At 39.9% G+C, this 576,716-nt stretch overlaps 26 protein-coding genes across 50 annotated transcripts; 11 read left to right on the top strand and 15 right to left on the bottom strand.

Annotated features, from left to right (window-relative positions):
- Positions 1-21,644: 21,644 nt before the first annotated feature.
- efna5b (ephrin-A5b) lies at positions 21,645-110,528 on the bottom strand. 2 transcript variants are annotated; one of them, XM_063898202.1, is made up of 5 exons: positions 109,380-110,528; positions 40,830-41,122; positions 28,059-28,124; positions 27,624-27,704; positions 21,645-26,134 (listed from the first exon to the last, which is right to left on the bottom strand). In XM_063898202.1, the coding sequence occupies exons 1-5, from the start codon at positions 109,502-109,504 to the stop codon at positions 26,007-26,009; spliced, it is 693 nt and encodes a 230-aa protein (XP_063754272.1). In that variant the 5' UTR covers positions 109,505-110,528; the 3' UTR covers positions 21,645-26,006. The 2 variants fall into 2 exon arrangements, with proteins under 2 accessions (XP_063754272.1, XP_063754273.1); XM_063898203.1 differs by lacking the exon at positions 27,624-27,704.
- A 51,789-nt stretch (positions 110,529-162,317) lies between these two features.
- On the bottom strand, positions 162,318-351,609 carry fbxl17 (F-box and leucine-rich repeat protein 17). 5 transcript variants are annotated; one of them, XR_010167013.1, is made up of 12 exons: positions 350,714-350,897; positions 349,116-349,624; positions 348,092-348,472; positions 347,767-347,889; positions 347,278-347,535; positions 346,955-347,086; positions 291,323-291,430; positions 281,448-281,578; positions 217,537-217,613; positions 179,824-179,966; positions 163,898-164,495; positions 162,318-163,849 (listed from the first exon to the last, which is right to left on the bottom strand). XR_010167013.1 is itself a non-coding variant. In XM_063897996.1 (11 exons), the coding sequence occupies exons 2-11, from the start codon at positions 349,602-349,604 to the stop codon at positions 164,358-164,360; spliced, it is 1,980 nt and encodes a 659-aa protein (XP_063754066.1). In that variant the 5' UTR covers positions 349,605-349,624; positions 351,539-351,609; the 3' UTR covers positions 162,318-164,357. The 5 variants fall into 5 exon arrangements, 4 of the variants coding, with proteins under 4 accessions (XP_063754066.1, XP_063754064.1, XP_063754065.1 ...); XM_063897996.1 differs by lacking the exon at positions 350,714-350,897 and adding an exon at positions 351,539-351,609 and having other exon boundaries at positions 162,318-164,495; XM_063897994.1 differs by having other exon boundaries at positions 162,318-164,495.
- Positions 351,610-351,687: 78 nt separating this feature from the next.
- On the top strand, positions 351,688-353,840 carry prxl2c (peroxiredoxin like 2C). The gene is made up of 6 exons (XM_063897998.1): positions 351,688-351,957; positions 352,264-352,332; positions 352,442-352,495; positions 352,584-352,689; positions 352,790-352,924; positions 353,032-353,840. Exons 1-6 carry the CDS (start codon positions 351,775-351,777, stop codon positions 353,160-353,162), a joined length of 678 nt encoding a protein of 225 aa, XP_063754068.1. The 5' UTR covers positions 351,688-351,774; the 3' UTR covers positions 353,163-353,840.
- Positions 353,841-354,210: 370 nt separating this feature from the next.
- cdc14b (cell division cycle 14B) lies at positions 354,211-365,611 on the top strand. 10 transcript variants are annotated; one of them, XR_010166965.1, is made up of 15 exons: positions 354,211-354,525; positions 355,661-355,751; positions 356,255-356,330; positions 356,710-356,802; positions 356,882-356,958; positions 357,411-357,477; positions 357,560-357,710; positions 357,797-358,027; positions 358,168-358,306; positions 358,495-358,660; positions 358,803-358,900; positions 361,816-361,998; positions 362,567-362,614; positions 362,704-362,811; positions 364,612-364,630. XR_010166965.1 is itself a non-coding variant. In XM_063897195.1 (15 exons), exons 1-15 carry the CDS (start codon positions 354,417-354,419, stop codon positions 364,880-364,882), a joined length of 1,557 nt encoding a protein of 518 aa, XP_063753265.1. In that variant the 5' UTR covers positions 354,211-354,416; the 3' UTR covers positions 364,883-365,611. The 10 variants fall into 10 exon arrangements, 8 of the variants coding, with proteins under 8 accessions (XP_063753265.1, XP_063753261.1, XP_063753268.1 ...); XM_063897195.1 differs by lacking the exon at positions 361,816-361,998 and adding an exon at positions 364,843-365,611 and having other exon boundaries at positions 362,707-362,811; positions 364,612-364,677; XM_063897191.1 differs by lacking the exons at positions 361,816-361,998; positions 364,612-364,630 and adding exons at positions 363,413-363,617; positions 364,843-365,611 and having other exon boundaries at positions 362,707-362,811.
- Positions 365,612-365,799: 188 nt separating this feature from the next.
- LOC134873526 (intracellular hyaluronan-binding protein 4-like) lies at positions 365,800-369,487 on the bottom strand. The gene is made up of 8 exons (XM_063897199.1): positions 369,094-369,487; positions 368,379-368,523; positions 367,919-368,062; positions 367,754-367,825; positions 367,586-367,669; positions 366,801-366,972; positions 366,387-366,579; positions 365,800-366,017 (listed from the first exon to the last, which is right to left on the bottom strand). Coding segments are annotated over exons 1-8 (1,176 nt in total). The 5' UTR covers positions 369,458-369,487; the 3' UTR covers positions 365,800-366,015.
- Positions 369,488-371,129: 1,642 nt separating this feature from the next.
- Positions 371,130-376,308, top strand: znf367 (zinc finger protein 367). Its single transcript, XM_063898307.1, has 5 exons — positions 371,130-371,681; positions 372,562-372,712; positions 372,992-373,111; positions 373,472-373,610; positions 373,750-376,308. Exons 1-5 carry the CDS (start codon positions 371,403-371,405, stop codon positions 374,006-374,008), a joined length of 948 nt encoding a protein of 315 aa, XP_063754377.1. The 5' UTR covers positions 371,130-371,402; the 3' UTR covers positions 374,009-376,308.
- Positions 376,309-376,390: 82 nt separating this feature from the next.
- On the bottom strand, positions 376,391-380,702 carry slc35d2 (solute carrier family 35 member D2). 2 transcript variants are annotated; one of them, XM_063898376.1, is made up of 12 exons: positions 380,455-380,702; positions 379,918-379,951; positions 379,655-379,741; positions 379,517-379,584; positions 379,350-379,421; positions 379,145-379,213; positions 378,943-379,045; positions 378,014-378,106; positions 377,837-377,904; positions 377,605-377,683; positions 377,066-377,148; positions 376,391-376,621 (listed from the first exon to the last, which is right to left on the bottom strand). In XM_063898376.1, the coding sequence occupies exons 1-12, from the start codon at positions 380,580-380,582 to the stop codon at positions 376,489-376,491; spliced, it is 1,017 nt and encodes a 338-aa protein (XP_063754446.1). In that variant the 5' UTR covers positions 380,583-380,702; the 3' UTR covers positions 376,391-376,488. The 2 variants fall into 2 exon arrangements, with proteins under 2 accessions (XP_063754446.1, XP_063754447.1); XM_063898377.1 differs by having other exon boundaries at positions 377,066-377,114.
- A 4,767-nt stretch (positions 380,703-385,469) lies between these two features.
- Positions 385,470-386,892, bottom strand: ccl27a (chemokine (C-C motif) ligand 27a). Its single transcript, XM_063897713.1, has 3 exons — positions 386,814-386,892; positions 386,098-386,215; positions 385,470-385,994 (listed from the first exon to the last, which is right to left on the bottom strand). Exons 1-3 carry the CDS (start codon positions 386,875-386,877, stop codon positions 385,889-385,891), a joined length of 288 nt encoding a protein of 95 aa, XP_063753783.1. The 5' UTR covers positions 386,878-386,892; the 3' UTR covers positions 385,470-385,888.
- A 2,050-nt stretch (positions 386,893-388,942) lies between these two features.
- On the bottom strand, positions 388,943-390,767 carry avp (arginine vasopressin). The gene is made up of 3 exons (XM_063897634.1): positions 390,570-390,767; positions 389,654-389,858; positions 388,943-389,550 (listed from the first exon to the last, which is right to left on the bottom strand). Exons 1-3 carry the CDS (start codon positions 390,687-390,689, stop codon positions 389,414-389,416), a joined length of 462 nt encoding a protein of 153 aa, XP_063753704.1. The 5' UTR covers positions 390,690-390,767; the 3' UTR covers positions 388,943-389,413.
- A 1,209-nt stretch (positions 390,768-391,976) lies between these two features.
- On the bottom strand, positions 391,977-398,323 carry ubox5 (U-box domain containing 5). Its single transcript, XM_063898227.1, has 8 exons — positions 398,070-398,323; positions 396,997-397,060; positions 395,613-395,714; positions 394,536-395,278; positions 393,813-394,429; positions 393,540-393,719; positions 392,559-392,828; positions 391,977-392,284 (listed from the first exon to the last, which is right to left on the bottom strand). The coding sequence occupies exons 2-7, from the start codon at positions 397,048-397,050 to the stop codon at positions 392,608-392,610; spliced, it is 1,917 nt and encodes a 638-aa protein (XP_063754297.1). The 5' UTR covers positions 397,051-397,060; positions 398,070-398,323; the 3' UTR covers positions 391,977-392,284; positions 392,559-392,607.
- Positions 398,324-399,162: 839 nt separating this feature from the next.
- On the bottom strand, positions 399,163-409,970 carry lzts3b (leucine zipper, putative tumor suppressor family member 3b). Of its 3 annotated transcripts, none has more exons than XM_063896617.1 (8): positions 409,751-409,970; positions 407,184-408,169; positions 406,277-406,747; positions 405,676-405,843; positions 405,301-405,429; positions 404,540-404,731; positions 403,694-403,924; positions 399,163-402,297 (listed from the first exon to the last, which is right to left on the bottom strand). In XM_063896617.1, exons 2-8 carry the CDS (start codon positions 408,051-408,053, stop codon positions 401,266-401,268), a joined length of 3,093 nt encoding a protein of 1,030 aa, XP_063752687.1. In that variant the 5' UTR covers positions 408,054-408,169; positions 409,751-409,970; the 3' UTR covers positions 399,163-401,265. The 3 variants fall into 3 exon arrangements, with proteins under 3 accessions (XP_063752687.1, XP_063752689.1, XP_063752688.1); XM_063896619.1 differs by having other exon boundaries at positions 407,184-408,045; positions 409,751-409,949; XM_063896618.1 differs by having other exon boundaries at positions 409,793-409,906.
- A 2,477-nt stretch (positions 409,971-412,447) lies between these two features.
- sprb (sepiapterin reductase b) lies at positions 412,448-414,218 on the top strand. The gene is made up of 4 exons (XM_063898149.1): positions 412,448-412,631; positions 412,704-412,932; positions 413,018-413,305; positions 414,052-414,218. The coding sequence occupies exons 1-4, from the start codon at positions 412,533-412,535 to the stop codon at positions 414,204-414,206; spliced, it is 771 nt and encodes a 256-aa protein (XP_063754219.1). The 5' UTR covers positions 412,448-412,532; the 3' UTR covers positions 414,207-414,218.
- A 1,538-nt stretch (positions 414,219-415,756) lies between these two features.
- smyd1b (SET and MYND domain containing 1b) lies at positions 415,757-422,023 on the top strand. 2 transcript variants are annotated; one of them, XM_063896424.1, is made up of 10 exons: positions 415,757-416,038; positions 416,918-417,094; positions 417,663-417,876; positions 418,538-418,668; positions 418,807-418,845; positions 419,593-419,788; positions 420,868-420,960; positions 421,059-421,222; positions 421,356-421,524; positions 421,720-422,023. In XM_063896424.1, exons 1-10 carry the CDS (start codon positions 415,917-415,919, stop codon positions 421,882-421,884), a joined length of 1,470 nt encoding a protein of 489 aa, XP_063752494.1. In that variant the 5' UTR covers positions 415,757-415,916; the 3' UTR covers positions 421,885-422,023. The 2 variants fall into 2 exon arrangements, with proteins under 2 accessions (XP_063752494.1, XP_063752495.1); XM_063896425.1 differs by lacking the exon at positions 418,807-418,845.
- Positions 422,024-423,138: 1,115 nt separating this feature from the next.
- LOC134873896 (fatty acid-binding protein, liver-type-like) lies at positions 423,139-424,428 on the bottom strand. The gene is made up of 4 exons (XM_063897798.1): positions 424,176-424,428; positions 423,845-424,017; positions 423,633-423,725; positions 423,139-423,540 (listed from the first exon to the last, which is right to left on the bottom strand). Exons 1-4 carry the CDS (start codon positions 424,240-424,242, stop codon positions 423,490-423,492), a joined length of 384 nt encoding a protein of 127 aa, XP_063753868.1. The 5' UTR covers positions 424,243-424,428; the 3' UTR covers positions 423,139-423,489.
- A 1,618-nt stretch (positions 424,429-426,046) lies between these two features.
- Positions 426,047-427,922, bottom strand: LOC134873804 (isotocin-neurophysin IT 1-like). Of its 2 annotated transcripts, none has more exons than XM_063897668.1 (4): positions 427,816-427,922; positions 427,599-427,720; positions 426,921-427,125; positions 426,047-426,377 (listed from the first exon to the last, which is right to left on the bottom strand). In XM_063897668.1, exons 1-4 carry the CDS (start codon positions 427,904-427,906, stop codon positions 426,235-426,237), a joined length of 561 nt encoding a protein of 186 aa, XP_063753738.1. In that variant the 5' UTR covers positions 427,907-427,922; the 3' UTR covers positions 426,047-426,234. The 2 variants fall into 2 exon arrangements, with proteins under 2 accessions (XP_063753738.1, XP_063753739.1); XM_063897669.1 differs by having other exon boundaries at positions 426,054-426,377; positions 427,599-427,723; positions 427,816-427,876.
- Positions 427,923-429,446: 1,524 nt separating this feature from the next.
- znf366 (zinc finger protein 366) lies at positions 429,447-437,178 on the top strand. 2 transcript variants are annotated; one of them, XM_063896455.1, is made up of 7 exons: positions 429,447-429,653; positions 431,592-432,620; positions 432,706-432,873; positions 433,609-433,759; positions 433,899-434,090; positions 435,826-436,000; positions 436,086-437,178. In XM_063896455.1, exons 2-7 carry the CDS (start codon positions 431,599-431,601, stop codon positions 436,682-436,684), a joined length of 2,307 nt encoding a protein of 768 aa, XP_063752525.1. In that variant the 5' UTR covers positions 429,447-429,653; positions 431,592-431,598; the 3' UTR covers positions 436,685-437,178. The 2 variants fall into 2 exon arrangements, with proteins under 2 accessions (XP_063752525.1, XP_063752524.1); XM_063896454.1 differs by lacking the exon at positions 429,447-429,653 and adding an exon at positions 429,739-429,966.
- A 3,632-nt stretch (positions 437,179-440,810) lies between these two features.
- Positions 440,811-448,318, top strand: mrps27 (mitochondrial ribosomal protein S27). Its single transcript, XM_063896351.1, has 11 exons — positions 440,811-440,901; positions 441,172-441,249; positions 442,245-442,315; positions 442,398-442,456; positions 442,956-443,070; positions 443,575-443,653; positions 444,661-444,776; positions 445,016-445,118; positions 445,229-445,371; positions 446,296-446,457; positions 447,755-448,318. The coding sequence occupies exons 1-11, from the start codon at positions 440,829-440,831 to the stop codon at positions 448,019-448,021; spliced, it is 1,266 nt and encodes a 421-aa protein (XP_063752421.1). The 5' UTR covers positions 440,811-440,828; the 3' UTR covers positions 448,022-448,318.
- A 9,675-nt stretch (positions 448,319-457,993) lies between these two features.
- ptger4a (prostaglandin E receptor 4 (subtype EP4) a) lies at positions 457,994-461,894 on the top strand. The gene is made up of 2 exons (XM_063898320.1): positions 457,994-459,038; positions 459,368-461,894. Exons 1-2 carry the CDS (start codon positions 458,256-458,258, stop codon positions 459,935-459,937), a joined length of 1,353 nt encoding a protein of 450 aa, XP_063754390.1. The 5' UTR covers positions 457,994-458,255; the 3' UTR covers positions 459,938-461,894.
- Positions 461,895-473,626: 11,732 nt separating this feature from the next.
- On the top strand, positions 473,627-492,520 carry loxhd1b (lipoxygenase homology PLAT domains 1b). The gene is made up of 42 exons (XM_063896827.1): positions 473,627-474,302; positions 474,882-474,996; positions 475,376-475,456; positions 475,667-475,851; positions 476,049-476,147; positions 476,261-476,409; positions 477,436-477,559; positions 477,926-478,035; positions 478,692-478,832; positions 479,082-479,217; positions 479,635-479,795; positions 479,885-479,971; positions 480,207-480,342; positions 480,451-480,605; positions 481,101-481,261; positions 481,353-481,429; positions 481,505-481,701; positions 482,109-482,301; positions 482,483-482,643; positions 482,759-483,080; positions 483,410-483,561; positions 484,394-484,527; positions 484,645-484,787; positions 484,961-485,065; positions 485,249-485,377; positions 485,457-485,621; positions 486,146-486,327; positions 486,412-486,528; positions 486,699-486,861; positions 487,155-487,309; positions 487,818-488,027; positions 488,136-488,262; positions 488,506-488,714; positions 488,938-489,123; positions 489,222-489,349; positions 489,463-489,580; positions 489,773-489,950; positions 490,104-490,289; positions 490,713-490,883; positions 491,024-491,156; positions 491,411-491,566; positions 491,638-492,520. Exons 1-42 carry the CDS (start codon positions 473,627-473,629, stop codon positions 492,116-492,118), a joined length of 7,194 nt encoding a protein of 2,397 aa, XP_063752897.1. The 3' UTR covers positions 492,119-492,520.
- Positions 492,521-492,831: 311 nt separating this feature from the next.
- ark2cb (arkadia (RNF111) C-terminal like ring finger ubiquitin ligase 2Cb) lies at positions 492,832-504,845 on the bottom strand. Of its 3 annotated transcripts, none has more exons than XM_063897412.1 (8): positions 504,534-504,845; positions 500,569-500,890; positions 500,086-500,214; positions 498,864-498,993; positions 498,579-498,683; positions 498,122-498,214; positions 497,442-497,545; positions 492,832-496,531 (listed from the first exon to the last, which is right to left on the bottom strand). In XM_063897412.1, exons 1-8 carry the CDS (start codon positions 504,592-504,594, stop codon positions 496,414-496,416), a joined length of 1,062 nt encoding a protein of 353 aa, XP_063753482.1. In that variant the 5' UTR covers positions 504,595-504,845; the 3' UTR covers positions 492,832-496,413. The 3 variants fall into 3 exon arrangements, with proteins under 3 accessions (XP_063753482.1, XP_063753483.1, XP_063753481.1); XM_063897413.1 differs by having other exon boundaries at positions 498,122-498,205; XM_063897411.1 differs by having other exon boundaries at positions 498,122-498,217; positions 504,534-504,844.
- Positions 504,846-506,075: 1,230 nt separating this feature from the next.
- LOC134873085 (ATP synthase subunit alpha, mitochondrial-like) lies at positions 506,076-510,803 on the top strand. Its single transcript, XM_063896487.1, has 11 exons — positions 506,076-506,268; positions 506,740-506,815; positions 507,503-507,672; positions 507,952-508,125; positions 508,346-508,512; positions 508,648-508,948; positions 509,144-509,368; positions 509,467-509,574; positions 509,722-509,866; positions 509,980-510,130; positions 510,217-510,803. Exons 1-11 carry the CDS (start codon positions 506,209-506,211, stop codon positions 510,293-510,295), a joined length of 1,656 nt encoding a protein of 551 aa, XP_063752557.1. The 5' UTR covers positions 506,076-506,208; the 3' UTR covers positions 510,296-510,803.
- Positions 510,804-513,058: 2,255 nt separating this feature from the next.
- Positions 513,059-525,833, bottom strand: LOC134873084 (chondroitin sulfate N-acetylgalactosaminyltransferase 1-like). The gene is made up of 10 exons (XM_063896486.1): positions 525,471-525,833; positions 525,284-525,384; positions 524,987-525,165; positions 524,148-524,364; positions 523,856-523,957; positions 523,058-523,239; positions 522,020-522,114; positions 521,851-521,932; positions 519,488-519,738; positions 513,059-513,884 (listed from the first exon to the last, which is right to left on the bottom strand). Exons 1-10 carry the CDS (start codon positions 525,831-525,833, stop codon positions 513,759-513,761), a joined length of 1,698 nt encoding a protein of 565 aa, XP_063752556.1. The 3' UTR covers positions 513,059-513,758.
- Positions 525,834-528,715: 2,882 nt separating this feature from the next.
- Positions 528,716-541,854, bottom strand: rnf122 (ring finger protein 122). Of its 2 annotated transcripts, none has more exons than XM_063896300.1 (6): positions 541,488-541,854; positions 536,271-536,427; positions 531,909-531,954; positions 531,788-531,829; positions 531,552-531,634; positions 528,716-530,523 (listed from the first exon to the last, which is right to left on the bottom strand). In XM_063896300.1, the coding sequence occupies exons 1-6, from the start codon at positions 541,510-541,512 to the stop codon at positions 530,409-530,411; spliced, it is 468 nt and encodes a 155-aa protein (XP_063752370.1). In that variant the 5' UTR covers positions 541,513-541,854; the 3' UTR covers positions 528,716-530,408. The 2 variants fall into 2 exon arrangements, with proteins under 2 accessions (XP_063752370.1, XP_063752371.1); XM_063896301.1 differs by having other exon boundaries at positions 531,552-531,631.
- A 1,172-nt stretch (positions 541,855-543,026) lies between these two features.
- On the bottom strand, positions 543,027-547,152 carry LOC134873948 (gamma-glutamyl hydrolase). Of its 2 annotated transcripts, XM_063897869.1 has the most exons (10): positions 546,716-547,152; positions 546,443-546,567; positions 546,200-546,314; positions 545,725-545,775; positions 545,524-545,608; positions 545,193-545,331; positions 544,913-545,019; positions 544,129-544,222; positions 543,902-544,039; positions 543,027-543,271 (listed from the first exon to the last, which is right to left on the bottom strand). In XM_063897869.1, coding segments are annotated over exons 1-10 (975 nt in total). In that variant the 5' UTR covers positions 546,718-547,152; the 3' UTR covers positions 543,027-543,152. The 2 variants fall into 2 exon arrangements, with proteins under 2 accessions (XP_063753939.1, XP_063753940.1); XM_063897870.1 differs by lacking the exon at positions 546,716-547,152 and having other exon boundaries at positions 546,443-546,696.
- Positions 547,153-552,163: 5,011 nt separating this feature from the next.
- Positions 552,164-561,525, top strand: ostf1 (osteoclast stimulating factor 1). The gene is made up of 10 exons (XM_063897642.1): positions 552,164-552,319; positions 557,601-557,647; positions 558,118-558,168; positions 558,444-558,507; positions 558,594-558,647; positions 558,886-558,993; positions 559,276-559,325; positions 559,436-559,514; positions 559,776-559,874; positions 560,371-561,525. Exons 1-10 carry the CDS (start codon positions 552,286-552,288, stop codon positions 560,427-560,429), a joined length of 645 nt encoding a protein of 214 aa, XP_063753712.1. The 5' UTR covers positions 552,164-552,285; the 3' UTR covers positions 560,430-561,525.
- A 259-nt stretch (positions 561,526-561,784) lies between these two features.
- mapkapk5 (MAPK activated protein kinase 5) lies at positions 561,785-576,258 on the bottom strand. Its single transcript, XM_063897367.1, is given in 15 exon segments — positions 561,785-565,436; positions 565,938-566,042; positions 566,391-566,506; positions 566,708-566,838; positions 566,986-567,106; positions 567,239-567,291; positions 567,293-567,427; positions 567,545-567,625; positions 567,755-567,850; positions 568,150-568,239; positions 568,520-568,628; positions 568,767-568,864; positions 570,077-570,152; positions 573,680-573,753; positions 575,362-576,258. Coding segments are annotated over 15 exon segments (1,416 nt in total). The 5' UTR covers positions 575,398-576,258; the 3' UTR covers positions 561,785-565,341.
- Positions 576,259-576,716: the final 458 nt, after the last annotated feature.

Genomic DNA, 576,716 nt, shown 5'->3' with positions numbered 1-576,716 from the left:
GAAGTCCGCCCATCAACATATTACAGGATTTCCCATGAAGACCCTTTTGGGTTTTTAGCAACAGCACAGCAGACAGAGATATATGAGGGGGAACTTCTACGATAGCTGTGTCAGTATTTACCACACTAATGCTAAAGGAAGGTGTCTGAGCAGCTGTGCAATACTGCAAGCCTGCAGTTTTCATGATATATCAACTGCCTGTTTCACAATCAGCAGTCGAAGCTGGTATAGCAAATCACTCAGTTAGGCTCATCAGAAAATCTTATCATCTCATTTGTTGTGGTTTTAAGCCAAAATTAGTCAAGGGATTTAGGGATTAGATAAGAATGTGGATTATACCAACTACAACATAGGGTTGCAGGTGTGTGTGTGTGAGAGTGCCATGAAGCTTTTGTGTGATACAGGGAAAGCGAGAACATTGTGTATATGTTAGCATTTGTGTGTTTGCATGTATGCATGTGGATGTCTTGGAGTGTGTGTGAATGATCTATAACCACACAGCTCTCTTCATCACAGATGGTGCAAATATGGATGCCAGCGTGATGATTCTTCCAAACCCTGTGGGGGCCAGAATGATTGTCTGAGATTTTGGATGAGCTGGAAGACAGAATGAGGCACAAATTAGACTTGTTAACGAAGGACAATGAGTGTGACATGCAGCTGTCTAATCTCATATCTTTGAAGCACGCAGAGAACATTCAGAGGAGAGCTGCCTCTGACGTGGAGGCCAACATGTTCAGTCTGCAGCAAAAGCCACTTGCAGAACCATATTGGGTCTGAGGATCTGGCGTGACATGTTGGATACTACACAATGGGGAAAAGCACTTTATTCTTTCACTTATTTTTCTGTGTTCAGACCATAAATCAGCCACTGTGTTACTGCGTCAGCTTTCTAAGGGTTCACTTATATGTCTGTGGTTGGAAACACATTTAGATCCCCATAAGAAATCAGCGCAGATCCCTTGGAAATGTCATTGGATTAAGAGATACCATATTTATTGCTGTTATTAAGCAAGAACAACATGTGCGGTTGAAGTGCTAAATCAGAATATCTGTGCTGGTAAAGAGCATCCAACAACAGTTTGTGTGTGTGTTTTTGTGCTCCCTTGACACATTCACATGTTTTTTTTACTGCTGGATGACTTGGCCAATCTCTAATAGCTGCCAGCCAAGAATTGGCCAGTATCACTTAGCATTTTTTGTTAGGATATAAACAGTATCTTATAGCAAGCCAAAAATTAAGGAGAACAACAGGCAGTCATTTTCCATATGTCTCTCTTTGACTGTGTTTCCATTCCTCTTGCATTCTCACACTTTCTATCACCTTCAAAATGGTTTCAGTCATATGAAGTCATAAGAAGGATCAGTCAGTAACTTATGGTTTTCCCCATGGTGTATTCATGTAGAATATCATATATTGTATTAAGCGAGAAACAAAAATGATCACTGTTGATGTTACTCGATATAACAGGATTTATCATATACAGTACATCATATTAAAGCCATATCGTAAAGTCAGTGAATCCAGATTTGGGGTGTGGGATTTGGATTTCACCACACACTTCTTGGCCTCATGTTTACTTTCTTTGGCATGCGTCGAAGCTGACCTTTGCACCTACCATAGTCTCTAGAGTTTTCAAGTGTTCACAGACCAATCACAAGAGGCACGGATGTTAGATGTTAGAATTTCAGCACAGTTCTCGTAGCCAAAAGCACTTAATGTTATTTCTCCCCCTCTGTCAGGGATTACAAGGAGACAAGTTTAAGAGTTATAATGAACTTTTACATGACCTTACAAGACCAAGCTGTATGATTTTATTGTGGCTGCTCACATGAGTTATATTATTATTCTCCTTCCTCACAGGGAGATTCATCCCCTCTTCCATGATATAGATGTTTTGGTTGAGGCAAGTGGTTAGAAAGGCCTTGTGAACAACTACAGGACAATGACTTTAAGATGTTGTTAACAGAGCGAAAATCTCCACAAAGCATGAATTATCTGAACTATAATAATAAATGAGGGGCATCCTGAGATGCTTCAAATTGCCTTTCATTTTGTTCTCCCTTTTGGATCATTAGCTGCCGTCCCACATGACCCTGCAGACCAGGAAACTTAGTGTAACTGTTAGAATACCATTTCAAGCACATTTTAGGGCTAATTTGCGCAGCATGTGAGGAATGTGCAGCTAAGAGGTTGCAAGTCTGGTGATTAACGCACAGCTCCATTTTCTTCTTCATGAAAATGGATTACTTCAAAATAATCCCATTTATGGGATCATAAATATCTGTACTCTGAATTCATGATCCTTGGAGACTTTGCGTGTTTGTGGCAGGCTAATGTTGTTATTTCACATCTGGAATTACTTATTTTTTTCCAAAAGAGGTGCTCCTGTAAGCATGGGTGCACACACGGTTTGAGCCTGGTCCTACAGTCTTCCTTTTGACTGGCTGGGTGTCAAAGTTGACCCTCGAGTCTCCGGTCACATTTAACCAGTATGACTCAGCAACCTGGAAAGCCCGCCAGTCAGCTTGCATGCAATGCCCGGTCCAACCCCCGAGCCACACCAGAACAGAGCAGACTTAGAGACCAAAGCTTTGACGTGTTGAGAGATAGCAGCCGCACAGCAGTCTGGGGTTTGCACCAACTGTCTTTCTTGGCCCTGGGTAGAGGAGCCCATAATATTCAGCACATTTCCTACATGGCTAATACGTTCTGGACATTGTCTGAGCCAGTAAAAATACACTCATTTCCAGACCTTGAAGCTGGTTTGCATCCAGGTCTCTTTGACAATTTATGGAATAATATGAGTGCAGGAAGAAGGTGAAAAGGGAATATTCATTTCTTGCATAGTGTGATGTTATTTGACAGCCACAAAGAAAAACATGAAGCATTTGGTATGATAAATCATAGATTTAAAAAATGTTGCTTTTAATGTTTTTCTTCAATCAAGAAAAATACATTTTAAAATAAAAAAAATCATCATTATACAGAGTGACATCATAACTTTATCTGAAAGATACATACAGATCACATATAGTGTTCATACTGTACAGCCTTATCACTACAGGAGACTGTAGATCACACACACTTGGAACAAATGTAATCATACATATAAAAGAACATGTCGGTAATACAGTTTCAATGGTTCTCATTGGAGGATGTTTGCTATTACTAATCTAGTAGATTGAACCAATGTAAACTCTCAGCCTGTTTCCAAGCTTACAGCCCAACCTGGCTCATGTTCAAACTGCTGTGGTTTTTCTCTTGTGGGACATTTTGGACATTCTGGTGGACAGTTTGAGTTGCACCAACATTCTTTGTATATTTTTCCAAAACTATTGTTCATCAGAAAACACTTAAGCAGAATCTGTTCAGTTGTTTTTGGACACACTTGGTCAACCCACATGAAGCGGTAAAGGTTTCAATGATCAGTATCTCCACGTCTGCCTGTCAGCACACAATAATCTATTTTGTCTGCTGAAATATTAGTTTATGGATCTTAAGGCTTTCATTGGTAGTGTTCCTGTTCTGCGCATTATGATGTTTTGACATTGGAGCACTGTTTAAGAACACCAATGTATTGCATGCCTCAGGTCAAGATGGATGTGTTGAGAGCCACAACCCAGACCAGATTCCCCATGGTGGTTGAGCAACTGGCCCATTTCTGGAATCCCCTCTTCCTGCCTTTTCCTTCCCCTCATCCATCCCCTCCATTTCCCTCCCAGGGACTATTCCACCTCGAGCCACTGGAAATCCCCTGTTTGTTGAAAGGCATCCTTCACTGGCACTCAGCAGCCATTTCAGACCTGTGATTTGGGTGCAGTATGAATATAACAAGCATCTCAATCTTTCAGTCGCTGCAAAATTGACTGGTACAGAGGAAGGAAATACTTTGACAGGAAAAAAATGTATGCGCTGACCACTCAAGTGTAAACGTGGATTAAGGACATTGTTTCAGAGGTGGAGAAGTCAAACTGAACAGGATCATGTTTGCCTATCCTGAAAAACTGGACAAGGGTTAAATGACATGTTTCCTATCCAAATAACCATCATGTTTAGCCTCTGAACAACTATATTATTATAGCAACAATGAACAATGTACTGTTATCCTGCTGTTAAGCAAATGGTGCAACAGTCAAGGACCATTTGCAGTCTGTGAACTTTGCTGAAAAAAGGGTGACAATGAGTTTTGCACTTTCTTATTATAAAAACAGGACATTTGGTGCGGGGTACATTTCAAATAATATAAACAGCTTTTAAGTTTTGTTTTGTATTTATTTTGAAAGTGTGACTGGTTTAATGTCTAAGATCTATATTATCCAGCTTCTCTTTTTTTACTGGTCTCAGTTTTGCATGGCTCTAGATGCCTGTCTGCAGACTCAGGTTTATGATTCTTGCTGTTGTACCACAGAGGTAAGTTTTGTCTCAGCCTCTATCCCCATTTCGCTTTTTAACACTCCTTGTCAGAAAGGGGATATGTCATTTCCCTCCGTAAATCTGACTGGAACGTCGGCTTACCCTGGAAACACATCTTTTACCTTTACAGACCTGATGAAGGTTATAGCCTCTAAGTCATCCTAATATCATACTCTGACATTCAAGCACACAAGAATGCAATTCCACATGCACTAACTCTCACACAGAGCTGCACACTTACATGGTTATTCCACACACGCTCACAAGCCGCAAAACAGCCTTCTGCTCAGCAAGAGTGATATCATGTGACGTGCTACATGGCTTTAGATGGCGTCCCATAGTGAAACTGTGAAATGTTATTATTTAGCTCCTTGCCAGTGGTCTGTGAAGCTATGAAGGACAGAAGGGCATACAGAGGAGGGGCCTAGGGTTAAACACATGGTGATAAACACTAAAAAGATCCAGCTACACAAACAGAGTTTAACTTATTTTAATTGGTGCACTGTATTTCAACTATTTACCAGATTTTTTTTATTCCTCTGCCTAGAACTGCATTAAGATGGCATTACACACTCAGTCAGGTCTAATGTACATTCGATGAGTTTCTTTATAAGCTCCAATATAATTAAATTATCAAGTTTTGTTTTTTTTCTTCTCACTTTACCATTATCATTTTCCCAGCGACCTCTATGGTAATTGCCCTAATAATTTCCCATTAGCCACAAGTGTTTGCTTGAGTTCAATGGCCTTGACTAACTGTGTCTCAAGGTGGAATTTCAGTTTGAGGACAGACTTTGGATGGATAACGTCTGTGGGAGAGCACACTGACACAATTACTTTAACCATTAAGGTCGGTATAGGCTTACACTAGACCAGTGATTAAATTAATGCTTAGAAGAGGAGGGGCGGATGGCCTAACAGCCAATTACACCAATACTGAACCGCTGGACCGCATTGTCTAATGAGCACTTACTCACACAACAAAGGAGGAGGTGAGAGGAAGGCGCGTACTTTAAGGCAACTGCAACCCCCCGCTGTTACAATTTGTGTGAAAAAAGGAGATTTTCTGCAACTTTTCAGTGGATTTCACATCCTGCCTATCACTCACAAGCATGATTGCTTCCTGTGGTGTATGGAGCAACTTCCACTACCTTTTCACACACACACACACACACACACACACACACACACACACACACACACACACACACACACACACACACACACACACACACACACACACACACACACACACACCCACTTAGGAATATATATGTAACATAGGGTCTAATTGATAAAATATGCTATCCATTAAAGCTAATGGGCCCTCTTTTTAACTCCACACATGATATGGAGAGGCAATGGCTTCACCTGTGCCCTTCTCCACACAAGCATACAGCTCAGGGTTCACCATAATGGAAGCAGGGCGCTAGTTACAGGAGACATTTTAAGTGCACAATTTCAAGGTCTGTAACCAGATACAGTACGAGGAAACACTCAATGCTCCTCCAAAAGCAGAGGCAGCAGCAGTTTACTTTTTTTTTTCTCATAAGCAAGTCAACAAAACCCCAAATAACTTTTTCATTTTATTATGATTATATATTTTGGGGTTTTATACTGGTATGTGTCTGTTTATATCAATTCAGTTTCAAAGTTGATCTTAGTACATATAGTATATACATTTAAATGTGTGAATGCATTGATATAAATAAATTATATCTTTATGATTGAATATATATACATCCTCAGTTTGACTTTTCCTCTTCTGGGGTGAGGCAGCCCAGAGTTAACAGATCACCGCGCCTCTTGTTATAGTTGGCAGTACAGACAATAAGAGATCATTGAGCTAATGATGTGCAAACCAGCTCCTCTCCCTGTTAGTCTGTTACCCTGACCTGGCTCCGGGCACTGCAGCTGTGGACAGAAACCATGCCAAAACACCAGGGTTAAGGTTGTTGTATAAAACATAGGGTAGTCGAAGCATAAAATAGTATCAAATTAATGCATCATTCCTACATGTATATGTGACAGTAAAGCCCTTTTTAAAATAATAATTATGTTACATTAAGACCACCTTTTGAATGTGCCAGTTTTCAAGGCTTTTTCCTAAAGAATGTAATACAATTAAAATCAGAAATATACTGCCTCATATTTGATATAAATCATATTTAACCTTACAAGCAGAAGTAATGCATGTTTTCTGTATAGGCCTATCTTATGTGTTAGTCTTATTAATATTTATGCAAACCAAGGGAGGAAAATACATTTCTCCGACACCAATGCTAATCCACCACTTAAATACCGATTTATTTCGCACAGCACCTTGTAGTTGTGTGATGAATGGAGTTAATTTATTTCGTATCTGTTACAGATCTAGCATGGGAAGAATAATGAAAAGTGATAATGCAAACTAGTCCAGCCAATCACATCAGTTAACACTGAGGTCGGCGCTCTTTGTACCACTGATAAATGTATAATACCTCGTTGGTTATATGTTGCACAATGACATGACTTGAGCCAATGGAAGAATATGTCTGTGCATGATCAATTTTAAGATTTGGTGAAGTTCTTTAAACAAAGACAGATAAGGAAGGGGAAAAAAAAAACGTGTGATCAATCATGTGCAACAGCAGTGATAACTTCTGTCATTTGATTCATTTCCATCACTAGAAATCAGGATGTGAAATCAAATTTGCTATGATTTGTCGAGTGCATACGTTCGTGTGTTAGTGCCCAGAGTAATGTGTGTTATCTATTACCCTACAGCACAATTAATGATTTTCCAACCCCAAGACAGGGATTATACATCTGAACAGAAAAATCAAAATAAGCACCTTATCTCACACAGACCATACAGTAAATATATTGTCAATAATTTATATTGGCACATTTTCATGATGAGCTGAAGACCCACTATCCCAGTAACAAAACAGAAAAAAAATGTCTGTGTGTGAAACATTCATACCTGGTACTATACTTAAACTACAGATTCACGACGAGGAAGAAAAAGAAGTTACAATTCATAAATTAGGACATTTACTGTTAGGAAAAAAGAAAGCAACTAGAAACTCTATTCCCCGACCTGGTCTCATTTTGTGGTGATATATTCAGCACAGTGTTGTAATTGCAAAATCCCATCTTGTTCTTCCAGAACTTATAAAAAGCAAGTATTACTGCAGCAATACTAATGTGTGTGACTCGATGGCCCTGCGCACACCACAAGGTGAATGTCCCAGGAAATTAAGAAAACACAATTTTCTCCTGAACTGGGATTATGTGAGAAAGGAAGAGAAAACCTACAATTTCATTCAAGAATGTGGAATTCCACACATATTTCCTTTTGGTACTAGGTCATGGACATAAAGCGTAATTAATTATGTTGACTTGTCTAGGTATTTTTGGAGGAATGAAAAAATACCTATTCAGTACCAGTTTTTACACTCAGTATAGTATTTGTTGGATTTGTTTTTGAAGGAGACACTGGCTGAAAGGAAAGAGACAGCATCATACACTGGGAGTGAATCCACAACAAAGGCTTTGCTCTGCAACCTTGAGATGAGCTTCTGGCTCTGTGCATAGCAGGGCCACAAGAGAGTGAGGGAAAAATCACAACAATTAAAGAAAATAAAGCCATGAAATGCCCAGAAGTGAGCGAGTGCGGGTTCAAATGTGGATGCATATGTGCATGCGTGTGTGCCTGTTTGGAGAGGGGGCTGGAAGAAAGATGAGGGGCTTGAGTGGTACCCCTCATGTCAAAAAAACTCTACACACCTCAATTAGTGGTACTTAACAGGGGCTCTAAGAGAACTAGCCTGAAAGCAGTTGAAGTGGTTCAGGCGAGGAGGAAAATCAAAGACATTTTGAAGCAGAAGGAGGCCGTATATGCTTTTATAGCCTGGCCTAGGTTTTAAGTTGGCGGGAGGAGCGTGCGGTGCTTGGAGTAAAGCTTGATATAGGCTCTGAAAGGTTTTTACGATTATACGGAAAGTAGATTCAAGCATACGAGTGTGTTCTAATAGGACCCACATTACTGCCATGGCAACAGAGACACCAAGTATAAGTCACAAAACAATACAAGAGGAATGTAAATGAGATCAGGAGAAGGAAAAAAGCAAGTTCCCTGGATGAAGTGTATCATCTGAAGTAAAAGACTGGTTTGTGGTCTACAGTGGGAGAGAATTATACCCCAAAGGAGCTTATTATCCACATATAGACACATCACTTTCCCTCTGAATGACATAGAAGATTGGGCCTAGCTAGTACATCTCACACACATGCACACACAGACTCACACACTAAGACTGTTTTTAAAGCAAGCACACTACAGAGAGAGTTTCCATCGTGTTTGACCACCCTGCTAATCTAAGATGATGAAGTGTCGGTTGCTCTCTGCTGTGGGAAACACATGTGCACATTTTATATTTCTGGATGTGTTTATACGGCTACATGTGTGTGTGTATGAGTTTCTTAAAGTCTTTGAATCTTTCTTGTCTGCTCACTGTAAATACTTGATTGCCAAGAGATTTGTTCTTCTTTTCTTTCTTTTGTAGATTTAGAGACAGGTTTTAAACGGACCTTCTGTTGGAGTGTTGGACCTAGAGCTTTACTGCATCTACCGGAATGGTTGTCTTAACCTAGAAACAACCTCTGGTGCTAGATCAACAGGTACTTTCCCATTGTTTCACTAACCAAAGGAACTTTTATGTCGGGAAAGATCTGGTCCAGTCTCAACAATTCATGTAGGGGGGATTTAACTTGTTGCGGCTTGTACAACTCAGGTCAGTTATATGTTGTGGCTTGGTCAAAGACTGGGTTAAACATCCCAGTCATTTTAATTTTGGTTTTCAATATAGTACAAACCATACCCATACAGGACAGCCGAAACTGCATATCTTCCGTCGCGAACTGAAAACGCATCCTTTGCGATTGCATCATGGCAATAAAAAAAAGAAGCACTTCATAGAGTTAGCTTAGGCCTTGTAACAAATCCACAAGCACTTACAATGGTATGACTTGCTTGAAGTGAATATATCTGTACTTTCCTTGTTGTTCGGAGTTTGATTCTCTATGTTTATTGCTTTTATTGTGAGTCGCTTTGGATAAAAGTTTCAGCTAAATGAAATGTAATATGAAGGGTTTTGGGGGCATTTTGATCTCAACAAAGAAATGAAAACTGTATATGAAGCTAAACTCAGACAAAACCATAACCAGATAATGACCAATGCCTGATTTACTCATGTTATATGTAAACATATCATGCATTCACACAACTCCTGAACTGAAACATTTTTTAATGAGGGGATGAATATCATAATTTTCATTCAATCAAATGGCTATTCAAGGCAACATGCTGTATACCTAATTTCCCCATTGCCATGTAATCATGTAAAGCGAAGAAAATCTGATTTGTGTTTTGAATCTGATATTTTATGCTTATTTTCCACACTGTTATGTTCAAGTGAGCAATAGTGGTGCAATTCTCTCTGGCTGTATCTACATTGGTTATTATAGGCATTACAGCGATAGCATCCTTCTAAAGAACAGATTATAATCTCACTCATGCATCCAAACCAAGCAGCTTCCTGGTTTTGCTTTTATTGATTTCTTATAATTTGTGTAAAAGGTTTTGGGCAGGAAGAGGTTGATGCTAACGTGCATTGTTTGGTGCTAGATTTGTAAGCTGTATTTATCTTGTTTACACTCAAATCACAGCTCATGGCAATGCATTACAAAAACTTGCACAAATATACAAGTATTATTACGTCTGAAACCACAGACTCAAGTGACTGATTGACAGTTTGAATTGACTGGATTTATGTAATTCCTCTCCAAAAACATTTGAATGTGAATACCATGTTACTTTTGTGCAGCAAAGTGGCTAAATGGTTAGCACAAGTGCAAGAATCTCCTGTCCTCATCTCAGGAACAAATTCACAAAGTGTGTAACACACCACTTACTGGGCTGCATGGAAAATGGCTTCTTGGTTCTCCTGTGGTATTTGCCCACATCTAAATTAGGTAAAATGCATATATTAACATTACATAAAATTGGCCTCTTTTATACAAATGAACCTTACTGAAACAACAGTCCAATTCACAAAGGTTACAGCCACACATGTACTTACAGTGCCATTCTTAGCGTCTTAAGAGAGTTGATGGTTACTGAAGCACAAGATGCAAAACTTTATGGGCAGATTTGTGAATCAACCTTGAGATGGGGTGGATAGCGGTGGCCAATATTGTGCAATTCATGGTGCTATCAGTAGCAGCAATCTATCCTTTCTGAATATCTTTAGTGCCTGACTAACAGTGTGTTTTTCATCTTTATCCAATGTAATACTGGTGGGCTCCATGAAACCTGTAAACTTAAATTAGTGATTGTAGTGAATGGATTAATGAATAATTAATTGCTCTACTCACCACACAATAAATAAGCTCCCTATGAAAGATTGTATAAACATAAAGGATTTGCTTTTTCACTATCCTTAAAAGACCTTCACATGCATCCCTATTTCTCTTTGGATGTCTCTGGTCTGTTAGTTTAGTTTGGCCATCAATCTCTATCCAGAGACTCTCTCCACTTGTTTCACTGGAAATGCTGCATACTTAATGAGCATTATTTTAAGACTGCAGGGTTGTATGGTTCTAAGTGGCCAAGATAGAAATAAATGAACTGAAAACACCATTATCTGGAGGAAGAGATTAAAATGCTTATTGGCTGTTAGGCCCAAAATAAAACACTTTATGTGAATGTATTTCTTTACGTATGCATTTAGTAATGGTGCACATAAAATGATTATTTCTATAATCCTTTCCGGATAAGGTCTCTTTTAAGACTTGACTGTTTGTGATTATACCCCACGCAGTCAGCTCTCCCGGGTTCAGCCCAGAACATGTGTTTAAACACTTCATTGAGAGTTTCCATGGTCGCTCTGGTTCCAAGATGAACTGTGATTCAGGCTTTTTAATGTACCCCAATAAAAAATCACAGTAGTCCATTTATCTCAAAGGCTGGTGTGTGTGTGATATGTGCCACAGTGCTGCACTGACATCCAGGGAGGTTTTATTTTTGTGTTTTTGTCAGGCTTTGACACAATACTTTCGATCCTTCCCAGGTGACCTAGAACATAGTCACGCTGTCTGCTCATTCACACTATGGTAAAGACATCCTCATGTTGGAGGCCGTGTATACACATACAACATTTCTCTCCTGTTTTACCGTCTTCTGTCCACGTTCCCTTCATCACCATATTCATGTTTATAGATTTGGCAATATTAACATGATGTCTGTAATAAAGAAAATGTAAGCTAATAAATGCAATCCACTTTTGTTAGTCTGATCAATACTGTCCAGACGGTAGGTTCACAGACAGCTCTTAAACTAAACAGCTTTAATGGTGTTTAGGGAGAAATAAAATAAAAGGGCACTTTGCCTTCGACATATGGGTATTATTCATGGTTATTACACTGTGTCATCACAAATGTTTTTTTATCCACTGAATAAACTTTTAGATACAAAACAAATTAGAAATCAGAGCATTGAGCCTTTTCTGTTTTGCATCAGTACTTTACAAAGGTTGCAATAGGTCTTATGGATTTTCACTTTTACAGTCAAAGGTAGCAAGACGTTAGCAATTTGTTATGCAATTAAATTGACATCAAATGTATATATATATTATTATATCACATCCGAGATATATGATAAAGTTAATGAGCATTGCTGTGTGGAGGTTGAAATAGGGGAAAATCAATAATTCTATTATAATTGAGAGAATGAGCATTATTTAGAGGAAGAAGTAAATATAAGTCATCCACCCTCAGGGACCAAAGCCGGATGATATCATTCAGAGCCTGTTGACGTCATTCCTTAGCTTTAGCGTTATACAGCGGCGCAAGTAGCATGAACTGCCACAGTTAATTGTATAGTGTATGTGTACCTAATGCAAATCAGTAAGAGAATCATTGCTTTGTTATAGATTTTTCTTGATTGTTATTATCATGACACTTTGCTGCTGATTACATTTAATCAGTGACATGTTGCCTGTAATAGCAGTTTGATAACCTCAGCACAGAGCTGGTCAAGTTGACCAAAGCCAGGCCATAATGTTTACCCCCCATATAATGCACATTACACTGCTCTCTGCAGAGCACACAGATCGTACAATGAAACTAAGCTTGTTCAATTTCGCTGAACACGGAGGGTCACAACAACTCAATTTAACTACAGTACTAGGCGCTGCACATCTGAGAAGTATGGTAATTGGATTGTTTTGTGTCTAGTGTTGGCGACATTGGTGTCCTGATTTTGATTAACAGCTTTTTCACATACTACTATTATGTGATATTGTCCAGAAAGTGTTAAAAAAAAAAAAATCTGTTACTGTGTTATTCCCGAATAAAAAAAAACAGTAGCCCTGCACAACTATTGTCCAATGATAGGAATCTTGTAATAAATACCGTAGGGAATAATGGATAGTGGGGACAATGTGTTGAGTCTGTTGCATTGTCTCTATTTGTAATTGTAGGTAATTTATTTCATGTTTACTACAATGTTATGGAAATAACTGCCTGAATTTCACCTCATCTTACTGCTTTGTACTTTGTATTTTACAGGTCCGTAATTTCCTGAAAATGTCCTACAAAGCACTCTGTAATTTGGAAATAAAAGTGTGTAAAAATGGAGACTGCATCTAACTGGTACACTCCCATCTCATTAAGTCTAGTTAATTGCTAGTGTAAGATAGAGAGTGCTTAGCAGGTCATTAGAATATATAAAACAGTAAAGATAATTTACAGGCAAGCATACCATCAACAAAAGTGTTGGCTAAAGGAAAGCTCTGTTGGATCACAGGATAATACAAGTATGCATACATTTGTGCTGCTACCCATGAGTCCAATGGGTTTTATTTTTATTTTAGTTTTTAATTAAACATTTTTTTTTTTACTTTATCACAATTATTATATATATATGAATAAAATACAAGTCAAATATTATTTTTTGTCAAATTGCAAGTTTCTGAGCAGAGTCGTTGGGGATAGAAATATTATGTCTCTGATCTTTGCATACTGTACAACAGCGTCAGATACTGGCATGGGTTTTGCCCACCTGCCTGCTTAAAGCATATCACACTGCAAACCTTTGCTCTGTCATCATCCACCTACCCACCAAACCCACAACCGTCCTAAACATTCTCCACCACTCACTCTTAAGCTTAAACTCACACAGGTTTGAAGTGCACCAAATGTAATACCAACAAAAGTGTACACACACACACACACACACACACACACACACACACACACACACACACACACACACACACACACACACACACACACACACACACACACACACACACACACACACACTTCACTCAACAGCTACATTCCAGGTGGGTTACCTAATTTAATTTTCAGCATTTAGTGGGCCTCCTTTGTCCTTGACCCTGATGCTTTTGGTCACCACCCCCCAAGGGGTCTGCCTGCCTGGCATATTTATAACCAGATAGTAGAGGGACAACACCCACACCAATAGCTAAATAAAACACAGACTGTAAATCTGGGCATTTGCTGGCCATTGTTCTATTTTTAATAATTAGCCACAATCCACACATGCTAGTAAAAGGTAGCCACTCTATTGAAAGGCTAATGGAGGAGAAGTGCTGTAGATTAAACAAAATAAAATGCAGCTCCAGCTGAAAGAGATTTTTGTGATGTTGCCAAATCCAAAACATCGTAAATCTGCGTGATTAAAGTCACATGGGTCATGTACCTACGGCAAAAGATGAAAAGTGCCATTACAGAGCACCCTCAAAAATAGCAACTGCATCTCTTCATGGAGAATATGAAAAATCCAACACATCCTGTCAATGAGTTTGTATTGTTTTGACACTGCAAACAGTCTCGGGCCAAGTTGCTCAGGTTTTTGGCGATGCGATCACATTACATCAACAATGTGAAACATGGACATGACTAATCCGCCTACACCCGTCCCAAACTTTTGTATTTGACCATAAGGTTAGAGTCATGACAGGTACTGAAGTGCACAGCATTAGCTCTCATAGTGTATGCAAAATCCCTGTCATATCTGCTGCCCACACACCAAGAGGGGCCTACCGCACCTGTCAGATAACATCTGTTCATCTGTCCTCTGTCTTTCTGTGCTCTATCTCTCCTTCTCTCTTTTTTCTTTCTCTCCAAGTTTCTCTCATGAATATTTCTAGATTTAATCGTTATATACAAAAAAATGAATACAGAAATGCAATACAGGCATTTGATAATAAAGCCCTGTTTACTTTTGCATTTACACACTACTTGACATGAGTATGGCTTTTGGTTAACTAAATAATGTATTGTGATGTGATATGATAATTGCTCCGTTTCAACAACCTGCGTGGAGACTTGCAATAACGTCCAGATGTAAAATGCTGATAATTAAATCTCACAACAGCAGGACAGAAACAGTCGCTTTAGAGCTCGCTGAAATGTCTACCTTTGTTATTTCATGCAGTGTGCATGAATGCATTATTTTTCATCCTTAGTTACATGGTTATTATGTTAGTTTTGAAGCATCTTTTTAGAAACACTTAGTGACTTCTAACTTTGTAAAATGTGTTGTAGAACCAGGAAGCCCTTGCCATTAGTTTCATCAGCCTTACCTTCTCAGTTAAGAAAGAGCTTTTCAGCACTTTATGAGAAATGGGCAGCAATACATTTAAATGGCTTAAAATATTGCACTAGTCCATGCACCCTTGATCTATCTTGCACAACACTCTGGGTGATATAACACGGCCAGCTTTCGGTGATAAAATATGAATTTATGTATTTGTATTCATGTATTTGTATTCAGTTTTTATACTACCAGTACCTACTGCATTGAAAGTGGAATACATACAAATATCATAGTTTTTCATCATTATTTCAAGGGTAGAGTGTGCTTTTATTTGCATACCAAATATCCCTCTGCTGCTGAAGGACTTTACTATTCTAACATACTTTCTTAAAGTGTTAATGTCACAACTAAATACAACATATGTATATGTATGTATGCTGTTTGCCTTCACCCAAAGCATGGGAAATGGTGAGTGTGACAGCACATCACCTGGGACAACTCATGTACTTCAGAAAGGCTTTAAAGCCGGCCGTATTTGAATGTTGACCTTCTGACTTGTGACATTTAGGATCGATCCTCAGCCACCACACGAAAAGTCAGGGGTCAGCAAAGCTGCCAGTCATGTAAGGATAAAATTGCAATGAAGACTTGCAGTTGTTAGAGCCTACAAAGCCAAGGAAGGCAGTTTAATGGATGTATTGTCTTCATGACGACTCAAAACATCATAACGGAGGTGTGTGTGTGTGTGTGTGTGTGTGTGTGTGTGTGTGTGTGTGTGTGTGTGTGTGTGTGTGTGTGTGTGTGTGTGTGTGTGTGTGTGTGTGTGTGTATGTGTGTATGTGTGTATGTGTGCATGCGTGCATGCGTGCATGCGTGCGCGCGTAGGTGAAAAAGTAATAGAGGACATCAGGGTGGAATGAAAGTTAGAAAAGTCATGATCTTTGGAATTATTGCCATAGCCTCAGGCTTTTACTGAGCTTAGAGAAAACTGAATTATTTCCAATACTGTGTTTACTCTGCCAGTTTGAGATTAATGAATGCATTTCCATGGTGCATTAAAACAACCGTATTGTAGAACTCTCACAATTAGCTCTGCATTTCCCCTTAATTAATGTTATTCAGTCATACTTCAGCATAATGGCATTTAATAAGATCCACTAAGAATATGATTCCATCTGCATAATTTGGACAGTATTACCAGATTCAATTTATTTGTTGTTACTGGTCCACATTACTATCTAATTCTAAGTATAACAAGTGATGTTGGAGGTATGCGATCATTATATAAAAAGTAACATTTGAAAATGAATTATTCATGTTGAGTTACTGTAGATTTTAACGTTTCACACGTCATTTGTTAGTTAATGTGTTAAACATACTGTCCTCATATGCAATACTTATTCTGTCCGTAGCTCTTTAGTTTTAATGAATTATCTGATCACTTATTTTGATGCGTTGTTTACATTTTCTTCAATTCGATTCAGATTGTTTTTCCAATGGCTGCTTTGCAGTGAATTCATTTTATGAGCTATGCATTTATTTCACAGTAAAGCTCTTGCTTGTCTCTGAAATAAAATGTTTACTAGTGAGGTCATTACGATGAATGTGCTCTTTGACATGAATATAACAGCACTGCCATTTTTACTTCATGGCCATATGCATAAATGTTATGCAACGGATGTTTGCTGCATTTAGCCTAAAAGTGCAACTGACAACACTACTAATAAACATTAACGGTAGTCATTTATCTTCTGGATGGAAAAGCAGTGATAGAGTTTGAATTACCTCAAGTTTTCTTTAACCAAAAATATTTGTATTTTTTCCATCGATATCACGGTTGATGCAAATAAAACAATACACCATCCATCCATCTTCTCCCACTTATCCGTCAGGGTCGCGGAGATAACAGCTCCAGCAGAGAGACCCAAACTTTCCTTTCCCTTGCCACATCAACCAGCTCTGACTGGGGGATTCCAAGACGCTCCCAGGCCAGCGAAGAGATATAATCCCTCCACCTGGTCCTAGGTCTACCCCTCGGTCTCTTCCCAGTTGGACGTGCCTGGAACACCTCCCTAGGGAGGCGCCCAGGTGGCATCCTCACTAGGTGCCCAAACCACCTCAACTGGCTCCTTTCAACGCGAAGGAGCAGCGGTTCTACTGCGAGTCCCTCCCGGATGACTGAACTTCTCACCTTATCCCTAAGGGAGATGCCAGCCATCCTGCAGAGAAATCCCATTTCGGCCCCTTGTATCCGCGATCTCGTTCTTTTGGTCATGACCCATCCTTCATGACCATAGGTGAGGGTAGGAACGAAGATGGCCCGCTAGACAGAGAGCTTTGCCTTCTGGCTCAGCTCTCTTTTCATCACAACGGTGCGGTAAAGCGACTGCAGTACCGCTCCCGCTGCTCTGATTCTCCGGTCCATCTCACGCTCCATTGTTCCCTCACTCGAGAACAAGACCCCGAGATACTTGAACTCCTTCACTTGGGGTAAGGCTTCAATCCCTACCTGGAGTGGACAGTCCATCGGTTTCCTGCTGAGAACCATGGCCTCAGATTTGGAGGTGCTGATCCTCATCCCAGCCGCTTCACACTCGGTCGTGAACCGATACACATTAAACAGGAATGCTGTAATGCTGGTGATGTCAAAATCTTCTAGTCCAATTTATTGTTTGTATGGGTCATTATACTGTATAAATACATCACATGAAAGTATATGATTCGTGTCCTACTTAACAAGTCATTTTTTCTCAATGTTCTATTGTGCAAAATAAGACTTAGAATTACTAGAACAATAAAAAAGAAGCACAGACTTCTATATTGTGTATTGTTTGATAATGTTTCTCATCATGTGTTCCAGTCCTATGCAGGACTTCTTACTTACAATATTAAACTGTAAGTAAGAAGGGAGGATTTGTGAGGACTGTTCGTACCGTCAAAATGTTTAGCATGATTAATGAGATATTGGAACGCTAACTGGAGCTGATTGCTGATCTGCATCCTCATTCGAAATACAATATGATGCTATCAAGAGCAGGAGCGATAATCCACCCAAAGACACATTTGCAGAAATGACAGCTTCCAAGAAATTGAGAAAGAGTGACTTGAAATATTGTCCGAGGATGAAAGTCTTGAATTAAGAATCAGATTAAAGTTATGGCGAGCTTCATGAATAATGCAGCCAGAGTTTATTTCCCAGGAAATCAGCTGTAAGACATCGTCTCATGGCCAAGGCTCCCTGCTCTCAGTGCCTTCCCCATTTCATCCACACTAGTAATGATGGATGGCATTTTAAAGTAAACTAATTAAACCAGAAAAAGAAAATGAATTGTGACGATATTTCATCGCATCAACATTATAATGGCACAAGTGTCAGACTATTTCTTGCCATCAAAAAATTAAAAAGCATAAATCAAAGGTTATGGAGGCAAGAAAAGGAGACTGGGTTAGAAAGTTATTGTTTTAACAGCATGACAAAATCATTAGAATCTAATTTATGACCCCAGGCAAAGACTTTCTATGATCTAGTGTTGGCATGTCTGTGTAATATCCCTGTCATCGCTTTTGCCTCATTCATTCAATGGGCACTGGCAGGAAATACTCTATTTCAATGGCACACTCACTCTGAGTGGATCGGGCTGCTCAGCTCAGGAGAAGCAAGGCCCGCTCCCCCCTGGCAAAGCTGGCAGACTGTCGTGCTCAAATCACACTGCAGCACGCAACAAATGTAACTCATCTATTCTGTGACTGTGAAGGAGGAAGCAGATATATGTGCATAATATAATTCTGACTCTGATTTGCAGAAAAATCGGACGAGTTCATTTAATTCCAGTTCTGTAAAATAACTTAATGCAGCTCAGTGCACTTCTGCAGTTCCATTGAAGCTTCACAAGTGTAGAAAAAGGCAATTTTTCAACATTTTATACAGATGTTATTTAAACATCTACACTTAGTGACAGTGGGAAATGTGCTATGTAAATGTATTGGCAACCATTTGACAGTTGACATTTAGTTTATTTATTTTATGTGTTAGTTTGTTTCAAAGCAAATCAGCCACTTTCTATTACTTCTCTCCTTGTGAAATTAGTTGACACTTCAAATGAGGAAATCTTCATTTTTATGCAAGTGTAAATACTTACTGTAACACATCAGGCAGGGTGTGAAACACTGTGTGAAACCTGCTGTTTTCAGAGCGCTTCATAGCATCTGACCGCCTACATGCAACACTGTTCACAATCTGTCCTGTAGTTCACTTCTCACTGGGAACCTTTTTCCCATTTTTTCAAGATCAAAAAAGCTGTTTACAATATGAGCCATAAACTCGATCCATACAACATTACAGACACAAACACCTCTTTCAATCTTGGTCTCATTTCCCTTGAAGTTTATATTTTGTAGTGGTGTCACATCTTCCCGTAATCCTCCTCTGTAGTGGCTGCAGACCCTCATTTCTCAGCCCTGAAGGTCAACATGTGAAAGGCATCAGTAAAAGAAAATGACCTGCGTCAAACACGTTGCAGTAACTTCCACATGAGCTGAGGGTAACCTACTTTGTAACATTAAAAGACATGCGGAGAGTAGCCTTGAGCATCGCAGTCTGATAATTGATTTAGGAAAATAAATAAAACTTACTGCAGATCCTTTCCCTTAACATCTTTGTAACAAAATCATTTCACTTTAGTTTGTGCAGGATGTTGCTTTGTAGTATCAAGACCCTCAGACATTGTTTGATACATTTTATGATTGGAAATTCTGCAAATCACCCATGCAAGATAAAGATCTGTGACTCTGTTTTCTCTCTGGTACTGACTGAGCAAGTAGAATAGAAATGACTAAGACCCTTTTTTATTTTGATGGGTATTGATTTACCATAGCTGAGTGGAAAGATACATTGAGACTGTTTTAAGATAGACAAGGTGTTTTAAATCAATATGTTTTGTGCAGATAACTCTGCTGTAAAATACTGCGTGATGGCTGTGTTTACATTTTGAATTTTCCCTTAATTTTGATTCTACAATTATTTATATATTTATATTCTTGTTCAGGAAACATGGCAAAGCTGTCATAAACCATAAATCCTGACCTTGAATTCACTACCAACTTTCTAACACTGTGACATTCCTCAGTGTGACAGACTCTGGAAATGTATTCAGCTTATCAGTTATTTCTGGCACAAGCAGCCTCCCCCTAACTCCCTCTCAATAAATACTGGGTTGACTAAGTTGATATGCCTCGGAGGCATTTTAAATATTCCCCCAAAAATATCTATTCATAAAGCGGGGAAACATAATTGGGTGATTTATGACCTTTTCACACCACTGGAGCGATTAACTTAAGACATCATTCGGAGCTGTCAATCAAACTGATTGTTCACATGGAAACGAAACACCATCTAAGCAATAAGCAGCTGACTTTGAGAATGGTGCCTTCAGAAGCCTTTTACTAAAGTGGCCTCTTCAAGACAGTCAGTGGCGTTGTTATGGGTTAAAATAACACGTATCTGAAAGCTGCACTGGCAGAAAGAGGAACAGAATCGCAGTTACAGGTTAATGTGTGCACATCCATGTTGCCATCTCATGGGGGACATGGTGTCAGTCTCATCCCAGTGCCCTCCTCTCACTAAATAGTGGTCACAGACCTTGATTATGTTCATAGCTTGATAGTACATCTGGGACGTATCTTCACATGAAGCTATCATTACCTTCAATTTAATGATCAGGCGCAGTGATTTGTCTTTATTGGTCTTCATAGACACACACACCTGCATCTGCAGAGCATTCCTTTGGTAATAACAGCAGGCAGAACGACTTGACACTAATTGGCTCATCATGTCAACTGTGTTCATGCATAAAGCATTTCTTTGGGTGAGGAGGATGAAATTGTAAAGGATGTCATACTGATGATAATGTATGACTTTTGCTAAACACGCTGTCCTCTTTACCTTTCAAACCATAGCTATACTTCAGGAATCCAAGCGTTATTGAAAGTATTTATCAAATTCATCTTCTATATGTACCTCCCATATGACGGACAGTGTTTGCATAATGTTAAGTCAAATCTTAACCCCCCCCCCCCTTTGGTCCTCGGGGCTTGCTGGCTCTCAGTCTAATTACCAGAGATAATGGAGGGTGAAGCTAAATGGCGCTGATGGGGTCCAGCAGAAGGTTATTAGGTGTCCTCATTAGTGCCACAGTGAAGGGAAAGGAGGTTTAAGGTCTTATTCTGATCCTGATGGATGGTGTTCCTCTCAGACTGTCTTTAGAGGGTGTGATTCCCCAGCATGGTCGAACAGGCAGGGGCATTGAGGGTGAGATGCGTTTAAATGGAAGTGTGTGTATATTTGTGGGAGTGTGTATGCATAGTGAATTTGGCACATGATTAGACATGATTATACCTGTGTCAGAGGTGTATGTTTATTTGTGTTAGCTACAGAAAGAACCTTTATTGCAGTAAACATGTGCCATATGCATTTGCACCAATGCATATGATCACCATGTGCCAAATGCAGATTTAACAGCACTTCTGAGGGCTAGGACAACGTTCAAAGTAAATCAAATCGGTTGTACTTTCATTCCTCTGTTAAAGGTTAAAAAACACAAATAGAGTGACACAAGGTTCAAAGCAATGTATTTCTGTTTATTGTATTACTCATAGTTGCTCAGACACGTGTATATACAAATACAGATCAATTTTTGTCAAATTTTTTGTTGTGGTCTATATACTGAAAAAGAGCAGGTTCGAAATATTCCCCACTGATGGCAAAGTGGAAGCGAGGTTTAAAGGTGAGGGAGTAGGAGCAGGTGGTGTGGTGGGGGTTATACAAGCACAAGAATGGGACAGGACAGGCACACAAAATGAACAAGTGGCTCATCGGCAAATAGGGGGCTGATGGCAAGAGAGGCTTTGCCCTGCAGGCATAGAACCTGGATCGATGATAGGCATTACCCCTCTAACAATCCAGTTAAGGATTTGGTGCAGGGGGTGAACTAATCCTTGAACTGTGCCCAGGACTAACGTGTACAGTAGGGAGGAGTGATTCAGGGTTGTTAGAAAGGGAGAGAAAGTGAAGGGCCCTGTTGTAGTCTCTTGGACGCCAGCAGCCGTCCTGTGTAAAAGCACAATGGCAGAAAACGTCTGTAACCAGACAAGACTGCCAGGACAGAGGCTGGAGGGCTAAGGCATGGGAAACACTCTTCGTTGCCAAAGAGGGTTGCCGCTTCCCATTCACTGCGGCAACAGCAAATGAGACACGCACACACACAAACTCAAATGTTCACACATTTTTTTCACACTGAAAAACGTCCACACATTGATGTATACACTCTCAGAACGCCTCCTCTTGGGAGAGCAGAAAGAAGATGAATAGTCAGGAGAGACAGACTGCAACTACATGGGATGAATTCAATGGATGGGTACGGAAAGAGTCAGTGTTAGGATAAATGAAAAAGTTGCTTTTGAACTACAAAATGTCCCCCACTATAACTTCACAACAATGGTTTGTGTTATGTACATTTGTCATTTGTCACTACACAGTTTAAATGAAATCACTCAAATGGGGATGCAAAAACACACAACATGAAAGTGATCCAAAAATCTAACACGTCTTAAAGAAAAAGGAAAATAAGAGCAAAAGAATACTTTCTTTTAAAAACTTTTTTGATTTTTTTGATTTTTTTTATGTCATCAAGTTCATGCGCATGCCACATAATGAAACTGGCGAGATCCTTCCATTAAAAAGCAAACAGTCCACTCCGGGCAGATCTTTAAGCTGACTAACATGCTTTCAAACACTGAAGGCAAAAAGTACAAATAAGCCATCCGTTAAGTCCAAAGTGTGTCTTTCCAAGGCAGGATCCTTATGAAGAGATGCGAAGGTTGGTGACGTGTTTGAAACATGTAACAGGTGAGCCAGCCTTCTGTACATGGTGTACAGCTCCCACAGGTTTCCCCTTCATATTAGCTCAAAGTTTCATTAGGCATTGAGGGTCAAAGGACACAATGCATTGTTTGAGGACAGTACACACCCCGCAAAACCCAGAGATAATACCGTATTCATTTTTTAGAAAAGACATAAGAACCAAATTAATACTTTAATATCAAACACTATTTACATCAAGTTTTCCTAATAATATTCATAATCATCATCATCATGACAATAATAATAATTATACAGTTTTAACAATGATCTCATTTTTTTTGTCCTCCAGAAAGGTACAAAACAGATACTAACCTACCACTACTTGTTTTATGGTTGACTACCTCAGGATACACAGTATCCAGTTTATACGTTGATCCTCATTTCCCAGGTTAAGGTGTGTACAGAATAAACCATTGTAATAATAGTAATAATGACAAATAGTAGTATCGGTAACTATAAGAGAGTACAATTGAAGCTGGTTTCTGATAAGAGTCTAGTGTTAATCTGCTGACAAGCATCCATTTTGTATCTTATGCGGGGCTCCTTCCCTGTGGTGTTCTCCTGAAAATTAGTACCTCATTAAATGGCCTCGTCTCCTATTACCCCCCATAGCTGAGCTGCTATTTTGCTATAATAGCATTGTTACCATAGCATAAAAACAAATGGTAAAAGGCAAAAGCAGTCTTCTGGGGAAAAACTAAATGAAAAAAGGCAGCTACAAAAATGGAAATAAAACATAACAGTGCATGCCTTCTGAGACAGCGTGATACTAAACAATAAGTTTGTCATTGAGTCAGGTGTTTTTTCAGTAGTGTTGCATGAAATTTTAGTTGTTTTGTCTTGTCATGTTTTTTAGGCACTGTAGTAAACCGCATTCGGCTCTATCACATGTCTTTCTGTCTCCCTGTGTGTTTGTCTCTCTGTTTCCTTAACTAACCAATTCTCTCAACTGCAAGGTCATTGGTGCTTTCAAACCCCCCCATGGTGGAAATCTACACCTCCCTCCCGAGACCCCCCAAGCCTTCCACCATCTATTTTTAATACCAGGAATAACTCCCCTTGCCACAACATGGGGTCCACATGCCTGTCATTTTGAACCTCATTAAAGAGTCACTTAAACCTGTAACATTAGGAGCTGAAGGTGGACATGCAATTGCTCCTTTTCTTGCTCTATTTCTCCCTATCTATCTTTCTTCACCAATTGGGGCCCTATTCTCAAGTAAAAGCGTGTCCCTAAAAGGAAGCAATTCATTTCTCTATCCTTCCACATTTCTTTGAAAACAAAGAAACACAGTCCATCTCTTTTAAAAGAAAAGATGATAGCTTTTATTATGCTTGCATACCGTGTGCATCTGTGGGAGCTGGAGAATGCTTAGTGTCATTACTACACAGAAAACATTTTCTATGTAAGTGCTAATATAAACGTTGCCAGTCTAAAAAAAACCTGGCATTGCTTTGAATTAAATGGATTTTTTTCTATTAACGCTATGTGTTTTCAACTATTGAGCTATGCAATCCTGTAAAAGCTCTTCTAAAAACTGCAATAAACTAAATGTGAACTACGGTAACTAATATTGAATAAGCGAGTCAAAGCTGTGGTTTAAGTGACATTGAAGTGAAAAAGCTATGGTTCTGAATTTAAATGTCTTTTTAAAATGTTTCCCATCTGTTTTTTTAATTGAAGGGGCTGTCAGACAGTACAAAAATACATTAAAAAGTTTACAGTGTCTCCACTGAATATAATGTTGAAGACACCATCGGCAAAAATAATTTAATAGTTGAAGAAAATTCAGAAAGTCTCCAATTTAGCTGTGAATCATCATTTTTAAAACAATCACTTTAACTATCAATACCAGAGCAAAAAAGGTGTAAATACAAATGTTTATGGGAGTGTTAATATTGATTAATACTCCAATGGAACGGAGAGAACAATTGCAGCCCTGCTCAGTAAACATTGCATACAATGACTGTGACTGTGGCCGTGAAATTGTGTGATCACTTATCAAAAGATATCGATCCTCGAGCTTAATAGCAGTCTACAAAGTGTCTGGTAAGAAAGTTTCAATTTAGATGTTTTGTGAGTTGTGGTGAACCAAATGTGTTTGAGAGGTGTTTTATTGAGTTGTCTGCCATACTCTACACAAAGAGGGATAAGGAAAGGTTTTACACTCACTTGCTCTAAGCAGCTTATCCACCTTTACACACACACTTTGTATTCCTAAGAAAATTGGGCTCAACTTCAATCCGGGACTATTTGAAGATTGGCGGGCTAAGGTGCATGCCATGTATGTTTCACTCAGTGCTGTGGTTTCCAATCTGACCTTGGCTAAAAGTCATTACTCCTCTTTTTTTCATCTTTAAGCTTTGTACTTTACTTCATTGTAAAATGGAGGAGCCAAAATCGGCTTCGAATGAACCCAAAGAACTTACTTCAAATATTTTCTGAAAGGCTTTTCAGAGGTCTCGGGACATTTATTTTCTGTATGTACAGTTCTTTCTAAAACCTAAACATTTTACATTCCTACTGTGTACTGCTGCTACTGTTTACAAGTGTAAAAAAACCTACTTCTATTGATTGTTAGTGTAGTGTAGTAATTTGTATTTGACTCTCGAAACTTGTGTGTGTGTGTGTGTGTGTGTGTGTGTGTGTGTGTGTGTGTGTGTGTGTGTGTGTGTGTGTGTGTGTGTGTGTGTGTGTGTGTGTGTGTGTGTGTGTGTGTGAACATCAGTGCTGCAATGAAATAAACATGATGTAAAGGGATGTCAAAAGTCACTGGAAAATAAGAATCACTAAGTGTCAAAAAAGGGATTTGGCATCTCAGTTGAAGATTTGAGAGGGGGAACTGTCTCTCCCACTTCCAAAATCAACTTTTGTTCACTCACAGACGGAGAAAGACCACTTAAATATATTTCTGAAAAAAATAGAGGGTTCTTTGAGAAGCCTGCTCTGATGCCCAATCAAGCAAACACACTCCAACCAAATCCCTCCCCTTCCCTGCAGCCTTGGGCAGATTCAGGCCACGCTAGGTGTAAATGCCCTCCGGGCACAGAGGGGAGCGCTATAAAGTGAAGAGTGCTGATAGGCAGACCAGCAACAAGGCCAGGACTGGACTTGTTTTCTGCAGGTGTGGTGCAGCATTCGTTTCGTCACTTCGGGAAGGCTCAGCAGGTTCATGGCTGGTATCATCTAAAGAACAGGAAAAAGAACCAAGGCAGTTGTTATTTGTTGGACTTTATTTCATTGCATCACAGACAAAAGAAAACAATATACAATTAATGAACTTCCATATGATTTTAGTGTGCCATACAAAGCTGCAAGCTATTTTTGAAAATGAATACCAATTGTGGAGACACCGTGTATTATGTGGGAGATGTTTGGGCTCATGTTTAGTAAACTTTATAAAGTTGTTGCAATGAAGTCTGAGTTGCCATATGAACTTGGGTTGCTATTTCATGCTTCAAATAATTTTGAATTCAATTCCCAGGTGAGGGGCCTCTTGTGTCTGCTTGGCAGTGGCATCAGTATGTGAGCAGCAATGTGCCCTCCGCACCATGGGAGTGGCTGAACCATGCACAGCAAAGGATAGATAGACAGGAGAGAGGACCTGGGCAGTTACATCATTACACAAGTGTGTGTGTGTTTGCTGTTTCTACAATTTGGAGGGACATGGCAACAGTATATGATGGTTGAGTGCTTTCATTTCCCTTCTTTAGAGAGCGTTTTAGAGGAATGAGCCAAAAGCAGCATGCAAGATGAGAGGCAGCCCTCAAAAAAGCAGGCAGATAGAACATCAGGCAGGACGAGAGGCAGATGGGCGTCATACATGTCCTACGATCTGGCCTAGGTGTGTCCCATTTAGATGGCACTTGAACTTCATAATAAACCTTCAACTTCAGATTGGAATACATATAAATAATGATTTAATATTCATAAACAGTATTTTTTAAATGTCATATGTTGGACAGGCTGTTATATATTCCCAGAGGGGCTTTTTCTGATCTTTGGGTGAGCTCCTGCTGGGAATGAGATGTCAGCATGTGGGTGATGTTTTTCAGTTCAGTGACTGGGCTAGACTCATGTATGAAGAAGACATAAAACTCCTCCGCCTTCTGAGCACAGAAAATAATCAATGCTGTGCTACAGAGCAAACAGCAACTCACTGCGGAGCGAAACAGTACATAATGCTTTGGATGATTCAGAAATGAATGTGTGAACATATCATTTAATTATTATTTGTTTACACGGGTTCAGATTGTTTAAAGCACCTAAATTACTGATGTATTGGGGCAGAAGGAAACACGTGTTATTTTATGGACTACAACATGCAGTTGTAAATTACATTTAGGGTAAGTGAAAAGGTTTGAAAACCGAGTAAAATGTGAGACATGCACTCACATTTATTGTGACAGATTCATGAAAGCAATATGTATGAAAATAATTATATACACAAGTCAGTGTATTTAAAAATATATCACCATGCAACATAGTCCATCTATACAATATACAAGCAATTGTAACATGGCACAACATCTGGAGAAGGATCAGTTGGAAAGAAGCATCAGGCAGGAGGTGGAAGGACACATCAGCTTCCAGAAAACGGCAGAACAGGAGACACAAGTACAGATGTATGGAGGTCATACTGAAGAAAATCAAAAAAGCAGGAAGCCATACTAACCTTGTGGTTCTAATGTATTGTCTACTTTGTCGTTTACGTCAAAAACACGGTCATGTACGCCTATAGTTTTCACACAGCTGTCTATAACAGAAAATAGGGAGAATGAGAGATCATTAGAGGTTTATGCCAAATAGGTTAGTGACATTTGAAGCCCCCCCACTCAGCGCTGAAATTAAACATCCCAAGCAACACAGCTCATGGCAACATTCAGATGAGGTATGAAATGACCTGGATTTCATTTAATGTGCAAAACTTTTTTCGTGGTGGAGCAGTTTTTGTGATAAATGAAAGGGATATGTTGGACAGTGAGCACAAGGTGATTGAGGAGGAAGTGAGGTAACCAGAGAAGTAGACATAAACTGTTTTGATTTTCAATCCAAATGTGTACTTCAACAAGCTCTATTACAAAGCCTTGTGTTGGATGCAAAAACTTACTTGATGGTCTGACGAAAACTTTGAGCTTCAGGCATGTTTTCCTCCCATTCTCGGCAATTGTGGAGGCTGAAAAACCAAAAAAAGACAAATATAAAGAGGATGTTAATAAAATACTAAATATGGCATCACATGTGTACTTAACATATTTCTGACTGTGTTTTCCCTTTAGAAGAAAACTCTGCATGAATAGATATTTTTTGTATTGTATAACGTACAGTTATGTATAACACTAAAAACAGACATCTCTCACGACACGCTACTAGACAGACATAAGGGAAACACTGATACAACAATAAAAACACAAGACAAAACCAAACAAAACAAAAAATAAAAGGGCATCTCATATTCCAACATGAATAGGACAGATCAACAGCACATGGACAATGACAGCATATAACTACAGTTCCAGGCCAGGCAACATACTCACATATTGAGTAAATTGATCCCATGTTTTATGAAATGTATTGATAGAGCCATTCAGGGTACATCTAATCTTCTCCAGTTTTATATTTTGCATCAAATCTCTGATCCATATCTCTGAGGCTTTGAATCCTTCCATTTAAAAAGAATGGCACGCCTAGCCAACAAAGAGGAGAAAGTAATGACCCGTTGCAGGTATGCTGGTGGATCTTAGTCATCTAGGCAAGGTGCAATACCAAAGATGGCCGTTAAAGGGGAAGGCTGGATATTGTAATTATACGTCTGGGAAATTGTATCAAAATAAGAGTTCCAGAACTCAGTAAGCTTTGAACAAGACCACAACATATGACCGATGGTCGCAGGGGCCTGGGTCACATATAGGATCAATACCTGGGAATATCCTTGCAAGTCTAACTTTTGAATAGTGTAGGCGATGTATGACTTTGAATTGTATTAGTGCATGTCTCGAGCAAATAGAGGACATATGCACCCTATAAAGGGCCATCTCCCATTCTTCATCAGAGAGTGGAATCCCAATGAATAGATATTTTATAAGGAGTATTTACTCCCTGTACACTGAGGTAATCTATTCAGGAAAACAAAAATTGATGGTTAATGTTGACTCTTAATAGGATTTTGTAGGGTTAGTCGTGTTTCTCGTACAATTATAGAAAAGTATTTACAGATGTGTTAGGGAAATGTCTCTGGGGAAACCTGAGTGCTGCGCCCACAGTTTAATAGTAGTGTTTTATATTTAACAACTGGCGGCATCTTAAAAGGGATCAAGACATTTGCATCTTTCAAACAACGTTCAAAACTGAAAGATATCTCAGCTCATATGTTGCATGTTTACTTTATTTATTTTTCCGTAAAACTACCTCAAAGCTCTTTCAGCGACACAAAATTCACACGCCCAGGATATATGTCCTGCATGCGCGGATGGTTTGTGGTTGCTGTCAGGAAATGGATCCCTTCCTGTCAAGCCCATGGGGTGTGAATCTCTGAGTGTTAGCTACCATAGTGGTTGTATCACATCTTCTAAAAATATCTCATGCGTAGAGCGTGTGCGAGAGAGTTGTGTTCATGTGTGTATGTTTATATGTGTATTTGAACACTAATGGTGTTGTGTTGAGGCACCAGGTGCTGTCTCCTGTAGACATAATAGGGGTCAAACACATGTCAGTCAGAGCATGGGGGCTGCAATGTGTGCATCCGTCATAACAGCAGAAAGTACAGTAGTTAAACAATGTTGCTGTTGTCTCATGTCAGGACTTAATGCACCATATGTCCCATTATTGGGATATATTAACGCTATTTACTGTTAACTAGTTTTCATTTCCATTATCCCCTCATCTCCAGAGAAATGGTAGAGTGTCCGCTTATATGTCTTTCGGGCATCATTTTATGTCTTCTGTGGATCATTCCACAGCTGATGCCATGAAGCCAAGCATTTCCAAAGGCTATCATTTGGGATCTGTCAACTCCTCTCTAGTGAACCTTTACCTTACCCCTCCTCTCCCTCCCCTCTTTCCCAGCTGTGTCACCCTCTCTTCTCGTCTGTCAGCGTGGCCATATCCATTCATCAAAGCTCAACTGACTCGCCTTCATCATATTTTACAGCACACACAACTACCGATGCGTGCACATACATATGCACATGCATACAAGATGCAGATTTTAATATCTGCCTGTGTGTTGTTCAACGCCCTCTTAAATAACAGTGTTTATGTACAATACTCTGATCTCCCTCTCTCTGTCTGCTGTATGTTTTACATTCAAACACGGTTTTAGACATTACTGCAATCAATGTCCAAGCATATATTTTATGTTAAGGCAATCTATGAACCAGGGGATATGATCATTATGATAATTATTGACTAATAACTTTGGAAAATGGTAAAAAATATGGAAATCGAATCTTTTCTTGCATGCTCTGTACACCCGATTTAGCCTGAGATCAAGATGCCAGTTTTTCATTAAATGCATTCTGCATACTCTTTCAATCACTTCCTCTTTGCGGAACCTTCTTTACAGCTCATCGAGCTCTCTCTCTATCCCTCTCAACCTCGCAGTTACCATTTTAATGTTGTCGCTTCATCAGCTGTTTCTTAGTTATGTGTCAGTGTGCAAGCTAGGTGACTTGAGATCAGACACCCTTTTTCACAGCTCAGTTCATATTCAGCAGATGCAGAGAGGGAAGAAAGTGAAGGCAATAGAGAGAGGGGACCCTATTATTTCGGTGTGGAGGCAGTCGATGACACACTAATGAACCTTGACCACAGCCGCTCACCCACTCAGTCATGTATACACACCAGCACCCACACAATTTATGTCACTCTTCTTATTGCTACACTTCTCTTTTCCACCACAACTTAATTCACCCATATTTAATGTGTGCACACAATGGACAAGCACACACATACACACACATCTCCAGATGTCTTATCTTCATCATTGTGGTGGGTAGAGCTGAGTCGCAGCCATCGACACCAGCCACTTAGCAAAGGCAGCTGATCATTACAGAACTATGGCCCCGATGAAAATGGCAAGAAGCATATGGGAGTCTCTGTCATGATGACAGTGGGTGAAGCTGTTGTGATGTTTAAAGATGTAGCTATATCACGCTATCCACCTCCTACACCCAGAGAACAATGGACAAAATGTGTGTGAACAAATATCAAGATGTGTGATAAAACTAGCTTTCACCAACTGTATGTCCATATTTGCTCCTTGGTGAAAAATCTACTAAATCAATTCAACTGTGCTTGGATGTTGCCAATGTGTTTGTATGCTGCAGATAACTGATGTGCATTGCTGTACATTTTAGACTACAAAGGAAAGATTAAGGTTTGGCTTTACATTCCTTTCTTGGTTCTTCTTACTGGTGTGTTTGATGAGGATCCCTGCACCCGGGACCAAACTGTCTGCGACAGCGCCTGTTTATTTTGGATTAACATGCTGCTGAGGGCCAGCTTATTGTTCTTGCAGGCTCTAACATCAACACCTGCTATTCTGGTTCCCACCAGGCAAGCAGCCTTAACCATCAATCCATCCAGCCTGAGCAAGTGGCTGCTTTGAAGGACAGAGGCCCTGAAAAGATGTCCCAGAGACAGGAGGGGGAGGAAGGCGGGGGGCGAGGTCGGGTTACTCCTCCAAGCCATGTCCCCTGGCTAGTAATGGCTGGTCCCCTCAGTACACTGCATTATGCATCAGCATTAAGGCAAATGGAATGAAGCAGAATCCAATTACGGCAGAACAAACAGGTGGGCTCAGTGCGGCTTAGGCACAGTATTGTTTCAATCACAGCCCAAGCCAAGCTTTATTGCAACTGTAATGTTATCTGGAAAACACATTTCCGTTGCCTTTCAATGAAAGATTCAACAGCACATTCCAGACATGAAGACATAAAACATGTGTCTGTAGGGATGGGAAGCTAAAAGCAAAGTTTACGCTGGCTAAATGCAGTAGATGATATCATGGCAGGATATTGAATTCTGAACCATCATTTAGGAGGTACAATGGCTCAGCTGTAAAAGCATACTGCAAGAAAGCTTTTCTTGCTGGATTTTTACATTTAATCAGTTAACCAAGATTCCAAGATGTGGTCATTTGGTAGAATCACCACAACAAGAAGGCTCAATGCAATGTGGCAAACTACTAAGCATTGTGGCCTGAGTGGTTTACAAGCATTTGTAGAGTAATAGTTTCAAGTTCCTTCTTATAACAACTATGTTAAAGAACCAATCCTTTGAGACGACTGATGCCTAATGTCCACATAGCTGATAACATACTGTGACAACCAACTGTCTACTTTAAATATAAAACAGTATTTTTCAGCGAAGAAGCCCAGCCATCTAGAGTCATGTATACCATGATGTGAATAGGGAAATTATTAGCATCATGTTAGCATGCTTCTACTCGGCATCAGGCCTCCAGCTGGTTTTAATAATGGTGCTCTAATCCTTTGATCCCTGCTTATTTGTTAGGATGGAGCGGGTTAAACAGAATGCCCTGCAAAGTTGTGTCCAGTGCTGAGCATTCCTAGCGAGCTAATTCTGCCAGCTCTCTGAAAAAAAAGCAGCTGGCCTTGTCTTTGATTCACTGAGATTACTCACATGGATTTAAGGTCCAGGAGTCTGAGTTTACTTAAACCGGTGTCCAAGAGAGCAGACACACATTGACAAAACACAAAAACAAATGCAAAGCTCCTCTTCAGAACATTTGTGCCATCTTCTACCCACGTCTCCAACCAGTTAATTAAACAGTTTGCAGCCAGAACACATTTCTTCCACTCTGTGTACAGAGATCGCTGCTGGCATTCATTAAAGTGTCCTTCGGTTTCAGGGTGTGGAATCAATCAACGAGGACAATGTTCAATAAATAACAACCAGAAGAAACATTGAATATAAGAAAAGAGAGGGAGTTTTAGACAGAGAGATAGAGAGAAAATATTTATATGAACCCTCCAATAGGTGATATTAACTGCTACACTGTCCAAAGTAATCTCTTTAATGCCAACAATCGCACACACATACAGTGCAGTTCAAACTCATGTGAAATTAAATGCTTTTCAGACGTACTCAAAATTACTGAATGTCCTTCACAAAAACTCCTTCCCACATTCAACCAGTTAAAACATAGCACATATTCCTACCGAGACATTGTGGAAAGATGGAAAGAATACAAACTATATATGTGGTTGTGCGCCCACACAAAATGTGCGCGTGTAAGAAGATGGAAGAGACTATTCACTGAAGAGGCCCATTAACCAGATGCTGCCACAGCGAACACACAATAGGAGGGAAGGAGGAAGCTGGGAGGAGCAGTGCAAGAGGAGGACTTAGATTCATGCAGCCAAGGGAACATAAACTGTCCCCCCCGGTGATAGCTGCCCTTTTGCTCTTTCCTTGCATCTTTCAACCTCCGCCAAAAAGGAACCAAAGTCATTTCTCAAACCGCTTGCTCCGAGGTGACAAGGTCACAAGCAATGAGGAAAAGAGTGAGAGAAACATTGGGAAAGAGCAGTGACTCGAGATGGAAACGTGAGTTGAAATCGATAATGCCTAATTAAACAATGCACTAATTTCCTCGCAGAGTGTGGGGACACAAGAATTTGCCCCTGCTATTATGTCAATCTACATCGAGTGCAATAATTACATCAGAGATCAAATAATTATAGAAAGCTAACAAATCACTCAAACTGCTTGTAAATGAAAAGCAACTACAGTCGGAGAACCCTTGAATTACATCAGTTCACTGATGTCTTCACACTCAACTTACCGTACAATAATGTGTTTTTATTTATTTAACAGGGGTTTGGATTTTTAAAACAGCCAAACAATAATAAGTGCCTGTATATAATACTGTTTCATTACTCCACTTAGTGTGTCCCATAGAATCATATAATTATTATAAGGGCAGAGTATATACTGATTAAAGGATTTCAAGGTTTCAAATATGGTGTGTGTGTGTGTGTGTGTGTGTGTGTGTGTGTGTGTGTGTGTGTGTGTGTGTGTGTGTGTGTGTGTGTGTGTGTGTGTGTGTGTGTGTGTGTGTGTGTGTGTGTGTGTGTGTGTGTGTGTGTGTATCTGCAATCATGTGTGGTAGAATTCAAGGCAGAATGAATAAATGAGGAATAACCAATTAAACATGATGACCAATGGACTGAGTTAATATTTCACTGTGCGTGTTAATAGTTTAATGGCCAAGGATAAACTTTCCTTGGCTTTGTTTAAGGGAAACATAATGAGTTCCTGAAGACGGCTGTTAGAAGCATGAACAACATTAGGCTGAGAGGAACCATGTGCCCTTGCCTGCCCTTCTTTTCATCTGATGTCTTGGCTTTCTAACAGCCTTTCCATTTCTATTTCTCAGCAGACAAAGTGATGACTACTTTATTGGCATTCAAACCCAAAGTAACTTGATTAGAGACTTTTGTTTCCCGCCTTGCTTTCAGTGAGCTGTCAACAAGTGCTATATGACTTAGCTCGTAGACTATTATTAGCCAACTCTGGCAAATGAGCTATCTGGCTGGTTGACTGTTTTCACTTTATTTTAAAAAGGAAATCTTGAAACTCCAATGAGCTTGTTATAACCAGACCTTAAACTATGTATTTGTACGTTATTGGAGCCAGTAGACCCAGCTGTCTTAAAATGTTTTAATGTGTGTTGAATGTGCATATTCAGATGGGTGACAAATTTAAGACTTGTCAAAATAAAGTCATGGTAAGGCCACTACAAGTTGCCAGAAATGGGGCGAAGCCTGCGAGCTAGTTCAGGCAGTCAACTCGAGCACCAATGATAGATTCACATAGAACACCCCTCGCCACTCTTGCAACCAACCAAACATAGTCCCCCGAATTTGGCGCTCTATTTAAGCAGTCAGATCTACCTGCCTCTGCCTCACCAATGCTGTTGCTGCTACTGCTGCTTCCACGCTGCTGCTGCTGCTGCTGCTGCTGCTGCTGCTTCCCCCAGCTTCCATCTGTAGGCTCGGGGGGTAGTTATCTAATCATCACTCAATGTTCCATGTAAATATGTGGAGTGATGAGACCCGAGCCTACACGCCAAACTCAAACTATATACTGCTTCTAATAAAGATATTAATGAAACGCGTGAGTTGTCTGACTGAAAAGCTATCACAGTTTAACTTGGTTTCACAAGTTTATTGATTGAGGGTTGAAAAAGCCAGCATTCTTCCAAATATTATTTCATACTTATTTTGTTTTAATGATGGTTTCGAACAGCAGTGTTGCTGACATTTACTTGGGTTAAAATCTTTTCACATAATCACATAATTCACATAATTTTCATAATATAACACATCATGCATTGACCCCATTGTGCCATGCATGGAAGCACTTGCATGACAGGGATATGCAGGGTACTGTCTTTTGTCCCCAGCCTCTACATGTCTAGCATGCATGTGTCCTTGACAGGAAGTGCAAAAGACACACAGAATGAAATAGTTTGGTTGTACCATCGTAGAATTCAAGGAGAGAGATGGGATGAAAGGGGAGACAAGAAATGATGTTGTAACCAGGGGAGGCTGAGGTGCTGGAATGTCTATCCATCTATCAGGATTATAATAATGCATTCCAGACAGGGTGCATTTGCGTGGCTTTTTGTATGTCTGTTCATGCTTGTGTATGCATATTGTCCATCCGTGCTTGTGTATCCATGCAAGTGTGTGTGTGTGTGTAGCCTTTTGTCACATTACTCCGTTTTGTCAGATCATTTCTGAATCCTGATGACAGGGTTGATTTTTCATGTGAATGTATGAAAGGGCTGAGTTATGATGGTGTCCATATGCATGCTCCCTCCCTGTACCACAAAATGGAACAGCACCGGCTCTTTGTCATTAATAGCAGACCTCCCATAGCTCTATAACAAAACACAGAGTGAATACACCGTCCCCTGCCTTTATTTCACTTATCCATTAAAGGATTTCTCCTGCTGCTGTTACCGCCTGTTCTGATCTGTACTCCTTTCTACTTTTGAACGAGTATGGCGCATCACAGGATTTACGAACATCAGATGACAGCTACGTATGTCACAGAGAAGCTGTTTGAGCTCTCTGTGTGCAAGTAGCAGTCCAGTAAAGTTGAAAAAGGATGTTATGAGGTTTTGTGAAAAAGCCTTTTGGATAAAAGAAGGTTTTCTTGCCTTGTATTTATGATCAACTCTAGTCTTGTGTTGTATTTTGCCTATTGGCCTATGGGCATCTACACAGTGATTGAAGCTTCACCGAATATTTTTCACTTTGCAATTTAACACGGGTAGAATTATCGCCCACCTCTGGATTTTGTGTTTTACCATTAAACAAATGTTCATTTGATATCAGCCACAGGCTCCCCTAAGCTCTTTAAAGGTTTCTAAAATATCCTTATTTTACATAAAAATAAATATTTCTTTATAAATAAATAGATCCACATTTACGACGCAAGCATTTTGTTATGGTGTTTTCGATGAGAAGCAGCACCAGTCCATGAAAGCGAATAAGTCAAACCACAAGAAAACGACATCTGTTCTGCATACAATCTGCCACTGCATGATCGCGTCAAATGCTTTCCTATCTGCCACCAATCTTACATGCCTAAAACACCATAACTTGGCTCACTCATCCCTTGCAGTGTGATGCAACAGATATTGTATTGCTGCCCTTTTCAGATTAAAATCACTCAAATAGGAGATTGTGGATTGTGTCCATATTAGACAAACGTGGGTGCATCAGCATTCTGCAAGATGGATTTCACTTAAACCATGAATGCACTGTGATTTCTGACCCAAGAAGTGCTATAACTGTCTGCTTATCCCTTATGTAAGTCACAGAGGCTGTAATTCACTTATCTCTACTATAATACTGTATTTTTCTAAATTGTTGCTTAGTGGCCATCATATCACATATCGCCATAATATAATTCTATGATAATTACTTTGCTTTTGTCATGTGTTGCTTTGTACAGCAGAAAAGAAAACCCAGCTAAGTGTTGTCTCAACAAAGATCAGACTCCTGACTGACTCCAGCTTGTCTTCAATTACCTGCCAGAGAGAAAAGGCTGACACTAACAGAAATGAAGAATTATGACCTCCATTTGAGTAAATTCCCTCCGTCCTGCTACCGTTGATTAAGCTGTTTCTGTTGTTGAAGCAGATGACAGCAGAACCCTGTCTCCTCTCTATAATTTTATCAGAGATACAACAAATCAACCCTCGACCCGCATCGAACTCATAGGGCGAAAACACCATTAACGGGAATTTTCACAGCAGGAATATGATTTGACAGCTTAATTTTCATCTACAAACAAGAACGCTAATCAATCACTTCCCCGAGGGCGGATTTTTCATCCCCCATTCCCTCAGGTCATTTGGCTACAGAAAGTTATTCCTCGAAATGAGGAAAAGATTAATATTCTGACACTGTGTATATCAGCCCTGTTCATTTATATGTATATTTATATATTTGAGTAAAATATATATAAATATATATATACTGTATATGCGGTGTGTTGTTAAACATGCTTAATCTGAATGAATACTTGAGTGAAATCAGTGAAATATTGATTATGAATAACTATTCTTTCTTCATTAGGACTATCCTTCCAATGCAGTGCTATGAAACCAAAGAAAAAAGACCATTTAATATATTTCCCTAGATGATATACTGTTATGTAGCAAGTGGATGGGGCCGTTGGAAGTTAACTATTGCTAACCTCTGCCTCATGTGCTCATGGATAGTGGCCTCTGCCTCGGGACACATTGACATTTCTGTTTAGTGCAGGTGTAAAGTATAGCCAGTTTCAGCGTGTAATGGTGCATAACATTTTCCCCTGTTAGCTACGCAACACTTTGCTTTCACACAATGTAGGCCAACGGGCTTCAAGGGCAAATTCTGACCACTGTGTGTTGCACTTATCATCATACGTTTTAAAGAGAAAAGGGATTTGCTTTGTTGAAGCTAGTCATAGGCTCTGTTTGTGGTGTGATGCCCATACTAATGTATTCTTAAATGTAACTTATTAAAGACCTTGTGTCAATCGAAAGTAATATGTTTTATAAAAATTCAATAATGAAAGTTATCAACCACTAATTACTGTTGGAGATTCATTATGTAGACATTTAGTCTTGGGTACTTTAACACTTCTATGCACAGTGGAAGCTGATAAGGTGAATATTTAAGGATACATGAGTAGAAAACATGGGTAAATTCAGGTTGTGCAAAAAAGCAAGCAAGCCATAAAACACATGCAATTCCACTACGTTGTAGGTCCTGAACAGTATTAAACTTAAAATATTTTCATTTAAAAAGTGGTATCTGCAAGCAATGTTGTGAAACTTATTTTCTAAGTAAAAAGGAATTTAATAAGATTGAGTTATTCTGAGAGTGGATGAACCAATGCCACTATAGGTCCACTGTGCATGTAAACATACATTACTAAGGGAAATATAAAAATATGGCTGAAAATGTCAAATGTCCAATAACAATATGATGCAAACAGACCTGCTTCTAATGAACTCTGGCTTTCATTGAAATAAATACAAAAAATTATCACTCTTCCATATTAATAGTACCAGTATATTAAGTCAAGATGTAGTCCCTGAGAAAATCACAGTAATAAACTAATTCCGTGTTTTGATAGGACTTTGCAACATGTTTACTCAACGCTCAGAAAGTTGCATTTATTACCACATTTGTAAGATTAAAAGAGAATTAAAATGATGCAACCCAATGCAAGCTGGAAGGTTTTTTTATGCTTCTGCTTCTGGGGCATGAGGAAGACTTCCCGTTGATGATGATGATGATGATTATGATGGTGGTGATAGAAATAGATGTTGCAGATAAATTGGCAGATGTATTCATGCAACTACCTCCTTCTCAATCATCCTCCTTCACCTCCACACACTGTCCACTAAAGAGACTGTCCAATCCATCAGCAGCTATCTCCCAAGCTTCTTATGGACATTCAGGCCGGACACATTGGCAGTGGGAAATCACATGTCAGACCACTTCATGGTAGATTACTTTAATATCCGTAACAGTAGCCAGAGAGGCTATACGCTAGAATCATTCAATAGCCAATGAAGCCGCGGGCCTCTAAACCAATATGGCGTGCACCAGCAGAATGGATGTGTTCCATGGAAGCCCTGTCGGTCGCAGTGTAATTTAATCTAGCCCTTAGGACAAGCATCTCTCAACAGAAATGGAAAAAATATATGTTGGAAATTCAGACTTGACGGAGTGGATGAATTGTATAACCCTTCGCTAACCCCAATCTACGCTCACATCTTCCAGGACTTCTATTTTTCCTTCATCTCATTTTGTATGTAAATGCAAATCGACTTGAAAAGTGAGGGAAAATCTGGTATACTTTTTAACAGACAAATGGCCAAACACCTAGTAGTTGAAAGGCCTCTAAAATAAGATATCAGGCTATTTGTTTTGTAGACAAGCTTAAAGAAGAAAACACCTTTCACCAATGAAAAAACGTCAAAAACTTTAGGGAGGAGTGCTTTTTGTTTTGTTACTTCAGTCTCCAACTCTGAAATGTAAAGGAGCAAGTAGAGGGAGAGGAAAAAAGGCAGGGAAATGCATGAAATGAGAAAAGGACAGAAGTGTTGGCTGGCTGTCAGGTTAACTGCTTCATAAAAAGGTGCCAATTTAAAAAACAGACATCAGTGTGTGGAGCTCGACTCAGCAACGCTCTTGACTCTTTCGACGCTGTCTCAGAGAGAAGGAGAAAACACAAAGACTTTGAAAGCCACCTAGAGCTGCATTAACACCTCAGGCATAACTTTAAAGATAAACACATACAAGTAGCATAACCAGCAACATGTAGCAGGAGGACGTTAACTGTCAAAAGTGACATCCCCATGCTGAGAAATAATGTATTGTTTTTTCTCATACATTGGCCCACAACGTTCTTCAACAGATGAAGCTATAATGTATTACACTGCATGATGTTGCACTTATGCCACCAGTTGGAGAACATAACCATACTTCCTCTTTGTAATATCAGTGTGTCCCTGCGACAATTGTGTTTTAAGCTAGTGGTGGAAACTGCACCTACTGACAGTAACTCCTCCGTATAGCCTGTGAGGGGAGAACAACTCAACTCCATTCCACTCTATCACTTTGCTTTGATAAAACCTAATTTCCCAGGGGCTTCAACTTCAGATGAACTCTGTTAGGCTCAGTTTCTATGCCAAGAAGCAGACAACTTAACATCTAGCGCAAGCTGAATAAGAGCATAACATAATGCAGAGAGGATGGCAGTCATTTTTGTGGGATACAGTATTGTGTAGCAGGGGAAGTGAGGTATAACTTTCAAACTGTCTCAATTTAACTCCCCTCGAATTCCATTGCCATTTTAGGGAAGAGTTGTCAATGAGCAATGAGAGCAGCGTAAAAAGCTTGGATAAAAGCACAGCATGAAAGCACCTACTCGGATCACTGTAATGCCACTCTCAAAGCTCTGTGGTGAAGTTGTGAAAACATGGGTTAGGGAAAGCGTGTAACTATATCTCTCAGGCTTTGTTGTATTAAAGGAAAAACACAAGGTCAGAAATGGGCCATCTGAGTTTGTAATGCATGACAATTTAGGTTAGTTAGATTCATAATTTTCTCCGAATGCATGTGAGGTTTTGTGTAGCTTTCGGAAACATGCAAAGAAAAATGTAATATCCAATATGAAAATAATCTTGAGATGATACATGTGTTACTGCACTCAGATTTATCTATAGAAGGGTGATGAATAAAAGGAAAAGCCCAAATACACATTTCGTTTTTTACGCTTTGTCACCCCTCTGTGTATACAGTATGCTATGCAAAAAGCCATCAAGACAGAGACTCACATATGTAGTAGTATTCTCTGCCCGGTCTGAACTCAAAGCCCAAGGAGAACGGAGTGAAGAGCTGGAACTTCTCTGAGAACTTGAGTGGCCCGTTGGGGGAGTGCGGCCTGTTGCACTCCCAGCGTTTGAAGCCCTTGGCGGTGTGGTCGCATGTGCTGTAGCCATCGTAGTTAACCATGTAGAGGACGTAGCGCTCTGTCCGCTCCTCAGGCACTGTGTCTTCATAGTGAGGGCAGTACACGTCCAGGTAGTCATTTATGCACACATCGATGTGGTAGTCTCCACGATGGAACCTGGTGGATAAACAGGAGAGGAAAAGGTTAACTTTTTGATTTGTATATCTATTGTTATTAAGACAAATCTTATAATCCTAATACATCTGTGTATTGATGCATCAACATTGCTTCAATAATCACAGATAAAAGGCTTTTTCAATTCAGAACATATGCAGAGAATGCAGGTTTGATCTCTCAGCACTCTTTCAATGCTGTGTGGAAATTTGCAAGCCCCAGCGCTCTCATCTTCTGGCTTCAATACGTTTGTGTGGGTTGGTTTTTCTATAAATCAGTCATTGCAACATATATTTACTCACACATACACACATCTGTGTTCCCAACGCATCCAAGTCGGAGAAGACATGCTTTCAAGAAAATTGTTTTATGTCTCTTGAAAAAAAAGACACTTTTTTTTTTTCCTTTAGTACTTTTTCCACAAAATCTAAACACGTACAGAAAACCAGAATGATCACGGGGATACATGATGGTCCAGACAGTAAATGTCAGGAGAGGTAAAATACAGAGCCTGGCTGTCCCTGAGGGCTGTGCGGTGAGGCATCTTTACAACTGCAATGATCTAGAACGGGGCCGCACAGGGTCAGAGGGCTTCAATACGTACAGGCAGATTCATCAGAAGGCCAGACACTGTCAGAAGTTGCATCTACCCACACACAATTGCCTCTGTTAAACAAAAATGTTTCTCACCTGTGGGATTTTTAGCTACAGTTTCTGGTACGGTTTGGGAAGGTATGACCCTAACCATGGGGTCATAGGTGGCCTCACAGAAACACCTGTAAGCTTGCTAGAGATGTCCTTTGTTTAGCACACACACTTGAAATGATTCACCTAGAGGCCAGGCGGTGTGAGTTCATAATTGAGACTCAGTCTTAAGTGCTGTAAGAGCACAACCTGACAAGAGTTTTGACAAAACTTTTAATTGATAAGTGCCACTGCTGTCTATAAGAAGGGCTGTTAAAGCTCCACACAAGGGGCAGAGCGTATGACAGGCTAAAATATTTTTATCCTGAGGACTCTGGGGCTTCAGGATTAACTAAAGCAGTACACATGCAGCTGTGTGACCTCTTTCTCTTGCCATGCATACTTTGTGTGGTTGTGTTTTTTCACATCTCTATGGTGGGGAGCAGGTTGTAAGTCTCAGGTCAAATCTGTTTGGCGGCACCAGGAAGATATTTGACAGTTTATTTTGTCATCCTAATTCACCATACTGTATTTTTCTATGTTGGTCTATTTGTTACACACAACATGTGCTGCATGTCTGTACCTTCTGGAAGAAGAATCCCTGAAACTATGCTGTATGCTGTAAAAATGATATAGCCCTGTCAGGCAAATGTCAGGTTTATATGGTGCTTTATACTGTACATGAAATTGCCTTTTTTTCAGTTGCTGTTTCTGTTATACAAATGTATGTACTTGCTTTATTCTTCTTATACTTATCTTTGTGCCGGTTTATATTTACTTTCGCTATTTAAAACTAGAGTGACTGCTCGTTAGCTCAATGTCATGTTTGACTTCTGGTTCTAAAGAATTAATTTTCTATCTATTTATTTAAAGTGAACTAAAAACACTGCCTTTATTTGCATCTGCAGTACATCTATACCAGACTTACGAAGCCTTACGATCACAATGCAAAACCAGACCACTTCTTTCGCAGATCAAATAGCAATTTGTGCAGAATCTGCTTCTGTGCCTACATTTGTCACTTATTTTTTTCTGTTATTTGGGATGATTAATGTCACAATCATGCAAGAAATGGAACTACATCCATTTCTCATTTATGTCATCATGTGTGTCTGCCCGTTCTGCTCTTCTGTATTTATTTACGTGCATGTGTGTGTGTGTATGTGAGCATGAGCTAGCATGAAATTTAGCCTTTCTGTGTTTACCCGTGTAGGGTAAATACCAATGTGAGAGTGTTTACAAGCAAGGCATGGGGCAGCTCATCTGTAACATCTCATTTAAAACATGTCGGTGGAGGTCCAGGAAGAGCCATGCATCTCCCTCACTGCTTTAAAATGTCACTGACTTAATGGTCACATCCTCCCATCCGCTCACGCAGTGTGTGTGTGTGTGTGTGTGTGTGTGTGTGTGTGTGTGTGTGTGTGTGTGTGTGTGTGTGTGTGTGTGTGTGTGTGTGTGTGTGTGTGTGTGTGTGTGTGTGTGTGTGTGTGTGTGTGTGTGTGTGATGTTTCAGCTGCCCTTCTCTCCCTGCCTCAGCAGTCAGAATAGTCGCTCATGGCCCTGACTGCAAATGAAGCAGAGGATGTTTGGGTGAGTGAGCACATAAAAGGGACAGGACAGGCATTTGTAACATGTGACACACTCACTGTCTCACACACACGCATATGCAACAAACACACATCTAGCACACACCTCCACATGCACAGACACACACACCCACGTACATACATTAGGTCTGTGTTATCAGCTCAGTGAGCTCCCTGGCACATTGGCACACTAACAGCAGTGAGACAGCCAGAAGCTGCTAATGGCACCGAGTGAGAAAGAGCACGAGGGTGAGAAACAGACAGGGAGAGAGAGAGAAAGGGACCTGGTTCCAAAAGAAGGGAGGGAATACAAAAAAGAGGCAACAAGACTGAATAATGCAGATAGTATTGCCAGGTTCCCAGTGAATCCAAGTATTTGCAGGAGTTATTCAAAGAGGCATTTATCATTAAAAAAAGATTCACTTTAACTGTTTGTGTATGACATGAATGTGTTTGCCGCTAAAGCGTTATGTGTTTCTCCAAATCCTTTCAGTGAGGGATTATCACCAAGAAGTCCTCCTGAAAACTTCCTGTATTTGGTAAAAGCTGTGTTTGTTCTCCTTATAAAACCAGGTTATCGAGGGACTAATGTGGGAGTTTAAGATGCGGCTGGTGTCTTGTTTATACAAATGGCAGCTTTAATCGGCTGCTGCTGTTCTATAAACAGTCCCCGCTTTTTGGGAGAAAGAGGAAGCCTTTCCTCACTGAGAATGGACATGTGTTGTTCAAACATACATCAGCCTCTGTAAAGGACACAGGAGTACCAAGAGGTTTCTCCTATGGAATGCTAATCAATGCTGTGCTCTGTGAGAATCTTAAAGAGTGACATATTAGCAGAAGAGACAGTTCAGTAACACTGCAGACAATAGGAGAGAGTAATTGCAAAGAAACTGCCGGATCAACTAATCCAGTGGGCACAAACGAAAGTGTGCTGCATCAAAATTGTTGCGTTTGTGTCAGCGATATATCGTGTCTATCGTGTTTGCTTAAAAAATTATAAATGCAGTAAAAAATGTGAATAAAAATATAATTTATAATTTAAATTGGGCAATCAAAAATATATTTTTTATTATTGTAGCTTTAAATGTTAAATAAATATAAAACTTTAGTTTTCTGCTTCATCAATCAATCAATATTTTTATATACCCCTTTTTTAGGTGTTTTAATTATTATATGTCAAAGAAAACAAAACAAATATATTTTTGGTGGCCATACAAAAATGGCTTACATGTTTGTTTCTATGAATGTTCCTTAGACGAAAGCTAAAAGCTGATACAGATCACATGCTTTCGTTCCTCTTCTAAATGCCACACACATGCACGCACTCCACCCAACCACCACAAACACTCCCTCTTTTACGACATACTAATAGCAACATCATGAGAGCAACACTCTTTTACATTCTTGTGAGTAAAGAGTTGCAGCTGAGAGTGGCAGTGGAGGCCTGCTTCCAGCAGTGAAATAGGTAATTAAGGAGCAAAGTTGGATGGTAGGCTAATTGTCAAATGGAGATAATTGCATGCCTTTGTTTTGCCACAGCTGTCCCAGCGAGCTGTGGTCACAACACAAAGCCAGAGAAATCAGCTGGACACAGAGGGTAGGTGCATATGTTTGTGTGAGTGAGAGAGTGGCACGCAATCTTTATTACCAACTGATTACATTTTCACACCACCTCCTCAGGCCCTCTGGGCTGAAACTGAAGGTCCAAGTATTGTCAGCACGCACGCACGCACGCACGCACGCACGCACGCACGCACGCACGCACGCACGCACACACACACACGCGCACACACACACTTTTACACAGATACATAGAGACCAAGCAAACACAGAGTCACAAACAGTGAGTTTGGGAGAGCTGCAATGATGTTGGGTAAGGTGGCACACCACTGCGGTCGCTGATTGGCTCATTTCCATTTCAATTACACAGCCCAGTGACATCGCTGTGTTGCCACACACACACTCATGGAGAGACAAACACACATGCACAACTACACTTTCACGCACAGGCTCTGCGTACACACACACTGTGCCCAATGAACTCCCATCAGCCACCTCTTGAGCTGTGCACCGGTGACTGCAGATAGAAAACAAGAAGGACAGGGAGAGATAGCTAACCTGAGTGAAAGAGAAAGACAGAGAAAAAGGAGGTGAGCAAGAGCTCAGTGGAAGGCTGAGGCAGAGAGCAATCAGAGTCATCTAGCCAGTTGAATAAGCGAGATTCAATAGAAAGAGCTTTGCAGTGTGCTGCCATAGTATTGCACACCTCTGAAGTGAGCAGAGCAGTATTATAGTTCAATAGTGTCACCCGAGAGAATCAGAGGGGGATCACACACACATTAGGTTTATAAAAATGATGTATGAAATTGTTGTTCTTGTTTATGGTTGCTCTCCTATTTTTTAGAAATAAAGTGTGACAGTATAAATGAATAGCAGCACCATGCAAAGAAAATGTGCACTTCTCAAGGCTAACCCTCAGGGCACATTGTCAGGTGTTGACATTGTTGTAACAAATAAACTCTAATGACCACATTTTGATGATAAGGAAGGAGAATTGATGAATACACAGTGACAAAATTCCATAAAGATCGTGAGTTATAATGCAAAAAGCTAAGCCTTAAAAAATGACTTTGACAGGAACTGTCAACCATAGCACTCCCACACTGCTGACAGCTGCATGCATTACAAAACCAAAGCCTCCTCTTCCTGAGTATAAAAGATCAACTGTGTTTGTCTGTACCTCATTTTCCCTTTGTTTTCTCTGTAATTTCTAACTCACTCCACTTCTCTTTCCTTTTTTTGTTTGTTTTCGCTTGCCTGTTGGCCCAATCCCGCTCTTGACCCCAAATCAGATCTATTTACATTATTTCACCCTCCCCTTTTGAAATTCATACATCAGATATATTTTCAATTCAATATCCTCCGGCAATGTTCCATCGCCTGATAAATAAAATCACCGTCACCTACAAACTAGAAATGCACTGGGACCATAAAAGGCAAAATAGTGATATCCTGTTGAGTGTGAATGTTTAAGTGTGTGTGCATGTTCCTCAAGTGAAAGATAATTTGTTGATTTTGGTCCGGAGGGTATATATGTTTAGCCCAGAGAAAATGAACTCTGGCTGAACCTCAACTCGCATGTAAAGGCCTTTTCAGGACCTTTCAACACTTATGACACAAACGCACATCGCAAACACTCCTCGATTTAGTTTGTGCAGTTGTCTAATTACAGATGATTGGTTGAGTGTCAGTGGATGAAAGAGAATGGCGAGCAGAAAGAAAAGAATTGAAAGGCAGAGGGAAAGGAGACACTTTTGCAATTGATTGTTAACAGCAGCCAGAAATGGACTTGGCCTTCTGTCCAGAGAGGTATTCACCTTGTTATTACTGATGGCAACGAAGTGTAATGAAAGAGCCAATAGAGGGGTGAGCAACAGATAACTGCATCCAATAGTTCCACTCCGAATCATCTTGACTGTAAAATTTAATTTCTCAGCAGACCACCATCTCAGCAGCAATTCTATTTTCTTTGGGATCTGAAGATGGAAAGCGTTTTTGTTTTTTTTTACTTTTGAGAGAAAAGTAAGAAAATGACAATACCACCCCTGGGACACTCCTATTCCAGCTCATAATACACAACACACCATTTGTCTAACAATCACACAACCAGGTGGCATCCACTTTGCCTGAAACTAGGATCCAAAACTTTTCAAACAGATTCAATGTCTCAAAGGGGGAGAAGTGGATTTTAAGGATACAATTTTGGTCTTAAAACCAAGTATGGGGACCTGTATTGTTTGAATGTTTGATTGAAATGTGAAGAAATTAGGGCTGTCAGTCAATTAAAATATTTAATCGCATGATTGCCATAATTAATCGCAAATTAATTGCGATTACTCGCAAATTAATCGCACATTATTTATCTTTTCTAAATGTACCTTAAAAAGGATATTTTCTAGTTTTTGTCGGTGGATAAATATGATTGCTTTATAATTAATCGTAAATTATGTTTATAATAAAGAAACAATGTTTCTTATAATAAACTTATAATAAAGAAACAATGTTTCTTTATTATAAGTTATAATTATTATTAATTATTAATAATGTAATGATATTTATTCAAGACAGTAAACATCATTGTTATTGCAACAATATGCGACGAAGTTATGAATCTTTTTTACAGTGGTGGCTCTCCAAGGCTCCTAAGAATGTCGTTTTGAGTCTAGCAGAGCCTCATCCTCCACAGTTTTACTGACCTACAGTCTGTAGCCACCATTTAGCTATTATGTTGTCCTCTGTGGGGTCTCTGAATCAGCGCTATGCTTGGTCAGCGAGTGATATTTTAAACTCGGCGTACTCCGGAGGAAACTTAATTCACTTTGCAGCACGTACATATTACCTCGGCCTTTTCGAGAAAACCACCTGGCAGCGCTTTATAGCTCAACTTTCCATTCAAAAGTGACTTTTCTTTCTCCATTTGTAGTGTGTTTCTGCTGTGATCCACAACGTTACCATGGTTTCCTAATATTTTCTTAAACTACGGAGCGGGCCGAGGGTCACAGAAAGCACACGCGTTAACGCGCGTTAAAAAAAATAGTTCCGTTAAAAGGAAGGTGCGTTAACGCCGTTAATAACGCGTTTAACTGACAGCCCTAGAAGAAATTGAAAAATAAATCATAATAATAATAAAGTAATTCCATATAAACATTTGAACAAATCTTCAGAGATGGTTCTTGTTTTTGTCCTAAAAACTTGGAAGGGGTTTTAAAACCTCAATATTTAACTGCATTTTCTGAAATGCACAATAGTAGTAGTACCAATACGAATGATTAAACTGGAATAATCCACTAAAATGTAAAACATTTTTTGGAGTTCTTGCTCTTCTTTGATATGGTTGAAGAACATGATACTGTGACGAGAAGCAATGGAACCCCCAAAATATTAGTATTGAGGTAGAGTCACGGCTAACCAGAGAGCAGTGAAGTCAGGGGAAGAACATGTGAGTGCGTTGCTTGTTATACGAGTTGACAGCAGCATTCCTGTCTGGCTAACTGGCTGATAGGCTTACAGCACAGGGAGGGGATGTAGAGAAGACATGCAGACATCAGACCTATAGAGTATCACATATTGCTGGCATTTTTTCCTGGACATGTTGGGGGGCTGAGATTTATATATATGGCATATTTTAATATATAGTTTACGGGATATCTGCTGGACGAACACATATACACATTAACACTCGTATGAATGCTTAGCTGCTGGTCATGGTGCATTTTACTGTGTCCATCTGCTGTAGCTTTATAGAGGGTGCAGTGCAGGCTCGGAGCAGGTGGTCAGCCCAGTATAATATACTGACTGTCAGCAGTGAGGAACACAGGGACGTACCCATGCATTCCTTCATCTCTCTTTCTCACATGCATTCATTCGACCTCCCATCTAGACCATTTCTCCTACACTTCTCTCTGTTTCTGTCCATCTTCTACACCTCTCCATCCCTCGCCCCCCTCTGCTCCCTCACTTTTCTCACCCCACTTTCTCCACTGCCACCCTTGACTGTGATCTTACGATATTCATTTCTGCCATTTATGTCTGTCAGCGCTCATTTTGCCCCAGGGAGACAATGAATTAAGAGCAGTGACAGACAAGTTCTTGTTCTGCTCTTGGTGCTGAGTGATACAGCGATATGCGGGCTCCAGTGAGTGTTTGATGTAGACTGCATTAGCATGCTGTAGCTCAAGTCCAAAACAGAGAAAAGGAAAAAAAAAAAGGACAGATACTTCCTCTGAGCTCATCTACTCACTGTTCTGCCAAACAACCATTTTTATGGGTGTAAAACACTGATGTGTGTAGGCTATATATGTGAGTGAATGGCTGGGTGTGTATGTGGGTCTCTGTATATCTCCCTGTGTGTAAAAGGATTTCTTTATGTCTCTGTTCGTCACCAAGGGAGTGAGGGAAAAATGACACAACCCACAAACATCCTGTCAGACCCTGGGGCCATTCTCCTGAATCATTGCTGCCCCAAACCCACTTCAATCCCTTAGTAAATACTGTATGCTCTGACATGTTTAACAGGACCACAGTGGGTGTGTGCATGCCTGTAAACGCATGTGAGTTTATGCACGGTCACACATTGGCAGTTAGTGTCAATTAATAGCTATACATCATTGAATGGGAGACGTGTTTGCCATTAATCATAAGTCTTTGTTTTATAGTGACAAGGCATTTGGCAGCTGAGACAAAACAGCAGCAGTGAAACATTGTGAGTCGTGTAACATGTCTTCCCAATGGGAGAGAGAGAAAAAAGGACCTTGTTGTTTTCTATCCTCTTGTAAGTTGCACTCAGCTCTTCAGGCAGGTAGTGGTGAATATGTTCTAGGAAGTCAGATATTCACAAACACCTCACATGGACTCAAAAGGTTGCCACGAGTCCGCAGCAATTATTGCTTAGATAAGTATAAGTGACACATCTAACTCATTTTGATAAGTGAGATAATATGCATGTGTTACCACAGAATAAAGCAATTGTTGCATAATGATGTGATCATGAACAGAGTTTAAAAAATGTTTAGCAGCTGAAGCAGTCACTGGATTGAGAAAAAATGTAATGGAGGAAAAATATGCAGCTTTTTCAATTTGTTTCTTACAATTTAGAAGTTCATTGTACTTGCAATAGAAAGCGTAGGTGCAGTATAAATATAAGGCTTAGACCTTAAATAGAACGTTATGTGGCTGGATTAAAAGATTACTTTTATAAATTAAAATGTGCACTTTCTCTCACACACCAGGAAGAGCACTGTACTCAGCAAACAATGCAAGGCCAGAAACTCCAACTCTCCACACATAAATCCAATTCTGGAATGTAATTAAAACCTTTAAATGGACAACGATCATCGATAAATAGGTTTGAAAAATGAAAAATGAAAATTTTCTTTTATTGATATTCAGTAACCCACTTCCCATTAGGCTAAAAAAAGACAGCATGTTCAGGACTTGAATCATATCTCTTGTATAAAAGACTATTACGTATATGCCTCTCTCCCCTACCTTCTTTTCACTTTATCCAGCTCCTGTGGACCACTTGTCAGTCCACTTTTCCTGTGTTGTTGCTATATGTAACGACCCACCCCCCCAACACACACACAACACACACACACACACACACACACACACACACACACACACACACACACACACACACACACACACACACACACACACACACACACACACACACACACTCTGTCTCTAAAAACAAAAGATCAAATGATGGATGGAGGAGTAAAATGACTAAGAAAACTGGCGAAAAGGGCAAAAACCATGTGGGAGAATCAAGAGAGATACAATGTAGGAGGAGGGTAAAGAAGAAAGGCAAGTATGAAGGTTTGAAAGCTGCAAAAGATGGTGGGGACATTAAAGGGTGAATATGTGGGTAGAAAACGGAAGACCAAGGATTAAAAGAGGACAAACAAATGTGTATGTGTCCTGTTTGTTTCATCTCAGTAAGCCTGCACCGTTGCACTGATCATTAAGTCCGGCATCACAGTCAGTAACACACACAAACTGACTCACGCTGACACCCCCGTATATATATCCATACACTAAATGCACACGGGAAAATACACACTGACCTTCAAGGTAGGTTGCTATGGAGCTGTGTCAGGATGTTATAATGTCACCACTTTCATAAAACCCTTGCCCCTTTCACAGTTCACAAACCACTGAATGTATACTGCTGTACTGAATGTGTTACCGTGTGTTTGGTTGCGTGTGTCCGGCTCTCTGTGATTGCAGCAGATTGAAGCTGAGTAAGATATGTAGCATTTAAAGAGGGAGGCATGAGAAGCCAAATGGTAAGTGTCATGTGTTTATCCGTGGAACATAATTGCTTTACTGACAGATTGTAGCTATAATTGTGCCTCTCAATACATCACTGTTGTCATGTGAAAATCACATAAGTCTCCTCCTTCTTTGGCCAATTGCACTTTTAAAGTAAGTCAACTCGAACAACTTACAAACCCTACAAATCTCTTAGAAAAAATTTCAAATATAGTGTCATCAAGCTACTAAAAGAGGCTGATTTACTTATTATTTGCTCATAAATGTAGAATCCAATCCAGACTGAAGCTGAAACTAAATATGTGTTGCCTTTTGAGACGGATTCAAGAGATTAATTTACAGAAATGTTTAAATTTGTGTCAAAATGTTCTATTACAGTAAAAATGTAATTTAGTTTGGTTTGACATCATTGAAGGTTATTTATTTTTGTCAAAATCACTCAATTTGGTAATTGTATATGTACATTGACTCAATCTGGCTGGCTGCCTTAAAATGTAGTGATTGTACTGTACATTAAACTCTATGGCTGCCTATAAGGAGGTCAGCAAGGGCAGCTGGGAGTCTTCCTGATGTAAACAGTCTTAACAAGGGGTCTCTATTGTTTAATACTGTCTTCCTCCCTCCTTTGCTTGACTCTCATGTTTGCAGGATCTTTCCTAGATTTCAGTCTTGATTGCTCCTCGATAGTTTCATATAACACGAGTCTGATTTAATAAAAAACGGACTTTTTAGTCTTTTATTCCGATTTAAGTTAAAACTATATGGCAATGCTTGATGGGATTGCTATCGCACATTTGCTCTTATTTTCTATTTATTTTTACAACTTCCACTATGAGTTTTTATCTTTGCTCCTCCGGTTTTCCCATGCTTGTATATCCCTTGTAAAAATTACCAAGTATTACACTTAATGGATTAAGCTTGTTCGCATAACGAGATGATACATCAACCATTCATTTTTACGCTAATTACTGTCCTAGGGCAATACAAGTGGGCTGTGAAGTGAAATTCAGCTCCTCATTGGCATCTCACATTAGAGGAAAACAGCCCATGATTTAAACTCTACCCAGCTTGATTCAGAAAAGTTGGATTTGGTCGCCCTGTTGCAAAATAGAGAGAACTCTGCCAGCATTTTATTTTTATTCCCAGGGAAAGTCGTATTAAAAGTGTATTATTACAGTGTAATGAAAATACACTGTAATAGCTCATGTAATGTTACAGCATGTTCTACCAACATGTCATGTTTTGCCTCCTATCTGAATTAGTCTAGACAGTGTACAAATGTCTTAGTCACAGCACAATACTGCCTTAAGAGACAGTGTTGACACATTCATAAGATAACAGAAAGACAGCGATATTCCCTGATAACTATCACCCTGGAAGTGTATCAAGTTTTAAACTAGGATATTACAAAGAGCCTTTACATACTTTTATCTTAACTGGGAAATCTATGACAGTGAATCACATTGCATGGCCCTGTCTACTTTCCAGTAAGATAACATTTCCAAGTTCCATCATAACTTTTAAGAACAATTGATAATTCCCAACATCCTCAGTGTTATGACTCTGTTATTGAACCGCAAATCTGGCAGACAAGATATGCGGTTGATGTGGCAGTGGAGGGAAAGAGGAGGTAATTTCCAGAGCATCTGCTGATTGTAAAAGGCAGAGTGTTTTAAAAGCAGATGGTAATGGAGAGATGATGGAATCCCTTCATAACCAGTCTCGGCACAAGGCGACAACAGCAATGTTTTCCATCAAGGGAATGCTGTTTCTAGACACGGGAAAGATTTGTTTTAAGCATTTGCTGAGCTCTGAAACAAGAATCTATGAATACATGAAACACAACCCCTACATAATCTGTGTTTGTTGTTGAATGGTTTCAACTATGTATAGTTAACCTATCTTCCTTTGAACCATTCTCAAACCCAAGGTGAAGTGTTCCCAGGTCATCTTGTGTTTAAAATTAATAGTAAAAAACTTTAAAATATGTATCATGCAATTGCAAAAAAATTGAAGCAGAGGAATGCAGCACATCTTTATATTTTAGACACTGATCAGTGAGATTATTAAATCATTGGAGATAAAAGAATAACCTTTTTTTTAATGCCTGTTATTGCTCGTGCGTGTGTTTCAGAAAGGCATACCTAGAGCTGGTCAGGAGGGTGAAGCAATCGCTGTAACTTCAACAGTGTATTTGTCAGTGGGGGGCTGACACATGGGCCTCTCAAGCCTGTTAAAAAGCTATATGATCCTTTAAATTCTACATTGTATTTGCACGTGTGGGCAGATTTTAAGTCTCTATTAATGCACCCATGTTTGTGTGTGAGCATGTGTGTGTTTGGTATTAACAAAGCATTTTCCAGGACCTTCAGGGTCAGCCTCCTGTGGAGAAGCTGTCAAGGTCCCAGGCAGGGGGTTAAGCAGTGTGCCGGGGTACTTGCGCTGTGTGTCTTATGTAGGCAATGTCGGTGTTATATAGGGCAGCATAGGTCAGTATATAATAAAGACACAAGCACACACCCATACATATATGACTTCATACATAGACATGACATACTTCTCCACACATAAATCCCTAGAAGTTCAACTGTGCAGTTCAGGGCCAGTTTGCAGTTATCCTTCTATTTTAAATGGCTTACATTACCGAAGCCTTGTATTTATTGCAGAGAGACCTTGTTCAGTTATACAGACATCCAGAACATGTTGTGTAAATGGCAAAAACCAGGAAAGCAGCAAATGATTAAAGTGGGTTGCAGTCTGACTATATATTTACATTTCTATTAAATGTATGTTCTGCAGATTATGTTCTTTAAAGCTGCATTACAGTGATCTTAAACCTCACCAGCGTGAATGACCCCCCTCTCTTTCATTTGTTGCTTATGAATACTTTGCAAAATGCTGAAATGTCCTTTTTCTGTTTCCCTCTGAAGAGAGTAAGTGTGTTTCTCTTTGAAAAGAGCGGAAAACAGGATCAAACTGTGCAAAGTGAAGGCAGTCAGTTCTGTCCTTGTCTTTGATCCAAACTCAGCCCTGTTTAAAAGGCCCAGTTTGACAGAGCAGGAACTCTGTCAGTTTAACTAAGCTTTGTGTCACGTCAAACTGGCTAAAAGACGGTCAGCAGGCCTTTGTTCTGCTGTCCTGGAGAGCGAGCCTCAAGGCATTCATGTATAAAACACGTCTCGTGTGTAATGTAACCTCACTGCGCAAATGTGTGTGTGAGAGTGCATTTGTGTTAATAACTTTGGGGGTCTATATAATAATACTTGTTTCAAAACATAAAGTGTAAAGAGTAAATATTCCTCATCCAAACCATTCCATTGGTAGACAAAGATATACGTAAAGCATGGCTTAACATGTATTACCTTCGTGCGCACACAATTTAAAACCTCATCTTTCCACTTTCCAGAATCAGAGATTCTGATTGAGTCTTGCTGAAGCAAAACTAGTTGTGCATTCTAGCTAATTGGCCTAGTTAAGTTTCCCGTGTGTATAGACACAGAAGCTTTTGGCACTGAAACAAGGTCTGTAGGTCAGGTCTTGGTGGGCACAAGCTATACTCTGTTCACACTTCCAACTGTGAGATCATGAACTCTTGAACTTGCGTCGCAGAGCAGGAAAGTGAAAGAATAAGCATCTGGAAAGAAAATGACATTTTGTTACACTAGCAAATAATTTGGCCTCTCTGTCTGTTTATTTATGCACTCTAGTTAGTCCAGGCAAACAGAGAATGGCTCCCCAATATACGCTTCCAGAAACCAACACACACTCACAAAGGGGGTTTTATGGGAGCAAGTGGTGACACGCTGTGGACAGGTTTTGGGAGGTTTACCGACATGTGTGGTCTAAAGTTAGAGCAGTTGGAGAATGCCTTCCATCCTTGTGTCCATCCATCCCTGAACATACACTCCTCACAGCTGTCTCCTTCATCTCATCCTCTGACCTGAGCTGGCTGTCAGGGCCTCCGGCCTCAACACAGCATACTGCACGTTCACCACATACCACTGCTGGGTACTGTAAGACTTCATATCATTAAATGACTATTTCTCAATATTATCCTAATTAGTCCTAATTACTTAACGACCAAAACTAGGACAATATGTTACACTGCATGTGGTGTTTTATTACAAAAATCTTTATTAGTGTAAAGCTGCAATGATTTCATATCATTTAAAATGTATTTTTCAACCTCTGTACAAGTTTATTGCAGCAATATTTGCATTAACACAAAATAGCCCAATGTTATCCCTTCTGCCTTTCCTCCATTTTGTGACTGTCTCACTCCACCTGCTGCTCGCTCTCCCCACACTCTGATGCCTGTGTGTCGAAAGCGTAAAACGCCTGATATTGATGTCCCTATCAGGGCACAGCAGGGGCCCCTTCATCACGGACACACACATACAGTCACACAGATGCCTGGGTGAGACGTCCCAGTTGAAGCATTAGTCAACTGTGTGTGTGTGTGTGTGTGTGTGTGTGTGTGTGTGTGTGTGTGTGTGTGTGTGTGTGTGTGTGTGTGTGTGTGTGTGTGTGTGTGGGGTGGGGAGAGATTGTCCATATCATGTTAGCTGTGTGGGCTTAGTAGGGTTGGTTGTAACCTCCCACAGGTGTTAGGGATCAATTTAAACACAAATCATTTCATACACTAATCCCTACGAACATGTTTTACACTTTCTGACATTACACAGCTGTCCAGATGTATCTCATCCTCGTCTTTTCTGAAAAATGACAGACTTTTTCAAGCAATGAGATTAAAAAAAACAGAATTCCCATAAATACTTCTAACCTTTTGTTTCTGTTAAAGGAAAATGAATCATCAGGCAGATATTTGGGCGGTGAGTGAAAGACAGATCAAGATAAGCAAAAGAAAAATGACAAGATCTAAGACTTTAAGACTCTTTCTGTCATGAAAAAAGTAATATTTCAAAGAACATCATGGGTGTGAGCAGAAGAAATATTATTATGAAAGAATGTCAAAAGGCAACAGAGGAAAGAAGTAACGGGAAGGATATGATCAAAGAAGTAGAATAGAAATCATATTTTGCTATCTTCTTCACTGTCTCAGAACAGTCTGAGGCATACGTGGGAGTTGGTTTAATATCAGACTTTGTAATATGCTCATGTGAAACATTAACATATGAGAAAGAGAGGGAGAGAGAGGCCGAGAGAAAAGGCATCTGTTACACTACAGACAGCTCTTGCACATCTCATTCAACCAAATTTGACAGATGACAATAGATCAAAGCAATAGCAGAAACAATCAGTGTTTCACAAAATGCTACAAAAGTTTAAATTTGCTGTAAAACTTGAACAATGATGGTACAGATCATCTCTTACACACAAACATGCACGAACACACACATGCAACATTATACACACTAACAGGCAACGTCAAAAACACTTTCATTATTCATCAGCACAGACTCAATATATTTCCTGATGAAAGGTGAAATATTTGAAGTGGATGCATCATGAATGAACAGCAAAGGAAATGATTGGCTGGAAAAGCTTGTTTATTGGGAGAATGCCACAGCGGTGGGTAGGTGATGAAGGTAGTATAGGAAGGGTAACCTGGGATATAGGGAAAGGGATTGTGGGTAATATTTCCACAGTCACAGTTGGTTGGCCCTAAATTAAACTGGCACACTGGAGGGCAAGCAACACATTTATGCATGCACACATGTACAGAAATGCACATGAGAAGCAAAATATCATGCATAAACTGTACAAACAATTATTTCAAATGTACAGAGTCAATAGACCGAGTGATTCAACAAAAATTGTGTTTATATACCAACATCCAATTGAGCCGCTCAGATTTTCATCAACAGCGTCTACACTCAACAAATACTCTCTCATGTTGAAAACAAACTGTTGGCCAACCACCAATGAGCATCGTTCAAAAGAGCATGCAGAAATGCATACACTTAGGGAATGCTGTAATATGGCAGACATACGTGTCTGAAGCAAAGCGTGCTCTTGCATAAAACATCAGGTGTTGAGCATTTTAAGTGCTTCTATTGTAATCAGACCGAAGCCATAACCGCTCCCTTAAAGGCCTGGTGAGAGTGGCTGAAGGTCCATTTAGGCATCCAGAACAAAGAGCATCACTTGATCAATAGACAACCTCGTTAGGGCAATATGCTGCGGCGGGCACATTCTGAGACACAGGGGATGATGGGAGGTGGGTGTGACGGGAGGGGGTGGATGGACGACGGTCTCTGTGGTGTTCTTTAATGCACATTTAAAAGCGGAAAAGGGCCAGAGTGCAGACAAAAAATATACAGACATGAACCAACATGCTTGAAGGACATTCCCACAATCACTAACAAAGTGCATTGTGCTTGTGAAAAACTCTAATAAGGTCTGTGTGTGTGTGTGTGTGTGTGTGTGTGTGTGTGTGTGTGTGTGTGTGTGTGTGTGTGTGTGTGTGTGTGTGTGTGTGTGTGTGTGTGTGTGTGTGTGTGTGTGTGTGTGTGAGAGAGAGAGAGAGATGGAAAGCCACTAAAAGCTATTTAGGGGCACCTTAGGGAGCTATCCTTCATGACTTATCAGCTAGGTAGACAGGCAAAAGTGTGCATACACACACACACACAAACACACACACACACACACACACACACACACACACACACACACACACACACACACACACACACACACACTCACACACACACACACACACACATACATGCACTTATACACACAAAGTGGATCCTTAATAAACCCTTGTCAGTTTGAAGGGAACAAAGGTTGGAGACAAAGAAGAGAGGGAAGAGGACTGGAGAGTGTAAAGAGAAGAATAGAGTGTAGGTAAGGGGGGGCATGGGGGGGTTCCTCCCTGAGATCGATTGCTTATCACTGTCACCTAATCTGACCATCTTCCACCCCTCTTCTTTCTCTTTCTTTCTCCCTCCCTCCCTTCCTCCATCTTGCTGTGGTGCAGAAAGGTGTAGAGAAAATGAAGGGCAGACAGAGATATAGGAAGACAGAATGATGGAGTGTGTGCCTCTCATGAATAGAATTAGAGAGGAAAAAGAGGGAGAGGAACTCAGTGCTGAGATGGAGTAGAAAACAAAGGCAAATAAAGACCAACAGAAAGGGAAGTAGAATGACAGGAAGCACATACTGACAGAGAGAAAGAGAGAGAGAAAGTATGCAGTGCAGCCTGCCCATAAATCTACAGTTAATCTTTTCAGAAGCCCACTTCAGACATATGAACAACACACTAAACAATAAGCATTGAAGACAGAGCCAGATATTAAGTTGGATCTATTGCAAATCACAGAAGGGGAGAAATTATTAAAGTCAAAATAATAAACAGATTTTTATACTGTATTAAAACATGAATGCCCAGGAAATCTAAATTAGAAACAAACATGAAAATAAAACGGGTCACACAAGCACCTTCTCACAGTACTTGTTGCTGTTGGTTCAGCATGACCAAGAGATGACTGCCTTTATACAGTCAGTTAAACACACAAACACAATGCCAACTGGCAGCCAAATAAAACCAAAGGTCTTACTAATATACAAAGAGATAACTTATGGTCTTTATAGTAATAAAACTCCTCCTTCCTGAATGAAAATTCTACAATTTTCCAGATTTCTTAATCTGCAATCCTGACAACATATACAGTATGTGACTGCTTTTAAAAGATTATGTACATTCACCTGCACAGGGTTACCAAAGGAGTTGCACCATAAGAATGGATCAGAACAAAACTGCATCAATATCATACAAACCATTGATATGAATTATATATGATTTTCTTTTTACACCAAAATTAAATATTTAAAAGATGATAAACTACCGCTGAGCTCTGTGAATGTCCACAATGTCCACAGCGTGGCAGGTGAAGAAAAACATTGCTCAGTACTTTCACAGCTCCCCTCTATCGCGCCATTACTACACACTGCTTACCCTTTCCTCTCTCAGTCTCCCTTTCCATCCTTCCGTCCTTTCTTCCCTCGCTGTTATTACCACCATACTATTCCCTGCCTCCTGGCTGTCTTTTGGCAGCACGGGAGGGAAGACAGATGAGAGGGAAGAAACAAGAGACGGAGACATCAAGGGGAGAGAGAATGGGCTGTTGTTTGGTGTTGCACCTCCATCCTCTTACAGTAGCAATGAACATTTTAGTCCCATGCTCACTTTCTAGGTCTTTGGAACTACAGTGATAGACTTTGAAAAATATATATTAAGCAGATTAAGAAGACTGATGTACATCACAGCAGAGTGTAAATAACCTGTTGCGAGAGAGAGAGAGACAGGCCCCTGCAGAGATGCGATGTGGCCCACTGTATTTCCCAAAGGTTTGCTTAGAAACAATAGATGACAGGTGATGGTGTAAGACAAAGAATGAAGGGCATTGAGGATGGTGTAAAATGGTCCTCTTTAGCTGCAGCAGGGGCTCCACTAAGGGTTGCAATTAACCTGAACACTTAACCCCCATCATGGAGAGACAGAGAGAGAGACAAGAAAATCGGACAAAAACTGAAGAAAAGCTAAATGTTCCGAATTTTCAGAAAAGCTCAGAATAAATGGAAACTTTGTACATACTTTCCACATGAGACCCATAAAGACAGAGCTGAACATCAAATGAAAAGTAGTTATTTCTTGAGTTGAATTGAAATTGCACAAACTACATCCACAGCAACCAAGCACGTTTGTCTCTTCTCTTGAGTGTTTCTCAAAACGATATATTAAAATTGACAAACCCACAGCACGTCTCCACTTCAAACATAACTGACTTCTAATCTGTGGTATTATTATGACTCTGGCATGGTTTGTTAGATGTGAATTTTCCTCACTCAGAGAGAGGATTTGCTATATTTTTTTATGATATATCTTTTTAAATCCTTGCATTGATCCAAGCCAAGTATCTTAGAATAAATGCCTCAGGCAGAGTGATAACTATTGCCATGACAGGAAGAAAGGAAGCAGAGTTTGAGTCTCTTCTTTTATCTTCTTACTTTCAGTTCTGTACCATCAAAAAAAGGCTTTCCTGGCAAAACCATGTATTAAAAGTATTGCCAGCACAGGGAAGCACAGACAGAACACAGATGTACGAAAGAAAAAGAGAGAAAAGGCAAACTGTGGGTGTTGTTTGTTTTCATAAAAAAAAAAAAAAAGTGTAGGTAGATTTTGTTTGTACATACTAGTCTATTCTCCTGACTTACGGTGTTTCTACCTCGCCTGGAAACAACTTTTCTACCTCGGGGAAAAGTAGGCAATGTTTAACTTTAAGTATTATGTCTCCTAATTGTTTGAATGCACTAAAGCATGCTAAGAGTTTATCTTAGTTTCAGTGTCCACTAAATGTCTGTCCTCTTGTGTAAGTGGCAGCTAGACACTGCTAAAGGACAGATGAGCCTGGTGTAATTGCCTTCTAATGCTCCTGACCCCGTCTGGGACATCCCTATCATTAACAAACATGTCTGACATTTTCCTCGGCACTCCTGTATTGCCAGCAGTAGAATGAGCTGCATTATCACAGCCAATATCAAGACAAAAATGACTCCTGTTAAGCTGATCAAAGTTGTCCTTAGAAACAACTTAGTGAATGCAGGATGAAGACAATTACACACCCTGTATCACCTTGTTAAGCCAGGAACAAATTGTACAAATACATATAATACATTTAAGTGACATTGAAGAAAACAACTGATTAGTGCCTTACTTAAAGTGTTGTTTAAAATGTTCAATTGCTTGATCTACAAATGATTAAGAAACCGTATGATCACAGATTGAAAGGTCATGTTAAACCAAGAGAAGATAAATCTGAAGAGGATTTAAAGGTAATCCAACTGTAAGCAAACTGAACCATTCTCTAATCTGAGATGGATTCATCATGTAATGAGTAATCTGAGAAGGCTCATCACCGTGATATATTACCAAAAGCCATCTGGCAGGGAGGACCACAGTTAAATGTTGACAGTAATGACAATTTAGTTCACCGGCCTTATTAAATAAAGAGCTCATTTGTGCATGCAGACATATGGCCAATCAACTCGTTGCCTAGCACTTCATCATGCACACACACACACACACACACACACACACACACACACACACACACACACACACACACACACACACACACACACACACACACACACACACACACACACACACACACACACACACACACACACGTTCATGTGCATGCACAAACACAAATAAAAGTCACTAAATGCATGCACACACATACACATGCAAATGACAAGTTATCAAGATATGCCTTTGGCCAAACACCGAGTGTGAAATGATTCATCTGAAGCCAAGACCTGTTTGCTTACACTTTGACACCAGAGCAGTAGGCGCACTAGAAGATTAGTCAGAGACACATGCTGGCATATAAAAACATGCGGTCTGTGGGTTCACATGCTTGTTAAAAAAGCATATATTTTCTTGGTTGAGGCGTGATTATTCTCCATTTCCTCCCTCACCAAACACATAAATCAAGCATTTGCCCATTTGCTAGCAAGTTGAAGCTAGGGATTGGAATATTGTTTTAAAAACAAAACCAAATCCAGGAGGAATATTGTCACATAGGTCTAAAGGCCCAAGAGAGACACATAAATCTCGGGTGCCTTTACCAGAAATGTTCAGACTCTGGAGGAATAAAGAATATGTGTGTGAATATTGGTGTGGGGACTTGGAGAGGGGACAGACAATGTCTGTCTGCCTGCCTGCCTGCCTGCCTGCCTGTCTGTCTGTCTGTCTGTCTGTCTGTCTGTCTGTCTGTCTGTCTGTCTGTCTGTCTGTCTGTCTGTCTGTCTGTCTGTCTGTCTTCCACATGCATCGTTTGTGTGATGTGTGCAGGTGTTGATCTATGTAAAATGCCCATGACGCAGCTCCTATTTTCCTCACTTGGACTTGGCATTTAGCTCTAAATGAGTGAACACTCACACACCGACACACACACACAGGGATGAGTGCAAGAACGCCACAGCGACAGACGGAAGGTAGACAAATATCCTTTGTGGTCTACCAACACAACCAACTGCGTCATCAATCTTACAGTATGTTATGCCTTTCCTGCCATTCTATTCATCCTCTGCTCCTCTTTAGCCTTCAGCAGCCTACAGGAATACAGTGTGATAATCTATTAGCTTGTTGTGTTTGTGACAGGATGGAGCAGGATAGCACGTTGAAAGGGAAAACTCCAGTAAAGCCCAACATACTCATTTAGATCTGGCTTGAAACATCAATAATGTTGTCACAGATTTCCACACTGTACCCTCTGTTTAAGCAAGCATGGCTGCTTTTATCAGACCAGCTGAGAAAACCCCACATCATATCATCTCTGAAACAAAAGGAAATGTTGCACTTAACTGGTTCAAGAAATTTTACTTTCTGCATTACTCTTCTCGTTCTCTTTCTGTTCACACCTCTTGTACGCACCCTTTCTCCTCCCTTTTCCTTTGCTCTCAGGTGTTGTTTAGATAAGGCTATAAGAGGGGATTAGTGAGAGCTCTCTGCCATGTTTGCCTTTGGCACAGAGGACAAAGGGACTGGGACGTTTTCACTGCTCCGCCATTTCCATTCACCTGCCTGCTTGTGTGAAACAAACTGCCATGCAAGGACACACACACTCACACTCACCTGTGTAATGACTATGTCACTGTGCCCCAGTTATGAACTGAATCAGCATAATCCCTTCACACTCCATTAATCAAGAAAAAGGCAGGGTGCAGTCTCACAAAAAACTCACAAACACACACAGAGAATTACAATGATGACACATATCCCACACTGTGTGGTCTTCCAAATTTAGCTGGTCCCATGGGCTGCTGTTAGTGGTCTACTGAGCCAAGTCAGACACAATAGCATGCAAAGTCTACAGGTGTGTGTGTGTGTGTGTGTGTGTGTGTGTGTGTGTGTGTGTGTGTGTGTGTGTGTGTGTGTGTGTGTGTGTGTGTGTGTGTGTGTGTGTGTGTGTGTGTGTGTGTGTGTGTGTGTGTGTGTGTGTGTGTGTGTGTGTAAGCCCATATATATTTTTAAAGAACATGATTCAAGCTACTGTAGACAACATGCCGTGCAAGGATATTACGATATGATTGCCCTTGTTTTCACCACAGGGCCTGGCAGAGCTAAGCAGGTGGTTCAAATGATTGTAGTATTTGATATCTCTCAGCATTCCTGTAATTTGTTTTCATCTTTTTCCTGCTAAGATGATAAGTCAGCTCACACTTCAGCCTTTGATAAAGAAATCATATGGTGATCATATGCTATTAACATCCGATTAACATAATTCAGACTGTTGCGGGGATGACCAATCATGTTCATGGTGCTGGTTTCCTTACAGTCATTGTCGTTACTCCTCTTTTTGCCTATTACCACTTAAATGCTGCATTTGCTCAAGCATATGCATGTACCAGCTGCTATCTGGAGGAAACCATGATAATTCCAACTAGGACTTATCAGCAACAAAGAAATAGCAGTCATGGTTCTAATTTGTTGATAATACAAAGCCCATTTGGGAAGGATCCATACATTCATCTATGTATGAGGGCACAAATAGACATAAAACTCCCCTCTAGGTGTTATAAGTGAAGTAAGGAGGCCTAGGGTGCATGTACCAAGGCTTTATGACAACATTTCATGAACATATAGAGGGGAAAGAGAATAATCTGAAGGAAAACAAAGGAAAGGCCTGGAGTTGAATCTCCTAAAGTAACAACACTGTGGTATAACTGCAAAGAGAAGAGCTGCTATATAATGTGTTATGATCACATATTCTCTCTTCATTATTTCCAGAATGTTGAGTTTACATTCCTCTTCCAGCCCTCCTACATGTTTATTAAAAAGAAAAAAGGAATCTCTTGTGCAGGCCAATGTTGACTAATCCTTTAGCAATCCATACTGGGACAACATCTCAGTATGAAGGTCAAGTGACCTTAGGTAAACACCTATATCACGGTGCACATTTATAGTGTTTTTCAATCCACATTCTTAACTATTCACTGCATGTCCATCTATCCATCAGTGTGTCAGTCCCAGCTGGGCAGAGCCTCAGGGCTGTGGTGGTCGGTGGTCCAGAGCAGACTGTAATCTGGAGCTCCTATCATCGAGGATCCGCTGTCTGCCTGTGTGATCAGGCAGACAGGACGCTGAGCATTTGATCAGCTTGATAGTGAGCCTAGTGGGTATGAGCCACTGCGGAGAGACACGACAATCACTGAAATATATACACAACCAGACCAGAGCACATAAATACAGATTTACACACATAAACAAACACAAGCTACGAGAAATGGTAAGTATGAAAATAGACGGATTCAATGAGTGGGCAGAAACATTATTGCATTAGTGAGAGAAAAACAAAGAAAAAGAAAATAAGCCAAGAAGGATGAAAATGTGTGTTTGGGTGTTTTTCTGTGTGAAAGAGAGAACTCTTGTATTTCTGTTTGCTAAAGGCAAGAGTGTGTGTTGTTTTTCTAGCACCCGCTTATCAGTCAGAGACCGCAGGCAGGGAGCAGAGCAGTGTGGGTAGGAAAGGCGTCAGGCAATCCTCTATGATTGATGTGCGAGTCCTAAACTGACACAACTTTACTGTATCCTGCAAAGGTCTGAGTAACGTCCCAAAAAGACACGCTTGTCTGCACACATACACAACTTGCAAAAATAACTGTTCCTGAGGGATGCACAAAATCATGCATACATAATAATTGTGCGTGCACCCTGATCTACTACACTCACAGCTCATCTCTAAGCCTCTGTGTGCATCCTCTAAAGCCAGAGATTTCCTACCATAGCTGAGGTTTCAGTGAGAAATGCTCTACATTTCACCTAATTGGCCATGAAAAATGGATGACAAACATAAACAGCCACTGTCATTATGTGTGCGTGTGTGTGTGACCTGCATAACGAGCGTTTGCGCGTGTGCCTGGGTATTTGTATATGGAAACTGGAAAGCGTAAACTGTATGTATTGTATTTATTTTTAAGCCTAATTGCTGAAATAACAGTGTACTTTCAAACATCGCCCAGATGTGGTGAGAACACCCACACAGAACAGAGATAAAAAGGAGGGAGAGACAGAGGAATAAACAGGAGGGGGTGGGGGGGTTAACTTTCTTCTTTTTTGTCAGAAGATATTTTTCAGAAAGTGATCACGGATAATGAATTTTATACACAGAAGGATACAGCTACCTCACCCTTGTTATATTCTCCATATCGTATTTGCCATTTAATGAACATGGGCTACAACTTCACAAATAATGTGCACACACACACACACACACACACACACACACACACACACACGCACACAAACACACACACTATATGCATAAAATATGACCTTCTGAGTGGTGATGTCATCAGTGTGAAAAGGGAGCAACAGGGACCGGGGACAGATTTTATTTTGATTTGTTGACAATGATTCATCTTGATCAGTTCTCTTAATTAGTGTTTGATTGGAAAAAATAGAATGAATACAGGATGGGTTCTGTTTTTAGTTGCTTTTAACAAGTGAACAAATATCTTATAAAATAAACCTCAATGATTCAATACTCTTTCCCAAAGTGCATTTGCAATCACCATTGCGCTCTTCATCAAATACAGTATTTTGTTTTAATTCATCTCTTCCCTAGAAGCTTTGAATAAAAGCCAGACTTTTTTTTGTTTGTATTCCTCTGCTATATTGTCCTGCATTCAAACGGACACAACAGCAGTATTTACATTGGTGTTTAAGGTGAATGTGTTGCTATCTCAACACAATCTGTGTAGGTCAATGAATGATTCAGTTCTGTACGCTATAAATGCACTCACACTGACAGTAGCTGCAGGTGTGTGAGAGGGGAGTAAAGTGCAAGGGGTCATTTTTGAAGGTGTGAGAGAAAACCCAATGCCAGTACTTGAACCTTATTGTGAAATGTATTACCATACCTTTATACAGGTGGAAATTTGATTTGCATTTTGATAGTGCCACCATTACAAATTATATCCATAAGACTGTCTTCTGATCTGCCACCTTTTATGATAAAAGTGTTTGTCAGGAAAACAAGAACATTACATAACACCTTACAAGTTTTTTAAGCTAAGGACAAGTCACATTATATCTATGTATCTGAAATGGCTGAACTTTGTAAGGCCCTTAAAACACGCACACTTCCTGCCACCTACATCCCCATTTGACATCTAAAGTGTGTATGGGTGTGTTTGTGAGAGAGAGCGTTGAGTGGTAATTCTAAGAACTAAACATTATGCAGGAATGTTTTTGTTCCCATTTTTAACCAAATTCAAATGCCCACTAGTACTTTCAAATACGGTCACATACACGTTTGAACACATGGGACACACGCATACACACATTGAAACAGCAAAGGACCTCTCGCTTTTTCTTCCCATTGCAATTAAAACTTAGAAAACCAGACAGGCAAAAAACAAGCAGCCAAATGCAAAGGTCCTGCAAATTTCAAAGCCTCCCAAACAAACCTTTAGTGGTTCCCCAGAGAGAGGGGGGCCTGGGTTAGGGTTAGAATCAGAAGCAGTAGTGAGGGACATTGACATGCTACACGTTGTTTGGTGATGGGAAACTTTGGCAGCCTTGTTTGGTCGTGCCAAACTGGAATTGTTGATGAGTTAATGTTTCTCTTATCTGGGGGAGATAGTCATTTCTGAAGTGATTTACATCAATTCAATTAATTTGAAAGGAATTTAGACTAACAGCAGTGTTGCATCCAATCAGACAGGGACCAATGGCACACATGAAAATGCTAAGCAGCATGACAATCACACTCATATTCGTGCAAACACATGCCTGTAATGGCCAAAGCCAAGTAAATGTTGTTCCCACTGAGTGGGATGCAGAGTGAGAGAAGTTACAGCGGTCCTGCTTCTGGACAGGGATGGGAGGACAGTGTCCTCCTACAGCAGTCAGTCGCCTGAGGGCCAATTAGTCAAAGGAGCCATGGTAAAAATGTTACACGTCCCTTTCCTATGCTTTATTTCTCTGGATGGCTCCTTCCCCCATTATTAAAACAATTCATACAAAGCAGAGCAAATTGGGGTAGACAACCATTTAGAAAGTGCTTAATTTCATACACGGTTAAAACTGGATTTAGATTGTTGTTGTTTTTTTAACATGGATTGTTTTTCCTGAATAGAGATTTTACTTAAATTGTATAACAAGTACTGTTAGAATGGCTGTGTGTACTTGCCCATCTGTACATATGGATAAGTCTGACAAAGCTTTAATGAGAGGTCTAACACCTGATTGGTTCTTGCTGGCTTCCTTCCTGCTCTCTACCGGTATTCTTTCCTGGTGCAACAAAAGTAATTACCTGGACCTCTAGTTGCCCTAGGGACAGAGAAGAGAGCATATGCTATCAGACACACACAGACACACACATCCGCACAAATAGACAGACACACACACGCACACACACAAAGTAATACTGTCCGATACGTGTTCACCATCTTTAGCTCCCCGGCCACTGAATGACAGCTTAGCTAATTAGAATCTGATTTACCCATTTAATGAAAAAAGGAATAATTAGATAGCTAGATAACAGCCAGGAGACATTTATTCTGTATGCGTTTGGAGTCACAGAACCTGTGTGTGTGTGTGTGTGTGTGTGTGTGTGTGTGTGTGTGTGTGTGTGTGTGTGTGTGTGTGTGTGTGTGTGTGTGTGTGTGTGTGTGTGTGTGTGTGTGTGTGTTTGTGACCTAAGGGGGATAGAGTTTTGAAATGGGACGCCTGATTGCACCGCCCATCTAACTGCTTGCTAAATGAAGTTACTCTTAATTAGATACACATATGTAAACGCTCAGGCTCATAAGCACTCTCTACCTCTCAGATACGCACACACACACACACACACACACACACACACACACACACACACACACACACACACACACACACACACACACACACACACACACACACACACACACACACACACACACTTTACTTGCAGATGAAATACCGGAGTGCTATGCAAACATGTAACAAAGCTCTATACTCTCGTTCCTCGGCTGTGTAAGCCACAAGATGACTCATCCTTCATTGTCCATTTCTCAGTTCTATATGGCTTTATCTTCAAATTGCTGTTTATTTCCGTATCAGATTGTGATTGTACACACAGTAATTTTATTTAAGCATTGGGAATTCATTTTGTCTTGCCACAACTCATGTTAGAAGTGTTTCTAAAGAGGCTATTTGCCGCTTCACGAACTCAAGAGTTCTGTTGCCTCCATGATACATACTGTATGTTTGTTTTATGTCTTTACAAGCATTGATTGCTTTATTTCATGGCTAGAATTTATTATATCTCTAAATCAAATTACAGATTTTTGAGGGCAAGAAAATTAGCATTATTGTCCTAAATTCAGTACATAATGATGGATGGTATAAAGGTGGTGTAAATAATAAAGTGCAGCAGGCCACATGTGAAAAATAACTGTCCCAGTTGATTTAAAAGATTTTAAAGATACTGTATGTGTAGTGGCAAGGATGGTCAACGAAGGGAGTATGACATTTAAAAATCCTCAGAAAAGCCAACACTTTGTGTTGAAACATCCATGTTTTTTACATTATAAAATGGAAACTCATTAGATAAGCACAAAATATTGCTTATTGGATTAATTTTGTGTGTTGCTTTTGCTTGAAGCAGGGTTCAACATCCAAGATTTCAGCTATCAAAAAGCATTACGTTCATGAGCTACACTGTGTCAGAAAATTATGAATTAAATATACATAATAATGAGAATGTGGTGGTTTTGTGAATAGGAAAGAGTGCTGTTAAGCAATAGAATCATAATGTTCAGTTTATAAGATAGAACGATTTTAAATGGCCCTTGCCTACTACCCATATTATATAAACCATAGGTAAAAAGATTAAAGTGTGTTATATGCTTACATTTTTTACTTCAGGCATTGACATGATTTGTATAGTTGTCTCAAACATGCAACATAACCAGTACAACCCTTTAAAGTGATAAAAGCTATAGACAATTTATCACATTTGAGTAAATAAACCAATGACTTCAAAATATTAAACTACCAAATTCTGCACACAGATGTACTGAAAGCTGCCTGTCCTTTGTCCTTGAGCATTATGCTTAGATAAATACCCATAATGGGCAGCCTGCAGGTGTGACGGTATGTATGTGTCTGATCCTTATCCCTTTGCAACCTTTCCCCTGGCCTTTTCTTGTGTACTAATGTGAACCAGTGAACCTAGCAGCACTAATAAGAGCTAAGTTTTGAAATTAAATTTCAATGAGAAGGTCAAAAGTGTTTGGGATGTAAAATGAATCAACTCCTTCTTTTACCCTTCTGGCTCCAAACTCTCCATATGGTGTAAACAAACACAAACAAGGGCATTTGTTAATGAGATGGCATTGCTACAGCTTCTCAAGTTGTGGGCATTAGAGGACTCTCTCTCTTTCAGGGCCACACGCAGCCTGACAGAAAAGATTATAACAAATGTGTGAACGTGTTAGGGAGAGAAACAAATAGTCACACAGCCAACTTCTAAGAAAATGCTCTTGTACATAGGAGTTAGCTGTTCTGCATCCCACAATGTAGCTCTGGTTCATGTGTACTGCCAGATTAATTTCCTGTTAGGCTGGACTTCTGTGAAAAACAATCAATAAGGCACACACTATTGCTTCTGCTTTTTTTTTTTTTGTTCTATTCATTCTCAGCTCTGCATTGTAGAGAGAGCACAACACTGGACAGTGGGTTAAAAAAAGAAAACACAAGCCCACTGGCCTAATGTAAAATGCCAAAATAGCTTTGTTCCCATCCAAAACCCTCCACCGGTCCTCTTCCTATGCTGGAAGTTTGAGTAAGCTGCTCTTGAGGCAGAAATGCCCGCCCTTCCTCAGAGAGTTGATGGAGCATTCACCTTCTGCCTCATTGAGCTGACTCACTGTAGCATTGCAGAGGATACAGCATATGGGAGGAAATAAATAAACAAATGCCCAAATTGTCCTCTCTCCATCTTGGCTGTGTCGACTTGTAGCCGGCGGCTGTTTCCCCTGCCTTCACTCACCGTTGGCGAGAGGCGCCCCAAGCGACCAACGGGCCCGGTGTTGATCCATCATGGTTTTTTATCATGTAGGACCAACCAACCCTGGTGTCTAAAGAGCTACGTGCCTCACCAACAAATATGTCACACTCATCTTTAATTGTCTTGGTTCCTGTGTCACTCCTTTTTCCCTTTCACAATCACACACCTCTATACACGCCTTTTCAAACAATGCATCCTCTCCTTGCCATGCCCTCCAGCTTGCTTGGTTTGCCTGTCACAGAACTGTCTCACAGTTCCAGGACAAGCACACTAACACCTTGAACATATCCAAATACACACAATAGAAGTGGAAGACAGGTAACAACGTTGGTACAAGACAAAACAGGTAGATAGACGGTTATGTCCTCAGGGCCTCTGATTAGGTGACTTACTGCTGGCAAGGATTGCGGCATGTATGCATCAGTCTCATGTATCTTCCAAACACAAGTACTTCCTTGTTCCTGCTCAGACTTCATAAGCCTCACACCACAATGGGAGTACAAGAAATGGAAGTAATCTACATTGTTATGCGTTTGGGTATACACGTTGTGTTGTCTGTAAAAATGAAACTTAGAAGTGCCTGCATGCTTTGAAAAAAGATCCATGCATGTAAGTGCAAGCTTCAACGCAAACTCTGAAACTTGCCCAGGGCAACATGCTGGAGTCACAGTCCCGAGAGGGAAAGAGAGATAGCATGATTGGCATGAGGGTGTTTACTGTAAACAAGAACAAGGACTGGCAGTCTGGCTGGATATTGCACAGGAATGCACCCTGCTCTCATCTTTCGTTTGTTTCTGTCTCTGGCTGGCTCCATCTACCCCTGAGACACTAACACTGCAGCACATTATCACTGTAACTTGTGTGAATCATGTACCTGGTGCCATGAAAAGACACAACAGTATGTGTGTGGCAGCATTTTGAATATACTGTGTTAATTAGGTGAGGAGAGATAGCAAAGTTAGGTTATACTATCTCTTTGTCTACTTACAGTTGCCAAGAACTTGAGACACAACTGGGAATGTCTGTGCATGTTTTGTTATATATATTTTCTTGAACTTATTAATATGGCTATTATTAATAATTATCTATAGTATACTGATTTATGTTGTCCACTGTCATTTGTATTTATTTCCTCCTCTTCTTTGACAAGTGGCTTTCAATCAAACATTTATATATAGGTAAGCGTACACACAAACACGCACACCAGTGACTTTTATTAATTTGGATTCCTCACATCCATCTGCCAAGTGTGCTTCTATCTGTCTGTAGGTAGGGATGTTAATTAAATCAAGGGTGGCACCACCAACTCAATTTTGAGGTATGATCTAATCTCTCCTTCTTTGATCCCCTTCCTTCTCTTCCTGTATACTTCTTTTCCAGGCCAAATGTGTTCACCATTTTTATCAACACATGACATACTGTTGTGTAGCAATGACTGGGGATGTCATTGATATAAAGTGGTATTTATAGTGAGCAGTATTTGCCTTGTAATTTTTGACTCACTCCAAGTTTAATAACTGTTGTTTACTGTATATATCTGATCCCATTATCCATTGTTCCTCCTGGAAACGGTCCTTCACTTGTCTACACTATTCCTTCATGCTGAATGAGATGAATACTTAAACACACTATGCGATTACGCATAAGCTTACTCATATATACAGATGGTTTTCCTCTGATCTCTGGGCTTGTGGTGTCCCAGATGACTTCCGCTCACAAACAGTTTGTATTACAAGAACTGCTTTTGTAACAAAAGACAAAATGTGACACGTCTGCATGTTCACATGCCTTTAAATGCAAATGCTAGAGGGATGAAACTAAAACAAAACTGTGGACAAATGCACATGAACGCACAGCCTTTGATCCCTATTTTCCTTGCTGGACACATTGGTTTTGTCAACATTGCAAATCAATCGGAAGACAAACACAAATTTGTTTTGGCTGTGAACAGATTTATCATTGGTTGTTTTGGAGCAGTGGTGTGGTAGATAGGGGAAAAGGCACAGAAAGGGGTAACTGATGCAAGTTCTGGAAATATTCCCATTTGTCTTTTTCCTGCCTGCCTTCCTCTCACCCCTCACCCTTTACATTCACATCCACCTTTTCCCACTCTAACTCTTTGCAACCTTATTCCAGTCTGGCCCCTCCACCTCTTTGCTCCTGGTCATTGTGATCTGCTACCAGTGGCCTGACAGCGTCTGAAGTTTTAATCTCAATTGGATCGCACAAAGATCATCAGCTGACATTTCTCGCTCTCATTCTACCTCCTTCCTTTTCTCATTGCCCCTTCCTTTAAGATGTCTGTTCTGGTTTATAGTCTGGCCTACATTCCTTTGCTCTGCCTCAGCTCTCACATCATCCCAAGACAGGTCCAACTCCTCTCTCATAACCGGGTGTGTCCTGGTTTCGGGCCAACCCTTTTCATCACTTCTCCTTTTTCTCCTGTTTTTCTTTTTTCTGTGTGCTATGCACTTCTAATCCTCTGTATCTCTGCACATCATCTTATTCCCCCTATAGCCCAGCCTTCTAAGAACAGGACTAAATCCCTGTTGTTGTCCCTTTGCTGGTACATAGAGAACAAAACCACAGTACCCTTTTCCTAATCAAAGTATATTTCCCCTTTCAGCCTTTAAAAGGAAATCAAACAAAGTGAGAAGAAATGCATAAATGGTCCCAGGTTGCTAGGAAACCCTGTGTCCATGCTTCAAGCAGCTATTCACAGGATTGTATTTACCCTGACTGTCTCTTTCTCTCCCCTCTCTTTCTCATGCACTCTCTCTTGTATTCTTTCATTTTCTTTCGCTCTTACTTAAGTTCTGTCTCTTTTCATCTCGGTTACTCTGATTTACTCTATTTATTGTCCTTTCATTTTTTTTTTACTATCTGGCATTTAAAAAAAGAGATAGGATAGAGAGACGGATCAAGTCAGATAGAACAAGAGTCAGTTAGAGGGAGGGACAGCTCTAAGAACATTTAAGAGAAACATGAAGATGGGGTAAAGCACTTTTAATTCTTTACTATTCTTCTCCAAAGTCCCATATTCTCTTTCTTTTACCTGATGATTCCTTTCTCCCCACTTTCTAATATCAGTATCCATTTGCACCTCCAGATTTCGATACTCCTCTGTCTCCACACCCCTCCCGTCATCAAAGGCCCTCCTCCTTGTATGTTTTTCTGTCTGACAGCAGCGTCAGGGGGGCCGGGGGCAGTTGAATGGAGTTGTGGTACCCATTAGCCAAGCACCTCTAGTCTGCTACAGGGTGGGAGGATGAAGGAGGAAAGAGGAAGATACAGTTTTGCTAAACCAAGATTAACTCAGTTGCATGTTTCCTCCGCTGTTCTTTTCTGTTCCGTTTTGTTTTGTCCGTCCCCTGCATGCTCCTAATGGCTTCTTAATGACAGCTTGCAGGCACCACACACCCTGCCATTTATAACCATCTAGACAGAGAGATTGTGTGTGTGTGTGTGTGTGTGTGTGTGTGTGTGTGTGTGTGTGTGTGTGTGTGTGTGTGTGTGTGTGTGTGTGTGTGTGTGTGTGTGTGTGTGTGTGTGTGTGTGTGTGTGTGTGTGTGTGTTTAGTAGACAGGGGGGGACGTTAAAAAGCAGATGCACCTCATCCAAAACCCATACATGCTGTTAGCCATTAGCCTACGCTGTCCCTGTTTAAACAACAGTTGCCCGGGGCAACTCTACATGAACCTGGAGGTGACACAAAGAGTTTTAGCATCTTACCAGGACTAACCATCATTAGTGAAGGCTAGTTTGTTTGAATACCTTCAGGCTATTTTAACATGCAATTCACAACCAGGCTTCATCACTTGTTCTCTCTCCACATTACATCTCACACAGAGGTACAAACAAAGCAACAACTTGGCACCATACTGTCAGATTTTTAGCTACTGGTTGTGAAAGTAAATGTTGACCTGTGACTTAAAAAAGTGAGAGGTGTGAAACTGCTCCTACGTATGTTCTCTCTGTGCCAGTTTCTATTTAAATCCCTATATAGTCAAAAAGACTGTTACATGGTTATACTAAAAGATACAGACTCAGTTGTCTAGAATGCTGGATGCATTAATCCAGCAACACGCTAACGATTTAACTCACTGCCTGGGGGTAATAGAAGACAACGCAGCAAACACTTATTATTGACTTATGGATTACATAACTTCCAGAGACAAGGCTTGCCACGGCAAGTATAGTATTTCATTAGGAAATGGACTAGAGGAAGCTCGGGTGGCTGAGGCAGTGCTCGGCATATCAGCAACAACTGCGCTGTTTGTCAAGTTAGAAACAAAGGGACAGATGTAGAGCTGAGAGATTCAGCACAGTGCCTGCTTTAAACTGCAGAGTTCAATTGTCCTGCTGATATGTGTGCATGACTTGATAATTTTTTTCTAAACACAAAGTTTAAAAGACAAGCTAGAGGAAAAGATGTTTGAGGAACACATAAAACCCCAGTAGGGTATTGGACCCTGGCCAATATCCATTGACCTGGCAGAATAAGTCTGGCCTCAGGTTTGTAAATGTCTCTGAGTTGTTTAGAGAATTTTTACAGCACTAGATGTGTGCTACAATTAATTATTTTTGAACTAAAAAGTGTATTTTATGAAAAAGTGAATAAATGCAAGCAAGACACTGGTATGCATACAAATACAAACACAAACAGGGAGGTCTAATAACATCTTACCTACATGGTGTACATGAGACAAGTTAGATCCTATCTGTGTCTGAAAATCATTAACTACATTCCTCCTGGGTTGAAAGGGAAATCCCTCAGCAGATAAAGAATGTGTGTGTGTGTGTGTGTGTGTGTGTGTGTGTGTGTGTGTGTGTGTGTGTGTGTGTGTGTGTGTGTGTGTGTGTGTGTGTGTGTGTGTGTGTGTGTGTGTGTGTGTGTGTGTGTGTGTGTGTGTTGGGGGGTGTGGATGTGGGATCAAATCAACACCTTCTCGCAGGCTCTCTTCCTCTGATGTCTCAGCATGTGTTGAAAAGGTACACCACACCAGTCAGACAAAATATGACCACACACATAACCAAACACACCAGTTATCTGAGAGTGGGGCAAAACATGGTTTCCTAGGATCAGTCCTGGGTTTCTTTGTGTAAGACCTCACTTTTTTGTATCAGCTTTATTTCCAGCAAATACATCTCCCAATGTTCTCCTGAGCCTGTGATTCTCCTGAGATTATTAAACACAGAGGTGCCATTGAAAGGGCATCCTTAGCTGTGAGCAGAGTCGGTAGGAGCCATATGATCACAGTGTTGACAGCCCTCTATGACCTCATCCAACCATTTTCGGAAAGAAAGGAGGGAGGTAATAGAATAATTGAAAAAAGGAAGACAAAAGGCTAGGAAGACAAGTAGGAAGACTGACAAAAGGTAGGGATAGTCAGATATACAAGGAGTACGTTTGTGGAAAATTGCATACAGGAAAAAAGGAGAGAGTGAATATAGTACAGAGTGAAGGAAAAAAGAGCACCTGGCAGCCATTCACAATGCAAATACACTTCAAAGCATTGCTGCAAAAGGTGGGATCAGATAGTGAATGCTGCAGAGAGATGGGGTTCTAGGAGGTGACTAGAACTTAACCTGCATCAAAACACACGCAAATGCTCTTGTGCACCTGAAAAAACCACCAGCACACAGAAAAGAAAGGAAGTTCAGAATTCTAAGTGGAGAGTATGATGAAAATGTGAAAGTTCAAGTGAGGTAATGGAATCTGACGGGTGGATAAAGAGTGTTGTGGTTATTATTGTGTGGACGTCTAATAAACACCCCCTTAATATTCTCTTTAAAGTTGTGTCAGCTTCTCACACTGGCTGTCTAATCAGCCTCTTCTCTTTCAGTTCTAATTCACTCAACACGGCCGAGATGAGAAAAAACTGCTGATGGGTGAGATAATGGAGCTGATTCGCAACCTGTCCGTACAGCTGTGTGTTCCCGAGACCCTCGCACAAACACTTACAGCATGCACACTTGTTCGAAGATGCATGCTCATGCATATACCTGCGAGGGCACGGACAGATGTACACGGCCACAAGACGGCGATCAGGATAGAGTGGATAATGAAACTGCTTCTGACCCTGTCCACTTATGATCCTCTGTCCATTACCCAAATGGACACCACTCTCTCTTATTGATCACGGCCCCTTCTCTTTCACTTCTTCATTGCTCTTGTCGTTTTTCATCTCGTTACCTCTCCGCTCATCTGCATCGCTCCACTGATGGTTTCCGTGGCCGTTGATGGGACAATAAATCAGAGGCCGCGCCTTGCGATTATCACCACAGAGACCAACTGAGCACACACTCCTCGACCCTGAAAACCCCAAATGTCCTCATTGGGAATGATACACACTCCCTCAGACATGCACAATAGGTGTCCTCTAGCTCAAGTCTACCTTTTGGGAATAAGTGGTAGACAATGTGTGTGTGTGTGTGTGTGTGTGTGTGTGTGTGTGTGTGTGTGTGTGTGTGTGTGTGTGTGTGTGTGTGTGTGTGTGTGTGTGTGTGTGTGTGTGTGTGTGTGTGTGTGTGTGTGTGTGCGTGCGTGCGTGCGTGCGCGCGCGCGTGCGCGTGAGAGATATGAGTTACGAGAGCAGTAATGGAATCCCTTCCTTGATGTGAGGTGATCGGCCCATTCCAACTCCCGTCAACCGTGTAAATGTCAGCAATGATGTAGAGTGGCTGGAGTAGGTTTATGACATCATCAGTGTGCTGCCATAGTAGAGATATGGCACAGAGAGCCCCGACAGTCTGGTAGATCCACAAGGTCTCAAGTCAAGCAAACAGTCACAAAATGTTGGAACGCGACTTGTTCATAAGTGCTTTATACTTTCCCAAACACAATGAGCCACTTCAGCAAGGCGGCATGGAAAGAGCTCTGGTCTCAATCACAAAGGTACACACTGAAAACCAAACAGGAAACCTCTGAGTGTGTTGTGGAAGACAGTAGGGAGACACTGGATACAGGCATTTTAACCCCGGTATTTAGTCTGTGGCAGGGGCTTTGCTACATGTCTGGTGTTGGCCTGTGCCACTTTCAGTGCCAATCCAAGCAAACTAGCAAGGCTTTAATCAGAATAGGACACTCAATGGGGATTAAAACTAGCATACACCCATCACCACATATGCACATTAAGACACTTAAAAATATGTCAAGTATATAAAAAAGCATGTAAATACACACAATTGGGTGTACACAAAGGAGCCCACAGATGTACACAGTGGACACTCTAACCCTGAGTCTTGCTCCTGGTTTCTAAACATATGGTCGACTTCATTTTGCCTGTGGTAATGCGGGAGGCTGAGCTTATGGAAATGATGTTTCACTTACTGTCAGGAGGCTAATGCAAATAAATGTTCTCACAACAAAGCTTCTCCCCCGCAGTGAGTTTGAATTTAAGTTGTGGAGAATGCATCACCTCTTAGTGTATCTTGGACAGACAAATGATGTTTGTTGCTATGTAAGGCCTCTGCTTGTACCGATTTTGTTTCCTATATTCTTTAGTAACAGAGAGTCCAAGGTTCTGGCAATGCCAAATATCATGGTCATACATCCTTTCAACATGGAAAAATTGCAACAACATGTGTCTTAACGTGTGTATCTCCCTCTCCCCCAAAACAACATTGTAACGTTCTTGGAAATGACATTTATACAACACCCGAAACCCTTAAAGGGATGCAATATTACACTTAGGACTTCAGCAGAACCACAGGTAGAGGAATGGAAAGACATAATGGAGAAAAAATGAGAGAGAAAGCAGAGGAGGAAGAAAAAAAAGAGAAAGCATGAATGAGCGGGATAGTGAGTAGGAGTAAAAAGAGCGCTATGTGGATAGTGGTAAATGATAGGGTACAACTAAATGAGGGTATGTAATTTGGGGTGTTTAGTAATTACACTGGTTTGACAGAGCCATGTCAAACCATCCCTTTGTTGATCTCCCAATGCTCCACTGCATGCTTTTCTGCCAGCATCCATGTTTTCCACATTTAGCTCTTCTCACTCATTCGTTACCGCTCTCCCTCCCACTAGCTATAGCTTTAAATGCTCCATTCCATTCAGCAAGCATCAGTCAAAAAGTTTTACCAGCTGTATGTCCCTTATGCCCCCCTTCATTTGACAAGCTTGAAATATAGAGGAAAATCTTAATATATGTATTAAAGTCACTGGGCAGGTCTATGAAATTCAGTTATATTGGTGGAGGCTTTGCCAAAAAGTCAGGTGTGTGTGATCTTGTGGTGATTTATTTTATCCGAAAAACCAATTATTTGAAGTGTGAATGTGGTTGGTGTGTGTGTGTGTGTGTGTGTGTGTGTGTGTGTGTGTGTGTGTGTGTGTGTGTGTGTGTGTGTGTGTGTGTGTGTGTGTGTGTGTGTGTGTGTGTGTGTGTGTGTGAGTGTGTGTGAGAGCATGTGAAAGAGCAAGAGAGAGAGAAGTAGTGTTTATGATTTTATATTATACTGGACTTAAGTGTGTCCAAGAACATATTCCTAAATCTCGAGCACCAACTGTGTCATGGAGGGCTTGGTTGGAAATTCAAAAAGGGAAAACGTTACTTTTCGCTCAAACATCAATATCCACATGCTGAGTTGATAAAATACACATTACTGAGGCAGGAAACCGGCACTAAAACCCGACACATGGAAACAGTCAAGCTCCTGTGATTTCACAGTAGTATATCGGCTCTCCAATAAATAAAAAGTATGACATACCAATGATGAAAGACTAAACAGAGACTAAAGTGGGGTATAAAGAAATAAATAAGGAAACATTGTGTAACAGTGTGTGTCTGATTATCTTGGATACAGCAACAGCTGATGTCACTAAAAGCATTGGGGTCATTAAAGTACAATACTTCAGTCATTTGTCTTAATTCAAGATGCATATGAGCCTCATAAGTTCTTCTACCTCATTAATGGTAAACACATTTCAATTGGTTTGGCAGACACCATACAGTGATACCCAAGGACAAATGATAATGCGTCCCTAAATCTGGAACCGAAGTAACTACACACACACACACACACACACACACACACACGCACACACACACACAGGTAGAAAAGGAATGAATGGGTGTTGAAATGAACATAAAGCTGGCATTACTTTAACCACCCTAAAATCCTGGGAGAGCCATTCTTTTAAGCCCACCCCCTTATTACATTACATGACCACAGATTTTTAACAACTGCAGGCATATGCATATAAACACATATCCACACACACACACACACACACACACACACACACACACACACACACACACACACACACACACACACACACACACACACACACACACACACACACACACACTATTCTGCTTCCCAGTTCTATTTGACTGCCCCGGGCCCCTCACAGTGATTGAACCCTGACCTTGTCACAATCGACTGGGTCCAAGGGGGAAGGGTGGATTGTAAGGGTTCGATTTTACATGGAGGAGGTCGCAGAAAGCCCAATCCTCAGACAAAAGCCCTGGTTGTGGCGGGTGTCTGCGGGTCAAGGTGGGTCATGGGTCAGCCCCAAACCTTAACCCTCTTTCTGTCTCCTGCCTTCTTCTCTTCCTCTCTTCCATCCATCTCCTTCCTTGCAATGCATAAGAAGATCCGAGAGGAACAATGGCCTTCTTCTGCCCCCACTATCATCCCAACAGTGGAGATGCATACTGAACAGGGGCCATGGCGAGGAAGGGGTTCCTCTTGCTGCTTAGCCTATTTTCTTCTCTTCTCCATGCTTTCACCTCGCTTCCCCATTAAACTATTTGCGATTCATCTCCCCAGCCCACCCTCCTTCCCACGACACCCTCATCCTGCCTCTGTTACCATCTGAAACAAACTATCCAATGTTATTTTTCTTATCTGAAAGCTGCTTTTTATGTGTTACGTGATGAAATAAACATTACACAATCAGATACTAAATCTATGTTGCCCTTTGCATCATTTCCTGAAACCCACTCCAACCTGCTGCGGCCGCCGCCCCCAGCTTTAATTCATTCTGTCGCCCTCTTTCACCCCCCCCCCCCTTCCTGAAGTCTGCCTATCTAGTGGGCCTCACATGCCTCTCTCCAGCTGGCACTACAAGCTGACCTTTGCCACAACGAAATAGCTAGAACGATCTCTGTCTCTGCCTACACGCACGCAAATACACACTCACACAAACGCACAAAGACCCGTGGACCTACTTCTACAAATGCAGCAGAAGTGCCAGCAGGAGCACGAAAGAGGCCATGCTAGAATACAAAATGACAGCCTTGTTCGTCTTTCAGCTGAGGGTTAAACTAAAGAGTTCCCCCTGTTCTTCTCTCAGCCCCCTGTTTTGTGCTTGTCTGACCCCTCGACTCCTTCTAGTTGCACCTTAGCAAGGGGGCTCCCTCTGAAAAGTGGCAGCCAATCTGGGTCCAAATGTGATTAATTTGCTGCATTCACCAGAGTTGTTCTCCACACACAATAGAAATGGACTGTCTAGGAGTCCATTAAAAAGCCTCACAAGCCAGAGGGCCCCCATCCCAGGCACTTAGCAACGACCAGGAGGTCGCATACTACAGTCAAGAAGTTTTAAAGTTGTGTGTGTATGTGTTTGAGTAAGTACAAGGCAAGGGGCTGCATGTGTGTATAATTTAAAGTTTCTTTAAAAAGATAATATTTGCATAGCTTGGCACGTCAAAATATCTGACAATAATTCAGCGTAACAATTGCGCTTCTACTCTGTGATGGGAGCCCATTAAAATAAATTCTTAAGGTAATCTATCATTAAAGGAGGGATAACAGGAAGGATAATCATAGAAATCTCTTGTTGAGCTATAAACCTTTCAATATTTGTGGTGCGCATTTGTTTTCCTGCATTTAATGAGCTCCTAGTCCATTAAGTAGCAGTGCATTTAAGGTTAAAAACATACAAACGGGTATAATCACATTAAAATAGAAAGTACGGTTGAAGGATCATAATGTAGGAATTCCCCTAAAACTTGAACTGCACAGAGAGGGGATATACACTGCATTTGTATACACTGCACATTTGCACGCATCTTTGCTCTACTTCACTTATCAAGTGTCTCTCTCTGTTTGTATCCCTCTCTCTCCCACCCAGTCTCATTTGCTGCAACAAGGCTTGGTGCTGGAACAATGTAATTAGTCCTGATTGATGTAGCATATTAAGCAGCAAACAATTAGCATACAGTATATTGCTACTATGGCCATCTGAGAATGACTGATGTGACTGACCCACACGAAGCACAAGCTCAATGTGAGCAGAGAGAGAGACACACACACACACACACACACACACACACACATATACAGGTTTTTATGTACTACAGGGACACACACACACACACACACACACACACACACACACACACACACACACACACACACATACACACACAAACACAAAGGGAAAGAGCTTTATAAGAATGGCCACAGATTCAAGCCCAGTATGTTGGATATTTTTTTCTGTTATTTTTCTCACAAACAAATCAATTCAATTTGTGATTCATAAGGTTGAAAGCCCTAATGAGTATTTTTTCCACTGTGTTAAATATAAACTAGATGTGTTGTTTGATATTTTTTTCCCCTTAAAATCTGGATTGTTCTTGTAAAAGGGGTTGAAATGGTCACTTGAGTAGAATATCCTAACAATCGAGAAGGATCTTTCATACATAATTCATTATGTTCTTACTGTATGTTGTACATACAAAGAGAGAATGAGAAAACATCTGGATTCAAAAGAAAGAAAATGGGAGCTACGAGGTATATTTCAACTTTAATGTTTAATATTTCCTATTGTTCTCTTACAGTTAGATGCAGTCTATCATTAAGCACCAAGAATGCCCCATTCATGCTGAGAAAAGAGAAAAGCCTCCCTATTGTAAAGTTGTCCATCAAAGCTGAAAGTTTACTACAAGGCTGTTTAACAATGCAGAAAAGATTACAGGGTATAAATGTGCAGCTATTGAAAGGCACTTGACAGATCAGTGAAAATGCAACATGAAGGCAGAGTGAGAAATGACACATAGCTTACATTGACTCTTTTAGTGCAATCAAAGTGAAACCAGCGCGGAACAGTGCAAGACATTTTGTCTGCACCTCTGCTTGTTTGAATGCTTGTGTGTGTGTGATTATGCATGTCAGTGCATTCATGTGGACATATTTGTGCACAGGACGCAGCCTGTGTCCAACAGGACACATGAGCCGAGCTAGCGAAACTGAAGGGGGTCAATTATCCAGCTTTGTTCTTTGCATGGGACATCATCTTATCCCTGTACAACGCAGAGGCCTCTGAAACCACTGTAACCAATTGTTCTCTCTCATTTATAGAAATGGCAGGCAAACGTGTATGTGCAGGAGAAGTGTCTAGTAGCAAATACCACAAAATACAAATATATATGGTCATAAATGTGCAAAAAAGCACTTATTCTGATTTTCTGAACATCTTTTCCTCTGTCTACCTTACCTTTTTTTGCCCCTGTCCTTATAAATCTCTCTGTGGTGCCATGCCAGACCTTTTGCAGAGAGTACAGGGTCTCTAGAGCCTGCAAATCCCTGTGAGGGCTCCCACAGCAGCTACAAGCCCAGCCTTGGGCTCCCTACCTGGGGCTCTGTGCTTTGGATGTTTCCTTAGGGAACTGGAGACATGGGGGAGGCAGGCTGGAGGGATAAACACACATTTAATACTACTGGGAGGATTTAAGAGGTGAGAGTAAGGAAGAGCTCATGGGAGGTTATGAAGTCAGAGAATAACTGAGTTAGAAATAAAAGGAAAGAGGCAAGGTGGTGAAAAGGATAAGTGAAGCAGTTGCTAGAAAACCAGTTGTCTCTGTGATCAAAACATATTGCTATTTCCACTGGGCATTGGGAAGGTATGACTGAGCAGATTTCCCAAATGCAAATCAAACAACAGGTGAGGGAGAGTGAATAAAGTGTCTTTCTTTTAAGAACATTTGCTTGCTTAGAGCACCTGGCCAATTTTTTTCCCCCTCATTCTAAAGAGCCATCCAGTCCGTTTCTAGTTTTGGTTACAGCAGAGGATGTTTTAGTATTGGATATTTTGAATAAACAACTACACTTCTTTTTATGTTTTTCTAGCATTAATGGGTTCAAACCCCGGTGTAGGAATGATGTCTCGGAGTGTTTTCATTTAGCTGTTCATGGTGTTGAAAGAAATCTAGCATAAACCAACAGGCCAAGGGATGGAGGGCACTCCTCATCTCCCACCAACAGTTAAGGTCAAGCTCCGCGATGTTAACTCCAGCTAAGGTCACCACACTGATTAGTCTACAATAACCATTTTACACAGTGCATCTATGGACCCTTTGCACTCCCCATACAAACACTTTTTACTCTGCCCGTCTTCACACGTCCATTTGGATTTAAAACCCTGTTGGCGCCCTATGCAGACATACATAAACACATTCTCACACTATCGTCAGCCATCACGATCCTTTATAATGATCTAAGCATAAACCCAGAGCCCTCAGGGACCACTGCTCCCCATGCTACGCCACACATTGGAAATCTAAGTTGATATGGGAGAAGTGTGAAAATGCACACGGATACACATACATGCAAACACACACTCAGACTGCAGGAAGAAAAAATGCAATACACTCTTAGTGCTTGAAGAATGTTGTAGGTTTACACGGGGGACTTGACTTAACCTCCAGTTATGGCCTGATCTCAGCATTTGTTCACACGATGCTAGATTTGAGGTAGATTAAGCTAAAACATGAACCCCTTCACCCCTGTCAGGCCTCACATCCCTTCATTCCCACAATTCACTGACAACCAATATTACTTTTGAAGCGTTGAGTGAGGGAAATTGACATCATGAATTATTGAATGTTTCAACACTTTGGGATAGATAATGAGAATTTGTTGTTTTATAATTCTGACCGGTTGTGAAATGTGGTCCCAGTTTCACTCAATGCACATGCAAACTATTTGACATGAAGTAAACTGTCTAGATAATAAATCATGTCATGGTATCTTGGCAAACCTGTTGACAGAGCAAGCTTCAGCAGGCTTCAAAGAAACCAATTGGCATGTGTGAGTGTTTCTAACACACCCCCATCCTCCCATAATGTCAATAATTACACAGATGAAATGGACTAATTTTCCTGCAAATTGGTGGTATTCTGATTGCTGCCACATTGGAAAGAGGCTGGAATTTGTTTTTTAAACCCATTAAAAGTGAGAGGAATACAGAAATGATACAGGGGAACAAATGCAATGAGAATAAATATATAAATAAAGAGAATGAAAGGAGCCAAAGTCATCATGAGATAATTAATTTTGGCTCAGCCGTGGAGCTGTATTAAATGACACCTAGTGAAACGTGTGGCTAAAGCTGTCTTCTTCGGGGCCTCCTTTCTACACTGAATCATCCTAATCCGGTCTAATACTGTACTGCTAAATGTCTGTCGTTGCTGACTTCAATGTCTTATATTAAACTAGTGTTGTGTTAAATTATGTGACTGAGCCTTTCCTCTTATTATGGTGCAAAGAAAAGGAGTGCAGTGGTGCAGATACAAATAGAACATGATTATATTTAATGCTCTTATACGATCATTGCCATAAGGTGCTGGTAAGAAACAGGGGCAAGTTGGCGTTAAAATTTTCATCCCTCTATCTCAAATGAGGTTTTCAATATTATTTAACGTAACCCTTTTTCAAACTACATACTCTAGACATAATCAAAAGAATAGCAACTTTATATCTCACACACACAAATAAGCACAATTGATTTTAAAACTAAAAAATATTCGACCACAAGTGTTTTCATTATTGTCACAGCTGATTCAGAGTGAGCTAGCAGATACATTGGGGAAAATTGTGAGTCTGGTTGCTTCTATTGCCACAGTGGCCACCACCAACAGCTTAGTGGATGAATCACATTTACCACTAAGAGATGCCCCACACTCGACTATACAGGGGCTGAAAAATGACTTCCAGGTAGAAAGTAGAGTCGTGACTGATCTCCCCCCTGGCCTCATATCTGCTCCTCCTGTGATCGGGGCCAACCGTGGGTGAGGGATGAGACTCTTGGAGCACGGGAGAAACACTTAGTCATATCTGACGATGAGAAGGAGAACCTGTCAGGTATAATCAGCAGGGTGACAGGGGTGGAAGCAAAGAGGGGCAGACATGGAGGATGGATAAAAGGATGCTGGCATCCCTCTTGTTAACACAATTTATTAATCCTGCTCTATTGGCTGCAGAGTTTAGAGTAAAACAAGAGGAAACAATCACAATCCCTTTTGGGAATTTTTTAACTGGAAACAAATGACCCACTGGATGCAATCACACTGACTGTTATAACACAGTTTCTCTATATTAAAGAATTGACTTTTTTGTATCACAATCAGTTGCATGAAAAAGACATTATACAAAATAGTGGACGAAACTTTGCATATGAAGAAGTGTCCTTTGTGTATTTGAATAACCATTTTTTGTTTCCCTTAAAATGACCTGCAGGCCATCATTAAGGTCAATGGGATGGAAGTTATACATCACAGGATGCACTTGTTTGTTTAAGGAAACAATAAAGAAAATTCCAAGTGAACTTCTATACACTCATCTATTCCCTTCATGGTTTATCAAAACTACAGAATGGCATGTAAAATAGTAGCCATCTTTACCTATTTTAAATCATTACCCTATGATATTTAATAAAATGAAATATCTATTCCCTTGGGGAACATGGGTAAATTATCTCTGCTGATAAACAAGCTTCAGATACAGTGCACAGACAGTGTAAGCAGCGAACAAAAGGGGAAAATGATCATTTTAAGCAATCAATTACCTCATTTGATTCCCCAGCTGTAACAAAGACAGTGTGAGCCAGGAAGCCCCAGGGCAGAGAATAATATGATTCATAACGGTTCAGCAAATAAAAACAACACAACAGCACAACGACTGAGCAGCTGAAGAACTGGTTGAATGAAAAAGAAAACAATGAAAAAGGCGTTAAAGTGCTTCCTATATCTTGGATTCATAACAGCTATGCGCTGCTGTATATACAAAAAACATATAAAAGATTTAACTGAAAAAGTTTTCAACATAATGAATCTTCACATTCAAATTACTTGGTGCTTCACAGTCCTCCATTTCAGTGTATATGCATCATTTTCAAATACATTCTAATCTTACTGCTTTCTCTCTTTAATCCCTTAAAGTCTCACTCTCAATTGTGTAACCACACACACACACACACACACACACACACACACACACACACACACACACACACACACACACACACACACACACACACACACACACACACACACACACACACACACACACACACACACACACACACACACACACACACACAAATAAAAAACCTGATGGTCTGACCACAAGGATTAAAATGTTATATCCCATTAGATAATGAGTGCCTAAAATAACTTCTTCAACAGACCATAGTACTGAACCTACCTCACCTCATCAAAAAAGACAAGTAAGACAAATATAAATGTATAAATAGATGTGCACACACGTCATGCTCCTGTTTCCAGCCTGCCTCATTTTGTTTCAGAATGTGTGTGCATTTGCAGAACAGGATCTGTTGACCCTTTCATTAAAAGAAGAGCTCACTATCCAACTAACTGAATTTGCAAAGCAATTCCAGGCTGGATCTTATTTTGCTGCTGCAAAGCACATTTCTTAATTTCTATTGATTGAGGGAGATTGATGAGAAGAGCAGAACTGCAGAATAAAGTTTTTACCTTTCTGTCAGACTCAAGACCTTAAAGAGAGTGCAACGTATAATTATGTGAAAGGAGAGATCTCTTTTTATCTCTTTTCCACGGGCTGACCTCCAGATGGAATCAGGGAGCTGTCCTGAAACACAGTGCCCAAAGAGGGCAGAGGTTCCTGGGCTACCTTTTCACCGCATGGACCCTACGACCACAGTCCCCTTGCAGGAATGAAAGAGGAAAGACAGATGAAAGCAGCAAAGAGGGGAATGACTCCCCTGATCCCCTCCTGTCTTCTCCATCACCCACCCGGAGGAAAATTTAATAAAGTCCACATACCATGAGCCACACAAGAGAGAGATGAGAATACATGAAAGGAAAGATGGAGAGATGGAGAGAGAAAGAGATGGAGGGATGGCAGTGATGACTGACCCCTCTCCCACGGTGTCATCTCTGACCTTCAGAATAGCCAGAGAGCATTGAACCCCAGGAGGCAGGATGAAACACGGAGATGCCATACACATTCCTACAAACACATACACAGGCAAACACCACCAATACTGAGACAAAAATCGAGCCTGTGCATTTACACGCACTGCTAAGATAAGCATACTTTCCCAAGTTAGCACACATTTATTTAAGATCAGCATCAATTCCTGTGAAATTGGTCCGCGGATTATATGCCAATTTCAAAAATAGGATTTGAAAAATATGCCTGTGATTCAGCAGAGTGTGAGCCCTACTCATAAAGGTACAAAAAAACAAGAGTCATGGGATCAACAACTGAGATCCACACACACACACACACACACACACACACACACACACACACACACACACACACACACACACACACACACACACACACACACACACACACACACACAAAGACACAGCGTATGGTACGAGTGACTGTGACCTTGAGGAAGAATTTGGTGAGTGTGTGAGGAGGGGTGCTGGGGGAAACAAAGTGGGCCATGTTGGCATCATGGGCCACTCAGACGGCGACACACACACACGAACAGAGCACACAGTGTTAGCTTTGGCAACATTAATGTGTCCTCTTTCATAGATGATTACTCCCAGCAGGAGCGGGGGCATCTCATTAATGAAAGTCTTTCACACCCAAAAAACCCCAGCAGACAGGAGGGGGCACGGGGGGGGGGGGGGGTTTAAAGAGCAAGAAAAGTAAGAGTGAGGATTTTAAAAAAGGATAGCAATTGAAAGTACAGTAAAGTTACATGGAAAGGAAAAGTTAAGATGGAAGACTAAACTACTAAACAGAGTCAAGAAAGATCATACCCAAAAAGTGAGAGGAAGAAAGTGACATTAGGGAAAGAAAGAAAATGTAGAAAATAGTGAACACGGCAACAGATGTGTGTAGAGTTGTCTATGTGTTTGTGTGTGCAGAAGATGTGAGGGCTATGTATTTGTCAAGTGCCAGCTAACAGATGGTGTCTAATCTATGGAGTGCACCCCCCTCAGGGCACAGCGGGAGCTAAGGACCCTAAGTGGTGCTCAAACAGTCATCAACCACCAGTGAGTGGACTTGCAAACAACATGCACAATCATACATGACTTGTGGTTTAAACATTTGAAAACAAAAGTATATACACTCTGTAGATCACTCACTCATCAATGCACAGTATGAAATTAATTTGTCTCATGTGCTTCTAAGGTACGTAGCTATGCATTTAGTGTTGGTGTAATCTGTTTTTAGATTTTCGTCTCTCTCCTTCTTTTAATGACTCAGTCTGAAAGGATATCTAAATTTAAGTCAGTAAGTAAAATTGTATTTATAAAGCACCCTTCTCAACACAAATGTACAAAGTGCTTTACAAATTACTACAAATGAAAACATACGCATGACTTGTTACAACTTAAGGTATATTAGAACATTTGGGTTGGATTGGCGTAGTTTGGGGTTATTTTTAGTCAATCCCTAAAGTGGAATTTCTTCAGAATAAAAAACACAGTCATATTGACTCTGTCACAAAAGTAGGACTTTTAGATTACATTTTATCCTGTCCAAGTTAAATTGAAAGAATAACGCGAGCGCACAACATCAAGAGCATTCAAAGCTAAACACTGGATGTAAAATCAACTATCTGTCTTGTGACTAAATAGAAAATGCAAGTTACATTATATATTTTAACTTAAACCTCTAATGCATTCTCACACACATACACACACAGATTCTCTCACACACACACACACACACACACACACACACACACACACACACACACACACACACACACACACACACACACACACACACACACACACACACACACACACACACACACACACACACACACACACACGCAACATAGTGTCTACGTGGCTTTGCATGGTGTCTGTCTGGCGTAGCCTGCAGTGCTGATGCTGCTGTGACAGCTGTCTGAATCAGCAAGATCCAACATTCACTGACTGGCTAGGAAAGATACAGCCAAGCAAGAGTCGAGGGTAAAGGTGTGTGCTTGTGTATGCATGTAATTGTGTGTCTTTGTCCGTGTTTGTACATCTACACAACTGCTGAGGCTGTGGGTGTGTGCAGGTGTATTTTATAATGTGTGCGCATGAATGTGAAAATAAATGAAAAGTGGGAAGAAAGTGAGAGAAGGAACCATGTGGGATGAATTAGGCATTCTTGTTTAAAAAATGGAGGTCTTGAAGGCCTGATGAAAACCTTGGTGTGAACAAAGAGGAACTGTTAGTCACACCGGCCCCCCTTGGGCTGCCCTGTCCTGTGACAAGCAGTGAATCAGAGGCCATTTACTCAGTAATACACAGAAATGATAGCAGCTTCAATCGGCTGCTATTCTAATGGGACTAAATTACTCTGCAAAACCACCATGACAATTTTGAAGTTATTTTTCTTGAGCCAAATGTCTAACGGGTATTTTTTGTTCAGCCAAAGGACTCTGTAGAAATTGCAACAGTGGATTAAATCTTCAGGGAATGTTCTCTAAGCACTGTGCTGCGATGAGCTTCATTGTGTCTAATAGGTGTGTCTATTTAATTGTGTGTACGGTACACTAAATGCTGGAACTAAATGACTGTTCACCTGACATAACAGCTCATGCTTTAACTACATGATTCATGGGGCAAATAGACACATGGCATTTTGTCATACAAATTAAAAGGTGACTGAATGAACAGAAAGGTGAATCAGGTTCTCATCGCTTTAAAGTGTCCATTTTTCACAGATACGGGTCATTCTATCCCTCTGTCTTTTTTTTTTTTTTAACCGCCTTCCACTAGTACGTATTTTAAATTCAGTCCATATAACCGGGCGCTTTACACTATTAAACCCTCCCTCACCCCACCTCCACAGCAGCTCCCAGTGTCTGATCTAGAGACACAGGTCATTTGTCATCAGAGAGGGGAACTGGAGAAAACAGCAAGCCCAGCATGGGAGCTCCACCCTAGGCCTGACAGCTCTCAACGCTGCTCCACAGAATCGCTGAATACAGTCAAGTAGTCAAGTCAGAAAGGAAGAGAGACAGGGATGGAGAAAAGGTGTCAGTGTGTTTCCGACTGTGTGTCAGTCCTTCTCCCTGAATGCTTTACTGTAAAGACTCTGTGTGTGTTTGGGCTTACATGAGCTCGCCTGGTACTGTTCCCTCTCAGGATGTAGCTTGACTGGGGACAAAGAGAAGGTTAAAGCTGGAGGACTGCAGTCAGCTCTGCATATATAGTGTAACACACACACACACACACACACACACACACACACACACACACACACACACACACACACACACACACACACACACACACACACACACACACACACACACACACACACACACACACACACACACACACACACACACACACACACGGGTAAGGGGTTATAAAAGTGAGTGTCCTGCTCTGCTGTGCATGTTCCCTCACACTGACCCCATAAGAAGCGATATCACTCTCATTACTTACACACACAACACACCCACATACAGGCATTCAGACTGTCATTACAAGCAATTCTGAGGAGGAGGAGGAGGAGGAGGAGGAGGAGGAGGAGGAGGAGGAGGAGGAGGGAAAGAGGGTAACTGTAAAACTGCATTTTCACTCCCTTCCTTTTCCAAATGTCTTGCATTACATCTTAGCACCAATGAAAGGGAGGTAGTGAGGAAGGAGAGAAGGCACGTAAACACGAGAAAATAATCAAGGTGGGTGTCGAGAGCAAATAGATGAGAGGAGAAGGTGGTGGAAAGACACAGCAACAGAGTGCACAATAGGGGGAGAAAATAGGTAAAGAGGGTGAAGAAAACAAGAAGAGGCTTGCTTAAGAATAGCCGCCCCCCGCTTTGACACAGTTATAGTGTGCGCTTGTATTTTATCCCATTGTACATGCAGATACGTTATTGATTTGGACTGTGAGGGGTAGGCAATGGCAGAGGGGTATTAAATAAAAGAAAGGGGGGTGGGGTGAGAAAATCAATTCTCCCCTGCTTTAATGGCAGACTGAATAAGAGGAGAGGAAAAAGAATATAGAGGAATAAAGGGAGAAAAAGGTAAAAAACAGATTAGGAGTGTTGGTCAGCAAACCAAAGCCAGTTCATTTTAGCCGGGCTGTTGATGGTGTGTCTACTTTCTCTGCATCCTCGCTTCAGCCCACACGCCTGGCTCCTTTTGTCGCTGGATGCTTTGGTCAGCACATTCTGCCTCTTTGTCTGCAGAACCTTCACCTTTCCTTCTGTTGTCAATAACATAATTGCTAAGGGTGGGTGGAAAGGTACTGAGCATTGGAAGCAAAGGTGTACATACACTTTGGAAATCCCACAGCAAAATAAAGCAATACAGACTAATAGACATGGGTACAGACAGGTGCACAAGATGCACCGCACAGCTACCGTATATTATCGTATTATATTTACTGTGTGAATGTACTGTATTAGCCTGTCTACAAGCTGCGTGTGGAGTTCAAAGCATTGCGTGCCAAGAATCACCAAGGGAGATCTTTTGCGGGCCCATCACGTGACCCAGCCTATCCCAGCCTACATCGAAAGCATAAACCAGACATCGACCACTTATCTACCAGCCGCCACCCTCCTCCTCCTCCTCCACACGGCCTCCTCACTCCACCCTCCACCCAAACCCCATCAACGACAGAGGACCAGGCAAGCGTGAGAGAAGGGCTGGCGATAGACACGAAATGTGGCACGAAATGCAGAAATGGAGCCCCTCAGACACACAGAGAGTCAAGCACACAGACGTCTCAGCCTTGCAGCCAAGCCTACAGTGTGGTTAACTTCTGGCATGCCATGCAGGACCAGAGGCAGCTGTTCCTAAGAGAGACGCCATGGCTGGATGGAAAAAATCTTCCTGGTGTCAAAGCGACCAAGACGACTATTCCACTTGCGTCTGAAAATTTCAAAATAGCACAGTATGTACCTATCAAATATAAATGCCCTTTGAGCATGAGATATAAGTTTGATCTATTTAATACAAATCATGTAATCAATTAAGCTTATTTTGATATTACTTTTTTTCTTAAAGGGCAAATACGGTGTCATATAAACGACACTTTAAACCACATAAGGCCCGTTTTTTTTTATTCCATTTTTAAATCAGTTCGTCATGCATTCTCTATCCAGATGGTTAATATAATAACAGGAAAATCACATCTTTATGTCTGCGGGTGGGTTTGGATAACCTTTAAATCTGCAGTATGCGGGTGATCTCCTGCTACTCTGAAACACGTCCCCCTGACCTTCCAATTAGAGCTCACTACCCAACAGCGGCAACACACTAAATCTCCCCCAGGCTGCAGGTTTGGACACCGGTATAAAACAGCCTGCTATAAAATCATTACTAGGCTGTAAAACACTGGAAAAATTCACAATTAAAAGACCAATAGAGACACAGAAAAAACAAAGCCAGAAGGAGAGGAATTATTCTGTGTCCAGATATGTGAAAGTTAAACATTTGCACAACAGACACAATAAAGTACAATTCCACTGAGAGATTAGTACAGACAAACCTAATGTTTTCTCTGTGGCTTTCAAGGACACAAATACACAAAATAAAATTACCACCGAGAAATAAATAACTCATATTCTAATAATGGAAGTGTTTATACATAAATCCATATGATAAGCCATGACAAGCAAATAATAACACATCAATCAGAAATCAATTGCATTTTCTCAAATTATCATACATCATGCTCCAAGAGCAAATAAACATATGGCTAATCTGAGCTTCACTCTGACGTTTAATTAACTAGCTCGCTTTATAAAAAACAACACTTAAGAAACGCACGTTCAGACAAATGCATCAAAAGGAAAGTAGCTCATCCACCAATCAGCCATGTGGGTATTTAAACTAAATCCCATCCATGGGCAGTAGCATTGGCATATCCTGATTAGCCTTTTTTTGACAATACAATAATTAGGCAACATCACAATATAGCAATGGGAGAAATTGATTTTGATTCTATTTATACTCTAAGTAAATACATAAAGCCATGTCGAGTAATTGCACAGTTACACGTAAATATGCGAAAAGCAACCATTAGTGAAGCAATTAATGGTAGAATAGGATAATGACACATCTAACTGCTGTACAATCTAATTACTGACACCGTAATTAGCCATTATATCATATTGATGACACTACATTAATGGTGATAGGGGGCTGGGTGTGTGATGAGGAGGGCTTGTTTCAAACAGAGCGTGTAAAAGGTCACAGAGGAATGATTTATTGGACGCAGTCTCATCAGTTTTATGTCAGAAATTGTCAAGTAAAATTATAAGTGAAACTGTAGTTCTTTGTAAACTGAGTCTGCATGCAGACCAGAGAGAGTCCCAGTCCACTGTGGTGGGAAGATTCCCTCAATTAACTTCACAGTGAGACACAAAGGGGTGTAAGCCATACCTGCAAGTGCAGATAGCATTGCAGCACTGGCACGGAGCCAAGCTGTAAATAAATAAGAATATCAGCTCAAGGCCTGTTCATATGTCTTACTGCTGGATGACCAAGAAAGTATTTCTCCCAGTGCCCACGACATATTTTTTAAGCACCAGAGCTGCAACGTTGTTTACTTAATATTGTGTTATTTTTTATGTTTCCTGTAATTAAAATTCTTTCTCATTTGGGAAATCTAAAACAGAATTAGTCTCAAAAAAGAATATATTTTTTTAATAAAACACAATTTCTTTTAATAAGACAAAGGCACATCTCTAAAGAATTTAAAAAATACAAAAGATAAAAACGTTCATTTCAGAGGACTACTGCAAAAACAGCTCAATGCAGCATTTAGCCTGTAGGAAGAAAACAATAAAACAAATCAATGGTAAGCTTGTAAATGCTGCAATTTTAGTTTGAAAAGGAGAGTTTCAATTGGAAATAACTGGGTACGTCCACAATTAACGGACCCTCTATCACTTATCGATCCACATTTATTACTTTTAAATGTGGGTAATTGGCGAGAGTTTGGTGCAATCTCTGTCTGCATCTTTATAGAATGGCTCCACTAGGTGTATGGGCCTTAAGTGCACTCGTAAATTGCTTTTATGAGTTTCTGAGACATATCGCTGCTAATGTTTCCACTCGACGGTTTTATGGCCACATTGTAGAGACTCTTGTGAAAGATACTTTCTAATATATTGCAAAAGTGATGTTGAACGAAAAAAATATAGCTTAGATGAAGAGCCTTCATTTAAACTATAACGGTGTGTTCGGCTGTGCTACGGGCAAGTGTGTCCGAAAAAAAAAAAAAATAAATAAAGAGCTTCATAGAGAACAGAAATATGCCATTCAATGTCAGTGAAATAGAAAAAGGCCACTGATTATTTATCTGTGTATATATTTATTACTGGCTGCAGTCAAAAAACGTGATTACCTGTAAAAACTGAAGAAATCAAGGAAATAAATTACTTTTGTTGTGATTGGAGGAGAACTTGCAGAATGAATCAATAAGCAGAATCAAGAATTTATATTAACAGCGTGTGTGTGTGTACGTGTTTGTGTGAGTTAGAATTAGTGCACACTGTGTAGTGTACAACTCCCTGTATCATTCTCCAGATGTTCTCCCCTCGCAGCTCCGTAAAAAGACTAGCGCCTTTCTATTTTCCGTCATCCCCATTCCTCCTACTCACACCATCCGATCCCTCCATCAAAGCAGGCCACTTTGCCAAACATGATCCCTGCCTGTTGTGTGTTGGTTTGGTTTCGAGAAGCGGATTAAACAGTTCCCACCAAGTCTCTGATGTGGACCTTATCTCAGGTTTCTCTTGACACTGGCGGTGCTGTGGTGTTATTAGAAGCTAAAGGGCTTTGTTATGGAACACAAAAGGCAGAGCTAGGCAGCAGTTAGTAAGGCTTTGTAAAGGGTCAGAGAGGTGTTAAATAGACTACACCTGGGGCCATGTTAACACCTTTACCTGAGACATTCAAACTTCCTTGGAAGGGTGTTTCTTTCAATTGAGGGAGCTCGCAGAATTGGCAGGAAGATTAAGGAGGAAAAATATGAATCGTTTCTGACAAATAAAAAAAACACATATATATATATATATAAATTATACTAACTCTATAATATAATGTGGAAATAAATTGTTTAAAGAATTAGGAATAGATGAAGGTATGCAATGGCAGGCTACTTTAAAATAAAGTATGGAATAGACAGACTGTGTGGAGTATTGTCTTGACATATATTGGAACCGTTGTCTCACTCAATTTCCCAATAGATGGCCTCTCTTTACTATTGGAGCAGAGCCAATCACTACTTTCCTCTGGAGGTTGCTTCTTATTGATCAGTGTATCATATGGTTGTAATGTGATGTCTATGCCTCTCTTACCTGCCTGAGCAAGCAGCTAATGAAAAATCTTGCTGGATTAGATCCAAAGGAAAACCAAACCTGTATGTATTGACTGTGCAGATAACAGCAGTTGTGATGACTCCTCCCCAATAATATAAAAGACAAAAAAAAAGAAAATCTGTAATCAAATTCAATTCCATTTCAAAATACATATTTGCCCACAGTGGAGCCTGGGAGTAACTTGGGGGAGAAACAGACCACATTCTGGGCCAGCTCAGCGTCAGGCCTTGTTACTCTGGATCCCCATCTCCTCTCCCTCCCACCTCTTTTTATCCCCCTCTTATCCCACTCTTATCCCCCCCCCCCCCCCCAGACTAGTCTGGCTGGCCTACACACGCGATCCTCACGCTAGCTGGACCAGAGCCCCGTAAAGGCTAACACAAGCTTGGTGTTAAAACTCCTATAGGGGCCCACCTCCATCCCTCTAACCCCCTCACTACACAACCAATCCCCCTCTTCCCTTCTTGTGCTGCCTGACTACACTTTCGCTTTGCATTACTTCTGCTATTCTAACTTTTCCACTTCTGAGCACTATCAATTATGCACTAGAATAACAGTGGGGCCAGGCTTGGCAGCAGGACATAAAGGCCGATTATGAGTGTGAATAATTCAGCCATCTTCGTGCCATGTTCCTCTTAGCAGTGATACGGCAGGAAGGCTGTGCTGCTAATGTACAACGGCAGACACAATCTGACCTGGTCTTAATGTAAGGACAGCTCTCTACATCCCAGAGAGAAGAAAAGCTGGAAAGCCGGAGAGGACATTAAAATGTGCATGTACTGCATTATTAAAGCAGACGTGGACCTGATGCCACTCAGATTGACAAGTATGACACGAATCTGGAGACTGACACCTGTCAATCTGTTAACAAGAAAACTGGGAATCCAGGGAGCCTGTTTGAATAAATCAATTGCAAAACTAGTGTTATGGTATGTTAACATTTTAAACAGTACAGATTTTGTTCTTTTGTATTACATTCAATTTGCCTGTAAAATCAGCCGAAGTAATCTGTTTTGTAAAAATAAAAATATGCCAACACAATTTTTAAGAACTTCTCCAAACAAATATATTTAGTTTAGTATTTAGTGACTGCTATTTCTATAATCATTTGTAAGTGTTATATGTTATATACTTTTTTTTTTAGCAATGTACTTTGATTAGAAAATTATGTTTTAAAACTTGTAATTAATCCTACATGTGTTTGCGATTTCATTTTTTTTCCAACTGTGCTTCAATGGCAAAAAATACTTTTAGGAACTACAACATGAAAAGGAATTGTTCACACAATGTTGTACAAATGTCAAAAAGCTTATAAACTTTAAAATAGCCAGACATAATGCACTGTCATTTCTGAGAAAAAGCCCCTTCACTCCGTCTTATTTGTGCTTCCGTTTGCAATGCACGCTCTAATCCTGGCTGGAATGTCTCCGGTCGTGGAGTCTCGCGGCCCTGAGCAACAGAACAGCAGGTGAGACTGAACTCTCTGAGGACGGGTCCCGCCTCACAGCTACTCCAGTAGTTCAACTGATATAGTTAAAATGGACTTTATATCACACAACAGCCCAAACATGCTGGGAACTTCTTTTTTTTTTCCTTTTCTTTCTAGTAAAAGCTTTTTTCAATCTAATCAACTATGTCAAACTAGTCATTTTAAATGTCATACATTTGTATGTTCTTTTCAAAACTGACCACTGTAATTTTTACCTTTTCATTATGGGCAGATTATTACAGATTATGAATTTTTTTATGACGCATTTGAAGGTTATGCTTGCTTTATTAATGTTTTCAAATGAATCCAAATGATAACAGCCTCAAAGTTATGAATATTAAAAATCTTAAATTGTATAAACCTTTGCTTCTTTATTAACTCCTTTGTGACTGGCCCATGCCACCTTTTTATTTGTCTTGGTTTGGCCGCCATGTTTCATCAGACACTGCAGCTCTTGTTTTTCTAGCTTGGGGGTGAGATCTTAAGTAGCATAGGGGAGGGGTTAGGCTAGTGCGTGTTTTAAAAAAAGATTAAAAGAAAAACAGAAACAAGGAATGAGAAAGAGAGTGTCAGTGACTGTCAGTCAGTGCTGCAGCCACAACACTGAACCAAATGCTGACAGTGGGCATGCTGGGTCACCTCAGCAGGACCCCAGGGCCAAGGATATAGACAGTACAGTTAAAGATCTGTAATCCCAGAGACAGGCGAGAGGAAGGGAGGATGGGAAAAAGAAATGGGGCAATATGGCAAGAAGAGCAAAAGAACGGGAAGGACCCAACTGGCCTATATTCCAGGGATACTTGGCGGGTGAGGAACAGAGGGCATGAGCGGGTGGGAGGGGGGGGAATTAGAACAAAGAGGGGAGTTATTGAGGGAAAGACCTGATGTTGGTCAAATTGACAGATGCACTACTGCTCAACATGTAAATAGCCCAGATTCAGACCAAAATCATGGAAGCATTTCATCATCAAATCACGGTGATTACTTTCTCTTCAATAAATCTGCTTGAGTTAAGTTTCAGTTTTCAAAGCTCAACAGTAAGATTAAGGACATTAAAAACGTGTGTATGCATGTATGACTATGCTAGTGAAAAAAAAAACTACTGAGGATGTAGCCATAGGCAGTGCTCATCACCTCTGTTTATCCGGAGGGCTTAGGCCACTTTGGGGACTCCCCTTAAGTCTCACTTATCTCATTAGACCCTTAAAACTGATTAATATGAATGCCAGCAGAGGCCAGCTCAAAGCATTCTAAAGAAAGGATGGAAGGAGGGAAAAAGAAGAGAAGTATGGGGGGGTTGATTTTAGAGGAAGGGGGTTTTTGTGTCTCCGGACAATGAGCTGATGGCTTTTTAAGCCTCTCAGTGGCTCTGGGTTAATACCCAGGGCTGCAGTCATGGGATAGGACGCGGTTCAAAGGCTGCTGCACTCCGTGGCTCGCTACTCGCTGATTTAGAGGATGAAAATAAACAAGCAGAATAAATACCACATCTCCTGCAACTTCAACCCCACTAAAGATATGAAGAACTGTCCTTTTAAACCGTGTATGTATCTACCGTGTGTGTGTTTGAGTGTGTGTTTGGCTATGTTCTTTAGGGTGTCATATTTGGTTTTGTGGGATAATGTTTGGATGAAGCCAGACCAGTGAAAGCTAGGCTCAGATGAGAGGAGAGGGTAAAGATGGGATTAATCACACATTCCGGGGATCAATGGTTTTCCCTTCAGGGGAAAAAATACACACACGGTACAGTTTGACACAGGAATACCAACCACCACACATAAACAAAGACCGAAAGGCACACTATCAAGCAGCTTTCAGAGGAACCGGCTCAGAGAACTGGGTCAAGAATAGTGCTTTGCTCTGCTATAGTAACGGTGTGCGTTTCTGCTGCTTCATTAAAGCGGGCATCGATGCAGAGGTCGGTTTAGGACACACACTGTTTCGCATGAATAACTACGTACGTGCACAAGTTGCCAGGAAATACAGGGAAATGTAGGCACATGATTACCAACAATCACTAAGCCCTCGTTTGTCTTAGCATCAAACCCTGATTCATCTGTAGATGTCACATTCAGCTCTGTGTTATCCATTTTTAAACATGATTCATTATCTGCTTGATTTCAGAATTTTCTTAGAGGTCAGATCATACAAGCATCTGTTAGATCCAGGACAAAAATATCTGAAAACTCGTGGCAAACTAAGTCCTGAAGTTCAATTTAGCTGACTTTACATTTTTACATGAGACTTTATTAATATAAAGTATGATAGATCTGATATTTTGGTATTTTAGCGTTTTAATTTTGGTCAAAATGCCACTTATTCTTGTTAGACCCTGAGCCTTTAAACCAATGTGGCTATAAAGACGAGCTTACTTCAAGTAAAATAAGAATAGATTCAAAACAAATTGTGATATTCACCATTTGCATTTGAATCATGCATATTTATACTCATTATTCATCACAATGAAAGGGATCAATCATTGTATGACCTTCGCTTGCAAAGTAAATCTACTGCTGAGGACAAAAACAGCTCATTCTTATTACACCAATTGTCTGCACAACAGATATACAGCATTTTCGGAATGAAACCCTCCATTAAGCCACTACATTACACACACCCTGGCATTACGACGGAGATACATGCATTTCAGTCGTAAATGCACTTTCAAGGGCAGTGTGCCATGTGTCACAGTAGTTAAGACCAAGATGCAACTTAGTGCCACAGCACCAACCCCCAAGTAAACACAGCCCTGTGTGTGGGACTCTTCAGTGTCAGAGGAAACAAAGTAGGGGTCTAAACCTGAGCAGGCTTAATCCTGTGTCTGTAGAAAATAGCCTCGGTGTCACTAAACCCGGACCGCAAAGACGACACCTCCTCAGGGTAAAGACCCAGAGTCTGTCCCCTAGAGAACTAGCAGCAACCAACCCACCACGGTCACCACCAGGGAGACATAAAGACAGACAGAGAGTCAGCAAGCCACATGCATCTTTAAACCTTGGCAAGGACAGACAAGGAGGGGGGGCCTGATGAGCTGGATGGTGTGGAGCTGGCAGATGAGAGAGGATGGATAAGGCTAGTAGGAAATGAAGGAAACTGCCACCTCTTCTTTTCCACACAATGTGTCACTCCTGGCGACTACAGTACATACCTCTCCCCTCGTGTCTGGCGCTCACATTATACTCCTCCTCTCCTCCCTTTTTCTGTCCGAGAGCATAGTACAACTTCAGTTGTGCGCTCTCCCTTTCCCCCGAGCCATTCACATCATTCTCCCTCACTCCTCTCCTTTGCCCTCCCTTTTTTTTCTTCCTCCGTTTAAAGCGCATGCATGTCTCTCAGCCGAGGCTATGTGGAGTGGACAGAGAGAGCAGAACAATGGCTGCCTTTCAGTCTCACGGCCCAGCATTGGGGGGGGCATTGGCTGCTAGTATTTTCTTCTACTGTCAATTCAAACAGGCTAAAGCAGCTAGCTTATTATTGGCACGTCTCGTCTCAACGGTAGACTGAACAAAGTGAAAGCAACATTGTTTGTTTATTTATATGTATGTCAGTGGAAAATTGTCGCCACAGTGGGAACTTTACAAAGAGGCGTTCATATTAAAAACAAGGCCAGGAAATTAATTGCTCCTTTCACCTTTTAATGACTTTGCCAACGCAAACAAAGAAACACCGAACAAAAACACAAGAAACTGTCTAAGCATTCTAAGACTACTCACCACACAGTGACGAGGTGTTAACTTCATCTGTGGCTCAAAGAAGCACTTCTAAAATTATATTTGGGGATATAAAATTTGGGAAATAATCCAAGTATTGTCTCAATTCTAAAGGGGGAGCCAATTATACGATTGAACAGTCCCTCAGTGAGTTTCTCAGTCTGTCTGTAAAGACAAATTACCTCATGAGTCATTTACAACTGGCTACAACCCGTCAATTAGGTCTTTATTCACAAGCTGGAGATGTGTTCTCTTCTGGGATCTATTCTTCACACTGCTGCCCAGCTAGAAAAACATCCAGTCACTCCCCCGAAGCCCCCCAAGTTAAATAAGGAAAACGGCAGTGTAAGGTCCGAAGCCAGCCTACCATGAAAGGAATTATCTGTGGAAAATGTGTCTGGCAAAAAAACGAACAGTCTCAATCGTTCCCGTCACATTTTCCAGTTGAAAAGTGAATGGTGACAGTTTGTGAAAAACATTGAAACCCATCGTTTTGGCCTTTACATGCTGGTGTATTCCTGTGAATATAATGTGACTTTGACATTAAATTAGTTGAACGAAGTCAAATCAACCAAGGCAGAAAGAGCTGGTTTAAATCAAGCATATGTATGTAGCTTTCAATCCCAAATGTGCAGTTAAAATACTTAAGGCTGAGAGCAGAGGGCACAAAGGGGTATCAGACCTCTCTCAGTAGCGCCCCTTTCTGGTCAGGGGTGATGGATCAACCAAGCGTAACTACAGTAACAGCTGCTTACAAGCCTCCATCTTACAGAGGAGAGAAGAGGGACTGAAGAAGGATGTGCTAGCGCCATTTTCAGCCAAGAACTTACAAGGACTTACAATCAGAGTTGGGTGTAACGCGTTACAAAAGTAACGGAGTTACAGTAATGTATTACTTTTTGCTGTAACGCAGTAATATAACGCATTACTTCTGAATTTTGGGTAATATAATACACGTTACAATTCTCAGTAACGCAGTTACAATTCTCAGTAACGCAGTTACAACACATTTTAACCCGAAATGATGTGGTGTTTTGTTTTTAAGAAATCACAAGCATCGCGAGACATTCCGACACCAGAGAAATAATTGTGCAGGTAGAATAGTAACTCAGTGAGCCTGTTTACTATTGGTTAAGACGGCTGCAGAAACAGATTTGCAATGCAGAGCTGCTTGCTCACAATGCAGAACTGCAGGCTCCCAATGCAGAGCTGCAGGCTCAGAGAAAAGAAAAGAAAAGAAAAAGACAAAGCAACAGAAGGGTCACTTTTTCTGGGTCTGCTGCTTGAACCCCGAGAAGTTCAGAGACTCGTAGCGGAGTGTTGAAGATCTGCAGCCTCCGTCCTCTGTGGAATCGTCGGCTTTTAGAAAGCTTGTCAGCCAAATCCCCGTTAACACACCAATGACAAGGTGAGCTAACATTGCTATAGAGACTCGATCATATACAGCAGGTTACAGGGCCGTGCAGAGGCTCCACTAACATGTTATTAATAACACACAGCGACGTAATGTTACCGGTATCACATATTATTCAGCCCACTTAAACGGTGCATATGTTTGATTTCAGCATACTGCCATCGATAGCGTTAATTAATGAGCTGCAATAATCTACATTTTAGCATTTAAAGCCCTACCTTTTGCTGTTATTTTTGGTGAAAGTAACTCGAAGTAACACAAAAGTAGTGTAACGCATTACATTTCAGAGACAGTTATAATGTAATGTACCTTATTACTTTAAAAAGACAGTAATAAGTAATGTGTACTGTATTACATTTTGGAATTAACTTGCCCATCACATGATAGCGGTGTTGTGACATCTAATGGACCTGAAGATATCCTGTATTCATGCAAATTATTCCTTCATTTGACTTGAAATTAAACTTGAGCTTTGCTGATATTGAAGCCTATGAACTGGACAGTAATATTTTTTTTGTTTCTCTGTCTACTCTGTTCATATCAACTACAAATATACTCTGTGTGTCTGTGGTAAACATACAACTTTGGACTGCCAGATCTCTTTCCCACAGCTGCACAAAGAAATACAAGCAAATACAGAACAAAAGAACGTTCCATAGCTTAAGAATTGTGACTGAAACTGAGACAGTGAGAGCAAGGTCAGAAGAAAAAAGAGTAAGCAAACACATGCATCGAGAAGCAACCAACGAGCAAAAATTAAAAAACATTATTTTTACAACTCTCATGGCAGGATATAAGACTCATATGGAGCTTTTCACATGTGGGTGTTGCATAAACTGGTTAATACTTTATTGTTTCCAAGTAGAGTATACAGAGCGTTCCCCTGAAAGCTACGGGTTGAATGAGGGCTAAAAGACAGATCTCTCAGCTGATAGCCGTGTTTCAGCACTCAATCTGACCTTGGAGTGATTACTCTGAAAACAAAAACCTGGGCATTCAAATCTGGCTCTCCAGGCAAGGAAGGGAAACATGTGCTACAGAAGTTAAGATGCCATTCAATATTGTTAATTTTTGTCAGTATAAGAGATCCTGTCCGCTCTTTGGTGGATAACTCAACGTTCTGTCTTGACGGTTGTATTTTTATGGCTTTCAACACCATTAACCTTGGTCAGGCTATGAGTAATATTTATCTCAAAGTGAACAAACAGGTTTTTTGAGGATGTGTTAAGCCAAATAAATCCCCAAGACGGTCAAAGAAGAATATCAATTGTTTTAAAGTAAGCAAAAGGCATATTTAAGAAACATGCAATTTTAAAAACAACATTCTTTTACATGTATAATCATAGTAAGTACAAATAAATATATATAATATAAATATATATATATATATAAATTAACAACATTTGAAATCTATATATAAATAATATATTAAGAAAAAAAGAAAAATAGAAACTATTGGTGAACTAATTTTCAAACTAGCTGTTGTCTGCCTTTACTTTAATAGTATTAACAAATCCACAACTACAGCCTGACCACCAGGCACCCCCAGCGACAGGGCTGCTTCTGTCCGCCGCAGAGCACCTCCACAAGGGTCATTACCAAGAGTCCTCCCCCTCTTCCACTGTGCTAAAGAACAGCTGCTCTGCCAAGCACATTTACTAAGCATTGATTACTGCCTGCTGGTCTCATTTTCTAGTAAGTAGAATAAGTCTAATTTAAATGGAAAGTGCATTTACAGGTCTGGTGAGAAAACACAGAGTGCCATTTAAACCTAATAGAAGTATTACATCGCACAACACTATTATTACAGTTTGCTGATTTTCCCTAAGGACCTATGTTCAATTTCTGCATCCTCTGCCTTGCTCTCTTTGTGTCCCCTACACCCACTGTCCCCGCAGCTCTGTTGGTACCGGTGCTTGCCAATGCCACGGGCATGAAAGAATGACAGCGCAAGGGGTCATTAACAAGAACTAATCAGCCCTCAGACAGAGATACGAAGAGAGAGAAGGAGAGTTAGAGCAGAAGAGAGGAAAGAGTAAGACACAGCTCCGAGCGAGGCAAAGGGGGACAGGAAAACCTAGCATGCGGTCCAAAACAACCCACTCAATTAAAGGAAACTTAAACTTGATTTAAAAAATCCTAAGTGTCAGAAATGTAATATCAAAAAGAGTGATTTTAATATATAATTTTCATCTCTGTTGGAGACGGATGGGTATATTGACTACCTTTCCACCGCCACGCATACAAGCCTTTGTTAGAGTCAGCATTCGGTCCCGCATACACACACAGGCAAGCACAGATTGACGCTATTCATGTCCCAATGGTGTGTGACAGGTAATGAGAAGACCAAGGGAGAAAGATGTAATTATTCTGGTATCTGAAGTCTGAAGGAGAGGAAACAAGCCCTATATGACCTCATGGCTCATTTGGTGCGTTACATGCGTGCGCACACACACACACACACACCCACACACACACCCACACACACACACACACACACACACACACACACACACACACACACACACACACACACACACACACACACACACACACACACACACACACACACACACACACACACACACACACACACACACACACACAAGCTAGATCAAAAAAGTATTCACATGCACAGACAAAGCTGAGCCAGACATAAAGTTCTGCAACAAAGGAAAGTCATTGATACCAGCGACACAAATATAGTACATAGGCCTCCAGCTGCTGTACATTGTAAAAATAAAAATGTAGAAAATACAACAAAAGGTAGCACATTAGAAAAATCCTTTCAGGGCTGTTTGTTCAGCTACAAATTATGCACTAAAATACAAATTACATTGAGCTATTTGCATGGCCACAACCGCATTGGACTGTTAATGTTAATAACATTTTCCACTTCAAGGAGAGTTTTAGTGACTAGTTTGTCATTCAAAGACCAACTTTCCGCTTCGTTATTCCTCGCCATATGTGTGTGACCCCTCCCTGAGCTCCTCTCGGAGTCTGCCTGACCTCTGCGCGTCTTTCTCGACCATCAACCGTGGAGGGACTCCCGAAATATCTAATTGTATTCTTTCATTTTCTTTGCCCGGCAAAGGGAGACAGACAGAGAGCAAGAGGGAGGGAGGGAGAAAGAGACAGGGAGAGGCTGAGCGCTGAGAGGCAACATGGAAGAGGCAACGGAGAATAAGGGAAGAAGTATCGGCAGAAGAGGAGAAGCGAAGGACCATCTCAGCATTTGAGACATCATTAGAGAAACTAGCTGTCCCCGCATTACAATAAATACTCATAAGCAAAGAGTCCTTGAGGTATAAAAGGGCAGGATCCACAGAGAAATGTCCCTGCACTTTAAATAGTTTCAAGCAAGTAAGGACAGATAAAAACTTCTAGATGTGTCCCTCAAATAACTTTTTCGATGGGCAAAACCTACAATGAATTTAGGTTCTGGTCTCGTGCTAAAGTTGTGTAAAAACAGTGGACTGAAGCCCATAGGACAGAATGGAAATCCCCTCAGCCCCGGAACCAAATCCCCAACAACACAAACACCCAGCAAAAAAGAAGTTGCACCGCTAACGCAAATTACGATACACTGAGCCAACAAAAAATTCCACACTAATCTACCAGTTTGCCTGTAATTCTGACTACTGGAAAAACAAATAAAAGAAGGTCTTACCTGCAAATTTTCGCAAAAGGTTTAAGTGCAGCCTTCCCCATGCAATACTACTGATGATCTAAGCTGTGTAATTGTCTTCACCAGTATGTTCTCTCCACCATTGACTCAATCAACTACTTTTGTCAGGTTAAGCTTACTTTCTCCAATCATTTTGCAATTTAAATTAAAAAAATAAATATAGGAAATATTGTCACAAAGTTTGTGAGTAAAGTTGTATTGGTTACTATTTTTATAATTAGGTTTTCAGTTCTCTCTCTGAATTTAAGGTGATTAAGTTAGTAAACACAGCATAACGTATTGCAAGCACTGATGTAAAATATCCGACTTGAGCATAATGGTTTCAAAGAAAAACTGATTGTTGTGACAAAACCAAACTGAAACTACAGCTTTAACGTGATGGATATTCTAGCTAGAGCAATTTTACAGCCTGCGGAAGATGCAGTTATGGAAGGTGCAGAAATGAATGGCAACAAATGGCTTTTTCTGGCAGTAGTAAAATGATCTCTGAACAACTGTGTTCAAATACCAACCAGAAAGACTACAAAGAGCCAGTCAAACTAGCAATAAAACACTATGCCATTAGTATTTATAAATAATGAATGACAAACTATGACGATATGCCTGTTTGCGTGCATGGGGCATTCATACAGTAAATACTTAGAACAGCCCAACTTTCGGTGTGACTGTGAAGCTTAAGAACAAAAGGAATATGTGGGCAAGTTATGTTGAAGTGCCACGCCAGCTTTCTACAGTAATGCATGAGGAAAGGGACTCAATATTTATTAACTGAGTCATCAATAAGACAAGTTTGCTATCTCTCCCTCTCTGCGTCTCCTCCCTGCTGTTGTGTTACTTTCCTGGCTTCCTGCCTCAGGACTGCAGGGGTGAGAGTCAAACAAAGTCTATTTAGAGTAAGTAGAACGGAGTGACTGGTGTTAGCAGCACTACAGCCTCTGTGAAAACCTGTTTCCTTTCCTCGGGCAGTCAGGGCTTCAGAAATGGATGAAGCTCAGGAAACGATCTGTTTCTCAGATTTGACTTGGGACGCAAAGAGAGTAAGACACAACGTGCATGCAGCGAAGTGAATCACAAAGTAGTTGTTTGCTTTACTCTCTCTAGTGTTAGTTTGTCAGATCTGAGTTGAACAGATTTACTCAAATTTCCCTTTTTTTTCTTACAACACTTTTTTCCTTGATTTAAGCTGAGAAAACTTGTCAGCACATCTGGAAGATATCAAGTAAACTGAGCAGTCAGTCAAGTCAAAACTTTTTTGTTTAAAGAAAAATGTAGTGTCTAATGAAAGTGTGTCTATCAACAGCTGGAATCTAAATGAAACGCAAAATTGTGTTTGCCTCTATTGAAGAAAGTGGTCTATAAATAAACAGTCGGGGTAAGTCAGAATAAAGACCTGAACCACAGCAGTCATGGTGTACGGTATATCAGGCCCAGAATCTACGCACCCCGCTACACTGGCCCCAACTTCAGGAGAGGGCTCACAGTCAGCCCTCCGTTTGTACCTCTGACCACTAATTGCTTCAAGCAATAAATCAAGTTTTCCGAAACTTCAAACTGAATATAAATAGTTGTGCAACAAATTCAGCATGTGCTATTAATGGCTTTGTGCACACTTGGAGGCTAAGCTGAGGATTTTATTCAACAAATACTAAGTGCTGTTGGCAGTTGAGTGAAAGATCTTTGTAAACTCCAGCAGCAGTGTTTAGACTTAATAAGCCCGGGACAAGGCTGAACAGTCCGACATTTTCAGGGACTTTTAGAAGGTAATGCCGCTGTGACAAACATGTACACTAAATACTGATGCTGACTCCAGCCTGTCCTAGCAGAGAGGGCACAAGTGAGGAACTTTTATCTAAACTTTTAGCGTTCTCTTGAGTGGCCCATCTGAGTCCACAGCACGTAAAATCCCCACTTAACTACACAACTGTGCTTAGAGTGTACTAAAAAAGTTAAGCACACACTTTGTATTTATACAAATAAAAAGTTAAAGGAATACACTTTAGTATTAGTAACAAATATGTTTGTATTTGTTAAGACAATATGTAAGGATATGAGTTATGCATCTGGAAATTAATTAGCAATCATCCATGTTCACAACATTGCTAAATGAAATATGAATGTGTGAAGCTTCATTTAGTAAACTTAAATTTTAGTTTCTTGAAGCTTCCCACTTCCACACAGTGAAAGCTTAAAATTGTAAAGTCTATATGGCTTCCAGACAACCCTTAGTGGAATAAAACCCTCTCACAGTTTAACTTAAGTTACCGTTTTTACAGGGTTTTATGATACAGAATTGTATTACATCTTTATTTTTTGCTTTATAATAGTGGGTTCAAAATGTCCTTGATCAACCATAAAAATGCAGCACAGAAAAAAAACTATTTACATATTTGATAGTTAGTAAAAAAAAAAAAGATCCTCATAATATTCCACTGTGCCTTCAGCCTAGTTTGTCAGAGTTTGTCATTTCGTGTAATTTGTCGGCCATGTGCTTTTATAATATTCATGAAGCACTCCTTTATGAACCATTAGTTGTGCTTGGAGTGCTTTATGCGAACAATTTTATTATTGCAACTTTATACATTTCGTGAAGGGGCTTTTCAATATATTTTTCAATGACATTATAGTGTGCCTACATTTACTATCACTAGTTTTTGGTGAAGCCAAGTATTAAAAATAATCTAAAAACACAGAATTTCAGAAGCTGTCCTCTACACGGATCTGATAGCCTACGTTTGGCCTCCAGTTTTTAAGTTTTGTAAATCAAGCAGTAGGCCTATGCCTAAATAGTCTGAAGTCAGTTAATGAATGGACACATTTAATTAACTTAGTGCTTTCAAAAACGAGTTAAATGCTGCTAGTAAGGACTCCGGTGTGTAAAAAAAGTGCCCGGCTTGGGTCCGCGGGACAGAGAACCAACACAAGATAAAGCTCCAGGGTTAAAATAATTGTACAGCTAGAGCAACCCAACAATTATTCGGTGAATATAATTTAGTAAATATTGACAGCAGGGGCAAGAGCAGTCAATGAATTATTTCCAGGCCTTACACGAACGAGTTTTATATTACACTGAGGGACGCGCTGATAACCAGCGTAACGTACAAGTATACTTTTATACTCTTTTTCCTATCTTTAGCATGTACCTATACAGCTACTGGCAGTATGCCCCCACTGCGGATAATAAACACCGATGAAGTCGAGCAAACGTGAGAACCCCGTGGTGCATGCAGATGCGAGCAGACGGAACATCGCCGAATCTCCGAGGAAAACCTGCTTTGGTGTGAGGCCACTTACTTGGCGTTAGTCCGGTTCCAGAAGACGGCGTAGCGGTCTGCCACCACTTTGGAACTGGGCTCCTGGCTAAATACACACATCAACAGCACCAGGCAGAAGAAGATGACCATTTCCATTTGCAGCATCACTACAGCGAAACTTCGGCACGTATTCCTCTTCAGTGTCGGTCGGTCAGTCAGTCGAGTTGTACGGGCGCTTCAACCGGGACAGGTGATGAGTCTCATTCACATGTGGCCGTGTGTTTCTGGCGCTGTTTGTGAACAAAGTACAAATGCGCACGACGTAGAAAAGGCAAAGGAAATAACGAGAATGTGATCATTCAAGGGGGCACTTGAGATGACACTTGTTCAGGCTTTTCGAAATGTGAAGTTACACAGCCGACGTGTCACTGTGCCGTCTCTCTGATGCAGGTCGATGGTCCGGGTGAATGACAGTCTTTATATCAAACAGGATGTCAGCTCTGACAAGTCCGGGGTTGGCTATCAACATATATCTCCCACTAATGCACAAACAGTGAGATCAGCACACACAAATGCGCAGCACAACAGGCAGTGTCTTCAGTGGTGTGGTGACGTTCCCTTATGCAGGGAGCTACTGGATGTAGCCTGTGTCAGGGCAAATGACAACTGCTGCACACTTCTTCTTACTCCGAACCCAAAGCGCAGGGGATTAGTCACTCAAAGATGTGATGAAGAAAAGAGAGAGAGAGGCTCCTATCTGTGTCCAGTGACGCCGTGTGGCGCACGTCAGATGTCCATGTTCTCCATGCAACTTTTTAAAGCCATACAGTCATTCACTGGCAGATGAATGGTAATGTTATACTCGGTCTTTCGTCTCCAGCGTAAAAAAAAGTCACTTATCCTTTCTCGGCGATTTAGCGGAGGTGTCACTGCCGAGGTGGGGTGGAGTCCTTCTCGGCGTCGGAGAGAGGAAGGACAGCGTTGTGTTTTCTCATGCGCTTCTCTTGGTGGAGACGCGTGTTTATGTCCGCATCCCAAAGTGTCCTTTTCATATATAAGCCATCGTGCGACGTGCAGGTGTAAAACAAATATAGCTTTTTCCCATATGCGTACTGTGTAGTCTTCCTCTTTTTGCGTTTGGGTTTAAGAAGCCGGGACAAGCAGGAAGGTGAGGGCAAAGGCAGGCAGCTCCAGACGCCGACTGAGAGAGTGGGTTTGGTTACGGCGGAGCGGGGGATAGTCCCATTGGTTTGAAATTATTTGAATGGGCGTAACTTGAACAAAGCCCAGCCCCTCCCCCCCTAAAACCGAGCTAATTCAATTACCGAGAGGTAGAGCTGGGAGGGGACCGGGGAAGAGGTGCACTGGACAGGGACAGCTTTTAGGAACTCCTCTGTCAGATGCGACCGATAAGTGCGCAGGGCGCTATTTGATTACATGCAGCGGAGCAGAGAAGACCCTGGACTCCAGTTACGCCCTCTGTTCAATTGAACTCAGTTCAAATGTGCTTTTTTAATTAATAGAAAGAGGCATTAGAGATTATTACAAACTGGAGGTTAACAATATAATACCGTATACAAATATTGAAAATGCCTCTTTCATCGATTCAACAATATTGATTGACACTACCTCAACGACATTGCCTCCCACACACAATATTTCTTATTCAAAAGGATTTTTTCCCAATATTTTTAATGCTATTTTTTATATCTATAATAAATTGTGAGGAATTAAATTCCCAAAAGGTCACATTTTATATCCCACATGTTTATAGTTTATACAGGAGACATAGAGGCGGAGGGTGCTGGTGACAGAGCAGCCTGTTGCGGGGGGCTGAAAGGGTTCAAGGCGCCACCCCAGAGCCCCGACGCCCCGCAGTGGCGAGCAGGCGGGATAGCTGACTCCAGCCGGGGACAAATCCAAGTTCGGTTGCACCAGGGGAGCCGTGTCTGTCGTCGCCTAAAATCGGACAAGTGCTTACAAGCAGGATTTAAGAAGGTTGAGAAAATTAGCAGTAGGCCTGAATTCAAGTGGGAAATCCCTTGAGGTAATAACTGTGACATGAATTAATATGATACAGTGTGCAGGACGTTTGGCCTAATGGTAAGTTTAAACAGATCTGTATCTTTCCAGGTATATATTGTGTGTGTGTGTGTGTGTGTGTGTGTGTGTGTGTGTGTGTGTGTGTGTGTGTGTGTGTGTGTGTGTGTGTGTGTGTGTGTGTGTGTTTGGCAACAGGTGCTGTTTACCATTAAGGATACAGGACGAGAGAAAAAGCAGAGGTTACATAGAAGGAGGGAGGAAGGGGTGAGAGGGCAGTTAATATTTTAAGATAATCCTCTTGACCTCCTCCCTTTGACTATAGTAAACTCAGGGCCATTCACTTAAAGCTATCACAACACGTACTCACACTATAACCACACACACACGAACAACATGACCACCACATAAACTCCGGCAGGTATTATCACGTACGCACACATTTTCTTGAACATTTTATGCGATGCGCACACATACACACCCACACACACACACACACACACACACACACACACACACACACACACACACACACACACACACACACACACACACACACACACACACACACACACACACAGGACACTATCAACTGCCAGAGGGGTGGGTCAGTCAGTTTGGAGGTCAGTGAACATGGCTGTTTTCACACCCACTTTACAGCCATGACCGCATTCCTCTCCTGCTGTGTCCCATCTCTTACTCTTTCATACACACCCTCACATACAAACTCACTTGATAACAAGCATATATGACTGGTTAGAGCGCACAGTACATACCCCCAGCTGCTTTCATTTTCTCTGGCATAGAAACAGAGCTTTCTTTCCCATTCCCTTCTCTTAACCCGCTGTCACTATCATAGTGGGCTTTTTTGATTACTTCTCATGCAGGCCTATTTTCTCACTCTCCCCCTTCCACATGTGCCAGAAGAGCAGTGAAAAGAAGGCTTGACACTCTATTTCCAAAAAGCTGTTATTTTACAGTGATCAGGTGACACACGCTTATTTCTCCTTTGTTTTTGTCCGTCTCTTACAGTATATCTCCTCAGCTCTCTTTGTTATTCTCTCTCATAAACTGTGTACATTCACATTTAATGCACACATAGTACTTTTGAATTGTACAACAGAACGTCATCTTTCATCTAAATATCCTCTTAACCTTTTTATTGTCCAATTGAAGTTTGGTCGCCATTCTGTTAATGACTTTTTGATACAAGATAACTAGTTTCATCAAGAGCTTCCCGAGATTTTACTAATCTGTGCGCTCACAAAGCCAGGGTCACAGCAGGGTGAGATGGGAAAGCTGGTTTTTGACAGACCTCCTGGGTGGTTCACGCTTTTTTTAATGTTAAGGTTATTTTGCCAACAGTACAATTAGAGTCCACATAATTACATTCTCATTAAAAAAGATGTGAAAATGCAGCTAGGTATGACTGGTGTTAACACGGCAGGGCAGGCATGCCAACAGGCAATTACGGATATGAAAAGCAAAAAAGATCCTTTCAATAATTTCTCTTGAAAATGTTAGCGGCAAAAACATGTCACTGTTGGGAAAAGCATTCATTGAAACAAATCTTATCAATTGTTTCAAAATTGAGATCTATTGTATCCATTAGTTGCAATTGTCAATCATTTGTTGATGAGATGTCCTTACATCAAAAGACATGCAAACTATAATCACTGAGAGGATATAGATAAAGTGTCACCACACAGGTATAATGGCTTGCTTTAATACCATAAAAGGAAACATTAAGTCAGCTCTCAAGACCCCTTTAAAATCAACCTCCTGATTTTACAGTACTTTACCACTGTATGCACTGCGTAGTATAGCATTTCCCCAATGGTATGTGTATTTACTGAGACTCAGAGCAGCATTGGGATACAGCAGATTGAACAGTGTACTAGAGATCCATGTAATGATCTATTCATACAGTGTAGCACCAAATCTCATTGATATACAGCTCACATATCTATAAATATGATTCTCTGTCACAAGCTCAGGCAATGGGATAGTTGTCAGTTAGAATTACTGAGAGCACTGTCTATGCATTGTGCCCCGTAACCTAATTTACAGTATCGTATGCTTCAGACTTTGAGCGCAGATTAGGCTGGGTTACATATAAAGAGAAAATAGGATTGTACCTCCTCAGAGCAAAAATTTGAAAGTTCCATGTCATTTGAGAGGATAAAAATCATAATTATCCTTTAGATAGGTTCCAAAACCAGTTCAAAATAGCTCTAGTATCTGTTTGTATTCATAATTTGAAGAAGACAAGTTTGGCAAACCATTAAATGGCACATCTTATACCTGAAATCACACATTCATTAGTCAGGATCAAAAAGCAAGTGTAGCATTCCACACTTCATGCATCCTGTGTACTCATAAACTTGACACAAAGCTTACTCATTACATCTGAGCTCATCGAAAACATTCCCTTGCTTTTCTGTCTCGCTCCTTCACTCGCTCTTAATTCTCCACGCCTCCCTCTTTAGGATGCATATTAGATTAAAGATTTTATTGTCACACTCAATGCACTTAGAGCGTTGGCAAACTAAATCACAGGGAGACAGCATGTCATAGAAGAGACACCTTGGGTTGACTAAGTCATGACGAGCCAGCACAAATCGATGAGAGGGACTAATCGGACGTATCTGCTGGGACGGGCCCTGCCCTGAATCCAAATGATGGACACCAGATGGGGACTGATGTTGCCATTAGTACACTATCAGTGCCGTAGACAGAGCGATGTAAGGACAAGGGCTTCCTATTCAATGAAGAATCAGGTTTTCAATAGGGACAGCCACGGTCCTTGTAGCACTTTTTCCAATCCCTACTCTTCCTTCTCTGATTTATACGAGTGTTTCTCTTCTATAAACAAAACATGCTCCAGTAATGACGACAGAAAAACAACAATTAAACAAAAATATAGTGAAATTCATGGTAGTTACCGATTGCTGCATCTACATTTTCCCCCATCGCTGTAACAAATATTTACTAGTAACAGCAATACATTTTAACATAGCATAGATTTCTCATCACATTCTCTGCAAAAGTTTGACAGGATATTTCGTAAAATGTCTATTCCTGTAAATAATTTCCCTAAATTATCCAGAATTTCTCCGCTCTCACTATGGGAATTAAGGCTATAAATCCTCACAAGTATAGAGAGCCAGAGCACATGTGTGTAGTTTATGAGCCTCTTTGGACATACATACCACATACTTGTGTATTTAAGATCAATCATAGATGTCTCAGAGAGTTTTGCTTTTAAAATCTTCAGTCTTATCTTGCATCACAAAGTAAATATTCCAAAAATCTGTTTTACTTCCCTGGATGAATGAGAATGTCTAAACAGGCTTGTTTCTCCAGGGGTTAGGGATATACAGTGGTATGCAAAAGTTTGGGCACCCCTCTGAGATTTCATGACAATTTGCTTTTCCTTTATAATAGAAGATCACAGCAACAACATTTGTTTTCCTACAAAGATGTAGACGTTTTAGTGTTTTCCAGACCAAAATTCTTAGGGTAGCATTACATAGTTTTATTATAATAAAATAAATGCAAAAAATGGGATGTGCAAAAGTTTGGGCACCCTTATAAATAGCATTCATTTCAACACCTGTACGGATTTATAGCTGACAGGTTGCTGCACAAAATTGCTTTGATTAGCTCATTAGACCTTCAATTACAAAGACAGGTGGAACCAATCATGAAAAAGGCTATTTAACATAGGTAATAGCTGGCTGTGCCTGGCCTAGGTTCTTTCTTAGGGAGATGGCAAGATGGGACCTCAAAACAACTCTCTCACTGACCAGAACTAAGATAAACTCACATTTATATAATTCTTCACAGTAGCAATGTAGTTGTCATTAGAATTATCTGAGGCACGTTATGCATTGTCGCCTACCTAATTACAGTATCGTAGTTAGTTGAGCGAGAAGGCCGGGTTCTATAAAGGAAAATAGGATTGTACTCCTCAGAGCAAAAATTTGAAAGTTCATGTTCATTGAGGAGGATGTAAAATCATAATTTCCTTTAGATAGGTTCCAAAACCGTTCAAAATAAAGCTTGCTGTATTGTTGTGTATTATAATTGAAGAGCCAAGTTGGCAACTAATGGCCATCTTTACCTGAACACATCATTAGAGGTCAAAGCAAAAGCATTCCCTTCAGATCTGTTATCAAACTTGACACAAAGCTTACTCTCATCGAGGTCATCGAAAACATTCCTGCTTGTCTGTCTCGACATTTATGACTTAATTCTCAGCTGCCTCTTTAGATGCAATAGATTAGATTTATTGGTCAACTCAATGCACTTAGTAGCGTGGAAACTAAATACAGGAGACGCATTCATGAAGAGAACCTTGTGATATCATGAGAGCCGCACTAAATTGTGAGAGGGACTATCGGAGTTATGGCTGGTGCTGGGCCTGGACTGAATCCAAATGTGGACACAGTATGGGGACTGAATGAATTGCCATTAACATACAGTGCGTAGCTGACGATGTAGGACAATGGTTCTATTCAATGAAGAATCAGGTTTTCATAGGGACAGCCGGGTCTTGTAGACTTTTTCCAATCCCTACTCTCCGTCTCTATTATACGAGTGTTCTCTCTAAACAAAACATGCTCGTAATGGACAGAAAACACAGTTACAAAATTGTATTCATGGTATACGATTGCGCATCTCATTTCCCATGCTGTAACCTAAATTACTGAACAGCAATACATTTTACATAGCATAGATTTCTCATCACATTGAGGCTCAGCAAACGATCTGAACAGAGATTATTTCGTAAAATGTCTATTCTGAAATAATCTTCCTAAGCTTATCAGGATTTCTCGCTCTCACTAGGGGAATTAAGGCTTAATTGCAGCAAGATAGGAGGCAAAGCTACATGTATCAGCTGATAAAGAATTAATAAGAACTTTCTTCATTCTTCAGCTGGATGTTATCAGCGAAGCTGGTGTGAAAACAGTTGTTTTATGTTCTGACCTACACCCAGTTTTTCAACAGCCTTACTCTAAAGCTGTTTTTTTTCACCCTTTCTATCCAAAGTTAAATGAACGAAGGCTTGTTCACACTCACACTGACAAAAACCACAAACAGCCCCTGCCCAGTTAAAATGTTTATTTGGCCTGCAACAAAACAGTTTGTTTCTTAATATCTATGCTTGATATATTATGTTGTTTGATATTTTATCACAACGGCATCAGCTCCAGCTGTGGGCTGTGTGTGTTCCCAACTTCACTTTACCGTGCCTGTGCACATGCATACAACATACACACTATGTATTTCTGGTTGTGTACACTCCTCTTTGTGTTTGTGTGTCAGTGTGTGTGTGTGTGTGTGTGTGTGTGTGTGTGTGTGTGTGTGTGTGTGTGTGTGTGTGTGTGTGTGTGTGTGTGTGTGTGTGTGTGTGTGTGTGTGTGTGTGTGTGTGTGTGTGTGTGTGTGTGTGTGTGTGTGCTCACAGTGTCATTGTTATATTACATACAACTGCATTGGGTTACTTTTTCTTGTTGTTGTTTGAAACCAAAAACCGCCTCCTTCCATTTATTACCTTTAAGTGCATTACTTCCACTGGGCAAAAGCTGGGTTAATGGTAAAGAGTAGATTGCATGGTGGTATTTTATCCTTAGATCTAATTCAGAGAAGTCTAACTTATCCTCATTACAGGGACCTGTAGAGGAGCAAATGACAAATCACAGTATGCGATAATAAAGGTGACACTGTGCAAATCTCTTGGCCGGGATCCATCTCATCATTATGAGAGCATTATGAATGGATGTGATAAAAGTGAATTAAGACAGGACACCGCTGATATAGATATTAGGAGCACATTGTCCCTTTTCTAATGTGAATGGTGCTTCAGCAGGCTTCTGCAATAAGAGCCTCAATTTGGAGAGGCTATGCTCAACTCAGAGTAATACTTACATACAATCATGACCTAAAAGCTGGGAGGAGAGAGGGTGGGCAACTATCGAGTCCTCTTTTGTGCTCTCACTGCTCGTTCATTATAGCAATGAATGTAAGAAAAAGCCTTTGATATCCCTGGCTACGGTGTGCAGTGCAGCAGTCATTCGGTTCTACAGGGCCTCACGTCTCTCTTTGAAGTCTCAGGAAGAAATTGATGTTCCACTGTCCCTTTATGACTCTTCTGTCGAAAGGAAATATAGATTCATAGGCCCCGGACAAAGCTAATAGCCAGACTTGTTCAAAGCAAAGGAGCAGAATAATAGTGCTGTGTGTCACTTCAAGCCAAAGAACATTAATCTCTTATTAATACCAGTTGATTTTCTTTTCAAACTGTACATGCTTGGCTTCTGTCTTCCTTTCTCTCTCATCCTCTGGCGGCTGTTGCTCTGTGGAAAGGCCACCGTTGAAGAGCTCAGCTATACATCATTGATGAGGGTACAATAGCATTAGTGTATGCTTAGCCTGCTAATTCTCATCGCCATTATGGAAAGTTTTTAATCGGGCCTTTTGTAATTCCGCACAAAACAGGATAAGCTAAGATATGAGCTTGCAATAGCGCTTATGACGCTGATCAGATTAAGATAATTTTCTCCCAACAAGAATACCTGATAATGAGAAAATAAAATTGCCACAGAGAGTACCACTGACATGCCAAAGAGATTTACCCTGCGGTATTTATGAGTATGTATTTGTTATGCACATAACGTGCATTTGCAGGAGTGTTTCTAGCCATCCATATTTATATACAGCCGCAGAAAAAATTAAGAGACCACTTCAGCATTATTATTTTCTCTTGTTTTTTTATTTATAGGTATTTCTTTGACATTGGAACATTGGAATGGCTGCCATACATTTTGAGAGAAAAATTCGGAGAGGTCTTTTAATTATTTCCAGAGCTGTATATGCTGATGTTTGTAATAATACCTCTTTCCAGAGGTATTATTACAAACATCAGCATATACAGCAAAATTATTTACTTTAATTTCTATTTCTTAGTGAATCTTGGCACCATTGTGTAAGTAATACATTTTGTATGAATGTAAGAATCATGCCACAGTAATCCTGCCTCTCCAGATATCACTCATTCACTGAGATAGACCATTTCTCCTTCATGTTTTTAATTTGTCTTTTCTTTAATGGAAGTATGGAAGGACACATAAGAGCTGAGGAATCACTGGAATCTGATTTCCACACTTTCTCATGCAAAGTCATTATGAGGATGCTCAGCACAGATTTATGTTTGAATGATTGTGCACACTTAAAGAGATGCAGAAGAAGAAGGGCTCACATTCTCACACGTATAATGATAGACACAGAGACATGAAAATACAGCCTCTGGAAATTATGGGGTGGAAACGTTCAGTATGTGTTTTTCCCTCAGGCAAATGTTTGGCGCAATCACATCTGATAAGAAAGTGAGAAACCACCTTATTTAGAATAATGAAGATACAGCATTATGAGCAAATATGACAGTTGCGCTCACATATTTTAACACAGTGTTTTGATGCCCATCACACCTGTGTTGTGATGTCATAAATTTTCTCCTCAGTTCTTAATTAAATATGAGGTCATCATTCAGCGCCCTGTCCGATTAAAGGATCCAGGGAAATGTGAGGTCACTACAGTTTCACAACAATTACTTCCAGAAATCTGAGTGCAAAACAATTCAGTTTGGATCCGCACCTCCCAAATACATAGATCAGGGAAATGATGTCGATTCTGTTTTGATGTAATAATAGCTTTGGCCTCATATTACCTCTCATTCTACAAGTTCCAGTGGAACATCATATTGTTTTAAACTCAAGCAGAGCATCTTACTCAGTTTCAGTTTACCAAAAAAAAAAAGCATTATCTCACTGTTGTTTTGGGGTGCCCGCAGGGTTTTGAGTAAAGACAGCAAAAACATATTATTGATATTTTTTGTAAATCATTGATGCAATATTCACCCTAACACATCTGTATTAATGTCCACTGCATTCGCAGAAATCTCAGTGGGATCAAAAAATCTAAAGTATTTGCATGCTAAGGCAAAACATATGGAAAGTGCGATACTAGGATTCTTTGCTTGGTGCCCACAGACTTTAAGGAGTATTTTTGATTTGGGATTGCTGACAGTTTTAGAACTTTGCGCAAGATACACTCCCAGAGGGGAGTAAGGCACATAAAACATAATTCCCATTACAACACCCAACCATCCCTGTGTGATAAGTATCAGTATTACAAGCCGACTCTCACACCTGCTGGCCAGCGGGCCACTGGAACACAGAGCCGCCCTCTGAACCGACATGTTTGACTAATACCAACTTGTCAGCACTATGTTTCCCTGCAGCTCAGGATATTGGAGCAATTACCTTTGCACAGCACCCCCTTAGAGCACAGGGGTCGTTGGAGCCCAATTCATCTGCAGGACCCAGTCAAACAGACCTAACAGCGGCAACACTGACTTGTTAGGGAACAAGGAGACTGTCATAATTAGCAGTGACATTTGTTGACAGAGAGGCCAAGCGGGCCGGGTCTCCACTGAGATGTTTTAGCATAGAGAGGGGGAGAGAGATCTATCAGATAGAGAAGGGTCTATCACCCGCCTCTCCGATGGATGCTCTTGCCTAAGGGGCCATTGTGCCAATCAGCAACTTTCTCACCAAATCATTTGCATCATAAACAGTTGCTCATGGTGTGCTGTGAATTAATTTGTTGTTCAGTTAATCCCTGGAATGAGAAAAAGTGTAAAGAGATTGTAACAACAAATAATAAAAAAAATAGACATTCAAGTTATGATTAAAGAGTTTTAAAAGTGAAAATCCAAGTTGATTCTTTATTTAAATCCTATACCACCAATAACCAAAAAAGTATCTTTCCTTTTTTTGCCCTAATGACTCCTTTCACAGATCAAGGCAATGATAAGTGTTACTACAGCAACAGTTATCAACAGTTTCTGATAAGTGTTAACTTCCAAGGGATTCCCTCTCTGATTGTAAACAATATACCATCTACATGGGTGGACCAGTGTGAGAGCACTGTGTAAGAGAAACTCAGTGGTGTCTGACTCATAATGCACAGATCAGCATCTTTGTGTTCTTAAACTTGTTTTTCTTTGCATGGGACCTAATCATACCCCCTAAAACAATGAATTGAGGGCAAAGAATTATGAAACAAAATTGAAGAAAATAGAAAATTACACTATAACAGTTTGCACATCCAAATTCTGGGGATAGGATAACATGCATCCATAAACTCATCCTGAAACACATCTGGTGTCCATCAGAAACTGTTTCGTAGGTCAATTGGACACGGGATATTTAAAATCTCCATCAAAGAATCCAGATGACAAGGTTATGTCTTGGACAGGGACAAATTAAATGACTTGGTTTACGCTTGTCTCTTGTGATCAACAAGAACAATTCTAATAATAATTATTAGGTCCATGAAACATTACATTGTCACAGTTCAGAGGAAACATTTCCTAACACACATTTTTCATGTAGTTTACAAGTTCATGCAGGACCGAATAGTTCACATGTTTGTATCACTCCGTTTGCCTCAAGGTACATATGTAACGTGCAATACACTAACTATATGTTAAGTAAAAATGTCCCACATCACACGTTCCTCTGGCATGTGTCAGCCTCAATGAAACAAAACAGATCGCCCCTCATGTCAATCACTGTCACATCTTCAGGAAATGCGGAGATGAAAGGAGAGGGATGAAGCATTTTCAGAGATAAATGAGAACAGTCCTGTCTTGATTTGCTCACTGTCTGCCACCCATGAAGTATGTTCACTTTCTCACCTGTGGCAATGTCTCACTGGCCTCTCTCTCTCTCTTTCTCTCTCTCTCTCTCTCTCTCTCTCTCTCTCTTTCTTTCTCTCTTTCTCTCTCTCTCTGTCTCTCTCTCTCTCTTTCTGCCTCTCTCTTTCACTTCCTTGCCCCAGGCAGGACAAGGGACCACCTGCCACTGGTAAGGCAGGAACATGGGCAGCAATGACAGCTCTCCTTTAGATTTGTACACTGTTGCAGGCCTTGAGGCCCTGTGGTGAAGGGGAGAGGAGGGAAAGAGCGAGGGAATGAAAGAGAGAGTGGGAGAGCAAGTTAGAGAGACAGAAAGAGAGAGACAGTTAACTGCCTTACCAAGGGAACAAGCCAAATAATTATGCAACACACATAGATCACACAATGACTTTTAAACCTTTGTGGCAGAGGTACATGCTGCAGAGTAATTGGTTATTTACAGCAACATATATGATCCAGTAATGGGGTCACTATTGACTTTAGTTATGTCACTTTGCCATGTACATGGATTGGTTCTATTGCCAGAAACCATAGAGAATGTTTAAAACACTTTTTTTCATTTACAAAATTGAACGTTTGGCCATGACTACACTACTGTGTGTGTGTGTGTGTGTGTGTGTGTGTGTGTGTGTGTGTGTGTGTGTGTGTGTGTGTGTGTGTGTGTGTGTGTGTGTGTGTGTGTGTGTGTGTGTGTGTGTGTGTGTGTGTGCGCGCGCGTGTGCATGTGTGTGCGCGTGTGCACATGCACATGGGTATATTCTCTTTGAAGGTCTATCATGTAGGCATGACAGCCCTAGCTAGATAAAGGGGATAAGAAAATGGAGAGAGACAGAGAATGAGGCAATATATATGGAAGATATGGACAAAGGTTGATTCTGAGACAAGAGATCCCCTTTGAAAGTCTCTGATCATAAATTAAACATATGCATCTTAATAACACTGCACGGGAAAAAGAACAAGACTCTGAATGGGATCTCCTGTGCTTTCTGCAGTCATGGGGTATCAGATACCTACAAGGGCAGAATACACCACACCAACAAGGGCTGCATCCGCATCTCAGGGCTATGGATGAATAGGAGAGGACAGATTGAGGAGAGTTTGACGGCAGTAGGGCAGTGGAGGGGGTAACCATTGTCACGTCATTGCTCAGGTGGGAAAACATATAATGGCAAAAACTTAAACAATGAAGGAAGGTCATTAAAAGGAAAAACATAGTCTTAAGGAAGGATGTGATCTAAGTCCTTGAAAATGCCAATCAATGGCAAACCTATTTTGCAATGCCCCCTTCTTTTTGCTTGAGTGACTAAGGTCTATGCAACCACAGGAAATGGACAAACAAGAAACACTTTCCGTAAAATACATGCCAAAAATGCAAGGGTTTAGGTAACAGTCAAGTGTCTTATTTTTATTGGGTTTTTTTTGCATGCAATCCTATAGAGATGCATTGCTATTGCTGTTCTCTTTTTATCTTCCTTGTTTCTGTGAACCTGTTGGGGTATGCACGTCAGAGAAACATATTGTTTTAGTGTGCGCTGTGCAGCTAGTGTAGAAGCTGCAGGAGCAGACAGATCGGAGCTCTCTGCACAGTGGAGCCAGAGGCAAACCATTCATTAAGCAAAGAGATAGAAATTGACCCAGCTGGTGGTACAACCTATACACATGAAATACTCAGAGCGCAAACCCACTCACAATCTGCACATACAGACAACTAGCGTATTTACATACACTCAGCCCACCCCCCCTAAAAAAGCACAAACATGAACATGAGCAAATGCCAAATGCATGCACACACACACATCTGCATGTACAAAGACAAACTCTACACTGATGAGAGTCTGTCTGTAGGCTAGACAATTAGTTACTGAGCAAGAAAACACTTTGACCTAACGATTTCCAGTCATCCTCCATCCATCCTGTGGATGTTTTGCTGCATGTAGCCAATATTATAACAGCTCCTCCCAACTCTGTTGCACAATTAAACCTGCTGTAAAAATATATGTGCGTGGTTGTATAGACAGGCCTGCATATGGTGCTAACGATTGCTTGTGAAAAGAGAGAAGACTTTTATTGCTTGGCTGTGGGGCTCCCAGGGAGCCACTGGGGCTTCACTTTATCTCTGACTTTACATCTTTGTCTCATTCATCATGTCAGAGACTGATAGTAAAAGCTTTACTCACATACACATAGGCTGCTCGGCCATATTTTCTACATCTACCTACCTACATCTACCTCTGTCTCTCACTTGCACGCACGCACATACACATTCATACTGAGGGAAAGAAGTTAAATCTGGTTGTTTAGATTGCCTGTCTCAGAGTAAATCCTCAGTCCTGGACCTTATGGAGTGAGGTCATGGAAGAGCAGTCAATATGGATTAAGGCAAATTGCCTGGCGGTCCATGGGAGGAGAGAGGTGGAGAGGATAGAAGAGGAGAGGAGAGGAGAGGAGAGGGAAAAGGACGTAGTTTGAGAGTTCTTCAGAGCAGGACATTAGGACAGTATTTAGTGCTTTGATTTGGTGATGTGATACCTTATAGTGGACTTGTTGCAAACAAACAACTAATAATACGGTAAATTACAAAGCAGAGGGGCAAAAACACACATCTGCTTAGTTAATACACACACACACACACACACACACACACACACACACACACACACACACACACACACACACACACACACACACACACACACACACACACACACACACACAGATTTAGCCGGCTTAGAAGAAGAACAAGCCACTTTATTAATCCCCAAGGGGAAATTCAGTTTTTCACTGTTAGTACAGTATATACACATTACAAAAACACACATGCACTTTTTTATGGAAAGGTGTTTGACTTTCCAGCGTCAGGGGGTTCCCCCGTCTTGCTCAAGGATACCTTGTTAGTAACCAGGAGATGAAATGGCTCCTCTCCAGCTACAAGTACACAGAGACTGAGCTCCTGCCGCCCCTTAACCCTTCACCCTAACACCTGCACATCGTAATGTACAGCGCATACACCTGCACCCACACAGACTCCACAAATAAGCCTACACACACATGAATAATACAACAAATTGGATATTCTAAACAATCCCCATGCAGACACAAGTGATGTCTCTAACAGAAAAACTCAAAAACAGAAACTCACTCACATTCCTTCTGTTTCTTATTATCTAGGCATCCTGAGACATTTTGTGGGTGACATTTCCAAATATCTGTCACTCTTAAGTCTTTCAACTGCCCCTCTGGAATGTGAAGCATTATTTTTTAAAAATGGTACCCCTGCTGTCTTTGCTTCACACATTCACAAAGCTCCATAATGGTAATTACTCTTCACATCATGATTAGAACATATGCAGCCAGTGAATGGCCAACAGATGTGGCCTGGTAATCTTGTGATTTTGGGATGAAGATAATTCCAACCTTGCCTTGAATACACAATCACATCCTTTTGAGGGTTTCTGCGGGTCAATTTCCTCACACCTACATCATTGCAGTTTCAAGAGGCAGTGAAAATGTAATCTGCCTGACCTTATCTTGTCCACATCTGTCTGCACATTTTGCCCATTTATCCAAGTATTGTGGTGTGCTGATCTAGCTTGTTTTTCTTGGCCAGTGCTACCATGTGCAGTTATTTCCTTATGTTTCCTGTTATTGCTTAAGTTTTCCCATCTCTTTTACCCAGATTTAACTCGCAGAACTTTCTGATAGCATTTATACAGGGCTGGAAAACAAGACGTTTACCCAGTGTGACCCATATGCTTTCCACATTCTGTCAATGGCTAGAAATAAGCCTATATAACAAATTAAGATATAAAGATAGTTAGTTATATACCCAGTCCCATGAATGAAAATATCAACAATTGAGTATAGTTAAACACAAGACAATATAAAATAGATGTTTTGTACACATTATACAACCAGTCCTAAGTTGTCCAGGGCAGGTTAGCAGTCCCCCCACCCCCCCCTTCTTCAGTCACAGAAGAAGGATCAAATTACTCTAAGTGAATCCTAACCTGGACAATTAAAGGATCACATGCTAAACTGGTCCTCTATCAGCAGGTAACTGACATCATGCCACAATCCTCCGGAAGGGCCTTGGGCTCCATGGAGTAATATCCATTACCCATCAAGCACCATGGTACCCTGGGCTGCCCATCACAAATGAAACCATCTGCCTTCTCCATCTGCGCTCATTTTGTTCATTATTCTTGGTCCAAAACAATCCTTCCCTTCATCTTATTTGCTCATGCTCCACAATATCTGACACACCACCTTTCGAAATTCACTCAGTTGTATTTAAAGGTATGTGTCAGAATATTTATTCATAATCCTTTTGTCCTTCTGTCTCATGTTGTCACAGCTCCTAAATCGTACCACCTCATTCTACTATTAGTGTGTGGTCATTCATAAAGCAAATTCCCTGTGTCAGGCTTTGTGTGTGTGTGTGTGTGTGTGTGTGTGTGTGTGTGTGTGTGTGTGTGTGTGTGTGTGTGTGTGTGTGTGTGTGTGTGTGTGTGTGTGTGTGTTTGCGTGTGTGTGTGGCTTAACGTCTTGTGTCTTTCAACATCTTAATAAAGATGGAGATTGCATCGCATCCCAACTTATTAATCAGCCGTCCCCGCTGCATCACTCAGCACGTCTGCATGTGAACTTGTGAGTCTCCATATATCAGACTTCATAAAGCTCGTATTCTTATCTGATTAAGCGATTAACATCTGTTTAAGCATTAAGTAGCCTTAGGTGGTTGACATTCATTAGTATGGGCATGCTATGAATACACTGTTTTTCCTTGCTCCTAATCTTCCCCCTCATTTTTTTTCTTCTAATTATTTATTAGCAAAACAATTGCATTTAGCAATATTCTATTTTTAATTAAACTAATCATGTTTCAGCCACACATCAGTTAGACCCTATATCAACATTGACAACTCAAAAGTGTTTTGGTTGCATATCTCTTTAAATCAGTAGTAAAGATGTGATGAGTGCAATCTTCAGTAACCACCAGAATCCTCATCCATGATTAGCTAGATGTTGCATATGTCCTCACCAGTTGTGTTTGTGTTGGCAGCATGATTAAGCTTTACAAGCACAGCATCCTCCTGACTTACAAGATTATTCTCTTAACTCTCATTGGTTTATCTTGGAGGAAAATATATGTATTCAGTTTCAATTAAGCGGAGGAGGAGGAGGAGGAGGAGGAGGAGGTGGAGGAGGAGGAGGAGGAGGCGCTTGAAGATGTTGATGATATACTTTAACATCTGGGAGAGGGTGGAGCTGTCATATATTCTAATGAATCAACTGGACTGTAACATGATAGAGGATATTGGCACATAGGACTTTAATGGGAGGCTTTGAGGAATGTCAGGCTTACGATTGTCAGGATATTAAATGAATCATTTAGGGAAACCTGGTTGAGTACTGACCTTTCTTTAGTTTTATAAAGGGATAGTACTATGTGAAACAAACCAGGTCTCCTCCATTCCTTCTCTCATTCCTCATAACCTTCTTTAGTTCCTCTGATCTTTTTCCACACCCTTATTTATTTACATACGTATTTAACTACTTTACCTCCTCCTTTCCCACCATTCTTTCTCTTGTCCTTCTTTTCCTCCTAATCCACCTTCTCCCATTGTTTCCTTTCCTTCCCTCCTCATGGCAAAAGACTGATCTGGCTTGATGATATCACAGGGCTTGTTTATATTCTCACATATTCGTACACATACATCATTCCCAAATACAACTGCTTTCATGATTCAACATGGTACAATAAAACACTATTTCAAATGGGCTTAACTTGCAAAAGGGTTATGCTTGGACCACACTTTGGAAATAACTGCAGTATGAGAATAAATAATCAGGGTGTGAGTGTTTTAGAGACAAAGTTTGGACGTATACAGCTGGAGTGGAGCTGGAGAGCGTTAGATGCAGTTTTACAGCTTCAGGCATTCACTGGGGGAGTGTTTTATTAAAGTTAACGAGAGAAAGTTGCGCCCCTTACAATGCCTATACCCAAGCTTAAGTGCCTGTTACCCCGTTACTCTGCAAAAGTCTAAACCTCCCTCCCTCCCTCCTCTCCCTTGGACACACTAAGATGTGAGAAAATGGACTGTCCTATAAAATCTCTGACTGTCTTTAGAGGGTTGTTCTGGGATTCACAGGGCATTCGTTTCTTGATATATTTATGACAGCAGCATGTCTAGCTTTAAATACCTCAGACTTCACATTCTCACACACACACACACACACACACACACACACGCACACACGCACACACACACACACACACACACACACACACACACACACACACACACACACACACACACACACACACACACACACACATGCCAAATTGCTATGATTGACCCCTGTGACCTCTTGATGTCAAGCTCGACATGTAAAAGTTACCGTCCAATTTGCGAGCGTGTGAGGAGACAAAAGAAAGAAAAAAAGTAAAAGGGCAAAGATTGTATAAACTGGTTGTAAAAATGACCCTATATATGTCAAAGTGAGATGTTCCTCTCAACCTCCTTATCTGGTTTTACTAGTTGTCTAAGTTGTCTGTGCCTCTGTGTGGAATAAGAGAGGGAGCTAGACAATGTGAGAGACTGTAAGAGAGGGAGCAGGATGAGAAATCAATAAGGCAGAAAATGAGATCATAAAAAATGATAAAGGACAAAGAGTAATGTGTCTCTTCCAGTGGTGCATATTGCTCTTTCACACCAATACCAGCATATCAACTTGCTTAGGAATTATGACACCAGCCGTGGGACTCGAGGAGAATTTTGATGTAAGACAATTAATGCTATTGTCAAGTGCGAGCCTATCCAAATTTTAAATTAAAGAAACGTTGCCAGTGGACCACAGCATGGTTTTATGTTTACTACTAATGTGCACTTGTACCTGAAGTACCATAGCTGTAACCAAAAAGGCTGTGATGTTCTGTGGTAATATCCTCAGATTTTCAGATTGTAACAAAAGCCCTGCTCCTACAGCGCTTTGTTGTTTACCAACTTTTAAAGCTTATAATTAAGCACTAACAAAAGGAATTAGTTAAATTAGTTAAACAGGCTTTTTTAAATTAACAGAGTACATTGGTGGTAGCTATAAAAACAGATTGTGTTACAATCATTACAATCGTAAAATCACTGTAGGCCATCTTGAAGTCCAGTCAACCTTTCGAGGTTAAGACTTGTGCCCAGACTCTAAACTAAAACACTGTGTGTGTGTGTGTGTGTGTGTATATATATATATATATATATATATATATATAGTCAACTGTGGTTTATCACAAGTACTGATATATAAAGCTAAAAGAACTAACCAATGTCTCTTTGAAAGAGGGGGAAAGACCAGACAGACAATCCTGACATATTGCTGTTGAATCTGATAAAAAGTTTGTCTTGAATGTCAATCTGTTGGTGTTTAGAACGTCTTTAACTGTTTTAATAGTTTTTCAAGTGTTTGTGCATTAATATTTGCAGTATGTAACTCAGTTCAAAAGGGACTGATGCAAAAAATACATATTTATAAAGAGCAATATTTACAGACAGTGTATTAATGTACTATTGGCCTCAGAAAAGGTTTAAATGTATCGTCCAACACTTTTTTTAGCCATTGATTTTTAGGGTACACCTTATCTTAGCCTGGGGAAACTGCTGTGCCTCAGTACGTCAGTTCAAAAGCATTGATTTATACTCTTGTCTTCTGGGATTGGTCCAGAGTGGAGCAACACTAAGCATGGTGTAAAAAACACTAAAGAGGCAGTGACATGGGAGATGGTGATGCCTGCATACCTGTTAAAGAAAAGAAATGTGTTTTAAAGGAGACACACAAAATGTATATGCAGAAATATTTCCTTTAATGATGTCCTTTACATTGCTATTTGGTGTCCCTACCGGCCCTCGGTTTCTTCTTCCTTATCCCTAAAAGTTTGGGAGACTGCAGTCGAGAAATGGCACAGAACAGTCTAAGAAAAGACCTCTCTTCACCTTCGCAGACGCTCCTGCTGAGACTGCACGCTCTATAGGTCTTCTCTTTGACACTCTGTGTGTGTGTGTTTATGTTTTTTGAAAATCACAGCTTACACATAAACATACTCTTATGTAGCTGTATGGATGTCTTAAGTGTAATAAGCCACAAATGAGAAGTGTAAAAAACACTGAAAACATATATTTAAAAAAAACCCAGTAGAAGGTGTTGGATGAAGGATGGAAAATAAGCATTTTGTTTATTAAGAAACCTACCAGACAAAGGATAGGGAAGAGGTCAAGCATATTATCTCCCTGCTCTTCGCTTCCCCTGTAACCTTTAAGAGATGAAGAATAAAGACGAGATGGAATGAAAAACAAGAACGAGAGCCCCTGTGAAAACTCAATGAAAATAAGAGGAGATGGGGAAAGTTGTAAGAACCCTGATTGAATAATTCCAAATAAAAACCGATTGTGAAATACAATATTAGGAAGAGGGTTGAATATTTAAAGCCAAGATCAGGTATGTGGACATAGGAGATGGGTGAAGAGAAATGATGAAGGAATGGAAAGGGAAAATCAGAAGCAAAGATGAATGGGAAGTGCAGAAGTCAGCAGGGAGGAGTATAAATACAGCAGGGATTATAAAGTCACCCTGTTCTGCTTTCTGCTCACCATCTCTTGTGACAGAACACAGAACGAGGCTTACTACTGAGTTATGCATTGCAAACAGGGTGTGTGTGTGTGTGTGTGTGTGTGTGTGTGTGTGTGTGTGTGTGTGTGTGTGTGTGTGTGTGTGTGTGTGTGTGTGTGTGTGTGTGTGTGTGTGTGTGTGTGTGTGTGTGTGAGTGTGAGTGTGAGTGTGAGTGCGCCCATTAATAACATCTTTAAGGGATCCAGGCTGGCCCTCCTTGATCTCTCTGCCTTGTCCCAGGCCACAGGCTCCCAGTATTTATCCACCCAAGCAGAGAAGAAACAAATGGACAGTTTTTTTTCAGTTTCACATTCATAAACACAGAGTAACCTACGCAATCCTACATAAATACATTCCCATTGGCCCACTTCACTATAGCTCGGTGGGTAATGGCAGCCTGGCCAGCATCCAAAATTTGATTTCTCTTTCAAAATAAATGATAAAACACCATAACAGTCGATAACAAGCTATTCAGACACTATTTAATATCAGCAAGTTGGTGGCTGTCTAAAATGTCTGGATGAATAACTATCCATCAGACCTTTTAAACACTCACAGGCCCGACTGAACGACGTCGTAACAAATAGTCGCATGGGCTGAGACGCCACTCAGGTTTATTTAGAATATATTGATTTCACGCCACGGCAGAAGAAATATCACAGCCTAACAGTAAATATCATAAGCATGTATTCAGATGTAAACTAAACAACAATAAATATTTTTTAAATTAAACTAAGCTGATGTAGCAATTTAGCTGTTAAGTGCTATGAGCTGAGCCAAACTGTATCCAGATATTCTATTGGATTAAAAGCATGTTTTTATATGCCAGTGAAAAATACCGAACAGCAAAAAGTCAGTCACAAGGAAGGTGGTTTATCTCTGAAGTGAACAAAGAAGAACGAAGGTGAGAGTTTATGCATCAAGCTTTTCAAACTCGGAAAGTCGGCAGTTACATTAGTAACGTGTGGTAACTTATTATTCAGCCAAGCTTGATTGAAGTCTTAGCTGACTTCATTTCCTAATTTCTTTCAGCATTAAAGTATCCATTTAAGCAAATACAGTGCAACTTGTAGGCCTAACTAACAGCCGGAAGTGGTTATACAAGGACTGCCAGGCCAAATTCCTGGCTTTGAAGATACACATTCTTGTATTCTTTGGTCATTAAATGCTTACTATCCATATAAAATGGCATTATCAGCACTTGTTCTTTGCGTGTATTTTCTGCCTTTGACAATTTTCAGTTGTGCATTCCTGCATTTATCATCTGGCAGCACAGATCTAAGAAGTGACAAGTTATTTTAGTGAAACTAATCTTATCCGAATATAAAGTCATACTTAATGAAGCAAGACGTTAATTGATAGGTCTCAGACTTTCTAATCCTCTGTCTTGAAAAGGTTTTTAGTAATTCCAGAAAAGAATGTGGAGCTTGTTGTGCAGAAGTAGTGTGGTTAAATGTGTGTTTTTATTTTTAAATAATTGTTCTTATTCTGATGTCAAACACATACAAACTTTGTCAAACTGTTTGACAAAATAGACTTGGGTGAAAAAGTTATATATTGTTGTTTTTTATTTTAAAAAAGTTAAAGGATAAATACATGATTGAGTAGGTTCTTCTGTCTTAAGAAAAACAACAAGTCTGTGCTCTCTGCCTTAAGTCTGACCACAAGGTAAAACTGTTGGATACCATTGTTCATTTCATTTAAAACAGATTTAAATGGGTGAAATAGCTGGGATTCAGACAGATCCTTTGACTGCACAAAACCTTCTTGTCAAAAAGCAACTGGTACTAAAAAGTTAGAAAAATCTGAGAGGATGATCAGCTGTAGAGTGTGATACAAAGAGTTCAAAGCTGGCTATCCCTGCCTTGTGTTCAGTAGTATTCACAAAGGATTTTATTATTGTATTGTTAACTGCACACAAGTGTCCAAGAGACAAGGATCAATGTTCTACACTCACCTCTCCCCATTTATGGCCCTTATGACGAGCACTCTGATGCTCTTAGTCAATAGCCCATACTATTAATGATGAGGTTAGTTAATCAGAGCGAGTGCATTGACAAGCCTATTTTCCCTGGTCAATAAAAATATCATTGATTGGCATGAGTACCATTGCATCCTGTACTGTCTTGTTAGTTGTGGACACAAGCTGTGTTAAAGAGAGATGGATCCATTCTGCAGTTTTCTTTAGACCTTTAAGGCAGCCTGGACTCTCTTGTCTGGTTGTGCTGTTTTATCACCAGAGCTGCTTTCTTCGCCATGTTGGTTTGTATAATAACATGCATGACCTGCCCCCCTTGTGAGTACAATCCAATGAATGGATGAATGTCTGTGAGCTGAAGCAAAAAAATAACGATTGTAACCTACTGACCCCTTAAACTTAACCTCAGCTGAAACCTCTGACCCCAATTTGAGATCAAACAGATTGGGTATGTGCTTATTAGCATGATGACAATGACATACCCTATCTGCCAGAACCTTTTACTTACTGACCTCCAGAGGCCTCAGAAGTACTTACAGTATATGTTGCTATAGGACCAGAAGACGCTGAGAGGAGGAGTTCACGGCACGCTATGGTAGTAGATGCCATTTAATGAGGGTGTCCAGGGATGGATTACAACCTTTATTGTATGTCATACCTCTCTCTATCTCCCTAATTTCTACATTTTGCACTTTGTCCAAGCAAGGCCAGAAGTTTAAACGAAAAATCCCAAAATACGAGTAGTAAACACACAGCTCTGTAAAAGAAGAGTGATTTGTAGCCTCCATGTTAGCTTGGTGTAATGTTCTCTAATATAAACCTAGCATCCAGTCTGTATCGTCAATATTTTATATACAGCCCATATAGTTTATGCAACCCTTAAGTGTACCTAGTCATTAAATGTATATTATTTGTATTATGTGACCCTAACAACTATGGAATATAAGATTATAGGTTTTAAATATAATAAATAATTCCAAAAGCTCATGCAGCGCATTTAAATTGCTCAGCTGTTTTACATCACAGCCACCCTGCAGGTAACCTCCTGACAGTGTTCAGTAAATACGTGTTTGGGGTATACAGTGTTTTATCTCAACATTGTGGGAAGCAGCTTTAAGAACAATGCAATTAGACTTCACTACAGGGGCTATTTGCTCTGTGTCTGGTTATGTGTGACCTTATAGGGAATTTAGACTGACATTGGGAGTGAATAATCAACAATTGAGTTTTCATTTAAGGGGTGAAACGTTTGATTAAAGAAGTAAGAGACTGAAATCAATGTGATGTGTTTGTAGAGGCCCTATAAAAAGCTAGCCAACCATATGGGACCAAAATTCATCTCTGTCACTGCCATCCTCTCATAGACTCAGACAGGTTCAAAAAAATATGACACGTTAGTTATAGAGCTGTTTCAAAATCAACTGTATGAAACCCACTTAGGTATCTTGACAGTTGTAACACCCTCACGATTCCAAACTTTGCCTGAGGGATAACACTTGCCAATCAGAGACATGAGAATGGTCACAAAAATGTTTCTTTACCTCTTTCCCTCCTCTTCCTCTCCTCCCTGTGGGTGGGTGACAATACATTATAAGTGTAAGATTTTATTTTACACAGGTCCTTTAAAGTGATAGCTGTTAGCTCTGTTCTTCAATGATGATCTCCTTTGGAAGAGTGTTACATTGAAATATTGTCATTTTGACGCCCAAGAATGAGCCGTTTCATCTTCTTGTCAATCACATGTGTTATGTATTCCCAGTTCAGTAGTTATTTAGTATAACGCATATCCTAGCATTCTTTCTTTCAAAGGAAACATGTTTAAATAGATTCTCCTTCATTCTCTTGGTAATCATCATGTACAACCTTTCATTTATCACTTTAACTATAGCTTTCTTCTGTTTGCAAGCTGTGATGTTAGCTCATCTGTCTGTCTTTCCATCATGTGCTGGGAATCATCACAGGACATGTATTAAATATGTCAATCAGATCGTGACTCAGACAGTAAGAAAAACAAATGTGTGCAAACACAGACCACACCACATCACACCTTCTCCTCACATTTCACATCCTAGGGGATTGCAGTAAGCACCAGGCATCATGTCCATATCCAATATTCCTGCCTCAACTCTCATGTTTGTTCCTGTTCTTTTTTTCTTTCTCATGTTACCTCAGTCAAGAAAGAAAATGTGCGTGACGTGAATTTGACAATGATAATATCGAAGTGGGGGCAAGACAACTCTCATCTCCAGTCGCCTCATATGCACTGTGTATTCTGTTCAGGACCCAATGCTGATGGGAAGTGGAAGTCAACTTTACATTTCAAGGAATACGGAAAAAATTCAGCCTACTGAGATGCAAAAATTCAGTCATCCCTTCTGATACTCTACCTCTGACTGTCTGTGTTTGTCCCAAGTGTGCTCATTTATTTTGTGCAAAATATATGCATGCATGTGCTTATTTGATCATTTGTGTTTTTAGTGTGGTTGCTTGCAGGATTGTAAGTGCATGCTCACTGTTGTGTGTGTATGCATGTGTCTTCAGAGGTCTAATATCCCTGGCCTACCTCCACAGGGAAATATCCTCAACCCTCACTGTCTGCCTGGACACGGTGTAACTGTGTTCGGACTCTCGCTGCAGGTCGGGGCTCTGTGCCCCGATGTACTCGTCATGCAGCTTTAGTTTACCTCTCCTCCCCTACTGCTCTCTCTTTTTCTCCCTCTCACTTTCTTTTCTCACTGTCTGTTCCTCTCTGAGTCCCACAGCAGCCAGACACACAAACACTCACAACACACTGAGGTATACAAGCACCAGAGCATTCATGCGCACATACACATTCAAGTACACACACATGCATTACTTATTCAGTTGCACTCAGGGATATATGACTGATATATTTCTGACAACTAGTACCTGCCAGAGGTTGGGCAAATGCATGAATCAGTCTCAAATGAATTCCCAAGTCAAGCTCATAATAGTAATGTTATGTTTTGAGTACTTGCGAAATCTTTATGCATTCTTTACTATCCTTATAGAAAATTGCCTATGGTAAATGGCACCTGTGTCACATAACAACTGAGAAATACACTCAGAAATCAGTAGCTTGTTCTTGCAAATGTCAATATCTGGTTTCATAAATACAACAGCGGTCAAACAAAACAAAAGTTAAAACATAAATATAAATGAACACGCCAGCCTGCTAATGTTTCGAGAAACTGCATGTACTGAAGTTTTCAGACTTTTGTAAGGTAATATTGTGAAATTAAGACATCCAGTTCTTCCCTTTGGATGTTGGCAAGCTTTTCAAACTATGCTCAGGTGTATTGGACAATTTAGTTTTTTAGCCTGGGACTGGGTTGCTTTTCAGGCAGATGTTTCTAGGAGATACCTATCAACACAGTTATATCCTCCGAGGCATAAATGCATGAACATATGTGGAGTATAGTGTATCAAGCAGGCATATTGTTCTCTGACAAAATGCCGGAAATTCTAAGTCACACACATCTTGTCATGTATATAAGACTCCCTTCTTTGCTTTCTCTACTTGATTTGAGGCCCTAAAGAACATATATAATGTATATTGGGTGCCAGCAGAGGTCAAGTTACTGTTCTTATGTAGCCTGCTCTTTCTAGCACTCTTATAAGAGTCATTTTTTTTAACATATCCTAGTATTTTATTTACAACATCAAATTTTCCCCCTCTTTCACCACATGATGTCTGAAAATGTGAACACATCCTTAATCATTTCAGCTATAAGTGCTGCAAATGGAAAATGGAGGAAATGCTTCAAAAACAGCAGGATATAGAGAGGTCCAGCTTATGAAAACGATGATGGTGTAAAACTAAAAGGCCAGTTTTTTTAAATCACATTTTATCATTTTTGAGCTTCATGGGGGGAAAGGCTATTTCTGCGGCGCTATGATGTGAACAGAAAAGGCTGGTATAACTTATATTACAAAAGTACTTCTGCTTTGTTACATATTCTCATCCATATACTCACCATTGGGTATCATTTTGACATAAAGTTGAATTTCAAATGCTTTGAAAGTTCTCATCTGGAAATGCCATTTGGAACCGATCTCTTCCATATCAGTATCAGCATTTATAAGCAACACAGCTGATTTGGATTTAAACCTAAAGGCAAACCTTAGTTTATCATGAGATTTGTCTAGACATTAGACACCGAGTGCGGCCTCAATTTCCATTTCCTAAATCCATCCTGCGACCCTTGTTCCACAACAAAGTGAGAAATATGAGCAGGACAGATTGAGAAGTAACATTTCAGCTTTCGTTCTCTTTCTTCATTTGCAGCCTTGAAAAACAGCGGTTAACACGGAAATGGAACCAAACCAGCGTTTCATTCCGCCCGTTCCTATCCTTTAGGCAGTGATTGAATTTTCCTGTTGCCTGCACAAAGCCAGTCCCCACAGGAGCATTGGCATAAATGCTGTTGGAAGCCTGCCTGTTAATCCGCTAAGGAGAAGCATGTGATGAGATGTATCATGTTCGTCATGCCCGTCGCATCAGACACACACAGACACTCACACGTCTGTCCATTTGGTGGTGGAGCGCTGGGTATGGATAATGCCGATGATAGTGGTGAGAACACATCACCTGACCTGTGGGAAATAAAGAGCGATATCTGGTTAGGCAGACCTGCATCTAACACCAATCACTCTCTGTTAGGGGGAAAAGCTTAAATGGCTTTTTTCTCAGTATGTATTCTATACTTCTGTTGGAGGGGAAGGCATGAGAGATGGAGGCTGCCAAGATAAAGAAAAGGCAAGGAGGGTGTGTGGTGTAGCAGGGAGAAAGACAGCATGACTTTGACCCCAGATAGAGACAGACGGGGGAAGTTAAACACTATAAAGGCATACAGTGCTGCCTACTTTCTTGGTGAAAACACTCTTCAGTGTAGTCGTAAAGAACGCTTGAGCCAAGAAATACTGCTTACAAGGGCACCACCTTCGTTATATATTTTACATTCCTCTGAAAAGAAGTAGATAAGTTTCTTTCAAGCTCAGGATGCTGATCAAACTATAAAGCTTTACTAGACTGTGCGCCAGTGCACCGATGTGTGTGTGTATGTATGTGTGCATCATGTGCGCCATTCCTCACGTAACACAGCAGGTCTTTGATGTGATTGATGCGATTGGACTTGATCCACTCTTTCATCAACATCAAATAAATAGGCAAAGAATAAATTCAGCCCTCTCAGAGCAATGGCACAAAGGGACTTAGATAAGTGATGTTTACTGAGTGTGTTTCTGTGGGCAAGTGTGCTCACCATTGGTATTTATAACAATACTTTGTAAGCACACAGGCCAGTGTTATGCTACGCTAATGGTGCCTAAGATATAAGATGCTATAATAACACTGCATTGTGAAACCTTGTTCCATAAAAGAAAAGTTATTATACATTTACATAACAGTTTTTGTTAGAAATGAAAAGCTACCAGCATATATTTGTTTAGGCAACTCAAATAATTTGGTTGAAGGTACAATGAGAAGGATTTCCCTAAAACAAACAGATTTATACAAAAAAGATTTTTTCTCAATCATCACTTATGTCTGTTTGTAAAGACTCTGCCCTCAGTCTGGATGTTCTCTTTTCTTTTCATATTGCAATGTCAAACTCAAATATGTTGAGGAGACCCTACAAGCAGCATTGTACCCAGAGTTAGTCTGGGGTTGTTATAACCCATTGGCAAGCACCCTAATGCTTGTTGAGCCAGGGAGAGGTCAACTTTCAGTAATGTATTTACAAACCCCAACCAACAAATCGTGCTCATTGTGCCTTTGATGTTATGGAAATAGTTAGTTTTGGTTAGACACTGAAAAAATTATCAAGGCTCCCTGCCCGCAAGCACAAATAGGGGTGCATTGGCAACACAAAGTCAACGCATAGGCTTTCACAAATGTCCGTAATTTATAATGTTTTGTTCACATTTGCACTTATCCCAGGATTATCAAGTATGTCTCAGCTCGTGGCAATCCTGATGAAGTGACTGTCTCATTGTTCTGAACAAATAAGTATTTTAAAAATGCTGACCACTGACCCCTGAGAGGATTAACATTGCTAAATATTATGACACAGTCACACACCACTGTTTACTAAGTGTCTTTAGTCTGACATAGTCTCTCATTCCAGCCATTCAACACTAACACTGACATCTGAATGGAGAAAAATGTGCATGTGAAGTGTGTTCCTGACATTTGAATCATTATTTCCATACAAGGTCTTACATCTCGGCAATTCAAGATGCACTCACTTCTGTGTGAACATACGCCTATCTCACTGAAGGCCATACAGTACCTTTCAGGTGTTCTTGTATATGTTGTGGAAGAAATATCCTCTGTTATTAGGCTGCCTGTTTGTTTGCTCCTAGTCGGATAAACACTATGGTTGCTCTGATAAACCATGAAGCCTTCATTTCACTTTGTATATCTGGGCTCTAGCCGAAATTCATCCGCAAGAAGTTTACTGTGCCGTTTCAGGGAGATTGGTTTGGCTGTGTTGCTTTTTGAATGGACTGGGGCTAAACATTGGGCCTGCATGTTAAATGGCAGCGCTCTTTCCTCCAGGGAGGTCTCTTAGCTCTTAATCGGCATTTTTTTCCGAATTTCAATTTACTGGAAAAAAGCTTTTTGTTTTGAATAATATGGACAGAGCCAGAGTGAGGTCCCTCCTGGCCCCCAGCCACTCTTGCAGTGCACCTCAGGCCCCGGGGGTCAAAACACGGGCCTTGTTCGTGATACATGCGCTGTACTGTAATTCTGTGCGTGAATATTTGTCTGTGGGCTCTCCAAGGATTTGAGTGTTTATTCCCAGCATTAAAACGAACGGCTCAGACATATCCTCCATGGCTTAATGACTCACAATATGTGCTGCGCTTCAAACTATTAAATTCTTCTATTAATTAGTTTGAAAGAAACATTAAAGTAAAAATAATGAAGGCACTGAATGCATATTTCTGGTCTCTGGTGAGTGTTTTAAAATATTTTGTGAATATAAGAACGCGTGTGAGTGCGTTTGTGTGTTTATTAACCTTTTGCCCCTGTCTCTGCCTTATGTCTCTCACATCCCAGGAGCCTGACACTGGGTCACTTTACACATGCATTGTGAGTGCACTGACATCATAGGACATAATGTCCAATACACTCACACACAAGATTAAGCATTAGCATAGCAAAAGTGAACGCTCAGATGAAAGAAAGTTACTAAAGAAGAAATTTAAAAATTACTACTTTAATGTTGTTTAAGTTTTGATTAAAACAAAAAAATGAAGTTACATTGTTAGACATTTGGCCTCTGGGCATCATGTATAATTGTGGAGTTGAAAACATTTTCCATAATTTCAAAAATATTCTGTGATTTGGAGAAGGGACACAGATTCCTTTGAACAAACACAGTCCTTAGCTTTTCATACGTTTTCTATTTGTGCACTATTTCCCACATCTGTGCATGTACTGTACGCACTAGGATATGTCACTCAGTTCTCATTGTGTTTTTGCGTGTGTGAGTGTACGCACACGCTTCCTCACAGGTATGCATGTGTGGGTGAATAATCATAATAACAGTCCCAGAATACAAGTTTGCTGGGAGCAAGCAATCAAGGAGAGAAACAATGCAAACAGATGGAGCCATATCTCCTAACAACCCACAAACACACAACACAAACACAACACCACACACAGATGTCCGCAGTTTCAAAGGTTGCTATCAAAGCATCTACTGGCACCACGCTACTCCATTAACAAGGCAGATGGTCTTAAACGGTTTTGTTTGTTAGACTGACAAACACCCACAGACAAACTGTAACACAACTGATCACCCACACACATTTGCACCAGGTATTGAGGCTTAGTATCCATATGTCGTACTTCCTCTCCTGTGAAACAGAGAGAAAGCAGTGTCACCTCTCTGGAAGACTCTGTTTTTCTAATTAAAGAAAGAAGCCTGTTTCCATCCAATTGAAACAGAAAACCTGATGAAAACTATCTGCTCCACCAAGCCAACTTCTAGGAGCAACTAAAGACCTAGTTGGGGATTTACGCCTGCAACATTTATCTTTTGTGTAACTAAAAGTGGTGCACAAAAATACCTCTTTTCCTGCTGATGTCAGTAAGGAAAGTGTAAAGGTCAGTATGTTTGTGTGTGTGAGTGTGTGTGTGTGTGTGTGTGTGTGTGTGTGTGTGTGTGTGTGTGTGTGTGTGTGTGTGTGTGTGTGTGTGTGTGTGTGTGTGTGTGTGTGTGTGTGTGTGTGTGTGTGTGTGTGTGTGTGTGTGTGTGAACAGTCTTCAAATCTAATTTTCTCTGATGTTGTCATACACAACAACCAGCTTAAGCAGTTTATACCGAGTTTTTTGTGCAGACTGATTGTGGCTTTTACAATGTATTTTGAACACAATTGTGCAGGGATGCTAGTTGTGACCTACAGTATCCAGGGCTCTCATTTCAGTCTATTCATGCCTGATGAGTCCAAACAATCATATTTCAGGTCTGGTTCTGGATTCTGATCCATGTTATTAAAATCCTTTTTCAGGGTTGTATAATGGTCTCTATGTCTCTATGACTGTGCATTGTCAAGTGCTGTGAGTAAAACCGAGCCAAAATTATCAATTTACCTTTGAAAAAAGTGTCTTCTTGTATGTGTCGACATGCTCGCTATATGAGAAGGAGAGAGTAAGCCAGAAAGATGGGGAAGTCTGGTACTAACGAAAGCCAGCGTGTATTTTTTTTTCTAACTGTGTAATACAATGCCCGCTGGAGTTTGTTTCTGTTGTGCTCTTTATCTAGAATAGATAGATATATAGATAGATAGATAGATAGATAGATAGATAGATAGATAGATAGATAGATAGATAGATAGATAGATAGATAGATAGATAGATAGATAGATAGATAGATAGATAGATAGATAGATAGATAGATAGATAGATAGATAGATAGATAGATAGATAGATAGATAGATAGATAGATAGATAAAAACAAGGCAATGTAATTACAATTAAAAAAAACAGCATTTAAAAAGAAAGAAAAAAACATTTGGACACATTTTTTTACAGAAAATATAAACAAAAACAAAATATGAAGCATAATATAATATGTACAATCAGTGTGAAGGTGTGGAATATTAAATAGAACAAATATAGAATGTACAGTATGGTTTAAGTCCAGTGATCAGAGACTGGCTAACGAGCAGAGAGTTATCTGCCAGCCAGAGGTGATGTGTTATATAGAGTCATGGCAGTAGGCAGGAATGTTCTCCTGTACCTGTCCTTGTGACAGTGGAGCTGGAGCAGTCTGTTGGAGAAGGAGCTCCTCTGTCTGTCCAGCTGCAGGTGGAGTGGGTGGGTGGGGCTATCAATGATGGATAACAGTCTGTTGAGTGTCCTCCTCTCCACCACAGCCTCAAAATAGAGATTTTAATTTCAAGAAATCCTATCCTGAATAGCCTAAGTATTTGGCAAAACAAAAATTATGTATTTGGCAGTTCTAGTTGTGCTTATTCTGGCAGGTTCAGAGAAGTACAGTTGCAGGTTTCACCTTGATGCCATATCCATTTGAAAAATCAATTTGAGTCTAATGCCAATATTCAGTGCCAAAGGAGTGTGCCCTTTTTCTTTAGCAAGGCCAAAGGGCATGAATATAGGTGGTGGCTATCAAAGCTTGTGTTTCAACATGTCCCCCTTTTTTTAGGGGGAGTTATTTCTGGTGACAGGCTTGGGGTTGTTGTATGTTCTAAATCAATTGTTTACCACTACAAACAAATTGACATGATTTTGGATCATAGATAATGTGATGTAAAATGTTAGAATATATTTGAGTACTCCCAAAACCAGCATTCAGAAAAAGAAAAAAAGAGTGAAACTATCTGTAAGACCTGTCACAAAGCTGGACCAAGGTCCTCCTCCTCTTGTGAATATGCTGCACAGATACTTTCCAGATATAAAGGGAGCAAGTCTAGTGTGTTATAAAATGGCCTTCAAGTGGATTTCAATAACAATATCATTATTATTACAGAGGTGACAAAGCACAGTAACATTATGAAGAGCATGAATAATTTTCTCTTTTATGACCCTTCTGTTGTCATAGGTATTAATAGAAAAACTCTCAGCAGGAGTCTAATGGCACGCTGCTACTGATTCGTATTGATATTCTGTACCATGCACTTAAGAGGTGAAGGAAAACTTTGGAGCTGCAGTTTGTCGAAGAGCACATAACCCTTGGACCATAAGGTCAGGTCAATGTGTGGCAAACTCTCCAGCAGACAGGTTTGTTTATGTGCTTGGAAGAGTCAAGCACCGTTCGCATTCTGATCGAGAGCTCGCCTACTCTATTTCTCTCTCACGCTCAATGACTCTCCATACCTCTCTATGTGTCCCTTTAGCAGTCAGGTGGAGTGGAGTAAAGGGAAGCAGAGTGGGAGGGCTAAGAGAGTGGTGTAGGGGGAAAACCGATGGAGGGAGGGAGGAGCTTCAATCTGTGAGCTTGGCAATGGCTCCTCAGCGAAGGAATACCAGGTCACTGTTTTACTCTATGTTTGGGAAGTTTCTCTTTTAGCTGCAGCTCTGCTGAACTCACTGGACTACTGTCAGATGGCAGAGTCCACCCTGGTGGTATGGTATAGGAGCATGAAGGGAGAGAGACTGAGAGGCAGGGAAACAGGCGACTATTCAACTGAAGGGCCAAGCAGGTCTGTCCAGGCCCAGGGCTCAGTTGAGACATTGATAACAAGTAAGTAAGAAACACCACAGATTTCCGGCTATCCCCTGCCCAGTCAGAGAAGTAAATTATGATGTAACAGAGTGTGAACAAAAAGCAAACATAAAATGTTCATGCTGAAAGTATCTGTGAAATGTTCACTGTATTTCATTTGTTTTCTCTTCAAAGTCTCTCCCACTTCATTCTTATGAGTGATATAATTATGCTTAATGGCTTAAAAGGATCATATTAAATTGTGTTTTTAAATACGGATTGAATTGAAGCATGAAATGGGTGGAACTGGATATACAAAAATAAAAAATGAACCACAATTACAAAAAACACTAAAAGTATACAAAGTGTGATGCAGGAAACAAACCCAATCATTCACCCTGGGCTTCTCCCTGTGACCTTTGGGTTGAGTCATACTTCCTTGACCCAGAACCAAAAGCTGTCAGTGAAAGTGATGCAGGCATCAAGTGCATTTCCTTGTTCCTAAAAATGCCTCAAATCAGCAGCATATAAATCTGTTGTTTGAGATCAGAACTCCTGAAATATGATCATTGTCCTATGCAGCTTCGTCTTTGCCCAAAAATAACTTAAACGATGGGTTGAGTTGCGGCTCATCAAATCTTACATGTAGGAATTTGAGATAACATTTACGATACGAACCCTCTAAGGTGATACAATGAAAAAAAAGGAAAAGCAGGAATTTGCAATGGAGCTCAACTTCCACACCATTATTAAAGGGGCCTATTACACTTCTTTGTGCTTTTCCCCTTCCTGTAGTGTTATATAGGTTTGTGTGCAGGTCTGCAAAGGCTTAAATCTCGATGGTCACACCAGAGGGAGTTTCTCTCCCACACTATCCCCCATTGCATGAAACGCCTCCGTTGGACTCCTTTGTTTACTTCCGTTACATACTGGCATCACTATGTAACCCTCACGCTTCTTTTGGCTAGAATTCCAACAGATTGTAAGTGATAGGCTAAGAGGTCATGCATTTCCGACCCATCTTGAAGCGGTTGACCAATCAAACAGAGACGGCCAGCTTACCAATCAGAGCCGACTGCGCTGTTGTTTCAGACACGGGGTGAAAAGAGGACATTAAAGCATCTAAACATTTCACAGTTGGGGAACAAAATACAAAAATGAACCTAGAAATCTGCCTGATACTGTATGTCTTCTTTATAAAGTGGAAGCCTTCAGATGTATTCTTTCAATAACAAGAGAGAGTCAGTAAATACTGAACACCAACTATTATTTAACTTTTTCAATCTTGCTAAAAACACGTTAAAAAAAGACATGGCTTCCTGCTGAATATGCTATTGTATTTATTATCCCACCTGTGGCTGACCTGTGATGGATTCACAGTCTGAGTTTTCAGATTTTAATGAGTCGGTCAGGTCATTGTAAAGCTAAATAACTTAATCTTGTGTGTGTGTGTGTGTGTGTGTGTGTGTGTGTGTGTGTGTGTGTGTGTGTGTGTGTGTGTGTGTGTGTGTGTGTGTGTGTGTGTGTGTGTGTGTGTGTGTGTCTGTCTGTGTGTCTGTGTGTCTGTGTGTCTGTGTGTCTGTAAGTGTGAGAAGGCCACCACTGGCTGTGTGGCAAATAATGAGCACGTCCTGAGCTAGTCGTTCTCAGTCTGGTGTGTGGAAACCAGATGAGACAGGCTCTACAGCGAGAAACTGGCTCTGTTAAATCCCAGTGAACTCCACAACCCCTCAGCCTCGACAGGCTAACGGCCGGCTGAGATTGTCAAGTAAAAGTAGGAGTCAAGAGACAGAAGGTGGAGATGACAAAGGAACAGGGACAAAGGAAGGCATGGAGAGTGGTGGAGGTTGAGAGTTTTTAAAAGACAAAGGAAAAAGAGATGAGTGAAACCGCAGATGGAAGAGAAACAGAAAATAGATGGCAGAAGACAGACAAATGGCAGAGGAAATGCAGATGAAATAGGGAGAGAAACTCAGGAAAGGAGTGAATAAGAGAGCAATAAGGGAGACAGGAGGGACTAGATATACAGCACGCATGCAAACATATACACATGCGGACATGCGCGCACACACACACACACACACACACACACACACACACACACACACATACACACATACACACACAACAGTCTGGGCACCAAACCATCTAAATTGAGTGCAAATAAAGAACTGCAGCCGTGTTTGGCAACCTTCCAATTGCCATGCAGGAAGTGCAAAGACGGGATGATTGAGTAGTTTTTGGACTAACAACATTCTGCCTGCAGATGAGACCAACCCTCATCCTTCATCCCCCCAAGACAGTCAGTTATTGGAGCTGTTATGAGCGATGATGTTAATTATGTATCTGACTATTTTTACACCAAGAAACAAGGGCCGATCGGATCATTACTGGGCTCTGGTTGCGGACAGGATGGCAGGTAGATGGTGTGATTTGAAAGTAGAGCAGACAGATGGGCGAGTGAGGCTGTGATTACCACAGGATGAGAGATGATTGCAGCACAGATAGCCACTGTCATTAATCAAACAATGGTCGATATGTTGCATCGTGGCAGTGGCCTTGATGCATAGGCAATCTTTTTAAACTAAAAACTGCAGATACAAGAGTAAGTAACATCACCAACATTTTTCATGTACGGATAGATTGAAAACAACTGAATCCAGGAACTGAAGATAAGATATTTCTTATGGTCAGCTTTAAGTGTTAGTGTTAAATATTTACAAGACAATTTCAACTGAAGAAAGAGATAAATCGATCCCCATCTTTTATTTTAGCGGAGGAAAAAATAAATGGGGATACCAATGTATCTCTAAGTCTGCTCAAATATAAGGCAGCATACAAACAGCAAGTACCCTGGTTGGTGGTTTTTCTGTTCTGTAACATGAGGTAGATCAGTAGATTGGGTGCTTGATTTCAGATAAACAGAAATCATTACCAATTTCTAATAATGCCTACTTTATAAAAAGGTGTGGTATACTATTTTCCTTATAACAAAAAGAAAAGCAAAAACTTTACTAAAAGGAAACAGGTAACAATGCACTATTAAGCTTGAGCATCTCTTATGCTTGAAGTTGGAAATGACTTAATACGGCTTACTTTGTCCTTGTCCCGGTGATTGGCCCATCTGAAAGAAATGATGTGAGAATTCATTGATTTTACAGTATTTTACTGACTTAACTCTTCAAGCTTCGCAACTCATCTTTGCTGATCCTGTGTTCATATGACAAGGGCTACGACGTGTAATCAAACATTTATACTTAGTGGTTGGAATTCTGGCTTGTATTGAATGCTCATCTTTGACGGATGACTACTGGTTAAAACACCATGAATAATGAACTACACAGAGAAGAGAGATTCTACCTGAAACCTGAGCGTTGAGAGGCCAACAAATACATCGAAGACCACATAGCTGCAAACAAAATACACCAAAAAGTAAACTCCCACCAACTATAGACAGTCGTGCTTTTTAAAAAGTGTTTTAGACCTCTTCCCAGTATTTAATTTTCAAATCTTTAAAAGTTGAATTTAAAGAAAGCATCTATAATGCAGGTTCTGTATGCACACACATGCTTAGCACTATGGGAAGTCAGAACAGAGAACTTGCTTGTTTCTTTCTTCTACAGCCAAATCAAATAAATTGGTACATTTAAAGTAAGAACATAGTCGACTTCTCTCGCAGAGACTTTGACCAATCACCCAAGCTTGTTTTCGTCATTGATTTGTTGAATGTAGTTGAGTTTAGAGGGATGAGAGATTTCTATGTGGTGTAATGGATAGACTTGTATGTGTCTGCTTGTACTGCCCTGACCCTGCCTGGCAAAACGAAAGCAGGGCTTGCTCATGCTGGAAATCAAAACATTCAATCAGACTCAGACTCAGTCTCTCTCTCTCTCTCTCTGTCTCTCTCTCTCGCTCTCTCTCGTTCTCTCTCGCTCTCTCTGTCATGCACACACACACAAACACACAACAATACCCACAATCATACATGTGCAGGCTCACATCCACATGAGCTGAGACCGCAGACTGTCTGCAAGGTCAAACTGGTGGATCAGCAGCATCCCCTTCTCCCTTCATCCTTTTCTCCATATTTCCCCCATCCGTCTCTCTCTCCTTCTGTCTGAGCATGTCACCTTTCTGCCCTCATCGTCTCCTCCTTCCCTTCACTTTTTCGCCTCCATCTTCATGTGTCAGTGCTCTGAGTCCCTTCCTCCCATATCACTTTTCTCTTCCCCTCCCTCCCTATGCCTCTCTTAGTGGGACAACTCCTGACCTCTTGACCCTTTGCTCCTACTTTCCTGCTCTTCCCAGTAAGACCAGCTGCCTATCTAGTTTATCCAGCAGTACTGCTGGAAAGCCTAGCATTGGGTCACTTTCAAGTTTTCTTTGTTTCAGTTTAACTATTTAAAAATTAATGTTGTAAATTTAAGGATAACATCAGTGGTGATTTTTTCTTCAGCAAACAAAGAACCTTGCAGTCAAATTTAGGTTTTGAAAATAAAGATCTGAAACTTGATTTGCCGGGACACTTGACACTTGAGGCATGACCGCCTTCAGACTTGACTTCACATGAAAACAAGGTGCAAGTCACACGATTCCAGCTGGTGGTTGATGCACAAAAATACGTGATTAATAAAAAGCAGACCATCTGAGAGGCAGTTGGTTTCACTCACTTAGTTCTAACTCTTTCCTTCCCTGAGAAATTCTTCTTCCTAAACTCTATCTCTGTAGCCAGTTGTCTGCAGAGGCAGCCGACTCTGCTTTTGCATCAGATTGGCAATGCATTAAACCATTATTAATATACAGTACATCTTTGTGTATGGTGGAATAGCCCCCATGGCAGCTGCTATGTTTTTTGGGCTGTTTCTGGACCTGTACCTTGTGGGTCATTCAATTGAGATGGTGAGACTTGAGATTGACTTGAACTTTCCCCAAAGACTGAATAACGACTCTGTAAATAAGCCGCTGCTTATTTGTTCCTGTTAACTTCACCTTTCTTTCCCAACTGCACCCCATATTTCTCTATCTGAATGTTTTCCACACAAACCTCAGAACCCCTCTTATCCTACCAGTCCAGGCTGGCCCAGGCCTGGCCAACTTATCACCTAGGCCAACCCATCTTCTCTCCATTACACCACAAACAAATTGGTCTGTTACACCTCTGTCTGGGCCCAGATTGCATTTCTCTTCTCATCCCTCACTGCCTAAACAGTCTTTCTTCTTCACTGTGACATTTTCAGCTCACTTCATCCACACTTTCACATTGCCCTCCCCGGTCAGACAACTTCTCTCTCTTTATGTGTGCCCTTGCTGCTTTACTGCCTTTACTTGTCAAGAATGAATCACATCTCTCTTTAGTTCTCTTAGTATCCCACAAAAAAACACACATGACATCCCTAGAGTGGGTTTAAAATGTATACCCAAACAAAACTAAGACTTTTATTAAAGGGGCAGCCAGATACCCACCAAACCAAATGAGAAAACTACTAACTATTTTGCATGCACGTTAGATTTTGTATCTAACGTGCATGCAAAATTTGAACCTATTTAAATCTAAATTGTCCTAAAAGATACAATTTAGCTATGGACAGTCTTTGTACTAGGCTAAGCCAACCAGCTGCCCTTAAGAGCTTAGATCTAATAGTGTACACAAGTTGTAACCGCCCTGAGCCTTGTGAGTTCAATCAACAACCAGTACATCCAACTACAGAGGACAGTATTAGACCTAGAACACAGATCTTATGTGGCCTGAACTCAAATTGAGACCCCAATTTCTTTAAATGGAAAGAAAGTGAACTTACTGAATCCCTCCAATGTTCCTAGTTTTCTAAAAAGGTTCCTTCAGTGGTATAGGGCTTTTAAAAAGCTACCCTTGTAATATAAAGTACACTGTATGCATGCACTGCATACAGCTGATCTCTACTGAAATCATTTCCCTCTTGTATTCCCTCCGGTCACAGGTCAGAAGTGAGTTCTTGTTAGTGAGATAAAATCTTAACTGTAGCTCTGGTCTTTCTTTCAATACTCTCCACTGAGTAAAATGATTTCACCACAGGACACTGTTGGCATTCACTGAAGGCACAGACACAGTTTTAAAGAAACACACCATCTTTTACTTACCAGCATATATCATAGGACATGACCACAAAAGTTCCCATGATGTAACTGTACTCGCATCTCAGAGGAGAGACCGTGAGGCCTCTGCAAGCACACATGACAATCTTGTAACAAGAGCAGACCCAAAGAAGGTTACAAGGGTTAATGCGATATGGGAAAGAGTAGTACGTTGGTATAGAAGGAATGCAGATGTTTTTTTCTGAAAAGGTCCTTGAGGTATATGTCTGAAAAAAACAGCAAGCTGATAAACACAAGTTCTGCTCTACTTACCTCTTTGAATGAACAATATAAAACTGTAAAAAAAAAAATAATACCTGGAATGAACAGGTTGCTTTGTATCATGAAAGAATAATTTGTCCATATTAGCATAGAAGTTGGCACAGACATCAAGTCACAAGACATAAAAATACTTTTTAAATAAATGTGGTTCCCAAGAGCAAAATCTGACAAGAACAGTAGGGCCTGAAGTGATCTCCATTTTTCATCAGTGCACCATTCAGGCTGACCATAAAAAGCTCACAGTGGAAAGCTACAGGCCTTGCCAGGAACCTGCCTGCCTCACAACACCACACAAAGAAGAGACACAGTGATGTTTCCGTATGGAGCGTGGCCATGGAGCTGCGAGATAATCAACCCCATGGCTGCCTCTGCAAGCTTGTAACTCCTTTCCACAGCCGAAAAACACAGGAAGTAACCACTTATCTGTGAATGCAATCGTCATGAGATACTTGTCAAGTCAAGTTTTGTGAAATAGTTCAAAAGCACAAGTTTGTCCCAGAGGGTCTGCAAATGTGATCAGTATCTTCTATCTTTATTCCCTTAATTAAAAATAATTCCATAAAAATAAACATTCTCACAGACAGGACAAACATTCAAAAAATGCCTGACTAATATACATACATCTAGAGTACATGACTAATATATCTTTATTAGAGTGAAATCTGAAATTATTTACCAAGCACACTCCACATACAAAGAACTTCACTTGGTATTTATAAAGATAATCTAGTGGGAAGCAGAGGTCAAGAAAAGGTAAGCCTACGCTCCTATACATGAGCCAGCATACATCTGCACTGTATTGCAGTGAAGCCACAAACTTCACTGATAAAGTTCATGAGAAAGGCAACCCACACTGGAATTCCAAAATAAATGTGACCCTCCATGTGATACTCAGTTGACAAACAGTTGATGTAACAGCTGGGTGTCAACAACTATGCAAAACTGAAATGGTACACTGTTAAAGATAATTATACCTGTATTCAGAATGAAGAGCATTCTCATTTAGGGAAGTTCTCTTATTTCCTTGTAAAAGTTAGAGTAAAAGTTAGATGAAAAGATGGAAAGCACTATAGTGTCTGTATGGCAAATATGAGACAAATAAGAGACTGGTGTTAATCTCATTAAATTCAACAGCTACATATAGTCACCTCGTTTCTACAGGTAAGGTTATTTTGAACTAATTTGTATTATGTGATACAGTAAAAGTAATACATGTTTTATCTCTGTGTGAGCTCAGAGCTACATAACGAGCCCCTATTAACCAACATACCCTCAGCACGCAACCACATTCTTTCACTATGACAAAAAAACTGCCTCTTTGCATGTACAGCAAAAACCCTTTAGAGGAACAGAGAAAAGAAATGCGAGGGCATCTTTTTAGAGTTGTTACATTGTGACTTTATTGTCCACTTGTGGAGTCATTAAATTCGTTTAAAAAATGTGTGAACTTTTGTTATTTTATTTGTTACTAAATTTGCTTATATTTTCAAATGAACTGGACAGGTTACCTATGATGACTGTGTTGTTGGTACACTGGGAACTATTTGTTTCCCTTTGTAACACTATAACCCTTTTTGACTACCACAAACCACAAGCTTTTAGGGAGTAAAGGTTGCAGCCGTTGGCACCAGCTGATAATTGGAGTCCAGTGTTGAGAGTGTTTGTACTCCATCTACAGTGATTCATTGAGGGGGGAAAAGAATAAACACGGCGGGAGGTATTTACTGTATGTTGTTGCTGGATTAGTAAGTGCAGCACAATATGAATATAAATCTATAATCCTACCTCCCATCAATGCAAAACAATGTAGGCATAACAGACTGGAAGTCTCACGGGATGCTCCACTGCAAAGAAAACTTTTAATAATTAGATGAGTATGTACCCAGCACAGTTAATTGCCTCATCATGTTGTCCAAGCAGATTTAAGCAGTATCATGTCATCTTAGAAAACAGCCATGAATTATCTTCCTTAAATATCACTTTACATACAGTATGCCTGGGCCTTTTGAGAATATACTTTTCCTATACTGGTGTAACGTCTGCTGCTATATCTTTAATCTAGGATTTGACTGCTGATTAGAGCCTTTAAGTATGTGTTTTTCCAAGTATGGATATTTGATTACTGCATATGCAATACAAGCTATTACAGTATAGCGTTTGTGTGTTTACTTAACGATAATAATAAATAATGTTGGATGTTGTTGGATTGGAAACAGAGGGAGAAAACAGAGCATTTGTTTGTTTGAGAGAGAGGAGACTGTTAAAACACAGGAACTGCACCATTTAGCTTACTGTAAACATTACATAGTTTTGCTCAACAGGATGTCCATGACTTCTCATGTATTTAAAAACAACAACAAGGCGAATGAAAAACAACTGTTAAGAAATTAAGATCATGACAAAAACTTAAGATACTTTTGCAATAATTTTGCTTTTAGTTGTTTCTTTAAGAGAGATCCAATTACATTTTTTAAACGTACTGTAGCTCTTGTTCCTATGAAATGAAACTCACTTTAAAACCTTTCGATACAAGTTCTGCCAAATGAATGTAATGGACAACTTTATTGTTAAATTGAAACTAACTTTTGAAAATGAATAGTCTTGAGTAGTTCAGAAACCTAACAAAAATGTAGAATATCCAAATCTTTATGTCCTGATATCTGGGGACAAATGTATTTAATTAGGTCTCATTTTCCACAACAATGTCCAACATTGTCCATGCTTGCTTCCCTACACCAGAATAGTCTGCCTATTTCCCTGTGGGGTCAGAAACCAAACCTTGAAGGTCTTGGCCACCTGCAGAGAGAAACCTCCACTTTCACATTTCCACCACTCTAACAGCAATACCTACTGTTTGCTTTATAAGATGGTGATAGTCGAGCTGAACATGATGAAAGCGAGAATGATGGTGGCGCTGGCGATAGTGATGAGCATGATGATGATCATGATCTGCTATTTCTTGTAATGAAAGCGTTGAGTCCTTCACAGGTAAAGAGAGGCGCAGCAGATACGCTGCCTATATCAGGTTGACAGTAGGGGTCCAGGCCAGCAGCAGCAGGAAAGATGAAATCACATTAGGTGGAATGAATGTGATTGGGCTCCAGGCTCGTCATCATCACACAGCCCTCCGACTGTTTCAGGATAACATCGTGAAGGGCAGTTGGATTCAAAGAGTTCAAGCAATTTACTGGAGGGTGTAGAGGTAAGTGTGTATACAGACCTGTGTAGAGAGAGTTTTTTTCTAGTGTGAAGCTTGAACAATGAAATAGACATATGTCAGGCCTCTTAAAGAAGAAGCAGGACAGAAAAGCATCACTTTTAAACAGTAGGAACACTTGTTTTTTTGGCCTGCAGCAAAGAACACTTTGAGCCCCGGATTACACTGTCAAACAGCCACTTCAGTGTCACCCTGTCTTGTAATGGGACACACTCTCTGGTGGATGTCTTTATCTCTCTGTGTCACTTTTGTTCTGACAGCTTCTCTTTAGACTCTCATTCTGTGGATGGAACCACTTTTCTGATCCATCAATCCTTGAGAAGATGCGAGGATAGGACAGGAGAGGAAGATTGTAGTGGATGGAAATGAGAGCAGACATAAAGAGTGTCTCTCGCTGATTAAAATAGCACCTTTTGGAGCGACACGCCATGCTGGTTGAGAAGTAGCGTGGGTATGTGAAGGCCCCCTGGTCGATAGCACTCCACTGCAGCGGAATATGAAAAGTATTGATCTGCTTTTTACCTCGGACAGCTTTGAGCACAACGCCTGTGATGTTTCTGTAGCCAACCTTCAAAGTCAATACACTTTTCTCTACATCACTCTGACTTGTAAAGGGAAAGAAAGGCTAGAAAAAGAGATTCCTGTCATATCAGACAGAGGGTTACGTTTTCCTCTGAACTTTTTGCTGGAGAGGTCAGATTGGTTGTTGTGTTTATTACCTCATGGATCTCATGCAGTGAAAAGGGAGGGATAAGGGTGATAAGGCTTTGGGTCAGATGGAGAAAGGTTAGAGCCAGAGAGACGCAGTTTGTGGCAGGGAAGGACAAAGGCTGGTGATAGAAAGATGAGGGCTTGCCAAGGCCATGACCCCATGTCTTTCACACATGTAGACTTGAGGGTCACTTTCCATGTTTGTGATTAAGTCAGATAAAAAACAAACAAAATGTTGTTTTTATTCTCTCTCTTTCAAAGTCATACAGAGAAAAAAAAGAGTTTCAAATAAGCAGCTGCAAGCCTTCAGACTGTGGAAAATCAATGGAATCAAGAGGAACCGACATACGCGTTTAAGGGGCACAGATCTCATGTAAGAGAATCCTCCTCCACAGAAAATACCTACTGAGAGAAACACACTAAGGACAATCCTCACTGTTAAAGCTTGCTGATCCCTGATCAGAGTAGGGGGAGGTCTTGAGGGAGTAATACATAAGACCAGAAAGCCTCAGAATAACAGATCTTAGAGCAGCCTCGGAGATCACAAAGAACTGCTCCACTCAGGAAAAAACAGAGACAGACAGAAAGAAAGTCAAAGCCAAGAAGTTTTTCCTTCTTGAGCCTCTCTCTTTGGAAATTTGCATTGTTCTCATGCACTGTTATATTGCTCTTAAAGACACCAAGGGCTATATGAGGGTATTTCTATGACGCTGCAATCACTACATCTAATACAAAGTCTCTCTGATTATGACTCCTGGTCAGCACCATCCGGTCTATTGAAGACTCTGGGTGAGGAGGTTGGAGACAGAAAGAGCCCATGATTAGAATCGAGTGAGTAAACCAGGTCGGCTGAGAATTGGACACATCTGCTGTGATCAGAGGAGAGGTGTGGCTCTGCAGACCTCTAAGTAGCTGGATTAACCACTGGCCATGGGGCTATTGATGTTATTGAGCTGACAGTCTGATGAATGGAGTCCTTCCGCAAGGTGTTTGAGTCTGCTGCTGTAGCTGGTTAGCGTGTTCACAGGCGAGGCAGTGTGAGAGAGTATAGAACTGCCAGCAATTAATTTTGAAAGCCAAAGATTTTGTTAGCCAGCGTTTGATTATTTGTAGGAGAGTCTACATTTGCATGATTAACAGGAAATGTGCCCTGAGGCCACATACTTCAACTACCCTTGGTTAACAGTTATTTGTCTATGTGACAAAGGTTAACCTGCTATCTGCGGCCCGATGTATTTGTGTCTATGTAGGCTTTTTTCCATCAATTTGGAGTAAATGATAGCATGCCACAGTATAAACTAAAGGGACTATACAGTTGTAATTTCCTCATGCTCAGCATCTGTTTTGCTTTGTGCATCAACAATAATCTGAGAAAGGAAAGGCTTAGCAAAGTAAGAGAAAATACTGTAAGTGCTGTCTTTATTTAAATATCCCATACTGCAGAACTGACTCTGTTTTGACTGAGAGTCATTTAGACAGTCAAAGATTCACTCCAATTACGTCTCTAATGTGCCAGCTTAATTTTCTTTTCTTAGCAAAGTATGAAGTCATTTGGGGAAGCTTATAGTTAATTAAGAACCTAGCAGGCGTCTGTGTCTTTATCATTGGTCTTTATACAGTAGCTAAATGGTTCTAGCCTAGTAAGCCATTCAGTATAATAACAGTGTATATACATCATTCATCAGTGTTTTGCTGGAATAAATATAAATTGGAATAGTGTGAGCGGCTCTGTTTAAGTAACTTCCTTTCCATTTCTGATTAAAGGAGATAAACACTTGCAGCTATGCACCTCTAGAAGTGAACAAAGAGGTGGCTTTTTCCCCTTTGGTTGTCTTTTACTCAATTGTGCACAAGATCTTGTCTGCTGTAAAGTATGTCAAATTACACTTGCATTTAAAATCCATTCCCATGCACACACACGCATGTACAGAACCATACTCTCTCTTGCTGTCTCAACACACAATCAAACACGCAACAGGTGTCTAGTTTTTTACTGCATGGCAGCAGAGGTTCCTGAGGGTGTTGTTTTACTAATCCAATGATAAGGTCAAGAGGATTATTCATATTTGTCTCCACATTCCTCTGGTCTGTCTCACAAGAGAGATTAGATTCAGTCAGCTAAGCTCCTCCAGTGAACTGCAAATCACTTCCCATTCAGACAAGCAGTCTTCCTGACCACAGTCGACCTGGATCCACCCGTTCACAAGCAGATCTTGATCATCTGCATGACGCAGACTTAACAGATCACACCTGCATCCTCTTTGATATACAGGCTAGAAAAGATAGAGAGGTGATTCCCGAGCTGGGAAAGAACGACCTGTTAAACAACATCAGGGTGAGTTCATTGTCTTTTATGGAAATAATCTGTTATTGCACAGTAAGAGAGCACCGAACAAACATTCCAGGGAAACATTAACTTGGCTCCCAGCAAAGCCATCAGGACAATCAGATAGAGGTGATATTTCAATAACTGTTGCCTCAGCTCTTATTTCTTCTTTACCTTGTCTTGACCCAATATGGCGTTGCTTATCTTTGTTGGCAGACACATTTGGAGGAGGCTGCATTTTGCTGATTTATGCCTTTATTTCTTTTATTACACATACTGTTTGTAGTTCAGAGGGGAAATACAAGCTTTTTCCACTAAGGATATCTGTCTATATAAAAGCAAACATTTGGAGGTTATTAAAGTGCCAGATATAGTTGAGAAAGTTGTGTTATGCAAAAAGTTTTAAATTAAACTGTTTATTTAAAAGTAATGTAATGACTATAGTTTGTAATTTTACACTCCAAAAAATATGAGGGATCTATTAACTGAATCTTTAGTATTCGAGACAGCTTTTAAGGTCCACATTTCCAAAACATAATTAACATTTTTTTGTGTATTTTTAGCTACAGTATATTTTGTCAATCAACTACAATGTCAATTTTTTAAATTTAAATAAAACTATTTGTAGGTTGTGAGTGTTTGTACATTTAGGCAGCAGCACTGATTTGACGTGATGCTGACCTCTCGTCTAAAGATTGCTACCTTAAAACTTTGTAAAAAAAAAATTGAGAAAAACAAAGAAGGGCAGAAACACCATTTAAAGTAAACAGGAAAACAGATCCCCAAGTCTGTCCATTTGCTACAAACAGCACACCTCATCTTATACAAAAAACTCTGAAAAAGCTATGAGGAGAAGGGTTTTCAGTGTCAAAATCAATTACCTCAATTGTATCTTCACATGTTGTTTGGAGAGTTACAATCGCGACAGGCAGAGTTTGCAAGGCAGTCAAGACTCCTGGAAGCTGGTCACGTACGCAAGGCACAGACACTGGCACGCACACACATTTACACTTGCAGTTTAGCATTGGAGCATTTGCCAGTTTATTGTTCAACATGTTTAGTTTTGAGATACAATTCCTGCCCCCTTTTGATGAAGTCATGTCTGGCTATAAATGCAATGCATCACACAAGAGCAACAAAAGAAAGTTGGAGAGGCATGCTTGGTTGTCACGTAGCCGAATGCAGCCAACGTGTTGACACGTAGGCATTTAGTAAATTACATTGAGGACAAGGAGCCAAATACAATGAGCTACAAGTCTGCAGTCACCATTATGAGAATCATAGTGAGCATGGTGAGCAGCTTACTCAAGCTTACTCCAAACAAGCTTTATACTGTCTAGCTATTTCTGCTCAAACCGACTGGAAGGCTGTTTCCTCAAATCCCTGGGTACAAGAGTATGGCAGAAGGAAAAGCCAGCACATTCCCAAATAACTTTTGTGGAAGTGACCCTGAGCAAAGCAATTAACACCCGGCTGGTCAAGTAGAAATGCTTGGTGTACAACAGTGGGGAAATCTTGGCTCCCAGAGGTGCGAATGTGTGCAATGGAATATGTGTGAAGCAGGGCATTTCTTTAAAGCAGCCTAGCACGCTCGGTCAACCTATCCTGAGTAAATAGAGGTAAATAAATAAATAAAGCCTGTTTTTCAAAACTAAACCACAGCAGAAGAAGCACTGTCATGCTGGTTTGAAAAAGATCCCCGTACACTTTCTAAAGAGCACAGCGGGGAACGATGCATTGGCCTACATCCTGTGCAAATTCACCACATATAGGTCTGTTCAAAAGACAATATTCTCGTTACGCTCAGTTGGCTCAATGCAATGTCATTTCATCTGGCTTTCCGCACACCAGCACATTAGCCCCTTTGGTCTGGTAATGTTCAGAACATAACACATAAAGAACCATTGTAATGTGTCTCTGCATCATTATTGCCAGGTCAGTGTATGGAGCAACACAGGAGAAAAGGCTGCCTCGTATGGCTTGTTAATTCAACACCTCTCTCATTCAGAGCAGCATTTGTACAGCTGGCCTTTTGAAGGGAGTTCAAACTATATACTCCTGCACATGCAGACACATAGATATGCAGTGACACGGCGCACACACACAGACACACAGAAACTTGGTCCCCACTCTGACATCACTCCACACCACTGGTTCCTGCCCAACCTTCGGCCCCCACCTTGGGAAATCACCCAGAGCCTGTCCAGCCAACAGGGTGTGAAATACACACCCCTGGAAAGCAACTGAGGTGGGTGGAGGGACTGGGAGGTCGGGGTGCTGAGGGGCCAAGATGTGGCGAGTAGCAAGTGTGAGATTTGGAGATGGAAAATGAGGGGAGAAGAGAAGAGAGAGAGAGAGAGAGAGAGAGAGAGAGAGAGAGAGAGAGAGAGAGAGAGAGAGAGAGAGAGAGAGAGAGAGAGAGAGAGAGAGAGAGAGAGAGACTGTTCTGGAGGGAGGTGTTGATTGGAAGGTTTGGGCGGCAAGTGATGGAATTGAAGAAGGATTAAATGGACACTAGGTTTCAGAAGGATGAGGGGAGAAAGGGGGGCTGCTTTGAAAGGAGGTCTGAGGGTGCACTCTTGGCCTTGAGACTGGGGCTCCGTCACGCCTCTGGTCTCTGCGAGCCACTAGGGCCCGGAGCTCCAGAGGGGAGTAGGCCCAACCTTTGTTACAGTGGAGGAGTGGGGAGTGACAAGGCATACCGGCATGTCTGACATGTCAAAGCAGTTGGCTGGGAGACCCTGAATCTGCTCGGGTCTGATGCTGGCCATCTGTAGCTTCAGAACAGGGCTGGACTGTTTTAATTGATGAAAAGCGCCCCAGGGAGGATGTGAGATCGTGCTTGAAGGAAAAAACAAAGAGTGGTCGGTGAATAAGGCGTTGATTAAATGTGCTCCGAGTTATTTCAGTGAGCAAACAAGACTAGCGTATCCTTGGAGGAACCCTAATGGTAGCTAAATAAAATGTTTTTTTTTCAGCTGAAAGACAAATAGAAATATGCACGATCAAATTTGAGCATTGCTCGAGTCCCCGGTAGATGTATTCATCCTTATTCCGTTCTCACAAAGAGCTCCCTTTAATGTCACCCAGCAAAGCAAAGTGATGAAATGGAGCAATTATGTATCCATTTGTGCTATTCAGGTGAAACCAGGTGTAAAATGTTCAGTCTGTGCACCTGCTGTATCTTTAATTCATTGTGCTTTCTCACCGGTGTTGCCTGTAAGAAGGTAATATCCAGAATATGGACAAAATATTCAGTCAATAAATCTACTTCAATATGGAGCATTATCATATTGCTTCCAGAGGGAAGGATTGTTTTTCCCTTGTAAATGTAACACCACAATTGCAATAGAGAAGGTATGATAGCTAAACAATAACACATATTTTGGAGGGAAACATTAAATCCTTTTCGAGTAGTGCTGTAATAAGAGGAAGAAAGCATGGCAATAAAACAACATTTGCCTTCATCAAGAAGCAGCATGCCTAATTTGATATCCAGACATTTAGGAATATGAGAATATTGCCGCCATGAAAAGATAGAATTATGTTCTTTGGTGGAAACAGATAGCCAAGTCATCTCCTGTCGGGCTGCAGATTAATTTTCATTTTCCAAACAGTTTGTGCATATAAATATTCATGGACCACCTTGAAAAGCGATGGGCGACTTTATAAGGCGGTCAGCAAAGACACCAACAACCCCCCCTCCCTTCCTGCAGCTGTGCAGATGAGGGGGGGAGAGGGTTAGCTCATGATGAAAGACTCTCACTATCCACGACCTTTCCAGTCTAAAACAAAGATTTGCACAATTAACTACTTTTAAATGTCACCCAACTGCCAAATCTGCATATCAACGCCAAGCCTTGCATAGAAATTAGGATGTTTGTAGAGGAATCATTTTTCTCCCTTTTACTATCCCAATGCCACCAAATGGGGTTATTTCTCATTTTAGCTAGGCAGGAATGTAAATGTCAACATATCTTGTGCGGAGATCCTTCTGTTGCTAATTAACCTTTGCCGTGTAGAAGCTAAACTGAGCTCTGCCTAAACACCGCAATTAACTCCAGCTTGAAAGACAGAGCGACAACATCTATGAAGCCAATGGAAAGAGGGAAATCACAGTGACTTCATTATCCTTCCCAACACATACTTTGCACACCTCATTTTTTGAGGTTACTCATTGTTGGATATTTTCCCCAGGCAGCAGCAATGGGCCTTTTGGGAGGATGTCAAAATTTGGTGGATTAACAAATCTCATTTCTTTTATCTTTATGAGTTTGGACAGGAAAGTTGGTTTAGTTGTAGCCCCTGGTGAGAGGCAAATCATTATAGAGGAATTCATAAATCTTCATAAATCAAGCTGAGGACTGCCCGAGTCCATCATCTTCAAGTTCAATTTCTAGATGCAGTGACTGGAAGAAAATACGTCCTCCTCTAACCGACTTCCGCAATCCAAAACAAGTAAAGGAGCCAGTGTAATTTAAATCCTCTCTTCTGCAGGTCTCTGTGGGTCTCGTCGGGGCATACACTGCAAAGGCTGCTCTGGAGTCATGAATAGCAACACTGATCTTGCTCCTGCTGCTCAAAGGCAGTGTCAGTTACAAAGTCAACCCATTAACATCTTCACTATTCAACGCTACACTCATTCCCAGATGCAGAATCAACACCAGTCAATAGGCAGGGAGAATACCACAGGTAGCTAGGCAAAATACCTCCTTGCTCCCCTGGGAGTTTGGTGAGAACAGTATATGATGATGGACAGGAAATATTTTTCTTTTATATGTTGATAAATATTAGAGTTCTTGGAGCAGATGCAGACCAATGAGTGACATAGACAGGAAGAGTCTGGGTTTTGAGAGGGCAGGGGTGAAGCAGAGGGAATGCTACGATGTACAAGAGTAAAGTTGACTCAGTGTAGGAGGAATAGGATAAAGGAAAGTCTTAACAGAGTAGACCCTCCACTGTCAGACAGTGGGAGCAATTTGAGAAAGAAAAACCTAAAAGAAGGTACCTACAGGACAAGATCGCCAACCAAGGTTACACAACTTGGAGACAAGACGTGACTTGTCAAAGGGTAAGGGTTGATTTATGAAAAGGAGAGATGTTCCTCAACTATGGCGATGGGGGCTGCACTGAATCAGACGACTGCTATAGATGATACCATCAACCTTATCATGTGCAGTACAGTTGGCTGGATCAACAAGTCACTGCATGCTGTGTTTTCTAGCATCTATGTCTCATTCTGATATATTAATGACAAACAGGGTCTAACATCCATAGTTCTTGACAGCACACAAACGCATAAGGAGGGTGGACTGCCATGTCTCTTAAACACAGCCTTCATCGTGACTAGATGCTCTGTATCAATTCTTTTGAGGAAGTTCAAAGGGGCCCCTACCTTTCAGTGGAGGACATCCGTCAATGTCAGCTATGATTAGGTCTTGGAAAATACTAATTTCTTAGGAAGACTGGACTAACGTCCTTGCAGGTCCAACATGACAAATGTCCTGGATGGTCAGCGTCAATTCTTATCAGCACCTCATTAAAAATGTAATGACCACATGAATATTTACCAAGTTTAATTACTGCTCTCTATTGCTATTCTGCCGCAGCCCGCACACGCTTTCTGTCCTGGAGGGCAGTCTCTCTTCTAAGTGCCTGGACTAACATCTCCTTCCACCTTGATGAATATTGCAGGAGTGAGAGGAGTGCAAGCCATTGATGGAATCCACCTCAATAAGCAGGAGAATCTAAGGCATACACTCACATTTGCAAAGGCACTAATTGGCAGCAGTAAAATTCAGCAACCTGTATAATTTACCCGAGAAAAAAGGTAGTGGAGTGCAGGGGGATCAGCTCATTTGTACTAGAGATATAAAAAAAAAAAACCTGTCATTCTGAAATCAGAAGGCCTTCATTAGATTCAGGGGAGACAAGCCAAAGGCCAAATTATTAATGTATCTGCTTGTCAGGGCCAATGGAGACCATGTTATTGAAGTAGGTTTCCTTGCTAGAGAAGTAACAAGGGGGACATTTGTTGCAAGTCATATCCCCTTTTTTCTGTTTCCTTTGTTGCCCTTATCTGCAGCTACACCATCCCCAAGGTAAAATGCCGGTAAAATAATATTATAGTGGATTGGTCACACAAACCACAGCTTTTATAAAAAATAATCTAAAGTGATACACAACTTAACAAGTGTTGTTTTATGTTTACGAACGGCTGAGTTTCAAGCAGCTGTAATTTTTTTTCATCCATCGGTTGTGAGCGAGTGTTACACAGGGTTGACACAACATAATGAACAATGAACTACTTGAAAACCAACACAATAGCACAGAACTGCAACAAATATTTCTTTGTGAAAATTATAATACACAAGTGTTAGGAAGATGTATTCAAAAAACCATATTGGAAACAAAACCACAAATTGCAGCCTTTAAACAAACATAGACAGAAAACGTTAAAATAAGAATCTCAGAAAGGCAGTTATAAGTTGACTATCTGGCTATAAGCCAGACCAAAACTGTGTAGGAAACACAAATCATTTATCGAGGCAGAACGAACCTTGTCATCCTGTTTGGTGTTTTCTCCCGTGTTTGATCACGAGACATGAAAAAAGGCACTTAAAGGGACAATGTCATAGACTGGGGACTAGTTGAGTGACAGCTTTTTAGTTCTTTGAGGCCTTTGCTGTCTTCCTGAGCAGAAAGTTTCCTCACTTTGTTTCAGATGTGAAACTGCTGTGATGGTGACAATATTTTTGACCTTGACAACAAAAGTTTACGTTCATGGAAATGCAGATTGATTGTTGTTTCATGGTGCTCAATAGAAAAATACATTATCAATGCATGAGTATCAGTGGAAAATATCTTTATTAATACTAAAACAGAGCCTTTTTGGTATGTCATACTTGCATATTCCAAGGCGCCTGTTGAGATTGTAAACCATTTGCATTGTACCTGAGCATACAGATTAAATCTCTGTTAAATTATAATTCCACTGCATTTACAGTTATAGTCATTGAAGTTGAGATGCAATTGTAATGAGAACTCGAAAAAAAGTAAAAAAATAACATCCGATAAAATGTTTAAGCTGTCCACCGATGATGTGAAATGTGTGGATAAGTACTACGCTGTGATTCTGAACATTCTTCTCCGGCTTCAATTGCATACATACAAAAGTAAAAGAGAGAAAAAAGCTTGAAGTAGTGTTTTATTCATCTTTATGTAAATCCATTCATTTACGGTTGCCTCAACAAATCAGGAATCAAGTGTGTCAACATCTAGCAGAGAAGAAAGTGCATATAGGGATTACAAAAGAACAGAAACTGAACAAAAACAGTCCCGAGGGAGAAACTCTCCATCGGTTAAAGTCTACAACTTCTGACAAGGGTAAAATGAAGGTGTTTTTAATTGTCTGAATCTCTATATGCTGTAGAAAGTTTACAGTTCGACCCACACCCCTCAGCTCAGTACGCTATTGTTCATGTCTGAGACAGTGTGTGGAGGCTGAGCCCAGAGCAGGTTCACACCATAGAAAAATACCCTGGTTATTAGCATTTTTAACTGTACACTGCTGAGGTTCTATAGAAACAACAAACTTTCTCATATAATCTTTCAATGACCCTGGTTATTGGCCCAAGCCATTTTTTTTGTTTATTTTCTTTTTTTAAATCCTACACAACTAAGAAAGATAAATCCCTCCTTGCATTGCTACATAGCTAATGTTACAAGTATATGCTCAAAACCAATATCAAGCTAAGTAAATCCCACAAAGTATTATACGAATGCATCAGATCAAACAAAGGGCATATGGGATCCGATTAAACTCAAACATTTCTTCAGTAAATGATGGTTGCTAAATAGATGGTAATACCCTACTAACCACTTAAGGCAACGTTTCCTCTAACCTATCATCACGGTGGTTGTGGTTAATATTCTGATAACATGACCCAGGTTTTTTATGTAAAGGCAACTTCTATTTCAAGCATTATTTTATTCTGTACTGACTCAAGTTGATGCTCACTCAACCCTAAATGTATGCATGGCATTAACAAACAGCATTGTTCCCAAGTCCTACAGATCATCTGCAGCTAGTATATCTGTAGCCAAAAAAAAAACAAGATGAGGATCTTAATGTAAACATGCATTTTTCTGGGACATAACCAATGCTGTTTTCCTGCCATGAATTTACCAGGTGTTGAACTTTATTTTATACCGTGACAATGTGCATATTAAGTCACGGCAAAGAGCTCAGTCCTTCAAATGGAGCCTCGTCAAACATCTCAACATGTATAACTCCACAAATGCCTTTAACACTGTAATGAACATCCAAACAAGGAAAAAAAATCTACTGTAATTGGACAAAATAAACATCACAGATTTCTCAAATATTCCTCAAGTGAGGTCTGAAGCACTGGCAGTTCAGTTGCCTTCGGGTCTGAAGTTGTGGGATGTCGTCTCTGATCGGTCTTGCGCGATCTCAATGCAGCAGTCAAGTTCAGTTTGAAGGAAGTAAACACTGCAGGGGGCCAACATCGACACTGCGCTCAGGAACAACTTTTTTTTTCTATGCTCATTCAAAATATCCTGTCCAATTATACCTTAATGTCTTTGGACAAATCATGCGTTAGTTTTGGACCAGACCACCACTTATACGTCTTGACCTTTTCTGATACGGACAACTTAAAATGTACGAGTAATGATTACTCTTATCAACTGAGTAACTCTCACCTAAATAGATATCAAAAACACGAGTTGGTGCATTGCTTTGCACCAAAACAAACTAGTCACTCAAGACTCTGGTCAAAGAAAGCACACTATATTTTTGGATGTAATCTGACTTATTGAAAATGACAATGAGCACGATTCAGTAATGTTGTTGTTTATAAACTAAGATTGATAGACATCTCACTTAACTATAAAATACCCATATTTTTCTTAAATGATTAAAATTGAATATTTGCTTTGGATTAAACAAATGATGAACTGAACCTTTGTCTGTGAGTGTGAAGCTACATATTCACATGCATGTTAGAACAGTGGCTGAGATGCAAACATGACTGAGCTGCAAATATTGTGTGATTGTGTCTGTACACAAAAAGGGCCTCTGTGTGGCTGTGTGTGTGTGTGTGTGTGTGTGTGTGTGTGTGTGTGTGTGTGTGTGTGTGTGTGTGTGTGTGTGTGTGTGTGTGTGTGTGTGTGTGTGTGTGTGTGTGAGAGGGATCTAGCAGTAGCTACGAAGTGTTCGATGCGTTTGGGCTCCAGCCCATTTGATAAGCTCTCTCCAGGGTTCTCTTGCAATCCTGCATCACCGTGCTGAAAACAATGTGAGGGTACTGCACCACCAGCCTCTCCACTGTCTCCTCGTTCACCTGCAAAACACACACACCCACAAAGAAAAAACCCACACACTGTTTACATACTGATAAAATCATCATACTCAACACCATTACATATTTTAAACAATAGTTATTCTCTTTAGCATTTGCCATTTTTGGCAAATCAGGATCAATCCTTGCTCTATCTTCCTCAGCAGAAGTTCAGGTTTCAAGGAGTTATTTTAAACTCTCCATTATACTAAGCACATTTAGGACTTCCATTGTTGGATAAAAACAATAGTGGGGAAAAATCTACATCTGCTCCAATCTACATCACCTTTAAAACATTCGGCAGCTACCTATATGTACATTGATATAGTTTTGTATCCAGCTTTAGTAATTTCTCCTTTTTACACTTTAAAAGCGATTAAGAGATAGCTTAATAAAAGATTTACTACACATGTTTGATATATTAGGCCCATTGTCCAGGCCCATACCATGAGACAACCAATTTCACAATCTCTCCAGAGTCATTGACTCAGTAACAGACAAATTTCTATGGAGTAGATGTTTTAAAAAGAGGCAAAACAGATTAAAACCAAATAATTGCAACACAAATAATGCATATAGTAAATACAGTCTTAAAAATGCATCTCTTGACCATCTCTGCATCTCCCATGATGCCCTGTTGAGATAATCAGACACAAAGATTGAACTGCGGCGTGATTTGAAAGTGACAGCAGACTAACATGAATAAAATTAAATTTCTTAAGAGTGAACAATGCACGCATGCACGCACGCACGCCCACTAGTGATGCGCGGGCTGGCCCAAAACCCGTGGGTCCCGCGGGCTAGCCCGCGGGTCGGGCGGGCCGGGTTGTTTTTTCCGTGGAAAATGCGGGGTAGCGGGCGGGTCGGGTAAAAATCGCAATTATTCCAGCTATTATAGTTATATGTATCCGTTCATATGCTTGTCTTTTGTGTAAGGATAAAATGGGGTTTTCTCCCTCTCTTCCCGCTCCGTCTCATGCACCGCACACAGGCAGCACGTCAGAAGGCAGCAGCAAGCTGCGAGCTATGCCTCCTGTCAATCATTTGTTTAGCGAAAATAATAGCCTGCCGTGCATCTCCTCATAATTGTGAGCAAAACCCCTCGTTAATAGGCCTACCGTTTGGCAAATCACGACGTAAACTCACTGGTATCTTTTTTTTTTTTTTTCTCCCATTTTCGCGGGTTGGGTCGGGTTGGGTTAAAAAATCAGAGCGTAATTTTGCGGGTCGGGCGGTGCGGATTGGCTGTCACGATGGGTTGGGTTGGTGCGGGGGTTAAAAATCCTTAACCCGCGCATCACTAACGCCCACACACACACACACACACACACACACACACACACACACACACACACACACACACACACACACACACACACACACACACACACACACACACACACACACACACACACACACACACACACACACGACTGGACTTTGGCGATGGGTTTAGCACTGGAGGACAGCTGAGCTCACAAGGCTAATGAGGCCTTCGTGTTCTCACAGGACTAGAAAGACAAGCAGCTAATAGCTACTCCCGCACTTCTAAAACTGCCAGACCGTCACAGAGAACCAAGAGTGAGAACGCCTGAGAATCTGACAAAGAGCTGAGGCAGAGTAACCCCGGAGACCTAGAGGGGTTAACCGCAACCCACCCAGAACCAACCCCCGCCCACCGGCGAGCATGACACTTTCCAGGGGAAATGATGTATAAACACTCACACACATGTTGAGCACACAGTCATCCGTTGTTGCCAAAGCAGTGACAAAGTGTTCCACAGTTTTCCCCAAGCTCATTGCCCAAGAGCCCTTTGGTTTTTGGATTTCTTTGGAAGAAAAGCTTTGCTGGGTAACAGATCCCTGGCTCTCGCTCAGGGTATGATCTGCTTTGAAGTCATTTTCTCACTAATTCCTTCGTCCTCTTCATTGAACACATTTTGTGTTTGTGGGTATCAGCAATTCCTTGTCAAGTAGAGACATTGGGAAAATAAATGTATGGACACAGTCAGGTTAGAGCAGCAGAATCAGTGAGAGTAATAAGTGCACTTGAGTGAGCAGCCCACCGATTTTCAGGTCACAGAACAAGATGGAAACTCTGCACAGCAAATGTGAATTCAAGAAAACTAAAAAGCAACAAGAGCCTGCACTTTAAGAGGAAGAAACAGCAAGATGGACTGTTGGCGCTTGAGTCAAACACACAGGGGCATATAAAACTCGTTCAGGATACTTTCGATACAGGAAAGGTGACCTAAAATCAACACCACAGGATCAGGAAGTCTTTCGTAGTTTCGTCTCTTTAGTGGTTCTGATCACACACTGTCAGCCAATTAAGAGAAAAAGTGCTAAAAACTGTTTTTACTCAGTTCTCTCTCCAGCCAGAGTTGAAGAGTAAGACAAGAGAGACTGAAAAAAGCTTTGGGGAATTTGAAATAATACTCTGACAACTACTGAAAGGTGCATTAAATCTGCATGTAGGAGTGGAAATGAGAAAACAGGACATATTCTTTGAGAATTCAAATTATTATGAGATCACCTTTAAACTGCCTGTTTTAGAAAAATAAACACAATATTAGTTAAGCAATCATTTTCACCATTTTTGGATTTTTGATACTGCAACTTTTATTTACATGGTGCATTAAAGAGAACAAAATAATTAAAACCCCCCCGCAGAGTTGAATCCTTCACACATTTAAATCATTTTACTGGCTGGGGCAAAACCCTGTGAGCGTTTCTTGGGGGCGTGTCAATCCACCTGCTTCATGTTGGAAAGTCTGAAAGAAAGTCACTAACGTTGGCCAAAAAGTAATGCAAAAAAAGTCACAGCGTTTTTACATAATCTTGGTTAATTAGAAGTTTGACTTGTTACTTTTGTCCTTATGTTACAAACGAGCATATTGTAGTATTAGGTTGACCAACTGTTATATTGATCTAATAATATTTGCTCGATAGTAGATGGAAACATTCATGACAATCCTGTTAAAATATCTGTTAAATAAGGCTGAACCAATAACATATATTTCAAATAGATTCTGTAAGTAACTGATGGGCATTTATTTTTGGTTAATGCATACTAAATCAAAGCATATGCAACAAATCATCATACAATCTCTTCTTTCCCTCCTTTGGATTCGACCCAGGTGCCCAGCCAAAATATTGAGACGGATCCTGAATTTACAGTTTTTCAATAACTGTCTGGTCTGTTGGATCCTTTTCAACAAATTTAGCAAATGGCTCCAAATAGTGATAATTAGCTTGTATGTGGTGTTGGATCACTCTCACGCCTAGTTTCCTGTTTTTTTTAGATAGCGTTTATGTAAAAATAGCAGGAAACAAGTGAGGCCTGGCCAGATTTCAACAAGGGGACGTTGTGGTTTATCATCACTCTTATAAGCCATAAGTAATAGGGACGACCCCAAATCTGTTTTGTTCACGATAACCACCTGAAGTTGCTTACAAATATGCTAGAGAATTCCTCCATAGAGCACTAAAGCAGGAGAAGAAGAGCAGTAGCCTATAAATGAAGCCACCTAAAGCTGCTACTACATAGACAAGTTCAGTGTGTTATGACATATGGCTGAGTCTCATTAGCAGATAAAATGACAAACCCCCGATTGCCTTCATAACATATTATACTATATTCTTGAAAAGAGAATGAAACATCCCCCGCCTCATTAATCAGAGCTTAATTACAATTAAAACACATCTAAAGAATAGACCTGTCAAACTGATGGGAGGCCATAACATTCATTAATGCTAATGTAGTGCAGCTTCACTTGCTGAGCAACACAGCGCACACAGAATGAATTCCAATCAAAACGCTGAATCATTTTCTAATTGCTAGTTGTGTCAACGCTAAATGTTTATGTTGCATCAGGATCACTTTGATGAAATCATGAAAATAATAACTAGCCTGTTGATACAGAAGTCTGTATTTTTGTGTAGTTTTTTCAACTTTTGAGATGTAATGACTGACACATGGAACAGGCTTCACATTATTGGAAATCAAACATCTTATTATGAGAGGCAATCAAGTTGTAGAAAAAAAAGATTCGACTATCAATCAGATCCATGCCTGTATACATTCTAAATGGTTACAACACAGCATAGAAACCTAATGTACCTGGTTTAATTCATTGGCATCTCAGAATGACATATGCCTATGTCCATTTTTAAAACATTTTATTGCCCGCGGATAGAAAATCTTGCCGACAGAAAATCAGTTGACAGAGGCATTTATGCATCACTGCATCCATTAACTGAGTAACTGTAAATCTTTTCAGGCCTCAAAAAGGCAGCCTTTAAAATAAACCCCTCTCTAGCTATGTTCCCAGAGTTCACAGCTACAATCTTTCTTCCAGAAAGGGGATTTGTGCCCTTTGCATGGCTCTGTGGTATGTTGAATGAGACGTGATGACATCACCACACCTGCTTGGTATTTGTGGCTCCGAGCTGATGTTAGACATGAAGGTCAGACCAAAGCTGTGGGTAGCTGGCTGGCAGAGAGGAGAGTCTTCTGGTTACAGCACTAGTGCCACAGACTTCTTTAAAACTGGTGATTCAGCTGTTTCTCCCTACAGTGAAATTTTGTTACTGGGCAAAACTGCGCCTAACTGTATTTGTTGCTAGGCAACATAAGCTTAAAAAAGCTATTGGAAAGCAATGGGTCCTCTGTTGTTGGGAAAGGTGCTTAAGATATATTACTATGGAAGGACCTTTTTTTTCTTTTACCCCATGCATCCCTTATTTAATATACTGTACTGTACAGTATCCCCCCCCCAACCTGCTGCCAAGTCTGTAGGAGAGCCATATGATGGAGCAGATCGCTGCTCACTGATGATTCTAATCTTTGAGCAGCATCTGGGAGCCGAGCCACAGCTATCTGGATTGGGCCTATACTTATGATATTTTCCCCCATTTTAACTTCAAAGATGCTGCCCTGTAGATCTAAGTGCGCTGTAATGCATGCTGACGGGTAATGTGCTGTTGTCAGGGTTTACAAGAGGGCGAGAGAGGGATGAGGGGAAAACAAAAAGATACATGTCTGATATGCTGCTCCGCAAAAAGCATTTGAATAAGCTGTACAATATACGTGGATAGTTTATGGGGTTGTGTGTGTGAGCGGCTGTTGACAAGCAATCCCCTACCTTAACATGTGACGGCTGAAGGTAAGTGACAGGCTGACCTTTGCTTTCTCTGGGAGTGTTGTCTTTCTTAACAGTGAGCTCTTTCTTAAGTCTGATCCTCGATGCAAATGCACTGTATCACAACGTAAAAAACACATTTACCGCAAGCGCTGGGCCTTCCCCTAGTAAGCAGTGCAGTAAAACACGTCGTAAAGATGACTAATGGAGCAGCAGCGGCTCACATTCTCAGTGGGAAAAAGAAGAACAGGGTCGTAAATCGATAATCAGATACACAAACACGAAGATTCATATCATATTAGACCGGGTTGTGAGAACACCCTCTGAGTGCTCCTAGCAATCAATGGAGGGAAATGGAATAAAAAAAAGTGGGAGAGAGTTGAGGAAGTAGGGTGCTAAAAAAGGTTTCCTTCTGAACATATGAAGCCTACCGTGGACTCTACAATACACGGTAACAATAACCCTGAACACAAAACACTCACAGTTGACATTAAAAATTTCGGAGCTGAAAACTGCTGATATTAGAAAACAAAGATATGTTTAGTTGTCTGTTTGACAAAAAAACAATTTATTGCGCTATGTCTTTTTATTTCCTCTGTGTTGACTTCAGCTCAACCTGCAGGGTTCTTGTTTTTCTTTCCCATACATTTACTTTGACCATGTGGCAGCCATTGCCAGACCCTGTCCCATAAAGAGAGACAAATACAACCATTCCCTTTCTACTTCCATCTAGAGAGTGCATCAGTCAACCAGTAAATACATTTGGGGTAAATGTTTAAAAAGCCGGTTTAGGCAGCACAAGAATGCAGTGCATCAGGTCTTAGTAAAAGGCAGCTTAAACTAGTCTGGATTTAAACAAGTCAGATTTATGGCCTTCTTTAAACTGCTCAGAGGAAAAGCCCCTGTTGTAAAGTTTAGAAACGAGTGACTGGACCACTGAAAGATAGTCCTCTGTCTCTGATAAGAGGGACTGGTAGGAGGGAGGAATGAACGGGATACAAAGGAAAGGAAGCTGAGGATTCCAGAAATATAGAGACAGAAAAGTGGTTACGACAAACTTATGAAGGATTCAATATTCTAAATGAACTATTGATGCATTGGCTTGGAAGCTTAAGAATAGACTACTGTTTACCAAGGAAAGCCTGAGCTCAAACATTTTGATTTTGTCTCTGAAAAGCAAGCGACCCTCACAGAAATCTGCAGTGCATCGCTCTGAATGTGATTTTAGAAACCAGGTCAGGCACCGCTTGCGACAACTGAGGTCTGGTACCGCTCACAAACCCTCATCCCTGCACAATATCAGACAGCAGCAGAACTGAAAAGCAGAGTGTCAGTGCATACACCCACTCACACACACATGGAGGAATGGGGGCTCAACTGAACAGGGTCAGAGAAAGAGGTTCTGGAGGCCAGGTTTGTAAACCCTACACTCCATCACGCGTGACAAAGGTAACTAAAGGAATGTGTACGAGGCTCAGCACAATCCCCATTTCTACGCAGGCCTTCTTATCTCGGGAGACATGACCAAAACATTCCATAACTCAAGAGAATTTCACAATTCATTTGTTGGTTTCTAAAGATAAAGCTACATTTATAATTTGGAACTAATAATAACAGCTAATTAAAATGGAGTGTTGTGGTGACGTGGTGAATCACAAACCCTTAGAGTTTTTGATTTGGTGTTCTAGTAATCATACTCATAACTCTCTATTTTTTTGCATTTAAAACATTTAAATAGGTAGGTATCATAAAAAGGTAAAACATGACAATCCATACAACAAAATTATGCTTTCAAACACCCAAGAGTATTGAACCGCAGTCTCTATTAACTCACGTGGTGCATCATTATCACAGAAAGAGAACACGTCTTTTTAAAGCAAGCTATTCAGCTGTTTGGTAATTTGTCATTTTGATCCAATTATCCGTGGTTACATTTTGTATGAATTGTATATAATTTACGTCTATTATTATTGATTTCATTGATTTTCATTGTGTTTTTCCACAGGTCTCTTTCGATAGGGTCCCAACCTTCGGCACAGTAAAGAGTTATACTCTTTGACCAAATATTTTACCATACACAGTATGGATCTGACAAATACAATAACTGTCCAAATTTAATTTGAACATCTTTTAACAATTGTTAAAAATGTACACGTTCTCTGTTTGGGTTAAAACACACACACACACACACACACACACACACAGACACAGACACACACAGACACACACAGACACACACACACACACACACACACACACACACACACACACACACACACACACACACACACACACACACACACACACACACACACACACACACACACACACACACACACACACACACACACACCTTCAGTAACTTTTGAAACAAATTCCAGAGCAGCTTACTGGAGGTCAGACACAAGCAGAATTCCTTAAAGATAATCACAACAGAGCTACTGTGTTTAATTTTTTTTTTGCCTCTCATGACTCGCCTTGTTCTTCAGAATAAATAAAGAATGAGGACAGCTTGACCCTGTCCTTTCAAAGAACACCATGATACAAAATTCATAGTGACTCCTTAGAGCGTGGAGAGCTTAGAAAGTTACATACAGGGCAGTAAGCAACACTATGGAGTCTCATCTGTAAAACTAACGTTGGAGAGGACATTACAGGCACTTACAGTGAGTATCCTGAATCATGACCTAATTCTGAATGATCACAAAAAATACTACAGTGAAAGCCAAGTTCTTTTGTAACTTTTGTGCTATACGCTGTCAGTATAAGAACACATCTTGAGGTATTATACATCTGTATACCTTTTTTTACTTAATTTCTCTTTAGAGTGGTTATTTTTCTCACATGTTTCTCACCCTCCACACTTCATAGGAACAACATTTCTGACAAAAGGTATTAAAAGCATTGATATCCATTATCTACTCTGCTGTAAATTAAAAACCTGGACATCAATCAGGGGCTGAATCCATACCCCGCAACATATTCATTATGTTTTAAATCTGCACAGACAACATTCACTGAGGGGGCTACATTGTCATCAGCATTAAAAAGCTAATTCATCACGAACACAGTAAGACTCTGCGCCTGCAGGCTAAACACGAGCTGTGACCTCCTGTTGTCTCTGTCGGGAAGGAAAAAACGTATTGAGCCAGACGTTAGTAATAGTTTAAAAACATATCAGGATTGGCAAGTCTGAGTATCCAGGCCACACTGAGTTGTGTCTACTGTCTGTCCATGACTCCATGAGATTATGTTGACCTCCATTGTGATGTGTAAACAGTAGTGAATGAAGGAGGAAGACTAGGAGGGGGAGAAAGGGAGGAAAGCTGAAAGAAAAGACAGGGGGGCAACTTGGATGAACTAATTGAATGAACAAAAGATGTGAGCAGCATCCGAAAGTCAAACAACCTTGGATGTCCTTGCTTAAGGAAGGGCAGGGGAGGGAGTGACAGAGAGACAAAAAGAGGGAGTGGGGTAAAAAGAAAAGTAAGGACAAGGTGGAGGCAAAGAAACACAAGAGTGTGTATATGAGTGTATGTGAGCGGTTTAGGTCAAGTTTACGAGTTTGTGAGTCTGGAAGAATTTTGTTGAAGGGCAATTCTGAGATTCCCTTCAGATTCTCAGTGAACTCTGTTGTGGTCTCACTTTATTTCAACCTCTCTCCTTCACTGTCCCTTGCTCCTGCCCTTTAAAAACAAGATGAAGGGATGATCAGGAGGCGGCTTCAGTTAAGACTGCCAATCAATATGGCTCTTCTGTGTGGGATGAGACTCCAAGATTACACTGAAAAGCACAAATAGCAAATAACTCTTTGAAACTACTTTCCTGACTTTGAACATTCAAGCCGGACCAAAGCCTGGAAAATAAGAACCAGGGAATATATCTATCCTACACTTGATGCTGTGCATGCAATATCTTTCCCCTAATTCCTCCGCCTTTAAAACTAAGAACCCCTGCCGCTCAAATTAACAACACTCATCACAGAAAGTTCTGCCCAACTCCAAAACTCTCATTTCCTAAACGAGAGTTAAAATGCCCCCTAACTCTTCACCATACTTCATCTTTGTTTTCCTCACTCTAAACCTCCAGGCCCTGAACAATTAGGCCGTTGTTTATGCCTGCAAATTGCTGTGCCGTGCCTATCTGTGTATGGTCCCCGGCAGCTGGATGCACCGTTGGAACGACAATATTGATTGGGATGTCTGTTCTTTTAACAAGGTCTGTCTGGTTGCTCTATCTGGGGGTGCAGCAATGCTCATACCTGCTCCCTAAACGCGGCTCCACCTCGTTTCAGGTAATAGGAGAACATTTCAAAACTGCTTACAGAAAACACTTTTGCGGGTGCCATTTGTAAAGGGAATAGCCAGCACTCATTCTATTGCTTCATTTCATCTAATTTTACTTTTATTTTCTCTTGGTTTCTGTCATTTGTTTAATCATTTTCTCATTCTTCTTTGCCCTCAAAGCCACCCCTCGTTTTACTTTCATTCTCCCTCCTTCATCTGCTCCATTACTATGATAACTCTTACTCTCTCCACTAGCTGTCCCTGAAGGGGTCCAGTAGTCAGTGTTATTATTTTTCTAGTCAGGCTCCGTGCTGACACTGTGAGTTTGCTTCCTTCTCTGCTTCACAACCGGGACTGCCCATTTGTTTTCACTCTAATGAAGTAGAGGAAATGAAGAAGAGGAAAAAGAAGGATAAGAAGTGAGCAGAGGGGGAAAGTATTTAAGATGAGGGAAAAGAAAAGGAAGTCAGAGGTCAGGGAAGAGGAAAGGAGAAGGAATGGACAGGCGTAGAAAGAGGATAAGAAGGAAAAAGGGGTACCTTAAATGTAGATTTGAGCAAGCTTTGAAAAAACTACCAAAGAAAACATTCAACTGAAAAACGTCTAAATCGCCAAAGTGAGCAGTAGGGCCCATTATGGAAAACAGCAACTTAACACAAAATAGAGATATATGAAAATAGTGTCAAGATAAAGAGTACATTAGATACACTGTTCAGTGCATTCAGCTGTAAGGCTGTTTCTATGTCGGGACATTTGTCTTTACTTTGTGGTTAGCTAATACGAGATACATTTTACATAGCATTTAGTGAATTTGTGGGAGTTTGGCACATTTATGTGTATCTGTTTCTGTGTGCCCAGTGCAATGAGCAGTATATTGTTACATTGCTCTAATCTAATTTGAAAGGGAACTCTGCTCTGCATTTCACCACTAGAAAGCATATCCTAGATAAATAGATAATATTCCATTGTGTTCGTGTAAGTGTTGGAAGATTCCTCACACAGAGAGGACCTAACATTTTACAGCAAACTCACTGAGGAGCCAGCTTTTCAGTGACAGACGCAATGACATGTGTGGCACTGCGAGCAAAAGAGGATCTGTTTTTCAGAAGATTATGGCGCTTTTTCCTTGAGTCTTTCAGCTGAATACTTCAAAAAAAAAAGCCACAGAGGCAGGGCTGAAGGAAGACGAAATGAATTGATTTGATTATTTTTGGGTGAGTCTGGATCAATCGCATTCTTTCCCCTCGTCAGAACTGTGTCGTTTGGCCCTGAGGGAGGAAGGGTGTAATCATTGGAGGCAGGCAGAGCCTGCCATTTGCCCAGGCCTGGAGGGGTTCTGATTTCAATGCTCCATTATGAGCCGTGTTAACAGCAAATGACATAAATTCCTCTCGGAAAGAACACACACAGTTACACACAGACACATCGTATTTGAGCATGTATAAACACACTGAGACACAAAGAAAATCCTTCAGGCCGACAGGAAAGGAAAAAAAAGTCAGTGGGACAAACGCGCACATTCCTTACTATTAAAACCGTATATCACCCAGCCACTGAAAGGACAGTCTAAACAAGAAAATATTCTGACATCAACTAGACTTCACTTGGATCTGTGCTTGTGCTAGGTCTGTGTTTGTATAGATGTAAAAAAAAAAACTCAAATTCTTCATATCTGTCTAAATGGCATTGGACTTAAAAGTCGGGCTGCCTGGCAGTAAAATGTATACAGTACGGAAGCACTTTTGTATAAACTGTGACGGAGGAAATCGATCCTTCACACTGCTCCACATGAGGAGAGCCAGATGGATCCTGTTAACAGTTCTTAAATGAATTCTACACTTTCTAAGTCCTGTGACATTCGGGGAAGCTGTTACATTAAAATTCCCAGCGTTTTGACAATTCCAAACAAATTTACACAGACCGAGCAGAGCTGTCGAGGCGGAGAGCAAACTGGGTTGTCCGCACTGTGTGTCAAGGTTATCACAGGACTGTATTTGTATAAGACTGACAGGACCCATTCTGAAACCTAACCCCACATTAGTTATTGTGGGATGAAGTTTTTGGGGGTGGGCGAGAAGGAAAAAATGAGGGAGGGAGAGAGAGAGAGAGAGAGAGAGAGAGAGAGAGAGAGAGAGAGAGAAACTTAAACCATCATTTATTTTAAATAGCCAAATGTGGAGTGCAGAAGTTACCTGAACATCTGTAAGCCAGGCAGGCTAAGGCAGGCCAAATGCTGAAGAGAAGGCCCATTTCCTAATGTGATATTGTAATTAGCCGGGGTTTTTTTACCTACATGTTGCAGTTATTTGAACTAAATTCTTGCAAAATACACATCCTGAACTAAAACCAAGCAACATCCTTTTAAGGGCAATATTAATGTTGGAATATTTGCAATATGTCCAAAACACTGTCAACAGAGATCTCACAAGGACAAACACTTTGCCAAAGCAGACCACAGTGAGTAGATATATATAACAATTTATTTTTGCAAAGCAAACATTCACGGTTGGTTCGCAAGGCAGAATGATTTCAGGTTGGGGCCACTGTCAATGATCCCCTTAGCTACAGTATGTTGGCTTGGACAGTAGGTGCTTGATGGGTAAATATTGAGATGGTTCCTCAAGTGTGTAGATCCTGGGGCTGAGCTAAACAAACGAAGGATGTTCGGAGTGTGAGAGCAATTAAAGAAAATACCCTCCAAATCCAGAGAACATTTTTCTACACTGAAGCAGTTTTTCCTGGAATCTCCTCCTGTTATTGCCTTATGTAGAATGTAATCTTCAATACAGCTGAACAACCTAAGAGCCAAGGAGAAATGTGTACTAGACTGCAGAGGCTGGTCATTCACACTGTCAACACTGGGCTGAAATAAGAAAGAGAAACAAGCGTATGCATGGAGAAAGCTACGCCTTGCATCTTATTTTAAACAATGGAGAATTTAATAAAATGAGGCATGAGGAAAAAAATCTAATGGATTTGTCAACATAAAGAAGAGACGCTGTGGCCGAGAGAAATCTAAAGTTAAGTAATTTGCACAAGACTTTCATTATGTGGGAACCTTGTGGAATTGAGAGTTATCCTCCAGCTTCTGCATTTTCCCAGAACCGAATTAAGTGCAGAGATGAGATTAGTTTGCCCAGAGATTGAATTGGACATGCCTCCGGATTTTACTGCTGTGATACACAAATAAAGCATGATACAACTTTGCTCGATGCTGAAATGTCAAATGCAAAACCAGAAAAAAATCACGACCAAATTGAATGTGCTGCCTGTACTAAAAACGTACTAAAACATATCGATTGGGTTTATTAAAGAGACACAGCATGCAACACAGATTAAAACCACTGTGAAACCTTGTTAAAAAAGTTCACCAAATATTGGTCAAAACAATTATATTAAGTGTGTAATTTTATTTTATTAAAGCCACTTGACTTCCTCAAGCAAAGAAAAGAAGTGTAGGAGCAGTGTTGAAGCGACAGTTATACAAAATAAAAGTCACACAGTCAAATCAGACAACAGCCAATAATAACCCTGTCAAAGTGACCTTGATAAAGATATCCAACAGCCCCTATCTGTGGGTATTTCCGGAGAGGAGTGTCAGCAACAGTAAATGCCTGCTGTCAATTTAAAACAACTTTTTTTAAAAGAGAAGTCTTTAACCGAGGCGAGTGAAGAATCTCCGGAGAAGAGCAGGGGGGGGCAGGATGTTTAAAGGAAGGAGGAGAGGAGAGAGATGAGGTATGAGAGTGGTCACTTCTGTCCCTGGGCGTACGTGTAGATAACCAGAATTTTCATCAGCTCTCACCTTTTTGACTCATCCTGTAGCTCTAATTTTCAGAATGACCTCAGTAATAACAATATACTCCTCTTTATCTGTTTCCCTCTGAGCACGCTCTGTATTACAACCATTCCTCTCTCATCCTGCTGAAACTTGACCTAATGTACTGTAACTCCTTCTCACACCTAGCATAATAAAAAAAACAATAACAACAACAGCAACAAAGAAAGTAAGAGCGCTGGCAGGTTTTTTCCTGAGAAATGGGTGGAGGGGACCAACATGCCGAGAATTAAAACAGTGATTCAGAGCTGGTAATGTTCCTGACCTTGGAAACTGTCAAACTCTTCTATCTGTTCAATTCATACTCCAAAATAGTACAAAATTACAGCTTTATTTAGCTCTGTCATCACCAAATGTTCCCCTTCAAAGCACAGAGGGAATAATTATTTAACTTTCCATCCTCCAGGCAAAATTATGAGTATGAATATCACATCTGAAGAGAGAGATGGAAAGATAAATAAGGGATGGGAGAATGTGTTTAGTTGGAAGGGCAGGAGCATGAAAGAGTAAAGTGTATTGAAACTAGGAAATATTGTTATTCCAGGAAAGATGTAGGTCATTCCAGAACAGAGTTTTTATTACCCTGGCTGTAGATATCGATTGTAGGGTCACTGGGTCGGCAAGGCAGAAGGGAAGTAAATGAAAATGGAATCTAAGTGATCACCTGCTATGTAATGCCGTTTCTCTTTATTACGCTTAGATAAATATGATAGATACACATTCATGTCTGCAATAATGTGAATTGAGTGTGATGCTTCATCACTGAGATCCTACATATGGGGTCACTGTCAGAACCTCATATGTTTTAATTTCATTACAGCATAAATAGATAAATATGATACACCGATGTTCTTGTCGCAGTTAACGATCTCCGGGCAGGCATTTTTATCTGAAAAATCCATAGGGTCAATCCTTAGGCCACGGCACGCAGATACCACTGATTTTATAATGTAGGAATAAAAATGATGAGTTCCCCACCCGGTGTAAGAGCCTCAACTACAAGTCAAATCTCTCCTCCCTCTTTTCTTCCCTGCCAACTTCTACAGTACTTTCACTTTTTACTGCACAGCACGGGGCATTACATTTGTTTAGCCATAAACCCAAATGTAAAATTTAGCCTGAAGAACAAAAGGCTCATTAAAGCTTACTATTGCATTGACCATATGCAGGCCTACCAGCATTGGGATTATGACCTGTGCTGTGTAGTACACTACAGAACAAGAATGCAGGCTGTAGAATATCAGCACAGGCTAAAGTTTCTGGGTTAGGCAGCTGCTCACTTTCCCTTCCTTGTCTGCCCTCATCCCACTCATGTCAGACTGAATGATCCCACACTAAGTGGATGCATCTGTGTGGTAGCAGCTCCACTGGGCCAATTGGAGAGGTGGGAGGAGTTGTTACCATGGCACTACAACTAAATGTGCTTCTATCAAGTTGGTGATTGGACGGGTTAGAGGCCAGATGAAGGTTTAAGAGTGACTGGGTTTGTCAGACCCAGAGGCGAGCAGGTTTGAGAGGGGTCATTGTGTCCCTTTTTTTTCATTTATCACCAAAATGTCTGATGGATACACAATGCACAGCAGCGGTGACTTAGCTAATACATGTTTGAACATATTGGTAATTCTTAAAATATATGAACGTTTTAAATTATGATTTATTTTCAAATATGTATTATGAATAACTCACTTTGTTTGATGATAACAACAATATTTTATTATTGCCCCGCTTTACTAACAATAGCAACAGGTTTGCAATCAAGCAAACTGAGTCTGATTGCACACCTGTTGCTATTGTAATTACAACTGGGCAAATATACGATATTTTGCACACATCCCACCACATACCCATGTTACCCACATTTAGAGCACAAGAGGGCGGTAACAACTATTATAAAATGAGACTGCAACTAATGATAATTATTATTATTATTATGACAATAATTTAAATTCAGCAAACTCATGTTTTTTTCTCAACATGACAACAAATAACAAACAACAAAGCATACTGTACTGCACTGACAGGGAACCAGACAGCAGCAGACATATCGGGCTGAGCCGTGTTACCTTGTCACATCTCATGAGGCCCAGGTAGCGGAGGGACTTGCTGCTCTGAGCGATCTGTGTGGCTCCCTGGTCTGTAATGTCCTTACACCAGCCGGCATCCACAGTCTCTATGGTGCTGCTGTACTGGCCTATGGCTATCAGAGCTGTGGACATAGGAGGGAGAGCGAGAGAGGGATAAGGGTAAGGAGGGAGGAACAAGAAAAGGTGTTAGTCTGACACCCAATCTCATGGAAATGTAGCAGCATTGGCCTCCCAAAGAGACGCACAGTAATTCCAGATGGAGCCAGTGTCATCTGGCCAGCTGTGACAAATATGCCAATGTTTGCACAACACCTTGAAATTATACACACACACAAACACAAAACTAGACTGCTGCAAGATTCATCCATTAGAGCGTTGGCACAAGTCACAACACTGAAAGGCAATGACATCGGGCCAGGGGATGATGTCATTCTGATGGTGTGTATGGGAGAGTGTGAGTGTGTGTTTGTCTGTGTTTGTGTTTACTGCTGGTAGATAGGGCAAAAAAACATTGTGCCAGGGTAAAGAGTATCCACAGAAACAAATATTGGTGTCAGTGTCTGGGGGCTTTGTTACAACCTAGAGCATGTGTGCATAATTGCACACATACATGCACACACACAAACAAACAAACAAACAAACAAACACAAACCTAGGAAATAGGTTATTTTAATATAGTCTTGAGTCATTTTTAAGCGTATATCAAACTGTGCAGCGGACAAAGCAGGTGAGATCAAATCCTCTGTTATCCATCTCAAATAAAGACATACTCTCTGTTGCATTAACAAACAAACATCCAGAGACACAACAATCTTCCTCATCAATCTTTGACACGTCAATCGTTGGGCAGATGGAGGAGACCTGTGCGCCACCAGTCGATTGATAGTGCTGCTCAGTGATCGATTGGTAAGGCCTGGGCTTTGTTCTCCCCTCTCTCACAACCACCCCTAATGAGAGTGGGACGGGAGGAGGTGGAGCGAGGGATGAGAGAAAGATGAAAGGAGGGAGGTGAAGACAGAGAAAGCCTTTGACAGCACCTTCAAATACTTACTTAGCCCTGATGTTATTTTTTCATTTAGGAAATCCATTTCACTTCAAACTTTTTCACAAACAAGATTAAGACTCAGAGCGGCAATGAAAAAAAGTGTTTAAACTTTTTATGTATACAAACGTGTTAATGTCTAATCTCTACCTGTCTACGCTTCTAAAATATTGCTGTATTTAATAAAATGTAAACATAGAATTAACTTGATGTCACTGCACATTGGGTTAGACTTGCTGTCCAAGAATGTGCTTGTGCGTGTGTGTGTACATGCATATGAGTGTGTGCTTACACTGCCGAGCGGGAGCTTGTTCCCGCAGGAGAAGGGAAATGAATAATCTTAGGCTTTTTGAATCAACTGCCTGTATTTAACCCTTTTTCCTCATGTCCAGCTGGAGCTATGTAATGTAGAGTTTCCACACACACACACACACACACACACACACACACACACACACACACACACACACACACACACACACACACACACACACACACACACACACACACACACACACACACACACACACACACACACACACACACACACACACACACACACACACACACACACACACAGTATACCATCACCATCTTGTGTACAGTAGGTAACATATGTAACATATAGCCTTGGGCACTTGGGTGCTCCACATGTGGTTCCCTTTGTGCTCCAGCATGCTCTTGGATGCCATGCATAATGGCACATTATGACTGAACAGGCAGTAACATTGCTTTGAAGCTACAGAATGTTTCATGTAAAACGGCACCATGGGGAAGAGGCTCCATCAGGCCAGATGGGTTCACAGCACACGGAGTAACCATGTTGTTTTTTTGACTGGATCTGACCCGGTAAAGCATTCTTAAAATGGAGATGCCTGCATTTCTCTATGTGTGCTTGAGTGTGTGTGAGACTAGAAAAACGTCAAATAGGTGAATGGCTCCCCATCCTGTTCCCCTTGTCATGTCCAATCACATGATCCCAAACTCGATTACCTGGGCTCAGACCTCTCGTCTGATGTTGAGACACACATATTGCTGCTGTTAAAATCTCCTTGCAGTGCGATTGGGAGTTTTCTGAGAAAGAGTGAGATCAAATAAAAGAGGAGAGCTTCACAGTTAACCGAATCCAACAACAGAACTCCCTACACTTCCCCTTCGACAACTCCAAGTCCCTGTTTCTTCCACTTCACCGTTACTTCTTTCAACCTGACAAAGTGAGAGGATTGAAGCTGACAGGGTGCCTACCACAGAGAATGTTTAAGAAGTGTGTGAATATATTGGCCATGCATTTCCTGATTACTGGGCTGCACTTACCTAAGCACACAACCTTCCTGCTCGAAATTAGTGAATTACAGGCTTTTGACTTTATAAAGAAAAACATGTGGTGGTAAGAGACAGCTTCAAGGAGAAAGAGAAGAACTAATAACCCTAAACAACATATTGTTATGCTCTTACGTTGGTCAACTGGAGTCAGATAATGGTTTTGTCAAAATGAGCCAAGTGTTAGGCTATTTAGACTAGTTTAGTACTCTATCTACACGTTCATCTGGTCGCCATTAAGTCTAATATCCCTGTGTGCGCTGCCTCTCTCCCTCTTCCTTTGATCCTCTATCAGGAGACTGTAAAGTCCAGCTACTCCTGGTGGCAAATGGAAATCGTTGGCTACTTTTCAGAAAGAGAAGAGCTTTAAGGGAAACCTCTTAACTATAATCAAACACAGTTTTGTTCACCTTGTCAGGGATGGAGAGGGCAATTGAACCTTTGTTTTAGAAGATAGGGTAAATAAAAGTACAAACAGAGATGTGTAAAGAGGTGTTTTATTTTTAAATAAAGGGTTTCAAAATTCTTTGACTGGCAGTGTATAAGTGACCATAGGAACAGGAAATTCTCTTTCCTGACTGACAAGGATTTTCTGTCTGAGAAATAGATGAAGCGATATGCAAGAGAAGTTAAGGTGAAAAAGAGGTGGAAGATTCAGAGGAAAAGAGAGCAGAAAATCCCATTCTGGCAGCAGGAGCTGTGACTGAGTGGTGACTACACACTCACAGACGGTAATGAGGACACACTCTGCTGCCCGGGCTGGAAATGGCTTTCGAATCTGGCTCTGTCTGTGTGTATTGTGTGTTTACACTCCCTCTTTAGTGTGAAAAAAAACCCAGAGAGACACAAGGATTGACCTTAAATCCATGATATCATTCATCTTCAGCATGGCACATTTCACCTGTCTTTTACTAAATCTGTCATGTGGGGATAAACTTATGTCATCATGCAAAAAACATGTGGGGATCGTATTCTAAACCAACTGCTAGAGTTATTTAAGCAACTGGGATATGGGCCAACATCTTACTAATCAATCACCAAACAACAAATCGATCAGTGGATCAATATAAAGTGTCATGGACCATTTAGTCCCTTTAGGAACGCTATTCCTGTGTCAAATACTGAACCTGCAACCACTCATGGTAAGTTTGCCTTCCAATTCTTTTACTAAGACTTTCTCAAATATTAGATTTGAAGGGGAAGGCACTGCTCATAGCTCTGAGTGAAGAACCAAGGTGACAAATGTCGAGCAGAGGTGAATAACCAAGTAAAACCTCAAATCTTCGGTGTTCCATTAACTTCTACATTATCTCTAGACAGAGATTCATAACCTATTACTTTCCCATATCAGGCACAAGCTGTTATCAAAAGCCATAAATAGCGGATTTATCCAGACAGAGGAGCGGCTCTGGGGTAAAGTAACCACATTCTTAACAGAGGGGTCATAAGTTGGTCAATCCTGTGATGACCGCAACGTGAGAAGAAACCTTCCTTAATCAGCTTATTCCACTATCTCCGTACCTGACCTCAGAGCTTCAGGGGTTAAGCATCTTTTACAGGCTTATTAGATATTCACTTATTACATTCTCCTAAATGATGGTGTGCCATTACTGCTATCTTATTGCTCTGAATCCATCCCCAGGCCTGTCTGCTGTAACCCTATACACCATATTTTAGCTGCTGATGAAGACAGAATGCTTACGAAAGACATGATGGTATATGGTTAAGATTTACTGTGGTGCAGTGTGTGCATGTGTGCAGTGTGTGTGTGTGTGTGTGTATAAATATGGCAACAGGGACAATGCAAAAACGGCTTATTATGGCTGATGTATTCCAGAGAGCACAACTGTCATATCTAATGTGAAAGACATTCACTTGGTTCTTTGTGTTGCGTTTAAAAACTTGGCCTCAGCTTTGCCTTCTCCACTGTGCTGCTGCATGCCCAAAACCAAAAGAAACCCCCTTTCACTTCTTTTCCTCCGAATTACTGTAAGTAACAAGGGATGCAAAAGCTATTTTTTGGGCAGAAATTACAATCTGTATTTTTTCCTTCCAATTTAGCAAATAGTCTTACCAGTACTGACATGGAGTTTTTGCAAGGAACATGGCCAAGTTAGGTTCAATTCTGCGGTTTCGTGTTCTTTAAAGAAAAGAAATGACAGTAATGGTGCAGGACTCAAGTATGTCCAAGCAGGACTGTGCTGATTACCGGCATACTTACCCAAGCTTTTCTCATGCTGAGTCAACAACGTTTCGATGAATTATCCGTGAAAAATTAGGGTGAGTTTAAGGTATTTTAAATTTGTCTTCAATGGATCCAATAACGATTATTTTGTATGGACAAAGGTGAAGGACTTTTCAGATTTGTACATTCATTATGGTGTATCATTCTTGTATCCATTCTCTGTGAATAAATATATAAGTATGTACATGTGTGTATGTTTCCTTGTGTGTGGGTAACAGGTAATCATTTGTTTACTGGTTTTAACCATGAGCAGTAAAGGAAAAATGCTCCCACAGGATTGTGTTTACATGATTGTACATACACATGCATGAACACATATGCACACCACACATGAGTGTAAAAACTGTCAGGAGACCTCAATGAGCACCATGTGGGTGTCACTTACTTCCTTTGATGCCTATCTGACCTGGCCCAGCATTGGCCCCATGGTATGATTGATTAACACACTATGCTGACCTTCAAAGCACCCAGCCAAACTGACTAGGGTCAAACAGAGTACCAGAACTAATTCAGTAAACAACATATCAAATAAAGCTTTTGAATCACACACGCAAAGAGAAAGGAGAGGCTCTGTTTTGTTGGCCAGTGGTAGGCTGGGAATGAACAAATTAAAAGCTGTGAGAACTAGAGGGAACTTGAGAAGGCATGCCGACAATCCCTCGTTTGAGAGGAGACACAACCCTGCTGGGCTGTGGACATGAACAAGAACTTGATGTGACAAAAACCGAGCCGCTTCTTCCAAGGCAGAGCAACATATTCAGATACAAATAGAAGGAAAGGGGAAAGCGAATAAGAGAGAAGGAAGAAAATGAGAGAGGCAGACGTTCAACGAGGTGACGTTCTTTGCCCTGACATTTTGGGCAAACGCAATCAAAGGCCAGGGGAACTGAAATGAGCCAGGCTCCACAGAGAGACACCGGAGAGAGGAGGAACAGATTGAGTGCGACACAAGAAGGAGGGAGAGCACTTTATGGTGGGACATGCTCGATCTGGGAAATTAATTAGCCAGAGGGCAGGGAGAAGGCTGTGTGCCTCCTTGTGTGTGTGTGTGCGTGTGCGTGTGCGTGTGTGTGTGTGTGTGTGTGTGTGTGTGTGTGTGTGTGTACGTGTGTGTGTGTGTGTGTGTGTGTGTACGTGTGTGTGTGTGTGTGTGTGTGTGCCTGTGTGTTAGTGCTGAGGGCATGGGCATTTTCCCAATAAGCCTCTGATCTGATGTAAACCAGCTGACACTTAACATTTGTGGCAGTGTGTGCTCGTATGGTTTTATGTGTTTCGTATGGAGTGTGTGTCTGTATGTTTCAGGCAGAGAGAGAGAAACAGAAGCAATCAGCAGACCCTGAAATGTTTAAGTGGTGAGGTAAAGACAGTACAAGTAATACGTGACTCTTAAGTTTCATGGCACATACATACACACACACACACAGACACAGACACACACACAGACAGACACAGACACAGACACAGACACACACACACACACACACACACACACACACACACACACACACACACACACACACACACACACACACACACACACACACACACACACACACACACACACACACACACACACACACACACACACACACACACACACAGTTTTAGTAGTTGATGTGTGATAACCTTCTGGAGAGGATGTGAAGTTTGGAGAGGAAGATTGGAAAGGTGAGTGAGTGGCAGCGAAAGGGGGAGATAGAGGGGAAGAGTGATGGGCAAGGACAGATAGACAGAGTAAAGGGGCGATAAGGAGAGATGGAGCTATCACAGGGGTGACCTACAACAGCCTTTCCTTCACCACTGAATACAAGAACTCGCCACCCATTCACACACACATTCCCAGGTCAACGAGACACTTAAGAAGTCGGCATTATTCATCAGGACTCAATTATGTTGAACACACTATGATCTACTCTGAGCGCAAAGGATAGGAGGCACTCACATCTGACATACTCTTATACTTCTAAGAACTTTTTAAGAACAATTCTTAGTACTACTTGTGCACCTCCAAATTCGAGTCCAATGCCTTTTGTGTCCCTCTATACTCTGCCACTTCAGTCAGCCTTATCCTCTCTTAATATGTGTTAGCTCTGAGTACATAGCATCTTCTCGCACTATATTACACTCACAGACATCACTGGTGTTACCAATTGTTCCCATCTTATTGATTTGTATTGCAAATAACATCATCTAATAAATGAAATGTATGTGTATAATATATGTTGAAATAGTGTGTTTTATATCTTCATCTTTCTTCTTCAATATAAACAGGGAATAAAAAAAAACACACACGCACTTATCCACACGCACACGCAAACTAAGTTCCCATTGCCATCAGCAGTAAAACCAAGATATTAAGCTCTATTTCAAACCAACAGCACCTCTGCACCTATGCACCTCTGTTTTGACAATATTAATCTCTTCAACTTTTCTCTCTCTCTACCCCCTTTGTCTCTTTCTCCATTACTCTCCCTCTTTCTCTATTTTGGATTGTGTATAACAGGAAACAGCTCTCGAATTCTGACACCCCAGACAGAGGGGCATAAAGCTTAACAATCTCAATTTAAAATGAGAAGAGGAGAGAGGAGCAGAGATGAAGTGAGGAAGTGAACAAGCGGAAAGAGGACGAAAATGAAGACAGACAACATTCTGGTAAACTGCGTGTTGCATGTGTCTGACTAGAATTAACGTAGCATAGCAATAGTTATGGCTTTGGTTATGGATTATGGCTAATCCTCTAGCATAGGGAGCAGGTCTTAAAGGTAATTACACGCTACTATTGGATCCAGAGCCCAGAAATGGGCCTCTTTTACATCACGCTTATTAAGATCCAGAAGAAAACTGGCTGCTCTTACACTGCCTGAACAGAGAACAGGTTAACACACCATGGCAATCTCTGCCAATCTTAATACTATTTAAACCTGTCTGAAGGGTTAAAAAGCGTTGTTGCTGGGTTATCAGCTGTTCTTTAGTTTGTTATGGAAAAAGACAGAGCACGGCTTCAGGATACAAAAACTCTCTTTGTTTAGTTCTGTAATCATTGGGACTAGGAATTAATTTAGTCATCAAAAGAAAAGCAAAATAGCTTGCCGTTCAGCCACTTAGGGTAATTAGCAGCTCCACTCTGTTCTTGAATATCACCAACACTGAGAGACAGGAAGATGGACACACTGGAATGTTTATTTAAGACATAAGCCATACTCTTAAAATTTTTTTCTTTTCACCCTTTCCTCCTCGAAATGCCCCTCTGACTCTCTCTTAACACACCGTCAGCACTCCAAGTGCCACTAAGTCTGTTTCGATGCCTTATCTCGAGCCTTTAACAGTCCACTCTGTCCGCTGTAACCCTGCGGGAATCATTAACCAGACACAGACTTCCTCTTCCCTTACCACTGAGAAAATCCTCCAAATGTTTGTGTTTGTGTGTGTGGCATGTTCATGTGTGTGTTTTTCTGTGTGTGAATTAGGGTCTACTTAGCCCCGAAACAACCATAAAACAAATGACTCGATACCAATTAGTTCAAAAACAATTAGGTTAGTAGACCGTTAATATCAGGCAGACCCACCCCAGGAAAAGCATAGGTTATGCCTGTTTCTTTCCTCAAGCCAGCACCAATACAAACAGCAACAAATCTAACCTTGACAAACAGAAATGAATAATGTATCCAACACTGGGAGCAGGTAACATGGTGTCAAATAAGTGTGAAAAAAAATAGCAACAATAGATAGTACATGTAATGTCATTAACATTTTGCTTTTCAGCACTACATTTTATTTCACCCCAACTTATAATTTTAACTGGGATTTTATCTTCTATTTGACCATTTAACGCTACTGTATATTTAAGGTTACCTTAAAATCAAACAAAGATCTTAAAAACTAAAGCACATCCAAAATCTCAACATGGAAAAGTCAAAAACATTTTTACCTTAGTAGAGAAGCATTTGAATTGTTTAAAAAGATGAGAAAAAAGTTGGATAAGATTATTTTTTCAAGTAAAATTGTGTCATTTGTGTCTGAAAAGAACACTTGTGACATTCAAAATGCTCTTTCTTTTCTCATCATTCTCCATTGGTCCCACTTTGGTCTCCTTTATACAAACTCCCTAATGGCTCATGAGTCAGTAACAGCACGTCGTCAGGTCTCACCAAAAGCTCTTTAGCAAAGTTTAAAGCTCCCGTGATGTTTTCTGATCGATACCTGGCCATAACTCAAATCTCACGTCAAGTGCCATTACTGTATGGACTACACACTCACAACCGACGTGTACCAATGCACACACACATACCCACATGTACATTTTCATGAGCTTAGACAGTGTTTCTGATCAATACCTGGCTATAGATCAAACACCTTTTTCATTTTATGGCTAACCTTTCCCAAGGCTCATTTGAGACGCATACAGAGTAACTCATGTCTTACTCGAGACTGCTGCTTTGACTGCGTCTATGAAATTGATAAGTGCTCTTAAATGCAAAATGACAGTTTAAGAACCTTGTTTTTGTGCCGCAGCATAGTCAGAATGACTCATAAAAACACAAAGCACTTTTCTTTAGAAGGTAACTCCATAGTCAGTGCCAAAGAATGAAATACACAAGGCCAAATGTACAGCTAAAGACTTGAAACTGCTTGAGAATTCTTCTTTAGAGGATTATTAGTCCAAATATAACAAGGGGAACGGCACGCTAGGAAACTATTTCCCCCTTATACATTTCATTATATGTAGAATTCTGGAAAGAGATGAGTTTTTTTCCACACAAATATTTAATGTACCTGAATATTACTGACTTAAAACATTCTCCTGAACGTTTAGTCCTTACTGACAGCTGCAACAAATGTATTTTAATTTGGCTGGAAATACAATCAGTCAAGAATGTTATCGAGGAAAACTTTAAAAAAAAAAAACTTTAAAAAAAAATAACCATGCAGTGAAAAATATCTTTACTTTGTTATTTGTTTATAATTTAAAAGTTTGGCTTAGCAAGCAGACAGGGGCCTACATTTCTAGCTATGTGCCTTTTGTAGCTTTCACTCAAATGTGGGCCATTGTATTGTGTGCCTAAAAATCACAGCGTCTCAACCCCTCAGACTTCTTTACTATCAAGCTTCTCATCTACTGTCATCCTGAATATGCCCAGCAGTCTCAATCTCGCCCAGTTGTTTTTGTGTCTTGGACATGTTCCAATAATTTATCCTTTTCTTTTCTTTACTCATCATCTCATCTCTTCTCATATTGTCCTTTCTCTCGTCCTGCTACCTCCCCCCCTCGTTTACTTCTGCGCCTCCTTCTTCCTTCCTCTCTCTAATGTTTGCTTTCCCCTCGTCCTCCCCCCCATCTTTATCCTCCTGCCAATCCTCTCTAAAGGATGTTCCTATGTTAAGGGTCACAGTCCCCCCCTTAGTAGCTCAGTTGACCTTTAAACTCTTTACTACTGGGGTCAGCGCTTGTCGCCATGGTGTTTGACATCCCTGTGGGAGGCCATCCGTGTCCATGGGATAGATCCAATTCAAACATGCATATTCACATTATTTATAATGTCAGAGGCATGCAACATTGACCTTTTACAGCACATCCACTTCTCTTCTCTTTTACTCAGGTTACAAGCCATGATGATAGACAATCGTCACAGTATCCAACAAACTTCCCCTGCTGTTTGCTTCAACATCTTTTACTCATTCTTTAATCCAACATCCTTCCAAGAAAGTTGTATTACTGCCCTTCCTCCCTGTGGTCTAAATAGATATCATTCTCTTTGGATGTTCACATCCAAGACTATCCACTGCAGGCTATTGGGTTACACATCCACAATACAAAGACATCCCGTAATGGCAATTATCCTGTAGCAATGGCCATAACCTGTGCCTGGGAACCAAAGAAGAACATTTATGTAAACAGCTTCCCGCTGATATGAAGGGCTCAGTGGCAGCATTAAGCAAACAGGCCAATTTCAGGTTTCTGCAGTTTACCCCTTAGTTAATGTTCAACCATTTGCAGTGTAATTAAGGATTTAGCACTAATTGCAAAGCTGTACAATTTTGTAAATACAACACAAACTTTCTGTTTAAGCTTTTGAATCCAAAGACAGTTGACATTTTTAAACAAGCAACTTTTACAAAAAAGTAATTGTTGGTCTATAAAAAGCACAAGTTGGGTCACCTGTTTTAGTTTAAAATGTATTTTTTGTGTAGTCTGTGTGATGCCGTCTGACAGCAGAAATATGATTCATATGTAATCAGCGCAGATGGCTTCAGATTTTGCCTGACACTCACTTTTCCACTCAAAAGCATGCACATATGTACATGATAGTTTTTGGCATTATGTGCACTTTCTGTGTGTGTGTGTGTGTGTGTGTGTGTGTGTGTGTGTGTGTGTGTGTGTGTGTGTGTGTGTGTGTGTGTGTGTGTGTGTGTGTGTGTGTGTGTGTGTGTGTGTGTGTGTGTGTGTGTACTTAATTTTGAGGGTTGTCTGTCTGTGTTTGCACTTGGCTCTCAGAGTGTGCATGTGTCAGAGGGAGTGGGTGAGCTTGGGGGAGGCCACACACTCAATAGTCAAAGATACAAGTCCTGCACTCCTCCTCCATAAATTACCAGCTCATTACAGTAATGCAGCCCATTTAGTATAGAGGGGGGAGGAGAGAGGGAGATGTAAGAAAGGATTGCAGAAAAAAAGTGTTTGGGGGTAGCAGGATGCATATGGGATGTAGCAGATAAAGCATAAATGTCAAGAAAGAAAATGGGGTGAGGACAGGGGTAGGATGAGGGACCAAGAAAAAATTAGGAGGCAGGAAATGGAAAGAGAACAAAATGAGGGAGAGAAAAAGAATGAGAGGAGGAAAGAAGGGATGAGGAGCTGTGATGTGTTTAAGGAGCTTTTCAATCTCAACAGAAGTGCTTTTCATTAGGTTAAAATCTATCATCTATCCTGCTGCAGGAAAAAAACAATGGGGAAATATTAATATAGATAGTGGCTACAGTAGGAGACAGAGCTATAGACCCAGACGGTGCGAGGGAGTGGAGGATTGAGGGGGGGGGGAGAGAGAATGGGATGAGATGTAACAGTTGTAATTGAATAGTGAACTAGAGAGGGCCTGAGTGCAAGCACTGATTAATACAATTCAAATTGATTGTCTCCCTACTAGCTGAGAGAACATCTCATTCTGACTTTCATATTTGAATGTTCAGCATGTTCTCTGTGTGCATGAGTGCGTGTAAGTGTGTTACAGAGAGCATTACTGAGGGGTAGGGAGATAGAGAGTGCCCTCTAGTGCTTTGCTGCTCCTTTTACCCCACCTTTATTCAGTGATTTTGGAATCTATTGTGTTCTTTGTCAAGTAAGTGGCAAGTTCTCCCTGTGTTTCATAACATCCCCAGTGGTTATCTATTCACAGTAGGCATCAATGGTTACGTTCTCCTTTTAGGAAAAGCCATCTGCTGCTTTTTCTATTTCTAGTATAAAAAAATGTTTTACAGTCTTAAAATAAGACACAGATACCAGATCACAGCCGACATTAAGTTTAAATACAGTTTTGTCTGCTATTTTTGTGTGCATTAGCTGTTTTTTGCAGTGTGGCATGCTCTGCTTACTATCAACCTCGAAGAAATGCAGACCCCCACAGGGAAAATATTCTCCCCAAAACAGATTTTATAATCAGATCAATTGCTTTTTATTTGGCAACTCTTTGGTGGATAGAGTAGCAGTTAATTTCAGGCAGCAATTGACACTGCAAACAACACAGTTGGAGTTGTTAAGAATTCTAATAGCATCCAGCACTTAAAATGTCAGGGTTAAATGCTACAGTGTGCGTAGACAGTAGTAAATGTGTTTTCCATTTACACCATTTTCCTCCCAACTTTATCTCTTTCCCTATTATATAAATTACAAAGATAGCGCCAGAGAAGCGGTATACATCAGATGGATGAGAGAGTAGATGGCTAAGGGGGAAGAGCCGAGCTCCATTTGCACCTCAGGAGTAACGGAGAATGATTTATAGTTTGGGTGTGAAACAATCATTCACATTAGCGAGTCAGGCCCTGCGTTCAATTAGCAATAGCTTGTGTCTCACACTAATTCCCTCCGCCTGTGAGCCAGAAAATCCTGTCAGCATTGTGAACACAGAAAGCTTGAGCTTTCCTAATAAGACCCCCCACAATTATTGCTGTTCTGCCTGCCAAAGGTGGGCAGCCATTAGGATGCCTACCTGCAACACACTATTCAGATTTTTTTTTTTTTTAAGTAAGGCACGCTCTGCCAAAATACTTCAGGCAAAAATATTTTTAGAAAATAGAAAAAAATAATATAAAACTGTAGAGAAACTGGAAGAAAGACAGAACATCTCTGATCCTTCTGTGGTTTGAAGGTTTCCTCCTCTGTCTCCCTCTGTCTGTCCGTCCATCTTGTTTTTATTAACGGGCCATGTGTAAACTTTCTTCTAACACTATGATACTGTCTTTGTCACATGAAAAAAAAAAACGTGTCACTAGTGTTTTAAAATCATATGATCTTGATGTCTTGTTAACCTTGTCATATTAAAAAAACAATGCACTAACGATGGGGAGAAAATGATATAAGGCTTTATAATGTCTACCTTTTATTTATTTCATTCTGTTTAAAAGGCATCTAATTCAGTATGACATGTGTGAGCAAGTAAGTGCACCTACTGTAATGATGTTTGGGCTTTTAAAATGTGTACCATCAGAGGCAAAGAGAGATGGAACTGTCCTTACTTTACTTCACATATTTTATACATGCTCTCTTTTAATGAGGTCTCATTAAAGTTGGGTGTACAAGTTTACTTCTATTTTGTTTACCAATTCTTAATCCATCATTTAAATGACACAGCAGGTTAACATTTATTTCATTCTTGTCCATTTTATGCTTCCCTAGCCAACATGCACACTAACACACATCCCTAACGCTCTGTCATCAAAAAGAAGATGCAATTAAGCTCCCATTTATAAACGGAGGAAAGGGTCAGGTGGAGAAAAAACGACAGAAAGGCTGGGGGCAATCACTGAATTATATAGCTGCTTCAGACAAGAGGTGTGGTAAAAGCAGTCTGTTGTGCCGGACAACCGGAACCCATTATTCCAAGAGGCTGGCTACACTTCAAAATGTCTTTGTGTCCCTTTGTTAAAGAGCACTTCCTGATTCTTATTTGAAAAATGTAATCATTATTATCATTATTACTTTGAACTAAATTAGAAAATACACCACAACATAAAGAACTCCATCTCAAGTTTTTTACACAACGTTTTTCTTAAACCCTGCAGACATCACAAATTGCTGTCAAATATACGATACGTTTGTGGGTTAGGTGTCAAGTACGTACAAACTGTGAGACTGTGCAACATATTGATCCGGGCAGTGGATCAAACAGTTCATACATTATGGAGAAACAGAGGAGAGGCAAAGGTTCCATACACATGAATGATTTAGAGACCAGATTTTGGTACAGGATGTTTAAACTATGTTTCTGTGTGTGTGTGTGTGTGTGTGTGTGTGTGTGTGTGTGTGTGTGTGTGTGTGTGTGTGTGTGTGTGTGTGTGTGTGTGTGTGTGTGTGTGTGTGTGTGTGTGTGTGTGTGTGTGTGTGTGTGTGTGTGTGTGTGTGTGGAAAGAAGAAATAAGAACCCAGCTCGCAGTGCAGTAACTCACTGAGAAACGTGGGAAACCTACACAAAAATAAAAGTCTCGACAAACTGTAGGCAACCACAAAAGTAAGCATCAACATGGCTTTGAGGTTGTCTGAACTGAGTCAGTCTTTATCCCTTTTAATAGTGAAATATGCCAAGGTACGTTCACAAAAGCTGTGCCCAGGAACTGGTTTGATGGTGTAACTGCCAAACATTTTGTATATTCTAAAAACAGATAAATCTTGTTCTTTAATGAAAACACCCTTCCTCACTTTCCCTCAACCAGAAAAAATCCCACCTTACAATCTACTCTTAACTCCTGTGAGTCCTGAAGCTCAGATGAAATATCAGCTAATGTAATGTGTAGTCAGGACCAGTCGGCAGTGTTGGATGGACTGCTGCTCAACAGAACATTATGGCCAATTATCCTGCATAGACACTAACGGCCCACATTAAGTGGCTGTACTATGTGGGTGGGGAGTGGATTATTTAGTAAAACAATGATTTCTATCCATCTGGAGTTGCGATGCATAGACGCAGGCATTTTAGAGAATTGGTACAATAAAGCCAGCTCAGGTACAATTGAATAATTCATCAAACTGGAGTTGCACATATTTAAAACAGATTCTGCTCACACTTTGCAGCATTATGCCTCAGTGCCCAAACACCGAGAGAGAATATTTGCTGTTCAGTTCCACAACATGCTGAAATATTCAATCAACAACCTTGTTGTGCTTTCGCAATGTATTTCTATAACTTAACTTTAAGTTATGCAGTTCAATTTTTGTGGTAGGGATTAAAACATATGATGATTTAGTTTAGTCCTTGGAGACATGATTCTTCAACATGATATTCTCAATCAATTGTACATTTAAAATTAATTATCCTAATGAGATTTTTTTTATTGCACTATGTTGAACTGCACAGTATACTTTAATTAAGTAGAACTGTTGCATTATTGCATGGGATGGCCAGTATATTTCAAATGACTGTAATGACTATTTTTATCTAATAAAATTATGAGAACTAAGTCTTCATTGATTAAGCAGTAACTTTCATCAGGACCAGAACATTTGATAACCCGTTGCCTTGACATATTGTTGAAGCATTTTAACAAAAGCAGCACAAAGTCAGAATAGTTATTATCTATTTGATTCCTTAACGCCTCTTCCAGCATACTCTTAATACAGGCACTCTCACAGCTTATACCTGCGTATGTGTAAACACAAACACAAGTGTGCGACCAGCCACTAGCACCTACACATGAACATCTACTGTTCACCCTCGGCATCTCCCTTCACAAACACCTCCACTGCAATTAATCAAAGCTTGTTCTCTTCCACGAGTTAAGCCTGTCACACTAACCTCTCACTCTTTTATCATCCTTTGCTTCTTAAAGAGCCACGTGGCGGACAATATGAGCCCTGCGGGGGAGGCAATATGACACAACGTCGACAGAAAGTAGGGGCTGTGGTTTAAATCATACTGACAAGCAGATTTATCACTGTTTAACTTGTCCAAAGTGTCTCCTCTGGTTGGTGTAGATCTGACTGTGTGAGCTAGTTGGCTCTCCTCAGGGAGGCTCAGAGTCCCAGCCTGGCTTAGTTCAGTTCTGCTCAGCACATTCAGTCACTTTCTACCCTTCTACAACATAGACAGACATAGAGAAAGTTCAATTTACAAAAATGTCCTTTTTCTGGTACAAACACTGTGAAAGGCCACATTCTTGAGCTTGACCAAAGCTCTGTCACTATTTGTAGATGATATTTATAACAACCTGATATAAAAATGGGTTCTTCTTTCAACGCACTTTAACTGTGATTGAATAAAATATATTTGCGTAAATATGGCTTTCAAGGGGAGAGCATGCACAGAAAATCCATTACTGTGCTATTATTCATCCTCCAAGTTACTCAAAATATAATTTATACTTGTCCTTTGGGGGGCTATCTCGGAGCAATCTGGGAAATGTAGGAATTAACAACCTAAACACAGAGAGACAAGTACATTTTAAATAAAGTGGCTAAAACAAAAATGGTAACTCCCAACACTTCATCATAAAATAAAAGCTGGAATGCATCTGTCATCTCGGACCTACGATACAGAACAGTGTAAGCAAGCCTTAAAGAAAAGATTCATTTACATTACTCTGTTAATATCATTTAAACAAATAATGTCATCTTTATTAGTTTGAGTAAAATCAAACATATTTTGTTCATAATATCAACAAAAAGTTTCAGAATGCTTATGAAAAAAATGAATCAATAGTTCCTCTGAAACTTCAGTATTACTCAGGAACCAACTTCCAAACTTTATCCCTCATACTTTCCTGTTTTGTCCTTATCCAATATATTGCATCTACAATGACCTGTTTCATTTCTGTGTCCTTCTGCAGATCGTACTAATGATAATACAATCCAGTGCTTTTTATGCTTCAGTTTTGTGCTACAAAGAGTTCCAGATAACATTGTAGTAAGTCCCCTGACAATCATACATAATGCAGAATGCAGAGCACCTCGTTAACACACACACACACACACACACACACACACACACACACACACACATTACTGCATATGTGAGCTCACACATGTTTAAGTATCACCCCGCTGCAGTCTGTGCATGACGGATGTGATGTTTAACTGGATCACACAGGAACGTTGTGGTGGTATGAGTGGAATAATAAAATGAAAGTAAATAAAGCTTGCTCTGATGAGGGACAAAAGGCAGAACTCAAAACAAGTCTTGGTGGACATAGTGTAGTGTAAGAATATGCGGTATGTGCAAGTTAACTGGCCTTGATTAAGAAGAAGTGCAAACATTTGTTATGAATTGGTTATTGAAAAATGTTCTCACTGGCAAACTGGATTTTAAACCTCTCTTTCCCCAGGACTCAATTCATGTATATTAGAAAATGAGCGATCTGTGAGAAGCATTAATATCAAACAATTTTGAAAAAATGAAGGAAAGGTATTTTTAAGATACTGAGGGAGAACATAATAGTGTTGTTCCCGCCACTCCTTCAGCATTCAATGTGATTGTAAAACTGCCAGATCAAAGTTTTATCACAATAAATAAAAAATCCAGTGAGTTGTGTCTGAGATATCACAAGTGAAGAATGGATAAACAAACAACCAGCAGACAGAAAGAGCCTTTTGCCCATAGATAGAGACAGAGATGTGTATAGTCCCAGTGAACCTTGCAGCAGGGAGTGAAAAATTCAGAGAGGGAAGGCAGCAGTGAAGGGAGTGGGGAAGGTAAGCAGCCCTGTTGCGCTAGGCGACAGGGGGTCTGCCTTTAGATGGATGGGTCCCAGCTATTGATAAGGTCAGACCTCATTTGCGCCAGACCTTTTACATTTTGCGAAATGTTGTTCTGGCTATTGGACTGTCAGGAGCAATTCGTCCCTGTGAAAAATTGACTGGCTCATTGAAAAGTGACTCCATCGTAAAAGCACGAGGCCCTGGCGTTGTGTTGCTACTGTAACTCGTGATATAAAACCTTCCCAGTACAGCCTCAGCTTATTTAAAATCTCCACTATGCTGCTGGTAACTCCCCCTCCACATCATAGCAATATTGCTTTCATGCCAGGATTTCCTACCCCATATTTTCCCCAACATCACAGGTAATCATTCTTTCTATTTATTTTTTCCCAAATTAATTCTCAGCCAACACCCAACAGTTTTTCTTTCAACTTATCTCCCCTATCTGCTGTTTCCCTATTCTCTGATTATAGCAAAGAGAATCCCAGGTGAAAGTGAAAACAAACATAAATTTCATTTTCTTTAAGTAAGAGAAAATATTCAGTTAATTAAATTAACCTGGCAATCACGCTTTTGAAGTGGGCATAAGTCAATAAGCCCAAGGACTGTGTCATGGTCAAGGTCGAATAAGACATAGAGCGTCTGACGTGTAGCTGTGTGTGAGGACAGTCATGCAGGTATTTATGTATGTGACACAGTGGCAAGCCTGCTTCTAGTGAGATCTGTCTCATACTGTAAGTAGGGGCAGCATATTAACCTAGCAGGGGCAAGAGAACAAGGGGGAAGAAATGGTGTGCAATCAGAGAAGTGGCGTGTATGGTCAGAGAGATGGCATCAGCCCACTCATCATTTAACCCGTATTGAACCAAAGACTCTCATCATTCCTGTGTTAAACTAAGGTCAACTCCCACCATCAATGAAATCCTGATCTTACAATGTGGCCTGCACTTTGTGTAGATATGCTAAAGTTTGTATTGTACAGTATGTGTATATTTTTCCTGCATTTTAATAAGATTAACAGCAACTCATTATTCTTGCAGGTTTTTTCAATTTTATAACTAAAGACCATGAAAATAGGGCTTTACTTTTAAGCGAATTTCCAATCTATTGCTTTCACAGAGCTTGTTTGGTCTGTATGACAAAGCTATGCCTAAGTGGTAATTCATTTACTTGCGGTGGGAAACATTCAAGGGCCATTAATTTATGCAGTAGATGCTTATACCAGCGTAAAGCACATTTCCTAGACTGTCCTGCACACATTTCAGATGAGCACGGCATTTAATTTGTTTGAAAACCAGCCGATCCATGTCAGCTTTTAATGTGAAATACAACCACTTTTGATTAAATTGGACTTTGTGCATCACAAACAACCCCATATATCAAAGAGTAAAGGAATTCACCCTTTTTTCATCCGTTTATCATTAAAGTACATAAAAAGTCGACCCCTCCTACTCCTTTGAACAAGGACATATAACTTGAGTCCAGAGGACTGTAACTCCCTACACTAAGACACCAGTCTGGCAGAACTCCAAGGTACAGTAAAAACAGCTTCCATAAAATAACGCTACCATCAGTGTTTCAGATATGCAATCCAATTGCATCTCATCAGCCCACTGGTCACTTCCATAAATGAGTGCTGTCTGCACCATTGGCCGAGTTCAGGGTTTATTCAGCAGCATTTCAGCAGGGTTAAAGACACAACAGATCAACCGGCTTCACACCAGAGACGCTGCGCACCAAGCATCCACTCCTTAACAAGGTGAGTAAGGGGTTGGCCTGGCTTTGAGTGACGGACATTTTAACCATTTCCACCTTATTTAAAGCTACAGATGTACGTTCAGCTCGAATATGCCTATTTAAAAAATATGCTGCTGCTTTTGCAGAGCGGTAATGGTACATTGTCACAGATCAAAGCAGCAGGGGCCAACCAATAGTAATGAGAAGACCATATGTTAAAAACACAAGTCACTGTAATGAATTCTACAAAACAGAAGAAAATGCTAAGGGAACCATTGAGTCTTTGATCCTGTATAGAGGTAGATTTCTTGCCAGGTAGAGGAAAGGAAGTTCTGTAATCCTCCATCCTTGGGCAGCAGACAGCGAGCGCTACTGAGGCTGATACAGACTAAGGGATAATTGACATAACAGGCCAGAATGGTGCGCCTGCACGGCCTAGCCTCCCCATGTTTACATTGGGACTCAGTCACCATTAATCATTAGGGCCACAAGGAAGAACCAAATCGAGCGAGACAACATTGTCATGGATCAATGCAAATATCATACACATGGAAATATATTTTCTCCATTTTTTTTCTCAATCAAAATCTCCTTCTTGACAAGAGCTACACAACATAAACCCTGAGTTTGAGATTTTCAGGGTTTTGCTGTGAGATATAAATCAGCACTGTGCCAGTATGAGGCACAAGTTTACACAAAGTTAAACAAGCCGCAGTGTGTCCGTTGTAACTAACCGAGTCAAAGTTTTATCTCCATGTTAAGGTAGTAACTACAAACTAAAAAAGTACCTGGTTGGGTATTCAACACATCATTGAAAGGGCCACCTAACTTCTCCTATCCCTCAGCTCTATCCTTTGGCAATTGGCGCACATATTTCATGAAAACTGTATTAAAAATGCAAAGCGAAGGAGATTAAAAAAAGGTTTATATCCATAAAAACTGCTGCCATATAGGTAACAACATACAGTTGTTCTTCCTGGCATCGTGTGAAGTTAATTGTGCATGAAAACGGCGGAGACAGTCATGGACCAAATTCCAGCAATGTAATATGAAATTATAAATGTTTTATCCTCAAGATTCTTAGGGGAACAAAAAGTACAATCAAGTTCCGTTCACAGTTCTTCAATAAAATGATATGTACATTAAGGAAAAGGTTGCCTGAAGACTTCAATGGCAGTCAGTAAGACTTGTGGGTACAACACTGTGAGTGCTTTATACACTATTCCCCATGGGCATGATTTGTTCCCAGAATATCATAAACCTGCAGTGCACCTATCTTATTCTTGATCCTGACTGGCCATGAAGATAATATTGTCTTCACTTGCATCTCCCTTTCCAATAGCCTGCTAGCTCTAGCTTAGGCGGCTGCACGACCCTGACTGCTGCCATATCAAACGGAACCCTCGGAGCTGAAATCAATAGTGGGTGCTGAGCATAGAGCTTGTTTGTCAGCCTGTCCCTGGTCTGTCAATCACCATCCTCCATGTCCTCCATCTGCTGCAGCCACGTAACCTGGCTGTCCATGACAGAGCCCTTGGAAAGACAAAATGTCAGATACAGTTTCGATTATGATGCTACTAACTGAAAGATCCATTAGCTCAAATGTTTCAAAGGAACGCAGGGTGTAAAATGTAGATTTAAGATGTGGGTCTGTGTATACACTATGGCTGATACTATGCACTAAAGAACATTCACTCTGTCTCAATTTAGTGATCAACCTATTGATCACTTTTTCAAAACAAGGGCAAAAGAAGGGAAAACAGGAAGACAACCCAGGAATATCTGAAGTTGTGTAAATTAGATATTCCTAAACCAGCAAACCATTCTGAAAGAAAACAAAGGGTGATGCCTTTAATATTACTCATAGTCTGCAGTAACACTTTGCCAGGTTGGTCATGTCTTGGATAAAATCTAAGTAATTAGTTAAATATAAGGATTAAGACATTGTAAATTCCATTCATTAATCCTCCTAAGAAAAAATAAATGGTATTTATTATATTTATGTTAAACTGTTTGACGGGAATCTAGGATTAGAAATGAATCTTAGTACCTCAAATAAATGTAATTCTGTATCCACATGCTCTGGCTACCATGGTAATCCTAATCAATCTTTAAGGGTCAACGCTCATCCCACTTCTCACCCACAATGTCTGACTCAGTACAGGGTCTCTGTGATAATTATGTAACTTACCAACATGGCAGTACTCCATCGCAACACACATCTCACACCCACAGATGGTGTTCATAGGGGCTGGGTAAAATGCACCAACTTTTGCAAGCCTGCTTAGCCAGCATTCTCACAAGAAGGAATAATGCAATTGTCCAAATATATGCAAAAAACTGTTAAGTGCCAACAGCCATATAGTGAGCTTTCACAAATTAGTCTCTTTCTGAAATGCCTCACTTTCTACTTACATTTGACAGTTGTTCATGAGAAGTGAGGAAAGTTCATTTACATAGAGAAAATAGAAGTTGACAAGTGTAGCACCTCTCTCGGTAAAGTTTGCACAAGAAAGACAGGAAGTTCTGAAGAAAGAAAAAGTTGATGGTGCTTAGAGGTATTTGCAGGTGGTTTGCAGGCACTTTGAGAGAATTGATAAAATCAAAAAAAAACTTTTTTTAAAAAGACACTGCCCAACAGCTTTAACAACTTGTTTGAAAGGGTGTCAAGACCCACCAGCAACTCCACTTATCACAGGATGCTGGCACCTCGCTCCCTGTAGGAAATGTTTCAGCAGAGTGGCTAAAAACCAATCTCTCTTCAACCAAACATTAGAACAGATCTCTGGCACATGGCAATTGATAGTAGAATGTGACAGACTCGTATTTAATAGAAACCGAACAAAGGAAAGCACAGATCCAGTGGAACCACTGAAACCTCTCTGTGCATTCGCTTGACTTGGATTATCTCAGTTGGAGATTATCGTTGACAGACCTGCCAGTCCTTTTTAGGTTCCAAGCCTTAAAGTAAGGCCCAAAGTAAGGCCCTGCACCCATAACTCAGTTCCTCTGAGAGAAATATCCATGATATTTGGATATGGTCGAGGGAGTGAATATCAACCAGACATACAAACATGTTCTTTGTACCTGAAGATACAAGGAAGATTTTGTTCTTGTTTTACGCTGGGGACGTCAAAGGCATATGATGTTGCCCAGTATAAATATATTGTATAATATCACCAGATTATGTCATAAATGAAAAAAAGTAATACATTTTCATCTGATTATGTTATGACACCTAGTTTTAAAATAAGAGCTTGAATGCATATATATAAATCTAGTGTAGTTTTGGAAAATATGTCATGTATCTGAGGTGTATTTGGCCATACATTTTAGGAATGTATACATCTATGTATGTTTAATGGAACTGAGATGTGAAGACTGAAAAAACATGAGAACGATAAGGAACTGTAAAAATGTGACTTTGACTAATACCAACACTGAATATTTCAGTGTTTGTGTTTCTATCAGAGCACATGTGCGCACGCATGCACGAACGCACGCACGCACGCACGCACGCACGCACGCACGCACGCACGCACGCACGCACGCACGCACGCACGCACGCACGCACGCACGCACGCACACACACACACACACACACACACACACACACACACACACACACACACACACACACACACACACACACACACACACACACACACACACACACACACACACACACACACACACACACACACAAGCCATACTGTCTTCTCACAACATATGGTGGATATTTAATATATTTTCCAAATGTCAGCAGAGCCTGTTCGCAAGTGTCACCACCAAATCCCAGCTGGGGTTTAAAAAAAAAAGCAAATAGAGCCAAATTAAATCAAATGCAGAGCTCACGTCCGAAATGTGGAGGACAACACAGTAAAGGCAAACTAGTCTGAAAGAACATGGGAAAATATTGATATTTGAACAAATGTGAATCAAGTAGAGCCTTCAAGGGTTTTCCTTATTGCTGTGTATGCTGTGTGTGACACACACAACCAAACAGGCTCACAAACACACAGTCTCACACACAACATGAACATTCCATTCATCAAGCCTCCAATTTCTCCGGTCACAAGAAACATTTCAATAAAGTCTCTTAATTAACATGCACACCGATTAGAATGTCATGTTTCAGAATGTGCAGCAATCTGTCTTCCTGTCACTCCCTCCCTCACACACTCAAGCCTCCCAGCCTGTGACTTAATGGCTTTTTTCACCTGCACTTAGCAATGGACTATGGTCTGTGAATAATAAGTGGGAAGAAAGAGTAAAAGCTGAAGAAGCGGGAGACAGTATGAGTGAGAGTGAGTATTTCATGGTTTGACTGTCAATGTAAATGCCAAATTCTATTGAGAATTTCATATTTCTGCTCCTATTTGCCCTAATTATAGTTTATTGATGCATTTACCAGAGTTTTTCTCTGGAAAAAGTAAGGACTGATATTAAAGGATGTGGTCTGCGTAGGCCTACTTTATAATATATTGAATAGCAGGGTGAATGGAGGCACACACTAAAAAGTCCATTAAACCTGTTTGACTTCACAATAGAGACACAAACACAACCACTTTTCAATTGAATCTCTCCATACACGATGCAGCCTCTTCAATACAACCTAATGCCTTTTCCACGGCACATTCGAAGGTCTTCAGGAAAGAAAGACTGTGTGCATCTGTATATTTGTAAATGTTATGTTTGTATACATTAATTGTATTAGCCAGAAGCCAAGGCCACTCAGATACACTCAGGGGAGACGAGAAATAGGTGTCGATAAAATGTGTCTCATGCCACAATGGAGGCACGTTTGCTGCATTCCAATGGGGCTGCTTTGTTGAGCACCTGCGGCACGGCGCAGTCATACAGAGTAGATAGGCACTCAAAACAATAGCCATGCCCCTGGGTCTCGCAAAAATAATCTTTAGAGACAAAGGAGGAAAATACACATGCACAATTACAGCAAAGAAATTGGTTTAATGCTCATTATAACTAGAGATACACAGCTAATGACTTGTGTGTTTGTTGAGTGACTGTATGTGCAGGCATGTTTATGTATGTCTATCAAATGCTACGGTTAAAAACATATGACCGTGTTTTGGATATGAGCTTCAATTTCCATCCCATAAACTCTGTTGACACTCAGATGGAAAAAAAAACCGACTATGTCATAGCCTATAACCAAACCATAAACAGAGAAACGCAGATCCAATGTTTACCTGCTCCCCAGGGCAAGTCTATTGGCGTGAGGCAGGATCCAAACTGCCATATGGGTGAGCTTATTGCTCGGTAAGCCTGTGTATCTGTGTGGGTGTGTGTTTATGTAAAAACTCCCTTGAGGTATAATGTAGACTAATAACCAGTAATAAAGATAATGTTGACCTTGTAATAGCTGGTTTCCTGCCAAGCCGCAGGCCTGAAAGGCTGTCTCTGTGTGATACACGGTGCTGTTGTGGCAGATTACTTCAGGGTTTTACTAAACTAAGACCAAACTAAACATTTCTGTATCAAAGCAGTCAGACATGATTTTTAAATGAAACACACAAACAAAAAGTACATGTCTTACTGACTGGCCCTAAAATCACAATTGTAGTTGATTATGTTTAGGTCAAATCTGGTGTGTGGAAGGTTGTGTAGTTGGGACTATTGTTCAAGAGTTTATGTTTCGATACTTGGAACTATGTTTTTTGCGTATCATGCCACCTTTTCATCAATGGTGTATATTGATGAAATGTGAATAGTATACTTCATTCCTGACTCTGGAGATTGGGAATATTAATGACCATGTACTGTAAAGGCTGCAGATTGAATTTGAACCTAGACCTCTGCGGTAAGGATTTAACCTTAGAACATGGGTGGTAGCTCTGCCAGGTCATCAACATAAGTTGATATACCTTATGAGCTTGTATTTTACTAGTGAATCAGAGAAGTTAAAATGAATAGTACACGTCTTGAATCTCCAGGGCAGTTTGTTTCTCTCTTGTCAAAATGGCACAATACTGTGTTACAAAAACATCATCTGAATTTTTTTAAAGACACATTTCACATTGGATCTAACCATTATTGACTTAATGTATCCACTCATCGTTAAGTACAGGCTAAAATAGGCTGATAATGATTCATTCTTAGTGGCAACTTCACCTTAGAGCTTTGACACTTGTGCGGCAGAAGACTGGGAGTTTACTGCATAAAGTTAAGAAAAAAGTATTTAATTTTCTCAGTCATTTCTGGCAGTGAAAGAATTTGAGGAATGGTCAGATGATAGACATACTATTATTAGCACCAACTAAAGCTTTGCTGTTTGTTCTGGAGGCTGCATGATAACGAAGCAGAAAAGCAAGGTCGAGTTGCGCTGTGATTTTCCGCTAAAGGTTGTATCCCTCTACGGGACAATACAGCAGATGAATAATCTATCTGCCGAGGAAGGCAGCCTTGAAGCAGTGAACTCCAGCAGCAAAGATGTTCAAACACTATTCATTGTTTGCTCTCCCTGGCTCACCTTTTCAGGCTCCATCTGATTCCACTATGGTGTCTCAGTGGGCGCGAAGCCACAGTCTCTAAGCATACGATTTGAATGGCCTTGAAAGGAGAATGGAGAAGGGTTAAATCTACATAGCCCTTGTTCATAAAATAAAACGTGGTGTATTACAAACATTTGTACTTTCAGATACTGAGTCGTATCTTATAACATTATACCATATCATCTTTGATGTCTAAGTAATGCCGAATGTACTTCTCATCACTAAAGCTACATCGTCTACTTTTATGCATTTCACCTGTGGATTTTGTAGACTGTGGAGGAAATTTAATATATTAAATAAAACTTTTAAAAGTAACAACTCACACCTTATTCAGCTTGACCTGGTGCTCTACAATCAGCTTTCCTCTATGTCTTGCTTTTCTTTCAATCCATACTGTGAAGCAATCATTAAAAAAAGCATATAAAGCCACGCAACCAAACGCACTGGAGGATGACACTCAATCACATGAGCAAATACACAAACTGGCCTCCCAAGTGTCTCTTTCCTGCGTCTGGTGTCGGGCATATAATTGAGGGCTTACAATGCGCTCCCCTTCTGCTAAGCCTTGCTATCTATCAGGCCACACACTGCTCTCACAAACTGTCCTCCACTGGTACATATCTGATTAGGGTTCCTCTGTAAATGAAGCTTTACAGGACACACCGATAACAGAGGGAGAAGATAGGAGAAGGAGAGGGAAAAGAAAGATTACAATATGTAAAAAGGAAATGAGGCGTGGACAGACTTGAGTACCAAACAAGAACACCAAGGTGGGGACGAATGTGGGAGGGATGCGGTACTACGCAGAGGCAGAGAGGTAGAGGTACATGGGCTACAGGAGTATCACATAAGAACGGATATTTCTCCTTTTGCTTCTAGCATTCATAGTACCAATCAAATTTTTTGTAATAAGCACTTCAAAATGGCCTTGACAATACCGATAGTTTTATTACAGTCGGCATATCAAAAGGTGACATATGCTACTTCTTGAAGCAATATTCCCTTCTGACAAAGCTTTTAAAATTTCAATTAACTTTGAATGCATCCAAATAGTTAATCATCTATTTTTTATATAACCCCCAGGACTTTAATTAATAAATGTTCACCTGTTTTTATTCATTTAGCTGAAGTCATAAGCCAGGGCGACTTAACTGGTAGCCTTGAGTCATTTCAACACATCTCTTTGATTTGTTTTGGGCAAGTAATTGAAAAGAAAATGAATTTATTGTATAAAAAATGTAGGTGCCTTGAGATATTTTCCACAAAAAAATTATAATTTTCTAAATGGGTTTAGGAACATGTGTTGAACAGGTAGCTTCAAGTTATTTATTTATTTTTAAACCATATTGTTTCCAGGAAAGCATTTTTCAGTTGGAGAAAGACTGAGTGGGCAAACTCAACTTGAGCAAAACCTCATAAAATTACTGTAAAATTGTGATGAATGTTTTTAATAAGCTTCTATACAAAATGACTATTTTCATAAAACAGAGTTACAGCTTCCAGGTGGGGGCAACAACCTTACTGCTAGTACAACAATCCCATGCAGAGCCTACACATTATACAAAACAGACACATGCCGAATGAAGCACACATGCTGTGTTGCAGTATATCACAGTTACGCCGAGACAACAACCCCCATTGCCTTTTATGTTTAAAGAGCAGTGATTTACAGATGTATTTAATCATACAATTATACTGTACGTATACACACAAACACACACTAAGTATAATAGCAGGGTTCTGTTTTATCAGTGACATTGATCAAATGATGGTCGGGATTAGCCAGCACCATGTGTGACATTGTGGCTATTTGCCAGAGCTGCTGCTGAAAGACATTTAAGAGTCATAAGCGAAGCCATTAAAACATGGCCAATGTGTTATGTATTAGCCACTCCCTGTCAACTGGATGATGTACAGTCCTTTTGTTAAATAGTGGAGGAACAGCAGGACAAGACATCAGATGGCCAAAAAGAGGAAAAATAATTAAGAGTGATGAAATGGATTAGATTGACTTCAGGAGCCAATAAAAAGTAAGGAGTGAGGAAAAGAAGATGAAAGAGGAGAATCTAAATGAAAAGTGGCCTTTAAGTACAAATAGATTTTGCATTTAGATACTTCAGTAACCTTCCCGTAAGCAGAGGAATCCGACAGAGATAAAGACAGGGATATTCTCTTGTAGAGCAACCACCAAGGTGGACTAAACAATGCCAACGATAGGAGGTAAATGACAGGTCAGAGGTTAGAACCAGCAGGAGGAAATGACATCAGCAGGAAGTATGAATAAACAGTGGGGAACAATCTTCCAATACAAGCTCTGACCTTGCAAGGGATTAGCAGTGGCATTATCCCACAAATATACAGATGTCGGAAAATGAGCCCGGGAGTGACCTTCCAAAAACAAAGTTTGTAATTTCAAGGTTTATGATGAACTGAAACGAAGACATATAATCCAAATTACAATATGTCAATAATAATTTAGCAGAGCGCTAGTTCGATATTCATTTTAGTGTCTGTTATTTTATTTCAATAAACTTTCTTATGCCAAAATTCTAAAATTACAAGGTTGAGAAGATAAAAGAAGAAATGGGAGAGCCCTAATGTTCAGTAAAAGTGCATCTCTATAAATGGCTTTATGACATTATCAGACTGAGCTAACCATAGAACCCACAGCAGAGGGCTTCAACTATTGAATATTCCCAAATCAACTATACACATCAAACCCCCCATAACCTGCAGGACAGCTCCATTCACACCTGAGAGAGAAGAGGAGAAGGTAGAAGATGAGTGGAAGGACAGAATTAAAAGCAAAGGAGGGGAAAGAGGCAGCGATGTCAAAGGAATGGAGATAACCAGAGACAAAGACATGCCTGTATGTCATTAAAGCTGAGCCTTTTCCACCTGTCCATGGGTGTATCAGTGCTACTCTGAGACAACAGCACAGCGGATATGATGCTGCCTCTAGAGAAACACTTAAGACACAGAGACACATACCCACGAAGGAACTAATAAGAGAACATAAGCAATGTCTCACAACAAAAACCTCAAAGCCAGCAATAACAGGGACATCTTTTACAACTTACACAGCTTTGTGTTATTAAGTCCCACAGGCAGGCTTAAAAGCCTGCTGTTATTAGGAACTACAGGGCTCTACAGAGAGAGAGAGAGAGAGAGAGAGAGAGAGAGAGAGAGAGAGAGAGAGAGAGAGAGAGAGAGAGAGAGAGAGAGAGAGAGAGAGAGAGAGAGAGAGAGAGAGAGGAGGAGATAAAGGAAAAAGAGAAAGACCAAATGGACCATCCATATCAAAGCTTCATAAACACACATGTTTGTTTTTTTTGCTAAAGCTTGCAACAGTGACATTATTGTGATCCAGCAGCTCATAGATTATATCACACCTTCGTACACAGGGAAATACACATTAGTGTACACAGAGGCACATATTTACATATAAAACGGTGTTTAAACAGATAATCCATCTTCTCCATAGATTTAAGACGAAAATAGCAGCGGTCTAAGCATTCCTCCTAAAAAAAAGTTACAGCAAAGGGTGCATGCTGAAATATGATAGTGTGAGTGAAGGAAGATATAAGCATGAGCTGTGTGTGTTTGTACTGCCTGTGTGATTGTGATTGCTTCTGTGTGTAAGTGCAAACGGGGCTTGCCTGGTTGTAATTCCAGAAGCAATGGTGTGTGTGTGTTAGTTGGGTAAGAGAGAGAAAGAGTTAGTGTATGAGTGTGTTTGTGTGTGACCAGTAAGATGGTAGACAACGTAAGCCCTAGGCTTCACAGCTTAAGCCGCCTCACTTTTCTCCCCCATAAGGCAAACAGTGGAAAGACCACAGGGCTTAGCTGGGGAAAGAGGAGGAGAGGACAATATATGGAAACTAATTCAATTTCTTTGCGCTGCTCCCCAATCTGCAAATACCACCACAGGCTGATGTAAGGAAATGGAAATCTCGACTAACTCAACGACACACTATGAAAATCTGTAGATTGGAACCCTATGGAAGAGTGCTTATACACTTGAGCAGCGTTCATCCAGTTAAATGCCTTCCCTCTGTGGAGGTTCAAGTCCAGCCTCTGGAACTGTTCCTGCTCCCTCCTTACCTGTCACCCTCTCAATTTTCCTCTATATCATGTAATGAACTTTCCAAACTTGCAAATGGTGGGAAACTGGTCATCCCTCTTAGTCTCTAAAGAAAGTCTGCTTTACAGTTTCCACGGCTAAAGCCAAAGAATAATTTTTTTTTCACAGATGACATTTTTTTACCTACTTTGTGTGTTGCATTTTTAAACACAGTAGTTTGGAGAGAACATTTATCCTGAGAATATTTAGCTTTTTACTGTGCATCCCCCTGGTTTCTTGCATTAGTTAAATAGAGCTGATGGGACAAGACCATTAACCGAGCGATTGAAAAATAACTAGTTCAGTAATTTCTGCAAAATTATGGCTTCCGATTCCTTTTTGGTGTTTTAATCATTGTAAATTCATGTTTTTGACTGTCATTGGATAAAACAACAATTCATGTGAAGACATAATGCATTGACTAAATAATACAATTTGATAAATCAAGAACACAATAAGTATATAAATGAATGTCAAAATGATTTTAAAGTTGCAGCACCTGATACACAGAGTACATATACAGTAACTCTCTGTGCTTCAGCCTCCATTCCAGCTCTGAGCTTGGCGTAATGCTGGCTGTTTCCCCACGGCTCAGGCACTCTCATTGATTTGCAGAGATAATAACCCACTTTATGAGTCTTTGCCCTCACCATGTCCACTAGCACACTGCAACAGTTACCACCACCACCCCCCCCCCCCCCTCCCCTCCCCCTCCCTGCTACAGTCTCTCCTACCCCTCAAGGAGAAAACATACTGCTTATGAATTCTCCTAGTAGGTGCCATTTTTCTGTACACCTGCGTCATTGGTTTTTACAGTCTTGCCACGATATGGGAAAGGGTCATGGATGTTGGCCTAGGGGCTTGGCTTCCCCTGCTGTTGCATTGTTTTACGCTTAATGGAATTGATGTCAGAAGAATTGCAACTCTCCTCTCAGGTTGTGTTTTGATGGGTACATTGAACATGTAATTTGCCAGGTGAATTAAACATTGACAAGATCCTCCAAGATTTAACCCACTGCTGATATCCATAATGGTACTCAAGTATGCATCTCCAGGAAATGCATTTTATGATAATTTCTTACATTTTATACAATAAATGATTAGAAAATTGTTGTATTGATCTATTGATCACTTTAAACATATTTGTAATGTACTCAAACAAACATGCTTAACAGTTCCCACTGCTCACTAAAACCAAGCTATTAAAAATAAATTATCCTCAGGTTTAAAAACATTAATAAACAGCGACCATGAAGGTTTACAGACCCACCCATTCTAAACTTCAAACCAAGAAAACATACACACACACACACACACACACACACACACCAGACAGACACAGATTGTCTATTGACTTGCTCCCCTTAGCAGCCTACATAAATCTGCTGTACTGCTCTGCGCATTTTAATCGACTACTTTAAGAGTTACATTATTTACCTACTGAATGTCAGACAGAGAGAAGCAAACAAGCTATTACACTATCTAGGTTTACATCACATTATGTCTCACAGCACTTAGAGTGTAGGTGGTGAATAACTAATTTGTAAACAAACAACATGGAGGGATAGTAAACAAATGCTCAAAGATAAATAGAGACGTAAAAGGGAAGAAGGCGGAAAGAGATAGAAGATGATGTACGATGACAGCAGGTGCAAGCAATCGCGTTTTACATCGTTACCATATCACCATGAGTTTTCATCACGCAAATACAATAATGTACCCTCTCATTTTTTTTATTTTAGTGATTTCAATATTGCGTGACTTTAAAAAAATGGCACCATGCAATGCAATCATTGCTTGCAAGAAATGGATATTGTGCTGAAGGGTTTGACATTTTCATAAATCCCACAAATAGTGCAGAATAATAACAAGTGAACACAGGCTTAAAGTTAAAAGCTAGCACAGTAACTCTTGAGCTATGAGTTTACCCTAACGACCTTATCGTAGTGTATAAGCATAACAATCACATGTCATTTTCATTGTCAGTAAGATAGTTACAGTGCTGTTTCAGCTGCTTTTGTGTTAACTCACCTTGTAAAAAGCATTATGACACACTGGGGAGTGAGTGTGTATCAAAATCTCCCCAGCGGCAAGGGAAAACTGCATATGCACACAGAAAGGCACAGAAAGTTACACAAAGGTATGTCAACAGTCACACAAATACACACACATCAGTAAAGACACACATACAGCCATACTTCATTCTTGAGGTTCCGCTTAAGGCGGCAGGGAAGCCCCATCTATCAACGCTCTGTGCATTTAGAGTAAAGTGCCTCAGATGAAAGCAAGAGCTGAAAGATGAATGGAAAGAAGGATGAGAGGGGAAAAGAGAGGAGAAGGGGTTTGGCATTGGAACAGGGTTTATAAAAGGAAAAAAAAGGGTGAAAAATGTAGATGCATATTAATATTGTGAGAGCTTCGGGAGGGAAGGACAGTGGGGCAATCAAAGATAGGAATAAGATTATAAAAATTGAATGACAACAATAATCTCTCAAGCTGACAGATGGGTAAATACAGATGGACATACCAATGAAAGAACAATCTGATAGCTCAGTCCTTCATATTCAACAGCACAACACAAGCACATCCGTCTGGACCATGGGCTGTCAGCGTCAACATTTCTTATTAGGTGCAATATAGTTGCACAGTAGAAGGAAGAATGTTCAAGAATTATTTGTGAAACTTTTAATTCCCATTAATAATGTGCTTAATGTAGCACAGAACTACAAGAGGAGCCTGCATGATTTTACTATAATATAGGATTACATTATGGCCAATAGTTTGAATTATATAAGCTTTGTGTTGGTTTATCAGATTGTTTTGTATGGCTTTAAAGTTAGTTACATTAAATTCAAAAGCCTTTATAGTTGCAAATTGAAACCGAACTTGAGAGTGAACCTCTTTAAACAAATAAATGTATACATATAGATACTATACTATCATCCGGTTTCCAAAAATCTTTAGTTGGAATCCACTGCAAACAAACAAAACTAGAGTTTTATTTTTCTGTTTGAAAGTGCATATATTCTGTATTGATGATTCAGCAGAGAGAATTCAAGCCTTTCTAAGACTTTAAAAAATGTCATCTACTGCACTGTCTGTGCAATAAATGAAGAGGACTTTGACTTCCATCAGTCTGAAGCTTGAAATAATCCCTCCCACTTCACAATTGTATAGCTGCTCAGCTTGAAGTCCTCTAAAAGCAGACTAAAGCTGTTTCTTTTCTTCTCTCTCACTCATACACAGTCTCCCACAGGTGTGTCACTCCATCTTGTATTCACACAGAGGTATACAGAAGGCCATGACTGACAAGGTGAGGGATTGTGGGGAGGCGTGCGGGTGAAAGAGGAGAATTACCATATGTAAGGTACGGAGGTGCCAAGGTCTCTCTTTTTGTCTCTCTGGATAAAGCAGGTGAGCTACAAGGGACAGAATAAGTGCAGGTACAAGTATACACTCTCAATGCTGACACAAAAGCATGCATGTGAATGCAAATCACACATGTAGAACAAAAGGTGTGAGAGGAGACAAGGAGGTGTCTCTGTCTGTCCAGGTGTGTTGAAGATGCTGCATAGACCATCACCTGTGGATGGGTCGGTCATTGAGGAAGTCAGCGGTGCTGTAGTGATCTGATTAGCACTGGGAGCCAGGCCGAGTACAGTTTCTCATCAGGATCAGCTTTCAAACCAATGTTATAGTGGTACTATTAATTTGATAGGGAGATAGGCAAACTGAGACCATGGTCTCTGTTTCCTCAGGGAATACAGAACTTAGGTAGTCCTCCTTTTTATTTTCCAGTTAGGAAAATGTGGAAAGGGTCATTTTCTGTGTCTGTGTCCCCTTACAAAATGTCACTGCAGGATGTTTGTCAGTTACTGGAAAAGAAGGCACATTTAGATTTTTTAAAAATGTTTTCTCTTATCAATACTTTCAAAACTTCTCAAACTATTTACAGTAGAATGGTACAGGATTTTACATTTTTAAATCAACAACACAATCAAACTGTAGAATCGATGTCTCCAATTCAGAGCACTGGCACTGTAACTTCAGCAACAGGACATTTAAAAGTACCATTATTGAATGTGCTGGAAAGGGTCTACGCCCCTGGAAGCCTGGAAGTAGCAGTGATAAGAGGGTTATCTTAAATTATAGGTTCTTACTCAAAGTGTCAGGATTCAAATTGTTCAAGGGCCTGCAGCTGGAGGGTCCACATTTGAACATATGAGTTGTATTATCTCAATACCATTGAGTCACAGGTTACTGCTAAATATATTCCATATGGGTTTTTCTGTTTTTGTAGACCAAGAACCAAGAGCATTCCTAGCGCCTGATCAGAGAAGGGGGCCTCTACCTCACCATTTCTGGATACCCTTGACAACTCTTCTGTAGAGCAAACAGCTATAGCAATAAGTATATAAGGGATTATCATATTATCAATTCAATCCTTTAATCTAAAAAACCCCAAAGATCTCAGTGTTAATCGATCCACATTTTAAAACACACAAATAACTTTTATTTTTATTGAATTTGGTCATTTTCCTAAGCAAGAGTCCATCTAAACTCATTTAATTTAAAAATATTTGTTGTAGTAGCACATGGGTTAACTGTACTTTGTGCATCTATTACCTCTTTAGTCAATCCTAGTTTATGTGTAACATATTAGGGTGTTGATGTATACAGTACATGCATGAAAACGTTTGTGTGTGTTGGGTGTGTTAACAGATTGTGATATGTCAGGGAGATAAACCAAATTGCTTGAAAAAACATGTGGGCAAAAACCTTAAGTAGCAAAAATAAATCAGAGTGTTGAATGAAGGACAGAGGAAATGTTGAGTGAATGCTTTTAGAGGTTTAACTAAACCTTTCAGCAGCATGACTATTATTCATCATCGATCATGAGTTACATATGTGAAGAACTGAAATGCATAAATCTCATGAAATACATAATGAGAGTCAAAGAATCCAGGTGTTTAATACGTCTCTATGCTGCATAGACTGCAACCAACATGTTATTAAAGCAAAATATTTTCCATGTTCTTTAATGAATGAGAGAAAATTCTAGGTTGTTTTTTTCCCAGCACTAAGGCTTTCAGTGAGATCATTACACCAAAAAAGCCCTATCCTCGCCTTTTCCATTTGTTTCCTCTTCCTCACAAAATAATCTCCAAAACCATCTGCGCTGGGAGTAAAATTACATGTTGCCCAGCTCTCTTTTTCTGTCATCTAAACCTGTCTTTATGTCCCTCTGTCTGTCTGTCCTCAAAGCTCCTATTTGAAAAAAATCACACAGGAAGCAAAAGCTGGGAGGAAAAAACAGAACACTCAAATGTAAGAGGCTTGTGGACATCTCAAATGCACTCAGAGAGGCCATTAATAAAAATAATTAGCACAGGAGATGGGCGGAAAAACGGGGGCCGGCTTGGCTGATGTAAAATCTCATTTCTGTTATTTAATTTATCAGAGACTAGGGCAGGAAATCCACCAATCATTTTGTTAGAGCACAAAGCTCCTACAACAGGCATCTCTATTCTGGAAAGACATACACACGCACATAAATACACACTGAGCCCATCATCAGCCAGAGGGGGCCGGAGGGGTCATTAGTGAGGGAAGAAGATCAGATATCAACAGTTCATCTTGGTCAAAATGATTAGAGGGACACAGAAGGAGGGGGATATATAGGGGGGTGGTTGTGTGCAATGCTGGTTCAACGTACTATCGTGATCTTGGAGCCATTAATCAAACAACAGTGGACACACACCCACATACAGTTTCTCACAAGCAGTTGAGGTTCAGGTTGAGAAAGGTCAAGGTGATTATCGTCACTGTAACTCAAAGAAGTCAGCAGCACACTGCAGCTTGTACACTTTGTGGCAACACACGTGATATATATTCACTTGGCTGGAGAAATCTCTGAAGAATTGTGCCTTGCATTTAACCTTTCCTATATCTGTTTTCAGTACTTGCTGAAACCTCAAAAGGATGGGCAAAATTGGCAGCATACAGAGGAAAAACAGATTAGGGGTAAACAAGTTCGCTACAAAAGGTAGCCAATAGCTGGAGACAGACCACTAAGTCTAATACCCCATTCAGTTGGGTCAACATTACAAAAAGTGGATATATTATTCCAATATGTCGCCTGATTTGCTATGTTGACCCCAACTCACTGCAAGAATACACTCTAACCAATTTTTCAACTAGTAGTCCTTCTACAGGCGTACTAGTTGAAAGCAAGCGCAATACAGACTATCTCTATCCAAGCCACACACTTCCCATTGTAAAGACATTTAAACCCTATCCCCACGGAAGCAAGTACGAGCGCAGCAAGAGAGACAGAAGTTGTGTATCAATTAGACAAGCAGTAAAAGCTGTTGAAGCTGCAACAGGTCTCTAACCCACATCTTGCATCTGCCCCAGTATGAAAAGGTAATAAAACAGCATCACACCAGTCGAATTCATCTGTACATCCCAACACCTCAAAGGACTTTACAGGCATACACAAGAAAGCATCTCCCATGCCAGTCTAAGCTCTCTAAGCTCGAAAGAAAACACTAAGGGAGTAACAAGCAAAAGGCTTGTTTGCCTCTTATCTCAGTAGTTCCTTTGAGCAATTTTCAGCAAGCTTATCATCCAGACAACAGCAAGTTAAAACACAAACAACCGAAGCAATATATCAAACACAAAACTATCAAAAGCATAGGCTACTTACGTACTTTAGTTTAAAGAAATATAAAGTAACATCCAGTAGCAGACTTAAGATTACTCCAGCAAGCAACCAATGTTAGTTTTTTTTATAGTCCCTTTTTTAAGATTTTGAACATGGGATTCATTCAAACAATAGTGATGTGCAAACCCTAGCTATTAAAAGTAAGGTCATTATAGATCAAGTAAACATAGCTTACCAATATGACTCAAGCAAACATGTTTTTATCCTACTTAGATCGTTGTTTTTAGCACAGTGGTTATTTTTAATTTCAAAGGTGATCCCATATAAAATAATAGATAATAATAAAAAATATATATATTTTAACAGATTGTAGTGTATTGAGTACCTTTAAAAATCTAAAGCACTCTGAAGCAATGGCTCGATACATGAACTCCCAGGGTACTCACACATACACATAAACCACATAGAATGACTTTGCAACAACACAGACAAAAACTTTCAGACAAGGAATAAAATAATTCCTGCAAGCATTGAAAGTCAGCATTACAACTCCTGATGCTTCCGTACTCAAATGCTCCAACCGTGCATTGTACCGCAGCTTATAAAAGACTCAAATATTCTGCACAACATATGGCAGAGTGGAATCAGGCAGAGGAGGGAGTGTAAACACAATAATTGGGAGATGATGCTTGAGGGATAGTAAGAATGACTGTCGGTCCACTGGGAAGGAAAACAGCATGTATGTCTCCTGTTAGACAACATAAAGAGATTAAATCCACAGACTCAAACAAACGCATAGAAATCCTGCCAGGAGCTCATCGTATGTCACATACTTCTGAAAAGCGCAATATAAAACATCTCAAATATAAAGTCACAAAAAGATAAAAACGTCTCTGTGTTGCTGCCAACTTGTATGAGAACGTTTAGATAGACTACAATATAAACTGCACTAAAGAGATCTAGTGAATAATAATTTATTCCGTGTGAAACTTTCCAATAATATTTTTACTGTTTGCAGGTCTCATAAGGGGGCGGGTCGTAAAATCGAATGAGTTCTGAATCATGGTAGTGACTGTGGATAATAACGGTAATGGTAATAACGTTGGAGGTTGACTGCAACAATGGAACGGTGATTGAAAGTATCCTACCGTGGTCTGTGATTTTACAAGACACGAGATACAGCTCCTTCAGACTTCTCCCCTCCTTGGCGATGATTTCCACACACCTACAGAGAGACGGAGAGAGAGATCAAATGTTTAAAGTGCCACCTGAGGCACTTCTGTTTTGTATATTGTGTTTCATATTTGCTTGAAGGCACTTTTGACGTGACTCAAAAGCAGCGAAATCCATGCACACACCCAGCAGCTTTATTTCTCTTAAACCCTCTCTGTTACACGCACATACTTCAAATAAAGGTTAAACAGTACCGCTGCAGGGTCAACCGCTCACATATTTTGCCTCTGCTTCTTTCAACACATAGATCGATTAATAATTAAACACCTGTTCTGATTAGAGAAGCATGCACTAATGCAGCAAGGGTATACGCTTGTTTTGGTGCATGTGAGTGCGTGCACAGACACATATATAGAGTGAGCATGCTCCCTTCAAAGAGGGATATCTGCATTCAGCCCGAGCCTGAGCCCAAAGGACCTACAGATGGTGTGTGTGTGTGTGTGTGTGTGTGTGTGTGTGTGTGTGTGTGTGTGTGTGTGTGTGTGTGTGTGTGTGTGTGTGTGTGTGTGTGTGTGTGTGTGTGTGTGTGTGTGTGTGTGTGTGTGTGTGAAAGAGAGAGTGGGGGGTGATCGAGGGAACTCACTAGGGAGGGCCGGGAGAAAGATCAGAGTATCTGTATCAAATGATTCTCTTTAAATGCCTCTAATGAGAGGAGTGTGTGCAACAACTAGATTTTGATCAACGCATTTGACCTATCAACCTTCAGGATAAAATGTTTTGATCTTCATGCTGGTGTTCTATCATGAATATTTATAAGATGAAAAACACAAACGTGCACACACACACACACACACACACACACACACACACACACACACACACCACACACACACACACACACACACACACACACACACACACACACACACACACACACACACACACAGACAAACTGTACAGCTCTCACTTTAATGTGAAAGCAGAGGTGTAGAAAAAGTAATGTCGAGCTGTCTTCTATCATTGAGCCTCATGTCAAAGTGAACAATATAGCGTACTGTGCTCACACACTTCCACACCATATGACTGACAGCTGGGGTAATTCTGAAATGCATTACCCATATTCACTTTCCATACACTGTGTGCTGTGTTGGCTAATCTCACTGTAGGCCAAGTGTGATGTGTGAGGACTTGTTGAGAGAATATGATTTTATTTTATTTCATGTTTTCTTTTTAATGCTACATCCTTGCTATCTAGAAAACAGAAGTGAAAATAGGATGCAGACCAACAGGGAATACAGTACATTTTCCTTTTGAACAAAGCAGGATGTGTGTCTTGCTCCAGGATTTGTGTAAGGACACACAATTTGTGGATGTCACTTGATGTGTGACATATCACACCGTGGGATCAAGAAGGAAAATATGCCAGTGAGAGAAAAGTTAAAATGTGTGTCATATTTCTAAAATCCTTATTTATGTGAGGAGCAAAAGCTGTCAAAATGTGCACTGGCCTATCTGCTTTAGTTCACTGTGCTGCATCTTCATATTTTACCTTTTTCTATTAAATTATTGTTGTGGTAGCCCTGCATGCCTCTCCATGTTATCAGGTTGTTTTTTCCTATCTTTCCATTGTCCCTCCCACCTCTCCGTGTTTATTTTTTCTCTTATTCTCCCTGACTCTAGTTCCATCCTGCCCTTCTCCATTTTTCTATTTTCCACAATTGTTCTCTCTGTGGCCCACTCTGAGATGTTGATGAGAAAAGCTTTCTTGAAAATAGAAAGATACCTGTTGCAATTGGTCGTCCCTGAACCTAAGTTGTGCTGGGGGCAGACTTAGATTAGATTCAGTTGGGCCAGCAGGATCACAATATCATGCTTTGCGTCTTGGGGCTATGACATTAAAGCTGCTGAGTGAATCAATGAATGCACTGGGGGGAAGGGGGGGGAGGAAACATATAAAAAGAAAGTAGTGATTCAGGGATGCAGCCACGAAGGAGGGAGTGCATCCTCTGGGAGCTTGTTACTCTGTGCCCGGGTCCCCAGTGTCAGGGCAAAAGCAATTAGATCAGACATCAATGCATGAGACAGGGAGTGAGGAGAGATGGAAAGCAAGTACAGCAGGAAACAGAGTAGAAATATCTATACAGTAGCTAGAGGTTGGACGAAGAAAGAGGGGTGGCATCATGGGAGGCGTAGAGCTAAGAAAGCAAGGGATGGGGAAAAAAGAACGAGTATGAGGCTATTCATAAAGCCGGATTGAGGCAAAATGAGGACTGTGGAGACAGCAGAGGAGACGAGAGGCTGCAGCAGAGGTGTTGGATGTGATGGCTTAGGCATGGATCATGCCACATTAAAGGCCCTCAGAAAGCAACAAGCCTCAACCGAGCTTCTCTCACATCCCACAAGGCTCTGCTGACATGAATTAGTGATCTGCACACTTTCAATAATGTACAGAGCCTGTAACCAAAGCCATAGTTGGACACGGTGTGCATACTGTACATTTAGATTGAGACGATGCTACAGAAGATATGTTGTGAGAAGGACAATAGGATTCAAATTAAGGTGGGTGAGATGGAGAAGCTGGTGTTGATGCTGAAGAAGGACTGAGAATGGTAGGATGAAGAAAATAATGAGGGAATAAATTATAATTTTAAATGAAAAAGCATGCAAATTAATAGGAGGGATGATGAAGTTCTCAAATCGATAAGTTGAGAAAGTCAGTCAGTTGTTTCTGCTACCACAGGAGGCAAACGATGCTCCTATAAATATCACGTCATATATAAAAGTCAGAGAAAAGCATTTTGTTATAGTTAAGTAGATAACTAAAATACAGCTCATGGCTCCTTTTTCCAATAAAATGACAATGAAACAGTCTCTGTAATTGAACTAACGTTTAATGTTGAGGTGATTAGTGCAGCAGGAGGCAGAGAGAGAGCCATTAGGGGTCAGTGTGTGTTTGGCTCCCTGTCACTACGCTCACGGCACAAATAGCTAGAGGTACACAATAAAACTGTCACTACTCTCTCTAAGTCATCAGTATGGTCTGTAACAAAAAATATACTCTAGTTTCTTAGCATGTCAAGGATTTGGGGTAATTTTTCTTCCTTTAAATCATACAGACATTTTCTATCTAAATTGAATTACTGGAGCCACACAACTGGACGTCATGGGCTTAACCCCAAACAATGTTATATTTAATATTGTTTTCTTGGCAGCCAACTAATGCAGCCTGCCAAGAATTGAGCCTTTGTTTCACTCCACTCTGAAGAAAAGTAGGCCCTAACAGATATGTTTATTCGTCTTGCAAGACAGAGAAGGCTTTTACTTAATAATCATAGTAACATTTTGCACAGTAATTTTTACAGGAAGTCACACTTTAAAGGGATGCAGGTGCAGTTATTTATTTTCATAGCATCAGGAGAGAATACTAAAATGTAATTTCTGCTGCTGATACATAATTGCTTTTTCCTTGGAGTTCTTAAGAAGAAAACTTAATTATGTTACTTTGAAACCATGGTAACTACATCAGCGCTAATTTATCTTGTGATTAACGAAAGCATTTCCCAGGGTTTTTACATGCAAATGAAGCCTGATGGTATGACAAGCTAAGTATTGAAGACCGAGGCAGCAATGCCACTGACTAAAGAGCCTAGATGTACTTTAATCATTCATTCTTATTTCCCAGGAATAGATTTGATCTTTGACCAGATTTGACCAATATGTTGTTCCAAACAGTATATTAGCTTTCCATAAAGGATTTACTGTAAAGTGAGAAAGTGGCTCCATTAAAAACAAGTTCCTTAAAAATTACCAGAAAAATGAACATCGGTCATCTTATTAAAATGTTATTTGAATGTACTGAATATCATCATTGTGAATATATATGCTTTTTCAGAGAAGCACTTGAATAGTAAAAAGGGAAATACTTTAAGACCATTAATCTGTATTATACTGAACGTTAGAAAAATGTACTTTCTGGTCTGGGCCAAGGTACTGATATACATATCTTTCTCTTCACATTCCTCCATACAGCAAGGAGCTGCAAAAAAATACTGTACATCTTCTGGAACATGGCTTTAATGGACTTGTACAGCCTTAACCAATGTTTTCAAAGAAAAAGGGGGATTAGCACTTGAAAATAATCGACCAACCAGCAAAATACTGCTTCGTTCTGCACTTTATATAACGTGCTCAAAGCTGCACTATCGGCCGATTGCCCTTTAACTGTATTTTCTCTGTGTGAGTTTTGTCGTACAACCAGAGGTTAAACCTTGACAAAGCCTAGTGATCATGCCTTAATCCCAGCCCACTGTATGAGCAAAACTATTCCCTTCTATGATCCTATTGTCATGGTCTGACTTTAATTTTGAAACATTGTAATGTTATTTTAAGATTTATAGAGTGCACTGTGTGCTTTGTTATTTTCCATTTGTGTTTATTTTATTAACTAGTGTTTTTTGACTGGCATCCTGTAAATCTAATTAATCAAAATTCCAGAGTAATGATTAGTATGTTCAACATCAACTAGTTTCATCAATCAATTAAGATACAATGTGTTTTCATTCTTGAGCAGCATTTATATTTGTGAACCCTGCTCCTTGTCATATTGCATTATGGCTATTTGGACTCAAAAAACACATATGTTCACTGGTTTAAAATGTTTGGTTTTTTTATTAATAAAAGGCTCTCTGTGGAGCATAGGAGATTTCTGACCAATTTACTGGATGGCATATGCGGCAAACTGGAATTAGTCTACAGTAAGGCTCAACAAGGATTTGTGGGACAAGAACGAACGACCAAGGGAGTAAGGGACAACCAGTGTTTGTGTGTGTGTCATTACGCGCATGTGTTTTTTGTGCTTCTGAAATGTTCGTCTCTCAGAGGTGAAGCTAATCTTCTTTTATGCAGCACAGCCAGAGGTATCCAAGCAGACAGGCAAGAAGGGGAAGAATAGCAACAATACTTGAGAGAAACAGAGGTCCATGTTTATCACAAAGACTGCAGACAGTCTTCCAACCAAACAACATGTGTAGCGCTTCTCTTTAGCTAGCCAATCACAATGGAGCAGGAACAAAGAGGCTTCTGGGAGAATGGCTGTAGGTAGGCACGCTAGCACAGCGCTGCCCAACTCAAGGCCTCGTCTCATCCCGCTCCTCACACGGCCCACAATTACACGGTTGTCTAGCCACACAAAAGGAGCAGGGAAATAGAAATGGATGATTTTCGAGAGAAGAGGGCAAAAATGAAAGAAAGTAAGCATGAAATGTATAAAGAAAAGCGGTTGAAGGTCTAGGGAGAGGTTGAAAACATAAAAGAAGGGGGAGGAGGGGGAGGGGGCGGGGGAGGCAGCGGTGGTGGTGACAGACGAGACTTCAGACTTCCACGGCTGTCTTTAGACTTAATGAAATGGAAGGGCGGAGCAGCGAAAGAGGAGGAGAGCAAGGAAAGACGGGGGTTTATACTTCTGAAGAGAACGCTCTTGCAAAATGATTCTTGTTGTAAATTTTCTTTTTATCACCCATAAATCCATACACAAGTGTAAGGAAGCTGAGTTCTGCTTCCTCAGACGATGTGCAACACTAAGTTTCTGGAATCTTCCGGACAAAAAAACGCAAAGACCCATTTTCATTGGGCTTATATAAGTGGAAATAAAAATATCCAATACCTCAAAAGAGCCATTCAATAAGCAAATACTTCAAATAGAGCAATACAGGTTTTATTGAATGAGAGGGAACAAGTTCATTGCTTCTGAAATTGCTGACCCTCTGATAATATGTGCAGACTTGTACAAGTGTTCTGTTTGTGACTTAGGAAACAATTAAGACTGCATTCTCAGCGACGTACCAGCGAAGAGATAGTTCATTATTTTAGTTTATTAAGTGTGTTGCTTTCTCTTTGTTTAACATTCAAGCTTGTCATTGGTTTTATTTATTTTTTTATTTCAAGAAAGACTTGACTGTAAAATATATTATAAAACATTGATAAATAAAAGTCCAACTTGCTGTTGTAGCTTTGTGACTGTAACTGTGACACACAGACATAACACTTATGTGTTTATTGTTATGTTGATACAATCAAAGTTATTTTATAATCAATCCAGAAACCAGATGCTGTTAGCTACATGTTATATCCCTTGCTGTTGTAGGATTAGTGTGTCTGTGGGTATGTGTGTAAGGGTGTGTGTTCCAGTGGTCTGAATCAGGGTCTGCTTCGGCAATTAGGGCCTGGATGATTTCCCAGGCTAGGCTGCCGTACCCACTGCTCAAATGAGAATCACATTCCTATTGTGCTCCACCACCGTTAATCATGTTTTCAAACGACTTTGCAAAACGGCAGGGCATTCCAGCAGCTTGTCATCAGCCTGCTTAAAAATGTGCCGATGGGGTCATAACTGGAGCCATAAATGCCCCTCTTCCTCCACTTTCCTGTCCAACCTGTCTTTTTTTTGTTAGTCTGAGAATGAGAGGCGAGCCCGAATGAGCGCACTATTCAGGTTGATACAGCCAACGGAAAGAAGGCCCTTATATGTGCCGCTGTCTCCTCTCCTCTTCAGTAATGGTTGGCTTCCTGAAATGCTTGAAGCATTTTCTCCAGCTGTAAGCATACAGTAATTGCTGAATAAAAAAAACGTACATTAGTCCACAAATGGCAAAAGTTTCAATATTAAAACAGCAGGAGCTCTACCCACAGCAAAAAGCCATTCCCTGTACAAGATAGAAAGGTATACATTAAATTATCTTGAGTCCAAAAGTGCATAACACATAAGATATTTAAGGATATGCATATTCATCTGTAAACCCCTGGCTGTTAGTATATGCACAATCAGCTAATATGTTCACTATCTCCAAAAACAAATGTCCCTCACAAACCATCTGATTTTTCCATCAAAAGCCAGGGGTAAAAGCCAACTAAGGACTTTGTAAGGTTAAGTGGCAGTTATTCACTTTAAGCTCATCCAAATGGACAGCCTGTTGCCTTGCCAACGCTGATGGGCCTGCGTGATGCACATGCACAAAGAGCATTTTAAAGCAGCTCCTCGGTTGCCAGAGGAAAACAAACTGGCTTTACATGGCTCACACGTGGATCTCTGATAGCTCTTCACTCTGTCTCTAAAGCGCCTTCCTCTGTTGCACCTTAGCAGTTCCCCCGAGGAAATGCAAGTGAGATACTGACCTGCAAATGAACAACTGGGTTCTCCAAAGCAATGCCATGCCCCCGTCTACCTCCTCGGTCAACCCACTGCAGCCATAACACAATAAATAACTCAGGAGAAGATGAGTACTGCCCCGTGGCAGATGGCGATAACAGTTACAGCCTCAGGACTGTGTGTGTGTGTGTGTGTGTGTGTGTGTGTGTGTGTGTGTGTGTGTGTGTGTGTGTGTGTGTGTGTGTGTGTGTGTGTGTGTGTGTGTGTGTGTGTGTGTGTGTGTGTGTGTGTGTGTGTGTGAGTGCAGAAGAGAAAGTTAGTATAGCTCATCTGAGACGAACAGTGAGGTCATAGATGGTTGCCCATGATAAATGTCCCTGTGGGGAAAAAAGGCAGTGGACAGAGCTGCTTTCTTGCTCTCTTTCTTATTTCTAAAAAAATGTTATCAGGCATAGCAGGGAAAGAATGTTATTTTTTAATTTGTAAAAACAAAAAGCAAAACATCTTAATTGTGTAACCTTAAAAACAGAGTATATACAGTGTAACATCACAAAAGAAAACCTCTATGTGGGTTTGACTACAATATGAAATCCCTATAAAGCCACCTGCTGATATAGTCCACACATTGAATTCTTATTGTGTCAAACAAGCACTTACATCACCTTTTCCATTTTCTTAAAGATTATTACCATTTACCTTTAAGGTGTAATAACAGACAAGAAAATGTAGGATGAAAGAGGGATATGACCTTCAACAAACATTTAGGTGGAATCAAGATGTGGTTCATGGTAAAGTATGCATGTTAACCACAAGCTTCCTAATTTGTTTGAAGAAGTAAGCTTCTCCAGGGCTCAATTATTAACAGAAATGCAGTGGAAAAAACTAAATTATTTTCTTTTTGTTTTGTTTTTTTAAAAACAGGCCTTTATTTCTCAGAAATCTTGCCCAAAAAATACATTATACCACTATATTATAAATGTGATTTCTACAGTGCCATAAACACAATTAATAACTAGCAGCAAATAACAGATTTTTGTCTCCGACACTAAAGAAACGTCCAGGCTGACTGTGATAAATTGAGCTGAGCATGGCCCTCAGGGCTGTAAATTGTAACTCTTTTTCTCCATGTGCACATGCAGAGAGGGGTGAACTATCCAATGTTTACCAATAGGCCTGACACAGTGGCACACAGTAACACAGTGTACACCCTCCGCCCACTCAGCCATGGCTAATTGCTCTGCACTTTGATTACTGCCATCTATTTTAATGACAGCTTACCAACACACACTCTCCTGCCCGCGTTCTCTGTCAAACACACATGCAAACACCAGTACACACATGTGTGTGTGCATGCCACTTTGATGTGCATACACACACAGAAAGGAGAGGAGAACAATACTATGTACCATGTTTGTCCCGGTGGCAGGAAATTGCCGGGTGTTCATTAGGCTAATGGATATGAAGAGGAAGGGAGAAGAGGAAGGGAGAAGGGGATGAAGATAGAATGGGGGAGGATAGGATGAGAGGGTGGGAGGCCACTGAATTATACTACAACACATTCGGTAAAATGGCCCAACAAGTCATATTGCAGCGTCTAATTTCCTTGCTGCTATGATAATTGATGCACAGAAAGAGTGCATCAATTACATAGACTGGCTTTAATTACGCTGAATCTGCCTCATAAGGCGGCTCCTGTTGAGAACCAATGAGCTGTTGTGTTTCTGGTGCTGCTGCTCCTGCAGCTTGCTGAATGGACTCGGCTTCATTAGAATCAGTGGTGTACCAGCACACACACCAGGCTGACAAAGCCTAATCAATGGACTCACACTGTTCTAAAGACTCAGGGAAAAGAGAAACAGTAGATACCCAACTGGACGGAGCTGCTGATCGATGGTGGAAATGTGTGCTTTCAGTGTGGCTTCTGTCATCCCTTTTATCTTAGCTTCTGTCACTCAGGCTGTACAGACTTTTTTCCTCAGAAATTAATATACTTTATATTTCTTTCCCGAGAGTGAAACAACATGAACAGGCGCTGCTACTACAGCCCTTGACTGAAAGTGTGCTTCAAAACAAAAATGAGCCAAAAGTACACAAAAAGTAAAAAGAAAGGGAGGGAGACCAGAAATGAAAAAAACAAAAATCAAAGAAGAGAGGACGAGTGCGAAAGGAAAGAGAGCATTAAAGGGATGGAGCGCGACAACCGCACTACAACCACAGCTATGCCAGATCACATGGTCACACTCTGTCTCATCGCTTTACGAGACGCTAGGTCGTCCATGAAACTAGTTCAGCATGTGTAGTATAACAATCATCAATACCTCACACACAAACACACACACATACATAAAAGTGCTAGCTGGAAAATAATGGAAAATAGAGCTCCAAATAGTGCCAGGATGAGGTCAGAACACTGTGGTGTAAAGCCAACTAGAAAAAGGTGAATATGTGCGTGTATCCAAAGTTTATCCCTGTAATAAAAACTCTGATCATTACAGTTTGAATGACCCCGAAATGCCCCTCACCCTTGCAACAATTATTCCTGACCCTCCACTTCTGACGCCCTAGTCACCGTAAAAACACAAGAAAAACTTTAACAACCCAAAGCAGTGCCATTGTCTAAAAACTATAATTTAGGAACTTAAGAAACACTAAGCTTGAAATTCCTGGAACTATTTAGCAAGCAGTCGTACCGTTCCTCTCACCTCATGTTTACACCTAACGCCTTCTCCTACTGATATTAGCATATAGCATATTCCAGTGGTGGTGTTATCATATTACTAAAGTATCAGACCTTACAAATACAATTCCCACATGCAATCTAAATAATCTGTAGCATAGGGAGGGGGTTTTAGCTGCTAATCCAATTGTTACCTCAGGAGGGATGAGAAAGAGCCTAATGAGAAACTGGTGGCTAAATAACCCTGATGGTAATAACAGTGGGAGCATCTCTCAGTTCAGGCGTTTGACTCTGGTGACACACAGCCATTAGGTATTCATGAAAACAGATGTTGCTTGCCTTGCCAGCTCATTGGCCCAAACACCCCTTGAAAAAGCCAGAATCCGAAATGAATTCCCCAACAGAACAAACTGTTTGATCCCATGCCAAAAAAAGTGAGGAGATTTCATGCTATAGGAGAAGGACAAGGAGGAGGGGGACGGACGAAGGATAAGAGGAGGGGTAAGAAAGAAAGGGAGAGAGAAGTGTGGTTTATCCCCCTTGAAGTTGCTGTCTCCTCTCATAATGCCTCTTCATCACCAAACCTCATTTCTTTTTCCTCATGTCCAAAGATGCCATCTATAGCATGGGCTGAAGAAACAAAATCCTATTAGCCTGACAGCAAAGTGAATTTGTTGAAGCAGTCTCAAGCAGGCGACGCTCCAGTGGCTTATCACTGGCTAAGCAGACAGAGCTTAGTCAAGATGAGGACGCAAGAGAATGGGTGATGAGACAGACAGACAGACGAGGGAGGGGGGTCCAGGGGAGTTTAGGTGTTTTAATATACAGTACTCGATAAGTCAGTCTGTATAAGTAGGGCTCATTATTATATTTATTATCCCCTCACTACTCCCCCCAAAAATCTGGAAATGTAGCATTTATTGTTCCCCCGTATTTCGATCCAGGTTTAAAATCTGTAGACCATCCGTACTTCCCTCCCATTGTAAGGACATTTTCTGAGACCTACAGTCAGGTGCAGCGTCAGCGTCCACTTACTTGACACTAGATCGAAAGTGTATGGTGACATAAAATCTGAATAATAATTTTAACTTAATTGTTACTTCGTAAAATCCCGAAATGATAAAGAAAGTCAAAAGGCCATTTTCCACTTTGGTGGATAATAAAGTTTTATTTTCCATTTTTATTTACTGTAAATATATATCCTCACCCTCACTTTAAAGAGTACCAATCACTATTGTTGGAGGTAATCACTCGCTCTTTTGTCTGTTGTTGTTTTGGGTCCATCTCTGTCTTTGTATAAGAGTAAATGTCGATGAGCTGTACATTTACCTAAAGACACGAGGAAAAGAGGATGAAATCTTAGACGATCCGGAACCACAGATACAGCCTTTGGTTAATGTTTTTTCCCAAAACTAACGACATTAAAGTCATCATCCTTACAAAGATCTTCTATTTAGAGTACTGCAGTGAATTGACCAAGGCTGGTGGTTTGTAAAGACCGAGGGAGGAAAGCAGAGTAGAAGACGAACAGGATTTTATAGACAGTGTTGTTGATGGATGTGATTATAGCCTCTTCATGCTGCCCATTCATTCCCAATAGATTCCAGATGATAACAGTCCTTGGACCCTCTTTCTCTTTCTTCTCTTATCCTGTGCTTTTCATCCTTTATTTAAACATCCCATCATTTCTCTTGTTTTTCCAGCCTTTCTGTTTCTGTTTATCCTCCTTCACTATTTTTTCTCTGTTCTTTTCTCCCTCCAAACTCTGTGCACTCTCTTTGATTCCTTCCTTCCCATTACACCACCTTCCTCTCACAATCACTTCCCCTCTTCCCGCCTTATGTGCTTTACAGGGTGCCAACAAACCACATCACAAATCCAAGACCTTTTCTCCCCCTAAATATCCCCTCTTCTATCTTTTCTTTCTTTTAATCTTTAACACTGCCTCCGATCCTTTCATGGTCATCATCCCAGTGTGCTTCCTTACAGTTAACGATAGTGTTCACATTTCCTAAGAAGAAATACCCCCCAATGGGTGGTATGTGTTTGCCTCAAAACACATTAGCAGTGATGGCAAAATGCTATGACAAATAACAGGAGACTAACAGTGGGGATCCTGCTGGTCATTCAGCCAGCAGCAGCTCTGGAGTGCGCTCTGCCACAACACTGAGGCTCAGAGTGAAACCAATCTCCAACGCTATACAATATCTGCCTTAATCTTACTCAAGCTCCGCTCATTACACACTCAGCATGGGCCGGAGACAGGCAACACAGGGAGCTATGCAGCTGGGACACCAACTGTGTGTGCGTTTGCATGTGTGTAGATGCAATGATGTGGTATCGCTATCACTGCAACATGAAGCCGCAGTTAAAGGGTGTGTAATATACCATGACACTGTACGCAGATCAAGAAGATTTATACTCCGTATCATCCGCACCCATAAGAAACAAAACCATAGAAAATGTTAATTTCCACCGTCATAAACAACCATAATAAGCATTGCACTGACATGTTAGCATGCCTGTGTAACAATCAACATACTGTGCAAGTCTGCATACATGACATGCATATGCCAGTGTAGATGTGCGTCACCGTGTGTGAACATAAATGTGCATGAGTAAGCGGTTGTGCACATGTCTACTTTTTGCCTCATTACCTCAGTAAAAAAGCTGACTATGCTTCGTTCATCGCCTCCATCATGCGAGGTGAGGTCATCCAGAGTAAATTCCAAAAATCCTAATTGTGCAGAGTGATAATGCACCCACATAAAGACTAACATATTTCAACCAGCAATAATAATTCCTATAATCCAACCGCTTTTCAGCACCCTCAAGTACTAAGCTTACACCCAAGTACGGACAGAGAAAAGGCTATTCCAAAAGCTGGAGGTCTAATCTAAAAAGCAGAAGCAAAAATCTGAGTAAAAAAGGTTTGGAGCATAAAGGCATACTAATGTGCGAGAGAAAACCACTTCCTTGCATACATTATTTTCTCCCGTGCTTAAACAACCATGTACAAATACACACGTGCAGAAAGTCTACCCAAAGCAGCTAACTGGAGGGTTGGAGTGGTACGGCTCCCAGTCTGCCAGTTCAGTTTTATGACTCGGCTTTGATACAAATCCACACAGCATGGGAGCTCAATCCACCACCTGAGGTGTGTGTGTGTGTGTGTGTTAAAATAAGTGTGTTTGTGTGTATATATGTGGGTATGAATGTCCAATCCACCACCTGTTTATAAGTGTACAAAGCCAAACTCCAATCACTTCCAGAGGGAGGGTATTTCCATTTGTGTGTGTTTGCCTGTATGCAAGTGTGTATCTCTGGTTTGTGTACCATTCTGTTTTCCACATGGAGCTGTTCCTCATTAATCAATTTATGAAGGGACAGCTATATGAGCCCAGTCTCTCTCCACTCCCTCCCAATAAAAGCTCACTGGGCTTCCTTCTTTCTACGGCTCACTAACCCACCTTCTGGCTGGATCAGGTCATACACAGTAACAAGAAAACCACAATGAGGATCATTGGCCCGGGCTGAACACATGCGATGATTATTTAATTCTTCATACGGAACTTGTATGGGTATACATATATAGTAGGCAAATTCAAGATATTGTTTTTACTGAAATGTTAAACTCATAATTAGCTTGCCAATATTATTTTATAGCAAAGTTTGCGTGAGTGACCTAATGTCTGCATTCAAAGAAGGAATTATTCCATTTGGTGCCATATTGTATAATTTATTATACATTTTTCCACAGTTCTGCTTCATTCATTTTTTATAACACTGTGGAATCCTGGCAGTATCAAGGTAACATGGTAGTGAAGTGAGTAGCAAAGACAGGTGTTCAAAATAAGAGTCAAAAAGAAAATGTTTTTTGTTTTTTTTAAATGGAATGGTTGGACCACATGTCCTGTAAACTTTTCTGATTCCTCATGAAACCCATGAAGAAGACGTGACAAATACAGCAGAACAATGTTTTCTCTCATCTGACATCCCAACAACAAGGAAATAAACATAAGCTGACAGCCAATCAGATTGCTCATTTGCTCGTCTGCCCCACAGTGTTTGGATCACCTGACAAGAGGTGAAGGAATAATTTCTGTAATGGACACACCCCAGAGATGGTAAGTAGGGGACAAGGGGGTTGGGGTAAGGAAAGAAAGGAGGCAAAGGGGAATGAATCGAGGGGAGTGGAGTGGGCAGCCACATGCCAACTCCAGGCTATTTGATTGGTGGAGGCCTGCAGGCAGCCAGGCAGGAAAACCAGGAAATGTAATTCAGGGAGGCTGTCTGAATATGACATCTCTGGGAGCTATTCAATCTGCAGCCAAACCCTCAAGTGGCGCCTCGCCTGGCATGGTGGCAGGAAGGTTACTACTGTGAGCTCACTGCCTGTCAACCCCACTACACCCTCTGTGGAGGAAAATATATGACGGCAAGAGGAGCGGAGAGGAGAGGAGAGGGGGCAACAGAAATACTACAATAAAGATAAATATATTTACATACTGACAATGTAACTAAAAAGGGTGCAGCCGAGATTAAACAAGATTTATATTGAGTGCGTGAACACATGAATGTAAAAGCCGAGGCAAAGCCAAGAGACAGAGGCACAATGGGAGTGAGTTGAAGCTCTGGAGAATAGATGGAAGATACACTGAGGAAGGAAAGGCGGAGGGAGTGAAAAAGTGATCCAGGCGCCGGCTGTGATTCTTCTCTGTCAAGCATGGCTCATAGAGAGCAGTGATAATTGACAACAGTGGCTGACGCTGTTCCCCGGACCACTCTATTCATTACAAAAGCAAACAACCTGCCCCGCTTAGTATGCCTTAAGAAGTACATTAAGCAACAGCACAAGCTTTGAATTGGGTCTGATACAGAATGTCCAGTCCAACATGGAGCAGGGTGGAGAGATTAGATTAGGCAATGGTGCGTTGGGTCGAAGGTAGTAATGTTCACACAAACTATTTCACATTATTCACTTTCAGTTAAAAGCACATGGAATTCAGTAGTTTTAAATTGCATTCAACACAGATGTGCTTTAAATATATTTTAAATATAGGGCTTAAGAATAATAGAGTAATTGGTGTTTTTTTCCACCTTGTATGACTCATATTTGGAGTGTCATTAATAACACATTATTTATGTTGTGTTCATAACTTGCAGGAAATCCACCACAACAACACACAACTTACTGAGGCGAACAAATGACAGGTACATATACAAACAAACTGATGTTAATTGGAAAAATTAAAAAAGTTTTAAAAAATAAATGGAAGAATCAATACCTTATCTTGCAGGAATTAATCTTTATCCTGAGTGCAGTAATATTCACGTGTAGGACACCCTCAGTTGCAACTTTATAAAGCCTTCATGTACAATTGAATGTAATCAATGAACTGTTATGCCATAAAGTTAACTCTCATGATGCCCATATTGTTTAGTTCATGTTCACACTTTCATCACTAATTACTTTAATTATATGTATAGCATATATAGCATTGAGGTCATGGAAAATTGTTTGCATTAAACTGGACTGCATTATATAAATATGGGTGTACGTTAACTTATATTGTACGTATTTAATAAGTATTTACTTAGTGGTGAGTTTGACAGGTGTATTTGACAGATGTATCAACCTTATGTGGTGTTGACAACCCCCTCAGCGCTATCCAGGCTCAACCTAATTTTTCCAATTTTTGGTTTCTTGCTCCAAACAAATACAGTGACAGTAACCACACTCAAGGCTTTAAAATGTCCCTTAATGTATCTGAGTGGCCGCCTAGACTCAGGGGGCATTCTGTTTATAGTTCAATGTCAAAGATTGCAACGCTTTTGCCTGTTCTGAACAGCAATTTATGGCACAAAGTATACTCCAACGTACCTAACAGAAAGAAATGCTGAACATGACACACATACACCAATACATACATCTTCCCAACATGTTCTCTCATTTTCCAACAGAGCGCACCTGGACCAAAGAGGAATGACATCAATTGAGAAAATGCATGATCGTCTATGGCAGCTGATAGTTCAGATGCTGCCATTCAGCTGCACTCCTCCTTCACATCCATTTGGCTTCCCTGCTGTCTTTCCTGCTGGTTTTCTGGGTTTATTAGCAGTTCCTGCAGAATCTTATCAGTCAAGTTATGACTTCACTGTCTAGTCCTCACCAGTCAGCTTTCAACCTCTGAGATAGTCGATGACAGCTCACTATTGGATACAGCTCCAAAAATCTTTTATCGAGGCCATTCATTCATACTTGCATACAGATAGAGAAATTCAGAGGAACACAAAGACTCACAAACAGAATCACTCACCCCTCCTCCCTCCATTTCTCCCTCCTACACAGACACACTCAGCTACCATTTCATCCCAAAGAGACCGTACACATTCAAACAAACAGAGGAGATGCTTATTGTTCGAATGCAATTATCTTGTACTGTCCATCTCCTCGACTGCTGTGGGACAAAGAGCCCTCTGTTGATGAGGCTAGCAGTGTGTGAATAGGAGGTTAGACATCCTTGGCCTTTTCCATGGCTGTGGACATTCAATCTGCCATCCACACATCCCAGTGGATCTGATAACACACAACAAACCCCAGAGAGGGAGGGAGAGAAAAACCCAGACGCTAATGGCTTCACTATTGTGTGTAAATCCTCTCTTATCTGCCTGCTCTGTGTTAAGAGAATGGTCAAGGGCAGTAGGAAAGAATAAACTCCATTACAGCAATGTTGTCTGCCAATGTTCACCTCAACATAAACAGTTTGGAATAGGCCACGACCGTGCAAAGTAAAGCATGAAATATTTCATAAACAAAACTGGCACCAACACATCTACAAACATCTATACACACATGTATACACAAAGCTAGCAATCCAGACTGATGCCACAAAAGGCTGACCTGGCATTAGACTGGAGCTAATTATTCTCAGCCCACACACACACAAACACACACACACACACACGAACACTAATTGTTGTGCTGATTCTGTCGTCAGCGCTGTCTTGTCTGCGTCTCGTGGCGACAGAACAGTGAGAAGAGAAAATTAGTGGAAAGGTAAAAGGAGTTAAAATGGAAGGAAAAGAAGAGACATGGTGGATTATCCCTCTAATCCCTTTGTCCCATTATAGGGGGGAGGCTCAGCGTCTAATACATAAAGTGTACAGTAGGAACCCGCTTCTCTCTCTTTGTCTATTGCTGTCATTCTTCCTCCTCTGTGCTTCTCTTTTTTCAACATCCTCAGCTCTCTTAGAGATGTTTCGGTGTAATATAACTTTTACTCTATGTTTTCTTTTGACTGGTTTCATCTACCTCGGCGATATCTTATACTGCACTTATATCATTAGCTTTTAATGCATTGGTGATAGCAGGGGTTTTTCCATAAAAATATTGTATGAGGGCAATACTGTGGCGCTGATCTTGTATAATAAGACATATCAATTTTCGCAAGAACATGACGCTCGTCTACAAGATGGCTCCACAGACATAAACAACAATGTGATGTCGGAGTTCCGTAAAAACACAGCTGTCTATGTTATCTTAAGGTCTATTAGACACGATTTTCATATTTTTGGAGTAATTATAACATCCTTAACGAACAGAAATATTGTCTTCTGGCATCACTTTAACATTTTAAGGGAAAATCGGCATCCTGTTACCCGGTTTAGACAAAATCCCGGATAGTATACAAAAGAGGCATGAAAAGAGGGACCATGGAACAAATGCCTCAAACTGGAGGCCAAATGGGTGACAACCTTCCCGTCATTTTTTATTCGTCATTAGATTTAATTTTTAACATTTACTTTTATTGAGTATTAATGCTTTAATTTAGTTAACATAATCTACACGGATCATTGTTTCAATACATGGCTTTTCTCAGTTATTTGAAGTCATTTAAGTCAGAAAGAGTCAAATCTAGCCAACATGCTACTTACTCTTCTAAACAGACTCTATTCAAACACATATTAGGTATGCTTGAACACTGGTGTCTTGAAAACAAAACTATACTCTAATTGTTCAAATGAAGAGGTAAGCACTATTGGGCAGGTGTAATAGCAGGCAACATAATAAACAATTTGTTATTCTAATGAGAGCCTCAAATTACTCCCCACTATCCTCTCTTACATTTATGCGCAGCCACACACAAACTATGTAAGTCTCACTCTGTACAAAACAGAATAAAATCATAAAATGTAACTTATTTTGTAATAATTAAAGTGTAACAATGTAGAAAGATGTTGGCAACCTAATAGTAAAAGCAGAAATTGTAAATATGCTAAACCAATTATAATAGTAATTTTCTTTGCAGTCTCCTGCATCGCGGCTCACAGCAGGGCAACTATACATTCATCCATCACAGCAATCACTGCACATGGTATGTATGAACCTAATCTAAATGTCAAAATGCAGATTATACAGGCAAATCCCGGTAACCAATGATTTGTGAATAACCTCCAGTTGACTGTGTAGCAGCTATAAGAGCTTAAATGGTGAATGGACTGAGCTTTTCTAGTCTTTGCGACCATTTACAGCACATTTACTACAGAATTCACAGGAATTAGTCCATTCACACACATACACATCACACTGCTGGCAAAGGAAACCATACAAGGTGCCACCTTCTCATCAGGGGTGATAAGTTTTACACACTGTCTGTAGGTAACAATTTAAGGGTCAAAGTATCTTGCCTAAATCCACTTTGACGTGAAAGGCCGGGGATTGAGCCACCAACCCTCTGTATGGCAACACATCTAGGATGTCATGTCTTCTAGGCTCCACTAAAGGAGTATTTCTGTACTCCAGTGTCAGAACAACAATGGCAAGAAAAGAGGTCTGCAGCAGTAACAATGGCCTGAGGGCGGACTTGGTGGAGTTGGGTGTCACATTTTGAAATGTTCCATGGATGTAGGCTGTCAGAGGCTGTCAGTGTGGCTGCCTTATTTCTTAAGCTGACAACGACTGCTCGAGCATGGGTCCTTTTAGGTGCTTTCCCCTGGGAGAAATATTATCACTGATTGAGTTGCTGCTCCTCACATGTGCACAGTGAATACGTTAAAAAGAAACAAGAATGATACTTCCAGATCATTTAATATTGGGTAAATAAAAAACACAACTACACTAAACTTGAATGCATGCTTTCCAGCATACTCGCACTTTTGCTCCCTCCGTGTATAGCACGTGATAGCAGTAGGTGTCGGTGAGATGATGTCATGAGTTTGTCTACAAGCTGCTATATGTCACAGCTGGGAGTGTGGACCCCATCATTGGCTGAAACATGCCTTTTTTTCTTTGTCAATAAAAGCCAGCACAAACACACACTGCTGCCACTGCTAAAGAGTGAGTACTTCCCATCACTGTTTTTGTCAATACCAGTTCAGGGAGTGATTCAATTGTTTGAATCGAACAGAGGAGTGTGATGGAAGTGGTTCATATCTATATGTGTGTGTGTGTGTGTGTGTGTGTGTGTGTGTGTGTGTGTGTGTGTGTGTGTGTGTGTGTGTGTGTGTGTGTGTGTGTTTGCATGTCGGTATATTTGCATAACTTAGAAAGCTGAACAGATGTCCTCCCATGTGAGATGCCTGTGACAGGTATGGTAATGTGTGAATTAATGTCACCCGACCTAGGGCTGTGCGATATGGACCAAATCTGATATCCCGGTATTTTTAGTCCGAATGGCGATATACGATATATATCGGTATTTTAAACAACACGTTTTTTAGTGTTTAATTTTAACTCATTGCCGCAAGTAATCATCATAAACTTGTTTTATTTAGACTATCAAAGTCAAAAGCTTCCAGGTTTTCTTTTTCTGGTCAAATAACAGATATATAAACAACAGGTGTTCCCTGTTTGAAACATGCACAGTAATATGTAAAAAATAAATGAAATCTATAGTTCCAAATATATCTATAGTTCGACCACCAAAGCATTGCATCCTGAGCCACTTTTTTCTGCTCCACCGCTTTGATGATGTTGCTCCTGTTGTCAGTAGTTACCGCTACAAGTCCCTTTTCGTCAATCCACCAGCTAACAAGGGCATCTTGCAGAGCTTCGGCAATGTGTTCACCAGTGTGATTGTCAGGAAAAGATCTTGTTTGGAGGCAAGCTGTTTTCATCTCCCATTCTTCAATAAAGTGCACAGTTACGCACATATACGGCTCGCATGTGCGGCTTGTCCACATCTCGGTTGTTAAGCCGAAATGCATGACTTTAGCAAGCCTTTCTGCTAAATTCTGTCTGACCCTCGCGAACATTTCGGGCAGAACTTCCCTGGAAAAGTGATGACGGCTGGGCAATTGGTATCGTGGGTCAATTGCTTTAAGCATATTTATGAATCCCTTCTGTTCAACCACCGATATAAGGACCATATCCATGGCGATGTGATATGCCACCGCCTTGGTTGTGTCGCGCCACTTTGTGCTCTTTCCGTCGTAAGGCACAACACTACTAAATGATGCTTGCAATAAGCTTTGTTTTGAGAGAGAGGCCGACACAGGCTGCGAGACCTTGGCCACAGCAGCACCACATAGTTTAATACTCTCTTCATACAGCAGTTGGTGGTTCTGCTGTAGATGGTGGAAGAGATTTTAGGTGCTTCCACCTTTAGACGCGATCTGTTTTCGGCATGATTTGCAAAACACGTCAAGTTGCTCGACATCTGCAATACGAAAGCTGAAATATCTCCAAATGACAGAGCCATTTTTTTTTTTTTTGGGCACTGACTGTTCGCGGCTACCCACCGGCACTGTGTATGCCATGTTTTCTTTTAAAAGTTTGTTGTGATGCGTCGTTGTGCGCGTGGGGCGGGGTTGAGCAGCAGAGTTTTGTGCTGGCACAGAGGAGCAAACGGCATTACAAAATAGCGGTCGTAAACCAACATCAAAACATATTAAATATCGGTAAGGCGGTATTGTCTCAAATACATATCTCTTTCTAAAAATATATCGGTATAACACCTAATACCGATATACTGCCCAGCCCAAACCAGACCACACCTCGCAGTGTGCATCACCTATTTTCATGAACCTACTTCATCTCCTTCTTTCCATCACTCATTTCAAATGAAGGATAACTAGAAAAAATGTACACTAAAATTTGCATTCTTCATTTAAAATAGTATGTTTTATTTGTATCCCAATTAGGTGGAAACATCAGACAATATGTAATTGCCATATAAGATAGATTCCACATGGTCTGTTTTTGAGATACACTGAGTCATTTTATTTTTTGTCCTGTCATCTCTTCATCTTCAGTTCTTTCTAAAGAATAATCACATACAAATGCAGGACTAAAAAAATGAAAGCATGGCCACAATAATCTCTTTGTTATTCACCGGTGAGCACTGTGTGAGGGAGAGGATTATTAGATGGGGAAAGAGAACAAAATCCAATAAGCTTTTACTAAGGTCCATACAGGGTGCTCATGCTCTCTATATCCCTCTTTCTGTTTTTCAATATTTCTACCATTAACAAAGTATTTCCTAACTTCGCTGCTGAGCATTGTCTACCTCAAAAAAAGCCGGAAACAAACTAATTTGCATTCCTCCACACTGCCGTCCATCCATCCATCCATCCATCTGTCTATCTGTCTATCTGTCTATCTGTCTGAAAAGCAGCTCAGCCTCTCCCTCCATCCTCATCGCTCCATCTGTCCATCACTGCTCATTACTCTCCCCAATTTCCATTCCTTCCTCGTCATATTTTCTACCTTCCATCCGTCTTTGTCATTAAACACAAAAGAAACTGCAGCATGTAAGAATATATGAAATGCGTAGTGTTAAATTAAAAAGTGGCAGCACTTTTTTAGACATACAGTAAGTACATCAACTAAGATGAATTCAGGACAGTTTAATAGGAAAGGTTTTTCCTGGGTAAAATCACTATGTTACAATTGTTTCTGCAGTTTGTAAAGGTGGATGTCATTGTAATGATTTGGCATTATCAAAGTGATCAATATAGTTAGATAGGTTGGAAACATGGGTCCAAAGAAGATCTCACTGATTGAGTGACACTGAGGAAACTCAGTTTGTGTTAGTTATGGGGGAAAAACATCAATGCGATATATATGTTTTCTGACACCTCCAGAAGAACTCTAGTGTACAATTATGAAGTAAATGCACACACTCACACACATAGTAAATCTCAAGTTTCCATAGCGAGGGGAATTAGACTAAGCAGACAAATGGCTGATTATTCTCAGCTTTATCTGCAGGCAAATCCAGACAAAGAAAAAAAACGTCTGACATCCTATACCTGTGGCCAATAGATCCAATATAAGTCCTCACCAAAAAGATTCCCCTTTAAACAAAACCAACTCATCATCCCTAAATTTGAACAATGTATCTTTCCCTGAAAACTAATTTCCCTGTGAAAATGGGGTTTAAAGTCTTTTGAAGCTCCTTTTAGATTCTAATAAACTAATTCCAAGGCCGATGCCAAGAGAGGCTTATTTCAATTTCACACAGTTTTGTTCAAATTTGTTTTACATTATGATGCTGGTGGGTGGGTGGGGTGGGGGTGTATGTTGTTTGGTTTCTAGCAGTCTTCATACCATAAAAGAGAAAATAAATGTACAATCTCCGTGAAGTTCCTCCTTTCTTTATCTTTCTGTCTCAGGGACTCTAGACAAAAATGAATAGTGCAAATTAAAATTATAAAAGTAACTCTTTAATAAATGCTATCCAGACTGATGGAAAGAAGCCACTGTCTGTATGCAAATGTCCCACTGTTTTTCTATAATATAAATATTCTATATTGCTGCACATTACAGCAAAGCAAATCTCCATAAACCCAGTGATTAGGCTTGCTATTTTCCAGTCGGCCTGAATAAGCCAGGCAGCCTCATAGCAGTTTCTGTGTATCCCTAACAGAGACATACATACAAACACACACCTACACACACAAACTAATGCACACAGACAGTGTGCAGGGAAAAAAAGTTGATCTTATTCTGTTTGTTTTTGAGTTAACAATAACAGCTATAGAGATGAACTTTGTCACATGAAAAATACAAATAAAGAAAGTGCATGAGTTAAATTGCAGGCACAACAAAAAGCTCCCAGAGGAAAGCAGCACGTGGAGAGCAGTGTTTAAGATACAGAGTGCAGAGCAGTATAATAATAATTGCAGTCACTAATGACTATAATAACATACCTTAACACTGGGCTGCTCAACTCTGAGCTGACTGTGTTGATTGCAATCATTTTTAATTGCACGTGTTTGAGCCAATTAAGAACAGTAGCAATTTCAACTGTGGCTGTTCTCACTGCGTCCGTTACAAAGTATCAAGTTTACAGAACATCTATGCATAAATATTTTACAACGTAAAACTTTTGTACAAAACATAATTATGACTGTTAAGATATACTCTGGAAAAATATATAACTAACAAATTCAGCATCATCACAGCAGCTAGTGATTTACAGGCCTTTACCAAACCAACTGTGTGTTTAGCCTCTGGCTAAGTTAGGCTGTAGCGGCCATTAGTTTCCTATTATCTCTCCTGGGGCTAAATATTGTGTCCACATGAAGCACATGAACAGCAAACCCAATAAAATGAATTGACTCAAAGATGACTCAATGTATGTATGTACACTTGCTTGCTTTCACTCAGATACGGCGCATACCTGAGGGAGATATATGCATACCTCCCCAACACTGTTATTGCATGCATGCAGGGGTGGCCTGGGTCAGCAAATATAAGGAAAGAATGTATATGCAAAGAAGGGAAGCAATCAAACCAATACTCTAATGTAAATCATATTAAAAATTCAGTACATGCACACACGTTGTTTTCCTGTATGTAGGGCATGGGAATGCTTTATGTTTTTGGTCACACAGTCTTACTCTAAAAACACAAACAAGTATGTCTGCGTATATACATGGTTTCAAGGTTTCAAGGTTTCAAGGTTTTATTGGTCATATGCACAGCATCTACAACGTATATGTTGGCAATGAAAATCTTATATCCCATGCTCTTCCAACAACTCAACATACATGGTGCAAATAAGATAATTAAAATAGTGCAAAAAGAGAGAAGAATATTTACAATAACAACAATAAAGATTTGAGGATGTGAAATATATACATATGTGGAATACATTGGAAGTATTTAAATACTTTACACTGTTGAATGAGGAGGTATGGACAGATACATATATTACGTATAACAGATGTATATGGCAGATACGTATAATATATATATATATATATATATATATATATATATGTACTGTAAACAGATGTGAGTGGACATTCACAGAGCTCAGGAGTTCAGCAGTCTTATAGCCTGTGGTATAAAACTGTCCCTGAGCCTGGTGGTCTTGGTCCGGATGCTGCGGTACCGTCTGCCAGACGGCAGCAGACAGAACAGATTGTTGCTGGGGTGATGGGAGTCCTTTAATAACCTACCGGCCTTCTTCCTACACCGCTGGGTGTAGAGGTCCTCCATGGATGGCAGCTCCGTCCTGGTGATGTGCTGAGCAGTTTTCACCACCCTCTGTAGAGTCTTACGGTTGAGGGCGGTGCAACTGCCATACCAGGCGGTGATGCAGCCAGTCAGGATACTCTCGATGGTGCACCTATAGAAGTTGCAGAGTATCCTGGAGTCCATGTTGAACTTCCGCAGCCTGCAGAGGAAGAAGAGCCGCTGTCGAGCCGTCTTGGATATGACCCTGGTGTGATGTGTCCATGTCAGGTCCTCACTGATGTTTACCCCGAGGAACCTGAAGCTGCTGACTCTCTCCACAGGAGTCCCGTCGATGGTGATGGGTGTGTGTGCTTCTCTCTGCCTCTTCCTGTAGTCCACAATCAGCTCCTTTGTTTTGCTGACGTTGAGATGGAGGTTGTTGTCCTGGCACCAAGATGTCAGGGCTCTGACTTCCTCTCTGTACGCCATCTTGTCGCCGTCTGTGATCAGGCCAATGACGGTCGTGTCGTCAGCAAACTTGATGATGGTGTTGGAGCTGTGTGTGGCCACGCAGTCGTGTGTGAACAGGGAGCAGAGGAGTGGGCTGAGCACACAACCCTGAGGGGCTCCGGTGTTGAGGGTCAAGGTGGAGGATGTGATGTTCCCCATCCGCACTGCCTGGGATCTGCCCGTTAGGAAGCTCATGATCCAGTCACAGAGGGCGCTGTTGAGCCCAAGGCCCCTGAGGTTAATGATGAGCTTGGAGGGCACAATGGTGTTGAATGCTGAACTTTAGTCAATGAACAGCATTCTCACATAAGTGTTCCTCTGGTCCAGGTGGGAGAGGGCAGTGTGGAGGGTGAGGGAGATGGCATCATCCGTGGACCTGTTTGCTCTGTAGGCAAACTGCAGGGGGTCCAGTGAGTCAGGGAGGGAGGAGGTGATAAAAGTTTTGACTAACCGCTCAAAGCACTTCATGATGGAGGTGAGTGCAACTGGGCGGTAGTCATTGAGGCAGATGGGTTTTGTCTTTTTGGGGACAGGGACAATGATGGACTCTTTAAAACATGTGGGGACTACAGACTGGAGTAGTGTCCTATTGAAAATGTCTGTGAACACACCTGCCAGCTGAACTGCACACACCTTGAGAGCACGGCCAGGGATGCCATCATGTCCAGGAGCCCTGTGTGTGTTGATCCTTTTCAGAGATCTACACACATCTGCTTAAAACCAGTGAGCAGGGATCCTGGACCTGATCCTTCTGTGCCTCCACAGCCGGGGGCCTCTCAAAGCATGCATAAAATGTGTTCAGTTCATCTGGGAGAGATGCAGACACTTCCTCAGCACCACTCGTAGTCCTTTTGTAGTCTGTTATTGTTTTTAGTCCAGACCACATATTTCTGGCGTTGGAGCCCTTGTAGTTCGACTCCACCTTGTCCCTGTATTGTCTTTTCGCGCTGCTAATAGCTCTCCACCAACGCTGCACTGTCCTCGTCACAGGTCGGTCCCTCTTCAGTCTCTGCCGGTAAACTGGGAGCAGAAGAAGAGATATGTGGTCTGACTTGCCGAAGGTGGGGCAGCTGACGTGCTGATAGTATTTCGGCAGAACTTTCTTCATGTTGGCTCTGTTAAAATCCCCGGCCACAATAAGCGCACCAGTGTGCCCTCCCAAGAGGAAATAACTGAGACCAATGTTCACGTTAAGTTGCAGTGGTTAGGAGTTCACAGTAGTTAGACTTCTATTGTCCTGTTATTGCCCCCCTCCCCTCCCATCCCATATATATAAAGCTGCCAACGGATTTTCTGATTTGCCAACTGGCTCCCCTAAAATCATATCAATTCTGTAATTTCAATGTGAAGATACTACTAATGCAGACTGAAAACTTCCAAGAATTCAGATACATAAAACATCATCACAGACAATTGGAGGGGTTTTATTCAGAAACTGCAACATTAAGAGCAAAGATTTTCAATTGACTACCAGAGGGTATTATTCAAGCATATTTCAAAACGGCATTTTTTGTCAAAAAGATGTCTTGCTTAATCTCTTCAGCATGTCCTTTAAGTTTTGTCCTAATAGCAACATATCTTAACTGCTTTGTTGAACCATGATAAATACATTTGCTTGTGCTGGGTAGCAATGATATGCCCAAAAAATGATATCTTCTACCTATTCCCCCTCACTTTTTCGCCACTGCAGGATCAATGGGCACAATGCACTTCCATAGTCCTCATTAGACAGAGTTTAGTTATACAGGGAGAACAGATGCATGCCTATAAAATATCACCCCTTGCCAACCCCTGGCACGATTAAACCCACAGAGCTAGCTAGACGCTGAGGTAACATGTCATTGTGCAGAAACTCAAGCTGTTGACACGAGTCCAGTTGGCTTGTAATGCTGTGAAATAGTACCCCTAAAGTTACACAGGCATATTTGAGTCATGATACAACAGCTTTCCTTGACTTTTACTACATGCTTTTTTCGTAACATTTAGGAACTTAATGCCCCATTAAGTTTAGCCTTTACCAGCCTTTAAGGCAATAGAAGCTTTTTCATATGAACTGTGTACCACAAGTCTGCTACTGTAACTACAAAGTGATGTTCTAATGCCATAAAATGTCATGTGAACTCCGCAAACATTGTGACAAAGTCCATCTACCATAATCATTTATATTCATCATTCAGTATCTCCATGATGCAATTGTCTTTGCCAAATACAAACTGAAGCTACTTCCCATCCAAACAATAACAATGTGTTTTCACTTTATACAAAAGATTGTCATTACGTACTGACAAAACATTTTACAATTCAGCAATCACCACCCAACTGTTGCACATCTTCAGTGATATATCAACAGGAGCATCAATACATCATCATTAAAACCGGAGAAATGGGTGTCTTGTTTATTATAACCATTTCCCCGTTGTTTTTGATAACAATCTCATAACTTTTACTTATAATGTATTGTATAAAAACAATGCATTACATGAAATTAGCTCCACGCTTTGTTGAGTAATTTAAATGAAGCAAAAATGATCAGGACTCAGGTGTCTTTCTGTGTCCAAAACCAACCTTAATTATTATTCCTTTTGAGAGAAGTCACTGAACATCATCTGTAAGTGTGTTTGTGTGAGTGAGTGTGTGTTCACTGATTGAAATTCCCAAGGGATTGAATCCAGAACCTCATCTGATGCACACATGTAGTTTGCACACATGCACAGACACACACTGCCAACAGCCATTTCACCATGGTGGTGAATGCCATTAATTCTTGTGCCACATCTGCTTAGGTGAGGAGCTGCTGACAGAAGCGACCTCAGTCAGAGAAACGTTCTCTCTCTCTATCTCTCTCTCTTTGCATCACCGTCTCCCTCTGTCCTCCGCCCATCCCTCCACGTCCGTCCATATTCAAACCCATGTGGAATAAGAAGAGAATAAGGAGGAGGAGTGGAAGGTTGTGACGGGGAGGAGGGCGGCTTGGCGTGGGTGATTGTAAATTCAGCACCAGCTCTTCTTGTTGCGCGGGAATGACCCATCATTTCACACTGGGCCAAACGGCATGAATTCATAAATATAAATAACAGCAACAAATTCATCTTTTCAGGATGCTGTACAGAGGCACAGACAGGGCTTGAATAAAAATGCCTTCCCTCTCACTATCTTTTTATCTTCCTATTATTACCCACCACACACACAGTTTTGCCCTCATTATCAACTTCCGCATTTCCCCCATTACCTCTGTCTCACTTCCCCTTACCTCCATCACTACCTGCTTTTCTTTTGTTCTCCTGAATCATCCACATACCTACTCTATGATGACTCAGTCATAGAGTATGTAGGAAGCTTAGGAAAGCACAATGCCAACATCCTTTTATTGCTTCTCTCTGTGGTCTAAAATAATATTGTTTTGTTTTTTATTATTTCTATACCTCCTTTTTATACTTGAGTTGCTTTGATTTTTTGCCAGTTCTGGGTAGGTTTGATGGGGAAACGGGAGTTACTGGAGACCACCCCAGTGCCAGGTTGAAGTGTGAGAAGCAGCAAAGAGTGGGTGGAGATTGGCCTGGACAGCTGACAGTTGGATTTATAAGCAGATTGGCTCTGCCTCTTCACAACCAACGCACCCATTTGCCTATGGCATAGTTCTTCAGTCGTTTTTGCTGTAAATATCCATCTTTTCTATTCCCTCGATTGCTCAATTCTTTTTTTTTTTTTCCTCTTGGCAGCAGTTGAACAAAAATGCACGCACACAATCAAAAGTGAAGTTTTGTGGCAACAATTACTGACACAGAAATACACACAAAGCATTAGAGAAAGGGCAGATACAACTGATTAGTCAAACTGCCACCTCTCTACACCACCAACGCTAATAGTTGCCACGGTAGTCAGAGATAAATACGGCCAATCAGAGACAATCACCGGGCGGGCTGAAGAGGCAGGTGATCTAATGACAAGGATGCAACAGAATGATGAAATGTTCTCACAGAGCCTGACAGTCATTTGGAGGGAGTGAAAACAAGTGTTTTTAGCGTTAGGTGGGAGCAAACAGCACCCACTGCCTCTCTCGTACACTCCTCCATCAGGCTCATTGTCTCTCGCCATCTCTCACCCTCCATTTACTACCTTCTCAAATAGAAACCTCAAACTGATAGAGCTAGGATCAAATCAACCACTACTCTACTGAAATGTATAATCAGTTTAACAGGCTGGCTAGCGAAGAATATACAAAGCTACTGAAAAAAATATATTATCTTGATTAATTAAAGGCTTTTTTCCTCCTTACCCACAACTCTAAAAACGGAGGTACAAACGAGCTGATCCAGATTTGCTGCCAATATGACATCATAACTGAAATGTGGGCTAGATTTACATTGAACTCCTGGCAACGTCCCAACCCATCGTCTGCAATATACAGTCGCAAGCTGAATCCCCTCACACAGCACCTCTGTGTCTGTGTTCAGCAGGATGTCTGCAGGAGGGAACTTAGAGTTGTTGTTTATAATACATTTAATGTCACTGTTCTAGTGGTAAACACTGAGAAATGTTTCAGAAATAATGCTTGATGTGGTTTTGAACATAATATGGGGTTTAATCACAGCAGCATTTAGCTGAGTATCTCCGTTAGAAACTCCTCTCTTCAGTCAGAGATCATGCATGGCGTGGCCAGCTTCAGGTTCGCTCAAATTTAAAGCGACAGCCACAGAATCAGCACTTCAGGAACAGGGCTGAAATAGAGGGGTATGAGGCATGCTACAATGGGTGATCTGTTTGGTATTTTGAGCAAAACACTTCACAGACATGTTTTGTATAATCCATGCACAGATGTATTGCGGCATCGTCATGTTCATGAGTCCTGTCCATTGTAAACCAGTTACGAGAGTGAAAAAAAGAAATCTTGAAATGTCTTTAATTAAATCACCAAACACTGTTAATAATTGTATGTTTCTAGGACATCATCACCCATAAGTGGCTGATTGAGGGAAAGAGGTTTTTAGAGTTTTTAAGGTCCAATATACCAAAATGCTATCATTGAAATGTTTTACTTTACAGCTCTACAATTCTTCAGCCGGAGGAGCATCACATTACTTGGGCCAACACATGCGCCATAAACTCTGCTGAGTGAATTTGAAATGAAAAACAGAGCACAAGCGAAGAAGAAAATGCACTTAAGGGCACTTAATCACAGATGTGGCTCGTTGGTCTAAATCAGAAATGAATGTGGACAAAACGAAGCTCTATGGGACCAAGGATGTACCAGCACTTTGTGGAGAGCATAAAGGCCTGAGAAGGCCATTAATGATGAACACTATACAGTTATCTTGTGCTTCCAGATTTAGACCTACAAGCAGTTCTTCAAATAATAATGGTTCAGAAAAGGGCCTTACCTGGTAGAATAGTTCACCTACTGTATTAGACTCTAGCAGAAAGCAGTGGCAGAGATCTCAACTCTCTAAGCCACATGCGACCTTTCATTTAATGTTCCAAATTTTTGTCCCGCCCTTTCTTTCTTCTGTATTTTCCCTGATATCATGTTGTCTTTTTTCACAGACTGTTGCTGCTACAGGCTTTTAAGGGAAATTATCACACTGTTACATATACAACAAAGGTCAGTATGTGTTAGTGGAATATATGTGTGTGTGCATGTGTGTATGCACGGAAAATGAAGTTCTGTCATATCACAAAGAAAGGTCAGTATGAAGTGTGCTTGAGTGATCAGATATGACTTCCTGCCAGCGAGCCATGCTTTCAGAATAAACTAAAACGCATGACTGCATCTGCTATCAGAGCTGATTCCCAGGATCAATATTTCCAATCATTGAAGCGCTGATCATTCTTTCAACAACACACAACTATCCAAACAAGACTCTGTTGGAAAGCATTGTGTTCTACAATTGACTGGTAATATTTTAAATCCCAGCCTCTTATTGCACAGCAGATAAATTGTTCCCAATTCATCTCTAAGATAATATGCCTACATTGACTGCTGTATTGCAGCTGACAATAAACAGGCCATTTCTTTGAGTGAATATTTCAGTTTTTCCGAAACCTGAAGAAAGGTCACAGCAATATTCACAGTCTTCATCCTCATGTATTATTTTCTCTTGTTTGGCTGTGGGTATGCAGTTTCATGGGCTAGTCATCTTGTAGGTGTAACTACCTCTGATGACTCTGCAAAATCACATTACAGCCAAGGAATATGAGGCCATTTGGCCGAATTAAGCACCCAGTGGTGTTTACACCATTTCCTTGTGATGCTACCCAGATAGTTACACTCCCATCCTGTACACACTGCTACACACATTTAAGAGCATTGTCATTAGCACAAATGGTTTGATTTGAACATCAGTCAAACTTTATTGGAGCCTCTGGGGCGTCAAATGCAACGTAGATGTTCACACTCGCCTCCTTCCTGAAAATAAATAGGAAAAATGTCCCACCACACAAATGATGCTACACTTGCAGTAATGTGATAAAGATCTCTCAGTAATGAGTGTCAGTGATAAACAATGACAGAAGTAAGAAATGCAGCATACCAACATACTAACCAAAAACTAATTAATTTCTGAGCCGTAGAGGATTGTATTTATATCAGTTGATAGCAACATTTATTAATCAATGGGATTTTCATTTTTTTTAGGTATTCAGCACTCGCCTATATTGCACTGCCACATAGTGTTGAAGGTAAAGCTTTTTTTCCAACCTTAAAGGTCCCCTATTATGCAAAATGCACTTTTTGATGTCTTTTATACATAAATATGTGTCCGTGGTGTGTAAGGAGACTCACAAAGTGTCATAAATGTGCGCTGGCTTTACATTGAACTCTTGGCAACGTCCCGCCCACGTGACACGTCCCAACCTATCGCCCCCCATATACACTTGCGAGCTGAATCCCCTCCGCAGCAAATCTGTGTTTCTGTGTATAGTAGCAGGATGTCTGCAAGAGTTGTTGCATATATATATATATATATATATAATGTCACTATTCTAGTGGTAAACACTGAGAAGAAGTGTTTCAGAAATAATGCTTGATGTGGTTTTGAACATAATATGGGGTTTAATCACGCTTCCGTGATTAAACCCCTGAGTATCTCCCGGTAGAAAAACTTTCACAGAGGAGAGAAAGCTGCATGAAGCTCAAAAGAGGCGTGGCCAGCTTCAGCTCAGTTTAGATTTAAAGCAACAGTCACAGAATCAGCACTTCAGGAACAGGGCTGAAATAGAGGGGTACGAGGCATGCTACAATGGGTGATCTGTTTGGTATTTTGAGCAAACACTTCACAGACATGTTTTGTACAGATATTGTCCTATAATATATTGTTGAAATATAGCAAAATAGGAGACCTTTCATTTACTGTAGGACCTCACGTAAGAAAGAATCCCAATTTTGAAATGAAAGGCATCATACTGGCAACAAAGCAATAAGGTTACCTTGGAGTGGAAAAACATTTTAGTTTGAAAGCCAAGGGCCACCTGAGTTCCTTTTGAAGGAGCCAAGACAAACAGTTTTTATTGAAACGTCAAAAAAGGTTGAAAAGGAAATAATCTTGACATGTGTGAGCTGCACTGGCATTCAAGACCACTGGCCAATGTCAACGTAGTGAGGTGCTTACTTTCTAAAGAAAACATACAAATAAAACTCAGCCTGCACCCTGAACCTGGGAAGGAAGTAGCTGGAATTGGACAAAGGGGCCGAGGGGTTGGTCAAGGTCTTGAAACCCAATGTAAACTAACTATTTGCATTCATCAACCAGCACAGACACACAAACTGAAGAAACCGAACATACGTCAGGACCTACTCCTGTTCTTACTAAAAATAAGATAATAAAATAAACCAAGATACATATCTTTTATCAACACATTCAGTACATGAAATAAGTTAAATTAAAGCAGTCTGATGTGGTGTGGCCTACTCCCATCAATATCTTTGCTGGAGCTCTTCCCAGCTTTGGTCAAAGTGTCATTTGATTATTGGAGTAATTCAATATAGGAAATTCCTACACCTGTAGGCTCTTATTACCCTTCCACAAGATCCCACCCTCTACTTGCCCCATGTGAGGTGAATGAAAAAAGAACTGTGAGAATGATAATTGATAACCCCCCAGGGCTGATAGCGCAGGTGGCTGATGAATCATTGCAAGTGTGTGAATGTGTTTTCATCATCCTGCAGATCAAAACGAATGAAGGTGCCACTTTGAGGACGGTTTGTTTGATTGTAAGGAGTTGTGATTTTGTTAATGACATTTTGACATTGTAGCTGCCTGGATAATTGCAACTTTCACATCCAATAGGTGATGCTCAGCGGCCCACAACAAATGTTCCCCCTACACAATCAAAACAAAACTGTGAATATTCTTTTTTCCCTTTAAATGACCCGCAGCCGTATCATTAAATTGTTATTTTACATGCATATGAGCAGGAAGCAAACAGATAGCTGGACGTGCATGCTCTCAAAAGGCTCAGCTGCAGAAACACTCTTGAGTGCATACTCTTTGAAAAATGCGGAAGCATTGGTGGGGGGCCATGGCTTTGGAATAAATAGAACACCATATAGCAAATGCTAGGGGAGGCCATCTTCAGGGTTTGAGATTTAAAGAAATATGAATTATTTTTAATTTCAATTTCATTCGTGATTATTGCAATTTCCTTTCATGAATGCAAGCGCAAGATAGTTTTAAAGAAAGAGGATTCTTAATCCTGCCTGTTAAACTCTGCTTGTCTACTGCTATGTCAATGATTACAACAGCATACCTAATTAAATGACGGGACAAAACCTAGCAGGTATATTATATTTAATAATCTGATATACATACACTGTTATTGATGCATAGCAATGCAAAAGAGTTAACAATTCTAGAAAACAATTTTTAATGGTCAAACAACACATTATTCATACATATGTCTCAGTATGAAAATATACTTCAATTTTTCATATTGATTTCAAATATAGCCCAGCCTCATATTAAAGTCTGACAAACTATCACTGATCCTGTACATCCTACTCTTAACTTCCAGACTCCTCCACTCTCCCATCCTCTCCATCACTTGATCCGCCCTCTCTGTTCTCTTCAACCACTTCTCTCCATGGCAGCATGATGGAGTGGGGATGTCTATAGAGAGGTATGACAGTTGGATCGTTGGCTGTCACAGAGACGGATGTCCATCTTTACCTGCTCAGACAATTCTGACAGCATAACAACGGGCGTCTTAATGTCCAAGAACAGGATTTTCCATTGTGTCTACATGCACACATGCACAATTCCAACATTGAGATCAAGAGTGATGAGATGGGCAAAAAGGCAGCTGTGCATAAGTAAACACAGACATAAATGCCCTGCTACACAGACAGATAAAGATATGCAGGTGGTCAACATGACGCCAGAGCACATTAGACTGCTTCATGAAACAAAATGAAACATCGATTGGATCAAAGCATTCAAGGTTTTCCAAGTTAAACACATTTATTTTTATTTTTTTAAGAATAGCCAAGCAGCATATCCAAGCTGCTAAAGGAATTCAGAAACAAGGCTACAGAAGAAAACGAAACACAAGCGGCTGTCTCACAAAGTGTTTCCACACAGAGAACACTGTTTTAACTCAAACACACCAGAGCCCAGGATGTCCTTGTTTCTCTTTGCACAGATAAAATAAACCTGCTGTAATGCCATCAGCAGTTTCATTTTGGCAAGACATTCCTTTCCCAGCTAAGTGAACAGTAGTTGACAAAACAATCTCATCAAAAGATCCACTTAGCAGCTGTCCTGGAGAACAACATTCTTCAGCATATGGAGCTAGGCCATGTGTCATGCAAATAAAGATTGTATAGGTTCCTAATTTATTTCTTCTTCAGAGCACTTTAAGTGAATAGCCATTTTTTTAAGAATAGCCAAGCAAAATATCCTAGCTGCCAAAGGACCTCAATCTCCGACAGCTGAGTTCTAGCTCAAATTCAATGCTCCAGAACACGCATTCATGGGCCCCGTTGTGAGGTGGGATCTTTCTAAGAAGTAGCCTACGCAACTTGACTAAAGTCTTGCATCGTCACTGTCTGATTCATTCTATGTTTGCGATTGTTTGGGAGTTTTATGTTCATTATTGCAAAGCTAAAGAAATGTGTTGTTTACTACCAAAACACTCACATGATATAGGAAGCAGAATATTGCATATTCAGGGTTAGAAGACACATTCATGAGCATTGTTAATGTATGGTGTTATTTTAATATTGTAATCTTATATTCTTTAACAGGACAGGCACCTGCGGGGAGCTTTTTTTTTTCTCTCTCTCATTCCTAGTGTTTACAGTTGGACAGGGGTTTGGTATCCTTTCTACCAGCTCAGCTTCTTCAATAATAGATGCCTATCAGACATCACTGCTCTATCTCCAGCAAGGGAGCTGTGAGTCAGTGGTAGAGATGGCTTGTGGAGGGTTATTCATAGATTCCGCGCACGCTGCACACACATGCACACCATCCCCATTTCACCCATGCAATCCGGCTCTCTTCTCCCAGCTGCCCTATTAAACTGAAGAATCTCGGGAAGTGAAATGAAACTAGTAAATCTCGACTGCTTTTATGATTGACTCGATATGATTTGTATTATAATTTGGACACAGTGCTCCTTCTCTCTCTCCCACTGCCTCCCACCAACGCACTCCCTATCCCCTTCTCACTGCTTTCATTACTTAGATTGGCTCTCGTGAAATAGGCCGTAGGGTCTTCACAACACGCATATGTCCGTATGTATACACACATAGGCACATAAAGGGCCCTTGCATGCACATCCACACAATCTATAACCTCCCCGGCCCTTGCTGGGCGGATAAAAAAGCACGCCGAAGCAACTGAAGGTGGACAGCTCTAAACTGTTGAGAGAGCCTCAGTTTGTAGACCAAGCAAGTGGGCATAAGTGAAATGTGGATAGGAGATGAACAGTTATAGAGGAAAACTGAGATCTGACAATCCAATCAGACCGCTCCCTGGACCGAATGGGCTGAGCTCATAAATGAATGCATGAAGCCTGGAGAGATAACCAATGGGCATAAGGACCTTAGAGAGACAGGGAGAATCATTATATCGACTAAGTGATGGACTAACTGACAGACTGACTGACAGACTGATAGAGCGACTGTCTGAATGGACCCTTTGAAATGCAGGCAGTTTGAAGTTGGAAGTCTCAGGGTCTTTGACCATCAGAGTCTGAACACACAAAAGGCAGGGCAGCGTATTCTACTATACACCCTTTAGCCTTCTGTGGCTTCATCAAAAGAAATGATAACCACATCTCTGACTTCCTCTCTGCTTAGTTGATGTGCCCTTGGCGATACTTTCTCCACCCCTCAGTTTGTGAGAGCATCTGTTGAAAACGAAGGCCAAGTCATAAGTGCTGGCCCTGGACTTTCTACTTCAAACTGAGATCAGGGTCCTAAACACCTGAAATATCCTCTCTCTGAAATGACTTTCTTTCTTGAACATGTTGCCAATGAGAACTCAAAACTGGTCTTATCTGTAGAACAGCAGAGTACAGGCGTGTCCCCTCAGTACCCTTCTGAACTTTACTTTGAGGATTGCATTAGTATACAGACAGTTTACACAAACACTGCTGTGAGTGAGACTGTATGAGCGACTTGCTCAAAGAAGAGTCCTTGTCACGGTAATCACAAGTTAGAATCCAGCGATCTTAGCAATCATTGTCCTGCCCTCTTTTCATTCTTTTATCACTCTATCTTTCCCAGGATTGAAACAAAAAAAGTTAAATCCAGTCTCTGCGGTCAATCTCTGCAGTGAGAACCGGCTCTGGCCGAGCTTCTGACACAGCCACAGAAGGGCCTACAGCCACACATCTGTCTACAAAGCAAAATGGCTCATAGAAGCCTGGGCCCAGTTACCTGCTGGGGCTCCAGTCTGCAGTCTGTCCCAGTCACTGACCACAGTAGAACACATGTACATACTTTCACACAAGGACTGAGTCAGATTGAAAAAAACACACCTGCTACCATGAACACTGACACACACTCTGACTCCGCCTGTTTTTTCCAGTCTCCTGCGGACGGCAAGCATTCTTTCAACATCTTTTCATGCCAATATCAGCTCTTTCTTAACAGAGTAGGAGAAAATAATACAGTCTATATTCTGTGGTGAGAGGCCAAGCCAAACTGGGCCTGTGGAGGCGATGGAATAGGAGCTGCTGGCTCAAGACAGGAGAGGAGAGGAGAGGAGAGGAGAGGAGAGGGGGAGGAGAGGAGAGGAGAGGAGAGGAGCGGAAAGGAGAGGAGAAAGGGGGGAGTGGCACAGGAAGCACATTAACTCTATCTGTATGGTAATGCTATTACCTCCCATCTGATCAGCATGGTCCCCTCCACACTGACTGGCTACCTCCTAGCTTTCATTAGCAACATGAATTATGGATCTGCCCTGGCATCAAAATGCTAGGCATTATGCCATTTGTGATGCAGTTTTCTACATTCTTCTTTCTTTCTTTCCTGTCTCTCCTATCTTCCTCCACCTCACTCTACCGAACTTTTCCAGAGCTGCCACAGACTATGATTACCGCAGAACTATTAGGGGGCTGTGCTCAACGAATTTCCATAGCATCATATCCCCCTTGAGATATTGATAGCGAAGGATTTGCTGCATTTGTATGCACACACACACACACACACACACACACACACACACACACACACACACACACACACACACACACACACACACACACACACACACACACACACACACACACACACACACACACACACACACACACACACACACACACACACACACACACACACACACACACACACACACACACACACACACACACACCAAAACAAAGATTTCCAGCTGCAAGAATTGACAGCACCAAAACGGTCAAGATGAAGCTGGAGGAGGTTGGATGAACAAAATAAGTAAATTCTATAGACAGAAATAATGAGAAAAAGATAAGGAAATGTGTGTAGACAAGCAAAGAGTTATGGAATATCAGAAAAAAGAGTCAAGAGTTAGGAGGAAAGAACGCTTGAGCCTGCCTGTATCGTGCTACTAGAAGTGAAGCCACATCAATAAGCCCAGTGCGGAGCAGGTTTTCAGAGGATACATCAGAGGAGAAACTGGACACTGTGTAATAACAGCTCACTAAAAACATTACAGCCCCTCATAAAGAGCCCAAACTCGCTTTTATAGCTGCTGAAATGTTTACTTTGGCCTAAGTCAGGGTAAAGGGAACACGTCAGAACAGACAGGAAGAGAGTGAGTTTGCGTGTGCACTAATACAGGTCAGCGGATCTGTCTTCAGCTAGATGATCCGTACGAATTTACTGTAAAACCCCAAACCAAGTTCATCTGTGCATCCAGCGGTTCTTTCGTTAACGTAGTCACAAATAGCCCCGCTGCGGTTTGGTGAATGACATCAACCTCTATTTGGCTGTTTTATGAGCTCCACTGACCAGCGTGAGAAACCATGGTACTCTAACCTCATGAAGTACAGCCCAAAGACCTGGCTGACACACATGCACAGTAACACACAAGCGGACACATACTGAATATTAATGTGCATATACACGATGTGCAAACACTATGGAACAGCAAAGGCCAAGACCGCACATACTTTCCCATGCTGATGGTGGAGTTACTGAGTTTTACAAGCTGAGCTTCTCCTTCTTGCTGCATTTCTTGGTAAAACACAAGATCTTTTTTGGAAACACACACCAAAGCAGCCTTTTAACTGATGATTCAGGTTGTTGTGTTTGGATTTTGAACTGAGAGCAAACACACAGAAAACTTTAGCTCTCGACCCAATGCCTCCCTCCCCCTCGCTTACTCACAAAATAAAATCATCAGATAGCAGGAGCTGATGAATCAAAGGCCAACAAACGAACAGACACAGGGACAATATGTATGAGACATAGATACAGGGTTGAGTCAGACAAAATGTGAAGCTAATCTTAAAAGATGTGTACATTTGAGTTGAACATGCCTCAGCTTGAGAAAAAACAATGATGCTCCTGCTGTTGTCTGACTCAAAGACACAGACCGGAGAACATTTAAAGGGAAAAAGCAAAAGTTTACGAGTTTGTGGAAAGTTTTGCAATCAGACTGACACTGAGCTCCAGCGCACGCTGAAATACAGACACACTGAGTAACCTTTAAACTTTTCTATGAACAGTCTATGTGTGTAACACTCAAGAACGCTACTTCCAGGACTGTCACCTCTGTTGTCCGTATGTGGCTTATACATGGAAACTGTAAACCTGTCAGGCACTTCAAATGTCAAATGCAGAAAAATAGCCAAGGCAAAAAAATGCTTCCAGCTAAGTCTGAACGCACACTATTATAAAAGGAAATTAAGACAAAGTTAGGGACAGACACGTAAAAGATAATAGATTCTACAGCAGAGGAGAAAACTGTTTCAGTATTTTATTAAAAATAACGATGACTGGAGAAGATACTGAAACAGTATCTTTATCAAAAGTGATCATGTGACAGAGTGGAATCACATCAAACTATATTTTCAGAGGGACCATTGTCTGTCTTGCCTTTAAAATCAATTCTTAAAACTGCACCACACTAAACAACCGTCATCTCTTTATATTCTATTTGAACCGTCAGCTTTCAGCCATTATATCAAACAAACTCCTGATCAATCAATTTAGCCATCTATTTTAAAAGGGTCTCTTGAAGAGTTGGCCTCTCACGTTTCTTGACGTTTAAAATTAAACACTTTGTTAACCTTTCACGTTCTTCTCGTCTCAATGTTTATATGAGGAAACTGTGCATGCAAGTATGAACTGGCCAAACAGAAAGGTATTCCTGTGTGTTGCATTGCATTTTGAGTGATGTTTGCTTGCTCTAAAGGGTGCACTGTAGTGTACTTGACCTGCATTATTTATACACCAGGCTAACAAATGATGACATGGGACCACATCCACTGCTAACAGGATTTTTTTTTAGGGCTGACAGGACTGAAGCTGCCACTATGATCCTGCCAAAAAGGAGGAACGAAAAGGAGCATACGGTAACTCATGAATGGGAGAACGTCAGAAAGAGCCTTTGCACCATCATCCCTCCTCTGTACTCCCAGGGGAGGCTGGCTAAAAGACAGACAGGTATATGGACTCTTTTTCCCTTTCATCTTTTGATAATCCCACCTTTTTTTGTGTTTGATGTTCCACTCTATGCTCAATGGACAAATCCTCTGTCTCTGCCCCCCTAATCGCATTACCTCCTAAGGTATAGTGCACTCTGAGTAACTGGACCTCTCCAGTGCCAGCACACTGCTCCACCACAACAATGTGCCTACTGCCAACAAAACAGGCATGACGATAGACCCTCACTTACCCCACATCTAAGATATGTACTTGCAGGGCACCCAAAAACACAGATAAAAAGACATCAATGTGCCTCTTGCCACAGTGGGTTCAAGCTACACACTAAAAACAGGAACACCATCACACCTGACTTAAGCAGAGTTTGACCTTGCTTCCTTTGAGTAAGCCAAGAAAGTCCAGACCTGGGTACAGAAACATTTATTTCACTGTCTGTTGTACAGTGTCTGCACACTAAAGACATGAAAAGGCACGAGGAGAGGGTCAAAGCATAGAAATAAAAAAGAGAGAAGAGGTGGAGGGAGAGGTAGAGATGAAGAAACATGAAGCCAAAGCTGGGAGAAGAATGGTGTGGGTGGCCTCCAAGAGTTACTAAAAACTGTTTTTCATGTGGAGCTAATAAACATAAGTGAAGTATTCAATATGAACCGGAGCAGATCAGAGAGCATGTAAAACGGAAGGAAAGAGAAACATGCAAGAAGATGAAAAGGCAAAGGAAAAGAGGGCTGACTTCTTTTTCCATAGCAACATCAAAATGTTTTTGAAAATGTCTTGTGCAAAGCATACAAAAAACACCAGAGAGATCAAAGCTGAATTAAGGTTTTGATGGAAATAACCTAAATAAAGGATAGGGAATAATGAACCTGGGAAAAGAGAAAAAAGCAAAAATTACTGGTTTTCGTACCTAGATTTGTTGCAGCAACATCAGCAGAAACATGAAAAAGAAAGAGAGGAAGAGGTTGGTTAAATGTTCATACAAACAGGATAGTATAAATATTCAAAGGTGCACATGCTGGGTGCTTGTGTGTTTCCCGCCTGACTGTTGGTCCATAGGGAATCTTTTCTCCTCGTTGCCTTGTCTAAAAAGACCATGATCGGAAGTCTATGTCAAGGTTGGTGATTCACAGTTTGATTTATTAGCTTGAGCAAAGCAAGAGCTACACATGCAGGGGGAACATATTTTTTGTGTAGAACAGCGCAGGCATGTTTGTTTCTTACAAGAGAGTGAAATATTCACTGCTTTATGCCTTAGTGCATTTTGTATGACGAAGAACAATTGGGCTGGAAACGTCACCTAGGTGCAATATATAAGCAATGTGCAGTGTGTGAGCTATTTATTAATTTTTTCATTTGTGGATATTGTGTACATTCCCTCACATTGCAAGATGATATTAAGCTTAGGGCTTAATGGTGATAACAGAAAAGGCTGATTAAAGGAAACTTAATAATCCAAAAATGTGCACAACAATGAGACGATACAAAAAAAGAAAACAGATTAAGTTTCCAATCGAAAAGCGTTTAAAGTAATCCATAAAGGATTACGTTGAATCTATCTCTGCTATTATAAAAGCTGCTTCGTTCTTAAACTGAATTTGAGATGTAACTTTTTCTTTTGCCAAACATCTTATGTTTGCTGTATAATCCCAGGAGGGAAATTGGGTCAGTGTTGCAGCAAAGAATTAAGGTTGTTGGTAATAATAGTGTGTGAGGTAAAAGCAAATAAATCAAATTAGTGTCTAACATGTGCACACAACTGTTGAGCTAACGCTGTGAATGTTATTTTTCTTATTCAAAGTAATTTGGAAGTCATCAAGACTAATTTCGCGAGAACAAATTAATGAGAAACTCCTACAGGTACAGTGAACTGAGAGGTTGGGAGATAAACAACTAATTAGAAGAGGTTTGGAGAGTCACCCTAATTGATGTCTGGTGAAAGGCAAAGCCACCACCTCTCTACTCTTCAAAACATTTTAAAATCAAAACATGTTGATGGCAGATGTGACCTGTGAGACCAGATTAAATCAAAAACTTCTCGCAAGTGCCGAGCGAGGTGGATGAACAACAGTGGCGAGGTGCAAGATGTCAAAACTATAAACAACAATCATGCCGGTGACAGCTACTGTAGGAGGGTGCGAGGCGTGAAAAGTACTGATGCACCCAAAAGAAAACACACTCACACTGCGAAACAGAGGCGAGCACACACACACAAAGCCTCACAAACATTCAAACACACAACAACTCTCAGTTGGCTTTCAAAACAAAGGTATTAATCATCATTACACACATACACACAAACGGAGAACACGGTGGGCCGGGGGTTGGTGTGCCTAGCGGGACTCGTCAAAGAGACACACTGACACCTCAGTGCAGCCGCTACTGCTGCTGTCATAGCAACCAAGGTCAAGTGCTTTAAAGCTGTGTGTGTGCATGTGCATGAGAAAGAATTGTAACATGATCCCAGAAGAACTGGTAGGAAATAATGAGCTGGTAGGAAGACAACACCAATCCCTACGCTGTTCACCACGGCATTACCTGTCCACTCCAACAAGCTGCCACACACAGGCTTTACTGATGCTATAGATTTTCTAAACGACACTTATGACACCTGTGGAGCAAAGGGAGAAATAATGGACTTAAAGCAGAGTATTCATGAGGCATTCTTGGGTCGAGGTTGTACCCCACCTTGGTTCTGAAGCATCTTGTCTTACTATCAATTTGGTTAGCATGAACAACAACACCCACCCTCATTTAGCCCATGCAGTACAGTACCATATGCTATGTGAGAAACTGTAGCTTCACAGCCCTTTTTGCCACGAGAAATGGTTATATTTTATGTCTAACTATAAAACAATGTTTTGAACATTTTGGGGGAGGGTGTTTGAAGATTATGTTTTAAAATGAAACCCCCCCCACCAAGCCAAAACAACCGTAATGAATATGCAACAAAGCCCTAGTAAAAACATTGACAGTAGAGCTGATAGAAAACGTAAGAGAGAAATTAGATATGGAAACACACAAAATATATCCAGCCAGACTCAAACTGAGGAATCTGCTATTAAAACTCAACAGTTTGGCCACTAGTAAACCTCCTTCCATCAAACGTTTGAATTTCAAATGACATATTTTTGTCTGTAACAATTTGACCTTGATTTCTTTTATTTTTTATTAAAAGGTACAAAACCGACAAACTTAGTAAGACATACTACACATCATGCTAACCTTATAATCCAGTGGGTGCTTGACAAAGAGAAACCAATCCAGACATCCTTCAGGCACAGACTGAACACAATGTCAATGATGACTTTGTGCAGGGGATTTGAAGAGAGAGCTTTTAAGTGCAACTCAGTGGTTTGAAGTTCTACACTCTTTTCCATCAACCCAATGTATTCTTGTTTCAGTCACCAAGGCATCCATATCGTGACAGTGTCTGTCAGAACAGTTGGTGTCTTCAGTGGAGCGGTGTCACTCATTACACAATCTGTCACAATCTTCTGATGAGGCGCACAAATAAAGAACTATGTTTATTTAATCTCATTCATGATTAAAAACAAACCCAGAGGTATACAATTCATAGAGCCTGAGATCCATACACATGCTGTTTGAGTGAATAATTACTTCAGAAATACTTTGAAAAGCTCACAAGACACGTGCACACTCGTCCCATGGTTGCATATACTCACAAATACCAGCACGTACAAACAAAAGTATGGAAACTGTTTAAAGCAGATGCACTGTGCTTATTTATATGCATAACGGAATGCATAATGTAGACATGAGTACTTAGAAAAACATAGTCAAATAATGTCTGATCAGGAGGGCTGAGTCACAGTTCCAGGCCAGTGGCTGCAGATCAGCAACGTTTTATAGTTCAACAAATCTCAAAGGCCTTGTAAAATAGTGACTCAACAGATATTCCCCCCAAAAATTAAAGTATCTTGGACCGAAGCTGCTGTTTAATTTATATATACAACATGGAGATTTCTTTTTAAACTATGAACGGTTCATCCCTACAGCACCCTTTCTTGTTGCATTCCACTGGGTTAATTTTCTGGTCCACTCTTCATTTTAAATATAACATATCCTTTAATTACCCAGCTTAATCTTTAACTGTTTCATTGTGGTTAAAAAAGAGTATGTGTGGTGAAGCTGCAGGTTTGTTTTAATGCAGTATCTGAGCTTGGCAGGCATTTGCTCATCAAAACATCAGCCAAACACTGCATGATTACATAATAAAATAACCTTGACTTCAAAGAAAACGTAAAAATTATGAAAACAAGTCAGGTCATCTTTCTTAGACAGAAACTCTTGCCAATAAGGAGATTTTGGGGCAGGAGTATTAATAACTTAACTTATATAAACATCAAAAGTTGGCCTGTATGATTTCTGTGTTGGTATTCGGCCAACTGTCTGGGTATGTTTCATTATTTCCCAGCAACGTATTGTATTACTTAAAAACTCAGGGCCTTGAAATAAATACTTAAAGCACAAGGAAAGTGAAAAATATGCTGTCATCAAGACATTGATCATTCCCTAGTGTTGATACCTGATGAAGATCTCCTGTTGACCTTTGTCTCTGAGCCCATCCCATTGTTGTCATACCTGTTAATGTTAATTCCATAAATTCTCCCTCTCAATATATCTCTTGCTTTCTCTCTCCATCCTCCTCTTTCTGTGGCTGCATTACTCAACCAATGTCCCTGTTTCTCCTTCTCTAGTGTGTTAATTGCAGGAACCGGAGACAAACCTGACCTTTTCAGTTTAATCATCCCTTTGGCTCCACTAGATCTGCACCCCGGGCCCAATCACTCGCACAGACACACATACTCAAGTACACCTCAATAAAACAACCTGGACACCACCAGAGGTTAATCACAGAGTGAAAGTAGCTCTATCCAGGGACGTGATAACCATCCATTCCCTCTGGATATGCTCAACGTCTCCTCAGCACCCTGCAAACGCCTTCAGAGCTAACAAAGCAGCCTGGGAAAAAAGTGGGGAAATATTTCATCAGTGGTCATATTGTCCATACATGTTTTGCCCTTTTGTGTAATTGCACATGCGTAGTAAAGAAAACATTATATATGGAAAGGAATGCTTCCAAATAATTAAAATGAGGGTTTAATGCCTGGGGGGGGACATCATTTTCAGATATTAAATTCAATTTATTCTGCACTGTTGTGAGTATAGTATTGTTAGGTGTCAGAGGGTGCCTAAAGCGAAACAGTGAAGCTAAGGTGGGAAATGCAGATACGCTGCCATTGTCCACTGAAACCTTGAGGTTACAATAAAGGAGAAGACAAAAGCCGTGCAAACGCGATATCCAACTCTGTCAAAATGTGTTTCATTGACGAAGAACAAAACATTCTTGGCCTATGGAGAAAGCAAGGATAGATGGACAGATTGTTGTTGCTGTCTCCTGGCACGCCTGAGGAAGACTGGTGACATGGACAATATTAGCCTTCCACTCACATCACCTCACACAAACAGTGATTTGATTTAAAGCAGACATGCATGACACCGATGGACACATGCTGACCGGACAGCAAACAACCATTCACATTCCTACATCAACAGGCCCCATGTGAAAGCAGGCAGGGAAACACACAAGGACGGAAACACACTCACACACATCGCATCAATTAGAAAAGAGCCATCCAGTGATCAGTAAAATCTGACTTCAAGCTATTAGTTGAGACAGCACGTTACGGATTGCGGCTGCTCCTCGGCCTTAACTCAACCTTTCTTTTTTCACTCTGTCTTTTTAAGAGGGGGCAGAATAATTAATTACTGGTATCATTCCAATAAAGCCATTAGCAGTCACTACATTTGTTCATTCTCTCACTCTATCCCCCATTTTCTGTCATCCTCTAGGTTTCTGTCCCTTCGCTTTCCTCCGTCCCTCTCCCTTTCTGTGATAGATGAACATGCTTGAAAGCAGCTGTAATGTGGGATAGCTTTTAGGCAAAATAAGAAAAACAGTAAAGCATGCCAAATTGAAAATAAAAGTAGGCCTGCCACAACAAAGTATGTCATGGTTGAAGGGTGATAAACAAGAACAGCACGTCCCGCCGTAGTCCTCCAGTGACCTCCATCTCTGGATGTGGCCAAAATCAGCTATCCCTATTTTGAATTTCCTGTTTTTGCCACAACATTAGCATTTCATAACATGTGGAAAAAGGAATAAATTAATACTTGTGTCATACTTCTCAAAAATTATTCCCGAAGCACTTCTGCACTTTATTCAGCCCCTTTTAATTAATGTAAGAAAGTACAGTTGTGGCTCTAGTAACCCTTTGGTTAAGATGCCACCACAAAACAAAACATTCCTGATTAAATGCCAACACCTCACCAAACATCTGCGGTCTGAATCTCTACCATTGCTGTGCAATAAAAGGCAAAATGCCCAAAACCTAATATTTTTAAAACAAAAACACAGTTCTTGTTTTCACTGGAACAATAACGTTTTTTTCTGCTTTTTCACCAGCAGGAGTCATAAGTTAAAGATTCAGCTTAATAAAGTTAAAACACATTCTCTCTCTGTGGGTTTCTCATAGTTGACTGTATTGATTTTGTTGACCCAAAGTATTAATATCAAGGGCAATGCCATACAATCTGGGCAGGAGAGAGGCCTGATCAATTAAGTCTCCATTTATTATTCACATCTTGTTAATTTCCCCCACTATAAAGAGCAGGCCTCTCATGAAGGTATATTATAAAACACACAAAGACAAGGAGGGCTAAGAAAAGACAGGCACCCTATGTAAAGTATGAACCCTGCTCCTATAACAACATATTATTGTAATATATTCTAAGTTGTTGCCAATGATCACATAACCATTGCACCTGTGTCCTTAAAAAATGTGGAAAAAACAAAGCTACATCTATATGCTGATTCCTTTTTTTTTTTTCTTGTTCTCAATTTCCCTGAGGACGTTGTGTGATAGCGTTCGCTGCGTAATGGCCCAATGCGCTGCAGCTTTTAGGGGTAAATTGGTGTCAGTGACATCTTTGTAGGTTTGCATAAAACCGTGGGAAGAAGAGCAAAAGAAAAAGTTTTGCTGGGGGGTTTGAGAGCAAATTGACAGCAGCCTGCGCTATCTTGTGCTTTTCAGATCCTCATACCCATGCTAACCTTTCTGCAATCACAGTCCAGCACGCTGGATACAGCTTTGAGCAGCCCACACTACCAGCTCCAGGCTTTGAACACACCACAGCATCTACTCATAGCTCTGAAGAGTAGTAGAACTTTTTGGAACACAAAATAGAGAAAAAAAAATCTATGAATTTCAAAGATTAATGAATAGATGCTATAACTTCCATAAACTATTTAAATACATTTAAACTATGAAAGTGTTATTTATTTCTCCTAAATTACAGACAATTAGCTGAACATATATAATCATGCAAATTTAAAAAACAACTCTTTGTGAGTGAAATTAGTTTGGATTGGAGCTTTGCCCATTCTTTTTATGTTGCAGAATAAAAAACATTTGATTTACCGTGCCACACAGCAAACAAATATAATGAAGCACCTTGAATAGTTGCAGAAATGCATGATTTTCTTGATTTAGGGTAAGCCAAACCACGGTCAGCCAATTGGGGTATAACATCAAACTGTGAAGCAACATCTGTCCTATTTCAGATTCTGGTGCAGATTGAGTTTTAACTATAGACATGGGAAACTGTTTCCCAACTATCATTGTGAAATCTAAAACAGAAGAGTCTGAGGTAGGAATGGACAACCATGGATGATTTGAATAAAGCTTGGTTCATGCTGAATATCCTGGGCCACAGTCCTTACCTAAATATGTTGGATTAAGTGATTCCATCAGGGAATAAGTAAACACCAAGTTTAAATATGTTTTCTGAGATGAGAGACTAAGGTTAATCACCAGCCAACATTTCAACGGTGACTACACTAGTCTGAAGGCAGCAGGGACAACAGATGATGGAGCAGCATTTGATGTGAAACCTAACAACTTCAGGGGTGCAGAGCAGAAGGCAGCAGCTTGAGTTTGTTAACACTTGTCCAAACTGGGAGATGACTCTCCAGTTTAAGGCTCAGAGCAGAAACATTCGTCAAGGTTTGGACACATGGTGATCTTTTCATTAAGAGAAGATCTCTGCCCTGACATTTACAACACCCGTTAAAATGAAGATGAATTACATATTTCACAAGGTGGCAAAAAAGGCATCCATCTCTCTGCCTTACCCTCTCTATCCCTCTCTCCCTCTCTCGCTTATGAAATGTGGTACAGTTAGTGGCTTATTAATTTAAATGTACTGCATCAGCCTATCCTAGGTGAATATGCTAATCAAAAATCTTGAGGCTTGATGAAGTATTTTACGAGAAGCTGTAAAAGTAGTTTTGGGAAATTCACTGTCAGGTTCAATTGCTCAAAGTGACTGTCCAAGGAGAACCATATCTCAACCTATGTATTAAAGAGGATGTGGACTGATTTAGGAGGCACATTTGAGCAACCTTACTGTTGTTACAATTGAGTTATCAGTGACAGGGTTTTTCTCAAATGAAGTCCCTGCATATTACCAAGAAATAAAAAGGTCCAAACTACATTTTGTAAAGAGTAACTATCACACATATAAAAGGATGTCCTGCATGTTTCCAAAGACCCTATAAGGTTTAACATTATGAAAGTATGACCCCCACACAACCCCTCATGTTTAGTTTTATCGTATTCCATCATTAAATTGTATTTATATGTGGATTTTCCAGTTAATCTAGAGGTTTAGCTTTTAATAAAGCTGATTTATTGTATGCTGATCTTGCATTATTGAAGTGGGTGGTCAGGACCAAGTTTAATATTGTGACAAACCAATCCATCTGTGAGTATATTTTACTATCAGTAGGGAATGAGCCAGGTAGCCAGTGCCTTCTTAGCACTGGTGCAGTGCTTTGCTTTGCAGATTATTTTGGGAACTGCTCATTCAAACAACTTTACGTTTGACTCTTCACATCAAGGTCCGAGGAATACACCTGCATGATATAGTTAAATCCCCTATATTGCTATATACTTACAGTATAGATTATGGGTTGGGCTGGTGTGACCATAACAACCCTTTTTAGCTTTATTAGTTTGTTTATAAACAAATATATTATTATAATAATCACATTGTGATATTGCTTGTTAGTTAATCAATATGGGTTGGATTTAGAGCTTGAGACACCATCAGCACAGGTTTCGGATGTAAACTACTTTCTAAATTTGCCAGAATATGTCCTAATGATAAATGCCAGTTCAGCCTGTATGTATAAAATCCCAGCATGCTAAACAGTTACACACTCAGAAAATGGTAGGTGGCATCCCGTAGGTCTCAAGGGCTCTAACTCAACTGCAGCTCATTTGGTCAGCAGCAGTATGCATGCCATGGTGATCGATTTAGAGAAAACTTTTAGTTAGATAAAAAAAAAAAGTGGAACGATTGATTTTGATTTGGTGTGAAACGATAAACCTTGGACTTTATGAATGTTTGACATTTGAAATCTGCACTGGAAATCTGCAGCTGTTGGGAATCTGGTCAGATTCCCAACAGCTGACGTCAGTATGACACTCAAAGGGGCTTCTTGTGTGATGCTTTTATTGTATTCTTCTCATATAAACTCCAAATGAACTAAGAGTCAGTTATTATTGCCTATATTGAAGACTCGAGTCATTATTATATATACTAAATTAACTGCTTCTTTGATATTGTAAATAACACATTGTATGTATGGTGCTATAGCTGAAAGAGCAGAGACAGGCTGAGCATCTAACAAAACTCCAGGTAAAGTCCACGACATTTGACCCATGACATCTTAAAGTTGAACTGATGAGATGCTGATAAAAAAAGCGACATTGAAGTGAGATGTAAGACTGCAAAGAGGAGGTATAGAGGAAGAAAATGTACTTCAATACATGTGTCTCTCTTTATGAGAGAATTTTCCTAATGCCCACCTCGTTCTGAATGCTCCTCACCCTTCACGCCATCAGCATTTGTTCCTCTATGAAAGGCTCTGATCGAAGAGTGATTTACATGATTGCATCTTCTATACCTTGCATTAATAGTGTAGTAGGAATGAATGGCTAATGGCCTAAAGTAGCCATCTCAACCAGCCATCACATTACAGCTCCTTCAATCTGCTAATTAAACAGGTTTTTCTCTCTCTCTTACTTTCTATCTCTATCATCCCCACTCCCTAAATAGACCTGGTGTCAGGAAGGTCAGGTTGATACCTTCAAGTAAAAAATGTGAAATCAAAGTTTAAACATCTGCGTATGCAAAGAGGTGTGTTAATGATGAAAATATTTGGTTAGCTGCCTCAAAGCTTCTACAAAGTCTTTAATGAATACAAGCAGTGCTCCACACCTGTTCAGTAAAGGTATACCATAGATTATTATTATTATGCTTCTTTATTGATAGAAGAAATATTACCCAGCAAAAATCATTGTTGAAGTAATTTGTCAGGCAAGTAAGTTGTCCAATGAATGTGCTGCTTTTCCGGGTCTTTAATTATAATAAACTGCTCAATTTACTCTTATTAGATTTATTTATTTTTAATACAAAAAATACACCAACTCGGGCTTAGGGAATATTTCTAGCATTTTTAATTATAGTCTTTTATTTTATAGACTAAGTCCTTTGTAATTAATAAAGTGCTAGATTAAAAGAATTAATAATAACTAGACGCTCTATAAATGGGCTTATAAACTCATATATTTAAAGAACAGTAGGCACACTTCTAATGTTAACAACACGTGTTTTCAAACAGAACATAAACGTTGAGAGGTTGTAGAGAGAGTGTATTTTCCTCTGCCTCAGGCCATACTGTAGGAACATATTTGTGTGTTTGTGTTTCAGCAAAAGCTTGAATTGTTTTCCCATTTGGCTAGACAGATTCCAAAACCTCATACCACAAGGTCATAGATATCACACTCTATTCAAATTTTCATTCTCTCTGGGTTATGGCAAACTCTGCTAACCCCCCCAGCACAACCACCATTTTACTGCCTCCCACCAGGCCGAATTTCCGTAATCTTCTGAATCTGCTGCCAATAGATTTCCCACAAGAGTTCACAGTCTTATTGAAGATCCAGAGGATCAAAAGGGGAGATACCCTCAATGCCAATATGAATACACATATTACCATGCTGTGCCTTCACATTGGAAAAGGCCCGCAAAATTCACACTCACTGTACATATAAACGCACACACCCACATACACATACTGGCTAGGCTCTAGAGACCTCTTTTAATGGTGTTTGGCTTCCAGGGAATCTGACAGGACCTTGGAGCAGAGGAAAGTTTAAATAGTGATTGCTTTGACGAAAGGAAAGATGACGCCAGAGACGAAGGGAATGCTGGATAGAGGAAAGAAGTAAGGTAGGGAGGAAAGAAAATATAGAATCAGTAAATGCAAAAGGGTGAATGGAGCAAGGGACGAAAACAGAAAAAAAGAAAGTCAGGGGTTGAGAATGTATAAGTCTGAGCAAATAGTTATTACCAGTCTCTGAAGGGTGGCGGCGTGAGCTGAATAGACTGGGACTTGGAAACCACTGTTACCGGTGGTGATAGGGGACCGCTTCACAGCCCTGCAATCTGACAAAGGCTTAGCAGGTAATGGAAGCAGACCTCCGACAGCAAAAAAACATAAGAGTGTTAGCAAGCTATAAGAGCCAACCATCAGATAAGTCCAAACCCTCTTTACGTCTGACAAAGTAAACGTTTAAACATCCAAGATATTTATCTCTCATGATTTCTCAAATGTGAACACCTGAAAGTACAGCCACAACCGGGGATTGTGGAATATTCATTTGAAGCACAGCAAACTGATTTGTTAGGGTTTTAAGAGTATACCTTTGCCTATAAGCCTAGGTTCAGGCTGCTTAGAATAGCAAGCAATGGTAATGCTTTTTCTTTTGGCAAGACGACCAATCCCAGCCGCCCGGACACTGTCTGGTCACTGACCTTGTAATTTGACCTCACAAAGGCAAGGCACAACTGAAAAGACCTATTATCTCGTAAGTCATGGGTTTAAGCTGATGTTAGTGGCAGTGAGCAACACGAATGCTTAACTGTAAACCAAACTGCACAGGCTAAAGGCAAAGTTTATGTACGGCAGAGAACTTGGCCGAAAGCTCATATCTGGGGAGAGAAAAATTCAAGAAAACAAGGAAATAAATCCATACATACATAAGTAAGCAGTCACAAACTGTGAATGGAGGCACACACCACATATGGATAACACAGTTTTATCTTTTGATTTGGTTCAGTTGCTCGAAGACAGAGGAGGCCATGTCATACCAGTTGCGGCCCAAATGAAATTAGAAAGTTTAAGTTTCCAGGAGGAAGGCAGATTTTCCAGAGCTCCTGGGGGTGTCTGGAGAGGGTTTAGCATCGTTCTGCTCATAAACATTACATTTGAGGTTCGGCTTTTGATGGCCTGATCAGAACAGACGGGCCATATGTCATGGCTTGGGCAGGTTTGTGTTGACTGGAAGAAAGGGGGAAGTGAGGTTGCTTGGGTGTGGGTCTTAATTACTGTCCTTGGCTGGTGAGGTCATGTGCCGAGAATGAACCATACATATACCTTTGCATTCAGTGAACATGGATATGCACTGACTGAATACATTTATCAAATCACACATATAGATGTCGAGCAAAAACAATTCTCAATTTAAATAGATAGTGCAACCTCAGTTAATGAATCGCTGGTATAAAACTAGCTTAAATAAACTAAGAATTTATGGATTCAAAAAAGTTAGGTCAACACAATACAAGTTCCTTAGTCTGCGGTTCTGTTCCCAACCAGAGAAGTTGCTAGCAAGCAGTTTGCAGGTGCAGGCTTTCCAGAGGCTAGACACACACAAACACACACAAGCACATGCATACCAAAACAAAGACAATGAATAACAATCAGCTCAGTATTTGTCCCCAGGAGCTTCTAATACAAACCAGGTGAGCAACAATAGCAGTTAAGAACTCCAATTTACTTTGTAATTCAAGTCCCATTACAGAGTACTGTTTAAAATACCAATTTGAAATAGTAAATCAGCAACGTAGGCAAAAATGTTTATCCCTAGAGACTAATACCCCACCAAGGCAATTCAAGCAGACGCAAAGTCCCCTCCCTCTATTTAGCATGCATGCCTTTCTTTGGTATTAAAAATGGCCTTCTTTTATTTATCCCACATTCAAAACCCTGGGTAATTTTCTTAATCTAGGCCTTATTCTGAACATTTGCATAAAAATGTTCACATTTTTGGGGCTCCCCAAACAGAACACGGCTCTAATAGGCAATTACTCTCCTCAATAGTGGCGGCTAATTACAGAGGTGTCAGACAAACAGGTAGCAGAACAGAGAGTGGGGTCTCTGATACAATGGCTAAGGTGCTAGTCCGCCGCATGGGACCGAGTGGCTCAATGGATAGCAGTAAATTCATTTAGGCTGGCTTCATTAAACCCTGTTCCTAGGGCCCTGCATCATGCCCTCCCCTTTGCACTCCCACTCTCCCTGCTCTCATTTGTAGGGTAGCGGATGTGCTGTGGGTAAGAAGAAGGCGATCACACAAATGAGTACAATGCAAAGGGAATGGGGGAACGCTGCAGGGAGTAAAGAGTGGAAAAACACAGCAATGAGAAGAAGGGAAGAAAGAATGGCAGGAAAAGAAGGAAGGAAGGAAGGAAGGAAGGAAGGGAAAGGTTGTTTTCAATAAAGCAGCACAGCTATACAAAAAAAGAACAGGGCAATAATACATAAAGTGCTTGAGGGATAGAACAAGGGCATGAGGACATGTGCTCATTTGATGATAAAGAAATAAGGAATAAAAGGATGAGCATATAAAAGAATAATTTTTAACATGGCTTTTGTTTTATTCATTTGACCCAGTCGTCCAAAACCCATAGAGAGCAGATGAAGAGAAAATTACAGCTTTGTTTCTCAAACACAGGCCAAATGCCAGGTCTCCAGCATAGTGAAACAAGGGCAGTCGCGCCCCGTGGTGTCTTTACTATTTAGATTATACTGGCAACTTCCTGACCCTACGGTATGGATAACCATAATAAGCCTCAGCCCCTACTGTGTACCACCTGTAAGCCAAACATATTTACAACCAACAACCTGAACTAAGGCACTGATAACCTGACCACTTCTGACCAGTCTACTTGCTCAAAAATAGAACTACTCATAAACTTACCACCTCTACATAGTTGTTTTAGACTCAATCCAACAGCACCGGCTTTGATTTGCACCATTTTGTGCCAAATGTAATAGAGAACTCTGAAACACAATGAAAGTGTGTTGTAAAATGGACATACAGTAGAGATTTGCCATCTTATGCAGGGAAAGAATCCTCTGTCTGAATTTAATTTGAAGTCTCAGAGGCTCCCTTTAGCCACATAACATGGAGTGCTGAAGCCCATCCTCGTCAACAGTGGAAGTGTCTCAATCTTCAGTCCACAGCTTCTTCTTTTTTTGGCCAACGAAGCACTTCAAAAGACGATTTCTGTGCAATTACGCAACCCGCTTCCTTTCTGACACGCTGATTCTAAGTGACTCAAATCACTTTAACACAGGACCCACACACCCAGCTGCCGGTGAACACACGCCACTCGCTGTACACTTTTCTCAGGGTGAGGCTCCATAAGTGAGACTAACACACACAGAACCTTAAAGGCAATAAGTGATTAAGCTCACATTCACAGGAAAGCTTCAAGAAAATACAATATGCTTTGGCAGATACCAATTTGGCTATAAACCAAAGTACCCATGCATGTCCAGCAGTGGCTCAGTCAGTAGGGGCTTGGACTGGGAATCGTAGGGTCGCCGGTTCAAGTCCCCGAACAGACTTGAAATATGGAAGGTGGACTGCTACTTGGAGAGGTCCCAGTTCACCTCCTATGCCCTGCTGTGGTGCCCTTGAGCAAGGCACCGGACACCTCCAATCCCCCCTCCCCATTGCTCCCCGGGCGCTGCACGATAGCTGCCCACTGCTCCTAGTACTAGGATGGGTTAAATGCAGAGGACTAATTTCACTGTGTGTGCTCTGCTGTGTGCATGCATGTGACAAATAAAGAGGGTTTCATCCTCCGATTCTATCTATCTATGTGTACAAAGATACACAGAATGTCTTTGGCTGGTAGACAAACCATAAAGCAGGACTGATTGATACTGTATTAAATCTTCAATAAAAACAAATAAGTAATGATTGTGTTGAGCAAGCAAGGAAAGGTTTTGCAACTAAGTCAGACAGTAGAGATAAAAATGCCTTCGTCTTTTCTGGGGGGAAAAATCCCATGAAGTTAGGTCATAAAACCATGTAAGAATGTTTCAATATTTTTCTGATGAAACAGATAAATCAAACGACCCTAAACACAGATTTCTGCTCAATATTCCACTCAGCCGAAATGTAACCTCCAGAGTGGAATTATTATAAGAAAAAAACATCAATCCAAAAGAACTAAGGAATTGGATAAAAGCATAAAAATGAGACCAAGTCTAAAAACAAAAACATACAATAGCATCAGAGGCAAAATCAAATGGGAAAAGTTTAGCAGCAAGCTGTTCTTCCTAAGGAGGCTCAGGTCCTTCAACGTGTGCACGAGGCTGCTGCAGACGTTCTACCAGTCTGTGGTGGCCAGTGTGCTCTTCTTTGCCGTGGTGTGATGGGGGGGAAACACCAACAAAAGGGATGCTGACAGGCTGAACGAGCTCGTGAGGAAGGCTAGCTCTGTAGTTGGAGTTAAACTTGACAATCTGGAGGAGGTGGCTGAGGGGAGGACGAGGAGGAAACTGGACAGTATCCTGGATAACCCCTCCCACCCCCTCCATGCAGAGCTAGTGAAGATGAGGAGTATGGTCAGCCACAGATTCATCCCACCTCAGCACAGAACTAAGCGCCTGGGAAACTCCTTTGTGCCTGTAGCCATCAGGTTGCACAACAAGGGGTTGACCATGTGACTCACTGACAATAACCCGGACTGCACATCAAGCCTGCACTTTTGCACAATAACTTTTACCCATATCAATCAGTAAATACATTTAACAATCCAGATACAAAATGTATATATGTTCATTGAAGTCCTTAATTCAGTTTTTTTTTCTTAACAGACACTTAGCTGCACATCATTTTATTTTGGCTTTATTATCCTGTGTGAACCACACTGTCCTGTTTTTAATTCTTACTCTGTTGCTGCTTTAACTACTGAATTTCCACACAGGGATTAAAAAAGGTACATCTTATTTTACCTTATCTTACCTTATCTTATCTTATCTTATCTTATCTTACCTTATCTTATCTTATCTTATCTTGTCACCTTAAGCGCAGAGCTATTGGAAGATGCATATATTTGGCATCACTGCACAAAAAATCCAATGGCATGTTTTACATAATTTTCTCCATTGTCTTTTAATAGCCTGAAGAAGTGATAACTTTCTGAGCATGAGGGTAAACCTACACATGCGAAAAAAAATAACAACTGGAAAAACATGTTTGATGAAAATGGGACCAATAATGATGATGTCAAGGGTTAACAATTTTGTTAGCATGGATTTTAGCTCAATTTCAGTGTCAGGCTCATGAGTCACTTTATGAGATTTTAGCGCTTCAAGGTCCGTGTCTAATGTGGTTCCACAGCTGTGAGATGCTGGGTTTCCCATACAATGATTACATTTGGACGTTCCACGAGGTAATTTAAACGCTGCTGAGATACATCATTGTTCAGATTGAGAGTGGTACTGTTCTCGAATCCAGCATTAAAGAAGCAGCACTCCACAACAATGCTGAAATAATGCTATCAGAACCTGAACATCTAGCTCAAAGGTCATATTAGCATGGCTGAGAGAAGAATTAAATTAATACAATCTTACAATGCTGTGCTAAATGCTGCCTCCTCACCAGACATTTAGGTTTGTTTTTGCTGTACCTTGGGCTTTACTGTAGATCTTTCTTTTTTTTTTAAACATTGCCACCGTGACCTGCACTTAAGAACTGTTGGTGCTGCAAGTCACTGAAAGAGGGTGATTAGAGTCAAAGAGTACGTAAAGCCCCTTTCAAAACACCAGCTGTTTAGTTGTCAGTGACAGCATATCACAAATAAAGTCTTATGACTTCCAGAAACGAAAGCAATCCAATCAAACTTAACACTTTGGAGCAGCAGAGTTGTGAGGCAAGCAGAATGAATCGTACAGCAACATCAACATATTTTACTTTTTTATGCCACACATTTCCGTTGGTTAAGGGTTTGACATACACAGGTAGGAGCAGTACATTGCTGGCCTTGGATCTGTGCCTGAATTCAACAGCAGCTCTCACGCTGCTGTAGCCCATAAGCTCCAGCTGCTTGCTTTCATTGTGTCTCTGCGCCGCGCCACAATGTTCCTCCATCTCTGATACTTATCAAGGCACTGGAGTTTGACGCTGCCATTACTCAAAATTAATAACCAAGGCAGCATGTTTATCATAGCACACTTTCACACCCAACCTGCCAGAAATAATCACTTCAGTGTTTGTGTGTGTGACAGGCAGAGAGGAAGAAAGGAAGAGGGAAAACAGGAGAAGAAACACAGAACGATAACTGGAAGAGAGATGAAGTGTGAAAAAGAGACAGAGGCAAAGAGAATAAGTGCCTGATGAAAGACATAACAGAGAGAAATGAATTGGAAATCTGCTACATGCATACGTGTGCATTTGCCGTACCTAATCACTATTCCTCCATTACACCTTGTTGGTTTTTCCCGCACCTTTTCCTACCATCATGTCTGACAACAGGGCAACACCGGCTCTCCTTGTGTATTCACTCTGCTAAGCAGGACTGTAATCTCTGCTGACAGCCAATCTGCTCCAACAGCGCAGGCCTGTGTAAATAAAAAATGTCGGGGGTTTTTAATTTACAAATCATGTGACCGCCTTGCACAATCTGGCAATGAGCTCAACACTGGAGGGAGAAAAAATAAATATACAGTAGTATAGTATGGAAGCGATACGAAAATTGAAGATCCTCTTACTGTCTGTGCGAAAATACAACTGTACAGAAAGAGAAGTGACAAGGACAGGGGAAGGCCCCTCAGCACCTCTCCTTATATCTGGAGAGACAGGTGGTGGTGAAACAAGACAAGGACAAATGTCTGACGGTCGCTGGTTTGGGCTCTGTGACATTTTCATCGATATTCAGAAACATCCAACAAAATCTAAATAAAAAAAGAGAAGGACCCTAAAAACAGTTTGCTAGAGGAAACCGATGAGTAGTGAGGTTATACAATAGATGTAAACACTCTCTCACAGAGATGAACCTTTGTGCTGAACTCAGAGCTAGTGGGGTCAGTTGGAGGATTTGTACCCAGCAGAAACCATAAGTATGTCTTTATACTTTTTTTTCAGCAGCAACAGTCAGCTGACGGCAGTCCCTATTTGTGTCGAAAATGCACGCACAGTAAGGAAATAAGGATCTCTTATACATGAACAAAACCCGATGTTTTTAATTTATTTTTTATTGTACATTTGTAGCATTTTCTTATAGGATTTATGAAACAGAAACAATAAGGTTTAAAGCATTTAATAATAAGCAAATAACGTCCTTTATTATCTTTTCTTGTAGAGAGTTAAACATGGTTTATCAGGAAAATTAAAGATCTATAATTGTAACATATTTAGAAATTTTAACTCAAAATAACCTGATAACGGCAATGTAAATGGCAAGTGTCTGCAGTGAAAGCCATGTACCAATACAGATTCATGTAAGTTCTCTCAGGGTCGTCAACAAATATCTATTCTTGTCAAAAGTATAAACACTAGCTAGTAGGAATTTTTGCTACAGTAGCAACCTGTTAAGTTGTTAGTTTTAAGCATTAATTGTTCATGGAGATTTAACAGATTACAAATGAATAAAACTAAATAAAATGTTAATATAGGTTGGGCTTTACAGAATATTTGAACGTAAAGGTGTACCGCTCCTTTAATAGAATGGACATTTGTAATGGGTGAAATTATTCTTGCCTGATTGGTCATACCTTTGTGAGCCTACATGTGATGATTTGATCTTGAAGTGTAACTCCTTGACTTTACTTTGAGTAGGAGAAAAGCACTTGGTAAATGTTCCTCAGTCTTTTAACTCTCGCTTTTACTCGCTCTTCAGATTCTCAGAAGTTTGACACATGTGGGCCCTGGTCATCTTCCTCACTGTGGCTAAGCAACCAAGTGTCATTTGACGTGTCGTTCATCATAATTATGTGTTCATGTTACTCATATGATTTCATGGTTTAACACTTCTCCAGGCAATGTGGGATCTGCCAGCTGGCTGCGACAGAGGCTATTTGGAATAAGCTTCCAATGCAAACGCCTCCAAATACACACACCTCACAGTTTTAGAGAAGGTGTGTTTCTGAGAGAATGCTTCTCCAATTATTTCCTACATTATAAGCTCCTGAAAGTCAGAGAGGGCCCCTGGTCATCCCTCATGTAGTCCTATGACTGTGTGAGAGGGGACAGAAATGTAGAACAGCCAATTTGGGCTGTGATTTGTGATGCTCATGAGTGGTGGATATGCAGGGAATGTTGGCCCGAAGAAAAAAGCAAAGAAGAAAAAAGGGTATGAATATTGATTCCCCGAATTAGATTAAGCTGTTGGAAAAACTAAGAGAAGAAGAAAGAGAGAAATAAAAGAAAAGAAAAGACCAGGGCTTTTGGGAAATGCCCAACTTCCAACAAAACATAACTCAAAAGAAATGACTCACTTATTCCATGCATCTGCTTTCAGTGAAGACTACTGGCCGACTGACCAGAGCTTACTCACAAACACATACTGTACATACACAGACATAGACGGAGGGGGAACACATAAATCTGCATGTCACCACAGGCTGTGTGACCGGCAGCAGGATTAATGTTAGCAGAATAGATGCTGAATTTGACCAAAACCACTGAGGAGGCGTCACCGCAAACTTTATTGCAGCACACACATACAAACAGAAGAAAAACATGTTTAATCTCCTTATTTCTGGCAAATAAGGTACAATAAAATAAAAATGTATTAGACAAATGAAAGAGTATACTATTAAGTCCACAGTCTCCACTGGGCAAAATATCTCTAGGGATAAAAGAATCTCTAAACACAGACACAACACAGAACAAACACAGAATAACAACTACACCATGCGCACAATACAAAAGCAACATGTTTCTGCAATAGATTAAAAAAGGACGCAAACTATTTCACTTTGACAGTGTGTTTTCAACTTGGTTCTCCAAAGTGAGCGCCATCATTTGCTCTGCTGTTCCACTTTGATCAGGACCCGCTCCCCATTTTGAAATGCTATGACATTTGAAAAACACAATCGCACATTGGTCTGCTATCATTGCTGAAATAACAGGGCCAACAGTGGCCACATGCAGCACACATCACATCCCGTCTCCACAACGAATGAGGGTGAACAAAAAATAGGCGTCCTACTGTCACAATCTGCCTGTCAGACTGTGACGATGGGAGCCCATATTTGGTCCTCATAGCAGCTTTTCTTACACTGGGACGCTGTTTTTGGCCATTACTGGGGAAGATAAGGGGAGCCAGAGGACACAGGCTTTATTATTTTATTTTATCTTAAAAATATGAGGAGAGCAGGAGAAATACAGAAGAAGGGACGAAAAAATGACTGAAGTGCTTTACCTCCCAAGGAGCTCTATCTCTCAAATTGCACCTTTTAGGGGGACAAATTGATCCTGAAAATAAGGGGTCATTTCCTCTGCCTGTTTACCTGCTCACAACACACTGTCATCAGTTTGAAACACGCACACAAAAGCTGACCCAGCTGTGCACTCGGTGAGTTAATGTGAGTCATTCTGGTCTTCACTGTGACAACAAGTGTGTGTGTGTGTGTCTGTGTATTTTTATGTCTGTGTGTTAGCTTTCCAAATGGCAGTAACCCTGATGACCTTTGACTCTTTGAACTTCAAGCCAAATAAACCAATTTAACTGCAGAGATACACCAAAAGTCTGTCTGTAGAAAACAATAACATTTAAAATCGTACTTTTTAAACCAATATACTTTCAGACGTACCACTTGAGTGTTGACATAATTTTAAAACAGTTTTGAAGATCTTTTTAATACAACATTTTTTTTTAAAGAAGAGGTTGACAGGAAACATAAATTGATAATCCAAGAGAGTCACACACATTCATGCCTCAGATTCCACTGTCAACTTGATGTGTCTTATCTCTTACCTCATCAAACACAATGAGGTTAGTTACACTGAGCCATGCTGTGAAGAACCACAACCTGCATCTGCACAACTCTACCAGTTTGTCCTTTACAGAGCTGTGTTTTTCCACTAATTATTCATGTTGAATTGATGTAGAATTAAGGCACTGCATCACTGTTTGTGAGACGGAACTTAAATTCCCTCCGAGCATTTTGATAAGACACAGTGTAACACTCTACTGTAATGATTGTACATATCTGCAAAGGTTTAACTTTTTTTTGTGTTAAGTGACATTGCAGACACTGGGGAGATGTCAACTTTTAAGGTGGTCTTAACTAAGAGTTTCTCCGGTCCTGGTTGAATATTAAATCTATGAAAACACTATGGTACAATAATTAATTCCTCTTGTTTTATGGATGATGTTTAACTCCTCCCATGACTTTATTTTCTATATAAAACATATGAAGTCAGAATTCTGGTATCTTGACACAGTTTGTACTGGAAACACATTATCACAGTTTGGCAAGCTGCGGGTAAAGCAGACAGGACTGGGCCCATGGAAACACTAACACACACACACTCACAACACACACACACACACACACACACACACACACACACACACACACACACATACACACACACACACCTCCTTCACTCACTTTGTGACGACCACCCAGCCAGTTTCTACCTCTCCTCCTCACTGCGCCAAACTGTGTGACTGTAAAGTGTAACAATAAAGCGGCTTATGACTGGACTGGAGGCTTTTATTTGCTCCTTAAGAAGCAAGTACACAATACACGCAAACACACAGGTCTGCAGGTCCAGGAGGAAGGGCAATGGAAACTGCCCTCTGCTACTTTTGATGGATCTTTAAAGAAAATAAAAATTACTGCTTTGGGGAGGGGGTGGGATGGTGCAGCATCAGAGCAGCAAGCATGCAAGACTGTCCGCCTCGGCCTTTTACCTCCCTGCAGCCTCTGCTTAATACACAAGCCAACAACACAGCCGCTGTATGCTGCAACAAACACACACACACACACACACACACACACAAACCATTTTAAATTCCAATATCCCCACAGGTGATCCAGACAAATCCAGTCTGACACACATACACTTTCAGCCCCTGAACCAATGCAGTAAATATCATTATGGCATCAATAAAGTGTGTGTGTGTGTGTGTGTGTGTGTGTGTGTGTGTGTGTGTGTGTGTGTGTGTGTGTGTGTGTGTGTGTGTGTGTGTGTGTGTGTGTGTGTAGGGAAGAGGTTGATAACGCAATGTGCTCCTGTGAGGATTTCACCAAACTCCATGTTTTTTGATTGAAAGAAGGCTGGTAAGGTATGACCATAACCTTCCCACCACATGTCTGCTGTTTACTCAATAATGCAACAATAATTTCACACACACATCCACACACAGACACAGACACAGACACAGACACAGACACAGACACAGACACAGACACAGACACACACACACACACACACACACACACACACACACACACACACACACACACACACACACACACACGTACGTTTTGGTGCTATGCGCCATGGTAAATTCAATATTGTGTTCACACTCGTAAGCCAGAGTGGGAGTACAGTCGGCAGAGAAGCCACAGCCTAAGCTGTAAATCAATAGATTAAATACAAATGGATGAATAAAACACAAGATAGTAAATAAAAAAGGAGATGCTTTACTCTTGCCATCCTATTCTGCACAGGTTATTTACCATTCCAGAGAGACAGGGGGCTAAGAAAAGAAAAAACTTCTTTGTTGTCTTTTCAACTGGTGTTGATATGTACATCCTTCTCTGGGCAAGAGTTGAAATGCTTGCCTGAGGCTTGAATCCATTTAATACATTATTTATGATGTGTTTTTGAATGTATGCACAACATACCAGCATACCTGTGTCCTGCAAATGCAATTATTATACAAGACCTACTGTACGTTTTAAACAAACTTAAGAGTTTGATTATTAAGCATATAAATAATTAGCTAAAATATAGTTGAGCTACAAATGTTGTTTGTGAGAGTGTCTGTGTGTAAAGCTATTAAAATCCTTAATTGACTAATAGATTAGTTGATTTAATTGAAAACTAATTCAAACTGTGTTTCAATTGTTCCTTCTTAGATTAAAAGTACCCTGTGGAGTTTTCGTTGAGATCAAACAACAGTCAAGGTTTTATTCTTTATTTCTCACCAAAACACTCCTTTTTGAAGCCAGCAATGATGGATTTATTTTCTTCCTCATAACACATTTGCAAAGCTTTTTATGTTAGATTTAGAAACCACCATAGCTTCTTTCCATGTTAAGATCAGATAACAGCCTTCCTCCCTGCCCAATTGTTCAAAAGTCTGAAAACATGTGTCATGCCTATGGAAGTGCACTATTTCAGAAGGATCTCAAAATGTAGTGTAGTTTACTAAAAACAAAAGGCTTATTTGAGAATATTATTGTGTAGCAGAGAAGTAAACTTCTACTTTTCATTTATCAATAACAGCAACGCATAAAAACATCATGAAAAATGACCAATCAATGAAAGATGTCTTTGCCAACTAGGACCCTAAAGAGCCATTAGTCAAATGATCAAGTGGCCTTCGTACATTTGATTTACTTTAAGTCTTGGCAAAAGCATTTGTATTGGATTTATTATAAAACTTGATTTATTTTGTAGTTTCTTTTTCAACTAAGGCTCCTATTATAAACCTGGCAGTTGCCTGAGGTTTTTTTTGTTGTTGAATTGCCTCTTCCAAGGTTTCTTAAATGTCTTTCCACGTACAATGTTCCTCAGTGGACCACAACATCCACTGAGCACTGCTGAGTGTGGTACTTGTATACTTGACTTGACATACCTGTCGTTGATGCTCCAGTTGAGGCAGAGGTTGAGGGAACTAAGGTTGTGACATTTCCTCACCACCTCCATCACCGTCTCGTTGTTGAGCTCTGAGATGTGCCGCAGATCCAGGACACTCAGGTTCCGTAGCTACAAGAGGAAACACACAAAATGTATTGTATACATTTATATAGGTTTGCTATTATTTATTTATTTATTTACAGAAAATATACACTATATGTCTGCCATGAAAAAAATTCAATTTAAACTTAAATGGAGTAAAATCGAGCAGTCATCTCCCAAGATGTATAAATGAAACACAATGGCCCCTATGTTGAAAAATGAATCAGAAAAAGATTTGTTACTATAAGCAGTGCAAAAACGGGGAATAAATATTTGATCAAGGCATGCGTGGTATACATGCCTGCTGAATTACAGACGGTTTTTATGTATCCTCAAGGAATGAGGGAAAAAATCAGCCTAAACACTGGGTAAACTTGTATACTGTCACGTGTGATGAAAAACAGCATGAATGCAGAATAAAACCTAACAAGGCAGAAAAAGGATACAACATTGATGTTATTGTTTATTATTCTGTGTGAGGGGTTATGAACCAATATGAACATTCACTTTCCCTCCGACTTTCTATAATCCCTCTTTCCGATCTGAATACTTTATAAGAGGGGGTTTAGATGAATCCCCTCCCCCCCCCCGTCAAAATCTCTACTTCCTGACACACTCTTAGAAATCCACACAGGCTGGCTGTTCAACAAGCACTCCTGCTCACTGAAACTACCAAAGGCTTTTCAAGTCACAGCACAGGTGTACTTTCTCTGATACATGCTCGAAACTCTTTAAAAGGCACAGGTGCATGCACACACATACACACTCTTACACTCACACACCAGGGATGCAAGATAATCGAGGTATGATATTCAGGCCAGTCGCAAGGGAAGCAGTGAGGTAAATGTCAGGGCCAAGGCTAAAGCGAAAACAAGCTTTCAGTTGGTGTTAAGATCACTGAGCATTATTGTGCGCTCCATAGGTATGACATATACCTAGCAGCAGGAAAACACATGGGGGGAATGGATGAGGACCCAGGCCCTCTGGGTGAAGTATAAGCACATATGTAAACACTCTTCCCCACATACTGAGAATGAAAGCATAGTGACTCAAACGCTTCCAACCAACAACAGCGAGTGTATGATCCTGCACTGAGCTGAGCTGAGGCAAAACCTTTACCTTAGTCTAGTGGCTCCATACTCTGTATGTCTGTCTGTTTTTACATTTTTCTTTTTGTCACTCCACATGACCTAATTAAAACCACACCTCTTGTGATAAAAGGTCTGCTTAGGCACGAAACAAACATGGAACAGATTTTGTTTGTGGCATATCTGCACCTATACAGTGGAGGCAGCCAGCAGCTTTCAATTAAAGAAAAAAAACTTTATGAATCAACAAAGAAATGCACGCATACTAGCAGATGCTCAAACATGGACATTAAAACACACACACTAACTGTCATTGCCCCTGTGGCCAGTGTTGGATCAAAGCACTAAATTATTCATGCAGAAATAGGCTGCTGCTGTGTGTGTGTGTGTGTGTGTGTGTGTGTGTGTGTGTGTGTGTGTGTGTGTGTGTGTGTGTGTGTGTGTGTGTGTGTGTGTGTGTGTGTGTGTGTGTGTGTGTGTGTGTGTGTGTGTGTAAAAATCAAATCTGGGTGTAGACTAAATGATTGCTACCTTGCAACATGGTCAAAATTCTCACTCAACAGCAGACATGTACACACAATTCCTCTTGCACACACGCAAACACACTAATACACACACACACACAAACTTATTTGCATTCTTTATTTATGGGTATTGAGCCTGGAGTACATTTTAAAAGCCCTGACATCAAAAGTCGTATTTGTTCTCAAAATCTTCAAAAGTGCTTATGTCTGCTATAGTAGTTCTTCTACAACCAATAGTAAGAGTTTCATTCATGTGGATAACCAAGGAGAAATCAGGCCAACTAGTGTGAGTTTTCATTGGCTGAGAGTGTAGCTAGGTGGGGAAAAAAAATGCTAATTTAGCAGATGTCTGGATGAAAGCGTCACGACTGAGACTGTAACGTTGTTAAGATAAAATGCACCGCAGAGAAAATAAATTCCACCGTTTAGCAGACATTTACCAAAAGGAAAATATCCTCCAAATCCCTGATTTGGAAAGTCACAATAAAAACTCTTGGTAATTGGTCACACCTCCTGAATGTGACAGGCCACAGTGCCAGTGTTTGTTTTCTCATAATTGACAGATTCTCATAAATTGAGGTGAAAGTTTTTAATGCTTCCAATCCTATTTAAACATTTCCACTCATAATAGAGCTTATTTTTGCCTCATGCATTCCTGTGATCCAAGAATAAACAGGCATGACATGGAAAGAAAAATAAATGGAGAGAAACGGGGAGAAAGGAAGCAAAACGTATTTCACACGGAGTGGAAGACAAAGCAAGGGACACATACAGAGAGAGAAAGTGAGAGGGGGGAAAGTGAGGGGAAAATTGAAAATAGAGAATGGAAAGCAGGGGATTTGGTGGAGGTTTCGGCAGGTTTTTCTCCTCGTTGGCTGATGTCTGTAACCAGGCAGAGTTTTTCTCGTCTCCTCTGACTTGGCAGCTACACCTGGATAATAATTCATGCAGTTCATAAAAACTGTGAAACCTGCAGAACCCAGCTGCTCTAAGGCCAGCGTGTCGTCCCCACCACGTGAAAACACTTGCATGCCGCAGACATTAAGGCTGATTATATGAATATTCCAATAACTACAAACTATACATTAATTCAAGTATTTTATTTGTGTTTATATTTATTATATAGTTTATAGTTTGACTCACTACTTTAGATTTAACTTTTACAAGGCAAATGTATTTATATAAAACATTTCAACACAAGGCACAACAGTTTATAAAATAAGATTGTTATGAATGAACCTGCCCAACACGATATGAAGCAGCAATACTCTTTCTAAAACGTAAAATGAAGCTTACATTTTGCATGCATTAAAAATAAATATCTCATATTCTGATATTTCTGATATTTAAGTGCTTTGTGTTGGTAATGCTCATGATTTCTACTTTGTTTGCCTGATTTTGAATATCATGTGTTTTATTGGCACTTTTAATTAGTTAAATTATTTCTGAATGATCAGTAACTAAAACATACATGGCGAGCATTAAAAACGCCGATAGATAAATATTTAGGTTAATGGAAGTTATTTTAAAATGATTTAATTTAATAAATAATAACTATATAAAATATTTCAAATTGTAAACATTTTAATCATTACTAAAACAATCAACCTTTCCTAAAGTATATTTTGATAAGGTTTTAAAATCAACATTTTATTTAATAAATTAAAAAAGCCAAAACATCAGGAAAGCCGTCTCAGGAGTGGCACCACCGCTCTGTATTAAAGAGCTTTTTTAGGGGATCTGTGAAGCAGCAGCTTGGCTCCCCGGGCTTCAGTGAGAAGCCTCTCTCAAACAGGAAGAATAGACGTCACAGTGAGAAGTCAAATACAAAATGCCACTATAAATGAAAGAAAACATAACTGGCTATTTCAAAAGGTACATTACCCTTCAGCCAAACATAGTTCAATATTTGGAGAGGTTGATTTGGCACTTCATTACATTAGCGTATGTCACAGTCTTGCACAGAGGGAGGGAGTGTGTGTGCACCTGTGTATTCTGTGCCAGACTGTAGAGCTATAACTACCTGTGCTATGACTTGATTTATTTGCACAACGTCAGGCATGATGATGCCAAGCAGGAAGTTGAGGCCCGGCGGACCCCATGCAGAGGATATGATGTCATGGTTTGAACGCTGGCACAAAGCAGCATGAGTACATGGCTGTTGCTGTCCATCAACCTCAGTGTCGATGCTTACAAGCAGCTAGATGACATTTAGAAAGCACGGACAGAGCAAGCATTGTTTTAGTCATAAATGGCGAATATGTTGGGTTTGGAAAATATGAGCTGCTATTTCATTGCTCAGTTCATTTATAACCACTTCGAAGATTTAGTATGTGAGTTTAATCAATGTAAAAAATGTGTTCTTCTGTGGGAAATGCTATGGATCCGCAAAACAAACAGCCGTAACCGTGTAAATTTCTCTATTCCCAGACAAACAAAGATGAGTCCAAACCAGTTCATGTCCTCTAAACAATGCAGTAAGAAGTTTAAACGTTTGAAGTCAATTTCAAAGTCCTGAGCAAGCAGTCAAAGTCACAGGGTGTTGAGGTGCCATTGTGACCCTGACATATTTTGCTTGGCTGTCCGCATGTGTTTGAAGACTGCAAGATGGGATGAGGTAGGGGGCGAAAAGGTGAGACGAATGGCAGAAGTGTCACAAGGTGAATACAAGTGCGCACTCATGCATACACGCTTTGTTTGTTTTTTCCATATCTGAACATCCCAGACAGTTCAGTCAGACAGGAGAAATCTGTGTCGAGACAATCCCTTTGCGGTAAGCCTAAATCATGCACCACCCCCCTTCCAGACACACACACACACACAGAAAATCATACACACATTAATTCACAGGGGCCTGTGCAGACAGAAAGATATGAATATTTGAAAAAGGACTGAGGCAAAAACTGGAAAAGGCCATGGGTCTGGTATCACAAATACATTGTCTGCATCGGTCATGGACCAGTGAGCTGATCCCTGTGTGTGTGTGTGTGTGTGTGTGTGTGTGTGTGTGTGTGTGTGTGTGTGTGTGTGTCCGTGTGAGTGTGTGAGTGTGTGAGTGTGTGAGTGTGTGAGTGTGTGAGTGTGTGTGTGTGTGTGTGTAAACTTTTTTCTTTATCTGTCTTGCGCCGATCTACTGTCTATCACTTATTCTCCCTCTCCTACCCCCTTTTTCTCCCTTACAGTCGCTAATCCTGCGTGTGTTGGTGTTGATAACAAACTCAGTGGCGAGGAAAGGCTCGAAGAGATAGAGAGCGCTGGATTTTCTTCGCCGCTCTAAGCCAAATGACCACATAGGCACGCGAATACACACTCACTTTCACAGGCAGGAGTCTGTGCGGCAGCACTGGATGACAGTCACAGCACAGTGACACTAGTTGGGCCAATAATGAGACATGATATACCCCCCCCCCCCCTGCAGAGGTCAAAAACCTCTCTATCTCTGTCTGTCTCTGGGTTAAAAGTCTTAGAGCCAAATGAATCATTCTTCAATTACTCTTGCGAGACACACCTCATCCTTAGGCTCTTCTCTGCTCATCATATTTATAAGTCCCTCAATCTCCTCCATACAGCAGTGAAGAAAATTATTATTACAATTTTGACTCATTTTGCGACCCCCACAACCCCATTACCTTTCTTCCTCTAAATCCCCTATGCTCTTTCGTCTCCCCTTTATCCTCTCCACCACCCCTGAGACACAATACACATGTACACAGTCGAACACACAAACATTTGTACATAGGAAAAGGTAGAAATAGAAATGAACTCTCACACACACACACACACACACACACACACACACACACACACACACACACACACACACACACACACACACACACACACACACACACACACACACACACACACACACACACACACACACACACACACACACACACACACACACACACACACACACACACACACACACACACACACACACACACACACACACACACACACACACACACACACACACACACAGGCTTCCCCAGTTTGTGTTTGGGGTTATCAGTATGACACAGGGCACAGAGATTATGTATTTTCTGTGCTCCAGTCAGAGGGAGGAGATAAGGGTCCAGCAGACTACAGCAAAGCCAGACACCAATCATCCGATGCGGGGCGGGGCTGGTGGAGTGGAAGGTGTGAAAGTGACAGTGGGTGAAGACCTGTATCTTAACCTTTTGTATTTCATCACTTTAAAAACCGCTTTCCGAACCCAAGGCCATGGCAATTTCAAAATAAAATGGGAAATAAATAATTGTTCTGTAATTTTTCTCTTGTTTTCCCTTTTCTTAAGAGGTTGTGAGCCAAATCTGCGAGTATATGCTACGACAATAAGCCACGGGAATGTCTAGAACATACAATTCTGGTTGAGAAATTAAATAGCTTCCCTCTCCATTTCCCAGACTGTTTTATTTGCTCATAAACACACAGAGAGAATGAGGTATCACCCACGGTCCAAACCTGTCATATGTAGTGAGAATTTATTGAAGGTCCCAGCTTTTTCCTGGAGAAGAACAACCAAAACACTGAAGTGGCATGGAGGAATGAATCTACAAGACCCAAAATTAAGACAAGAAACATTGAAGTTCTGAACATTGGAGAGAGAGAACACATAGCTATTACAGTTTCCAAATATCTCTCTTTTCATCTCTGACACATTCTTCAACAGTCTGTTCATTTGTTATGTCTTTGACTCGCTCTCCCTCTCTCCCGGGGGTGGGAACTTCCACACATACGAAAAAAGGCCTTTTGAGGACCACAGTGTCTTAGGGCAATGATAGGCTGATGTATGAGGAGGGGCATTGTGGGTAGAAATGACAAGCAAAGGGAAGCCATCAGTGGGACATCTAAGGGTCAGGGAATGAAGGCTCTTTGGCACCCAGAGCTGCTCTCACACACTGACTCTCTGATACAGCCGACCTTGGACTTAATCACTACCACAAGAAAAGAGCAGGGCTTGACAGGAAGATGGAAGGACGGTGGGAGAGTGTGTGTGAGAGTAAAGGAAAAAAACACACCCGTATAGAAGAGGAAAAAAAAATAATACAGAGAGTGACAAAGAGCAAAAGCATAGAGAGGCTACAACAGGTAACAGCACCGTTCAGAGAGAGGGATAGTGTCTCTGTCCATGTCACAGAGGCTGTCCGAGAAGCAGAGAGAGAGCACAGAAAACTCAGTATGTTATCCACTTCTGAAACACACATAAATCCCTTTCATCATACACGTACACACACACAGATCACACTCAAGCTTGCAAAGTGGTGCCTTCCACCCTTTTTATAATGGCCAACACCTCCATAAATCTATTGCACTTCCACCTCTGGGGCTGGTCACAGGCTTGACTAAAGAGTAGAGCACCTGAAACTGAATGATTAATATCATACAGGACCACAAAAAACGCATAAAAAGTCCTCCAAATAGCTGCAACCAAAGCACTGAATGCTCTGGGACACCCACAAAGCCTCCACCCCAACATGTTTTGTATCCATTACGCAGCCTTGGGATGTGACAACCTCATCAATAAAACCATTATTAATGTCAAGAGCTTAGAGCCGGCTTTGAGCTTCAATCTCAACACCGACCATAAATAAAATGTACAGAGGATCCCTAGCACGCCAACACAAAATACCACATCAGATGCGCATCTGCTTTCAAATCTTCTCTTTTGATTTGACATTTAAAGCCGTTTGTAATGTTTCATTTGCTAGCAGCAAGGAAAGTGTTAGAACGCTTGTTTTCGATTAGCATCCTTTATTCTTTCAGACAGCAGACATTCTTGATTTTTCTTTTTAGTCGCTAACAAGATGATGATTTATCAAACAGAACTACAAATATTGAGTTTATCACAGAGGAACCACTAAGCTGCCGTAGGACTGAAAGACTGAAAGACATTAGGAGCATGAATGCCACAGCTTTACAGTTTACTCTACAGACCATCTGCATCGAACTCAACACCATGGGTGGCCTATTTCAACCATCAGCTCACTTGATTAAGATAATACGATTTCAATTGATTTCCTCATTCCATAATTTGTGAGTCGGTATGAAAAAAGAATATCAATCTGAAATGAGAGTGTCATATAAAAGAAGTTAATAAAAGTAATGGATTTTCTTCTCCCTTTTTTTCTTGTGGTAGCTGAATAGCAAGTTAGGAGGTTGGGAAGATTATCAGAGAGAAAGCGCAATCGAGGAAGAAAAGAAGTGGGAGGGAGAGTGTCATAATCGAACAAGAGAGCAGTGCAGCAGTCCTGAAATCACATGCAGGTCCACGGAGTCATCAGAAATGCAACGATTCCAAACGCGAGAATATGATTTTCAATTGACACTGGATGGGACCAAGTGGGAATGAATGAGACGAAACATCAACTGCTAAACGAGATAATTACTGTCAGAGATTATAGAGGGATGAAGAGAGGAAGTAGAGAAGCAGAGAGGGACTCATGGCTGAAATGACAGAAACAAAGAGAGCTGTGATTTGACTCTAAATCTGTACAGATAAAATGAATGTGGTCAAAATGTGGTCTTTGAATAATTTTTGCCTCATCACGATGCAAGTATTATTATCTTAGAAATGAATTATCTTCAGAGAAATACTCACTGTAAGTGGTTGACTAAATCCATTTCTGAATATTCACCCATTTAGGGGTGCTAATTAGGTGTTCTGTAGATTCTGGTGACTGATTTTTGAGACTGAAAAAAGTCGAATAATACATTAACCTGTATTATCTATTTACATAAACACTTGACATAACTGTTTTTAATTAATCAAACTGTTGCCGATCATCTTATTTTTTCTAACCTCAAACGCCTTGCTACAGGGATGTAGATCTACAGCAGCATTCACTAGAGGTGTGGGTCAAAAATGCATACTTTGTGTGTTGTTGTATCATTTTGCAGGGGTTTTTTGTATGCATACACGTGTAATTTTTTCTTGTGTCAAGTTGTATAAGATTGAAAGTGGTGTTTTATATTTATCTCTGGTATCTGTCCAGTTAAAACACATTAATATGTTAGGGAAAAAAGTACAGAAAAACCTATAAAGTAACTTTTTAGTTTAAACAACAGCAGCTTTAAAATGCAAATATAAATATAATCAGGATTATTAACTTGCTCATCTGAACTTCTAAAACTTCACCTTGGTTAATACTGTAATAAATAATAATGAGTGTGTGCTAGATTGTGCATGTGGGCGGATGTGTACGCGTCCACCTCCAGGTATGCTAATGCTGTTATGACTGGCTGGCTTCATTACTGTCTGTCTACAACACACTGGCCAAGGTCAGTGGAGGCTGCATAGATGATAGGGGGCCAAAACCATGAGCACAAATTAATCTGCTGTTTAATCTAATAATGCAGCGTGGCATCGGGTGTCTCAGTCCTATTAACACAACTGTAATTGCATTTGAGAAGGAATGGGCACACGCAGTCCACAAGGGTACGTTCACACTTGCGTGTACACCCAAGTACATCAAAAACAAATCAAATTGTAATACACAGACACACATGGATGTGTACAACCCCCACACTCTTATACATAGGTGTATTCTAGATGAATGTTCTGTTGGGGAAAGGAAAAAAATCAGAAGAGAAGCAGGGTGCTGTATTTTCTGATGGATTGAATTTGAGCAATCACGGTGTGAGTGCATGTGTGTCCATGTTTATATGGCACGGAACATCTATAAACCACGGAGCCCTGCTCATTAGCATGGTAATATCCAAACAGCAGGGTGTAGCCTGAACAGCAGCGTATTATTAGGATTCATCTCATTAGGCTTTCATGAGATTTAAAAGTTAACACAAGATAACTTTGGAACTAAGTCTAAGATATAAAACACCCAGCGATGTCGCATGTTTACTCTCCAAAAGTCATTTGCTCTCCTGGAGACAATGCAAGGCCTGCAGCAACAAAGAGAGCTGGCCCATGGTAACAGGATTAGACAAAGTCTTAGTCACGCTGAAATTTCTGTTGGCATTAACTGATATGAGTAATTACTTAAAAAAAGTGAAATTGTTGACTTAAATTAACCCTCTTTCAACAGAGATAGAGGATCTAAAGAAATCTTCATTTATAATGTCAGTAACGACATGAGCTGAGTGCTTCCACTACGTCACAAGTAAGGGTCCAAGGAGCAATAAGAGAGAGTGATACTAACCGCAGTGAGATGGATGACTCCCTGAGAGGTCACCGGGCATCCCATGAAGCCGACAAACTGCAGCTCAGGACAATGCTCAGCAACTGCTCGCACGGACCGATCAGTGACCTGACAATAAAAGGGAGAAGGAGGGAGAAAAAGAAAGTTTAAGTTAGCATCACGTGTAAGGAAATAATTCATGGTCATAATTAAAGAAGTTGCAACTACTATTTTGCAAGTTGTTTTTCTAAAATACACCATAAAAATACATTTTACGGTTAGAAAATGTGTCATTCATTCACAAATCCAGCATCAATATATGACATTTCCTTTGCAAAGAAATTACTTTTTTTCCTTTGTTGGAAAGTTTAGAGAGAACTAATTTGCGTGATTTACATTTGACGGACAGAAGAGAAAAGGAGGATCACAGACGGAGAGGGATAACAGACAAAACAGCCAAAAGAGCTCGTCTGCCAAGCAGCGTGGGCGTCAACCTATGATGGATGGACCATTCTCCATCCTTCACCCAGCCGTCTACTAACAGCTCATAATGGATCAGAGATCAATAGGGAAGCAGAACATTTCCACCAGCTTTCACTGTCGTCATCAATATGGGTATTGATGACTCCCTCATCACACTCAACACTGCAACAATATGGGGGAGATTGTTAGACCTCTCTGAAACCTTCCTCTGCCTTTCCTCAAACTCTTCCATTGTCGAAAACACTTCACAAGATAAAAGGAAGGAGACAAAAGAGATACAGTTGACTCATACTCATACTGATACGATTAACGGGGGAAAACAATCATCAAAGAACATCTAGAGGCATCTCTGGTTAACAGATTTGAACACTTTAAAATACCAGATGGTTTACTTAAAAACACTTCTACATGTAATGTACAAACATCTATACACCCTTGTGTAGTTAGAATGAATGCCAAAATTAATAATCAGTTAATAGTCTTCCTGCAACTCCAGACTTAAATAAAAAGAGTCAATTGTTAAAAAATTGAAGTTCTGACTCTCAGAATATAGGATCAACACTGTATTCTCAATCATATATTTACGACTGGTATGATATTCCAGAAAGTTACAGATGAAAAGTGTACCAATGTTACAAGTGCTATGCTTTAGCCATTCCCTTGAGCTTTATATTTGGGTTGGAGAATGTGTGTGTTTGTATTGCAAGTGAAAGAGCACTGCTGCTTCTGTTCAGCCACAGCCTGGTGTTCTCACAGGTCTGTTTGACGGCCTACCTAGTAACACTGATTTCACTACTATTTGTAAGCCTAGCTCCATATTGAGCACTTTATAGTTTTCTACCTTATGTTTCCTCTCCCTATCTACTTCTTCCTGCCTTCCTCCTCTCTTCTGTTGTACCTTAAAGGTTACTGAGTCGAGGCAGAGGAAGATGGAAAACCAAGAGAGACAGCGAGGGAAAAAGTCACAAAAAGAAAGAACAAGGTCTCCATTTATCTTTCACCAAGTCCCATACAGTATGGCTTATCTGGGTAAAGCACCTCCTATAACTCTTGTGAAGTTTAAAGGTATTTTTCTCACCTTACCTGCTTGTAAATTGCAAAATGTTTCATTGAGTAATGACTATAAAGGATTTTCCTTCACAGGAGAGGCAGTGGAAATTTGTTTTTTCTGTTTTTTTGCAATGAGAATTGAAAAGGAACTCTAGGCATAGTACAATCTTCTGTATGACATTTAGTCTTAAACATTTCAGATTCCTACTCTTATTTTCAGTCTTTCACTTCAGTACAGATGTAAACAGTTTAACTATGATGAATGAAGTGATGAATTGATTAAACATCGCCTACAGACATTCATGGTCCCAAGATGATTTATCTTATTGCCCTCACTTTTTCTCTAGGGCACCTTCAAATGATTTTTAATTACTTTGGTCTTTTTTAAAATTTTATTTAGCAACACTATCAGGTAAAGTTTTTAACAATTCATTTATGAAGAAATACATCTACACAAGATGGGGGACGTTTGGGATATGCTTGCAGTTTTAAATCTGTTTCTCACCCCCCCAGCCCAATCGAACAGGATCCTACCTCCTTCCATTGTCTGTATTTTGAGCCTTTTAAGAAAACCCTACGACAAAAGTTCAACAAAAAAAACACACCACCAGGAAAAGAACAGTTCACCCTGGAAAGCTGTGTGCACAAGTTGTAGTCTCAGTGTACTTGATAGTTTTGAACAGCACAGTTTTTTAGAGCAATCAATAACTGGATGCACCTTAATATTCTTAGCCTCAGGTTTGGACCCACACAGCTCCTGCAGTCAGAAAAGATTAAGTGAAGGTGAGTCAGCGCTCCCACTCTGAGACACTGATGCATATGGAACCTGATCTGCTGGGCCAGGTGGAGAGAGGCGGAGGAGTAGAGCAGAGTTGTCTTTTTGAGTAACACACTTAAAGAAAAAAAAAACTCCAGAAGGACCAGTCTGAGCTGAGCAGCTGGCAGGTGAAGAGAGCTGGTCGGAGTATCAACCAACATGGCCTTGCCAAAAAAACATCAAGGAAAACATTTTCAGGGTTGACTACCAGTAGAATCGAAAAGCTATACACCGCCATGAACCTTAAATCCGAACTGTCGACAAGAGAAGCAAACGAATCACAGCAGAGGCCACCTCCGAAGTGCCTGTAAAAAATGTGTGGTGCAATGGTGTGCGGTTGTGTGTGTGCGGATGTGTGTGTGTGTGTGTGTGTGTGTGTGTGTGTGTGTGTGTGTGTGTGTGTGTGTGTGTGTGTGTGTGTGTGTGTGAGAGAGTTTCAGTGTGAAAAGTATAACACACGAGAAGAAAGACAGCAGGTTACACTTCTACTGTAACTTTCAGCAGGTGAGAGGGGAGACAGAAGACAAAAAATGTCACTAGAGCAGAACAGACCAGGAGGGCATGAACCATATCAGATTAGTTGAGTGCGTGTGTGCGTGCGTGCAACACCATTTTGGTATGTAACAAGATTTGTCTCCAATCCACAAACACAAAACCTTGTCCCAAATTTCTCCTGGCTTCCCCCTCAACCTTTCATGGACTTTGATTTAAAAATATGAAAAGAGCCATGGCAGGGCTTTGGAGTAGAAGAGGCTAGCCAAGAGAGGCCTTAAAGCCTTTTAGAAAGGATCTGGTTCAATGGTCTCTGGGTGAAGGAGGTAGGCAAAGCAGGCAGAAAGTCTGCTGGAATGGTGGAAACATTGCAGTTATAAAGATAGCCTTTGTGTGTACGTGTCTTAAAGAGCTGGACGGTAATTGCCGAGAGCGCTGTGGTGGCAAAAAGAAGTAATGCTGTACAGTATGTGAGTGTGTGGTTTTTGTCTGGCAGTCTGTTCTTACAAAACGCTGGGGCAGCACCCAGGGGCCACTTCTCATCCAATAAGGCTATTTAAGCCTGTCAATATCGTCTATCATACCACTCGTTTGACTACATCAAATGCACAGGGAAAAGAGAAACAGAGAAAGACCAAAGCAGATTGCCTTTAATCCCGTTGATCCTATGTTCAATAGTTTTTCTTTCCTCAACCTAGCCTCATTTAAACCTGGACAATTCTCACCAACAAAAACAACCACAAAAGGAGCCTCAGAAAACTCCTGTTTATCTTGTGGCCTAACACCCTCTCAAACAAACAAGGACTTTAGAGTATTACAATGAAGATAGCATGGACACCATCATTATGAAAACCAAGTGCGTAGAAGTCTCTGATACAAGAGGGGGTTGCTAATTAGTGGCTATTCATGAGACAAGTGGAACTAATAGGGATGGTTGTTGGACAACTGAGCGGGCCATGGCATTTAGAAGAAACCATTTATGGAGCCAGTTGGGCCAAGCATCCTGTTTAGCCTATAAGCAGATACCAACAATACTTAAGGCCTCATGAAGCAACATAGCATTAGATTTTTGCTTAGCTAGGGTAAGGGTAGGATTCAAGGGCAACTTAGGTTGATCCTAATGTTAAGTTCAAACCTAATTCTCATACAAAAAAACTTGACTTGTAACTTGAATAAAATAATTTCACAAAAATAAATTAGTAATTTTACTAATTTGAAACAAACAAGCATACACATTCATACAATTATACAGTAACAAAGCAGCTTAAACTCAGGCTGCTGAATATCATGTCTTTATTTAAGTCTTTGGTTACAAAATTACTCTGTAATATTACAGATTTCCAACATTACCCATAAACAAGGTCTCCAACGGCAGGCCTGCAAGGAGCAAATTGAAGTGGGACGATTTTCATCAAAGTTCTGTTCTTTCCAAGGTAATCATTTTCTCCATAAATACCCTCTTAGGGGTGATATTGCAGTGGGTTCATCACAGCCTTGGAATACACACACGCATAAACTTAGGTGCCCACTCATAAAGTCATGCACGCACACACAGACACACACCAAACTTTGTCTCTTTTTTTTAAGAGCTCAGATGGGCTGTATTGATGCTGAGGACTGGTGATCTGGCAAAAAACGAAATGAATACTTATCATCCTCTGTAATATCCGATGCCTGGAGACAAAAGCAACATGGAAAGTCGTAAAGTTTTACTACAGCAAGGGAGAGTCTCTTTACTGTGCTGTCTCTGTACTGATGAGCAGGCACTGTGCACTAAGTGCAAGGCGGTTGTTGCTTGGAGCTACGTGTGTGTGTATTCTTCAGAAAAGCATCACAGAGAACAACTAAAGCTGTAGCATGGTTGATTCACATTAAAACCTGCAGGAAAACAAGGTTATGTGATATGTGCATGCTTTCCCACATAGACACATTGACAAAGACATAGAGAGATACAGATGCGGAAACACGGGCCAAGTACAAAGTTGAGTCTAGACAGATGTGAGGTCCCTGTTCTCCAGCTATCCAGAGAGATGTTTTCCTTGGCTAAAACAGAGGGACTTGTCATATTTATGAGAAGGGTTGAGACAGAAACACAGGATGGATCACACTGAGAGACAGGGGAGAAGAACAGGGGGAAGAGGAAGAAGAGAGGAGGGGATGAAGGGGAATGAGAGATGTGCAATATTTTCATGTTAACATAATGTACCTTCTAGTCTTCAGTGTATTGCTTTGGCAAGCTCGGCTGCTTGAATCATGCATGTAACACTCGCTGAATATATATGTGACAAACAGGAGGTGAAAAAGATGGAGAGGTGGTAGGACAGGCCAAACAAGCCATGGGTGTGTATGTGTGTGTGCAGGGGAGTAGGTGTATATGAGAGCAATCTGATCTTATTAGAGGCCTGACGGGATGAGGAGCTTTGATGAGAGCTCTGAATCACCACCATCTAATCAATCAGTCTAATTAACCAAGCTTTATAAACACTGTGCAGAGCTGAGAAAGAATCCGCCGACACACAGATTAATACTGATTACTGAATACACGGCAACACATTCTATTAACAATCCATCTTCATGCCTATCTAGCGGCTTTGCATAAGAAGTCGCTTCATCGCCAGTTTGCATGAAATCCTCGGAAACATATTATAGGTTAGTCTTCAAAGTAAATGAAACACTATTCCCAAGAACGGAGTGACTCAGTGTAATAGCATTATTCGATAATTGGCCTATATTCATGACCGCATTTCTTTTAAATAATGTAATTAAATATAGAAGCATCGCTGGTATAATGAAAACCCTCAGTGGAAGACTGTTGAACTTTAGAAAACAGTTGGAAGTCATTTTTGTTTGCACTCACATTTAAGTAGAAACAGGACAGGTTGCTCTTTGACGCCCACCCATGTCTTCAAAGGAGCGAGTGTGTCATGTGTATGCATGTGTATCGTCAAGTCATCACACAAAGCAGACCTTTAACCACCAGTGGGGGTCTGCGTTTGTGTGTGGTGTTACAGTGACCTGCTGCTGGGCAACACCCGGCAACAACTGTCAGCGAGCACAGAAGCATCTCCCTTAACACTTGACTACTTCTGATGCCACGCTGTGGGCAGTAGGCATTTTGTTTTGTAAAGTACGGGTCTGTGACACTCTCTCTGTCTCACTGAGGTTTAAGTGTAAGCAACCAGCATATTGTTACTCCCTCTGTTTCAATCTCACTGTCTTTTCGCCTCTCTTAACCTTTGTCCAGCTCATTATTTTGAGCTGTTAATTGCAGGAAAAAGCAAAGCATGGTCAGAAGGCCAATGTATAAAACAAAGCAAGCAAAAGGCCACACTGTCACACCATTTACTAAGAAAAACTGAAAACTGAAGGAAAGCCAAATGCTAAACAAATTCATCGTAGTTAGTGACAAACCAGATTTAAGTAGAGTCCCTTTTCTATGAATGTAGAATCTAAGCAGGCCGGCAACTAATTTTTATTTTCATTATTGATGAAGCTGCAAATTATTTCCATGATAAACGGATAAGGGTCTTTTTCTGTTAAATGTCAGAAAGTGTTGAAAGAAAATGCCCACAGTGATGGATTGAAATGTGTGGTTTTGTTTCAATAATAGTCCAAAACCAGATCTATCATGTTTATCAATAAAAGTATGTCAACATATAAGAAGCTGGACCTAAATAAATGTTTGCTTTACAAAACAGGCTTAAACCTTTAAAAATGTAATCAAGTTATATGAGCTAGAGCTAGGATGAAGAAGAGTATGGCCTTCCACTTTCCCCACATAACACGTACCCAGGGATTCTTTCCATCTCTCCACTGCCCACTGAACATAAAAAAGGCCATAAAATTGTCTGACAAGCACACTGTATATTTTTCAAAAATCGAAAACTGGCTCTGAAAGATGACTATGTTTGAAAAATGAAACTCCCAGGATCAATAGATCCACTTTCCTCCAGCTGTGGCCATCTCAGACACACTTGGGGAAAAATCCATGAAAAACTTGCCCTATCCTTTTCACATATCTCGAAGGGAAAAAAAGTAACTGCTGCCTGCTTAGCAGGAGCTACTTCATTGCCTGAACAAAGGCAATGAATGAAGGCAGCATGGCGCGTTTTTAACGGAAATCAATTAATGTGCTATCTCCACATATTCACAGTACACACTTCTCTCTCTCACACACACTTGTCAAGCAATCTTGTCTCGTTGTCATCAGCCTTGATGATGCCAGGGAGGACTGAAGTCTACACGGGTGATCGCCAAAGTGATTGATCGCCTCACTCGTCTGTATGCTCCACTCTCAACTAAAAATTACCTGTCATTTATTCACTGGCTTAAGCCCTCAGCTCTCGCAGGAGTTTCACACACTGTCTTATCTTGATGTGGCTGTGTTCATGTGTAATTGCAGAGACAAGTGTGTGGGCAGGGGGTGAGTGTTGGCTTCTAGAGACCTCTTCATAGCACTAACCATGAGATGAAGAAGAGCTTTTGTTATCTGCCTTTTTCCCTAAGGATCAATAATGCTTTGTTACGTGTCAGACAAAAATCAGAAGCTGCTACTGCGGAGGAAGCCAAAAGACATACTTTAGTCCATTAAATGCAAAGTCATTACACCCCATTGTGAAAACCCTCCATCAGTTCTCTTGAGGCTTGAAATTCTAGTGTGTCTTGGTTCCCAAGCAACATATCAATATATCTTTGTTGCATGTCAAACAAAATCACAATCTACTGTAGAGGAAGCAGAAATGTCGCATTTCATCTTTTGAATGCAAAGTGGAACTGTTATTATGCCACATTGTTGAAGCCCTCTGACACCTCTCTTGAGTTTAAATCCCAGAATGTGAACATGTTCACTCAAAGGCTCTTCCTCAATGTCAACTTACCATATTAGTTCTATGGCTCTGTGCTTTCACGATATGCAAGGCCTCAGGCTATAGAGCAATAAAAGTATGTGCTAGTTTTGTGGCTTTAATGGCTCCTGTTTTGACAAACCCTCTCTAAAACCGAATGGTCCAGCAGCATGTACGGCACAGTGCGAGTTTGGCATTCATAAGGAGTACAAACTTGTTGAATTTGATAACCATTTTACAAAACAACCACAAAAAACACTATGTCATAACACAAACAAGTCCCTCTTCTTTGTACCCTCTACAGGACTCCAAATGCATTATTGGAAATGCTGCTAAACCCTTTCGCTGTACCAAAAGCAAGCCATCAATTAACCAGCATGCCCTTCAGCTTCTGTTTCTAAACAACACAACACACACAAACACACTCAGACTCACACAATCCATCTATACTCATTAACTGTTAAAAGCTGTCGCTGACATTTAAAGACGCTGAACCTTTTTTTTTTTTTTAACACATACAATGGAGGTGGCATTAGTACATAAGATTCTGCTCGTCTAAATATATATATGGAGATGTACTCAAGAATTAGCCTTATTGTTGACCTTACCACTTCTACCTGTACGGCAGCAATTGACCAAACTTAACTGACCAAAATACTACATAACTTGTGGTGAGCATGCAAACATGGCTGAGACCGATTAGAAAACTTGAAACGGTATTTTAAACGTCATAGTTTGTTTCATAATAATACTCCAGCTGGCGTACCCAAGTTTCCCAAAGCAGCATATAGATTTGTATTACTTTTTGGCTTGCTGGTGGTCTGTCACTTTCACAGAGAAGTGGAAACCACTAAGAAAGACCTTGGTCTGCACAACACTTAACCCCCTAACCTTTCACTGTTCCCATTGTAACTGCGCAGAACAATCTATCAGGGTAGGCCTGAAATTGACTTTTAACACTTTAAGCTTTACTTAGAGATCAGTTTTAAGTCTGATGCTAATGATGAAAAATAGGACTTAAAGAGGCCAATTTAACCATGGACCTGGAACAGAACGACTGGCGTAGTGATGTTCCCATCAATGCCTGGCGTTACAGCTATGGCCCATATTGGATTGTTCTGCTCAGCAGTGTATGGAGGGAACCGCTGCCTCTTCTTATCGACACAGTGCTGAAGGTATGGAGCGGGAGCTGGCAACAGCTGAGAGAATCAACAAGACAGCAAACAAACAACAGCTTCAATGCTCTCTCGGGGAAAGCATCGGTTTTCAGAACCTTTGAGTTTCTATCAGATGACATTGATCTTGTTAGTGGATCTTTGATGTTAATCCTTGCTAAATACGCTATTCAGCAAATATGAGAAAGCCTCAAGTGGTGTGTGTAAATGTCAGAATGAAAATATATGCAACTTTGCTAAGAATATGAATTGCAAGCCCAGAGCCCTTGTGGATTACATTTTTAATCTCATATCTTCATCTTAAATCTCAACATGGCCTTGCTGTGGGGTTTCCCCCCACAACTGCTTATTAATAAAGACATATTTTGTGTGGATAACCTTTGGGTGATTCCTGTTAATCACATTATATAAAGATACATAATTGAAGTGCACTAGAGAATTACCAACTTCTGGTCATAGAGGGGTCAGTATATTCAGCCCATATCAATAAAATGAAAAAATAATTTAAGAAATGTTATATCACATGAATGACCTTGTACTATTGGTTGTTACATATCACTGTTTGTGGCCATGGAAATGATTATAAATTAGCCTCTGTATGTTTTATCTTGTTTGTGTTTTATGTGCCACCTCCTGTCTATACACCTTTCTTTTCACTTCTCAACAGTTAATCAATGAAATCCAGTTCACAAGAAATCAAGCAACTTGAGTCCAGGTTACTCTTAATCATTTATCGAGATGAAAAACTATTTAAGAGAAGAAAGAAGAATTTACCAAATATTTAAGAAATCCTATAGCAGTATTTTACAGTGCATAGGTTACTTAAATTCAAGTCAGAGTCTTTCCAGTGCCAAGTTGATGCTGTTAATTCCCTAAAGAAAATGTTCTGAAGTACTGTTAATTGTAGTCATTCTGAGTGAAAAGCAAATTTCCATCACTTTTGTTCTGAGAGAATGTAAAGAAACTTTGAGCCAACAATATGTGTAAGAGTGATTCCAGACATCTGTCTTTCAGCACTGGTTTTAAGTGGTTGGTCTTACTGAAACACAACATAGAAAACCATCATTTGTTGTGAAACTCTTGCATTTGTTCCCACTGTTTCGAGTGAACTATCGGCTTATCTTCTCTTAATGTGACCTTCTTGCAATATCCACACCTCAATACACTAAATTGGCCCCTTGTCACACTTTGTACAAGCCATGCCCTCCAAAACAAAAAGGCAGGTGCCACTTTCTTTCCTTAGTTTCCAGACACAAAGGAAAGCTTCCAGACTAACAGGATGATCAGAGAGAGATCAGGCAGACGGAGACAGATGGAACAGAGACAGGAGGGGAAGCGAAAGAGACAAATAAGAAATTTGTTTCCTGAATGCAGTAGGGAGTATCTGGATGGATAGCAAACAAGTCTGGTGTGAAGAGAAAGAGGAGCATTGCTAAGGCATTTGGTCATTATCATTACTTCCATTCTTAAGATTTTTGTTAATGATTTGAATTGTGACAACTGATGTTGTTTATTTTTCCAGTGGGAGCATGATTCAAGTATTTTAGGTTTCCTTATTTCAGGCAAACTTTTTCTAAGCCATCTACAGTACAGTAGACCATACATCCTTCAACCTTGTCAGTGTCATGGTAGGCTAAAAGACCAGGGGCTTGCTTGAGGGTAGCGGCCTCCTCTGCCCTCATGGCCTCTGGGTGTGCAGCCTCTGCCTGCTAGTGCTTAATGATTAGAGCTAGAGGACCTCTATGAGGACAGTTGACATCCTAAATCCTCTGGGAGGTGCACACACATCCACAGTCAGGAGAGTAACCAGAGTGTTATGTTATGCAGATGATTGCCAGGCAGGTGATAGTGCCCAGGGCAGGGAAATTAAAAGGCTGTTACATGTTACTAGTGTGTGCAGAGCTTATTCACAAGTAATTATTCATGCTGATGCTATGAGTAGTGACAGGGCCAGATATCTGCTGTCAGAGAGACAGAAATGGAATGGCTTTTTCCATACATTTCAGCAGTAATGCCGCCTCTATCAAAGTGTCTTTCACAGAAGCTAAATGTAAAGAAACCCTGGTGTCCTGTGGCGATTTGTTCTTGTTGAGTTCTCTCTGGAAACAGATTATTTTATGTTTGGTTAGGGAGCAGACTCTACAATCTGACACCCAATAAGTGGCCATAAAAGACGAGGAATTTATCGTGTGAAAAAAACCAATGCTTTTATAGAGACGTCCTGCTGGTCATTACTAACTTTAAATAGATGATGACTACTGGGTAAAACAAGAGGTCAAGTGGTTATTATATAGCTAACTTCAGCCAGCCAAGAGGTCGAATGGCCAAAGGAATGAGCAAGAGATATAATGATGAAGAGGTGCCCAATGCTAAAAACAAATTATTATATGAAAAGGTTTGGCACTGACAGTAAATGTTTTCCTACTTGAAGCTGCATGGCCTAGCCCTCCCTTTACTCTCCAGATAATAAGCTGTAGACAAGTAAACCCCTATCTTTGCCATTACTGTTTAACTTGACAATTAATGCCCAGAATTTAAATGGGGACCCGATCCATTAACATGGCTCATAGCTATAGAAGTCTATTGTGTGCATGTATGTATGGGGACTGACAGTGAGAGAGACGGCAACAGGAAGAGAGAGAGAGGGAGGGAGACATCAGTGGTAAGCTAATTAGTTCAACACTATCACAGATGGCTAAGGGGTCACTGTTAAACCTTTATTCGCTTCCATATTACCCACGTCAATGGTAATTCTACAGGAGCTAGGTCATACGCAGCATGGGTTGCATAATGAATGTGCCTTACAACAAGGCCTTGGGTGTTGGCAAACCTGAGCCTTACCAGTGGAAAAATTGAAAATTGACCTTTTGTGTTGCTTTCCAACTTACACTGCTCAATCTTCAGGTCCAGAGGCTTTCTGCAAAGGTTGTTAAAAAGCCATTATTCCCCTGGGTGCCAAGGGGTGCAACGAGAGAGAAGGATAGATTGAAAGCACAAGAGAGCGTAAGGAAATGAAATGAAAACAGAAGAAGTAAAACGGCGAAAGAGAGCAACAAGAGTGACCGGGACAGAACAGGAGAGTAGCCATGGACAGCAGCACATCAAGTGAATTGTGTGTGCGCACAAAGTCCAGTGATTCTTGTCAATTCTATAATAACAGACACTTGTGCTGACAGCAAGATAGAGATTAGACCTATCTCCGTGTATGAATGCATTTGCAGGTAGATGCATGCTATTTTTGTTGAAGAGCTCTAATTGCAATACGGAACTTATAATGTATAGGTTAGTTATCCTCACTCAGAAGTATTAGGAATACTCACATTCTCAAACAAACATATCCTGTGAATGTCGTCACCAAATTGTTATTGACATGTGAGCGTTTGAGCTGAGAACCCTTAAGATTGGCATGTACGTTTTTTGGAGCTGGTATTGTGTAATTAAAAGAAATGAAAGTCAAGTAATCTCAAGCACTGGGTTTTAAAACACTCACTGGCTTTGAGTGCGTTGGGACAGTAGTAATGAAAAGATAAACAAAAATGATAAACAAAAATGAGAATGTTGTTAGCCTCAGTGGTTGTTTGAGGTGATGGCATTCTTTTAACGAAATTATAATAATAATTCTGTATCCTAAATAAAATATCCTAAAGTGGTTAGCACTGCATCTAGGAAGATCTCGCAGACAAAATCCTCTGAGCAGTGTTGTCATCATGGCTTCTAGAAATGCTGAAATGGACATTATTTGGTTTGAACCAGGTAACTTATCCTTATGTTGTTGCTCAGCCTTATAATCCACCATATCAGTGTGATTGAAGCTTGGGAGACAGTCTTTGGTTAGAGGTGTCTAAATGAATATATTAAAGTTATTGATTATTTAATCACTACACGGTGGAAAAAACAATGTTCAAACGATACAAACTTTGACTAAATGTACATTCTAATGGTTTTACAAGTGTTATCAATACTGGCAATTGCTGTTACATTAAGTGATTGTACACCCTTTATTTAAATGTAAATATATTTTAAAATGTGTTATCACTTGCTTGGGATCTCAAAAAAAGAAAACTTCAAGAGTGGTCATAAAAACAGAAGGGAAAACACAAAAGAAAATAACAGTAGAGCAAATGGGCACTCAGAGAGTGTAGATCTCTGCCAAGGCCAAAAAACATAACCTGCCAGGGGTAAATCTCTGTTTCCACTGTAATCGCAGCACAGAGTAGTGCAAACAGAAAGAAAAATATCCACAGGCCGCTTCACGACAGCCCAACTCCAGAGATTGGATTCAGCGTTTAGCTATGTGTCTTGTGAGTGTGAAGAATACAAAAACAACTTTGGGTTACTCAACATAACCTCAGTAATTTGATAACAGAGTGAGGTGTTTCAATGAGGGAATCGCCTTGGCCTGAAGCAACTCAGGAATCTCTTATGACACAACGTCTATCAATGACAGACGGCTCAATCTGTAGGCAGGGCAAACCCCATGGTGAAACACTGAGCGAAGTCAGAAAAAAGAACCCCTTTTCCAGCTTCCCAGGCACCTTCCTGTTAGAGACTGCTAATGATAAAAGAAAGCAAAGGGAAGGATTAAAGAGTGGCACAGTTATATGCGGCATTAGAGGGATGCATAGAAATATGATATTATGGGACGGCCCACTGCAGAGTCAGCTCAGCAGGGGTTGACACAGATGTGCTTTCTTAGGCAATCTTTGTGATGTAAAAAGGAGGAAAGGAAGCGCTGAGAGCCATTGGTGCATAAGCAGCACATTCAAAGAAGAACATTTTGTATCACATTAACACATACTATTTCACCCATTGAAATTAACAGTGAATTGTGTAAGATGAATTAAAAGCATCTGTAATTTACTTAAGTATATCAATGTAGTGACATCGGTGCCTAAACATTAGTTAATCAATTGGGTGATTTTGATAATTGATTAACCAAGCCATTCTTCTTTTTGAAATGTGTAGATTCACTGTCACTGTAAGTGTAAATCTTTACGTTTTGGACTGTTGAGTACACAAAAAGAGACTTCTGAAGATATCGCCTTGGAAACTGGGTAACTGTTATTAGCATGTTTTAGTATGTTCTCACATTCTATAGAGGTTATTTAAACGGAAAAAATTAAATCAGTTTCAAGATAGTACATTTGCCAGAAATGAGCTGGTTCCACTTTCTTCAATGCCAATATTTGCTTGTATATTCTTTGACTTTTATTAGGGCAAACTGAATAGTGTTGGGTTCTGTACTGTTGCAATAGAACAAGCAATTTAGAAACATCACCTCATGCTCTAGGAACCTAATGTTTTTTTTAGATCATATTTACTCACATGTTGCAGACCAAACAATGAATAAGAAGATAATTATCATCAGCCTTTTATTTTTTATCTATTTGCAGTTACGATCAAAGAAATGCATCATTACAGACCTATGTAAAATCTAACTGTCTATGTAAAATCTAACTGATGCATTGACCATCAAAAATAACAACCACTTCCAGGCAACACTGAAGAGAGTAGGGGAGTAAAGGAGGAGAAAATAAAACAGAATGAGAGAGAGACCAAGACATATACTAAAGAGACTGAAACATTCAAATCCAGAAAGAAGAGAATAGCAAGAGACCAGAGATAGAAAGCTGCACATGTATTATTAACAAGTACTCCCTGGTGATTGTGGTATCATCATGTTCACACACACACACACACACACACACACACACACACACACACACACACACACACACACACACACACACACACACACACACACACACACACACACACACACACACACACACACACACACACACACACACACACACACACACACACACACACACACACACACACACACACACACACACACCAGAAAGGCAGTGTTTGAGGCTCTGTAGACTTGGATTGGTAGCATGTTATGATTAATGCAGTGGGGTTAAGACTTTGATACCCCCCACCACTCTCCAGCCCGTTTTGCTCTGAACATCCTCAAACAGTCCACACCAGTAGAAGCACAGAAAAACATACTGTATTAATGTAAACACATAAAAGGAACATAAAGAGCAAGCATGTCTCTTGCACAGCTAACAAGCTTAATGCTTCCGTTAGCCCCCACTGAAGAAAGGTTGTGAAACATCAAACGGTCACACACATGTGGTCTGCTTCTGCGGGCCGTCTCCCTCATCAACTGTTTTATTCTGAGTTAATCCCTTTGTGAGCCAAGGAGCGCGAGCATGCTCGATATTGCCCCCAGGAAAGACAGGCATCCAGCAACAGAACAAATGAATGGGAGCACCCAGTGATGGGCTGGTGGACAGCTGGGGTCAGCCTCCTCCAGTGGTCACTGATTCACAATCCCATACCTGTCCAACACCATTAAAGCCATCACACACCAGCAACATCCACAGGCAGCAGGCTGGATAGGGAAACTGTGACAGCAGCTACACTCAGTGGCAGGTTTAACTTTAGATGAGCATTTTGTCTACATACGACTAATGTTTTATTTCTCAAACTATGAATCAAGCTGGTATAGAACATTCAATATATCACAGGCATTTACTGACTTACAGTTTTATTGAATGTGGTGGAACAGGTAGATTATATGTCTTGACCAATGCTGTATATTTATGGCAGTTGGATATTGATATGAATTAGACCATATAGCTGATGTGTATTTGCTTTCTATATGAACAGTACATTTGAAAAAATAAAAATGTTGATAAGGAGCCCCTACTATTAAAGAATTGTCACCAATATTTCCTTGCAGCATGAAATTATAGCAATAAACTTGTCGCCAACACCACTATAAAGCCTGGCTGCTTTGCACGTCTGTATATTATTTAAAGAACTGCTGTAAACTGCTGTTGGTTTTCCTTTATTGCAACTGATGATTTATTCAATACAAGAGGGCAATAAAGATTGTCTTTTATTCGGTTTTCTTTGTACTCCGATAACATTTTGAGTTTTTAAATCAGTATCTTTAAATATCGTCCTAGTTGATGACATCGACAATGAAGTCAGCTTTTTCTATAAAACAAACCTCAGAGACACGAGACCAGTCAGAGACATCTGATATTTGTTTCTGTAAACCTCTCAACCATTCATCACACGGTCCTGCTCTCAGTGCAAAAAGTATGAAAATGCAGAAAAAACATTTCACTTTTTATATATATTTTATTGCATAATGTCGATTAGCATATGACTGTGTTTAGAGAAGGGGCATGCCCCTTAGCAGTTGACAACAACACAATTAGTAAAAATGAACAGAAGAGAACATGATGAAGAGGAAGAATGCAGAGATGAGACAACATGCTTTTTAAGTGGTGTATTAAAAGGTCCCCTCAAGGAAATAAAATGTTGTTTACTGGTCTTTCGTCATAAGGGAAACAGGGGAGCAGAATCAAGCATGAAACTGATACAGATGTTTATATTCAGTCTGCCACTCATGCACTCAGTGAGACACAAACGCTTGGCGTGTCCTGATGAGTGTTGCAACAACAAGGGACAAAGTCTTTGACCCAAAACGTCAAACAATACCGACTCTAATTCCACCCCAGCACTAATGAGAGACGTTTCAGGAAGGATTAACTGTGCTTTGTTTCTCTTTAATAGTTTCTTAAGGGAAAAAGACAACTTTAATCATAGAACAATCCCTTTCAGCAGTATGCAACAGTATCTTGGGCAAACACCTTCACACTCAGACGGTGTAGACTGTACAAACCACCTGCTTTCCTTTTTTTTCTATCAATTTACATTAAGCTGCCATCCTCCCAGCCTTGCTTAAAAAACAGATGCTATATTTGTCCTACAACCTTAATTTCACACCCTGTTTCCTCCTTATTAGGGGCCCTTCTGGGGCTCCTAACCTCCTAATCACCATGGTAACAGGACACAGTGACACAGACTTGGTCCCTCACCAGGTGTTGGGCTGATCAGAGGAATTCAAAAAAAGGAGGAAAATGAGAGCAGAGCGACGAGAGGTGTGAGGAGAAATATATGAATTATCAATGTGTCATCAGCAAATGGGAAATTATTATTTCATGGTGATTGTCTGATGTCTGAATTGTAATAATAAATTATTAATTCTCTCAATGGGATGAATATTTGATGAATGAAACAGAAATCGTGGTTGAGGTGATTTGAGAGATGGAATATGGAGGTCACAGGTCATTCAAAGTGGGATCAAGGACGGAGCATCTGTATGCATATAAATCAACACGATAACAGATTATTTAGAGGTACAGAAACGATACCTGTAGGCTTCTGTTTTCCACATTTCAATATATTTTTTATGTATTTGTGTAAGTTTATGAATATAATGATTATTTTCTGTGTAAATTAACATTATATTACATATGTATTCCAACATCCATCTACAGAGCTCTAACCATCTTTGCCAGTGTAGTGCCTGTTAACAGCCTTTCTTGAATTGTTGCACTTGATAAGAGATTTAAAAAAGCATATTTAAAAAAGAATGACGAATGATTAGAATATTAAATCTATAATAAATATTACATTTTTAATTTACAGAGTCTTGCAATCAATGTCAAGAGACTTGAGTTGATGAAAAAAACTTCGGACTGCTAAACAGAAGAATTATTAGAGCAGAAAGACTGCTTGACTTTAGTAGACCAAATGAATAACCTTGAAAAGCAGCCTAGGTCATATCACTGGGGTTTTTACTGCTAATTACAGACAGCGCCAAGAGCAAGGCATAACTCAAAATGCCTTTCCTGACACACACACACACACACACACACACACACACACACACACACACACACACACACACACACACACACACACACACACACACACACACACACACACACACACACACACACACACACACACACACACACACACACACACACACACACACACACACACACACACACACACACACACAATTGTATTTGTGAACACAATGCACACCCCACACACTACCCTAACATGCTTTCCTACACCAAATAATGTACTTCCACAGACAGAAGTTTAAATGAGACTGATTATGTCCTGAGCAGATTGCCAGGTTACAGTATGTGATAAAGGGAACGACAAATGTCAGGGGAAAGCTAAGGGTTGTGAGGCAGACGACGCAACAACAAGCCATTTCTCACTCATGTTTTCATCCATCTTCATTGCCAGTAGAGCAAATTGGAGTGTGCTATATTGTTGTTGAGAACAGACAGAAAACAGACAGGTTCGAGACGATAAAGAGAGACAAATGAGAGGGAGAGAGAATGATGCGAAACAAAACATCAAGAAACGAGGAAAAAGGAAAAGAGAAGAAAGACAGAGAGAAAATAGAAAAATACTTAGTAAAAAAAACAAGCAGAGTGAAGAGAGGTCACATAACTAGTGACCTGGGAAATATGTAAACCATTTCAGGGCCAAACACTGGATGAGAACTGACAGAAGCAAACCTGAGATCAAGATCACAGTGTAGAGCGGGAAGGGTGAGGGCATCCAAAGATCATTCAGGCCACAGTGAATACTTTTAGGATGCCCTTGTTTTTGTTTATACAATTTTTACATACTTAAAAAAAAAGAACCACTATAATAGAAGAAATGTATTTACTGAAAGACACAGCTACCTTCAGTCTACTGATATTGAGGTTTTGCAAAAGTGCTAGTTTTATTTTAATATTGTGTTACATGACCTAGATAGATAGAATCGGAGGATGAAACTCTCTTTATTAGTCACATACATGCACACAGCAGAGCACACACAGGGAAATTTGACCTCTGCATTTAACCCATTCTAGTATTAGGAGCAGTGGGCAGCTATTGTGCAGCGCCCAGGGAGCAATGGGGAGGGGGGATTGGAGATGTCCGGTGCCTTGCTCAAGGGCACCACAGCAGGGCCCAGGAGGTGAACTGGGACCTCTCCAAGTAGCAGTCCACTTTCCATATTTCAAGTCTGTTCAGGGACTTGAACCGGCAACCCTACGATTCCCAGTCCCCTACTGACTGAGCCACTGGAGAGTGGTTGCAAGATGCCATCGTAATTCAACCTTTGTTCTAGTTATTTCTCTCCAGCTATGGCTACCAGGAAGTATATTTTTTTAATATCATCAAGCTGGGATTGTGGGTCGTGGAGGTCTACTATTTTTATAGCCCAGCAATACCTCTTGGTAATCCACTGTGGGAACTACAAAACCACAGAGGAAGATGTGCTAATTTCAGACAAGGGAAGAAGTCAATCTACAGCAGCGGGTTGCTTATCAAGGAAATGAGTCAGACAAAAAAAAATCCATCTTTCTTCAAATCAATGACCGCCGATCTGTGCTAGGAAATATGAAAGTGGGGATTTGCAGTTTTTATAAAGATAAAACAGGAGTTTGCTAGCAGTGTTTTTATTCCTTTTACCAAAGCAGGTTATTTCAACAAAGACATTTTGTTTCCCGCCAAGAGACAATTTTCACCGTGTAGAAGATATAGGTCAAATGTAGGACACCATTGAGGTCCCTCAAGCTACAGGTTACCCAAAAAATAGAAATAAATATTTAGTGATTTCATGAGGGAGCCTTGGCACTCTGGGAAATGGACCATGGTTGAAATTATCCTCTATCCCATGTTGCTGTATGTCTGGAGCCGCAAGTTGTCCACCATATTTAACAAGGAGAAATTACCGTGTAGGAGTAATCAGTGGCTAAAAGCTTCCCCCGCTGACTCAAAGTGCTTTTGGGAAAAGGCCGAATTGAAAGAATAAAGGGATGGGAAAAATTAGTGGAGCAACACCAGGACTGTGTGACAGCCAAGGCTGAGAAAGCGGAGATGCTGATGAGAAGAAGAGCAGAGAGAGGGGAAGAGGGGGGTGAGGGAGTGAGTGAATGATTGAAACAGAGTGAGAGGGTAAAAGTAAGGGAGCGAGAAAATGAGCTTCAAGAACTCCAAGGGAGCTTTCTGTCCATTTCTGCATCATTCTGTCCTATTAGTGCTACTCTTCCGGCTGTCCAAACACCACTGAAGCCTAATAAAGCCTGAACTCAGTCACTTACACTTACACACACGAACAAACACACACACAGTGATGGTCGGAGATGTCTGAAAGGAGGGTATTTCCACAGGGCTTTTAAAAATGACCTCCAAAGACCATGGCCTCACTCTGCCAAGAGCCCAGAAAATGTAATGGAGACCGTTTGAGGGTTTTTGGTGATTTTGCTAACGGCGATTTGGCGCCAACTCCTCCATTTCCCACCTATTTTGACAGGAAAGGGCAAATATAACTTCAAACTGCTTGAAAGGGATTTTGGTTGTGTGTTGTGGGAGGTGGGCTGCTGTGTAGGTGCAGTTTAGTGTCCCGGCTGTTTTGGCATCAAGATTGAAATGCAATCGAGTGTGTACATCTGCTGGGATTCAGATTGCTATAACACGACTTCATAAAATACCAAAAAAGGCCGTTTTGAATATACAGTCGCTGAAGCATGAGAAACAAAAATGCATTATGTCTGAAAATAGCACAAAGTAAACTGATATAAAGCAATATTTAAAAAATGATGGGGGCATGAAACACAATAAATCAAAACAAGGGTGCACATGAAACATATGTTGAAGTGCATCCTAGCCTTTATTATTCCTGTATTATTTTAGTACTGCTAAATATGTGGCCCTAAGTGACATTTAACGATCACAGCAACAGAGTGCAGCCTTTCCCTCTCTTGTAAAACTTGCTATCATAACATTTACAACTTGAATGCTGGAGCAGAAGGATGGATGCTGAGGAAAGGTGAAAGTTTGACTGTGGAAGACCAAGGTAAAAAGTCGCAGAAAATTATGCCCCAGGACACCTTCAAACTATATCTATGTCCCCCCCCCCCGCATAACTTTTAAACGACACAAATTATTTTTATTTCACACTTTTCTAAAGAAAAACAGACAGAAAACTGAAAGAGGAGTAAGAAGAGTTACATTAGGGGAAAATAAAGAAAATCCAAAGGCAGCGCTACACCAAAATAAACCACAACAAACACAAATATGAAAACAGATAGACACTATTTAAGTCCCTACTTCTGTGAAGAGCAAAGGACAGTGCCTCGATGGATTTACAGATTTTTTGCTTTTCAACATCAACCAAATTATAGACATGAAAAGGAAGTGAAATAGAGCGGAGATTAAAAGCGAGAGACCAGACGATGTGTTATTCCCTTTATTCCCCATGCAAAACTCCATCGCCAAATCAATTACTCTAAGGGGGATGGAGAAGAGCCTGAAAAGCGAGGAAAGAGGAGGATAGGAATTACGATGAGAGAAAAATTCTCCCTTTTTCCTGTGTGTTCCCAAACTTTTTTTAAACAAAAGCCACACATTTCAATTAAAATGTAAACAGTAATTATTTTATTCAAACAATGGCAGAGGTTATTTTCTGTAGCTTGTAACCTTGACTTGATTTATCACACAATCAACAAAAGGCTGAAAATGTTGCCCCCCTGCCCCGCCCTGTATACAGGCAAGGTTGGACTTTGTGTTGTTCACAAGGATAATTGTGATGTGATTTCTAAAAGGGCAAGTCCTGAGCTGAAGGTTAAGGTTAAATCTGAGTGCTGCTGTTTGCCAAACAATACTTATATTTCAATTAAGCTGAGACAGGCCAAGGCCCATCTCAGTTTGTCAGAATATGAGGGTAATAGTGGCCAATTATATTAGTAAATCAGCTATTAAGCCATTAAGAGCTACTCTAACAGCTACAGTGTTTGCATTATAGCAAGATACTATTAACATAATTTAATAATCTCTTAGGTTTCAGTTTTATATTAAGTATACAACCACCATGAGTTTTGATGCCGTCTGCTCTTTTTAAGTATTAAATAGTCAAATGTGATTGTTTTAAAATGTAAGGATTTTTGGAAACCCTATGAACATCGCTGGTTGATGATGCCACACCATCACTCTCTGTCACTCAAGCTTAAAAAGTGAAGTTAAATAAAATGTTAGGAACATAATGACTTTTTACTACTTTGTTTGTCTAACCAGTTAATAGGTGCATAAGTGCTGCAGTTGTGATGGTGTACGGGATACACTTAGTAATAAACTGACTCTAAAACGGGAATAAGGTGAGGCCAATTTAAAGCTTGCAGCGACACCAAAGCGTCCACAGTGCGGAGGGTTTTAGGATCTGAAGTTCTGTAGAGGTTGCACGAAGAATCTGATCTGGCTTGTGCTTAACTTTCCCAAATGGAAAATTCTGCAGAAGAAACCTTCGGGACTACACAAGTCCCACGATCACAAAAACGTCATCATATAAGGTTAGCAAGGTGACACAAGGAAATGATGTGAAACTATAAATACACAAAGCCTGCAGTCGCAGCACGGACACCGAAAATACAGAGGATGCCACTGAGACTGGAAGAAGTGTAATTGAGCCTTAAGGGTGCATAACGTTTGGGTTAAGTGAAATAGATAGGCTTTTTTAGGTGTGTGAACTTCAATGGAAGTGTGAACATCCATGTAAGTGAAGTGAAGATAATTTGAGCCACCTTAAAGGTTGTGAGGGTCACTCCCACATATCCTATGTGCCTTAGCAGAAATGTGGCCTTGTTAATTTACTTTGGTCAATTCAAATGTGGCATATTTGGGGTATTTTTTTTTTTAAGTTAGGTTTGAAGTGCTATCTTCTACCTGCTTGTTTTTTAGTTTGGACTGTAAGATTGAATTCAACACCATCTCCTACAAGCTTTATCTTGCCATACCACAGCCATCAACAGCATAACAACAAATATTGTTATCAATGTAATGTACAACTACATAAATTGCAATAATTCATACACTAATTTGGACACTAGTCGGGCATTGTATAATAAGATAAAGACATATTTAACTAGGTTAACAAAATATAGTAATAATGGGAAAGGATCCGCCAGCCAGGCCGAAATGTGGAGAAAGAGAAAATAATGTAGAACATTTGGCAGGAGACACCCTGTTGTGAGATGAACAGTGTTTTCCGGCCTCTGCTTTGATAAATGAATTCTGAAGTAAAATGTACTCAGTGCACTGACACCAAGCTCTGACCACCCACCAAATGTTACTCTCTGTGTGGAGAAATAGATCATATGTAAAATCACAGATAAGTTTTTTTTTTTAAACTGACATATAACACAATTCTTTACTGAGTAAGTACCAAACAGTGAACCAGTCGGCTGTCCATAATCATATACCATTTTGAGTCAGCCAGTGTAAACAAGGTTTTAGGCCCCTATAAGATTGTTCTTCTGGGAATTAAGATTTAGTCCCTGACATATTACTATTAGACACATTTTCCTGCAAAACTTTATTGTTTAAGAACTTGTGATCTCACTATTTAACACCCAACAGCTAACAATAACCAAACAGCCCAGACATTAACTCTTTCTCAGCTTGGGATGCTGAAAGAGTAGTGGTTTCTTTCTCTTTTTGGAGACAGATTGTCAACTAATTAGCAGGCACTTGTGTCTGTAATAGCTTTTAGAAGGGCAGAAATCAAAACAGTACATCGTTGAGGTTTTATTTTTATGCGTTTATGAGGCAATGTCAACCAACTAAAAGCTTATCAGAAACTGACTACATTTTAGATTTTTATGATGCTCTCAGTTGGGGCTAATATAAGTGGGTCTTTGTGAAAAATGACACTTTTTCAACAAAATTGAAGATGCAAAGGGAAAAGTAAATATCCAATTTCAAGAAAATACACAGAAACAGGTGTCTGCATGCATGTGTGTGTGTGTGTTTAGGCAGTAGGATATTAGTTGTGGCCATTTTGAAAGCTTAATCATTGTGGAGAGAGAAATGCTAATAAGACAGACCTGGAGCTGGGTCAGAGATGAAGAAACTTTTTTGTTCAGGTCTCCTGCATAAAACATATTATTTCCCTCCATGGAAAATCAAATCTCCTTAACAAAAGCAAAATTAATGTTTCCTTTTCCGTGGCAGAATTCAATTAACTTTTACAAATAGCTATTCATTGAAATAGCCCTACAAGCAAAGATTCCCAGGAGTCAAACATGTCTCATTCAATTAAAGTGTTCTAGGCAAAAACGTTCACGCAGTTGCAGGTGTTGTAAGAGCAACATAGCAAATTCAACAGCGTGTTGAAAAAGCAGTAATTTGCAAGTCATGTTGAAAACTGGAAAATCCTTTTTCTCCAAACGCCGTCAGAAATAGAGTTCATAAAGAGAGACATAAAGAGAGGAAGGCATTAGCTGTGTGCGTCTCATTCTTTGGAAAATATTGTAATTAATGAGCTTGATACAGGATTTTCCGAGCTTCGGTCTGTGTTACAAAACTATATAAACAGCATGCATACAAAATGATACAGTAATTTCTCTTCAAGAATACTGGTAGTACCCTTCCACTATTCAGAAACTATTCTTTTCATGGTGCCAGTACTTCAGGGGCTAACTATTTTAATAAAACCAAGCTGGCAATGACAGACATTTTGCCAAACAATCCCTCGGCTCTCTTTTGTTTGTCAGTGTGAAATTTAAAGTTAGCATTTTCCCATCATTATGGGCAGCAGCAACCTGTTTATTTTATGGACTTTTTACCTCTTCCTAATACTAAACCATACCTATTTACAGTAAGTCTCTATGAGGACCAGTTTTAAACCACTTTGTTAAGGTTTTCCTATAAAAAAAACTTTATAAAAACCAAACTGCTTAAAACACAGCACTTTTGAATTGCGTCTTAAATACCTCACCAACATGACAAACATAACACTTATTGACTCTCAGTACTCCTGTTTAATCTTTCTGAGGTGTAAAGAATTGATAAAGTAAGCTGAGTTTGAGCTTCTCTATTTCAAGTTATTGTTTTTCTTCGACCAATTATTTTGGTCACATTTTGTAGTAGGACAGCATTAATACATCTGAGAATAGATTGCTCCATGATCACATCAGAAAGATCGCTGTTGCTCATCTGCATGAAAATATTGTTAGAAAGCACTATAGAGGCTCTAAGCTGTCTTACAAATCTAGGAGACATTCACTACAGCATGTACGCTGTAGTAATCTTACAAACAATAGAAAACCTCTGCTGAAGAATCTAAAAGAAATGTACTTTATATATAGTGTAAGCCCTTATAACAACACAAGGCATACTAACGAAGCCTCAGCCTCAGCCTCAAGAGATAACATCAAAAGCATTCGATTTAAATTACCTAATCCACCACAAACGTACAGAACATAATTCCACAATCATTTCTCCAAGCTTGGAAACATGAAAACCTAATCAACCTAATCAACAATATTAAAACAATCAGGTTGATCTTTGAAATTACATTTTCACTCTCTGCACCGATGTGCCCTTAGCGATGTTAGCGTGAAATAAATGTGTTTTTGATGTAATAGTTTAAAGAGCAAAGAAGACCAGAGTTCAAGAGGTCACTTTTTCCCTCCACACAGCATGAAACGAACATTAGAAGTAAACTGTGGCTTCATCAATACGGCCGTCCCTTCTGGGAGAGAGTGGGAGCCAAAGCTATCTGGCATCACACGACAGCTGGCAGACAAACAGATGAAGAGAGCTTTCTGAACATTTCAAAGAATTATTCAAAGTGACAATTTATTTGTTTATGCTTTCCCTATCATCATCTGGTGGGGCCAGTAAAGCCCATGTTATTAAAGAGATTTGTTTTAAGCCATCACAGGTTTGGCATGCTAAAGGAGTGCTCACAAGCACATTACTACAATACTATTAGGGAGGTCATTGTCTGGAAACAATGGAGCAATTCAAAGGGAGCTGATTAATGTTGTCAGAATGCAACTGATGAAAAGGTTATGTATCATTGCTCAGTCCCTTAGAGAGACTAAAATAAAACAAAAATAATACACAAGAAAATCACTGACAAACCACTGATCAAAACAGCCTAAATGTAATCAAGCCAAACAAGTAACACAAAAAATCTCAAGCACAACATTTTATTGGGATAAATGCTTTACTGAAAATGTATTTTAGGTCTAAGATGCTGTATAATATACCACGCGCTTTTAACACAGCATTTTTGGGAGGTTTCATAGCAGTGGAAGTGAACAAAGCATTGTACTAAGGTTTTCTGAAGTGCATTAACACATGCAACAGTAAGCCTGAACCATCTGGGCTTCCATACACGGCGAAAGGAAAGGCTGCCGGAGGAAGAGGGAGATTCAGAGAGACAATAAGAGGATAATGGAGAGCCCCAGATCCAGGTGTTTTTCTAACACCTTTAAAGAATGCATTAATAAATTATAAAGGGAAGTGTCTAGACATCTGGGTCTCTTCTTGGACTTTCAGACCGGAGCTTCTCGACCGGTGAGTCTAAACCTCAAGAGAAAGCAGCCATCTTTGTAATAACACACGGTGCAGCAAAAAGCAATGATGAAAGACAAAAATAAAGAAAGTGACATATAGAAGAAAAGCAAAGGGGAAAGGAATGGAAAGTAAGAAGAGAAGGACGGCTTAAAGCTGTGAAGGCAGAGCGGCAGCACTCTGTATTATCTTTTTTTTCTGCATGTCTTCTGCTTGTCAGTGCAGTCTTTCTATAACCTCTCCAACTCATAATAAATGACTTTTCACAAACCCTAAAGGCTCCATCACATAGCTCTAACATAAGTTAAACCATATGTAGGCAGCACACTTCGGCAAATGTTAACATAATCTGTTTAAAACTCCGGATGAACTCTAGTGAATTCTAAAAGCAACATTTTCAATCTGTATTAAAACGTTAACCACTGAATGTGGGAGCTCGAGCCTCCAATCTGTCATTGGAGTCACACATCCTCGTGCTCTGCTGATACTGTTCCAGCGCAGCCTCTGCCACACGTTGAGGGTTTAATTTCATTTTTACTGCGTTGCTGGCCACAGACCTAAGTCCCACAGTATTAATGAACTTAGCCAATATAAACGCAATCATGCCTGAGGAGCAATTACAAATCTAATTGAGCATCTAAACAGAATATTAAATCGGCGTTACACCAGGCCTCTAATTTAGAAGACACTTTAAAAGTCAAATCCTAGCCCATAAAATAAACACCATATTACCAGAGGGGCTCTTCGGAAAAAAAGGGTTGTGATGAGCTGGGGGGGTTTTTTGTCATTTTTTTCCAAAAGAGCACAAGTAATCAACTTAATGGGCTGTAAAGTCATAGTGACATCTTGCTGCACGATAAACATTTGTTTTGTTCACTTTGACTATGTTAATCTCCCTAGCAGTCATGTTATGGGTATATTGGGAGTGGGGGTAAGACATGCAAGGATAAAAACCAACTGATGCTATGATAATCAAAACCCACTGAGGGGGAAATATGACATGGCTCTTGCTTTACTGATGCAATTAGACCTGCGGAAAATAACGTTATACTTCCCTCTGTTACTAAAATAAGAAAAGGATACTATTTGAGTCAGAGAATCATGGTTTTAGTTCAAATGAGCTGCTTCAGTAATATTAGGGAACAATTGTTAAAAGAAACAAAAAGATTAGTTGTATCAAAGTGTTTTGTTAGCCTATATGTTTCCACTCTATCTCCCTCTGAGGGTTTGTGGCCCTAGTATCCCGTCACACATACTATTGTACACTGTTGACATACAAAAGCCAGAAATTCCATCACCACTTTTGTCAATTGAACAGAAACATATGTCCTTTCTGGGCGATTCGTACTTTCCTTGATTAATAAACCTTGTCTTGACATTATAATTTTACTAAAGGTTTGCACAGACTGTATTCAAAAGATGTGTTTTAAATTCAAGTTTTTCGGAAGGGCAGGTCAGGATTGTTGATGCCTTGTAGCTTCGTCGCACCCCTGATGAGCAATGTGGACAGCAGCTGCCACTGTGTGTACTCACAGTCGGCATGAGGATAAAGCCAAATGATGCTTGAGCCAAAGACAATTAGCTTGCCTGGCTAGCAGTTTGGCAGCCTCAACATTATTAAGAGCCACACAAAGTTATACAAACTAACTTCCAGTCCCGAATCACCTTTCTTTGAATGGAGTCTGTTAAAAGTTTAAAAATTGATGTAATTCAAAGTTTGCAACACTAGAATCATTCAAGTTTAACAAAGGAAAAACTAAAATGTCTGCACTGTAATGCAGGGCCCTCAGCTCTGTCTTATTGTCGGTAAACAAAGAAATAGACAGAGATGAGTGGAAGAAAGAAATGTTCAGATAATTCAAAGAGTTTTTTTGGTGTGGTGGCTTCTGTGTCAACGGTGAGAGGACAGCTGGGCTTCCTGTCTTAGGGCAATACTAAGAGAAGAAGGGCAGAGGAGAGCAAAGGGGAGCAGAGCAGCTGAGGAGCTGAGGAGCAACCCCTAAAGAGCCCTGGGGGAAGGTTAGCTGTCCTCTCAGTCTCCTCTCCTTTCCATCTTCCTGTTCCCCTCCACCTTTCTACTTCTTTGAGCAGCAATTAGCCAGCAGCCAGCCCCCACACCTCTATGAATATTAACTGAAAGCATTGTTCATGCCTCCCACACAAACTGCACCTTGATGTGTCTCGCTCATATACACTGAGTAGAATGGCCTTTACATTCAAGTGCTCTGGCATTTTTCAAAGCGAGGAAAAGTGAATTTGAAAACATCATTTTGTTGCAAAAACAAAAATGCAAAAGCATGAGGAGGAAGGACAGAGGCCTGAACCAGCAGGGTTGAAGAGTGACACTAAGTAGGTTGCCTGGCTGTGTAGAGCCAGGCTGGCCTCAGGCTAAGCACTGATTTACCGCCTTTTGCAAAGAACAAATAAATCAACCATCAGGCTGAGCCAGACACAGACCTCAAGAGATGCCTCAATACCGCTGTTTATCGATCTCCCCATGTGTGTTTCTGTGTGTTCACTGTGTGTGTGTAAGAGAGAGAGAGCGCGTTATTTATGTCGTCGCTTATTCATTTGTTGGCAAGAGGTACTTTATCTACTTTTATGCTTACTTTTAAATTAAAGACCCACTTAGGTAAGGTTGGAGGGCAAACAAGTGTGGTAGGAGAGGAAGAGAGGGGCAGGGGAGGAGAGGGAGGAGGGGGGGAGCTCAGTTAAGAAGGCCAGCAACCCCTGCTGATGAGAAGGATATTGAATTTCAATTAGCACATACCTGCATTTACATATAGCCTACATGACGATGCTTGGGTAAGCAATTTAACACTCCGATTCAAACAGCTGCCGCGTGTCATTTACATAAATTAATAAAGAAAATTAACATTCCATTGAAGCTTTTTTTCACCTTCTTCCCTGCACATATTTTTTTTCTCCTTTTCTTTAAAGTGAGTAGAAATATTAGCAAGGGGTCAGGGCAACAAGTTGGCCGATCCAATTTGTGACTCCCAGGAGAAATTAGGTTTCCGCCTGTTTTGACTAAATATAAACAGCAGGTAGCTGACAGTTCCACTCACCGTGCTCCTGCTCTACCTCCACCTCTGTCAGTGGCACATTTGATTTATCCAGGCAGCAGCAAGCAATCAAGATCTGCCAGAGTCTGAGTCTCAAACCTAGCACACTAAAAACACTAAATCATGGCCAATCTGCTGCCACCTCACTGTGAGCCTGTGAGGAGACTCAAATAAACCAAACCATCATCCAGCGAGCACAAACCGAAACATTCAATCTGCATCAGGCAAACTCCCAAGTGCTGCTTTCTGGATCTGAACTTTAAGGTGTCTAATTACTGATACTTTAATGGTATCCACTTAGGTTGCAGTCATTTTTTAGTATGTTTTTCCAGAAAGAAGAAAATGAGCCGGGCATTTTGAGGTATAATTTAAACTGTCAGCCGTGTCATGCCAACACATCTTAAGAAACCCACAGATTATTCAGGCCAGCTGGAGAAAGTCAAAACTGAAAAGTCAACAATTCTTACTCAAATGTAACTTCAGATTTTTACAAAAGAAAAAGTTTTTTAAAAGTTTCTACTGTAAACAATGCACTTGGTCTTTTTCTTGTCAAATATTGTTCTCGTCAGATATTGGTCTGCTTTGAGTATTTGGGTAATTGCACTTAAGCTTCGAGAAGAATACTGTGTCCTACAGAGGATTCGGATGACATGAAGTAGCAAAAAATGCTTGAAGTTCAGGAAAGATTAATGAAATAATGTATGGACAAGTTTCTTAAGTAATGCAATAATATCTTTGTTTACATAATAGTCTTGCTTATATCCAAACGTATAATTGTATTCGATCTTTCTTTTTCTCCTGCATTTCACTCCTGCCTCTGCCTTTGTGACACCTGCATGCTACTGATCCGCCATATATAGGAAATATGCGCCTGGCAACAAGAGCCTGTGGCAGATCAGGTGTCATTTGAATGTCTCCTGATGAAAAAAAAACACAGTTCAGGATGTTTAGAAACATCCACACCTGGGAAGACTGAAAACAGAGGTATGCAACTTGGAGAGACTGGTTAGACACATTGCAAACAAAAATGCATGCAAAAATACACTTGTGAGGCCCTGCCAGCAAAGCAAATTCCAACAAAATCACAGTCTTCACCTCAGTATTCTCACATATTGGCAGAGAACTTCTCTTCAGATCTGATGAAATTAATAACAGGACAATGTTCTGTCTATTACAGTCTACAGTCAGACATGTTTCCCTCTGTGGTCAGCTCTGGAGAGGACTCTGGTTTTCATGAACCTTATATAGCTTTGACAAATAGCACTGCAACTGTTATAGATTTTAATAGTTTACAAAAAAACGGAAAAAAACATTAACACATGTACAAAAACCCAAAAACAGCAATAATACATTCCCAGAAACATCACCCCCAGGTGGAGTCTGAAGCTACTTTAATGAATGGTATTTGCAGCTGCAGAGCTATGTCGCGACCAGACCAGCATGTCTGCCTCCTCTGTCTGTGCTGGAAGAATACAGTGGGGAGCTTGTTACACACAACTGTTTCAGCTCTGACTAATTTGTCCCTCCGCCATTCCCGGACCCCCACACCATTCACTGTTTCCCTCCTATCGTCCTCCTGAGCTCCTTTTCTTCTTACGTCCATTAGAAGACTTACTGAACTGTGACTGAGTCATTTCAATAACGCCCTAGGATGCAACACACAGTGCTTAATTAGCTTGTTATAAAGGGAGGGGATCATAGAAATTCACTTCCCCTCTCCCCGACACCCCCCCAGTGTAACCAGGTGTGGGCCTGCAAGGTGTCACAGAGGCCTTGTGTTGTAATCTCAGGAGGAAGAGAGGCCAAGTTACGGGTGGACGCGCCCATTGCAGGCATCTGCTTGTCATCATTTAGACTCACACGCAAGCAAATACACAACCTCCTCCATCACATAACGAGGCAGTCAGATGGAGACAGCTCCATCCTTCAGAGGCCAAGTTAACCACAGTCATTAGTCTTGCTTTGCTGCCTAATTGGTCCGGCGGAGGTATAGGCCCTGTTGTCCATTCTGACGGAGCACTCAGCCCCTCAACGCGGCACACTGCAGAGCATCCTACACTGCAACACAAGAGTGCATTTCAGATTGATCTAAAATGCACAAGTACACAATAGAGTGCATGTTGTGTGCTCCCCAGCCTACGCAAACAATTACTAAACAGCTGCAGTTATAACTCACACGCAGCTCAATGTATTCTCGTCAAGATAAGCATAACATGAAATACACAAGAGTGCAATCAATCTCAAATAGCATTCATCCTGGGAGACCTAGTATTCGTCTGTTTAATAAAGTTTTAATTGTTATATGAAAAAAATATATATTAGGAAGTACAGAGACATGCTAAAGCATCATACACAAGGTGTTATACAGATCTTTTCTGTATTTAATAATGTAGTCACACCTGCGCCTAGTCTACCACCAATCAGATTATGATGCATGTTGATAAGGGATTTAAAAATATATATACATGTAGTTTAAATGATATGGTAAAGTTAATCTGCACTTCTGTTACCAAATAAAAATGTGCAATGTAAGTGCACAAAGCTTGTCTTCTACTCAAGCAGGTGGAGTTTGTCAAATTAGCTGTCACGCTGATCATTGCACGCACTGATGCATTGCAACAACCGGGCCGTGCTGAACGAATATTCATGACTCCAAACAATCTGAGAAGTAATGTGTGTGAGCGTTTTGAATTTAATGTCGTAGATGGAAAAAAAATTGATAAAGTGAGAGAGTTTGTGTTGCACTTTAAACATTAGAAAAGAGGGAAATCTCCCGTGTCCTATTAGCTCGTCATCCAGGCAACATGAATTCCCAATCTCAGGATGAGGCTGCCTTTAAATTTATTAAAGAAATGCACATGATCGTTTTTAATTGTTTACAGTTTACTTTTTTCTTTAATAGTAACACTATTACATTAATTCTCTGAATAGATAGATTTATATTTTGTTTCTACAATAAAATCTATAATGAGTCAATCCTAGGAGGAAATAAAGTACAGACTCAGCAACTAAAGATGTTCCAAATTAGCGCTAAATCCAACACGTTAGCCAGTGATTATTTCCTAGCACAGGTTTGAATTCTTCTTGTGGGTGTCAAGTGATTGACAATAAGCACGGCATTATCTAATCTACCCACACTGACAAAAAAACACTCATCGTGCACAACAAATTGGGGAACCAAAACAAATTAGGGCTTTGCATTTACTGTGATGGATTACCTGGCCAAAGCAATTTTCCAGTCTGTGTAAATTGTTTTTGTACTGTATGAGACTGAATGGCAGTAAATGACTTCTTCTGATGGGAAAAAATGCTTGATGAATACAACGGCAGTCTCCAGGGGTTGACAAGAGTACAGTTCTGTACACCACAATACTGGTATAAGTAGATGAGGACAAAGTCTGGGAAATGGCATCTGGTAGAAAAAGCTGCATTTCCAGTGCTCAGAAGAGTTCAGAAAAATAACAATTTGCAAGGAAATGTCAAATAAACAACTAACTTGTGTAAACATTGCTGAATTGTTTGTTCTGTTATATTTACTTTTTGATGGCAATTTAATAGCAGAAGCATCACAACAGCAAACAACTAACCTGACAAGGAAATTACTGCTCCTGCAAGCAGGGAAAGTTAGCGAAACAGGGAAAAGCATGATGTGAGTCAGAATCCATCTGTATATAACACGCCTCATAATGCAATAACTGCACAAACCAAAACAATGTATTTTTAATGTTAAAATCAGAACATTAATTCAATCCATACTTCTAATACATTTGCTTTAGAAGATAGCCGACAGTCCCACAGTGGTGTAGAGTAATGTAAAGCTCACCAGCCGTGTGCAATCACAAAGCACATACTGGGCACGAGCACACAACAGCAGTCGTTATCTCTAAACTGCCACATTGCATTGCTGTCCCGCAGCATGAACGGCAAGTCTCCAAGAATCTCGACTCATCTTTTATATTGCTCTACATATTAGGAGCCACAGCAAAGACCCTTAGAGAGACAGAGCTATCAGCTGTAAGTGGTGTCAAGTCTAAGCTCTAAGCATCACATTGATATTGCACAGGTAATTGGAACTCCAGTGTCACAACTTTGTCTCAGAGACTTACATAAACAACTACAGACGAGATATTACTTTATCTTACCTTGTGCCGAAGCAGGACACATCATTACACAGAACAGTAACTGTAGTGGTCTAACTAGGCTTGTATATTTGTAAAATGGATGGAGCGGCAGTATGTCCATGCTTTCTCTAAAAAGAATCACAGTAAGAGCTGGGAATAAGAGGAGGGAAAGGAAGACAAGAAATCGAAAACCGAGCCAGACTCACTTTTCCCCCAGTATTTAACTTTAGTCTTTTAAAGCTGACAAAGACTGTTAGGGGCATTTCATGTGGGTCTCAAGTGATCTAATCCTTCCGAAAACCATTTTACATTTTCTCACATATCCAACAACCCTTACTTTCAGGTAATACTTTTAACTTTAATTCAGCAGGGCAAAATAGCCACAGTTAGGAACGGCCACATGAGTGTCAGTGTTATTGTGCCAAGGCTTTCAGAGCAGCACAGCTTCCACAGAAAGCCCCGGTTGACAATGAGTTCCACACAAAGGTAAAAAGGCAACAATGGTGTCTGAGTTAGTAAAGAGCCCAACAATACTGCCAACAAAAATGTACGTATATGCTGCATGATAATTTCATTATGTTGACAGTCTGCACACTAAAGGGTGTTTTTTATGGACATCTGAAGGTTGTCAGTGTCCAGTAAATGTTCCTCGGTAGGCCACAACAGGGGTCCAAGTGTCCAGCTGCAGACAGTTTTTGGCCAACGCGAAAAATCTAATCTAAGCCTTGCCTGCAGACTAGGAGAGGTCATTCCATTCACTAACGTGTCACCATTTTTGAACATTTCAGGGGCAAAAAAACATAAAAACGATGGATAGAGCTATTATGTCACTGTAAGGGTACACAATTAACCATACAATCACTTTCTATATGCTGTGATTTATGTGCCATTACAATGACAATTCCAAGTGCAATGCATAAACTGATTTTCCCATGCTTTGTTTGGATGGAGGCAGGTGCACCAAGGCCCTGCTAAGGGATCGTTCACGCTAGACTCCGATATCCAATAAATGACTTGACACTTCATAACTCCTGAATGCATAAACTTGAGCCAAAAACATACTTCCCGCATCTTTAAGTTAGCAAGTTTAACTTGAAGAAAGTTTTATTATTTTAGGATGGGCTCTGAGGGAAAGTCTGCATTAAGCCAATGTGTTTAATGGTTTGTCCTTCCTGCTAGTCCCAACAGCCACCAGGTTACATCTTTCAAATGGAAGCATAGCGACCTAAAGCCAATATGTGATATGCATACCACTTGTCCCATATGACTTTGTATACCAATTTCTATGTCAGACAGTGTTTTGTGACAGTGCTCACCTCTACAGATGGATCTCGATGGACATTTTGAGATCACTATTAAAGCATTTTTAAAGCAACTTGAATGTTTGCCCAGCCTATTGCAAGCCATACAATACTAGTATAGGATCCATCTTTGATATGTACAGCCTATATCTTATTCATCTTTTATTATGTTTTCATTGCTTTTCTTTTCTTCCGGAGTTGTACGATTTACATTACTTACATTTGTTGTTTAATTACAAGGATTCCTCCTTTAATGTCTTTTGATACTAGAAATTCATTTTGTTTATGATGTTTTACAGCACCCTGCGGAGAGACCTTAGGCTAATTTTGAGTTTCTTAGGGTGTTTGAATTTCCTCGTGCTTCTTATTGCATTGTACTCCATCGCTGTGAGTGAATTTGCTTTGCATTCACTCTGACAGTAATTTTAACAGGACTGAACAAATCGGTACATAAACTGATTTCTGAACCATACAGTACTCTGAAGTACATTTTCCAATGATATGCATTGTGTTTATCATTGTTAATGAGACTTTGGAGAACCTTTCTTTACTTTCAGCAGAGGTAGTTTGCCTTTAGCCCTCTTCCCATATAGCAGCAGCAGGCATTACTATGAGCTATTCAACACAATTCCTGAACCAGCATTTTTTAGGCAATTTCATCAAAAACTTTTCTTCTGACTCATAAACAGCCAGGCTTTGCTGATCTGTACCTTTGTGGGATGGAAGTCCCTCCTCAGAGACCCCTGCCGCAGTTATTCTGCCTTCCTCTTAGACATACATTTACACAATACAAACAAAAGCCAGCCTGTGAACATTCCGCTGGTCTGGGAAAGGGTCATGAAGGTCAGACTTCCTGGGCCAGACTGGTCCCAGACACTACGGTTGGGCTCAGTGTCACTCCACCTTACACCGTGTCAGCATGAAGTGACAGAGCAGACAAGACATCCCTCCTCCTCCTCCTCCTCCTCCTCCGACCTGCTCTCGCTGTTGTTCCTACAGTAATTCCCTATAGGTCTTGCAGGCATGGGATGCCAAGTGTGAGCTGGGATGAAAGGGGGAGCAGGGGCCAGAAGGATGACAAGTAATGGGGCAGGAGGTCAAGGATATGGGGAGACTCGCCCACTGGCCTGAGTTCCTTTCTTTTCTGATCAGAGACATTTTAAATCTGTTCCTACTACCCCCGACAACCTTAAGTGCCAAGGATCCCAGTCAGGGTTAAAGGTCACTCCCTCTCCATAACTAAAATGGCGGGCATACATTTATGAATGTAAAACAAGTAACTCAGGTTCACCAAGTTCACAAGAACAGCAGGAGAAAATAACAGAAATGTATGTTTTCATGCATAATAAAACATAATAATATGTTGGAAATTCCCCAATAAACATGCAGAATGAAAGCCAGACCATAAATAAAGGACTAATCCCTTCCTGTGCTATGCCTTTGTCTCCGCTGACCCAGAGAGCTGTCAGAAGAGCAGAAAGGCCGTCAACACGCCCACTGAGAGAGCTGACATGGACCAGTGACCATGACCCGGGGCTCAGGACAATGAGCTGGTCAGATGGAGGGGGGGCAGCAATGCTTTGGAAGTCAAGGTGAATCACAGACAAGGACAAAAAGAGGCTCAGTTGTTCTTCGATAAATTGTGGTGCATCCTGCAAACTAAATCCTGGATAGTGTGGAGTTGGCTGTCATCTTTGCTAATGAAAGCGTGAATACAGTTACTGGCTGCTTGAGAGATCAAGTCAGATGCATAACCATGAATAAACGTAAATCCTTTCCAATAATTACTACTTTCTCCATACAAAATTAATGGAGGAGGCCATTTCTTCAAGGAAGAAAAGATGGAGATTATGGCAAATTGAAGGCCAGGTGACGGGAAGGAGAAACGGGGAGGAAGGAAGGTAATGCTGGATGGAGACAGCAGGAAGAAAGACAGAACAGAGACCGGATTAGAGGAGTGTCACAGCCCTGAGAGTTCGCCATGCATCTCGACCCAATATCCTCTGCTCTCATCAAAGATAATAGAACGAATGCAAGGGAAACCACAGGAGGGAAGGGGAAGACACAAACACAACAAGCAGATGTGTCGTCTGGCCAGCTCTAAATTAATCCTCCTCCCTCACCACGCTTTCTTCCTTTTATCAGTCAGTACAAAGAGACCTGCTTGTGTTTCAGGTCCAGACAACGGAGAAGGCTGGATGGTGGATTCGAGTCCTTGCTGAGAGAGGAGACTAGGAAGGGTGGGGGGAAATAGGGGATTTGGGGGAGATGGGTGGGAAATCTGGGTATACGTGCCAGGTCAGCTTGGGACTTATGGCAGAGGGAAGAAGGGAGATGAGAGAGACGGTGAAGGTTGGGGGGTTATAGGATGGCTGGGCTAAGAAAGAAACAAATCAACACTGACTCTCACAGAGCTCAGACACACTCGTGGGCTTAGATGTGTGTCGGAGTTATAAGAAGAGGGAGGGAGACACAAAAAGAGAGAGGGGCAGAGATAGAAAGAAACATCTTGAGAAGGTAACAAAAACATTTTGTCAGCTAGTACAAACTTTAATTTTTGCTTGTCTTTTGTTCATTCCAAACTAATCTTTGACACGTTTTTAACCTTTCCTAATGTTTCAAGTACATGGCGTTATCAATGAAGCCACACAAAAATGTTTGGGCTCTAGTTGTTTCAATATCACCAATTAAAAAGGCAAGACAGGACCAGCAGCACAAGATATTAGTTTGGAAGTAAAGGTGTAATCCCTGTTAGATGGTCTACATTACCTGCAATAATTACCTTATCTAAAAACCAAAGTCAAAATGATCCCTGACACTTTACTTTGATCATGTTTTCAAAAATGTTTTTTTGTTCATTTAGCAAACGACAACATCATCTAAAAAACTGCAGATATCAATCAAACACAACTTAATGACATATTAAGCTGTGTGTTCCCGCTTGTAAAAATGTGTACTGCACAAACTCCAAAGTTATGACAAATATTTACAGAGCATGCGGTTTAAACAAGAACCCGATATCAAATTGCAACCTTTGATAGTTCAATGCTTAGGAAAAATAGTATTCAGTTGTATAACCATCCCCAGTAAAGAGCTGCAATTTCATTTTGGGACAGGAAACCCCGAAATAGAGATTCAAATTTAGTAACACCTTTTGCAGTGTTGTTTCAACAGTTAAAAAAAGAGGGATGAGTAACATCGAATATGCATTGGAGTACTACGTTTGGAAAACAATGGAAAACAGGCTAACAAACAGCTTGTTAGCCAAACATGTTTTTGAAATCCAATATATCAAAGGAGTAGCCAAAACGCGGCTGGAAACAATGACGTATTTGGACATGACTCAAGTTAGGCCGCTGTGTGTGTGTAAGTTTGTTCCCTTTATCCATGTTGGATATCTTCTCCTAAATCTGCCTTAAACAGACATAATGAAGCCTCACAACATGAACACATTTTGTTTGCCTCTTAATGCTGTCTGAACCATCGCGACAAAGGAAACCTGTAACAGATAGCTAGTCTTGATTGGTCCCTGTGAGACGAGATTGGTAAACCCCTTCCTGGGGGCAACTGGCCTCAAGCCCCTTCATGGGATTAGGGTTTGACCTGCAGAGAGGCAGCAGATGAGCAGGGATGGACACACACTGAGCTGGAAAGCCACAGGAGTCTTAGCAACAGAACATCTAAGCCCCTGAAAAAGGCCGCAACGCAAGCCCACATATCTGTGTCTGTGCAGGTGTCCAATTACTAAGCTGCGTTTTTTCACTGTGACCTCTTATGCCAACTATTTTATTACAGGTTTTTTAAGGGCACTTGTTTTGAGATATTTTATTTCTCGTCCTCGGCTGGACTGAAATCAGGGATGGTGCAGTTCATGGTTAACCCTTTAAACCTTGTGAAATAAGCCCTGTTATTTTCACTAGTCAAAGTAATAATTAATTCTAAACCTGGAAGTGAAAACAAGATGAACTTTTCTGATGAACATTAATCTTAAAAAGGTAGTTGTGTTGGGTGTTTCTTTTATTGCAAACTGTGTCATTAGTTCATTATCAGTTCTTGAAGTCAAAAGGTATCATTTTTCGTAATCGGTCATATTGATCACCCAGCTACAGTAAATGGCTAATGTTAGTTTGGAGTCATACATATTCATTGTTTTTGCTCATTTGGTATTAGTAATATTATTAAAACACGCATATCCGCCTTTCAGTGAATTACTTTAATGTTTTCTTTCTATATTACTGTAACCAATGATGTGCATACACATTGACCCTGCATTTATCAAAGAGGCCAGTTTTCATCTGTGGTCTCAGACGACTTTAAACATTGTGTTATGCAAGTGTACAACTATAAAAACAAGCACACAGACTCCGCTGCTTCCCACTGGAAAATAAAGTCAGGCCACCTTAAGATATCAACAGGGACTAAGAAGGACCTTTTTTGTGTTGTTAGAGGAAAACTTTGATCAAAGTTGTTTCTCCTCATCCATCTCTGACTGTCCTGGCCAGTCATAAATCATCTTCATTGGGTCGACTGTCAGGCTCAGTCCCATAGCCGTGAAGATCTAATTCACCAGCATAACGCTCTGCGCCGATCTCTGCTCTGCTGCCTTGCTGCACGGAAGAAAGAACATTGTTCTTTTTGGACTCACATAAGTGGTCCAACATAAAACATTTTTTAAATCTAACATGACCTGGATAACTATCGTCCTAAGACGTTTGAACATGTGATTTAGAAAAAACAACACACCGCTGTATGTCAGGAATTAGTCGATACCCCAAGTTAAAATTATTGATTCCAAAGTATGAAAGGGGTATTGGACATACTTAATAACAAAATTAAAATAGTTCTATCGTAAACCGGCATCTAAGCAACCAAACAGAACCCAAGATGAAGTTTCATTGACGTGAATGAGAGAAACATTTTTAGCTTTCAACTCCCCTGTGGACGAGAGTCATAAAATTATTTGCATGGCTTCACTGAGTTCTGCCAGAGCATATCTGCAATGCTAATAAACTCCATCGACACTGGCAGGTAATAGCATGCTACTGTAACTTTTCTACCTCAGCTCAGCACAGCTCAATCAGCCCCCGCCAGAGGCCTCTCTTCTACGAGTCCCCGCGGCTCAGAATCAGCAACTTTCAATCTCGGTGTGTTAGCACGCAAGAAGACGCAACTGTACGTTTGGGATGGGTGATGAGACAAGCAGACAGCACAGCGTGAGAGTGAGAGAACAGCATCGGCTCCACACACACACACACAGTATGTCACACATACAAACACACACATACAGTCTAATATCAGCTCAGTCCCCGACTCCCTTTAAGAGACCTGAGAGCCAGAGAGAGGGAAATAAATACTCTTCTTTATTACAGAGCGAAAGACAGAGAGGGGAGACGGGGGGAGGAGGAAAAAGTAAAACATGGAGGCAGGGTGAGACTATACACACACACACACACACACACACACACACACACACACACACACACACACACACACACACACACACACACACACACACACACACACACACACACACACACACACACACACACACACACACACACACACACACACACACACACACACACACACACACACACACACACACACACACACACACACACACACAGCTGGTACTACCTAATGTTGCTGAATCCCATATAGCAGCTGAGAACTCTTTTATTCCCCCAGTCAGCAAACCTCCCTCACCCCTGTCTGCTCATATACTGCTAGCAGACAAAGTAGAAACAGAGCATCCCTATACTGTATAATACAATAATAATGTACACACCCTGGTCACAAACCAACATCTCTCACATAATGAGGTAAAGATATGTCTCTTTTGTATCTAATCAAGCGCTAACAATAAAAACTCCACAGGGATCCTTTAATTCATAGACCAACTCATAATTTAAAATTGCAGTGCCAAAGGTATTGTGCTGTACAAGGTTATTTACACTAGATTAAATAATAAATCCCAGCAAGCACGAAGCATTTTTTAATGTTGGATAAAGTTTTGGATCTGAATTATAACTCATAAGGGAAACGTGTTACCTCATAAATCTAAAATAAATTATTTTCTACTTTTGACAGAACTTGTTTTCTATTGACAGCTTTTTCGTTTCGCAAACCTGATCCCATAAAAATGCTTTAAAAAAGGGTAGCACTGTCATGTGTTACTCATGGTGTTGCGTACTGGTTATTTTTACATGTCGTATAAGAGATCCATTTGCAACAATCAACATGTGCATAGGGATCATGATTTCCTTTCTTGATCTTGCCAGATACAACACCATAAAAAGCTGTTAAATCAACATTGTAAGTCATAATTACAAATAGGGAACTCTACATTTTTTCAAACGAATTAAGCACTGTATTGGCATTTCAGCGCATGTCTAACCACCTCACAGCCAACTCATGCAATCAGTTTGAGTTTTCCTTGGACATGAACAATCCCATTGGAGTCCATCCCATCTCTACCATTCAGCTCATATTTTGTGAGCCAGGAAAATAAAAAACAGGATCCTGGATCTGGCAAGATAAAAAGGGGACAGCATGATCTCTCTGCACATGTTGATCTTTGCCAATGAAGCTCTGATATGGCATGTAAAAGGAATCAGGACAAAACACCATTAGTAACAGAAGAGGCACATGGCTTTATCTCATTCTGCACAACTTTCTTAAAGAAGTCAGAAATATATAGTAGAGTAAACAGTTATATATTTCCCTCATAATTATATAAGAGTAGAAGTGTTAAGAGGCCGGAAATGCAAACACTGAAGGACAAGTTCCCCAAACTTGTACAAAAGAACAGCTGTTCAGTAAAAGTAGGAACTGTCCACCACTGCAAGCCAGTAGAGCTGTATTAAAGCAACAGTACCAGTAAAAACTCAAGAGATCCCGGCACATTATACACTTCCAGACTAAACATCCTTTTAAAGAAGTGGGAAGGATCATTTTTAAAAGCTGTCAGTTCAATGGGGTGGAGATTGGGTATTCATGATCGATTAGGCAGTGAAAAATGTCTTACCCGTAAAGCCAGCCTATATAAAGACCATTGATCAAGTGCAATGAATAATGGCTGATTCTGATGAATGCACACTCATTCAACAAATCCCTCACTCCCACAGCTTTAAAATCTTCACATTTTGCACTCGTATTTATATCCTGCCGTTAACAATTACCACCAACTAGCCTCTGAAATTATGTTTTGTTTTCTTCTCCCTTTTTCTTTTTCTAACCAACAAAGCTGATTCACCTGACTAAACAATCTCTTTATTTCTACAACACAAACAGACTCTTAAAAGTGTGTGTGAGAATGTGACAAAATCTTCTCCTCTTGACACACTCCTGGTAGAGGAAGAAAGGTTTCCCTGAGCAAGTGCCACACAGAAGATTCTCCACAGGGTCCACACAGTCAACATGGATGTCCCCTGGCACATTTCTGTGGTACCCCACAGAGGGAAGGGAGAAGCATAACAGTGCTCGCATTTCTGTAGTAATCCCACACTACTCAGGCATGGCTCCAGCAGATATGGGAACACCACAATGGATGACTCATGGGAAAGAGGGATTTACAGAAGAAGAGAAAGACATCGTTGGAGGGGGGTACAGTAAGAGGAGAAGGCAGAGAGAAAAGTTTCCTGTAAACCATGAGTGTGCTGTCCCTGCACACGTAGAGTCTATAGTAGAAAGGGAAAATAAAGGGGTTTTTCAAAACGTATAGCCACTGAATCAAATAATTTCATTGTTCTAGATTACTTTAGATTATTGTGTATGTCGGCTAAAAGATTTATTTGTGTTAAATTATATTGTAAACACTGTCAATCAGACAATAATCCAGCATCTTGACAACAGCTCTTTCATAATGATATTTCTCAAATATCAGATATCATCATCTCAAAGGTCAAGTATCAATTAGCTCAATAATCGTTAATATCATATTACATTTTTTTTTAAATGCAATGTACTCCATTTATGCTACACAACAAATTGCACTTTATTTTATTTGCATAAGATGAAATGTAAACTGCAGCAACAAAATACTATGGAAAATTTGCGGGGGCAGAAAATATGGCCGGCACCTTAAACATAAAAAAAACCAGAGAAACACTGTCCACTTTGACTTTTCTTAAGCATCATTGATGTAAACACAGTCCGCCTCCTGTCATCACAGCTGAGTCCTGTGATCTGTCCTGCGGTCCGGGTTAGGCCCGGGTCTCTGAAGATTTAATCACAGTGGTTTCCTACCTGTTATGTACACTGTGAAGGTTTGGGCAGGAATTGCACTGTAAACAGGTCGCAGATTGAGGCGTTGTGTGCCAGAACAGGGCTAGACAAAGAATTGATGTCTTTGGTTTTTGTAACAAGAAGGCAAACAGCAACAACTTTAAAAGGGAGATTTTCTCACAATAGAACAAACGACAAACACATGCACTCACACACACAGACACCCACACACCAGGGTGTCTGTGTGTGTCATTTCATCCTCTTCCTCCCACCACACTGACCTTTACCTGTCACACAGACTTCATATTTACAGCCGCCACAGCCCATCTGCCCACACTCAGCCCTGACTGTCAATCAGCAGCAAGCCGCCTCCCCCTCTGCCTATCCATCAACAGGCCTAAAGCACAGGGCCCCACCGCCCAGCACCAACACTGACTTCAACCACCTGGATCTAGTACATGATGCTAGTTTTTTGCCAATCGGATACCTACTCAAACTTTGGGTATTCTAATACACACTATACACAATTTTTTCTGCCAGGTGTAAAATTAACCAAATTATTCTGGAGACTTTCATTGAAAATGTTGCCATAAAACAACAGACCTTCTTAATGCAGAATTGGGAATGGAAATGCATTCAACATGAAGTCTTACCAGAGAACATACATTAGAGGTGACAATATGAGCCGGCTAGCAAAGGGGTCTTTGCATTATAATTTTTTAAAAACTAATGAAAACTGCCAGCTTATGAGTGTTGCATAACAGCAATTTCCTAACGTTTCCCAACATGCAAGTAAGAGCGTACTTTTAACCGTAAGTGACGAAGGACAGATGTGAGGATTGGAAACCCACACCTTCAGCAGTCTAACATACTGTATCAACAGTATGTCTAATGGGATGCAGTGGCTGCCAGTTGTGTGTTGTCAGTTCTTATTAGTCATACTTTCAGACTTATGCAGGTTCATAAAGGTCAGATACAAATTCATTTTGCGCAGACACACACCTTCATTTCCAGTAATGCCTCATATTTCCACCCCTTTACCGCTGTCTAGAAAAGAGGGGCAAATGCTCCAGGTAGTGCAGCATACTAAGAGCTCACACACACAGACACAGACACACACACCCACACATCATCCTCCCTGCAGGTAGTGCTTGCCCGGGTAGGTGGCCACTGGATTCAGCCCCCTGCATCTCAATGACAGTCCCGCATCCAGAGGGATTTATCTAAATGCAAATCAGCTGCCTTCATTCAACAACACACATAACTTACTTGGCATTCTCCAAAACACACGAGGCAGGCGGACACAGGCAGCCAGACAGGCAGCTGTGTGGCCCTTTGGCTCTGCCTTCCCTTTAATCTGTGCCCTCTGGAGCCTGCTCATTTTCACCAAATTCACTTTTAATAGAGTGCTAATTTAGCAACAGAAAATTCACGCTGGAGGTAGATTGGATAGCAACTGCGTGGGGGGAGCAAAGGAAAAGGAAGAAGAAGAAGAGAGGACAAGGAAGGAAGATTTGAGGAGAGGAGACTGGGAATTGGAGTGGCAGCGACAATAAAATCTGCTGTTTGTGTCATTCTCACTCTCAAAGGGGTGAAGCAGCTTGAATGACAGGAGGAGAGGGAAGGAGAGAGAAATATGAGAGCAACCAGACAGACGTTTTATTTCTTTCGCATGGACTTAAAAGACAAATATAAAACATGTTTGCTGGCAAGAAGCTCTTTGTATTTTAACGTCAAGGTATTAATTGGGCAATCGAAATGCCCTTCCTAAAGTTGCCATCGACAAAATGACCCAATGACCTGTGCTATCCTTCCTGTTATTAAGTTCACCCAAGGCCATGCGCAAGGTGTCCATGAAGCTGCTAGCCTGTGATGTACACCATGCTGTAAAGTGATCTATGCTTCAAAGGTTATCAGGGGTCTCAGCGATGGGAAACAACCTCCTTGATGCTTTCTCCACTTCTACATAGCTGTTAATTAGCCCAGCTAAGTGCACCATTAATCGATTGCTTGTCTCTATGCTATATCTCATAACGGTGCTGCACTGGCGAAGAAATGTGAGGTTCAGGAAGTCACACTTTTCCACTGGTGAAATACTGGTGGTGGAGAGTAATGGCTGCCTCTCAAAGACAGTGTGGGCGTTGTACTGATGGCAACTGATTGGAGGAAAATTGCTGCAGAGTTTAACATGATTGAAATCCATTATATTATCACTCTGGACAAGTGGAAGAAATTTATAAATTAATGAGTTAAATGTCACAACTATATCAGTCAAGACACACAGAGTGGATGTAAGTGAATTGTCCAAACAGAACTTTGTGCATTAATTATTGTCTCATTACAGATACTGTATAATTATCACAATCAATACGCTCTGAAACCACATAAATACATTAAGTCACACTGTTGTTTCTGGAATGACAGAATATAAAAGTAAATAGTTAAAGTGAGCAAATGGTGTAAGAAAATGAATGAGTTTTGTAAAAGGAGTTGGTGGAAAACTGATGAAAACAAAGTATAGTGTTTACCATTTAGACACTTTTGTCAGACTGCAAACTCATAAATGAAGAAACAAGGTGAATTTGCTGTAGATAATATACTATTATACAAAGCAGGTGTTGCCTCAACTGGTGCCAGGCATGGTGCTCACCTGTCCATATTTTGGAAATTTTCCCACATTACTAAATTGGCAACAAAATCAATTTGCAAAGGGAGATTTTTTTCAGATGCAATTACTAATGTGATATTTAGTGGTAGCATAGATCATCAATAAGGAAAAAACCTGACCTAAATCTACATTTGGTTTTCCACAGTCATGTAAGCTTAAGTTAGCTCTATTGAAAAAAGGTGAAAATATTTGAAGTTCTATGAAGAGCTACGAGAGAAGTGTATCCGCGTAATGTGCTTCCGTCAGTCTCTTGAACAGAGAGTCAGGATCTTCAAGGCTTCAAGCTGCCAGAAATATTCTTAGCAGGCTTCTTAGAAGGGAAGACAGGGCTCACACTACTCCAGAGCATCGATTAGAGCCAGCAATCCTCGGCAAGTTGTCCTTGAAAAGATGGACAAGCTGCTGCAATTAGACAAAGGCTAACAGGCCACCACATGTTGGAGATAGACACAAACCAAGAGTGATATGATTACAAGACAGAGCGAGCAAATACAGACACAACAGGAGATTGTGGGAATAAAAACATCACAAGGAAATGTAATGTACTAAACAAGAGCAGAGAGCTGGAGCAGCGGGTGAAAAACGAGGAGAGAAAGACAGAAAGTGTACAGGTGAGGAAATCCCGATTACAGCGTGACCTTGTTAACCCCAGAGGCTCGTTAGAGTCTCGTTACAGCAGCATTTTCCAGGCCCATCCTCTGTCACACCTTCATTAAGGCCATCGACCCACTGTGCTTATTAAACACATTCATTACCCAAAGTATCGAACTGCTGCTGCTATCGCCGTCCCCAAATGCATCACAGGTGCGGGCAGAGGGGTGACGTCTGGTGGAAACACACAAATGGTCTCACAACTCCTATAGACATTCATACAGACACACACCTTCCTGCCTCTTATCAATCATCACTAATTAAGTCAGTGATTAGAGCTGCTTTGGCCTCTCAATCACAAATTGACACAGACAAAGGGAGGAGAGGTAGATAGATGGGGTGAATTAAATCCAGAGGGAGGATACGGCTTGTTTGAGAGAGGAGGAGAGTGACGATATGAGCAGAGGGTTGATAATAAAAATGTTTAAAACAAGCCAAAAGAGGCAGTTAGACTTTCTTTCCCTGTCGTCTTCTGTTTAATACTTCTGTCTTTTCTCCAAAGCATAGGACAGAAGTGAATCCCCAAGGAAGGTTATTCATCATGATACATACAGACCAGTCCGTGAAGCTAAAAGACGAGGCCTCCGTCCTTCCTTCAGGCTCCTGCTTTAAATGATGACATCATTTCTGCCCTTCTCAAACAAAAGGAAAACTCATCATCAGAGAGAGAGAGAGAGAGAGAGAAAGGTAGAGGAAGGGAAAGAACGCAAAAAGATTAAGAAGAGTAAAGGCGTGAGCGATTTGTCGGAAAGGGCCATGAATCATTGTGACATCTCTGGCTGGGTGTCAGAATCTGCTGCTGTCTGAAGCTGGATAAGCAGAAGGCCTCTAAAGCAATGCTCTTTAAACACAGGCCAGGTCAGAGCCCGGCACTGGCCCTTAGCAGAGAGAAAATGGGTGCCAATTTTTTTTTACCTAACTTCATTGTCTAAAAGTTACTTGCTTTTGTGTTGCCAAAACCTTTTCAGCGTGCTGTTAGCTGCCAGGGGTGGACCAATTGTAAAAATATCAGATTCAAAGTTGCTGTGTAAATGAGCCGCTGGTTTAAAAATGAACACATAAATCACAAAAAGCTAGAATAAGGGAAGAAAAAAAGCACAATAAGCTCTGGGACTGCAACTTGTGAATTAATCTTCTCTATTGGATTAGAAAATGCAAAAAGACAATATAGATACCAATCGCAATATTGTACAGCACAAATGCAATGTCATTAAATGTCTTTTTGTCCGACCCACAGTCATAAACTCTGAAATATTCAATGTACTATAGCATAAGACCAAGAAAAGTAAGAGGACCAATAGTGCATATGAAAATGTATTATTAAATCATCAGCTCTATCTATCTTATTTAATTTTCCAAAAGGCAATGTACTCAAATTGCTTGTTTCACATAACAAAAAGTCCAAACCCAAAAACATTATGCTAATTTGATGACCTAAAAGCATCAAAGCCTAACATGTGAGAAATCAGGAACCCAACAAATATCTCACATGTTTGCTTTAAATAAATTGTTGTGTCCTTATAAAATATAACAGTGAGTTATTGTCCATAAGGCAGGATACATATTGCACAGGATGTACAACAGCCACCCAGAAAGAAAGGTTGGAAAAAATGTCTCAGGCCGCCGTCTCTCCCTGCGCGCAGCCAGAGTAAGCAATGAACAGAAAAGCAATAGAAATGGAAGTCACATTCACATTAACATTCTTCAGAGCTTTTCCCGGTACTCTGGTAGCTGCGGGCAAATGCTTGATAACGTCATGGAGAAGAGTGCTGCTACAACATCTACAGTACTAAAAGATTAAATATTACCTCTGCAAAAGCCATTCAGAAACTCTGAGAATATTGTTTTCTTTTAAAGAGTATTCAAATGTTGATATTAACTCATATGCCAACAGAAAACCTCCCACACCACAAATATTAGAGCCATAGTATCAACAGGTTGGACGCAGCATCATTAAATCCAAATCAAACTGACTTTAGAAGGACTTCTTGTGAATACTTGTTCAAATAACTTGTAGCAGGCACATAAACCAAAGAGTAAAAAACACAGTTAAGGAAGAAGTTGCGTTGCTCAAATATTTATTAACACCCTAAAAATGGGATATTTTATGTGCTGTCTAAGTATAAGAAGCACACTGCATTCAGCTGCCAGTTCACTCGCTGCTCCAAGTCAGTTGTATTTGTTCACTTATCCAGTCCTGCTACACCCTCTGCAGGGGAAACCACGCACATCAACCAAGAGTGCTGAACTCGTAACCAGTGCTGTATACGTGCTGTAAAAGAGCACCGATTCAAGGCCTAAGCGTAATCTCTTTCATTTATAAAGGTCATAACAGTGACTTCACTTGAATCTAAGTATATGATTTGTGCAATTTAAGGCAAGTAAAACCAAATCACCCAGAAAAATAAATCCCACCCAGTAAACAATCTAATACAGAAAGGAAAATCTTAAAAGTCGAAGTATTAATACGTTTTTACAGACATTTTAGAGTTGCAACATTTAACAAGTGCTTTTTTTTTTTTAAGACCAACAATTATGATATAAAATAACAAATAAGTTCAAATAAACTATACTACTGCATAAAAATGATATACAACAACAAATAAGTTCAAATAAACTATACTACTGCATAAAAAGGTATAACAATTATCAGTATTCTCTGACCTAACACAAAGCAGTTTGCATATGATGGCTTACATACACAAAAGCATAGTAAATGCTGTAAATCACCATACCACCAAGACCAACTGTAATTTAATACACTGCCGCTATACTATTAATTCAACTATACTTTGATATACGACAACTACTAACCATTTCCCCAGGGTATATAACTCTTGAACAGCTCCATTCCAAAGCCACTGACCTGATCCATCTTCATTCTACTTGTACTGTGAATGTCAGTCTTTGAGGACACTGATAGCAAACAAGCAGTTTTATTTTTCAGTGGAACTACTACTACTACTACCTCAAAAGAAATGCAGTTATTAACAGCAGAGTTTTCCTTAATGCTGTGCTCTGTTTTTGCCTTGCCAAACAAATACTGTATATTTGGTTTTGGCAACACCATTGTCATTTATGGCAGTCTGTCACTGTTCAACAATAAAGCCAGCTATACTGGCGGTCCCGTCGACATTCACCTGACTTTCTTTTCTTCCAACAAGCTTAATACTTTTATATGAGCCACTCAGGGGATCCAAGTGAGCATCCTGCCACTCCAAGGTCTTTTCCTTTTCTTTCAAAAAGTAATTTCACCTGTGTTATCGATGGAGTCAGGAGAAAATGCCTCATGTGGATGCGGACTCTTTTCCTGAGGTAAGTTATGTTAAAAAGAGAACATTGTACTAAGGTGAAGTATCGCTTTGGAGGCACACTACACAGGCTCACATTTACAAAGTGCCTTCACTTTCTTCCCTTTAAAACTTGTTTTGTTCTCGGGCAGACGGCAGAGGGAACATATCGACGATGTCTGTGTCTGAGTGCAGCCGGCTGTCCAAGTTAAAGTCAGAGCTCATTAATGCATCTGATTACTCTTCAGGCAAAGGACGATCAGCAACCACGCGCATGCGTGCACACACACACACACACAGCAGCTTTTTGGGGACACAGATCGATATGGAGGCACTTCAAAAGAGCAATGAAGAGGAGGATATTGGAGAGAGGAATGTGCTGCTAGCTTAGAGCACATACTGAGAATGTAAGCAGTGGAACTGGTGAAAACAAAAGTTTAGGAGTATAACTCTTCACTTAGTTTATTGCTTAATAAATGAACTCCATGTCCTTTCTGTAATGAGTTAGACACAGTTAGTTAGACAAGGCTTCAACTAAACATTGATTAATTTTGATTAAATTAAATTAAATTAAATTGACCTTTAAGTCAGAAAAAAGCACAATTTAATGCTCATCTCAATTCCCCAAAACCTAAGGAGAAATATTCAAACAGCTTGTCTTGTTTTTTAGTGTCAAAAGGATCGGTCAAGTTCAACAGTGGCATAGTTTGCTGTCAGTAAAAAAATACTCCAAAAAAAAAAGGTGCCCTTTAAGGTTTAGTTTACATTCAGTGATACTCACTAAAAACACATTGTTTTTATCCTTGAGGCAACTCCCTAACTCATAAAACGGCGGCCCAGTCAATTCTTTAAATCATTTAAATTATGCATTGTTGTGGCCCAGTGTGCATGAAAAAAAGGGCTACTAGTGGTCAAGAACTACACAGGTTGCTTTAAGGCAATTAATTAATTCCCAAAATGATTGCAGAATAATATTATTTGAATAAAAGTGTTTGTTGTTTCAGCTCTAAAGAAAGGCCCGACAGCCTTACCAACATTTCACCACTTCAGTATCCACAACTAAAATAAATGTGAATAAATAACACAATGTATAAAGAATATTAAAACAAAAGCATATTCACAGGCAGTGAACACCCAAAAGCAAATACATAAGGTAAAAGGAAGGGGTGAAAGAATGGAAATGAAGGAAAACAAAAAAAAAATTCACAAGATATGACTACCTCCCAAATATTGGGCACAGACAGACAAAGCAAACTAAATTAATAAAAATATACAAACTAAAGATACTTAGTGATGAGTTACAAGCAAGTAAAAGCAAATTGTGGAGGGGAGCAGAGCTTTTTCCACAGGCTGACGGACAGAATCCAGAGCCATTAGCAGGTAAAATGACTAAATACAACAACTTCTGACATTCAATATCCTGAAAGTCAAACAACTGACCATGAAGACTGGAAGGGATTGAAGAGATCGTGTGTGTGTGTGTGTGTGTGTGTGTGTGTGTGTGTATGTGTATGTGTATGTGTATGTGTGTGTATGTGTGTGTGTGTGTGTGTGTGTGTGTGGCTGGTCAGAGGGGTTCTATTTATCTCTAATTACAAATACACAATCAAAGTTTCCAGAGGAGATTCCCATGCAGCTGGCAGCTATTCAATTCATCAGTTCCCATGTGTGTGTTATTCAGAGTTTTAACAAGGCACGCGTGTGTTATATTGTGTGCGTTGGTTTGGTCTTAAGGTCTACCTCATAATAACTGACAGCCTTCATTATCACTTCCTTTGTCTTTCTAATCCGGCTAATTAAATCAGCTAATGTCAATATACAATTATATCTGCGACTATGTTTGATTGGACCGGTGGGCCTCACTGTCATTCTCCCTGCCAGCTAAAACCTGACCACAGACAAGCCATAGAGACAGGCAATCAGAATTGGCGATGAGAGTTTTTCACTGACCATGTCCAATAAACACCCTTCACCCTGACAGTTCATCTTTTCCATTGTTTCATGCTGTTCCACAGACAAACTCTTCGCCAAAGCAAGAGAGCGGGAAGACGTGGTGAGAGCACGGGAGGGAAGCATCTGATTCTACATGCAGAGCGGTAATTACACCTAAATTGAGGGCACATGGTAATCTCTGTTAGGTCATCTCCAATTCCATTTACATTTCCACATTTTGGACTAATTAAAACTGTAAATAATCAGAGCCTGTGTGTGTGTGTGTGTGTGTGTGTGTGCGTGGGTGAGAAGGAGAGAAGGGCAGAGAAAGGGTGTGTAGGCAGACACAATTTCTTTGAGATGAGCCAGTGGAGGAATATTCCCATCAAATGCAGGGAAATTAAGTGCACACACTGTGATTTGGACAAGACAAGAGAGAAGATAAAGGTTTTTTACGAGAGAAAAGGGAAGAGAGTAGAAGTGCTTCCCTAGCAAAAATGTTTGCAGATTGCATTGTGTTTAATTGAAGGGAACATCGGAGCAGCGTTACCGACACGGAGAGATGGATGACAAGAGGTTTTCTCACAGTATAGTTTGTCCACCAGTTGGTCTATGAATCTGACAGGACTCAGAGTTAAACTTTCAGGGTTGCCTCTCCCCCCTACGGCAAATTGAAGTGAGATGAGGAAAAGGGGAATTTGCTATTCTCAGAGCCTTTGCCCTTCGAGGTATTGGAAGAGCACAGAATATGAATGGGGGAGAAAGGAAATAACACTCCAGGAGACGAAAATAAGCCTTGAAAGGCAACTGGTGCAATATAACCAGCTCTGGCATAAATACTGGATGATCGCCAATAACGAATGCAGGTAAATGTCAAAAAGAGCGTGGCTCAGAGACGCTAAAGCCACCTGCTTTACACAAAAGGCACTCTCGGCCCAGGGTTATCTGTAGCCCTGGGCTGATTTGGCCCCCGGCTAACAAGCAATGAAAGAGCAAGTGTCAAATTGTCCACAGTAAACTACATTTGGAGAGACTGCAGCCATCCTCAGCATTGCATTGGCAACTTTCAACAGCAAGTTGTTTAAAAAACTAAAAAGTCTCCTTAACCTTCATCAACAGTTCACTCACCGCCAAACAAATAGAGCAACATTAGCTTAGTTACTACTAACAATGCTGGTGCTACGATTCCTTAGGGCTTCAAAAGCTTATTCAAGTTGCTGCCCCCACCCCCCAAAAAAAGCAGTTTAACTATCCACAGAGCTGGATAAGGACTCAACACAGAGAAGGACCCTCCAGCATGGAACTCAAACCACAACCAAGACAACAAGGAGGCAAGTAGGGAAGAAAACATTTATGTGGGCGTGCACATGACAAAGAAAAAGGCAGAGGCCGAGCACAAAGGCCACACAGAAACATCCTTCAGCAATTCAATTATTCAATTTTGGAGGAGGAGAAAGATAGAGCAGATCACAGTGAGTGAAAGGCTGCTCCTCATCTGTGATTGATTAGGAGAGACTGAGACATGATTCCTTATACCACAAAAGCAAGGCAGCGGAGAGGAGAGGAGAGGAGAGGAGAGGAGAGGAGAGGAGCCCTTTAACATAGTGTCCCATGACTGTGCAATTTATAGCACACTAAAACCCAAAAAGCCCATCTCAATCCTGGATCAACTCATGATGAGAACAAAGGTTCGTTGAACACAATGGTCCCAGGAGTGCTCAAGCTTTCGTTTTTTGCATAAACCTTTCAGTAAGAGTCTTTTTCCACGCTGCATCAAACCCTTTTAGTTGGTCTATAAACAGCAGACTCAGAATGAAATAGGATCCTCAAAGTACAAACGGTTGTCACCTTCTACATTTTTCATATGTGATACAATATAGCAAATACTATTACATATTACACGTCTAAAAAAGCAAGATATGAACACACATTTTTCAGCCTTTTGTGGATCTAACAGTGCCAAAATATTCAGCCAAACTCATTATCAAAGACAAAAAAAATTGCTTGTTTTTTCCTGAGAAAAACGAAGCTGTAACCTTGATTTTGTTACAGAAAATAAATGGCCACTGTAAAAAAAAAGAGGAAAGGTAAGTTCTGGGTCATCTTAATTCCTGCCAAACTTAATGACAATTTTAAGCCAAGGAACCACAGTGCCTACACAAAGAAATCCCCGTTTAAGCTCAGCCCACTTCTCTGCACCCTAATGACAGGAAGCGAAAATAACTGCAACGATCTCACGCCTGAAAAATGACTGTTTGAAATGGATAGTGCTGCACTGAAATGTTATCAGCAGCAATATTAATCTCTCACATAGCAGTAATCACTAATTTCATATACTGTTAAGTTGATGAATGGGGTTTTAACAAACTGAGCTATTGTTAACAACTTAATGCGGACTAATTCATCAAGGTCGTAATTACTCATGGACTGCAAAGACATATTAGCAGGGAAAAGTGCAAGAGCATTAGTGAGAAAAGGAAGATCTAAATAAATAGGAAATAGAAACAGACATGCCAAATGACCATTAATGTTCACTTTCTGTATCATAATTAAACACCTAATGACAAATAAAGTAACATTTGATCATGATTTGGAGGAGTTGAGCCCAACTCTGCCTTATCGACAAGCTGGCAGGCTGTTTTCAGACGTTTGGAAAACAGTGACATCAAGTGGTATATTAAAGTAGAGCGTCGCTTTCTAACTGCTGTTATTTTAAATAAATATGTTGGGGGAAGGTGAAAAAGGCAGTCCTTTCAAGCTTAGGATGTATAAACAACTCCAGCTGTGATAATGAGATCAGTCATTACAATGATTAAAGCATTAGTCGGAAAACATGTGTGTGCATCCACACATTTGCGTATAGGCAAACATGTAGGTGGTGTTAATATGTACCATATATATTCAAGCATTAATACATTTTACTGTGGTTAATAAGAAAACATCATTCGCTCATTAAACTGCAAATTCATACCTTAAGTACCTTCAAGTTCTAAGAAACTCATCATAAAAATTCCTTAAGAAAAGTTATATACTGTATGAAGATGTAGATATTGCCTAGTGAACATCAAGCTGGCAAAGCTTACATTAGACAATATTATAATAACCACTGATCATAGTAGTGACTATAGCATAGGAATATGAACTCATGAATATATATAGATCTTACATTGAGTTATATTGAGTAAACACATACAGTCTGGTCCATAAATATTTGGACATTGACACAATTTTCATTATTTTGGCTCTGTACACCACTACAATGGACTTGAAATTAAAAACTCCATGTGTGCTTTAAGTGCAGAGTTTCAGCTTTATTTTGAGGGTATTTACATCCAAATCAGATGAATGGTGTAGAAATTACAAAACATTTTATAAGCGGTATCCCCTTTTAAAGGGACCAAAAGTAATTGGACAAAGTAAAATAATCATAAATAAAATTGTCACTTTTAATATTTGGTTGCAAATCTTTTCCAGTCAATGACAGACTGAAGTCTTGAACCCAGCGACATCACTAGACGCTGGGTGTTGTCCCTTCTGATGCTCTGCCAGGCCTCTACTGCAGCGGTCTTCAGTTCCTGCTTGTTCTTTTGGCAGTTTCCCTTCAGTTTTGTTTTCAGCAAGTGAAGTGCATGCTCAATTGAATTCAGGTCAGGTGATTGACTTGGCCATTGCAGAAATTCCTCTTTGGTTGCTTTTGCAGTATGCGTCAGGTCATTGTCCATCTGCACTGTAAAGTGTCGCACAATGAGTTCTGAAGCATTTTGATGAATATGAGCAGATAATACTGCCCGAAACCCTTCAGCGTTCATCCTGCTGTCAGCAGTCACATCATCATTAAATATAAGGGAGGCAGTTCCATTGGCAGCCAAACATGCCCGCCATAATGAGGAAATAACAAACACCTGGCCATGCAACAGCCGAGCAGCCAATTGTCCAATTACTTTTGGTCCCTTAAAAAGGGGATACCCTGGATAAAATGTGTTGTAATTCCTACACCATTCACCTGATCTGGATGTAAATACCCTCAAAATAAAGCTGAAAGTCTGCACTTAAAGGACATATTTATTGTTTAATTTCAAATCCATTGTTGTGGGGTACAGAGCCAAAATAATTAAAATTGTGTCAATGTCTAAATATTTATAGACCTGACTGTATATCTGAGTGATTGCTGAGCCCATAGATTTCCAAGAGACTATATGAAATGATTGCAGACTTCATATTTAAACGGAAACCACGAGGCAAGCAGGGAGAGAAAGCACGTGTATGAATCTAAATGTGTGGGACTTACCAGTTTGTTCTCTTGCAGGTAGAGTCTCTGCAGTTTAGGGCAACCTCTAGCCAAGGCCACCATGCCCTCGTTGGTGATACTGTAGCACTGACCAAGGTGGATGTCCTTCAGCTCACTGCAGTGCTCTCCAAGCTGAAGGCCAAAAAGGGTCACATTATTTAAAATATTTCAAATTAAATAAGTCATTCAAGTCATTCAAGTCATTCAATAATAGTATTAGTTCATTTTTTACCTAGGAGTAAACAGAGCATATGAGGTGGGTGTATCACAAGTACACATTGAAAGAGGAAGCTTTGCATTCTATCATGTCTCTTTGTCAATACCTTTTTTAGTGCTTCATCCGTCAGTTTGTCCTGGTTGCCCACATGCACCTTCACCAGCAGAGGGCAGTGTGTGGCCAAGGCTGACAGGGACATGTCCCCTAGCTGCTTGCATCGGTATGCCGTGTACTTCTGCAGGCCTGGGCAGTGTGAGGCCAGGGAGGACACGCCATGGTCATGGACACCTCTGCAGTCAGAGATGTTAATCTCTGTCACGTTCTGCCTTCGTGAGGCTATTTTCACCAGGAGATCATCATTTACCTGGGGAACACAAAGAGATGATAAACATCGATGTTGTTAACTACACGTATGAACAAGACAGCTGTCTATCATGTCGGCAAGAAGCTCACTCTCCTGCTCACTCATTCCAAGCCAGAGTATTAGCTTAATGTCTAAAATGTAAGGTAAGAAAAACTGAAAGAATGAAGGGTTCTACTCTACTAAAATGAATGATTAATGAGGTTATGAGAAAATGTATCACTGTGTGCTTACTTGTTGTAGGCCACTGAGATCGATTTGCTTCCAGAACTGGAAGTCCAAGCAGAGGTCCCTCCAGTACTTACACACAAGTGAGGCACACAGACAGCGCTCCTTCACTGTCAAGTGAGAGAGCACCTGCAAGAAGGAAAAGGAAGATATAAAAAAAAAGACAAATCTATTTAGAATGCACGTTTCCAGTCTGGTAAAAGCCATTCAACAATATTTCAGATAATGTGGCTAAGTTGTAGAGGTATGTTTGAATTTGTCCTTGTACCCAACCAACTTAAAACATCAGTAATTCACAAAACACCTATTTATTTCTTTGTTGAATTCTGACCTTAAGCAGGATGGAGGAAGGCAGGTGGTTGATACTTGAGTGATCAGTGGTGTCAGAACTTCTCGCCTGGCAGTCGTCATAAGGATGCAGGCAGCAGGGGGACGAGTCTGAACTATGCGGCAGATCAGCATGAAGACCCAACCCGCAGCAGCCATCAGCAGGTGAGGAGGAAGAGGAGGAGGCAGAGGAAGAAGAAGTGGAGGAGGATGGGAGTGGACAGATGGGGAGGTGGCAGTGGCCAGTTTCAGAGTTTGAGGAGGCCTCTTCTCCACCTCCTCCCACTCCCCCGTTCTCCAGCACTCCGTCAGGGGCAGCGAAGGCGCAGCGCGGCTGCTTACAGGGGGTGCACCTCTGCACCTCTGAGCACTTCCTCTTACACACCTGCACCGAGAGACACACACAGATCAGCCGGTGAACCGTTACTGCAGGCAAATTCAAGTGTAAAGCCTTCAAATACAATTGCAGTGTTGAAGAAACTCACAACACCCACATTATGAAACTATAACAACATCCTATACCTTACATATTCAATGGCATACAATAAAACAAGAATTAAAAAATGCTGTTGCTTTTAGTGTAAAGTTTTTGAATAGACTTCTACACTTCTATTATATCTTAAGAAAACACATTTCCAACATTGTTATGTTTCACTTTAAATCACTTGGACTCTGGTTTAGATTAAAATCTGCCTATTTGTATCTACATACTATTATGAAAGGTTGGGGCACACTGTAGTCAATTTATATTTTGTCACTGGCAGAACAGTTTGTCAGTCTTGTCAAACATATTTTAAACAATTGCTCTTTTGTTCCTTCTACATGATAGAACTCCTCTGGGTGACAGATTGTTTTATTTAAATAGGTAATCAGTCTCCTGCGGGTACTTATTAGTAAACTTTCTTAAATGTTCTTGAATTACAGCCCTATGAATCATTATCAGCAGTGCTGGTAAATCATGGCTGATTTGGGTCAACGCTGCATCTTTAGCAGCTACAACATGTGGTGCCGTTGGTGCTGCTCCCTACCATCTCAGTGTAGTCACTGGTGCCGCCAGGAACAGGTACAGGTATGGGAACAGTCACAGACACCCCAGCAGATCTGAATAGCGCGGGTGGTGGAATCAGTTTGGCAGGAACAGCTGATAAGAGGCTCCTTCCTTGGCCCTCCCAGATAGCCAGCTCCCGTGGAGACAACAGGAACTTGGAGCAGTCTTCAGGAGATGTGAGTGTGGCGTATCGCTCTGCGAGCTTCGAGGCAGCTGCTGCTCCAATGCCAACTCCACCCACACCAGGAACACTGATTCCTGTGATGCTGTTGTGACGGCACACACTGCCGTTGATGGCGGCCTCCAAATGGTCACCTTCGTCGTCAAGACCACTGCTGTTGCTGTGGACGATGAAGCAGAGCATGCAAGGCAGCTGCAGGAAGCAGTTCCTCTTCTTTTTCTTCCTGTGATGCAACTTACGTGTCCTCTTCTTCAGACGGTAACCATTTTTCGAGAGAAGATGGCCCATATAGATGATTCAAGGAAACTCTAGAATAGACAAGATTGAATTCATTAGTAAATCAATGATTTGGGAATATTCTAAGGACCTTCACTCGGTATCATTGTTGGGATCATATTTGTGTCCATACAATAGCTGAGTTTTTTTCCCCCATTGTTATGTACTTTGGAATTGTGGTACTTTCAGTACTCTACTTTCAAACTCTATTGTTGTTCATTTATCAAAACAAGCATGACATTTCCATTCGAATTGGAGAGAGATCCTTTCCCAACCATGACTAATATTTATGAACATTCACTCCTAATAATAACAATTTTATAATACTAATAACAACAATAAAACATAACAGTGATAGCACTAAAATAACCCCAAATTAAAAAGATAGGTCTTTAATTTACTTTTAAAAATTCCAATGGAGTTTGCTGTTCTAAGATCCAATGGGAAGCTGTTCCACAGTTTGGGACAATAAAGAACAGAAAGCAGCCTCTCCAAATTTCTGGTGAAATACTTTAGGTACTTCTAAAAGAAAGGCATTCAGTGTCTTTGTAGGTTTAAATGAAAGGCAGTCACTAGTGTACAGAATGTCATAAGATTAGAAAACCGAGGAAATGTAAGCCTTTCCTTATAGTGTGAGACAATCAAGCTAGATCTATATTGAAAGAGTTGGGCAAATAATATCAACAAATGAGCACAACGTTTGGTAACCGAGCAGTCGGAACCAGTTGACCTATATTATTTGCGTTATGAACACATTACTTGTCACACGTTTATTACGCGGTCTACGTCAGAGTAATAAATAACAGATTTGTCATTGTAATGCGATGGTCTAGCAAGGAAGCAGCACCGATGCAACGTGTGGTTGCAGCCGAATGAAAAGATGTAAACATTGAACAGGTGGTCATTTGTTTCGCACACACAGTCACACATGTCTTACTTGATGGTTCTGTTTTACCGCGACAGGTTTATGTTTAACATGATCTCCATCATGGCGATGCACAGCCCTCGTTTAGAAACAATAAACGGTTGCAGTGCTATCCCAGTTGAGCTTTCTGACAGGCTAGCTTGCTCCATCACTAGATGCTAACTTAGCTGTAGCCATAACATGAAACATGTCTCACCACTTCACACGGTGCTCCCTCACTACGGACGGTGCTCGCATAATAGTGCTGTGCTGCACAGCCAATCTGAGTGCTGACAATTCCCGGACAGGAGAGACTAGGAGGCGAGAAACCCTGCTACAGACCTAGCGTAGTGTTTATCCACACAGTGCAGCTCTGGCTCTGCTGCTGCTGCTGGAGGACAACACTTCCGCACCGAGAGGGCAGCGGGAAGGAAGCCGACGAGGCCGATTCGTAATTCGTCATGGAGGCTGGAAGAAGTGCCTGCTGTAGGGCCTGCTGTAGGGCCTTGTGGGAGAAGTAAAGCCCACGTTGACCCAAGTTGTATTGCTAGTCCCCGTTTGTGCATCATCATAGTTTTATATTTCAGATTTTTAATTTTTTGCGTTAATAAAATTACATATTTCCCAGACTATAGCTCTTTTTCCCATGTGTCAAAAAACAGATCTTGAGAAACCATAATTGTCGACATTAATTTGACCTTATCTATTTTTTATGTTTGAAATTAATTGTAAGTTAATAGTGCGATAGAGATATTGTTTTAGTGTATGTTAATTGTTATGAAATGGAGTTTATAGCTTAATCTGTCATAAATCATCAGCTCTCTTTTGAGAATCATGTTTTTAAACACGGTCCTTGTTTAAAAAAGACTAATAATAATATGACAGTCCCATGTCCAAAAACACACAACACACCATACTTTATAAACAGCAAGTATGTAAAACATACATTAAAGTTAAAAAAAAAATAAGAAATACCGTTAGGTGAGTATTTCGTTTAAAAAAAGTAATGTTGTTTTCTTGCTTTAGTCCTAAAACTTCTTACCATCAAATGGAAGATTCAGTTTTTCACTTTTCACTAACATTTTCTTCCCCCTTTCTCTCACTCTCTTCCACACAAACGCGCGCACACAAACACACACACACACACACACACACACACACACACACACACACACACACACACACAAATTATGGGCGTGAGTTTGCGGCCACCAACTCTTCAAGCCTGAACAGCAACTCCCAAAATAGCAATGCTAGTTTGGGAAGCCTCAGGAAAAAATGGCTGAAGCAATTTCCCCAATAACTCGACAAGTAACTATAGAAAACAAGGAAATCGGGAGCCTTTCAGTCGACTATCGTCTTGAAGACGTCGAAGATTGTTTAATTTACGACCGGCATGGAGTGTCTTTTCCGTTCAAGACATTATATCGAGACAGGAAATCGGTCATAATTTTTGTGCGGGTAGGGGAATAACTTTTTGTTGGCTTAAATTTGCTAGTGACTCATGGGCTTCACTGCCTCAATGAGAGGCTCAAGTTTAGGTAGATTGAGCCTCAAGAGGCATCACAGTAGGCAACAGGTGAGCATCCGTCTTGCTGGACAGATGCACCAACAGCTTCCTCTGCTACTAAGGGATGGAGAGATCATAGGTGAAGACAGGGGGAGAAACATAATATAGGCGCAAGACCAGAGTTTTTAAAAAAAGAAGTAATGTGATAGCTCATATCTACCTAGTCTATTTATGTGTTACATTTGGTGTCCTTGCAGAATTTCCTGTGCTACAGCTGTAAGGAATACGTGGAGGATTTGAGTAAAATACCTAAAGAAGCACTAGAGGTAAGTCCTGATGCACAATTAAATTACTGAAGCTACTTTGTTGCAAACTTGACATACAAATAAGGGTTGACGCCCTATAGCATTGTATTGTGTTGCACTTTCTTTGCAGGATGCTGCCATTAGACTGGTTGTGATTGGTCAGTCTGCTCATCACCATATAGAGGTAAGTAACTCATTCAGTGATTCTTATGCATGTTTAGAGGATGCCACACTCAGTCATATCAAATTGATTTTGTTTTTAATCTCTCTAGCCATTCTGTTTACTGACTGGGTATCCTTATGAAATATATGTGGACCCGGAGAGGAGCATTTATCAAAAGTTTGGGATGAAGAGAGAGGAGAAATTTACAGACTCAGGTAGTAATGCGATAACAATATGAGGGTATAAAAACTGCCTATTTTGTTATGCTGATTATTAAAAATATATCTGTGTGTGTGCTGGTGTTTATGTTCATAGCCCAACCTAGTCCTCATGTGAAGTCTGGTATCTTTATGGGGCAAGTGAAGAGTATATGGAGGGCCATGACTAGCCCTGCATTTGACTTCCAGGGTGACCTTCATCAACAAGGTGGAGCCATCATTGCAGGGCCAGGTAATCGTGTCTCTCTCTGTTTCCTTGTAACGCTAGTAAGGTCTGTCTCTGCCTCAACCATGTTGTTACTTTCTATTTTCCTTACTCGCTCTTTCTTCTCTCTACAGGCTCTCAGGTTCTTTTTTCCCATTTTGACATGAACCGCCTGGACCATATGCCCATTAACTGGCTCCTGCAGCTCGCCGGGGTTCAACAGACTCTGGACTTCAGTGATAAGCCAACAATCATTCATGTGTAGCCAGCTGGTCTGCCTGAAAGCATGCTTTATTCCTCATCACTGTTTGGGCAACATCATTTCTAAAACATATTGGTGTCCCAGTTATACTCAGTCCGTTTTTGTATCATGCCTGTACTAGCTCTTTTACTCTGCCAAAATCTTGGATAGGTCCAAAACACAAGTCAACACAAACAAACTGTTGGTTATGGACTGTTTTATTCCAGAGCTTTCAGTCACATCTCATGTACTGATGAAGATTCAAGTTTTGGTGAAACCCAGTAAATTAACTTAGCAAAGTTGTTCTGCTAATGAAGAAGATGAAATTTGGTTTGAGAATAAAAGAGCTCTCAAAAAGTGTGTAAGTGGTCATTGAGGTAAAGCTGTTTTGTTCAAATACATGAGGCTTTTTTTTGGTTGAGTGCATAACTGAGAGAGGAACGCATTACTGTTTAAATGTCTACCTTTTCTATTGGGAATTCTATTAGGTTCTTCTAATAATGTTAAGATGGTTGTGTGTGGTAGGCTATTAATGAAACTCTAAAACAACTTGTACATGTATGTAAGTGTTTACCTTGATACGGAATGTACTTTTAAGTGTTCATTTTTTAGAATCAGAATATCTTTATTCATCCCACAGAGGGGGAATTTACATTGTTACAGCAAAAATATAGACACAAATAAAGCACTATTAGATAAAGGGCATGCACATCATATTTCAAATAAAAAAGTTATTCTAATTCACAAGTTGTAGAGCATTTGTAATACATTTTCCAATTTACATTAAGCAAACGTGTTATTGCACAACTGTAGTGTCAGTCATAATGTTTGACATTATAATGCAAGTGAAGTTTAATTGCAATTTCTTGGCTTCTTTTGTGTTGTGTCGTGCTATCAACATGCACACTGCAGACCTAATGCATGGTCTGCCCACAGTCATTTTCAAATGGGATCACCTAGGACTACATTCCCCACGTTATCTCCAGCTGCAGAAGATGAACAGTGGAGGGTGGGCACTGGACATCTAATCCTGATACGTCACGTGCATGGGATTCAGAAAGCAGAAACCTGCCCCTGCTCACAGACGTCACCGGCACAATCGGAGAGGCTGGAGCAGACGGCAAGACCTCTATTGACACCTTGACATATTTGCAACACTCACATATCATCAGACCATGACATAAGATCACAGCAACGAATCAGGGACACGCCGCCGCACTGCGAAGCGAAGGAGGTCTAGAGCTGCTGCCTGGGAATGTCCACCGTGCAGCCGTGAACATGAAGCGCAAAAGCGAGAGGAGAAGAGCCGAGTCGAGGAAAAAGCGCTGTGCAGCTCTTAGCAGCTCAGAGGCGGAGCCAAACTCTGATGTTTACACTGAGATAACAGGTAAGGGGCCTGCAGGGTGAACCCTGTCAACTTAAAGCCTACTCTGCAAATATGAAAGGGACGCCCACAGCAGGATGCATATCATTAAATGAGCAGGGTGTGTTAGAAAGTCTTTCAGTTTTGACCGAATACAAAGACATCGGCTCATTCGGAGGACGTTTAATCGTCAATGTACTTGGTTTGCCTCGTATTGTGTGCAAAACGTGCGTGATATTATCATCATTCCTTGCTCCGGTATTTATTTTAGAAGAAACAAATGACACCATTACTTCGCTTTGTCTGCACAATCATATCTTAATGGGTTATGCATATAGACAGAGTGGTATTAGTGTGTTCAAATTATAGTTAAGACACTGTCAGTGCATTCCAATGTACATTCACGATATATTTCATGGCGTTTTCCTGGTTTTTGTTTTTCACCCTCCTTACGCAGCTCAAATCTCAGAGAAGGAGGTTCGCCGAAGTGGAAATCGCGTATTTTATTGGCTGGGGGATCGCCCTAGCAACCGTTCGGGCAACGTTCCCGGGGCCTATCATTTGTCTTATGTAGAGAACTTTAAACTAAAACAGGCGGGGCTGAGAACGACTGACAGGACGTTCCTCTAATCATGTAGCGCCCTGGATCTGTCGCAGCCAATAGCGTGTCGCGGATCCTGAAGGGAGGAGTCTGGTAGAGATCCTTTTTTTTTTTAGCAGAGTGCGCACTTGCAATCCCAACTCTTCTTCCCTCTTTGACTGTTAACTTTTTGTTCCGGATAGTTCAATCAGATTTGACATCGATTGTGTTATTCCGCTACATTTTTAATTTATTGCTTTTTTAATCGGCGCGTACATTAACCGTGGCAGTTTTACTCGGTATGTGCAAGTCCTCGTAAAGAAAATCTACCTCGTAGGTTTCTCTGCAAAACAAACATGTTCAGAACTTTGAGCAAGATGACCACGGACGATGTTTCGTCAAGATGCATCGAGTTTGTCAAGGGTAAGTTGCCAGAAAAATGAATGGAGTAGTAAAAGAGGTCCTTGGTTAAGGGAAATTAGAGACCACAGAAGTTTGTGTGCATGACAAAAGCAAGTATTTAACTGCCTCTTTATGTTGTGTCCCTACCCCTACCCCACCCCCTCCCTCCCTCTGCAGATCAACTGTATTTCGCCATACTAAAGCAAAAGATCAAAAGCACCGCTGATCGACATTGTTTCTGCATAGATGAAGAGCTGGCATATGAGAAGTAAGCTTTCAGTCTCATCCCATCTTTGTAACCTGGACATGGACGTTCAGCTCGTTGCTGTAATATGTGTTACAATAAAGATAAGATTGCAATATTTTGTCAAAACGAAATGCCTCTTTTAACTGTTGGAATACATCCAAATAACCAAAACAACATTTAAAAGCAAACGCTCATCAAACCAGTAAAGGTATTTGCTTCAAGGGCATGGCTGTTTAAATCGGCTGGTGTTATACATTAACACAACAGAACCTGAGCGACCTCTCAGAGCTATTTTTGTGCCAGTGGTACAAAACAATTCTCATGTCTTTGCAGCATTTTGTCCCGTTCTGAGTGACCTATTACAGCATCAGAGGCTTCTAAAAATAGTCTTTACTTTGTCAGTGTTTTTACTGTTTCAGTGTGATGTTGCTGATTCCATCTAATGAAACTTCCCCAGAGACTGTAGCTGCTGGCATAAATAGCCACTCTGACACACTCTTCTTCCCCCCCCCCCCCTCTCTCAGCTTCTATGCGGACTTTGGTCCCCTTAACTTGGCCATGTTTTATCGCTTCTGCTGCAAGCTGACAAAGAAGCTCAAGGTAAAGTGAACCGTCGATCTTAGTTGTACTTCCTGGAAGAGAGAATGGGAGCCAGGTCAATCAATATCTATTTATACTTGCTGTACGTAGTCAAAATTAAGCAGAGGCATGTTTTTTTGCACATCAGGTACTAGTAATACTTTACAACTTATTTTAAAAAGTTATATTTATAGCCATAATATCCCTGAAATGCAAGTAAAAAGTCATTGTTTAATTTAAGTTGTAAGTCCTTAATCCTTTTCCAATGAAGATTTTACCTATTTTCAAGCCACTGTGGTTTACTCTCATGTCATAATTTATTAATACACATTTGTATGAAAAAAAACATTGTTTTAATCGCATCTCATGTCATACTGATGCTCTGAATATCGTTGTACAGTCTATTACACTCTCAAGGAAGAAGATCATATTCTACACCTGTGGAGATCAGAAGAAACAAGCCAATGCTGCCTACCTCATTGGCTCGTATGCAGTAAGTGGAATATTATTTGTATATTGATATTGGGTTGTAACCTGAGAGGCACTTAGTGATCATAAATTTGTTTTTAAAGGTGATGAATCTAGACATGATGCCGGAGGATGCCTACAGTCTGCTTGTGTCAAGAAACTCGACATATATTCCATTCAGGTATATTTCACATTTGCCCTGTGAACAACAAACCACAATCATTATCAGAGCAGCAGATCAGTCTGTTCTCCCAAGCTTCACATATGCTGCCATCTTTATCCTAAAAAGATATATATATCTATATATATATTTTTTTAAATATGCTGCATCTGAAATTTGTCCATATATCTCGTCAAATTATGTGACTTTTAAAAATGGCAGAGTTATTTTAAAACCACAATGTCATTTTAACCAGTGGGGATCAGCAGACTAAGAGGGCTTAAGGGTTTTTGTGCAATTTTTTATATTACTACTCATTTTAAATTTAAATAAGTGTTAAGAGAAGAAACAAAACAAGATATTTAAAGAGCAGGCTAGACGGGATAGCAGTTGATATTTTGCTAAAGTTTATTTAAGGAAAAAAAATATAATTTGGGTGTTGTGCTAAAAGAAAATTATATTTGTTGTTACAGAGATGCTTCATTTGGAACCTGCATGTACAATCTGAATATCCTAGACTGCCTTCGTGGTGTTCACAAGGTACGTCATTTAAAGATTTATTTACATTTCTGTCTTGCTGTGTCATGCTCCCTTGAAATGAACTCTTTTTACCACCTACCAGGCTCTGCAGTACGGCTGGCTCGACTTCTCCAACTTTGACGTCGAAGAATATGAGCACTACGAGAGAGCAGAAAATGGAGACTTAAACTGGATCATTCCAGGAAAGTTCCTTGCGTTCAGCGGCCCTCATCCAAAGAGCAAAATAGAGAATGGTAAGTCAAATTTACGTTTTTAAGTTGCCTTTTTCTGTCTTAGTTATTATACCTATTGACCTCACTTGTTTTTTTCTTTACTTCAGGATACCCTTTACACGCTCCTGAGGCATACATCCCATACTTCAGGAATCACAACATCACCACTGTCATCAGACTCAACAAGAAGATGTATGATGCCAGGCGCTTCACTGAATCTGGCTTTGAGCACCATGATCTGTTCTTTGTGGACGGTAGCACACCAAACGACTCCATCGTCAGGAAGTTCCTCAACATCTGCGAGAACTCAGAAGGAGCCATCGCTGTCCACTGCAAAGGTACAATTCACACTACAACAAGGGCAGTTGATAAGTTAATCTATTCTGAATGAGTCTACTTTTACTCCTAGATCTATAGACTGTGCTCAGTGTCCAGTTGATTGTGTAATTTAACCCCATGCCACTCTTTTCCTTTTTAGCTGGTTTGGGCAGGACTGGCACTCTGATTGGCTGTTATATGATGAAACATTACGGCCTGAGTGCTGCAGAAGTCATTGCCTGGATACGGATCTGCAGACCAGGGTCCATCATTGGGCCTCAGCAGAACTTTGTTGAAGAGTAGGTGTGCACTTAAGTAGCCTTTTCAGAATGTTACTCTGTTCAAATCTTAGGTCTTTCTCGCACATGCAGAATCTTCAGTCAGAGTTGAAGTTCAAATTATAGCGTCCTTAGATTTTATTGATCAAGTGTTTGTCAGTCAGAAACTCAAAGAAATTGAGTTAATATTTTTTTCTTTTTTACATCAGTAAGCAGAACAGTCTGTGGGCTGAAGGAGATGTTTTCCGGGAGAAAATGCAAAACGAACGTGAGAATGGCAAGACGGCTGTAACAAGGATCCTTTCTGGTGTAGATGACATATCCATCAATGGGAGCAACATGAACAGGGCATCCAAGAAAGAGGAAATGGACCTAGTGAGTTTTAAAATTACTCTTTTGCCATGCGGACAGGTTCAGACTGCACGATTAATTGAAAGTACTTTTGTAAGCAGAACGCTTTTTTAATGAACAAGGGCACAGCATTTTGGTTAACCACATCTTTTCCTTTGTTTTACAGTATAATGATGATGAGGAGAGGAATGGCCTTACACAGGGAGATAAACTGCGAGCCCTGAAGAGCAAGAGGCAGGCCAGATCATCCTCAGGTTCACTATCGTAAGTACGCAGGCAGACTGCAGGTCCGGTCATTCATCACACCTGTGTGTTGTCGTACCGTAAAATGACCAACGCCACCCTATGGCAGTCTATTGGATCATGACATGTTTACAGATTTGTCCAATTTTAGACTAATCTCCTTTATTCCTACCATGGCAGTTGTATCCCTTTTTAGTACATTTTATATTTAAGTTGAGGAACCAGGCACCATTCCTGTAATCTTTCAATAATTTTGTCTTTGTGTCCTCCTACTGTTCTTTTGATTCAATGTCATGACATGCAGATCAATATAAGTCATCACATTTTCATAGATAATCCGTGATTGATGGGGATGAACATTAAAACAAGAAAGAAGTCGGTTAAATATTAAGAGGCAGAGCGAGTGACAGAGTTGATGGAGTTATCTGATACACAATCTGTTGAGTTCTGGATTCAGAAAGGCACAAAAGGTGTGGGATTAAAGCATGTGATCCATGAGTTAGATTAACTGCAGAATCAGATAATTAATGAGATGAGAGGGTAATAGAGCTTGGGCTCCAGGTTATCATATCATCATGTCCCAATGCCTTGAGGCAGGTTTTGATTAGTGCTTTAATTAAAAGAAAATGTGGTAAAGAATGCGAGATATTAAAATTGTTATATATTAAAATTTTCATAGCACTTGGATCTGTATTGTATAGATACATTTCAATAAAAAGTGGTGCATTACATTTGACTGTTAAGATAAAGAAGACATCCATTATGTTGCAGCAAGGAACAGGCCTTGCTGCAACATAAATGTTTAAATAAATGGAATAAAACTCCAATAACTTAGTAACCAATTAACGCCAATGCTTTGTTGCTCTCTAGTTTTTAAAATAATAATAGAAAATCTGATATGGAGATTTTACCTTCTCTATCTAAATAAATTCCACATCATTTGTGCCTATGTAATTCGGCCGTGGAAGGTTGGGTGTCAGCATGGCTGAGGATGGTTGACTGGCCTCTGCCAATGTACCCATATGGCTATGGCTTTTGTTGTCCCATGTCAGGCAGGTGGTAGTGTTCTGCTGCAACCTCATGGGCACGGTGTGGCCGATGTGTTGTCTGCCATTCAAAAGATAGCTGAGTGGCAGAGAAAGAGAGAGAGTGTGGGGGAGAGGAAAAACAGAGAGAGGATGTGAGGTTTTGTATGACAGAGGTAAGTTTACATCACTTTCTTTTTTAGCTGACCTCCTCTTCCTGTAGAAATGGTTGCTATGCCAGTGTATGGTATGGCTGATTTTGAGGTTGATTATTTTTTCTTTCTTTTTTTTCTGTCTTTCGTTGGATGACTATGGTGTGGATATGCACTTAGTGGATGCATTACATTTACACGCCTTGCATTATCTGCCTGTCATGGACACACTGAGCTGATCTGCTTTTGATATCAAGGCTTATCCCAGATATTACAGTTACAGTTAAGCTCTTTAATTGAGCCTGCTGTACTTATTAAGAATGGCACCAATTATTCAACTAATCACAGTTTAACAAAGGATCTGGATTAGTTGAATTCAATGTTTTAGTGCTTGGCTTGCACAGCTGACTTGGCACATCTCAAGAGAAAATGTTAGCGAGGGAAACTTAATCCTGGTTCTGATCTGCAGTTTTTACTTGTTTAGTAAAGAAGTTTGTCTGCTCAACCATATAGCTGTAGGTGTTTTTAGGAAACTTTTAGTACTTTGTTGTTAAAATGATCTTTGCCTGGGGTGTTTTTAGGAAATAAGTGGTTTGCAAGGGTATTGTTGGAGTGGTAAATGATACATGATTCTATTTTAAATACACAGGTTGGCTCCTTAGTAAATAGATGGATGAAGAAAATGGGTTTTTACTGTTCTCAGGAGGGAGTTAAGACAGAATAGAGATTTGTTCGCACAAGCAATTTGTTTTATCAGTATATGCGTTGCTACACATCCCTCTTACTTCCAGCTGAACCTCGCCATCTGGCTCCACTGTTTGTTTTATTTAGTAATACTGACGTGCATGTTCAATTCTAGCGATGATCAGAACGCCAGTTATCTAAAAGCGTTCTTTTCTGCCTCTTCATGCATGGCAACAGGCATGAAACCCTTGGACATGCACGCATGAACATGCCTCTTTGTTCGATCTATGTTTGTGTCTAACATGTAACTAATGTTGGGCCGGGTTCATTGTCTATTGCCTGTTGTTTTTCCATTGCTTCTGTGACTGGATCAGTGTGCACAAACCATCCAAGCTTTGTGTACTCCTTCTGGGTTCTGTGTCTGCCAGCTTCTTTTAAAACGCACCGTTTGTGGAACAAAATGTAATAATGATAATTAGATAATCTAAATATTGGTATCATCCACTATTTGCTCACAGATAAAGCTATCTTAGTGTATTTGAAAGACATTTCTGTCCATAAGTTTACTTGTAGGTGTCAACTTAATTAATTTGGTAAAAAGTTATACTTGTTTTAAGTTGTTTATTTAGTGTAACTTTACTAAAAGCAAATGTTACTACTATATATTTAATGTTAAATACTGTTAGTGCCAGCTGTAGAATAAACACCTCATTTCATATTTTTATCATACACTTTTAAATAATTGTATGGTTGTTAAAAACAAATTCATTGACACTATGATCCTTTTAAAACTTTTTAGAATCTCTCAAAGTGTCATCAACTTCGAAATTTCAACAATAGTTGAGTTCAAAGTTTAAAGCAAACTGCTTACACATCAGAGCAAGTGAAGAAGAAGAACTTGCTGACTGGCTAGTTGGATGCAAGGCTCTTTGAAAGGTAGTTCATCTAATCCAGTCTCAGTGGAAAAGCAGAACATCAAAGGCTTTGTGTCCTGCCCGGACGTCTCTTGTCTCTCCTTCCTTTTATTTCCCCTTTTTTCCGTTTGCTCTTGTTGTTGGATTTGTCCTCCTTTCAGATGGCTGGTAGCCATGCTGCTCTCCTCCCTGTGTAGCCTTGCCCTGTGGTGGATTGTGTATGGCTTCCCTTCTTCCATCCTGCATTTCTGTATAGACGGGTTAGGATTTCAATGAGTTCTACCGCCCGTCAGCCCCCCAAAAACCTGTCCTGCCCCCCTTCTGGAGCTCTAACTGAGAATGCTGTAAGTGAGCCCCAGTCTCTTTTTTTAATTCCCAACCCAAATCAGAAATTTGTTCAAAATGATCCTCTTTATTGCTTTTGCAAGTACAGTAAACATAAGGCTGATGAGCAGAGCCAGTTATTTAAAATCTAAAACATCAGAGGCTACTGTCTTGTCATTGTGAATTACTATACACAATGATGTTGTCCATGTGTCTATCATCATGTCATTTTAAACACCATGCTTTGCTGGTCTATTGTGTGGACTTGAGTGCTAAAAATGAAATCCTTAAAGCTTTCTTGATGAAAATGAAAACTGTGGAAAGGCAAATCAAGTCTCTTTTGAAGTTGTTTAGTGCCACCTGCTGGCTTCTCCTGGTATGACTTGGCTTTAATAATCCTAGCTGGCTGCCAGGGCCGCAATAAGGATCTATGCACAAGCTATCACTATCAATATTTTTTAAAACTCCTTGCTCATCTGCATACAGCATTTAATACTCTGCTTCCACTCTGTCCTGTCACGTTTCTAAGATCTATCATTGAATAATTGTAATCACATGTTTACTGTTGTTTTACTTGTGTTTTCACAGACAAGAAGAGAATAAGATTCACACCAGGTCATCATCACAGTCTCTAAGGTAGATTTTGCAGTGTACACACAACATGCATCTATACGCTCTGACATGCAAAGTGGCTCAGAATAATTCATATTATGTCTCTTCTGCAGCAGGGTCATATTGCAGGCCAGTGTTCATGGTGGCAACCCATTGGCTCTTTCTGACCAATCAGACAGCAGGAAGAGGACCAGATCCTCACTGCCCGCCAGCGGAGGAAGGTCAGTGGCAAATTCACTCCCTCTGTTTCCTCTATTATATACCATAACAAAATCTGGGAGTTAGCAAAACAAATAAAACTCAGACTAGACACTGGATGCCTTTTTGTGTCCCTACTTTAGAGGCAATTTCAATGTAAAGATGTAAAAACAATTAGAACTGGGTTGCAACAGCATGAGTTCCATTTATTATATATTTCCCGTAAATCTCAGCTGTCCCTCACTCAGTATTTGTGAATAGAGTATACTCAGTTTTCATTGAGATGTTCAAATGTGACCATCATGTTTAGAACTGTTCATGTGGTGATAAGGAGAGCTGATGAAAATGTAAAACTTAGAAAGAGTTGAATTGATCTTGTTACAATTGTATTGTTTTTTTGAATCAGCAAGTTTAATTGTTCAGCCCTCTTTCTGGACTTTAAACACTTCATATTTTCCATTGATTTCATTACTCAGTTTGTGCTGTGTTAATGCAATATTTAATACTTGAATTTATTTTTTGAAGGTTTTATGTGAAGTTGATTTTTTGAAAAGCAGCCAAGAGGCTATAGCCACTCGTGGGTCCTTTTTTGGAGGACATTAACAGCTTCCTTCTCTCTGCCAGCTCCCTGAGCCACACCAGGCTGGTCAGGTCTCTAGGAAACTTGCATGTAGTGGCTGGAGACAGGGACCCAATGTGTTGGGAGCCATGTGGCAGCCATAGAGACACAACCAGTGCCACAGCCAACACAGGCCCTCTCATCAACTTAAACATGGCACAGGTCCACCTGCAGGCAAGCTCTCAAACCCACTGTGGGCCACAAACACATGTTAAGTGTTGTTTGAAGATATATCCTCTATGCTGTCTGAAACAGGGAAAGTCATAAGTAATGGTTTATCCCCAGTTTTTGCCACCATAGGATGATCAGATTTTACAGATAATTTCAGTGATGCTTTGTTTTAATCCAGCCAAATTCAGTCTCTGCACTCTCCTACTCTCTCCTTTTAATGCTAATAATCACTTATGGTATTTAGGCTGGGATGCACAAACAGGGTTTAAATTGGGTTAAAAACAAATTGTGGTTTATCCACAAACTACTTTTGTTCATATTTGAATGTAGTTTTAACAAAATGGTTACAAACCAGACCTAAATTGAATCTTGATGTTCTGACAGTTGGGATGAAAAATGACAGTTTCTTAAAGAAACATAAAATTACATTAAACTGGTCTGATTAACTTAAATTGCTGAGTTTATTTGATTTAGGGGGTTTCCTGCTAAATCATGGAAACTTGAGTCAGTGGAGTGGAGCAAACCACTGATTGTCACGAGATGAGAGGAGTTATTATTGCTGTTTTCCAATTTCCATGCTTGAGTTTTTTTGCACTGTTAATGTTTCATCTGTGTTCCTGCCAGTGATAGATCTTTCATCCAACAATGTTGAATTCAACTACAGTTAAACCGTTTTTTGTAAACTTAAATTAAACCATGGCGGTGCAGCCCAGCCCCAGTTCTTCGTCACTCAGCTGTTGTACTAACATTATGTGCAACCTGACAAAGTGTTTAGTAAATCTGACCCTGCTCATGCACCACTGTCAGGTTGCCAAATGAAACTCCACCCGCCTCAGTCTCCTTGCTGCCTTTTCCAGCTTTACTTCGTTCTGAGAAACGCAGCTCTCCTATGACTGGCTATAGCTTCTCTGGAATCTGCTGCTCAATGTCTCTGCCTCTTGGCCCCTCTCTGTAGTCACGTCTGCATTCTTTACTGGTGCTAATCTATATCTCCTTTCTTTTTCCCTCTTTTTATACTTCTTATACGCAACAGACACTCTGTCTCCAGAGGACATAAAGCTCGCAGCTCTTTACAATCAATTCGATTTTCCAGGCTATGGTATATATATTTTTCACATTTGGTTGTTATTAATTGTAATATACATTTCTGATCTTTGTGCAAACATGCATGAACTAAATACATTTGAATCTGTTAATTGAATAGTGAAATGTAATTCAATGATATCTTTCCTTCTATAATGCTGACTTTCTTTGTTTCCTTTAGTCATTCCATACCCAAAGCTAGAACTCCTCTACTCCGATGAGCCTGCGGATCTGGAAACACGGAGGAACTTTACATAAACTCCAGCCTTGACACAGCTGTACTATTCTTTAAATGAAGTTCGGGAAAAGGGTTGGCACAACCCTTAACTGTATGTGACATGTAAATCATTTTATAGACTTGTTATTTTACCCGTAAGTCACTTTCGTTTTTTATATTTTTAACAAAGCATCAATACATACAGATTTATAATCATTGCCTGGTTATTCCTACTTATTGAAGCATGCTGTAGCAAACTAGCTTGTGAATTTAAAATATATCCTCCTAAATGAGCACTGTGCAGCAAATTTTCTACTTTACAAATGGGAGATGTAGATTTTTCCAGGAGTATGGCCTAAAAACCTGCTTTTGGTCCTTCATGAGAAAGCAGTTTTCCTTGGTGGTAGAATAAAGTCCATGACAAGACACAATACTGTGCTCATCTGTACCTCCAGTCTCCATATACTTGTGAAGCTTTTCAGCAACTGTGTTTCAAGACTGTAAATAAGACTGTCAAAATTTGATATACTCAGTTTGTATTTTTTAAATATTTTGTACTATGTTTAAAATCATGCTATAAAATAAGTGTATGGTCCTGATGGGGTTTTGTTCAACTCATGTTCATTACATTAGCTTAAAGCACAGAATCAGACTTTTCAAATGAAACTGTACTGGCTGTTAGTCTTAGTAGCAAATGCTTATTATAACTAGATGCATTAAACAGTTTCAAGTTGATTGTCGTTTCTCATCATTTAATCTGTTTCCCCAAGTTGATTTTTAAAAAAAGTTTTTTTAAATGCAAATTCACAGTAACACTATTCTTTTAAGCAGAGTTAAAAAAGACACCGGTCCATTTACCCAAACCTGACATTTCAAGTAATCACAGCATGGAATTCTCAATACAAAAAAACAGCACCAAGATAAACTTGCAAAAACATTTATTCTCCAAATGCTGAACAGTGCAACAGAACAAAATCAAGTAGAATAAAACCCCAACCTTAACAGTTAAGACATTAAGTGTTCTTTCTTAACATTGTTAAGTGCAACCAATATTCCCCACAGGAGAAGTGAATTCAGTTATCTTCCTGCACATAGTGCTGGGAAGTCTTCTGGGTCATCTGGGTTAGGAGCCAGATACTCTCCTAGTGGGAGAACAAAAATTGTACACATGAATGACATTTTATAAAAAATTAAAAAATGTTAACGATTGCTAATGTTTTTATATTTGATCTCCAAATGCGAGTATATTGACTCATGTTTTTTCTGTGTTTAAAGTCAAACAAATAAGCCAAGATTACAGAGCTTTAAAAATGGAGCATCTACGTATGAAAAGAAAAGTCTTACCATTAGCCCCCCCCCCCAAAAAAAAATGCTTTACTAAAATCAAGCACACCAAAATGTTTAGTTATTAAAAGCATTTGAAAAAAAAATGTGCCGGTGTTTTTCCACTGGGGATCCTACATTTAGTGTCTTAAGATTCTCATTAAGCCAAATAAAGAGTCAAGAACATACCCTCTCCAACACAGGTTTAGCTCTTTCTGGGCGAGTAGCCGGGCCACCTCGTGCTCCCCTTCCTCGACCCCCACGACTGGGACGTCCAAGACTCCCAAAATTAATGTCCAGAAGGGAGGTGATGTCATTCACGGACCTACGCAGGAAGTGGCTGTCATCCTCCACTTCTTCAAGGGTCCCCTCTATGATCTGAAGGTTGGAGGCCAACGGTAGATAAAGTCCAAAACCTTTAATTCGACGTTAACATCTCTAACATCCTAAATGGGGTGAACGCTTAGTCTAATTTTTTTTGAGAATGCTCATTTTTACAGTGGAAAGTTACTGCTAGATGAAGCTTACAATGTTGTTTAAACCGTGTACAAGTCAGTCCTCATCACCGCTCCAGTGTAATCAGGGCTTTATACTCTCACCTCAACATGCTTTGACTTGTGGATAACCTTGGCTTTGGTGGGAATCTGGTCCTCTCCTTTGCGGATATTAAAATCCGCCTTGGGACGACTTGTCTCCTGCAGGGCCCTCCACTCGTCCAGGGTCATCTCCACGGCAACCTGGACCACCATCTCTCCATCGTCTTCTTCCGCGCTACGATTTGGGACAAACTACATCTGTCAGTCCACTTTATTTGTACATTTTTACACCTTTACATTTAATGAAAAACTTCCAAATACAGGCTTTCATTTGAAAGAAATTTAAAACACAGGCAATTGTACATATTCTTTGGGCAGTTATTTAAACACCTGGTTACTGAACCTGCCCACTAACAATGAATACACAAAATATGAAGATGGCAGGAGACTTTGTATTTTCCATACACACAAAGAAACTTGATAAACCTGGCTTTACAAACACATTTGATTGTCAAATGTAATATGTATGGCACTGTGTTGAAGCAGAAAAGGCAACTTTTATGCAAAAAAGTTAAAGATACGTGACTAATTATGCCTGTGATTGTAGTGGTAAATGATCCAAATGCCAAGTAAAACCTTTAACATATTCCATTTTACTTTGGTCTAACCATCAATTGCTTCCTTTAAATTTCTAGATGCAAAAACACAAGAGGCATGATGTGTGAAACAATGTTGCCCCTATTTTAGCCTAGTAAACCGGCTCTCTTGACTGTTAAAAATTAGCTACTAAACCAGGATATGTGGCACTGATTTAATTTATAGGAAAGCTGTTTGTGTGCTTTACTTACCGAATCTGATTCTCATCATCTGCATGTTTGTGGGATTCATCCGATTTGACCATAGCATCAGGGGTTACTTCCATTAATTCATTTCTGAAAAGAGATTCCACAAACTAAGATATCTGAATTGTGCACAAGACTGAGTTGTTATTTTATATGTTAATGAAATTCACTTACCCTGCAGTTTCTTCAGCACTGCCCCAGTTCCAGGGTCCTCTGCCTCCTCGCTTTTCCTCAGGAGAGATACCTCTGCAAAGAATGTTAAAAACAAAATTATTAAAAACACTGCCAATAAGCCTTACTGGAGTAAACTAGAATGCGGCATGAACAAAAAAGGCTTACGTTCCGCTGTGTCGATCGTAACCTCTCTTGCCCCTCGGGTTGAAGTTTTCGGACATCCTGGAGTACCCTCCTCCACCTCTCGCTTCTCTTCTACCTCTGAAGCCCCCTCTGCCCGCAGGGTCAGAGTCTGTATTATAGTAAGGCCTGGGGAAAATTCAAAACAAAAAAACTAAATTCACACCTTTGACTTAAATTACATTAGAGTGGGTATATTGAATAAAACAAGGGTGCTTTTCATTACACATTTAGTTTTATTGCCAAGTTTAAAAAGACAATCACATTATTTCTTTTTTCAATCTTTACTTGGCTAGGAGAAATTGGATTAAAAATTGCCTTCATGCGATAAATGCATGCACTTGACTTGTGAGTAAATACTTTTTATTACAGTAGTGTAAAAACCAAAGATGAGAAGACGAACCAATAGAGAGTTCAGTTTTAGCCTCATCTGGAGAACACGTACTTAGGGATGGAAAATTCCTGTGGGTGCCCCTCTTGGTTGGCCCAGCGCTCCCCAAAAGTAGCCCTCTTTGTGCTCTTCTGGGCCTCCCCTCGACCATACCCACTCTCAGTTACTGGTCCAGGACGTGCCTGCTGCTGCTGACGGACTGAAAAAGATAAAGCGATATAAAGTGCCGTTCAATTGTGTTGCCTTTCTCACTTTTCTTTGTTTGCCAATTCTATGAAAATCTAAATTACTAAAGAGTTGAGCAGCCAAATTAAGTAAATCACCCTTGTTTGAAACTACTAATAAAAAGAATCCCCACATATTAGTATAAATCAGTACAGTGTGTGTTACATCTTCTGGTAAATTCTTTAAAAAAGGGAAACAAAAGACCAAGAGACCTTAGTTGAAGGGAGTAATTGCATCATAACCAAACAAGTTGGCTTGTCGTTGTCGACTGATTCATATACCAGATAAAGTATGCATATCTGTACAGTTTTAAATGTGCTACACAAAGAAAATATCACGGGGATTTAGATACCAAGTTGAAACCCAGCCTGACAGCAACAACATGTGCTTAACCCCCACTGACGTTGCACAAAATCAGCAGCTGACAAAGCAATGCAAACTGGATGGTCAAGATTGGACTACCCGAGTTAGAAAAACTAGCAGCTCTCGGAAGCCTTTGGATTTGGGCCTGTTGAATGATAACGCAGACAGGAGTTAAGCTAACCTGGAGCTGTGTCGGGACCATCCGGAGCAACAGGGACGCGTCTGTCCTTCTGGGATTCTTTCTGGCCAGGTTTCTTCGGCTTGGCTTTCTTCTCCTCGTTTTCCTTCTTTTTCTTCTTGGCCTTCTCAATTTCTGCTTTAGCGATTAAGTCGAACGGGTCAGCATCGTCATCCAGGAGATCCCCATACCTGTTCGCAACAGCGCAACCAAAGGCTTCCGGGAGCATTTTAGCCTGTGTGTGATGAGAAAAGCTGATTCCCTCCTCCTCAAGCTGTACACATGTCTTGCAATTACCACTCAGAAAAAACACGGTTTCTCGTACAGAACAGACCTGCAGACAGTGCTTTGCTGTTTCAGTGAACATCCAGCCAATGCCTGCAGCAGTGTGTCGACACATTTAAATGTTTGCAGGTGTGCAGACGAGCAACACCACGCCCCGTGCTCATCAATGCTGATTGCATGGACTGTGTTGCTGTTCAAAATGGCACAGAATGCAAAGTATAAAGGAATTGTATATGAACAGCTCTGAAATTAAGAGACCACTGCAAAATGATCAGTTGGTCTGGTTTTACTATTTATAGGTATGTTTTTAAAATGTAAAATTTGTTTTCACTTTATTCTATAAACTACTGGCAATATTTATCTATGTTGGAATTCAACAGACACTAAAATGGAATGGCTGCCATACATGTAAAGATTGAGATTTGAGAAGAGTGTTCTCTTTTTCTCCAGAGCTGTAATCTATTATCCCCCCAACATTATAGTATTTTATTTGTAACTGGTAAGTAATAGCTGTGTCACCAGCCATCGGTATGTTTAACCCCATCTAGTGGTCAGAGTGGAAATTACAAGTCAATGGTGTCAACCTAAAGTCTCCAGGGGTACAATGGGGTTTGGGAACACAATCATATTTATTTCACTGTTACAGTATTAAAACTGTACATTTAAGGGAATACTAAGAGTATAGCATAAAAGGCTTTTAAATACAGTTTTACGGGCAGTTCGATTACACCTATGCATGCTTTTTAAATACACATTGTACATTGCAGTAGGGTAATTTTAATTTGTAAGATTAGTTTGAATCAGTGAAAGACAGACAGACAGACAGACAGACAGACAGACAGACAGACAGACAGACAGACAGACAGACAGACAGACAGACAGACAGACAGACAGACAGACAGACAGACAGACATCAAAGATACAAATAAAGCCAAACATACTGGCATTATTAGTGGTAACAGCTCAAGACACTATTACTTTACACTTTATATTCGTTAAATAGCCTCCTTTATGTATATATATGCTTTGGTGTTACATCTAAAATAAAATGAAAGTCATATTATACCAGTTAATCAAAAAGTGATTGCATCATAAATGAAAGTCTTGGTGCACTGATTTAGAGCACATGTGTGTAGATAGACCTTATTTTCATGTAATTAAATCTATTTGAAAACATAAGATGTTCTGATTTAGTTTGGGTAAACAGGGAAAAGTTGTGACTAAACTATTATTTTTCCTAAATGTAACACTAAAACCGTTTTACTTTCAATCACACTTAGTTTCTATTTCTTTTTCTCTTAAACAGTACCCCCTTTGTTCAAGTATTTCCGCCCTGATTACGTAACTTTGGCGCCTCTGAGCCACAGATCCTTTCCCTTTAAATTGAGCAAAAATGTAATAACATAAACAGACTCCCCAGCGCGGGAAAGAGCCATCTGCTCCTCCGCGATGTAAAATTAACCGCCCTTCACTCTCATTGGCTCCGTCGTGGCCGAAACCTGCGTTCTGCTAGACTTGATTGGCCAATACTGCTGTCAGCATGCAAAAGCGCGCGTCAAGTGTTTAAATCTCATTGGCTAAAAACGTCGCGACCAATCTTTTTACGAAGAACGATCCCTCTTGTTCTTATTTGCCCACTCGCCGGATCCAAATGGGTGCTGCCATTGGTTACTTTTGACATGTGGGGTCTGATCCATGCAGCTGATTGGCCAGTCAACTGCTCAGGCGCGATTTTGCAACGCGGGACAACGCTCCTGTGGGCGCACACAGGTCAGTTCAGACAACCCGCTGCGGCGAGTAGGAAAACTTACCATCATTTTTATATCCAACTGTATGCTGCGGATACTTCAAAGCGAACAACGGATACAATAACTTTATTTTCCTCTCCTGAAATGAAGGACATATTCACCCCAGATTGAACAGGCGATATCTTTATGACTTTCATTCATTCATTCTTTTAACTTATCACTTAGAGGTACAGCTTCTGCAGTTTTTCTTGCATTTACGGGAGTTTTGACACCCACAGGATGGCGGATAACAAGCACCCGCACGTTATTTTCTGTAACGACTCGCCAAAAAGAGTTTTGGTGTCTGTTATTAAGACCACACCGATCAAACCCAGGAGAGCAGAGGCCCTGACTCCGACAAGTCCCGGTTTCAGCGACTTCATGGTGTACCCGTGGAAATGGGGGGAGAACGCCCACAATGTGACTCTGAGCCCGGGCTCAGTCAGCGGCGCCTCTTCACCCACAGGAGCCAAGACTGCCAGAGAAGCGGACACGGAGCCTTCACCTGAGCAGATCAGGGTAGGTTTAACGTATTTAACCGTAAAGTTACTCGGGACAACGTGGAGTATGGCACATGCAGTTACACAAACGAAAAGCTATTTAAATGCCTTTCACTTAGTTATTGCTCTTTTGGATATATGCTGACGACACTGTGATAGCCTACATCAATTTATGGTTGTATCAGCACTTAAAATATGTTTAACTGTTTGTAATAACAGCAACTTTAGGAAAAAGAGCGTAGCCTGTATGCAAAATGATGTTGACATATTTTTAAGACATGAACTATTCTAAACTGAGTGACCTTAACACGCTATAGAGGTAAGTAACTGTTCATTTCTACTTTAAAGTAGATGAAACTGTGTTGAGAGTTAGTCTTAACATGGCCGGCGCTGAGAGTCATTTAAAAAATCGCCCGCGCAATAGGGTGTGACATGGTGGATTTTAAATCCCAGTTACTTCCTGATTATGGAGCAGCTGCTCATACATGACGTCTAGTCGCGCGCCAAAAATGTAACCGGATGTGAATGTATTATATTAGACAAACGTGCATCCTGTTACAATGTAACACGTGAGCACCTTATTTTACATCCATGTTGAGCACAGCTAATGAAAGTCATACGAGGTTTCATTGTATGAAATAGTGTACAACTGCAGTGTTATATATTAGTGTTATAATTAATGAATAATTATAGATCCATATATGTAATAAAACGGTTATCTACATGATATGCCAGTTAAAATATATTTCTGAATATTAATTATATTTTTTCAATGTATGCAATCATAAATTAATGTATACAAATTATTTTCTGCATTTTCTTAAGGCTGATGTTTATTATAGAAATAAGTACCTAGTGGTCGTGCTAAAGCTAACAATTCTTTGTATTATTGCTTTCAGGATGGCATCCGCAGAGGGCGTCCCCGGGCTGACACTGTCCGAGAGCTCATCAATGAGGGGGAGAGTTCAGCCAGTCGTATTCGCTGTAACATCTGCAACCGCGTGTTTCCAAGAGAAAAGTCTCTGCAGGCTCACAAGAGGACACACACAGGTGCGAGAGACCGAATGATGGGTGCACTGGACATAGCACTGCATTATTACATGACTAATGTTATGACAAGTCATTTTATGTTCGAGAAGACAGGTGCCTTGTACAATTACATATTGTGTTACATTCAAGCACCTATTCTTAACTTTCAGGCTTAAGTGTTCTCATTTTAAAGTAGGGGCTGTATGTGTGTATCATATAAGTAGCACTGTGTAATAATTTGACCTTAAACGTTAACTATGACAATGCTGTTGTCTTAACAATACACCTATTTCCCCCCAGGAGAGAGGCCCTACCTGTGTGACTACCCAAACTGTGGGAAGGCGTTTGTGCAGAGTGGTCAGCTGAAGACCCACCAGCGGCTGCACACTGGGGAGAAACCCTTTGTCTGCTCGGAGAAAGGTGGGTTTGTGGATTTTTATAAAAGACCTCTCATTATCAAAGTGCGGTTGTTCTGCTAAAAGAAACCAAGTCAAAGTTTTAGGACCTTTCACTTTTGGATAAATGTAGGTACTTTCCAGTGGCATGCTCGATTAGTTTGTCTGACTGGGGTTTTGAACTGTCTGCGTTATATTTAAAGCTTTGGAAAGCACCACAGTATTGTTAACACTAATTCTTTTGGCAACAAAGAAAAAATGCTTCGCAAAACTGTGACAGCCCTTATAAACCACAATAGGTCATACATTGTGCATCCTAACTATTCTAAAATCACAGAGAAACATGGCCTCTAACGACATGCACTACCTGCTTCTCTCTTTGCAGCATGTGGCAATCGGTTCACACATGCCAACCGTCACTGTCCCAAGCATCCTTACTCCCGTCTGAAGCGAGAGGAACCAAAGGAGGAGCAGGGGAAGGCTCAGTCTGTGGATAACAAGGCTGTGGCTGAATGGCTGGCAAAGTAAGTGACTATACTGAGCAGACAGAACCTGTGTTGAATCAGGAGCCACTGTTTAAAAAAAGTATGCACAGAAGAACTTCTATTGTGCTTTTATTCATATTGTTCTTTGTATGTTAATATATATTTTCTGTCGTTGTAGGTACTGGCAAACCCGTGAGCAGCGTGCCCCCACAACCACCAAGGGGAAGCCACAGGGCAAGTCCAGAGCAGAGGACCAGGAGCAGCAGGACCCTATGGAGTTCCTCCAGTCCGATGAAGAGAACGGGGAGGATGAAGAGATGGCAGAGGAGGAGAAGGGGAGCCAGGGAGGAGCCGCCAAGCGCCGCCTCCAGGAGCAGCGAGAGCGTCTCCATGGTGCTCTGGCACTTATTGATCTGGCCAACAACCTGTCTGCCTGAACCCCTACCCACTTCCTGATCCCTGACATTCCCTGTCTCCATTCCCAGCCCGCCTTCCTGCAGTATGTGCTGTATCTAGAAGTGTTCATGAATGCAGATCAATGACTAGTTTAGTTTATTCTACCAAGTCGTGAAATCAGACTTTGAGAACGAGCTGAACTAGCCTGAGATCAGTGTTTTGCACAGCATCATCTATCGTCACAGCACCAGGAAGGCACAAGCTAAAGCACCTTATTCAGCTTCCATTTATCCTTTTAGGCTGCTATAATTGTAGATTTGACTATATGAAGAATGTTTTCTTTCTCCTGTCTTCTAAAGGCAAAGGAAGAGTACCTATTATGTAGGGATGCACCGATACATCGGCGAGACATCGGCATCGGTCGATGTTAGTCCTATTTACCACAATCGGCACATCGGTAAAATAAGGTGACATCACCGATGGCAGTCGCCGATGTTTATATTTTGCTACGTGACCGGGATAAGTCGCATTAGCCTCGTTATTTTTAAATCTGACGGACCAAATCTGAAGTCAGGGCATCATTTTAAAGGATTAGAACAGTGACTAGGTCTCCCGTAACTTTAAAGTCATTCGGTGGGGGGGAGGGGCGTCTCCTCTCCTCTGTGAGGAGCTGCTGCTGCACGCTGCGCATGCTGCAGGACTTCTGCATTTTAGCAATCGGTGCATCCCTACTATTATGTTTTAATTTGTTTTGTTTGCACTTTGATGGTAACGAGTTCTTTGAGTGTTTTGTGAGTGTAACAGAGTGTGAATGATTGATGTATAAATGGATTAAGCTCAGATGGACAGAGTGATACAGGGTGTGGTCAAACATAGGACTTGTTAAAGTTCCATTCCAACTGTCAGATGGCCTCGCATCATGCTCCCAGGTTTCATCTCTAGCATTGTACGCAAGCTTTCTCTTCCTCTGATTACAGCGGTGGTGGTAGAAAGCGACTGAGAAAGGTTCATTTTAAGCATCACCTAGACAGCATGCTCTTAGAAGTGAGTGTATGTGGACTAAAGGAGACAAAACAAGTCAGGGGGGCTCTATAGTCTGGCAATTGGTTCATTTTTATATGCGATAAGATGGGACCATTGCAAGCCTAATCCAGAGGTCTTTAAAAACATCCATACTTTGACAGCTTTACCACTTCATCATGATTCACACAAATTCGTATTCAATTAACATTACCAGAGACACACAGGAAGTTCACCTGGAGCCATTTCTAGTCTTCTAACATATTCAGTTAAGCAATTGTCAATCATTAGAGGTCGAGAGTACCTCTAATGCCATATTTTCATTGGAACAGATGTTTACCTTCAACAGTAAAATCAGCAGACCTAAAGTTGATTCCACGCAGATGGGAGATATTTCACGTCACCTTTTATATTAAAGGGGGACAGACCAGATGTTATATGGGCATAGAAACATAGTGTTGCATCTATGTCATCTCATTTCAAAAGATTAAGTTATGATATATTTATTTCACCATATTTTTTTTTTACTGGCTAACAATTTGTTTAACTTTGATAGCCTTGAAATCTTTTGACATGTAAAGGGAAATATTGTGGCACCAGAGAAAACTGTAAACCTTTAAAATCCATTTAGGTTTGTCACATACATTCAGGCACCCCATTTTACTTAGCACTTGCACCCCTATTTGAGTATTGGATTAAGCTTGCAATGCACTGAAAATTTGATTTGTCGTACGAGTCCAAAAAGATGGCACTTGTTTTTGATGAACTGATTTTTGTAGTGCTTGGTGTTTTAATTTTCTTTCTTTTTTGAAACAACACTACATCCTTAGACACTGTATGAAGCCTCTCATAACTGCCCTGTCAACAAACGGTCACTGTGTGTAGCTGTGATGTTTGAATCTTAGTCTGATTTACAAATGGCCTTAGTGGAGTTACGGTAAAACTGGAAGGCAGGTTCATTGTTGATAATCAAAACACCAAATGATTTATTTGTACCCCATTATAGTATATTTTGAAGCATTTCTAACCCTTAGTCTATTTTGTGGTTTGAGAAGATTATGGCATTGATTTAATATATACACCTTTTGTTTGTTAGAATGTTGAGTGTGCACAATTTACGAAGAGCTTTGAAGTTAATTTTTAGTTTAAGTTGTTGTTCTCCCCTAACATCCTCCAATGATTTTAGCATGTAAAGAGTGATCCTGCTTGCTTGGTAGACATTTTATTACACATTTAAAAGGTAATATTTCTCTGACAGGCTGTCCACACTGTTATATATTTGTTGGTTTTAAATAAACGTTCACTGAACCTGAACCCAGAATGGATTTCGATCTCAATTTATTTATTTGATTTATTTTATCATGATTTCTTGGGAAATTAAAATGAGACTCCAGTCCACAAAATTAAATTCATTGGTTTTAATTCAAAATAACAGATACTATGATGCTCCAATATGGAGTACAGGAATGCCACCAGGTGGCGAAACTAAAATACTGTCCCTTTAGATTATAGCGTCCTTCAGGGTTGAATCTTCTGTGATGTGAATCTTCAGCACTTGTGCTCCTCCTGCATAATTTATTTTAGGTGATTTCTGATTAAAGGTGAAATACGAGTACACTAGTCCACCTGACATACTGCAAAACAAAAATTGAAAGCAGTTCATTGTTAAGCCAGGGAAAAAACTCATGTTTGATCATGTGGTCACATCAAAGTCATCCGACAACTTTCGGTTGTAGTCAGGTATAATTTAGAATGACATTAAACAAAATGTGTTGATTACAAAGTTATCAACAACACCAGTAATTATAAAAACACCAGAATAACACTTAACTACACTTGTTACGCATTTTATTTTTTTACATTATAGCGGAAGAGAATTATAAGATTAACGAACATTTGAGGAGACAAGATTGTGAAAATATAACCTAACTTTGCGCAGCATCATCTATTGAACCCTGATACTTATTATGTAAAGTCCTGAGCCCCAGATTAAGATCCATTGTGATTAAAGACCTATAACAATCGTGAAAATACATTACAATTAATCTTGTCAAATTTGATAAATCTTATACACTTACCAAATGCTGAGGCCTAGGAAGTTGGTCCAAGAGAAGAGGTAGTCTCCACCTACAAAGATGCCAATATAGGCAACTGCAACGTTCTTAAGACAGTTACAACAGTAATGCCAGTTAGTGATGACCTCATTTGAATATAGACTGATGAAAAATGTGAAACACAAACACAGTTGACTCCACCAAGGGGGGGTTTTCTGACCTTCATAGTTTTCTGTTTTTTACTAAGTAGAACATTTCAAAACTTTGAGTGGAAAGATAGGTCAATAGGACATAGGTCATGCCATCAGCTGAACATTAACTCACGAGTTTTAGGTACAGATACTTAACTTTCAATATTGTAAGATAGGCCATTTCGAACATGGTCACTGTTTTATGATTGATTTAACACTATGTCTATCCTAATATAGAGCCAAGAACCATGTAGGTTGGAACTTTAAGCATTTTCCATGATTAGAATAATGAATTTCAAGGGTTGGGATACCTTGGTGGAGATATGTCTGATTTCTAGTCTAAAAAGAAGGTTATTATCAGTGTGTTCTTACCTTTATTGCCCCCACTACTGTCGTTGTAAGAGCAGAGTTATAATAGCTGCACAAGACTATGGAATACATCAGCACAAACCTGAGGAAACAAAACTGTTTAATAAAACTGGGGGGCCTGAGGGAGTAATGATAGAGCTTCAGAAGTACGATTTTAAAAACATTCAATTTTTTTGTAGAGTTGAAAGTACAATCGCAGTAATTAAGCAGTTTGAATTAGATTTTAGTGACATACCCCATGGAGCAAGACAAGAGGAAACAAAAAACAAAAGTGGAATCGACCCAGTCCTGAAATGTGATTGCCTATGGAGCACAGCATATAAAAGAAGGTTATGCAGGAAAACAAACAAACATACAGTTTTGAGCACAAACAGTAATGAAGAATAAACAGTTTCATAATTACTGTACGTACCTTGTGTAAATCTCCGGTAAACATACTTGCCAAAAGAGTGGGGATTATGATGAAAAGTGCATTGTAGAATAAGAGACCATGCTTCCCGAGGCCCTAAAAAAAAGACAAAAACATTAGCTATAAGGTGACCCAAATCAAATATACACGGATAATTTGTGGAGATACTTGTAAAATAAAAAGCAGACCTAAATGGTTTTACTTTTATATTTGGAAATTGTTAGTCTTAGACGTATAATACAAATGAAATCAAACAATTAATCACAAAGAATTAACTGACCAAGAAAACTCTAAACGAAATAAGTCCGATTCCTCTTCGTTCTTTGGCAGGACAGCTATGAAGCAACATTTCCTAATACTGTATAACTTGACATAAAAAGGCAGTTTCTACACCTATACAGACATTAAGCTGTTGGGAAACTACAAGTTAAATACAGCATGAATGAAAGACGCAAGTTAAAAGGGAGGCTTGGATTGATCTGGGATTGATCTCAGAGTCAAAAGGCTAGAGACTAAAGCTAATACAATTTGAACATCTAGAAGAGGTGAAGGAATTGAACGCCACAAGAGTGTGAGTTAAGGTTAAGGTTGATCTGGACAGTATGGTAGCAGAAGCTATAAGCGCCAATAATATGGTAGTCAGCATTATTCACTGGAGATTTGTTACTTCAGACAAGGAAGAATGAAGTAACTAGCCTAAAAGAAAGAAGAGAAGTGATTATCTTCTTTATTAATCTGGTAAAAGAAGATGCTTTTTCTAAAGACATCCAGATGAAATAACGCTCCAAAAAGAAAACGCCCTGGAAAAGCAGGTAACACCAGTTGAAGCTTTCTAGGACAAGGACAATATCCTCAGGGTTTAAAAGAACCCACCTGTGTGTGTCCAGCTGTGTAAAGAAAGACCAACATACAGAATGTGCAGCTAGTGTTACCTCGGTGCCCAATTTCTTCTTGGTGTACACACCGCTGGCTGCAGTAAAGGCATCATTGAGCAGGATAAAAGTATAGCCCTCCACATCGAAGGCTAGGTCAAAACTAGAGGAGAGCAGAGGAGGTATGGAAAGTACATGTGTTAGCGGTTAAGGGATCTGAAAACACTTCTAAAAAAATTAATTCACAAAATAAAATCTATACCTTGCAGCAACTATGGCACCGAAGAATATGGCTAAAACACTGTACACAAGGCTTTTAGGAAAGGTTTTTCTGAAATGAAAAAAAGGAACACTCAAACATTCAGATCAAAGCCAGAAACTCTTGTTTAAAACTTGATATATAAACCTCTTCATGTAAGTGGGCTCATAATACATAATGTGCTACACACTGCAGAGATATGTCTTACTTTAGTAAATATACTTCCAAGATCATTGTCATCAATATGGTGAACTTCCGTAACACTGTAAACATGGGTAAACTGTAAAAGCACAAAACACGTTCAGGAAAAACCACAAGAATGAGCACCGTAACACTTAAGGACTACCTACTCGGCTACAGCCAAAAAGGTTTAACCTGAGTTTTTGGGTGCTTGCCAGTCCTGTTATGTGGTTCCCAACATACAGCAAAGGAAGAGGGAAAATCTGACAAGAAATTAAAGGAGTTCTTTAGTTTGAAAACAAATGCAATCAAAAATATAAGAGAAATGCTTACTTTAAAGAGAATACTCCTGTCAAAATCTTGAAACTGGACTTTTTTTCTCATTTTGGCAGCATATAGGACAACGAGAGTGACGATCATCTGAAAGGACAAAACTGACCATGAAGCAGGAAGTGTGTGTGTGTGTGTGTGTGTGTGTGTGTGTGTGTGTGTGTGTGTGTGTGTGTGTGTGTGTGTGTGTGTGTGTGTGTGTGTGTGTGTGTGTGTGTGTGTGTGTGTGTGCAAAAAAACAGAAACATCCACACTGGACCACTTACCTGGCCAATTCCCAGAAACATGTAGGATGGGAACCTGCAAATCCAACACAAAAAAATGGCAGACTGTGGTATTGCATAATGAATCATTTAGTGTTATTATAAGCTTCCTTTGAGTGTGAGCTTTCTCTATTGTTATTGCTATGAATGAAGGAGAAAGGTGCGTACATTTTTTACCGCACAACATTTATCGTGTTGTTCGGTTACTTTGAAAAGGCTATTCATATTCAACTGATAGATCAACACTTTTCATAAACTACGGAGCAGATAATGGTATGGTTAAATAAACTCAACCTTAACCAGCTTCAATATTAAAGGGACGTTAACGCGAACATAATTATAGTAATTGAATAATTATTATTGCACATGCTTTTGGCACCTAAAGTTCGGTTTATTTTGGAAACGGTTGAATGCATGAAATTGACTTTTAACAGAATACGCCCTTATTACACTGTTTATATTGCTATTGCTCTATAAACAGTGTAATAAGTTTATCCACCTAAAAGAGCTGGCAGCATGACACAGCGCCACATAGCCTACCTGAAGCTCGTCAGCACGGTTTTATTGACCACCGTAATGAGGAACGAGCTGCCGGCGTAAAACAAGGCAGAATAAAGCTTTAGCAGTCCGGAGTGTTCAACAGTTGGTTGACCGGCGTTTGCAGACATCGTAAGAAACAATAAATACACCTGTTACAGTTGTTACGTTTTTCTAAAGCTGAGTAATTCCTGGTTTAGTGGTGGGAGGTTCAAGCCAAGGGACCTTACCTGCAGGCAAGGAGGAGTGTGTCAATCCCTGCTGCAACAGGAAGTCAACTCAACTTTATTTGCACAGGACCTGGCATACAACTGCTTCACAGAGTGAGAGTTAAACAGCATAGACAAAAATAAATAATAACATGTTAGAAATAAATAAAATGGACTACAATAATTAAAACAAGGGATTCTGATGAGAATCAATGATTATGATTTAAATACAAGGCAATGAATGAAATAGCAGCTTTAGTTAAAGGCTCTACTAAAATCTACTACTCTACTCTTTGTGTTTTTGTTACTAAAGTTACATATAAGCTAACAACTAAAGCCCATTTATTTGCAGGTTTTTGACAGTCATCTCTGATTCATTTTAAATATTCATTTTATAAATAAAAGTAACATTCCTGTTTTTTGATTTTGTACCCAAACTAACAAATGGGAAATGGTATCACCTGAGCTTTACTGGTAGCTTGTTTGTCTAATGTCCAGCCAACAAATACAAACATGCCCTGCCCTGTTTTAGTTGTTATTGACACAAAGCCAGGTTCCACCAGTGCAGGACAGTAAGTGTGAGCTAGCTTTGATAACGTGTATACGTTTCTTTCACAATTTGTTTTCAAGTTAATATAGTAGGCACTGCAGTAATGACACATGAGACACAACCAACCGAAAAAGTAACCTAAATGTGCATCATGTAGCCAAATATACAGGGGGTCTGCATGTTAAACAAACCTCATAAAAACTGATATTTTGTTCTAAAAAGAAAAGAAGATCAACACTATGGACAGAAAATAACATCTAACTATTACAGTGCTAACTTTTACATACTGTTCATTGTAATACAGCAGCCATTAATGCTCATCTGTAGACTGCAGTGCTGTCTGATCATTCTATAGACTAAAAGTCAACATTGCGCTCCAGGAGCCAGGAAAAAGACAAAGCTATTTCTGTGATAAGCCTACACTGCTAGCTAAGGCTGCACCCATAAATCTGCTGTTTGAAACACAAACCACCGTATTTAAATGAATGCAGCAGTCACACCACAGATTTCCTTATGATGCTGCTAATAGATCTGTCAAAAAAAGTTGCACTGAGATTTGAGATTATTGAGAAATAGCTAAAGAAAAAAGTTTTTAAATGTGGCAACCATTCTGCTAAAATGTGCTGATTATGATGTTTTTTTTACGAGATATTCATGGACTGATGTTTCGTAACAAGTTATTTTTTAACAAATCAAACTGGATCATGTACAATTTGAGGCGTGTTTCCTGAGTGAAACTCTTTGAGGAGGATTACTAATTTTTAGGGCCATGTTGAGTTGCCTGTGTAAATGCACCGCACCAGCACACACTAGACACTATGGTAAAACTCACTTAGGCAAACCTGAGGAATCTGCAGGAGAGATTATTTTACAATAATATGTCAATAAAAAAAAATCACTGGTTGTTGTTATGCAGTAAATAACACAAGTCATGCCAGTAGAGGGTGATATTGCATCAGACTTGACGATCATAATCTCTTCACACTATGAAAGAAAAAACATCTTTATGACAGGTAATCACAGGCACACCTTCTCCTTCAGCTTTACTTTGAATTTTTGTTAGATTTGTTATGCTCTTTAATATTCACACTTGCTTAGAGCTATAAAGCATTTGTATTCTTGTTTATCACCACACATTAAATCGCCCTTTTTTTCTAGTTGTCCAGCAGTGGCTCAGTCAGTAGGGGCTTGGACTGGGAATCATAGGGTCGACGGTTCAAGTCCCGAACAGACTTGAAATATGGAAAGTGGACTGCTACTTGGAGAGGACCCAGTTCACCTCCTAGGCCCTGCTGTGGTGCCCCCTCCCCATTGCTCCCCGGGCGCTGCACAACAGCTGCCCACTGCTCCTAGTACTAGGATGGGTTAAATGCAGAGGACCAATTTCACTGCTTTGCTGTGTGCATGTATGTGACTAATAAAGAGGGTTTCATCCTCCGATTCTATCTAGTTGCATCAACAAAAAGGATCCTTCTTCCTTCAGCTTTTCAAAGTATTGCGGTTGGAGCACAGCTGAACCTTTTAAAAAGTTTAAATGCTGATGAATCAGTGTCTGGAGATTTAAAATCACAGATGAAGTTGTTGGCAAGCGTTTAACAGAAGACGGCTGTGACATGTTTTTGTTTGTGTTACAGAAACTTGTGCTGTGGCCCAATCTGACACCATTATGTTTGTTTTCTTAATAGCAATTAAACAAGTTGGATTTGGAAAGTGGCAAAAGCAAAGTGAAGTGGTTAATAGTGAATGTCTTTACATCAAGGTTTTTTGACAACGTGCACTGAAGACTCAAGTAGACAAATATAATAAAGAATTACCGCTCGTTTGAGAATGGAAAGATTCGAAGGGGGATTTTCAGTCATTAGCTGGAGGGGATTTTTTCCATTTGGAAAGGATGAGTTATTGACAGTCAAAACAGCCTGAGGACTTGGATCTTAGCCTGATGGATAGTTTCATGTCGTGGCCTGTGAGTGAAGTAATTAACCTGTGGATGACTGTTCACCAATTTATTTTGTCATGTCATCAACAGTACACATCTACAGTGTATTTCAACTCACTTTTACATTGCAACATTTCTATTTCCATCACTGTAGTAGAAGAAGGACGCAGAATAGGGACTTAAATCAACTTGGAATACTACAGATACTGCCTTGGGTTGAAAGTGCTTCAAATTGAGGGCCTGCCTACATTTTTTTAATATGAGTTCCTATTGCCCACAAATTAAGAAAAACAGGGTGCTCATTTGTTTTGGATTGAATGTTACATGAAACAGAATATGAAAAGCAGCATCAGCAACTCATAGCTACTCACTTTGTTTGACAGCTAACTTTTTGTAAAGGTACATTTAAGAGAGATGATTTGAATGAGAAGAATAATTCATTAACACTATTATTCAGTATGATAAAAGTGTTGGTAGAGGGATAACAAACACTTTGAATTGAATGTACTACCAACCATCTAGTATTTTTTTAATGATATTTATTAAAGTAATCTATGAATATAATAAATCTGAGTAAAAGTAAAATGCCTTTCCCTTTTTTTAAATTAACAATGCCGGATGTGATCTTTCAAACCTTTAAAAGGAAACTAAAACTACATTTACAGTTGTACAACAGAGAGTTTTTAAAAGGACAGAATAAAAGAAAAATGTTCCAATTAAAAAGACATACTTTAAATTACAAAGAAATTGACATCAATAATGTAGGCTACTTGGTGACAGTGACAATAGCACATGTGATTAGGTGCTTTCCCATCTAAGTCTGGGTTTTTTTTGAGAAAAATCACTCACTTTGGAATGAGACCTAATAAATCAAATATATGAGAAACTCTCCCGAGTGTTTTTAAGCCCTCTCTGTAGCAGCTTGTCTCTGTGGGGTTAGTTATGACAAAGGGGGGATTGAGTCTGGATTCTAATCATGAGAGGACAAGGTGGAACACGGAAAGTTCAATTGACGTTGAGAAAGATCTGGAGTTACCAAGGTTAACCTTTAGTATTTATAGATTCCACAGATATAGAGTTTCAATCTGTGGTTCCAGAGTGTTCTCATGTGTCTTCCAGTGTGTGATGTGAGAACATTAGATGTGTGAATCTATATATGGTGAATCGTTGTACCTTTAATCTAAATGTATTTTTTACATGTCTATTCTATGCTATTTCCCGGTTTTTATTTGTATTTATTTTTTATGTCTTTAACTGCTAACTGTATTCTTTTTATATGTGATATGCATTTTCTGTGACATGTCGTGTGTGAAGCACTTTGAACTGCATTTATTGTATGAAAGGTGCTATACAAATAAAGACTATTATTATATCAAATACAAATCCATTTTCAGTACTAACATTATAGTCATGAGTGCTTCTGAAGCCTAAGAATTGTTTGACAATTGGAGGACTTGATAATGGCCTCATCACACAAACGCCATCACCAAAACCACTCGACAGCATCTTTCTGCAGGCTGCGGAGTGTTCAACATGGACTCCAGGATACTCTGCAACTTCTACAGGTGCACCATAGAGAGAATCCTGAACGGCTGGATCACAGCCTGGTATGGCAGTCAACCGTCAGACTCTACAGAGGGTGGTGAAAACTGCACAGCACATCACCAGGACAGAGCTGCTATCCATGGGGGACCTCTACACCCAGCGGCTCAGGAAGAAAGCGCACAGGATTATCAAAGACTCCCATCACCCCCGCAAGAAACTGTTCTGTCTGCTGCCGTCTGGCAGGAGGTACCTCAGCGTCAATAAGCAGTATTTTCACTGTAAAATATTGAATTTGACATTCTGTTCTTGTATATCTTATTTAAATGACATGTCTATAGACTCCCACATTTACTTGATCACTAACAACATCCACAGCAACATTTAGCTTATTGTATTTACTTATTTTCCTGACATGTACAGTATATAGTTAACTTCATCTGCATGCAGATTGTTCTGCAACATAATCTGCACTACTTTATTCTAATCTATTTTACTCTGTTTCTTCTTACACAATTTATATTTTGTAAACTGTTTTAAGTCCTATATTTATATTATGTTGGAGGAGCTTGTGACTTAAGATTGTCATTGCCATAACTACACTGTAGCTACTGTGCAAAATAAAGACTTTGAATCTAAATTCTTTTTAAATAGTCGCCCTCCCTCCAAATTGTGCTTTCTTAATATAGCCAAAAACCTTACGTACATTATTATGACCATATCTTTTTTTAAATAAACGATCACTACAATTACACCTGAAAGCACAAACACAAATACAACATAAAAGGAAAAGCATTTATTAAATCACATTTTACAGTGATTTTCTTAATGCAATTGTTTTACGATACAAAATATAAATGCAATGACAAAGGTGGAATTCAGATTATTAAACAAATCAAAAAAAACGTAACATGTGAAAACACAGAAGCATTAGCAAAGACATATACCTCAATTATTAAAAGTAAATTACTTAAAAGTTTGAATGCTTCACATATGGTGTGGTTTTAGAATCAGATTTTATGTAAAATCCAATTCTGAAAAAGAATATCTACTAAATACATGAAGTTGATTCAAGAGTAATTTGGTCATTTGTACCTCTAAAAGTACCCCTAAGTGATCATAACCAATAAAGAAAGAGACAACCGTAAGGGCTTATGTATCACACCAAATGTAGAAACACAACATAGACACATTTGTTTTTCAGGCTTTCTGTCTGCTCCGCTTCATCCTGACCTGCAGCGCCACCAGGGCTCTCTTCAGTTTTGGATGAGCACATATGGGCTTCCTCATATCCTTAACATGCAGTCTGTGGATCCGCAAGAAAAATATGTTTCAGGGTTAGATAATAGCAAATATTAACAATTTGATAACCATAATAATTCAGCCTATTGTTGATGTTCACCACTTACATCAGTGCAGGGATGTCACAGGGGCCGTTGCTCTGTTGTACACTCCATCTCTGAACCCTCACCAGCACTCGGACGGGAATTTTGATTTTTGTTGAGATGCAACATTTTGGAATGCCAGCTGCAATGTGGGATTAACATCCATTGAAAGGATGTTTCAACAAAAATAAAGGTCATCAAATATGTTTATTTTATCTCTGCTATCAGTGCCATGCTATCGAGTTACATTATTTGAGAAATATTATTAGGTACTTTAAATGTTCAAGTGTTAACCAAAAGATACACTTTTAACTGTTATCTGTTGGCCTCAAGTTACATTTGGCCTTTAAACAAGAGATAACCCACACATCTTATTTAAAAAAAGAGCAGGAGAAAAGGTAACATGAGGTGCTTTAAGGGATAAAAAGCTTAGAAGCACAACACAGCTGAGGCATTTTGGTTTGTAAAAAACAGTAGTAGTTTATCTTTTCTCAAAAGCAGAAAGCAATATACATGTGTGGGTTAAACTTTAGGGTTAGTTGGGTTTTAAAGATAATAACCAATACAATTGAAAGAAATCTAAAGTTTGGAATGAAAAACAAAGAGAATGATTAAATCAATAAACAGCTGCATCCTGTTTATTATGCCCAATAATATAAACATCTCTCAGCATTTATATAACTTTACTTACATTTTTTAAATTGTCATAACATACATTGTCATAATAACGGGGTCCTTACCTTCAGTAGAGGTGATGGCTAGAGTGCACAGACAGACAATCGCAAACACAACTTTCAGATCCATGATGATGAGAAAACTGATGGGGTGAAAATCTATCCTTGCACTTAAATACTTGTGCTGAACACACACGCAGCATGTGCACACTCACACACACACACACACACACACACACACACACACACACACACACACACACACACACACACACACACACACACACACACACACACACACACACACACACACACACACACACACACACACACACACACACACACACACACACACACACACTTATAAATACAGGTAATACATGCCCAAGTCTACCACCATCTTTTTTTTAATGCACCGATAGTTATTAAACTACAGTTGGTTTAAAGTCTTTGTGAAAACCTTACTTTCGTTTTGAACAAGACTCTTTGTGTAGCAGATTTAGTAGTAAAGGTATGCACCACTCAGACAGGCTCTGACAGGTTTAATAACCACTCTTTAAACAGGACTTTTTTTTGATTGACAGATGCTGAATGAAGGCTTAGATAATGCCACACCCAAAGTCAGAAAAAATGGGTTATAGTTTAAACAACTGAGATCAAAGGGAATTTAACTGAGATCAATTGTCAACCACAGAGTCGAAAAGAAACAAACGGTATATATTTAACAGTATATCTGAAGACTTAAGACAAATTAGTACATGTGATGAGTGCATGGCTTTGATACAATGTTCTGATGTTGAACAATTAATGATCATGGAAAATATCCTACAAGCAGAAGACATCAGCAAAAAAGCCGCTGAGCAAACACTGGCACTGCTTTTAGTGTGTCAATTAGGAAGACTCTTCCTCTGTTGATGGGGCCTCACCTTCGACTTCCGTGCAAAGAGAAGGACTCATAAATAAGTTACCAAAGATGGCAAATACATTTTGTTTTTTTCATCTGTTGTGCAATTCACCTGAGGGTGCAAAACAGACAATATAATTATCGGGGGGTGGAATCAAACTGTTCCCTCTGGGAATTACTGGTAGCAACAACGAATGACGGTTAGCAGATTAACTACTTGTGTATTTGGGAAACTTGTCAAAACCAACAAAGAAAACCAGTGTTTGCACGAGTATTGGTTTGTATTTTAATGTGGAGAATACAACAATAAATACCTAAACCTTAAAATCACAAGACTTATTTTTCCCACTCCTATCTGAGACAGTTTGACACGAATGTAGTTTAGTTTCTGACACGTTCTTTTTCTTCTTCTGGAAATGAAATCTAAAAGATTTGTTCTGTTTTTTTAGAAAAAGTCACTGTAGTCTTTGTTGACTACATTGCTGCATCCCATCCGCTTCTGCTCTGCACTGATTAAAAAAATATTGAGTAATGTTAAATAAATAACTTTAATGCATATAGCTCTGTGTGGCCTCCCTCTTTGTTGTTTGTAATAAAAAATGAAGTTGTGCAGAACCTTACCATTACACAGCCAATGAGAACTATCATTTAGGGCTCATGACTCTATTGTTTTATTTATTTTTTGGGCAACCAGTGCTTAATATAGTGACAGTGCAGGTCAGAAACAAGGAGAGAGAGTGGAAGACGTGCGGCAAAGGGACCCAGGCCGGATTCGAACCCGGGTCCACCGCATGGGGATCAAACCCCAGTATATGGCCGCCCATGACTCCTTTTGAAGTGAGCTTTTAGTCAATTAGTTTGAGGAATCCATGGCACTGTTTGATTATAATCATTCATATCAATCTTTTCATTTTACATTTTAGCTTGCTGTAAATAGTCACACCTAAAATGACTGTGACCTGGGGGGAAAAAACAAGTGACTTTCATAATGTGGACAGGTTCAACCAACTGATACGGATTTACAACATCTTTGGAGTTTTCTATTTTGGGTAGTTAATAGTTCCTTTCTCACACACACACACACACACACACACACACACACACACACACACACACACACACACACACACACACACACACACACACACACACACACACACACACACACACACACACACACACACACACACACACACACACACACACACAATATTAGTCATAGTCTTTAAAGGTGTAATTATGTTAAACTTGTGAATAACGACGACAGACAGCAGGAGTTTTTTGGCAGTGATAGATTCTGTATTGTCTCATTTTCAATTTACAATAATATTTCTACTACACAAGAAGTAACTGCTTGAGCTGTCTTACATGGATGTCAGATCTGTAACTTATATACAGGGGTTTTCTGCTGTAATTCACTTATTTGAAATGGAGATCTGAGGTGTGTTACATCCTCTTATATAGAATACAATTTGTTTACAGTATGTGCATCAGTATATACATTTCTAAGGGTGGAACAAACAATACAATATCATGATTCCTCTTCTCCAAAATCTTGATGAAAAATGGCTCATTACTAAATATAAAGATGGTTCTTCTATGGCCCTGTCTACAGATACAGAACAGCAGAAGGGGTTAAGAGAGAACAAAGTTTGACTTGGCATTTTATTGACTCATGGTTTACACCTCAAGGCTTGTAGTGGAACAGGGATGATCCTGTTTCGCCTCCTGGCCCTGAGAGGAGCCTCCACTGACAGCAGTGTCAGTACTCAGTCTGTCCTCTGGCAGCAACATGCAGAAGACGCAGCAGAAGTTCTGCAGGTGAGCTCAATGAAGAGCCGTGGGCTTGGTCTGGGGCCTCGTTATCCCCCAGACAGTCAGGGTCCACCGCACAGCTCTCTGAGAGGAAGGAGAGGACATTGTTTAAGCTGTGCCCATAGGCCAAATTCATCTCAGAGTTAGTAACTTGTCTAAACACGACGAATAGTAAACCAGACTGTACCTGAGTCACAACACAGTCCTGAAGCAGCGCAGCGTCCTCCCTCAGATCCACAGTGTCTCCCTCCCGCCTGGCAGGGGGTGAGCAGGTAGTTTTCCTCAACACAGTGAGCTGTCTCTGGGGACCCCAGCAGGCAGCCGAGGCCCTCCCCGCAGCAGATGCTGGGGCCAAAGCAGCGGCCCCTGTCTCCGGGGCCACAAGACATGCACTGGAGGAGAATTTGGACAATTTAAGCATTAATAATAAAGTGTTATAAATCAATTGTGTTCGAAACAGTGTAACACTTATTAAGCATTGCAATTACTTTTGATATTTTCTAATGTAAATAATTAAAACACTTGTTAAGGGCATGTGCTTAGCCAAAAAGCTGATTCTTAAAAAACTGTTGCATTATTCTGTTGCACATTTATGTCACTATAGTATTTGCTAGGGAAACGTTTTTATTACTAATGTTTGGATATCAACTTGCTTGTATATACAAGAAAATACAGAATAAAAACTATACAAAAACACTTCAAATGCATCATGATGGATGTTGTTTCTACAATAAATACACTTATAATAAATGTGTTTATCTAAGTTAGCTCCTGAAATTTTTCAAATAAAAGGTCTGTTTTTGCTATATTTCAAATTGTTTTACGTTAGTTATCCTGCCAGATTTGATTGATTTCTTCTTAAAGTAAAAGGGGCTTTGTTTTTCTCTAAACATTTAAATCCCAAACCTTTAAATTAATATCAAATATGATCTCATAAAATTCTTGCAAATTAAACAATTTCTTATTTTAAATTCTCGTTACATATTTTACTTCCCTTACTTGGGGGACATTTTAAACCAAAAGAGCATCAAAAGCTTTAAAAAAATAAATCTGAGAAAGTCACGGATAATAACCAAGAAGTCAAAAACAGTGAGGGTCCTAACCTGTCTGTTGCCCATCTCGGCCAGAGATCGCTTCCCTCCTCGGGGGCAGTTCTGGATGTAGCAGGCGGATGAGAGGGCGAGAAGTCCCATGACGCACAGGGGGAACAAGGAGTGAGGCATCGCTGCTGGTCAAGGAAGAGCGCCGCGCACCTGACTGAGCTCCGCCTGGGAGATGTGTAGCTGATACCCCGATACATTGCTCACTTTATAAGCGGATGGACATGAACTGACAAAGCGATTGACACTCATATCTGACGTCAGTGTCGTGCTGTATACCTCTCCGCATGCACGAGCACCCGAAGGCCACCTGGCTGCGTGCGTGTGCTCAAGAGGTCGCAGCAGATATGGCTCTGCATCAGATGAGTGCCATCTAACAAATCTACAAGAGACAACAATACTGACAACACAAGATGCCTTTTCTGTATTCAAGACTGCGCCACACTTATTTAGAACAACTTTTCTGAATAATCTTAGCCTACGCGGATGGCACACACTGAAAATGGCAGAACATGAACGTCTAATTAGACTTGTGAACAACTAATTAGATTTACTGCAATAAGCACCATGATTTGGTACATTTCATGATGATCATGCACAATTCAGCTTATCCACCGTTTATCACTTAATACATTTTCTTCCTTTTGCTACATGAAGGGTATGGTTCTTTTATCATGACAACCTCGAGGTCACACAGATTATCCTGCTGCTAAAATTTCAAACAATTAATGAGCACAACACGATTAGCATTTCAAATAAACATAACTATCTGAAGTTCATTATTCCGTTCAGTGTCTTGTTGCATGCTTTGGATTCTTACTCCCCGATTAGCTGCTGTGATGCAGAATGCTAAGTGGAAAACAGGATCATCGGTTCGAGGGTGTGTTTACTTTTGTTTATTACATTTCTCACATAGAAAAACAAGCTCATCAGTTAATTACAAAAGTAAAAGGCAGTAGTTAATACCACTCCACATATCTTTTAAAGTACTGATACCTACCACTTGTATCTGATACGTTGAAGATTATGCTTGTTTTTTAACTTGCAGAACAACTGATTCCAGCTTTTACTTTAACTGAGCGGATACAGGATCATGACCTTGGTTAAGCTTAATGTTGTCAGGGTAACCAGCATAGAAATATTGCCACTTGTGGATGCAAAGCCCAATAAATGCAGTTTTTCCTGACTCTGTCCATTTAACCCTTTTGTGAATGCAATACAAACTCATAAGAGGTAATTACTTGGGCAAGGACACTGGAGGATATGTAGCTTCTCCTAACGTTGCACCTGAAAAGGAAAAATGTGGAAAAAACTAGAGCCATAATCTAATTGGAGTTAGAGCCATTCAGTGGACACTTTAATGACAACAACTTTGAAGAAATGTATTTGAACAAATCCAATACCAAGAAGTAATTAACATTTTCTGCTTTATTTTCTTTTTAGACAAGAACTCATGTACTAGAGCTAAGGCAACGTAAAATGGTGAACAGAGTGAAGGAAAGAGGGGAAGGTTGAGCAAGATGCGGTGTGATCCTCCATAATGGCCACACAGCCTTGGCTAGATATGAATTCACGTTCATTCTTCTGGCCTCTTGCTCCCAATACTTTTGTCCCAAAACGTTTTTCTTTGTGCATTCTCAACACATCTGCACGCCCAGGCTCTGTACAAGGTCTGCACAACCAAGGCTTCAACGACACTTCAACCCTGGATGAAAAGGCTAAGACAGGGAGGGAGGGGGGGGAGAACAAGTTTCTCAAAGCATTCTTTTGCTGCACATTCTTGTAAAGGTCATTGCTTTCAGTGATGTTCTTTCTAAGCTGGGGACAAAAATACAAAGTTGATTTTGTGATGTGGCAGATTCAAGAAAGTTTAAACAGATTTGAAAAACTCAGGAGTGAATACAGGGTCTGTTGCTCCCAGCTGTGAATGCTTTTCAGTTTAACATGTTTGAAATATGAAACACTTAATCTCAGTTATAACGCTGGTTTCACCTTCAGAACATCCTCTTCATTGTGTTGATTTGCCTTTATACGTCATCTGTTAGTGATGCACGCGTATGACCTCACTACGTGGGGTAGGGCTTTGGCAAGCCGGACACAAGACGTGAGTGGCAGTTAACATGGTGACAGAGCTTGGTGGTTGCGATTCCCTCCGCAGGCAGGAATGGCAGAGCAAGTGGCTGCAGGTTAGACGGTAGATGGAGGGCGCAGATTTGGAGTAGACAGAGACCGAACAGGAACATGCAGAGCAGGTCTTCTCACCTGGCAAACAAAGGAAAATTAAGCAAGCATACAATTGATTAATATTGGTTTAACATCAGAGATCAGGACATTCAAACACAACAACACATTTAGAAACCTACACTAACAACAGTGTTGTGTAGACACCAGACACCGGAGCAAATTCCTTGTATGTGTAAATGTACCTGGCAATAAACTGGATTCTGATGTACACTAGAATGTCTTTCATCTTTCACTTGTTTTTGTGAAAATTAAAAAGAATAAAAATGTGTTCTGGTCACACTAATGTATGTCCAGTATCATGTTGGAGTCAAAAACACATATTAAAACATATTAAAGGGATATTTTTGATGTCTGACAAATCCTCTAGTCTATTTCGTCAGCTTGTCATGAGAGGCAGCATCAATGAGCTATGACAGAACCCTTGTGCTGACCATGCAAGAGTGTGATAAGACCCAAAACAGCTCTGCATTAACAGGATGCAAGGGTGGGTTGTTGCTTCAGTTGTTCAAGACATCCAGCAAGTTCAGTTTGTAGAAAAATGTGTCTAAAGGTTAATGAAAAACACTCCACAGTAGTCTTGTGTTATGGCAAAAGTTGAGCATATTTTATTTTTGTGGAGGAACCCTGTTTTAAAAAAAACATTTCAGTGGGTACAATCTGGTGACACTAAACAGATTTTAGTTTGAGTGTTTCCTTAAGTGTTTGAAAATAGACTTCTCTAAATCCTACCTGGTGGGATGCTTGAGGTGCCTGCAGTCTGACACTGCTGTGATGTGGTCACTGGTTCAGAATCAGGTGTAACCTGTTTCTGCTGAGTCAGGTTTGAGGTGAAGGAGGGTCTTCCCTGCAGGGCGGAGAAGAGTGCCTCATCCAGGCTGGCTGACAAACGCTGCTCATGAGAGCTGGAAACTGATGTAGTATCATGAAGGAGTAAATGTCAATAAGGCAGCAGGATAAACACAGTAGTCACATTTTTTTTTAAACAAAACATATTTCACTCACCGGAAACTAAATTATGTCTTGGTCTTTTTGTCTGCTGTAGGAGTTGCTTGTAAGATGTCAAACCTTCTGTTGATTCTTTGAAAATTCCACCTACATTTCGTTTCTTACTTCTCTCAGATTTCCCCTCTGTGGTAAGAGTCTGGGTGTGATACCCATTATCTGATGAATGACTTAACCCAGTGTCTTCCACTTGTGTAGACCTATTTATGTTTCTGGTGTAAGCATTATCGTGGAAAGCAGTGTTGTTTGTTGAGCTGTCACTGAGACTTTGAGAGTCCCGGGATTGTCCTTCAGCCTTGGAGTCTAAAAGTCTTGAGGCCTGTGGATTCTCTCCCTCCCCTTTTCTCCCCAACATCCCCTCGCTCCTCATCATACCGTTCTGCAGGAGGAAGTGGTCAATGCGGCTTTTCAGTTGGGGGTTAGGAAGAGGCTGGGAGGTGGAAGTAAACGGGACGCCGGTGAAGGGGTCGTTTGGGGGTCTACCCCAAGTGGCTTCCCTCTTCTGGTGCTCCTCCAGCGTGCTGTGGTCAACCGACACGCCACTGGGCAGCAACATGGGCAGCATCATTACCTCCTGGGTTATCCGATCATGGAACTCTTCTGGGATGGAAAGATTGCTGGGGTCAGAAAAAAAGCTGATTTATTTTTTATTTATTATTATTATGAGCTCTATTACGTCTACAACAAGAAGCAAATAAAAAGAAATATAAATTGTACACATGCCTTTGAGGTGTAGCTGCTTGCACTAGTGGTTTCATCTGGCTGACAGAAGGTGTAAAGAACGCAGTTCTTGGCAACTGTCTTTGGCTCTCCTCATGGACTTTTTTAATTCTCTCCACTTCTTCTGGTTGACAGCAGCGAGCAGGTTGTCCCCACACAGCCAAAGTCTTGAGCCCCATAGCAGATGCCGAACCTCCAAATGGCAAAGTCACGCGAAGTTGTGTCACAGCGCCTAATGAGAGCAGACCCCGACTCCACAGCTCTTCTTGGCGACTGTTTGCAGGTTGTGGGGGGAGTGAGGAGAGGAACGGGTGCCGGGGCCTGAAATTTGAACGTGTGAAACAGACTTTGGTTTCCTCCCTAAGTTCGCAGCGGCCTATTAGTTTAAACTCTAGTTCAGGATTAGTGGACTCAGTGTTTGACTTGAACGTGTCGTTTCTTTGTTGAGGCTCATCTGGAGCCTCTCCACACCAGTGCTGGGCCTGCAGTCTCCACTGGTGTCCATTATTCTGGTGAGATGTACTTCCATGTTCCTGTTGTTTTTCTCTGCTCTGTCTCTGGTCCTTTACATGCATTTGTTTCTGCTGAACCCGTTTGTGGCTTTGGTCCAAATTCTGTGTGTGTGGCAAATCAGAGCTGGTGCTGATCTCCAGTCTCTTGCAGGCTTTTCCTCGGTCCATACCCCAGGGCCAAAGTTCCACATCCACCCTGTAGAGCTCCACTTGGAAGCCAAACTTCAGCGTCACCTGAGAGGAAAAAGAAAAATATAGAAATCAATATTAGAGATTAATTTACGCGACAGATCCTACCCACTTTCGTAAATATCAAGATGCTAAAATAACATATAGTATGGATGCTGTTTGATTAAATAAGCTAATGCATTCTGCCATAAGAGTGCTCATGCTTTAGGCTTGTAACTTGAATATAAGTTGATATTTTTAGGACTGAATGCCATTAGTTTGCAGGACAACCTAAGACAGAAGCCACTTCTGAGAGACACTGATTACTTATCATTGCTCAAAACCTGCTATCTAACATCCGGAAAGAAATAAAACCTCTACTCAAGTACGACAACCTTACCTGTACAGGTGGTCGTAGGAAGTACTCCAGCTTGAAGCCCTGCCTCCGGAGAGCAGGGTCGGCTGACACGAGGTTTGTGACATCATAGCCATCTGCACACAGCTGCAGTTGAATAATAAATGACTTTAAATGAGTGTATGGCAAACCTGAAGTGCTTGTCTAATAAACTTGTTTTACTACAAACTGTTCATGTTGGGCATCTTGTTTCTTTACAATTCTGGAAATCCTTTCAAGTTTCAGCAGCTTTTCACATAGGAAATGTGGCTGAGAAGAAAACATTGAAGTGAGACTAAACCATATAAATGATGTGCGATATAAAACATCACATGGAAGGAGAGGTGACAATGTAAAAGATGTTGGTGGGTAAAAGAACAACTTCCCTCCCGAGTGTGGGACAATGTGCAGTCATCATCAGATTACAAAATACAAATAAGAAGAACATAACAAGGTCAGCTGTGATTCACTCTCCCACACACCACTTTGTCCCTCTGCTTCTATTTTCACATCTATGTCCTCTTCCTTCTTCCTTTGCAGAATTGTGTCTGTCTACTTTGATTCTTCCTGTAAACAAATTGGAAGCGTTCTTTTAAATTTTTTTTAAAAAAGCCGAAGCGAATGTCACTATAATAATCAGGGTCTTTTGCTTTTCTTCTCTATTAGGTAATTGCAAGTAGTGGCTAACACTACTACTACTGCATGTCAACTGGAAGTAGCAGCAATCTTCTACCAAAAAACAAAAACAGGAAGGTATCATATATTGGGGCTGTACCAATTGTCTTTTCTTTTTTATATATATTTGAATCTTGAATTATGGTTTTGGAATAAGGCTTCCAGTGTCCACACCTTTTTATGATTTCATCAACCAAAAAAAAAATCCTTAAACTAAATCCTGAATTTGAATAAAGCCATTAATTGGATTAAAAAAGTTAGACTGTTTTTGTTGAAAGTAATTCGTCAGTGTGTCTCCCTTTGTGTGCAGCAACCTACCGTTTTTCAAAGGTATGGAAAATGTTGTTTTTGAAAGTGTCAATGCCCAGAAAATATGTATGAAGCAAAACATTGTGTTGAATAAATAAAATAAGAGTTCATTGTGAAAATCTACCTTATTGTGATTTTTGTTTTACTTTTTTTACTTCGCAAGACCCTGGAGTCATTACAAATGTTTGGATCAAAAGAGTCTGTAATGTAATGCAAATAGTAGCCTTGTTTTTACCTGCAACTTTGCAAAAATACCAGTTTTGAATGTTGATTTAAAATTCTAATGTAAAAGTCATGATGAGGCTTCAAAGCTTTGACCTTTCCTGAAAGGCCCTATATTTAATGTATTTATTAAAACTAACCCAAAGAAGTTAAAGTAAAATGATGTACATGAAATGTGTTGTACCTTGTTGCAATGAACTGTCGCATAAAAGTGTGGCAGACAGAGATTCACAACCATATTGTCCAACCTGTGAAGACACAAATCGATTTACAGCCGTACATGTTTCCTTGCGTCACAAACAATACAATTTATAGGTCAAGGCAAAATTAGGCATTCATATAAGAACTTTCTTATATGATACACACGCGCGCGCGCGCACACACACACGTTCACAACTCTGCCCTGAATTGTTTGAAGATAATCACTTTTTTGTATTTACACCTTTTAGCTCACAACACCTTTGACCTCATGAAAAAACGAACTTTAAGAAATGACTCACCTTTCATAAACAATTATGAACACTGAGTTCAACAAGGTAAGCTCACGAAGTATTAGCGATGAACAAGGAGATAGTTACTTAAATAAGTGTTTGCCATCTGACTACTAACCCTAAATCTACAATTGTCTACACTAAATGATTAATTGATTAATAATACAAAATAGTAAAAACCTAACAAAAGTTAGACCAAAAGATAAACATGATTTAGCCACTCATACATCTTTGTTATAACTCTCTGTAATGAATAACAGTCAAAATGTCAATATTTTCAATGTTGAGAATGTAATGTTGATCCTTACGATATGATGTGCAATTGCATGTCAAACACTACCGAACTGGATCGCTTGCATTTCATCAAGCTAACTTCACAAAAAATGTATCTTCTGAAGGCTAGTTTTTTTTTCATCAAGCTAACCTTACTCCAACATTACAACTGTTAAGTTACATTTCACCAGATAAACTGATACCGACGAGACGAGATGTACGTTGTAATTAATCTTTCAGATACACTATCTGCCCTGATGTACGAGGATCTGTTCCTCATACAAAAATCATTAACATGTGTATTCTGAAAAATTAACGTGAAGCATCGAGCTAAAGTTAGCTTTGACAGTATGTTTGGTATGTTAACATACGCTAACAACAAACTTAACGTGAGCCAGCAATATGATGTACGGTAACATTGTTAACGCTGAGCCAATCAGACAATGAAAACACAACCAAGTAAAAAAAAAAAAAAAAGGCATACCAAGCTTACCTCGCTTTGTCGTTGGTGTTTTGGGGCTTTATTTGGCTCCTCTGGCCAACTTTAACAGGTTGCTAACATCTAAACATTAGCTAGCCTAGCCGACTCATCTAAGGAAGCCGATAAGGCACATGCCTTTCATTTGTAATTGCAAAATGTGTCGAGGGATTCTACAGGTAGGATAATAGGCTTAATAAATGTTTGTCCGCCGGTTTTTTGTGTGTTTATTAATTCAGTACAACCTTTACTGTGTAATAACGTCAACTCCGTGACCTTTTGTTATTATTTTTGTCTGTGTTCAGAGTCGTCTCCTCCTACACATATGTCAACAGGGTGATCACCTTTACAAGATGCTAACTAGCAGCTTGCAGCATTTCAAGGGCCTGCTAGTTTTCATTTCCTTTTGATAGTTTCAGTGTCCTGTTTCTCCATCCTAACGTCAGCTTTGAAGAAATTAAGACCACAATGGTCACTGAACTTCTTGGTTTGTGATTCCAAAAAACATTGCTCATATTACTTGCAATCTCTCCTTAGGCCTGCACAAGTAATGCAAAGTAAGTATAGTTTTGAGGTACACTACTTGAGTATTTTGATTTTATGCTACTTTAGTTTATACTTATACTTCACATTATATCAGATGGAATATAATCCTTACATTAAAAAGGCTGCTTAAATGTTAATGCATCATTGCTAATAATTAAATAACTTAATTAATAAATGAAATCTGCTTAATTTACTTTTAATACTTGATTTGCTGATAATGCTTTTCGATGCAGGAATTTGACTTGTAATGAATTATTTAACAGTGTGGTATTATATACTTTTAAGAGCATCTTTTTGAACACTGGACTGGCCAAAATTTGCAGTAACAGTGGTTTTTTAAAAATGATTTTGTCTGGTGGGGTTACATTCTTCTGGATTATTGTTAAACATGTCCTGACCCCTTAGAATGATTAATTATGGGAATCCTTAGACACAGGTTGGGAATCACTGTGATAGAAGTTATGTGCCTTTCATTAGCTTCCATTTCAACCATGTAGAGAATTAAATCCTAAACTTTAGTTGAACCACTCGACAAACGATTTGCTCAGTGTCAAAAAAGTGCTGAATTATTCACATTTCTTTATTGAACTGCTGAATAACAAAGTGGTGGTTTTAATCAAGCCAGAACAGTACAAGTAACATAAATGCAAACAATAAAATTGTGTAATGTATAAAATTGGTAGCATTTTGTTCTCTAAACAATGCAATACTGGAACTACATTTATCACCTACATCAAAAGGAACATCATTTTTGGACAGGGTTGCTATGATTGCACCATTATGGTAGGCCAATAGGCTATCTACACAGTAAAAAAAAAAAAAACACATAAAGGAAAGCTTAAATGGCACATATTTTCTCTGTCAGTTCACCATAATATAATAACAGTAATAAAGATGATAATACTATGTAATACTTTAGAGATAAGTTAATATTCTTGAGCAACATCTTTGTATGCTGGCATAAACAACACATATAAAAGCCATGATATTCACATCTGAGTCTACTGTACATCATAACTCGTGTGTAGGACACTACGAAGTGCAGTTAGCCTGAATGCTCCCATTAAAGAGGCTGACTTTCCCTTGTCAGGGTTTTTTTTTTCTTCAATTTCCTTGTCCACCTGCTTGTCTAAAAGAAATATACAGTAGAGACAGTTTTCCATGATATACATACTCCTTCAGTCTCACTGCCCTTTGATGTACATATTAATGTACTTACAGCCCCCACCCCAAAAAAAGAAAAATCCCTTTACCATCAACATATCTTCACTTACTATATTGCCACTAGTCCCTCTATCCTCAATCTCATGAGCTGAAGCTTTTTATAAGTATACACACATGCACACAGCGGCTCTCCCGTGCACACTCACTCACACACACACACACACACACACACACACACACACACACACACACACACACACACACACACACACACACACACACACACACACACACACACACATTTACAATCTATAACTATTATATGTATTCATTTCTAGTATATCATACATTCTATAAATTGTATTTTTGACTTTGGTGATACTGACTGATTTCTCAGATGTCTTGGCTGTAAATGCACAAAGCGAACGACACAATTGTCATAATAACCAAATTCAAATTGTGTGCTTTGATTCACATTCTCTTTGCAGTTCAATAAAAGAAGGTTGAGTTGGTAGCGTTGGGAAAGCTCTCTTATGACCTCTAGTGTTTGTTTATAGTCAAGACAGGCAATCTGCAGAGAAGTCGAACCAGGTTCTCCCACGTCCTACAACATTTTCTATATTCAGTTGGGGTTGATTATCTGCTGAACATATCTATTTAATTCAATTTGTAGAAAATATAAACTCTGTTGATATTAATGATGTGTTTAAATGGGTCATGCATTGTGGACCCTGTGCATGAAACGACTTGAAAACTGAATCAAAAATCATGGTGTGACCTTTGATGTTGATATCTGCTGGGATTTTAAATGAAATAGTCCTCCATTTGTAAGAATGTTGTGTGACTGGTTTTCTGGTATTAAAATTAAAGCACTGAAAATGATAAACACCCTCCTATTTTTTCATCTGTTCCCAGCATTAGTTTTTCTTGTATACATGCTGGAAAAAATGGAGTAAGGCGCTCTCTGGCCAAAAATGCAAGTTAACATCACACACTCTGACCGCTATTTCTACTTATACATTACCAGTGACACAGACTTACAATGAATAAATACCGCATAATATTCTGGTCATTAATTTCTGACAATATCCCTGATTGTCTTGGTCCTTTTCTAGCATGGGCATTAATTGACCACCTGTATTAGTGCTGTCATCTAGAAATTGTCAACATTTAGCTTTTTCTGCCATCCATCAGTGTGGCACATTCCTCACATTGCAAAATGATTTAATAAGATGTAGTACTGTGCAACTATAGAGAGAAAGGCTGCTTAGGAATTTGAATAAATCATTGATTGAATGAAGTTCAACTTCCTGTGCGGAGGATCTGTTACTGATAGCGGGCTTCTTGAGTCGACATTTGTTATTGTTTTTAGTGTCTTAAGTTGCTTTGAAAAGTTTGTCAGACTGTACTGATGTATTCTATTGTAGACTGAAAGCGTTTTCTGTGAGAGGCCTTGTCACTGTGAGTGTCTTGAACTGGAAAATTGATCAAGGAGCTGTCTCTATATCTCAGTGGACTCTATTCTCTCCAGGCGTGAAGGTCCTGCCCAGGGATTGGCAAGCTGGTGGAGAGGCGGAGGACCCTTCTGATCTTCACAAGGCGGGGAGATGGTGAGGGCAATGGGGCCAGAGAGCGATAGTGAGGGCTGAGGGGATAGAGGTGACATGGCTGGTGGTGGAGGCGGAGAATTGGAAGAGGTGGGGGAGCTGGTGGTGATGGTGGTAATAGTGGTGGTTGTGGACGTTGTAGAGGGTTTAGGTCCCAACTGGCTCATACGTTTTTCCAAAGCTTGATTTTTCTGCAAGGTTTCCACGTAGCTGAGCTGAAGCTGTGCCTGGTATTTCAACACCCGCTCTTTCTCGTCCTGCCAGGTGTGTCGCTCTTGGTCGAAGTTGAGTGCCTGACGTTCCCGTTGCTGTCGCTCCAGGCGCAATGCGGCCTGCAGCTGCTCTAGTTGTCTGCGAAGCTCCCCTGCCTCTTCCCAGTGACCCTCCTGACTTCGCTGTGGCAGGTGGCCATCCTGACGTAGCTGAACTTCCTGGCAGAGTTGAGCCTCATGACGCATTTGGGCCTCGTGGCAGAGCTGCGCCTCTTGGCGTAATTGGGCTTCATGGCGGAGTTGAGACTCCTGACGAAGCTGGGCCTCCTGACGGAGTTGGGTCTCTGGTCGAATTTGGGCATCCTGACGCATTCGCATGTCCTGCTGCATGTGGGTATCTTGCCTCTGCTGCGCATCACGCCACTGAGCTTCTTCCCGTTGCTGCCTCTCCTGTCTTTGAGCTTCCTGCCTCTGGGCCTTGGCTTCATCACTCTGAAGACTTAGCAGGTTGTCAGATGTTGAGGTGAGAGAGTTGGTTGAGGACTCAGTGGGGTTACGTGGGCAGTGGACAATCCCCCAGGGGGGCAACAGTCCTGCGGCAGCTAAGTTAGGGCTCACAACCACTTCTGCTCCTCTGCTCACTTCATTTAGAGCCCGCTTTAAACTGAGCACCTCTGCCTCAAACACACCCAGCTTCTCTCTTAGAATGGACACCTGTTGAAAGGAAAATATATATCACAATCAATATTTTCACAGTCACAAGCATGAGGATTCATACATAAAAAAAATGCATATTAAGTGTGCATAGTTATATAAATAGACAGAAAGTGTGAAAGCATTCATTCACACAGCCATTCAAACAAATACTCATCCATCTGTGTTAGTTATTCATACTGTATATGCAGAAATGCAATCATGCACATGTATGCACTTAAACTGTAGTCACACTTTGAAATGGGATTCTAGGGCTAAATATCAAATGCCAAAAAATAACTCAAACACAAAGTTAGGTCCACAACATTTGACAAATGTTGCAAAGTGAATGTTGCAATTAATTGCCCAAAAATGGAAGCTTTCTTTCGATAGTGTATGATTGAAGATATTACAAGTTTTCCTAGACAAGAGCTATTGATATATGCAGACATTGTGTAAAAAGGGATACATAATGCTATTAAACTTACTGCCTCTTAAATGATGGAATACACATAATATATACATGTTATATGTGTCAGCTGCTGCAAAACAAATGTTGTGGCTGTAGTATACCATGTAGCCTAATCCCCAATTTGCCCTAGTCTCTTTACCAAGTTTTTGGAGTCCCTCTGAAGGATTTCTTGCTTTTAGATGCTCAACAATCTAGATTACTGTAAATCATCCCATTCCTTAAAAATGCCTTGCCGTATACTATATTTCAACTGCTTTGGATAGTAATCAACATTGCATTACTCTCTAAAGCCTTTGATAAAGTTGACCATTTGCTGAACTACACAAGGTTTTCATAATTTTCCTAGAATAATGTGAGCCTTACAGCCAACAGAACCAAAGAATGTTGACTAAATATTCATGTTGAAAAATCTAGATCACAAGATATCTTATCCAAACGGGAGTGGATATTAGCTTTCTGTATAGAGGCAGGAATTTTACACACTATATGCCCATAGAAATGGTGAAAAGTTCCTATGATCTGGAATTAGTGATTTTAGCAGCTGGGCTAGTACTATTTTTGTTCACTTATACACTCATACACACAAGTTACCATAATATCTAAAATCTTAAAGACATAGGGTTTTTATAAAGACACTTAAAAGATTGTTATGGGCTCTCTAACTTTCATGCTAAAGTTAAGGCCGTAAACAATTTTAAAATGTTTTTTTATTAGTCAGCCCTTTTGGTCTGTCGGACAGAACCTACTGAGATTCATATTGGGTGTGACTTCACTAGGAAATCTATGTTTGGTTGCAATGCCAATTCAGGGAGCTGATAAATAATCGGACTATAATTAAAACAATTAAATAATGCTCAAATTATTCACGTTTGTCTTTTTCCGTTGTTTGTGTTCCTTAGTGTTAAAGCATGCTCAGCACAAGTCAAGGTGAAACTCGAACCACACCTCTGAGAGAGTCCTCCTCAGCTCCCCCTCACACTTCTCCAGCTCCAGGCTCTTTGTGCTGTAGGAGTCCTTCAGGCCCAGCATGGTCTCCTCCCGCTCCCTCAGCTGGGCATTGAGCTCCTTCAGCTGCCCTCTCAGGGCCACCATCTCTCCAGCTCGCTGCGTCACTTCAGCCTGACTCTCCCTCAGCTGCTGCTTCAGCAAGGAGATCTCTCCGGCCTTCTGACACACCTGCCAGAAAAAGTGAATGTTATTATTATTTTTTATTAAGTAGGGATGCAATGACCCATCAATCTGATTAGATTTAATTGATTCAATTATCAACAATCCAGTATATTGACACATAGTCAAAACTACAATACATACAATTGTCTTCAGATACCCTTTTTTACATTTCTTAGTTAAACAAAAAAACGTGTAAAAAAATTGTCTGAAAGAGCCAGGCAATTCAATTGTCACATCATATTTCAGTGACTTTTTGGGAGTTGATTTAAATGTTGCTGATTGTGTTGAATTGGCATCTTCCCATATTGATAGAAGGCCAACAAACTGAATTAAATTGAAATTGTATCTTAGCAGAGTTTGTGATATCAGCAACTATCCCAACCTTCTCCAGAGAATCAATATAGTATTTTGATGAAACATCACACCTCCAATATTCATTAGCATTAGTATTGCTGGTCAATATGCTCCCTGTTCCATTGCATATAAGCAGCTTGCTTGTACAGAAGCAGTGTCATGCACATGGTTGTAATCAGTGTTCTACTGTGCAGTCTACCATGATGTAACCCTGATAACATTTTACTGAACTAGTCAAGCGCATCTAGTCATATACTCATATCTCACCTCCCACTTGGTCTCCTCCAGACGAGGCAAGATGTCAGCCTGCTCCTTCCTGTAATCCAGACACTTTCTCTCCAGCTCCTCCCTCTGGGCCAACAGAGCCGCCATCTCCTCCTGGAGTCTCCTCTTGTCCTGGGACAGACGGCCTATCTGGGCCTGCAGGGCAGTCTGGGAGCGCTGAGCACGACGTGTAACCTGCAGAAGCAATGTACGTATAAAGTGTTACACAGTATAAAGTATGAACAAAATGATAATAATGTTGCTTGATATCCATCTATATTATGCAAAAACATCTTATTGTACTCAAGCCATGGGCCACTAAGTGTTGTATCAGGGACAGTTCTTGTCTGAATGCCTTTTGGGCCCTGTCAAGTTGTTTTGGGCTGGGTTCAAAATGCATGGGAGTCAACAAGCCATTCAAATGTTGCTCCCCTTTCTATGTCTTATGCAGGCTCATAAGATCACCTGGCACCTCTGCAATTTTTCTTGCAAGCCAATCAGAGCATTGTCGTTAGAGACAAGGACTAAAACAGAGCGTTTCAGACAGAGGGTGAATACGAGCATACTCAGTGACAGCCTTCCCTATGTAGCGAAACACAACTTCTTCCAAAGATATATAAAAAAAAGATCTGAGAAAAAGATTACATGTAATCTGTTTCGTCTATACCACTCCATACATTGTAGCATTGTTTCAGATTTTGACAGACAATGTGAGTTGAGATAAAGAGCAGGGACATCCAGTAAATCAAATGTAGTGAGTCCACCTGCTGCAGGCGCGAGGCGTAGTTCTGTCTCAGCTCGTCCATCTGTCGCTCCCAGACACGTTGCTTCTCCTCAAACACCTGAATGATCGCTGCCTCACTTTGGTCCAGGTTTCTGCGCATGTGCTGCACCTGGTAGAGAAGAAGAGAAATCGACCACAAACAGCCAGTTAGTAAAGGCATGACATTTTTTACTTGGGAAACAAAAGTTTGAATATCAATAAAATTACTCAAGCTTAAAACTGATCCTATAGATAATGGCAATCTATTTATTTAGTATAAAACTTTTCCTAAACAAGATTTAAAATAAGTTATATATCTCATAAAGCCCACTTAGTGCAAAACAACTGATGATAGACTATCTGAGTTGCCTCTGACCTCTTGCTCTTTCTCCCACAAGCGGTCCTCGAGGTCCTGGATAATGTCGTCGGAGGAGGGCGAAGGCCGTAGAGGTGCAGGGGCGTCACTCAGGTGGCTCAGTCTTTGATAAGACGACGAGCTTTTTCCCGAGGAGGACCGCCCACTGTCTGAGGCGCTGAGCCCGTTCTAGAGGAAAGAACCATTGAGATACGTTAAAGATGAGACAGCAAAGTGTACAGTATAATAGTATTGACTCTTGAAGATGTAATCTAATTTGCCTTTATCCTGATTGAAAACCCATTGATTAAAACCTGACCAATAAGGTACTGAAAAATATATTATTTAATATATTACTGATATTGTAATAACGTCTCAACCAATTTGATGTTCAGAATGCTAAAAGTTTTAGAGAAAAATACTTATTTGAACAATATAACATTATCAGTAAAATGTTATTACAATTGCAGTCAGGACATTTGAATAAATTATTGATCACGTGATTGAATTATTTGGTTTTGTTACATAATCAAGTTGAGAGCAAATTGTATTACATTTTCAGGCATTATTTAATACACAGGAAATCAGGCTGAGATTAAGTGAGTATGGATGAGAGCCTCACCTGGTAGCCAGGCTTTTCCAGCTTGTCGAGGCCTGCAGCTGCCCCAACCATGCCCAACCTGTTGATGTGGCTGGTGGAAGCACTGAGAGGCCCCAGGGCGGCCGGGGGCCCACAACCGGACCCCGAGCCCGTATAGGTGGGCAGGCTGGTCAGGGAGTTCCTCCCTGAGTCAGACATCCCTCCCTGAACCACTTCATTACCATTTCCCCCGCCCTCAGTTCTGCTGACCCTCACTGGGCTGTCCTGGTCCAGGAGCAAGGCCTCTGGGACCTCTCCTGATTCTCCTCCCGCTGCGTCCCTGCCTCTCCTGCCTCCTCTGCTCTCACTGAACCCTTCACTCCTTGCCTCAGTCTTGCCCTCGCTCCCAGCCCCTCCTGCCTGGCCCACCAGGTTCTGCATGGAGTGGAAGCTCTTGGGAACCACCGGCTTGAAGGCGGAGGGACGAACGAGGCCCGAGTTGTTCTGCATTGCCTACAAGAGAGATGGATGAAAGAAGGTAATATAAAGGGTAGTATACATGAGAGAACAGCCTGATAAAACAAACACATTATTGTAATGTGTTAGGCATATAAACAAAATAAGGACCTGGAGTATGCAATTACTGCTTGGTGTTTGAAAACTGTTTCTTCTATGAAGTGTGTAGGAATAGTAACACAAATAGGACATGTTATACTATGAAAACTGGAGATGGCAATTTGATATGTCAATAACTTTGGCTGACATTTTAACATATTTTTGCACAGAAAAAAGGACTGCACTTTGTCCGTAGTTGCTTACATTTCACACAAGCGATCACTTTAAGTATGTAGAAGAGGAACATTGACATCAACTCTTTCAAAATGATTCATTTTACCACCCCTCTGAGGGGGCCTGAGCCCCAGGTTGGGAGTTTTAAATCTTGAAGTACCTGCTCCAGTTTCCCCGACACTGGCAGGATCTTGGGTGGGTTGTGGTTCGGAGGGTTGTGGCTGCCAGGATTGTTTTCTCCGTCGGCTCTAGCTGCGGTCATCTCTCTGTGCTGGTGCTGGTGCTGATGTTGGATCTGGTGCGTGTTCATGCCAACGCTGGTCTTCTCGGGTCCTCCTCGTCCCACAATGTTCCCACACAAATCCAAACCTGCAGCCTGCATCTCCCTCTCTCTGTCTCTTTCCAACCTCTCATTCTCTAGCCTCTCTCTTTCCCTCTCCCTCTCTCTTTCCCTTTCTCGCTCCCGCTCTCTTTCTATCTTCTCTCTCTCAATTCTCTCTCTTTCCCTCTCTCTTGCTCTCTCCCTCTCGCGCTCCCTCTCTCGTTCCAGCCTCTCTCTTTCCACTCGTTCCCGCTCCCTCTCACGGTTCCTCTCCCTCTCTCGTTCCCTCTCTAACCTTTCTCTGTCCCAGTCCCGGTCCCGGTCTCTGTCTCTCCCCCTCTCACGCTGCCTCTCCCTCTCCCTCTCCCACTCCCTCTCCCGCCTGCCCGCTCCATTGCCACACTCCAACTGGTTGTTGTTGGACGGGGCGGTCATGGTACATTCAGTGTTGGTGGAGGAGGCTGTTTCGGTGGGCCGGTCAGTCCCGGTACAGGTCCCAGTCGCAACACTAACACTCCCTCGCTCATCGCTAGAGGCCGTCCCGTCAGATATAGTCGCCGGAGGGCGGGGCAGTCGCTCTGCACTGCAGCTGCGGTCGGCAGGGCAACGGCGAGAGAGAGGAGGGGCTCTGGGCAGGGTGGTCCTCGTACCCACAGACTTCATGGCAAACTCCTGCTCTCCTGCCACCCCACTGCCAACACTGCCCATAGTGGGGTCAAAGGTCAGGGATTAGAGGTTAGGAGTCAGGATTGGGGAGGGTCACAGAAACATTTGGAAGTAGTGTGGGTCATCACAACCTAATGCAGGTAGTGGGGGCACACACACTAGAGGAACACAGAAAAATGAAAGGAGTTATACAATATTATAATTGCATAATGACTAGTTATACAATAATAACTAATGCAGAATATTTTTCAACCCACAACCAGGAAAATGTGGTCCTCCCACCATGATAAAAATGAAATGGGTCTGACAGATAAGTCTGGACAGTTATGATTGAGGGTATAAATAAAGAGTAACAATAAACCCCCTCCTCCAGTTTAAAGATAATATCTTTGGCACAAACTGGGCCTGCACAGACAATAAAGGTGACAAAATATGGACATGGCAGTAAATCATTACTTTTACACCAAACAAGAAAATATTCATGATTCATACAGTGTGTTATATTGGCCATGTATATTGGCCATGTATTAAAAATATTCATTAACTTTTGTTACAAAAAAACCCATAAACAGACATGGAAACATATTGCCGGTCCTATATGCGGCATCCCAGAGTTATTTACAGAAATCCTCATAAACTTATTTGGGATGTTGAAATTAGTGCCCAAGATTAGGAAATGCCGTGAAAAATCAAGCTGAAAAAACAATGTTAAATATGTTTTAAAGGCGTCATTGGTGGTGTACATTAAGGTGCAGCAGAGTCAAACAAAAAATACCAAAAATAATTTAACAACATGATAACTCAAAACAACTATTTATTTCAATTATGTTTTCTAGCTTTGCATTGAGATACCAGTTTAGAAGTTAACTGCTGATCATATAATGACAGCATCCATGCGTTTAAGTCCTTTGTCATCTACAACTCTTTCTCTTAGCTTTTCATTTTCCTCTATAAGGCAAACATGTCCTCTCAGTGTAACACAATACAAGTCAACATCGCCACAAACTGCTGCTTCCAAAATGACAACAACTAATACAGAATATATACACTTTTTAAGGGCAGGATATATTGCAGGACCGTTGAAAAAAATGTACACAAATGTACACAAATAAACTGGTAAAATCAGCTTGGCAAATTCATATATATATATATATATATATATATATATATATGTATGCCCTCAAAAACGTTGTATATTATAGAGCTCACATATAACAACTCCAAATGTATACAACAGCATAGATAGATAGATAGATAGATAGATAGATAGATAGATAGATAGATAGATAGATAGATAGATAGATAGATAGATAGATAGATAGATAGATAGATAGATAGATAGATAGATAGATAGATAGATAGATAGATAGATAGATAGATAGATAGATAGAGACTCAGTCATGCCAGTGCACCTCCCCTTCTCAGCCCATTTACTAGAGGATTACTTCCACTTGGGTGAATAATAGTAGTAGTAAAATACACTGCCTATGTATCTGCAGCTCTGCCTCAATCCCCTCCCCTCACGACTCCCCCTCTCTCTCCCTTTTTCTCTGCATCCCTGGGCGGCAAGGGCGGCTTTAGCAGCATCCGCATCAAGACCTGAATCCACTGCGCTCCCAAACAATTACTCGCTAGGCCCCGTGACAAGAAACACACGCACGACCCTCTCCGAATCCAAAAATACATCAAAATTAAAATGCACAGCGTCATTGACATTGACGACAGTAGCTTTGATTTACCGATTGTAGCATCCTGGAGGTCCATCATCAAAGGCTACTCACTATTTTGCAGCTCGGTGTTTTGTAAGATGGCAGCCTCAATAAATAATAGTGTCACAAGAAGCACCGTCAGTTGCGGTCGGTCGGCCGGCCTCTCAATGATCCTGCGATGTTACCGTGGCTCGGTAAAATTAGGGATGCTGTCTTCGACCGCTGTCAGCGTCGGATGCTGATGATGGAGTCGGTCGGTTGATACGCGCATCAGCTGAGAGACACACACCCACCTCTGGCCCCGCCCCTTCGGCTGCATGATGCAAACGCCCCCTTTCGGCTTTCATCCAGTGGTCTCCCTGGGGAAAAGCCTATAGAGTCACATATACAGCCCCCTGGGTCATGGATGGGTGGAACGGAGACAGTCATGCTGGATGCAACAACAGACAATTATCTGTTCTAATTTTATTTGTTCTAATGTCCTGTTTACAAATAACTGAACAATCATCATAATTGATTTCATTTAAAGAACATAACAGGTTTTAAATGTTGTTTAAGTATTTATTGGCATCTTACTAATATCTGTCTGAAAATCAGAAGTAAAAGTCATGTATTGAAATAGTTACATTACTAAAAAGGCAGAATCGGGAAAATGAATTGTGTGTGTTAAAACTAAAAGTACTCGGCTACTGCAGGTCAAATATCCCGTACCTTATTGATACTAATGCATTCATTTTAAAGCAGAATTGTACTGCTGAAGTTGGTGAATTGAACCTGATATATATTGTGATTGCAACTGTTATTCAATATTGAGGGATTATGGATGAAAAACTTTAAAAAATACATTGAAACGATTTAATTAAAACAAAGTAAAAGCAGATTTTCATGTTTTGGATGATGCTTTTTTCAGGTCACACAAGTCATCTAAATATTGGGCAGGTTGTACTTATTTAGATCAAAACCTAAATTATTTGTGTGGTTTAGACGGTGTGACCTGACCTTTTGTTGAATAGCAGTCCCCCCCCCCCCCCATTTTCTTTTATCAAAATCAGTATCACAATCAGAAATCCGTTACTGATCCCACAGTTGGGACGTTTACATTGTTACAGAAAGTGACAGTGCACATAAAAGACAAACCTCAATAAGTATGCTAACTTATTTAATAAGACAAGCATACATTAATAGAAGTACATAACCATGGTAAAAAATAAGTAGCAGCATTATAAAAGTATGTGAATACATCATGTAAATGAAGTGTAAGCCAGTAATAACAAAAAGTGAAAGTGAAACGGAAGTGTTTAGTGTGCTTAACCGTTCATCTCTAGGCCTTTGCACTCTTTTGAATTGTCAAACTAACAAGTCTGACACATACGTCAACTGTCCATAGGGAGGCAGTCTTGTTCTGTATTTGCTGAAAGCCTTAAGTGTCAGTTTTCACAGTAGCAATAAAGCTTCCTTTACTCTCAGGAGTCCCTACTGCCACTAGAGGGCGTTACGATTTTACACACCCAGCCAAGCTAAATTGCATCCCAGCTCTATGTCTATCGCCCACTCATTTGTGTTGTGTGTGATCAATCCATTAAGGTTATTATTATGAAACCGAAAATGTAATATATGTCTTCTCTGCACATCTAAAATGTCCTTTACTGGACATGTGTTTGAGCAAAATGAAAACTTTTTTTTTAATGAGGCCACCAGAAGGTCACGAGTGGGTCAGAAGATTACCAAATGCCATACCATACCACTACTATACAATGACATTAAATGGTTTGGTGGGATCAGACAGTCATTTAATGGCACATGACTTCAGTCATTTGATTTATGGTGCCTTAGGACTGATGCTTATCCCTGTGTGCTGAGAAAGAGTTCCAAGAATTATTTTGTATCCCTATTTGCTTCAAGCAATGCTTTGAGAAGTCTCGAGTACAAAGTAAGGCTGCCTCCCATTGTTGTATACAGTTTATATGGCTTATTTTGAGAGGCTGCTTGAAGTTGTTTAAATTGATTATGTCAATCGGTTAACACAAAATCCACGAGCCAGAGTATTTATTCAGTTTAACAAAGCTTGGCAGTGATGTTCTTTAAAGTTAATCAAAGAAAGCATGTAAGGAACACATCTCACGCTTGCATCTAAAACCATAAAAAAATGAAACTCAGAGCCATACTGCCGTGAAAGAAAATATTGTTGTAAATGTATCTGTAATACCTTTTTAAAAGTCCATCTGTGACCATATCTTGTGGTAGTACTGCATGTTCTGTTTTTGGCTTTGCGTCTTTATGTCATTGATGCTTTGTCTTAATGTATTGTCCTAATCTGTGTTAATACCATTTTATTATCTGATCTGTTCACTGATTTGCTGTAATTATATTATCATTCTAATAAAATATTTAACATTTGGTATCTGTATATAACAACTTATAAATTGCTTGTTAAGGTGTTTATTTAAAAGATATTAGTCTAAAAAGCTTTTCTGTCAAATGTTTAATCCATTTGAATTTGATCAATATAATTATTCTGAATCAAAAAATATGTTTTAGTTTTTTTAGAAGCCTTTGAATGTGTAGTGGCCTAATTGACCAATGTGGAACTACAGTCTACTGATTCTCCTCTCACTGTGAAATACCTCACATGCAATGCATTAGTTTTGCCTGCTCATTTTGGGTTATAAAAGCAGCTCTGTCTTCACATCTTGACAAAAGCAGTGGGTTTGTGTCCTGTCATTTCACATCAACTGTGATCCCACTTACACATCTACTTAAAAAAGTCTCCACTAACCATCAGTATCAGTACCAGCAGAGAAAATCTGTGCTGATGTCGGACATTAATTCTACAAACCCCATGTCTCTGGGCCGGGGAATCTGCATCATCACTGGAGCCTCCAAGGGATTCGGACGAGTCATAGCACATCAAGTAAGTGATCAACTTGTAGAAAGAAAAAATGATTTTAAAGAGAGACAGGCAAATAATAAAATGTCCATTCAGGTGTCCCGCTCTCTGGAGCCCCGCTCGGTCCTCCTGCTGGTGGCTCGCTCAGGGACTCTGCTGCAGGAGATGAAGGAAGAGCTGCAGAGCTTCATCGAGGGACGGCAGCTTGTGCTTCACTGCATAACTGTCGATTTGAGCACCAAAGAGGGTGTGGATGAAACGGTCAGGGTGGCAAGGCAGGAAGCTGTAGATGAAATAGAACATGTGCTTCTGATCAACAATGCTGGTAAGTCACTTTCTCTGTTTAAATCTGTCACTAAGCAGCCTACTCAGTGCTGATGTACCCCTTTTTCTCCTCTCTACCCTTACAGCCTCTTTGGGCAACATTTCCAAGTTTGAGACTTTCACCAATCCTGATGAGGTGAATTCCTATCTGTCGCTCAACGTAAGCTCTCCTCTGGCTCTGACAGCAGGGATCCTGCAGTTGTGTCCCTGCAGGCCGGGCCTACGATGGAGTGTGGTAAACCTCTCGTCTACGTTAGCACTGCAGGCCTTACCGTCCTGGGTGCTTTACTGCACCGCCAAAGCAGCCAGGAATATGATGTTCTCAGTGCTGGCTAAGGAACAGCAAAATGTCAAAGTCCTCAGCTACTCTCCAGGTATATACTTTATACTATACATTGACCAGAGGTATGTAAAACAGCTATAAAATAAAGACAAAAATCATCTAAGACAAGGGAGATGTACTGTATATGCCATTTTTCTCTTTTTCTTTAACAGGGACAATACTCATTGATCAATGTTATTATATATGTGCCACGGTTATCCCACATTCTTTTTTTCAAATGTTCCATGGCCAAATTTTTAAATTGACTCACAAAAGAAAATGTACAGTGATACTGAAAAAAAAATAAGATGAAAGGATATAGTCTATATGGGGTACAAGGGTACATGACCCCTGCCCAAGGCCCTTGTAAAGGTCTATGTTGATAATAAGACATTGTAAACAAATGAAAATGTCAGAAGCGACAGGAGAGCTAGTAATGTTAGCCATTCGATTCAAGTTACCAGAAGGGAGAGACTCCTACAATAACAACCTTTCCATTGATAGTTAGCTTGATAAGTGTATATTTTATGCAAATAATTGCTATCTATTACAAAAACAAAGTTCAAGAATTTCATTTCGTTTTTTTGACGGTATAAACTTACATCCGGACATTGGTAAAAATGTATTTTCGGAGCCATGAATGATGTGCCAAATTTGAAAATGCTGTCTCCCTATGCATAATCCCTATAACCGCTGACCTGAAGTGTCACTACATTTAACCCTTTATGCTTGTAATATAGAGTGCAAGAGGCAAAATGTGTTATTTTCTAACCAACTATTTATTTTGGTTTCCTTCAGGTCCAATGGACACAGATATGCAGAAAGAAATCCTGAGGGTAACTCAAGTCAATCATAATCCACTGCCCTGCCATGAGTCTGCAGCCAAACTGATGAAGCTGCTACTGGACGATGACTTCCCTTCAGGAGCACATCTCGATTTCTTCGATGTGTGAGATCAATATGAGACAGAGTCAAAAATAATACTGTCCATGTTGGGTAAATTATTAGATTAGATTGTTAGACTACCTTGCTAAAGTTAGAGAGAAAGACCCATACTACTGCCCTCAAGCTCTTTGATAGAGTAGTAAAGTACTACCTTTATGTACACAGAAAAAGATTGTGCCTAATAAATACTGGCAACATAAACATCAATTATTTATTCTTAAGAAAAGTATGTATTTATTTGATCAATTGTTGTTTTTCTGATTATGTATTTCATCTGTGATTTCGGAAAATAAATTCCACTCATTCATTTTATCCTGATTTAAATGTTTCTAAATTTAAGAAAGAAATGATTATTTAAACAACTTTTTATATGTATTTCTGTTGTGTTCTTGTTGTTGTATTCTTTTTTGTATTGGTTGTTTATGTAAAACAAAATGTTAAGTAATTTATTCAAAAAATATCATTTAATCAACATTTTGGGTGATATTGCATGTTTTACTCTATATATTGTGTCTATAATTGCCGTAAGCATTTCACCCAAACTGTTTATTAACACAACACAGAAACACACTGCAAATACTATCAAAAGTTGGGTCAATAGGCACATATACTACTACACTCACTAATAGATTGGACCTTGGTTTAGTCATTAAGGAAAGGATGTAAAAAAGAAATCTCAATAAAATGCCGGGCACTGAAAACATCTGAAGCGTTATTGATTTAACTGTGGTTTGTATACGAGCTAATACTTGGTCGGTAAAGCCCCCCCAATACACGGCAAGTAATAAAGGTGTGGATGAAAATCTGAATGTGTTCACATGTTGTATATACGTGAGGAATTTGTAGTTTATGAAGAAGAAGAAGAATCGGAGGATGAAACCCTCTTTATTTTGTCACATGTACTTGCACACAGTACAGCACACACAGCGAAATTGGACCTCTGCATTTAACCCATGCTAGTACTAGGGGCAGTGGGCAGCTATTGTACAATCCACATGTATTTATGTGTGGGTCTCTTCCTTTGTAGCACACTGTGGAGAGCCAAAACTTGTCGTCCAATCATGTGATGGGTCTGGGTAGATCCTGGGAATCCTTAAGTGGCTCCCCCATACGTGCTTGGTGTCATGTGTTGTACAGACTAAGTAGTAGAAAGCACCAGAACAGAGTAGAGGCTGCCAATCAAATCAGCTCTGTATCTGTCAACTCTCACAGCTGTCCAACGTCACCACTGACTCTTGATAGGCAGCCCCAACTGTGGGCCAAAAATAACCCCCAGCAACAGGGAACCTACCAATTCATTGTCGGGGGTAGGGGGATTTTCTGCCGGTAAACAGGGCAAAAACTCTAGAGTGTTACCCCACATTTTGAATACATTTGAGAATCACATTGAAAGTGTGATAGTTTCAGTGGTGTGACTTTGAGATGGTGTTGTTGGTTTTATTGACAGTATAAGACATGTCAGTTCTCAGTGGAGGTAGAAAAATCTCCACCAACCCATTTTGGGTCTGTTGGTACAGTTCATGAGGTGGAGGGCTATTTTAGTACCTCGGGGGTGGAATGTGCAGTTGTCATTGAAGAACACAGAGGGCACAGATTGGTCTACAAGTTCCTTAACTACCCTATCACTGCATTTAGCTTTTCTCTTCCACTGAAGCTTCTGCCATCCACTCACCACTGATTCACTGCTTACCAGCATCTCAGGAACCAGTGCAGGAATAATGGAGAACGTTACAATATTCGACTCACCTGGAAAGGGGAGGGGTCTTAAGGCCACTAAGGAGTTTTGGGCTGGAGACGTCATTTTTGCTGAACCCAGTGTTGCAGCTGTTGTGTTTGACAGGTACAGTGATGACCCAAATTTGAGATGTGTACGCTTAGGAGAGGGAGACTTCATCATATCAGCAGAAGAAATATATATTTGATTTAACATCTGTCTGTCTCTAGATTTACTATCTAACTAAAACATCTTAAAGTTTCCTGTTTTGAAAGGCCATAGAGACTTATTTTTCTCTGGTTTAATCCCTGACAAAAGGGTTATGTTCCTATCTACATTCCTTCATGATGTGAAACGGTACCTCCAGTCTCAGGGGAATTTTATCTTTACTGAAAAAGTGCTAAAAGTGCTAAAAGTGTTAATCGCATTGAAAAACAATCACAAATTGTGACCACCTTTGTATCTTTTGAAAAATAGTGCTCAGTTTGACTATCTACTGTCATATACTACTATCAGAATGTGTATGCTGTTTTTATGTATGATCTGTGATATTTTTTGAAATTACCATTATAAACGAGCTGTTGTTTATGAGAAAAGGGAGTGAAATCCAACAAAGAGCATGTGTAAAACATCAAGATTCAAATGTGTTTTATATAACATCTCGGGTCAAACTATATGTCAGAAGTAACCATCATAAGAGGAAGACTTGGAACGCTGAATTTGACTAAATTATTTAATATTTTATGTAGAGATGATGTGATGTGAACAATAATATTAGGAGAATTGATGCACATCAATCTTTTCCATACAAATCGGAAATATAGCCTTCAAACTTATAATTATTAATATAAAAAACAGTCAATATGGCAATAGGCCGCAGGTATTACCTAAGGCAAATGTGCTTAACTCTTCCTTTGAGAACTGCCCCCTTAAAGGCTATTTTATCTACATTATGCATGTTCTGTCAAATATGGACCATAACATCTTTCCTCTCTTTTTCATCAGCCTAGCTGAGCGTATTTGCCACAGCTGCTTCCGAAGGCAAGAAAAGCTACAGAAGTGCGGCCAGTGCAAATTTGCTCATTATTGTGACCGCACCTGCCAGCGAGCCGGCTGGGCCGAACACAAGCAAGAATGTACTGCCATAAAAACGTATGGCAAAGCACCGAACGAGAACATTCGGTGAGTGGAAGGAAAAGGAAATAGAAAGTTGCTACATGCTTAATATAGATTTGAGATTTCTGTGGATACAATAAGAGGAAGGTTTCGACTATTTGGTAATCTTTCGTAAAAAATGAAAAATAGAGCCTGGTGTTGAATGTTGTTTGTGAGGCATGATAAGAAAAAAGGATGGATGGGAGTCCTGTACTCTGAAAGTGGAGAGTCCTTACTTTGGAGTAAAAAGCTTTAGGAAATCAGGGAGGTAGGGTTAGGGTTAAAGTCTTGGATCAGGTGCCAATCAATAGAAGCAGCAGTAGTTTGAAGACCTACACACTAACACATGGCAGGCATGCAAATAAAACCTTACAATAATCCAGTCTCAATTATACAAAGACATGAAGTGTGATCTCTGCATCAGCCGTGGATTATAAAGTTCAGATTTATCTGTGTTGCATACATGGATGTATAACTGAACAGGCTTGGGCACAGTTAATATGTATTGCCTACATACAGTCAGTCTTAAGTCCTGCTTTTATCGTGAACCTAAGAGTTACCTTTCTTCTTCTATTGGTTTTTTTTCTGTGGTCAGTTTGGTGGCTCGCATCCTGTGGCGACTTGACAAAGACGGAAGCATCTTATCGGACACTCAGATGGTAACAATGGAGGAGCTGGAAGATCACATTACTGACATGCAGGAGGACGAGTTGAAGGACTTCAAAGTGGACATCCACAACTTCCTGGACTACTGGCCCCGCAACAGCAAGCAGCACACGATTGATGACATTTCACACATTTTTGGAGTAGTATGTTAATATGTGCTATCCCTTTATGGCCCATCCCTCATTTCCCCAAGTTGTTTTGTTAAACATTCACAAAGGTTTTGTCTAACTGTGAAATCCTCTCAACATGCCCATGGCTCTTACTATAGGAAATACAGGAGTTTATATGCCCTGCAGCTCAGATCATGTGATGTTTTTACCAATGACTGAAATAGTAAAAATAAAGCATAGACCTTGTGAGCTGACAAAACCTGCCCAAATTGACATTTAATAAACCTTTCTAAGTAGTAGAACGAAAGAACAGGCCCTTGTTCTGGTACTATGGACAATCTTATTTTAGACCATTTTTTATCTTATAAATAATATGAAGCAGTTTATAGTTTGAGAGGCCTTTAGTTTCCAGGATAAAAAAGCAGCAAAGATTAGAGAAAAGTCAGAGAGAGGAACATCATTTGTAAGCAGGAATGTTTTTACTTACTTCAAGTCCTGGTTATCATCTTGAAAAGCCTCTGATGTAGTTTGTGACTCCATATGACAGTGAGAGTATACTGGTTTAATGATGCCACAGCTGCAGTCACTGCTTTATTTGTCCTTTGTCCCTTTAATTAAGAGTGAATAAAGGCCAAAACAATATATATTTTTTAACAGCTGTGTGTTCACATTAACATTTCCCTCTTTCTCTCAGGTTAACTGTAATGGTTTTACTGTGAGTGACCAGAGGGGCCTCCAGGCAGTGGGAGTGGGTCTTTTCCCAAATCTTTGCATGGTGAATCATGACTGCTGGCCGAACTGCACTGTGATCCTCAACCACGGCAAGTAAGTTAAGGAACACTTACTTTAGTCTCGTTAGTATTTCTTTCAAAATATAAAGTGTGTGTTTGCCTATATATTGTGTGTGTGAATGTGTTTGTCAGGTTGTATTTGGTGTAAAACTGCTTCCTGTTTGTCTTTCAGTCAATCGGCAGTGAATACTATGTTTCATTCTCAACGGAGGTGCGTTACCTCAACCTGAGCCTTTTTAATCTTCATAGCCTTCTTTTTCAACATTATATTATACATAATATGCCTTCCCTCCTCCCATTCCGTCTATTGTAGAAATGCTCTAATCTTTATATAAAGGTTTCTTATTCTGCACAAAGACAGAGTGCCGTGTCCACACAAAGTTTCTCTCTTGTGCTGCTAGTTTGTCACTTTGTGTGTTTGTCATTGTGTGATCGCAATGTGTGTCCATCATCATTCCGACACAGGCTGCTATGTAAGAGTGTATTAGAAGCTTCACTCATTTATAACAACTTTCACTCCTAGTTGTTCACCTCTAACACCATGTAACATCAAAAACAACATTTTTATGTACAAATTAAAGCATTGTAAAAGTTGCATTATTTCATCTTTAAGCCTTTTATTAATCCTTTTGTTTTAACATTTACAACATGTCAGTATTTGCCATGCATTTTTTATTAATTGTTGTTGAAATAAATCCCACATTTTTAAAAGGAATAAAGACAATCCAAAAAAGTGGTAAATTGACTGAATAGTTTAACTGTGAAATAATCTTCATTTACATCCATTCCTTCAATCCTTCTGCTGGATTGACTGAACAGAAAGCAAAACTTTGAAACAGGGTTTCACCACCAATTGAATACTGTATATGAAAGACTATACAGTGAGAAGACTAAATCAAGTCAATTCTGCTTATATTTTGCACATCTGCTTGTATATAACCATGTTTCTCTACTTCAGGATTGAGCTGCGTTCTCTGGGTAAGATTGAAGGAGGAGACGAGCTCACAGTTGCATACGTGGACTTCCTGAATTTGACCGAGGAGAGACAGAGGCTGCTGAAAACGCAATACTTCTTTGACTGCACATGTGAGCACTGCAAGGACCACATCAAAGATGACTTGAAGTTTGGGGGATTGGAAGTGGACGGCGTCAAGGTTTGTGTCTTTATACATTTTTTGAAAAATATTTGTATTGGTATTTCGTCTTTCAGCACAATACTTTGCACAAGTATATATCCCCAAAAAGAAGAAGAAACAAAAACATAATAAAAGAAAATACAAGAAAGAAAGAGAAAAAGGAAATACATTATATATTCATATATACAAACATAAAACACACATACATATACAGACATACATATGTATTGTTTTGAGTTTAATGTTTTAATGAACGAGGAGAATGATTTTATACTGCACAAGGCATAAGGCAGAACAAAACAGAATCCTCCCACCACCTTATACTGGCATGGGTGATAAGGACAGAGGGGAAATATGTGAAGCAGAGCAGCAGGTCCTATTTTTAACAAAGATAACTCCCAATGGTATACTCTTACAAACTGTCTGTAAGTGACAAAGTACTCAAAATAAACCTTCATAAAACAGTAACAGTCAATCAATGCATGACACTGTCATTCCATAAAAACATTCCATGGCCTTGAATGACGGCTTGCCATTATCCTAATCTGTGATTAAAAAAAACACACACACACACACACACACACACACACACACACACACACACACACACACACACACACACACACACACACACACACACACACACACACACACACACCCACACACACACACCCTCCTGTAGAGTGGTTTGTATGTGTGGGTCAGAAAGCATGTGTCAGGAACCATCACCCCAAAAAAGTTAGGTTAGTCCTTATTTATGACTTTCTTTGAATGGCTGATAATGACCATATTGCGTAATCATTGTTTTTTAATGATACACTAATGGAAATATGGTTGTTTTAAGTCAAATATCCACTCTAGGAAAGGGCCTCTTCAGCAGTTCAAAGGTCCTCAAGATTAAGATAAAATATAATCAGACCTTCACCTTTGTGGACTAAGACAAGGCCAATTTAGATAGGTGTCTATCTAAAAACAAGCATGTTCTCTTAATGATTTTTTTATGATGTATTTGAGTTTGTGAACCCCTGTGTTAAAACTAATAACGGTTCTTGGTGTTTTCTTTTAAATGTGATGTGTCTTTCATTTTCACTGTTTAGCCTACAGAGGAACAAGTGAAAGAGGCCACAGATTATTGCTTTGAAATGATGGAGCAAATGGAGAAGGCTCGACTAAATGGCAACTACCATGAGGTATTGTATCTAATCCATAACAATACCAAATTCAATGTTTTTCTCCTATATTTCCTACCTACAAAATCCAATTCATCTATTGATTTGTATCTTTTCAGGTGGTAAAGATCTGCAAGGGGTGCCTGGAGAAGACAGAGCCAGTTTTGGCTGACACTCACATTTACCAGCTGCGGATGTGGAGCACGTTAAGTGAGGTGCAATCTTATCTGCAGTTCTTTAATGATGCTGCAGATTATTCCCGCAAAATGGTGGAGGGATACATGTAAGGACAGAGATATTATGCCTCTTGCACATAATATTCTATCTGATATTTCAGATGAATAGACAATGTAAAAAATGAAGAAAAAAATGAAGAAAATAAATCCTAAAACAAATCAAATCTCTTCCCATGATAGGAAACTGTACAACCCGAACAATGCTGCTCTTGGTATGGCTGCCATGCGAGCAGGAGTGACTCACTGGCAAGCAGGGGAAATAGAGGTCGGCCATGGGATGGTCTGCAGGGCTTACGCCATTCTCATGGTAACCCACGGCCCAACACATCCCATCACCAAGGACCTCGAGGTAAACACCTTAAAACCTAAACATCTGCATACAAAACTGCATTTTGATGTGGTGAGCTTGTCTTTGGCTGCTTTGAAATACAATTCAAAGCTAAATATAGTTCAAATTTGATGAAACAGGTTTCAAACGTGCATTTATCATATAGAAGATACTCACATTTAAAGAGCTAATGTGTCCTTTATTATATTTCTACAGGCAATGCGTATGCAGACAGAGATGGAGCTGAGGATGTTCAAGCAGAACGAGTATGTTTACCACAGTATGAGAGAGGCAGCACTGAAGAACAAACCCATGACCATGATGCATGAACCCAGGTCTGTGGAGGAGGGAATCAAGAACCTTTTCCACAGGAGGAAGTGATTAAGACGATGAAGGAAAAACACCCCACTGTTTACCGTTACGTTTTCTGAGTGTCAGTGTGTGAGTCTACACGTTTAGTCACAGTCTGTTTCATTTAATTTTGTAGTTACGCTTTTCATTAAAAAGATGTCACATCAAACTGGGTTAGCATTTTTCTTGTCTGATACAATTTCAGTACTTTCTTTTTCCCTTCTTCCCTGTTGATACATTTGTCCCTTTGCTTAACCAAGACATCTCGAAACACATCCCATGCAGTGTGAAACGAATATTCTACTCCCCAGCCATTAATACTTTAGCCATGCTTTCTGATATTAGATACATCTTAACCAGGTTTCCACAGGCACACTCAAGCTTTGGCAATGCAACATGGCAATATTTTGCTTGAAGGTTATGTAAAAGAACAGGTAATACACTATGGTAATACACTGTGAAAAAAACATTACCATGTCACACTTTAAATCTGAGTTTAGGCAAAGCTTTAGACCAAACTAATCACCCGAAATGTCTTTTAATTGTTACCACCGACAAAATTAAGGTTTTATTGAGATATGTAATAAGTTTCTTCAGATTTAAGATTCATAATGCAAAACCATTGATCGACATTCTGTAGGTTCTCTACACTCTTGTTGAGAAGAATATACTGTAAGTGGTGACAGTTTTAAGATACAGTATGGATGTTACTTTATAGCCCTGTTTGAAGAAAGATTGCATTTTTGCACAAAGTTGGCAGATTTCTTGATCACATACTGTAAGAAAAATGAAATGTATATCTAAATGTAAAAGGGTTATGCATTAAAAGTGAGAAATATGACACTGCCACTTTAGAGCCTTTACAGCTGCACTCTAGATAGAACATGAAAAACAAAATAGCCTGAAAATATCTGAACAGATTTGAAATATGTTCTAGGATGAGTTTTGAGAAGCCAGAAAACAGTGCAAACTTGTTAATGCCAGTGTTTGACAACTAAGGCCTCAGAGACATATCTTTGCCCTTTGTAGCCTCTGAGTTATCTATTGCTTTAGGCAGCTGCTGGATTACGTCAAAGCTAAGGCGGTAACCCAATTCTATGTGTAGCTCAAAACACTGTTATCTTTAGCTAGTCAGACTCCCCCTGCACTTTGATCAGCTTCTACTGCATGGCATTGCCCGATCAATATTTATCTTGTGATCCTTTTAGCTTTCCACTTTTGATTTTTGAAATGGCCCCATGAATTTCCCTTTTACTGCAAGTGTGAAAAGCAAACATGAGCCAGTTGCAGAAGATGAGCATTTATTATGAACACAAAGGCATTACTGTAGATTGTCTTAGCACATTTGCCTCAAAATTGAATTTGATTCATGCAAACTAAGCAGGCTATTGGAGTGATCTTTAGCAAGTTAAAAAAAATTCCCAGTTTGGGATAAATGAAGTATTTCTGATTCTGAAGTTGTATGTCCCCAAACACGCACAAGAAAAAAAAGTGTTTAACTGTTAGTTGTTGTTATCCTTTGGAAATTACTCATGACCTGCAGAGTCAGACTCAACATCTAGGGGCATTTAAGGTTAAATAAAGCAAGACAGCTTTGCCTTTTTTTTACATTTTATTATTCCAAAGTGCAAACATTTAAATGCGTTTAATCGTCCTCTTGTACACGATGCCGGCAACTGTCATAGTCTGGAAGAAGGGGAGACCAAGAGAAAGAGTCCCATTTAAAAACAAAAGTCATTGAATAATGATGCTTAAATGTGGCAACTGTGTCTACTCACATTGAGAATAGTGTTCGCATCCACCATTTCTGTGACAGAATCGATTCCCTTCAGGGAGACCTTCAGCTTGTTGCCTTCACGATGAACCACCGACTTTGAAAAGCACAATACAAGATAAGTTTTAATCCGAGATGGTAACATAATTCTTGTATAATTAGTGACATTAATCTGCCATTATCTCATTAAAGATTCATTTAAGTGTCCTCTCTTACCTTGACCTTCTCCCCAGTGACGGTCTCCAGCTCTGCCTCCTTCCCAATGGTGAAGGAATTGACGAGGACCTTGGGGCCAGTGGTGACTGTCACTTTAAAGTGGTCACCATTCTCCTCAATCTCAGAGATACTCTTGATGTCTTTGCCTTTCTGGATGAGTTCATCAGGGAGCCCTAAGAAAAAAAAGCAATAGTTTAAAAAAAGAAAGATACAAAAAATGTATTGGCCAACAAGTCAGCGAGCCATTTAATAGCATAACTTTATTTGCCCAGTTTCCTAAACACATAATACATAACCTTTAAAACGTTGTGAAAGAAAGTGGCCATCTTACCAATAGCCTTCATGAAAGGCTCAAAGTTCTCCTGAGACTCCAGCTGGTACCTTCCAGAAAAAGACATGGTGACAGACAGTGATGGTAAGAAGAACCAGCGGTGTGCTGCCTACTTTATACTCTCCAACTTCAGCCTGCAATCATTAACCCCATGGAGTCTCTAATAAAGGCAACTTCAGCCCTCCTAAAGATTCACCACCACAGATAGGTACATAAATAGATAAAGAGGCACAGGGTGTGACAGAGGTGAGGTCATCCTTGGTGCAGCCGAAAAAATAGTGAACTGTGTTTGCAGTATTTTAAAGTCAAAATGCCTGCATAGTAGAATAGTGTAATGATATCATTGGGACTCTGATCTCATATGATGGCATAGCATGGATGGTACCCCTGATAACTGCTGACTGGACATAAGGTTGCTGTCAGGGTTCATTTTGCTGCGTTCTCCTTCCTTCCTCCACTTGTTGTTCCCTCTTTTCAACCCTTTCTCTCAATTCTTTTATGTCTTCCCTTCTGTTCTTTTTTCTGCAAGATGATTTACACAGTTTTCATGTCATTGTTAAAATCAGTTAGTTTGCATACATGCAACGAAAACATGCCAGGGAAAACTGTTGCCCAAACAGATCATGCCAAAAGATTGAACCTTCAAAAGATACAAATTAAGATACAATACTCTTCTGGTAAGGGTTTTCAGCATAGTTTTCATGTAATATCATATCTGTTCTAATATTGATGTTAATATTGAGATAGTATCATATCGTATAACATATATTTTCTTTTCTGGGGTTCATAGTGATGTCAACAGTGTGAACTATACTCTACAAATAATTACAAAGGTACTCACTGACGAGGTCACTATTCAAGATAAGATCCTGAAGAAAATATCTCTCACAGAGCAGACTGTTCAATTAAACAAAATAGCAACCATCTATTATTTGTCATTTGTCAGACTACCACTCTTCAATCTAATATTTTAAATGTGCCATTTATTGTACATCTTAGAACGGCAGGAATTGATCAAAGGTGACGACCATAAGAGATAACTGTGTTGCAACAGTGATACACTGGATTTGCCATGATACAACACACACACACACACACACACACACACACACACACACACACACACACACACACACACACACACACACACACACACACACACACACACACACACACACACACACACACACACACACACACACACTGTCATGTGAGGATCCCGTGGATTCACACTTTTGCAGAATCATGCAAAGCCGAAAATGTGAAAAGATAAAGACGGTTGCCGGCTTTGAGCATTTGCTGATAGTGATGTTACATTGCCGCCTGATAAGCTTTATGCTGACTTGTTCTTTATTGAATGGTGAAAATGATTTTGAAGGAAACTATCCTTACTGCAGCTAAGTTTTCTAGGTACCACTTTACAATAAGACTACCCTTATAAAAGGTTTACGAATAGTTTGTAATTAATGTATTAATTAGGTTGTGAACACTTTATAAATCATTAATAAGCTTTTATAAGACCAGAGATAAACAAAACATCAAGATGGATGGGGGGAGAATCAACTAAGTGAACAACAGATACCGAGGATGCTGGCTGATGAAGAAGACGAAGTGAGCTAGGTATCCAATATAAGACTTAGTCATCTTGCCAAATAGTGAGCCTGTGTTGATGTATGAAAACTGTGGCAGAACTGGTTTATAAATGGTTCTTAATGATTAATAGAGTGTTTACAACCTAATTAATAGCCTAATTATAAACCCTTTATGAATCCTTTATAGGGTAGTCTTATTGTAAAGTGGTAACGTTTTCTGCACAAGGTTCATTCAGGTGCCTCTAAAATAAAGAAACAACATTTTATACTCTCTCAAAACTTTATTTCAACATGCAGATTGGATGACCACTGTCAGTTTTCATCCCTATTTTCATACAGAAAAATATATTGACAAGGGCACTCTACAGACGTACTCCAGGGGAAAGAGCAAAATGACAAATAGAACTACAACTTTGAACTACAGCTACAAATGCCATTTCCCGTGAGGCTAGGTCGTCAGGAGCTGCTCATTGGTGAACTCGATGAGAAGTGTGACCGGCCAGATGCAGCAGCCTGAGGAAGAGGTCAGCGGGGTCGCTGCCTTCGAACTGACTGCTTTGGTCGTCTCCTTCCTCCTCCATGAGGCAGGATTGATCTGTAGTGCAGCTCTCTGTGGCAGGGTTTGGGAAAAAAAGGAGTTATAACTGAGAACATGGTGGTCTGTTGGCGCAAATATCTAAGGTTATAATATGCTCTTATCAGGTTTTATGACCCAGGACCATGGACCTTTTCAGAACAAGAGGGCAAATGATTAAAAAAAAGTTAAGGATGAATAGGTTAGCAGAAATCAAATGCAACTACATTATGCTGCCAATTTAAACACATTTGCAGATTTGTTAGAATGTGCCTTAGTAGCTTAAGTGTGTAACACTATAGAAAAATACCAGAATATCAATGAACAATTCTGAGGTATTTCAATTGTATGCTACTTTATACACCTCACTCATTCCATTTTTTAAATATGTCGAGGGCCTTAAATACAATAAATCCCCACTTAAAACCATTTGAAACAACTAGAAGCAGCTCCGTTTTGGTCAACTACACTTTAGTTTAACTTAAATTTTGAAAGCAGGACTGTGCTACTTTTACTCAATTCAGGCATCTGATGGTTCGTTACACTACTGTCTGAACGTGCTCTACAGGACATCCTGACCTGCATCACAGCAGAGTCCTGAAGCAGCGCAGCGTCCTCCCTCAGATCCACAGGGTCTCCCTCCCGCCTGGCAGGGTGTGAGCAGGTAGTTTTCCTCCACACAGTGAGCTGTCTCCGGGGAACCCAGCAGACACCCAATGCCCTCCCCGCAGCAGATGCTGGGGCCGAAGCAGCGGCCCCTGTCTCCGGGGCCACAAGACATGCACTGTGGAAAAAAACCGCTATTATTATTGCTGTTATTTATCATGTGTGTCAAAGCAATGTATTTATGTGTAGAGCATACTTATCATGGGAATATGGGTCTTTTAATCTCTAAAGAGAAATTCAATATGTTTGAGAGGTTCAGAAAAAACTAAGCTCTTTTAAATAAGATTTTAAAAATGTAGATATTTGAAAAAGTATGATTTATTAAGTATAATTTTCCTGAAATTATTTCTGTGGATTCTATGAAAATCATTGTCTTGAAAATAAGAAATGTTATGTCACGATTAAAAGTTATATCTGATTGGTTGAGGATAGAGGGTGTAGTACTGTATATAAAACAATACAGATAAAGTAGAAAAAAATTGGACAAAAAAACTTGTGACTTTCGACTGTGAAAATAAAATTGACTTGACTTAAAAAAACAACAACTGCATCTTAGAATCTGCTGTTATTAATCCGGTAAAAGCAGCTCACCTTTCGCTGCGGTGCATCCATGATGGATCTCTTCCCACCGATAGGACAGTTGGAGATGTAACACGCTGAACATACAGACAGGACAAAGAGTAGGCACACGGACACTGCAGCGCCAGTCATTTCTGCTGAGAAAGAAAAGATTAAGAAGAAAACTATTAAGTTCCCAAACCACAAATATAAGTTAGATATCTACTAATCTGCAGAAATACAAACTTACCTGTTTTTCTGTCTCTTGAGGAACAGGATATTTGAAGAGTTGGTTTCAGATACCTCTGGATGCTTCTTCTGTTCTTGGCGCCCTTGGACATGTCTTATATACTTTCAGAGATTTTTCTGAGAGTGACACAGAGACCTAACAGCCACTTAGAGATCCTTAATGAGCCCATTTTAGTTACTATCACCTCCGGAAATAAAGCTGACCAGTGTTCAGGCCGGGTCAAAAGGGCCACGCAGTTCTGTGGCCACGTTTGCTTCTTGCTGTTGAGAATCATTACAGAGTGGCTCGTGGTGCGTGACCGTGCATGTTAGAGATGACAGGAGAGTCAGAGAGGTCAGGAAATGAGTAGGGAGATGGAATAATTAAAAGCATTAATGGACAAGAGAGCGCAGTCCAACTTCTGATATGCTTGTTTTAAAAGAAGGATTTACATTCTAAGGATTCTATTTTAATGGGTACATTTTACAGGGCAGATGGGGGTAAAGTGAAGAAATCTGGTTTCAAATGTCAGAAGACCTTTTTCATTAATCATCGGCTTAGAGCAGCCATGTTTGTTAAGTTCTGAGTTGTTTGTTAACAGACACAATGATAAAACAACACACACACACACCTTAAAATATTATTTTTTTATTCAAAAAATGATTATTTTACACAGGAATTGACACACTAATTGTCTAGGTCTGAGGTTATTTGGTCTCATCAGCTAATTAAAATGGCTAATGATCGGACACAACCCATAAAAGACAGTTTCACCCTTTCAATGATATGAGCTCAATTACTGGTTTATCCTTATCTGCTAACTGCCACCTCATCTCAATTAAAAAATAAATTGAAAACCTTAGCAAACTTCTAAAAAGGGGACTGGGACTTTAGTTGGGGCTTCGTTATTTAGATTTTAGACCCAAACTGATAGATGACAAAACTTAACGATAGTCACCATGTGAAGACAATTTGTTGACAAGTTTAACTCAGACAATGGCACACTCTTGCCTCCTAGTGGTTGTGTTAACACATTTAACCAATGCATTCATGTTTCATTGTCTTGCATTGCAGGGGGTACACAAAATATCAGACAAAAAGAAAACACAATATAATAAATACAAAAAGAAGAAAGAAAGAAAAATTGAACATCCAAAATTTCAGAGATATGGTGTGGTTTACTGGGTGGAATTATTATATAAGTGTTTATGCTTTATAGCAAGGCCCTGTATGATATGCACCTAACTAACTATAAACAGTTTGTTCTGGAATATAAAAGACTTGAAACAGATTAAACTTAAACACTTTTAGTGCTTAAAATATGCTATAGATTCCATCATAAGACATAAAGGATTTCCTTTATAATAACATGAAACCAGTCTCAACAGACATTTCTTTGAGCTGTTTGATGAGCAATAGCATGCTGAGATCCTCTTCCTTCACTACATGTCACTTCACAGCAGTTGAACATTCAAATTGCATTGTTTCTTTTTTGTGAAATTTCAAATCTCACCATTCCTCCAAAAGCTGTGCAAATCCCTATTTTCATATAGAAATCGAGATGTCTATCTAGTGTTTCCTTATTTTTCTCCAGGAAGGCACTCGGCTTGTTGACTTCCTCTCCCCTCCCTTCCTTCCTTCTCTCCAAAGTACTCATCTGAAAAATGAGAACAAAGTGATTGTTCCTGTTCTCTTTCTTAAGTCACTTCAAATGCTATCCGTGGACGCGCGGCTCATTGTCAAGAGAGTTGCAGTGCGAGCAGGAGGCAGAGATACACAGGTACAGGTACAACAGCAGCAGCTGCAGCAGCCCTTCAGCAAACAGCATCACAGATAACACACTCTGCTACACTCAGCTGGTAAGTTACACACACACACACACACACACACACACACGCACACACACACACACACACACACACACAGACCTTAGCTGCAGCCTCACAAAAATACACACTTACTTACACTGGCTGGCATATGAGGAGGGGCTTCGGGTTTTAATGGATTGTTTGGAATGCATGGTGGGGCAAAGTATTGCCTGGGGTCTCTGCACAGTGCTCCTTCAGTGGGAGAGGTGAAGAGGATAAAAGAAAAAGATCAAATCAAATCCAGGATCGTGTTAGAAACTGACTGAACCTTTCAGCATGCATCTGAAATGGTTGAAAAATCTTTGTAAGAGGCAAAATTATATTATTTTTGCATGTTGTTTTCTTTATAATATTTATTATGCATTTACATTGTGTCTCTGTCATGTTTATTTTCATTGTCTATTGAAAAGAGGGAATTCTTTAGTTTTTAGAGTGTGTGTTGCAGTGATTGCATCGAAGCTCTAAAGTCGTTATTCGTAGAAATCAAATGACTGTGAATAATATATTGTGAATGTGTTTGTAATCTCTCCATCGATTTCCCTCTAAATATATTCCAGAACTTTATCATCTTAACTTGTTATCATATTTTTTTAGTACAGTATTTAATCATCCTGTACTGTGAGTTAGTATTTGAAATTTGATGCATACTGCATATTATAAGAGTTAAAATAGTGGATTAAGTGATCAGTCAATCGACAGAAAAGTAACTCTTTTAGTTTTTTATTTCAACTTTCTTTATAAACAGGGAGCCTACATTTTTTTTGAAAAAACAAACATATGCAGTTTAAGCATAGACATATATAGTTATACAGTATATATACATAAATTGCAGACATATAATAAATCTAAAATTACAAAGAAATCATTTCATTATTATTATTTCAAAATACCTATTTCTTTAACTTAAAATAAATACAATAGAAAAAGAACAGCTGTATGAGCTTCATTTGGACATTTTCTGGCAAAACTGTGAGATGAAAATAAAATAAATTGCAGATTAATCGACGGAAGAATCTTTACATGCAGTTTTACATAAAGTGCATATGTAATATAGTATATATAGCATATATAAAGAGTATTTTCTTCATCTGCAACCGCCAACTTAAATACAATATGTAACGAACAATAAAGTAGAACTAGGGGTCACGCTATAGTGTCTTGATCTCGGCAGTTTCTCATTGATAAGCTCTAAGCTACTACAGTAATAGAATAGATATATACAACATTGATCACATTTGATATGTCATGCAGAAGTAAGGCAGTTCCCCCCTGAGTATCATCTTCTTTTTCCCATGACAGTTATCTACACTACAGTGTGCACAACAAAACTGCAGACAAAATGTTATTTAAAGCTGTATGACATCAAAACATGTCACAGTTTTCAGTTATTTAATCAGCTTCAGGCTTTAGGCTGCTCACAGCGATACAGATATAACCACTATGTAGCGTTATCAGTGAAGGAGAAAAGAGGAAGTTCTTCCTGGGTTATCAGTTCAAAAAAGATGAACAGAGCAGAGAAAAAAGATATGGAGAAGCGAAAACTGTATGGGAGGTAGAGGTGAGCATATCAGATAACTTCCTACTTTCAGGAGAGGATGAGATCTGTGAGAAAGAAAGAAGTGAAAGGTTTCAGGTCGAACACTGAAAGGCGTGGGTGTCCACACAAGAATGTATGTGTGCCCGTTAACATTTCTTATAAAGACACCTTCAGAAAAACTGTTTCATATCCTGAATAGCAAACAGACACAAAGTCATTGGATATACCTATGTCGTTTTTTTTTTTAAATGACAATTTTTTTTCCCCTGCAGAATACATCTGTACTTTTACTAAAGCATCCTTTGAATACCGAACATATTTCTTTACTTGATAAATAATCAGAAGGCTTTGACCTCACCACTTAATCACTTCTTTTACATGTTTTTCTTTAGGGAAAAGATGGAAACAGACCAAGGGATTTTCTCACCAGCAAGAAGTCCTTCTCTCAGAGATGAGCAAAAAGAAACATCTCCGCACAGTTTCTATCTAAGCCCACCTCGGCTCTACATGAAGCCCCCAAAATTCTCCCCTCCCCGATACCCCAGCATATCACCCAGCAGTGACACCTACTGTGCATTCAGCCCCCCTGCTTTCTTTCCCATGCTTGGCCCCAGTAATGCCCAAAAGGAAGGATCCCAGAAACGCAAAAGAACTCCTTTCAAGATGGATGCCCATGGAGCAGAATCTCCTGACAGAGGAGCAGAGGAGGCAGAAGAAAGCAGCAGTAAGAAGGTGGTGCACATGTCCCATGTCCCCTTCTCCTTCCCACCTCGCCCGATTGCTTCCCCATCTCCTAAGCCAGTCCCTGGAATGATTGAGCTAAACAAACTGCAGCTTCATCACAGGTCACCAGGTATGAGTCTACCTGTGCAGGTGAAACAGGAGCCTCTCAGTCCTTGCCCTGTGTGGCCTTCATCTCCTCTCCTCCTCCCCCCTCCATACTTCCCACCTCTCCACCACAGCCTCCTCCCATACCCCTTCTTCATGCCCAGCCCTGTCATGCACTTCCCCGCTGGTTCTTTCTATCCAAGAGAGAACCCCCGCTCCGGTCATCGCGGCCGTGACGGACCTCCTCGCAGTGGGACGACCAGTGCTGAAAAGCTTGGTTTCAACGTCCATGTGGACGACAGTTATTATGTGGATGTGGGTGGAGACCAGAAGAGATGGAAGTGTCGTATGTGTGAAAAATCCTACACCTCCAAGTACAACCTGGTCACGCATATCCTGGGGCACAATGGCATCAAGCCGCATGGATGCCACCTGTGTGGGAAACTTTTTAAGCAGCTGAGTCACCTGCACACACACCTGCTTACCCACCAGGGCATGAGGCCCCACAAGTGCCAGGTGTGCCACAAGGCCTTCACTCAGACCAGCCACCTGAAGAGACACATGATGCAGCACAGTGACGTGAAGCCATACAGGTAGTTGTTCAGTGGCTGGTGCTTTTAATTTTGAACTGTTATCTCTTTTATTCTAATCCTTCACACACTTTATCCTCACCTCTAGCTGCAATGTGTGCGGCAGAGGTTTTGCGTACCCCAGTGAGCTTCGTGCCCATGAGCTGAAACATGAGAAAGGACAGGAGAACGTTTGTGTGGAGTGTGGTCTGGATTTCCCCACACTGGCCCAGCTGAAGAGGCACCTGACTGTTCATCGAGGCCCCACCCTGTACAGGTGAGCACAAAACCTGTTCTTCCAATTGCTTAAATAGCTCAATGACTGAATAGCTAAAGCATTGGTTGGAAATACCCCCTATAATTGTATTGTTGGGAGTCAGATGAGAAGATTGATGCCACTTTGGTTTCTGAACTTGAAGCTACAGCTTGCAGTAAGTTAGCTCAGTATAGGTATAGAAACTCGGAAACAACTAGTCTGAAGAAAATCTGCCATGAAACCCTGTGTGGCAGTGATGATGTATTATTGTAGGCCGTAAATTAGCAATGCACTGGTTAGACAAAACGCTATTTCTTCCATTGGATTTTGGATTATTCTGAAAATGGGACATTGACAACTTCTGTTAATTTCAACAAATGAAGAACACAGAATTTTTAAGTGTAAATGCGTTGCTAGAATAAAACAAACAAACATTATGCTATAAAAAAACTACACCAGGGTCACATGAGGTTCAAAGTCACTACCACTAGGAAAATACGTTTCTCAGCGTTTTTTGTCCTTAACAATCTCTGTAGACTCATTTAGAGACTTGTAAGTAACAGCCTTTTTTTGGACACTAAGACAAAATTTAAATAAATGCATCTCACCCTAATACATTACCCCATTGACATCAATCTTCTCATTGAATTCTCGGTAAGAAAGCAGCAAATACATTTTTTCTAAATGTTGAACTACTGCTTTACCATCATAGTTCTGTATTTGACTCAATAAAGAATATGCTTGTTGTTCCTGCAGGTGTGCAGAGTGCCAGAAGACTTTCCAGTACCCCAGCCAACTTCAGAACCACATGATGAAACACAAAGACATCCGACCGTATATCTGCAGCGAGTGTGGGATGGAGTTCATCCAGTCACACCACCTGAAACAGCACACTCTCACTCACAAAGTATGTTTAATTAGGAATAACAAGAGAAAAAAACATTTAAGATTTTTTTGACCGATTGAAGCATAGATGGATTTTGGGGGTATCAGCATTTAAGGAAAAATGTATCACACCACTTCTTTCACATTTTCTGATTCTATAGGGGGTGAAGGAGCACAAATGCCGCATCTGTGGTCGTGAGTTCACCCTGTTGGCAAACATGAAGCGCCACGTCCTCATCCACACCAACATTCGGGCTTACCAGTGCCACATGTGCTTCAAAAGTTTTGTCCAGAAACAAACTCTCAAGGCTCACATGATCGTCCATTCGGACATCAAGCCCTATAAATGCAAGGTTGGTTGTAACTAACACATCAGATGAGATCTTTGCGCTGTGTTTTGGCCTTTCACTTGTTATTTTTCTCAGCCAATTCTGCTTTCGCTCAATGAGGAAAGGAATAGTTGGATCACACACAGATAGTTTAGCATTATCACTGGAAACAGGGGTAACAGCTAGCGTAGAATTGTCAAAAGGTTAAAAAATAAACTTACCAGCGCCTTTTGAGCTCACTAAATAACATTTTATAAAATGTATTCATTCTGTTAAAAAAATATCAGTAAAAAATGAAACATTATTGTGGCATTATATTGAATTATCTGGCAGGTTCTGTTAACTTAACACACAGCCAGGCTAGTATTCTCCTCCTGTTTCCAGTCCTTGTGCTAAACATCTGTTCAATTTAACATCAGACTAAGTGTGGTACACATAGACTGTATATAAGAAGTAGACATTGTCACTGTGATGTCAACAATTGGTTTGTGGACTGCCGTTTTTAAGTTTCTGGAGTTTGGCGTTTTAGTCAGCGCCATCTCTTTTGGTCAGACCCAAGAGTTTGGAGCTGAATACAACCGCTCAATAACCAATGAGTATATTGTTAATCCCAGGGCCATAGATTTTATAGCTGCTATTGAAGATTGGAGATGCAGCTTTGACCTTGGTGTTTGGTGCGAGGACTGAGGCGATGACCAGATAGCTGAGAGGCTTTTGGCAGTAGGAGGCTCTTCGTCCATAGGAAGGATATCGCTGCACAAACTGCCTCTCTAACAATGGCCCCCCAGCCTCCCCGGAGAACAAGGCCCTCAAATAGATTTCATCTCGCTTTCTCTGCTGCTGGAGGGAGCTTCCTGTTTTCTCACGGTCCTCTTGGACAGTTTACAGTCCCTCTCTCCTCCTGAAGGAAAGGACCACCCTAATAAAAAAGAATGCAGAGGAAGGACAGCGCAGGAGTTGCCCTTCCCTGTTCTCCTCCTGGCCCTGTCTCGATGTTGCTTCCTCTTTCTTTCTGTTTTTCTTGTGTGTGTGTGTCAGGGAGTGAGGGGGGGGTAGACAAAGAGGAAAGGAGGAAAAACCAGGATAGGAGGAAGGAGAAAGGGTGTGTGTCTATGTATATGTGAATGCCTACACATTCATTCATGATTACTTGTTGCTGTATAACTCGGTAGTCTGCGATAATTAGTCATCTAACAAAGGAGATTTGGCAGAATGAAAAATAATAGTTGGATGGTGGTTGTCTATTGTTTTAGCATCCTTGAATAGTGTTTACAACAGCCAGTGGGGGAAAGTAATCAAGTGGTTTGCTTGCATGCTATTTTTAGCTGCTTGTTCTTCATTTGTTGGTTACCCAATTTTTTATTTGCTTTTACTTTACTTTATTTTTCTACAGCATTTCAGAGGGAACATTTGACCTTTTACCCACTCAACTTCATTCATCTGCCAGCCGGAGTTAATAATTACTATGGCAGAGATGTGAAATAAAAACATATAATCAGCCTTAATACACTATGATGATTCCTTCTTGACTAGACTGCTAACATTACGTAGTCGTTAAAAGTAAGAAAAAGTTTGACATTCTAGAAAGTTTGTTTATTCTCTGTCTGAACAGGAAAGATGATCAGACTCTATATATGTATGGTATAGGTGAAACTTTTCTTTTTTTTTACAACTGTGAGTGAGTCAGTCGTGTAAAAATGTATGGATTACGTAATCAACAACTTACCTAGTTGTGCGCTTCTCTCCCTTTGTCTTTCAGCTTTGTGGTAAGGAGTTCAACAGGATGCACAACCTAATGGGCCACATGCATCTCCACTCAGACAGCAAACCCTTCAAATGCCTTTACTGCCCAAGCAAGTTCACGCTGAAGGGAAACCTCACTAGACACATGAAGGTCAAACACGGCGTCATGGACAGAGGGCTGGATGAAAGATGTATGCTTGCATATACTGTAGATGTTGTGTATATGTTGTTGTTGCCAAAATTGTTTGATGTAATGACTTCTTTCTTTTACTTCAGTGTTTCGGCAAAGAGGACGATTCTGCGTGTCCACTCCCATGGGGCTCCTCACCCGCTTCAGCCAAGAGGAGCCGTTTGATCTTTCCCAGAAACCCCCAGGCCTCCCCAGCCTCCACCTCTCCCAATCTGATGGAGAGAGCATGCCTGGAAGCTCGTGTCAGGAGGAAGATGAGGAGAGTTTGTACAGAAGGAGCCAGTACAGTCCTGAGGTGGACAGACATGAGCAGGCAGGTGGCGACCGGTACATCCCTGAGCTGGAGGAATCTGGGCAGGGATCTCCAGTTGAACTGAGGCCAGGGGAGAAGCAGGAAGAAACGTATCAGCATAGTTTAGATGGACAGACATATGAGAAGGATTCAGCAGCAGGGGAAGGGGAGCAGGTGCAGCTTTTACAGTCAGAGGAGACGTCTGAGATGGCCTATGAGTCTGATGTAAGTGACCAGGTGTACCACAACGAGAAAGACGGTAGACAGTTGTATGATTATGAATCTAACTCAGAAATAGAGGATGATCTGGACAGCTCTACAGAGCTAGACGAGGCAGAGCAGGGTAAACAGCAAATTGCCATCGATGCAGCAGATCGCAGGCAGGAGAAATAGTGAATCGCTTGCGCATAAGGATGTTCATGGAATTTATGGGTGCGCGAGAGGAAGAAGAAAACAATGAATGAGAAATATGAGATGAAATATTGCGATGGTTTTTAGGGAAGGTTGATGTTTATCAATCAGAAGGTAGAAGAAAATTAAGTACAATAAATCTGTAAATAAAACTGATTACAAAGGATGTCTATCTTAGCACAAAAAAGGAAAGATGAACATATTGTGTTTGTTAACAGCACAAATCATAACAAAGAAGAAGCTGAAATACAAAGCTGTGAAGCGTAATATGTACAGAACATACCAAAGACGGACAGAAGGTTGATGATGATGTTGAAGTCATTTTTGATTGAATATTATATTTAGGGAAAGAATATTTGTTTTTGTTTCTTATCATTGCAATATTGACTCAAGTATGCTATTTTGCTTTAACTTTGAGTCTCTTTTAAGCGTGTAAATCTATGATCTTAAAATAAAAATAAATGTCATTGCTCGAACCATGTTTTGAAATGATTTCATTATTTTAGTCTCCTTTTTTTGTAGGACACTTTGTTTTTTACGGATTCAGATACGTCAAAGCTTAAGTTTCCTTTTTTTGAGTATCTTTATGAAATAAACAGTGATTTAGTTTTTTGTTCAATGTCTAATGTTTGGATTCTTTGATATCAGTTTACCTTTCTTAATTCTATTTTGAGGGTGTATAGCTGTGTTTTTATGGCAGTGTATTTCTGGTCACCTGAATGTGATTCTTTTAAATATAAGCAAAAAGTAAAGCTTGAATAGATGAACCTTTGTAATTATCCTGCTGTATGTGTTTCCAGACCGTTTATAAACACCCATATGAGTGTTTTTAAAGAATATACGCCCCCAAATCCCAATTCTCTCTGTCTGGCACGTACTTCAGAAAGCAAGAGATGATTGCTGTGTGTTTCAGAAGCTTGCCTTTCTCCTCCTGCTTCTCTTTCAAAGCAAAGGAAGAGGAAGAGAAAACACCTCTCCCCTTCTCTCTTTTAGGTTGTGATCAAACAGCAGTGACGGACACAGTAGGTGTCCCAGACAAAGGCTTCATATGTCTGTATGACTGAGAATAAAGCATTGTTTCTGCTCATTGCAGAAGCCTCACAAAATAAGAAACACTCTTAGAAAAAAAAAGGTTTTAGTAGCAAAATATACATTAACATTCACGGCATTGTGTGGGATATCTCACATTTATCTCATATATTTTAAAGTTATTGAGTAAAGGGTTGTTTAAAATGTGATTTCCTGGATTTGAATGTCACATTAAGCTCACTGTAGTATCACATCGTACCTCACTCTGATGTGCCAGTTCAGGTAAACACCAAGTCATTTCTTGTCAGATGAAATGCAGAACAGCAGCTTCTCTATTTCTACCATTGCCGACCACCATGTAAAAAAGGGTGAAACTGCAAACAGTTTGAGGAAGTTCTCACATCCTCCTCTCCTTTCCTTTCCTCACCTACACGTTTCAAACCCAACCACGGAGAGGGGATTCACTGTTTATCTCTTACCTAGAGACAGCTTCTTTCACCAGCATCATACTGAGTATTCTCTGAGGAACAACATGTATGACTGACCACACCTTCATGAAAGACGATGTTCCATACAGTAACTCTTATCCTTCATGTGAGTTTAATGAACTGAAACTTCAGAGATCATGAGAATGCAAAGATTACCCAGAACAGGTAAATACTGAAGTTATGGGAAAATGAGTTCTGTGGTAAGAGACGGTTCATTGTTCTGCTTTGGAAACAAACTAAAGCTGTTAAATTAAGTTGATGTTACTAGTGCTGTGGTTGACCCAAAACATATATGAATATAAATGTAATCTACTACTGTTCTACAGCAGATAACTCTGATGTTCAGGCTGCACATTTCAGAGATTAGTTGAGTAAAAGTGCAGTATGAGTCTTATCAGTAAACATACTAATTCATGAAATGTAAATATATATATATACATTAGATTATTAAATTGTTCAACAAAATGCATCAATTAAGCAGTTGGCTGGGGTCGAGTTAGTTTTGCAGGTTTTTGATTACTTTGGTATTTTAACCCCAGTGATACTCAATTCAAGGGCCGGGACACAGTATAAATCAGGGGGTCTTGAGAGGACTCATGGAAAAAGGACAAAAAACTCTAATCTTTGCCTTTTATGTGAAATATTATTATCGAGTTATATGGTCTGGCAAGAAATACAAGAAATATTTAAGTAAGCAACATTAATTACTTTCATGTAATCAAGAAAATGTATATTAAGTTATTGTGCCGTGCTTCCAAAAAACAATCTTACTTGTTTTCTCTATCTTTTAAAGCATTCACAATTGATCTGTTCAGTCTTTCATCAAACAAAATGACCAAATATTTGCTATTACCGGCTCATCAAATCTGAGTATTTGCTGTTTAAACCGATTTTAATATCACTGTAAATGGAATAACTTTATGTTGTAGCCTGTTGGTCTGGCAAAATAAGCATTTTTTACATCATTGCATATCTTATTTACAAACTAATTTAAAGTTAAACATGAAATGAATTCCCTTTTAGACATAAATGTGCAGTTTTTCAACTGTGACTGTCTGCACATTCTTTGTTGTTCGGAGTTTGATTCTCTCTGTTTTTTGCTCTTATTGTAGGTCGCTTTGGATAATAGCGTCAGCTAAATGAAATGTAATGTAACAAATGTAATCAGAATCAGAAATATTTTATTTATCCCAAACTGGGAAATGTTTTCATTGCAGCAGCAAAATACAAAAAGAAGAAGCATAACAAATAATTACAACTAAAACTAAAAATGAGAAATATACAAATGTCAAGGTGTGCATGTTATGTCCTGTTCACACGAGAGGCTGTGGAGCAGTGAGTTGTCTGCCAGCCAGGGGGTAATTATTGCAAAGTGTTATTCCAGTAGGCAGGAATGTTCTCCTGTACCTGTCCTTGTGACAGCAGAGCTGGAGCAGTCTGTTGGAGAAGGAGCTCCGCTGTCCTTCCGCTGTAATGACTGAAATAAAAAGGAAGTGTATAGGAGATGTGTGTATCTGATATATTGAAAACAAAACTTCTGAAGTCTTTATATCACTGAACCACGTCCACAAACAAACACCACTTTAAATTAAATGAATATGAGGTAAGAATTTGATCATAACTCTTTTGATGGAAATTGACTACACACTGTAAAGAATTGCAAACAAAGAGGACACAGCAGTGCAACACAATTGAAAATAGTCAGTTTATTCCTAAAAAGATATTTGTATCGCCACCTGTGTGTCTGGAAATGCTTCCTGTGAGTTCTCTCTAGTGCAGCTCAGGGAAGAGCTTCCTGTTTTGCTGTTGAATGAGAGAACGAGATGGTGCTAAAATTCTTCCACGTTTTGTTTAACAAAACTTTCCCACCCTAGTATCAACCTGTCACCTCCTTTGACCCACTGTCCTTCTTAAAAACAATAACAGCGAAATTGAGGTGAGAGGACAAAAGTGTTGTGCTGTACATGGACTAATAAATACACAGTTAAAGTCAATTATCCAAAAATGCATCATTTTGACAGTGTGCTATTATTCCAGGGATTGTTTGGAATATTTTTAATAAATAAATGTTATGTCCTGAAAAACCTAAGGAAGCATCCAAAATGTATAATAAGTAACAAATACTTGGACTTTTTATGGCTTTATTTGCAGGTCCACTGGGCAAAGTGAAACTGCTGCACCACTACTTCAGTGGATGCAACTGGTCGTTCTCCTCTTTATGTCAACAGCGCCCTCTTGTGTAACACACTGGGTATTTCTTAAGTGTTCAGCCTTTTTTCAAATTTCAACATTTTTAAATTCTTGAGATTTCTCCAATATTTTAATTTGAGTGCACACATTTGCAACATAGTCTCTATTAATCCCCCAAGCCAACAATGTATCGGTGATTTACTGAGGATGACATTTTATTCCATAAACGAATATACACAGATTAACATTTTTATTGAACTACATTCCCTAAAGACCTTTATTATAATCACAATGTGTATTGATAGAGAAAGAAATATAAAAACAAACAAACAAACAACATTAACCTTTTGTTAGCACTTTTGGTATAACCCTCTTATGTCGTTCCCCCATTCCGGGCTCAGTGATGGTATCGTCCAAAGATGGCAGCCTCCGTGTTGAAGCGATGTGTTACTGCGGCTGTCAAAGTTAAATGTTTATCCCCGTCTTTTTCAGGTAAACACATCTATTATACAGCCATGGATACAACACATTTTACACGATTGCGTTGATTTGTTTATCTTATACTCTTTTGTTGTTTACTTTTCATCATTTTGATGTTTAGGAGCTAAATGTCCCCAGTTGATGTTGCAAGCTAACTATAGCTAACGTTACATTAACCTCCTAAACACGCACACGTGTGTTCATGTTTGTTAAATTGTTAACGAGCTTATAAACGTGAAGTATTTGTATCTGTAGGACCTGACTGACCGTTTTTCTTTGTAGCCAGGAGATGGTTGCTCTCAGCAGCTTACACAGACACCAAAGTGTGGGAAGCAAGGGAGAAAGAGCCTCTAAACCTGGGTAAGAGATACACCTGATAATAATGTATTCACATACTTCATTTAATGAACAGTCCAGCCAATAATAACTTAAGTCTTCAACGTGGGTTGACGTCAGGATTAGTGTGCATCATATAGGTAAGCTATATCTTAGATATGCAGTTTATCAATAATTCAACAATTTAAACTGAATGTGGCTCAAGAGTCAGCACAATATTGCTAAAATATAAACTATTGTAACGTTTAGAGATGCAAAAACGTAGATCCTCATAGCACCTTTCAAAGGTAATTATTAACCAGAAGAAATAAAAACAAAAATGTTCTTAATTAATGGACAATACCCAGCCCAGGCCAAATCCTGTCCACTGTGCAGTGGTCTAGCAAGAGATACAGATCTGCTGTCGTACCTTCAGACTACAAATCAGCTTCTTTCCTCACACGTAGAGACTGCTGAACTAATTCTCTAAACTCCACCACTCCATCTTTTTGAAGCTAAATAGGATATAACTTAATTGTGTTTATCGAGCCTGTGTTGTGCAATGACAATAAATTGAACCACTCTGAAATCCACAAAGATTTCATGAGTATCAAAAACTGTGCCTGAACAATTCTTAGTCGTATTTTCTTTTTTTCGATAAGTTTATTCCTGACTTGAATCATAATTTGGTCAAATATATTTTGGATTACGTGAAATTTAAGTATTCTAATAACATCTGTGTTGACAGCTAGCCCTACCAGCATCAACAGATTACATTGTTTTGTTGCAATATAAGCTGCATGCAGCAGATACAACTCTTGTGTGTGCACTCGGTCCCCACACGAGGGCAGTGCAAGGCCGCCATGTTGCATGGTAATTGTTCAATAGTTTAAACAAAATGACACTGTCGGCCATGGCTTTAATTAAATTGAAGTACAATGTTTTTTAGAATTGTTTGAAATGGGTAATGACTTGCTCAAATTTGCTACTGCCCATGAACTGTTATACAGCCCTGTGTTTTTGTATTTTATGACTTACAGCTCTACTTGCCAACAATATGGACAGGACATACGACAGAAATCTTCCAGTGAGCTCTCTGACTGTGTCTCGGGTAAGCTCTGGATTTAAACCCTCTAAATGTTGTTTGTCCTGCCACAACATTTTTTAACACTCATTTGAATTTTCTGTTTCAGTTTGTTGACAACATTTCATCTCAAGAGGAAGTGAACCAAGCAGAGTACTACCTTTACAAGTAAGAAGGATCATTTTACTCTCTCTGCATCAGTTTCTGTGTCGGGATTCCTGCTGCTTAGTTGGTTTTGTGTGTTTTTCTTGGAATGAGTTGTCTGTTTTCAGTTTATGTTCAGTCCCATGCTTTTCTTTGTTCGGGGCAAAGCCAGACTTTTCCTGTTTACTCCTTCCTTTGGAATCTGCACCCAGTCTTGTGATAATAAGATTTGGTAAATTCCCAATCAAAACCTTGTTCAGAGCAGATTCATTTAATAATAATCAGGTAAAAACCAAATTACAACCTTTGCATTTAGGAAAACTGGAAAATAGTTTTTTTAATGAGCTCTGACATTTCTTCATGTGTTCAATTTGCTCTTCTGGTGGTTTAGCATCCAAAATAATGTCTTATTTAATCTGTTCTTCAAATCTTTCCCAAAAATGTGTGTTGCTTATTATTAAATCCAACATTTAATGGATATATAATTAATAAAAACTTTATGTGTTTTATTTTTTACCCCCAGGTTTCGTCACAGTCCAAACTGTTGGTACCTGAGAGACTGGACCATTCACAGTTGGATAAGGCAGTGTCTAAAATATGAAGTCAGAGAGAAGGCCCTGCACACACTTAAAAACAAGGTAGACAACATGTAATAATCCCTCAATTAAATCAACACCCAAATCTCTTTAGTCGTGTAAAAGCGACCCATCTTTTGAATCATAAAGGAAATCTGATCAGAGTCTCCTGCTGGGGTCTGACGGCTGCAATTATCAGGAAGTGAGATCTATCACAGATCCTAACTTGACCGTCCAGATGATCTGAGCAAAACATAACATCTCACAAGTTTAACATTTCAGCTCAGCATGTGTGCTGTTCATTAGTGAGTTGCAGCTTCAGGGAACCACTGAATTTTTCCTAAGTAGAAGTGTACAGTAGCAAGTGACGTGTTTACAGCGAGGTAGAACGGAGCGTGCTCGGACAGTAGAGCCACCTCTGATGTTGTTGTGATTGGTGTCATGTTACTGTGAGTCTATGATGCATTAGTAATCAGCAGTTGTGTTGTTGTTGTATTAAATTTTTTGGTTTTTCATGATGGGTAAACAGTCAATGTTTGTAATAATGCAAGCATCTTGTGTGTGAAGGTCCAGTATGGAATATTCCCAGATGACTTCACGTTTAACCTGCTCATCGATTCTTACATTAAGGATGGCGACTTCAAAAGTAAGACTTTAAAAAAAAAACATGTTTAAAAAAAAATCATCTGGAAAATCTGGGCCAGGCAAACTAAAATAAAATATAATCTCTGCGGACACATTCCTGTTGTCTTTGGAGGTTTCCAGGAGTGGAAACAGACTGTCTATCAGACCACTAACATCAGATCTCAAACATTTCTTTCCTTGTTTGTAAAAGACAGAGGTGAAGGGGAAGCCTGGTTATTTTTTCTGTAATCACAGTAGGCGGTAAACAATACATCATATTTGGCACAAAGTGAAAGCGCATAGATGGTTTTACTGAGGTAAAATTACAAATCCATTTGATAACATTATGACTCCATCCAGTTGTTATGGTGCTTTATACTTTATAACTTCAGTATTACCTATCAAATCTAATGTTGTTTTACTTAAGATTATTAATCTGTCAGTATTTTATATTTGTATCATCAGGAAATCCCATAAATAGACCAAACCCAGCCAATTGAACCTGTTGACACATTCTGCCTGAGAAACTAAAGTATGATACATCTTATTCCTCTGTTTAATATTTGTCCTAAAACTTTATTTTTATTCATATAAATGATGCACATAGATGATGAGTTAGTTCCCATCCACCTATTTGTAACCTCATTTTCCTTTCCCTGCATAGAAAAACATCAGTGGAAACTTTGATAATAATGGCAGAACTTTTATATTGTATTTGAACTCAATTTGGAATTGTTGCATTGTTAGACAATAAGAAAATATAATTACTCCAGACTTTCTTTATCCTTTTAACTTGACAAGGTGAACATAAAGAGCAGGGAGTTAAACAAACATGTTGAATGCTTTTCATTTAAAGCCCTCCTGTTATTAAAAGACTTATTCTGCTGACTGAAATTGTCTGATAACTAAGAAGAAATCCTTGTAATATCGACAGTTTGTTTGAATTGTTTTAGAAAAAAATGTTTCCTCATAAAGTGATTTAAAACCAGGGTGTAGAAATAACATAAAGTATTTGTGGTAACTGTGCAGGTGCGTGCTCTGTGGTTGAAGAGGTGATGCTTCAGGAGGCCGTCGACCTTTCCTCCACACAGATCCTGTCTCTGTATGCCCTTGCCAGTTACCTAGCAACCAGACCACAACTCACTGTGAGTGAAACAGCAGCAACATGCAGAAACATGATCGCAAAATAATGTTATGCTTGTAAATACAGTACTGTTCCTTCATCTGGGCGCCACACTAAAGGCAATGATTTAATTAAAAAATGACAATGCAGTATTATGGAAGAATGCGTAGAGCTCTTCGATCAGCATGTACAAGTTGAAGCATCAGTAAAAAAAGTCAGCTCCCCATTAAAATACTTACCCTGTGTCCTCACTGTGTTTAGGTGTCGGAGGAGCGGATGTTGGGAGCGTCGCTGCTCCTCTGTGGGATAAAGCAGGACAACTCTGTTGGCCTCAGCGCTCAGCTGCTGGGCAACGCCATGCTAGGTGTGTATTTGAGTTTCTTCGCTCACCGTTGTATTTTCTAACGGGAGTCATTTGCTGTTCTTTCATTATGCAGTTTGTTTAATTTGTTCTCCTCCTGTTTTCACATCAAGGCAAGGTGGAAATGTTGAAGGGCATTCATGCCGTGTTCAAAGGGATGCCTCTGTTCTGGGAGCGGGGATATCTGAGCCGGGCGCTGGATGTCATGGAAGGAGTGGCTGCTGCTTCTGAGGACGTCAAGCTGTCCAAAGACTCCGTAAGGATCGAGACAACTAGTTATTGTTTTAGAAGAATATTTTGGTTTGGTGCATCCTCTATTATATTCATCTCATAACAAATGAAAACAAAGAAGCCTTGGGGGAGGCAGGTTTTTCTCTTTTTCTAACCAAACAGTTTGCCCCATATTCAGGTCTTAGTTGTCAAACTTCTCCACTGACTGTGGGTTTGACGTCAGAGTAAACTTTAAGACTGTTCTGGAAAAGAAACCTTTTTTTAAATATGATTCGTTGTAGTCACACAACACATCATTACAAACGCGCTCCGTAGAGACTGTTGTTACTCTCCAGGTGGGGTGTATGACACAGACAGTCCACATCTGCTGAGATAGGACACACATGCTGTCATTTTGTTGTTATTTTTACATATTCGCGATAACACACACTGGGGTGTAGCGCCGCTAATCGGGCCTGTGCTGTCCAGTTCAATACTCCAGCTTTGTCCACGTCTAATGAGATTGTGACTGGCCTGCAGCACAGAGGATGTCTGTGAGAATCACTGCACCAGGAACTAAACTTCTTGTGTCAGACAGCAGCACAGCAGTAATGTAGACAGAGCAGATAACGCCGCAGGACAGAGAGGAAATATTACATCTCAAATGAAAATGCTGGTGACCGCTGCCTCAGGTGACAGTTAATCTTACTTCTACCTAAAATTAAGAGGTGCGGTCTTTGTGTGTGTGTGTGTGTGTGTGTGTGTGTGTGTGTGTTTTTCAGATTAAACCAGCATTTTCTTACTAATATACGACTTTCATTCAAATTATTTTAATATAAATCAGATTAAAATGTAGACGCAGTAACACCTCTTTCAGCAGTTTCCCTCATTATTTGATTTTCAAAAAACCTAATCATTTAAAAACAACATTTTTTCTGCATACTCAACGTTCGTTTTTACTTTTTTTCAGCTGGACTACATGAACGACTTGCTAAAGGAACTGTCTTCCACCTCAGACAGCGAGTCGTCTGGAGAGGAGTCGGCAGGAGAGGAGGAAAAGAAAGAAACCACTGTCGATGAAGACGATAAGGCGGAGCAGGCTAAGCTCCCTCAATATGTCAGTAGATTCAAGGTGGGTGTTTGTTGTGTACAGCAGGTGAACTTTTGTTTGTAGCAACTGAATTAGACTCAGCTGTCTGAGAACATCTGATGAACTGTGTTTCCTGTCATGACTGGGGTTCTTCCGTTGATTGGGCAGCATACTGAGGGTATTTTAATGTGAGTGAAACATTTTTTAGTGGGTAAAAAAACTTCTCCTGCTTGTGGAGCCCTGCCAGAAGTGCCTACATGTACCAGGATGCATTGCTTGCAAGCTACGCCTAGCCATTATAGCTAAGTTGTGCCTATACTTGTGCAGATAATAAGATAAAAACAAAGACGATTACAGCTTCTCTCCTTATGGTTTTTACCTTTCAATGTAAGAGCCCGATATAAACTCACTCAACATTTTTCTGAGACTCAACTCAACAGTTCTTAACACACAATCACAATCTTAGCTAAATTACTATGTGTGATGATAAAAAACAATCATTTACTCTGAACCATGAATTCAAACTATTTAAAGTTTCTCACTACAACATTATTATCTCTTTTTGAGACCAGACTTTGTAGCCTAAAGCAGATTGCATGTCTGTGAGCTGTGCAGCAAAAAACTGTTGGGCCAAACCGACATTAGTAATAGTAATAAGTTATTTATCAGGCAGGTTGTTTTGTATCCAGCTTTTTTAAATGTCCATTTGAAGACTGAGATTATTATTTTGGGGGTTTTTTTCTGATCAATGACTAAAATATGTGATGTCAGAATGTGCCCTTGTGTTATTACCACACTACAAGCTGTATTATTAAACTACCGTTTAGTTTTATTGTTAAAAAATATATATGGTTGTACCTTCAGTGTATTTACTGTGCATGTCCTTCCCGTCAAAGAAATGTGTTGAATACAATTTCCTCTATACTTTTCATCAATGTTAAAAAGCTTGCTCTTTTCTCCTTTCCTGCCTTTGTTGGCACATTGTTGGCACATTGTTGTGTTTAAGGATATGTGTCCACAGATGAAAACACAACATATCTGGGGTTAAAAATGTACAGAAACCCAGGTCTACGTCATGTGCTGAACTAAGTGGTTTGGTTCACTGCATTTCATGTTTGTGTTTAATCATTTGTGGGACATTCAGGCTTGATTGGGCCTTTAATATACCTGAGCCGGCCAAGAATTAAATGTTGCCTCATAATTCCTTATCAGAAAATCCAAACCTTGATGTTTATTATGATTTCAACTTATCTGTCTCTTTTTGGTATGTATTAAATAACCTGCTTTTGAGGTCACAGTTAGGTTCTTTAACATCGTTTCTGTTTCCCTGCCTCTTCAGGAACTGTGTGGCCGGCTGGAGTCTGAGGGTAAAGTGGACTCTGCCTCATTCCTCGTTGCAGTGACCGCTCTGGCCCAACAGAACCTGGCTGCTGCGGAGAAATCCGACCTGGAGCAGTACGAGAGGAAGGTGCCGGCCTGGGAGGCAGAGAGAAGGCAGCTGATCCAGAGAGAGAAGGAGTTGAGGTTGCAGGCTGAGCAGGAGAAAATGGAGCGGTTAGCAGCCAAGGCCGCAGCCCAGCAGGAGGAGACGAGAGCCGAACAATGACACCTGAAATTTTCCTTGAGTTTACCCGTTAAAATTGTGAAATATCAACATCCACAACATTGTGTCACTAGTCAGTTTTGTATAGAACTATTATTGTGTGCTCATGTGAGTATTGCTCTGTTTTTATAAAACTAAATAGGGCAAATATTAAAATAATGTATCAAAAATGTTGTCTCACATTTGTTGTTTTTCTTGGATGATTATGAATTATTTTGACATTGGCACACATCGATAATCGTCAAACCCGATGGTTGAGTGACCTCATGTAAGCAAAATAAATGAAAGATTGTACCAACACATCCTCCCACTCCTTTTCCTGTGTGTGTGTGTGTGTGTGTGTGTGTGTGTGTGCGCGCATGTGTGTTTGTGTGTGCAAGTCAAAAGCATCTTTCTCCCATGGGACTGAAAGGGGTGTTGCACAGAAGAATTTGCTGATGACCAATCTAGAAAGAACCACATTCTTTGCTTGGAAAGAAATGCATCAAAGGCCAGAAACATTCTGTGCACATGGAAAAACATAAATCCTGATATCTTTAAGTCAGACATACATTTCAAAGCTGTGTTTGTAAAATAATAAAAAGATCAACATGAGAGTGCAGCATCAGCTAACACATTCACACGTTAACTGGAAAACCGAGATAATAGTTGTTTAGACGCCACAGCTATATCTATGGAGAAAGAAAAATGTTGTTGTGGTTGTGCACATAATACATTCATTCCACATTATGTTGCAGCTATTGAGTATTCAGAACACGGTCTGGGGAAACAGTGTGCTATGCAACTCACGATGAATGAGACGCACAAATGGAATGAAGGCTCTTACTGATGGCTTCTCTGAGAGCTGCTTTTCACTCATGGTCAATTATTTACCAGTGAGGAAATATCATTGGTCTATTATATTGAATGGTCTATAATGTATGTAATTTCCTCCATACACTCGCAAATGGTTAGCTGTCAAGTTGAACATATTATTAGTCTTCTGATGCTGTAACATTTTGAAGTGATGCTACAGATTATTATTATTATAGAGTATCTTCCTATCTACACTGTTTACTGTTTTCGATTGAAGCTGTTTTCCTAGCATTGAATTTACACATTACTAAAGTCCCCACTAGTTATAATACTGAAACCCAATCAAATATGTCACTGGTAGAGGTTGTAGAAGTGCTCAGATCTTGTACTTGATTCAAAGGAGACGTGCCAGAGTGTGGGAATACTCTGTCATGAGTAAAAGTCCTGCTTTAAAATGTTACTCAAGTTAAAGTACAAAAGTATTAGCCTCAAAATATGATAAAATAATAATATTTGATATGTTTGACTATAATTATGGATGCATTGAAGTGTTATCAAAGCTGGTAAAGGTGCAGTTTTAACTACTCTGTATACTGCAGGCTAGCTTGTGAATGTTACTTAAGGTTCTGATAAGTTCCTTTTCAAGAGTTGATTCTATTTCACATTATTAATCCAAATCTGAAAAGTGACCTAAAGTACAAAATATATGTAGTGGAGTAAAAGAACATGTTTTTACCTCTGAATTATAGTGGAGTAGACTTAGTACAAAGTATCTCAAAATTGTATTTTAGTACAGTTCTTGAGTTAATGTACTTCCCATCTCTGGTCAATGAAAATAGCTAGTAGTTGCATGATTTTAGAAAGGCTTTAACAAACAAACAAACTGAGTTATCAATACAGTGATGAAATATGCGATCTAAAGTGTCTCCATGCATCTTATACTAGCTTCGCTCTGTGAATTTTTTGTTTAATGCTTATCCCTTAGAAAGCTTAACAGTTTAAAATCTGAAGCACTGAAGAGAATGAAGGAGCTCTAATCTGCAGTAGAAATGGGTCATTCATCATCCTTTGTCTGTTTTTTCTCCTCCAACTCAACTTAAACTCACTGGTTTGAAAGTAACTCAATTGTTTACATGTCTTGCTGTTGTTAGAGAATTTAACTTTGGTGTTTGAGCAAGTGAGCGAAAGGTGGGCTAACACTACGGATGAACCAAATCAGGGGAGACGAGATGAGGGGATAAAAGTCAGGAAGTTTGACATCCACATCACCGGTTATAGGATGCCGAGAGCCCCTTAAGTGTTTTAAAAGAACTGCGTTTGTTTTCGTGGAGGGACAGGAGGAACTGTGTCATGGGTTATTGAACGTGTAAATATTAGAGAAATTGGAAGAGAAAGGGTGATGCATCAGAGGTGGAGCTTGGATGCAGAACACCTGCTCACCGGGAAATCTTATTTGTACAAAAAAGGCAATTCAGCAACGTCCTTATTTAAACTTTAAGGTTAAGAATTACACTATGTGAACAAAACTAAATAATGCTCAAATTACAAATGTTTAACTTATTTTAGCAGAGATTTTATCTTCACATGGCTGTACTCTACCCTATCATGCAAATACAAACTGTTTTAAAAAAAATGTTCACCCTCTAACTGAAGTCAAAAGTTTTAAGTTCCTATTGATGACTTCATATCTAAGACCGCTGTGTCTGTCCTGTTCTGTAAAGCAGATAACACAATAAGATTCTGGATCCAGAGAGACCTGTTTATTAATATTTCATTATTCATTAAGGTCAACCGCATCATATTTAACATTTTAAAGAGATAAGTGAAATCAGATTACATTTGTCCTTCTGTTTGTTTTGAGGGTATGCATGGCTTTTATGTGTCCTGACATTGGTGTGTTGCTCACATATTAAACAGTAATAAATTAGGCAGATAAGCAGCGGCAATTAGAAATTGGATTTATTTGCTGTCTGATTCATTTCCCTCTTTTTGTCATCATTAGCAGATATATAATAACCTTTTGAACCTATTAAAATGTCCATTGGTGTAGATGCATACCCAGTTTTTCAAATTGACGCATTTATTAATATTGGATATTTGTTTTAATGTAATTTTTAAAATGGGGGTATTAGGAAATAGCACCGTTATTTGTTTCTCAAAACAGTTTTTTAAAATAACTTGTGACTTGTAGTGGACACATTTTTCCACAAAGAGTAAATTACAATTACAAAACAATTTACATGTTTAAAGTGTGAAGAAGGAAAATAATCTATGTGTCACTTTTCCTCACTCAGAGCTTTTTGTCCTGTGGTTGAAAATAGGAAGAAGCAAGTCCTATTGTCCATGTAGGACCTGAAATAAATATGAATATTGAAAGTCTTCAAATGAACACACACTTACAAAATCTAAACAAAATATAGATGATTGAAAAAAAAACATCATATGAAGATGTAGAAGAAAAACAATTTTTTATCCGATCGGGAATCGATCCGGCATGCTGAGCCACTGCCGCCCCCAATATGATCTGCAGTTATGTTATTAGTTTTTAGTACAGTGTGCACTGTCACCTGAACATTAGTTGAGTTTTCATCACAAATACAATTCCTAAACACTTTTTTTTCAATTTCAACTATTAAAGGCTCCCCTGCTGTACTGCATAACAGATTGCTCTAGTCCAAACATGGCTCTTACCATGTATTAGAATATGTAATGTTATGATACAGATTTCCAGTATCTCCCAACCTCTGACCATACATTTCCAATTAATTGTATTTACCTAGCTTTGTGAAAGAGTATTGACCCATTGATGAGGTTATGTTGCTAAAACACGTCTGAGGGATAATGCAGCTGTCAGGCAAGACGAATCCCAGCTGTCCTTTAGCTCCGGTCATGACACCGACACTATCACGATCCAAAAATGGTTTCATATTACTCAATCCTATAAGAGAATACACCCACCTAAAACAAATAGTCCTCAGTTTCCTTCACATTGAGAGATAAAAGCATGTGGAGATTACTGATGAAAAGCTGCCAGCAGGAGTTTTACTGATAAAAGCCGTACCAATCAGATAAAAGATAAGACCAGGCGATATGCATCAAGAAAACATTGTATTACTGATTTAAAAGAAAAAAGTAAAGTTGCATAATCTGCAGTTCTGTGATTAATCTGTTTATTCAGATCTGCACACTTTTCTCTCATGATCACATGAATCATGAGCCAAGGAAATGGAACACAAAGTTCCTATGCCATAGAGAGCTCTTTTAAGAAGGAGGGGGTTTTAGCACCACACTGAATTTAGTTTTATTTTGGATATTCGCTCTGGTCCTCTTCAGTGGTGGAAAACGTATTCAGGTTCTTTACTTGAGTAAAAGTACTTATACCACACTGTAGAAATACTCCTTTACAAGTAATAGAACTTACTTAGCATCGAGATACATAATTCCAATTATTTCTCTGTGAACCCACTCACGGTTTAAGGTTACTAAAATATAATGTTGGACGGGTTTTTATCTATACAAAACAATTATATCTTTCAAGAGTTGTGTGTGAAAATCTGAATTTATAAAGTTACCAATAAATACATTTGTAGACTAAATGCAGTGGAGTAAAAAGCACCAAATGTGCTTCATTGGAGTAGAAGTATGCTGTGTTGCTCAAACTAGTGCAATTTATGCTAAAAACAATTATAACAAAAAGTAACTTACATGGGACACATTATGTGTCATGAATTGATTTAAAGAAAGGTACGGTAGGTTATGAAATAAAAACATCAGTAATCTGAATGAAACTTTGTGTTCCCTTGCATTTAAATGAGCTGCCACAGCCGGTACACACAAACAGTATCCAGTGTGATAAAACTCATTTACAGAGTCAGTAGTTGGAATATAAATGAGCTGATTAAATGCGATGCATTGCTGGTTGGTTGTTGCTTATGTGTATTTGGTTTGGCCCTTTGGCAGGTTTGCACCATTTCCCTTAATGTATGCATCATCAGCAATATAACATCCTGCATGTTTTTCCATTGTGCTCAAACGGGTAGTCAGAGGTGGTCTGGTTGTGTAAAGATTAGCAGTTAATGTCCCTAATTTGGCTTTAAGTTTCTCTCCCTGTCAATGATTACCACCATAATGTCTATGAAATGGTACACTTGTACAGCAGTAAGCCACACTGTTTTTCCAAGGGATATGAACACGTTTGATGGATTAACATGCTTTATTTGACTGTTGCTGTGAGTCACACCCCCTTTAGGGATAAACCAGGACAGTTTATCCCTAAAGAAGCACAATAAAATGATTGTGTAAAGATTGATGTTAAATGCATGATTGTGCATAATAGTGTGCTTCGTCATTTTGACGTGAATGAGCTTGAGCCAATTTGTGTATTGTGGCAGGCTTTGCAGTCCTACAGCCTGAAGGTACAGTATATTATCCTGTGTGGGTTTCAGCATAACTGAACAGAGATGTTGACATAAGATGGATGTTTTGAGCTCAGCTCAATAAAGGCCATATCGAGACTCAACAGTTAAAACTAGTTATTGCAGTTATGGCAATAACATGTTAACATTATTATTTTGTATAATTCTCATTCAATATTTACAGTACACTTAAAATTGAAGTAAAAGAAAGGAAAAAAATACAATAAATAAACTCATATAATATTCCCAAAGATGTATATACACAGCAGTGTTTATACAGTATCTTGGATCGCCATTTTATTGTATGTTATATGTTCTTGTTTATATTTGCACTGTGGGACTGCCAGAAACAGTATTTCAATTTTCTGTATGTATAACACATGTGGAAACTTTGACAATAAAGTGGACTTTGACTTTGACTTTTGACTTTATCATCATATTCATTTAAATCGAATTAGTTTATACGGGTTATTTCCTCTTTCAAATGATTACACAATTGATCTCCTTTGACTGTTGAATATCTTTGATTTTCACATTTGTTCTGATCTTTGATTTTGTTAACATGCAAATTCCACTTTGTTAATCCTGTACTGTATATAAAGTTTACATTTGGAAAAACCTCTGTAAGCATATCCTCTTTTACTTCATACTGCAATTCAAAGTCCACAAAATACTGAACTGTATCTTAATATATATTTGGTTTGTTCACGATAATGAGCTCGATTTAAGCTCTCTTCTGTATGAAAATCAATACAATTTGAAGTAAACAATATAGTAAATAATATAAGTAATGCAGATTCATAACAGTTAATACGATGGCGGCTTTGAATGATTCTCAAACAGCAGACAACGTTTTTCTGTTTTCATGTTGGCATCAGATGTCAAACCCTGTGCCAGTTCAAACAGTTTACATCTGATCTTTTTGTTAGTTTTGAGTCAGATGCTATACCAATGTTATCTACAAATCTACCAGACCCCAGAATAAACAACCGTCTAAATTCTCTCTAAACTTTATGTTTTAAAACAGGCTGCAGGCAGTGTGTCAAGGACAACAACCCGCTCATCTAGGTCTACAGGCCTGACTTCATTGATGATAAGTAAGTCTGATATAAAATAACTGTTAACTGCATCATTGGTAGGTACGTGTTTAATGCTCAAAATAGCAACGTAGACAACAATGTTATCTGTAGGCCTATTGGGGATCAAGATGCATGCAAACAAGTGCTATCGTCATGAATTTGTATTGATTTTTCTCACAAGTCAACAACCTAAATGAATAGATAAGACCAATGTGGTTGCATGTTTTAACCCAATTATTACTGTCATTCTGTATGTCAGTATTAAATCAAGGTTGTTGTTTTGTTAAATGCATTTTGCAATTTTATAAATGAGTGAAAATGTGTTTTGACCATTTCAGACTTCCATTTGTTTCACTAATACACAAAAACAACATTTGGGGAAATGTGCTTTTTCCCTTACAGGAATGAGATGTAACATGTTTGTTAGTGAGCTTTAGAGGTTCTTCTAGGTGGATTTAGCTTCATTTAAAAAAAAGCCAGGCTAGCTGTTTCTCTCTTTTTCCAGTCTTTATGCTAAGATAAGCTAGTCTAATACAGTGTACTGTATAATATGTGACTTGTGATAATCATCTATTCATCTGACTCTCTGCAAAAGAAGTAAATGTCTGTTTCCCAAGATGTTGAATAATTACTTTGATGCAATATGTTTGAGAAAGAGTTCAGAAGGTTGAGGAATCATGGAGGAAGGTCATGATTGTGAGACTGTTGGAAGCTAGACAGCTGATCAACTGCAGGGAATATAATGTATGCTTTTGTTCTAGTCAAAGTTTAAATATCTATTTAGTTTAATTTGCAAAGTGCCAAATACTAACAAAAGTTATCTCAGGTAGCTTTTCTTTTATAGAGCAGGTGTAGACTATTCTATATCATAAATCATCAGCAGGAGTATAAGTCAGTTCATTTACAACATTTAAATTGTGTATTAAAAGAGTTGGTTTTGTCAGTTATTTCATGTGTGGGTGAGAACACATTTTGCAGAATTAAACCTGGAATGAAGACGGTTTCTTTAACCCATCCCAAAAGCCAAACAATGTGTTCGTACATGTCCACAGAGATCATGTTTTACTCTACAGGTAGCTGTGTTTCTCCCAACAAAGAGACCTGTATAAAAAGTCTCTCTTTATAGGCCCCAAGCACTAAACCAAAACATAATCACATTGTTGCGAGGCAAATCATCAAGAACAACACCGCAATACTGTGGCAAAAAGAGTGTGCCACATACCTGTAATTGCATTTATTTATAAGTTCCTTGGTTGTTTAAATTCCCCCCTTGTCATGGGAAATTTAATCCAATCCATAGCAGCTATCACCAGAGAAAAGGTCTACAGAGCCAACAAAGCCTTTCCAGGAAACAATGTAGTAATTGTTTTTCACAGGAATGAATGCCCTGGAAGAAATGCTGTTTTGGAGAAATTGTTTTTTCGTTGCTTTCTTTAAACTACAAAGTCTAACAAAAAATGAACGCATAAATAGAAAGACCCACTTGCCCGTGCGATTGTCTATCCACAGAACATATGCCAGAGTTACATTCACAGGAAAATGGATTCTTTCAGCAGTGCTGGTGGTCGTTAATCTGCGGCTGCAGGGCGACCAGGCTGCAGGTTATCTGACTTCAACAAACAAATCCAGGAAAAGCACATTCATAAGACGCCTAATCTTTAAGATCTACTTACAGAACATTCTGCAACACTGGAAACCTGACATTCACGTACAAAAATACACAACGACAGGCTGAATTCATATTTTATACAGGGTCGCAAACACATTACATCACAGCTGTTTTTCAAGGGGTTGACGTGTTAAGGTCAATTATGTTATTCATAGTCAATGAATGAGATTCTTCAGAAACATTTTTTTCAAGGCTACATGTATGAGCTACTACATCAATAATCACAGTAATAATCACGGTTCCCTTTTTTATGTCTAAACCAATGGCAGCAAGTGGCAACAAAGAAAACAACACCTGATTCGGTGTGTGTCCAAGCATTTTTTCAAACATGCAGACCTGTACTTATTTGACTTATTCAAATGTTGAAAAACCTACAGTATCAACAACAAAACCATGCTGTTCTTTACACAATAATTCAGGGTTAAGCACATCACAAACAGACAAGCTCCAGCCACAACTGTAACTCACCCACTGCTGACATCATCCATGCTGCTTGATTTACAAAGCAGGCAACAGGCAGGCTTTGTTTTACAAAGCAAGTCCTGATCGATGATAGAGATTTTTAGGAACAAAAATTATTAGTTGTGCAGATTTAAATTTCCCTGGGAGGGGAAAACCTAAGTTCAACTTTTTCGAAATCAGCCTATGGCTAATGTCTGGCAGATGTTAAAGAACAAAAACACATTATTTGCATAGATTATAAATGGAATTGGCTGTGGTACAGTTTTAGAGGAATTTTGAGGGTTTTTTCTTGATTTTTATGATAAAGTATACCCTGTTAATAATTATTAATTGTGTTTAAAGTTAGAGTCAAACATTGATCGGCCTATGTTTTCCTGAATGTACCTCTTGATGGGTTAACATACTCATGATAAGCTAGTTTCTATTCTTTTGAAGAAAACAGGTCAAGATGTCTGAAAGGAAGACTATCTGATTTCAGGAGTTTTATAAAAAGGCAGAGTCCATCCTGCACAGAGGGAACAACAACATGGTTTGTTTTGCAGTTTAATTCATTATGTCAGGGACAATCATGGTGTCACCGCTCTCTCTCAGCAGGACAAGTTGTTTATTTGCTCCACGGAAAATAATGGGGCCATATTACATTGTGGTGTGATCATTAGCATGTGTTTTTTTAAAACAAAATGTGTTAAAAGACTGATTTTTAATAGCCTGACAAAATGTTCTTGATAATGTGCATATTAAATGGTCTTAAAAACGGTCTGTTCAACCTGGGTCTTGGTGATTCTCAGAAAACACTAAGACAGGATAGCCAGTTATTGAATATATTTGCATGACATTCGGTGAACAATGGATTTATCGTTTGACATTATGTTGATTTGTATCTATAATTACAGTAAAAATAAAGAGAGGACTCTTCATCCCAAATCAATCCTATTATAGGATGACTGTCGGGAAATCAATTAAGGGTAGCCTTTAACTGAAATATATATGTGGCTGTTACAGTATTTAGGGGTAATAGCAGGTGTTTATTTTATATAAATCATGTTTTACTATCACATTTCTACTGTTTCGAAATCACTGGTTAAACAGTGCACCTGCCTTGTCACGCAATTGATAAATGAATCTTAATACGATTGTGTTTTAAACTTAATCTCAGGTTGCTGTTTTTAACATTAAAGGAATACTTGGTCTCAACATGTTTTGGCTTAAATTGCTCTCAAAACAATCCTTAACTAATTGCCTAAAATATAATATATTATATACACAAATTAATTGTCCCTATGGTAATTTCAGAAAGACACATTAACATTATGAACGTTTTAACGTGGGTTCATGATGTCAAACCATGTTGTTCAAGCATTGTTAGAGTTTAGATTAACCTCTGTGTGACGGTGTTGCGAAATATGTCCAAGGTCTTTCGTGCACCAGACAGAGCAGGGCAGTGGAGTGAAACTAAGGGGAGGGACTGAACTCTGCAGGAAGCTTGAAGTCAGAGTCTTATTTCAATAAAGTCTGAGCTTGTGTCTGCTGCTTTCCTTTATCTCTCTGTCCTGTGAGGGAGATGTACTCTTGCAAAGCTTGCTAAGGACTGATAGTTAAGTAACCACAGCAGCTGCTACATGATGCTCTGCAGGGGGAATTGAACTTTTTTTCAGCAGTTTGTTTTAAGACAGGGTTCAAACTGTTTTAATTGGATTTTAACAATGTTGCCCAGATTTCTTTCATGTGCACTTCTATCAGTTTCCTGCTTTGGACTAGAAATGATTGCCTTAAGAAAAGTTGTTTCTCGACTTTAACTGCGTTTGAAGGACATAACAATGAATAATCAATCGATGACAGGGAGGACAATGGTCCCGACCATTCCGTCCATTATGTTCATTTTTGGGGTGGTTGGAAATGTTATCGCCATCGTAGTTCTTTGCAAATCTCGCAAAGAACAGAAGGAAACCACATTTTACACGCTGGTGTGTGGACTGGCAGTGACGGACCTGCTGGGCACACTGCTGGCCAGCCCGGTCACCATCGCCACTTATGTGAAAGGCTCGTGGCCCGGAGAGGACCCGTTGTGCCAATACTTTGGGTTCACATTGCTCTTCTTCTCTTTGGCAGGGCTCAGTATCATATTTGCCATGTCCGTGGAGAGATACATCGCTATTAACCATGCGTACTTCTACAATGACTATGTGGACCAAAAACTGGCGGGTTTGACACTCCTAGCGATATACATCTCCAACGCGCTTTTCTGCGCCCTGCCGATTGTTGGCTTTGGACAGGTGAAAAAACAATACCCGCAGACTTGGTGTTTTTTGGAGTGGAGGAGCAACAAGACTAGCGATGCAGCTTACTCCTACATGTACGCCGGTTTCAGTTCTATTCTGATCCTCGCCACTGTTATCTGCAACGTGCTGGTGTGCGTGGCTCTGATTCGGATGCACCGGCGCTTCGTGCGTAGGATGTCGCTGGGAACCGATCTTGGGCGCAACGTGGACCCGCCGAGGAGAGGACGCAGCTTTGGACGTCTGGCCGGTGCAGAGATTCAGATGGTTATTCTGCTTATAGGCACTTCGGCAGTGGTGCTTATCTGCTCCATCCCACTTGTTGTAAGTTCACTGTTTCTGAGTACTGTAGGCTCTCTTTATCGTTTACGCACTAAATGTAAAAAAGCAGACCAAACAATTTTGTTTACATTCCACTTTTTCCGTTCTCTGGCTTTACTCCATTACCCACGTTTTATTCAAGGCTCCCCACAGACGAAAATTAAACTGATTCCAAGAGGAGTTTTAGAGAAAGTGATAAAACATATTTTTATTTTTGCCTCCCTTCTCTTCATTTAGTGTTTTTCGCAATTTTCCTCAGAACATGTAGAGGTGCAAGCTCACACATAGTTGGAAACATGTCCACTCATAATGTATTCTTTCTTCCCTTATAGGCTCAGGTGTTTTTGAACCAGCTGTATAAAACTCCAGTGGAGCTGCGTCTGGACAAAAACCCTGATCTCCGAGCGATACGATTTGCCTCCTTTAATCCCATTCTTGACCCCTGGATCTACATCCTGCTCCGCAAGGCCGTTCTCCTCAAACTCATTGAGAAAATCAAGTGTTTTTTTTGCAAGATTGGAGCACGGAGGCAACAGAGACAGGGACATTTACACTGTATAGACGCCCAACAACACTCCTTGGCTATTTCTAACCAGGATTCAAAGTCGTTGGTTTCCCACGACCTGAGAGACTTCACCAGCAGCTCCCAGACGTTCCTCTACCTGCCAGAGGGAGGTGAAGTGTACAAAGGAAGCTGCCATAAATCAGAAACACCCTCTGCTTCACAACCTTCATCAGTCAGAAACTCACAAGCATCTTATTTGTCTGAGCAGGGCAGCTTTGAGGCTCAGAGTAAAGAAGGGAAAAATTTAATCAGGGACGTTTCAGCACTGCCATGCCCAAAAGACCAAGCACTTCAGGTGTCGTTGAACACAGACACAGTTGAGGAAAAATGTATCTGACTTAGGAAAAAACTCTGAGTTCAGTCTAAGGGAAAACGTCTGCTAAAAGTGAACTTTTATAATTCTGAAATTAGTAATATAAAGAAAATGACTCTTGTGATGCGGGGCACATGAAGTGAGAGAAAAAGAGGAACTTGAAGTGCTGTGAGCTTTATCCTCCTGTTGTTCTCTGTTTCAGCATCCAGCTACCTCAAGTGACTATTTCTGACTGCATGAGCGATTTGTCTTTTTGCCCAAAACAGATGTCGTTCTAACAGAGATTACCCACTACTTCATTACTCAAGTTTCAGTGATGGAAAATCACTTCATAATTTCAGCAATACTTTGTTCAATCATTGTAAAACCCTTAACTGTGACATAGATGGTCCAGTTGTGTAGAATCATTGAGTCACAGGCTTGTGCTTAATATCATAATTTAAACAGTTTTGAATGTGATCCCACTAAGTAATCACTGGCATGTGTGCTGCCATTGTAATTTACATATTTAACAAACTCTATTGTTCAGCGCTTTTTGAAGGACATGAGTTAGTTCCATGACTGATAAATAGTATTTGTATGTGGCAAACACTGAGGGTTTTGTTCCTAAGCCCTTGAATACACACACATATGTCATCTCAAATTATGAAAACTTTCCCATTTTACAATTAGGCTACAATGGTTCCTGTGCTGTAGTTATCAACACTTATCCCTTCCCAAAGCTACAGAAAGTGTGTTAACCTGTGGTCAGATGTTGCATTAATGTTGAATTCAGCTAAATTTGATATCAAACTTATTTCAGCACACTTGTCATGTTGAGAGAAAAATGTGTTGTAGATGATTGATGTTGTGTAAAATATTGTTTGTAATAACATTATTCTTCTCCAGGAGAAGGTTATCGATGAACCACACGCCTTAAGGGACTGTCCACACTAAAAGATGTGTTTGTTTGATCAGAACGCATGTCGTTGAATTGCTATTTTCAGCACATCCAACATCCAGAAAATCACGACTTTGCAAACACTTACCTACAAATATTTCCATTGGCAGTTATGCTGTAGATTATCTTCACTCAAATGATTTGTTCTGGTCAAACCATGCCACATTTTTTTTATGGTAGGATTCCCCTTTTTTATTTTCTCATAATGATAGTCAATTGACACTTTCTGCAGCTGTATAACCCCTGTACATTTACATGACTGAACCTTTGAACCCATACGTTTGAGCTTTTTCACTCAAATGAGCTTTCAGCTTGGAGGCAAATTCTGCCTCCCTGTTATCAAATCAGCTCCAGATTGTTGCTTTATGTAATGGATACAATTCCTGCCTTATTTCAAGGTCTTTAATTTATTTTTTTATTTGGTATTTAAATGATGCACTTTATTTTGTATTATGCATATATTGTGATGTACAATTAAATCTGTGGCCACATAGTTACTGTTGTATCACTTTTCATATCTGTGAAAGTTCTGTGGTTTGTGCTAAAGTCTAGCGGTAATATCTGAGAAATTTAGGAAAGTAAATGTATACTTTTTATAATGCAGCTTTAACGCCCTTGGTATTGTTTCACAGCAAACATGACCTGTGTCATATCATCATATGTTGTCAACATAAAGCGGAAGTTAATAATATAAGCACCAAGTTTCTCACTCTCTCTTTTGCTGCTAAGGTTTGGTGAGATCCTCTCATGACCCCCATTAGCAAAGACACATGGCCCAAAAGAGAACAGGCTTCTCCAAAGTTTATAGACGAATAAAGGAAAGTTTAACACTCTGGGGTAAGGTTAGATTTTTCTAAGTGTACGGAAAAGCTCTGGGTCTTGCTAATGTGTCAAATAGCTAATTCCAGACATACACAGAAACAGAGAATGGAGTGGGAAAATCTCAGGAAGTCGACCTTGCCGGGACAGCTTCAGTCCTGAAACAATAAACAAAATCTAAGGCTCCAATGCATTGCAATTAATCTTAAACAAGCAATGCAGTTGCTTGGACAAACACGTTTTAATGACGCCTGAAAGAGTAGTGTCAGAGTGTCCTGCAGACTCTGGGAACAACACACATTATGGAATCAAATAGGGAAAAAATAAATTGGGATGTTCAGAAGCTCTACGCTGTGATACGAAACAATTCCTCCACTTGATTGTCTTTGCTGGCAGTCTGCCCGATACCTTATTAAATGTATAAATGAACATCCAATGAGGCTGACATTTACTGCCTGCGTGAACAGGGTCACAGTCACATCCTGTACAAATAACAATAGCCTCACTAACCTTCACTCAAACAGGTCTAACACACTTTTCTAAACATCAGCAATGAAGGAAGATTATTTTGTTGCATATGTCAGGAGTTGATACTTATGTAAAAGGATCCTAAATCACATACAAGTTGACATGAACATCATTGTGAAGCTGCTTTACAACACACAGGTCCTTGGGTGACACTCTGCACCCTGTCTCCTTATGTGCTCATTGATAAACAGCAGAAAACACCTGCTGCTCTTCCACCTCTGCTGTCACCCTCAGTTATAAAGGACACTAAACAATCCCAGTCTGGAAATATGCCAGAACCAAAGCAGAAGTGATGCAAGAGCTGATAAATGCTCTACGGTGGTAACAGAGCCACAGGCTACTTCCCGAAAGTAACTGAGAAAATAGAAGATGTGATTAGAAAAAACATTAATCCCTACAGTGTTTCCCTCACATTAGTGCCAATATCAACCTGTGTGACGTCAATGAAGCAATAGGATCCTATTACTGATATACTATAACAACAAAGATGCCTAGAGTAGTAACTATGAAAGCTTAGATGGTGAGTTCGCCCTCACATCTTACTGACACAGAAGATGGTTCACCTTATTTTTTCCCAGGAAAGAAAACTGCTCACAGTGAGTATTAGGGAAAGTATTTGTATAGAAAACGTGTTGCTTTTTTGTCCTGTGAGAACCATAAATGATATTCCATTCACCAAATTTCCACATGAATATCAATTTACTCATCACGAGGAGTGCTGGTCTCTCTCTCTGTAAAAAGTTTATTTCTTCAAAGCAAAAATGTCTGGCCTTAAATATGAGAACACAGTTTTTAATGAAAGCTTGTGTTATCACTGGAGCTGTGAGAGAAACAGTATGTCCACCAGGCTGAGGAAGTCTGTTGAAAAATGCTACTGAGGATATTTGACCATTCTTTTGTCTCTCTCGACTTGACAAAATTGCTGAAGTGCACCTTTAAGGTGAAAGTGGAAACCTCGGTGCAGATATCTCACAATTTGCACGGATAAATCCCAAACTATTGATGGCATATACTAATTACCCTATGTTTTATCTTTCGAGTTTATGTAAGAAGAAAATGATAACAGTTGTTGCCATGCGTTCTATTAACCAGAATAAACTGGATTTTCTGTATTTGTTGGTCTTATCTTAATTACTATTTGTTTAACCAGGTGAGGCAATTGTAGTTGGACACCTGTTCTGCAATGGAGACTGGGCCAAGACACTGCAACAAAATCCCAAATCAGTTAAATAGATCAAACAAACTAAACTTAATTTGAGTAAAAACATGGTGTTATTTTCTCATCTATGTTTGGATCTACTATTACTATCTTATCTATCTTGCTGTCTCTTGCTGCAGCTCAGTGCAGCTGCTGTGTGTTCAGTCTGGCAGGCGACGGAAATGCAAACAGCTCCCGGACAGGAATTATTCACCCTGCTGACTCTGTTAAGTCCTGCACAAATATACAGTATGTAAAGCCACTTATTTCAAAGCTTTAAAGCAGAGTTATGTACCCCAGCAAGTTCCCATGAAATCCGCAGCTAATGGGTATGACTTTGATCTTCGCTGTTATATAACACCAAAGCAACTAGGAAAATCTTAACCACATGGGATGACCTGTCAGACAACAAGCCAATCAGACACAGATATGTGGACTTTAAATGTACTTGCTGTACATATTTAGACTTGTTTTAAGTATGTATGAATCTATTTTAATAGTTTCGTCTTTTTGTCTGGCGTTGTATTGTGCCCCCAGTTGCAGGAAAGCATTATAGCATCTGGTGATGGTGCTGGTGTGTGTCATTCAATATGTGTGTGGGTGTATTCACATGGGTCGCACAAACTACGTGTTTTCCACAGTAAGTGAAATACTTTTAGCTTTATTTTTCAATGAATAAGTAAATTCATATCAGTCACATGCCTTTAATATTGGACGTACAATGATGAAGCTGCAGGGATGATGTTTTTGTGCCTAACGGGATGTTAGCATCCCATTGGTTCCCTTGACAAAAATCTAGTGGGAGGTTTCCATTTGATGTGTCATTATTAAAAGAAATAAGTATTTGGCAAACAAAAGTTTATTAATCCACAATCGGGGTATTTTTTTCGATAGATATTTTTGTCTAGGAACATAGTTTGAAAAAGATGTCTTTGGCTTTTGTTAAGATCTTATTTCAGGCACTTTACCCATTCAGAAAAGATGAATAATGTTGCCTTCAGAGCCAGCCACACACTTTATGCTTACTGCCCAGCTGCTGGCCGCTGCTTCATCATCAAAGTATAGACACGATAGAAGAAGGCTACTGATCTCTCACAAAACATGGCAAATAAAAGTAAATAGATTAGCTACCCAAAATATCAAACTATTCCTTTTAAATTACTTTTAAAAAGTTATGCAATCATTAATAGTTGAATAAACAGCCACCCCTTCAGAAGGTGCAAAGCAGTTTGAAAGTTGTTGGTGTCAGATTTGAGCTCTAAATGCCATGTTAACCACATAGTTTCAGATCCTACAGAAAGTCACATGTTCACCGGTGCTCACACATACTGGAAGCCAGCAGTGTTTCCCAGCTCGCACCAGTTTCCCTGCCATCTCCTTACCTCAGTCAGTAATTCTTGAATTCCTGACTGAGGTAAATGAAGGAGCACTACAATAACTATGTTGCTCCATTTCCCGAATAATCATTATCCCTCTGATCACCTATTACAATAAAAAATGATCCTTCTACATAATCTGTCACTTTCAAATCTGGTTAACTTGACTACATAGCTCCCCCAGATACAGAAGTTTTGCCTGGGAATCACATTACTTGCTTCACTCTGAGGTTTTCCCAACAAATGGTATTCTGAAACAATGTTGATGGCGTTAATTTTGCTTATATCCGGATCTGTTCTCTGATTTCAGCAACTCATAACTTAAAGCCAGTTGTTCGGTGTGCCAGCGTTAGTTATGACGTATGCATCAAACCAATTCATTAATCATGTGCTGTGTGAGAAGGAAAGAAAATATGGTAATGAATCATATCTTTAAAAGAATGTCCGACAATAGAAACATAATATTCTGCCGAAATGTACCCAGAACCAATTTGCTTTTACCAAGTGTTATTTTTAAGTGACTGCTGTTTTTTTTTAAAATATGGTTATTTTGAACTTACAAACTCAAGGTCACAAATGTAAGGTTCTCTGAAACAATATGCAAGAAACAATAAGTAAGAAATAGTAACACAGGAATTAAACGTATGTGTGAAAATAACCCAACAGTAATATAAAAATAAAACTGGTTCATAAACCTTTTGATACTGGATGCTTTTCTACATATGGGTACAAAATCTCTGCCCTGCTCTGGCTCTGTTACACTAACTCTTATTGGTTCAAGTTTGAGTTGTATGTGAATGCTTTTTAAGATACTCTTTGCAAGTCTAATACTGCTGTTTCTGCTGCCATAACAATTTTCTTAATGTGAGCTATTTGAAAACAGTCTGTGTCATATCAAATGTGGGTCCGAGCTGATGGCATGCATGGGAACCTCTGCTGAAAGATGCAGCATACAAGAGAAACATGATTTAGTGGAGGGGTTGTTTGGACTACCAAGATAAAACAACAGTTACAAGCCATAAATCAGCTAAGTTGTGTCAACCTGAAATGTTTCATGAAGTAATTGACTTCAAAGGGGCGGGTAATTAGTGGGAACATTGTGTTTCTGGAAATGTATTCTGAATATTGATCATGAAAAATGGATGTGGGTTTTTTGCTTGTCTCCATTTCTGTTTCAAGAGGCAATGCCTGCACAGCCAGTTTCTTCCACTTGTGATCCTTGAGTTCAGATCCCTGTCCCCTGCCAAAAGTAACCAGACGCCTTCCTCATATCCGCTATACCTGACTTGGACCAACATGAATGTGAGTGCTTTACCAGTGCTTTACCGGGAACTGAGAACAAGTGCGCTTACTTGCACACACATCAGTTGTCACCTCTGAGTGTACTTTCAGGAGGCTAAAAGTAACAAAGACATCATGACGTGATGGAGTGCAGATGTGGTGCAAGGGCATATTGTGGATCCGTCTCCTTTGATTTCACCACACTTGCACTATTGTGACCATAATAGACTACACCTTTTCTGTCACATGACCAATTTATCACAAGTTATCGTACGCTGGCGACACATAATGGTCTTACACAAGCTGAAACAGGATTTGCAAGCTCAACAGATTGACACATGCCCTGGGCTTGGCCATATCATTAGAAAAAACTACTAATTATGTCCCAGTTTTTAAATCCCCTTTAAATGCCAATATTTATCTCAAATTATAAAGAAACCAAAAAACAGTAGGGTAACACTGAAGTTGAAAGACGGTGATAATAAAAAAAACATTTTTAAAAACTCTGCTCTGCGTCAAAGGTAGTGATATCTTTGAAATTGGAGATGAGGATTTGTGCTGAAAAGTTCACAGTCAAACCATGAACTTTACGTTAACACAATGCGATACTTTGATGTTTCATGACTGTTTTTTTTAAACAATTTGCACAGCTTCTTTGGCCTTTGCCATAGCGTCAATTAAGGATACCCAATTTGAAGAGAAGATTAAAGACACAATCTCCAAATTTAACAACATCGTAACTTCAACAGTAATATTTTATGCCCAATTTGAGGCTTTAATTACTCCCTCATTATTAAACAGGACTTCTAGTATTTTATCTTACATCAGACTATTGAAGAGGTTTTTATCCAATGTTTTAAACCTTTGATATCTTACTTTTTCTGTTAAGACAAAATAACCAAACCTCCAGAGGCCCTGCACACTCACAAAGGTGTGTTCAATTTACTGAATGTAAAACAATGTTTGCTGTTTAAAAAAACAAAAACATTTTTTAAATTGAGTTGTTAAAATAAAATCCTCTATAAAACTTAGTCCAATTTTCTGGTAATGTTTAATTTAGGGGCGAGACTTTTCTGAAGTTTCTTGTCCAATGTAGCACATTTAAATCGTGATCTTATCACGCTCACTTCTCACACTCTACCGCATGTTGTCCACTCGTGGGATTTTTTTCTTTGTTGCATAACAACCACTCAGACAACTAACCATAAAAAGAGCAAAAAAACACATTTACAAAAGAATTATAATCAGTGTTTAGGTTTCAGGATGATCTGATAACATAATTTGACCAGGATTGGCCGCGCAGCATGACAGAGACTGTCCCTCACGTATCCTTCTGTGACAATCTATCTCCTCTTCATTTCCTCCTGTGCATCCTGCCTGAACCACAAGACCCTGCAGTATGTTTGTTGAGAGAGTGTCTTCAATGTCACAGCTATGTTATCACAAAGTTCTTTCTGGACGGGATAGAAAATAAACATGTGTCGTTTTGGGAAACCAATTAAGCTTATAATCTGAAGGCTGTGAAAGGATCTGAAGTCAGTCTCACATAGAGGAGACATCTTAGACTCTTGTTTGAGTTTACATTGCTGCTTGATGTTTATATCTCTAAAACTAATCAGGGTCAGTCAGTTCATTTCTCAGAGTGGATCATGAATCGGGGTGTGGATGGATCACAAGTATTTGATGTGTATTTTGGAAAGATTTAGCTATTTTCCAGTGGTCTCAAGTACATTTACTAAAGTACTTTCCTGAAGTACAATTTTGAAGTACTTTACTTGAGTATTTCAATTTGATGCTACTTTGTACTTCTAGTTCGCTACAATTCAGAGGTAAAACTTGTACTTTTACTGCACATTTATTCAATACCTTTAGTTACTTTACAGATTTGGATTAATGATGTGAAATTGTTACAATTTAAATAAGAATAAATTCACAAGCTACCCTGCAGTATACAAAGTCATTAAAACTAGCTTCACCTTTATAGCTTTGATAACACTTTAATGCATTAATATTTATAATCAAATCACATGATGATTTATCATTCTGAAATGAACCAATGTGCATAATGATCACTTTAAGTATATATTGATGCTAGTACTTTTATACTTTTACTTGAGTAGCATTTTGAATGCAGGACTTGTACTTGTAGCAGAGTATTCCTACACTCTGGTACTTCTACTTTTATTCAAGTACTAGATCTGAGTACTCCCACCTCTGTCATTTTCATTTTTTAAAAACACACAAGTTTTATGTATCTGAGACGCTTTATGTTTGACTTTAGTATCACCTGAGCAGTCTAAATTGTTAGCAGAAAATGTAAGCATATTTTGGCAGCAATACTTATATTACATTTTTCTTATTTGCTTTCGGAGTGTTCCTTAAATAGGCAAAACAATAACACATATCCAACACACAACCTCAGATTAGTGATTCTTACTGAAAAGGTTTTATTTGGATTTATATGCTTTATTGTATTTCAAATAATTGCAGTAAGTTAGCTCTTATAATACCCAAATGTTATTTATCATTTACCTCCCTCTCCCCATAGTGTGTTGGGTAATTGTCAGTTTTTTATTACTTTTTTCATGCAATATTTAGACACTTTGAGGTACCTTTTATTCTTAGGATGCACATCATAAATAGAGTTTACTATGATGGTTTTTATGATATCATCTGTCTATTCGTGTAAGCCAAGTCACCAAACAGGCAGCATGCTCAATGATAGACCTGATTTAAGTTGGATCAATACTAATGGAAGCGTCTTAAATCATAGACAATAAATAAAAAAGTCCAAACACATATATTGTGCAAAGAATTAGGAAGACTGCAAACATTTAGAGTTCCCAGTTGTCAGTTCAAGATGATTTTGAATCCTAAGAGGACAAATAGTTTGAGTGGTATCAGTGGTCTTTAGTTTGCTCGAATGTACAATCTAAAAGGATAATGGTGTGTCCAAAGACATGAGCTCTGGGATTCAAAGCCTTTGAATCGATGTTCAAAGACACTACAGATAAATGCAGCGTCTGAAGTGCAGTATCTGGCCCCTATGGACGTGTACACCCATGACAACCTATCTGGTCCTCTGTAGTATAAATGCTTCCTTCACTCCCCATGAATCTGAAAGAAGTTGATTTACTCCAGTCGACATGTTTAGTTGTCAGGTCAAACATCTTGAAAGTTTAAATGGATTTCCTTTTTCCTGCCTGCATCACTGATACGCATCTTAAAAACATGTCAATCCTCTTAACTAACAGAAAGGTACTGGGACTGGGACAGTCATTGTTACATAGTGGCTGTGGTTGCCAAAACATGATGGCTAAAAGATATTACTACTGATTTTAATGTTAGAGTTGGTGTTTGATCACATATTTTACCAAAAATATAATGAATAGCATTAACATGCTAAAAATATAACAATAGTATACCTATATAAACCTAAGCTGATTTATTACTTTATTTTGCTGAGTAGTTTTTGTCAAGGTCATCCATTTGAATCTACTCTCTGGAGTTCAAATAAGTTTGCAAAAACACTTAAAGAATCACTTTCTTGTCAACATGTTAATTGCGTAACTCGACAGCAACAACTAAAGGGGATTTTAAGTTATCACATATAACACTAGCAGAGGCATTGGACACATGCAATGAATCAAAACTGAGGTACAACACCCTCTTTACCACATTCTGCACGAATATGATACGAAGATACTCACAGATGCAAACATTACCAGATAAATTGTTCCAATGAATCAGGTCTATTTCAGCACTGCAAACAGGGAGAAACAGGGAGGGAGGCAGAGGGAGAGTAAGGATGAGAGGAAGTGGGATGGAACAGAAGGAGGAACAAGAGGACAAGGAAGAGGAACATTAATCCAATTCAAATTATTGAGGCTGAGCACATCGTGCCGGCAAAATGTCTACTGTACAGCCAAAAGAAACATTGCTAAAAGTGGAGACAAACACGTTTGCCCAGACAGAAAGTAAATATAGATTGAAGCCATTTTATCATAATTTTATAATAACAATGTATCTATTTTCTTTCATTCTGTTGGTTATGTTAAAAGCTTTACATATCACAAAGAGTTTGTAAAAATATTAAGTATCTATTTGTTGTTGGTGCAGCAGCCCTGTCTGTTAGACTGCGCTTCAACAAAGTAATGGCACATATGAAATGAAGAAGCCTCCTACTTTTGATTGTAAAATTCACTTTTAATAGCTGTAAACAATAACCTTTAATACATAGAGCACAGCTCAATTTTTGTTTTGCTGGGGGTTTTTTATTTGCATTTTTCAAATTATTATTACTGCTCATCCTCTGTTGAATCAATGAGGTGCTGCAAACAACAATAAACTTTACATTTCAAATGCTAATGAAGGTGTCTCCCTCTGCTGGCTGCAGGGAAGTTCACACAAACAATGCCACAGACCTAAAGAAAAACCCTTTCATTATTCACTGAAAATACTACACTACAGAGATACTTCTACTGTATAAATGTCAGCTTGCAAAATAATCTTTACCCTTCCTCTCAAAGTAATACTACATTTTGACACATTTAGTGTGGTTAGCAATAAAATAACCAGGTATGATACTGTTTTAAATTTAATTGACAAATAGCATGGCCACAAGGGGGACATGTATTACACCTAATTATATAAAATAACAAATCTTTACTCAAACATTAGAAGCCAGATGGAAATAACCAACCACTTCCTTTTACAACAAGGAAGTCACCAGCTGATGGGAGCACTTATTTGCTTCTCAAGGGACTTTGAGCACCAGGAAAAGCGCTATAAATACATAATTCCTGCAACATGTATGGTTACTGTCGCCTTAGCGTAAACACACTGTATGCTTTAACTTTGAAAGGCAGCAAGCATGTCATCACCCGAACATAGCCCTGTGACACAAGAACATTTTTCACAAATGCCTGATGGAAAGTTGTAAATGTTACAAAGATATACACAAATGTCTTAGTATTCTCAGATTTTCTATTTGTTTGCGTATTTGTAGGTCATTGTTATGTTTGCAATAACCTTTGTTACACATTACCACACACATTATTTTTCTGTTCACACAAATAATATTGAGTCAAATCTACCTCCATAGAGGTCACTCCCAGCGGACTGTAGACACAAAAAAGTCTTTGGAGTCAAACATTTCAGTTTCTTTATTACACTTTTTAATCAACAGTGAATCTTTGAGCGGTAATGATTCCAGAGGGGGTGGCCGTCAGGTTCAAAAGGCTCCAGCAGACATGTGGACTCGAGTCACATGACTTGGACTCGAGTCAGACTCGAGTCATGATTTTAATGACTTCAGACTTGACTTGATCAAATTCGGCATGACTTGCGACTCGACTTGGACTTGAATACTATTAACTCGAGACTTGACTCGGACTTTGCCTCTTTTACTTGTAATGACTTGACATGCCTTGAGTCAAAAGCTAAATTTCCTGATCATGGACATCCTTCCCTGCAATGCGAACCTGCGAAGCCCCAAAGACCGCAAAGTGAGAGAGCCGGCAGGCAAGTGCGAGCAATGCAATCATGTGGCGGAGTTTGGCCTTTTTGGATTGGATCAGGGACCTAACCAGCGTGATTGGATAATCCCCGGGTTTCCCCTCATTAATATTCACGATTTCCCCGGATTTCATCTACGGAAAAGATGCAATTGTGCCACGGAAGGGAAGCCTAGTCGAGAGCTGTCCGTCTGGTCTGCGTCTCTCTCAGTTGCAATTGGAAGGTTTAAGATCCAGATTAGGTTCATGGTTGTGAATTATCTATGTAAATCGACTCTATAGATTACACGTTCATTCTACATGTTGAATGATGATAGCGTAATACAAATATAGGCTATACATACAATGACAAAACTGCCGTGGGCGATATGTTATCCGTATCCTTTGTTAAAATTAATGTTCAATAGCTCTATGCCAATGGGAACAACAGAACGTGCGCATTACATATGGACCAATGCGACACGTTCATTAAGGCTGTGGACCGATAAACACTCAGTACCGTACGCACACCAACCGGCATTTGCGTGTTTAACACCGTGTTTAACACCGTGTTTAACACTGGCGTTACCGCCGCTTAACTTAAATAATGAAGAACTGCTTCTAATTACGACTTGGCCGAGATCTTAACGTGCTGTTTATGCGTTTCCCATGAATAGCCTACTACTATAACTCGGAGCGGAGCAGGATATAATGCGCATGTGCGACGTTGCTAGGCAACGTGTACAAAGGCTGGGGGGGTGGGGGGGGGATGCCCCCAGACCCCCCAGACCCCCCAACAACGGTTTAGTTTGTCACCTTTTTCAGCCCTTCTGAGTTTGCAGGTATGTACACAAATAACTAAGATTAGGGAGGTGTACTCTGTCTCTCTCTCTGTCTGTCTGTCTCTCAAGCGCCTACCCCCAGCACCTTTCATTGTGTGTAGTCATGCTGCTTAATTGTTATGCAGATTAAACATTGTTTTATTGAAATATTAGGTTTCTTTGTGATTTAAGCAAAATGTTGACCTACTGTAACTGGCATCCACTGAAGCATCAATGCCAGTTACATGCATCCACACAGTCCATGCCTCACTAGTCAAGGCGCTTTACCAACTTTAGGATGACAGTGGTGCCTTCCGTGCTCATACATTTCTAACCCACCATTCACACACAATACTTTGAAGGTCTTTGGGCGCATGCGTATATACAGATATATAAAATATATGCATAGTTTAATCTGTATGTATAAAAAAATACTGAAGATTAGGTTGATATGTTGAAATTGTGTGATCGTTAGTCTGATAATGGCATTATTAAGTGAAGAGTACATGATGACTTGTTCAGGACTCGAAGAAGCTTGGGACTTGGACTTGGACTCGACTTGGCTTTGGTGTTACTTGGACTTGGACTCGACTTGCCCTTCTCTGTCTTTACTTGGGACTTGACTTGGACTTGACTGCTGAGACTTGGGACTTACTTGGGACTTGCCAAACAGTGACTTGGTCCCACCTCTGGGCTCCAGTATATATCAGTCAAGGTTGTATTGATTTATATCGTCCAAACATACTCTTCTTTTAAGTTTGAATGTTTACAAAAAATATGTGGATTAACTGTCGGATAAATGTAAGTAAAGTGAGGTTAGCATTTATAAATGCCCTGGTCCAATGTTATCATCATACACATCCTTTTTTATTCTGCTGACTATCACACTACACATAAAATTTAAGTATTTATCTAACAAAGACCCGGTTTAAGGACAATAATTCATCATATCAAGAAGGATTACTGCTATACTGCTTTAGAATGTTATAGCAGCTCTACACTCCCACTGGGTGTTTGTTACTCTGGTCAGGTGACAACAGGATGATTATCATTTTTAATGAGGTCAGAGCATCTGCTGCTGTTGTAGGTCAGGATTACCAGCAGAGAGGGGCTTCCCCAACCACCTGCCAAGCAACAGTCAGTGAGCTCTGACCTGCCAGCGGGTCACTCCTGCACAGTACCAGGTCAGTTTAATCAAGTTTCCCCGGAACACACAGGAATCGGTTACGGTTACAAGGTAGTAAATAAATTAAAGATGCCAACAAAAAAGAAAAAAACAAGACAGAGTGGAGAGGAGGAAACCAAAGATGTGGATGACGAAGGCTCAGAGGATCAGGAACCAAAGCCCAAGAAGAAAAGCAAGCAGGCAAGTGAGTATGCTGGGAGACTGAAGAAGAAGAAGAAGAAGGTTAAAGACAGCGATCAAGAAAGTTATAGTTCTGACACATCAGGGACAGATGTGAGGAGCACCAAGAAAAAAGGGAAGGATAAAGAAAAGATCAAGAAGAAGAAGAAAGCTAAAAAAGAGAGTGGGGATGAGTTGAGGAATGACTCACAGGATTCTGATAATGGAGATAACAAAAATGAAACCAAGGGGAAAAAAACAGCAGAAAAACTCCCGGATTTGATTGAGACCACTAAGAAAGGATCAAAACGTTCCTCGGACAAAGATAAGATGCCAAAGGATAAAAAATCCAACAAGGACTCGGAAAAAGGGGAAGAACATGCAGCTGGGGATGACGAAGGGAGGAAGAAGAAAAAAGAGAAGAAGAAGAAAGGTTCAGATAAGGGAGATAGTGATGATGACACCAAGAAGACAAAGGGAAAAAAGAAGAAGATTGAAAATTATGTTGAAATCTATGAGAATGAGCTTCGCAACTTTGAGCCAGAACAGGTGGAGAGCTACGAGGATGAGTATCACAAAAAGAAAGGTGAGTGCAATGTTTTGGTTTCAACATGTGAAATGTTAAAGGTGATTCTTGAAATTCAAACAGCATGGCAACATTAGATCAATTTACAGACAATTTAATGTAAATGTGTTGAGGAACGACACCTGATACCCTGAAGGGAGGGGAAACGTTGATTGCAATTAGAGGATTAAGAGGGGCCCCAGCTATAATGGGCCCATGTTTTGGTGTGATGTTTATGGTAATATTACACTGTGTGAAGTACCATTCATGTTTTGTGAGTATGTTATCTTCAACCTACAGCTATATGACACCTGCCACTCAATTACCTTTACCAAGGTTGGTTGCACATCTTAATGAGGGGCTTCACTTACCTCTAAGGTATCTTTGTAGCTCTCACTGTCTCTGTAAAGCCATGCTGAATGTTTATCTGATCTGTAAACAGAAACACATGCACCGTAAATTATCCTTAATCTATAAACAATTATTTTCTATTTATCTTGAAAAATCTTACTTTGGTTATTAATCTTTGTCCTGCTGTACGCAAACTGTACAATTCTTTCTGAAACACTTTCAATTGTATGTTGTGACTTTACCCTGTAGTATATGAAGTGGTGACCATCACTGGCGATGAGAGAGGAGCAGGCACCGACGCCAACGTGTTTGTCACTCTGTTCGGAGAATATGGCATCACTCCAAAAGCCCACCTGGCCAGCAAGTACGTCCTCTTGAAATATGATCACATTTAGATGTAAAGTCTTCTGTAAGACTTTGGTAAATAAAAAAATCACTATCTCACTTCTATTAAGCAGAGGCCTTAGTTACAGCCTCAGCTAGTTTGACACCATATTTGATTAAGTTGATTGGTTTGAGTGCTTGAACTGTTTTTTTGTTTCCTCACTTACAGCACAGAGAAAAGGTATGTATTACCTTACATGGCGGTGGTGGTGTTGGTTGTCAATAACATCTCTTAAAATGGTCTGTGTGCAGTGGTTTTGCACAACTTTTATGTTTTCATTACAATAAGGCATGCAGAATGTTTTGTTATCAGCTTAAATTCTGGGTTGCTCTCAAGTTTGACCACTTTGTGTTTCCAGGAGTCGCACGGCATTCGAAAGAGGAAAAACTGATGTGTTCAGAATCAGAACTCACAATGTTGGACCTCTGAAAAAGATAAGGTACCTTAGTCTTAGCACATTTCATCCCAGATCTGTCATTTAAAACATTTTTCAGTTTAGCACTGGTCAGGTTTAAACGATCAGAGATCAATTTAAGATCAAACACTGCTTGCAAAGAAAAAGATTCATAGAGATGTATTTCCTTTTCCGAATTAGTGTGCAGGAAAGGTCAGATGTATTTGTCTAGAGGTTATTCTACTGTTGCTTCAGGATTGAACATGACAACACGGGCCTGAGCGCCAACTGGTTCCTGGACCGAGTGGTGGTGACTGACGTGATCCGGCCTCACCTGAGGTTTTACTTTGCCTGTAACAACTGGTTCAGTAAGGTGGAGGGAGACTGCCTCTTTGTCAGAGATCTGCTGAGTAGCATGGACCCCATGGACATTCCCAAATGTATGTATACACAGCATGATATTAGAAAGTAAAAATAATAATAAACCAAACACCAATAATAAAATGTTATTGAACAACTTGTTATATCGATTCAAACTGTGGTAGCTTGTGTTTGATTCATTTTAAGGTGTTTGTATGCAGTTTGGTTAATTTAAGAAAAAAAAGCTTAATCTAAGTTTTTGCTCTTCATTTTCCAGATAATAAGTACATAGTGAGTGTTTTCACTGCGGATATAAAAGGCAGTGGAACGGATGCAGATGTTTTCATCAACATCTTTGGGGAGTTTGGAGACACATGTAAATTACAGCACATGCTTTCCTACATAATGAAGTTAATACCAGCTTTTATGCAGTTTGGGTTTTAATAAGGATTTATTTGATGGAAATTAAAGTTTGTTTTGTTGTCTAAGGTGAAAGACGACTTGACAATGACAAAAATAACTTTGAAAAGGGCACAGAGGACAAGTTCACCATCGAGGCACCAAACTTGGGCAAAGTGAGGAAGATCACTATTGGCCATAATAACAAAGGCTCTTCAGCAGGGTGGTTTGTAGACAAGGTAAGAAACTGACAGTTGTTGTTTACGCAGAGTGTTTTTAGGAGGAAAAATATCATTAAATATGCCATTGTTGCTCAAAACTGATCCCCAATCCACATTTAAGTCACTAAAGAACACATTGTGTTACTTTAATGTGTTACATACCGTGTGACTATGAAGAAAACTGTGTTTAATAGTTTAACTGTAACTATTTCTGCTCTGTAATGCTTCTGAAGAGGTACTTAAGATATGTGATCCTCCTATTCCTCTCAGTTTTCCCATCTAGTCTAGTGTCCATGCTCAGCCAACACATATAGTTTGCACGACTGAGGGATGAGTTCATTCAAACACACACACACACACACACACACACACACACACACACACACACACACACACACACACACACACACACACACACATACACACACACACACACACACACACAGGACACACATGTCGTCATCCTATCCCTGTCTGTAAAGGGAAACCATGACCCATTAAGGGATTGTCTTTCAGCAAAAAGACAGACGAGTCGATGGATTTGTTGGCGACTGCAGCACAGACTGACACCAAAGCTCAGCAGTAATAAATCATAACCTCTCTGCATTCTAAATTTGCTGCCATGTTTACATGGATTTGAGAGTAAATATTACTTGAGCTCATTTTCTGCTGATGTAATTGCTGCTTAAACATGTTTAAACCCATAAAGATTACATGGTTAAAAGGATTTAAGTTTGTTAAACAACGCCTAGAGGACTCACTGTAAAAGCAGCAAGCAACAAAAAGAAAATGTTGTTCATAATTTGACTTCAAATATTCAACTATACATTTAATTTCAGTTAACCATAACCATAACTACACAATCTACAAATATATTAATCAAATTATGTGAACCATAAATACTGTATTTTAGATACAAATATGTATTTTCCAGGCTCTAAAATACACAAACTAAAACTAAAATGAAAATAGAAAAAAACAACAGATGTAAACATTCAGGCCATATTGGCTCTGATTATATTCTAATTCCCTCTTTTCATACAGGTGGTAGTGGATGATATGGGAAACAAAATTGTTTATGAATTCCCAATAAATCGTTGGTTTGCCATCGATGAGGATGATGGGAAGATCCAGAGAGACATTTTGGTGGGGGGCAACCAGCCCACAGGTGAGAAATGTGGTTTATGAACCAGGATAAACTTTATACACTATCCTCATTACAGTGAAAGAAATGTGTGAAGAAGGAAAATGAATAAGTCTGTTTCCTTCAAAATATTTGCCTCATTTTGAAATAATTATCGGCTTGTTGGTCAGAAAAATATTGCATAAAGGATTGTATGATAATAACATTTATTCTGCCAGGGAAGAGATGACTTGCTGTTTCTCTCATTTAGTCCAACAAGAGAAACATGTTTTCAGTCAAACTAGTCAGAGGCATTCATTCTCAGCTCCGTAGGTACAGTACAGGTGCTGTGAACCATATTGACCTGCTGGCCGATCCTCTGATAGCCTGTCGTGTAACTGTACCCACCAGGTATTGTGTACAACGTCCAGATCGTGACAGGAAACATCCGAGGTGCTGGGACCAACTCCAAAATCCACATTGTGATGCACGGCTCAAAAGGCCAAAAGAACAGTGGCAAGGTGAGGAGAAGATAACATAGACAAAGAGAAGACAACTTGTACTGTATTTAAAAAAACAATGGCTACAGTAGAGGTTGATAGCTTTCATTTGTATTGTTTAATTTCAGATTTCACTGTCTGAAAAATGTTAGACTTTCAAACTAATCTGGTGTTTAATCTACACAATCATCTATATTAACGAAAAATCTTTAATTTTAGAATTTTTATCAGATGTGTTTGTTGTCTCCTGGCTTCTTCACACACACTGGAGCCAGCTATGCATTAAATAATGATGATGAACACGTGCAGCCAAAGTAAATACGAAAGACTGGTTGAATACCAAGACGATATACAGTGCTGTAGGTGTAAAGGTATATTCTGTTAACGTCTGTAAACTATTTTTCACAATTGCCGTTATAGTACCTGGTTTAGATGTGTCTTGTGATTTGTTTAGGTACCTTGTAAGTGTTTGAAAATTACTTTTAAAAAGCTGTACGAACAAAGCTTAGAGACTTTTGTGGTGCTTAATGATCATCCCTTCTTTTTTTTCCACAATGCAATACCCAAAACTATTGAATTCAGACCATTGAGTATGTGATTCTGTATTTCTGGGTACATCTGTCGTAGAGTGGTTGAACTAATGTAACATTTATTATTCTTACATATTTTGTATACAGGTGTTTTTGGAGGGTGGAAAGTTTGAGCGGTGCCTGACAGACATCTTCAATGTTGAGATCGCTGCGCTGCTCAGTCCCATCAGCAGAGTCACCATCGGACACGACAATGATGGAGTCAGTGCTGGGTGGTACTGTGAGAAGGTAACATGTTGCAAGAATCAATTAATCTGCCCATTATCTTTTAGAATAAGTGTATGGTCATTAAAATGGAAACAAATGTTCAAGATTTTGTTTTTAAATGTCAGTCCAAAACAAAAACATATAAGCTTTGACAACAGAAAAAAAGATATAAACTGATTTGAAAACAGAGAAAAAGATGATATTTGTATATATCATAGGCTAAAAATCTGGGAATAAACAGTTATTTCACCTTAATCAATGTTTTGTCAGGTGGTGGTGTTCTGTCCGTTCACCGGGATAGAGCAGACCTTCCCATGCTGTAAATGGCTGGACGAGAAGGAGGGAGATGGGCTGATAGAGAGAGAGCTCCATGAGATGGTCTCACTTAGGCAGAAGAGACAAAAGAGTAAGTTACAAGGGGAGTTTTACCTAGTTTAAAGCAACAGTTCTTCATCTTAAATCATCCCTTCTATTTCCTGAAATTCCCAAATGTATGGAAAAAAGAAGCCCCATTTAATGTATCAGATATATTTGCAAAATGCATGCAACACATTGAAGATCTTCCCCACATCTTTGGCCTCTAGATTGTATTCATAGGTTTATTTACCTATACATACATTTGGAAAGTGAGTATTTCTTAACTGCTTCATATAAATATTAATTCTCAATCATAAACATTTACAATTCACAAGTGTAAAAGTCATTTTCAGGGGCTTTGAACTCCTCAAACATGCAACCCCCTCATCACAAACTACCTCTGTAGATATATAGTGCTCAAAGAGTAAACACCCTGGTTAAACTGACCAAATTTGGTTCTCCTCAGAGCACCCCTGGTCCTTGTGGATCTGGACGTCAGACCTTCCCAGTGCAGGAACCGATGCAGACATCTCCTTCCAGGTGTACGGAGAGAAGGGCAAGAGCGATGAGACCAGACTGGACAACAAAACAGACAATTTTGAGCAGGGACAGGTGGATAAGTTTATGGTAGGTATCCCATGTTTTATCACCACACCTCATTAGTGCTATTAGTCAGATGATGAGGCTTCATAGGACTCTATGATGTGCTCTTACAGGTTGAGCTGCCTTATTTGGGAAAACTGATCAAACTACGTATCTGGCACGAGAAGAGAAATCCTTTCGCAGGATGGCATCTCAGTAAGGTGCGGGAAAATCATTTATAATAATTTCGCAATCTTACGTCTATGATATCTGTTAAACTAGCACAGTGTGTAATTCACATGCATTCGGCCATTATATAAACAATAATATTGTTTGCGATTCTATATTAATTAGATCTAGACCTAAGAATGTAAATTAAAAAAACATAAATCAGCATGGTTTAGTGGTAAAACACATTGCCTCACATATTGAAAACACTGCTTGTTTTCCAATTAGGTAACTCTGATGAAGACATTAACAAAGGAGAAATATAATTTTCCTTGTGAGCGCTGGCTTGACGTAAATGAAGACGATAATGAGGTTGTGAGGGAGCTTTCTGCCACAGGAGACTTTAATCCTGAGCCCCTGCCCGGTAGGTATATCCACCTGTATTCACCAAAACCATAAGCAATCTACTTGGCCAAATATAGAGAGGAATATAGCATAATACCTGATTAATTTCTGTTGTTTTGTTCTGCAGTGATAAAATACCGGGTGACGGTTTGCACAGGGAGTGTAGGCGGCAGTGGCACAGATGCATCTGTGTTTCTAAATCTGATAGGAGACCTGGGAGACAGTGGAAATCGGGACATGGTCAACTGTAAAAACAATGTCAACAAGTTTGAGAAAGGAAATGTGGGTACCTTCAATACATCTTTGTTAGACATAGAGCTTATATCAGGAAGAACACTCAACTACTATGTGCCCTCTCCTGTGTTATATACTTCCTTACTTCATATATAGTTTTTCTTTTTGTTTCAAAAACCAGATGACAAACCTCCATCCAATCAACAAGCGTTAAACTTATTATTTCTCATACAATCCCTAATTTGTGCTGTGACAAATTAAGGAGATATGTTTCTGTTTATTCAGGTCCTAACCCTAGATAGAGCCCTACCTATGTTTAATCAAAAATGTTGATATATGTCAAGTATATTGAAAGAAAATTCTAATGTAATTTCTCTAACTATCTCTAGCTTAAGTGAAAATAGAATTTCCCACATTGAACAATTACAATGTTATATGTGCTGATTCAGAAGCATTGGCCATATCTGTCATGTCAATTGGTTGTTATCACAAATCCCTCAGTCCTTGTGTAATGCCGCCTAATGTTTTTTTAAATTTTTCCAGTATGATGAGTTTATAGTGGAGGCGGTATCCATAGGCCAGGTCCGCAGGGTGAGGATTGGACATGACGGTAAAGGTGGAGGCTGCGGCTGGTTCCTAGATAAAGTCATTGTGAGAGAAGATGGACAGGCTGAGGCCCAAGCTATTGAGTTCCCCTGCAACAGGTGCATAAGTCTCAGTGTGGAAACAACATGCTGAATAGTTGTTACAACCACAGGAGTGTGTTTTTGTAATAGCTGAGAGTTTTGATCATAGGTGGCTGGACCGTAATGAGGATGACGGACAGATAGTCAGAGAGCTAGTGCCATTTTCTGATGGACAGCGTCTTTACAGTAAGTTAAAAGAGTCTTGCATTTTCTTCTAACATTTAAATTGACTTGTGTTAACTTTGTGTGTCTGTGTGTCAGACGTTGACTATCATATTGCTGTGAAGACGGGCAGCATCCCTGGGAGCAGCTCGGACTCCAATGTGTTTGTGAAGCTCTACGGAGAGAAAGGTGACACCAGTACGATCTTGCTGGTGGTCTCTGACAACAACCTTGGGAACTACTTTGAGACGGGTCGAGTTGACATCTTTATTGTGGAAACTTATGATATTGGACAGGTGACACCATGAATACAAAAACATGTCATTTGTTGTTGATTGTATATTAAAAAGCTTTAGAAATGATTCAAAGAGGGCATGCAGTCAAAGAATGTAGGATTCAGTTCTTCCATCTAATATGTGGCTGTCATGGTGCTTGCAATGGACAAAATGATAAACGGTGTGCTCCGCATTTGTACATATTGAAACACATAGCAGTATACTAGTTTATTATTCAACTGGGTGAATTTGGATGCATTTGTTAAGGTAATAGTAGGACATTATAAAATTGTAAAACATATATAAATGATTTTCCCCTATTTTAAGTATTTTTTAAGCATTTATATATCTGACTTTGAAGGTTAATTTGATTCAATATTTATTTTATTGAACAAAAATATATGATCTTCCCTTTAATCCTAATCCAGATAAATCGTCTGATGATTGGCCACACCAATGAAGGCATGCGAGCTGGCTGGTTCCTGGACAGCGTTCAGCTCATGGTTCCAGTCAACGGGAAGCAGTACATGTTCCCCAGTGACCGCTGGCTGGACACATCTGAAGCCGACGGCAAGACAGAGGTGGAGATTTACCCGAGCGAGATCCTGGACATGGAACAGTGTAGGCAACATTCACACACTCTCGCAATATTAGAAGAAACTATACAGAAACACAGAGACACAATTCAGGTTCAAAACCTAGTTATGAAACTCTAGTTCTGTCAGATTTGTTATATTGCCATGAATTGATTATACATTTTTTCTCATATTTACTTCCTTTGACCATCATCAATGTTTCCCAGTGATTAACTATGAGGTAACAGTTGTAACTGGAGATGTGACGTTTGCTGGCACCAACGCCAGAGTATTCATCCAGATCTACGGGGACAAGGGGAAGACAGAGGTCATCACGCTTGCAAGCAGATCCAACAACTACGAGCGAAAAACCACGGAAATATTCAAGGTATCAAAGCTTTGATTTTGTGCTTTCAGTGTCTCCAAAATGAGTCTACGTTTTTAAATCTGAATGCCATAGAGAAGGGTAATGTTACATTTTGATGTGATACCACTGTTCACAGTTAGAGGCCAAAGATGTGGGGAAGGTCTTCAAGATCCGCATTGGTCACGATGGCTCTGGGATTGGGTCTGGCTGGTTCCTGGAGACAGTGGACGTCAAACATCTTATCATGGCCTTGGTGCCCAAGGAGAAGAAAAAGGAGGAGAAGAAAAAGAAGAAGAAAAAGAAGAAAGATGAAGAAGATGATGACGAGGCCGGAGGAGAGGAGATGCAGGAGGTGGTGCTGACTTACCACTTCCCCTGTTCTCGCTGGCTGGCCGGAGGGGAGGAGGATGGCGAACTGGTGGTGGAGCTGCTCCCTGAGGAAGCAGAGGATCTGGAAGGTAGGAAGAAAGCATTACAACCCTGTGTATTGAATAAATGCAATAGAACTACCTAGTTCTTTTTTCTAATATTTGAAAAAACAGTAATAACAAGCTCATTAAAAACACCAAAATGTTTTTATTTCCAGATACAATTCTGTGAAGCTACAATTTAAGCATGGTTAAATTCTGGAGAAAGGAACAACTCATATGCAAAATTCACTGGTGTATTTTCACACATGTTTTTGTCTTACGTACTCTGTGTTGATGTTTTAGACATGCATGATCGGTTTGACACAGTTGCTTTAAGTCAAAGTGTTCAGTAATTCATCCCCTGTATTGTCTGACAGTCAACACCTATGAAGTGTGCGTTTTCACTGGTGACACGCCGGGGGCTGGGACCGATGCCAACGTCTTCATTAATATTTATGGAGAAAACGGAGACACTGGAGAGCGTTATCTGAAGAACTCGGACAACATCAACAAATTTGAGCGAGGGCAGGTGTGTTAAACAAAAACATCGTCACTACTTTTTTAATCAGCTGACTAATAAAGGAAGGATTACAATTTGTTACTCTAAGCAATTATTTATGTTAGACATACATTTATATTCTTTCAATAACTTGGATAATTAAATGAGGAGCATAAAAAAACAACTAGCCATTGACTAATTTCCCATCTGATAAGGATAGAAATGTTTGTTTGAGCCTGAATCTCAAACACCAAATATTTTATAAGGGTTGTAATATTTTACCCCATTTCCTGTAAGTGTATCCTGCTGGAAATTAACCCTCAGCTAGTCAAAGAGTCAAGCACTTCCACGCAACATGAGCCCCGCACCGAGGTGTGTCTGGGAGTGTTTTCTGGTAGGATTACGAACTCTCCTGCAGGCAAGCCAGCTGTGACTGAGAGGAGCTAGGGGAAGTCCTCTGTCTCATCGAACCTGTCTGACTTTTATTCATTGCTTAATCCAGACCTGGGAATTATTCAACCCTGCAGCACACCTGGCTCTGTAGGAACAATAACATTGTGTCCTAAGATCAAATGTAAAGTTTACTTTAGTGATGCCTATTTTGTATCATATGGTTGTTGATCCATTGATATGTTTGGCATTGAGTTCATAGTTTGTGGTGGACTGCATCATATTTGGAGGTGTTTCTAATTATCTGCCCACTCATGTTGAAAATTATCGACTTTGTAATAATAGATGTTATAGCAGTTGTGTAAGATTGTTGTATAAGACTGCATTACATTAAACACGTGTTCTCATTAAAGTGGCCGTAAACAGTATTGTCTGTAGCAACTATTTTCTACTAGGTTGCTGTGTTTGGCAGGAGGATGTTTTCATCGTTACAGCAGTTGAACTGGGTCCTCTGAAGAAGCTGAGGATCCGTCATGACAATTCTAATTCTTATTCATCTTGGTACCTGGACCGTGTTGAGATAGTGGACACAAAGGATGACACAACGTAGGTGAAAACCACATTTTTGTCAAACTATTGAGTTATCAAGACGAACAACCTCACTGAATGACTTGAAGAGCATTAACCTGGTGTTATTATACAACTTACTGTGTGGATATACAGGTACTATTTCCCTTGTACCCGCTGGCTGGCCGTGGACGAGGACGATGGACAGATAGCGAGAGAGCTGGTTCCTGTGGACGAGGCCTTCATGAAGAAGGATGAAGACGAGGAGTCAGGCGCCACTCTGGGCCTCGAGCAGAAATGTAACACAGTTTTAATGTTGACTCATGTCTTAGTAGTGGGACAAGATAAAAGGGGGGCCTACTCAAGTATTTATCTGAGTGAAAAATGCAGGTGGACTCAAGAGAAAAAGAGGGACTTTGAGTGAATGGATGAAAAGAATGAAAGAACTGACTGATACAATTTTGTCTTACAGCAATGTCAACTACATACACTCTCAAAATAAAAACCGGAGAAAAGAAGTATGCTGGAACTGATGCTAACGTGTTTGCCACTCTTTTTGGTGAAAATGACGACACAGGTACGATACCTGTATTAAAAGGGGGATGCATTCACAATACATAGATAAATCAATATGAGCATACAAGAAAAATAATGACAGGGACAATGGCAAGGCATATAAGAATAAATAAACACATTCTAAAATAGCAATAAGGTAGGGGAGATAACCATCTGAATATAAACATTTTGGTGTCATTCACAGGGATCATCAACCTTAAGGCTTGTAAGAACTACAAGAATAAGTTTGAACAGGGGATGATCAATGAGTTCACTGTGGAGGCAGTGGATTTGGGCGACCTGGAAAAACTTCGAATTGGGCACGACAACTCAGGTGTGGAAAGAAAAGTCTCCTCAAAAATAAGCAGAACACTTTTTAGAACGGTATAACGTGACTGTTTTTTCCCCATCAGGAGGTTCCTCTGGTTGGTTCTTGGACTGGGTTGAGATCGACGCCCCCTCACAGGGTCAGAGACTACGCTTCCCATGTGGCCGCTGGTTGGATAAAGGAGAGGATGACGGGTTGATTGTGAGGGATCTTTATCCCGCTGACTTACAGACTGAACTCTACATGCCATGTGAGTGAACACAGCGGTGGGAGAAGTATCTAAATCCATTAGGGAGAGTGACAATGCGCTGATGGAGAATGTGCTTCGTGCTTTTTGCAAGTTTAACCCAGATAAAAGTGATGATTAGCAGTGAAATGTTTTTAAAGCACTCTATCAGTAGAAGAGTGGCTTTAAGAGCATTGAGTTTTTGATGTAGCCTGATAAAAGTGAGATAATGTCACAGTGGCGGCCTGCATTTTAAACAGTACTTAGCTTCTTACACGTAAAAGAGTCCAAATACAACCCTGCAGTTGTACATACTGTTGGGTGAATTTACATTTTTAACACAAAGAAAACTGTAAATTATTTTATTATTGTAGCAGATTGAGAAATACAAACCTTTCAATCAACGCAATAAGTTGAAAAATGACTATAACCTGTAGTTGCTTTGGCATAACATAACAACATACAAATGTACCTATCATACTTATTATATTACTCTCCTATCTTATCTGTGTCAACCAAACAAAGCTGTCTCCTCTCTTCTTTCTCAGTTGTGCCTTATGAGATAAAGATCTACACCAGCGATGTGTTTGGTGCGGGAACAGACGCTGATGTGTTCATCGTCTTGTATGGTCAAAAGGGAGTGTGCACACAGCAGAAGCACCTGTGTGTCAACAAGAGAGAGAGACGTCTGTACTTTGAGAGGGCAGCTGAGGACATGTTTATTGTTGAGGTGAGATGAGAGTATAGATTTGGATTATCCAGCCTTTGAGACAGTCGCTTCGGCTCTGTAAACATTGTGTTGTCATTTTCTCAGCTGGAGGATGTCGGTGACGTTATAGAGAAGATCAGGATAGGACATGACAATAGAGGCACAAACCCAGGATGGCACCTCGACAGAGTGGAGATCAGACGACAGCTCAGGAAAGGAAAGGTAGTTAAAAATCTACTCTGCTATTTAGATTTTTCTGATCTCCTTCTTCATTAAACTATTAACAGATTAATAATGTAACACCCTTTGGCTCAAACATCTCTCAGAGATGCCAGGCCCAGTTTATTGATTAGTTTTTTTTAATGAACCCTAACATTCATTTTTAATGTCAGGGTTCAGAAACAACCATTTTCCCATGCGAGTGCTGGCTGGCCAAGTCTGAAGATGACGGGGAGACGGTCAGGGAGCTGGTCCCCTCGGACATCATCACAGAGAAACTCCTCAGAGATGGGAAGCTGAAGACGACTGAAGTGGAGGTGGAGGATGCTTTGGAAAGTAGGTTAACCCTGATTTCAGTGACTGAAACTAACTAAGCACATTTACTAGAAGTAGCCTACTGTACTCAATTATACATTTGAGTTACTCGTGTATAGAGAACTATCACTTGAATCTGCAGCTCCACTGAGCTTAATGAATCTTTATTAAAGGTTTCAGCTCATAGTTCATCTTTACTGATTTACTGCCTGAACACACAGGCTTGAATTGGAAGCTATTCAAAAGAAGCGCATAAGATGTGGGCTTACATTTTGTATTCCTACTTAATTCATATTTCTGTTTCTGCATTACAGCTCACATGTACAGCGTGTCTGTGCGAACAGGGGATATGTATGGAGCAGGAACTGATGCCAACGTTTATCTCACCATCTACGGAGACCTGGGAGACACAGGAGAGCGCAAACTTGCCAAATCTGAGAACAACAAGAACAAGTTTGAGAGAGGAGAGGTGTGTGAGGAAATGTGTGACATGTTATGTCATGAGTATTATGGCCGTTAAAGTTTTTTTTATTCTTTAATAATAGTTGCAGAGACTTCCAAGATTAAGGTCAAACGTCTGTGAGAAAGAACTCTCGAAAAAAGAAAACTGTGAAAAAAAATTGAAATTTCTCTGAAATTAAAATTATGATATAACAGAGAAAAGAAAACACATCGCTTTTCATCAAAAGGTAGAATCAACTTTATCGACCCACAGTTTGTAAACATGGGATGCCATTTTTTGCAAATGTATGAGTTTAGTTTAGAGAAAATGTATATTCTTTATTCATAAATTTGTGTTTTATTGTCAGAAATGTAAAACTAATCCCAGAAGATATCCAGAATTCATTGTCCTCTATCCCCTTCAACAACTCCCACTAAACAAGATTATTTTTCTGTACCTCCAATGGCCCTAATATACTATCTTACATTTCACTGCTGGTATATGAAGGCATCAAAATGGTCTCTTTGCCTCTTAGGTGGACAAGTTCAGTATTGAGGCTGTGGACTTGGGCCAGGTGTTTAAGATTCATATTCGTCACGACAACTCCATGATAGGGGCTGATTGGAACTTGGACCAGGTGGAGGTGCTGGATTTGGAAACAGACGAGGTGTACATGTTCCTGTGTGAGCGGTGGCTGTCCAAAAAGAAAGAAGACAAATGCATTGCGAGGACTTTCTTTGTGAAGGTTTGTTAAACTTTGTTTTTTTATTATTTTGCTTGTTTCTGAAAACCTGTAAAATGAGTAATGAGAAAGAAAATCTGAGATTATTTGTCTGGTATGTGTTTGGTCCAGGGGTATGAAGGAGAAAGAAACATTGATCCAAATTCCAAGAAGATGCTTCAGGCCAAACTTGGGCTCGACCGAAACGCCAATAAGAAGAAAAAGAAGAAAAAGGTGGCAGTTGCTGAAGAAGGTCCAAGTAAGGCCACATAACCTTTCTTTGTGTTTCAAGATGAGGTTGGAGTATGATGAGAGCAATGCGCTTTCAATGCCATGTGTCTTCATGTCATACTAAGCTAACTATCTGTTGACCGTTGCATTGTTTTCTTTGTACAGACACTGGATATCACTGCTTTCGTGTCAATACTAAGTGCATTTATTAAATTGTCAATTCAATTTCAATTAATTTTTTTAAATAATTCACTTTTCGCCTTCCACCCAGTCATCCCCTATCACTTCACTCTGTCCACTGGGATGGAGCGGGATGCCGGCACCTTTGCCAGGGTCTATGTCATCATAATCGGCCCGAGCGAAATGGAGACAGACCGACTGTGGCTGGACCTGCCGGAGGGGAAGAAATGCTTCACAGCCGGCACCATGGAGCACTTTGTGTGTTATGGGACTGACGTAGGAGAGATCAAGCGGGTGGAAGTGAGAATCTAAGACTGCCTCTGTTTCTAAATCTGTGTCTCCTCTCTGCTGCCTCCTCAGATGTGCTGATGTTAAAATTTAAATAAAACCATTCTAGCTCAGCAATAATTCATTCTAACTGTGCCTTCTGGTTCCTAGATCAAACAAAAATCAAATGATATATTAATTCCCAGTTCTCCCTCCCCCTCCCTCCTCTCCCTCCCTCCCTCCTTCTCCCCCTCAGCTCGGCCATAACGGTGTCACACCAGAGAGCTGCTGGTTGGTGGATGAGCTGTCGGTTGCCGTGCCAACCAAAGGTATCAAGTACATCTTTCCGTGTAAGTGCTGGCTGGCTAAGGACAGAGGAGACGGTCTGACTGCCAGGCTGTTCAACGCGCTGGACTCCAGCACCATCAACATTAACCGCAAAGTGAGTCACTGGACTAAGAAAAGACACCGTGGAAACATTTCATCACACACAGAATCAGTCTGTTCCTTATCTGTACTATCGATTTCTGTTTATTGTAGGTTATTTATTCAGCAACAGTTGTCACAGGTGACACTCAGTATGCAGGGACGGACACCAACATATTCCTGACGGTGTTCGGAGCCAATGGGAGCACAGAGGAAATGCTGCTGCCCAAAAATGGGGACAGGTCTACATTTTTTATCCAAGAAATAATTCTGCTTTGGGAAATAAACTTGCGTCCTTTTTAAGATAACAAAGTCTAGATGTTATAAAACTCACATATATATCATTAACATCAAGGTTTGAAAGGGACCAAGAGGACACATTCAGTTTGGAGGTAGATGATATTGCTCCCCTGAAGAAGATCAGAGTTCGGATTGATGGCTCTGGAAGTCGCCCTGACTGGTTTCTCGACAGGGTAACATACAGACTACGCTAACACCTATCAAAATACAGTATGGAATAAAGAATGTTTAATGTAAACAGCAAACACATAGTCAGAAATCATACTATTTATGTCTGTCTGTCTTGTCATATCTGCTGCTGCTGAACAGTGATATTCACCAAGAAAATATGGACAATTAATGTTTTGTAACTGAAATGCTTTTAGATCCTGATGCGGAACCTGAACACAGAGGAGACGTATCTGTTTACATATGAGAACTGGCTATCAAAGTCAAAAGGGCCGAAGAGGACGAAAGTGTGTGAGTTGGCAGCTGTGGTGGATGAGGAGGAGATGGTGGAGAAAACAACCTACATCATACAAGTTCAGACTAGTGATGTCGGAGGTGGGTCTCATGAGATGCCTGTTTTATTTATAAAACAAAGCATATAACATATAACAAGGACAACATGTTCATTAGCATTTAGTAGAAACCATGCAATGTTATGAGGCTAATAGTAAGATGGTGTTTCATCAGTATATGCCTGTGTTATTCTAGGTGCCGGCACTGATGCCAATGTGTATTTGATGGTGTTCGGGGAGTACGGGGACACCGGGACGCTACCTTTGAAGGAGAGCACAAACAGGAACAAGTTTGAGCGGAAAATGAAAGATGTGTTCAGGTTCCCCGAAATGCTCAGTCTGGGCGAACTGTCAAAGGTCAGAGTGTGGCACGACAACAAAGGTGAGCGCAAAACAAAACAACTAGAGGGAATTTTTGTTCTCTTAAATAGCAGAATTAACATTATTTTGTTAGCTTAGTGTCTTCTAACAAAAAAAGGATTATTTAGATGTTTTCTGAATATATGCATGTTTCATTTTTTGCCATGTGTTAAATGAGAGATTCAATACCACTTTCAGATACGAGAGTGGTATTAATCTTTTTATCCAACTATCGGCAAGAAAGCAACAATCCATTTCACAAATATGTCAAAAGTATTCCTTCAGGAGTTCCTTAGCTAACTTGATTTATTGTATGTCACATCACAATTGCCAGAAGGGTCCATTTGTTTAGCATTAGAAAGTAACAGAGTGAAAGAGAAAAATAAACATCAACATTTTCAAAAGATTCAACTATAATGGACTGTGTTGCTCTTGCTGTGAACAGGCCCCTGTGCTGGCTGGCACCTGGAGTACATCGACGTGAAAGATGAGGCCATGGACCAGACCTTCAGGTTTCCCTGTGACCGCTGGCTGGCTAAAAATGAAGATGACGCGCAGATAATGAGGGAGCTGGCTTGTGCCAACAACGACTCTATAGACCTCAGTGACAAAACCAGTAAGTAAAAACGAAAGTCTGTGGGCATAATCACAAGCTCTGTAATTGTGGGAGATGAACGACTTGCTGCTAATGGCAGCCATTTGCCAGATGTGAAATGATCATAATGTGACAATATCTGTCTCTCTGCATTGCCACAGAATATGAAATTGCCACAATAACTGCTACCACAGACGACGCCTCCACCACGGAAAACGCCTGGATCGTGTTGGAAGGAAGGAAGGCTCGTTCTAAGGAGTTTGTTCTAGAGAATAAGAAAAAGAAGTTCTTACGGTATGTTTTCAAAGGGAATCTTAGGTGCCTTGGCTCACAGTCCCACCATATTATGTGGCTTTATATAATCTGCTCTCTTTTACATGTTTTGTTTTTCTACCCTCTTTTATGTTAACTCTAAACTCTCAGGAGAGCTAATCCCATGAGACGCACTTCATAAAACAACTCTAGCACAACACTTAATTTAACAATTCATGTTCAGAATCACACTCTCCATAAACTCTGCTTCTAACTCTTGTTTGCCCCCATCACAGCGGTGCCACTGATGCGTTTGAGTTCTCATCCAAACACGTGGGGGAGATTGCGGGCATCTGCATCGGCCACATAACAAAAGATGGAAAGAAGGTGAAGAGTGAAGCCTTCTGGCACGTTATGGAGGTGGTGGTGACGGAGAAGGAGCTGGGAAACAAGTGAGTTGAATCTCATACATCCTTCATTATGTTATATAAAGTGTCCCATTCAAACCCTTGTTTCTTTTTAGGTATTTCTTCCACTGTGATGCACAAATCCCCCTGGCTGCAAAAAAAGAAAAATTCTTGACATTTGAGTGCTTTAAATCCATCGAGAGCTTTGCGAGCAAAGTACGCAATCTGGTCCCTGTGAAGTACGAAATCATTGTCATCACAGGGGACGTGAAAGGAGCGGGTACAGACTCCAACGTTTTCATCAGCATTTATGGCGTCAACGGTGACTCGGGCAAGCGGCATTTGCAGAAAAAGTTTCGCAACCTTTTTGAGCGAGGGCGGACGGACCGCTTTGTTCTGGAAATGCTGGACCTCGGGGAGCTGCTGAGGGTCAAAGTGGAACATGACAACAGCAGCACCAACAGTGGTTGGTATTTAGAGTGTGTGGAGGTGACCAACACAGCCAACTCAGTAACCACCATCTTCCAGTGTGGAAAGTGGCTGGACATAGATAGGGCTGACGGGCAGATTCAGAGAGTGCTCTACCCCAAATACTAGAAGGCAGACAACAAAAAGGAAACAGAGAAGGGGTGAATTACCCTTTATGGACTTTGTTGTTCTCTTTACTACATGTACAACTGAAATTCACAGCCATTTTTTTAAGTTTGTGCCAACTATTTAGGTTGTCCCTATTCTAACTTCAGAAAGAGCTATTTGCCACCATTTTATCTTGTGCAATTTGAAAAAAAACTGAAACACAATTGCCCAAAGCAGATTATCCAACACAATACATTTTGTGTTCATTTGTAAACTCTTTTTTCGGACTGATTGGTTATGTCTAGGTGAAAACTTTTCACATCAGCGCACACATCATGTTTGACTAGAAAGGCCTGTGATAGCAAGTGAATGGAAAGCATTCAAACTGTTTTGCCACAATTTACAATGTAACCATTTTTTTACTTTGGCACATGTACAACTTGTTCCAGGCTGAAATTGATCAGTCTTTTAAAGATGAGTATTAAAGAGGAAAAGTTTATGGCTTTGTTTGGAAACATGGCAAGCACAATGACATTCATGTTCACAAATTAAAATGATGGCCCACAAACAAAGGCTGTTTATGGCTACACAATAAGGATGTGTTGGCCAATATGCAGTATGTAATTCACTATGTATTCGCATACTCAACCGTCAACAATGAAACTGTTGAGTTTTGACTATGTTTTAAGTAAAAGATTATAAAAGCCAAATAATGCCACAACGTAGATAATGTCTTAGCATTTTAGGCAGTTTATTTGAAAAACACATACAAAAAGATCATATACAAGACAATAAATAAAAAAGAGACAGAACAGTTTGGGTTAAGCTATGCAACTTTTTGCATCATCATTAGTAATAAATACAGTACAAAATCCACCCAGAGTGAATCTAAAGATTTTCCACAATATTCACTGATCATGTTATTCTTCATTATGATTTAGCTATTGCTTTCATATTATTGATACATACTTCTACTTTTCTATAAAATACTCAAGATCATAAAACATTGCGCGGTTACAGCAAAACAGCAGTGTGTTGTACAAAGATGGCCACTTCCCTTTTTCACTGGCAGGTTAATAATCAACATTTTTTCAGCAGCAAAGAAACATCTGAAATATTCAAGAAGGTACAGCATCATATTAAACACATCTACAGAGCTACTCCCACATACACATAGGAAAACCTGAGAAGGACATGCATTAAAAAGCTTGTGCTTTAAGTTCTACTGTTCATTCCGGTTCATCAGCTTGAGTTAATACTATGGCTACTGTCCAGTTTGCTCTGGAGTAATGGGGTACACTGTGGAGGACACGGGGTAAGGCCAGTGAGAGCACAAAATGAAATAAGAAGAATAAGAAGAATAGTAAGACCAGCCAGCTTCATTCCAATCGAATACAGGTTATAATAATTTGCAGGATTAGTAGAGTATTAATAAGAAATGCACACTGAAAATGTAGTTAGCTTATTATACCCAGGTGTGAAACACACTATCTATTTTGTATAACCACAGTACACCAGAAATTTGCTCAATAAGACCAATGGCTCAAGTTAGCATGTTAGATACTTTCAAAAATCCCACACAAAGCATTTGCCAGCAATACATAAGGGAAAGTTAATACAGCTCATTATGTGGGTCTTAAAATAATAATAATAAGCACTACATTGAGATCCAGATATGAAAAAATATCATAAACATGGCAAAAAAGAAAGAAAATAGCAAAACTTAAATAAAATATAACTGATTATGGGAAACAAAGCAGTATCATATAACAAAGGCAAGCTATTTGTGGAGCCATACTAAGACCAAAAGGATTGTACCCCGTCTTCTGCTTCAGAGCAAAGCAGAGAGGATGTTCAATAATGAAAAGATTTTAAAGTAAATTCAAGAGGTGAAATGAATGGAATGTAATCCAGATCAACAGCACCATGCTGGCTTGAAAATGTGTCAGGAAACACACCCCACAAGTAAATTTTTCAACAGGTTTCTTTTTTTCTCCTTTGAAAAAGAAAACACAGACGGCATGCAAAAGCATCCCCACCGACCAATGCATAATGAGGTATTCTTTTTTTTTATATTTTGTGTTATTTTAAATAAATATATTGATTAAATTGCAAAGTTATGAGATAGAGACATTAAATATTTCACCACAATAGCTAGCTAGCTACAGTTAGTAATAAATAATGATTGTTAAATACTTAAGGCATCTTTAATCACAGCATTCTATGTGAACTAGCAAAACCTCCATTTTCATCCATCTGTAGTTTTTTGGATGGAGGTTTCATACAAAAAGAAAAAAAAAACGCAACACAAACAGTCAAGTTACCCTCCAATAATACACAAGGAAGCATGAAAATACTTGGAACTGAATAGAAACACAAAATCTAGGACAAGAAGAACCCACACCACCAAACCAAAAACTCAGGCAACTCCATATTATAGTGCATTTACAAAACACAAGCTACATTATAACAACAATAAATATGTTTTTGCAGCATTGCAGCTTTTTCTTCACTATGGTTAAAATGGACACGGACTCGGCATATTAGTACCATGTCCAAATTGGCATGTGAGCAAAAGAAATACGAGAAGAAAAAGAAAATGGCAGAAAAAGACAAAAATAAAAATAATGTTAAGAACAATTGTTTGGTATTTTTCAAATGGATGGCTTTTTCTCCCTTTCACCCTCCTTCAAGTGAACTATGCCAACATGGTTCATGCATGATGAAGAGAAACAGCTTCTATCACTGAACGTATCACAGTTGTTCTAGCAATACCATACACTACTACCATGGGGGGAGGGAGTCGGGACAATCATACACATTCTAGCACATATCACAGGCAAACTAGTTTGTATTTTCCCTGTAACACCAGACACAGTCTTTTATCAGGACAGTGGGAGCAACTTAGGTTGAAATGAAAAGGAGCCGATACACCACAGAGGCCATTCACTGTATATAGAAATCACATGTGCTTGTTTGATAGGCAATAAGGTTCTGGTAATAGGTCATACAAATGTCAGATTTTATTCAATCTGATAGCAAGACCTCAGGCACCAAATCCTCAAACCCATGCCGGCCTCTCACGTCATGTGATCATGCTATGAGCGAGGCCACAGAGAGGAGTTGCAGTTAGACACAGATCCACCAGCAGCTCTTTGAATCCTAACCTGGATCGTCACGAGAGAAACGCTACATCGATGTGAGATCCGTGTCTAAGGGCAACGTTGGTCTCCTCGGGATGAGGGGAGAGGGGAGGTGGGGAGGGGAATTTGGTGCATTCTTGTCCTCCTCTATGAATGAGTGGGATCGTCATAGTATACGGTTCACATGCACAGACACACAGTCCCTGTTTCTACTGCTCCACAATATTAACGACACAGCCCAAGCCTGCCATACAGCATGCACATCTGAGGCCCCTGCTCTAGATAATAGAGGCCCCACTACGACACTACACAGATCACTGGAAGCCATGCCTGCAGTTAGCGGGTTTAGCATCAACTCTGATGGCATCTACTAACTGGAAATCCAAAACCATGTTAGACAAGAAAGAGGGATTTTTGGCCTTTTTACACAACTATCTCTTTCCTCATTGTCTATGATTAATTAACACGCAAATATTCTCTCTTATTTGAGCCGTGTTCACCCTCTTTGTAGGTTTATTTTTCACAAACATTTTTTCTCAAAAGGCTTTTGCTTGCTACACAACACTGTTACTCTGTAAATACTTATTCAGTACTATACTCCATTACACCACAAGCGTTCAGCTACAAGAGTTCACACCAAACAACCTCATGCTAATCATTTGATAATGTTCTGTACAGATGTGCTGAGGGCTTGGGCAGAGTGCAGCTTAAAGGATTTTTTCACAGGCAGAGGGGTGGGGGGGGTGGGGGGTTTTGATGTAGTGGCAGAGAAATGGCCTTAATACGCCCCACAGTGAGCTGGGGAGGTTGGTAGTCAGAAGTCCTCTCTTGATGGCTGTATAGAGAAATGCACACAGGGTGCACAATCTGACAGAATCTGTGTGAAGCCTCAGCACATCTGTCCATACGTGTCCGCTCCTACCTTTTATATCCAGCCAGTCCACTCAAATCAACCTTCAGTCCAGCCCCCCATCTATGCATCGACCCCCATCCCTCGCTGTGTTGTAGGTGAGTGTGCTTTGTTGATCCCTCGGTCACAGCCTTGCCTCAGAAGGCAGGCCTGTGGGTGATGCAGAGGGAAAGAGAGGGGTGTTTGGCAGAGCTTCCCCCCAGGGGGAGGCAATGGAGAATTAACAAGACCAGATTCAAAGCTGCAGGAGACGACAGGGGCTATCAACTGTCAGGGGTCAGTTGGGTCTCAATGTCCACTCTGCAAATGGGGCACTTCCTGCTGGTGGCCAACCACTGGTCCACACACGCCTGGTGGAAAAGGTGCATGCAGGGTAATCTCCTACAGACACAAAGGAGACATGGTTAGGATTTTAACAATAAACATAGGATTTCACTTCAAGAAAAGGATCAGTAAAGTTTAATAATCGACACTTACAGGTAATGACTAAAACGTCAACTTTACTCATGAGCAAAAATAAAAATCCCTGCATTTTAAAGATATTTTTAAAGATTGTATAAGGGTTTGTTTAGGTTAATAAGTAAAGGGTTTTTCCTCTCTGCATAAAAGTACGGGAAATATTTTGGTTTATTGGAAAAAAATAAATCATCAAATGTTTTAATTTTCACTGTAAATTATTTTCTTATACATTTCAAGATGAGGTGCTGGAAGAAATCCTTTGATAGGATGTTAAAACCTGGTGCTTTAAACTCATGTGCAGAACTAATGTAAGCTTAGAAACAGCTTAGACCGTACGACAGTGTATCTATTCTGAATGAAAGCTAAACCACATTTGGAATAAATGGACAAATTGGACATTCCGTAATGTCTGAAGTATTTGTCAAGCTGAAGTTAAACCTCACCAGGCAAGACAAATCAAGGAATATTTACAGTATATGACATGACAAGACATACTAATCACTAGGGGATTCAGAAAATATCAGTACACTTGAATATCGCAATATTGTGTTTTCTGACTGCACTCGATTCCCAAAAACATTGCATCATTTCTTATTGATTTATATTTTACATACAGTATTCATCCTTTTTACATGTACCTTACTCATTTACATAAGCAATCCTGTAAGCATGTTATACTGTTACAGGTTACATTTAATTCCTGCTCTGATTGCACAAAAAGTAGAACAATGATGTTAAATATAACATGGACTAACATTTTTACCTACAGCCTTATATGCAGCTGCATAACCAGCATTTCCCCCCTCTGAAAAAGATGAGCAAGTATTTGTACCTGACATCCTCTCCATCCTCCAACATGGACAGACAGATGGTGCACTTCTCATCTGTGTCCAGCTCCTCATCTTCCAGACACATCTTCAGGTCCTGGGGTATTCTCTGCAGAGAGAGAGGAAGGCAAACAGACCTTAATTATTAAAGTGTGTCGTGCAGCAGCATGTTAGGCGCTGTTATGTTTATGCCACGGGTGTCTCTGAGTCAGCCCAGACAAATAAGGAGAAAGGAGTCACCTAATGATGCTTCCCAGAAGAAAATAGAAATCAGATAGAAGAGACTCAATTACTTCTTCTCACTCACACAGCGCACAAAATGATCTGACACTCTTTCCAGAGTATCTGGGTCATATTCAGTGTAGACGGTTTTTAAAATTCATTCCACGCACATATCTGCAGACAGCTGGATGACTCATCCCTTGCTGTGAATTTTGCACACTGCAGACCTGTCTCACTAATCTGCTGAGGGATATTAGTTTGACCTTTGAACTTATGTGAGAGTCCAGACCCTCTTTCCACTGTTGTCTTCAATCTTTGATCCTTTCCACCCAACGCTGCTCTTTTCCATCCTGTCTTTCACATCTAGCTTAACTTAGTTCTTGTCCAGTGCCTTCCTCTGCACCAGACCACATGAAAAAGATCTATCACTCATCTAGCACATAAAAAGATGACCATTCTTTACCTTTTTATACTTGTGGGGGAAGGTGAATCTCTCTATGGTGGTTTGGACCGCTCCTCGGTTCACACTGCCCAGCCTGTCCTCCAGCTGTAAAAGCTCCTTGGAAGGAAACAACATATATGAACATATCATCTTAATTATTTATTTAAATATTTAAAGTCTGACCGGCAGATAAAAAATAACGGTTATATAATAACATATTAAAATGCAAAAGACATACAAGTGTGGAATGCTAATATTAAAAAGGTGCAGGAAAGAGCTTCTCAGAACACAATTGCATCTTATCAAAAGGAAAACAAATGTAATGAGAAATGAGGCATCTGGAAGCTGAGGTAATTGGAAATAAGAAAACCAGTTACACACTCGAGCCTGTCCAGAGCATTGGTCACAGAGAAAACGATGATAAATGAGTGTAGACTGGTGTGTCTGCGGAGGAGAGTGAGGGGGCAGCGGTACAAACCTCATAGCTCTCTCTAACAGCAGACGCGTGGCGGGAGGGGTTGAGACTCTGCAGAGCCAGCAGGTGCAGCTGGGGATATGGGTAGTTTCTGATCTCATGGACAACCTGGAAGAAGCGGGAGAAAGGAGTTAGCGTATGCTCTGCTGCAGAAATAAGGAATAAAATGGAACATAGGACATCCCCGGGAGCTGGGTATCGAGGTTATTCTGCTAAACGTGGAGAGAGAGTCACTGGGATTTCATCAAGACTAATATGATTGATTGTACTGAGGCAAAAGGGGCTCACCACTTGTGTTGAGGCATTGTTTCTGGGGAAGTGGTGCATCCTAGGAGAGGTCAAGTAGTGCTGATAGTGCTGTGGCAGCGGATGGATGTGATACTGGTGGGGGGGCAGCCCAGCATCTACACTTAGATCCCTGGACAGAAATAGAAAAACAAGTCAGCCGATGGCACACACTTTATTTCATAGGGTTTCTGGCCAACTGTGTTTTGATAGCAGTGGATTTCTACACAGTATTATTTAGGACAGTGATTCCCAAACAGGAGCCTTTTCTCTGCAGTTACTTGGAAAGATTGTGGAGTGAGCTCAAGTCATTGGAAAGAGAGCAGAATTGTTTTATTTGAATGATAAATAAAAAGATTGTGTTATATTAAATATTTACAGTTGATAGAGTTAGCTATATTTAGTTATCCTATCTTAATTGAATATATATTGCTACCATTACAATTATTCAGAGAAATTAAAGATATTAAGATACAATGACTAAAGGGACATTTTTCAATAATATACAAAAAACAATGATTCATAAATGATCAATTTTTTCGACAAGGAATTCTTAGCTCCATTAAGTGTTGGATGTAGGTGTATCCTTGATATTTTGCTGATTACTTCCCAAAGTCTTAATATTGTGCACTCTTTCCCAGTTTGTTTAGTTGACATAACAAATAAAACAATTCATTTTTCCTCCCTTTTGATTCTTCTCCAGGATTACATCATTTAACTTTTGCCCCTTATGAAACTATGCATTAATGTTGCATATGATGTATCAAGACATGTGTATTGCACATTTAAGAGTCTAATAGGAGTTGGTTTGCCTTAGGCTCTTCTTCAGCTTGGTTTTAAACCCCTTTGATCTGGTCTTGACCCAGATTTGATGGTCGTCTGGTGCAGTCAAACTAAGAAAAGCTGACCAAAAAGGTTGTCTCGTCCAGCTTTGAGCATCATTTGTGCAAAAGGGAGTAATGTATAGTTCAGCAACATGTGTGTTTGTATGAAATCTAAACATACATCATAGCAACAGTTTTAATATCCAACAAAAAAAGTGAGTTGGTAATCATTTATTACATACATACATTTAAATGTATGGAGGTTATTCCTAATGACCAAAAAGAGTGGATTAGTTTTGGGCTCTTTTTGAACACCAAATTGAATCATTAGTTATGTGACAATAAGAATTTTAACCTCATCCACTAAAGACAAAATATGCTGTATAGGAGGTAAAGCTTACCAGTCTGTGCCCTCAGCCAGGTAGCGGGGCTGCTGCACCACAGGCTGAGGGGGGACATGGAGAGGCGGAGCAAACTCAAAGCCGGGCCGCAGTCTGTGGGGCTGGTGAGGAACTCGCTCCGGGGTACGTCTATTAAGACAAATAACCACGCATTTCAAAAAACCTTCGTAAACTCTTTCCATTGTCGATTAATTTATTTTTACTTTCAAGATTAACCCATTTCCTTGTCTTTAAAATGTCCATCCCAGTTTCCAAGGTGATGTCTTGTTTTGCCAGCTTAAAGCCAAATGATATTAAATGTATTAGGATATAGGATAGAAAAGAACAACCATATTTAAGAGGCTGAATGCTGCATTTCTGCCAATTGTTTGAATGTCAAAATAAAAGGGGATTATTTTTTCTTTACCGATCAGTGAGTCTAATCAATGAGTATTGTTGTGTTTATTTAGGTCATGTTATTTCCCTGGTAAACCGTGTGGATACCTGGAAGGTGGCAGGATGTGTCGGTGCTGGGCCTCGAGGATCTGCTGCTGGAGGAGGTATTGCTGGTGTAATGCCTGAGGTAGGAAGGGAGGGGCAGGGATGTCCTGGAACTGGGGGGAGGGCAATGGGTTGAGGGGCGGGTGGAGCGGAGGGCCATGCTGGTGGCCAGGAGGGGCCAGGTGGGGGTTAATGCCTGACTGTGGCTGCCCTGGGTGGGGCATGGGGAAGTCCATGGGCAGCGGAGCCTGAGGACCTAACTGGAAGTGCCGGCAAGAGGTAGCATGGCTGTGCTGCTGCTGCTGTTGCCGGTTGAAATGCGATCCTGTGGAGGATAAGGAGAAGTTGTCAGGCACCTGAGTGGAGAGATTAGGTGGAATTAATTGTGGGTGAAATGTTGTGTCACTGTGTGTGTGATATAGCATGTTAATGAAGCCCTACATCTTACCTAGGGTGAAAAATACTTCTGTGGGGGTGGGAAAATGATGGTTACCACAAGTACCATGAACATGACAACCGTTTTTGGGTCCTGCACACAATACGCAAGCTTTCTTTTCTTTTATTGCATTTCCGACCTCTGGATCGACTCCTGGTCTTCTGACTCACAGACAAGCGAACTGGATCAGAACAGATGATATCTACCAGTGTTTGGTCTTCAACGCAGATCGGTTCTTGTAAATTCTGCAGCCGACAGTGGGTCAGTGCACCCTGAGTAAAACCTTTAGTACCTGGCTGTCATTATTAGAAATATTAAACTGCAGGGTACCATGTCCCTACCTACATAATCATAGAGAACAATCCTTTCCGTCTTTAAAATGAAACCACACAATAAAAATCTAATTTCTGCGCCTAGCTGAAACCTACTGGTTCTTTGTGTCTTACACATCCAGTGTAGCTGTATTTGCTTTGCTCCCATATGAGCATTCAGGAGCAGAGAGGAAATAGCTTGAATACTTTTTAACTCACGCCAACCACAGCTATTTGGCAACTGCAGTGAACAGACTGCTGTGGAGAATCAACAGTCAGAAAACTAAGATACTTACTTGAGCTGTGGAGCAATATGGTTTTAATACTGTGCTTATGTTTAAATATATATATTTTGTTCTGGAAATGCAGAGATATTGCAATAACAAAGGTTGCCTTTTTTTTGTACTTTTGCAGAAATCCTAGTTAAAAAGGGAGCCATAACAGGTCTGCAGTGGAGCAGGATTCAATGTACTCTGTTATATCCATCTGGCAAAAACTGAAGCAGTGAATTTGAAAGAGACATTACAGTTGTGCACTAATAGTCCTGTACCGTTTTTCACAATTTAATCAGCTTCAGCAATGTAAAATGGGCACGGTATTCTTATGTAAACAGTAAAAATACATATATTTTTAATTATGAGGAAATAGGCAAAGTCTACATTGCATTTACTAGTAGGAGTACACTTGGAAAAACGCAGTATGATTTTAAAACAAACCCAGCGAAGACAAGCAGTATGACCTTCCAGCAATATTTTCAGGTCGTCAGTTGCTGGGCAGACAAGAGATGACCTTGTTGCCGTGGGTCAAAGGCTCAAGTCTAGACTGTACTTTAGCACACTGCGTTTTTAAGTGTCTCAGTGAAAAAAACGATCACCATGAATGACAGCAGATAGACTCATTCAGGCCCTGTGATGGAGGAAGCGTGGAAATTGTCTATCTTTGTCACAGCGGGAGAGGAGGTGGGTGGGGGTGGAGGGGGGCAGGTAGGGACAAGGGAGAGGGAGGACAATAAATGGAAATCAGCAAGAAGCACACTGAAGGTTAGGAAAAACACTATATTCTTTATTGAAAAATATTAGTTATGTGGAATTTGTGTTTTTTTTCTTGTTTGTTTGTAATAATAGTATAAATCCATGCAACAAAAATAAACAACATAGACTGAAGGCAAGGCCCACCATGCTCCATATAGGGTTAAAAAGAACAAAAGCAGCATCCAATGAGCAGACGTGTTGGCTACAGCACATGATTTCAGTACAGCAGGGTACATCTTTACTACAGAAAGATTACATTGGATTTTCACTAGTCAATGTAGAAAAAACAAAAACAAAAAATTATGAATCATAAATGTGATCATGCATTGAAAGTACTATTACAAGAACAAAAGGTAAAGAGAGACCACAACCAAACAATAAAGACGTTATTACTAATAGAGGATCTCTTTAGCAGTGCAGGAAAATAGGCATCCCTGTGAAATGGATAGCATTTTGGCCTCATGTTAGTGGGGAAAATTGGGAAGTGATGAACCACCAGTGAGCATGTTTTGCTTACGTAAATGTTTAGAGTTTCATTTGCCTATAAGGGGCAAACAGCCCTGACAATTCAGTGTGATTCAAGGCTTGAAATTTGCAAAGGGAACAAAAAGGATTACACAAAAATGGAGACAGTTATGGCAGGTTGTTGTGTGCAGGTGCAGTGTACCTTCAATAGTATCAAGTGATCACATGACAGCATTTGCTGGAATGCAAAGTTTTTTTTAACAATAATTGCATGCATATGATTCCAATTTGCAGCTTTTTTTCTAATAATTAAAGGTCACTTTTATCATGTACATTGCACCTTGTGTGAAGAGAAGGAAGATGAGCCGAATTCTGGTGTCCAACAATGCAGTGCAGTATTTGAGATCATGCAAAATGTATCCACTTTACAGGAATTTACAGCATGTTGTCTATCAAGACTGGATGGGAGGTACACAATGACATTCAACTGATATCTAAAAAAAAAGGAGCTAAAATGTTTACTCAGTGCTACAGCAATTTGACAGAAAAAGACAAAAAAGGTGCTCTGTGCTAGGTGTTAGCTATCGTTTTAGTCTGCTTAACATAGAAAGTCTATGGCTGAAAACATCTTGGGAGGGGGTGCTTTTAATACCAATGTCGTCTTCAGATGGAAAGAGGAAATGAAGAAGGGATTCACAATACAGCTAAATGCAGAGAACAGGCAGAGGCCACGCCACACCACACAGCAGCAGATGATCATTAGCTACACAATGGGGGGGACGACAAAGATCTGATAAATGCAGAATGTAGAGCCAGCCTCCATACTATGAAACAGGGAAATAAGAACAGAAATAAAAGCACAATGAAATCATTGATGCCACTGTTGTGAAATTAATGTTACACTGTAGCTTTACCATCGTTTAACTGCGACCGCATACTCGGGTCTTTCTGCAAGCTTCAAACAAAAACAGCTGCTGAATTGCCAATTGGCATATAATGGAAAAGGCGTTTGATATTTTAATGATTAAGAAGTCCACGCTGCCCGGGCAATCGGCTATTTATCGATTTGTACATTAACCAATTAACACGGATAATAATACTGACTAAAAACCAGGTACAAAAACGGCGAGCGCTAGCAGAAGCAGATGATCTTCAAATGACATCATCCAGGCACAGATAAGCTGACTGGCTTGAAAGGCTACGTCTATTTTGCGGTATTTTTTACACGGCAAATACACGATAGCGCCGTGGGGAAAACAACAATGCATCGCTATGTTACTGAAATAAAAATCGCAAGTGTAAAAGATAATCTCAGATTGACATTGTCTGACACGATTGTGTATTCAGGAATTTGTTTTGACATGGGGTATGTTGGTTAGCACGCCCCGTGTATGTGAAATCCTTTGTGAGAAATGTTTCCGTTCCAGGACATAGCCTGTGCCAAGGAGCCAGTTAGCTTATCTTTAGCGGCGGTATTTTTCTTAAAATAAGCGGAATTGGGCTCGCCAAACAACTTTATTCGCTAGTTTGTGTAAATTGAAGTAAATAACAGTTAAACTAGTATTACGTTGCGGGCACGTTTTAGAATAATGTTACCGTTAATTTTAAGCTGGCTAACACGATCTAACCCAACGGCTAAACTCGAGCTAGCTAGCCAACAGCTGCAGTGAATATTAAGATAAACAGGGCACATGGTCGGGATCGATATGAATATTAATACCGTACCTCTGTTTCTTACTGAGCCGAATACAGGAAGAACCAGATATCCGACATGCACTAAGACCATCCTGGGATCCTTATCTTATGATTCCGCTGGGTGTTTGGAGAGAAAGAATAGTAGTAGCCCATGCGGATCTACATTCAGGCGGCTGGTTGTTGCTGGCTGGCTGGCTACTAGCACCACAGGCAAACCCGACGAAAGACTGTCTGCCTCGGTTGGTTGTCGTTGACAAAAGCAGACATGTCATGTTATGTCCGGAGCAAAAGAGGGCGATGTTGCGGCTCTACTCTCAAAAGCTGCAGCTACCTCTTGGTTAACCTTGGTCATCAGACTTGAAGTTTATGCTGATAAAAATAAAATACTTGATGGTACTGTGCATTTCTAAGAGGTAGGCTATGCTCAAGCAGGTTGAACATGCCTGCTGTTATTTTGCATAACGTCTTTCCCATTTACCTTTGGCTGGGAAAGTAGAAACTTACCAATATTTACCAAGGTTATTAGTTTCTATGCAGTCTGTGGTTATTAGGTATGATGTGAAGCATATACAAAAATAAAATACTTTATAGTAAGGCATCATCATTTGCTCTCACATTTTGTGAAATTCAAATTAAGAAGCTTAAATCAGATATTTAGGCATTTAAATCTGAAAATGTTTGGATATCAACCCATAAAATGTACCACAAATGACACAAGGGAAGCTAACAAATATAAAGCATGACTTAATTAAAACTAGGCCTTCACATAGGCCTTACTTTTATTTTGCAAATGTTTGTCTAGATAATGGTCATGTTCTACCACAGGAAAATTCCTTACTGGATTTATTAAAGTTAATGTTATTGTAATAGCATCCATGTTGTATTTTCCCCATATTTTTTTATTTTAAGGACAAACCATTTTATCTTTTGAATGTAATGATATTATTTATTCAAATACAATGTGCATATATGCTAATGTATAAAGGTTATCAACATTTACATTACAGCTATTGAATGTTCCTCTGGCATATAGACTTAAGTGGAGGCATTAGTATTTGCACATTTGTCATGGCACTGTTTTATGTTGTCTATTAGTTTGTATACAATCACTGATCACTTTGTAATGCGTCTAAACAGTTCAGCAAAGTTACAAGTATGATGGTAGTACATATTGACAAAATATGATAGGTCAAGCTTATTACTGGCCCACCTATTCCCCATTGCATATTCTAATCCTCTCAGGTAATCCTTTTACAAAGTTACAAAATGAAAGCTTTACATGTTAGCTACTTAAATGTTGTTTTTATGCTTATATGTTTACTTTATTTTTTACTTGTGTTAGTTTTTAAATGCAGTACTTTAACTTGTGACATAATCTGTGTATACATTGGTGTTGCTACATTTATATAAGTAAATGATCTGAGTAGTTCTCCTATCTCAGGTACTTACCTATGTCTTTTGTATTTATTTAACAAACAAAGATAAGGTTGTTTTTTTTAAGTCGGACATGTTCATCATAAAGTTGTAGGCAGAAATATTGCAGCAGTACCTTCTCCATGCCGGCGGGAGGCAGAGCAGAGCAATAACGCAGGAAATGTAACGTGAGTGTCACATAAATAGAAGAAGAGTTCATTCAGCCATTACATTCACTCAGCCAGGTCGCAGCCGCTAGTGGTGGAGGACAGGTCATTAGCAACAGGACAAAATGTTATCCGTGAGAGTTGCAGCAGCTCTGGTCAGGACCTTGCCCAGAAGGTCTGGATTTGTAAGTATTTTAACTAAAAAATCCACATCTGATGTTGCTGCAGGTTTGTCTTATATCGCTGTAAAGCCTGTGGGCGTGAAGGGTAATGTTAATGTTAAGGCCGCTACCTAACTTGTCATCGATTTAACAATGTGGCTTTACATGCTACAAAGCTCTCCTGAGTAATAATCTGCGTTACCAGCCTCGAAAATTGTTTATTTAATGTGTTTGTTGAAGTTGCCCTTGTGAAACGACAGTCCCCGTCCTGCAGCAAGCGGTGCTTAAGTTAGCACGCAAGCTAATGCTAGCTGCCAGCTAACGGCTCATTCAGCCACGCTTTGAAGGTCAGGAAGCCTGACAGCGCATATCCTATCCGCTGCACAGACCTGCACTAGATACGCTTTTAAAGTGCACATTTGAACTGTCGATTCTGCATATTTGAACTTGTATTTGAAATTAACGCTTTATCCAAACTGTGTGTCGTTACATTAGGTTTCCAAGGCTCTCCCAGCCGCCTGCGTTGGGGTCAACCACCTCCACACACACAGACCATGGCTGCAAAAGACAGGTGAGCTAAAAACAACATGACAGAAACTTTAGCCTCCACACTTTAGGTCGGCTCCTAAAGGTACTTTATAAAGGTCATTGGTAATACTGTGTTTACAGAGCTTTACTTTTAATAACTATCATATTAACAGGATAGACAGATGCTTTTTTTTTTATCTTTAGGATAACGTAGGTCACTAGCATAGTAGGCTTATACAATACATACAAAACACATATGCATGCAGGAAGTAAAGAATAACAGTGCATTAACATTACTTTGGAAATGATAAATAGCAGATTTCATGTTGATTTATAGTTATTGGACAAACAAGCTCATGATTAATCGTGCATTGATTTTATAGTTTGCTTTTAAAAGAGATAAAGGAGGTACTTTTGGTAATGTTTAAAAGTAATTGCTGAGTAAAATCCCAGCTATGTCACATTTTGACATTCAATGTAATGTTACCTTTTGTGTTAGCACTTTTTTTTGACAAGTGGTTGATTTGAGCTTTATGTTAAAAAGCTTTTCACTTAGTTTGCAACAATCAAAATCTTAGCTGTTTATATATTTTCATCGATATGAATGTATAGACATGTTTTTTGTTGTCTAAAATGGATCTTTTTAAATGAACTATATTTGCGATAATCCAAGTCTCTGTTGCATAATTGTTAAATAACATTTATTTGTTGCATGTTTTGTTGTTCGCAGGCACAGCCGAGGTGTCTTCCATCCTGGAGGAGAAGATCTTGGGAGCAGACACCTCTGCAGACCTCGAGGAGACAGGCCGTGTGCTCTCCATCGGTGACGGTATTGCCAGAGTGTACGGGCTGAGAAATGTCCAGGCAGAAGAGATGGTGGAATTTTCCTCTGGACTGAAGGTGTGTTTTTAAAAGGGTGCTATAAAACAATAATTAAAAACTACATTAATTACTAGCCACTTGTATTTATAGAATATTTTTCACACCGTGCTTAATCTTGAATTCACAACAAGAACATTGTGTACCTTTTCTTTAAGTACATAGTTTCATACCACCAAACCCCAAAGATCCTAAATGATCAGCTTTTCTCTGTTTATTTTTTAAATATATCTCTAAGCAACCAGTGTAAAACAATTATTCTGGTAACATGTAAAATATATTTATTTATATTTTCCTTAGGGCATGTCTCTGAACTTGGAGCCCGACAACGTTGGTGTTGTGGTCTTCGGTAACGACAAGCTGATCAAGGAGGGTGACATCGTGAAGAGGACTGGTGCCATTGTGGATGTTCCTGTTGGGGAGGAGCTGCTGGGCCGTGTTGTGGATGCTCTGGGAAATGCTATTGATGGAAAGGTGACTTGAGTCAATATAACTTCTCTTAGAGTACAAGTTCTAATCACAGAGGAAATGTATTACTGGTATCTATTAAACAAAAGCCAAATCTTTAAAAAAAAAATCCCTCAATAACTAACTTTGGAATTTAATATATGCAGCCATCTTAATACTAATAGTGCATACAATTAGTAACAGTTTTTACAAAAAACTGTGTTTCTAAAAATGTGTTATTTTGCAGGGTCCCCTGGGCTCCAGTATCCGTAGGCGTGTGGGTCTGAAAGCCCCTGGTATCATCCCCCGTATCTCTGTGAGGGAGCCCATGCAGACTGGAATCAAGGCTGTGGACAGCCTGGTGCCCATTGGCAGAGGCCAGCGTGAGCTGATCATTGGTGACAGGCAGACTGGGTAATTACTTTGACTGAGAATTATTTCTTTTTTGTTATATGGCCTGCAACTTTTCCCTGGATTAATGGGAGTTTATGACTTGGGTTCAATGTAACATCAGTGAGAATGCTCTCTAAACCTATCTCTGTTCCTCAGCAAAACTGCCATTGCTGTTGACACAATCATCAACCAGAAGCGCTTCAACGAGGGAACTGACGAGAAGAAGAAGCTTTACTGCATCTACGTGGCCATCGGACAGAAGAGGTCCACTGTGGCTCAGCTGGTGAAGAGGCTGACTGATGCCGATGCCATGAAGTACACCATCGTGGTCTCGGCCACCGCCTCTGATGCTGCTCCTCTGCAGTACCTGGCCCCATATTCTGGCTGCTCCATGGGAGAGTACTTCAGAGACAACGGCAAGCACGCCCTGATCATCTATGATGATCTGTCCAAGCAGGTGAGGACAGAGGAAGAAAAGAGTCAGATTGTGTAAAGCTAAAATTAAAGCATTTTGATATTTTTTGTTTTCTAAGCCTGCTCATGATTAGTTATTAACGTTTTGAAAAATGATCCATCATCAACATTAATAAATACATTGAGGCTGTATTCAGAAGTGCTGTCTTGGTAAAACATTTTCTCCCCCTCCTCTCAGGCTGTTGCCTACCGTCAGATGTCTCTTCTGCTGCGTCGTCCTCCCGGTCGTGAGGCTTACCCTGGTGATGTGTTCTACCTTCACTCCCGTCTGCTGGAGAGAGCTGCCAAGATGAACGACAACTTCGGTGGTGGCTCCCTCACTGCCCTGCCCGTCATTGAGACCCAGGCTGGCGACGTGTCTGCCTATATCCCCACCAACGTCATCTCCATCACAGACGGACAGGTTTGTCTAAAACTGTCATTCATGTTTCGGTTGGGCATTTGCCAACATTCTTCATAACAATGCTCTTAAATTATAATATCCTTATCTGTTATTTGTAGATCTTCTTGGAGACTGAGCTTTTCTACAAGGGTATCCGCCCAGCTATCAACGTCGGTCTGTCTGTGTCCAGAGTAGGCTCTGCTGCCCAGACTAAAGCCATGAAGCAGGTAACATCTGGATTTTAGTTTTAAATTCAGACATTGTGTTATCATGTCCTCCATTTCCTGTTTAGTTTTATAAAAACAATTCTTGCATTTCATCCACTTGAGGCTACAATCTCCTGCTTTATAGATAATCGTATTTCTTCCCTATAGGTGGCCGGTACCATGAAGCTGGAGCTGGCTCAGTACCGTGAGGTGGCTGCTTTCGCCCAGTTTGGCTCTGACCTCGACGCTGCCACACAGCAGCTCCTGAACAGGGGTGTCAGGCTCACTGAATTGCTCAAGCAGGGACAGTACTGTGAGTATCGACGTCTTTTTTTTAGAATTTCTGCTTTCCAAAAAGTATACAAGAAATGCTGCACTGGTATGTGTTTTCAAAATGCATAAATAAACTGTCTCCACTTGCTCCAGCTCCCATGGCCATTGAGGAGCAGGTCACAGTCATCTACGCTGGTGTCAGAGGATACCTGGACAAAATGGAGCCCAGCAAGATCACAAGGTTCGAGAAGGCTTTCCTGCAGCACATCCTCAGCCAGCAACAGGAGCTGCTCAGTGCAATCAAGTAAGACATTTCAAAGCCAATCATTTTGAACAAATACAATTTTTTTTAAAAGAAAGATTTTTCATGTGATTTGTTGTATGTTTCAGGGCTGACGGCCAGATCTCAGAAGCATCAGACACTAAACTGAAGCAGGTTGTGCTGAACTTCCTGTCCAGTTTTGAGTAAAGGATAGCACTTCTCATTATCTTCAGTGAGCTACCTGTCTGTGTCCCCACTTCGCTTATATATGTGAACACACTGAAGGCCAAAACCTCCATGTACAGATTTCTCCAAATAAAATTTTACAACCCCACTGAGGTGTAAAATTCTTCTGATTGTGCGCTTAACTGCAGTAAGTGTAGGTCAGATTCCTGTGGACAGATTCGACAAGTGGCAGAAGAGTAATACAATATTTCAACACGTCAATGTGTTATCTGATTTGTTTTTAGTGTACCAAAATATAAGGTAACATGCATAACTATTCACATACCATCATATTGAATTCTCTTTACTGTAACAAGTTGTTTATAAGAGCATAATATTTAACTGGGCAAATGAGTGTTTAGACTTGACAAGTGTTTGTTTTGCTCCTCATTGTTTTCAGAGGAGGAGAGGACTGTAAGCCCAGTTCTCAACTGTGGGTGAAATGTTTGTTACTATGGTAATAAATTCAGTGACTCTGTCACACATCAAATCTGTCCTGTGTGAAATCTTGTGAGACCGTCCTCCCAACAACTACTTTTAAAGTCACTACAGTGAGAATAGATTTTTCTGCTTTCTTTATCTTCACCATTAGGTGGCTGTAAATGCCACAAAGTAGACTGAGCTAACCTATAGCAACAATAGTTTCTGGCCCTTACCAAAGATTATTAGCATGAATAACAGGGTCGACTGCATTTGCCTAGTTTTTTTTAAAATTATTTTTTAAACAATGTTAATTTTAGCAACTTTCATCAATTGATCACATATCACAGCAGGAGGATGTAACAAAGCCATTTAGTCACTTTTCTATCCCTTACTCGCTCCTTTAATGTCCTACTATATTGACATGAAATAATATAGTTAAAATGAATCTGTAATAAATGCTCCTTTTGCTACAAAGGCTGTAGAAAATTATTCTACTTTCTACTAGAGTAAGTTTAACACCTTTTTAATAAAAAATGTTTTAATTCACCACTGTACCAATTCTCAGATAAAATGAGAAACCTTTTAAGTTTTGTTAAATATCAAAAATGAACTGGTTGCCAATGATAAAAAAATATATATATAATCACTTTCAATGGACATTTCTCATGAGGGATGAGGTGCGGTCAAATATAAGATATGCTCTTTGTCTTCTTTTTTTAACCATTGATATGTTCATAGGATCCTGTAGTATGGGCATATTTCATTATTCATTATCTCAAGAGAATTGGGCTGGCAAAGTAAGTGTTTGGAATAAAGTAAGTCTATTTAGGAGGAAAATCAATTTATAATGTGTCAGTGCCAGTCCTTTAAAGACTATTAGTGCAGTGAGCATTACGAGTGGCTTGTTTCTCCAATGGCATCACTGCCTGGCAAGATAAAGTGAGACATGTGATATGTTAGAGTGAATAGGGCTGCTTTCAATAAAGACTATTGTCAAGGTCAGCGTGACAACAAAGGAGAGCTCTGTGGACGCACAGACAACATGTACGGTCACATTTTAGACATGGAGGAGGTGGGAATTATCTACATCAACATGAGCATTTTCAGTAGACAAGCGGATTTAAAGTCAGGGATCCAGTACCCATGAAAAAATCTTAAAGATATAAGCAGAAGTCTTCTAATGCCGTCCTAGGGCTATATTGCATAATAAACTGGCAAAAATGTTTTTCAACATCACTTCTCACTTCTTTGTATGTGTTGCACATCTATTCATATAACCTACATAGAAGCCTAACAACAGTAGTGCTGTCTGTCCTTTAAATCTAATTATCTCAATAGGGTCACAAGTGTATAGTCAACAGAAGGAAACAATGGTAAGTCTTGGAGGGAAAATCCTATAACCACACATTCTTAAAAATGACATGCTGAGGTTTATGCCTGTCATTATTACTGAGTGGACAGTTTAGAATAACTGAAGCTTTATCAGGAACTGAACTAGGAAGACAACACGAAACAACAAAGCCTATTTGGTCTGATATTATATCTACTAATATTATTGTTGTAGTACACCCTGTCGCTACTGCACTATGATAGTTGTGTGGTCATGGTTGATTTGTAATTTAGTTACTCATTTTGAGAACTGATATGACATGAATACAGTTTTAATGCTGATTCAGTGGTAATACTTCATCAGGCATCATAGCTTAATATAGAGCTACTATTCTATCAACTTGTGAATCCAGTTTTAGTTACTATACTGTATTCTGTCAACCTGTTTTGGAAATGTGCTCATCTCAATGCAAGGCTCTGCATGTACACACACAGAGAGCAGAAGAATCTCAACTGCCCTGCTGAAACATAATCAGCCTATAGACTTAAGCTGACATTCATGAGTGTGTGTTTATGGCTTTCACTATGTGCTACTGTGTGTACTGTTGGGATTTAAACTCTAAAGCAGATCTTCAACTCAGACATTAGCAGGAGAGTATGTATTACTTAAACTCCTATACATGATACCACTGGGAAAACAAACAAGATTTAGTTTTTGTTTTTTCATGGCAACAGAAGACGTACATTTGCATGCATGTGGTTTCTATGGTCTGTCTACACAGCCCTGCCAAAGCAATGTTTTGTTCCTTTCATTTCTTCATTTGGTTAAAGAATCAGTTTTATTTATTGCTGTCTTTCACTGCAGTTATTGGGGGGAAAAAACAGCCATTCTGCTATAGCAAGTAAGGCCATGCTTAAAGTCAGCAGCTTTACATTGTCCAAGGCACTTGCATTATATATTATTTGCTCTTATACAGACACAACAAACAGTCATCTTTTTTTGCCTTACAAATTAGCAAAACAGAGCTGTCTTTATTTTTTCAAACATTTTCCCCTCTTCTGCTTTTAACAAAACAGTTTGAAGCTTCTATGAGGAGAATAAAATACAAAATCTTCACACAAACTTTAAAAAACATTTTCAACATGAAACAACATCAGGGAAGGGACATGACAGCAGGTAGCAGCAATCTCACTAAGGCCAAAACCATCATAAAATATATATTATTTCTGACTCCAGTCTCCATTTGCAGTTCCTGAAGTTGACAGCCCAGGTTTTCTTGTTCACACGTGCCAGAACCTCTACAAGCCTGCTTGCAGAGCTCACACAGACACTCATTATATTCTGGGCAAAAAGAATTTCATTCATTCATGATGGCAACATCAGACCAATATACACTAGAAACCACATTTCATACAAGCTCACACTGTAAAAAGCCACCTTCTCTAAAATAAACCCAACATGCTGTATTTTGTTTTGTCATTCAACTGTTTTAAGTTGGATTTACCCGAAACCTTGGCAGAAGGTTTGTTACTTTTAGTTAAGTGCAAAGCCTGTCTTCTGTTGTGTTGTGAAAGAAGCAGCTAAAGCCTGCAGTGTGGGCTCCACAGATAAACTTTGTTTGTGAAACGCACAGAAACCAGCAGTGAATATAAAACGCTTGCAGTTCACTAATCGATTTTAGGCCCTCAATGATCATTTAAAGGGATAAAGGCCACAGAGAGTATTGTCTTTTGAGGCCTCAGGGTCACTCAGTGCTGCCATAGTGGTTTCCATTAAGAGGATTTTCCTGTAAATTGGTGTGTGTGGCTTCTTCCTCCTGTGACACCACCGGGTCAACTGGCTGTTCAAAGAAATTAGACACACAGACCACCTGCAGAAAACATGCAACATGATTAAAACTCATTCTCCTGTTATTGCTTTTGTTGCAATTGCACTATGAAAATATATGACATAATTAAAGTAGATCGGACATCTTGTGGTATTGTATTATAGCTGTTTTAACATTGTTTTTAGTGGAAGTCTCAAAGCTTCATTTGATTTGAATGGTGAGCCTATACAAATCATAAAGTCTTTGGCTTAAAGATTTCAGTGTAACCATCCTATGGCTTCAAAAACAGTTGGAACAAGCTAACATAGTATTTATAGTATAGGACACTGTTATACACTGTTTTATAAGATGATTTATATAACGTAAAGGGAAAACAAAAGCAAAAAAAGGGCAAGCTCCAACCATGAACCTCTTTTTGAATGCATACATGGCCAACACGCTTTTTCTAAATGTGCTTTCCCAATTACCCAACACAATGTTTTCAATTGTATAATGTGATAGTTGGATAATACTTACTGTGAGAATAGCCACTACCCCTCCTTGCAGGAGGCCAGTGAACACATCACTCCAGTGATGTTTGTAGTCAGACACCCGGGACAGACCCACATACACAGCAGTGGCAATCAGGAAGAATTGGATAGTTGGACGCAGAAGCCTCGACCATTCTGACCTCAGTCTGGCTTGAACATACAGCTACAGAACACACACAATACATTTTAAAAAAATGTATTTAAAGGTGTGGGGTCCCACCTACAGTAGGCATTCGGTCTTACATGGCCAAACCCATATTTACAAAGGTGTTGGTACCTAATGCATTTTCTGAAGAGAATTATGTAGCCCAAGTTGTTTACTGCTGTTAACATTATTTTTAGCATTTGCAGCACTGAAATTTAAGTCACATTTCATTTTCATAAATGTTTTTTAAAGTAGAATAGATGTACTTACTACAAGGAACAGCATGCAGTACATAGAGAAGGATGAATGACCTGAGAAGAAGGACAGTCTACAAAAAGAAAACAGAAGAGAAACTAAATGAAATTACGCAACTTCGCAATAATCAGGTGACTTTTCATTCATTAATAATAATAATGATCAAAACTGTCATTTTACTGCAATAATACAAATGTAGAAGAGGATTAAGGGGGACCTCTTATAAGTGTACATATCAAATTAGGTTTACTAGTTTCAAGAAGGCTACTGTGACTTTACGGAAAAACAATTGTATACTCTTTGTTTACATTACCTGGCTTCATCTACCAGAAACTTTTCTCCAGTGCAGGTGAAGTTCTCGATGTATCCCCCAGCTTTGCAGTCAATGTTATTCCAGGTCGGTTTGCACACAGCCAGGAAGTTTGGCCGAAGACGACCGATGGAGTACTTTGCGATGTCTGTCACAGATTGACTAGCAGCAGCTCCAAATATGTAGCTCCCAACAGCTTTGTACACAGACGCCACATACTTAGTCCCCAAAGAACGGTTCTTGATGCGGGACATGTAAACAGAAAGGCACTCGCCACAGATGATCTGCAGAAAAAATGCAAACAAAGGCTTAGCTTAACAATTGAGATTTCAGATCAGAGATCTTAAGGAAGACTCTGTCTGTTTTCTTACCACGATAAGAGTGAAGGGGATCATGACTCCTCCCAGCAGTTGGTAGGATATGGTCTCCTCTTTGATGGGGTATCTGATGGATTCATCGTTACAGAAGAAACCTCTTTTAAAAGGGTTGTGTAGAGGGGTCAGGATAAAAAATGGAAGGCCAACTGTGAAAATAAAGGAGGCAGATAGTGAATAACAATTCTACCTCATTGTCAGCTTTTAACATCTCAAAGCATCCAAATTTACAAGCAGAGAGAACTCCTGTGACTCAGAGGCATGACACATGAGCCACCACCATTAAGAAATGCTAACAATTTAAGATTTAAATGCAGGAAATGTGATGGAGAGGCACAGGAATTTCCCTTCGTGCTAATGATTGTTGCAGCTCTCATTTAGCTGCAAGAAAGGAAAATCACTCTGGTTGGACAAATTACACCGCTTGAGGCCTCCAATGACTACAGAGAAACATTGCAAAAATGATGTTAGGAAAGACACTCATTACACCACTAACCGTTCCTGAAAAAACACCAGGATAAGATGAACACGCTTTGACTTGCTGTGATTTAATCCACCACCTTCATTTGAGAGAGAAATTATATATAGTAGTAGAAAAATATTTGACCATATTCAAAAGTAAGACGTTGCATACTACTGACACATTAGTAGTAATTAACCAGTGGTATTATATACATAGTAGGCAACAAATAAGGGGATGCATATTGGATGTATCTGTTTGGCTTTAGAAACTAACTAGAAGTAATATTAAAGTAATTTTGAAAGCACAACTTTTACTTTTCTATATTGTGGTGTTTTTGTACTTTCCTCTTTTCACATGCATATTTCACTTATAGATCATATAGTTTATAAAACATAATAAAGAACTTAGAAATAACTATCTATCTACTTCTATCTATCTAGAAATAGATTAAGTCTATGGATGGAAGACATGACACATGCAGTTTGATTGTTGCTGCCAGCTCCAAAACTAAATGGGATGATTGGTGCACAGTCAGCAGCACAGAGGACACTGACTAAGCAAAGTCTCTGTGTTTAAACGAATCATAGGAAAGATTGTGTGGGTGTGTGTGTGTGTGTGTGTGTGTGTGTGTGTGTGTGTGTGTGTGTGTGTGTGTGTGTGTGCGCGCGTATGTGTCTGAACTTCTATCTTTATCACCTACATACGGTATATCAACAGACAAAAAAAGTGTTTTAATGTCTCTTTTTTTTGCAGCTTTGTCAGTGAAATTTAGTAGCCCTGCAGTTTGTCTCTGCGCTATGATTACATTAAACACACTGAGCTAAAAACATAGCTTTGCTTTGGGAAAAACACACAGGGTGGGACTTTGTTGCCTTTTTTTCCATCTTCCTGCCTGCTTCCTTAAAACCTCAGGTCTCAGTGTGTGTCTACTAGACGTGTATGTAAATCAATGGATTTGCTTAAACATGTTCTCTGTAGAATTTCAAAATAGTAGCTGGAGTAAAAACTCCACTTTACAACGAACAGCATTTCCTGATAATTCAACGGATTAAAGTACGCTACCGGTTTAACAGACGGGGTAGGTTAGATTTACATACCGAGGATCAGACAGGTAATGTCCATCCCGATGAGAGGGATAGTTGCTCCTTCAAACATGTTGCGTCTCCTTGTGTTGCTCTTCGCTTCTGTAAAAAAGGTCCGCTCCCGACTCTTCCAGATGCTTTTAGACGACACTAGACGCAACCTTTCTGCCGCACATTTCTCGCTGCTCCAGTACAAAATTATAAAAGTGTCATTGTGCTACCACGAAACTCCTGTTTGACTGTCCGAAGAGCTAAAACTACAGGGGAATTAAAAAGTATATAACAATCACAGATCTAAAGTCTAGATCTAATCTAAAACCACCACACACAGCACGATGAGCTGCTCACCCTCCGAAATGCTCACACATCACGATAATACACAGCGATTTCTTCAACTCATTACACCTTCCTGTCCACAGAGACACTGCCTGGGAGGGAGCAGCAATAAAAGCGGCTCTACATCTGAGATTAATGCTGCCTTCATGTGCACCCGGAAAACTCTGAGCTGGTTTGTTGTGACGTTAAGTGGGCGGAGAGTTTGTTGATAGAAGTGCATTTTTTTTCACAATAATGAATACAAGTTTACTAATGTCGCTACAAAAGACACCGATGTCGTAAAACAGCACGCACACACAAATACACACGCAAAAAACAACAACAATGAAATGTGTAATAACTAGATAACAATTCATGAGGATGAGGGAAATGATGGGATGTGAGGATCAGGGGCTCAGCCATGCTGTTGGTGATTCATTATTTTTATTTGTTTGGCTGCAATGTATTTCAATGTGTAAAACCTTTGTGTTTCAATTCTATAAATGTTTCTCTAATAGTTGACATAAATTGAAATTACACTCCGAGGAATTCTCCTGGTTGGCATTTTTTGTACGAATAATAATAATAACAAAGAATACTTAGATGTAGTAGCAATACAAGGGTAATACAAATACTTTGTTTCATATTAAATCTCTGAATGCAAAAAATAATCACAGAAAGGAGAAGTAGCCTGCTCATTATGTTAGTAGACTATCATCAATTGGGAATATTAAATGAAGTTGACCCACAAGTGCTTATAAATTGGACTGAACTGCAGTACAAATATACTAGCTACTGTTTAATGTCTGGTCTCTTGTGAATAAACTAATCGTATTGGGAGATTTTTATATCGTTGCACAGATGTAGTGTGACATTTCAGCTTTGTACCTGAATGCAGCACAGGACAGGGAAGCGGTAATAGGAGTTTCGGACCTATCGCGTGCCAGCGTCGACGCTACGCAGCTGTCGGCCGATACAGAGTTGCTCCTCCTCTCTCTGCCCGATGTAATGAGGTGACTTCCGTTTTACTATTAATAGAAGAACGTCAACTGTCACCTCTAAATGCACCACATAAATTAGATGTGGGATAACCGTGAAATGATTCCCATCTTGTCTCTTTTGCAATGTAGATGGCATCTTGCCTTTAGTCCCACGTTCCGCCTACATACAAAAGAACACTAACAGTGCAACACATTTGATCCACTTTATGTCAAATGTCTGTTTTGATACTTATGTTGGGATTGCATTTCAGACACACATCTTGAATCTAGCTTATCCAGTTGCCTGGGATAGTAATAAAACATAATATGTAAAAAATAAATAAAACAAATCTACAATTTAAGATATTGATGATGTAACCCCTATGTTAGCAGTGGATATAAACTGTGCTGGTTATGTTTCAGAGTAGCATGGCAGACAGAATTTGGGAATATCCTCTGTAAGGTAAGCACAAAACACACACAAACTATTCCAGTTTACTTTTTTGTGTCTGTGATACGTTTTCTTATCTAGCATCATTAGCAGCACAAATAATGAAACAAGAGAACAGAGGGTTCAGAAAAAGTCAGGCCTCATATGCATTGCAACAACTAAAAGGCAACTGGCGCCGTATTTTGCTTTGAAAATTCAAAGGGAAATGAAAACCAGATAATGACATCTGATAAATAGCGTCAGCAGGCAGGAATGCATGGGGGTGGTTCAGATGAGTGTGAGCCATAATAATATCTGGTTATTTATACTGGTGTGTAAAGTTTCAAAGCAGCGTAGGCCTAAAAAACTGACAAACAGGAGGAGTGGAATTGGGAATATGAGAAAACACATTTGAGATGCAAATGCACTGTGCTCCTCCTTGGAACAAGCCCTCGGAAAAACCTGTTATTGCAATGAACTCCACCCAAGCAGTATGCAAATAGATCACATTCTTTTATTCTAACAACATGTATCAGTCATTGTTTGCAAAAGTTTATGTGTCAATGTGGAGAACAATAATCACAGTAAAAATATTGTTAGTAATAAATTATCATGAAACAAGAACACACTAAACCGTGATAACAAAAAATATCATAGCCCTTTTATTTTGTCCATATCATGTTCCTCTGTTTTTCTGCTTGTGGGAGCCCAAATGAGCTTCAATGTCTGGTTTGAAAAGAAGCTCCCCGAGCTGGCCATGCGAGGCCTCGTTTATGGCTTTGGTCTGCATACACATTTTGTATTTGTCTGGAGGAAGCTCATCCGCACAGTTCTTCTCGTGCCACAAGTGGAAAAGGCCGTGGGATGGAGAGCGAATCACCATTAGCTTACTGTGGAGGTACTTCCTGTAAAGGTGCACGTCCTCCAACCCCCAGCCTTTGATACTGCGGTCAAAACCACCTGCAAGAAGTAGAGAACTTTAGAAATGTGCCATGAGACAGTGGCCGTTTTTCCATCAACCCGGAGCCCGAACTGGAGCCGGAGCTGGAGCCAATTAAGATCTGGTTTTTCGTGTTTCCACCGCAGCGGCGGCTTTAAGCGCCGAAAACCCGGATCTTTCTGGCCCCACTCGGCTGCCCGGCCAGATCCAAGATCCAATACGAACCAATACATCACGCTTACTTCGGAGGGTGGAGATTAACCTGAGCAATAACAGTTCATGGCGAGTACAGCGAGTACAAGTTGTAACAAGCAGTATCGCTGAGCAAGACTAGAACGCAACCACACACTTTATAAAGTCAGGCAATACTAACCAGGCTCAGTGTGATTCTGTTTATTTTTTTATCTTTCTTTAATCACCACCAGTTCACTGTTTTTGATCATTGTGAAGAGCAGGCAGACGCTTTCCTGTTGTTTTGTACTATTGCAGCTATCGGATAGAATCAATACCTACACAGGCAAGGATGGATTACTGCACCGGCCTACCGGGCCCAGGCCCAGGAGCCCAAGCCTCTGCACTACCATTTCAATATTGTCTCTACAACATAATACAATTAAAGGGGCCCTGAAGCCATAAGCCATATTACATTATGTTATATATCTCAATAGGGCCCCCCAATCATATGCCACGGGTTGTGTAATTAATTAATCCCTCATACCTTAAACCCCCCCCCCCAAATTAAATAGAATGGCATATGATAGGTCATATAGTGCTCCTGAACCACAGCTTATCAATGTTATTCATCCCTAATATCGGAAAAGGGCCCTTAAATCAGTTAGAATGGGGTAGGATATCCCATAAAGCAGGGGTTCCCAACCTTTTGCAAGCTGGCCCCCCTTTCGAAGGTTGGAATATTGTCAAGCGTTGATGACGATGCATGATTTCAAGCAGTTTTCTTATGAGTGATGTGATCTGTGTGATGTAGGGGTTTGGGCCCCTTGCATTGCGCCTGCTTATTTTTGACTAATGTGCTTATGTGTGTTCTTTGACTTGTTGTAAATCCTCAAGATACACGTGAATAATATTTGACTGTGCTTTTAGCGCAACCTTTAACACCGCTGATTTGCGCTTGAGGGTGAAGTTAGCGTGGTGCATCTTTTTTTTTTGGGGGGGGGGGGGCTTTTCTCGTCGTCACAGGCCCCGGGGCCCAGTGACTCTTAATCCGTCCCCACAGGTTGCCATCAGAAGTAAAATCATAACGAAAACTACACCAGTAAAATATGCCTGTAGAAAACGTCTTCTGCCACAATAGGATAACAGAGTAGTGAAGCTAGTCAGAGTAGCCTCGCTTGCTATGCTAACATCAGCTATCTAATGCTAGAGAAACTTTCATGACAGCGTTGTGATGCCAAACATAGTCAATTTATACTGAAACACATTCACTTATGGGGAGGGGGTATGCATCAGCTGCTCGTGTGACAGTCAGACATTGAATTTGAAAGCAAAAGATAGGATCTTGAACCGGATCCGGTTTGGTGGAAAAGGGGCAAGTGAGACTCAGGAAATCAGGGAAGGCAAGCAACTTCATGGCAACTGGCAGGGGCACCTGCACCGTACGCGACCCGGGTTCGATTCCCGACCCGTGGTCGTTTCCGGATCCCACCCCGACTCTCTCTCTCCCGCTTTCCTGTCACTCTCCACTGTCCTATCCCATTAAAATATCTCAAAAATAAAATACCCTCAAAAATATCTTTAAAAAATAAAATAAAACAGCATTCAAGGAGGATCTTGTTACCTAATTCAAGTTTAACCTCATTTGAATGTAACTGATCATAAAAAGGATAGAAGAGAGATAATTCAAATGCCTAACTTAAAAGACATCAGGGATTTAAAGAGCTTTTTTTTCTCAGTTAGGGAAAGATTCTTGGTGGTAAAAAAAAAACCAACAACACATAAACAATGTAACCTAACCTTGGCAGCATTAGGGAATCACTTAAAAGACCATATCATCTATTAACAGAAAATAGTGGAATACTGTACAAAAATACAAAGTTAATTGTATTTGGTCTTACAGAACATAACTTTAGGGATAATAGTAAACAAGTTTTACTTTATGGCAGAATATGTATTACCTATGTTGAGGAAATCAGACCTGTACTGGCATGTCATGCCAAACCCAAAGTCTCTCCAGAATCCAGTTTCCTTTTTTATCACCTGAAAAATAAATCCAAATCAGAGGCAGACTTGACAATGTATTCCTATACAATGGAGTAAATGTACCTGATTATATTTTTTACCTACCAGTTGTTGTTGAACTGTGGGTAAAGCACTCTGATTACTGTATATAATAGACGGGTTGTACTGGCTGAAGAGTACTGGATAGTACACTCTCTTACCTGGAGACAAAAGCAATTAGAAACAGTACACATGTTCAGGCAGCATATGAGGCAGCAGATGTGACATTCAGTCTCTGTGAGCTGATAATCAAACAGCAGGAGGTGTCAGAGAGTCTGTGGGAGAATGTTATTTCATCCTTTCACATTTTGTTGGCAGAGACAGAACAATCTATTTACAATTGGTGTCAGCCAAAACAAACCATGGGAAGTATGTGCTTATTTGTCCTTATTATTTATAAAGCTGCCAGAAAACAACTCAGGCAAAGAGCCATTATTCAAGTCAGCAAAAGGCATGTAATGCAGTTTTTTGTTGGAGACCTATTTATTTACAGTAAAAGGCTCAAATCGGCACTCTGCAGTTCTGCTTTTTGGAGCCCATCCATTCATGACCTGATATAACTTTTAGCATAATGTCGCTTTGCCCGACCTCAACCCAAGCAGAAGTCTAATCAGAGTTAACTATTAAAAACACCCCTCAATTTAATGCATTGTAACAGATGGTGACAATAGGGCTGTAACAGGCGATATTTCATATTTTATAGTTCTTTCTCTCCCAATTCTTCCCAAGGCCCACCATTTTGCAGAGATAACAGGATAGAACTTCATAAAAAAACATTATATTACAGCTTTGGGATCACAATCACAAGGATTTTTTGAACTAATGATTATTCTTCCAAGTTACTGTATTGTCTGAGAGTGTGCTGACCTGGTAGGAGGTGCTTAGAAAATTAAGGAATATAATTTCAAATTCATTCAAACATTTAAGTGTTTTTTCCCCCCCAGAAGAATGTTATTGTGGATGTTCTGCCCAATAATGCCAAAAAAAATGCTATTCCCTTTATATCCTATTCATTATAGTATGTATCAAGTCTGGATAAAATCTAAGCAAGTTGTGCTGAATTTAAATGTTGAAAAGCTCAGAGTTAATCATCCTTTCTCTCACCAGGTTCTGCATTGAGACGACAAGAAGTTAAGAAGTCAGCGGTGAAGTGGATGTCAACATCACAGAAGAAGAGCAGAGCGTTCTGGCTGCGCCTCCACGCCCGGGCGCCCACATCTAACCCTCGACCGCGAGAAAACTCTTCATTCAGCTGGATCAAAGTGAAGCCCCTGAACCGAGTTTCTCTGAGGGAGAGAAAACCTTTTTTTTTTTTAATCTGTGTTTACTGAGACAATGCATTTAAAACATTAATTCATGAATCAAAATGTTTGTTGGCTCATAGAAGATTAATGGTATTTTGCTCCTCACTCGTTCCCAACTTCGATCAGTTTTCAAGATACATTTGTGGCCGTGAATTCTAAGAGTAGAGAAGAGGAGACCGACTTGAAAAGAGTCTTGCAGAAAATATATAGACCTGATCATTCTGCTTTAGTATGTTTGTTTAGTATGCAACAAAGTTGCACAGCATTAAATATTTCTGTAATTGTTTTTGGGGCAACCAGTGCCTTTAATTAAGCAACAGCGTTGAAAGGGGGAGATACTCGGAGAATGGTCCCAGGCTGGATTCAAACCCAGTTCCACCGCATGGCAACAGCCCCATGGACGGCAGCTTTACCAACTGGGCTATACGGTGAACCAATATTTCTGTAACTTTAATATACTTCTTTACTGTTACAAAATGTAAACAGAATTACAATTGATGAAGGTTGAATGATGACTTGTTTAGGAATTGAAACACATTTGCTTCAACTCAAAGCCAATGTGAAAGGTTGATGATTTGACTGTGAAAAGGCTAAATACCTGGTGGTCTGATCCAGCACTGCCTTCACCTGATCTATCTGATCTCGACCAAAGTAGACCACAGTCAGATGAACCCTGCTGTCCTTGTGGATGCATACTTCTCTGTACAAAAACAGAACACAAAACATACAATTAATATGTGTTCTGTACTACTTCATCCAGAGAAATTGTTTTAGATGAAGTGAAGAGGAGTCTTTATGTCATTTCTACACCAAATATTCACTTTAGGCACTGCCAAATCTACTCTTTTTAAGTGAGATCAATAATGTCCTGTTGCAGTGTGGTAATTTACCTGAAGTTGTTGATGAATTGCCTGAATGCCTCCGGCCTCTTGGACAGAGGTACAATGATGTTGATGAGCGTGCTGCGCGTGTTCACGCTCTCGCTCTTCACCTTCAGCACGGGACCAAACGGCCTGAAGAGGATGAGCTGTGTGAAGTCCTTCGGGCCGTAGCCTTTAAACATCAGCTCATAAACAGTTCCTCTGTCCCGCTCAGTACGGGTCAACCCTGTGACAGACAGACAGTTTGATTTTATTTATAATTCTGATGAAAATGGCAGTATTACGGACACTGCGTTTTCCCATTATTGGCATAAAAAAACTCAAGACACTCACAAACTCCCTCATTGCTTTGTCTCATTCTCCCTATAGCATAAGTGTATATACTGTATTAGTACCAATTGACAAAGGTCTTCACAGGAAAAATTCAAACTAATGTTAGGGAGCTTGTGGAAAACAAAGCAATATTAATATTTTAAAGATATTATAAAAGGAGCAAAGGTTTTTACATCAATTAATCACCTCCTTTGACCCTTAAATTGTCAAGAACACTGTGTTTCTTGCATGGTTCTTTGGTGAATGACATATCTCAAAAAACTGAGACCCAACTTGCGAAGTTGCAGTAAAACCTCACTATATAAAAATTGTAAAAAGGTTGTATACAATATTTGTGCAGGCAAGTAGCCCGCCTGTGCACATCTTGATAAATGGGGGCCCAGTTTACCTCAATTCCTTAAAAACCTTGGAGGCATGCAAGTTTTCCACACAAATTCAATCAAACTCTAGGTGATTCATTGGTATACAAATCATAATTTTTGTATTTATCCCTAACCCTGAATGATATTCCTCACCCTCAATGAAGTCTGCAGGGGAGTATGTGTGCTTCCGCCTTGTGTTGTCTGCGCGTTGCTGAGGCCCGTTCAGGACGTGCAGAGCTGTCTCCAGCGTACTTATGAGCTCGTCCCTGCGATCTTTCCTCACAGGCCTCTCCTCTGGGTGTCTTGTCAACCCCGTTTCGAGCTGGTACACCCTGAGTGACACAACAACACAAATCAAGAGGCATGAGGTAAGACCTGACAATATAAGTTGTCTTCAAAGCTTTGGCAGCTCTACTGTAGTCCTCACCGAGGAACGAGTGCCCAACTCACCTCCTCAGAGTGAAAGTGTCGAAAGGAATCACTGCATACTCGCTGGGAAGCTTCACACCTGAGTTCACCTCGGCCTGGCTCAGCTGGGAGCGTAGGAACTCCTGAAGAACATGACATTAGATTTACTGCTCCATATAACACCACACTCCATGTATCTCATCAGATTACATTCCTCCATTATTCCTACCTTCATGTCGATCTGTGTTGGGGTTTTGTGCAAACTCTCCAGTCCCTGAGGTAGTATCCCTCTTGTTTTAGCCTTTTCCAGGGACTCCTGAAGTTGCTGCATCCTTTCCTGCAGAGCATCCTTCAGCTGGGCTATCTGCTTGGTCAGGCTGTTGATGTAATGTCTGTGAGAGTCCTCTCTTTCCTGCAACAAAGCCATGTATCCCTCCTTACTGGTGGCTCCTGCAGACCAATGCAGATGTTGCTGGCTGCTGTGAGACACAGGCTTACAGGCAAGGAGGTAGAACAGGAACAGACAGCAGCAGAGGCCCAGCACAATGAGGCCGAGCCGGGCCACCAGGGCCAAAAGCCACCGTTTAAACATGGTGGATAGTCTTTTAACAAGCCTTAAACACTTGAGGCTTATAAGATCATGATGTTTCCTCTGTCATGTGGAGATGCTCCCACACAAAAAGCCGCAACACATAATTCCTAAACCATAGATTAGTAAATATGGCTTTCAAAGATGTCTTGCTGTTTTCTTGTGTCATCCATTTCTACACTTCCTTAGGCAGCATCTTTACATCACCATAGCGCTGAAACAACCTAAATGATAAAAAAAAAAAGTGCATTATTAAGTTGAGGTTCCAAACCTTTTACTTAAAAGACCCCATCTTTTCTCAAATTGTTTAACTTTCACGGTTTTTAAGGCCTGGATGCAGACTTTCAAGTATATTTAAAGAACATTTTAGTGCAGCATTACAGGGCTGCTAGATGCTTTGGGCTAAATGCTAACGTCAACATGCTGTTGCAATGTTTAGGGTTAGGGTTAGGGTTAGGGTTAGGGTTAGCATGCTAACATTTTCTCTTTAGCTTTTATGAGTCATCCTTTGAGCACCATGAATGTAAGCAAGATTTATCTTTTGGGGTTCCTTGGTATTCACAGAAAGCAGTATCAACATAAGTAAATATTTCTACATCCAACAAATTAAAATGACAATCGAAGAAAGTTAACCAACCAACCTGCTCAGTCTCCTCCTGATGTGCCTCAATGTTTTGAGCAGCTTATCTCATTACTAGTCAATTTGACGCAGCCTCATCTCGCTGCTGCTGGACTGCTGCTCAGGTGAAGGCTGGCTGCTATAAAATGCACATAAAGAGAAATAACCTGACCTTACATTCACTCAGCAGTGCCACGACGCTTAAGGTGGGAAGTGACAGAAACAAGCATTTCTCTGTGTTTTTCTCTCCACCCTGTGTGTGTGTGTGTGTGTGTGTGTGTGTGTGTGTGTGTGTGTGTGTGTGTGTGTGTGTGTGTGTGTGTGTGTGTGTGTGTGTGTGTGTGTGTTGCCACCATAAGTTTATTCACAGCACAGATGGCTCTTTATTGCTCAGGTAGAGGCTGATTTCATGAAAGACTTGCTTATGTTTCCAGGTCCACCCAAGCAGTGTGTGTGTGTGCGTGATGTGTATATGTGCAAGTGTGTGGGTATTTCTGCGTGTATGACATGATGCATGTGTTCATACCATGCTGACCATTTTAGAACATACTACTAATGTTATTTCAATCCATTTATAGCATCAACATTTTTTTTGTTGTTGCTTAAATATCATGATAATCGTTATAACCTTCCATTTTTTGTGACTCATATAAAGACTCATGTAGTTGTATCTATTTAACATGAGTGCAATGCTTTCATTGTGCCGTCATCTCGGTTGAATACCTCACAAGCAGGATATTACAACAGGTCATCAGATTTATGATGAAACTGATTGTCAACATTTTGATCACGGGCTGAAACACACAAGCATCACCACCAACACACCCATATTAACACACGACAGAGCTGTAATTAAGGACAGACAGATCTAAAAGAAAGATTTAGATATAATCACCAACTGCTGTGAGTTTTGACCAGAAGTCCATCATCCTGAGCTGCTCATCTTCTCCTCTCTCTGTGTTTCCTGCTTCTTCTGCATGCTTTTGTTTCGTCAGTCTAGAGTTATCTCATCCATTTAAATATTGAACAGATCTCAACCTCCTCAAAATAGAGAGTTAAAGTATCCAAACTTAGTAACTCCTCTCAGTCTCCACCTTTTCCATCCACCTCCCTCTCTTCCCCACTCTCTTTTTCCATCCCTCTCTTTCTATCAGACCCAGTGTTCACTTCCTTCCATATGAGATCTCACACCATCTGCCTCCATCCTGAATCCCCTTTCAGCTCCTCCGAGGCTCCTCCTTGCCTTTAAGTCTAATTAGAAGGCGACAGGAGTAAGGAGGAATGCCTCTTTAGACTTTCGATGCTCTGCCACCTGCAATCTGCTGCAGGGAAATAGCTAGTTACCGGTTGGACCCAGTGATAGTGCCGGGTCTTTCACATTTTATGAGGCAGCATACAAATGCTCATTGTTTTCATTTGAAAGTCGACTCTCCAGTTCTGATTCCTCTAAATGTTTTAGTCTGCTACTGTGTTTCCCCCTGTTAAACATTTAAAACAGTCCAGTATTAATGTGTTTTCTGTAATAAAACACTTCATAATCAAAGTTTCTAAATATGTTTTTTAAATGTATTATGTGAAATGTGGTGGTGATTCAGCATCTATTAAACTAATACTTTATATAAAAACATGTGCTGACAGAAAAAGACAATTTTCTTACTTGATATTAACTAAACAATTGTCCGTAGTTTCAATGCCTTTTAGTACTGACTTTCCACCAAATGAAAAACACTCCCTTCAGTGTTATCTAGACTTGCAGTTAGTCAAAATTTATGAATCCCAATGAAAATATTCAAAATTGTCATTAAATGTCATAAAAAGAAAAAAGCAGAAATGTGTTTTTTGAGTCATTGGACCCTTTAAAGTAAAACATACATTCTTAATTTACTCTCAATGGATAACCAACACACATAAAGAAACACTTTTAGTAAAACTAATGCATAGAAATAATAACCAATTATGGAAATAACACTGATCTCAGCCCTCCTAAACATAACAACAAATCTTTACTGCTGTAAAAAAATGTTCCTTGCTTTTTCTAGCAAAACGATAGATTTTTACCAAACCAGAACTTTTCAGAACCATAATAAGGCATTTGAAAGGAATTTGTCTTTTGATAAATTACTACGGCATTGTTCTTCTTAAGGGTCAAGAGCCAAAAAGGTTGTGAACCGAGCTACGTTGAATAATCCAACACATTTTCATACAGTATTTTACCTGATGATGGCGCCAGATACAAGACTACCAAGAAATAAACAAGAGAAGCAGATTAAAACAGACAACTGTATTTATTATTGTTTCAAGATATTTACATCTGTTTGGATTACAAAATGTGGAATGTGGCCAGAATCAGAGTGAACAAATCTCTTTGATATTTTCTTTTCTTTTCTTTTCTTGGCACGCGGACTCATGTGAATGAAGTCAACAGCCTTATATGTGTGTGTGTGTGTGTGTGTGTGTGTGTGTGTGTGTGTGTGTGTGTGTGTGTGTGTGTGTGTGTGTGTGTGTATGTGTTTGGCTTTATGTACAGAGCAGGTGCCTACTGTATGTGGACAATGTGCTTTGTGAGTTTTGTGCTCAATTTTAGGCAGTGTGTCGCTTTCTGAATCGTGTAAATCACAAAAAAATACGATGGAGGAATGTAAAAACAGAATCACCAGCAATAATGCCACAGAAATGTATAAAAGTGAGATCTAGTTTCTTCCCAGGTGAATTCACAGAACAACACCGAGGCTTTGCTGCTTCTTTTCTCTTCACATGAAGCAGCTTCTCGGATACTTCACAGACTTTTATAAAAGATTCACCACACCTTAGAACAAGGGACCAGCTATGCTGCATCCAAACTTTAGTCTTAACATTTTAGAAGAACAAAGGCGGTATGTTTTTTGTGAATTTAAAGTGCAATATCTAAAAAAAATAATCAACAAAAAAACACGATGTTCAAGTGAAAGGTAAAAAGTGTCATTTCCTTTTATCTATATTAACACAATTAAAACATGTTTGAACATTAAAATAACATCCCAGTGGGAAAAACAACACATAGAACATTATATCACTGTAAAGATGGGCGCCACATCAATCATCAGTATTACATCGGTTTCGCAATTGGTTTTAAATGGAAATACTGATTAATTTGCTACATGTGGACTACAGTTTGAGATGTTAATAAGATTAATTTAGGTCCCGTTGAATTCACATTTCTTTTTGTAACCAATGCGACTTCATAATCTTTGGCCCCAAACTTTATTTGAACGTTTTTATTTCGCTTAAAGCAGTTTCAGTTAACCCTGTCTATGTCTTCGCCTCACAATGTTATTAATTCTCATCTGAACTCTGTATCTCGATGGCTCCAGATATTTTTGTCCAACCCTTGTTATACCTAACAATACCCAATTAAGGGACAATGAAATGTCATTTTCTCTGCAGCTTTGTTTAAAAATGTCTTTACTCAAAGAATTAAGCGATAGTTTTAATAACCACATTTCAGGTTAGTAACCACCATGACATTCGACACTCATACATGCTCGGAGGGGATCAGTGCCTCTGACCCCGCGCTGCAATCCTTCTACACTCGCTTGTCGCTGTGAAACATGACTCTTCTTCAGTGGTGTCATTAACTTGACTCGAGGTAACCAGAGAAGATGTGAGGGGTGTGTGGAGGGGCGGGGGGGGGGGAATGATGAAAGAAGAGTGGTGGAGTGATGTGTGGGTGGCTGGAGATAATCTCTCAGACACCACAAGGTGTCGTGTTGCCATATTGGAAATGGTCGCTAGGCAACAGCATCCTTCAGTCTTCCTCTGGGTGGTAACTAGGTTACCCCAGCTTACTGTTATCATGTCGGTATGTCATCGCTGATATTTTAGCAGCAACACAGGGTCCCTGTTCCTGGTGGTCGCAAAATTATATCAGCTGCTCGGGCCCGGGCCCGGCGAGCTGTCCCAGGCCTGCAGGGGTCCATCAGTTACACCAGTTCATCAAGAAGGGTCCCTATGCTGTGGTGCTGCTCAGGGGGGCCAGCTATTGGTTTGTTGCACATGGGGCAGACACAGCGCACCTCCAGCCACTTTACTAGACACCTGTTCAGGAGAGAAAGAAAAAGGATAAAGCAACATGAGATCATGATTTCTCTCACTAATTTAAACATGTTTCACTGATCAAAGCAAACTATTTGGATCTTGGGCTGCAAATAACAATTTATTTTCTTATTGATGATGATATTCTAATATTTTAAGATGTGGTTTAATATCACATAAAACAGTGAAAAACAGACCTCTCAGATTAGAGGGTCTGAAAAGCATTTTCTGCCATTTAAGCATGAAAATTACTCTAACGTTGTTGTTTGCCTGTTGGCTTGTCTCTGTCTCTCTTTTACAGTAAACTGTTGTGTCATTTAATAATTACTAACATAGATACTTAATTTTTTTATACAGACCTTGTTTTGTGTGTAAATTGATGTTCAAAGAAACTATAACTGTAATAATAAGTATAACGTGGTAAGGATTCTTCATACAGACTGATTCTTAGTGAGGATGCTTCACATCAATAAAGTCTTTATCTTAAGTCTTTCTTTATTATACATCTCCAGTAAATCTCTCCTTATTAAACTGCAGTTTGAGATAAACGGTTTAAACTGGGCTATGTTCTCCAAGACAACTCAAACACTATATTCAGCTTTTACTATTGAGCACTGTGTTATACAAAAAGGACAAAATCACATTATTTTTGCCTCTCTTTCATTAAGTCCCTCCCCTTTAATATTGACATAAATACCTTATAATTTACCACATGACTATGAGGAAATCACAATTTGCGAAACCTACTGAACATCAGGAATGCCTCCCCTACAAGATCATAGCACTATTTATTCCTGTTGTCTACCCGCTGCATGCTGGGATATGCTTTCTCTCTCACTATTTCTCCCTGAATATCGAACAAGAGCTCCTGTCGCTGCAGTCAGGAACAAATCAACTAAATCTCTCTGTGTGATTGCTGAATCCACTACACTTCAGATGAAACACGAACGTTTTCATGTGAATAAGCCAGTGCGAGTGCAAAGCGGTAACAAGCGGCAGAGAAAGATTCCACTGTTCTCTCATGTACTCACTTCCTGTGGAAAGCATGTTGGCATGGCAACACTCCCAGCTCGTCTTTCACTTTGAAGTCTTCGAGACACACGGCGCACGTCTGCTGCAAGAGTGACACACAGGACGCAGTGAGGACCCTCATTTGAGGAAATGATCATGCATTATCTTTGCTTACGTTTGTCTCACGTTATAAAGCTCTTAAGGTGTGAAAATGTGCAAAAATCTGTGAAAATGTGCATGACAATCACATCCTTACCCCATGAAGATTCAACTTTTTTGGGTCACCTTTTAAAACCACCTGTAGGATTAAAAGAAAACATGTTTGAAAGAGATTTTGTTTCATTCAAGTGTGCCTAAATAATGAGGTAGTTCTTTACCTCTCTGTATCCAAACCGCTCACTCTGGGCTTGGTGTCGTAGTTTGCTGTAAAAGAGAAGAAAAAACAAAAAATAAGAAATGATTTGAAAAAATCATTTTAAAATGCAATCAACTATGTATGTTTGCATGAAGACATTGTCTGACCTACATGAATTATATACCAGTGGAAAGGTGGGATTGAGACCTTTCCATAAACACCAAGATGTAGCTTTGAAAAAGCCTGACTTTCCTACTTCCAACTTTCAACTTCCATCTTCCAACTTGTAAATTATGATCTATTTCATTAAAAAAATTGAACTATTAAATATGATTTTCACTGGTTCAACTCCAGCAGTTTAGCCAGGAAGTGTCTGACATATATGAATCATATACCAGTGGAAAGGTGGGACTGCGAACACCTGAATGGAAGAGATTAGTGGTACATAAGTGACCCATTTGACACTTGTTTGTTAAAAGAGGAAAATGTCTATATTTATACTATGATGATTTTCCCAGCAGATTCAGGATGAGCTTTGGAGAAGTTTGCGCAGTAACATAATGTTGCTGTGTGTAACAGAAGCTGTGTAATTACAGGGTAAGCTTTGACATTTAACTTTTCTCAAACAGCTACAGCTGCTGGAAGCACACACACAAACACACACACACACACACACACACACACACACACACACACACACACACACACACACACACACACACACACACACACACACACACACACACACACACACACACACCCACACACAAACACACACATTGTTCACACAATGTAGCAAAACGCACACACAAACACAGTTAATGAGTACGGTGCGTCCTAGAATCCCTGCACCACCCTAATAACCAACAATAGAGAGGAGATCTTTATCATTTGGCGAGCCGCGTTTGTCAACCTGGGTTATTTTTGGCCTCTTGTTTTTCCACAACTAAACATAGACTCACATGTCTATCATTGTCTGTGATTTAAAATGAATGCAGTGAGAGCAGCTTAAATGAAATATGAATATTTATTTTGCAATCTGTTACCCCCTCAAATTTAATACAAATACAAAAATGTTCATGCTATAAGTAAGGAAGGGACAGTTATTGGTTGTGTTTGTCACTTGGTTTATTGTTTACGCTGATTGCTGCTAACAATCTTCCCTGCGGGACAATGTGAGGATACACGTTTTACATGTGTAGAGATTTCCCATGGCTAAAGAATAATGTGAAGCGGGTTGAAGGGGGGAATGACGGAGATTTCTGTGTTTCAGTTTTGTGCCCGGTCTGCAAGAATAGAACAATTCTCATACAGATACTGCAGACCAGTTATTATTGAACAAAGACACAATGAATTCAACAGGTGTGGGGGTTAAAAAAAACAAAAAACCATTGCCTTTAACAGACTTAATTTGAGCATATCAAACACTATATAATTTCCTTTGAGAATAGCCAAGCTAATGTTTTGCTAATGTTAACTATAATGTGACTGCTTATAAAACATTAACGTGTATTTCATTTGTTTCCTGCTTTGACATTTACAGTTTCCTTTTTAAGATCTTTTTTTCTTTATGATTCATAAATCCACAGAGCAACAGCTTTTTATAGAGACACTTTTATAGGCCGAATGTCTCTTCTTAGAAAAGTTTTTCACAGATTTAACCAAATGAACCTCACTGCTAATCATGTTCATGATAGAAGATGACCTATTTGCTGCTGACGCATTTTGGAATTAAACAGTCACTTTATTTTCCCAAATCTCTGCCTATCCCATTCTCGGCATGTAGGATGGTGTTTTCATGTGGATCTACAGCTTCATATTACTGCGGGGTTAATTGAGAAAACTTTCCAATTATTAACATTTATTTTTATTTGAGGAAAGTGCAGAAAAGGAGGAGAGAGGGAGGCGGGTATGACACACAACTACAGGACTAAAGAATGGAATAGAGCATGTGCTGTAACCACTACAGGCTACCAAAAGTACTCTGCATTTGTAGTTATTAGTCATGTTTTGTCTGAGTACAGGTAGAAGTTGTGTTTCCTGTTTTTGGCTAATGAACAACTGTGTTAACAGATCAAGTTTCAAGGATCACTAACAGTAAATTAAATGAGTTAGTGCATTTTTTGGTAATCTGGTGGACAAATATCTCTGTGCTCAGTCTTTGTATGGCAATGGCCGTGAAGTATATATTGTATTTTTGCAAAAGAAGCAAAATCACTCAAAACATTTTTTTTAACACACTTATCTCACTGACTAGTGGGATGTTGGTATAATTAAAGATGGGATATTTTGGGGGAGCGCTTTTGGCAGTCTTGTGGTTTTACCCTCTTGTACACTGCAGGTATACTGCTGTGTACACCCCCATTTTGTGACACTATAATAGTAACTGTTTGAAAATTAAGGCTGAAAAGATCTGTGCATGCGTGCCACAATTTTGCAAGGCTTTTAAAAAAACGATATAATTGCTTTATATGATTAGAGGAGGAAATCTAACATAGATGAATAGAGGCAGATTTTAAGTCACGGTGAACCAAACATCACAATATCCCTGACACTGATTTACAGGGAGCCTGTCTGAGTGGATAATGGGAAGCCTGCCCCCAACAAAGAATGGCATTCATCACTCAGTATTCATGTGATGAATCACCCCGGTCTATAAATGAATTCACAATCACACTCCTACCAAAGACTACCTTCAGCCTGTTTAAGGAGCCGAAAGGAAGTGACTCATTGGTTGTGATTCAGACAGAGGCAAGTACTTCAAGAAAACAGGAAGGATCCTGGTTTTCTAACAGAGTTGATGGTCAGTTTAGAGTCAAACCTGGGCCAAACAAAGAGTTCACAATTACAGAAATGTGTCTTTTCTCTGCCAATAACTACAATATGAAATTATCTCAGAGCTTAATTGATTCCTTCATTTATAATATTTATTGGGCCAAAAAAGTGATAAACTGCAATTGTTGTAGCAAATGTTTTGCCACTTGGGGGCACCAAAACAAGTTATGAACACAATATTGACATATTATCACATTTGTGATTACAGGGTGAACTTTGTCTGCAAAATCCAAATCCAGAAGTTAAGAAGGTGTGTCATCCAACCAAATTTAAGTCTGATATTCACTCTCTTTGAGCTCTGTTTTAGTTGTCTTACAACTGCTGAGGGAATACTTGGCTGCCTAATGCTCCATTATGTTCTTCAGAGAGTCGCTAACTGTTTCTGTCTGCCGTTTGGTATTTTTCCCTAAAAACAGCCGTCTGCAGGAGCCGATAAACAAAAATTTGAGATTGGTGAGAGTAAAAAGAGCCAAGAACATCTATTGAATAGGAAGCGCGAGGGGATACTTTAGTAAACTGTCTTTTTTCCCGTCAAGAATAAACTATGTTTAAGAGGCATGTCGGATTTCACTTTGTGCTGCTGTTCACTTAAATGTAATTATAGAAAAGGAATTAACTGCACAGGAGGCAAATGCAGATAATTGAGGGAAAGCGTCACATACCTGCTGGATACCAACTACCAGCCTTTAGTGGCGTGTATTTGTATTCTCGCCCAACAACCAAGGTTTTTTATAAATTGTTTGACATTTCGATAATAAAGGTGATTCTGACAGCGACAACGAAAATAGCTCATTATGAGATGCCTAGCCATCCAAAGAGAGCTCAGGATAAAAAATAATCCTACTGCAGGTATTGAAATTTCCCTATGACATTTTGTACATTGTAGACGTTCATGTTGATTTTTTCATTTTTGGTTTACTCCCACTGTGTGCTATTCAGATCGTGGTTATTCTGAGTTTTGTTCCCTGCTGTCCTCACACATTATAGCTGGCTACTTCCTGTTGTCTCATATCCCGTGCTTCAGACACAAATGTCCCCTCAGCTCATCAGGGAGTTCACACACAGTCAACAGCGGGAGAGGTCACCCTGTTCCTCTTCTTTTCACGGACACACTCACATAACACACACCAAGCACAGTTCTCCTTACTGACGTTAGTTGGCCTACTACTTCAGTGCAGATTGAAATAGATAACTAAATATCTGATATGATTGGATTGATTTGAGTATTACTTATATAGATTAGATGTTATAATCAGCAATGTAGCTTGGATCGAATGCTTTTTTTCTGTTCTTGATAAGTGATGATGCTAAACATTTAGCAACATGCATTTCAACTATGGAGCATATTAGCCTTGGATCATTGACTCTTGCTTTACTCTAGTCTAGCAGTATCATTGACTCTATTAAAACATCATGCCCTGTTACTGTACCAACTCATTCACTGATTCGAACCAGAGCCCACTGTTTTAAAGGACATGTTACAAAACACAACTTTTTTTTGTAACACCTTTCTTGTTTTGATCACTGTTTCTGTATCTTTTGCCCTCACCTGATAAAGTAACAGCAGAAGACAAGGCTCAGGATGAAGACAAAGATGCCTGTCCCGAAGATGACCATGTAAATGTTGAGAGGCAGGTCCTGGAAGGTGATGGGCGGCATGGTGCACGACTTGTTGGAATAAACCAGTCCCAGACCACAGAAGCACCCTGAAGAAGGACAGAGGAAAGATTTTAAAATACATTTACAAGAAGCATGCTAGAAAAAACTGCCAGAAACTTGAAAGCCTGACTCTGCTACACACAGGAATGTCTAAAAACACAAATTAAAGGTTCATATTTAGAGATCTCTACTATTCATGAGCAGCCCAGAGTCAGACCGGCAGCTTTGCATCTAACCAGAAGTGAAAAACTGAAGTTGCAAACACATACATATGCAAAGACAGAAAGGCTGGGGGAAAGGTAAAGACATTTTCATTCCATTGCCTAAACTAATAGCTTGAACTTTGCTCCAATCCAAACAGATGGTATTCCCATCAAAAGTGCCCCCCTTTGTTTCATCCTTCTTGCTGTGACGCTACACTGCTGTGTGTGTTTGTTTTACCATGAAATAGATTATCACTGTAGCACCGCTGTCTGTAGTCAAGGTCAGAAGTAGAGAGGCGCGGGGGATGGGGAGCATTGAACAGCAAATGTGGCCATGAACAGTAGATATGTTGGACTTTTATTTATCAAATTAAGAACCATGCATTCCCCGATTACAAGGGGGAAGATAACGCAGAAAAACACTTGTAGATTATATAGACAGAGACAAAGAGACACACAGAGCACACTTGTGTTTTGTGCGTCTGCATGAATAATGAGAAGTCAGTTTCTTCATGTGAGAGGGGGCTTTGTGAGATCGGGGTCACACTAACCCAGTGAGTGATAGTGCATCAGAGCTAACACAGGACTCATCGCCATCTGCTGATATGAACCTCTTCACATTAGAACAGGAGGAGGAGGCTGTGTGCTGTAGAAGGCCGTGACTCCTCTAGTTTTCATCACAGCAGCTGATCGACTGGAATCAGCATTTATATTGTTTAATCATGACAGAGAAATCCATACTTTTCAATGCCACCAGCAGCAGCTTGTGTTAAATCTAAAATAAACTGTACCACGTATAATTGGACACTTTTTTTGTTTTCAAGAAACAACTTTCTTCTGTTTGTGTAAAGTTTGCATGTTCTTACTGTTTCTCTACTCTATGTTCCACCCACAGTCCAAAGACACGCAATTTAGGTGGACTGGAAACTCTGTTTGTGTTGTCTGTCTATGTTTACTGTGCCTAAAGGCTCTGACACATCAATGTCAAGCCATCAAGAGCTTCTGTGGCCCTAGTTTCTGTGTTGTCCCGCACCACTAGCCATTGTTGACATTATTCACCGGAATAAATGTGTGGAGTAGACCAGCAGTAAGAAATAACTCTGATTGATTATTCAACTTAACCGAATCAGTGCACTATTATTTTGGAAATGACATGGCTATGTAGAACGTGTTTCATGAGTGAAACGCTGCTTTTTATTAATATTATTTGTGTATCTATTATAACAACGGCTTGCATATCTACAGTCCTACTTTTCCACTGCCGTTAATTTTTTTATATCCATTTTGTGTGCCTGGTCCTTAACACGCAAAATAAACCGATCGACTGTGGAATGACACACAATTAAATAGGCGATAACATTTGTGAGTAAATATAGATGAACAGATGGCAGATATAGAAGGATTGATGGATTAATAAAGAGATGGATCAACTGATGGATGGCTAAATGGAGACCTTTACTTTTATCATATCCCTGCGATTAGTATTGTTTTCTTGTTGCACAGTTTTCTTTTTAAGATTGCGGGATTTTCTAGTACCTTCTGCAGCCGAAGTGACACTTTGACATTTCTATTTGACATTTCTTCCGTCTCACGGTGGAAATTGCAGTATGAGAGGATCAATACTTCCCGCCTGGTAGTTCCACTCTCTCTGAATGAGCCGTGATGCTCCATCTATCAAGGCTCGTCGCTGGCTGCACATTTAAGTTCCACACTAAATGACTTCACTCAGCAAGAGGCAATCACTAACAGAGTCTCGAATGTTTGTGAAGTGAACGCAAACTGAAGGACATGTACTGGGCCATACTACCATTATCAGACAAATGAAGAGGACATGAGTCATAACTCTTATAATAATTACATTTCAAAGCCTTTTGTATTCTGAAATGTATGTAATTGTAGTGGATATTGGACTTATTAAGACCTTTATACTTTTACTCCACTACATTTTAGAGGTATATTTATTTATCAGCGTTAGTTATTATGTTGCAGATTCCTGTTTTACATAAAAAAACTACACATGATAAGCTTATAGAACCCAATATGTGTTGAAGATTAAAACAGTAATTCACAATCTTTATGTGGATACTTTGCCACGCTTTAGAAGTATATAAAAAACCAACGTAAAGTTGTTCTCCTTGAATGGTCTCAGATGGTTTCATTTAAAAAACAAAGTGCCAAAACTAAAGGCCAAAGTGTTTCACAAAAATATATCCAAAAGAAAAGTCCACAAAATGAATACAACATTGTTCAATAGGACTTTGTTTTCTTTTTCTCCCCCAGCTTCACCTTGAATAGCTACACAGCTCTGCAAGTCAATACAATGGAATTGAAATCTAATAAAAGAACTAAAAGACTTTTCTTCACTCTTGGTAGTAGTAGGTGAAGTTGTACCAGAAACTCTCTACTCCTCATCAAAAACACATGTTTAGCTTTTGATTCATAATAAGCCCTGCACGTGCATCACGATCAAATGTAAAAATCATTATCATTGCGTCGGTTCCTCCATATTCATATACCACAGAGGGCTTAAACTCAGTGTCCCCACGCGTGACACACAAGAGTTCTCCATTATCATCACACTGTGTCAAACAATCTGCATCACCAAGATCCCAGCAGACAAAGAGAAACATACAGCGAGGTGGGGGAGTATATGTTCCTGTATTCATGTCACTGCACAGCTGATGGCACAAATCACCTGTGAAGCTACTGCAGACTAACAACCCAGATCTGGGTCATTTGTATTCAAGTCTTTGTGTTTGTGCATGTTGGTGTGTGTGTTTGCCATGTTGCAACGGATGGGTTCACGCGTCTCCAGCCTCCACCTTTTGTGTTAATGAAGAGCAGACAGTTATGTGTGGTATTTTGCTTTGGGTGGAGCCCTGCATGACCACTGACCTATATATTTGCCCACTCAGGAAGCGCCCAGTTGCCAAGGCACTGAGAGAAGCAGACGCAGGAAAAAAGGATGAACGCTATCTATAGCGAAACATTTAGAGAGAATCTGAGTCGGTCGTATTGAGTTTCAGCTGTCAGACAGATTTTGGTGTTGTTGTTTTAAAAAGGCAGGAAAGTCCCTCCGTGATTTGCTAGAGCTGTAAAATGCCTCGACTATGGCAGCTTCCCTGACAGATCCTATGAGATGCCTGGTAGGGTATTGTCCTATATACGCTGTGTTCACACACAAAGCTGCTTCTGCCGTTGCTGCTGCTAGCATTAAAGACAGAACTTCCCATCAAATATTCAACAGTTCACATCGGGGAAACACTCTAGCTCGCCTGCATGACTGCCTGCTGCTGAAGAGGAACAGGAAGAAAGTAGGTTGGGCCCAAAACTACCCATCACATGCATCAAAGTGCTACATGTGTCACGCATAAACACTGTAGGCATGATCACAGAGACACTGACAAACAGAGCTGAGCTGCGGCTGCCTGACACTGCTTCAATTTCCAACAGAATGTCACTCTTTGATAGTGTGTGTGTATGTGTGTGTACTATTTCCTCTATGAATAGAAGGGGAGTTGATCAGCACAAAGGGAGTAATTGTTCTTGTCTGAACACCACCAACAGTCCAGTGAGGACACTGCTGTGGCAGCTGCCCCTCAAAAAAGGGACGCGAGTAAAAGGAAAAATAATCCATCATTTTATACCAGGTCTCCACCCGACAATAAAGCACTGACACACCATTTCACTGCCATGGAGAGACTCATTTTGTTTAAGCATGACGGATACACCTCTGGATGCAAACAGCAGTTTTCAAAGAAGACAGGGAAAGTTGCTGGACTTTTTTCTTTAGTCGATAATTGTAGTGAGAGACTGCATATAGAGTCAGTGACTGTAAACCACATTATCCACAGAGGCAACATGTTACATAGAGAGCACAATGGCTGGCCTTGTGTGGTGCTCAACTGGAAGAAATGTAGATGGAAATAAAGGATTCTATTTATTAAGCACACTCTTTCTACCTGTCAATACACACATTGATATAACATCCAGATATATTAACAGAATATAAAAAGGATATTGTAGGTAACTTAAATAAATCATTAAGTGCGTATCACTTTCCTTTAGGTCATTCTATTTAGATGTCACAGTACAGAGTTTACAGTACACAAAATACAGGGTTTATGACATACTACAATGATATTATTTCTTTCATCATAATAGAATCTGCCGAATATGTCACGAAACAAAGGTGATGTACTCAAACAGCTTGTTGTATTAGACCAAAAATCTAAAAGGTAATCACTGTATTCACATATAATGACAAAGAAAATATAAAACTCATCACATTTGAGGAGCTATTCTTGCTTGAAAATACTTAAATTGATAAACTATTATTATAATAGTAGATGGATTAATTTCTGTCAATTGAGTAATTGATTCGTGGACAAATTGTTGCATCATTAATAATGAAGTTTTAGGCAAATAAACAACACTTTCAGGTTTGTATTACTTCATAATATTTGTCAGTGATTATAACTTCTGATATGAAGACATTTTATATTGTTACAACTGTGTTTTACTATCATTCAATGTACCATGGGTGCCACAAGAGGAGATAAAGTTACTGATGAATACATCAATAAACCTAAACATAACTTCTTGAATCCAAGACTTTAAACAACTACATGAGTGTTATAAACCATGTATGACATGTTTATATAGTGCTTCAACATGATGCATAGGGGTGTATAAAATAAGTGTAGGGCACTTTAAAGTCACCGTTAAGCTCCACACATTGTCTTTTCTCACAATAGAAATGTCTAAATTTAGAAAAACACTGGAGTGACTCAGAGAATACAGTCTTGCTCTATTATATAACTGGCACGAGAGATTCCCTCTAAATAACAGGCTGTATAGCACATTTTATATGAGAGGCCTAACAATGTAAAATGACTGCTCACCGTTACACCACTGAAACGGGTGCATCAATGCACCAGAGGGAGTCCGATCCTGTTTACCAACAAGCCGCAGCCGCCGTGCAGATGGATGGACGCTATAAAGTGCCCCGAGCTGTGCCAGGGACTGTCTGCCAGCTGTGTGAGAAGCTACGAGACAATGGCACCTGTGAAAAAGACGAATACAAAGCGGGATAAAAAGCGTTTTGGTCGGAGTTGAAGCGCGGTTATGTCACATTGTTTGTTTCATCCCTGCAGATTGAGATAAAGAGAAATGGTGATGTGGATTTCCCCTCCTTCTCCTTTTCGTCGTTGTGGCTCTTTTGACTGTTATTATTAATAGACGGCATAACACTGACCCAGCAGCAGCATCTGTGAGAGAAACTAGAGCACTGGCTGGATTTGCCTACTCCCGCCCCTGCAGACGGCACTGACGTGAGGGGCGACCAATCATCAGGCCTCCTGTGTGTGTGTGTGTGTGTGTGTGTGTGTGTGTGTGTGTGTGTGTGTGTGTGTGTGTGTGTGTGTGTGTGTGTGTGTGTGTGTGTGTGTGTGTGTGTGTTGTGACGGCATGGATGGACTTGCTGCGTGTGTTTTCTGCCAACACATGTACCGTTTCCTCATGCATGTGTGTTTTGCTGGCTAATTAGTTGCAAAGGCTCCTCAGCTATACAGGGCCGGAGTACCCCTCTTTCTGGGTGTTGGTGCAAAATGTACTTAAGCCACTATGGACGCCCTTTTACGTATTCTATGTCAAATAAACAAAATGTGACAATTTGACAATTAATGGATTTATTCAATCCAAATAAAAGTAATAATCAATGACATGATTGTGTATTAACGTTACATGTTTTCCTTATCTTCATTATTATTCTTTTTTTTATGTGTCTTGTGTGGCTGAATATTTCTATGGGGATTTGGATTGTTGGTTTGACAAGGCATTGCCTTTGTCACTAGACTGATTCTAAAAACCCTGAGTTAAACAAAAAACAAACAATCTAATTGATACATTTCCAGCTTTTTCTGTAACATGCAGTTGGTAAAGCAGCCTTGACAACACATCAAAATAAAGTCTCAGCATGAATCAATTGGACTTTGTTCTACATTTAATTGCATTTACTGTAGATTTGAATGTTTATTCTTGACTTGAAAATACTGAAAAGACATTTTAGAGAGAGATTGTTTTGTTTCCTGCTGTCCATGATCAACAATGAACCTTCAAACTCAAATCTGACATAAAATGGAAATTTGATCATTTGACATGTGTCATCATGTGGCACATTTAAAAGCTGCAGAACAGCTTCTGTAGGCAGACTTTGTGATGAGAAAGATTACAATTATTGATCCATAATGTTTACGTCACTGAAATGTTCTAGGGCTGATACTAAAGTATTCTGCTGCTAATGAGCTTGGAAAGTTAAAATGATAATGATTGCCTCTGAATTGTAGTGGAATAGAAGTATAAAGTAGCAGGTCATTGAAATACTCAAGCATAAACTGTGTTTATCTGTAATAACCAACACATATTGGTCTTTAACTGCAGAATTGACAAAAATATAAATTTATTTTGAAATCAAGCAATTTAATAACAATCAATGATTAAAACTCCCATAAACTGAATATAAAGTCCTCTGTTGTTAATTCACAGAGATACAGAGACACTAGAGGATTTCAGAAGAAGTAGATCTGTTCGTATCCTGTGAAGTTTCCAGCATATACAGGCGTGTTGTTGTAAATCAGAGACGAGGCCTCTTCCTCAGGATTGTCGAACTGATGTAAACTTCTCCTTCCTAAACAAAGCAGAAATAATATGCATATCATTAGATTACAATAATAGATGAATCATATCAATGGGGAAAGTGTATAAAGGCAGATAAATAATTGTTCAATGTAATATTTGCATTACCATCTTTTCATTTTTGGTATACAAACTGATTTTACATTTTGTATCACTATTCTGTTCTGACAAAAACTCAGCTATATCTTAACATCTTCTATCAATGTTTATGTTACTATTAAATTACGCTCTGATAAAATGTTCCTTAAACAATTTAAAGGAAGAGGGCTTTTCTCTTTCCCACCAAAGTGCAATTTTGCTACAATTCTCTGAATTCCAAAATGTTTTTTTTTCTGTTCCCATACCAGTTAATTCAAATCAATTTGCACATGCAAGGGCATACTAGGACAAACCCATGATTATATTGCTGTTTCCATTTAATTTAATATGTTTACAGTTCAATAAAATATCAGCTCTCTTTTCAACACTTTTCTATACAATGGTTGGTTGATTTGATCATCGGTTGTGTAGCTTATAGTTCAACAACTAAACATGTTTTATTGTAATGGTCTATAACCCACAATCCCAGTTAATCCCTGATAAAATGTATAATTATTATTGTTGATAATGCTTGTTATCTTACCTTCATTGACAAAAAACTGTGCGAGCAGGGAAGATAGCTGGACAGCGTGAGCAGAGTGAGGAAAGTTATGCTTTCCGTCCCACTGAAAACGATTCACCTCTGGGTGCCACTGGACTCCATAGAAAGGATATCTTTTACCTGGTGAAAAGGAAAAAAATACAAATTACCACTGTGTTACAGTGCAATGATTTATGTTTGTGGAATCTTTAATAAAATAGTAATGTAACCTTCTATAGTTGAAGCAAAGTGGACTCCGTTTTCAGCAACATTTGTAGACAACAGGGAGAAAAAACTGTGCAGCGCCTTGTTCGCGTGAAAGGTCTGAAAGAACATTTGTCTTATTACACATATAAGTTCTGATTTTATGTAATATTTTTCATCATTGTTTTAAGGCTCGGTATTCTATACAATACTCTATGTTTTTAAGGTCTCGTTACGAAGATGCTCTGACACTTTAAACTCCCTGTGTGAACAGGAAAGTGTTTCTTATCTAGTCTTATCTGTCTCTCCATCTCAAGAGCCAACAGATGTGCCTGGGTACCTGGAACATTATTACTCATGTTTCTGTACACTGTGTTCAGTCAAATTGTGCTGGATCATTGAATGGCCTATTTGCTGTGTGGTGATTAAATTAAAGTGACATTTATTTAGAAATATGCACCATACAAGCTTAATATAAGATGAAGCACATCATTAATTAAATTACAACAAAACCTTTACTAAATTGTGCACCTGGGTTTGGGCCTTTGGGATTTATTCCAGCCTTAATTAAACCACACATTTCATGGAGAAAAACTATTCTAATAAATCTACAGATTGTAGATTGTTACATGTACAGTATGTCTCTGCTGCAAGTCTCATTAAGGTCCTGTTGAGTCAAAAGTTTCAGACCTGAGTAACAGAAATTCTTCAGAAACCCATTTTATGAAGTTTAAATTATTTTGAAGCACAATACCAAAAAAACCCAGGGGAAGTGAAACAAAATGACACAGATCACTAGATATGTTGTACCTTTACTGGTAGTCCATAGTGGTGAAAATTGCCGGTGATAGGTTCTTTGGTCAAAGCCTCCATGAGTTCTTTGGGGAAACCTTCAAACATCCTACTGGAGTCAGCCTCTGCAGGGAGAAATAGATGTTAGGAAAACAGGGTTTCGTCAAACAAGGACATTATTATTAGATTAAAAAAGAGAATGTGTAACATGCTTCTACTGACACCAAGTGGTACGATTCATTACATGAAGAAAATGTTCTCAAGAAAATACATCAAAAGAAATGCAGAAAGCTCTAACCGTTGGTCAGGTTGAGGGGCAGTGCTATGTTCTCAGCCATGGTGTTTGCCAGCAGATTTTTACCGGCCACCAGCACAGTCAGGAGCTGCATGCCCATGCATGTGCCCCAGATGGGGAAGAAGTCCCCATTGTCATTGGCCTGCATTAAACACACCAAGAGTTTTAACTTTTAGTTCTGAACCATAAATGAAATCTTGTTCAGGCTGTGGCAGAAAACCACATTTCCTCCATCCCCTTTTTCAAGAAGCTATAGGTGATATAATTCTAAACTCTATTGGCATAGCTCCTTTCATATAGCATGCAACACAAATGAAAATAATGCTGTACAAACCTTGAGAGCAAGTCTGTAAAAAATTTTGGCCACCCTGGCATAGTCTGATGTCTCCAAATTTACTGCCCCCCCGATGAAAACCAAGCTAAACAGACATCACAGAGTTAGAGCAGTGACAGACAGAGGGTTGAAGAGAAACGCAGTCACTGTAAATGTCATTGTATTTTACTCTTCCAACACATTTATAAAAATAGAGCTCACCCATTTATATTTCTGAAGATTGTTTCATAATCATCGGTGGTAAGAGTCAATCTGCATGAGAAAAAGAAATATTCCCTTAAATGAATTTGTGTTTTTTGTGTGGGAAAAGTTACTTCACTTCTCTTTTTCCTCAAAAGCAGTGAAATGAACAGTGACATAACAGTGGATACAATAGCAAGTTAATAAAATAATGCAAATTACTTTTCCAGTGTTTTTTTTTTAATACACCTTAATTAACTCATCTTAAGTATTTTAGTTTAGTCCAAAAACACCATGTACTCATTTTTATTCAGATTGGATTGATGTATTGTTTTAGCAGGTAGAAAGTCGAATGTTCTTCCATTACGACCATGATAACCAGTTTTTGCTTCCTGCATTCATTAGACATTATATCATATCTTCCATTCAAATATAGATTGGTATGATGGTGTATCTTTATTGCTATGAACCACATTAAAAAACTAAAACCTGATACCTGATAGGTATCACTCTGCTGCCTCCAGACTCAATGTATTTCACATAAGAGGAAGGTATGTAGGTCTTCCCGAAGGGTTTCATGACTTCATCTGAAATCATCTGAGTCAAAATACCTGTGGGACAAAAACACACTACCTGTGAAAATTCAACAATAGTGAAAGTCTTTTTTTTTCTTCTATTCTCTATCTCTTTTGTATATTTGTATTGCTTCTCTTTATTTCTCGTGGTACATTTAACTCACCGATCACAGGTCTGTCGTTTGAAGCTTCTTGGTTGAGATTAGTTGGAAAAGCTATGCTGTAGCAGAAGCAGCAGGCAAAAAACAGCCACGCAAAAGTTGAAAATCCTGTGTGGGTCATGTTTCTCCTGAATTTGACGAGCAGAACTTTAATTCAAGATATGAGGCTCTATGAGCGTGTCGATGTATGAAAGAAACTGCAGCTGACTTCTATGTGTGGAGTTAGAAGAGGATATACATAGCCACTACAGGGAAGTGAGGAATGTACAGACTTACATGTGATGACTCTCCCACTGCACATGCCGGTCAGGCAAGTTCACTGCTGATGGAAATAGCTATATTCTGCTGACAGCTTGGACTTTTGGTAAACTTTTTATCATTTAGTGTGGTGGGAGGAGGGTTTTGCAATGAAGTTCATAGACATTTCTTGATAATGTTTTAGAAAGCATTCCTCGGTTCCCACGGCAAACTAGAAAAGGGCTGTCAAACAGGTTTCATTCTGAAAATGAAACCTTATAGTGTTATAAAGGCAGGAGCTAACGAAAGGAGTGCACAGCCTCTGACTCCAAGTTTTGTACATACGGTTCAGGCATTTCTGAAAACCTGCTTTACTTTTGGATAGCATTGTGCGTGGGGAGCAAAAAAACACTTGCTGATGCAATAGAAAATATTTCAACACAGATTGGGTAACAGGAGACACATTTCTTCAAGTTAGCAAACATAAACCACCAATGCAGACGTATTCAGATCGCATAAGTCAGAATCCCGCCTAGACGTAACGATACCATAGCGCCGCGGATCTTTGGTTGGCCCCGGATAACCGGCTTCGGTAATAATACAGATGTAGTTCAAATCTAAGAAAGCACAAAAGAGTTTGAGACATGAGGGTTTTTGGAGTAAATGGAAGTGCACATCTGTCTTATTCTATTATTTTGGGAACAAAATGTGTGTTTCAGATGTGTGTGTGTTGTGTCTAATGATAGGTCAAATAGGGTAAGGGTAAGTGGAAAACTTTCAATCAGCAGAAGTGTTGAAATGTTAAAATCACTGCAAACCATTGCCCCAGAGCCAGATAACACACTCAGCAAAGTGTGATAATGCCAATGAGAGACCTGCACGTGCCCCGTGAGCACCGAATAATCAATGTCAGTTGACTTTGTCGATCTTGCTCTGTAGTGGTGCATCATCAAATTGCCAGACTCTTTATTATAAGCTTATGTTTTGGCCCGGTTTTGTGAAAGCCATAGGCTTGGTTTATATTCAAACTTTTTTTGATGTATTATTCACAGGTGCTTATTCCTAAATAAAGTTTGGTTTATTGAAATGACTCCAAACTACCTGATTTACAGAAAGCTTGTGCCAAGGAATGTTATTCCAGTATAGTACTGGTGGTTATTGGGTCCTTTTCATAGACCATATATATAAATATATAAAGGTCCCAGCATATAATGAAGCTGCCATAGATAAGAGATAGAGTGGACAATGCACAGAGGAAGTTTGTAGGGGTGTTGGCGGTCAACAGGAACTTTGGGGAATACCAGCAATTTGCATAACTTCTCATCATTGTATTGTGTAAACTTCAGTTTTCTCTCATACGCACAGAGAATATGCTCCTAGATTGGACACTCTTAACTTCACCAAAATTTTACTTTTATTACATTTTACAGCTGCAACATGCTTGTGAAGATGTGATTTTAGTTGTGATACTTCTTCCTTATATTTTCTTATAACAGTTGAAAAGAGAATAATACAAGTTCAGGGCCAGTCTGTCTCAAATGTATCAGACTGAACCAACAGGGGGAGACAAACTTGCACTGATGTTTCAAATTCACAGTTTTAAACTTTGGCAAAGTATATAGACAAAAAATAATAATAAATAGGTTCACTAAATCACAGTATTAAATGATCATTGTTTAAAATATGAGTGAAAAGTCTTTAATAGTATGTTAAGCAATGATGCACACTGTATGTATTTGGTTAACTGAAGTCAAAAGTTGAGGTTATAATGTGTGTGTATGGTTAAAATTCTACACAGTTTTTTTAATACATTTTAGCTACATTAACTATTGTAGGTTTAACATAGCCAATAATACTTGATTTGGTCCTTTCAGTCACACAAGCAAAACTCCAAACATTTCAGTCGTCTTCTGCAAACAAAACACACAAATAGCTTCAGTATGTGTTGTTTTTTTTAAATACATTATTTTAGAGTGAAGGTTTAAGTGAACTTTGTCAAACTTTTAGCCCGTCTCTCCACAATCCTATCAATATGCATACTTTTGAATTTGAAACATTCCCAACTAACAATGGAAACACAGATTTGGCATGAAATAGTTTAAGTCAACCTATGAATTTCATTTAAATGTGTTGTATTTAGATGTATTGTTTAAGCTATAGGGCAAGTGTATCCTATTTTAATACTGCATAAGAAAGTAGACATATTCTTAAGAATGTAGAAAGTCCACACAGTAAAAGTCAACTAGAAAATGTCATAATGCAGTATGTGCAGTATGAATACTCTGTGACCTACAATGCATCGTACAAGCAAGATTAATGCTCTACTTACAGCTCCAAAGAAAGTAAATCATAATTGCATGCTTGTAAGACAGCCCCATAAAATATTGGAATATTGGAAAACATAAGAAGAAGTAAATCCTAAGGAACTCACCCCTGAGCCTTTCCATTTCTTGACAGACATCTCTACACACAGCAGCCAGCAGCTCTTCCTTTGGCCTCAGTCCATCCAGAAATACTAAATAAAAAAACAGATAAATGTTACCTAATTTATTGTTTAGAACTACCACATCTGCAGCAGGGACACTCTTTTAATATGCACTATCTTTGTGGTCAAACATATTTACTAAGTATGATAAATGCTTCAAATGAATTAAAGTTTTTATCCCATTAGAAACACAATCTTTATTCATGTCATTTTCAACTTGACACTCGCCAATTCCAGACACCATGCTCTCCATCTGCTGACGGTTCTTCAGGTACATTGGCCACACGTGTCCATCAAAGTAACCTGGAGGATCAGGAGGCGTGTACACCCTCAAACTGTCGGTAGAAGAGAGGTAAAAACACGAAGACACAACATTTCTCAAACATTAAACAATGAAATGAAGGTGAAACAGAATCAATTAAAAAAGGTAAACCAGAAATAATGTGTATCGATTATAACATCAGACACCTTCGTCTCCTTTTGCAGACATCGTAAGGTATTTCCATGAAGTATCTTTTGTAAAAGAGCTCATTCAGAGGCCTGAAAAAAGAAATTCAGAGATACGCCATTATGATTTAGAAAAATAACATATCACTAATATAAAGGGATATGTTGTAAAATGATTAAATACATCCTGAGGTAAGTAACAATCTCTACCTGAATAACATAATTACATCCAAATAATGATTGTGTCTAATAAGGTCTGCTTTCTTTTTAGAACTTGACATTCCCTATCATGTTTCCTTGAAAGGATGTGTAATTTAGTACTTATTATTGGCATATGATTTATTTTATTTCTGTTGTTTGTGTTCAGTTAGTGTTGTTGCTTTTCAGAGGTACCTCTTTCAAAGCAATACTAGATATGATTTTGATAGATTCAGCTGATTAACCATTTGAATTAATACATTTAAAGCCCAATGTCACACTCCACCAACTGCATTTAATCTCAATGTCAAGTTGCTTAGTTGTGTTTAGGAAAAAATAATAAAAGACAGTGTCAATTATAACAGTCACAAGCAGAGTATTTTCAGTAAAGCTTCTGTACCTGTGGTTAAAAATAAGGAAGCCCTCCACGATCAGCACATACACCTTTTCTTCCTCTGCTGATACCGTGTTGTGCTCAGGGCCTCGCTGCCTCAGGAACGCCCCGGGATCTTTTTGCCAAGACTCTACCTCTCTCATCATCGTGTCCATGTAGATAGCATCAAGCACTGCAACAGAATATAAAAGAATAAAAGGATTTTCTTCGCTGAGCACTGAGTCCTCTTAATAAGTGTCAGTCATTCTCTGAGTAGCTTCTCAAATTTGAGAATGTTTTTGCTTTTCTTGTTTTATAAGATTTTAATGTGATTTTAAAATTATTTTTCTATTTTACATTTTGTTATTATTTGATGAAACTTACCAACCATTTGCACATTTTACAACATCACCAGGTAGATAGAACTCCCAAACAAACCACCAAGGACATGACCTCTGTGTCAAGAAGATAAATAAAGTGTCCTTACTGTCATATTGCTTAAACCCATTGCTGTCCACTGGTACCACAGAATCATCCTGAGAATAAAAACCTTTACTGTGATCACTCAAGCCCTCAAATTTCCAGAAAAATTGTAAAACGCAATGATATGATTTAAAGAACTATACCTTAAAATATTCATCCTGTGCAATGAGACAGCTGTTGGGTATCTGCTTGTGTAGACTCTTAGAAAGAGTAGATTTACCTCCATTAGTCACCCTGAAAGAAAAACAGTACACATGGATATTGTTATTTCTTTCTTTACCTTAGCTGCTTCAATAGACTTGATAGACATAACTACGAACCTCAATTCAATAAATATGTTGTTTTTGGCATGTGTGAGCCAATTAATACAAGAAAGTGCAGAAGAGAAATATTTATTTTAAAAATGCCTTTATGTTAGGAATTTAACAGAATAAATGCAAGACAAACTTCATAAAAGCATATTCCATTAAAGAAAAACATGAATTATTTTGTGACAACAAATCAATTTCAGATAAATGGACATTTTAATTTCTCTTTGGGACATTGTTACACGTGAGGCTTTTTTCTCTGAAAAGTAAGCACCTCTTATCCAGTCTTATCTGCCACAAGGTTGTCACATGTTGTATTGATCTGATGTCACCGCTGCCCCCACTGGATGTATGTTACAGGTAATTTAATTATAGGAGGACAATGTCAGAACTGTGGCCCGGTCTCCCTCTATTTCCTACTCATCACAATAAACCAACAAATCATTTCATGGTCGATTCATCTCAATCTGAAACGAAGAGGGTTAACACAGCAACACATTCATGTTTAACGCCTTACTTACCCGCCGACTCCAAAAACTAGTGTCTTCATTCCCGCTTACTGCAGCTACTCGCTGCACAGTTTTTAATATAAAATATACTAGAAAAAGCGAATTATTTGACAGTTCAAACTTTACTTGTGCCCAGGCATGTTAGTGGCTACGTCAACTCTGTAACCCTCACGCTTTTCCTCCTTGGGACGCTCATGATTCGCTGATAACATTTCTACGTCACTAAAGACCTACCCATTGAGAAAAAAAGACAAACATTTACAACACAGAAAGAACCAATCAGGAATGAATGAGCAGAAGTCTATTCATTAAAGTATATATATTTTTAAAGAAATGCGTTTAACGATTTTCACAAAAATAAACAAAAAACATTCAAATTAAAATAGTAGAAATGAATAAATGTGTGTTAAGTCATTGTTCATTGTTTACCTAAAAACATATTCGATCAAAACACAGTTTAGTTTAGAAAAAGTTAGCTTATGTAAACTACTACTACAAATAGTAGAAGTAGTTGTATTCATAACGTAATTTTTATAAAAAACATCTGTAACATTTAAAAAAAAAAATAGGGACAGTACAATATTTGGGGTTTTCATATAGAAGTATTATCGAAATCTCTAAAAAGAAAAACAAAATAGAGTAAAATAAATGAAATAGCTTTGCGCATGCGCAGCCGAACTTTTCCGCCTAGTCTGTGGTGCTGCTGCACTTCCTCATTGGCAGCAAAGTATTACCACTCCTGCGAGGTTTGAGCCTGAAATAAACACACAGCAGGTTAAGTTTTATTTAATCTCCGAGCCCTGCAAATGTCGAAGCCTCCTCCCAAGCCGGCCAAGCCAGGTAAGGTCCAGACTAAGAAGATTTGTTGTTTAAATTAAGTCAAATTTGAGCTCTGTCTCTTGCGAGCACTACACACCTTGTTGGCGATGAGAGCTTAATGGGCGGACGGTGAGCGAGATCGGCTGATTTCTGTCCTTTTTGATTTGAAACGTTCTTCACAAAGTGGAAGGAAAGCCCGTAAACTATGATTAATAACACAATCAATTATTAGTGACTGTATCAGGTCTGCAGTTAGGTTAAGAGTGCCTTCACTGTTGGTGGACGGGGATCGAGCGCTGAGCTCAGCAGGCCTGCCTGTGCCTGACTTCCCTATTTCCATCACTCATGCAGGGACAGTGGCATCATTCATTAAGGTCGGAGGTTAAGAGATGAGGGTGAGTCTACTTGCTCATTGACATCATTCTTAATTCCTGCAACAGCTGTCTCTGCTGCTATTCTGGTAACTCTTAACCTGAGATAAGGAGTTGTGTCTATTACTCACCAAACAAAGTCATTTGAAGTCATAAAGTCCATTTCGTTTTTGAGCATACTTTTAGAAATGGGATTACATAACATTAACAATGTGAAACCCTCAAGATTAGGTGCAGCAATTGTTTTCACTAGTAAAACACAGTCTAACATACATTTAGTTGCCATTTAATGGGTACTCTTTTGTCCAAATCCCAAAATAAGAGATTGTAACTCCTGCTCGATAGGAACACTACAGATGCTCCATTAAATTACAAATGTCTTACCTAAGACCAAGTACAACGTTGTTTAATTCACAAACGTAATGAGTATAGATTTCATTGCAGGGATGATGCATTAAACCACATTAGTAATAGCTGAAATAATTGGCAGCTCAGTCTATTGTTTTCTCGTTACAACAGCAGGTATGAAAGAAGCACAAACAAAAGTATATTTTAAAAAATGTTAACATGTGAAGGAAGAACTGATAGCACAGGATGTCTGAAAGTTACTTTAAGAATAAGTAGTTATATATTTAATCATTAATAAAGGCATGCTTTATATGGGGGTTTATCATACAATGTTTTGTGATACTGTTTAAATTCTTTGTATCGATTTTTTTATTTATAGTAAACATGCAGAGATTCATTCAGACAACACTTTATTTAATTTTCAACAACATGCATGTCCTCTCTCAAATGATATAATTAATATTATGATTTCCTGTTGCTGGGACGGGGATAAAAGCAAATTCAGATCTCACTGTTGTTATTGCATGGAAATGTTCTCTTTACTCATTTTTTTTACATACGGGTTCGTCGTTATGCTGACAGATTTCCTTAAATTTGATTACTGTTTAACTCCGAAAGATCTTAATTAAAATGATGATGAATCATAACCGCTGTATCATCATACCATATTGCCAATATACAGCCTTATTTTGAAGTCACACAGGGGAAGAGCTCAGGCCCGTTTCAGCAAACATCTGACCATTATGTCGTGTTTTGCCTGCACACTGTGGCCCTGTGAAAACAGAGCACAAAACTCAAACGTCATTATCTTTCATACTCTCCATGTTTATTCATTAGGCAGCTCAGTGACAGAACCTATGTCAGGACAGATGGCTGATGTGCTGCAGGAGAGACTTCAGTAATATTTTAGGCCAAGTTAGTGCCTCGCATAGTCAGGACAGGTCATTTCAAGACAGTTAACATGAATGGTTGAGGATTCACTGCCTGGCGTTACAAGAGCATGGGCCTCCTGAAGTAAATATGTTTAGCAATTTTGTGGTGGTTCAGTGTTTTTTTTTTGAATAGGAGGCTCCTGGTTTTAACCTCAATGCTGCATGATTTCTGTCCTTGTAATGTACAAATTCATCTAACCAAGCTCCAGACTTCAGGTCTTGTTCTGTCTTGCTCAAGATTACTTTTAAAAACAATTCGCTGGGAACTGAAAAAATATTGAACTTTACTTAACTTGTTTTAGTGGTCCACGGCCACAAACACCTTAAACTTATAGAACTTTTTTTGTGCACCCTTATTTTTCCTTTATGATGAATATGTTTCAGTCTTTGTGTTAAAAGAGCTGTGTGTATTCTCTGCTGGTACAAAATTGTATTGTTTCTGTAATCAACTCTTGTAGTTGTATTTTTAGAGGCTTTGATGGTTAGCTTTTTTGGGTTGGGCTTTGAAAGGGAATGGAGAATCACCACCAAGATCAGACATGTTCTTCAGGGGTGCAAGACTAGAGCTGTTGCATTTGCTATTGCAATGAAATATCACAGCTGGAAATCATCAAAAACCCGCAGGCAAATCAGATATTCGAACAGTCTTTTGCTCCCTGGAGTACAATTTCTTCCTTATATTATTTTAAGCCAGAATGATTTCTTCTCGATGCTGGAGACTTTAAAAAGCAGAGAGAGTGTGGACTAGTAGGCACAGGTTTTGTGTGTTTTAAGCAACATGACGGGGCCTGCAGAGCAGCGTGCTGACATTGTTGAACAGAGCAGGGCTTGTACAGCCGCTCGGGCAGAGACACTGGGACAGTGTACGAGCTAAGAGGAAACCCTGAGGAACGTCAGAGGGGAAATACAACAGTCCAACATTCAAGCTTGTTTGCAGCCATATGTGTCCACAATAATCAAATGCATTTCCCATATTACCTGTAAATATGTGAGCATCAGTATGGAGGGTAGCTTTTTATGGATCAGCATTTTTAGTACATCTTGTTCTGAGTTGTGCTTTTTAAAGCATTTTTATACAGTTAGAAGTAAAGAAACAGATGTAATAGTATTTATTATATTACATCTTTATTTGTATTGAACCGTTCTTAAAGTCACAAGGTACTACACAATTAGCAATAACAATAAAAGCAACAAGAATGTCAAATGTAATTAAAAATGCATTGGTCAGATAAAACGAGATCTATTTAAATCACAATGAGAGCTTATATGAAAGGAGGACAAATACACTAAAGCACTTAAAACTGCTTCTATTAAAAAGGTTTTCTCACAATATTAGTATAATGCAGGTAATTTTTTCCCTGGGTAGAAGACACATCTTTGAAAGGGATGTTAAGTGAAGCATTGAGTAATTATCTACAAATCAGAAGAATAACATCGCATGTGCATTAAATTTAAGGCTGGGCATCTGAAAACAAAAGCTGCTTTCTGTTTACCCAGCTTAGTCTGTTTAGTAAACTTTTTGTGTATCTAACACAATGAAGCTAACCCCAGGCATGTTCAGTCCCAGAAATCAACAGTTGGAAGAATTAAAAACATGAATAAGTTAATGTTAAACATGGCACTGCTTTTTAAGAAATATTGTAACTCTCTATGAACTACTCCAGCTGTCAGTTCAGGACACAGTCCATCTTGTAGCAGCAGAGCTAACACCATGCTGCACAGCAAGCCATCACACACCGAGAAGATAGCAGCTGCCTGAGGGCTGCACACACAGGGACCAGCGACATGTACAGTGGGGCAAAAAAGTATTTAGTCAGCCACCAATTGTGCAAGTTCTCCCATTTAAAAAGATGAGAGAGGCCTGTAATTTTTATCATAGGTACACTTCAACTATGAGAGACAGAATGGGGGAAACAATCCAGGAAATCACATTGTAGGATTTTTAATGAATTAATTGGTAAATTCCTCTGTAAAATAAGTATTTGGTCACCTACAAACAAGCAAGATTTCTGGCTCTCACAGACCTGTAACTTCTTCTTTAAGAGGCTCCTCTGTCCTCCACTATTACCTGTATTAATGGCACCTTTTTGAACTCGTTATCAGTATAAAAGACACCTGTCCACAACCTCAAACAGTCATACTCCAAACTCCACTATGGCCAAGACCAAAGAGCTGTCAAAGGAGACCAGAGACAAAATTGTAGACCTGCACCAGGCTGGGAAAACTGAATCTGCAATAGGTAAGCAGCTTGGTGTGAAGAAATCAACTGTGGGAGCAATTATTAGAAAATGGAAGACATACAAGACCACTGCTAATCTCCCTCGATCTGGGGCTCCACGCAAGATCTCACCCCGCGGGGTCAAAATGATCACAAGAACGGTGAGCAAAAATCCCAGAACCACACGGGGGGACCTAGTGAATGACCTGCAGAGAGCTGGGACCAAAGTAACAGAGGCTACCATCAGTAACACACTACGCCGCCAGGGACTTAAATCCTGCAGTTCCAGACGTGTCCCCCTGCTTAAGCCAGTACATGTCCAGGCCCGTCTGAAGTTTGCTAGAGGGCATTCGGATGATCCAGAAGAGGATTGGGAGAATGTCATATGGTCAGATGAAACCAAAATAGAACTTTTTGGTAAAAACTCAACTCGTCGTGTTTGGAGGAGAAAGAATGCAGAGTTGCAGCCAAAGAACACCATACCTACTGTGAAGCATGGGGGTGGAAACATCATGCTTTGGGGCTGTTTTTCTGCAAAGGGACCAGGACGACTGATCCGTGTAAAGGAAAGAATGAATGGGGCCATGTATCGTGAGATTTTGAGTGAAAACCTCCTTCCATCAGCAAGGGCACTGAAGATGAAGCGTGGCTGGGTCTTTCAGCATGACAATGATCCCAAACACACCGCCAGGGCAACGAAGGAGTGGCTCCGTAAGAAGCATTTCAAGGTCCTGGAGTGGCCTAGCCAGTCTCCAGATCTCAACCCCATAGAAAATCTTTGGAGGGAGTTGAAAGTCTGTGTTGCCCAGCGACAGCCCCAAAACATCACTGCTTTAGAGGAGATCTGCATGGAGGAATGGGCCAAAATACCAGCAACAGTGTGTGAAAACCTTGTGAAGACTTACAGAAAACGTTTGACCTCTGTCATTGCCAACAAAGGGTATATAACAAAGTATTGAGATGAACTTTTGTTATTGACCAAATACTTATTTTCCACAATCATTTGAAATAAATTCTTTAAAAATCAGACAATGTGATTTTCTGGATTTTCTTTTCTCATTCTGTCTCTCATAGTTGAGGTATACCTATGATGAAAATTACAGGCCTCTCTCATCTTTTTAAATGGGAGAACTTGCACAATTGGTGGCTGACTAAATACTTTTTTGCCCCACTGTATCTGTCCCTGCACCGACCTGCATTTTAACTGTGTATTGTTGTTCGCTGCACCAGAGCAGTAGTAGCTGTTTAAAGAGCTGACATTATGAGCTTTGTGCAGGTTGCATTACTCAGACATGGCTTCGTGCACTCTGGAGTGAGGTTATTGATGTTGGCACTGATTTGTTTCTCTTGTATGAGAGTAATTTACCAGATTAACGCTGCAGTCTGCGGTCTGAATAAATCATCTAACATAAAATATGTCTTCTTTTCTCTAGGCCAAGTCAAGGTGTTCCGAGCTTTGTTCACCTTTGACCCCAGAACAGTAAGAGATTCTTGTTTGTCATGATGAATTATTTTGATTGTTGAAGGCCATTGTTGAGTCCTTTTCTACAGGTTGTTTTCATTATTAATGTGATGAATTTAGCCTTCATAGTTTTTAATGTGCAGATTCTGTAAGAATGTATTTAATTCACATATTTTGTGACTGCACTCCTGCTGCAATATTGTGGTTAACAATAGATGTAATAAAAAGTCAGAGTTCGACTGTGTGTAGACTGTAAAATGTGTCATTTTAAATGTGTAAGATGATTTATGTCCATCTTAAACATAACTTCAAGGTTGAAATATTATTGGGCAAACCCATGACATGTTAGAGATAATGCTGTTGTAAGCTTGACGAAACCTACCTGGTTTTACAAACTCATAAGGGAAGTTACAGGAGGAAATAATAATTCTTTATACATTTCTGATGTAACGTCTTCAATTTGTTTTTTCGCCCATTTTCCCCCCCAGCCAGATGAGCTGTTTTTTGAAGAAGGAGATTTCTTGTACATCTCTGACACAGTGAGTTAAACCTCATATTGATACCGTCTTCCTCTTAAGTGCTCATGTCCCGTTCAGTCTGCATCTGCACTTCTTCTTCCTCTTTCTCAACGTTGCACTCTGTTCATTTTGGGTCTACCTTTTGTGTTTCCATTCCATTTGCACTTTTCTCTTCCTTTTTTCTATTTCACTGCTGTGTTACATGTTGCTTTCTCCTGTACGTACCTAATTATAAGCATTTGTGACTTTTATTATAAAAATTAAATAAAGATTTACTGCATTGCTGTCATGTTTAGAGTGACAGTAATTGGTGGAAGGGGACATGCAGAGGAAGGAATGGACTAATTCCAAGTAACTATGGTGAGTACACAATTTGGTCCCTTTTTGTAACCTATTAGTACATCTAGATAATGCGCTAATGGTATGTTTATTTTTTTATTTTTTAGTGGCTGAGCTGGCAGAGTCCATTGACAACCCAATGCATGAAGCAGCCAAACGAGGTGCGATCACTACCTACTGATCTGAACCTTCAACGTGGTTTTTATTTAGTTATGTTTTGTGACATACCAAGATAATTCCCTCTTTCTGGAGAAAATGAACACATTATTGACCTTGGTGACATCTTTTCTGTTTGTGCTGAAGACATATTATACTGTTTGCATTATGTGAACCCAGCTCCATTCAACCCTCGCTGTACTCGCTGTTTTTATTTATGCACATATTTGTGTGTTTAAACAGGTAATCTGAGCTGGCTGAGGGAATGTCTGGAGAACAAGGTTGGAATCAACGGGCTGGATAAAGCTGGAAACACTGCCCTCTACTGGGCATGCCATGGAGGGCATAAAGGTAGAAAACAGATACAGACTTTGCATGGATAAAGGTCAGAAAGTAAACCTTCCTTTATTGAACACTGCCTATTCATATTGTCTACAGTACTCTGTTGAGGCAGTGACTGAATGTGATTTTATAAATGCTTAACTATGACACACTTCTGTCATTACAGAGAAACAGGAACTAGGTGTATGAAAGTGTTCCAGTTTGTTTGTGTTGCTCCATTGTTCCAGTATGATTGTTATGCTTGAAAACCCTCAGTCTGGCGCTCAGTTCTTTTTCTGCTTTTCTTATCAGATGTGGTGGAGGTGTTGCTAAGCCAGCCCAACGTTGAGCTCAACCAGCAGGTAAGATGGGCATACAAATAAATAAACTAAGGGGTCAAAAACACGAGATGCTGTTGACTGTATTTCCGAGCCAATCTCCTTTCCGGTGATGTAAATGTTTTGTATTTCAGAACAAACTCGGGGACACGGTTCTGCACGCTGCTGCCTGGAAGGGTTATTCTGACATTGTGGAAATGTTGCTAAACAAGAGTGAGTATCTGGACTTTTTTACCTGGATGGAATCTTTATTTTAATTTGATTAAAAAGCAACCCGCTGTAATCGTCTTTATTTGATTGAAACATACGAGGGAAATCTGAGAGAAAGCTCCATAAGAGTTTTTATTAAACAATAATAAGAGATTTAAGTCGTTCTAAATGAATGAAATAAAAACAGCTGAGTGTCCATCTTTATGTATGTCTTTCTGATTGTAGTATCAAGTCTTTTATTCACTGTAAGTTTGTTTGTTTCAGATCCGAGAACAGACATCAGGAACAACGAGAATAAACTCGCTCTGGAGATGGCCACCAACGCAATGTGTGCGACACTTCTCAAAAGGAAGCAGGGAAGCAGTAAGTACCACTAGGAGGCACCCTCACACATGCAGTACCATCAGGACAGGCCACATGCACACTCACAGGAAAAAAACCTATACAATGATGTGTTTTTTATACCGAACTGGGGTTAGCCGTGGAAGCCGATACTCCAGAAACCTCATCATAAAGATTAGCAGTCAGTTAATAGGTACTGTTTAAGACTTGAGCAGTAACCGGTCTGAAATGGATTCGTCCACAGGATCCATTAAGTTTAAATTGTACCACTTTCACTCTTAACTGTAGAGCTGTTAAATAGATTGTTTTGCTGATACTTGACAGGAGCCTCTGCTCTATGACTAGATGTACACTTTATTTCATGCAGTTTGTTAGAAAGAAAAAGGTTCCTTCTTGAAACTGCTATAAACAAGTTCTGTGGAGTTCAAGTTGCCGTGTAATATTTTAAGGTGCAGAAGTTTATCAGCACTCAAATATTTAGATGTTACTGTCATTAACTCTCTTTCTCTTGTTTCAGACATCACCCGCACACACAGCAACGCTGAAGAGTATTTGGACGACGAGGACTCGGACTGAGCCGTCGCTGTTTGAACATCATCACTGTCTTCCACTGGGTTATGGGCAGTCACGGAGCTCAAATAGTTAACAGACCTAAGATGAATTTGCTGCTCTGTTTCTAACTGTAACACCATCTTAGTTCTATTATTTTGTGCTAAAACCTCAATTCTCCCCCCTTTGTATCCATCAGTGTAAATTTCCAAACATTGAATTGGTCCCTTTACAGTTTTCAACCTGTGGGGGGGGGGGTTTGTCCACTGTCCACTGTCCACTGTGGACTGAGGGGAGAATACATGTAGTAGTGCAGGGGTATAGGGACCACGACTCTAAGACACACATTCCGAACATACAGATTGTGTTTAACCCATTTACAGATTGCAGAGCAGATTAAAGGATTGATCTGGTTTCTAATGCTCCATTTAAATTACTGCCAACTACAAAATCACAGAACAGAAATTGGAAAATGTTATCTCTTTCAGCTCGAGCTCTATCACACCTAGTCACAATTAATATCTCTTTATGTACATCTGGTAGACAATGCAACATTTTAATAACCTTAATATTTTCCTTTTAATGGGACATGCTGACCAGATTATAGATTTCTTGTGTTATCCGCTTGGTCAAATTGATCAGATGTCAGCAATGTGCAACAGGCTCAATTGGGGAAATGTTTCTATAAACTGTCTAAAATGGCAGTAATCTTCCTCCCTCTCCTTCAAAAGGTCATACAACTCTCCTGTACCTGTCTATAATACATTGTTTTTGGGTCTGTGTTATTACACTTTCCATTACCACTGCTATTTAAGATCAGGTTGGTGTAATTACAACCAATTGCCTTGTGTAACACAGACTTTAAAACTATCTTTTTGATAATCAATCTTTTGATGGTGGGATTTTCATTCTGGGAGCAAATTTCTGGTTTTATTGCTGCTTTCCAACAAATGTTATATATTAAAATGCCTTAAATATGTGTACCATGGTAAGTGTGTCTGGTATGTATCAATGTGAACACACCTGTGTCCTATGAGGTTATGAATTTCTTAAGATGATTTTGTTCTAGATTTCTATCTGCTCTGTTTTCAATCTACAATAAAAGATTTTTATCTAATGTTAACTTGAGCAGGCAATTGTTTTGAGTCTTTAATGACTTGGAATGGAAAAAAGAGAAGTTGTCTATCAAGGATCTTATAGTTTAAATGCTGCATCAGGATTTAGATTTACAGAAGCCACACTGGAGATTATAACTTAATACTTAAAGCTTCTCACATCAACTTAAATTCCTCTCATTACTAACTGTAAGTGTGCAAACAAACAAATCCTTTATGTGAAAAGTAATACCATATTCTGTGTCGCAGTGCACAAACAGTATAAAAAAATGTCAAAGAGTTCCTTTATTACAAAGTCAGCATGTTGATGTTCCAAAAAAGACAGAAAAGGCAGAATGTAGATGTGGAGACAAATACAGCAAATCTTCATGAGAGATTCAGGTACATGCTACACCACTGCCAGTCCAGAGAGAAAACAAACAGACCACTAAAGCGGAGAAAGGCTCAGACCCTTGAAATGATTTCCTTTCCTCAACATTTCTTCCTCACTTATCAGAGGGATGGCTCGAAAAGTTATAAAAACGGAAGCGACAAGGTATTTATCAAGAACGGTAAATACTCCCTAAGCTATTTCTGCCTTTCAGGTCATTTTTAATAATAAAAAAAACCCCAGATATTTATCCTTAGTCAGAATCCATGTAGGGAACAAGAAATCTTTCCTTGTATAAAATCATATTTATGACTAAAACTGAGTAAGGCTGAATGCATGTCTGAGAGATTCAGCACCACTCAGCAAGAGGATGAGAGGTGGATGGTACCATCTTCAAAACCAGCTGCCCTCAGATGTTCAATAACGCAGAGCAGCAAACAGCAGGTACATGGTGTCCGAGCAGGACTGTGTTAATCCCCTTTGGGTTTTAATTGTTAGTATCAAATATCAAGATACATGCCTTGACTTTACAGTACAAAATAAATACACTACCCTTCAACAACAGTGGTTTTTCAGGTAGCAGAGGATATAAATTCTGTTATTTGTGGCCGGGAGGAAGCAGCTCTGATTTGTTTATAGGCCTCCAGTAATACAAATTGCGCTCAGCATACTGAACCAGACACACACGCACAAATGAATGACACTGTCACACAAAAGCAGTAAAAGTAAAAGAATTAAAGTCAGTATTAAGTTCCACCTTTAGTGAAACACCGTTGATCTGAAAGACTGTATGTCAGTATGATCCAACATTAACAAACACAAACTGCTGATTAAATAAAGCAGAAGTTTGACATTTTGTTGAATACGCTTAATTTGCTTTGTGGCAATATGAGGTTGATAACACCCAAATATTCCCCCGTTGATTATAAAACACTTGCACCTCTAATGCACACATGATAAATCTTGTTTTGTTTAATATGTACAAAAAGACTAAGTTTAAAAACGTCTTAAAGACGGTTATGTGTTCGTATCCGGACAATTTTTGGGCTGAGAGTAATTGAATCGCATTAAGGAATAGTAAAAGGATCAATTATAGGCCATTGTTTATCCATTTCAAGTCTTCATGGAATTTCACAGCAAGCATATTAATAAGCGTATTTCCCAAAATGTAGAACTATCTCTTTAATTTGTTGGAGGTGCCGGGTATTAAACCAATAATCAGATTTGTGTGATGAAAGCCGCCATTTCTCAACATGAAAACAAGCAAATCACAGCCAAAAGGACAATTATCAATCACTATTTACACTGATTCTGAGTTCCCCCTTCACCCTGTAATTCACTTTATTGATTAGAGCAGTACAAAGGTGGATATTTTCTCCAGATCAAAAAGGCACATTTCAGTGATATTTAGCCATTACAAATAAGTCCTTTTCAGACACATGCCATGGATATCATCAGACTGTATAAGAAACCAAACTGATCTCTCAGAATCATGTAAGTAATGATTGCTCTTGCTAAACACAAACTTGAACAAGAAATATCAACTGTGTAATTAAATTAAACTCCTTTTTTGTTACGAGACAATGTATTTTAAAGATAATCCAATGGGTTTTTAGATGGTTTATTTAGCGTCTGAAGTAGGATTATTTTTCTCCACCCAAAAGGAAACACCTGATCCTTTGGATAATCTAAATAAAATTGAACATTGTTCACAAGACAGCAACAATGTTTGGTAATCTGTATAAAGACAAGACCTTAGCAAAAGGGGGATTTCCAACACTGAAGAATATTTCCAATACAAACAGTAAACGATAAAGAAGAAATAATCAGGCACTGATCAACAGAACTTCCAGCTAGACGAGGCTTGTTCTTTTGAAAACACATAACCAGGAATCCCTTCTTACAACCCCTTTTTGAAGAAGTAATATCAGATATGACGTGAGGAGAACATTGCAGGGGACATTTCACTTAATGACAAATAATTAAAGCTAACTGATCGGGATGAGCGAAGAGAGGGAGCATGTTGCTGGTATTCAGACCAGTGAAATGAGGATGGTAATACTGACGGGTTGATTCATCATATTTCAGTCCCATATACAAGCACTATGAATTCATAATCATAATTATTGCCCTATTGCACATTCAGTATGCAAGTCTAATGACACAGACAGACCGTTGATGGCTACTGAAACCCTTCTAATTGTCTTTTCTCACTTAAACTCATGGCCTACATTGAGCCACAAATGCCCCGTGTTTCTCTGTTTCTGTTGGCTCAAGTAGCAAACACTCGTGCTTTAAAAAAAAGGAACTTATTGACTCGGGTTTGAATTGCAGTAGAAACAAATTTACGCCAAAGCAGTTCAGGTCAAGTTTCACAGATGAACAACTTAAACTGCAGACTGAACTTAAGACCTTTAGAATCACATCAGAAATGGGAAGACCTTTAAGAAAAACCTTTATATAAAACAATTCACTTCATGTTACTTGCCAGATACAAACTTCAGACGCTGACAGGCAGTATGATCACTTCATGTGTGTGATTTCAACTCGGTTTGTAAAACCTACAGAGATTTAGTCAAGTAAAAGTTCATTTCTTTACCTTGGAAACAGTTTGACAACAAATTCTTAACATAACTGGAACATAAAAATGCATATTTTAAAGAGGCGACGAGACAGTTAAAAGCTGAAAAAAAAAACTAGTAGGGGGACTTTTTTTGGTCAAAACTCATTAACCAAATGAGCCAAAGTGTTCCTGCTTTTTCAGTCTATCTTGTGTGCCATATCTCACCAGCTCCAAAAAAAGGGGGTTGTGACAAAATTAATTTGGGGCTGCATTTGTCTATTTCTCGACACTTTCCTTTACCTCAATCTTTACCCGCACCTTGACCTCTTCACAACAAAAAGTCAAGGAAGAGTTACACAAAAACAAAGATTCATATAATTTAAACGCACACTGGATCAAGAGTGTTTGGAAGAACAAAGTCACAGCATTGACAGCTTCTCTCGACTTTAGAGCCCGCTGCCAGGCTACAGTTTAGGTATAAAATAAAGGAAATCTGTGTTTAAATAAATACAATTCTTAAGATGATTAAAACATAAGAAAACAGAATAAAATGAAATATCTGGGATCAAACCGGCGACTCCTTGGAAAGCAGCTAAAAAAAAATCCCCTCCCAGAAAATAATTTCTTCAACTGATTTTTTCTTTTTTGCAAAAATGAAAATATAGTTGTTGTTCTTTTTCAATGTTCTTTGCAAGTTTCCATTAAAAAAAAAGTATAGTACCAATGAGTCTTCTTTGAAATATATCTACAGCTGTACAATAGGTCTTGCAAGTGAATTCATGAGAAAACAAAAGTTAGCGCATCATTTTACATAAAAAAGCCTCTTTACAGATATGGGTTAAAAAGAGATATAATAAACAATATAAAAAGAAGATAGAAAGACAGCGTTGGCTAATGAGATTCTTCAAGATTCGTCTTCTCTTCGATGGCCTGCTTCACTATTTCAGCCAATTTCAAGCGGTCGACTTTATCGGAGAAGGATCGCCCTGCAATGAAAAAAGCTGAAGGTTAAGGACAAGGGAAGTATAGTTATTATATATTTTTTAAAGGATCTTTAAAGTTTAGGTGACATTTGGTAACATTTTTAATTGATTACTTCAGGAGACGAAGAAAAGCAGAATAGTGTCAATTTTAAGGTTCTGCATATTAGGTATAATTGGCATCTTTGTTTGAAAAGTGGCCAAAACATTAATCAACTGACCATCAGACCTTCAAAACCACCTCCACTGTTAACTGCAATTTAACTTCTCTGTATGTATTTGTTGATATGGTAAACTGAACTGTGTTTGCAGATGTGTGGGCAGGCAGATGAAGCAAATAAACACAGAAAATATGGACAAGGGAAAATAAAAATATTCATGTTGCTGATACAAGATGATTAACAATGAAGTCATTTCGCATAGTTTTCCACCTACATTTTAATAATTTTTACAATAGGACATGCTGATGCTTTTTGCCAGATATAGAGTAGACAAATTGGTACTGACCGTCCCAGCTGAGCCCCGGCAGCCCGTCTCTCAGCTGTTTACAGTCTCTGTTGAACCTCCAGGCGTCATACATCACCTCGTTCAGCTTCTCATCTTCATTCTCTCCTGGACACAAACATATTACTTCAGGAGCTTCTCTCTTTTTCACATTGGCAAGAGACCTCAGAACAGCTTCACAATTAGGCCCAATTTGATATAATAAAGCCTGTACAGCTTAATTAGAAGTCTGCCATGTTTATTTATAATATGTTTCACGAATCAGTATTTTCAGAGTGTTACATAAAGCAATGTTAAGCTTTGCAAGAGTTTTGCATTCAACACCCGCAGCGAAATGCTTCTTAGTGGATGAAAATAAGCTAAATGTCAGCTGTAGGGAAGGTAGGCTAATGCAGCAAATTAAAAAAGTTGGTCTAGTTTATTATCCTTTCAATATTACAGCATGGGTTCACTGACCAGCTTGTGGTAGTATACACTGTGCAATGACGTCTCGTAATTTTTCCAGCGCTACGTTTGAGTCCTCCCCTCCGTTCTCTGGATCATGGATGAAGAAACCATCACTTGGCTTGGGGCTGCAACATGGACACCAAAACACATGTAATACCAATCCTTGACCTCATTAGGAAAATAGTTAATAAAGAAGACAACATTCTAGTTTAGTTTTTAACACAGAGTAACACTTTGCCTCAGGACAGCAGAAACATCACAAGAACATTCTCAAAAAGCACAAATGAGAACAACTGTTATTAAAAAAAAACACCAAGCAGTGATACCCTAGTAGTTTCCGCTTCCTGAGGATTGGGTTGTTGACAGAGTTAAGAGGCTTCAGGCTGACGTTCAGATCCTGAATTCTCATGTTTGCCAGTTGCTCTGCATGGGCCTGCTGGATACCAGCCACTACCGCCTGCAAGGGGAGAGGACGGGCATTAAGAAAAGGAAAAAGAAAAAGAGGACACTTGTACCCTGATTAACTTTCAGTCAATTGTTTTACAGAAACAGCAGCATAACATGTGTGCAATGCAAGATTTTGCACTCTCAACTTCCCACTCACCTTGTCCATCATCATCTGTGCTGAGGGCAGAACGTTGTCCAGGGCCTCCGTGCAGTTAAGCCAAGGGTGATCCAAAACTCCCTCAATAGTGAGTCTCTCCTCTGGTTTCACCTTCAGCAGCCTACAGGGGGCAGGCGAAGAGGGGAGGGAGTACACATTAATGAACAGACAAAGATTGAATGAGGGACGGTACAGTGGGAAAGTAGGAAATGCCATGTTCTGGGACTAGATCATTTCAATAAAAAAGACTTACTTGCGTACAATGTCCTTGGCCATCTCAGAGATCTGGCTCCACTCATCTTCAGGGGAAGTCAAAGCTTCCGGTCATTATCTTCTTCCTCATGTCCTTTGGGATGGTGCGACTGTGGTGCTTGGAGTAGAAGGGAGGATAGCCACAGAGCATCACGTAGATGATCACACCGAGAGACCACAAGTCACAGCTCTGAAGAACCATAGAAAAAGAACGTTTGTTAAAAAATATTTCAGATTATGAGTGACCTTTTTGAAACAATACTCGTCAATTGGCCAAAATGTTTCATACAACACGTTTTTGTTTCACCTTGTTATAGGTATAAGGAGTGGGTGAGGTAGGTATAATTCCAGACTTTTCTTTCTGGTGTCTTCTTTGAGCCTCAAGTACCTGAACAGCAGAAGGGAAACATTATGGAAATGTGCATCAGCTTCGATTATTATTACATTGAAGATATCTTAAATCTATACGTTTACATTTAACAAGTATCTTTGTATGAGATCCTTGTTCACTTTTTACCTGAGGTGCTACATAGTAGGGAGTGAACTGAGGGGTCATCAAGTCCCCTTGATCAATTTTGGCAAAGCCAAAGTCACACAACTTCACAGGTGCATCCTGAGGAACGGACAGAGCCACAAAAAGACATTTGAAATAAATACATTCAGGTTTAAGCTGCTGTTAGATAAAGGGTTTTTAAGTCTAGGACTGAAGATGCTGGTTTACAAGTTATCTTTGCTATTTTCTGCTAAATGCACTTAGTAAATGTTCCATGTTAGGTTATGTCAAAAAGTAAAGCTGCAGCCTTACAGTCCCACAAAGTTTATTCTCAGTTGTAGCAACAGACTCAGTAGTGGCATCTGTCGAGGTTCACTCTTAAAATTGCAGTATTTATGTTTGCAACGTCATCTACTTACCAGAGAGTTATCCTTAAAAAGCAGGTTCTCTGGCTTCAGGTCGCGATGTGCAATATTGAGGGAGTGACAATGTTCCAAGGCTTGACTGATCTACAGGGGGAAGAGACATCAGACCGAGACACCACTATGTGTTTGTGTGAGTGTGTCAAAGCAGCCTTCAAACACAATGGATTTGAGTCGGTGTGTGTTACTTCTTTTGACCACGAGTCTCAGTGTTCAACTGACAGTCACTAGTGGACCAAAACCGACTGACTGGAATTAACTAGACATTTAGAAATCCCATTAAGGGAAAAAACACACAAAGTCGGTGTTGACTTCTAGAATGCTGTAGAGTTAGAGTGTGCATGCGTGCGTATCTGTGTTAACTTGCCTGTTTAGTGACCTGGCTGGCCATCTTTTCCGTAAAGTGCCTGTGCTGACTGATTCTGTGGAAAAGCTCGCCTCCCTCCATCATCTCCATAACAATTAGGAGCCTCGCTCTGTAAAGATGAAGTGGAGGTGAGAATGTGTCAGAGGGAAGTGCAAAAGAGAGAAAAAGGATATCCGTACACGTCAAAACATTTTGAAAAATGTTTTATAATAATGATTGCCTTCCACACACAATCAAACAAACACACCTTGGGCTGGACTCGTGTGGGAACTGGACACTATTGGCGTAAACCTCCAAGATTTGCACTATGTTTGGGTGCTGTGCACACATCATATGGAGACGCACCTGCATGGAAGAGAATCAAGCTACTTTAATATGTAGGAGTTGTATCATGCAACCCATGAGAAATGACTACAAGAGTGAGCATCCTATCCTTGATGAAACCACTGTTTGTCTAAATGATTTTGGAAGGTGTTGAGTGTGGGCACAGGGGACGTGATAATTGTGTTAGAATTGCAACAATCAGGACACCTCACATGTTCCGCCTCATTATAGATAACTACATTATAAGTACCAACCTTATCAAGCGTGCTGATCAACTGATACACATTTTGATTAGACAGGACCTTTTTTTCCACTGTGTTAATTCTGACGTTATAAATGTACTTTTATATCCTGAGTTGAATATATATGGTGGGGGGCAAAGTGAATTCTGATTCAATTTGGCCAGACAATTAAACAGCTCATGGATTTGTTACATATTAAAAGTATTATTTAGTGAAAAAACTGCTTAGGTATGTTCATGTTGTAACCTTTTAAATGTGTTACATCAACAAACCCTGACACAATATCTACACAGCGTGTGTAATGAAACAGCATGTAGCAGAGCAGCAGCTTCAGTCCTCTGCATGTGAATACACAGGATGTGTATATGTACAATGCGAGTAGAACACAAGACGTTGTGCACCCTATGTAAACAACTGTAATGATTCAAATATAACTGTATTTTTGCCACGAGAGAAGCATTGGAGGAATGTCAAAAAATGAGTGCGCATTATTCTGCAGCCATTACATTCCCAACCAAGACAGTCTAACCTTTTTTAAGCAAACATGTACTTCTTATTATTGTAGCCATTTACCCAGATACACCCCCATTTAGAAGGATGATTATAGGGCCTGAATAATACATATTTTGGCTGTAAAAATCTGTGAGTATTTGCCTGACAGTGACAGCTTTCACAGTCTGGCAGCGAGAGCTTGTGTGAAGCTAGTCTGTGTTGCTTGTTTTGACTGCACGTCTCGCCGCCTAACTGCTGTATAAGCTGCTTGATCAAAACAGAAGGCTGCTGATGACATGGAGAGGCTGCTAGATACACCACACATAGACAATGTTACTGACAAAGACTTCCATGAAAACAGAGGCACAGGAGGAGACAGATTGATTAGGAAACAAAAACAGGAATTGAAAACGCTTGATGACAGTTAGGCAGACAGAGCAAAGAACATTGATACTGCCAGAGACATACAACAGGCATTAATCAAAATCGCAACTCTCACTTCATTCCTGGCCTTGGGGCGATCAATGAGGATCTTCAGGGCCAGGCGTTCCTGAGAAGACTTCTTCACACAAACTCTGAACAGGAAGGAAACAAGAGTCAACAAACGCCTCAGTCAATATCACCCCCTCTGTGTCACAGATGTGATCGTGTACACAGAGAATCAATTTCTGAGTTCATGCAGGGTTTTCCTGTTTCTGTTAATGGTCATTGATGTCAGGCTTTTCAAATGTATGTGTTCTTAATCTTTGTGTGTTAAATATCATGACTAAACGTCTTTATAGAAAATCAGTTTTTAACATATACCAACAAATTCAGTAGCATATGTTATTATGATGTATTATATTAATGTAGGTATGAACTACAGCTATACTGTCTGGCATAAACTTATTTGAGTTATATTGTTTATATATCGGTTGTTAAAAAAAATGAATTCAGTAAATTCAGAAACAGTTGCCACCACAACATGAGTTTGTTGTGCTTTTCTAGGGGTTGATTTCTATCTAATTATTGTTCTGCAGTGTTAAATTCACTTTTAATTTCCCCTTTGGGATTGAATAAAAGGTATTCTCATTATTCTGAAAGTAATAAAGTTATATGTGCTGTAAAGTAAAGTTTGACCTAACAAACAGAGGTTAAAAACAAAAAGAAGCCGGCTACAGAGAGTTAGCAACAGTATTTTGTCAACATCTCAGTTTGTTATGGCACATAGAATCATGTGTGAATCTGTGTAATGACTCAAACCAAATACATCCATCTCTCATATTTGTATATATACATATTATATAAAAATATGACTATTATATATTATTTATTTTCAAGGTTGACATTTGTTGGAATGAATGTCTCATTCAGTCTGTTAATTGTCATCTTTAAAGAACAATTGAGGATCGCAGCAGAACACAAATAAAATATTGACCAAATTGAAATACATTTAATTGTCTGAAAACTCCTTTCCCTTTTCCACTCGTGCAGCAATGACTCAAATAGTCCCTTTAAACAGCAACCTCTGGCCCTTAAACTCAGATTACACTATTAAAGCATTACTGTGAGGAACATTTTGCTTTGGCCAAAGTTCACTTCACTGGAAAGTGGAAAGCAACACCTAGCAAATGAATCACAGAGTCAACTGAATGCGGCCGGTACAGTAAAAGACATGAATGTATTGTGAGACACAAAGAGATGAGCAAGAGAATCAAAATAATTTATATGATATAAGATCTCTATGAATCAGAGTGAGACTTAGGAAAACGGCAGACAGATTTAGTAAGGTGTTCCCGACTACAGCATGAATCATAAGAGTTTGACAGTGTGTTTACATGTAGGGCCACTGAGTCATCTTCTCACTATGCTCGGCACTTGAGTACAGACTACACATGTTGGGAAAATATAGGCTGATAGAGACCCAGGATGGCCAAGAGGAATCTGTGACACACATTAATATACAATATTACAGCCTGCTAGATTTCATAAGGGCAGGGAGAGAGAGAAGAAAAAAAAAGATTCACAGAAGATCAACAGAAGGCGTTTAAAGCTGCAACTGCCTCTAAAACTGAACACCTCTAAAGACCAACATGTCTATCAAGAGAGTACAGCATTGAGAGAAAGACAAACTGCAAACTAGCCTTTTCCACCATCTGCGCTTTAGATTCACCACTACATGAAAAGTACCTCCTTGGTGGGTTTAGTGTAAAAAGAGCTAAAAGTCATTGCTGCTTATTGTAAATATTTCAGCAATGTGTGTTAGAGTGGAGAATATTGGAGGGAAGAATGCAGAGAAGACATAAAGAAAACTTCTGAGTTTTATCATTAAACCCTCATGCACCCACAATGGTGTAATCTTTAATCTGAGTGCAGTTTATTAGTGAGCTCAAACCTAACATTACAAAGTAAATTGACATTAATACACTCATGTATTCATTTACACAACAGCACTTTTAAAAAAACAGGTAAAAATAGTTGCTAGAGACAAAAGTTTTAGGTTGGAAAACAGGATGCTGCAGTTGTATGGATTCTGCCTGATCCAAATCAGCCCTCACTGACTACAACCAAAGTGTCCTGGTGCCAAACATCTCAATAGTATGCCTCAAGTTGTGGCTGTGTGACAAAACACATCAGTGGTTGGTCCTGTCTGTTGAAGAACTGTCAAGTGACCAGCATCTGGCCTTTTCATATCCCAAAATGTGTTAATGTGTCAAGGATAAAGTTAAACGGTGCTGATGAACACGGTGCAACATAAAACCACAACAGTAACATGTAGGAAGGTGGTTTGGCAGCAGTCCCAAAGTGCAGACTCAGTTAGCAAATAATCTACATTTGCTCGGACATTACACTTAAATGCCGCAGTTGGGGATTGCCAAAAGTGCACTCTACAGCAGCATTCATAGCAACAGCTTCTCAAAATATATATTAATATTTATCTCTCTCTCTTAAATTCTTTAATGGGACTTAATAATATTCTGAGTCATGATGGTATGCTATTTTTAGATCAAACCAAACTACAGAGCCATTTCAATTGAAGTTGGCTCTCCTCTCACAGCCGGGCTTTCCCCTGGATATCAGATATCCATATAGTTTATCTGGAATCCCAAACAGTGAAAGTTGAACTCATTCCCATTGACAACAACTAAAACAATTTAACAAGTGATTTTCAGATGACAAACAAACAGTTACCAGATACTGGAATGATTAGAGGTGGTTTGATTGGAATGGCCTTTGGTTTGTGAAGTTTAGAAAAATACAGAGTATTGGATAACATTTAGGGGTTACAGTTCTATAGACGGTAATGTTTTACAACAGTTTTTTGGCCATCACCATTGGCTTAAAACATATTTTCTTAATTCAAGAGGGAAAGTAAATATTCTTCTTTTATTGGTTTAATCAAATCTAATTACTGGAACAAGTACTTGTCCTTGTCTTGGTTAGATTAAAACATTGTCTGAAACCAATAATTATTTTCACTATAGATTTATTTGCACATTATCTTTACGAATAACTGTTTTCCCTAAAGATGGGGTCCAAGAATAGCAAGCCAATGTTTGGGAGCAAATTATTTCTTAATGCTTAATCTTAATGTTTTTCAAATATTGGCTTGTTTTATGTTTATTTGATTCTCTTTTCTTTTTAAATTTTATGTTGTGATTCTGTTGCACCATTTTTAAATTCTCTTCATGATTTTCATTTTTGTAAAGCACTTTGAATTGCCTTCTGTTGAAAGGTGCTATATAAGTAAACTTGCTTTGCCTTGCCTAAATAATTAAAAACTAAAAAAGGGGCAAAAGGTTTACCCCAGTTTCTCAAAATCAAAAATTTAAAACAAAATCTAAATCCAGATTTTTTCCATTTAACAAGATATAAAATAGAGATATATATTGCGAGGCTGAAAACAACAATGTTTAATTTTGTTGGCATAAACAATAACTTTAACAGTTGATTATCATAATGATATTTTTTCTGTCAAAAGATAATATTGATTGGTCTAAAACACTTCCACAGCATTAACAGTTTGTGACAGAAGAAAAGATCATACTTGGAGACCAGAGAAAGACCTTCCAGAAATGTACTTCTTGACACAAAATTCAAACACACCCTGTCTCACACTCACCTGACCGGTCCACTGATGCCGGCTCCCAACTTCTGTGTCCAGTTGATGTTGTACTCGTCTAGAATGGATGTCTCCTGTCAAGAAGAGAAACCACAACAAACAGTATATCAGATCTTTGAAAGCAAAAAGAAACAAGTGTGCAGCAGAGCTTGTATGTTTTACTTCTCAAAGTTACTTTCAGTGAGAAGGAAAAAAAAGTATACTAGAAGGACCGCTCCTAAACATTCTCAGTACCTAGACTATCAACTGAAACTTTGGCATAAAAAACACATCAGAAGATTTCTAAACAACATGTATAAGAAAGACTTTCTAAATTCTATTTAGTTTTCCTTTTAGTTTGTAAGTATTCAAACGTTGTGCTGTATTTGAGTAAATTCAGTTTAGTTAATCACTCTTCATTCCAAAAGTATTAAAAAAGCCCTTTTCCTCCTTTCCTTAGAATATATTGGTCTTGGCCAGAAGGTGCAGTTAATCACTGCCCTGCCCAGTCCAACCTGGTCAGTGTAAACACAGAGCGATGGATGATAATTCAGGATTCTTGATGATTAAGCAGCAAAAGATGAGGATCACGTTGGCTATAACAACTACTCAGGGGTCTGTATCATAAACTTCATATCTTTGAAGCATCTGACTTAACTAGGCCTAACTTTGGTGGGTCTTGATACTATGTAAAAATAAAAATAAAAATCATGGAATATGCCAGGGACTTGATAAAGCGGACCTGGGTAAATCCAAAGCTAACCACCTAACCCATGAGTCTTTCAGCATGATAATGACCTCAGTGTGTGTTTGAGTTCTCAGTACCAGCCCTCCACTAAACTCTGACTGAACTGTGAAAGCAGGGGGCCAGGGGCACTTGAGATCACATTTTACTGCAGGCATAAATGCCTGGGCTGTGACACATTGAGTGGAGCAAGCCAGGAACAAATCCTACAGCCAGGGTGATAGAAATATTAGATTCAGTGTGTCAAGCTGCATTACAATTTGTCTCAGATTCAGGTTTCTGCACACAACAATGCAGTTTGTATGAAAAAGGTTGTTTGTCTTTCTTACACAACCATAGACTAAAACACTGCTAGATTTTTCTCTCTATAATTCCATATGACACAAACTGCCTCCTTATTTATGTTCTCTGCTGACTCCAAAAATATCAGTAGCTGCAACCTTTAGTCACATTGACCAAGTATGTATGTCAGTTCCCAAAACTGCAATGTCTTGGATGAATGTGCTTTTAAAATATTGCATCCTCTTCCCAATGTGAGCTACAGAGTCACCTTAACCTAGATTTACAAGAAAAAGAGTATCAACTACTCAACAGAACAGTAATAATGCACTGGTTGATATGAATCTTTTAGGTCTTCTCCTTGTCAGTGTAGGTGTTTCAACCAGGCTTTCTTCTATAGATCGTTGATTGTCTGATTTCATTTGGTTTGGTTTGTTAACCTGACAACCTGTCTTATGTAATGCAGAACAGGATCTCGTTGTCAACCCGTTTTAACTGAGATATGCCTGTTTAAAGGTAACACTAAACGCTCCAATGTACCTGAATAGTAATGTGTTTTCAAAATGTCATTTGTTTACACTCCAAACTTTATTAAAGCAAGAACAATAATTGTAAGGTTACAGAGTTAAATATAAATTGTCTACTTGAATAGCCACATTTCTAGAAGTTAAAAAATTACCTTGATAAACTTGTCTGCATTGTTATCCTCCGACATGGTGATGCGGACAGATGGATCTCAGATAGTTGACAGTAGACACAAAAGCGTTTTTCTCTGACCTTCACAAAGTTTCGCTCGAGCAACACCTGGGCTGTACCAAGGTTTGTTATATTACCACTAAATTACACGACAGGGCCATTGGGGCAAAAATTATATTCGGCCACCGATCCGCAAAATCCCAGTTTCGTTCACCCGTGGACCTGAAGCCAACCAGCCGGTACGAGGCGTCGTTAGATCAGGCCGGCGGGGCTCACTACCTCGGGGTCCGGCTCGCTCTTCCAGTCGTCTTAAACTCACTGCGGTGACCATGTAGAGTGCCAAACTATGAACAAGGTGACCAGAAAAGAGGAAGACAAGTCCAGTGTGACTAGCCCAGCACTTTTGGAGGTGCAAAAGAAGTGTATTTTTAGCCAGCGCAATGAGAGCAGTGCTCCGCTAACGCTGAGAAGACACCGCGTCTGGCGAAGTAAGCTAGTGACAATCCATCTCGCGTCCGGGGCAGATGATAACACAACAACGGCAATTGTGAACTATTAAGTAAACCAACGATATTGTCTGAAAATCTCCCCGATTAGCTGCGTTTATCTAGCACGACGAGCACACGGTGTTCCCAGTGGCACCGCAGCCTATTATGTCGTCGAGCCGAGCCTGCTAACGAGCTAGCTCAGAGTTAGCTGAGGTGGCAAGTTCGTATTCCAGATTTACCCAAAGTTAACATACTTCCTTGGGGCGGTGTAATAAAAACCAGCACTGGTACGGCACAATAACAAAGGGTTAGATGTAGAATGTGTTTCAGAGGTGACCAAGGAGACAACACTCATCTCTGGACTATTTTGCTAATCCCATAGCTGTTTGTCAGAGGGAATCCACAACCAGGGTTCCCGAGCTGAACGCCTGATCAAAATCATTGACAAATGTTTGTAATATTGGACAATATATAGATTACCTTTGTTCTTCTCTCAATGAATATGTATTTCTGACCTCGTATTATATATTGATCGGTACATTTTCAATTCAAATATTCTAATCGTTATTAAAAACATTTCTTTGTAAATTGGCATACTGGTGGGTCCGTTTAAGGTCCCCGGTTTCTATACAAAAAATAAACTTTATTTATAATTTAATTTTTGCACAAACAGTGAGACAAACTATCAACAAATATGGTTTATACGAACCTATTTAATCATTCACTGTGGAAATAAATGTTATTTTTAAGGAAAGGAAATAAATATGATAGGAAGCTTCAGTACTTTTGCCCAATACATTAGTACATGTATGAATACAAAAGTGTTAGCCAATTAATATAAATATTCAAA

Source organism: Eleginops maclovinus, chromosome 12 (assembly GCF_036324505.1).
Source record: "Eleginops maclovinus isolate JMC-PN-2008 ecotype Puerto Natales chromosome 12, JC_Emac_rtc_rv5, whole genome shotgun sequence".
Lineage (NCBI taxonomy): Eukaryota > Metazoa > Chordata > Actinopteri > Perciformes > Eleginopidae > Eleginops > Eleginops maclovinus.
Note: the sequence above shows the minus strand (reverse complement) of the source record. Positions and strands in the feature narration are given on the sequence as shown.

Excerpts from the sequence above, each read along its gene's own strand:
- efna5b (XM_063898202.1), bottom strand. The coding sequence starts at position 109,504 with ATGCTGCAAATGGAAATGGTCATCTTCTTCTGCCTGGTGCTGTTGATG. Across the intron at positions 27,705-28,058 it reads AGTTTTCGTCAGACCATCAA|ACAGCTGTGTGAAAACTATA; the intron begins GTAAGTTTTTGC and ends TTTCTGTTATAG. Across the intron at positions 26,135-27,623 it reads CAATACATTAGAACCACAAG|ATGATACCAGCCATGAACCT; the intron begins GTTAGTATGGCT and ends CCTGTTCTTTAG.
- fbxl17 (XM_063897996.1), bottom strand. The coding sequence starts at position 349,604 with ATGGGCCATCTTCTCTCGAAAAATGGTTACCGTCTGAAGAAGAGGACA. Across the intron at positions 347,087-347,277 it reads CGGATGAAGCACTAAAAAAG|CTTGGAGAGCACTGCAGTGA; the intron begins GTATTGACAAAG and ends TTTGGCCTTCAG. Across the intron at positions 217,614-281,447 it reads AACTGGAGCATCAACGACAG|GTGTGTGGAAATCATCGCCA; the intron begins GTATGTCAAGTC and ends GTCTCTCTGTAG.
- prxl2c (XM_063897998.1), top strand. The coding sequence starts at position 351,775 with ATGGCTGAAGCAATTTCCCCAATAACTCGACAAGTAACTATAGAAAAC. Across the intron at positions 351,958-352,263 it reads CGGTCATAATTTTTGTGCGG|AATTTCCTGTGCTACAGCTG; the intron begins GTAGGGGAATAA and ends GTGTCCTTGCAG. Across the intron at positions 352,496-352,583 it reads CTGCTCATCACCATATAGAG|CCATTCTGTTTACTGACTGG; the intron begins GTAAGTAACTCA and ends TAATCTCTCTAG.
- cdc14b (XM_063897190.1), top strand. The coding sequence starts at position 354,417 with ATGAAGCGCAAAAGCGAGAGGAGAAGAGCCGAGTCGAGGAAAAAGCGC. Across the intron at positions 356,331-356,709 it reads AGCTGACAAAGAAGCTCAAG|TCTATTACACTCTCAAGGAA; the intron begins GTAAAGTGAACC and ends ATCGTTGTACAG. Across the intron at positions 362,615-362,703 it reads TCATCATCACAGTCTCTAAG|CAGGGTCATATTGCAGGCCA; the intron begins GTAGATTTTGCA and ends TCTCTTCTGCAG.
- LOC134873526 (XM_063897199.1), bottom strand. The coding sequence starts at position 369,457 with ATGTTCACTGAAACAGCAAAGCACTGTCTGCAGGTCTGTTCTGTACGA. Across the intron at positions 368,524-369,093 it reads TGGTCCCGACACAGCTCCAG|TCCGTCAGCAGCAGCAGGCA; the intron begins GTTAGCTTAACT and ends TATCTTTTTCAG. Across the intron at positions 367,826-367,918 it reads TACGATCGACACAGCGGAAC|AGGTATCTCTCCTGAGGAAA; the intron begins GTAAGCCTTTTT and ends CATTCTTTGCAG.
- znf367 (XM_063898307.1), top strand. The coding sequence starts at position 371,403 with ATGGCGGATAACAAGCACCCGCACGTTATTTTCTGTAACGACTCGCCA. Across the intron at positions 371,682-372,561 it reads CTTCACCTGAGCAGATCAGG|GATGGCATCCGCAGAGGGCG; the intron begins GTAGGTTTAACG and ends TATTGCTTTCAG. Across the intron at positions 373,611-373,749 it reads GTGGCTGAATGGCTGGCAAA|GTACTGGCAAACCCGTGAGC; the intron begins GTAAGTGACTAT and ends CTGTCGTTGTAG.
- slc35d2 (XM_063898376.1), bottom strand. The coding sequence starts at position 380,582 with ATGTCTGCAAACGCCGGTCAACCAACTGTTGAACACTCCGGACTGCTA. Across the intron at positions 379,422-379,516 it reads GCAAGCACCCAAAAACTCAG|TTTACCCATGTTTACAGTGT; the intron begins GTTAAACCTTTT and ends GTGCTTTTACAG. Across the intron at positions 377,905-378,013 it reads TTACCGGAGATTTACACAAG|GCAATCACATTTCAGGACTG; the intron begins GTACGTACAGTA and ends TGTGCTCCATAG.
- ccl27a (XM_063897713.1), bottom strand. The coding sequence starts at position 386,877 with ATGGATCTGAAAGTTGTGTTTGCGATTGTCTGTCTGTGCACTCTAGCC. Across the intron at positions 386,216-386,813 it reads AGCCATCACCTCTACTGAAG|CTGGCATTCCAAAATGTTGC; the intron begins GTAAGGACCCCG and ends CCCACATTGCAG. Across the intron at positions 385,995-386,097 it reads TGTGACATCCCTGCACTGAT|ACTGCATGTTAAGGATATGA; the intron begins GTAAGTGGTGAA and ends GCGGATCCACAG.
- avp (XM_063897634.1), bottom strand. The coding sequence starts at position 390,689 with ATGCCTCACTCCTTGTTCCCCCTGTGCGTCATGGGACTTCTCGCCCTC. Across the intron at positions 389,859-390,569 it reads CCGAGATGGGCAACAGACAG|TGCATGTCTTGTGGCCCCGG; the intron begins GTTAGGACCCTC and ends ATTCTCCTCCAG. Across the intron at positions 389,551-389,653 it reads AGGACTGTGTTGTGACTCAG|AGAGCTGTGCGGTGGACCCT; the intron begins GTACAGTCTGGT and ends CCTTCCTCTCAG.
- ubox5 (XM_063898227.1), bottom strand. The coding sequence starts at position 397,050 with ATGGTTGTGAATCTCTGTCTGCCACACTTTTATGCGACAGTTCATTGC. Across the intron at positions 395,715-396,996 it reads CGACAGTTCATTGCAACAAG|CTGTGTGCAGATGGCTATGA; the intron begins GTACAACACATT and ends ATTCAACTGCAG. Across the intron at positions 392,829-393,539 it reads CACCTCAAGCATCCCACCAG|GTGAGAAGACCTGCTCTGCA; the intron begins GTAGGATTTAGA and ends TTTGTTTGCCAG.
- lzts3b (XM_063896617.1), bottom strand. The coding sequence starts at position 408,053 with ATGGGCAGTGTTGGCAGTGGGGTGGCAGGAGAGCAGGAGTTTGCCATG. Across the intron at positions 405,430-405,675 it reads TGTGGGAGAAAGAGCAAGAG|GTGCAGCACATGCGCAGAAA; the intron begins GTCAGAGGCAAC and ends CTTCTCTACCAG. Across the intron at positions 402,298-403,693 it reads TGAGGAGGACTCTCTCAGAG|GTGTCCATTCTAAGAGAGAA; the intron begins GTGTGGTTCGAG and ends TCCTTTCAACAG.
- sprb (XM_063898149.1), top strand. The coding sequence starts at position 412,533 with ATGTCGGACATTAATTCTACAAACCCCATGTCTCTGGGCCGGGGAATC. Across the intron at positions 412,632-412,703 it reads GACGAGTCATAGCACATCAA|GTGTCCCGCTCTCTGGAGCC; the intron begins GTAAGTGATCAA and ends ATGTCCATTCAG. Across the intron at positions 412,933-413,017 it reads GCTTCTGATCAACAATGCTG|CCTCTTTGGGCAACATTTCC; the intron begins GTAAGTCACTTT and ends CTACCCTTACAG.
- smyd1b (XM_063896424.1), top strand. The coding sequence starts at position 415,917 with ATGGAGAACGTTACAATATTCGACTCACCTGGAAAGGGGAGGGGTCTT. Across the intron at positions 420,961-421,058 it reads TAAATGGCAACTACCATGAG|GTGGTAAAGATCTGCAAGGG; the intron begins GTATTGTATCTA and ends GTATCTTTTCAG. Across the intron at positions 421,525-421,719 it reads CCATCACCAAGGACCTCGAG|GCAATGCGTATGCAGACAGA; the intron begins GTAAACACCTTA and ends ATATTTCTACAG.
- LOC134873896 (XM_063897798.1), bottom strand. The coding sequence starts at position 424,242 with ATGTCTTTTTCTGGAAGGTACCAGCTGGAGTCTCAGGAGAACTTTGAG. Across the intron at positions 423,726-423,844 it reads TCACTGGGGAGAAGGTCAAG|TCGGTGGTTCATCGTGAAGG; the intron begins GTAAGAGAGGAC and ends TGCTTTTCAAAG. Across the intron at positions 423,541-423,632 it reads ATGCGAACACTATTCTCAAT|ACTATGACAGTTGCCGGCAT; the intron begins GTGAGTAGACAC and ends CCCTTCTTCCAG.
- LOC134873804 (XM_063897668.1), bottom strand. The coding sequence starts at position 427,906 with ATGTCCAAGGGCGCCAAGAACAGAAGAAGCATCCAGAGGTATCTGAAA. Across the intron at positions 427,126-427,598 it reads TGGATGCACCGCAGCGAAAG|TGCATGTCTTGTGGCCCCGG; the intron begins GTGAGCTGCTTT and ends TTTTTTCCACAG. Across the intron at positions 426,378-426,920 it reads AGGACTCTGCTGTGATGCAG|AGAGCTGCACTACAGATCAA; the intron begins GTCAGGATGTCC and ends ACCCTGCCACAG.
- znf366 (XM_063896454.1), top strand. Across the intron at positions 432,874-433,608 it reads CGAGGCCCCACCCTGTACAG|GTGTGCAGAGTGCCAGAAGA; the intron begins GTGAGCACAAAA and ends TTGTTCCTGCAG. Across the intron at positions 433,760-433,898 it reads AGCACACTCTCACTCACAAA|GGGGTGAAGGAGCACAAATG; the intron begins GTATGTTTAATT and ends CTGATTCTATAG.
- mrps27 (XM_063896351.1), top strand. The coding sequence starts at position 440,829 with ATGGCAGCCTCCGTGTTGAAGCGATGTGTTACTGCGGCTGTCAAAGTT. Across the intron at positions 441,250-442,244 it reads GAAAGAGCCTCTAAACCTGG|CTCTACTTGCCAACAATATG; the intron begins GTAAGAGATACA and ends TATGACTTACAG. Across the intron at positions 443,654-444,660 it reads TAAGGATGGCGACTTCAAAA|GTGCGTGCTCTGTGGTTGAA; the intron begins GTAAGACTTTAA and ends GTAACTGTGCAG.
- ptger4a (XM_063898320.1), top strand. The coding sequence starts at position 458,256 with ATGAATAATCAATCGATGACAGGGAGGACAATGGTCCCGACCATTCCG. Across the intron at positions 459,039-459,367 it reads TCTGCTCCATCCCACTTGTT|GCTCAGGTGTTTTTGAACCA; the intron begins GTAAGTTCACTG and ends CTTCCCTTATAG.
- loxhd1b (XM_063896827.1), top strand. The coding sequence starts at position 473,627 with ATGCCAACAAAAAAGAAAAAAACAAGACAGAGTGGAGAGGAGGAAACC. Across the intron at positions 476,410-477,435 it reads CAGGGTGGTTTGTAGACAAG|GTGGTAGTGGATGATATGGG; the intron begins GTAAGAAACTGA and ends CTTTTCATACAG. Across the intron at positions 482,644-482,758 it reads AAACCACGGAAATATTCAAG|TTAGAGGCCAAAGATGTGGG; the intron begins GTATCAAAGCTT and ends CACTGTTCACAG.
- ark2cb (XM_063897411.1), bottom strand. The coding sequence starts at position 504,594 with ATGGTCTTAGTGCATGTCGGATATCTGGTTCTTCCTGTATTCGGCTCA. Across the intron at positions 498,684-498,863 it reads ACAATGCCTCAACACAAGTG|GTTGTCCATGAGATCAGAAA; the intron begins GTGAGCCCCTTT and ends CGCTTCTTCCAG. Across the intron at positions 497,546-498,121 it reads TCCCCCACAAGTATAAAAAG|AGAATACCCCAGGACCTGAA; the intron begins GTAAAGAATGGT and ends CTCTCTCTGCAG.
- LOC134873085 (XM_063896487.1), top strand. The coding sequence starts at position 506,209 with ATGTTATCCGTGAGAGTTGCAGCAGCTCTGGTCAGGACCTTGCCCAGA. Across the intron at positions 506,269-506,739 it reads TGCCCAGAAGGTCTGGATTT|GTTTCCAAGGCTCTCCCAGC; the intron begins GTAAGTATTTTA and ends TCGTTACATTAG. Across the intron at positions 508,513-508,647 it reads ATTGGTGACAGGCAGACTGG|CAAAACTGCCATTGCTGTTG; the intron begins GTAATTACTTTG and ends TCTGTTCCTCAG.
- LOC134873084 (XM_063896486.1), bottom strand. The coding sequence starts at position 525,833 with ATGTTTAAACGGTGGCTTTTGGCCCTGGTGGCCCGGCTCGGCCTCATT. Across the intron at positions 523,240-523,855 it reads GTGCTGGATCAGACCACCAG|AGAAACTCGGTTCAGGGGCT; the intron begins GTATTTAGCCTT and ends TCTCTCCCTCAG. Across the intron at positions 513,885-519,487 it reads CAGACATTGAAGCTCATTTG|AGGAGGAAGAAGCCACACAC; the intron begins GGCTCCCACAAG and ends CGGTGGTGTCAC.
- rnf122 (XM_063896300.1), bottom strand. The coding sequence starts at position 541,512 with ATGCACCCGTTTCAGTGGTGTAACG. Across the intron at positions 531,635-531,787 it reads AAAAGTTGAATCTTCATGGG|CAGACGTGCGCCGTGTGTCT; the intron begins GTAAGGATGTGA and ends TCACTCTTGCAG. Across the intron at positions 530,524-531,551 it reads CAACATGCTTTCCACAGGAA|GTGTCTAGTAAAGTGGCTGG; the intron begins GTGAGTACATGA and ends TCTCCTGAACAG.
- LOC134873948 (XM_063897869.1), bottom strand. Across the intron at positions 545,332-545,523 it reads TTTACAGACTTGCTCTCAAG|GCCAATGACAATGGGGACTT; the intron begins GTTTGTACAGCA and ends TGTTTAATGCAG. Across the intron at positions 544,040-544,128 it reads CTTTGCTTCAACTATAGAAG|GTAAAAGATATCCTTTCTAT; the intron begins GTTACATTACTA and ends CCTTTTCACCAG.
- ostf1 (XM_063897642.1), top strand. The coding sequence starts at position 552,286 with ATGTCGAAGCCTCCTCCCAAGCCGGCCAAGCCAG. Across the intron at positions 558,169-558,443 it reads TCTTGTACATCTCTGACACA|AGTGACAGTAATTGGTGGAA; the intron begins GTGAGTTAAACC and ends TGTCATGTTTAG. Across the intron at positions 559,515-559,775 it reads GGAAATGTTGCTAAACAAGA|ATCCGAGAACAGACATCAGG; the intron begins GTGAGTATCTGG and ends TGTTTGTTTCAG.